At 42.3% G+C, this 576,716-nt stretch overlaps 2 protein-coding genes and 1 long non-coding RNA gene across 3 annotated transcripts in view; all 3 read left to right on the top strand.

Annotated features, from left to right (window-relative positions):
• Positions 1 to 1,077, top strand: part of LOC131908917 (uncharacterized) — a 19,531-nt gene extending 18,454 nt beyond the window's left edge. The window contains exon 3 of the long non-coding RNA XR_009378686.1: positions 349 to 1,077. This is a non-coding gene — a long non-coding RNA (uncharacterized LOC131908917). The remainder of the gene's footprint in view (positions 1 to 348) is intronic.
• Positions 1,078 to 121,231: 120,154 nt separating this feature from the next.
• LOC131908910 (guanine nucleotide-binding protein G(q) subunit alpha) lies at positions 121,232 to 364,770 on the top strand. Its single transcript, XM_059260042.1, has 7 exons — positions 121,232 to 121,441; positions 215,243 to 215,427; positions 304,094 to 304,248; positions 320,917 to 321,045; positions 323,935 to 324,064; positions 355,297 to 355,450; positions 360,539 to 364,770. The coding sequence occupies exons 1-7, from the start codon at positions 121,306 to 121,308 to the stop codon at positions 360,727 to 360,729; spliced, it is 1,080 nt and encodes a 359-aa protein (XP_059116025.1). The 5' UTR covers positions 121,232 to 121,305; the 3' UTR covers positions 360,730 to 364,770.
• A 49,090-nt stretch (positions 364,771 to 413,860) lies between these two features.
• Gna14 (G protein subunit alpha 14) lies at positions 413,861 to 576,063 on the top strand. The gene is made up of 7 exons (XM_059260031.1): positions 413,861 to 414,162; positions 516,929 to 517,113; positions 563,792 to 563,946; positions 567,892 to 568,020; positions 570,267 to 570,396; positions 573,161 to 573,314; positions 574,573 to 576,063. The coding sequence occupies exons 1-7, from the start codon at positions 414,039 to 414,041 to the stop codon at positions 574,761 to 574,763; spliced, it is 1,068 nt and encodes a 355-aa protein (XP_059116014.1). The 5' UTR covers positions 413,861 to 414,038; the 3' UTR covers positions 574,764 to 576,063.
• Positions 576,064 to 576,716: the final 653 nt, after the last annotated feature.

Genomic DNA, 576,716 nt, shown 5'->3' with positions numbered 1-576,716 from the left:
GCTTGTGAGTTGAGAAGTAATTGTGGGTATGGCGGTAGAAAACAAGCAAAGGAAAATGGGAAAATTTATGTTACTAAAGCTTGGATTTTTTTATTCTATACTTTATTCCCTTTGTTCTCAGGGTATTTTTTAATCTAAAATTGTGGGTTACATATGCTAATGTGGTTTCTATAGGAGCCACATTTGAATTCCCTTTCCCAGGGAGTAATTATTTGCTTCCAGGGAGGGACCCAGAATGATTCCTGCTGCTTCCATTTTAGAACCAATGACAAGGTACATTAATGAATCTCAGAATTGCTCCCACAAGACTGTTTTCCTTTCTGTCTCCCTGATGTGGCTTCTCCTCAGCATCATGTCAGGAATGGTGATGCAGGCATGGTGCTTCCTACCTTCTGCTCTGTGCTTCCAGCCCACAAGCATGGAGGCCCTTTTATTCTGCTGACAGTGCTAGAGTTTGAACCCACAGCCTTACACATGCTAAGCAAGCACAGTGCCACTGAGCTACATCCCCAGGTCTTGGAATGTGACTTTTAAAAGCATCTGCTGTTCAAAGGTCCAAAATCAATAGTGAGAAGAGCCCCAAGATGGCTGATGGACTACCACCTCCAGATTGATATCTTGGGAATAAATGTCAAGGATAAAAATGGAAGTCATCTTTTCCAGGAGGCCTAATCATAAACATTCTCAGGCTATTTTTACTGGAGAATGTGCTGCGACACTGCTCCTGGACTCTTCTCAGAAGAACACAAGCCAGAAAGACATCACAGAGCCTTCTACCAGACACAGCAGGAAAGGAAACGTCTGTTGGCACTAGAGAGGGTTAATATTCAAACCAATAATTGGGGGAACTATGCTTTCCCCATATACTTTAACAAATCCTGTGTAATCCCCACTTTTCCTCATCTGATATGGGATCAGCCCATTTCATAGTCCTGTCGTCAATAAAATATAGAGACAACAGAAAGGATGCAAGAGCAGACTTGTATGTAATTCTACATAGCTACACATTTCATTTGCCTTTCCGTCATGTTTTCTTGGATCTGAGATCTATGAGGAGGATGTAACAATAATTCTGTATGGCTGGCATTAGCTCCAGGAAGTGAGATAACAACATAGCCAAGATACCAGGATTGTGTTGTAGAGAAGTCTTCTCTTCCTGTTTATTTATGTAGTTACTTATTAATTTTAAATAAGTATCTTGTTATATATATATTGCACTCCCTTTATAGATATTATATGTTATTTATTTTTGGTGTAACAATGTTTTAGGTTATTGCCCCAATGGCAAGACCCTACCCACTGTAAAAATGGAAATGCATTTGAAGGGTGAGAGCCTGACCTGAGAATAATACTGAAGGGGTTTCCTACTCAAAAACAATGTTTCCTCCAAGACAGCACCCAGAAGCCCCTGTAATTGTGGTCTGAAGGCAGGTAGGCTACATCTCAAGCTGTTTGTAAAATTTGGCCAGGTCATCCAGATGGTATGGGTTTTGTAGATAAGAAAGATGAAAACCATGGAGGTCATTGAGGTTATGTCAAGGTTCCAGAAAGCCACAGAGACAAACCAATGGGCAGTAGGGTCAGTGTTCCTTCAAGAAGGTCCTAGAAGGCCATTGTGTAAAGCTGGAAAGGTTAAACCCAAGATGTAATGGACAGCTGAGGATCATGGGAGACATTAGGACCTGTAGCGCGAATTCTAACTGATCTTAATAAAAACCTGGAGTCAGATATCGGGGTAAATGCTGAAAGAACAGAGAAGTAAAGGAGCAGTCATCTCTTACCTATCTGACGCCTCAGACCAAAAAGGGGGCGAGCTCCTGTCTCCACCCACCTTATATTCCTCTCTCTACCCAGTCATATCACTTCCTGTCTGTCTGTACAGACCTTCAGACTTCTATGGTTAACTAGTGGCTAGCTCCATCCTCTGATCTTGGGGCAAGCACTATTTCTTAGAGCACAAACAAAATATCACCACAAGGACCTTTGAACATCCACTGACAAATGCTTTAGGCACAGAGTTGAACCACCCCAAGACAGGGAACGTATGGGCTGTAAACAGCAGAGCAGGAGGGAAGAACTACCCAAAGCCTTTAGAACACAGACAGTTCCATCATGACCCCCAGATGCCAGACACGGAGCTGAGTGGTTTGGGAGTCACCCTGCTGCCCTGCTGTCTTGCTTTGCTGTCTGGCTGTTGCTCACTTTTGGAGCAGTAATGTTTATTCTTCGTCAGTGTATATAGGAAGCACATGTGTTCTTAAAGTGCAAAGCCAAGAGTAGTGCATGATGTAAGAGAGATATACAAAAAGAATTTCAGGAGTTGCAAGGAAAATGGACCTCAGTGTCCAGCCTACAACCTCAGACACAGATTTACAAAGTTTCCATGTGGTCTCAGATCTGCTTTCAGGTTTTCAGAGTTGGTTCTGGTGGTCCTCAGATCATACTTTGAAAAGTTGTGATCTAGTGGTCTTTTCCAAAATACAGCATTATAGGGAGTGTGTGTTTCTGTATGTCTATTTGTTAGGGGAGGAATAATAATAACTCTTCCAGTTTAAGAACTTAATTTTATAATCAAATTTTAGTATTTTCTGTAACACAGCACTTACATATTATGATAGAAATTCTTTTTGCTATAACTACAAAAAATCATTTTCAGAACAAGAGCCCCTGCCTAAAATCTTTTAGGCCAGATGTATTGAGAATCCAAATTTTTCACAGTAGGGCCCTAAACAATCTATCTCTAACAGAGTGCTAGTAGTATCAAAGTTGTTCAGAATCCGTAACCTCTCAACAGAGACCAAGATGTCCCAGCACGTCCCTCAAAACCTTCCATGTTTTCCTTAAAAAATATACAGTTTTAGGTCAGTGTTAGCAAGTTTTATTTATATGATGCTTCTCTTTTTTATATATACATTTTTATAATCTATTCATCAGTTATACATCTGTTATCATCAGTTGATACATCTGCTATAAAAAATGGGGAGTATACCTGCAGTGTTACAAGTTTCTAGAGAAATTTCAGGGTTCTTCTCTTTTTAATATTGTTACCATTATTAGTGTGTCATGTGTTTGTGTGTGATTCAGTCATTTCTCTTCTTGTACCTTTGTGTGGGTTCTGGCATCTGACTCAGGTTGCCAGGCTTGTACAACAAGCACCTGCTGGATAATCTCACTGGCCCGTTTCCTTCCTTCCCTTCCCTTCCCTTCCCTTCCCTTCCCTTCCCTTCCCTCCCCTTCCCTTCCCTTCCCTTCCCTTCCCTTCCCTTCCCTTCCCTTCCCTTCCCTTCCCTTCCCTTCCCTTCCCTTTCCTTCCTACCCTTCCACTCCCCTCCCCTCCACTCCCTTCCCTTTCGTTGAGACAGAGTCTCACTATATAGCCCTGGCTGGACTGATACTTTCTCATGTAGACCAGGATGACATCAAACTCACAGAGAATGACATGTCTCTGCTTCCCTTGAGTACTGGGATTCAAGAGAAGCACCACCACATCTGGCTATCCTCTCTGTTATGATCTTTTAAAAATCCCTGAAGTATACCATCATGCTGTTAGACCAGCACAAAACATGGGTGTAGGTTTATAGCTGTACGTAATTCTTGCTACTAGTAAAGGATTGCCTTATATTTTATTTTGTTACTGTCTCTTGTACCCACCTAATCTGCAGTTTCACAGAGAGGAGAGGTGAGCATCACGGAAGGATCCTTTGGCATTGGGAAGTAATACCCTCACAATGGCATGCCAAGTCTCTTTCTCCCAAAGTCTTTTGTGTTGACTAAATGTGGGCTACTGGAGATGTTTACATGTAATCAATCCTCGGGACCAAGTACACTACAGGGACAAAGGCTAAGGTTCTTGTTGCATTGTGACAACTTTGGGTCAGATAATGCTCATCTCAAAAGAATAAGAACTTCCATATACAGGTGGTATAAGCCTGCTAAGTGGAGGAATTTTTAAAAGTTCTCAGTGATCTTGTTTCCCTATTCTTGTGTGACTCAGCCATAACTTTGGGCCAGTATTTTAAGCAGGAAACGTCATTTTGTTTTTGAGGATTAGAGCATACTCATTTGCGCAACATTAAGAATTTAAACGCTTAAATTTAGGTGTTCTGGCACAGTCCTTTAACCCTAGCACTTGGGAAGCAGAGGCTGGCAATCCCTTTGAGTTCAAAGCCACCTTGGTCTATATATTGAGTTTCAGGACAGCCAAGTTTTCAGAGTGGGACCCTGTCTCAAAAGTAAATAAATAAGATAAATTCTTAGCACTTGTTGGCTCTAAATATTTCTTCTTACAATTTTGGAGTGGATGTAAGAAGATGACTAAGCAGCTCAGCCTTGGATCTGTGTGGCTTGCACCTAGGCCTAACTTAGTCCCCACCACCATGGGGCCTCGTGATTCTGCAGGAACTCAAGTCACAGAAGTGAGCCTAGCTCATGAACCTGGAGGGGCTGGGGTTCAAAGTTTGCCATGGAGGGTGATCCGATCTTAAACAATGACCATTAAACAGAAACCCTTGATTGTCAGATTGCTGTAAAGAAAAATAAAACAACTCAAGATCAAGAGCTGAAAGGAAACTTGGAAGGTTGTGCCACACTGTATCTCTAGGACTTGGGTTTCTTTGAAGCCTTCAAAGGATTGTGACCATCTCCCAGAACAGGTGTATTTCCTGCAGTCAATACACCTGGAATGTGAAAACAGGTTGTGTTGGTTGGTTTTTGACAACTTGACACAAGCTAGAGTCATCCAAACCTCAGTTGAGAAAGCACCTTCTTCAGTTTGGCCTTTAGGCCAGTCTGTGGGTCATTTTCTTGATGAATGATTGATATCAGAGGGAGCCCACTGGGAGTGAATGTCACCACTAAGCAAGTGGTCCTGGGCAATATGAGAAAGCAAGTCAGAAAGCTTAGCAAGCCAGTAAGGAGAGCTCCTATGTGGACTGTGCTTCAGTTCCTGCCCTGAGCTCCTGCCCTGACTTGTAGACAAAATAAATGGTCTTATTAAATAAGAAACACAGAGCCAAATATAGGGGTGAAAGCCTTAGATCAGGGAAATAGGGAAAGCCACCAGCCAACCTTACCTCACCAACTCTGCAGCTTCTAAATGTACATAACTCCTGTCTACCCACACCTTTATTGCCTTGCTGCTGTTCTGCCCTCTCACTGGCTCTCTTAGCCCAGCTACCTCACTTTCTCTTCCTACACAGCTCTGTCACTTTCTGTCTGTCTATACAGACCTCCAGGTCTCTATGGTTGATATTGGGATTAAAGGTGTGTGTCACCACACTTGGTTCTGTTCCCTAGTGTGGCCTTGAACACACAGAGATCCTGCCTGCTAAGGGATTAAGGGCATGTCCTGCTTGACTTGTTGTTTACTTAAAATGGATAGCCTTTCCCCCTGATCTCCAGGCATTTCAGCACAAATAAAACATCACTGCACTGACTTCCCTCAGTGATGGATTGTGACATGGAAGTGTAAGATGAACCCTCTCCTCCCCAAGTTGCTTTGGTCACGGTGTTTTCCACAGCAACAGGAAGCAAGCTGGAATACAGGGCATATCCGTGTCCCCTTTGCCTTGTCTACCCACCTTTCACAAGAAAACTTTCTACTAGGGCTCTTTGACTGCAACAGTGAGACAGTCTGGATTGTACCATCTTCTGCATCCGGAGAAACAACTGCTTGGAAGCAAACTGGTGTTGCCACAGGCGTTCCCTTGCATTTTTGTGTATAAGCCAATCCGTCAAAGCTCTGCCATGTTCTGCTGACCCTTAGCAACTTCAAAACATCAGAGTGGTCAGATGAGTGGGTTTGGATTAGTCCAATTTTAGGAGTGTTTGTGGTCACTCCACCCAGCCTAGCGAAGATGTTCCAGACCACAGCTGCAGAAAAGGGGAACCGAGACTCCTTGGGAGGGAAGCAAGGCCGGCGAAAAGGCGAACAAAGTAGGAAATGAGGATGGCGAGGACAGCAGACTCCAGTCTAGTTCAGACTTGAACTTCAACAAAAGAGAGGAGTTTTGTTTAGGGACATTAATTTCTCCTTAGTAAATGAGAGGAAGATTGACATTTGTCAAGTTTGGCGAATCTTTTTTCTCCTCTTCAGGTTTATGGTATGAACTCCAGAGACACACAGTCTGAATATCATTACTTTATGCAAGGGTATCTACATAATAAAACATCACATTGTGCTCCATGAATTTATAGAATTTATATGTCAATAAAAATAAAACTATAGAAAAGAAAATAGAAGACATATTTCGTGCTTGAAATAACCCATAACCTTGAACTAATTTAATGACTGTTGTGACTCCCTTCAGAGCCTTTTGGGGACCATAATGAAATGAAACAGATTCTAGGAGGGTTCTGAGGGATAAACGACGAAGTGATTAATACTGGGGGAATTTCTCCAAGTCTGGGGGAAGCCCGACTGCATTAGAATATTGTTGGGCTCTGAAAGGGTCATCAGTTTGTCCCGACATGCCTGGGACAGCCTTCATTTTGCTGTCCCAAGAGCCCCTAGAAGAGTGGGAAAGATGCCAGTCAGTGGTGTTCACTCCCCCTTTGACATCTCAGGCGGTCAAAACTGGAAATGGAAGAAACAACTGTGGTCTCCACTTACCCGAGAGGATAAGGTTGATAAACACAGTGGTAAGAGTCGCTGACATGCCCTGGGTGTTTGTTTGTGTTGGGTTTTACATAAGGATGGGATGCTGCATTTGAAAGTCTGCCTCTATGTAATGATTGGTCCCTTGCTCCCTGCCTCGGAACAAAGCCGAGCCTCTTCCCAGAGATAGGCCAGCTGTTCAGTTTCTAGAGGTTCTTGTCCAGGGGGATTTTGTCTCCCGGAAAATACTACTTATCAATGCCTAGAGAAAGGTCTTGTTGCCCCAGATAGGAGAGGTTGGTACCCTATTGCCATCAAGCAGGTAGAGACTAAGGATGGATGTTTATGAGAATCTTATGGAGCACAGTTCAACAACTTACACACTTTTCACAGGAAAGAATTATCTCATTGTAAATTTCAGTAGTCCAAAGATGGTGAAAGACCACGTCTCTCTTTCTTCTCTTCCATGAAGATCTGTATGGAAGTTGACCAGGGCATAAGCCATTCTATTTTACAGGTGTGCTAAGTATGTTGCTTACATGAGGAGGTGCAGGTAGCTTTAGTTAGGTCTCTGGGACTTAGCATGTTCTTATGCATAGATTGTTCTGGGAGTATCTTGCTGTAATAGCATAAAGATAAACTTTACCCCATTCCAACTGCTAACCCCTGTCAATGTATCATCAACCATTTCCTCTATAGACTCTTCCTATAAGCATGAGGCATGCTCATACTTCATATGTTTAACAGATAAGAAATAAAAACAATGTTAAAAGCCCTGTCTATGCAAGGCAGAGTGGTATATACCTGAAATACAAGTACTTGAGGGCAGAGGAAGGATGATTATAAGTTCAAGGATAGTCTTGGCTATATACCAAGACTCTGTCTCAAAAAAAAAAAAAAAAAAAGAAAAGAAAGAAAGAAAAGAAAAAAAGAAAAGAAAATGAAAATAAAAGTTTTCAGCATCTTCCAGGTGGGACAATCACTTCTAACAACAATCGACTCTCCTTTTCCTTGGAGCTGAGGCATAGATATATGGCCAGTAGATCAGCAAGCAGGTACTTCTGTGACAGACTTTGGTTTAGTGACTAATGACATCAAGAATTAGAGATCAAGGGGCCAGCAAGAGGGTTAAGCAGGTAAAGGCGTTTGCTGCCAAGGATAATGATCTAAGTTTGCTCCTTGGTACTCACAAGATGGAAGGAGAGAACTGACTCCTACAAGTTGTTCTCTGACCTCCACATGAGTGCTGTAGCATGATCATGCATGCACATGTACACAAACAAATAATATATAAATAAATGTTTAAACACACACACACACACACACACACACACACACACACACACACACACACAGCCCCAAGAGGGAGTGACACTATTAGGAGGTGTGGCCTTGTTGGAGTAGGTGTGTGTAGCTAGAGTTTTCCTGCCTGGCCCACAGTCAGGACAAATCTGTGACACCTGCCAGTCCCACAGTTGCTCAGACCCAACCAAGTAAGCACAGAGACTTATATTGCTTACAAACTGTATGGCCGTGGCAGGCTTCTTGCTAACTGTTCTTATATCTTAAATTAATCCATTTCTATAAATCTATACCTTGCCACATGGCTCGTGGCTTACCGGGATCTTCACATGCGGCTTGTCATGGTGGCGGCTGGCAGTGTCTCCCCCACCCAGCTTCCTGTTCTCTCAATTCTCCTCTCTGTTAGTCCCGCCTATACTTCCTGCCTGGCCACTGGCCAATCAGTGATTTATTTATTGACCAATCAGCAACACATTTGACATACAGACCATCCCACAGCAGGTGTGGTCTTGTTGAAGGAAATAGTGGAGGTAGGCTTTGAGGTCTCATACATGCTCAAGATACTGCCCAGTGTCTCAGACCATTTCCTGTTGCCTACAAGATGTAGAACTCTCAGCTACTTCTCCAGCACCATGTCTGCCGGCATGCTGCCATGCTCCCCACTATCATAATGAACTGAACCTCTGAACTATAAGTGAGCTACCTCAATTAAATGTTTTCCTTTATAAGAGTTGCCATGGTCATGGTGTCTCTTCACAGCAATAGAAACACAAGCATGATAAACCATGAGGATAGTGCCATCCTGGTAAAGGACCCTCTAGTCCAGAAACAGAGTGGTGATAGTTTCTTTAGCTTGATCCAAGGTCAAAGGGCCATTAGCATAGTATAAAAGTTTTCTGTGCAGTAGCTGAGGCTTTGGGACTTTAGAAGATCAGTGGGTGTTGGATTTTGCTCCTTGCTATGTGCTCTCTGCATGTGGCTCTTCAGCTTTCCTGGACATGCACTGAGCTACCTAATACCATCTAATATGATGCTGTGTGTTGAATTGTCTGTTACTTGTTTCTGTCCGTTGCCATAAGAGCCTTGATTGTTTCTCCACTGAAGCACCTCAGTAACGTGGCAGCTAAGTAGCAGGCATTGTCAGGCTCTGTCACAAACAGGGCAGTCAGTGTGACTGTCAATTAGCAATGCCATATTTGATTAATGCGGCCCCTTCCTCCTTCCTTCCTTTCCAGTGCATGCCTTCAGCATTAGTGATGCTCTGCCCGTTAAAATCAGGGTGGAACCCACCTTCGTTTCAGGGTCTTAGACTCAAATTCCCTTTCTCCCCCGAAGCTATATCTAAACCGCATGTGCACAGCAGTAGATAAATAAAAACACAGGACACGTAAAAATAACCAGAACACAAGGGAGAACTGATAAGGATTGATGGTGGTGGTTTCGATGTCAATATATCCTATTGGAAGTGCAAGTGTTTTCTGTCAGGGGTTACACAGAAAGTATTTTTGGCTCTTATTTCTGCCTCCCATTTCCCCACAGGCACACTGGGAGCGCAGATGCACACACCACTGTGTCCGTCTTTCTCACATGGATTCTAAGGCTTTGAACTCAGTTCCTCATCTCTGCTCGACAAGTGCTTTATCCCGAGCTATATCTTCAGCCTATTACTCCCCAAGATGGGTCTCACCATAGAACCTGGGCTGGTCTCAAACTTGTAATCTTCCAGATTGCTGATATTATAGGCAAGAGCTACTTCGCTTAGATACACTTCAAAGCTAGCATTTTTGTTTACCTAGAACAGATTATCCAAAGTGGGATAGTGATGTCAATTTAACTGTGTTTCTCTGTGCCTGGCATGTGTAGTGATAAACACTCTCCATGAAGCTAGGTCTCAGAGGTCAACCACTATCATCCCAGTCTGCTATTGGTGAGGGGACAGACTGAGAAACCGTGGTCCATGGAAACCCCATCAACTGCTGAGACTTGTGTGCTAATATCACTTTGGGTTCCAAGTTCACATGGATTTTTGTTGTTCTTGTTGCTGTTATAGGGTTCAAGTTCTTCATGACTGCAAAACTTGACTTTTTGAAACCTTTAAAAACATTAAATCAAATTTTAATCTTGATTTTAATTTTATGTCGTATGGACATTTTGCCTGTATGTAGGTATATATATGTACAACACTCATGTAGGCAGTACGTACAGAGATCAGAATAGGGCATCAGATCCCAGGGACTGGAGTTATGGACAGTTAGTCCCTGCCATGTGGGTGCTGGGAACTAAACTCTGGGCCCTCTAGAAGACCAGCAAGTGCTCTTAACTATTGGGCCATCTCTCCAGCCCCTTTAATTTTAAAGTTACCATTCAAAAAGACACAATAGGTTTCATACACATCATTCTAACTCATCGTCCTCTCTCAGTGCCCTCCCCCAGGCTTCCTGCTGAATGGAACGTTATCTTTTAGGGGTAAATTTGTTCTAATCATCATGCAGGTGAGAGCACTGAGGAAATACTCAGAAATGGCAGTCACACCACAGCCACTGGTTTCTTTAGCATACTAGGAAATAAAAAATTTAAAAGTGGGAGGAGAAAATAGCTCAATACTCTAAAAATTAGATGTAATACATTCTTTATCTGATTTCCCCCATGTCTCAATTCTTTAAAAACATTGTTTTGTGTTTGTTTGTTTGTTTACGTGTGTGTGTGTGTGTGTGTGTGTGTGTGTGTGTATACCCGCGCGCGTGTTTGTGTGAATATGCTTTGGTGCACACAGAGTTTCTGGGGATTGCACCCAGGTTCTCAGGCTTGGTGGCAAGCCCCTTTACCCAATGAACCATCTTGATGGCCCCTTGTGTCTTGATGTTAAACTCACTCCTGGCTTAGGGTCTGTGCCTGTTTCTGCAGCAGTTAGCTCTTTTCTAAATTGGTTTGTCTTATTGCCTGGATTTCATTTCCGTCATCTCTTCTGCTTAGACCTCGGAGCCCTGGATAGGCTCTAAGCACCACCACCGAGGGCTGGAAGGGGTGCTTCCAGACTGCTATTCCCTAACATCAGAGAAGCTCTTCTGAGTTGGAGGGCACCAAGCACGTCCAAGGTCCCTAAGACAGAGCATGTCACTATGCGTGTTCCTGCCTACCCACTTATCTTCCTTAAAATATCTATTGCATCCCTTCTGTGGTGGTAGCGGGGGAGACACCAGGAGGATCTGCCTTCCTTCTGCTACTTCCTAGTAGGAATGATTGCGAATAGGCCTCCCACATTAGACGGGCCCAAGGCACTCATGAACACAGAAAAGCACTCAGCCGTAGCCAAGCATTTGAATTTGTATGCAGCAGCAGCACTTTTGTCGGCAAATAAACAAACAGAAAGGCCAATCCTATATAGTCTTTATGAGTTATACACACAGTGCCTTTTGTCCATCTGAAGCTGAAGACACCAGGACATCTGTTGATGTGTGTGAGGGTAAGTAAATGCAGGACACTCAGAGACTGCACCACTGCAGTGTCCTCTGTAACAAACCGTGTTCCTGCACTGTTTCCTGTGGAGGCTTCTGGAACAGCTGCGGGAACTTGGCAGAGCCTAATACACTGGTTTTATGGTAGTTGTTTTGCTCTGTCCAAAACTCTTCTTGCCTTGCTCTTGCCCTGACTTCAGGCTCTCCCCGCATTCCACAGATGAGCGTTTCTGAGTCTGTGTGCCCTCACTTCCGGCCTCAGAGGTAGAAGGAGACTGCTCAGTCTTCAACCTTCCTGGTGAGCACTGCTTTCAGAATACTCCGCTGACTGTAAAGAGCAAGCAAGCTTCTTTTGCAGAATGCTCCTTGAACCCTGCCTCCCTCAGGGATGTCTGCCCAGCCCAGCAATACTATCCCAAACCAGAGTCAGCAGCATTCCTGAAATTCAAGTGAGCCGCTCAAAACTTTGTCATTTATTGTGAACAGCCAAACTCCCACCAGTACAATACTTCTGTCTCCTCTACCTGAGTTCACTGACTTCTTAGGGCAGACGGTAAGATGTGAGAAGGGTGCAACATTCTTTCAGGAAGAGCAAAACGTTTGTATTAAAGGGCACCGTCTATTTTTTTTTTTTTTTGCATTGGTATGTACACACATGTATGTGTCTTCTCATGTCTCATGCATGTGTTGGGGGTGTGCTTCTGTGTGGGAAAAGGAGGTCTGGTATCTTCCTTGATAGCTCTCCAAATCACACACTTAGGCAGTTTCTAACTTGACGTTGGAGCCCATCAATTCCCTATTCCATGTAGGGATGCGGTCTTCCCTCCTCCTCTGTGCTGGGGTTTCAGGTGTGTGACTTCTTAGAGACGCTTATGGATGTGAGTGCTGGGCATCCAAACTCTGGTCCTTATGCTGGCATGGCAGGTGCTATACTCACTGAGCCGTCCCCCCAGCCCAACACCACTTGAGGACAGCATTTATAGTATCTTATTAAAAACAAATAGTAGGCTTGGATGTTGCAAAGCTGGTCTCGCGCTTGCCTAGCATGCATGAGGTTCTGGGTTCAGTCACTAACATCACATTGACCAGGCAATAGTGTACATTTATCTGTCACCCCAGCATTCCTTCAGACAGACAGACAGACAGACACTAATGGGAGGCAGAGACAGGAGAATCTTTGAAAGTTCATGGGCCTGGGTGTCAGCAGACTTGGCAATGTCATAAGCATTACCCATGTGGTACTGGCTTTGAAGGCATAGAAGATACAAGACTGAGGGGTCATGGAGATAACTAAAGCCAAGAGCTGTGCAGCAAGAGTGGAGACCCTGTAGAGAGGTCTTGTGAAGCCATTATGTAGAAATGGGAATGGGGCCACCCAAGGAGCCCAGCCAATTCTGTTACAAGTTTCAGATGCTGGACATGGAAACCACGGTTTGGTATTTGCTTTATGTGTTGAAAGTATTTATCTTGTTTTTTTATTTTATAGGAGCTTACGCATTAAGAGACTAGATTATTTTTTGTAATTTATATTTGAGTTTTACATTTAGAGTCCTGTGATAATATATTTAAATAATACTTTTATTTTTATTAAGAAATTTTCTATTCATTTTACATACCAACCACAGATACTTCTCCTCCCTCCTCCCACCCCCAGCCTTCCCTCCCAACCCACCCCCCCTTCCCACCTCCTCCAAGGCAAGATCTCCCTTGGGGAGTCAGCAGAGCCTGGTACATTCAGTTGAGGCAGGTCCAAGTCCCACCCCCCTGCACTAAGGCACTGGGCTCCAAAAAGCCCACTCATGCACCAGGGATGGATCCCGATCCCACTGCCTGGGGGCCCCCTAAACAGTTCAAGCTAAACAACTGTCTCACCCATCCAGAGGGCCTAGTCCAGTCCCATGGGACTCCACAGCTATTGGTCCACAGTTCATGCATTTCTACTGGTTCGGCTGGCTGAAGAGACTAGATTTTTAAAGAGTGGGAATTTTTAAAGACTATGAAGACTTTAAAGGTAGGACTGTATTTTACATTATGAGATAAACACAAGGCCTTATGGGCAAAGGGTTATAGCTATAAGTGATGTATTTGTGTGTCAAAAGGGAGTTATGACAGTTCTAACTTAACACAACTTGGAATCACTGAGAAAGTCTCTATGAGAAATTGTCCAAATTAGGTTAGCTTGTGGATAAACCCATGAGGGGTTTTCTTAACTGGGTAAGTGGGTGGGAAGAATGACCCTGAATGTGAACATCATCATTTCATGGGCTGGGCTCTAGATTGAATGAAAGGGGGAGAACAAGACGAGCACTAGAATGCATGCATTAATGCATTGCTGTCTGCTTTTGATTGTGAATGTCATGTGATTGACTAGCTGCTTCAAGTCCCTGCCGCCTTGACTCCTTCACGTTGATGGCCTATAACCTGGAATGGGAGCCAGTGATAATCTTCCTCCCTTAATTTCCTTATCACAGGAATGGGAAACAAAGTGAAGGCCATAAAATAGTCTCCCTTGAACATTGCTAGCACATTCACTAAAAGAATAAAGATCCAGCCAGGCAGGACACAAGCAAGTTCACTGTCCTAGCACTTGACAAAGTTGACTTCAAGATAATATTAGTCAGGAAATATATAAAGAAGGCTACTTCATACTAATGAAGAGAGCAGTCCATGAAGAGGACTTGGAAATGTATGCACATCAGACATAGATGTACCTGATTTTATAAAATACTGGATCTAAAGACACTTATCAACACTAGCACATTAATACTGAGTGACATCAATATCACACTCTCACCAACAGACAGATCATCCTGACAAAAAGTAAACACAGAATCATCAGTTAAGTGATATCCTAGGTCAATGGACTAATAGCAATACATAGAACGTTCCATTCAAATACTTCAGAATACACTTTTTTTCTCAACAGCTCACAGATCTTTCTCAAAAATAGATTGATTATATAATAGGACACAAAGCAAATACAAGAAAATTAATGTGAGGTCTTGTATCATATATAACCACAATGGTAGGGCTGGAGAGATGCCTCAGTGGTTAAGAGCACTGATTGGGCCGGGCGGTGGTGGCGCACGCCTTTAATCCCAGCACTCGGGAGGCAGAGCCAGGTGGATCTCTGTGAGTTCGAGGCCAGCCTGGACTGCCAAGTGAGTTCCAGGAAAGGCACAAAGCTACACAGAGAAACCCTGTCTCGAAAAACCAAAAAAAAAAAAAAAAGAGCACTGATTGCTCTTCCAGAGGACCCGGGTTCAATTCCTAGCACCCATAAGGCAGCTCACACCTGTCTGTAATTCCAGTTCCAGGGGACTAAACACTTCTGCCAAAACACCGATGCACATAAAATAAAAATAAAAATGACCACAATGGTAAATAACCAGAAATCCAGGAGAAAATACAGAACACACAAAGACTCATGGAGAGCTGGCAAGATGGTCCAGGAGTAAAGGCATTTACACACAGGTCTGACAACCAGAGTTTGATTTTTGGATCCCACAAAGTGATGAGAAAGTACCAATTCCTGAGAGCTGTTCTCTGGCCTATACACACTGTGGCACATACGCACCTGCATTCATACACCACACACACACACACACACACACACACACACACACACACAATAGTTCACTCATAGACAGTGAACTACACACTATTGCAGGATGAATAGATCATTGATGAAATCAAGAAGGAAACTTTAAAATTCCTAGAATTGAATGAAAATGGCAATACAATGTATCTAAAACCTATGGGAGACAATGGAATCAGTATTATGAAGAATGTTTAGAGTTGCATGTATCTACCTTAAAAGAAATGGATATATTTATAAATGCATATGACTTACTCAAATTAAACCAAGATAAATTAAATAAGGTAAAGAGATTTAGAACGAACAACATGATTGAATAATAGTGATGATAATGATGATAAATCTCCCAATTAAACAGATGTCCAGCCTGGCATGGTGGTGCACACCTTTGATCTCAACACTCAGGAGGCAAAGGGCTGAGGATCTCTATGAGTTTGAGGCCAGCTTAGTCTGCAGAGTGAGTTCCAGGAGAGCCAAGATAACACAGAGAGACCTTGTCTCAAGAAAGAGAAAGAAGGAAAGAAAGAAAGAAAGAAAGAAAGAAAGAAGGAAGGAAGGAAGGAAGGAAGGAAGGAAGGAAGGAAGGAAGGAAGGAAGGAAGAGATGGATTCACTGATGAATTCTGCTGATCTTTAAAGAGCTAACACCAATGCTTCTCCAACTGTTGCATAAAACAGAAAGAAGGAACATTACCCAAACCAAATAAAGATTCAAGAAAAAGTGAAAATTATAGACCAATCTAATGCAATAAATAATAAGTAAATAAATCTTACACAGTTGTTAAGGGAATGATGCCATTTTTTATATATTTGGAAATGTGTCTGTTTTCAAATGAAAAAAGCTTCTGAATAGTAATACAGCATGGTCTCACTGGAAAAAAAATGTTTCAGATGATAATATAATTATATCATTTCCCCCTTCCTACACCTCACTCCAAAATCCTCCCATATGCCCCTTCTTGCTCTCCTTCAAAATTTTGGCCTCTTTTTTTCATTAATTTTAATTAACTTTTCATTAACTAATATATTCCTAAATACATAAATACGATCTGCTCACTCTGTACAATGTCACTTGTATATATGTTTTCAGGGCTGACCATTTGGTACTGGATAACCAATTGGTGTGCCCTTCCCCAGGGAAGACTATTTCTCCACCTCTCAGCATTTCCTAGTTGCCTGTTGTTCTTTGTGTATAGTTGAAGCCTGTGCGTCCTTCCCTACACCCCATCCATGTTAGCATGTCATTGGGGTCATTTTTGTCCAGCCTGTGTTTAGGCAGTCATATTAGTGAGACTTTAAGGGTGTAGCTTCTGACATTACTAGGAGACACAGTCTCACAGCACTTAAGAATAGTAAGTACAGCAGGCTCTCATTTAAAAAAAAATCAAACAGTTCTTCCCCTTTGTAAACAAGCAAATACATCCTTGTTAATGATGGTAAAGAGGATACATTGGTTCATACTAATGTGCCCATTTATTAAGGTGTGCCTACATGGCAATGAAGCCGTGCTAGAGGTGGTGAGCAACACAATTTCGGCCCCAGCCCTGCTCTCTCATTTACTTGATTTTTTATTACTCATAAAACCTAATGTACAGTAATTGGCTTTCACATTAATGCCATTCCAAGGACACAGTGATAAAGAAGATGAAGCCTTAGCAAACAGACTCGGGCATGGGTATTGTTAATTTTCTCCATAATCTCTACAGATGTTTCTGAAATGTTCAGCCTTAGGAGGCAAACACATGCCAGATAGTCAAAAGTTCAGTCTGCTGAGAATTTTGTCTTCAATCAACGGGGATTGTGAAAAAATATCACCATCATCACCATCATCACTGGCAGCAGCAGCAGCAGCACCATCATTATTCCAGAAGATTTTTAAAAGGCCACTCATGCTTGAGGCAGAATCTGACACTGGCCACTTCATTTTTATTAATGTTTGATACTTGCACAGAAATGTTAATTTGTTGTGCTCTTCACCTGTGCCATTTGATGTACCTGCAATAGGCTGACTGACTCCAACCATCACAGCCCACAAGCCTCAAATGACCTGTAGCTCTGGCTGACAACTTGACTAGTCTGGGACACCCTGAGCAGATGATCCAGCTGAAGCTTGTGCAGACCACTGACCCAAGCAAGCGGAAATAATAATAATAGTGTTTCTGTTGCTAGACTGAGATAGGTTGTTATGCTGCCTAGAACCTAACCTAAATTAATATTTAAAATTTGTGAACTGAAAAGTTTGCATCAGGTTTATTACTATTAGTGTGTGTGTGTGTGTGTGTGAGAGAGAGAGAGAGAGAGAGAGAGAGAGAGAGAGAGAGAGAGAGAGAGATCTGTGTAGGTATGGGCATGCACATACCATGTGCACATGTGGAGGTCAGAGGTCAATTTTTAGGAGTTGGTTCTCCCACCTTTACTTGTATCTTAGTTAGTTTTTTGTCAATTTGACACAAGCTAGAATAATCTGGGAAGAGGAACCCCAATTGAAAAAACACTTCCATCATATTGCCTGTAGGCAAGTCTGTAGGGCATTTTTCTTGATTAATGATTGATGTGGGAGGGCTCAGCCACCTAGGGGTGATGCCACCACTGGGCAGGTGGTCCTTAGTGCTACAAGAAAGCAGGCAGAGCAAGCCATGGGAGCAAGCCAGTAAGCATCATTCCTCCATGGCTTCTGCCTTGCTTTCTGTCTCCAGGTTCAGGCCTTGAGTTCCTGCCCTGACTCCCCTTATGGTGAATATCAGGATGTGATCAGGACGTGCAAACCAAATAAACCCTTTACTCTCCAAGTTGCCTTCGGTCATGGTATTTATCAGAGCATTAGAAAGCAGAGTAAGACAACATGAGATCCTCAGCTAGAATTCATGTCTTACCAATTCTGTTTGGTAAGAATTTTTACCTGCTAAGCATTCTTGCCAGCCCTGCATTAGATTTTTAGTGGCATATGGGTTAGTTCATGATGCATTTGAAAGACTTTCTTCTATCAAGGACCATTACACAGGCACATGAAGGCAATCTGTACTGCTTTGTGTGGCATCCACTGTTGAGTCTTGAAAAAAATGGGAAGGGAAGCCATCAGGGCAGGGTTTGGGGAACAAACTAGGTGTTGCTGTGGATAGCGCTCTGTATAAATAAATTGCTGATTGGCCAGTAGCCAGGCAGGAAGTATAGGCAGGACAAGCAGAGAAGAGAATTCTGGGAAGAGGAAGGCTAAGTAGGGAGACACTGCCAGCCGCCGCCATGACAAGCGAGATGTAAGGTACCGGTAAGCCACAAGCCATGTGGCAGAGTATAGACTAATAGAAATGGGTTAATTTAAGATATAAGAACTAGATAACAAGAAGCCTATCATGGCCATACAGTTTGTAAGCAATACAAGTCTCTGTGTGTTTACTTGGTTGGGTCTCAGCGGCTGTGGGACTGGCGGGTGAGAGAGATTTGTCCTGACCGTGGGCCAGGCAGGACCAGAAAAACTCTAGCTACAAGGTGTGACTAACTTTGTGAGATAGGGGTGACTATCCTTCCAAGTAGAGGTGGAAGAGAATGTCATAGAGCATTTTGGTTCCCACAGATCCTTCAGGGTTGTCTGGGATATATACTGTGGTCCACAGGCAGCCACTGAAGGAAGAACAGCAACACGTTTGTGTATGCACAAAAGCAGCAAATGTTTGGATCTCCATGCACCTTCTTGGTATGGAAACAGAAAGCAGGGTGTGCCAGTATACATCTACAACCTACTGGAAGGCAGAGGCAAGAGGATTAAAAGTTCTGGGCCAAGATCAGCAAGATGGCCCAGTGGGTAACAGCATTTTCCACACCTGAAGACCTGAGTGAGTTTGATTCCTAGGACCCAATGGCAGAAAGAGAAAACTGATGCCCGTTAGTTGTCCTCTGACCCCCAAAGTTGTGCTGTAACACAAATGCATATGCACTAGTATACACACAAATAAATAGGTACAATAAAACATTTTAGTAAAAAATAGTTTAAAAGAGAGTTCCAAGCCAACATGGATCACACAGAGAGACACTGTACAAAAACAAAAAAACAAAAAACAAAGACAAAAAAAAAACAACAACAAAAAACCAGAGCCAGGCATTGCAATGTATATCTATAATCCCAGTACTTGGGAGATAGGGGCCAAGAAGATCAGTTCGAGGCTGACCTGGGCTATATCAGACCCGGCTGAAAAACAAAGAAACAAGATACAATTAAAGGAGGTCTTTGCTGCATCTTTTCTTTCCCCCTTTTGTTGCTGTTATTTGCTGCTGTCATTGTTTTGACACAGGATGTCATGCAGCCCAGGCTGGCTTTGAACTATGTAGCTGAGAATGGCCTTGAGTTCCTGATCTTCTGCCTCTACTTCCCAAATGCTGGGATTACCGATGTGCATGACCATGCGTGGTTTTCTCACTATCTTTCCTGAAGTTGAGACTGCTGTCTCTCTGCTTCTTGGTTTCTTTGCTACTTAAAATTGCTTTTAGACTCATTTATTTTATGTATTTGAGTGTTTTGCCTGCATGTCTGTATGTGTATCATTTGGATGTCTGGTGCATTCGGAGGTCAGAAGAGTGTGTCAGGACCCCTGGAACTGGAGTTGTAAGCCCCCATGTGGGTGTTGGAAACTAAACCTAAGTCCTCTGCAAGAGCAACACATGCTCTTAACTGATAACTGCCTCACCAGCCCCGTTCTCACTTTCTAGCTTTCAATAAATGCGGCCTCCTTTCCTTGGTGATATCCCAGGTGCCCAGCAAAAAGAAAATTTAATTCTTTGCAATCAAACATCAATTGCTTTCATTTTTGTCAGAGGGTAGAATGGGGTGACACATCACAATATTCTTATATGTTAGTTACTTTTCTGTTGCTGTAAAGAAACACGACCAAGACAACTTACAAAAGAAATCATTGGTGAGTCCATGACCACCATGGTAAGGAACATGACAGCAGGCAGGAAAGCATGGTGCTGGAACAGTAGCTGAAAGCTTACATCTTATCCACAAGTTGGAGGGAGAGGCAGAGAGAGAGAGACAGAGACAGACACAGTGACAGAGATAGAGACAGAGACAGAGAGACTGGGCCTGGCATGGGATTTTGAAAACTCAAAGCCCACCCCAATGACATACCTCCTACAACAAGGCCACACCTCCTAATCCTTCTCAAACAGTTCCACCAAATGGGAACCAAGCATTCAAATATATGAGTTTATGGGGACCATTCTCATTCAAACTACCATACATTGTATATCTATACAGCTCTCTCCCACTTTCGGTAGTCATACTTACAAATCAGATTATTCTAAAAAGTAGAAAAAAGCTTCAAAATCTGCCTATTTTTAGAGTGTAGAGAACTGAGAGATGTCCCTCAGCTTAACAGAGAATTCAAAACATATATTTATGTTTTTAAAATAGGACTGGTTAAAACAAGAAGTCGAGCTCTTTGGAGGAAAGGACTGGGAATTTGGAGGTTTGAAAGTGAGCTTTAGAGATAATGAGTGTTAGGGACTTAGAGAAAAGAGGCCAACGAACTCCCCAGTAAGTGCAGTGACTGGAGATGTTTTATCAACAAACATAAGCTGAGAAAGTTTTAAATGTTTGCCATACCGTGCCAAGCCCTCTGTAAAAGCCCACTGCGTGGATGTAATTGCATTAAGATAATGGTGCTGTGCGGAAATCGAGACAGAAACAGGCTCCAAGTGCAGGCTGACTGCAAGGGAGCTTGGAGGAGAGGTGGGAAGGAGCAGCCTCGGGGAGGGATCAGAGCCAGGGCTGAGGGGTGGAGGAGGACTCCAGCTTCGTAGGGCAGACGGGATGGGGCTCTCCATCTTTTTATCTAAGTGTGAAAGGGCAGGTGCCCTTGGACGAATGGAAGTCTTGGAGGACACTGGATGGTGGATATTTGTATTCTGTCTTTATGAACTGTAACCATGAGGGTTAGATCAACTCTGGCCTATGTATTTTTCTAGTTCACTGAATCCGATGAGCTGTATATTATTCATTGTCTTCACTTTGCTGATAAGAAAGTACAGTAGAAGCAAATACAGAGAAGGCAAGCAACTTGCGCAAGGACAGAGCTGGTGAACATTGCCTGGATGCCCACCACACTCTTCTCTGCCACCAGCTTCCACCATGACCCTTCTCTGTCACCAGTGCCCAGATGCCCACCACACCCCTCTCTGTCACCAGCTTCCACCATGCTGCTTCCCAGAAAACACTCAATCTCTGGGTCCCTCATGCCTTGTTCTCCCACGACCTCCTTGCCTAGCTTTCCAGGAACCCCTTTTCTATTTTATCCTCACCTCCATCTCCAGTTTAACGTCTACCTCTTGGGACCTCAAGCTTTGTTCTGGAAAACAACACAGCAGTATGCCAACTGGAGTTTTCTCTAAGGAAGTAAAACTATGGACTTTTACTTATTTTTTTATATCTTTCCTGATTTATAACCTTTTTTCTCTTTTAAACATATTTATTTTTATTTTATTTATGTATAATGCAGAGTATATGTAAATGTCTGTGTGAGTACTACTACACAAGTACCCGTGGAGATGGGAAGAGGGTGTCAGATTTCCTGGACTTGGAATTACAGGTAGTTGTGAGTAGACTGACATTGAGCGCTGGGAACCAAACCCAGTTCCTCTGCAAGAGCGGTACACGCCCTTAACCACTGAACCATTTGCAGCAGACAGATACATCTGTCCGATTTGGAAAGCAGCCACCACAACCCAGCTCTCTGCAGAGAAGCGGTAGTATGCTAACTTAACTTAGCCAAAAAGAAATCTTCTTTATTAGCCAGAGAGTAAAAACAAAACAGAGAGGTATTAATTGGCCTGTTTACACTAGCATTGGTCATTAGAATTCTGTGCTCATTACGAGGCTACATGCTACTATCTTGACATGGATGTACTGCAAAGATGTATGGCTGCATGCATCAGAGACGGCTGAAAGTGACCTTTAGGACAAGTTTACTGATAACCCAAGCATGCAGGTTTACAGCATTGGCTTCAGTTTCGCTGGTCGCCTGTGGTTTCCCTCATGACCACTAGGTGGCAGAATGGCTGAGGACGAAAGCTGGAAGGGAAGGTTTCCACCTTAGGAGGAAGAAACCCCTTCCAGGGCCTTTGATTATAGCTTGGATATGAAGCATCCTTCCTAAAAGGCTCTATGTTGACATCTTAGCTCCAGTCTGATGGTATCACTGAGAGGTGACTGAATCATAAGAGTACTAACTTCATCAATGGGTCAGTCTGTTGATGATTCACAGCAGTAAGGGCTTCCCAATGTGGCCACATTTCACAGTCACATAAACCACAGCAAGATTTCTTCAACACCCTGGTGTCTCTGTCTCAAACACTTCAATAGAACCCCACACTTTTCCTGTCACATGCATGATTGCTCAAATAATTCAAGAGAACTCCATATTTGAGGAGATCTCTGCCGTGATGTACGTATCTGTGAAAAGACTGTCTTTACTACTGTGAAAAGACTGTCGGTACCCCGTGGGGAGTGTTGTAGGATGGTTCCTCAGACAGCAGGGAAGCAAAGCCCAGAGTTCAAAACACCCTAGTAGGGAACTTCTGGCTACCGTTAAAAAAAAAATTCTTTGTTCGTTTGTTTGTTTGTTTAGTTTGTTGAGTTTTTCAAGACAGGTTTCTCTGCATAACCCTGGTTGTCCTGGAACTCACTCTGTAGATCAGGTTGGCTTTTAACTTAGAGATCTGCCTGCCTCTGCCTCCCGAGTGCTGAGATTAAGGGTGAGCCCCACCACGACCTGGCTGTTTTTTTTTTTTTTTTTTTAACTTATTGTGTACTAAAAATTATGATTGGTGTGCTTTTTTTCTAAAAAGTGTGTGTGACTATTCTGGAGTATTAAGAGCAATTACTTCCATGCTTGTTTGGAGTTAACAAAATGCAAGGATATAGATACAATTTGAATTTAAAGCTGAAAGGAATGGCCTTTTCTGACCTGCAGGCAGGTTTATGTGGGGTGGGCAGAGCACTACACTTTACTGGACTGTGTAGTTATAAATACCTATTGGTTTCTATTTAAACCCTACCCCCCCCACATCACCCAAGCAGACAGACTTGGGACAGTCACTGGGTCTCTCTGTTCCTCTCCCCAGCACTACCACATTGAGCACATCCCCATTCTCTGCTTCTTACTATTAATTTGGACCCTTTAATTGGCTTACTGAGAACGGGTGGCTGAACCTAGTTTGTTTGGGGCATAGGCTGTGACCCCTAAGTCTAGTGACACTTCTAGTCATTTGTCTACTAGCTAGAAAATAGTCACTATTTGTTTTTGTTTTTGTTTTTTGTTTTTGGGTTTTTTTTGTTGTTGTTTTTGTTGTTGTTTTTGTTTGTTTTTTGTTTTTCAAGACAGGGTTTCTTTGCGTAGTTTTGGTGCCTGTCCTGGATCTCGCTCTGCAGACCAGGCTGGCCTGGAACTCACAGAGATTTGCCTGGCTCTGCCTCCTCAGTGTTGGGATTAAAGGTGTGGGCCACTGCCACCCAGCAATAGTGACTATTTTTTAAAGGAATACAACAACAGAAAATGCACAAAACCCAGCATCTAATCAAAATGAAAACCTATCCAAAGATATCCAAATGTTACGGACACTCTTGGGAGAAGCTCTCACAAACGATGATGCAATCAATGGATCAGAACTTTAAAGTTCTGATTATGGAAATACATAATCTAGAATAAAAAGGAAACAGCACTTTAGGGATGAAATGAAGAAATACTACTTAAATTAAACAACTGGAGATACAATAAAAATGCATGGATAAAAAAAATCACTGAATGACATTAGCAACAGACTAGACATTATAAAAGTAAAAACCAGTGAGCTTAAAAACCACACAAAACTTTTGAAGTACAAGGAAAAGTACATGGGGGGGGATGGTCTGGGAAAATGAACTGAATACTAGTGAACTCCAGAAAGTATCAAGAAAACTGATATGTGTATGATTAGATGATAAACAGGGAAAAGAAAGAAGGCAGAAAAATATTTCAAAAAAGTTTAGACAAAACTTTCTTAACGCCATGCAAACCAAAAAGCTTCGTTTGTAAATCAATGACAGACACAACTAATAAATATAAAGAAAAGTATATGGAGGCACATCTTGATCAGACTTCTAAAACCAAGGGAAAGTCTAGGGCTGGGGAGACACCTCAGGCACTAAACTGCTTGCCTTGCCAACACCACACTTAGAAGTCATGTAAAAAGGTCAGGCATGACTAACTGCACTTAGGGGTCGCAGCCCAAGTAGGCTGGTAACCCTAGGACTGGGGAGGCAGAGGTAGGTGGATCCTCAGGGCTCTCAGGCTGCCCAGCCTGCCTACTGGTGAGCACCAGCCTGGTGACAGGGAGGATAACTGGTGCCAGAAGAACACCTGAGGTTGACCTCTAACCTCCATGTAACACTCATACACATCTGTATATCCACCCTCACGCATGTGCACTTACACGTATACAGCCCCAATTATGTTATTAAATGTAAATGGTCTAAAAAAATTCCAGATATAAGTTGGAGGTTTTAGATTGGATTAAAAAAAAAAATCAAGATCCAGCTTCAGACATCTGTAAGAAAACTGTTTAACAGAGAAAGATACAAATAAGTTAAAGCAAAAACAAAACAAACAAAAACCTTTAGCAAGGCCGTAATGGCGCTCACCTTTAACCCCAGCACTCAGGAGGTAGACAGATGTCTGTGAGTTCAAGACCAGCCTAGTCTGGAGATTGAGTTATAGAACAGCCAAGGCTACACAGAGAAACTTTGTCTTGAAAAAACCAGAAACCAACTAACCAAACAAACAAAAAACCACCACAACAAGAAATCTAGAATGGCTACATTAATATCCAAGTACACTTCAGGGCGAGAAATAACCCTAGAGATAGGAAGGGACAATTCATAATGAAAATGGGTCCAAATCATATGAACTCAATACTGCTGTGACTAAGTCATCTAAAATGAGATCCTTAAGACACATGAACCAGAAACCAAGAGAACTAAATGAGAATTAAATCCACACTCCGTTGAATACTTTAGTAGTTAGTGAATAAAATAAATATGCAAAGTATCCAAAAGGCTGTAGAACTCTCTTTAGTACTTAACTGGCCTTCTCTGGAACATTTCATCCAGCTACAGAACACACATTGTTTAAATGCACATGGGACAGCTCCAAGAGATAACCCTAGCAAGGTCAAGACTCAGGCTTCAGGTTTGGTTTTCTGTTTTTGTTGTTGTTAGAATTGAAATCATACACTTCATATTCTGTGATTATAAAGTAGAAGACAGCAACAGAAGGACATTTGACAAATGATCTAGAATTAAGACAACACCCTCTAAAAAAACCCACAAGGCAGAGAAGAAATGACGGGGAAAATAGAAAATATTTTTAATGGAATAAAACTAAAAACATAATGTCAGAACACATCTGACACAGTTAAAGCATTATTGGAATTATTTCTACCATATGCAGGACCCTCCACAGCCCTTTCTCTCTCCCTTGGCCCAAACCCAGTAGGGCTTGAGATCTTAGGTTCTCGTCATCTGGAGTCCAAAACAATTCCTTATTGTTAAAGCCAGCAAGATTTAGGATTTTTTAGTAACAATGTATAATTTTACTTTTTCAAAATGGTAAGAAATTGACACCTAAAATTTCAGAGACCAGGGAACACTTTTCCTTCCCTGGGGCTGTGAGTGAAACACCCGGACAGAAGCAACATGAGGGGACAGAGTTTATCTGGGGGCACAGTTGAATGGGACAGTCCATCATAGAGGGCAGGGCAGGGCAGGGCAGCGAGAACCTGAAGCAGCGGATTACAGTTAGACAGGATAGAAAGACGAACCCTCCTACTCAGCTAGCTCCCTCCTTATGAGTATCAGGATCCAAGCCCAGGAGTGGCGCTCACTGCCAAGCCTGAGGAGCTGAGTTCAATCCCCAGAACTCACAAAGTGGAGGGAGGGAGAGAATGAATTCTTTCAAGTTGTCCTCTGGTCTCCACATAGTGTTCTCTCTCTCTCTCTCTCTCTCTCTCTCTCTCTCTCTCTCTCTCTCTCTCTCTCTCTCTCTCTCTGTGTGTGTGTGTGTGTGTGTGTGTGTGTGTGTGTCTCTGTCTCTCTCTCTGTCTCTCTCTCACACACACACACACACACACTAAATAAAAAAATAAATGCAATTTGAAAAAAAGAAGAGAGAGAGAGGACAGTTTGGGTCTCAGAGCAGCGGGCATCCACAGGATGAGGACCCAGACAGAAGAATATAAAAGGATCTCTTGCTCTAGGTCCCATACTCATAGAACAAACAAATAAGCAAGCAAGCAAACGAACAAACCAAACAACAACAACAGAAACTGGAGAGTCCTTTGGTGAGGTCAGAGGAGAGTTTTACATGAACAAGTGTGCCAGATGAGTCAGAGGAACTTGCATAATTACCGTAAACATGACCTCACTTATCCTCACTGCCTTGAGGTGAGGGAACTGTCATCACAGAGAGACAAATAGAAAAGGGTTGCAGAACTGTGACAACTGTGCTAGGCAGCCAAAACCCAGGTTGATTTTTTCTTTCTTTTTTAAGTACAATAAATAAACAAATAAATAAAAAGTCACTTTAGAAAAACACATGCGATAAAGAGAATTTTCTGGCAGTCTACCACAAAATGACTAGCCAGGATAAAAAACCAATCAATTAAAAAAAAAAAAGTTAAGCAAGAAGCTTCATGGGCTGCAAAGAGAGCTCAGGGTGGGTAGCTGAGCAGCTTCTAATCCAGGGATAAGGACGCCATCTGTGTGGTCTCAGGCTGTTAAGGCTGATTTGAGTCTGGAGTCGCTTGGGCCTGAGACAGACTGAGAAGAAAGAACATACTAGAAAGGCAACCAGACTGGGGTGAGCTAACCAACTCATCCCCAGCCAGCAACTCCAAAGCTCCTACTCTCCATTCAAAAGCACACACCTTTTGGTAGAGAAACAGATGTTTCAGCAACTGCATGTACCTGGTGTGGTGGTTTGAAAGAAAATGGCCCCCAAAGGGAGGGGTACTATTAGGAGGTGTGGCTTTCTTGGAGTGAGTGTGGCCTTGTTAGAGGAAGTGTATCACTGTGCAGGGGGGCTTTGAGGTCTCATATATGCTCAAGCCACACCCAATGTCTGAGACCACTTCCTATTGCCTGTGCAAGATGTAAGGACTCTCAGCTCCTGCTCTAGCACCATATCTGCCTACATGCCACTGGGTCACACTATGATGATAATGGGCTTGTAACATGAATCTTAAAAGGTCTTATTAATAAAAACAAACCTGGAGCCAGGTATTGGGGTGAATACTGGAAGATTAGAGAAGCAGAACAAGCCACAGCCACCTCACTTTGCCAGTTCCTCAGCTGATCCTGTTTCCTCAGACTGGAAGCCTCTGAGTCCTCATCCAAATGAATCTCAGCTGAACTGCTGCTCTAAAGCCTAAAAGCTTAACCAGCTCTAGTTCCTGGTCCTCATGCCTTATATACCTTTCTGCTTTCTGCCATCACTTCCTGGGATTAAAGGCGTGAGTCACCATGCCTGGCTGTTTCTAGTGTGGCTTTGAACTCACAGAGCTCCGGATGGATCTCTGCCTCCAGAATGCTAGGATTAAAGGCATTGTGTGCCACCATTTTCTGGCCTCTATGTCTATCTAGTGGCTGTTCTGTTCTCTGACCCCAGATAAATTTATTAGGGTGCACGATATATTGGGGAACACAATATCACCACATGGACTGAACCTCTGAACTGTAAGCAAGCCATCCCAATTAAAAGTTTTCCTTGTTGGGCAGAGGTTGGTCAGGATGGAGGTCAGGTAACCAGGAAATGTTTTGTTTACTCCCTGAGTAGCCGAAGTGCTAGTAGTCCTCAAGACTCATCTCTCAGAACGTCCTCCTTTGAGCTTCTGGAATTCTCCAGGGCTGTGGTGGACAGGTGGTGTCTCTTCATGTGGGGTGAGGCTGTCTGTGGAAGTGATCTGTTTTATGGTTCTTCCCCTTTTCACACCCTTGACTCTGCAATTTCCACTCATATTAGCTCGTTGACCTCTGGTCTCCAACCCTTGCTTGGTGACTTCGTGCCTGTTAGCTTCCATCCGTCCTGGGCTGGGAACAGAGAAGGCTTGGGCATTGGGCTGACTGAAGCCCTCAGTCTAAACTCCCCCATGCCTCAGGTCATAGTTGGCTATAGCACAGATTGCAGCCACAACAGCCTTTAGGAGATCTTCCTCAGTGTTGAAAATGATTTGCATGATATACGAATACGTGAGAGTGTTTCCTTCTTCCGTGTCGTATCCTTTTTCATCTCAAACTCCAGGCAAGGCTTCTTCCATTTTGGTAACTTTGTGTAATGCAGTTCCCCCTTTTCCTCTGATGTAAACACCATCAGTAGTAGCATTAGTAAAGATTAGAGCAGGCCTAGGAACACACTGAACCACTGTACTTGAGAATAAAGAACTTGGTCACTATACAGTCAAATGATTTGCCTGTACCGTAAAGTCTCCCACCCACCCAATCCCCACGGCGTGGTCCCCATCACCTGATTCCTCAACAATACAAGTGACTGATTGGTGGTTTCTTTTAATGTCACAGTACAGCATATTTTTGTTTTTTTTCTTTTCTCTTTTTGTGAGTGTGTATAGTGTTGTACTTGCATATGTTCATACATATGCCCATGTGCACAGAGGCCAGAAGAGGATGTATCGTGTTCTACTCTATCGTTTTCTCCTTATTGACTTGAGAGAACATCAAAGCTGGAATGACTACCCACTACAACTGAACCTGGAGCTAGGCTGGCAAGAAGCAGATTCAGGGATCCTTCTGTCTCCTATTCCCCTAGTCCCAGTACTGGAGAAACAGGCAGATTCCACCATGCTCATGCTCAGCTTTTTTTTTTTTTTTTGAGACAGGGTTTCTCTGTGTAGCTTTGGAGCCTTTCCTAGAACTCTATCTGTAGCCCAGGCTGGCCTCACAGAGATCAGCCTGCCTCTGCCTCCCGAGTGCTGGGTTTAAAGGTGTGCACCACCACTGCCTGGCTTATGCTCAGCTTTTTATGTGGGTTCTCAGGTTTGAATTGAAACTCTTTCAAGAAGTTTTATCCACTGAAGCACTTCCTCTACCTGAGTTTCTAGTTTTTAGTTAAAAAAAAAAAAGGTGTGTGTGTGTGTAAAATGTATATTGTGTGAGTGTGTAATGTATATGTGTGAGTGTGTGTGATGTATATGTGTGTGTAATGTATGTGTATGAGTGTAAGTGTGTGTAACGTATATGTGTGTGACTGTGTGTGACGTATATGTGTGTATGTAATGTATTTGTATGAGTATGTGTGATGTATATGTGTGGGTAATGTATATGTGTGTGAGTGTGTGTGTGATGTATATGTGTGTGTAATGTATGTGTGTGAGTGTGATGTATATGTGTGTGTAATGTATATGTGTGTGAGTGTGTGTGTGATGTATATGTGTGTGTAATGTATGTGTGTGAGTGTGATGTATATGTGTGTGTAATGTATATATGTGTGAGTGTGTGTGTGTGTAATGTATATGTGTGTGAGTAGGGACATATTCATGCAACAAATCCATGTGGGCTGTTTATCCTGCAGCATGAGGGTCAACGATCCATTGTTCACTTTCCTTTGACAGTTTGTCTCACTATTTTGTATTCAGTGTTTGCAATGAAGTTGTGTGGAGGACATTCCCACCCAAATGTGTGAACAAACCAGCAGCTTAAGTATAAGTATAAAAGCCTTCTTACATTTTGTTTGTCTGTCACTGTTTTCAAGCCCGTTCTTGTGAGGGCCACCCTGGTTACCTCCTGCAGGGCTCTTTCCTTCCCTTGTCCCCTGGCCTCGAACTGCCACACTTATTGTCCTGACAGACATTCCCCTTACCTGTTACACCTCCTCTTCCTTTTCCTAATGACATCGTGGAGGAAAGAAATATGTGGTTCCCTGAATACAGTTCCTCTTGTTCTGAAATTGAGAACCTGCAGCCTAGCAAATCCATTGGGAGACTTGCCCAGACAGAAGTCAGGCTAATCGTCCCCGAGGCTCCACTGTTCACACAACACTCACTCTCTACTTCTTATATGAGCTCCCTCCATTCACCTCCGATACGTTAATTGTCAGGTTTTAGGTTTTAGCTTTGCTAGTGGGGGTAGAGCCCCAGCTCAGCTTGACTTTAATTTGCATTTTCCTAATGAGCAATAGTAAGTAGTTTGCATCTCCTTAAGGTCTCATTTGAAAGTTGTACACTCTTTTGGGGCAGTGTCTTTTCAAATATGTTGTCCAAACTGAAAAGTTTGTCTTAATACTGAGTTGAAAAGGTTTGCATGTGTATTGGATACAAGTCCTTTATCAGGTAAATGTCTTACATGTTTCTATGACTTGGCAGTTTATCTTTTTAATGTTGTCCTTTGAAGACCAAAAAAAAAATTCGGTTTGATAAATGTCCTCTGTCAACTTCTTATTTACACAGGATGCTTTTGGTATCACATCTAAGAAATGTTTGCCTAGCCCAAGGTCACAAAGATTTTCATCTCTTTTTACTTCTGAAAAGTTTATAGTTTCAAGCCTTGTATTGAGGCCCATAATTTGTCTTGAGTGAATTTTTGCTGCGTTATGGGAAACGGGGGCTGGGTTGTCTTTTTTTTTCCACATTAGATGTGCAGTTTGACCAACCCTATTTGCTAAAAAGGAAATTCTTATCTTATTGTTTACCTTGGAACCCATTTTCAAACCCCATTGGCCATAAGTACATAAGATTACTTCTGGTTTCTCTGGTCTGACCACTGATCTCTTCCTGCCTGGGCTAACAGCACACTGTCTCCATCCCTGGAGCTTTACACTGAGTCTGACCACTGATCTCTTCCTGCCTGGGCTAACAGCACACTGTCTCCATCCCTGGAGCTTTACACTGGGTCTGACCACTGATCTCGTCCTGCCTGGGCTAACAGCACACTGTCTCCATCCCTGGAGCTTTACAGTGGGTCTTCAATCAAGCTGTCGGGTCCTCTGACCTTGCTCTTTTCCACAGTGGTTTTAACTGTTCGAAGATCTTTGTGTTCACTACAAAAATGATCTGCTTGACATTTCTATTTTTTTTTTAAAAGGCTGTTGGATTTTTATAAAGATTGTGCTGAGCTAATGGGTTAATGTGGAGGGAATTGGCAACTTGCTATTAAGTCTTCCCAGAGCATAAACATGAACATCTGTATTTATGTTTTTAAGTCTCGTTTAATTTCTCTCAATGGTCCTTCATAGGTTTCAGGGTACAGTCTTTCAGTTATTTGGTAAATAAAATCCCAAGCATTTTGAACCTTTTTGATAGTATTTGGAAAGGGGTTGTTTCCTTAATTTTGTTTTTTAATTACTTGTTTCTAGCTTATAAAACTCAATTTGTACAATTTCACTTCCTTCTAAGAGAAATGACTGTCATGATAGTGAGTGCTGGTAAGGGTGCCCAGAGAAGGGAGCCCTTGTACATTGTCCTGGGAATGTACATTGGCATAGTCATTATAAAAAACAGCACAGAGATAAAAAAAAAAAAACCCTCTAAAAAATAGAACTACCATAGATCCCAGCAATCTCAGTTTTGGGTACATAGCCAAAGAAAATGAAATCAGTGTGTGATTCCCTCACCGCAGCACTATACACATTAGCTAAGAGATGCAAACAACTTAATCTTATCAGTGATGAAAGAATAAAGAAAATGTGCCACAGGTGTTAACATGATGGAATACTTTTTAGCCACAAAAAAGGAATTAAAGTCTTCCATTTGTGACAGTGTGTGTAGAATCAAAGATCATCATGTTAAATAAAATAACCCAAGAACAGGAAAACAAGTACTACATGAGAAAAACAAGTACTCATGTATGGAATAGAAAATGTTGAATTTGTAGAAGCTGAAAGGAGAACAGTGCTTTCTGGAGGGCGAAGAGAGTGGGTGGAGGGAGGATAGAGATAGGCTGCAGTGTGGATACTGAGCTGCAGTCAGCAGCAAAATGTCCTGCTGTGCTGTTACCCAGGGCAGCAGGGTGACTCTAGATGATACTTTTGTATGTGTGTCAGCTTTTGAGTTGGCGTCAGTATTGCTGGCCCTCTTGAGGTCTGAAACAATAGACAATATAAAGATGCTTCCTACCTCAGGAACTCGACAATCTTGTTGGGAAAGTCAGGAGTAATAAAAGAAAACAAACGTATCTTGACATGTACAATTCCTGTGTTGACAAGCACTATAACAGGTATAAATGACCGTGTGCGACATTGAACGGAGATGGAATGAAGCAGAGAAGCGCAGGGAGACTTATTTAACTGGGGAAACTCTTGCAATGAGCGTCATCAGTCCAAACCTAAAGAATGGGATGGAATACAGAGAAGGGGTGCCAGACAGACAGCAGCAGGAGCAGAGGCCCAAGCAGAGAAAAAAATTTACTGAACTAGAGAATGTGCGGGAGCTGTGTTTGAAGCACTAAGTGACCCTGAGAGGAGGAGGGAGGAAAGAGCCAGCTCGGAAGGGCCTTCAGTCTGTTTCCCAGAAGACTCTACCCTGAGTGCTGTGGGAAGCCATCAGGGTTCCGAACCACAGCGCAGTTGGCAGAACAGACTGGATTGTGCTCATCTTACACATGATGCTATGAGGCTCAGGGGTGGTGATTCCTTCTGGATCACTCAGTCAGTAGCAGCAAACAAAGATCCTTCAACTCTTAATAGAATACCCTTCAGACTTTAGGTTTTGACTGTTCGCCTCTGCAATGGCCTCTACTAGACGCTGAAACTCAGTCTCAATCTCAGTTTGTTGTCGCTTGGGGTGCATTTACATAACAGCCACATGGAAAGGGAAGAGTAAAATCTTGTTTTAGTGAGATGTGGCGTCATCTCTACCATTATCCGTTCATTCTGCCCCCAATAATAGAGAATATAGACTTTAATTCCAAAATTCAACTTTTCCTCTAGTGGCAAAAACAATTTTGAAATAGCTATTTAAGATTTCCTCCAAAATGGCAATCCAGTGTCAACATATGAAGAGAGTTTTGAGCAGCCCAGGCATAATTAATTACATTAAGGGTTTATCAAGAGAGTGAGGCAGATGAGGACAAGATCTTGGAACTGAGCAATTTTTCAGAACTAAACATTAAAAAGCATAGTCAGAACAGAGAGAGAAAAGTAGGTTTTTTACCAAGGAAACTTAGACTGCCAAATACCACAGTGATATTGGAAAACCTGGAGGGGAGGCAGCATCTGGGACATTCTGCGATAGTCACTGTGCTGACTGACTTTGATACTGGTGAGGAATGAAGAGCTTCCAGGTCAAAGGTCAGAAAACGTGGGGTCCCAGGAGCTCTTCCACCACCTAATCGTGTGAACTCGGGCAAATTTATAAAGCAGAGTCTCCCAAAGTTGCTCCCTCAGGTCCCTTCTAGGCCCAACACACTGACTGCAGAACATCATGTTCCGATTTGAGGACTCAGATTACTCAGTCAGGTCTAATTCATCAAGCAATAAAGAGATTTAATATTTAGCTAGTGATTTTGAGTATGACTTGATAATTCAAGTAAGTGGTAGTCTCATAATTTAGTGATGCAACAGTTTGCCACGAAAGTGTCTGGGGTTCTGGCTTTACATGGCTAAATATTGTTTCCATGAAATGCGACCTCACACTCTCAATGCAGCGTTTTCCTCTCGCAGAGTCATTCTTTGTGTAGAGAATGAGGCAGCCTTTTGAAAGGGTTTTAGGAACTTGAAAGTAGAAACGACACCTCAGCTTCCTTTGTTTTCACATTATATAAAATACCTAACGTCACCGCAACCTCTTTACATGCACACAAACACACTCATCATTGCCGAGATCTCCACAAGGTCAGTAAAACAGGATAGACAGGGTCACCCCTGAGTGTCATCAACGTTACTTAAAGAGGCTTGAAAACCAAAACCATGGATGGCTAATGGCTAGGGATGGGAAGTGGGGTCTCACTGAAAGATACAATGCTTACTGCATAGTCTGCATTGTGCTGGATTTGGCCCTGAGTACAGTAAAGATGCTAACTGAAGAAGTCAAAGGGTTGCTTGGATGGAAACATGTTTTTTTGGAGACAGGGTCTCACTAAATTGCTCGGGCTAACTCAGACTCACAGTCTTCCCGTCTGACTTCTTGAGTGTTTACAAGCATGTGCCGCCACAACCAGCAGGAGAATTTCTAACTGTGCCTCTTTCGAGGCTGAACTTGATGGTACCTTGACATGATGGTATGATGACAAAGCTTCAGCTCAACCTGATCAATGTCTGCTATACCTAACCCCCAATAAGAGAAGACTGCCCACTGCCACATGCTAGAATCTCAACGTACAAATGTTCGCTGTGGCCGGGCGGTGGTGGCGCACGCCTTTAATCCCAGCACTCGGGAGGCAGAGGCAGGTGGATCTCTGTGAGTTCAAGGCCAGCCTGGGCTACCAAGTGAGTCCCAGGAAAGGCGCAAAGCTACACAGAGAAACCCTGTCTCGAAAAAACAAAAAACAAAACAAAACAAAACAAATGTTCGCTGTGGCTTTTATCCATAGGTCTTTCGGCATGTCAGGCATTGCGTACCTGTCAAAATCCACAAAGCAACGTTATCCAAGAGAGGGTTCACAGACACTCATCTAAGTCAAGACAGTAAATGAAGCAACTGAGAAACGGCTCAGTTGTAAGTCTGCTGAGTGTTCTGGGAAATGCATATGCACTTTCAAGCTAATTGCTCCTTTAAATTCTTTGAGTATCATATTTATGGATTTGAAAAATTACTGATTTACTTGATGAAGAGTTTAGCAAATGAAGAAATTGAAACTTAATTTCCAGATGCTTTGATTGCTCCTAAATGCTTTTAGGTTGTTTTTTTTTTTTTCCATGTGTTTTAGTGTAATACATCAAACACTTTAGAATCATTTGCTCTGGAAATATAAACCCACTACTTAATCACACAATAAGTGAATCCCTGGCATCCAAACTGGCCAAGGGACCTGATCTGGAAGTATCTTTTCTAGACTCTGTTGGGAGAGTCATCAGTCTCCTGCTTTTTGAATCACTCCCCCATCTTCATGGAAAATTTCAGAATGTTCTCACAGCTATAAATCTCTAACCTAATATGACGTGTGTTAGCCTACTAGACTACACAGTCCAGGGAGTGGAAGCTTTCGGTTTGGTTAATTTCCTACACCTGAAGGGCTAGCCTGCCTCCTCTTTCCACCATCCCCCCCAACCCAGCAGTAATAATCGTACTATGCAAAGGTGTCCTGAAGAAGGCTCATACCAAAGGTTGTAGCTGGTTCTTGGGTTAAAAGTGTGGAGTTCAGAATTAGATCCAGGCTTCTTGTAGCTGTGTGTTCTGGGGGAAGCTCTTTTCTCCCTCTCTCCCAGCCTCAGTTTTTCTATTTGTATAACGGAGAGAATCATCTCTACTATAAACAATCATTATAAGACTCAAACAAGATAATATAGTAACACACATGCACGCATACACATACACTAGCACACATACAAGCACACAGCCTAGTTCTTGGCACACATGCACACATACACACACACATGCACATGTACACACACACACACACACACACGCACATGCACACATGCACATGTACACACACACATGCACATGTACACACACACACATGCACATGCACATGTACACACACATGCACACCCTCCAAAAACACACACGTACACGCATATAGCCTAGTTCTTGGCACACAGTCAGAATTTACAACAGGATACCTACTCATGTTAATGTTGTCACTGCTATTTCTAATTTCTGTCTGAAAATTGTCTCCACTCCCGAAAGTCCACACAAAGTCTCTGACTCTTACAGTGGAAGGGAAATGAAAACTCTTGTCACCCAATTCACTTAATTTTCAGATGAGAAAACTCATGTCTTTCTGATCTAAGAGAGCAGCACCCTTCACCAGAGCTAAGTTACAGGCCATTCTGTTGCAGGCTCATGTCTGCTCATTCTTCAGTGTGTGCAGAATTCTCTCTTTCACTTTCTTTCTTTTTTTATCTTTTCTTTTTCCTTCTTTTTTAAAGGTCACTTTCACTTTTAATTCTAGCTAGTTATCCTGTGAGCCTTAGGCAAATCAAAATAGCCATGGGGAAGAAAAATCTGAAAATAGTACAAAATAATTAGCAAGCAGAAGCCTGACTAGAAGAGAGGAGTGTAAGGTCCAAAATAAGTTGACTTAAAATATTATAGAATAATGTTGTTACAAGTGCTGATAGTGTCTTTCATTTTCTAAAGGTTTGGGGTTTTTTTCTCCCCCCAGAAAAATGCTGCCTAGTGTAACGTGTAGCATCTATGTGCACATGTACATGCTAAATTTCCCTTACATATCAGCAATGCTTGGGGTCAGGAGTGCTTCAGGTTTCCAAAGTTTTAAGTTTAGAATATTTGCATATGCACAATAAGCTGTCTTCTGGATGAGACCTAAATCCAAATACAACATTCATTCATGTTTCACATGCACTTTATATACATAGGTCAAAAGGAATTTTATAACAATATTTTAAGTAACATTATGGTTGAAACCAAATTTCATTGTGTAGAATTTCCCACTTAAAGTGTCCTGTCAGTGCTCAAGAAGTTTAAGATTTTGGAGCATTTGAGTTAGAGGTTTTTGAATTAGGAATTCCAAACTATTTTACAAATATGTCTTAAGAAGTCCCCACCTGCCCTCCTCCCTGCTATGTTTCAGCTAAAGAAGAATTAAGGTTTTGAAGGAAAGGAAGAAGGATAGACATAATGCTCTTCCCCTGTGATAGAAGGGAGGTTACCAAGAAATAGAAAATGGATCCCTTATAGTTGGAAAACATCCTTCCTCCTCAGGAAGCTGGTCCACTGAAACCCAAGCAGAAGAGGAAATGAAGGATAGTCTTGCTAAAGCTGGATGGACCAAGCATCTCCTATATAGCTCAGACTTGGAGCAAGAGCAGGAAGAGGCTATATTGCTCCACCCACCCCTCTTGGGTGCAGGTCAGCATTGGCTTCCTTGTGTTCCCTTGGACCTCCACCCTCTGCCTTCAGAGGAGGTGGCATTGTCTCTTTTGGCCTCTGGGTCCTGGGGGCGTTTACTAGACACATCACGACCATAAAACACTGCTGTGGTTATTTGAACCAGGCTAAGTAAGGGTTTCATACTTACTTTACTTACTTTGCTTTCATAATCAAAGTATGCCTACAATAAATACTACAAGCAATATGACCGGTGTAGGAAGAATAAACGTTACCTTGGGCTGTTTGGAAGAACACCTGCCCAGCTGCCACAAGGCTCTGCGTCCTGTAGACAGCATCACAGAAACCCAAACCAAGCCTCACAAAAACCGGAGCCTCTCTGCCCAGACTTCTTGATTTCTTGCCTTTTCCCCTGGGAGCCTTTTTATGTGGTGACTGGAACCTAGCCCATCTTCTTTGAGTCACCATATCACCCCAGTAAATGTGGGCATCATTCATTCAACCATTCCTTAATCCACGGAGCTTCCTTCCCTTTTCTAGTTTTCTTCACTAGAAATAAAGCTTCAATGACCATTTATGCTCACCAGCTTTGTGAATATGTTGTCGGGTGTCTAGAAATGGCATTAAGAACACTAGTGGTGAGGACTGGGATGTAGCTCAATGGTATAGTGCTTGCCTAGCATGCATGAGGCCCTTTATGTGAACCTCAGTATCACAAAAAACGTTCCGAATAGAGGTTATCATGAAAATTGTACTAATTCACACTCTTAACACATTGTGCATGGAATTGCTCATTTTCATCTCATAATACTGGTGCCAATATGCAGAATGTTTTGCAGTGAGGGAAATAGAATCCATATCCTAGTTCATATTAGGCAAGTGTCCTACCACTGAATTATCCACACAGCCTTCACCAAAGTTTTTTTAAAAATCCAATTGCTTATGAAGTGTGTCTTATTGTTTATTTTCCAACTCCTTTTCCATTTAAGCAGATTTTCATCTTCCCTAAGATGTTTGTGTGTTTATGTGGTTTTCTGTTTTGGCTTTTGGTTTTTGTTTTTTCCAGACAGAGTTTCTCTGTGTAGCCCTGGCTGTCCTGGAACTCACTCTGTAGATCAGGCTGATCTCCAACTCAAACTCACAGAGATCTGCCTGCCTCTGCCTCATGAGAGCTGGAAAACGTTTTTGTTTTTTGAGACAGAGTCTCAAACTGTAGTGAGGCTGACATGGAACTCATGTAGTTCAGGCTATTCTCAAATTCATGGCAATCCTGCTGCCTCAGCCTCCTGAGGACTGGAATTACAGACATGAGCCATCACACCCAAATGTGTGTGTTTGTGTGTGTGTGTGTGTGTGTGTGTGTGTGTGTATGTGAAGTCTTCCCTCATTTTTTACGTAGATTTTTGTATTTTGTCTCTTTATGATGATTTCAGAGCTGTTGATACATTTGCATAGCATATTTGGTTTCGTATATACTATGATTTTTATCACCACCTTTTATTTTGGTATCTTTTGATATATAAATCTGTATCAGTTTTCTACCATGTGAGTCCCAAGGCCTGCACTCAGGTCATCAGGCTTGGAGACAAACACCTTTACCTGCTGAGGCATCTCGTCTGACTGAAAAGACAATTCAGCTCGTAGCTTTGGAGAGTGAGAGTTGAGGGTTCAAACCTCAGTGGTCTGGTCTCTGATAAGGGCCTGCCAATAGGTAACATCGTGGTGAGGACATGGAAGACACACAAGTTCCCTGGCCAGACAGGAAATCAGAGAGATTTCCTGCGGTTCCACAGTCCCTTCTGGGGTGAGGTGGGGAGCATAAATGACTCAAAGGCTTCCTTCCCACTTACTCTACTTCCTAAGCCTCCCAGCACCCCAGCACATGAATCTTTGGGGAAAACCCCAATCATATCTGTATCAAGGTCTTTTAAATTTTTGAGGTGGGAACTGTTGGTCTTTTGTCAATGGCTCCTGGACTCCGTGTCTTGTGTCTTTTTTTTTTTTCCCCCTGAGCTGAGGACCGAACCCAGGGCCTTGCGCTTGCTAGGCAGGCGCTCTACCACTGAGCTAAATCTCCAACCCCGGACTCTGTGTCTTTCCCGGGCCAGCTGTCATTAGCCTCCCAGTTACATAAATGAAAACCAAGGAGCTATCTCTTGCTCCAGTTTCTAAGTTCTTTTCAAATGTGGTGCTTAGAATTTAGCCCAACTGGATGTTATGCTTATGATACACATAATACTTAAGTCTCAAGTTTTCTGGGACTACAACTCTTTCGGATCATTTTGGACTGTTTGTCTCATTAAGATGTTGCTTTTCTAACCATCCCATTGATTACAGCTTTGATTCTGAATTATCCCTTTAGGTCCCGTTTAATTTTGCCTTTCTGTAACTATACAATATGGGTTATTTAAGGTTAAGTTAGACTATTTAGAAAACTGAAGTCAGGTCCTTTTCTTCCTTTTTTGTCTGTTTTGCTTATTCTAGTATTCTGGATTCTAAAATCAGTTTTTCAAGTACCATGAATTCCTTTACATTGTTAAAATTACCTACTTGTAGGTTAATTTAGAAAGTCGGCATCTTAGCTGGGCAGTGGTGACCCATGCCTTGAATTCCAGTACTCGGGAGGCAGAGGCACGTGGATTTTTGAGTTCGAGGCCAGCCTGGTCTACAGAGCGAGTTCCAGGATGGCCAGGGCTACACAGAGAAACCCTAGCTCAAAAAAACAAAAACAAACAAGAGAAATTTAAAAAGTTGACATCCTTAGAATTCTTTCATTAGAGACAAGTACAGCTTTCTATCTGCTCAAGATCTTCGGAAAAAACCTTACTTTCTTAGGGACCTCACACTGTTCTTGTTGGTTTATTCCTAGCCCCGGGGGTCTTTTAAAAGAGTTAATGTTGCCATTAGGAATGGGAATCTGTTAATTTTATTTTTCCGATAGAGAAAAGCAAAGGAGGAAGAAAAGAAAGATTTGAATGAGAAAGAAATAAAAAGAAAGAGAGGGGAAGGGAGGGAGGAAGATGGATAACAAAATGATGAGAAGGGGAGCGAGAACTCCCCGTGTGCTTCCAACCAGGAGGCCTTGAAGGCTGAAGGTCAGGATGAACAGCGGATGCAGGAGAAGTGGGGAGGCGGTTTGGACTCAGCCTGGGAAGCATGCGCATTTCTTCTCACCAGCAGCGTGATCTTGCTCCAGTTACCCAGTTACAATTCTCACTTGTAAAACGTGGAAAATAACTGCGCTGGTGACCCTCGGTTCAACTGACCTAGCCTAAGGTGGCTGCTTGAAGGGCGCTCTCCACAAAAGGGGGTCCCACGCAGTGTGTCTCCTCTGCCCTTACAGCTTTCTTTCGTCCTGCTCCTTGGCTGCTGTGGAAATGCCCCGGAGTCTGCCCAGGACAACGCAGAGCCTTAATCTTAACGTGTTATGAGATGCATCTTCCAAGACTGCAAAATATACAAGCATTGATTTAAAACGCTGTAGGAAAGACACTCAGGAGTTTACTATGAATCTGGAAGCCAAATCTCATAATCCCCCCCTCCCCCAAAAAAGTCACCCACTACACAAGGAGGCATTGTTGAATTGTGGATCCTTATTTAGGACTAAATCCCCAATGAGAAGCACTCTCTATTTCTACCCAACAAACGGAGCCTTGTTCAGGGGACAATGCTGGCCACATAGCCCTGGAAAGCGTCGCATTCCCATGGCGATGGCAACCCCCACCCCCACCCCACCCCCAGCACGACAGCATCCAGAGCGGTCTCTCCACTTACTGACATCCTGAGGCTCCAGGGATGGAAAACAGAACTGGGCCACACGTCCTGGCCACAGTCTGTTCACTCCAGGGTTCAAATCTTCCTGGAACGTCAGGATTATGGGGTACGAGAATGAAAGAGAGAAAGCGAAACCTAAGAATTGACTGAAATGTCCCAAAGGAGCTCTCTCCCAGAGGCATGCACGGTTGTTCTTCTCTATGGCTCTCTTGCACAAGAAGAACATTTGCTAATCAGCCTGGATTTAACATCCCCCCACCCCACCCCACCCCACCGTGCTGGGAGCGCTGGAAGAAGCGTCTTCACCTGTCTGAGCTGCATTTCTATCATCTGCAAAATGATGTTAATAACTGGGACCTCGGAGAACGGCTGCAAGAATTAAATCACTCAGATATAAAACGCGCTCAATCAAATTCAGAACTATGCTTTTGTCGCATGGGGAACTGCACTCGGAGCCCGTGAAGTCTTTGGTGGTTTAGAATTCTACTTTTCAAAGCAAAGTTTGATTTCTTTAATAGCTGAACATGGACATCACATGACTCTGGGGGGTAGTGAATGATGTATCTTGTAAGGTGATTTTTATTTATTTATTTATTTAATTTGTCTATCTATTTACTTATTTAATTTGAGGCAGGGCATCTCTCTGTGATTTTTGCTTCTTAAAACAGGGTGATCTCCGCACACTTGTGGATGGCCCTAGATCCCTGCATATGTGGGCAGCACAAATTGCTGTGGGGTTAATAATTTTTTTAAATGAGAACCCAAAGTTGAGAGGGGATGAGGAGTTGGGGAGTGGATCTGGAAGGATTTGGGGGAAGAGTGGAGCATTAATATGATAAAAATTGATTATATTCATGAATTCTCAAAGAATTAATAAAATTCTCAAAGAATTAGTAGAAATGCTATATTAAAAAAGGGGTGGTTTCTCTTAACCACTGAGAGTTGTTTCTATATGACTCATACACTGATGTTTACCCATTGAACCTATATGTAAGCTGTATGCAGAATCCAGTACCATCCACCACATGTTCAGCCACTAGCTAGTCAAAGGCCTGAATTCAGCCCCTGCACCCTATATGCTGGGTGTGGTGACTCAGATCTGTAACTATATACTGGAGAGACAGAAGCAGGTGGATCAGAGATTCAAGGTCATCCTGGCCTACTTAGTGAGCTCAAGGCCAGCCTGGGCTATATGAGATCCTGTTTTGAACAAACAAACACACAAAAAGAAGAAGAAAAATCGCATACAAACACAGTATCCATCCCTCCCCGCCTCCACCCTGCTACCCTACTTTTTTTTAGACAAGGTTTCCAGGCCCTGACTGCCCTAGAACTTGCTCTGTAGACCAGGTAGCCTCAAACTCGGAGATCTGCCTGGCTCTGCCTCCCCAGTGCTAGAATTTAAGACATGGGCCACCACACCAGACCTGTTTTCAAGAGATATATCAAGCAAGAGTGTTAGAAACAATAATAAATGAACTACATTTTCTTGGGGAAGAATTTTGTTCCACTTGAGTTTAACAATATCAGTACTCTTCTCAAATCTCCAAGCTGAACAGTGTAACTCATAAAACTACTTTGCAGCTTCCTTTAGAAAATGGCAATGTGAACATTCGTTGTGAAGGGATGTCAGATTTTCTCAAAAGCCTTCTCTGTATCAGTAGAGATAATATTTTGTTTTCTGTCCTTGGGTCCATTTATGTGATGTGTTACATTTATTGATTTGTGTGTGTTGAACCATCATCCTTATATCTCTGGAATTATGCCAACTTGATTATGGTGAATGCTCTTATATTTATTGATTAGTTGCTTTATTTTCAATTTTGTATATGTGTGTGGGGAGGGAACATGCCTGTGAGTAAAGGTGCCCACATAGACCAGAGGTGGTGGACTCCCCTGGAGGTAGAAATACTGGTGGTTATCAGTTGCCAAACATGAGTACTGGGAATTGAACTTGGGTCCTGTCAGAGCAGAATGTGCTCTTAACCACTGAGCCATCTCATTAACCCCTAAGGTTTATTTTATTTATATTGTGAATAATCTTTTTGATGTATGCTTGAATTGGTTGAGAATTTTCTTGAGAATATTTACATCTATGTCCATCAGGGAGATTGGTCTATAATCCATCTGGGCTTGGACTTTTTAAATTGAGACTGTAAAAATGTTTTATTAGCACATCTATTAACTATATATAATAATGATCTATATTATGATGTTTTCCTGCATGCACAGAATGAGATTTGATGTATTCACCCTGTTACCCTGTCTTAGTCCCCTCCCACTCCTATTCATCCTCTTCCCAAGTAGTCCCTGCTCTACCTTCATACCCAGTCTTGCTCATAGGAACATGGGCACATTACCAGTAGCTAAGGAAAATCTCAGTCTCCCCACTAATCACTAACTGCATATGAGTCCTCAGTAGAGGTAGGGGTCCATGAACTCCTCCCCCTTCTATGGTAGGTTATTGACAAGCCAAATTTTGTGCGTGTAATCATGGTTGTTGTGAGTTCAAGAGCGTTAAATGCCTTGTCTTCCTGGAAGTCAGCACTGCACACCTAGTCTCCCCGAGTTAGGAGGGCTTTGTTGTGTTATTTTGTGGCTTACTATACATCTGCTTACATCATTTATCTCACTTTGGTTTAATAGGTCATAGGCATCTAGAAATCATCCATTTCTTTTAGATTTTCCAATTTAGTGAAATATAAGTGTCTTTAAAGTATGTCCTTTTTTATTTTCAACATTTATTTTTGATATACATATTTGCTTCAAACCAATGAATTTCTAAGCCAGGTTCAGGTAACCGAAGGGCCTTTATGAGTATTTTATATTGTCTATACCCAAGAGGTGCTGTGAACCCAGTCTGAACTAAACAACATCTTTCGAAAGACAGACTTAGAAACTCTAACCCAGTAATTTAGGATGTTTCCTTTCTGTGGCAGAGGGCTTGAGTCACACCTCCAGCTAGGTATAGCCAAGAGAATAGGGTACAGACCACTCAGGACAAAACCAGCTACTGATTGTGATTTCCTGAATTCCAGTGGTATCTGTTATTATGTTTCCCTTGTAATCGCTAATTTCATTAATTTGAGACTTCTAACCTCCCCTGCTTCCCCAGGGGTGAGGGTTGATTTGTTGATCTTGTTTATCTTTCCAAAGAAACAACTCAGTTTCCTGAAATCTTTGTACCGTTTTTTAAATGTTCATTTCATTGATTCTGCCATTATCTTAATTATTCCTTTTCATCTACTAATTTTGAATTTGACTTGCTCTCTTTTTCGAGGTCCTAAGGTGCATCATTAAGCTATTTGAGATTCCTCCACTTTTTAATGCAGATATTTATAGCTATGAACATTCCTTCTTAGGATTACTTTCATTGTATCTTATAGTTTTTGGTATGTTGCATTTTCATTTTCATTTCATTTAAGGAGTTGTTTTTATTTTTTAAATTTTCTTTCTTGATTTCTTCAATGACCCATTCATCATTCAACAGTGTATTGTTCAATGTCCATGAGTTTTTAAATATTATGTACTTTCTCTTTCTATGGATTTTTGGGTTTAGTTCACTGTAGTAAGATGGGGTACAAAGAATGATTTCAATTTTCATGCATTTCTTAAGATTTTCTTTGTGTCCTAGCACTTGATGTATTTTTGAGAAAGTTCCATAGCTGCTGAGCAGAATGTGTTTTCCATTTGGTTCAGATGGAATGTTTTGTAGATGTCTGTTAGGTGTATGGTCTGTTAGGTATTTGACCTATGATGTCACTTAACTCTGATGTTTCTGTTTATTGTTTTGTCCAGATGACATCTCTGTTTGTGACTGTGGGGCACTGAAGTCATCCATTATTATTGTACTGTGATTAATTTGTGTTTCTGCATCCAGTAGCATTTGTTCTATGAAACTAGGTGTACCCTGTGCACCATGGTGGGGTGCATGTGTTTAAAATTGTAATGCCTTGTTCACCTATTTAGTATGAAATGGCCTCCTTTATCTCTCCCGACTAATTCTGCTTTGAAGTCTTTTTTTGTCAAATATTAGGACTTGCTTATTTCCTAGTTCCATTTGTTTTTTCCATCCTCTTATCCCAAGGTTGTGTCTGTTTATTATAGTAACATACATCTTTTAGAGCAACAAATACATGGATTCTATTTTGACTCCAAATTGATAGTCTGTGTCTTTGAGGAATTGAGTTCATTAATATTCAGGGTTATTATTTGAAAACAAATATTAATTTCTATCATTCATTTGATTTTATACTAATTGGCATGCTCTATTATTCTTTGCTTAAGTACCAACATAACTGGTTATTCTTTCCTGTTGCCTCATGGATGAGTTAGTCTTTGTTTTCAGTCCAAAGGTTTTCTCAAGGGTCTTTTGTAGAGCTAACTTTGTGCTTACGAATTCCTTTGGTCTGTTGTTATTGTGCAAGCATTTTCTTTCTCCTTCAATTACAGCAGGTAGTTTTTTGTGTTTAATAGTTTGGATTGGCAGTTGTTGTCTTTCAGAACTTGAAATACATTTATTCATGTATTTATTCTATGTATGTGTGTGTATGTACACACGCATGTGGGACAGCGTGAGTGTGGCTGTCAGAGGACAATTTACGGAGCTGGTTCTCTCCTTCTCCCTCGGTGGGGTCCAGATATCTAACTCGGCATGAGGCTTGGCGGCAAGCATTGTTACTTGCCGACCCACCTCACCAGCCCTGAATACATCTTTCTGAATGCCCCTGACTTTCAGAGTTTATGTTGGGAAACCTAGTGCTATTTGAGGGGCTTTCATAAGTGGCTTTGGGTTCTCTTTCTCTGCTCTGTAAAGTGTTTGAACTAGATGGGACATGAGGATGTTATTTTCTGATCTTGTTTGGTGTTACAAATGCCTCTGGCATCTAGATGGGCATTTCTTTTCTTAGACCTGGGAGTTTTTGTCTATGATTTTTTTAAAGATTTTATTTATTTATCATGTACACAGTGTTCTGTGTGTATGCTTGAACACTGGAAGAAGGCACCAGACCTCATTACAGATGGTTGTGATCCACCATGTGGTTGCTGGGAACTGAACTCAGGACCTCTGGAAGAGCAGCCAGTGCTCTTAACCTCTGAGCCATCTCTCCAGCCCTGTCTATGATTTTATTAAAAATATTTTTCTATGACTTTTAACAGTATTCTTCTCTTTCTTCTATACCCACGATTCATAGATTTGGTCTTTTTATTGTGTCCCAGAGATCCTGAATGTTCTTTCATGCTTTGTCATCACCTGAATATTTTAATCCCTCTAACTTGTCTTTTTTTTTAATCCTCAAAAGAGTTTATTTATTTATTTTTTTATAAAATAGACAGTGTTGCATCTACCTTAAATCACAGCTTTCATTATTTACAGGTAGAAATTAGACAGAATACAGTATAACCCATCAACATAATAAGGAATTCAAGACTAATGGATACACATGTTATAAAGTTAGAGAAAAATAATGAATAGTATTGACTAATCCTCTTAATTATGGTCTAGTAGGAATATCATAGAGAATATAAGTAACAGTGACAAGCCAGACAGAAACTGTTTATAAATATTTAGAAAAAAGAGGCACTAACTTTTATTTATAAAGTTTTAGAGGCCAGACCTGGTAATTCGAACCTATATTCCCAGGTCTTAGAAGTAGATGCAGGGAATCAGGAGTTCAAGAGCATCCTTTGCTACTCAGTGAATTCTATACTAGCTTTGGGACCGTGTAGATCTAAAGGTAAGATCATTGAAAATTTTTATTTTACTAAGACTGCCCAGACAGGAAAAAAATAAGTTCTACTTTAATAATGTAAATGAGGGCTAAGTTTATTCTATTCACAACAAAAGTATTGGTACTGTTGATGGAGTAATTCTCTATTGTTTTAATTTATGAATGTTAATTGTAGTAAATTGACAAACATTGAAGCTTTATATACTTACTTTGTATATTGTGACTTGTAAAATTGCTTCCTCTTTGCAACTACTGCCCAGTTGATTTGTTTTTCTGAAGTACTTATCCTATTGATTCACAATGTTCTTTGGAGATGGGTTGATTATACATGGTCTCTAACTTGTCTTTTAACTCTGATAACCTGTCGTTCCCACGATCTGTGGATGAGGCTTTCCACATAGCTTTTTTTTTTTTTTTTTCAGGTTATTAAGCCTTTTCTTTCTCCTATTTCAAGTTCTTAAAATTTTCTCTTTGTTGAACTCTATTTTCATATTCTGTATTGACTTCCTTATTTCATTTAGCTCTTTATATTCTCTTAAGTTTGAGTCTTCTTTGACTGAACATATTTATAATCATTTTTTGGTCAAAAGTTTCATTGAATTTTTACTCTCATTGGAGGACCTATAAAAATAGTAATTTTACAGGAATTCTGTTGCTTTGCATTTTTTGTGTTTCTTGTGATTTTTTTTTTTTTATTGGGACTTCCACATCAGTGGTCAGGTCTTAGGGAATTTTTGTTTTGTTTTGTTTTTATTACTCTTGCTCTCTCAGCCGGAGTGTCTTCAGTGTTCAAGAGGGACTAGTACCGGTGAGTTTGCAGCATTATACTTCTCTGCTAGGCTGGTGATTGGGACCCCAGGCTTAGTCGTAGTACTCCAGTGAAGATAGATTAATGTCTACCAAATCAATCACTTTCAAAGTGTAGGCCCACTATGAACAAACCTAATAGTGCAGTAACAAACCACAAGCCTTAACCTCTAACCGTTTTAGAAAGCAAGGGATTACAGATAATTTGGTGTCCTCCAAGATATTAGCTACTGTGGGTATGAGTGGCGTGGGAAAAAAAAGAAGAAAAATGGGAGTTTTGGGCTGATCGAGAAAAGTAGAGGAAGGAAAAGTAGATCAAAGGGAAGCAATAGGTATGAGGAAGGGGTGAAGTGGCTTTGGCTAAAGAGAGAGTAAAAAGGAAAAGGTAAAGACACGCAACAAGACAAAGAGTTCCAAGTCTTGAGAAGCTGAGCCACAGAGACCTGCAAAGCACATTAGCCTACGTTAGTTTGGGAAGCCCATTGAAGAGGAAAAGGGAAAAGGTAGAGGAGGGATAAAAGGAAAAGCTAGAAAGTGAGACATAGTACGATAGAGCTGCCTGCTACATGGCACTGGGTAGAAATAGAAGGAAGAATATGGAGGATAGAGAACACTGGACGAGGGGCTGGAGAATGAATGTTTCCTTGCCTGACTGATGGCTGCAGCCTCCCCTATTCTCTGTTCCTTCGGGGGCTCCCTGATGCTTGTCACACCCTTGGGTGGCCCATCACAGATCAAGTCACAAATGTTGGTCACAGCTCTGGACAGTTCCCTGGGAAGTCCTTTGGAGTTCAGGTTGAAAATACTATTCTTGACTCTGAGCAGTCCTTATTAAGGTTTAGGTCAGGTCTCAAGGCTGCCTCTGATAGTGGTGGTTCTTTATAGGTCAGGTGAGCGATGCTGGTCAAAATCTGAATGGCCCTTCAGAAGTTCCACCACAAACGCTGGCCCCTCTCCTGAGCATTCCTTTCCAACATCGGGCATGCTGCTTCAAATCTAAGTTCTCCTGTAGGTAAGCACGGCAGGGTTCTAGTGCAGACATTCTTGCCTGTAGTCTAAAGATATCCTGCTGGCCACGTTTTGGTGGACAGTCCTGGAACACTTGTCCTGGAGTTCCTGAGAGTGCAGTTCGCTGCATGTTTGGGGCTGTCAATCTGTGACTCAGCAGGAGTCTTTTTAGATGGCATCTTGCCACTGCTCAGGTTGAGTGCTGTGCTTCTTCCTGCTCTGCTGCTACCATAGGTAGCTTTTGTCTTCCTTTGAGTACAACACCTCAAAATCACTGCTACACACGCCCTCTTGGACATTGAAAACATTTGTTCTGAGAGGATAAGAGTGATAAAAACAAAACAAAATAATTTTTATTATTTTCCCCCTTTAAATATACATTGGTAAGAGTATAACGTTTATTGTCTATGGGTCTTTGTCTTAAGTGTGGCCCCCATGACTCTGTCTCATGGGAAGCACCAGTGGCCCCAGAATGAACCAATCTCTCCAGGACAGATTGTGGGTTTTTTTTTTCTTTCTTGTTTTGATTCTTAAAGTGTCCTACTTTACTTCATTATTAGACTAGAGATTTTTGGCTATCCCCCACCTCTTCTGCTAGCTATTATCCAGCTTTCCCCAGCTTATTCCCTGGAGACTGACAGGCCATAGCTGCACGTTGTCTGCTATCATGGCTCTTTCTTCTTTGCTTTTGTTGTTGTTGTTGAAAAACTGGCTGTCTTAGCTACTTTTATACTGTTGGGATGAAACACCATGACCAAGGCAACTCATAAAATAAAGTGTTTAATTTGGGGCTCATGGTTCTGGAGGGTTAGAGTCCATAACCATCATGGTGGGAAGCATGGCAGCAGGCAGGTAGGCATGGTGTTGAAACAGTAGCTGAGAGCCTATATCTTGATCCATGAGCAGGAGGCAGTAGAGCTAACCAGGAATGGTTGTCCTCTTGAAACCTAAATACACATTCTCTAACAAGGCCATACCTCTTCATCCTTCCCAAACAGTTCTACCAACTGGGGACCAAGCATTTAAACATATGAGCCTATGGGGGATATTCTCATTCAAACCACCACACCAGCTTAACTTTTCAAAGGATCACTTTAGAGGCCCTGGAGATTAATGGTTCTCATACTTGACCTTGTACTGGCATCACCTTGGATGGCTTTTACACCATCCACCACCCAAACTTATCTCAGAGTCTTGATTAAGGAAGTCAAGTTCAGAAGACTTTCCCCTCTTTTGAATTGTCAGGTGCTGTGGACACTGATGATCTGGGACCACTTGTCAGAACCACAGAGGTCAGGACTGGTGTGCAACAGGATGATCTGAGAGGCAGGAATCCCATTCACAGACAACAGTTGTGACTTGACCAGGTAATAGCAGGGCATATGGGAAGTGATTAGATTCTGGACAGGTTCTGAACACCTACCGCGGGAGATCTGCAGAATAATACAACATGTGACAGTATGAGAGACAGAAGTGAGTGCAGAATTTTAGACAGAGCAACAAGGTCAAAGGAGTTGCTAGTGAGTGAGAAAGACTTTCTGGTGGGGTAAGAGGAGAATTCAGTGGTTTCGTACAGAATCTATTGAGTTATGATTTCTTTAGATATATAGAAATACACCAAGTAAGTCTTTGTTTTTGAGCAGCTTGGATCTCAATGGAAAGTTCAGGTCTGAAAATAGAAAAACAGGGCTCATTAGTGTACACCTAGTGCCAAGAAGACTGGCCGGGATGATCACTGGCGAGAGGAGATAAAAAGATGCTCCAGGTAGCAGTCCCCTAGCTGGAGGTCAGGAGCCTGTGGTGAGACTGAGAAGTGGTGACTAGGGAGGTGAGAAGACAGCTTGGAGAGCGTGGAGTCCTGGCTATCGAGGGAAGCAGGTGTTTCCTCAGTTCGGATTCATGTGCCACCTGGCCACCTTGTGTTAACAATTACACTGTGGAGGAGCTCTAGCTAGCAGTGTGGCATGTAGCAGCTTTTGAAGTCCCTCCTATAGACAGGGAGTTTGTCGAGATACCGTGGAAGCTACAGTAGCGCTATCTTATGCCATGGAGCTGTTTTTAGTGTTGGAATTTAAACTCACTCTCGACACAAGTTAACCGCTGACAGACAGAAGCTCTTCTTCTACACTTGAGCAATCTGTCTAGTTGACTGTTTTTTTAAGAAGCAATTGGTCCCATTTTGCAAGATTAAGCTATAAATCTGAGGAACTGTGTGTGTGGTCGGACTGCTGGGAACTTGTGTGGGTGCACTTGATAAATTTTTCAGAGGGCAAGACTTTTCCTGTTCTATCCTTTCATTTTCTGGCAGTGATTCTTGAGAGTCTATCCTTTTTTTTTTCCGATGTAAAAACAAATTATGGAAAAGAAATGCTTCAGATGGCTTATTCATTAAGTTCTGAGAAATCCCTTGGGTTTGTTTTCATTTGTAGAACGGGATGGCGGCAGCCACGGTCATAGCACTAGAGGACCTGGGTCAGACTGGCCAGAACGGAATTTGGGATTCGTGATGGTGAGCAAGGAAGCAGCAGTGGGACCCTGAGGCTCTGGGAAACAACCCACCTTTGGGTTGAGAGACGGAGTCTGCAAGAGCAACTCAGCATAATTCAGCCAAGAAGAGATAAGGAACACAAGGTCCAAGACCCACCCTGTGCATCCAGATGCCAGGCACGTCAGCTTTCTTCCCCAAACTCAGTTCCCAGTGCTCTCTGAGCAGTGAGTTGGCAGGCTTGCTTCCCTGTGACAAACACAGCTTCGGGCAACTCAGGACCCTGGTCACGTAGCCATTTGTTACGACTTTTGTCAAGATATATCTGAAGATGAGTCGGTCTTACTCAGGAAAACCTTATAGAAAACCCACATCACACAATTTTATGTAGCTTATTTTTGTGAATTACAATTTCTTGGGACTCGTATTTAAATAGGAATCATACATGAAAATGCCACATTTGGCTTTTTGTTTGGAGAGAAAATTCTATGAATAACTCAGCATTATTTCTTTAGGTAAATCAGGTATATAAAAAAAAAATCACAAGTGGTGGGGACTGAGATTTGCTCCAGAGTAGATATATGAGGACAGCCTCGTGGGTGTCCTTTCTCTTGGGAACTGGAGGAGCCATACTGCTATCCTCAGGAGCTGCCAAGGCCAGGCTTCATAGGACTGCAATGCTTCTCTATAAGAGAAGATGTGCTTATTATGCTGATTTCCTTTTTAAATGAGTTTCTGAAGTACTCAGGGCCAAATATGCGGTCAGTCCATGTCTTATTCAACAAACATTTTAAAAATATTTCAGGTATAGATCTCTGTATTGGGCATGTTAGTAAACAAAAGTGACAGAAATGTCTGCCCCTTTGGGTTAAACATTCTAGTTGGAGGAAAACTAATACCCACAAACGTAGCTGTTGGAAAGCTGTAAAAATGCTATGGACGGGGTCCAGTGTGCTAAGAGGTGCAGGGGGAGGCGGGAGAGGCTGCAAATTTAAATAGAAATGACAGAGTTGACTCTGTGGACCAGGTGATCCTGGAATGAGTGTTTGCAAGAGGCAAAGTGTTAGATGAGGGGATGGTAGCGGGTGCTCCCACCAGGCGTGTATTAGGAGTGGCACAGGGAAGACCCGTGTGGCTGGAGTGGGGTGAATGAGGAGAATGCAGCGGGAAGCATGAGGGCCCTTCCCTGTGCAGGGCCTTGGTGGCCGAACTAAAGACTTGACATTCAACGGAGTGGAATGCAGGCTTGGTAGGTAGGGTGTTAGGTAGAGAAGTCATGATAAGATCTGAGAAGCATTCTAGGAAAGCCATTCTGGTTTCTGAGAATCATCTCTTGGAAGGAAAGTTTAATAAGAAAACCAAAATAAAAGTTAGAGCCGGGCGGTGGTGGCGCATGCCTTTAGTCCCAGCACTCGGATGGCAGAGCCGGGCGGATCTCTGTGAGTTCGAGGCCAGCCTGGTCTCCAAAGCGAGTTCCAGGAAAGGCGCAAAACTACACAGAGAAACCCTGTCTCGAAAAACCAAAAAAAAAAAAAAAAAAAAAAGACGACCAAGAAGGAGGCTGTAGCCTGGAGGAGGTGATGCTTTTACCTAAGAGGGGGCTGTGGGATGGAGGAGGTATATGTGTGACACGGGCATCAAGCATTTGGTGAGAGAATTTCCATCAACTGAGATGAGAGACATCTCGTACGGAAGAGCAGTAAGGAAGGAAATGAAAACTCTGCTTTTGGACACAGTTTGAGGCACCCCAGTAGACATGTCCAGAAGGCAGCTGCGTGTGTGTATCAAGAGGCATGCTGGTCACAAGATAGAAATGTGGGATTTGTTGACATATGGATAAAAGAATGTATTAAGAAGTTTAGCAACAAGGAAAAGAAATCCAAGGACTGCTCTCTGGAGGAAGAAAAACAGAGCTGGGAGATGGGTGGTGAAACAAAGACGGAAAAAGGAAGAGCCAGAGGGACCCGAGGCAAATGAAAAAGAGTGTGGGTGTCCTGGCCGCCCAGAGAAAGCGTGTTGAAACAGGTGATCAAATGCCAGAGATTCGCAGGGAAACTTCTTCCTCTATGGATTGCAGAATAGTAGCACCTGAATGATAGTCTGAATAAGATGATTTATGTGACTTTATAATCTCAATGTTTGATGTTAGTAAGGGCTCAAAATCACAGTGTTTTTATTCTTAGTATCTCTGAAAAGAAAAAGAAAAAAAAAAAAAAAAAACCTCACTACAAAGCTGCTCAGTTCCTAAGATGACCTCCAGGGGGCGCTCGAGGCCTTTCTTCCTTATCCATTTTAGACAGAAGGCAAAATGGATTCGCTATGCAAACAGTCCTTCAACTGAGAGTCTACGCAATCCAGCGCGGTGGGTGTCAGGTGTCCGTGTGGACAACAACGTTTTGATCTAGTTAAAATGCAGATCTGGGTCAGGGAGATGGCTCAGCAGGTAAAAACACCGGCTTGGCACCCTTGACGACCTGTAATCCCGGTGTTCCTGTGTTGAGATGGGAGATGGCGTGATGAAAATGGCTGGAAGCTTAGAGCCAGCTCCTGGAGTAGGCAGGGGGGCAGAAACAAGAAAGACCTTGCTTCAGGGTGGCGTGAGGTCTCAAAGGAACCCAGGGGACAAGTCTCACTTGGTACCTGTAGCTCCAGCACTTCTGACCCCGCCCCTCTACCCCAAACCGCTCCCGGAGGGGTTGGGGGCGGCACGGTGGAGTTTCCCTTCCCTCCCTCAGGCTGATCCCTGCATAACGCAACCATTTGGCTACTCCGGTCTGTTGGCCTCTTGGCCCAGGCCACCTCTCTTGGTCGTTGGGCTCTTCTCTTGCTCTCCCTCACCCTTCTGTCCTGTCATCGGCCATCTTCAGCCTGGACTCTTCCCTCTGCCTGTCTTATCCCTTGTATGTACAATAAAATCGTCTTGCCGGGCGGTGGTGGCGCACGCCTTTAATCCCAGCACTCGGAAGGCAGAGCCAGGCGGATCTCTGTGAGTTCGAGGCCAGCCTGGGCTACCAAGTGAGTTCCAGGAAAGGCGCAAAGCTACACAGAGAAACCCTGTCTCGAAAAAACCAAAAAAAAAAAAAAAAAAAAAAAAAAAGTAGTCCTGTCCTCCTCCTTTTATTTCGTATTTTTTATTCAGAAGGAAGGCAAGAATCAACACCTGAAAGGTATTCTCACGTACAAACATGCTTGCACACACATAAAACAGATAAAGAAAAAAAAAAAATATATATATATATATATATATATGTATAAATGTAAACAGATTGACAGTGGACCCAATTGTTACTGTCTACGGGTCTTGATTGGCTTCGTTTTCTCCACCAGTTAAAGAACTAAAGGCAGGGAAAAATCTCTATCATGACAGGTAGTAATGGAGAGACCTTGAACACCATCTGTGGCGACTAGTTATATGTCAGCTTGACACAAGCTAGAGTTCCCGGAAAGGAAAAAACATCAATTGAGAAAATGCCTCCATAAGATCCTGCTGTAGGGCATTGTCTTAATTAGTGATTGATGGGGGAGGGTCCAGCCCATGGTAGGTGGTACCATCCTTGGGCTGGTAGTCCTGGGTTCTGTAAGAAAGCAAGCCATGAAGAGCTAGCCTACACCAAACATTCGATTCCTGTTTTCTTCTGGGGACTTCTCCTTTCCTCTCTCTCATGTGGCTAGAGTGGTAAGTCAGCCCTTGGTCTTACCAGGAACTGGGAGGTCTCCGTAGGGCACAGGAGTGGGTGGAATGGTCGGCTTGGGCTAGTTTTCATCTGTCTACATCAGAGGATGCAGAGTGGCAGCTGCCATTTTCTACGTGACCTCCAAATCTGCTGTGTTTGGCCTGAAGAGAGTTGACCTGCCCAATGTTTTTGATAACATTTGAGTTTTGTCCAATATTTAAATCTCAGATTTCACATTGAGACCCATATTTCCTTCTTTTGTGGAACAATAGCGGATGAAACATGGTCCCTCATCCCACACTGCAACACCACTCCTTTAGATGGCCGTGACTGTGATCTGCCACTGCTCCCTTCCCTCTTTCTGGTCACCAAATCAAGACTGGGTGCTACTTGACATGTGCCGTCATACTTACATTTGTGGTTTCCTTAATGGCAAAGAAAACGAAATAGTGATTTGGAAAGTAAAATCAGAACAAGAGGGTCTAATGTTTCAATTTTTATTTCTTTCCTTTCTTATGTTCTTGGCGTTCCCCTTCTGTTCTTGGCGTTAGCGCCTGGGCTTCTCTGGTTTACTGTTTCTGACCTAGTGCTTAATCCAGAGCGAGGAAGGTTGTCTCCCAGAGACAAATAACGTGGGCTAGAAGATGCAGATCCAATGAGACAACTGTGTTGGTAAAGGAGATGTGGGGGGAATCTTGGGAATGGGGTTAACCAGCTGGAAGAGCTGCCCCTATGGAGAGAGCAGTCTGCCTCCCTGAGAGAAGGTCTCAGAAGCTTGATGAACCACCAGCATCTAGACAGGGCTTAGCTTTCTTTCTTTCTTTCTCATATCCTCCTTCCGCTTCCGTTCTTTCTCCTGTTCCAGTATGCTCACACAGGAACCTCAATGGGCATCAGTGTTTGCAATCCTGGTAGGCACCATTCCTTGAGCAGAGCGTGGAATCTGCCACTGGACCCCGGGCACTCTCCTGCAGAGCCCAGACATGTGCTGCTGTAGACACTTGGTGGTATTTGGCATGAGTAGCCAGACTCCTCTCCCCGCAACCCCTCACCCCTGTGCGCCCCCCCCCCTTTTCTGTTTCTTAGTCGAGATTAAGGGAAAGCAGGTTGGAAATGCAAAACAATGATATTCGCTGTTAGACCTGCCTATTTATGAGAAGCTAGCAGGACATTTAGTGAACTCAAAACTGAAACAGTAACATGGGAAGAGGAACAGGTGGCGTGCCCTAACCCCCACCACTTCCACATTAGCTGCCTAGGCTCACCTGCAGACCAGCGTTTCTCTGCTGAAGGGCTCTCCAAAGTGGCTATATCTTCGTGACTCCCTTCCAGCAGTGTCTGAAAGTTCTGGTTGCCATTTGTCTTTCACAGCCCTGGATGTCACAAGTTCTTCGTTATGATCTAAGCAATTTAAGCTTCCCTGACCAGTAAGGACCTCAGATGCCTTTCATGTGTTTATGGGTTATCTGTTTATCTCCTTGTTCATTTTTAAAAATTAGATCATCCAAAACAGACAAAAATAAATAAATTAGGATGGTTAATTTTGTGACTAGGTTGTGATAGTTGTTCATCTATCTGGTTGCAAGTTCAATAATTTACAAATGCATTATCCCAGTTCACAGCTTCACTTTTCATGCTTGTAGTAGCGTATTTCACAGGGAATGCTCTTTATTTTGATGCCAACATATCAATTTTTTTTATCTTTAAGTGACTTCTGTTGTTTTGTATCTCAGAACTATTTGCGTAATTTGTGACCAACCGCAAGCTAGAGTCAACACTTTCATGTTTATTTACAATTCATTTGGGTAGATTTTTGCATATGGTGTGATAACCGAGTCGAGACTGACTTGTTTATAATAGGGTATTTCTTCTGGTTAGTCCTTTGTGGTTTTTGTTTGTTTGCGGTAAAGGTCTCATTGTGTAGCCCGGACTGGCCTGGCATCTGCTGTTTGGAGGCTGGTCTTGAACTTGTGAGAAGGATTCACTGCCTTTGCTTCCTGGCTGTAGGAATGTGCCACCACCCCTGGCCTCTGTTTAGAGTTTGATACATTGTTAGCTTTTTCATTCTTTGCTTCCCAGATCTAACCAATACCAAGATTTTTTTTATCCATATTCTTGTGATCTAGTTTCCATGTATTTGAAAACAACTGTATGCATAAACATACACACACACACACACACACACACACACACACACACACAGAGTTTATTTTCACATGTTCTGAGTTCTGATAGCTAACTATCTTGGTATATGTAGATCCTGTTTTCATCTTTTAAAAGCTACACTCTCTTTATATTACATGAATTCACCACCTTTATTCATCCATCCCTTTATTAATGGGCACAACGATAGAATCCATATTTACGAGTACAAACATTATCACAATAACTGCCATTGTCCATCCATGGTCCTTGTGCCATGTAAGACGTGTCTAGAATACATAACAGACATTCAGTTCCTAGGTACTAGGGTGGGCCACTCACTAAAATTACAGAATCAATTGAGAATTCACTAGTACAGAGTGATTTATGCTTTACATCTTCACTCTGAAATTACTGTAAATATAATAGGAACGAAGTAATTGTATCTCTTCAAAAACTTGTACCACTTGATTACTTGTGAGGGTAGACACTGGTGGTTTCTGAGTTGGCTTGTTCTGTAAGTCTCCTCTTCACTCAGCGGGTGATTTTGATGAAGAAATTTGTCAATATTTTCTGTCTAGAACTGTCCGTCCTTCACCTTCCTTACGATGAACTCTTAAAGACGTTTTCTTATATGCTTTCCTATGCATAATTTTTCAGCTGAGTATTTTCTCCAAAGGAAGCCTGTGGCACATCTTTCTTACACTGAAATCCATAAATCGTAAGTATACAGTTCCCTCAGTGCTGACAAATGTGCTCACGCAATCCTTGCCTCCATCAAAATCCATAACATTTCATCATCCTCTTCCCTTCGTAGACCACTTCCTGTGCTCACTCTGTACTTGTGCTCCCTGGCAGCCAGCCTGGTTCCCAGAAGCCACCACTGCTTTGATTTGCTTTTTTTTTTTTTTTTCTGTTGTGGTTTATTTAGATTTGCCCATTCTAGATTTCACATGAACAGAACCATACAATATGGGCACTTTTGTGTCCAGTTCGGCTTGTTTCATTCGACCGGATAGTTTTGAGATTGATTTCATTCTTGTGTGGATGGCTCATTGCGTCCCTTTGTTGTCATAGCTCCAGTGGGTTTCTAGTGGACATGTTTCTGGCTTGGGGCTAGTATGAATTAATTTACTAAGGACGTTCCTGATTTGTTTTGTTTTAAATTTTTATGCATATGAGTGTTTTGCTGTATGCAGATCTGTGTACCACATGCATTCCTGGAACCCTGAAAGGCCAGAATATGTCAGATCCCCTGAGACTGGAGTTACAGATGGTTGTGAGCCACCATGTGGGTGCTGGGAGTTGTATCCAGGTCCTCTGGAAGAGCAGCCAGTGCTCTTAACTAAAGCGGCAATAAACAAGGCAATTCCACATGGTTTATCTGGTAATTAAAAGAGGTTTGTTTTGGGGCAACTTACAGCCATTAAAGGGTTTGGTTACAGAATCTGGGAGAGGTGAGGTGCAGTCCAACATGGCTCTCTGGAGAACTCTGACTTGGTCTGTAATCCAGTATCCAGGACCACAAGGAGCCAAGAGAAACCAGCACATACACATCCCAGGTCTTAAGGGCCCAAAAAGGCCACGCTCCAGGGGCAGGTCATAGGCAGGTGTAGCAGTTACTTACTGCCTCACTAGGGGCAGTGCTTCAAGGTCAAAGCTGGAACAGCTACCCACCACACTTAACCACTGAGCCATCTCTCCAGCCTGTGTTGCTTTTATGAGATAGAGGAGACAAAATTTTCTATGTAGCCCAGGCTAGCCTCAAACTTGCCACCCCTCTGCTTTGGCCCCCTGCATGCTAGGGTTATAGGTGTGTGCCACCACAACTAGCCTCCACAAAGCTTTCTGTGGGTTTAGTTTCTCTTTTCCCTCAGATTAAATTCTAATAGTTGAATTTCAGAGTACCTTCTGATTATGATGGTCACTGGGCAATGGTATGGATGGGCTGTGTTTGCTGAATATGAGCCACAGAGCTTTGCTTTCTTATTGCTGTTTTCTCCACCTATTCTTCCCAGCCTCCCACCTCTCTAGCTCTACCAAGGTCAAGAGCTGTGACAGCAGCATGATTCGATTGTACACATTTCCTGGGATCTGGGAACACCACTCCAGTGTGGGAGCTACTATTACAAAGCAATGATTTTCAAACATAACAGAGGGAGCAGAACCTCATTTTTCAAATATAATCTCCTGAGGATAATACTCAATGTTTTTAAAAATTATTTTTGTAAGCGGAGACTCTTAAGTAGCCCCTGCTTTCCACAGAACGTGTTTTGACACACTTTAGCCTAGGGAAACTAGTACTTCGGCAGGGGCTTGTTGTGTTGCAGTATCTAAATTTTAAGGACACGTGCACTTGTTACTGTGATATTTTATGTGATTGGTTAATGTCATAAGCACTTGGGAAATGGTAAACATGAGAGACTAAATTGTAATTCTCCGACTGTGGAGATTTCAAAGCAGTTGAATTGATTGGGCAAAACATCCCAGTTGGAGTTACTAAAATGAAGAAAATGTATTGGAGTTTATTTAGCTACGAGTCGTCTGGAGCTTTCAGGACTCTGATTTTCTTATGACAAAAAGAGGTTGAAGTCACAGAGACCTGGGACGGTGCACCCAGGGCTGTCACAACTAGCAACTGCAGCTCCATGTTCTGCTGACCTTCCTGGGGGTCAGCTTAGCTTTGGCTTCTTAACTCTGCCCCCCCCACTCCTCCTCTCCTCCCTCCTCCTGTCTTTTTCCTCTTCCTCCTCCTCTTCCCCCTCCTCTCCCTCCTCTTCCTTCTCCCTTTCCCTGATTCCATGAGTTTCCACCCTTCCTTTGACCCCTCTGGCTTCCCCATCTACACTCTCTGATGACTTGAGACTCACACATCTGGTCCTCACCTTCCCTTGTCAACTTAGAAGCATCTTCAAATCCAGTCATTCCCCTCTGTTGGGTGTCAAACTTGTACCTGAAGGAACCTGGATTGATGCCTCAACTTGGCTCACTTTTTTGTTGTGGGCACCTTCAGGGGCTGCAAATGTCAGTGAGCACTTGAAGAATGCTGTGTTTAGGAATCACTACTCTTTTTCTTAAAAGAGTATACCAAGATGAGGACAAATAGATTTCAGTGATGTCATTGAAATTATCTCAAGTTCTCTTACACAGCAGAGGTTGGACATGATTGATTAATCTTGGTTCTTGCCTTGGCCTATAATGATATCTAAAATTATTTAAATAGTTAAATAATGCTATTTAAGTAGATTGGCATTATGTTGGTATTTCTTCACAAAAATGTTTGGTCTATAATTCAAGCACACTATTGTGGCTAAATTAGAGTTGTAGCTACACAGCAGAGAGAGCTGGGAATAGCTTCCAGGAAGAGAAATTCCCAGATCTAGATTTAAACCAGGGAAGAGAGTGCAACAGTGCTCAATCCCTAACTTAACGAAGAGATGAAGATGATGCTGTGGTTAGGATTGTAGGCTCATATAGTGTATCATCTTTGTCCAGCTCCTAGATAAATCCCATAATCAGATGAACTATGTGACAGCCTGTCAAAGCCAGCCTTGAACAAGGGTTCTTCTCTCCACAAGAAATTAAAAGTTATTAATGTGACCTGTAATTATATAATTAGCTGCAATCAGATGGGGAAAAAAACTGTTCGGGCCTGAGGGTGTGACTTAGTATTGGAACTCTTTCTTCACATGCACAAGGCTCTGGACTCATCCCAGCACTTTAAAATGAACCCAGAATATAATTTTGAAGAAAATTCACTGAATTTTACTGTTGCTATCATCACAATACTGGGAAATGAACTCAGGGCTTTGTATATACCTGGTAAGTATGCTACCACTGAGCTACACTTCTAGTTCACATGTATTTTTATTTGAGACAGGCTGGCCCTGAACTTTCCAATCACCCTACCTCAGCCCCCCAAGTAGCTGGTGTTATGGGACAGCGCCATTACACTCAGCTGCTAATTATTTTTAAAATGTCCAAAAAGACTAAGACACCAAGATCCTCCTATTTAATCTAAGTGTACAAGCTTTCTGAAGGATCTGCTGTGGCTAACACAGACTCTGTTGTATCTCAGGCTAGCCTTGAACTTATTATGTAGCTGAAGATGGACCCTCTGATCTTCCTGCCTCCTCCTCCTGAATGCTGAGATTACAAACTAGTGCCACGATGACCGGATTATGCCTTGCTGGAGATCATGCTTCATGCATGTGAGGTGAATACTACCAACTGAACTTCATTCACTCTTGGCCCTCATTCCAAAGTTTTGATAAAATATCTTCTACTGTGGTGTGTGGTGTGCAAGTAATGATTATTAACTTCAAGTGTGTTATAAGATCAGAAAAGACTAGAACATATAAGTTGAATTAGTTCCCTTTAGTTTCTGAAGATTCTCAGGTCAGAAAAACTAGCAACTGTATCAATAATGCTCCAACTCACTTGTACCAGATTTTGGAAAATTATTTCTGTGTTTAGTTCCTGTCCAAAAATCTTTCTAAACGATAATGCTAGCGTGGTTTGAGGTGGGGCACAATGGCCATCTGGGGTGGTTTTCAAGGTGTTTTTTTTTTAATTATTTTGTCTTCAACATGAATCCTCATTTAATTTTATCTCCTCCCTCATATTCTCCAGGGTCTTTATTAAATCACCAAATACATTTTAAGCAAATGAAATTTAAGGTGTGAGCAAATGTGAATCTTCAAGTGTCAGGAAAGAGAAACCAACTGTGGGAAACCAGAGCAGGCCCTGCTTGCTTCTCTCAGCACTCTCCCTCCAGGCGGCTTGTTGCTTGGTTTCCCTATTTATATGAGTTTACTTATCAGCTTTTATTCTAGTTAGAACAATACATCTAATCTTTTCAAATGTACGGTGCCAGCCACTCCTGTCGTTCTAACAGCTCGAACACAACATAAAGATGCTAGCATATGCCAGCCCGTTTCCTGATCCCTCACCCTGGCATCCTGTAATAACGGCCCATTCACAGTCAACTTGAAACACGATGATGCCTTTTGCTTATCGACGTTTTAGCACAAACTGCATTTCTACAAAACTTGTTTCCATAGAAACTTAAAAAGCAGTGATGGGATTGTCATCTTGGAGTCCTGACATGTCCCGACAAACAGACTGAGTCCAGTGTATGCATTTTTTTTTTTTTTGGTTTTTTTGAGACAGGGTTTCTCTGTGTAGCTTTGCGCCTTTCCTGGAACTCACTTTGTAGCCCAGGCTGGCCTTGAACTCACAGAGATCCACCTGGCTCTGCCTCCCGAGTGCTGGGATTAAAGGCGTGCGCCACCACCGCCCGGCTCCAGTGTATGCATTTTACAGTCAGAAACAATGATGGGCAGAAAGTACAAATGATTGGTGCGAGGTCCTTCATGCTCTCCAAATAGCTTTGATCATGTCCCCCAAAATGATAGTAGTGTCTAAGAGGCTAAAGAGGGCTGGAACTTACTGGCTCCCAGCCTTGTCCATGAAAACATGAGCCCCAAGTTCAAGGAGAGAGCCTGCCTCAAAGGAATCAGCGAAGGAGAGAGGGGCTAACAAGACACTTTCTTCTGACCTCAGCACACATGAGCACAGTGCACATGTGCGCTCACACACATACACAAATATCAATGCATAAATAAAATATCTCATAAAAGGCTTCTTTCATTGAGAGCCAGTAAGAATGAAGTCTGAAGTATGGGCTGCTCTTAGGGGTAGAGGACGAACCTGGCATGTGCAAAGTTCTCAGTGTGATTCCTAGCTACTGCACTGGAAAAACAGAAACAAAACCAAGCTAAAGCCTATGATAGTGTGGGCAAATGTCATTCTGTTTTAAATGGCAATTTATCCCCAAATGACACAGGGCATTCTCAATCATAACTACAAGTCAGAAGAAAGAAAACATAACATGTGAGTTCTTATACCTAAAACTAAAGTTGATGGTCCTTCACCACAGGTTAGTTTACAAAGAAAAACATAGAAAAGATTCTGATTACTCCAATTAGGTCATTCTAAAAAAGTCTTTTAAGTATAACTTTTTGATTGGCTCATAATATTACCATGTGATGTTTTAATATATTAGATAAATATCAAATCAAGATAATTACCATAAATTAATTATTATTAGTTTAAATTTGATATTTCAGGAACACATCTGAAATTAAATATACCCATGTTTTACTGATTGATTTGTAAAGACAGTCTATATTTTATTTTCTTTTTTAAAAGGTTTATTTATTTTTATTTTATGAGTGTTCTGCCTGCATGTATGTGTACCACAAGTGTGCAGTACCAGTAGAGCCCAGAAGAGGGCATAGGAGCCCCTGGAACTGGAGTTACAGACAGTTATTAGCAGCCATATGAATGCTTGAAGTAAAACCCAGGTCTTCTGGAAGAGTAGCCAGTGGCCTTAACTGCTGAGCCATTTCTCCAGCCCCAAGTTTTATGATTTTATTATTTCTTTACAATGAGTAAATTTAAAAATCCTGTCATTCACGTGTGTGTGTGTGTGTGTGTGTGTGTGTGTGTGTCTTGAGTAATCTAATGCAAATGTGCAACTGACCTAAAAAGAAGTACAAGCTGTTAAGAAATACATGTGTGTCTCTGTATGTGTATGCATTTCTTGTGATCCATTTAGTTTCTCTTTTTTATTTGTTTATTCCTTTTTGTTTTATTCTTGTCTTCGTCTCTTTTTTATTTTCCTGTTTATTTTCTTGAGAGAGAAAGAGGCATGGAGTTGGAAGGGTAGGGGGGTTAGGAGGAGATGAGGGAGGGGAAGTGGTAATCAGAATATATTGTATGGGATTAACTTTATTTTCAATAAGAATAAATAAACAAAACAAAGAAATATGTGGGGGAAAATGTTCAGCACATTTACTCATCAGGGAAATGCTAGCCAGAGATACACTGAGATTCAATTTTGCCCCAATTTGAAGATCTGTTATCAAACTACAAAAAATAACAATGCTAGTGTGGATGTGTGTATAGGAAAAGGGACTCTTATTCACTGTTGACTGGAATGCAAATTAGTACATCTACAATGAAAATCAGTGCAGAGGTTCCTCAGAAAAGTAAACCTAGAACCACTGTGTACTCCAGCTACACAGTTCCTGGGCACACACCTGAAGGTGTGTTTGGTATACAGTAGTGAGAACTATACACGCACTGTCCTATGATGACTTACAGAGTCTGGGTGTCCATTAACAGCTGAACGGATAGAAAGATGGCATCCATACACAATGGAGTGCTAAAGGTAAATGAAGTCCTGTCATTTACAGGACAATAAATGGAAGTGGAGGCCATCTTATTAAGAAAAATAAGCTAGACACAAACAGATAATTGGTACAAACTTTTTCTCGAGGACAAAAGCTTCAAAAGACCCCCAAACTAAACAGCAGGCAACATGACAGTGGTGGAGGATCTCTTAAGGACTGGAAACAGGGTCAGGGATGGGTGAGGCAAGGGTAGAAAAAAGGGGAGACTCGAGGAAGTATGCATGGCAGCGTCACGGTACACTGTCACTGGACAGCAATATATTTCCATAGTTAAAATGAAAAATACTGCTTTAATTGTTTGAAATATACAGTCTATTTTAATCAGCTCTTTGAGCATTTTGTATGTGTTTTGATCATATTCACCCTTCCCTAGACTCCTGCCAGATCTACCTCACCTTCCTTTCCCACCCAACTCTGTGTCTTATACATTTTTTTAAGTCCATCAATTCCGATTCACACCTCCCATGTACTCTTTCTGTCTATCAATCACTGTTAACCATGGCCACTACACTGTGCTATAAAGCAGCCCAGTCTATACTAACATTGTATCCACAGACCAAGTTCCTCTACCCCTTCTCCCACACTCCTCTGGACTTCTATGAAATTAGCTTTCCTTTTCTGTGTTTTTTTGTTTTAGTTTTGAAATCAGGTAATTTTTAAACCAGAGAACACACTATTTTCTCATTTAATGAATATGTACTGTATTTGACACTGCAGGAAATGAGATCAAATTAGAAGAGATTATAAGCAAATAGGAAGGAAAAAAAACCCACCACATACGGATGTGCAGAGTACAGCAAGTTTTGCTGGCACAGGGCGAAGGCACACACAGTGAAGCCAACTTTGAAGAATAATCATAAAGTTGTCATGTCGAGCTCTGGAAGGTTCTGAATAAAGAGGATTCAGTAGGAGAAAAGGCATGTGTCTCAACACCAGGAAAAAAGAGAGCTGAGGGAACAGCAATGTCTCCAAAGTGTCATGGTGTATTCCTACAGCAATTCGCTCACAGTGCAGTCAAGTTACTTTTCAGTGCTTTCTTCTTAATCCCCTCATATACATATTACACTATTATTGCAGTTCAATGTCAGGCCCTCCTCTGGTAGCGCCACTATCTCTGGATTCCTTCCACGCTGTTTCCAGGAAGCAAAGTACTGGCCATTGAGGCATTTTTACAGCCAGTCATATTTGTTATTTTTGCCATAGCACACCATAGCAATATCAAAGTGGTTTACTCACATTGCTCTTAATAAGCATGTAATAGGCTGTTATTTCATGTTGCATTTTAGATTCCAGCTGATTCACTTGATATCTTTTTATATGAATCATCTTTAAATTTGAGATGTAGCTAATTGCAAACAATGCAGAAATTTGTACAGCATGTCAGTCTTCAACTTTCTTAAGTCTTTGTCATAGTTAGGGGATCAAGTAGCTGGGCATGCATAGTGGCACACACCTGTCATTGTCCCCACCCACTCCTGCCAAATTATTTCCCTTAAATGAACTATTAGTAACAATTAGAAGGATTCTTCCAGAGATTGTCTGTGTGGCTGAATAAAAAGATAAGTAGATAATATATGCATCTGTATGTATAATTTTGTTTCTAATGTTTTTATGGTAAAAAAGTATACAATTAGCCAGCTGGACTCAGTCTAGATGACCGAAATTTTGTTGAAAACATCTGAAGCACCGTCATCAGAAGCCCATGGAACATCTGTCTTCCTCACTGTCAGATCTGAGCGGACCATTGACCTTGGCACATCATGGCTCAGCAATTCCTCTCCTGTGAGTACAGTGTCTCCTGTCTTCTTCATGCGGTTCAGTGGTCAGGGAAGCTCGGTGCTGGAATCCACAGTGGTCCTGCTTGTTCAGCCCAGAGTGCCCTTCTCGGGAGACCTGGGCTTTCTTCAGACTGTACCTTAGGTCATCAGAACATGAGTGGCCCATGAATAATTCCATATCACTCAGTGCTGCCTTCTTGGCTCGAAGCTCTGGCAGTAGGATTAGTCAGAATGTCTTTGATTTTGAGTGCCACCTAGGCGAAAGAGTTCTCGAATTGTTTTTTTTTTTTTTTTTTCCTGCAGTGATCATACTATACTGGATGTTCCATGACTTCCTTTTACTAACCAACAACAGCCCTGTCATGTCATAGAGAGCTGGTTCCCTAAATGCCCCTCCCCCCCATGCACTTGATACTTTGTTGACATGTGCGCTTAAGCAGCACTTGGTTCAGAGGATTGCTGATACACACAAGTATTTTTTTTTTATGAAGCTTGTCCTCAACTATCTCCAAAAGCATAATAATTCCATAGCAACTGTGCCTCTGCCTTGTACATCGCGACAGGGGAAAGCACATGCAGAGCCCTAAGAACTGGAAAGCACTTCACCAGCACCATCACGTTCTGCTTGGCTTGACTGCTACACATCTGCTGAAGGAACTGCCCAGGAGAAAGGCATGGCCTTAGTGCAAGCAGACATCTCAGAGGCAGCGTCAGCAGATCGTCCAGCATCACTTCCCTGACTGCAAGCTCAGCAAAGTCCTGAGTGGGAATAGTCTGGCTATTCCTTCTTTCTTTGCCTGCTCACTCACAGAACTGTTTCATCTTGTGCAAGTTCACAAAGAGGAACTCATAAGCAGAAATGAAAGGGCCAGCCTTCAAAAAGTAGAACCTTGCAGCCAACTCTGGAGCCGATGCTTATCTTATCACTAACGTGTATTAATCTACTCTGAAGTAATGATGTCAAATCTTCATACGTTTAACGATTCCTTCTCTACTAGAGCAGGGATGTGTTCATCACCCTGAGAGGCTCTGGGTTTCTTAATTTTTACAGCAACTATTTTTTCTGTGTATTTGAGTTCACATAGAATTCAGTATCTTGACCAAACCCAACTTCTTCAGGTCCATGCTATCTCATTAAGACCTCTTTCTGAGCCAGGCGGTGGTGGTACACACCTTTAATCCCACCACTCAGGAGGCAGAGGCAGGCAGATCTCAGAGATTGAGGTCAGCCTGGTCTACAGAGTGAGTTCCAGTACAGCCAGGGCTACACAGAGAAACCCTGTCCAAAAACAAGCAAACAAACAAAAACTCTCTCTGCTAACCTTATAGTATAACTTACCTATAATGAGTACTAGACGAATATTTAAGCAGTTTTAACCTATACTGTCCTAACAAGGTTGGACTTTCATCTTTTTAATTTAAATGTCCTTTTTATTTTTCTGGTACTGTGGATTGAACTCAGGACCTCCTCCTGCACACTAAGCAAACCATTAAGCTACCCATCCCCTGACTTTGACCTGTGGAGTTCTGGGGGAGGAGTGAAGAAAGACTAAGCAGGATGTGGTGGCCCAGCCCTTTAACCCTGACACTCAGAAGACAGAGGCAGGTGGTTCTCTGCATTTAAGGCCATCCTGGTCTACAGAGTGAGTTCCAGGACAGCCAGGGCTACTAGAGAGACTCCCCCACCCCAAAATAAGAAAGATTAATGCAGGGGAAGATGGCTGAGTGGGTAAGTGCCTGCCACCTGTGAGACTCCAGTTCAACCCATTAGAACACACCACCATTGGTGGGTGGGCAGATAGACTGGGAATAAGGAAGGGGAAGTCCAACCCCAGCATGGGGGTGTCAGTCACAGGTAGTAGACACGCCCCCACTTAATGCCACACCCCATACCACTCTGGCTGGCATCACAACAGACAGACTGGTGCTGTGGATTGAACCCAGGACCTCCTGCACACCAAGCAAGCCATTGAGCTAACCATCCCCTGACTTTGTTAAGAATTTTATTTAATACAGGTTCTTGCTATGCATCCAAGCTGGCCTTGACCCTCCACCCCGACCCCACCCCATCTTAGTCTCCCAGGTGCTGAGAATACTGGTATATGTCAACCCACCCACCCATTTTACTTCTTAATATCAAACTAGCAGACGCTGTGTGCATGGGAGATTTCAGGCAGTTTTCAGTGGGTTTCCTCAAACCAATTTAAAAAGTATATTTCCTACGTATGTTTCCCACACAGTATTGTGAGTGCCACTGCTCCTTGATGTCTTCAGTAGGAATTTGGATAGTCCCTCTGAGGTGTGAAATCGGTGCATTTTCTAGACACTTAATGAAATGCAAATTTGAGGTTGGCAAGTAGAATGGTTCCCAGGCACAGTCTGAAGCTAACATCTAACAAAAGCAAGTTGTGAATGACATTCTAGCCTAATGGGAAGCCAGCTAATGAAACACGCAGACCCACAGTGTTAAAACTAGGGGATGGAGACAATTAATCCATCCCATCAGCATAGAGGCAGACTCTATTAAAAGAAGAGCTTCTTGTTGATGTCAGAGCCGTGTTCCCATGAACAGCAAGACACTGACAATCAGAAACCATAATCTGGTTCAACCACATCTCAGCTAATGCAGGGCAGTACCCCACAGCTTGAGCCCCTTTCCTATTTCTTCACGGGACACAAAATACATGAGCAAACACACATGCACACATACACATCCTAAATGAGCCCTCTGTGCCGTAATCAGGTTGGGATGGGGTTTCTGTGATCATCTCATTGAGATGGGGTTTCTGTGATCATCTCATTGAGATGGGGTTTCTGTGATCATCTCATTGAGATGGGGTTTCTGTGAACATCTCATTGAGATGGGGTTTCTGTGAACATCTCACTGAGATGGGGTTTCTGTGATCATCTCACTTTCCTCCTTCAGAGGTGTTCTTGATCAACTGCTACCTTCATGTTCAGTGAGCCTGTTTCTCTCATTGTCCTACAGTTTACATCGTTTGATTGTACCATTTCAATATTTAGTTCACTACCAAAATAGAAGAACAATTTTACAACTATGGCATATGCACATTCCATGTAGAATAATCCTGTGCATTTGTGGGCACGCTCAAGAAAGCTAAGTTTATTCTGTCTCCTTCAAGTTACTTTTTGTTTATTTTTTAGATAGGATCTCATTGTTAGCCCAGAATGGTCTGGAATGTGCTCAGTCCTCCTGCCTCTATCTCTCCAGTAGAGATAAATTGCACTGAAATTGCAAGTGTGAATTACTACACCCATGGAAGTTCTTTTTAAAAATTGAACCTTATGCTTAAAATAGCTCACAAAAAGCAATAATCATTTTATGAAACCATATCACTGCTTTTTTTTTTTTGAGGGCATTCACTATGTACCTCACCTGGCCTTACACTCTCATGATTCCACCTTCTAGGTGCTGAGATTATAGGGCTCACCATTATGCCTTGCTTATTTATATCTATATTGGATTATAACCCATAAGATTTAGTAGATCATCCATCCATATTCAAGGATTCATGTTCACTTATAAATGACCCTGAAGGTGTGTGACCTGTAAGTATTTGTCATTTGACATATTTGAGGCTGTCACACACAATCATGGCATTTAACCAGAAAGTGAGATGAAGCAAGACTCAGCACTTAGGCTTCAGCATGACCTCATGGTTTTCTACTTCCTCCGCTTGTCCCCTGTGATGAGTCCTATTAGATGTGGCTACTACTGGACTGCAATAACAAAAGTTTAGGAGACCGGGGCCTGCAAGACAGCTCAACCAGTAAAGGGGCTTGTCTCCAAGCCTGATCCCAGTATCCACACAGCAGGAGGAGAGAACCAACTCCTACCAGCTGTCTTCTGACCTCTGCATGCTCACTGTGGCATGTGCATGCACACACACACACATACACACACACACACACACACACACACACACACACAATGGATGTACAAAAGAATAAATACAATAGACTAGATACCTTATACACAACAGAAAGTTATCTTGAAGGTCCTGGAGACCTGGAAGTCCAAGATCAAGACATTCCCTATTGCTTATGGGGGTTGTCTTGTGAAGGCTCCTTTCGTGGCAAATACATGACTGCATTTCTAGTGTCTCCTCACATGGTACAAGATGAGGCTTTTTGCAGTATCATGACTTCTGGTGCCCTGTACATGCTAGAAAATTAAGCTGGGTCCAGAATACTCACAAAAACTTGTACAAGTAGGCACACTCTTGTGGAATCTAAAGATGCCTTTGGGTTCTCTATGCTTCTGCATTCTTTTAGGGTGGGTCACTGAGAGTGGACTTGACCATTCCCAAGTGCAGCAGTGACTTCTCATTGCTCACATGGGCCAGTCATCTCAAACATGGCTATGTCTTAGGGACACCTCAGATGTTTTGTAGAAATTCCAGTCCTTAGCTTGTACTCCAGACAGTGTAAAATTTCTAGGGACAGGACCCAGGCATGGATATTTTCAATGTTCCCAAGTGGTCCTGATATGCTGGCAACATGAAACACTGTTGCTATCATCTTCTACACTGACCAGAAACGTAAGAACCCCAGATAGAAGGGCAGCGTATGTAAGCGTGGAAAGAATGCTGAAGTCAGACTTGGAAAATTTTGATCTAAAGTGCCTCCACTTACAGGCCATGTGACACAGGGCAGAGTTCTAGCTTCCTGCTGCACCGAAAAATCTACAAAGTTAAACAATCATCTTTTCATTATGCCCAGAAATTGCATGATTAGGAATTCAGACAGTGCAGGGGTATGACTTTTCCTGGTCTGTAAGATCAGCTTTGGAAGAATTGAATGGCTGGGTTTGTCCTGGGTGAGTAGGGTCGGTGGGGGCTATAGGCTCCTCCAAGTTGTGTGGATTCACCACACGGTAATGGGAATTTTTTTTCCACATTATTTCAAAGCTTCAAAAGGGAGTGTTTCAATCAAGATGAAACACAGATAGATGTTGCATGGCCTTATACAGCAGTGATGGCTATTCTTGGTTGTCAACTTGACTACAACTGGAATTAACTAAAATCCAAAAGTGGACGGCACACCTGTGAAAGATTTTTCACTTAATTTGAAGTAGGTAGATCCACTTTTAATCTGGATCTTGAGGCAGGGAGACACACCTTTAATCTGGGCCATGCCTTCTGCTGGAAGCCTATATAATGCCATGACCCTTCAATACACTTCCTCATGTTGTGGTGACCCCAACCACAAAATTATTTTGTTACTACTTTATAACTGTAATTTTGCTACTGTTATGAATCGTAATATAAATATCTGTGTTTCCCAATGGTCTTAGATGACCACTATGAAAGGGTCATTTGACCCCTACAGGGGTTGGAGCCACAGGGTGAGAACCACTGCTATCTAAGGACATGGAAGAAGGAAGCTTTTGTTCTTTGCCTGCTTGCCCTCGCCTTGCTAGCAAGTCCATTCCTTCACTGGCATTAAAGCCTATTTATTTGGGATTCCAGTGCACACTGAAGACCAGTGGAGACATCCAGCCTCACAGACTGAGCAACTATTGGATTCTTGGACTTTCCACTCACAGTCAGCCATTGTTGGATTAGCTGGACTGCAGCCTGTAAGTCATCCTAATAAATCTCCTCTCTATATATATTAGAAAGATTCATTCTATAAATTCTGTTAGTGTAGAGAACCCTGACTGATACAACAACAAAGCTTTGGACATCATATAGTATCACTTACTGAGTATGATATTGATAGAATCACTAAAATACCTGTAGGCAGAGGAAATGTGGAGATCCATTTCCACAGCCTGATTACAGTCAGCCTCCATCTATGTTGGCTATTAGCTATCTATTGCTAAATAACAAATTTCCACAAAACGTAATGGCTAAATCAAGACCCATTTATCACCTCACAGTTTCTGTAGGCCAGGAACTTGGGCTTGGCCTGGATGATTTCTGTTCTTCAGTGTTTTCCTACAAGGTGTTGAGTTTCACTGGGCTGCAGATATCTCTGGCCTCACTAAAGAAGGCTTCAAAGCTCATGTAGCTGTTGGTAGGATTTAGTTCTTTGTTTTGTAGGCATCATTGATGTGGTGGCCGGCTTCCTCCGAGCATGCAAGCTAGGGAGCAATTGCACAAGTCTGATGGCTTGAAAGATACAAACCACAATCTTCTTGTTTGTTTTGAGGTAGAGTCTGCTGGCTTCAAATTGGAGATTCTCCTGCTTCAGCTTTCTGAGAAATAGAGTTACAGGAGAGTGCCTCCATGTCAGGCTAAATTAATCCTCCTAAAACTTAGTCACAAGGTGAGAGTCTCATCAGCTCTGCTGTAATCTATTGATGATGAACTGGGTCTGGTCTGCAGAAGAGAAATCATAAAATAGCATGCGTCCTAGGAGGAGGGGGTCAGCAGAGTCAACGTTAGAAGTTGGCCTATCAAACCACTCAATAAAATAGAATATTAACCCAGTCCTGCCAAGCTCACAAGGTTTTTATGAGAAGCTGATAATCTGGTATATTCATTGTGCATTTCAAGATGTACGTCACAGTTCATACAAAAGTGAGTGACTCAGGCCAGCAAGATAGTTCTCTGGGTAAAAACTGTTACAGCCTAACTCCAGAATCCACATAAAGGTAGAAAGAGAGAACTAACTCCACAAAGTGGTCCTCTAACCTCCACATGTGTGCCCCCACATGTTGTATGCATACACCCATAGCAGTAATAAACAAGTAAATACATTGTTTTTTAAAAATAAGTAACTATATGATCTGAGATGTTGCTCACTAGTAGTGTTTAACTAGCATGAATCAACATAAAAACAAAAGGAGAGAGAGAGAGAGAGAGAGAGAGAGAGAGAGAGAGAGAGAGAGAGAGCGCTAGCTAGTGTGGGTGCCCTAGAGCCCTGGAAAGGGAAAAAGATATATAAGAAAAAAAATTTAAATTAATAATTGTGAAGGAACAATAATTTTGAATCAGTGATTCTTCTGTGATTTTCTTTCCACTTACAGCCCTCTACACTATTAAATAAAAAATATGACCTCTCATTCCTGGGAGAAATGGAATTTATTTTATGAAAATCATTTGCTAATGCTTAGACCTATCACATTGTGGACATTTCTAAAGTAAACAGAGTTAAAGGTCAATGTGAATCCTCTTACGAATCAAATTCCAAGATGTTTACATCCTACAAAGGCCAGTCTTCAGACACACTGTTGAGGAGTTCTTGTTTGTTAGAACACTGCTTTCTAGTTCTTCTTCTGTTCTGTTGGGATGGGAGCAGCTTGAAGACAGGCGCTTGCTCTGTAGCCCAGAATGACCTCAAGTTGTGACCCTCCTGCTTGGGCTTTCTGAGGGCTGAGATTACAGACAAATGGCAGCACACGTGATAGGCAGGTGATACCAACCAGTGTGTTGGTGGTATCCTATACCTATTTTTGTTAATGAATGTGTCTTAGTTAGGATTTCTATTGCTGTGAAGAGATACCATGACCACAGCAACTTTTATAAAGGAAAGCGTTTAACTGAGGCTAGTTTACCATTTCAGAGGTTTAGTCCATTGTTGTCACGGCGAGAAGCATGACAGCATGCAGGCAGACATGGTGCTGGAGAAGGAGCTGAGAGTTCTACAATTTGATCTGCAGGCAACAGGAAGTAAACTGTGTCACTGAGTATAGCTTGAGCATATATGAGACCTCAAAGCCCACCCCATAGTGACACACTTCCTTCAACAAAGCCATGCCTCCTAATAGTGCCATTCCCTATTAGGCCAAGCATTCAAACACATGAGTCCATGGGGGGCACACCTATTCAAACCACTACCAGAATGTTTCGCTTTTTAAAAAAACAAAACAAAACAAAACAAAACAGATAGCTTTATTTGCACCTGTCAATCAAAATTAACATGTTATACAGTATATATAAAGAAATCTTTATAAACTTGTGCTTAAGTGAAATTTTATACCTAATAAGATTTTAAAACTAAACTATGACATCTTTCATTCCCCTGTACATTATTATGGCTTCCCTTAGCTGCTAGCTCCCTGAACCCAAGTGGTATGAGAACCCATCTGTGGTTCAGGCCTTGTCTTGGACAATTTAGAAATGAAATAATGGAGAAATGAAAAGAGTAATCACTGAGTTTGTGGGCTCCTTTGTATTATAAGTTTGGGTTGGAGTTCAGCTTCAAGCCACGTAAGTTTAAAAAAAAACAAAAAACCTTCAGCTCAGAAACAAGAAGTGTTTGTTTAATTAAGAAATTTTAATTTAATTAAGAAATAATTAATGTTTTATGGAAAAAACCTCAACAGTAACCAACATTCTATAGCCTTGTTTTGTTTTTGCTTTCTTATTTACTTTTAGGGTATTTTGCTGTTGTTTTGAAACACTTTGAAGATCTGACCATGTTAGCAGAAAAACTTCCAAATCTTGGCATCTGGACTGGTCTGAAAAACGTCAATACCACGGAACCTTTGAAGGAGCTGAGCTGTCTGTAAAGCCTGGATCTTTAACAATCAGGCCACGAACCAGAGAGAGCATCTCCAGGCTTCTGCTCTATCTGAATGGCTGTGACCTACAGAACAGGATCACTGACTCAGAAGCAGAGGTTGTGGTGTGGGTGAAGGAGACCAGAGACACAAGGTGGAGAGGGACAATGAGGAGGAAGACATTTTGAAGTTATATTAATGTTTATGGAACATATGTTAATGTTTATAATTAATGTTTTATGGAAAAAAACCTCAACAGTAACCAACATTCTATAGCCTTGTTTTGTTTTTGCTTTCTTATTTACTTTTAGGGTATTTTGTTGTTGTTTTGAAATAGTTTCCTGTGTAGCCGAAGCTGGTTTCAAACTTGTAGTCCTCCTGCCTCAGTTCCTTGAGTGTTGGGACTACAGGTGTGCATCACTGTACCACTCTTATAAAATTAATTTTTTTAAAAAGTGCTATATGTAAACACAAAATTGGGAGCTGAACTAAAACAAAACAAAATTTTAAAATGTACAAGCTTGGCATGGTGGCACCTGCCTATGGGAGGTAGAGACAGAAGAATCAGGCATTCAAGGTCATCCTTGGCTACATCGTGAGTTCAAGGCTAGATGAGACACTGTCTCAAAAAAAAAACCCTCAGCAAATAAATAAACATTGCACACACTAGTAATGCTTCCATATGTTTATGGGCAAGAAATATGAACAAGAGAATGAAGGTAACTATGAAGATGAAGATGTAGAAAGAGAAGCAGCCAGATCATGGGGAGGAAGAATGTTCTGGGCATGATGGAGAAACAGGTGGAGATAAGAAGAAAGGATGATTGAAGGCCATGCTGATGCTAAGGTTCTGGGCTGCCACCTGGGGTCATGTTGATATCCGAGGGCTATGCTGCCACGGGGCCATGCAGATCTGAGTGGCCTGCACTGCCACCTGGGGCCATGGAGACATCCAAACTCAGGCTGTTGATGAAGACCATAGCTGGGTCTGTGATACTACCACAGCTGGGGTCTGTGTTGATGTCCTTGGCCCATGGTGCCACCAAAGGCCATATGGATGCTCAGGGTCTAGGCTGCAACCCGTGGCTATGTTGATGTCTGAGGGCCATGCTGCCACCAGGGCCATGCCACCATAGGGGCCATGCCAATCTGGGTGGCCTGTGCTGCCATATGTGGCTATGGTGTCATCCGGGCCCAGGCTGCTGCCAAGGGCCATATCTGAGTCTGTGGTCCTGCTGCAAGTGGGGTCTGTGATGATGTCCATGGTCTGTGTTGCCACAGGTGGTCATAGGAATTGTGAGTGTTGAAATCTCACATGTGGTCATAGGAACCATGAGTGTTGAAATCCTAGAGCTGTTTTGAGCAGTCCTGCTCCTCATTGGCCCTGGGGTAGCTAGCTCTGCCTCTCGATGCCTCTGCAGGGGGAGAGCTGGCCCAGCCCCCCATGGGAGAACTGGCCCTCACACTCAGGAAAGATGTCCCCACCCCTTACCATGGGTGTGGGAGAGCTGGTCCCAATGGCATAGGCCTAGGAGAGTTGGCTCTGCCCCTTGCCTGAAGGGGGCCAGTTCCAGTGGCACAGACCGACCAGCTCACCTATCACCTAGACCCACATCTTTGGGCTTGGGTTGGTCCATCCTAACATCGGCCATCTATGACCTGCTGGAGTTCATAAAGGGATTGGTTCTATGGAATGATAACCATAGGATGCCCATGACTTGGGTCAACAGCAAGATACACAAGAGGAGTTCCAGTGATGGCAGTGTGTCAAAGGCCTTGAACCAGTCCTATGACTCATTGCAATGAACATCTTGGGGATGGGGCTGATTGGACAAAAGGGTGTATTGAGTGACACACTGCAGCTCCCAATGCCACTAGGATGAATGAAGAGGTGTTAGAAAAATGGAGGAGGAGATGTTTTTGTTTTTTGTTTTGTTTTCAATAGATAATTGGAGGTGGGGGTTCTTCTGGGGGAGAGTGCTACAGGGGATGAGGGGTGGATATGGAGGGACTGAGAAGTAAGTGGGACCGCGGTGCATGATGTGAAATTCCTAAAGAATTACATTAAAAGGATGAGGATGTGCATAAAGATGAGGAAGAAACCAAGCCAAATGAAGAAAGGAAGAAGACAAATAAGGCAATGGCTTGAGAGATGAGGGATTCTGCAGGTGGGGGACGTAGAGATCATTGACAGGAAGAAGTGCAGAGATGACCGGCCACACTATTGGAAGCCCATGAACTGTAGACTAGTGACTGTGAAGCCCCCATGGGGCTGGACTAGGCCCTCTGGATACAGAAGATGATTATTTGGCTCAAACTGTTTGGGGGGCACCCAGGCAAGGGGATCGGGATCCATCCCTGGTGCATGGGCAGGCTTTTGGGAATCTGGTGCCTGTGGTGTGGTGCCTTGTGCAGCCTTGGTGCAGTGGGAAGGAGCTTGGACCTGCCTAGGCTCAGTGTGCTGGGCTCTGCTGACTCCCCATGAGAGACCTTGATTTGGTGGATGTGGGGATGTGGGGATGTGGGGTGGCTTGGGAGGGAGGGCTGGGAGATAGGAGGAGGGAGGAGGGGGAATCTGTGGGTGGTATGTAGAGTGAGTAGAAAAATTCTTAATAAAGAAAAATGAAAAAAAAGGAAAAGAAAACCATGGCTTTGACTACACTTGTTGGACTGCTCATAGATTCAGAAGCTGGTTTTTGTTTTTCTTTATTTTAAAATTGTAATTGTGATGATACAAACTATAAGCTACCCGCCCACCTATCTGTGATGGCTGTGCTTGGTTGTTAACTTGACTATATCTGGAATGAACTATACTCCAGAAATGGAGGGGATGCACAGCTGTGATCTGGACCTTGAGGTGGATAACACAGGCCTTTAATCCAGACCTTGAGGCAAGAGGGCACACTTTTAATGTGGGCCACACCTTCTGATGGCAGCCTACCTAGGGACAATGGAAGAAGACAGGGGGTGTGTTTGTTCTTCACCTGCTTGTCCTCGCCTTGCCAGCACATCCATTCCTTCACTGGCACTGGAGCCTACTTCTTCTGGATTCCAGCACACACAGATCAGCTGGGACACCCAGCCTGGTGGGACTGAGAAGCTACTTGATTCTTGGACTTTCTATTCACAACTAGCCATTGTTGGACTGCAGCCTGTAAGTCATTCTAATAAATTGAGATAGACAGAAAGACAGATAGACAGACAGACAGATATTCATCCATAAGTTCTGTGACTCTAGAGAACCCTGACTAAAACACCACGGAAAGTCCAAAGAACATTTCCTCTGACAGGCCACCATTCTCTATACATCTTAATGCCTAGACAGACACAGAACATTTTTGACATGTTTTTAATTCCTTCACATCTTCTGGCATTCTGCTTACATATTGGATGCCATACTGGCTAATTTTATGTCAACACAAGCTAGAGTCATTTGGGAAGACATCAACTGAGAAAATGCCTCCATTAAGAATGGCCTGTGGGCAAAACTGTAGGTCATTTTCTTAACTAATGATTGATGTGGGAGGGCCGAACCCATTGTAGGTGATATCATCCCTCGGCTGGTGGCCCTGGATGTAGGAAAGCAGGCTGAGCAAGCCATGGGAAGCTAGCCAGTAAGCAGCATCCCTCCATGGCCTCTGCATCAGCTCCTGTCTTCAGATTCCTGCCCCGTTTGAGTTCCTACTCGTATGTCCCTCAGTGATGAACTGTGATGTGGAACTGTAAGCTGAAATAAGCCCTTTCCTCCACATGTTGATTTTGGTCATGGGATTTTATCACAGCAATAGAAACCCTGACAAACACGGTGCCTTGTTGGTAAAAATGAAGCTGTTGTTCAGTCTCTAGACTCTACTTGTGCATATCATTTGCATAGTAGACCCGTTCTAGTTCCCAAGACTATTACTATAGAGCGTTCTAGGTGCTTTCAAATATGACACAAGGAAAAAGTACTTCTGGCTACAAATGCATTGCTATTATATTGAGTGGGTACCGAGAGACCCCATCCTATGGGACAGGACAGAAAAGAAAATGAAATTTCCAAATCCCATCCACAACAGTGAAAATAATAAGTGTGTTAACTTGAACCATATGATATTGCTGATATCCCATTTTTACTTATAATATTATCCTGTGGTTCAACCTAAAAATAAAGCCATAATATCAATAATCCCATCCCCACCTCCAATACAAAGCTTTGCTGTTAAGATTCTCAGTCACAGCCCAGCAGTGGTGGTGCATGTCTTTAATCCCAGCATGCAGAAGGCAGAGGCAGACAGATCTCTGAGTCTGAGGCCAGCCTGGTCTACAGAATGAGTTCCAGGACAGCAGGGACTACACAGAGAAATCCTATCCTGTAAAACCAAAAAAACAAACAAAAGAAAAGAAAAGAAAAAAGAAAAAGATTCTCAGTCACATCAGTTTACTAAAGTGACCAGATCATACAAGAAACAACAGACTCTGCAGGGTTTCTCTGGTCCCGAGGTGTTTTCTATGTTAACTGTCCTTGATTGGAGAGGAGAGGCACCCAAGCTCTCATAGCAGAAAGACAGTTGGAGGTCATGCCTGGTCTCTGAAGATCCCCAGTGCAAGGCAGCCAGGCATCGTAATGGACATATTTATTTGACTACTGTTGCCCTCTGTGTCCCGTTAGAATACTCCGCAGTTGTGTAAGCGTGGTCACTGGCCTGCTGTGAGCCTATGTCAGCAACTGAGCACATCTAATGGCAGTCATTAATACCTATGCACTCGGCATGCTAATCTCTTAGTCCTCAAACTAACGTCTGAGATAGGTACTCCTCTTGCTGCAGCTACTCTACAGAGGGGAAAGCTGAAGTGCAAATAAGAAACGGAGCCAGGACCTGAGCCCAGGTGGGCTGTGTTTTTTCAAAGGAGGTGAAGTCAGCGAGGAGGAGAAAACAGCCACGAAAGAGTTTCTTAAAGTGGGTTTGCAAAACCGGTTGCAGAAGAATAAGGTAGAGAGCAGCAGAGGAAACAAGATAAGAGGCAGTGGGTTCTGCCAGAGGAAGAGAGTGAGAGGGAAAAAAATCTTTGAAAAGCAGATTCAAGCAATGACTCATATCTGTCCTGCCTGGCTAGGTTCCCGTCCATTTAGTACAACCCAGTCGATGCTGCCCGAGTGAGCGAAGGGATGGGGGGGACACATACATCCCCAAAACAGTGAATTGCTCTGCCCAGGAATCTGCTAGCTGCCTGTCCCTGGAGATGAAGAGAGCAAGGTGGCCTACACAAAAGAAGTTTAGGATGCCTTATGATGTAGCCCAGGCCAGGGTGGAGTCAAAGCTCTCATCATGATAAGGCCAGAGAAGATATGCACAGGAACCAACCAGGGTTCTCGTGTGAAACATGTGTGTAACCTGGAAATAGTCAGAAGAAAACCCTAAGGTCAGTTTTTGTGGCCCTGAGCTGTGTGCAAGTGCAGATGGGTTAGAGGGGATTGGAGACACGTGTGAACCGTGAAGCTTGGAAAGCAATCTGCTTGATCCGCTGACTCAACCCATTTCACAGAAATCTAAAGATGACATTTCAAAGAGGCTTTTACTTCCTAACACAGACCACCTCCTCAGTCCTCTCCCTCCTGCTCCTGTCTTCTAACTTTTCTCTTTCTGCTTTCTTCCGGTTTCCCCCCATCTCTCTTCCTCCCCCTCTTCTTTCTATCTTGTAAACAACTAATTAAATTACAGTTAATAAAAATGACAGTGCCTCAAATGAGAAATGAAAAGAAACTACTTTAGGAAGAGACGGTAAATGAGGAAAGCATCATTTTTGAGAGAAGGCATGTGAGTGAATTATCAAAGGAAAGTTCTGTAAAGCAGGGATGAGGCAGGGAATGCAGAGAGGAGTTGCCAAATATGTGGGGGAAAAAATGGAGCTTTTATCCAAGGCTTCAAGTGCTGATGTGGTGAGAGTAAATGGCATGCCTGGATAGGGCATAAAACGACACTGGAAAGTTGACGTAGCCAACTGTGGTCGTTTGAAAGAAAATGGCCCCCATAGGCTCACAGGGAGTGGCACTATTTAGAAGTATGGCCTTGCTGAAGTAAGTATGGCTTTGTTGGAGGAAGTTTGTCACTGGGGGTGGGCTTTGAGGTCTCAGATGGTCAAGCCAGGCTAGTGGCTCACAGTCTTTGCTGCCTGCAGATCCAGACATAGAACTCTCAGCTCCTTCTCTAGCACCATGTCTGCCTGCATGCTGCCATGCTTCCCACCATGATGATAATGAACTAAACCTCTGAAACTGTAAGCCAGCCCCAATTAAATATTTTCCTTTATAAGAGTTTCCATGGTCATGGTGTCTTTTCACATCCGTAGAAACCCTAAGATACCAGCAAAAAGCTTTTGCCTGGTAGGATTGGTAACAACTCCCAGGCCTGCACGCCCTCACTTCTCCTTTAAGTGTGCAAGTATTTGGTCAGGCACAGCCTTGTTCCAATGTGATTCAAATTCACTTATACTTTGTCATGTCTGAGTGACTGTGATCCACATACATCTACAGAGATGAGGCTGCACTGTCCAGTGTGGCTTAGCTAAACAGAAGAAATGCAGTTTAATAAAATCCTGGTGGGTACCCTTCTGGGGAATTTCATACAGAAGTGAGATATAGTCAGATGTTAGTCCAGAAAGAAAACTTAAGACAGTCAAAGAACAAGTAGCCCCAGTTGAATTTCTGCTCAACTGACCCCTTTGCAAGGTATGACTCCTTAAATCATTATAACAAGAAAGGAAAATAACCTTATTACACCTTATTGCTTAACATTAATGAAGTAAATTAACACCTGGGGTTTCTCCACCCATTCGCCAGCCATCAGCACAAAGGGATTTAATAGTCATCCTAAATAATGTGACTCCTCAGACCTTCTCTTCATTCTCCTACTTTTGTGTACATAAATTGGTTAGATTGTGCACACAAAGCCATGGGCCGTGCTTTTGGGAGGCCTCAGAGGGTTATTTTGCTCTGAGAGGTGTGTGTGTGTGTGTGTGTGTGTGTGTGTGTGTGTGTGTGTGTGATCCTCTAACCCAGTTTGAGGTCATCAGCTCCAGGTTTCTGCATCAATCCTTCAGGGAGATAAGGAGCAGGGAACCCAAGGCTATGGCTGTGGAAATACAGGAAGGGAGGCGCTGAATGCCTGTCTAGGACGAAGAAGCTTCACTTCCTAGCTCTGTCTCTTGTCTCCTGCTTAACGTTCTCAATCTTCCCACCTCTTGCTTTTCATCCACAGTTTCTGGGCGTTCATGTTGCCCAATATTGACTAGCCATTGAGTTAGGCAATAGGCCCCTAATTTACACAGTTCTGGAACAGATGCACATTCTCCTCTCTCTCCCTTCCTTTTTATGGAGTCAAGGCAGTCATAGCAAGTTCCTGACCTCAGTAAGTTGACTCATCTCCACACATGTTGAACTGAGCTAGCATCTGGAAAGAAAACAGGCTCTTTTTCTTTTTAAAATTCTATTTCAATAAGCTGGAAAGATAGTCAGTTGGCAAACTGCTTGCCCTGCAATCATTAAGACATGAGTTTGAGCCCCAGAACCCATGTTTAAAAACCAGGTGTGGTGGCTGGGCATGGTATAGTGAGTTTGCAATCCCAGTGCTGGGAATTGGAAACAGACGGGTCACTGGGGCTCATGGGCCAACCATCCTAGTTTGAATGGAGGTACCCTATGTAGGAGGAGGATGTTTACCCCAGAAGACATAGTTTTTTTTTTTGTTTTTTTTTTTTCGAGACAGGGTTTTTCTGTGTAGTTTCAGTGCCTGTCCTCCTGGATCTCACTCTATAGGCCAGGCTGGCCTCAAACTCACAGAGATTCACCTGGCTCTGCCTCCCAAGTGCTGGGATTAAAGGCGTGAGCCACCACCACCTGGCAAGAAGACACAGATTATCTGAAAATTATATGAAAATCTCAGTACTAGGTGTGGGATACCACTGTATGAGTTACTGGTCAGGGAGGCCCCAGAGTCTCACAAAATAACACAAGCTACTGCCATTGCTCTTGGCTGTTTACTGTAACTAAGTGGTTTCAGTGAAAACACAACACATTTTGGTTGCAGCACATAAAGAAATCAGGCTGGAACTGATCTAGAAATGTCCTCCCTACTGGGTAGCTTTCAAAGTACTGAAATGTACTCTGCAGAGGGAGAAAAGTCATCAAAAGACTTATCCAGCAGTGGCTCCTGCATGCTATAATACTGACCTGCTAGGCAAGCTGTATCCACAATGTAATAATGGTTTGAGTGTTGTGGGGGTAACCAATATTTTCTACTTGGATTTGAGAGCTGCTCCGTAGGAGAGAATTCCTGTCTAGTACTGTCAACATGGTCAAAAGCCCATAGCTGGAGAGGTCATGAGCTCTAGAAAAGGAATATACTACTGCTGTCTTGCTAAACATATGTTACCAAACTACCTTCTAAATACATGTTTGTACCCATAGATTAGTGCTGTTCTCAACCTTGGTCAGAGAAACTTCTTCCTGCTTTGGCCAGCAGTCAACACTGAGACTCACAACTGGTCCAAGTGCTGAGAGTAAATAGCTATAAAGTGCTCATCCCTAAATGACACAGTAGGATAAGGCTCACAAAGCCCAGGGGACAGAGGAGAAGAGGGCAACAGAAAGAGCCCAAAAGCCAGAGGAGGGGAAAGTGCTACGAAGTGCTACCTTCAGTTCCTGACACGATCATTGTAGTGATTACGAACCCACAGTAGCTGTGCTTAAGTAACAGGAGCAAACCCGTCAATAGTTCCAGCATGGGCTGGGGAGGGGCTCATGAAACACTTACCCTAGCTGAGCAGATATCAGCAGTTGGTGACTGCTGTAGGCAGAGTCATTTTTCTTCAGGAGTGTGGCTGCTGGTAGCTTGTCCATGCTTATGCAGCTTGCACTAATTAGACTTAGTGGATTATTATTATTATTATTATTATTATTATTATTATTATTTAGAAAAGAACATTGTGGGGTTTCAAGAGTGTAGGAGTGGGGAGTTGTAGCTAACAAACATTATCTACTTATATAAAATATAAATTAGAAAGTAACACCAATGTTTCTCAAACTGTTTTTAAAAGCAGAAAATTAAAGAAGACATTGATCTGAAACCAGATAGACACAACAACAACAAAAGAAAATTGAAGACTCGTTGCCCTAATATATCAAAATATCATTCACTGTGACCATGTTGACTTCATTATGAGATTCAGGGATGATTCAACATGCAGAAATCAATAAGTGTAATACATCACATAAATGGACTCAAAAGATCCATCAAAGACACAGACTTTGAATCAAACCCAACATCACTTCATGATAAAAAGAAACAAACAAAAAAAACTAAAAAAAAAACCCTAAGAATAGAAAGAGCATATCTCAGCATAATAAAGGATTTATATGAAAAATCTATAGCCAACATTTTACTAAATAAGGAAAAACTCAAAGCATTTTACTGTAATTGGGAACTATCATTTGATAGTGCTTAAAGTCTTAGCCAAAACATTAAGGGAAGAGAAGGAAATAGAAGAGATATAAATAGAAAAGGAAGAAATTAAAGTGTCTTTATTTGCTGTCAGCATGATTCTATAAATAAGGGATACAAAAGATTGAACCAGAAAACTCATAGATCTGTTAAACATTTAAATCAACAACATTCTGGATAATTTCTACCCCAAATCAGTAGCTTTCATATACAATGGTAAACACACACAAAGGAAATCAAGGACAGAATTACATTCACAAGTGCTTTTTGAAAGGATCTTGGAGGGATGGTGAGATGGCTCAGTGGATAAAAGCAGATCTACAGAAGCCTGACATCCTGAGTTTGACCCCAGAACCCACGTGGTAGAAGGAGAAAACTGACTCCAAAGTCCTCTGATCTCCACACATGCTACACGGTATCTCCCACTACATCACACACACACACACACACACACACACACACACACACACACACACACCAAAAACAAAAAAAAAATAAAAATAAAAAACCCTTTAACTACCTTGGAATAAACCTAACTATGGAAGTGAAAGGCCTTCACAATGAAAATGTTCAAACACTGAAGAAAGAAAAGAAGACACTAGAACATGGGACGACATCCTAAATTCATGATTAGAAGAATTAATATTGCAAAAATGTCACCCTTATAAAAAGCTATCTAAATATTTAAAGAAATTCCATCAAGCCGGGCGGTGGTGGCGCACGCCTTTAATCCCAGCACTCGGGAGGCAGAGCCAGGCGGATCTCTGTGAGTTCAAGGCCAGCCTGGTCTCCAAAGCGAGTTCCAGGAAAGGCGCAAAGCTACACAGAGAAACCCTGTCTCGAAAAACCAAAAAAAAAAAAAAAAAAAAAAGAAATTCCATCAACATTTCAATGCCAGTTTTCACAGAAATAGAAAAAAATCTTAAAATTCATATGGAAACATAAACAACCTCAGGTAGTAAATACAATCTTGATGATGCCATAGGCATCATCATTCATTATTCCAAATTATACTACTTAGCCATCTAGAAACAAAACCGGCATGTTATTGCACAAAAATAGACATGTATGTAGATCAGTGGAGAAGAAGAGGGGACCCAGATATAAATCCACGCAGCTACAGCCTTGTGACTTTTTACAAAGATGCTAAAAATATACATTGGAGAAAAGACATTCCCTTCAACAAACAGAGCTGGGAAAATGATGCCCATATGTAGAATAATGAAACTAGGACCTTATCCTGTCAATTCCAAGTGGACCAAATGCTGAATGAAAACCCTAAACTCTGAAACTTGTTAGAGGAAAGGCAGAGAAGACATCTCAGGGTGGAGGAGTAAGGACTTCTTTTTTTTTTTTTTTTTTTTTTTGGTTTTTCAAGACAGGGTTTCTCTGTGTAGCTTTGCGCCTTTCCTGGAACTCACTTGGTAGCCCAGGCTGGCCTCGAACTCACAGAGATCCGCCTGCCTCTGCCTCCCGAGTGCTGGGATTAAAGGCGTGCGCCACCACCGCCCGGCGGACTTCTTTTTTTAATTTTTTAAAATTTATTTTATATACCAACCAGTTTCCCCTCCTCCTCTCCTCCCATTTCCTCCCCCATCTTCTTTCTACCGCCCCCCCATTCCACTCCTCAGAAAGGGTGTGGCCTCTCATGGGAGGCAACATCACGTGGCATATTAAGCTGAGGCAGGACAAGCTCCTCCCCGCTGCACCAAGGCTGAGCGAGCCATCCCACCATAGGGAATAGGTTCCAAAAAGCCAGCTCATGTGCCAGGACAGATCCTGGTCCCACCGCTAGGGGCCCCACAAACAGACCAAGCTACACAACTGTCACCCAAGTAAGGACTTCTAATGGGGACTGCAGCTGTTAGAAAATAACACCAACAACTGAGAAAGGGCACCTCAGGGAATGAAAAAGCTCTAAACAGCAAGAAGAGCTGAATAAAGAGACATCCTGGATGATGGGAGAAAACCTTTGCCAGCTATACATCTGACGATGACTAACATCCACAATGTAAAGGACTCAGAAAACTAAAGAAAAAAAAAAACCTAATAAATGGGCTAACAAAATGAACAGATGGCTCTCAGAAAAAAAAAAAAAGATGAAAATCAAACATCCAATATACATTAAAAAAATGTTCAACCTCACTAGGTACCAGAGAAATGTAAATCAAAACTGCGCTGAAATTCTCTATCACCCAGTTGGAAGGACAGTCGTCAGGAAAAATATGCAGGTGAAGATAGAGACCTTTATACACTTCTGGTGGGAATATAAACTGAACATCAGCTAGGGATACCAGTTTGGAGATTCTCTAAAAAAAAAAATCTAAGAATAGATCTTCCATATGACCCAGATGCACCACTCCTGGGTGTTTACAAGTCCACATGTCACAGAGACACTTGCAGCTGTTTTCACAATAGCCATGTTATGGAGCCAACCTAGACTGTCCAGCAACACAAGGACAGAGACTGCATTATACATACCTGATGGGAAGGTGTTAGGATTTTTTAGAAGAATCAAGCTTTGTACCTTTGGTGCAACTGGAGATCACCATTTTAAGGAAATTCAGCCAGTCTCCGTGGCTGGGGATGTGACTCCGTGGATAATGCACCTGCTGTGCAAGTGTGGGGACTGGAGTTTGGATCCCCCGAACTCAGACAGCAGCCGAGGACTCCCTGTAATTCCAGCACTTGGAAGGAAGCAACAAGGAATCCCTAGCACAAGCTGGCTAGCTAAACTGCACAAATCAGTGAACTCTGGGCTCTGCAAAAGCCTGCCTCAGGATATAAAGTGGAGAGCCATCAAAGGAGATTCCTCAATGTGCGCCCACATGTGCATCTGTACCTTTGCCCTTGGGTACCCACACACAATGAACACGCATACACACACCTATTGGTGAAATTATTAAGGCCACTCCACGTAGTTAAAAGGAAGATTTATTTAGTGGGCAACTACAAATGAAGGGATAGGTAGGTCGCCGGGTCTGGGGAAGGTATATCGCAGTCCAGAGGTGTTCTCTGGAGCTCTGCTCGGTCAATCTCCACTGTCCAGGGCCCAGGAACAGAGAGAGAGAGCGCTGGCCCATCCCGATCTCGGGTCTCCAAGGTCCTCCCTTGGCCCCGCCTTGTAGGTGTGACAGTTGCTGAAGCCTCAATGGGGGTTGGAACTTCCAGATTAAAGCTGGAATGGCTACCCACTACACACACCTCCACATACACAAAGACATCAATAAGTGTAATACATCACTTTCTTATATGTTCTTTCTTATATGTAGTGTTTAGACTGTATTCAGATACATAAATTTATGTGTGTATATATGCCATGAAGGTAGATGTGAAATTGTCTTGGGGAATGATGTATGCTGCTAGGAAGGGAGTTTGAAGAAGAGTAAAGTTGGAAGTGTGGTTGGAGTATGCTCTTACTATTTATCCTTGTCTTGAAGTGTCCTTATGTAATACAGTGGCATATAAAATGAATATATACCATGAAAATTTAAAGACTTGAAAAACAAACCATAGTCATATGCTCCTTGGGTGTCTGATTTCTCAGGATTCCAATAAATGTTTCAGCAGAAGTCCGAAGCAATACAGTCACATGTACGAACTTCAAGAGTCCTGTCATTTCTGATAATTCAGCATTAGGATACTGGAGAACTAACTGTCGGTATCTTTGTTTTACATAAAGTAATTTTCAGAGATTTAGTAAAAACATGTTTTCCCCAGTGTACAGTTGACTGACCTGTTGATGCATCCTCACCAGCTGCTACCACAGCTCCCTGCTTGGTGTTTCTGGTCAATTATTTAAACTCTGGTTTGATGCAGATCTGCCAGGCCCTTAGCCAAGAAGCTGCTGAGGGGCGTCTAGCCTCCAAATCCCACACTGCCTATCTTTGAGAAGCTACCCAGGAGTTCTAAGCTTACAACTGGGAATTTCCTTCCAGGGTTCCCGTAAGCAGCCAGGTTAAGTAAGACGAGTCTACTGAGGTTGGTCCAAACCACCCCTTATTTTTGATGGGAAATCTTTTTTTTTTTTTTTTTTTTTTTTGGTTTTTCGAGACAGGGTTTCTCTGTGTAGCTTTGCGCCTTTTCCTGGAACTCACTTGGTAGCCCAGGCTGGCTTCGAACTCACAGAGATCCGCCTGGCTCTGTCTCCCGAGTGCTGGGATTAAAGGCATGCGCCACCACCGCCCGGCTGATGGGAAATCTTTTTATGCACAGTGTGAAGATGTGCCTACATGCTTCCTCACTTGCCTAAGGCACCTTCTGAACAGCCAATAACTGGGCAGAAGAAGATTGGCGGGACTTCCGGGCAGAGATAGGAACTCGTGGAAAAGAATCCGAGGCAGGAGATTCACCAGTGACACTCGGAGGAAGTCGGACACACAGTACTGAGATAGAGGTAACAAGCCACATGGAGAACATAGATGAATATAAATGGGTTAATTTAAATTAAGTTGACTGGAGTTCTCCGTATAGTTTTGGTGCTTGTCCTGGATCTTGCCCTGTAGACCAGGCTGGCCTCTAACTCACAGAAATCTGCCTGGCTCTGCCTTGCAAGTGCTGAGATTAAAGGCGTGAGCCACCATTGCCCAGCTAATTTAAATTAAGTTTTAAGAGCTAGTTGGGAATAACCTTTCATACTTAATAAGAAGTCTCTCCGTTTACTTTGATGGTGGCTGTTGGCTTGTTGTAAATTGCCTTTATCATGTTTAGGTATGTTCCCTGTATTCCTGATCTCTCCAAGACCTTTATCATGAAGGGGTGTTGGATTTTGTCAAAGGCCTTTTCAGCATCTAATGAAATGGTCATGGGTTTTTTTTTTCTTTCTGTTTGTTTATGTGGGAGACCTTGCCTTGGAGGAGGTGGGAATGAGGGGGTGGGTTTGGGGGGAAGGCTGGGGGGTGGGAAGAGGGAAGACAGGGGAATCTGTGGTGGTATGTAAAATGAATAGAAAATCTCTTAATATATATATTAAGAAGTCTCCATGTCATTATTTGGGAGCTGGGGTCCAAGGAAAGCCCGACTGTACCTTTCGGGCCTTGCTCACACGTTTATTCACTGGGTCTTTTTTTCCCGTCGTTGACTTTTTTTTTTTTTTTTTTTTTTTTTTTTTTTTGGTTTTTCGAGACAGGGTTTCTCTGTGTAGCTTTGCGCCTTTCCTGGAACTCACTTGGTAGCCCAGGCTGGCCTCGAACTCACAGAGATCCGCCTGGCTCTGCCTCCCAAGTGCTGGGATTAAAGGCGTGCGCCACCACCGCCCGGCCCCGTCGTTGACTTTTTGGTGCCTTTCTTCTGCCTGTCATTCTCAGGTGACGTGAGGGAACTCAGAGAGCAGTGGCCACTGCTGCAGCCCTGCCAAGATGCTGGACAAAAAGCAATCCTTGCCACAAGCCGTCGAAGAGATGGTTTTATTATCCTTTTCGGGCACACACATGTATTGTTTTCTCAACTTTGGTAGGTAACCTCGGATGTGTGTTGGGACTTGGTTCTGATTCTGGTCTGAAAGGACTCTTCTAATCCAATAAATAACAATGGTGACTCATACAAACCATTAGTGTCAAGCTAATTCAGTCTGGATTCAAACTTGCTTGCCGCAAGCCAAGAATGTGGCCAAAGGGTTTCCTGATGGCTGCAGCGTCTCAGCTGGCCAGTACTCATCAGTTCACAAGGTGAAAGCTGAAGTTCACTTCTGAGGAGAGGGAGCTGGGGAGAGCTGGGCACTTTAGGAGGGTCCCGGTGGAACTGAGCCTAAGACTCTAGTACGAACCAGATCCCTGAGTGGAATCAGACCATCCACGCAGAAAGTCAGTCCCTCGGGTGGAGGAAACAGTAGGTTGTAAGCCAACTGGTAACAGATGTGAGTTCTTGTGAGCTTACTATTGTACTCCCGACTGACTTAGGTACTGCATGGCGCTTGCCTGGCTGGGCCTTGACAACACCTGGATTAAACCTGAGGACCATTCTAAGGTCTTCTTCACTACACGTATCTCTCTTTGCCTGATGTTAAAACACTAATTTAGGTCATAAAGTAAAATGGTGACTCGCCTACTCTCAAAACAGCAGTAATTATCATTAGCTCTCTCTCCTCCGGACTCAGCCTTGCCAGGAGCTCTACATTTCAAAACATCATGTTCTTAGTTATTTAAGCTCACGGGCCTTCAGCTTGCTGCTTGATAATGCATGGGGGTGGCTGATGTTTTACATCAGCAGACACTCAAATTTCCATCTTCTAGGGAGTTTGTTGTATCTGGTGCTCTGTCTCGAATTTAGCCTGCTGGACAAGCATTGTACAAGGGGGAAGGCAGACCCCACCTTAAAATTATAAAGCAGTGGAGATGGGAGACATAATAAATATCTCGACATTTTTATATTTTTTCATCAAGATCAAACTTCTAAAGGGCAGAGACAATGTCTTATTTCCACCTAACCAAGATAACTAGCTTTGTGATACTTGGCATGCAAAATAACTTAGGCTGTTTACATTATAACCCTTCTGAGAAGGGAAGTTTCCCATTTATTGCATGTTCCCCCAAGTCCTTCAGGTTAAAGCCAAGGATCCAATTTGCCTGGTGCTTTCTATGGCTAAGGGGTCAACCCTGCTTATTATGGTCTAAAGTAGAAAGAGAAAATCATTTAGAATCCCCATACTTTGCAGTGTTATTGTGAAAATATTATATGTATGTCCCCCATCACTAGCCTTGCTCTATGCTGGAATGCGGTATAGTCCCATGATCCCAATGTTATAATTCTTTTATACAAAGAAATGATCATTGGCCTTCACAACATTTGGGAAGTGCTGTATTAGAAGCCAAGTGTGTGCATAGAATTAGCTCCCTAAACTCATTATTTCTGTCCTTAGGTTGATTTTCCTTCTCTTTTTGATGAAGGGACTTGTTTTTCCTTGCACCTAACTTTTGCTTAAATGTTCATCCTAATAAAACTTTACAAATTTTCAATTCTACAAGAGAACAAGGCAGACTCCCATTCTCCCTTTTCCCAGAAGGCTCCTTTCCTTGAGAAACATCTACTCATCTTTCAGGAGGCTTGTAGTGGACAGAATCCTTTGTTCTCTTCCCTTGTAGCTCATAGATTATACCTCCCATGCTCCAAGAATGTTGAGCTTGGCTGTAGAACTTGTTTTGGCCAGTGGAATAAAAACAGTGGTGACAAGCTGAGCTTTGCGCTGGGATCTTACAACTCTTGCTAGCCTTCTAGAACTTCTACCATTCACTCACACGAAGGAAGGACATGTCCTAAATAGCAATTGCTCTTTTAGTCATTTTAGAGTGAGAGACTTGGGACTTGAACCAGAGTTGTGACTTGGTACCTATTCCAGATGACACCAATATAAATCTATAACTTAGCCCAGGCTAACTGACCTCCAGATAGACGAGCAATAAATGAATGCTTACCTGTGTGTGGTGAACACACCTGTAATGTCAGCATGAGGCAGACTGAGGCAGGGGGATCATGAATTTAAAGTCAGCCTGGGCTATACAGTTAAGGCTCTGTTTCCAAAGAAAGAAAGGTAGGGAGGCATGTAGAAAGGAAGTCTGATTTTTTTTTACATGCCACTGAGATGTTTGAAGTTGTTACTCAGCAGTAACACAGTGACAGCTGTCTAAGAAAAGGTGTGACATTATGATGAAGTGGCTCTTTCCAGTGTATACCATCCCTGGGGGGAATAGCAGCACAGCCATGTCTAACAGCTAGGCTGCAAGCCTTTTCTTTATGAAAAATTAGGGGTTGCTCATTGGATTCACTACTGCCCCCTCTGCATATCACATGACCACCTAGGGACCTAGATGGGCACAGAATGTTTCAGAATATTCCTTTCTGCAAAGCATGGGCCACATCTACATCTTCCTGACCAAGAAAGTTCATTCTGATGCATTTCCTTACTCAATACAAAGTTGTTAGAAGGTTTATAATTTTACAATGTGAACCAAAACTCCTTTGAGGAATGGAATGAGCATAGGGGAAGTTCCCTGGTGATGTGTTCTGGACATTTCTGGGCAGAGGGGCCGAGGTAACACAGGGGATGGCACACTGACAGATACGAAGTAGAAACACTTGCTTTCAGCTCTTGCTGCAATTTCTCTGAAAAATTTAAAATGTTTGAAAACAAGAAGTTGACTTATTAAAATGCTTGGAAAGAAAAGGAGTTAGTTAACTTTATTTTTCCTTTTCTTTTACACTGTTCTGCCCTGCACTGGTTAGAAAAGTAACTTGTCACCTGTTTCTAGTTAGGAAGATTGGTCGCCACAGTAAAATAGCATCCTCACACAATCATGTGGACGTACTTCCTGTCTCCTGGATACAGTACCGTAGACTCCCTTATCGAGCCCTTTCTCAGTAGCATCAGTTGCCTTTGACTAACGAACTGGTTGCCTTCCTGCAGGTGGCAGATTGCTAACTCTACCAGGCCAAGTGACATCCTGAAGATTTCCTTAAGCTAAATGAAGGAGTGTTGATGGTACCCTTGCCAGCCTCATCAAGTTTCATTGGTAGTTCCAAAATATTAAAGGGGCAGGGTCTGAGGAGAGCTGTTCATTTGTTTTAAGAGTATTCTCTTTTAGACTCTTTTGGGTGAGCTCCCCTCCCGCAATGACTTCTGTTTGAGTATTTCTCTTCTCTTATGTTCACTGAACACACAGGTAAACACGTATGTCATTTTCATCATTTGTAACCCTGTTTCCCCCTGGGCACCATTGGCTGAGTGTTCCCCTGGCTTTTCTTGAAGAAACCATCCTTTCTGACTTTAAATCACATGAGCCAATTAATATTATTATTATTTTTTTTCCAAAGCCAGTGGCTTCTGGGTACAATAGGCCAGCCACAACTCTCTATCAAACATTTAGAATAGGGTCTGAGGTTCTATCTCAGTACTGAACTGTCCTGTTGAATTGAGATGAAAGCTCTCAGCAACTGTGCACAACTATCTTTAGACATGTTAGTGCCCTGATGCTTATAGTCAAAAGATGTGTTTCTATACTCTGGTTTCTCTTCAGGTCGTATAAATCTTTCGCCTTTATTAAAAGATGTGTTTCTAGTGGACACAAAAGAGGGAAAGAATGAAAGCTGATGTAATGGTGCACAAGTTTTGTAACGCCTATTGAGAATATTTGTGATATTCTAAAATAAAAATTGCCTCAGTAACATGATCATGGACTCTGGGTGTTCATCATAGCTTCATGTGGTTTCCAGACTGTCTATCAAACATGTTGATAGGCTGTGAAGTCTACCTTTCTTATTCTGAACCATTTTTAGAATGTTTGTTGTGATGGACATACATTGTTTTTGGATTCCTCATGTCCATTTGTTGATCCTCTGGTATTCACATCCTTGATTTTTCTTGGGGAGACTGTCCTCCATGGTTAAAATTTTTTTGCATTTATTTTGTGTCTATGGAGCGTACATGCAGAAGTCAGAAGCCAACTTGTAGGAATCCGTTTTCTCCTTTCCTCAGGAGGATCACAGGGTTTAAACTCAATGTCATCAGACTTGGCAACAAGCACCTTTTCCCACTGAAATATCTTGCCAGGTATCCTCCATGATCTAAGGACAATCACTAGTAGACATTTTCAGTTACATAAGTCAATAAAATCAATCCCTCTTGCTGAAGCCAACATAAGCCAGGTTTCTGCCTCTTGGCAATTTAAGGAGTCCTGTTTAACTTAATCATTAAATGCACATGTCCGTTCCCTACCCTAAACTAACCAACTAGGTTTATGGTCTGTGTGTGTATGTGTATGTGTATGTGTATGTGTATGTGTATGTGTATGTGTATGTGTATGTGTATGTGTATGTGTATGTGTATGGGCACAGCTGCCTTTGAACAAGGCATTGGTTTGAAACTGTACATCATTGCTTGGTGGTGGTGGTGCACGCCTTACTCCCAGCTCTTGTGAGGTAAATGCAGGTGGATTTCTGTGAGTTTGTGGCCAGCCTGGTCTACAGAGTGAGTTCCAGGACAGCCAAATTTATACAGAGAAATCCTGTCTTGAAAAAAACCAAAAAAAAATTTTTAAAAATGTACATCATTTAAGAAACAATATGTCTGAATTTTTTTTAAGACTTGACTAACAAAAGGCACATTGAGTGTTTGGTTGAAATCCTTCTCAATTTCTTTTCTCTCAGAGTGGAATTTACTGTCAAAGATATGTCAAGAATAAATTTTGGCATGTGATCAGACTTTGTAGAGCAAATGTAGTCTATCGTACATGTCCACACTTTTACTTCATTTAGCCTTAGCAAGTGAAGGTGTCTTCATTGAAGTTATTAAGATAGATTCAGAGAAGTTAGAACTCATCCATCCATTCACACTAGTAGTTGTGGCTCGTGTAGGACGCTGTTTACACTGTCAAATTCCTTTAGTGTTTTAACTACTCATTGTGCACATGTTACTGCAGTGATAGAGACGTAGACAAAAATATCCAAGGACATGACTAGGTCATATCATAGACATATGCTTTCTACACCCATGCAACACCAATGTTTGCATTCTTCTGACTTGGGCACATTATTTTTGTATGGTATCACTAAGGAGAGCAACATAGCAAAATGCAGCTACTGGGAACAAGAGTGAACACAATAAAATGAGGAAACCATCAAACCAGAATCTAGAAACATGGTTTTTGTTTTTATGTTTGTGTTTTCTTAGCACCCAAATAGCAATGCCTAAAGCTTATTTCACTTTCAAAAGCTGACTACTTTAACTAACTGAAATTAAAATAATTTGTATACTAGCACCCATGATTGAGAAATTTCTGGATTTCTGCACATAACATTTATCACTTTTTACTTCCAGTTCATAAAGGTCAATCAAGAGTAAGCCTACAACTTGTTGGTAGAGCATGTGTTAAAACATGCAAGGTCCTAAGTTTGGTCCTTAGTACCACAAATGCACAAAATGATTAACCAATACATTGTATGTCCCGGTCCTGATATTTTAAATTTTAAAACATTTAGCTTTAAAATTGTTATTAAGGTCATCTTATTTCATGAATAACATCATATACCTACAACAAAAATACAGTTTTTAAAGAGTAAAAATATAGTCTTAAAAGTTCTTCCAAGATAACTTGTGGGTTTTTTTTTTTGTACTCTAGGTTGTTCTCAAACTCACTATCCTGCCTCAGTTTCCAATACACAGCCCAAGATCGAGGTAATTATTGAGCCTTTCAAAAACTAGGATTATAAATGACACCTTCTGATGAAAGAAATTTGACTTTTAATATCAACATCACCAAAGAATTATTTGTTGCTTTTAAGCTTCTAGTTTTAATTTGGTATAATTTTCCTTTTCTCATTTGTGAAATGAAGAAAAGTTGTCAAAAAAAAAAAAAAAAAAAAAACCTCTGTCCTAGTCTTAGATGAGAATTACATTGCCTCAGAATTTAAAGACCACTGATTTGGTAGTTGTTTAGATTATATAAGGGTATTTTCCAATTTGTGTTTCAAACAGAAGCCAGAGTACCAAGCTCTAAGTCCAAAATGAAGCCAGACAGAGAGACGGTCAATAAACTGGACAGAGAAGTGGAATCAAGACAGGAAACAAACAAACTGGACAGAGAAGTGGAATCAAGACAGGAAACAAACAATTACAAGCCAGAGAACCAGACTGAAGAAAGCATATTTTTTAAAACGTTCTTATTTGAACACATTAATTATATATTAGTGAGTTTTATTATGACATTTTCTTACATGCCTATAATGTACCTTGATCACATTCACATACACACCCATTACCTTCTTTTGTCCTGATGATCCCCTTTCTTTTCCCAGGAAGTCCCCTTTTTTTGCTAGTGTGTGTGTGTGTGTGTGTGTCTGTGTGTGTCTGTGTCTGTGTCTGTGTGTCTATGTGTATCCTAGGTAGTTTCATTAAGATTATTTACAGGAGGATGAGTGGAGGTTTGTTTACAAAAGTATGGGAAATTTTCCAGTGACTACTGAAGAGAATATTTCTTCCTCCTTCTAGGTGCAATTCCATGAGCCCCAGCCACTTCCATAATAAAATATTGATATAATAGTCTAATTTTGTGTAGATCTTGTATAAGTAATCACAACTATCATGAGTTCAAGAGCTATGTCATCCCTGGAAGTCAGCATTCCATACCACTTTCCCTCCCTTCCTCTGACTCTTAAATTCTTCCTATCCCTTCTTCCAAAATGTTTCCTGAGCTTTGGAAGGGTTATGGCTGGGTATTCAACCACCATTCATTCCCAGTACTTTAACTAGTACTTTAATTTATGATTCACTTTAGCCACCACTGAGCACAGCAAAAAGAGGGTTCTCTGATTAAAGATGACAACAGCATTAATTAATCTAGGGACACAAACACAGGTATTTGATGGATGAGTTTAGCAAAACAACAGCAGTAGTTTCCCCTACTTCGGGCTGATAACATCTCCACCCACAGGGCTTTCGACAAGATCTACAATACAAGATGGGAATACATTCGCCCGTGGAGTGGGCACCAAATCCGGTCTAAAAAAGTGGTTGGTTGCCACCGTAACAGACTTGCCATTATTGCGCTAGCGGCCTCATCCCTCCTGGCCAGTCAATACTCTTTCACACACAGTAACAAGTCCACAACTGAGAAAGATCACTGATGACAACATTTCCGTAGCAGACTCCATAATACCTCCTGGCAGGGTAAGGGCTGTCTAGCAAGGAAGAAGCATCTAACCCACTTCCAGCTTGGTCTCTTTATGTCCTATAAACAGGGTCTGTGACATCTCCAGCAACAAAGTCTCATGATCTAGTTCTGAGTGACAATAAGCAGTAGTGCCAATTATCTGTATTGTTTGTGGAGTCTCAGTTGTTTTCCAGATCAACAACTTGTAGGAAGATAGCCTGATCCTAGCACATGGATTTGTTTTTTAATAGCCTATGACTTCTGGAAACAGCTCTATCTACCTGCACAGAGTATCTCTGTTAAAATTCTTTTCTGAAAATTCCCCTTTTGATTATCCTGTCAAGTACCAGAGCTCCTTCTGGCTTCTCGATGCACCACTAGTTTTGGTTGACTCTCTCCCAAGTTTCCCTCTTCCCTTGTCTCCCTGATACCCTTCCTGCTCAAACCTTTCGACCTCCACTACCCCTCCTTCCAATCTCGTACCAAATGCATTCTGTTACCTGCTGTGGGATGCTCTTTCTGCATGCTGTGAATATGTGTTGCTACCATTGGTTAATAAAGAAGCTACTTTGGCTTATGGTAAGATAGGTTCTATGGCCTAAGGTTATAGCCAGGTGGGAAATCCAAGAGAGAGACAGGAAGAAGAAAGTTTGAGTCAACACAGACACCAGCCCATGCTCAAGGAGCAATATGCCAGCAGACCGGTAATGCCACGGCCACATGGCAAAAGAAAGAATAATAGAAATGGGTTAATTTAAGATGAAAGAGCTAGCTGGCAAGAATTTCTAATTAATATTAAGCCTTGGAGTGATTATTTTATAAGCTGCTGCAGGCCAGGCGTGACACAGGAAAACTTCCATTTACAATTACCCTCCTCTCTTAAAGAATTTTCTGTTGCCTCTCATGGGCCTCTTTCTATTTCCTGGCCTTATACATGCCCACCCCCTCATAAACACATGTGTGTAAAACTTAGAAGCTAGGATCTGCACATGAGAGAGAACATGTGTGTTTGTCTTTTAAAGCATAAGTTACCTCACTCAGTGTGATATTTTCCAGTTCTATTCATTTTCCTACAAATTCTTAATTTAATCTTTCTTTATGGCTGGATAAAATCCCACTATGTATGTTACTATATTTTCATTATCTGTTTGTCAGTTGGTAAATATTTAGGCCGGTTCCATTTCCTTGCTATTGTGAATAGAACAGCAGTAAACATGGATATGCAATTATCCCTGAGATAGGGTTACAGAGTTGTGCTGGCTAGTTTTATGTCAACTTGATACAAGCTAGAGTCATGGGGGCAGGCTGTTGTTTGTTTTTGCTCTTTTGGGGGGCCCGCCACCCAGCTCCAAAATAAATCACACACAGAGGCTTATTCTTATTTACAAGCCTGGCCTTAGCTCAGCTTATTTCTTGCCATCTTTTCTTAACTTAATTTATCCTGTCTGTCTTTGGCCTCAGGGCTTTTATCTTTCTCTATTCCTGTATGCCTTTCTTTCCTTCTTACTCTGTGTCTGGCCATGTAAGTGGGTGGCTGGCCCCTGAAGTCTTCCTCCTTCCTCTCTTGTTCCTTCTTCCACGCCTCTCAGATTTCTCCTTTTATATATTCTCTCTGCCTGCCAGCCCACCTATTTTTCCTCCTGCCCTGCCATTGATCATTCAGCTCTTTATTAGACCATCAGGTGTTTTAAACACACACAGTAATACAGCTTCACAGAATCAAACAAATACAACATAAACAAAATTAACCCAACTTAAAATAATATTCCCCAATGGGAGCAATGATTAGGGAAGACATCAATTGAGAAATTGCCTCTATAGGATCAGGCTGTAGGCAAGCCTGTAGGGCATTTTCTTAATGATGATTGTGGCCCAGGCTATTGTGGGTGGTTCCATCCCTGGGTTGGTGATCCTAGGTGCTATAAGAAAGCAGATTGAACAAGTCATGGAGAGCAAACCAGTAAGCAGCACCCCTCTATGGCCTCTGCATCAGCTCCTACCTCCAGATTCCTGCCCTGTTTGGGTTCCTGGCCTGAATGCCTTCCTATGATGAACTATGATGTGGGGGTATAAATGAAATAAACCCTTTCCTCCTCAACTTGCTTTGGGCCATGGTGTTTCAGCACAACAATAGAAACTCTAAGACAGAGTCTTTTTTGGGTTTATGTCCAGCAGTGGTATACCTGGGTCATAGCAAAGTTCTGTGTTGTTGTTTTTTTTTTTTAATCTCCATATAGTTTACATAGTAGCTGTGTCAATTTACCCTCCAACCAACAGTGAATAAGAATTCTCCTTTCTCTGCATCCATGCCAGCATTTGTTGTTCATTGTTTTTTTTCGTGATAGCCATTTTGACTGGAATGCAGTGGTATCTCAAGGCAGTTTTAATTTGTATTTCCTTGATGGCTAAGGTTATTGAGCACTTTTTACAATATTTATTGGACACTTATATTTCTTCTTTTGAGGACTGTTTAATTCCCTATCTCAGCTTCTGATTGCTGTTTCTCTCCTTGTTATTTAGCTGTTTTAGTTTTATATATTTGGATATTAATCTTCTATCAGAATAATACCTGATAAAGCTTTTATTCCATTCTGTAGCATTCCTTTACTTGACTGTCTCCTTTGTGGTACGAGTTGTTTGTTTGTTTCTTTTATCTTGTTTTGTTCTGTTTTACTTCATGAGGTCCTATTTGTCAGTTACTGGGATTATTTCCTAAATGACTGCAATCCTGTTTAGAAATTCCTCAATTATGCCTACATATTAAAGTGTTTGCTCAGTTTTTCCTCTATCAGTGTCAGAAGTTCAGCTCTATATTAGGATCTTTGATTCCTTTGGACTTGATTTTTTGTACAGGGTGAGAGATATGGATCTAGCTTTGTTCTTCTGTGTATGGTTATCCAGTTTTCCCAGCAACATTTGCTGAGGAGATTATCTTTTCTCCAATGTATATTTTTTGGCGTCTTTGTCAAAAATCCTATGGCTGTAGCTGTGTAGGCTTATGTCTGATCTGGGTCCCACATTCTGTTCCATTAATCTACATCTGATTTTGGGCCAGCACCATGCTGTTTTTATTACTATTACTCTGCACTGGGATTTGAAACAAAGTGTAGCAATATCTCCAGAATGATTCTTTTTGCCTAGGATTGCTTTGGTTACCTGGAGTCTTTTGTACTTCGATATGAATTTTAAGATTTTGTTTTTGTATTTTGCTGGAGAAAGATTGTGGGGGCCCAGCTCCCACATATATTTACCCCAGGGACTCTTGAGGAATGAGGAATAAGAGACTTAATTAGAAATGAAGAGGGGAGAGAAACAGACAGAAACACTGGATAGCTTTGGGTGGGCCTAGATCCTTATCCACCTGCCCAGAACTTTATTCTAAAGAGCTATATATAGCAATGCCAAGGGATGGAACAAACGACCTCCCCCTTGCTAGTTACAGTCAAGTGTAGACCCTGACAAACACCTGGTACCCAGGCCCGTAGTCCAATTATCCTCTAAGTACTGTATTGAATAGGAGTGAAGGGAATGGGCCACCTTGTCTTATTCCCAATTTTGCTGGAAATGCTTGAAGTTTTCTTCAATTTAGTATGATGTTGGGTTGTATGTTAGTGGCCTTTATTAACCTGAGTCATATAACCTCCATTGCTAGTCTCTTACTGACTTTTATCACAAAGGAATGCTACAATTTGTGTGATTGCTGTCCTTGAGTCCATTTATGTGATGTGTTACATTTACTTGATTTCATTTGTTCAACTGTATTTGAATCTCTAGAATGACATCAACTTGATTACAATGAGTGAGCTTTTTGGTGTGTTCTTCAATTGCTACAAGCCACAGGAATATGAAGTAGAAATTCAGCTGTATATGGTAAAGCTATACTTGGAAGAATCAAGGAATTCTTCTAGAGGAACTGAAATCTCAAGGAGTATTTGATGTTATTTGGCTTTTAATGTATAAGCTGTTTCCTGATATGAATTCATGTGTGCTCTCATACTAACAATGTATTTATTTGAAATACCTCTCAAGCATCCTAGGCCAAAACAGCAGACAGAATGAGCTTTTCAGACCACCACTGATCTGAATTAAGGTAAACACCCTTATGGAGACACGGCCTATTCCCCTAGGCCTAGGAGTTAGGTGCATAGCTTTGTTTCTTGTGCAAATGAAGCTCAGACCCTCCTTTTTTTCACAGCCCAAGTGGCATTCCAGAGCAATTGACTCAGAACAAAAGGGTTTTTTTTTTTTTTTTTTGGCATACCAGGTGCAGTGAAGCCATGAGGCAGATTTCCTAGCTCTGAGTAGAGTTATCCCACTGGGCCAGAAGGCAGCAGGGCAGAGTTTGCAGATTGTAGGGGTACTGAGACCAGGTCATGGGAAGAGGAACAGGAAGGAATGAGGATGGACAAGAATGAAGATGCAAATGAAGACAGAGACAGAAAAGAACTTAGTTGAGTTATGAGAGGACAGGAGGAAAAGGAACAGAGAGGAGCTAAGTATGAGTACAGAATTGAAGCTATGTAGATAGAATCTTGTCTCAGAGGAAGAAAGTAAAAGGACTTTAGAGTTCAGTGTACTTAGATTCATTCCCTCAGATTATTCTTGCCTTTGGTAGCATCTCTTCTGGACCCCTGGGAAGGAGACTATAGAGGCTGGACCCCAATAGTTTCCAATATTCAACTAGGTTTGCAAGTATCTTATTGAGAATATTTGCATCTATATCCATCTGGGTAATTGATTTTTCTATATTCTCTTGGCTATGCTTATTCCTCCTTTGTCTAAGTATTACTTCCAGTATTATCTGTGTGGCTGGTTTGGGGGACATGAATTCTTTCAGCCTGTTTGTATCTTGGAAAGGTTTAATTATCCTTCAACTTATGACAGATAGTTTTGCTAGGTCTGTGTTGACATCTGTGGTCTCTTAGAACTTGAAGTACATTGCTCCAGAATCTTCTGACTTTTGAAGTTTCCATTGAGAAACTGGCTCTTATTCTGAAGGGTTTTCCTTTATATGTGACTTCATGTGATTTTTTTTTCTCTTGGTTTTTACTGTCTTTGTTTTAAATATTTAGTGCTTCAGGTATGGTATGTTACAGGGAGTTTCTTTTCTGGTCCTGTTTATTTGGTGTTCTGTTTGCTTCTTGTATCTGTATGGGTGTGTGTTTCCTTGAGGAAGTTTTCATCTACAATCTGGAAGATCTGGTTTATGTCATTGACCTTGGATTCATCCTCATCTGTGTCTACTATAGTTAGATAATTTGGTCTTTTCATGGTGTCTCACAGTTCTTGTATGTTTGTTTCATGTGTATGTATCTATGTATGTTTTAATTTTCATCGTCTTGGCCTGTGTGGTTGAATTCCCCTACTCTATCTTCACGTCCTGATACTCTATCTTCTTCTTGAGCCATGATGAGGTTTTCCTTTGAGTTTTCTGATTGACTTCTAGAGCTTTTCAGTTCCATCTTCATTTTAGATTGAGTTCTCTTCTATTTTTCTCTCTTTATTAAATTTGGTTTTCAAGTCTTGGGTTATCATTGTCATTTCATTCAGTTGTATGTTTATGTTTTCATGGAAATCACTCAGTCACTTATTGCTCTCCTCTCTAAGTTCATTGAACTGTTTATGTCCCTTTAAAACTCCTTGAATTCTTTGATGAAGTTTATGATAGTTCTTTTAAGCCCTACCTCCTGGGGTTTATATAAATAATTGGAGAATATGTCTATAGGACTAGCAGATTTGGGGGGAGATAAACTATCTTGGCCTTTAATATTGTTTGTGTTTGGAGGATGGATGTGTAGATTTCTTTCATTGGTTGTCTGTCTGAGGTAAGATTCTGTGCTGTCTAAGGTAGATGGTGTACAGTCTATGCTACTGAAGCAGGGCCCAAGGACCTACTGGCACAAGCAGACAAGGGCACAGTGATTATTTAGGCTGAGTCCATGCTCAGATTCCTGAGTTCCAGACTATGACTGCAGGTTGAAGATGGAGCAAGTGAGATAGGGTCTAGGACTCACCAGACTGGACCAGCACACAGGATGTGCCACCTGGGCCAAACTTGGATACTGGGATCAGCACAGCTGTGACTGATTGGACTAAACCAGCTAACTCGATGAGCAACTAGGACTCAGCCTTGGGAGGTAAGAAAGGTGCATGTGAGAATAATCATAATGGGGGAACACAGAGGATAAGAAACTAAAACTCAGCCTTGGGGGTTGAGAACGGCATAAGGGGGGCTAGCCAGACTGGGCCAAAGCGCAAGATATACAATCCAGAACAGGACCAGGGATTGGAGAGTGTGCAAGGTGGGTTAGAGTTCCCAGAACTTACCAGACCAGACATTGGCACACAACAAATGCCCTGGGTAAGGTCTAGAGGTTGGGTGTGGTAGGGATGGACTAAAATCAGGTGACTTGAAGAGACTGGACCAGAACATAGGTTGTTGTCTCATATTCTTTGTGTTTCTTAGTTGTGATGTACACATCTGCTGTCTGGCTACATCTCACAGTTTTAACTTTCTCCATTTCCCCACCCTTGGTTTGTTTGTTTTGTGTTATATGAGTCTGTCTAGAGTGTTGTCTTTACGGAGAATTAGATTTTCCTGCATGGGTGGTGGTGGTGGTGGGGTGATGGCAGCATTAGTGTGGCTTACTGATTTACCAGCAGTCTCAGCCTTACCTTGCTTCAGGAGACACTTGCGCATTTCCTTGGTTTCTCTGTTAATGTTCGGGGACAGCAGTGATGGGGTAATGGGTGTAGAAAATGTAGTTTATAGATTATTTAAAGTTATTGAGATCGATGTTTAATTAATAAGGTGAAGACAGAATAAGGAAAAGGGGAAAGAATGTGTAAAATTGACTGAGAAGGAAAGTATGTAGATTTAGGATATGAGAGGTAGTTGAGAGACAATTATGGATTTAGAAATAGATAAGAGAAGATTTTGCAAGTAGGGATAAATAAGGGGCAGCCATGCATGTCCTTTTGAGTTTGGTACAATTAAAATACAGTAGCTTAACAATTAACCTACAAATCTGTGAATGTAATTTGCTAAAGGTAGCAATTTTAGGGAGGAAGAAAGTAAGCAACTAAAACACTAGAAAGAAAACTAAAAATTAGAAAAAGTCATGCCATGAAACAGAAGGTATATTCCAGATGCAAGTAAGATATAGTCACTGAGAAAATGGGGCAGGTCCCTTCCCTGGGACTGTCATGTGTAACAGTCTCTACAGGTGGCAGTGACGACTGATAGCTCCAGCAACTCACACCAGTTAAGTCAGATCACACTTCTAGACTAGAAGGAAGTCTGTGAGGATGGATGACTTCCCTCCTTGCCTTAGAGTCTTGTCCTTTGTGGTTTAGGGATGGAACTTTGCAGGCAAGGCAAAGGGAACGGAGGGCCCGCCCACCCGAGCAGGTATGTCAGCATACCTGTTCTCAGGAAAACATACTTTTATGCTACTCTGCCTTGTTCTCTCTGACATTCACAATCCTGCTTCTTCACGGGTCATTTGTGGAGACCATACTGACCCCAGTCTGCAGATTCACAGGGTGGCTGAGGTGGCTGGCCACAGGCCCAACACCAACAGGAGTGGCAGTGGTGGGACTTGATGCGTGGTAGCAGCGGCAGTAGTTTGGGCAGGAAGGAAGCTGTGATGGGTGGATGAATTGGGGCACATGGGTGGTAGCGAGGGTCTCCTGGGTCCCTTCATAGTAGAAGTTTGCTGGCGGTGCCTTTCCGGCAGGGAATGTGTTGGCAGCAATGATTACAAATACTTGGCAGAGTGGCTATGACTGCCAGTGGAAGCAATGGCGGCAGCAGCAGAGGGTGTGTGCCAGCTACTGTACCTGGGGTAAGTTCTCTAGTATGCAGGGCAAAAGATGTTCAGCGAGTCAGGCCGGTGCCAGGAGCAGTTTGGTCGGGGCTACAGCAGCCCTGGTCCTCCTTCCTTTAACTATCTTTTTTGTTTGTTTGTTTGTTTGTTTGTTTTTCCAAGACAGGGTTTCTCTGTGTTGTTTTCGTGCCTGTCCTGGATCTCGCTCTGCAGACCAGGCTGGCCCCTTAACTATCTTTAATCTATAGCTAAGATGCAGCTTCGTATCTACCACGTGAAAACACATGTGCCTAGTGTTTATGTGTACATGTGAGAGGACGTGTGTGTGTGGGGGTGTGTGTGCAGAGGCTTAACTAAACATCTTTCTCAATCACTTTCCTCATTTTTTGGAGACAGGGTTTCTCACTGACCCTGGAACTTTCTGATTTGCCTAGGCTGGCTGGCCAGTGATCTCCAGGGATCCAGATGTCTCTGCTCCCCCAGAGCTGGACTTACAGACATGTGCCACTCAGCTATTAGGTGCTGGAAATTTGAACTGAAGTCCTTACCCTTGCATGGCAGACACTTCTGACTGACCCATCATCCCAAACCTGATGACCTGAGTTTGATTCCTGGTCCCCTCATGGTGAAAAGAAATACCCAGCACTGCAAGTAGTCCTCTGGCCTCCACAACATGTGCCATGCCATGCACGTGCCCCCAACCCCATACACACAAAAATTAAAAAAAAAAAAGTTAAATGCAATTAAATGTTTTAATTACTGGGATTTTCCTCAAATTTCATAAAATAGTTTCATTTTGAACTAAAATACAGAATGGCATCCAGGCACAGTGATATACACTTGTAGTTTTAGTGTCCTGGGCCTCAGGGGTGGAGGGTCACTTGATTCCAGAGGAGTTCAAGACCAGCCTGAGCAGCATGGTGAGAGCCCATCTCAAAAGCTCGAAAATACCAGTACCTACAGGAAGCACAAACCACCTCCAACTTTGGGCACAACTGTGCAACTCACCCCACCTCACAGGCACAGATGGTTGAATCTTTCATAATGGTGCATATTCTTCATACCTAAATCAGGAGGTTCTCAAGTTCAAGGCCAACCTGGCTACATAGTGAGATCAAATCCTAAAAAAAAAAAAAAAGGAAAATTGGAAAACATTATAAGGATCATTTTGTTCACATTGGTTAATACTTGCCTTTTCATTTAACAAATAGTTTTATTTGATAGTATAATTTTCATCATTATTAAGTATTTATATGTAACATGGTTACTTCATATTTTTCAGGTAGATATAATGTAATATAGTTAGCTGATTCTCAGAATCCTGCATATCCTTTCAGTTTGGCCCACCACAATTGGTGATTCAGCCAATCCTTGAATATTTGACTCTTGCCTTGTTTACTTATTTTTATGTAAACTGCTTTATCTGTTATAGGTAACCAACCATACAAAGAAATACTTTTCACAACCTGATAACATCAGATACATTTCTAAAAATGTCATTACTAGATTAAATAACATTTTTTGAGTCTTACCATTTTTTCATTTACTGTTCTCAAGCTTCTTTCTCATGAGGGCATTCAAGATGGCTCAGTGAGTAAGGGTAGTTGGCGTCAAACCTGAGGACCAGAGTTTGATCCCCAGAACCTGCATGGTGGAAGGGAGTGCCTCAATATTGTCCTCTGACTGCCAGAAATGTTTTCCTGAGAACAAGAGAAATATAATATAATTCTGGGAGGATGACGACATACACTGGACCTTCTTCATTCCTTTGCTTCTCATTTCTTCTTTCTCTCCTTTCTTTCTTTCTTCCTTTTTTTTTTTTTTTGGATACAGGGTCTCATACAGCTCTGATTGGCCTAGAACTCCTAGAGATCTATCTGCCTAAAGAACTGTAATTAAAGGTCTACACTCCCAGACTCTTTTTTACATCTAAAAGAAAGAAAAATGAAAGTAGATCAACCTACCACTGTAATATCTCTCATCAAGGAAAGAGAACCACTATGGAATCCTCAGACAACCTTACTTTTCCCACTCCTATCTCAGAAGCTTGGAGTCTGTGGTTCTGGGACTGCAGTGGCTGGAACCGGCAGCCTTGTGCCCATCCCTGTGGAAAGATGGACCCTGAAATAAATACCTTTGGTGCAGTGACATGGCTTAGATGGGATTTCAGAGCTAACAGGCATCTGAGCAATCTTCCCTATCATTCCCATTCCACCACATGCCCTAGACTACTCCAGGCAGGCCCTACTAAAAATCCTTACAAGGCTAATTCTAAGTTAATTCAGGTTAATTTTAAGTGTGACTGAGGTGCATTTGAGTGATTCCAGACTTTTAGATGCTAATCACTTGGCAGAACATAGAGTCCAAGAGAAGTGGTGTGTGATGACTTCAGAAAGATTTAAGCAGGGAATGGGTTGAAAGGTTCCTGGGAAAATTACTTTTCCTTTGCTGAATCTGGAGTTTGGTTTTAAAGTCAATTCAAAGGCTCCATATTTTTCAATTTTCCCTATGAGCATAAGTGAGTAGGTAGCTTATGACGCAGCAAGAGGAATAATAAACAGGACTCCATATCTTCCTGGGATGCACTTTTTTTTCTGACTAATTGGTGACATTCTTCCCTGGATCTCTGCAAAATATCAGTGCTGAGGCCTAATCCTTTTGAAGCCAAATAAACTGATACTTCCTTTGGATTTCTTAAGGAAGAAAGAGAAGGATTAACTGGGAGACTTTTTATTTGCTTTGGGATAGTTTTATTTCTAGATGTAGAGAGTTAAAAGGGTGTTTGGCATTGGCAGAATAAAATTTTGGAAATCCATACATAAGAAGCCAATGATATACTTCAACTATGATATCTGGTGAATTTATATTAGAAGGAAGCCTGGACTATTTTAGAAGATCTATCAGGAAGACTTTTCACTGAATGGTAGGTTTTATGAGAACTCCTTAAAATCAAATGACTTGTGATTTCTTAATCTTAACTTTGGGCATACTGTTTTTTATTCAGTAAAAATGGTGGTCACTATGATTTATGGACAGATGTAAAGGTTTATAAAAGTGTCTAAAATTATTGAATTCTTCAAGTAGTTTATAATGATGAGGAAAAACCCAACATTATAATTAGAAAAAAAGTCAATGATTTTGTTCCCAGGTTAACTCATTGTCTTTATTACTTTTCTAATGCTGTGAAGAAGCACCAAGACCAAAACAACTTATAAAAGAAAGCATTTAATTGGGACATTGCTTACAGTTTCTGAGGGTGAGTCTATAATCATCATGGTGGGGAGCATGGGGGCAGACAGTCATGGCACTGGGACAGTAGCTGAGAGTTTATATCTTATCTGCAAGTTGGGGCCAAAGAGAGATAGATAAAGATGGAGATGAAGATAGATAGATAGATAGATAGATAGATAGATAGATAGATAGATAGATAGATAACTGGGAATGCCATAGGCTTTTGAAACCTCAAAGCCCACCCCCCAGTGACACCCTTCCTCCAACAAGGCCACATCTCCTAATCCTTCCCAAATAGTTTCACCAACTAGGGACCAAGCACTCAAATATGAGACTATGGGGGCTGTTCTCAATCAAACCACCATATCTGTTATCTTAAAATCAACAGTTAGTATTTAGCAAAGATGGTGAAGAGGATTTTATATGTTGCTGCTGATTTTCTCCTCCGTGGAGTTTATTTTAGAACATGGAGTTATATACATAGAATTACATATAAGGAAGTTTATTCACCATGAAAACAAATTGGGAACAACATAAATTTCAAACAGCTTATAAATTTTAAACAGATTATAAATTTAAACAGTGGAACACCAAGTAGGCACTGACATTATTTTTAAAGCACCATTAATAAATTAGAAACTCGCGAAAAACAACAAACTAGGTACATAAATCTTTATAACAAAAGCAGTGCAGTTCTAGGAACAAATAACCATCCACAACGGCCTGGCCAAAAAAGAGGGACTCTCCAAGAGAACACTGTGTAATACCGGAAAGCTTGTGCTGCACAGACCCATCCCTGATGCATTGTGAGGGGAAAGGACAAATTACAGATTAAGTTGAATGATATACAGCATTTAGGTAACTTTTGTTTGTTATTGTTATTATTGTTATTGCTATTATTATTGAGGTGCTGAGGATGAACCCAGGGCTTCGAACATGCTAGGCAAGCAGTCTACCACTGATCTGAAAAAATCCTTTTGTCTACAGATACATATGTTTCTGGAAGTCTGCCGAAGAAACTAGTGACACCAGTTCCCTGTGATGGTCAGGGAACTGACTGGAAGAAGACTTCTTGTGTGAAACTGAAGAAAAAGAAAGAAAGAAAGAAAACAACAGAGAAACAAGGGAAGTACTAGTGCTAATGGTCTGGAAGGAGGGGAGTGGGGCCAGGGAGCTGCTGCAGTTCAGGCGAGTGAGGAGCAACCCCATCCTCAACAGGACTGGCCTTACTTCCCAGCTGGGTCAGTAATTCTGGCTTCAGGCATCACTGGTCTCTCACAGTAACTCTGCTGTTATTGCTCCCAATCTTGTCTGCACTTTGGAATACCTGGGGGCAGAAACATTACTAAATAAACACTAAAGCTCACCCAGAGTCCAATCTTCTAGTGCTCTTTAATGCACCCGAGGTACCCCTGATATGCAGTCAGGGGCCAGCCTACCTTTTTTTAACCTTAGACCTTGACTTGATGGGAGATACAAATGCCTCTGCAGAAGCACTATGTGGCTATGGGCTTCCTGAGAACAGGTAAAGGATTAAGTAAACATTGATCTTTCCAAAAAAAAAATATGAATATGAATTGGGCAGATGACTCAGTGGCTTAAGCCCTTGCCATGAAAGCAAGAGGACCTTAGTTTTATGTGGCAGCCAGCTTGTAATTCTAGCCTCAGAAGGCAGAGAGAGGATTCCCAGAGCAAGTTGGCTAGCCACATGGAAAGCTCTGGGATTGATTGAGAAGCCTGCCTAAAAAGAACAAGATGGAAAGCAATGAAAGATCCCCTACATCAACCTTGGGCCTCCACACGTGTGTGAACAAATGCGTACGTGCACCTGCACATACATGTGTACTCACATACATGTTAATACATATGCACACATACAAACACATGAAAAAAGAAGGAAAATTTCTAGTACCAGAGATGGAACCAGAGCCTCAGGCATGAAGGCAAGAGCTCTAGCACTGAGCTACACCACAGCCTGAGTACATGTTTTGAGACCAGGAAAGCTGGAGGCCAAAGATGGCTTCCCATGGAAACTAGCTCATTTTAAAGAAAGAAACATCACACTAGAACTTGATGGTAAGACTCTGTTGCTGATGTCACCCCTTGTATGTCACTGGACTTGGAGAAATAAAGTTGGTACTCACTAGGAAGCCTCCTCCCTGTTGGTTCATAGTAATAGAAGGTGCTATGCAGGCTGCTGGGGAAAAAAGTTAACAACAGTCTTACCGGGCTATGAACCTTGTGAACCCTAATAATGACTGGGAGTATGGTACTATAATGGCATGAATATTATAGGAATAACCAACTACTTTCTGACTAGATTTAAGGAAGATTTCTGCTCTACAGGAAGAAACACATGCTTGGTGCTGTAAATCTGACCACCCATGGTTGGAGAGCTCACAGATTCAAGGATAAACTTATTATTATTATTCTGCCAAATTCTAGTGGGGGTGTCAGGGAGGAGTTTCCTTGGCCCCCTGACTGAGGCCGTATGGACGGGTGATGGCTTCTGGAGAAAAGGCATCAGTTTTCTTTAATGGTGTGGCTCTTGGCAGATCAACCATGCTCTAAAGGGATGGGCCCTCCACACAGAAAAATATGGATAGCACAAATTGGAATTAATGAGCTATTGTTTTTAAAGGAGAATATAATGTTGGGAGGAGGAGGGAAGGTTGTGAGATAGATCTGGGAAGAGTTCTGGTGAGTATTATCAAAATACATTGCATGGTTTTTTTTTCATATAACAAAATATAATATAATAAGATGCATTAGAGTCAGACAAGACAAACCAACAGAAGGAAAAGAGCCTAAGAGAAGGCACAAGAATCAGGGATCCACTCATTTGCACACTCAGGAATCCCATAAAAACACTAAACTGGAAGCTATAATATACACAGAAGACCTGGTGCAGACCCATGCAGGCCCTGTGCATGCTGTCTCAGTCTCTGTGAGTCCACATAAGCTTGCTCATGTTGATTTAGAGGGCCTATTTTCTTGGTGTCCTCCATCCTCTCTGGCTCTTACACTTTCTGCTTCCTTTTCTTCAGGGTTCCCTGAGCTCTGATGGGAGGGATTTGATGGAGACATCCCATTTAGGTCTTTCTGTTCCAAGGTCCCTCTCTCTCTCTTTTCATAATGTCTGGCTGTGGATCTCAGTATTCGTTCTCATCACATTTCACAAAAATTTTAAAGAATTAATTTAAAAAAGTTTAAAGAAAGGAGCAAATGTATGAAAATTTCAAATAGTTAATAAAAAACTTTATTAAAAAGAAAGCAACATCAGATAAATAAATTGTAAAAATTTTAAATTTCAGCCTAGCCTGTGTTACTTCCTGGCTGTAAAACCTAGGTTAATTAAGAGACCTTTAGCTACCACACTACTGAACAGGCAATTTGATTAGCTCAGAGATTTTGAAGATGGCTTGAGGGTAGAGTGAATATTTCTTGTTGCCCTCTCCCCATCAGTAGAACTTTTATTTAGCCCTGTAGAGACTGGCTGGTTTTCTATGAAGCTTTATTTTTAAGAAAAATTTCCAGAGTTAAATTTTTTTTCTGGATCTCATCACTTCTCAGCTCCCCCTGTATATAGCCTCTCCTTCTCTTGCACCCTCCACACCCCACCCCTGCCTCCCACCCTCCTCCTCTTCCACCCCCACCCCTGCCTCCCATTCTCTTCTTCTTGCATCCTCCCCACCCCTGCCTCCCATTCTCCTCTCTTGCACCCCTCCCACACCTCTCACCCCTGCCTCCCATTCTTCCTTGTTTTTCCTGCGGTGGCACCCAAACTTCTGGCACCTACATCCACATAAGACCTAAGAAAGCTTAAAAGAAGTTCTAAACACACAAAAATAGAGCCAAATGTGGCTTCCTAGTCTCGTGTCTCTCATGCCAGCTGCAGTACAGAGACGTCTTCTGTCAACTGCCAGCATGCCATGAGTTAAGTCTCATGGAGGGTTCTCACAGTCTAGGTGTCTCCCAGCCACTGCCTGTGGGCTTGAGCTGCCAGTGTGAGCTCCACCAGTGAGCTGCATGGTGGGTTTGGGGTTCTGTCATGCAGACAGAAAAGGTTACAGATGCTCAGTAAAAACAGATGGAAAAACCTCTAAACATGTTATAGTGTGTTTAAAAATGTGTAAAGGCTTGGGAGAGAAGTAAAAGGGTATAGTCAGTCATATATATATATATATATATATATATATATATGTGTGTGTGTGTGTGTGTGTTTAAAAATAATATAGTCTTTAAAAAGGGAGTAAAGTAATACAAAAGAAAAAAATACGTAAAGATGGAAAATACACAGAGAGTCTGGGTCTTGTGTTATTGTGTTGTCTTTAAGTTTTTTGGCTGCAAAGAGACACTGGATTATGAAAGCTGCTAGATTAAACCAACCTATATATTTAAAAAATATCTTGACTTCAAAATGGAAATCAAAACATGTGTTGCTTTGGGTGAGAGGTTATGCTTTTATTTCCACAGGAAATGAGAGGCTGTGGATTCATTCCAGATTGATATGGATCAGTTTGATCAAGGAAGACCCCCTGGAAATCCTAACTGCATACATAAAAAAATAAACCTAAAAAAACCCTACAAAACACATAATGTGTATTTTACCTGCTCAAACACAAAACAAAAAAAAAATCATCTTTGGCTAACTTGTATACAATACACAGCCTATACTTGTATTACTACAGATATGTATGTTACCTTTAAAAGTTTATGTACTTTCAGAACAAGGGGACCAGAAACCAATGACAACAAATGCCCGAGGTGATCCAGCATCTCACAATGTCTCTGTTTCAGTTTCCTCAGAGTTCTGCATTCAGAACAGTTTCAAGGCTACGGGCTGAGATGGTCCAGCCTCACAAACTACTCCAGCTAAAACCTAAAAATTATCTTGATTTTCTCAAGATTCCCCCAAAGATAACAGTACCCACAGACAACAGGAATCAATCTAGAGAAAACAATGCCCACATTCCCAAAAGATAAATTATGGGTGTTTGTCTTTGTTTAGGGGAGTTGGTTGCAAATTATTATTGGTCATGGCAAAAAAATAAACAAAAAACTAAGCAAAGGAGTTAGATTCAAAGATCTATTTCTGAAAAAAAAAGGGAGGATAATATAGAAATGATAAAAGGATAGACTATTGAATCTACTTTAATTCAAAAAACAATGATTAATCTTAAATATTTTATATTGGTATGGATTTACAAACAAACAAAGTTAAAGTTATTTTTGTTATACTGTATGTATATTTCTACTCTTGTTTAGGGTTTTGTGCTTATATAGCTCATTTAAATATATGATGTATAATTAAAAATACAGGTTAGTAGTCATCTATAATAATAAAACTTATAGTCATATTAGGTATGTTTTCAAGGTTAAACAGATATATTTAGATAGTTAGATGGTCTTCAAACACTTCAAAGACTTACAGAATATGGCATTTAAATGTTTTTAAAAACAAGGTTTTTCTTGACAGTGAGACACATCTGCTCCTGACAGCACCAATTTACTTCAAAGAAGATGATGAGCATTGAAGAAACTCCAGATGGAGTTTAATTTCTTTGTGGCAAAAGCTAGCCATTTGAGCAAAGAAACTGCCCTTGCCTCAATTGCTGACAGTATATTGTCCAACTGAACCAACAGGATGCAAAAAAAGGCAATTGCCAAACTTTACCAAGACAAGGTAGGACAGTCCTTCAGAATTCCCTGCTTCTCAGAAAAGTCTGTCAGATATACTCAGCCTGCAGGCCAAAGTTGGATGCCCCAATATTACAGATCTTTGGGTAACTGTTCAGGCAGCCAGATGTCCCTGTCATTAGGAAACATTTCACCCTTCTGGGGTCTTTGATGGAGTTAAATACTAAATAATTGGACTTAAAGTTTTCCTTAGTTATGATTAAAAAGGTAAATTAGGTATAAAACTTTAGACTCACAAAGATAACATAGCTAATATTTTCTCTAAATTTGCCAAATACAAACAGACTGGATATTGTGTATCTATAATTCTTACTTCATAACTTTTTGTTGTTTATAATTTTACTATTTTAAAGTTAAAACTTTATTTTTATTTAGACAAAATGGAGAAATGCAGAATATTCCTTTACACTGTGTAAATATATGTTTCTGTTAAATGGACAGGATAAGGTTAGGCAGGAGAACCAGACTAAGGACACTAGGAAGAAGAAGGGTGGAGTCAGAGGAGTTGTGAGCCAGACACTGAAGAAGCAACATGGGAAGTTTATAGATGAGGTAAATGAGCCTCAGGGTAGGACATAGATTAATGGAAATGGGCTAATTTAAAATGTAAGAGTTAGCTAGTAACAAGCCTGAGCAATCAGTTGAGCATTTATAATTAATAATAAGTCTCTGAGTGGTTATTTAGGAAGTGGCTGGTAGAACAGAGCTGACTGTGGTCCTGATGACAAACTGCCTACACTGTGGTGCAGGATCAAATCCAGGGCTTTTCACACGCAGAGGATGTACTCTACCACTGAGCTTCATTCCCAGCCTACAATCCTTGATTTTGGTTGTTATTGTTGGTTTTAGGGTTTTGTTGTTGTTTGTTTTTGTTGGTAGTTATTAATTAATTAATTAATTAATTTGGCAGTATCTTATATAGCACAGGCTGGCCTTGAACTCAGCGGGTAACTGAAGATGACTTTGAATTCCTGATTCTCCAGCCTCCCCAGTGCTGAAATAAAGTCATGCTCCACTACTTGCTTGTTCCCAGCCAGTCTAAATGGAAGCCAAGCAGTGAGCCTAAAACCAAGTATTTTCTACGTGTTCTTGTCATTTGCTTTGGCTTATTTTCTTGATGCCATGTGTATTTTTGGAGAGGTTGTAGAAAGTTTTGCTCTTTGTGTTTGGATAGCCTCCTCAAGCCAGTTCTTTTGTTTAAGCTCCAGAAGCAGCACTAATATGGATTTTTAAGCTGTGAAGACTGCATCCCCCCCCAAAGATCATTCTTCTATTTTTTTTTCTAATATGATCACAATTCTCCACTTTTATGCCATCTCACTGATATCTTTAAGGATTTATTTTAAAAGTTTCTGTGTATGTTTGTGCCTGTGTGAGTATGTGTGCTATTGCGTGTGAGTGCCCTTGGAAGCCAGAGTGAGTTGGATTTCCTGATACTGGAGTACAAGCAGTTGTTTGCTGCCTGTTGTGGGTGCTGGGAACTAAACATGGGTCCTCTGCAAGACAGAAAGCACTCTTAACCACTGAGCCATCCCTCTAGCCCCTGGCCAATAACTTTAAATCAAGATCAGGATGATCAAGGTTTTGCTCTGGATGTACGATTTCAAGTACCAAAATCCTCAATGATCAAGATAAATAATATTCTAATGCATGACTTTAAAGTAAAAATTAATGCAAAAATCCACCTCAACATTTAAAGAACAAATCATCAGAATATGTAGAAGAAGCAGGATCTTGTTAGTGTTGAGCCACACTAGAGGCTTCGTCCTGAGCTCATTCTGTACTGCCCGCTGGGTTCATCGCCAACTTGATCCTTAAAAATTAGCGTAAGGATGAGAAGATGGAAATAATTTGTAAATCAACTATTATGAAAGGGATCTCATGGAAATTTTATGCCTTGAAGAGAGTTTGGTGATTGTGACACATAGAAAAAATAAATAAAACAAGAAATAAAAAAATAAGAGAATATTTTCTGTCTAATTTTGTTAGATTGGACATTTTATATTTATCTAAAATTGAATAACTGCTGAGCAGTAGTGGTGAATGCCTTTAATCCCAGCACTTGGGAGGCAGAGGCAGGTGGATTTATGAGTTAGAGGACAACCTGATCTACAGAGTGAGGTCTGGGACAACTGGGGCTACACAGAGAATCCCAGTCTCAAAAAAACAAACACACACACACACAAACAAAAATTGAATAGCTATCACATCTTGACATACTTACCATGGCAGGTTGAAACACTAAGAATAATAGCTATTGATAGGCTAATATTAAGACCATTTCAATCACGAAGAAGACAGAATAGCAGGCACTTTAATTACTTACATGCTTTCTAACAACATATTCTGTGTCTCATTAATTTATCATACACTGAGCAACTAGCAACTTCGATTATATGTTGTGTCTTAATATCCAAGGTATAACTGATCATGGTGGAAATAGCAACTTTCCTATAAAGTTGGCTTGGAGTTAATACGTGTTTCCTTCTGAGTTTGAACAACAAGGTTCTCCCCAGCTTTTTCGATTCTCTAATGATGGCTGATTTCCCTTGGTGAAGTCATTTGAGGTTAGGGTTTGACAAACTGGATTGAGGAATATTTTATAGAAAAAGTCAGGCTCTGATGGGTACCAAAGGCTAAGTGGTGTGGGCAGTTAGTGAAAGGCCAAGCTCCATGTGGCCAATGTGCAATTTCTTTGATTAAAACATCTACTTAAACTTTTTTTAAGCATCAGTTAAACTCAGGTGCTATTCTAGGCATTGGATTCAGGTGGGAACAAAACACAAAAAAAATCTTAGCCTTTTAAAGCTGTACATGAAAATCATTAAAGGAGATGGAAAAATGATTATCTGATATAGAAATAAGGAAGGAGAAATAAATCACTCTGGCACATTAATTCAAAATTTCTGCTTTCTACTCACCGTGTCATGTGTAATGCTCATGGGTAGGCGGGTATGTCACTAAAGAGACTATGATCTGGTCCAGATGATGCACAGTTGGACACAAACTGGTCAGAACTGTTACTATGGGCCTGTGGTTTCAAGTTCTTGGTTAGGAACTAAAATCCATATTTCTTTTTTCTTCTCCTAATTCCTTCCTACTCCTCCTACTCTTCTTCCTCCCCCTTTCCTCCTCCTTCTTCTCCTCTTCTTCCTCTCTTCCCTCCTCTTCCTCCTGCTCTTCCTCCTCTTTTTCCTTCTCTTCCCTTTCCTTCTCCTCCTGCTCCTCTTCCTCCACTCTCTGCCCCCACCTCTGACAGGGCTTCATAAGCTCAGTCTGGCCTCAATCTATGTAGCCAAGGATGACCTTGAACGTTTAATCTTCCTGTCTCCACCTCCGAAGTGTTGGGATTGCAGACATGTACCATTATGTCTACTATATTGGGTGCTGAGGATTGAACCCAGGGCGTTGTGAGTGCTAGGCAAGCACTCTACCAACTTATCTACATCCCTAGTCCTATGTTACTCCCTGATGTTCAAATTCTGGAAGCTAGCTAAGATTTTTTAGTAAGCACCTGAGTCAAAAATCAACACTGCTGGGCACACCTCAAGTCCCAGCTTCTCAAGACGATGAAGCAGGAGGATAGCGTAAGTCCAGGAGTTCTGGAACTGTGTGAGCAACACAGTGAGACCCTGTCTACAGGAAGAAGTATACATCTGCAGGCACAAAATATATTTGGATAAAGTCAGAGGGTTGTCTACATGCATTTCCAGGGCTTGGTAAAGCAAGAATGTCAGAGGTACCCTGTTTCATCTAGGATATCTTTTGGACTTGTAGCGTGTGTATTTTTCTCTTGCAGAAGACACTGTGCTTTGTGCCAGGATTTTCATCCTCAAATTGACCCTGAAAGGCTTTCAGCTAGACAGCTGATCATACTGTTTCTGGGGTTATAAGAATGTTCCTCTAGGTGGCGCCATTTACAGCTTTCTCATTTGACCTAGGTCAATTTCCTTCTTAAGGAATAAGCCTTTATTTTCTTGGCCAGATAGTGGTGCTGGCAATTCTGCACAGAGCAGCTAGCTCTTTCCCAGCTGATCTAGTGTCAGCAGTGTCTCAGGCTTATTTCCAATTGGCCGTTTAGTTTCCCCATCTGTTGCTTACCCACGCTCCTTGGTTGATTTTAATGGTACCTTGGACTACCACTCCAAATGAATTGTGTGAGCAAGTCATTCTTGATGCACTAGTTAGTATTAAGTGCTTCTAGTTTGCATTGTTTATTCTCTTATGCATATGGGTTATTAATTTTGCATTGTTTATTCTTTTATTTGTGTGGACTGTCTACCCAAACAGATTATAAAGTCTTTAAGAGCTCTGTATGCCTCAGGCACCTGGCATAATACACTGCCTAAAAGGCTGTCTGCCAGTGATGTAGGTGGTGGCATGCTTGTGCTTATTCAACATCTAAAGAATATATGTCCTAGGGCTGCAGAGATGGCTCAGAGGTTAAAAGTACTGGCTGCTTTTGCAGAGGACCTGGATTCAATTCCCAACACCCACATGATGACTCACCACTATCTGTGATTCCAGTTCCAGGGGATCTGATGCCCCTTCTTGCCTCTGCAGGCACCAAGCACACATATGGTGCACAGATATACATGCAGGCCAAAAAAAAAAAAAAAATACACAAAATAAAATTAAATAAGAATTAATTAAAAATATTATCTGTTTTAGGCTGGGTATGGTGGTGAATGCTTTTAATCTCAGCACTCTAGAGTTAGGTAGATCTCTGTAAGTTCAAAGCTAGCTTGGTCTACATAGCAAGTTCCAGGCCAACCAGGGTCCAGCTCTAGTCTCGGCATTCTTTTGGGTCCTTTAGAGTGGGAAAGCCCCTGTTCTTAGTCACACACACACACACACACACACACACACACACACACACACACACACGCGATACATGTTAAGAAGCAGCCATGCTAAGTGACTAGGAACAAATGAACTGTACATGGCCTGCTTTCTGGATTCCCCTTCAGGCCTTTCTTACTCAGATGGTTTTAGAAGAGATTTTTCATTTCACTCTTGGACTCTGCCTCCACGAGACTTCAATATGCCTTTCCTTTTTTTTTTCTTTCTTCTCATCCCCAAAGGCTGGGCAATAGATTGGGGTGCACGGGCTGGGTAGGTTTCTGACGTGGGATACCACAGGGGAGATAACAGTCTGTTTTCTCTGAAGTTCAGAGCATCCAGGACTTTGTGGTTTGCCTTTTAGCCACACAGTAATCACCTTTGAGTTCTCAGAATGGCTTATCATCCCACAGTCTGTCTCCGGAGATTTTGATTTGGAATTGTTCCTTAAAGGGGTGTACATACACATTTATGGAAAGTGATTTCTTTGTTCTTTTTTTTCTTCCTTCTTTTCCTCCCTTCCCACAGGGTCTCTCCTTCAGTGGGCCAGACTGGTATTCCAGTCAGGCCTGAGTACTTCCCACCAAGCTAAGCCTATACAGTCTTTAGGGTACATTGAAATGTACCTGCGATGTTATCCAACTCTTCCAAACAGGATGATTACTTTTACCCCAACGTACACACAAGTTACTTTTGTTTTGTCTTCTCCTTCTTACTTCAGAGACATATCAGACTTAAGACTTTGGCCTGTGGAGTGCAGGGACAGTGCTGTAGGCTCCCGATGTCTCCTTTCCGCTCTTAACTGTATTTACTCATAGCAGGCAGTTAATCCTTGTTTGTTGATTTAATGAACTGGAATTTTTTAACATGAGCCCTGTTTAGTTGCATAATTTGGAGTCCATTCTTCTCAAACGCACTCAACACCATAATGAGTTTCTGTATGGACTTCATTTGTTTGATTTAGGTTATGGGGATGTTTGCTTGGCAAATGCTTTCCAGATACATCAAAGGGTTTGGGATAGATTTAGGTTCACGCTCGGAATTTTCTCTTCCTGTTTCCTTCTTGATGTCCTTATATAGCTTTATCCTGTGGTTGCTGGTATTCCTATTTCCTGATTTCTTCCCAATGAGTGATATACTCTCCTGCTGATTGTGCTATCAATTTAAATATCTGCTCAGTGCCAGGGGGTGTCCCTGAGGTTGAGATAGGAGTGACAAAACAAAGAGGTCAATTAAGCCACAATGTAATTATTACTGACATCATAATGGCACCATTTGGGTCTGGCTCCTTAGGAAAACAGACATGGGATGTTGATCATTTTGTTTTCCAATGCTTTGTGTCCCTCCAAAACACACACACACACACACACACACACACACACACACACAGAGAGAGAGAGAGAGAGAGAGAGAGAGAGAGACTACTTGCTATCTCCCCCCCCCCCCAAGCCATTTTACATTTCTGCCTATTGACTGGATCTTTAGTCATTTAAGTTTTTCTTTTCCCAGCAAATCTACTAGCTCTTTGAAGGTACTCATATAAAAAGGGTGAGAGATTTGTTTCCTTTGCTGTCTTGGTCAGCTATCTTTTTAAAAAGCAGAGCTTATAACAAACACATTTTATGTCCATAACTCGATCCGAGTCCCGGCTTAGTGAGTCAATGTGTGCATGCACCGAGGGGGTGGAGAATAAGGCAAACTGGAGGAAAGACCTTGAAGTCCAAGACTGTTCGTTCCGAATTTGTAGCAACGGTTATGACCTTATACCGCAGCCGGGATCAACAGGAGCAGTTCATGGAAAGCACAAAATGTGAAGGCCTCAGCTTCTGCAAAGGCAGGAACATAATACGAATCTCATCTCTTGTTGTTGAGACACACTGAATTTGAATGAAAAATTTTTCCCCCAAATAGAACCTTGAATGAACAAGAGCTTTTCTATTTATTAGCAAACTGTCTCAAATTAGAAGTCTAGAAACTAAATAGAATTTTGCTTCAATGATTATTAGTTTCTGCACTTTTTCCTATTTCATTCTCTCCCTTCCTCCTTTTCTTTGATACTAGGTCTCATACTGTTCAGGTAGCAATCCCCCTGCCTCAGCCTGTTGAATGTGGAGCTTATGGGCGTGAACCACCATCCCCGTCTCTTTCCCTTTATTTTGTACTACTTGGCATTCTTCCAGGAGCCATCCTTAAACTGCCACAGTGTAGAAGGGTCAACCCCATCCATATTACCAGGCTGTTTAACATAGTGTGCTGGTACCAGAAAGCAAACACTCCAGTGACCCCGAAAAGTTGGAACCCATCAAGAGGCTCTTGGAAACTTGGGCAGCTTCATTTTTCTCTCCTGGATTCAGATTCCTATCTGGAGATACCGAGGACAGTTCCGTCCACAAATCTCTCGGTCACCCCCTCACCCCTTACCCCGCGAGCCAGCGAGAATCACTTCTCTTCCCCAATGCGCAGTACCCCATTTTCTAAGACCGCCCTAGGGTCAGGGGCCGCTCGAGGCGGCGTCCAGCCCAATGGCGTTTTAGAAATAGGAAAGGGCAGCAGGGCTGCAGGGCGGCCCGAGGCGCAGCGCGTGGGCACCGCGCAGGGCTCCCGTGGCGCCAGCGGCCGGAGGGCAGGCCGAGGCCGCCATATTCTGGCCGACCACGCCCCGGAGGCCCGCGGCAGCCGAAGGTCGGTGTCCGCCTGCCGGCCCCGCTCGAGCGGCCGTGACCGTCGCGCCCCGGACCGCGCGGAGGGAGGCGGCGGCGGAGCGGGGCGGGCAGCCGGGGGCGGGGCGAGGAGCGCGCGAGCCGTCCAGGAGGGGCCGCGGCACCGCCTCTCGCGCTGCGCCCGCCCCCTGCGCCCGCCCTCCTCGCGCCGCCGCCGCCGCCGCCTCCCTCCCGGATCTGTGCTCCAGTTCAGAGAAAGGAGAAAATGTGTGTGTGTGGCGAGGGGGAGGGCGAGCACTGAGCAGCCGCGGCGCGCCTGGCAATCGGGCCGGGTGGGCGTCCGGCGGAGGCGGGGGCGGAGGCGGGGAGCGCGCGGCGGCCGGCTGCCCGGTTTGCGCGCGAGCCGAGTGGGCGCGGGCAGGCCGAGGGCGCCCGGAGCCGAATCGGGTGGCGGCGAGGAGCGGACGCGCTGGGCGCGCGGAACCGTCGGCGGTCGCTCGCTGCGGGGCCGCCTCGGTGGATGAGCTCGGGCCGCTGGGCGCACAGCCTAGGGCAGCGGCGGCGGCGGCGCGGGACTCGAGGAGGGCCGCGCGCTCCCCGGGAAGGCGGCGTGTGAGCGCGGCCGGGCGCGGCGGCCTTTCCTCGCGCGCCCCAGGCCCCCGGCCCCCGCTCGTCCCCGGCCCGCCTGGGCTGCGGGCCCGGCCGTCGTCCTCCCCGCGGCTCCCCTGAGCTCGTCCCGGACGCGCGCCCGGGCGGCGGGGCTCCGCGGCCGCCGCTGCCTCGGGGGAGCGAGGGCGGAGGGTGTGTGTGCGCGCGTGTGAGCAGGGCGCCGGCGGGGCTGCAGCGAGGCACTTCGGAAGAATGACTCTGGAGTCCATCATGGCGTGCTGCCTGAGCGAGGAGGCCAAGGAAGCCCGGAGGATCAACGACGAGATCGAGCGGCAGCTGCGCAGGGACAAGCGCGACGCCCGCCGGGAGCTCAAGCTGCTGCTGCTGGGTGAGTACGGGCCTCGGGCCCCGGTGCCCCCCGCCCCGGCTCGCCGCTGCCCTCCCCGCGCGCGCCCCCGGCCGACACCCGCACCCGCGCGCGCGCACACACGGGGGCCGAGGGCCGGGGCTGCCCGGCGCGGAGCCGCGGCGTGCGCCTTTGGTGGCGGTCAGGGCCGAGCTCCGTGCGCCCGCCGCGTCTGCGGGACGGCTGAGCGTTCGCGCGAGCGGCGCGGGTGGGCGATGGCGTGCGGTGCGGTGACCCGCCAGCGTCCATTGTGGCGCGTTGTGGGGTGGCGAGGGAAGGGTGGAAACGGGGAGCAGACTCGGGACTGGATTCTGCTAGGAAAGGTGCTGTGGGAGCCGTGGCTGGCGCTCCAAAGAAACCCGGCTAATGTACTGGGCAGGGGCGGGGCGGGAAGGCTAGCCCAAATGTGCTCTACTGGAGTCACTAGGCCACTGAGAGGAGCGACCCCAGAAGAGTTGCTTGGCCGGTGGATGGTGACAGACGTCTCTTCTGCACCATTCCTTCTGGATAAAGATGAGGGATCAGGGAGGGTTGTACTGTGTGGTTGTTGACAGCGGATGGGTATCTTTTGTTTAACGAGGCGACCCAGATGTATGCCTGAATTCACTGCAGTTTCTACTGGAAACCAGCACAGCCTCTAGTTACTCTCCTGGAAACAAACAGAAACCTTTTGTTTCAAACGGACATTTTAGTATCTTGCCATCTGGGCTCCCAGAAAAACGGGAAGAATTCAAGAAAATTTCCCTCTAATCTCGTTTAAAAAAAAAAAAAAAGACAACCCAGCATTCAGTGTTAACACGAAGTTAGCAAGAAAATTCTGTTTTCAAATAGAAATTATATCGATTATTATCTCTGAGAGAATGTTCAGAATCAAGCGATCAGGGTTCACGTACAAGCTAGCATGACATGTCTAAGCTATTATGGTAGGAAGCATGAACAGCTTTGCAGGAACAGGCCTGAAAAATATCTGCACTTGTGTTTATTTGTATGAGTAAAAATAACGCTTCTCAAACATTTCTGTAAGAAAAGGATATTGCATTGTTAGTTCGGATTTGAGAAGCGCCCCCTCCCCCCTTTTTTTATCTGGAGCATTCAATCTGTTGGCTCCAGGAACCCATTACCTTTGGGACTGAATTTCTTACGTACTGGATCGCTTACAATCAGGAGCAAAATATCATAATCACAAATGGTTAGCAATGCTGTCTCCTTGTCTTGACTTAAGTCTTCATATTGAAATCCAGTTAGGTAAATGTGCAAATATAAAGTATTCATAAAGAACAGAAGGCAAGGGGCAGTATGGAGAGGTGGGTTTCAGGGGGAATGAAGCCAGGGGAACAGGAAAATTGGATAAGTAAAGCCTGTCCACCCTTGTCATTTCTGTTACTTCTCATGGCTGAAAATGGAATGCCGTTTGATTTTTTTTTAAAAAGAGAAGGGAAAAGCATGGGCAAGTGGAATAAATATATAGTGTTCTAGTATACAATTAAGAGGAAAGACATGTATTTTAGAGATTTTCTCTGAGATTTGGGTTTTAATTTTCCTTTGTTTACAGTCTTCATATGTTTGTGTTTAGCCAGGAGCAGGGCATTTGAGGTCTCGTTAACCAGACTTATTTGCCTGAAATTTGACAGTTCGAGGTTTCCCAGCAGCTATGAGTTGGGTTTGTCAGAGGGCCTAGGTTTAACTGCCTGAGAGGGTACTACCCTTACAGAGATACTTAATTACAAGCTATGTATTTTAATAATATATCATGCCTTTAAAAGTGAACGTGGAAATGATTGCTGAGAATAAAACCCCACAGTTTTACTGCTAAAAAAGTGGTAGGTATAAGTGTGTGGCTGCCCTCCCCCACTTATTATATTTGAGCAGGGTTTCACACAGCCCCACCTCACTTGTCAAAGACAGACTGTAATACATGGTAGAAAAATTTGCTGTTTATTCAGCACCTACGTTCATGAGCAGCATTTAAAAATCGTAGTTACCTGTCAAAAACAGGCACCCTGGACATCATTGACAATCACTACTGTTCTGGGCCTGGATAGGCTTCTCCCCCATTTGCAGTACCCACACTATTTGTTCAGTCATGATAGACATTAAGTGTAAATTTCTCTGTGTGTGTATATGGGGATGTGACTTTCGAGTTTATGAGTTTAGCAAGGAACTGAGTGTTCATGTGAACAAGGGAGGATTTTGGGGAGGGGCTCCTTTGGGAAAGTCTTGGTCTTTTGTTCAATTTACCAAAGAACCCCCATCTAGAGATATATTCCCCCATCTGGAGATATGTTCCCCCATAGAGAACATACTCCTTCACAGTTTAAAGTTCTTTTTTCATCTTTGATCATTTGTTTACACGGAGGGATCACTCTTGTGTTGAAATGAAATTCTGTGTAAAATTGTTTTCAAAGTAAGTTTCAGTTCAAGGCTGACATTCATGGAAAGGGTTTGCCCCGCAGAGATGTAATGCATTGTTCACGTAATTATTTACTTCTTAGTAATGTAGCAATATCACAAAACAGTTGTTATCTGACTAGGTTATCAAGTGTGGCAGTAAAATTTGGGCTCTTGAGTCATAATCCAGCACTTATACCAGTTTGTTCCACATTTATTCTACAGTTGCTTACACGTTTTGATTTCATTCTTCTTGAAGAACGATCTTTGACATGTCATCACAGTAAGAGTTTCATTTTAACTCTAATTTTTGTCTTGTTCTCTTTAATTCATTCATGTTAGTGTTTGTTTTCTTTGACACCTCAAAGAAAACTTTGTATAGGATATAGAATAAACTAGAAGGCATTTGATATTTAGTATCTTGCCTTTATAGTTGAAGTGTTATGAATATTCATTAGATATTTCTGTTGTTGATACGTAGGTCACAGCATTTAATTATTGATTTGTCTTCAGGTTTCTGAGGAGCAAATGGCCCTGAATGCTTTAGGTCATAGATACTCACTGGGAAGTTTTTATTCAGTTCCTTGAAGATACTACCTCTCTCCTCACTGACCTGTTGTTTTACATGTGTTTAAAATTTCTATTCTGTAGACCTTAGTCATCAAATTAGCAAAACCTTTTCATTTATGGATTCCTCCTATTGAAAACAGGCAGCGTTTAGGTCAGTCTTAAATGTAAGGATGTATGTATTTGGCCTTTGAAAGTGAATTACATACACATTTAAAATTTTTTTATCTGTTCCATTCTGCAAGCTCATGAGGGTAGGATTGTGTGTGTTTGCTCACTACTGAGTTCCACCTTCTAGGATGGCAATACTTGCTGAATAAATAATTTTGTGATCTTGAAAAAAAAAATCACATGTAATTCTTTGAGCCAGTGAGTTACACATGCATCCCAGGGTCCTAGACGTCTGTGCATTTTCTTGTGTTTTGTGCTGGCTAGGTCAGAATGGGAACAGCTTTTGATATTGGGAGTCAAACCCAGTATCTCATACTTGCTAGGCAAGTGCTCCAACTCTGTACTTTTTACTTGGAGACACGGTCTCACTAAGTTGCCTAGGGAAGCCTCGAATTTGGATCCTCCTACTTTATCTGTCCTCTTGAGCAGCTAAGATCACAGGCCTGCACCACTAGTCCCAGCCCAGTCATGCTTATAAAATGCAAATTTCAAGAAAACCAGTCAATTCTGTACTTCGATTACTGTTTATCCTATAAAGGCCAGTTTAAACATGCCATATTTTTACTGGATTTTTTTCCCCATGATACATTGATCATAGTGAATTTTTAATATTCCTTCTTTGATGATCAAACAGATTTTTGTGATTAATACGTACACTGACATGAGGGAAACTTTAGCAGTTAAGTGCAGACTGTTAGGAATTGGAATTTGTATTGAAATTTACAGGTGTAAAGCAAGAAGGGACCTGGAGGGCTGGGAGTGGCTGTTCTGTCCAAGTCAAGTTAGAGAGTATTGCTCTGTGCACATTGACACAATCTTCCAGCTCCCCCAAAGTAGCTGTCAGGGTTGGTTGCCCTGAACCTCCTGCCCTGGAGATATCAAAATGTGTTGTTGCTGTAAAGACCGAGCAGTTTTTTTTTTTAAATGCTTTTTCATCTTTTAAAAGCTTTGAATACGTTTCTAAAAATCAAGATTTATTTGCGTGTTTCTTCCTTTGGAAAAAAAAAACAAAAAAACAAAACAAAAAAGTGAAGTGTTATATCTGAAGGCTGAAATGGGAACATTGAAATCCAAGCCATAGCTCTGACTGACAGCCGTCAGAGTAAGATTTTTCACAGAGCTATGTGGATTCCCTATCTTTATTTGTCATATACCTGTCAGTCTTGGACTTACAGATCTTCATCAGAGGGTTTTGGACTCAATTAAAACCCTGCTGAAGGTTTTTCTGTGTGAAGTTATTCTGTGTGAATCTATTCAAATATTTGTAGGTAGGGGTTGATAAGAGAACCAGAAGAGCAATCTAGTAGCCATTTTGTTTACCACAAACAAATTTGGTAGCTTCTTTTTTATTTAGAAATACTAACCTAGTTCCCTTTTATGAGGTGGCTTATGTTCATTTTTCAGAAGCGCTCAATAAATATAGTTAGGTTTTTTTTATTACAGATAAATTTTTAAGGCCGTGAAACAGCTTTTGTAACTGTGAGGCTATGTGTGCTATGCTAAACTTAGCAGAAAAGGGAAAAGATTTTTCTTCGTGATCCAGCCAAGCTTTATACTGGAGAAAAAATGAACAGGATTTTCCAGGATGAATTCTCTTCCAGCATCCATATCAGTTTTTCTTTGAAGGGAACTGCTAGTCTGTTGATGTTAGCGGAACAATGATTGGGGGTGAAGAGGGGAAATAGGGAATGAAGGAGATGTCTTGCAAGGGAGGCGCCATTTTCAGGTTAGGAATGTTTTCTCCAGAAGGCGAAGGGGCTGTCTCCTGCAGACCTGGGGTATTGGGTTGAGAGGGATATGTGTATCTGTAGCAACAGATTTAAACTCATTTCCTGGCTGAAGACGCAAGCAGCGGCAGTTTTCAAAGGGAAACAAACGTCTATGGTGGCTTTTAGGTAATCATTAAGATTTGTGCAGAATTAATCCTAGGGAAGTGTGAAATAGCAATAGAAGGTAAGATGTGTGATTGTTGGCAATTAAATCTGTGGCAGTAACTGTACAGTAAACAGCATTTTCTCTTGTTTTGCTGAATGGAGTGACAGGAAGGACAATGTTCTCAGACCCTGGCCCTGTTTTGAGTAAGTGGATGTCCCTAACGGTGTTCCATGGTCCCTTTGATTTGTCATGTCGCTGATACGTAGAAGTCTGACTGATTTCTTATCTAATGAGTGGCAATATGGCAGAAGCACATATACCTACTGACAAGATGAATCAGAGTCCAAAGTGGTTGTGACTCTGCACTACACAGAAAAATAAACAGCTCTTATGGCCCTGAGAGCCCCAAACTGAATTGGCCATGTTAGTTAGGTCTGTGGTTAGCCTTCATACCTAGCTGTCGTTTCTGAAGTCAGCACAGAATAGCTTTTACTTTTTACCTTTTGGTGCAGGGGATTGAATATAGGGACCCATGTGTGCTAACCATGTGCTCCCTGCTGAGCTACACCTCACCTCCAGCCTCTTTGTAGTTCAGTTATTAAAGAACAAAATTAGTATTGTTCGTAAGTAAAATTATGAAGCTCTCGAAAATCCACTTACTAAACAAATACTTGCGAATTGCTGGAAAATAAACTTTGCATCCAGATTTTTTTCCCAGTCATATATTAAGAAATAGCCGCCTCTCAGATGCTCTCCACATGAGGAAATGTTAAGCCCTACTGTGTGCAGAGCTATGTGCTGCCTGAAACACTGCTTTAGTTATGTGCCAACAGGAAGGAAGGATCGAGTCTCCAGGCAGGTTTCTTTGTTGTTGCCTAGGTCACCTTGCAAGCTTTTCTGTTGCCTCTTCATGCAAAAGAAAAGGCAAAATATATTGTAGACCGTTGTAGGAGCCTTTCTGGAATTCACACAAGCAGGGAAAGTAGATGGTCTGGAGAATGTGAATTCCTAAGTATATGCTCATTATTTCCCTGAATCAGGTCAGTTTTTGCTTGTAACTGAGAAACTACTGGAGGGGAAGCTCCTGGAGGCAAAGATGGTGCCTCTTGGATCTCGGTGTCTCAGTATCACAGCAAGCATAGCTGATCTTACCCTGGCTTTATTCTCAGCAACTAGGGGTGTGGAGGCAGCCGGGTTCCCACAAGAAAGCAGCGTAGTTGGAGGGAATGAATGCGAATTTCTTGCTTTTTTTCTTCTGGGTATCGTCCATATGGTCTCCATTTTCCACTCCTCTTTGTAGGGTAGTGGCCACCTAGGGCACACAGGAAGAGGCCTTGTGTTTTAGAGGTGGAATGCTTGTGGCTTCATGGCTTTCCATTCATTTTCTGCTGAGAATCTTTCGCTGTCACATAGCTTCAGGGTGGAAAGCTGTAGATGCAGCTGTTCCGGTGGAGTGCTGTTAGCCACACAAGACCTTTGAAAGTTCAGAATTCCATGCAGTTACTGCGGGGTTACTCTTGGATTGTGACCAGTTGGATCACTTTAGAAACAAAGCCGTGTCAAGGAGGTGTCTAATGGATTGTGGTGTGGTTGGGATCTGAAGTATTGTTAATGTCATTGTATTCCCGAAACCTCACAGAAGGGAACGGTAATTGATCCACAAATTAAGGAGAAAGAGATAGAGTGAAGTTTTTTGGCTCCATTACAGGAAGTGAACAGTGACGTTTAGAATCTAGTATATATATTCTTTGGAGATAGCCTTGTGATTTTTTGTTTTCCCCTCTTTGGAGAACTGAAAACATGAATGAATTGCCTCTTCCAAGAATTTAACCTTTTTTTTTTTTTGATCATTACTTGTTAAAAGCTAGAAATAGAATTTCTTTTGTTTCTTTTTTTGTGTTTTAAAACATGTTTCATTGTTTTTAATATTTTTTTCCATTCACTGTCTTTGCTGTAGGGGCAGCCTCGTCATCATTGGCCTCTTTCCCACCATTTCTTACCTGGTAGCTGCAGCCTTCTGTAGAGCTCTGCCCAGCTCTTCTTAGGCTTACAGCCTTGGGTACCACACCCCATGTGAATACCCCCCACCTGTTTATTCTCACTTAATGTTAATGAGGGTCCTTACTGCATGCATACATTCTCAGACTCCGAGAACTTCCTGTTTCTGTCAGACATCATGTGGCAGTGAGCTGTGTGTGAAGTTGGGTGCCTCGACACATTAAAAGAAAGGGGTCTGTGATAGAGTAAACATGCTTGGCTTTTTTCTGCAGCTGGTACTTACTATGTGCTGTAAAGCTAAATACATCACTACCCAGCAGAATGTCAAATCCTTTTTCCTTCCTTTTCCAGAGTCCAGGGCCTTGAGATTGGTTCATGATTGCCAGCAGAGAGCTAGTGAGCCAGTGCAGGGTAATCTAACGGGCTGCTGGGTTTGCAGATAGAGTGCCATGTGTTCGCTGGGATGGGGAAGGTCCTGTAGGCTGTGGCACGTGTGGAGTAGCAGCACATCTTTGTCATGCAGTGCTGTGAACACTCTGGCCTCGGTTACTTGAGAGCCTTAATAGTCTTTCTGATTGCGTTTCCGTACAGATCATTAAGGAGAATGTGTTTTTGTTATATCCAGTCAGTCTGGGCTATATTCTTTCAGGGGTGAGTGTGTGTGTGTGTGTGTGTGTGTGTGTGTGTGTGTGTGTTTGTGTGTGTGTGTTTCAAGGTAAGGATACAATGATAATTTTTTGCCATGTGAATTGATATTTTGAGGTTTGTACTTGACTGAATGCCTGCCTTATAATCAGTGTAGGTTCTTTCTGCACATGGCGGATGCAATTTTCCTCTTGTCCTAGAGAGATGACCCATTTCCTGCGACTGGTTCTAATAATACAGGATGACTTTAATTCTTGTTCATAGTTTGCCCTTAAAAGAATTGCAGGATACTTAAGTGCTTAACTCTCTTCGCTCTGTAGCTCTTGTGGCATATTTTTGAGAATCAGCAAGTCATACAATGATTTGAAACAATGGCAGATTGGCTTTGTGAAATAATTAAACACCGTTATGGTGCATTTTGGAATAGTTAATATATATCTTCCCCCAGCCTGTAAAAGGCAGTCAGTATTGCTGCCCTACTTGTCTGGATTATTTTTTTTCCCTCCCCTATAGAGTGATCTTAGGGGGTAATTCTGTTAATTTGCTTAGTTTGTTTTTTCTATAGAAATGTAGAATGAAGAAATTAACTGAGAAAGATCTCCAAGGACCCCGTGAACTTAGAAACTGCCTTCTCTTTTGTAACCTTGGACCGTAGTTACTTTCTGTCCTAGTTCATCTGTGGATGAGGGGTCTGAGTGTGTGGGAGTGGGGAGGGTACCCCCTCCCTTCACGAGAGCTTTACAAGGAAGCGTTCCCAATCTGGTGGACTTGTGCTGACCAGCTTGGATCTTCCAGCTCCTTGCTGCGGTAACTCAGTGTGATACATGCAGCCCTGCTAGTGGTGGTGGTGGGCTGGACAGGGTGCTCATTGCTCATGCTCAGAAAGCAAGGCCTGAGAGTGAGGCCTTAGCTGTCCAGCGCTCCCTCCTGCTGCCTGGCGTGCTGCTGATAGGAGCTGTGTCTTCACAGGGAGTGGTATCAGAATCCTTCTGTCATATCAGCATGAGTCTCTTGCTTCCTACAGGAAAGGCGATATCCTGGGAGGCACAGGGGTGGAGCTGGAGAGGCAGTGCCTATGCCCTGCTTAGGCAGGGGTCTTTTTTTAACTACCCCTGCCAGCTTCCTCTGACTTGCTACTTTTGTTTTTGTTTCCCTGGACTTTAAGCATTGCTTCTACTAGTTTACAAATAATCTCTGTTCCTCAAGTGCGACTCTGCCATTTTCTGTGAGTGATCACTGGTGGGCTGGTGAGGTGGTCATTAAGGCCTCACACTCCAAAGAGGAACTCATCAGGGGGCTCTTTTATATTTGGAGCTAGTAGTAAAGATGTGTCCTGGAAAGATCCAACAGCAACCAGAGCATTTATGTTCATTACATCACTGTGCCCCTCTTTCTTGGTGCTTATAGTACATCGAGGAAAATATTCATGGCAGGAATATATAGAGAAAGAATTTCATACTTTGGGTTTTAGATGTATTTGATGCTATGACCTCTGTACCATTCCAGTTGGCATGTGCACAGTTAAGAGGAACCTTAAGAAAGCAACTTCCTGTGTCCCTTGTCTGCATCTCTAGAAGAGCTGTGGTCAAAGAAACACCAGAAGGACTCTCACTGAGGTCTTGGGAAAACTGAGAAGAGCCAGATTCTGGCAGAGATACCAGGCCGGTGACTGACGTCGCTCTTGGCTTTGCTCTTGGGTTTGTGGTTGGTCTGCCCAGTCACAGGGCAGAGAATAGGGATGAGATCCAAGGTGTAGAAAGGCAGAGGGTGCTGCTGTTGTGTACACCAGGCTCTGGAAGGAGGCGGGGGAACAAAGGAGAAATGTCTGTCCTTTCGCTCAGTGGCCTCCATCAGGAAGAGCAGGCCAGTGCTGCTTCCTCCTCCAGCTCTCCCCCAACAGCATCTCTTGGTCCTCTTCATCCTCACTCCTCAGGAGTGAGTTGGGAGCTGGGCAGTCAAGGAAGCTTGGGTTGGATGGGAGGACTGTGTTTTACAGTCACTCTCCTGCAGATTAGGTGTGCTCAGTTCAGAGCTATTGTGCAGCAGAGTCTTGCAAAGAACCATCCACATTTAAAAAGAAAGTTTGCAGCCTGGCTCTACCATGGCTTCTTTAAAAATTGTTTTCTGTCAACTTCTTGAGGTGCTTAAAGATAGGTGTCTGTTCTGAGAGCTCTGGTCTCCTGTCATAGGTCATGAGGGTGCTTCTTGATCTACCCGTGTCCAGGAAATGCTTTTATTTGGCTTGCTTCTTCTGTTGCCCAAAGCAATAAGAAGATAAGCAATAGCTATTCTTGCTAGTTAGATTGATACTTAGGTAGAGGCATGTTTTGTGGAAAGAACTTAAAAATTTTAGTAGAGAAGAGGCTATCAAGGGGGTCATCATCTTCAAATCCCCCATCTAAGTACGCAACCCCACCCCACCCCCGTTAATCTAGAGTCTCATTCATGTAGCTTGGGCTGGTATTGAATTCACTATTTAGCTGAACTCGCTGTGTAGCTGAGGATAACTGAATTCCTGATCCTTTTGCCTTTACCTCCTAAGTTAAGTGCTGGGTTTATAGGCATAGGCCACCATGCTCAATTCAGTATGGTACTGGGTATGGAACCCAGAGCTTTCCTGCATGTTAGGCAAGACTCCTCTAACTGAACCATATTCCCAGTCCTCTAGTGTAGGATTTTAAAAAGATCTTTGAGTGTGGGCCTGCACTCTGGGCATTGAATCCACAACCAGGTGCTTACTGAGCTTGTGTTATCACTGAAGTACACCTGAGCTCCCTCTCTAACCTTTTTTGTTTTTTGAGTCAGGGTTTCTCTGTGTAGCTCTGGCTGACCTGGAACTTACTCCGTAGATCAGGCTGGCCTCAAACTCACAGAGATCCTCCTGCCTCTGTCTCCCTAGTGCTGGGATTAAAGGTGTGCATCACCTACCCCCTCACCCCCGCTATTTCCTAGCATTTTTAAAGAGTGCTTAGTGTCTGTTTCTGATTGAGATGAGCATTGGAAATGGAGCTGCACTCAACTACAATACCAACTGAATGGGATTACTTGACTCAAAATATGGGAAAAATGTATTTTGAAAAAAATGAGTAATTTGAAGAACTGTAGTGCTAGAACAAACTCAGTCTCTAGTTTCATGACTCATTTTCTGATGGAATTAATGATTTGCCTTCGCTGTCTCCTCGTAACATACCCTTGGCTTACAGTGGTAAGTCTGGAGGGGAAGTACTATGTCCAAGGACTAGTGCTTATGGACATTCATATCTTTTGTCATGGTTATTTTCTTGAGACAGGGTCTTACTCTGTAGCTCTGGCTGTCTTGGAACTCAGTATGTTGACCAGGCTGGCCTCAAGTTCACAGAGAGAGATCCACCTGCCTCTGCCTCCTGAGTGTTCATTCTTAAAATCCTTATGTTGGGCTATTTAAGATATTCCCTTAGAAAGGATTGGAATGTTGGACACTTTCTTATGGTGACAGGTCCCATAATTTTTCTCATATTCTCATTAGCACCTTGCATTTTCTTGGTAAAGAGTTGTTTCATTGGAGGAAATGATAAAACTTTATGTATATTTCCTTAGGGAAATTTTCAAGTCTAAATGCCTTTTCACTAGAGACCTTTGAGGAGCATATTTTCTATAGGACTTGCTGCTCCAGACTACGCATACTCTGGGAACTAAGTCTTCTCTGGGGTTTTTCTAAATCCCCAGGGTCTGTGAATTGCTCCTCAAATTACAGTGTATCCTCCAAGGATTAGTTAATTAATGCCTTGTGCATTCATCAGTAGACCCAAGTCATGTGGTCACACAATTAATTTTTTATTTTTATAATATATTTAATAAAAATATTCTTCCTTTGTAGAATTGAATTTATATTGGTTTATTCTTTTTTAAAATTAGAGGTGAGCACTTAATATTTTCTGAGGTAGTTTGTTTCTAAAACAGTAAAAAAGTTCAGTAGTGAAAAAACATCTCATTTAATATAAAGTTCAAGTTTGAGACAAGAAACACTTTTTCTCACTTGAGAATTTTCTTATATCCTTAAATATATTATATCTTTATGTTAACCTTTGAGTAAATGACAGTCCATTCTGTTATTTAATTATATTTTTGTTTGTCTTTCAGTGATCATGAAATGATAGTAATAATGAGTAGTTTTTTCACACACAATTGAAAAGATGATTTTAAAATTAATTCATAAATACATCCAAAATGTTCCACTATAACCTAAGAACTATGACTTTTTTCTGGGTGTTGCTCCTTTCTCTCTATTCTGTTGTATTTCCAGTGTTTCTTGCATAGGTATGATCACACTGTACAATTTGATACTGTTGTAAGCGTGTTCTATGTGGGGTTAGAGAGTTCACATTTGCACCTGAGATGGGTATATGATGCTCTATGTAGAGGAATTACACTAATTTGTTTAATTCTTCTCTTTAAAAAAATTATTTTATTTTATGTGTTTAAGTGCTTTGCCTTCATGTATGTACGTGTACTATATGTGTGCTTGGTGCCCATGGAAGTCAGAAGAGGGCGTCAGATCCCTTGGAACTGGAGTTACAGATGGTTGTGAACCACCATGTGGGTGCTGGGGAACTGAACCTGGGTCCTCTGCCAGGGCAACAAGTGCTCTTAATTACTGAGAGGTCGGTCTCTCTAGCCCCTCAGTTCTTTTCTGTTTGACTTGTAGGTTTTTCTGTTTCTTTTTTTTTTTTATTGCTTGTTTGTTTTTCCTTTCTTTTTCTTCTCCCTCCCTCCCTCCCTCCCTCCCTTCCTCCCTCTCTCCTCCTTCCCTCCCTTCCTCCCTTCCTTTTTTTTTTTTCTTTTTTGAGACAGAGTCTTACTATGCAGCTCTGACTGGCCTCACACTCACAACAGTAGGTTCAAAGAGCCCCCCTGCCTCTCTGCCTTCTGAGTGCTGGGGTTAAAGACATTGACCACAGTGCTGGACTCTCAGTGTTTCCTTTTAAAAAATACCGCCCTGATGAAGTTCGGGGTGGGCAGCTTTTTAAAACAGAATCAATTGATACATATAAATTCTATTTCTGGGTCAGAAGATATGAAAAAAAAAACCAGTGTGATTCTTAGAGGATTGTATTTAATCCCCACTGCGAGCAGTGTTATGGGGAGATCATTGCATTTGTAATCTGAAGATCTACATTCAGTCACTAGTGACAATTATCATGACCATGGGGGTTTTTTTTTTTGTCTCTTCATTTCTTTTGCCTATTTATGAGCTCCAAGCATGCAAATGAAATTAAGTTTTTGTCATATTCACTGAAATTGACTTAACCCATCTGTTGTTTTGTTTTTCTTTGTTTTGTATTATTCAATAGTTTTTTATTATTATCAAGGCAAATTTGTTGATCTTTTGGTATATTCTATTTTAAAATGAAAATCTTAATGTACTCTAGATATTCCATAAAATACAATTTGTTGACATTGTTATATATACAAACTAAATTGAGTGTAGTGTTATTATCACTGTTATATGATTCTTTTTGAACACGGAAGTGAAGTATGCATGTAATTCACACTGTAAGCTATTCAATATGTAATTTTTTTATTCAATAATATGTACTGCATTGTTATGTTAATATAAAAATTTCATATCATAATTACAGCTTTTAGCATTGTAGTGGGATGGCATGCATGCATGTGTGTGTATGTGTGTATGTTATCTGGTGTTGAACCCAGGGCCTGGCACATTCTGGGCAAGTGCTCTACCCAGAAGTCACCTTGTCCCCAGTGCATTTGAATCATATGGAAGTGGCTAGTTTGCATCAGCTCATAAAATCTAGTTCTACAGATTTCATCCCAGCATTACAAAACCCAGTGCCTTCACTTTGGCAGTTTGAGATTAGCTGTGGGAGGAGTATTTACCACAGAAATTGGTAAAAGCCATTACAAATCAGGGCTCTCCAGGCCCCTGGAGAGCTAGTTATTTACCAGCATATCACTGTTTGTACTTGATGAATTTTTACTCTGAGTCCATCAAGACAATTTTATAGGCAGTACAGTGCTGGAGTGACCATTGTAGGGAATGCATTTCTGTACGTTTGTAAGATTCCTCCTTTAGGCCGAGTGCTCGGCATAGGATTGTCAGCCAGTGAGAGGCTTATTTAACATTTGATTCTGCTTTTCAGAAGAGTATACATGGGGTTGCTTTCTTATTTGTTGGCAGTGTTACTGCTTTGGCCCATTTATGCCAGTCTGATTGACAGGCATTAAAATAATCTTGTATTTATTTGTGTTTTATTGAGGAAGTTTCTGTTGTAGTCTGTGTATTCTTTTCTAAATTGCCTACAAAATATACTAATAAAAAAACCCTAAACTGTATCTTCAAAAATTAAAAAAAAACCTTTAACAAATGCATTAATTAGAGTATTAATTATCACTTTATTTTTATTTAAAATATTTTTCATACAATATATTTCGATCATATTTCTTCCCCTCTTCCAACTCCTCCCAGATCCTTCCTACCTTTCTACTCACCCAACTTTTGTGTTCTCTCTCAAAATAAAACAAACTACAAAACACAAGAATGAGAATAAAAACAAGCCAGTAAGACAAAAAAAAAAAAAATAAGAAAACAAAATGAAAAAAAAAATCTACACAGAAAAAACATGGAGTTTGTTTTATGTTTGCCTACTCCTTTTGAGCATGGGGCCTGCCCTGGAGTGTGGTTGATACACTCAGTGACTCTCCATTGGAGGAAACTGATTTTCTCTTCGCCAGCAGGTACCAATTACAAATAGCTTCTTGGTTAGGGGTGGGGCCCTCTGTCCACTTCCTTCACTCAGTGTTGGAGCCCCATCTGGCAAAAATTATACAGGTTTAGTGTTTGTTACCACAGTCTTCGTGAGTTTTTATGTCCATAATTTCTTTTTTGTCCAGGAGACACTGTTTGCTTGGAGTCACGAATCACCTCTGGTTCTTAGAATCTTTCAACCCCTTCCCCCTTCTGCATAGATCCTTGAGGAGAGGGGTTTGATGCAGGCATCCCATTTACAACTGAGTGTTCCAAAGTCTCTCATTCTCTATATGTTGTTCAGTTGTAGATCTCTGTATTAATTCCCATCTAGTGCAAGAAAAAACTTCGTTGATGATGGTTGACTGAAGTACAGATCTGTGAGTACAGTAATAGTTCCTTAGGAGTCATTTTATCGCTATGTTGCTTTGGCAGAATAATAGTAATAGGTTTCCCCAGGCCCATGACCTATCTAGTCTCAGGTTTTTGGCCACTTTAGTAGTTTCAGCTATGGGTTCCATCCCACGGAGAGGACCTAAAATTCAATTTTTAAAAAGTGATTGGTTATTCTTATAACATTTGTGCCACTATTGGACCAGTCTATTTTGCATCCAGGTCGTTGTTGTAGGTCTAAGGGCTTGTAGCTGGATAAAAGTGATGATTACTTTTCTCCTGTGGTAGTATGTATAGTATCTTCCAGCACTATGAGCTAGCTAGTCAGCAGAGTGAAGCTTCTAGTTAGGCACCAGGCCTGCTTTTTTTCTGAATTTGATGACATAAGTAAGTGCTGTCTTCAGCATTAGGGCCTTACCATCAGGCTGTGGAGAACGACTATTTGTCTTGGCAATAACCTGGGATGTTCTTGTGGGGAGGTGTTCCATGGGGCCCCTTTGGTCATGATGTAACCCATTCCTGGCACCAGAGGCTCTACTTGCTGCCATAAGATGTCTGGTTGGGCCTTGTCTACCCCATTTTATGGTGACTCCATTTAGATCATTTAGATTCCATATATATATATATATATATATATATATATATATATATATATATATATTAGGAAGCTTTTATAGTAGTGGGTGTCTATATGGCTTTTCTACAGCCTTTAGTGTCAGTTGCCACCTCTTCAGCATACCCTACTGGTGTGTGCCACTACAACCAGCTTAAAAATCACATTAAACTTGAACTTATTAATGTATTTCTAGGACTTCGAAAGGACGCCCTAGGCCAAAAACTCCAGGGGGTTTGTGGGGACTGATGAGACTTCCAACAGACTTTGCTGTTGTATGGAGCAGAGAAGTTTTTACTTGTGAGGAAGCCCTGTTTGTTCAGATTTCTCTTTGTTGCTTCTAGTAAGAAGCCGCGACTAAAACCCAGGGTCATGAACGTTTCTCTTCCTGCTCTACTGAGAGTTTTAGAGCTTTACTTAGGCATGGCACGCAGGCTTTTAGTCCGGTGTGGTCTAGTTGACTTGATCTTTGGATATGGTCTCAGGGCTCTGGCTTTTTTGTGTTTTGTTTGAAACAGAGCCCCTCACTATGTTAGCCTAAATTAGGCTCAGATCTGCTGTGTAGCTCAAGCTGGCCTCCAAAATATCCTCCTCTATCCTCTATTGTATTTATGATTTTATCGCGCATACTTGGTTTCTTGGGTCATTTTTTTAAAGTTCTTCACTGCCACATATTCATTTGTATTTTTCTCCCCTTTTCCAGTTTTCTTGAGACAGGGTCTCCTGTAGTCCAGGCAGTCCTTGAACAGCCTGATCCCCCTGCCTCAGCCTTCCAAGGGCTGGAATTGCAGGTGGAACCTTTACATGCAGCTTGACTTCTAGTTTTATTGTTTTGAATGTGGATGTCCATGTCACAGCACTGTATCAGAGGGCAGATTGGTCCGTGGCCTTGGATGCTCTGGGCACGGTCCTCACTCATTGCCTTTTGTTGTATTCGCACTAGGTTTATTGTGGGATGCTTTCCCCCTGACGATTAAAATCTTTAGTTCTTTAATAATTAGAACTGTTGAAGGCTTTGCATTTCTCTCTCCCTTGTTATCTTTTTGCAGATATTCTAAAATTACAATATTCATTGTTACTTTCTCTTTACTTTTTGGTTTTCTGGGATGGTCTCCTAGCAGCTCTCTCATCTAGGCTGTCTTTGAACTTGTGTCAATCCCCCTGCCTTAGCCTCTTTAGTTGTGGGATTTGGGGAATGAGCCACCATATGACGTTCTTTGTTGTTATTGAGCTATGGTTAAGATAGTTTAAATTGTTTCAGAAGTTGGTGATCTTTTTTAGATTCTGTTATTTATTCCTCATTCTATGTCATTTAGACAGAATATGGTCTTGTTGTAGTCTAATTGATTTTTGTACAAAAATGTACATATGTATGTATGATAAAATGATAAATATATGTGTATTGAACATTTGTATTACTTATACTTGTCACTGATTACCTTATTTAAATTATGAACTTGCCAAATACTAAAAATTTGCTGAAATCTATTAGTTCAGTGTTTATGGCAATTTCTCCTTTCTATAAATTTTTGCTTTTTTTTTTTTTTTTTCTCGAGACAGGGTTTCTCTGTGTAGCTTTGCGCCTTTCCTGCAACTCACTTGGTAGTCCAGGCTGGCCTCGAACTCACAGAGATCCACCTGTCTCTGCCTCCCGAGTGCTGGGATTAAAGACGTGCGCCACCACCGCCCGGCTAATTTTTGCTTTTAATGTATGTAAGTATCCTGTTTTGAGGTATGTAAAAATGCCCATGAGAATTAAGATTTCATTAACTTCATGGATGTTGTTAGATTGTGAATTCATCAGTGCTGGGTATTGCTTTGTTTCCATTTGCTTGGTGTTTTTTCCCCTTATTTTCAACTATTCCTTTTTTTTTTTTCCCCCCTGTTTTTTGAGACAGGGTCTCATTGTGTAGTCCTGCCTGGCCTGGAACTCAAGTGTAGACCAGGCTGGCCTCAAACTCTGATCTGCCTGCCTCTGCTTCCCAAGGCAGGGATTAAAGGGGTGTGCCACCACACTGGGCATTTTCTATTCTATTTACTGTTGTTACTTCCCAAGTTTTAAAATTAATTAATTTTGTGTGAGTTCATGTGTGCACACGTGTGTGTGGAGGTGAGCGGACAGCCTGCAGGAGTCTGTCTTCTTGGACCATGTAGGTTCTGGCTCCAAACTCAGTCATTAGGCGTGGCAGCAAGTGCCTTAACCCACTGAGCCATTCTCTGGTCCTCTACTAGGTTTTTGTTGTATTTTTTATGTTGGTAATTTGGAAGGGATATAGGTGGTCCCGTCCCCACCCCCCCTTTCTTTTTGTTTTTGAGACAGAGTTTTACTTTGTAGCCAAGAGTGGCCTAGAACTCACAGAGATCTGCCTATTCTGCCTCAGAGTACTGGGATTCAAGATGTGGCCGCATTCCTGGCTGTGCAGTCTGATTTTAATCTTAATATTTTGGTACCCTATGTAGCATGCAGTCTTACTTCTCAGTTTGTCAGCTTCAGAGAAGAAAGAGTGTTTCCTATGTCTCCCCACGCTCACCTGTACCAGCAGTGGGCTGCTGTTTACTTAGATTCCAGTGTACTGTGGAGGGTGGGGCATGTGATCTCTGCTGGAACTACCCAGCTCAGACATAAATACTTCACTGATGAGTTGCTGTGGCTGTAGTCAGATAAACCTCGATTTCTGAAAACAGACGTTCTGGCCGTAACTTACTGGCCCTTGATCTGTATTACTTTTGTTCTCTGCTTTTCCTGGTGTTTGATTTGTGTTATGCATTTTATTCCTCTTGTTTATTGTAAACACACAAGTAGTGCAAGGCTTAAAACCGTTCTCCACATCTGACTGGTGAGTGGTAACAATAACCCATTTTAATTTACACGTATTTTATTTCTCTAGCAGTCTTTTCAGAGATGGCAGTGAATGTATGGAATGATGAACCATCTATGAACAATGTAAAATTATGAATTGCTAAGGGCATTTTCCCTAGGTCTGTGTTTTATGGATGGTCTTTTAGTGGCTAAATGTAGAAAAAACTGAGTTACATTAGTTTGAATGTAATGGGTGTATGTCAGTAGGCTCTTCAGGACTGTTTCTGTGTTCACAGAGTTAACACATGTTTCCTCTGTTCTGTTCCTGTTGTGGGAACAGCTGCCTGACCGTTCACATCTGTCTCAGTCCTCCTGGCTCGCCCTTCTGCTCCAGGCTCTGTTCTTCAGTGGCTTCTGTCTGGACTGACTCTCTGCAGGCTCCAGTCTAGCGTCTGAGTCTGCCTACAGTCTCAGTCCTCCTCAGTGTTTGGAAGATGATTGTACACAATTTCTGAAAATTACAGACGGTAGAGTTCACATATTTGCACAGTGTTTTAAGAACTCCTTCAGATTTTGACTTCATGTTAAATACTGGGATAAGCGTGAGAAATGATTGCAAGTTAAGTTTAAAGAACTTCACCCAAGTATTAGGACACATATTGCTTGTTATTTTGTTTCTTTCAGAAATTTTATTGTATGTGTGTTTTGTCTGTATTAAAATATATTTAGTATGAATTATGTGTTTAAATGAATATTCTTTCACTATCTCTATCTTCCCAGTGTTGGGATTGAAACCAGAGTCTTGTGTATGTTAAGCAGGATCTCTATTGATCGACAGCCCCAGACTTCAGGTAGATTTTTTTTTTTTAATAAAGGGTCCATGGATGAAGTAATTTACACTGATTTGCTTGGGGATAGGAAGCACACATGACATCTCTTTCATATCCACGCTATTGTCACATGGTAGATGTTCCTGTAGTGTTTGCTGATATCTGAATTTGTAAGAAGTCAATCTGAGTATTTTTTCTTCATGACTTGCCTTTTCAGATTTGTTTCTATAACATGGGGAGCTTGTCAGTGGGTCCTGCTTCTCTGTTTTATCCTTATTATTTGTCTTTAAATACTCTGAACCCATTCCATATGTACATTTATCCTATAGTTCAAAGATTTTCCCCAGTGTAAGACTGTCCTTTTACATTGTCATAGTAACTTTTTCCCTTAGAGACACCAGTCATTCCTAACTGGGTTCTGTGGCTTCTCTACCCAAATTGTCAACTTCTCTAATTGCTTCTCTCTGTTCCTTCCTGTGAGATTTGCTCAGATTGTCTGTATCACTGACTTGGCAGTGCTTGGCATAAAAAGAACAAGTGTCAGCAATTTGACGTTGAATGAATGAAGTGCCTGTTGTGTATTGTATCCAAATTCCTTTTTAATATTTGCAAGTGTTTCCTTCTAATTCTCTTTTGTAGCCCTGGCAGTAACTGTCTCTTTTAGTGTCCCATTCCAGCAGTGCACATTTTCTTAATAGGAGACAAAGCAGAGCCAAGTAATAGCTTTGTCTTCAGTTTCGAGAGTAAATGTTCTAGAAGGTTCTTTTCTGTGTCCTGTGCTGTGCCTTCATTTTTGTTTAGGAATGTTCTAGATTTTGTCCAGCTCACTTGACTAAGAACAAGGTGGGTGGAGTCTCACTGACTTGGTTCTGTATTTGTCCTGACTGAGTTCGTGTCTTCCTTTTAGTACTGGTGGGAGATCATGGTATGTGTTTTAATTTTAGCTCTTTTCTCAGTGGACTGGCCTGAAGACTGGCATCAGCCCTGGGTCCATCTTTGAAGTTCGCTTCTTTATGCTGTTGACTCTCTTTCCCCTAATTCCTTCACTTTCCCTGACTTGGATGAGCCAAGATTTGATAAATGGTTTCAGACAGCCTTGTTCTGTGATGGTGAGTCTCGACACATCTAAACCACTTTGCCAAAGCAGAATTGCTTCTAGACCTCAGCTTCTGAGTTAAGTGGACGCCGAGGGAAGACTGAAGTGGGTTAACTTTGTAGTTTCTCTTACGCACCTCTCCCCCCAATTAGGATAGGTAGGAATTTGAGTTCCGTTCAGGTATTACTTGCTTCTTGTGGGTGGGGGTGGGGGACACCTGGGGTTTGAGATTCTCTTTCCACAGGCTTCCCTTAGTATCGTTTCTGTGAGCAGAGGCTTACGTGTGGACACTGCCTGGTCCACTTGTCCCGTCTGCTCATAAATCCTAAGCTGTTGTTGCCTTAAGTGAGGATTTTTTACTTACCTGTTTTCCTTTGTTTTCAAAAATAGAAAGTTTTTTTTTCCCCTTTAAAAAAAAGACAGACAGACAGACTAGGTTTCATTAGCCATGTAGCCCTGGCTGTTCTAGAGCTCACTATACAGAGCAGACTGACCTTGAACCCACAGAGATTTACCTGTCTCTGTCTCTAGAGTGCTGGGGTTAAAGGTGTGCACTACCATGCCCTGCCATAGTTTTTTGAATTTATTTTTTTCCTGCCAAAATTTTAATTAACAGAATGCTTGTACATATTTATAGGGTTCAGTATGTTAGTTTGATACATGTGTACAACATGTAATGATCAAGTCAGAGGCCTTGATCTAAGAGTACTGTGCTGTCTTTCTAGGAAGTCTGCTCTGAGTCTTGATGACTGTAATTAATGTGTGTGAAATCCTTCCCAGAGAATTATAATTACGGATTCCGTTAAGAATATGTTTTAAAGTCCAGGCTTGCACCCCATACTTGAGTTGCCTATGTAATATCTTTAATTTGTGTTAGTCTGTCCCTTTGAATAGTCAGTGGGATTAATTCTGTTCAGTTATCTGTTGGCTTGAAAGCTTTCGTAACATTTATTTGAGGTTTGTTTGTAACTAGGTTCAGGCTTCATATCTTAGAAATGTAGGTAGTTTGGAACCCATTGGAACATACCTAATTTTCCTAATGATGCTCCCTGGATTGTCTTTATTTCAGTATCATTCGTTCTGTCCATCATTTCTCAGGAAATAGGAACCAAGGCTTGTCTTTTATTACCTTAGATTATGTCTTTTATTACCTTAGTTTTAATCTAAATAGAAAAAAATACCTGTATATGAAAATAACACAATGTATGGAGTATGTCGTCATACATAACATTTCTGTATCATCTTTTGAACTAAGATGCTCATGACTCCAGACCAAATACATCATCTTAGGAAGTTCATAGCAATTTTGAATGCAAAGGGTGCAAAGGGTGTTCTCTTCCTCCCTTTCCATGCTGGTTCCCTGGTTGCTGATGTATATTTCATTTTTCTCAATGTAGTTTCTGTGTTGCTAGTCCAGTTTGTGATCTGTGAATGATAAACCAGTTTTCTGCATTTCCCCACATCCCTTTATTCGTATTTACATGAATTTTTTTCCCCTTCTCAATTACCGAGAATACTTATTTTGTAATGAATTTTATTCTTATTCTGTGGGAATATCCTTCCAGGATCAAGTTCATTTAAGCTTTGTTTCATAGATTTCTAGTGTTTGTGATCCTATCCAGTTCATTATCAGAAGAAAGTAGATATACCTGTTAGGATAGGTTTCATAGGAAATTACATGTGGGGGAAAAACAAAAACAAAACCCCGAAACTCTACAAAATTACCGTGAAAACTAGGAAAAATAAAAGATTTCAGGACAGCCAGTATGATGGACCCTGTAATCCCAGCGCCCAGGATGCTGAGGCAGGAGGATAATGAGTTCAAGGTCAGTCTTGGCTGCATATTAAAGCCTAAAAACACAGTAAGTAAAGACTAGGGAAGGGATAGCTTAGTTGGTAAGGAGTATGCCAACCGCGAGGACCCTCGGAATCCATTCAAAAAGTGGGCTGTGCTTGTCATCCCGATGTGGGAGAGAAGGAGGCGAGCAGACCCCTGGAGCCTGAGGAATGACACCCGAGTCTGACCTCTGGCCCCCACGCAGATGCAGCCACGCATGTTCACTCCTACATGTGTACACACGTACAGATTTCAGGGTTGCTATAACCCCATCCTTTAGTGTGAATTTAACTGACTTCAGACTTTGGGTATAACTTGGTTGTTTACTTTCCTAGTGTGTGTAGTGCCAAAACTATATTTACAAAAACCTAAGTTTGAGCTACATAGGTGGGTATAAAAGGGAACAGAGAAGTGAAGAGACGGGAGAGCTGCCCATCCTTGACTGTGGCCTAATCTCTTTGTCACAGGAGGTAGTCATCTGTCCCTGTCTGCCTGGGCCTCTTGCACGTTGTGGCTGTGGTGGTGGCTGTGGCTGTGGCGGTGGCTGTGGCGGTGGCAGTGGCTGTGGCTGTGGCAGTGGCTGTGGTGGTGGTGGCTGTGGCTGTGGCTATGGTGGTGACTGTGGCGGTGGCTGTGGTGGTGGCTGTGACTGGCAGTGGTGGTGGCTGTGGCTGTGGCTGTGGCTATGGTGGTGACTGTGGCGGTGGCTGTGGTTGTGGCAGTGGCTGTGGTGGTGGCTGTGGTGGTGACTGTGGTGGTGGCTGTGGTGGTGGCTGTGACTGGCAGTGGTAGTGGCTGTGGTTGTGGCGGTGGCTGTGGTGGTGGCTGTGGCGGTGGCTGTGGTGGTGGCTGTGACTGGCAGTGGTGGTGGCTGTGGTTGTGGCTGTGGCTGTGGTGGTGGCTGTGACTGTGACTGTGACTGTGGCTGTGACTGGCAGTGGTAGTGGCTGTGACTGTGGCGGTGGCTGTGGCAGTGGCTGTGGCTGTGGCTGTGGCAGTGGCAGTCCTTGCTATCAGTGCTCTTGCTGGATCCTGAAGTGCCAAATAAGTCATGATGGCCATTATTACTAAAGAGGGAAGGAATTTTTCCCCTCTGCCTCTTCCTCTGAATTCTAGTTTCCATGTAGATTAGGAAAAGAATTAAATTATCCATTTGTTTTCCAGCCAAATTGGTTTAATGGTTTTTCCCCATGAGGCTTTTTTTTTTTGGGGGGGGGCAGTCTTCTGTACCTTAGGTTGGCCCCATAACCAAAGACAACTTTGAACTTCTGATCCTCCTACCTCTACCTCTTAACTGCTGGGATATTATGGGCATATTGAGGTTACAGATCTATGCTACCTTGTTCATGCAGTGTTAGGGACCCAACCCAGAACCTAGTGCATGCTGTGCAAGCACTCTGCTAGCTGGTCTGTATACCCAACCCCAGACAAGTGATTTTTAAAAGAGAGAAAGCCAATTTATAAATGTATACTTTACACATTTTCACACCATGCTACATTTTTAGCACTAACATTAGCTGGTGTCAGTTTAAATTTCTCATTTAGGAAATTGGATAGTAAGTTGTATTATTCAGTGTGTGTGTGTGTGTGTGTGTGTGTGTGTGTGTGTGTGTGTGTGTGTAGAAATATATGATTAGTACAAAATAAACTCCATTTTTCTTAGATGGTAGGAGTGGTAGCAGGGGAAGAACTGATAGTAAATAACTATGAGCCTTTAGCCTCCCTTGATATTTCTCTCTCTCTGTCTCTGTCTCTGTCTCTCTGTCTCTCTCTCTCTCTCTGTGTCTCTCTGTCTGTCTGTCTCGCCTCCCCTCCCCTCCCCTCCCCTCCCTCCCCTCCTCCCCAAGATCAGGTTTCTCTGTGTAGCCCTGGCTGTCCTGTTCTGGAACTTGCTTTGTAGACCAGGCCGGCCTCAAACTCGCAGAGATCCTCTTCTCTGCCTTACAAGTGCTGGGATCAAAGGAGTGCTGCCCCACTGCCCGGCTGACCCCTAATTCTTAATAGATGCTGCCTTAATCAGGCTGTGGCCCGCAGCAGAAGACCCTTTCCACAGTAGACACATACTGACTCCTGGAGAGTGGTGAGCCCAGGCTCTTGCTTTTTTCTACAATGTAACGGAGAAGATGAGTGTGTGAAGATTTGAGTGTGTTATCTCTAGAGGGGCAGTCTCCCCCACTTTCCATTAGGTATCATGTGGGTCTTCTGGAATGTCTTCTTCCTTCTCATCCAGGCAATAACCAGGTCCTGTCTCTGCTCAGCTTCTGAGCTCAGATGAGCTTGGGTATGCCCAGGTGTATGGCCATAGACAAATGTTTTTCCTAACTTTTTTTTTATGGTTAGTTAAAATGACCAAACCCACTTTTGTTTTCTTTCACATTCATGAGAATTGTTTTAAAAATATTTTAGCCATCACACCAGTGTTTAAAAATTGGTCAGTAGTGGGTCACTATTATAATTTGGGTATGATTAACACAAATTTTTATACCTTTCTGAAGGTTTCCTTGGAATCCAAACCTGAGTTTAAAATGTGCTGTCTACATGCAGATAAATCACTGTCCCTTCTGAGATGGCAGGGGTGGGGAGGGGGTGGAGTCTGCAGGGTAAGTCCAGAGATCAAGAAAGGAACCAGCTTGCTGACATTTACTTTGGGCAACTGAAGTATCGCTCATCTCTGTCAGCTGAAATTAAAGATGCATGGCTGTGTGAATTTCTCTAGCCTCTTTGTATGTTCTTGAATATAAATTTTTAGAACCCATGGCAAAATCAGATGGTGCAGAGGCTGTTGGATTTTTTTTTTGTCTTCCCAGTTTTCTAGTGGGTGGTTTTGCTTGAGTAGGCGAATACAGTGAATAAATTTATCAGCATCAGAATCCATATTTATAAGATTATATTTCTTTTATTAAAATATTTTAGTTTAAAGGTTTTTATTTTCTAGAGTGTCCTTTGTGTACAAAACAAACAAAAATACTTTTGGATTGCTCTTTATCATGTTTTCAAGTGTTCTTTTACCACTGCAAATTAGTCTTCTTGTATTAGCATGTTTGTGTTTTTTAGGGCCTGTGAGATGAGTAGGTTGGAGATAAACTTCATTTATTTTGAAACTAAAGACTCTTAGACTACTGGGGCTGGGGAAGATACACTAGACACAGAGACAGAAAAAGCAGAAACGGGTGCGCCTTACTGCTTTTTTTGTTTTGCTTTTTGTATGTTCATAAGGGAAGATTTTTGGTTCTATATCTTATTGGAAGAGAGTTCTTCTAAAATGGGATCTAATGAGGCAGAGGACAATGTATTTTTATTGACATAATTGCACCCAGATAGTAATATGTAACTCTTTAAGTAATTATAGTAATATAATTAAATAGTAAAATATGTAATGCATACTTTATGCTTTATAAACATAGTGGATTTGTGTTCTGGTTTATTATGCTATGAAATTAGCTGACATATTACAATAAATTTACTAGACAAAAGCAGTCACACACCTACCTTCTCCAGACTTCCCATAACACGTACCTAGTGACTAGTTTGGTGGGGCCCAGGGCATCTTAATCCGGAGCATGGAACTCAAGTTCCAAGATTACATTTGGACCCTGTGCTGAAGAGAGCTTACATAGCAAGCCTGCTCTGTAAGGTGGTCCCGTGTCACACGTGGGAACGTGTGTTTCAGGGGGGTCTGTGAGTGGCTCCTAGTCTGTACTGTCCATACAAATAATGCACTGTGCACTGAACACCTGCTTCCCTCTTGGGAGTCTGGGGTTCTGCTCACTGCTGAGTGGACAGTGCATTTGTACCCAGTCCCCAGGAATCCTGGGCTCCTAGTAGGCTGAGGTGAACATGAGTGGTTACAAGTGGTTGTGGGGGACATTTTGTATATCCTGTACAGGCGTACTTTGTGAGGATCTGCGGGAACTTGTGTCTGGTTTCAGTTAGACTTTGTTCAAGCTCCTTTTTCTTTGGCTGATTTTGCATTATGGCTGTGAACTGTAATTGAATACCACTCTAAGATGAGTTCCTGTCCACTGGTGCTCCTCTGGCCCTCAGCCCTGCTTCCTCAAGGTCTCCACCTGGTGTGTCTGGAATGCTCTCATTGAGCTGGCCACAGGTGTCTTGGGAGAAGTGTATGAGGTGTTGAAACACCAAGTCATATGCTCTGGTCAGTGCTGCCTGTGCAGAGAGAAATCAGCTGCATACCTTCCGGGTGTTAAGCCCCTCCCCCACATTAGAGCCAGTGAACACCTACTTCCCTCGGGGAAATGCCTGCATTTTCCACATTACTCAGGGGTTACTGTTCTTGCCCTGTATTGATTATGTATGTCATCAATTGAAAATTTTCATTACTTCCTATTACTTGCAAAATAAAGGCTAGAGAGTCTTATATGTTGGTCGGGTAGTGTCAGATCTGGCCTTTCCTTTCCAACTGTATTTCCTCCTGTTTGCTTCTAATCTCGGGTTTCCTTCTCAGCCCATCCTCATAATTGTCTGGGCACTTCACTCCCATTCCTGGAAAGCCTCCACCTCTCCTTCCCAAGCCCTACCCATTCTTCAAAGCCCATCACAAATGCTGTTTTTTCTCAGCTTCTCTTCTAGTTGTAGTCCCTTGACCTCCTGCTCATCTACCATTATTTTTTCTTTTTTAAACTAGTATTTTGTTAGCATAGAAGATGATGGGTTTCTTTACAGTATTTTCATGCATATGTGCCATTATGCATACATACTTCACTTTCCCACTCACCATTTTTAATCTCACTGTTTAAGACCAGTTGGGCATGGTATTTCATGCTTTGTAATCCCATCACTAGGAAGGCCGAGTCAGAAGGATCAGGAGTTCAAGATCACAGCTACATTATGAGTTGGAGCCCACCCTGGGCTACATGAGGCCCTCTGTGTAACCCCCCTCCCCCATAGCAGCTACTTTTATTGTTTTATTAATAAAGTTTGGGAGTCAGATATTAGGATATAAACCCGATAGACACATAGAACGATGGAGAAACCATCAGCTGACCTGCCTCTCCTCCTTCCCAGATGGAAAAAGGTCCGTGAATCTTTTTAAGCCCTTCCGTATTCCTTCCTGTGTCCCGCTATCCTCATCTGGGTCTGCCAAAACCTCTAGTTTATTCCCCAGCCAGCTGAACGTGTACTCCGCCCTCTGAATCAAGGTTTAGCTCCATTGACAGTCTTGGAGCGCAATGCAAATAAATCTCCCTCAACCCCTCCCCCTCCAGTGTGCACGCATGCAAGTGTGTGTGTGTGTGTGTGTGTGTCTGTGTGTGTATATATGTATGTGTACAGAGTGCCTGTGTTGTGTGGAGGAAAGAGGTCAGTCTCCTATGTTCCTCCTCTGCTGTCTGCATTGGTTTTTTTGAAAAGGTCTTTTACTGGCCTGGAACTCTCCAAGTAGGCCAGGCTGGTTCACTTTGAAGTCCCAGAGATTTAACTATCTTCTGTCTCCATCAGCCTTTGGATTACAAATATATATATTTGTAATAAACTGTGCCCAGCTTTTTAATATGGCGTCTAGGGGTTGAACTCAGGTCTTCATGCCTGCATGGGCAAGCACCTGCTCTCAGAGTTCTCCCCAGCCCCAAGACCCTTTTTGTTTTGGATTTTTTTTAAACTTTTGGTTTTTTTGTTTGTTTGTTTGTTTTTTCCCCTCTTTGATTCATTAAGTCCAGTGCTGTAAAAGTCTCTCAGGATGTGGAACTTTTTCTCAATGTCTTATATGAAAGTAACCACTGAATACTTACTGAGGACCTCCTATGTATCTAGTTCTGTAATATGTGCTGTGGTTAATTGAAAGGAAATAGATTCTCTTGGTCCTCAGTGAGTATTGAAAAGAAGATAGATAGTTATGAGAAAGATTAGGAAGAAAAAATATTTGCTGACCATCAATATATTTATTTTCTCCTTTTCAGCTATAATGCCGTGCATTCCCTGTTTCTATTAGTGTATATAAGTTGTGGGTTCAAATCCCCAGTTAAAAAGCACAGTTCCTGCTGGTTAAGGAATTTATTTATGTTCAGAACTGTGGTCTTGATGTGCTAGGGAATCACAAGGAATATACAGCCTTCACATCATCCTAAAAAGGACGCTAGTGGAGAAAAAAGCTGCAGGAGACCAAGGATGTTTTCACCGTTTTCCTCAGTGCCCAGGGTCTGCTTGGGGGTTTAGATAGAGCTTTCAGATAATGGGGGGCACCTCTGTCTGCTGTAAAGTCAGCAATCAAATGAGTATTTTTGCTCTATTTATCTATCTATCTGTCTGTCTGTCTATTTATTTATTAGCATGGGACTGAAATTAAGGCTATGGCTTCTTGGAGCATGGCAGGTAAGCATTCTATCACCAATCTAACACTCCCAGCCCTTTTTTTAATTTTTAAAATCCGAGATTGGGTTTTCAGAAGTTACTCATGCTGAGCTCCACTCTGTGCCCTGGCAGGGTTTGAACTCAAGGTCTTCCTGCTTCAGCTTCCCAAGCAGCCGGCGCTACAGGCCTGGACCACCAGACTCTGTTTACGCTCCAAGGTTCTTCTGCATTCTTCGCTTTGGGCCTGTAAATATTTTCAACACTAACTTCACAATCCTCTTGTCTTTGGATTCTTCTGACCTTAGACAGCTGGTCTCATCTCTGCCCATAGCTACTCTCTGGGAGATTCTTGGGGGAGTCAGTGAGAAGAGGTTGATGTTAGAGGAGGCTTTGTGTCTCCTCTGATGTATTCTCATTTCCTGAATAGTGCTCAAGAGGAAGGACTGCAAAGAAAGTGCCAGTTAGAAGAATGATGCTGTTTGTTAGAATGGCCTGTAAATACACAGCCGTTGTGTTTTGTGGTGCTCCTCCATGTGTGATTTCATTTGAAGCATTGGAAATTGCTGTGAAGTCAGCATCCGTTGGAGTTACTTCAGTAATTCTGTTACTACCCACTCTTAAAATGGATTAAAGTTACACTCTTACACCTCAGCCTCTTTGTTTGTAAACTAAGTAAAATAACTTGCTTTTGTGGGTTGTGGTGAAGAGTACATTCATGATGAGGACTCGGAGTCTCAATAAATGTCCCCAAGATTCCAGGTAACAGAAGTTGGGGCCAGAGGAAAACTGCCATTTTTAAACTTTAAAAAAGAAAAGGAAAGGAAAAAAAAATAAGTTTGAGAACTCAAAGCAGTATTCATTTTTATAATTTAATGGACCAAGTGGCTTGTGGTTATGGAAAGCAGCTCTCTGTACAGAGTGATTACATTCTGCTGTTTGGGAATATTTCTTGGTATAGTCAACACTGCTTTCTGTTTCTCAACAAAACCCCAAGACCTGCAATTCCTGTTTAACAGAATAGTTGTCAGTGCACAAGTGGCTTTATTTACTTTCTCTTCTGCATTCTGAAAGAGTTAGAAACTGGTCCTATGCCCCTGTTAGTTACATGGTTATTACAGGGTTATTTCACTTTATTTTGGGTTCTAGGGATGGAACCCAGGACCTTTAGTCAGTCTCTGTTTTTTTTTTTTTTTTTTTTTTTTTTTTTAAGACAAGGTCTCACTGTGTAGGCTGGTCTAAAATTCACTTTGTAGACCAGTTGGCCTTAACTCATAGATCTCCTGCCTCTTGTCCTGTGTGTTGGGACTAAAGGCATATGATACCACTTCTGACTTCTCTGTGTGCTTAATCCTATATTTGTTGTGATTGAAAGGTGTGTTTTGTTTGGTATTAAATATTTTGAATCTTGGTGTTGATTACATACTCTTGACATCTTTTTTCCTATGTTTTCAGATGTGCCTTTTAAGAGAAAAGGTTATTTTGATTAGTTCTAACAAATTGAAAGATGAATAGTAAACAATTTGGTTGTTTCCTGTTTACTGTGCTCCGAGCAAGCATTTACAGTTACTTCCTAAAACAACCTTAAATTGCTGCTAATGGAACTATGTATTGTCAGTCCCACTTGGAGGCTTAATTATTGATATGTGATCTTAATTGTTATACTGTTGGTGCAGTCTGTGTCAGCAAGGTGGCATGTTTTAATTATGCACTCCTAGGCTTTACTCTTCTCATCTTCTGCGTGTATCACCAGACAAGCTTTTTTTAAAATTTTTTTTTATTACAGTTGTGGTTAAGTTAATGGTAACCACTTTACTTGAATTGACACAGAAAGCATCCCTTATGTCTGGATTATAGTCTTCCTTAGACATAAGCGATATAGCACCTGGCGAAGAATCTCTCCTAATGACGCAGGACAGACATGCAAAGTTTCTTTTGTTACCGTCTGAACTTGAAGCCGGATTTCCAGCACATGAAGGTGTTTCTCTAAGTCTCCTGTCATAAATTTTTTTTTAAGTACATTTGATTTTTCTTAAAATCATCCCATAGTTTTCAGTCTACAGGGGAAAGATGAATTGTGTATGCTAATTAACTTTTAGTGTCACTTCTAACTTAAGGTATTGTCTTAGATTTTACTCTCTAATATTTGAAGTTATATTAGGTGATTTCTTTTAAGAAAAGTATCTTGTTCTACAAGTAAGCTTCTCTGCTAATGTTTTCTTTTAGCCCCTCCCTTTTTCCCCTCTTTGTTTTTGAGACAAGAGTCACTGTGTATCCCTGGCTAACCTGGAACTTGCTGTGTAGACAGGCTGGCCTCAAACTCAGAGATCCACTGCCTCTGCCTCCTGAGTCTTGGGATTAAAGGCAGCACTATACCTGGGCAGCTTTTAGTATTTTTAAGTGGACTGTTTTCTTCAGCTCTAATCTACATCTGTTCTGGTGCAAGGAAGCCAGCTGATGCACTACTCATTGCTAAATGGCACTTCCTAGCAGAGCTTTAATCACATGTCTAACCCCACAAGGGAATTAATTGATTCTCTCTTACAGAAAACTGTTCTTTCTCATTTCTATTGGTTTCCAGTTTCCCATGGTTGGTGAATTTCCGTAGGATCCTCATGAAATTTGAACTTTGAGTTGGCTTAGCCTTTAGGTTAAAACAAATCGTTTCTTCATTTTTCCTTTTCTTTCTATGTACCTTAAGTTCCTAGCACAATGCCAGGCCATAGTGTAGATGGTCAGTAAATATTTGCTGAAATAAACAGTCCCCTAAAGACTTGTGGAGCCTTTGTTCTGATCAGTCACCTGGCAGAAAAATGAGATGTTTAAGCTAATTTCACCATGGGAGGCCTGATTCCTTAGTTCTCCTGGAGATTGGCATGATGTCATCTTCCCACCATTGAAGACTGCTTTTCTGTGAGATCTGACTCTTGGAGTTAATGGATTTCTCTGTCAGCTGTTGGAGAACTGAGTCAGTGCTCAGAACGATATGGACAATGTTTGTTCATCAAACCTAACGAGATTATTTAGCAGAAGAGAGGAAATATTTATAGAAAAATGGTGTTCTGTTTCAGAGCCTTTATAGCTGTCCAGGTTGGTCTTCACTTCTGGGATAGAGTAAATTCTTTTGTTAGATGACTAGAATCGAATGTTGTAAGCTGAAATTATTTTACTTGCTGGTTCTCCTTTCAAATTAGAAGGAGGAGTGATTTGAAACATCTCCAGGTAGGCTGCACTTAGACCTGATAGATTGCCGTCCATCACAGTCTCACTTCAGTAGTTCATAAATACGGTTGATACTCATCTTTGTCTTTGGCATGAGACAATACAAAAATGCCGTCATCAGCAGTGGTCTTGTGAATCTCAGTAGTATTCATTTGTTCTGTGTCATGCTTGTCATTTTGTTCATGTGTTGATGCAGGAGGAAGTAACTTCCAAATAACTAAATTCATCAGGTGATTTGAAGACATTTCCATAAAGTAAATGGTGTGTGTATTTTCTGTGAAGTTGTTAGAAATGACAGCTGTTTGAACTAAGTCCAGATGTGAAAAGTAAAAGGTAAAATAAAAACAGGGATGTATCCTTGTTACCTTTTTTCTTGGTTTAGAACTACTGTGTAGCCTTAGGAAGAATCAAGGAGTGTTTCAGTGTTTGACAATTGTTTCTGCATCTGTTTGGTGCTTTTCATAGGACCGAATCTCACTTCAAATATATTGTGAAAATGGGTACCAAGGTACTGGGGTGCTGAGCAAATAAAAAAATGCTGCAGACACAAAAGGCAGAATGAGAATTCTTGTATTTCCTTTCATTTGGCAGCTGCTCTTACTGGTGAACTGCATGTCATTATAAATTGATGGGAACGCCCAAGGCAGCCTTTAGCAGGAAGTCAGGCTGCTTGACCTTGCCCTTCCTGCTTTGTAAATGGCCACTAGCTGCTGGACATGCATTTTGGAAGCCTGGGCTTGGGCCTGGGCTATTGTGCCTAGGTGCTGGGACAGTGGGAGAGGGGGACGCTGGCAGCTGGGAATGGAGAGATTCTGTTGCCTATTGTGAATGTGCTTTCAGCCAGAAGACTGAAGCACGTTTTTTTTTTTTTTCGTTCTTCCTTTGCCTGATGGTTCATCCTCTTGCTAAGCAAGTCAACCATATTTGTTTATAACATAGTGATCATTCATATGAGACTCTGCAAACTGCCCTCTGGAGATGGCCTTTGGGATGAGCCACTGGGGTGCCCAGGGACTGCTCTTGCTCACATGGTGCCTGTGATTAATGGTTTGTCATGATCACACTGAGAATCTGGGTCTCAAAGGAGGATGTAGGCCAGTTCCAGCCTTCACAACAGACTCTTTTATCTGGCCACTTACTGAATTGGCAGAGCAGCCCCCTGCTTGAGGGATCAGTGCTGAACACTTTACCTTGCCTGTATCCAGAGCTCTCCTTTGAGAAGCATAGGTGCCAGGCTCTGAAGCTGAAAGGGCACATCAGGTGGAAGGCAAGATGTAGTCTGGAAACAGAATTCTGTGGCAGCAGGAAGTTGCAGCTGGAGGTCACATAGCATTTAAACCCAGGAGAATCCCTAAGATACAGAGTGGGCAGGCATTCGAGCTGAGTGTGGGAGGGGCTCAAACTCTTCCAGTTTGTATTTTTATAAATGATTATATAATCTGAAGGCCATGGTAATATTGAGAGGCTAGATGTCTCTATGTTACTGTTCCACTGAGACTTTCACAAACTGGGTTTGGATAGCTAAAGTATGAGCTCCTATGTCATCTACCCTGAGTGTAAATCTGGCTCTAATGTTTATTGTCTCCACAGTAAAGGGTACCATTTTTTTTGAAATACCATTTGTGTATGTGTGTGTGTGTGTGTGTGTGTGTGTGTAAAGATTTCAAGAAATATAAGATGCATACCTTGATAATTACAAATTTACTTGTACTTTTATAATACTGCCTTTTCAAGAGGCCGAGACACACAGTGAGCACAATGTTTTTATTCCATTTGTTCTTTATCCTTTTTTTTGACAGCTTGTTTAAAAATGGAATATTTTTCTGTTAGAGCAAACACATACTGTAAGTTCTGTGGTTGTAGCTTTGGAACATACATATTTAGAATTAAATTGATTTGCGTAGAAGTTAATGAGCTTCCAATAAAAAAGTTCTCATTAAAGTAGCTAGGCATTTTAGTAATAGCATTGGAAAGTTTTGAAATTAAAATAGAAAAATAAATGGATTGTACATAAAAACCTACTTATTTTGATTCAAATCTGGTAGCTTGTAAGCAGTTATAACCATATTATTTTTTGTCTTTATTTTTTAGGCTTTTTTTTTAAATATACAGTTTTGTGTCTAGCTATATCACTGTTCTTCTGCCTTGTAAAAGTGAAAAAAGATTTAAAAAATACAAGCAAATGTCAGTGTTTCTTTTCTTCTTTCTGGCATACTGGGCAGGCTCAGCCTAGGTGACCTTCCCTCCCAGCTCCTGCTAGCTCAGATGTAAGGTGAATACAGAAGGCCCATGGAAAACTTTGCATTTTTATTACAGGAATTAAAGTAATCCACTGGCCTGCTTTAAGTGTTTCTTGTGTGATCCTGTTTTGCAAAGGGAAATCATAGAAAGAAGTGAGATGGTTTGCAGGACCAGAGGGCAGAGTATTGAAAGGAGCCAGAAGCTAATGAACAGGTGTGATGTGGTGTACTGGAAGAGGGGGAGTCTGGTGCTGATCCTGTATCCTGGTGTTCTGTGAGCATGGGAGCTAATTAAGGATTTATTATTGAAATAGGCCTTTTCTGGTGTTTGCCAACAACCATTTTGTAGCATTCTTCTACCTCAGAGTGTGTTCTGTTTGCTATGGTTATAGCCCTTGCTTTGCCAGGGCTCTGCCTGTAATCCTGGCACCTGGGGAAGTTGAGGTGGGGTGGTGGCTATGAGTTTGAGGCCAGCCTAGGCTACATAGAAGTCTCAGGTCATCCTAGCTACAGAGTAACATCTTGTCTCAAATAGAGGGAAAAAATAGGAAGAAAGAAAAAGATGATTGAAAGGAAAAGCGCAATGTGGAAAACAGGCCTGCCTTTGGTATTGAGCCACCTGAGAGCCAAATCCGACTCGAGGCTGTACACTTCATTTTCAGGTGTTTTCTGAGAGGACAAGTGATGTGGCAGCCGCAAACGGCACATATTCTTAGGTTCACATAGGTGCAATTTTGTCACCAGGATTTGTAGTTTCATTCTGTTTAGCTTCTGAAGGCATTTGCAGTATATAAGCTGAGTATGCAAGTCGTGTTGAAATCTGAAATGAATGGAATTTCACATGGCATTGAGATGAGTGATTTCAATGGAGATTTTCTTTTATACACATAAAAAAAGGTCAACACGCAGTTATGCAAGGAATGCATTTGTAGATCATGTGTGTCCGCGGAGGCAGGCAAATAACATCTTCTCTGTGAGCTGCAAGGGAGGAAACGCTGCTGTTTGCACGGTGTCGCTTCACTCAGCTATGAAGCCTTCTGCAAAGAGCCATTGGCTTGTGCCACCTGGGCCTGCATTTGGATTCTGACACTCCTGTAATCTGTTGTCTTCAACAGTGGAGCTTCTGCTAACCTTAGGTTCACATACATGTATTCTGTATATGTACAGATTCTATATGTGTACAGATAAACACTTATGCATCCCATGACATAGGGTTGACTCCCAACTCTACCACAGAGTGGAATGTTAAAAGAGTGGTGCTGGGTTCTGGGTATTAAACCCAGGGTCTCACGCACAAAACTAACAAAAAATCCAGACATTATTATTACTTATTTATTTTTATTTTGAAACAAGGTCTTAGCTATGTACCACCGCCTGGCCTTGGTCCTCCTCTGTAGCTAGAGAGTTTTCTCTCGGGGTCCTGCTAAGCCCCAGCAGTCCTGTAGCCCACTTATAAAATAAACACACAGACACTTATATTATTTAAACTGTTTTGCCTAATGGCTCAGGCTTCTTGTTAACTGTTCTTATGTCTTAAATTGACCCATTTCTATAAATCTATACCTTGCCACGTGGCTCGTGGCTTACCAGCATCTTCACATGCTGCTTGTCATGGTGGCGGCTGGCAGTGTCTCTCTCCACCTTTCTGTTCTCTCAATTCTCCTCTCTCTTACTTCCGCCTATACTTCCTGCCTGGCTATTGGCCAATCAGTGTTTTATTTATTGACCAATCAGAGCAACACATTTGACATACAGACCATCCCACAGCACTCCTCATCCTCCCAAGTTCTTGGATTTAAGCATGTGCTACCACTGCCTGGTTAGAAGGCTGATTTTCATTCAGAGTTCTGCAGTCCCATGGAGGCACAGCAAAAGCACAGCCTAAGCTGCTGTCAATCTTTCTTGTTCTCAGAATACTGTGAGCCTAAGTTGGCATGGGTTTTTTTTTTTTTTTTAATTAGCCTTTGTGAACACCAAAGAGAGTACTTATAAGTTGAATGGTTATTGCTTCAAAATTTGTCCTTACAAAGTTTATTTACGAAATTGAAAAATGATTTTCAGGTAGGAATATATGTCATTACTTAAGACCAAAAGAATAAATAAGAGGGGAAAGGTTGTCTGTTTATTCATCTGCCTAAATGTGTTCCACTTTTCAAAGTTAAAATTCAGCAGTTATATAGGATTGAAAAACGTAGTTATCTGTCAGCCAGTGCTTCAGCAGGCTGCTGGGAGGAACATTCAGTTTCACTTGGTTTTAGCAAGGCGAATATTCATTTCCCAGGAAGAACAGTCCAGAGGTAGGGAGGGCTGTAGTCTTTCCTGTTGGTTGACACCTCCTCCTTTCAGGCCCCTCTTAGTGCCTTAGCAAGCTCACCCCAGGGGTTCTAGCTCCACAGCCAGATGAATTAAAATCAGAGATAGATGGTCTCTCTCTTGTCTTGTTTCTTTCCCAGGAGCACGGAAAATTTCCTGCCTGCCCAACACACGAGCGTAACCAGAATCGGTAGAGTCCTTTCTTGAGTCTCACATCTAGAATTGTCTCCAAAGGGGAGTTGGATTTGCAGTGACATCGTCCTTAGGATCTGAGGACCTTGCCTAAGACAAAGCAGGGCTGCTATTGCTGAAGGTGTGGAAGAGAGGACGGGGTGCCCTAAGTAGGCGCCATTAGCAAGTAGTAAGGGAGTGTGTTTGGTAGGTGGCCAGAGGCACTTGCTCCTTGTTTTTGTAATGATGAGTAAGAATGGATTTTAAAATATGAAATGTGTCTCTCAAATGAAACATTCCATTTTCAAGTGGCCTTTTTATTTTTTACAGTGCTGGGGATGGAACCCAGGCATTATAGGCAAGAGCTCTACCACTGACCTGCCCATCCCAGGCCTTCAAGTTTACTTTTAAAAATCAACATACTCCAGTTTTATAAAGGCAAAATATATTTTGCTAATAAAAATTTAAAATTTAAAGTCCCAAGGCGAGCAGTTACCCAGGAATTCTTACATAGTCTGTGTATAGAGTTGAGATTGAATGTTGTTTCTCTTCATCACTAAGAATGATGGGCTCTAAGCCCATAGCCAGGAGTTGTCTTTGATGTTCTTAGAACAGCCACCGCCACCCTTGCTGAGTCTCAAGAAGTAAGAGCAGAGCAAGGTGGGAGCATTCGGACCCCACCAGTGTTGAGAGTATCTTCTCACATTTTGGAGGGTCTCTTCTCTGTGGATAGTTTGGCAGTTGAAATGAGTATGCTATGTCTTCATTTGTAGCATGTGAATTCTTTTTCAGTACTGGGCGTTGAACCCAGGGCCTATTGCATGCTAAATTCATGTTCTTCCACAGAGTCATATCCTCAACCATGTGGCATTGGATTTTTTTTTTTTCTTCTCCGAGACAAGGTTTCTCCCTGTAGTTTTGGAGCCTGTCCCGGATCTTGCTGTGTAGACCAGGCTGGCCTCGAACTCACAGAGATCTACTTGGCTCTGCCTCCCGAGTGCTGTGATTAAAGGTGTGCGCCACCGCGGCCTGGCTTGGCATTTGATTTTTTGTTACAGCCTTGGGGTCTGTAATGATTTTCCCTGTAATAGTAGTAATTTGTCATTTGCACTATGAGAGTAGAAGTCAAAGGTGGGGCTAGGTGGCTGCTTGTGTTCTCTCTTGTGCTTCCTATCCTGACATCATCTCCATCTGCTTTTCCCTTCCTTGTCTTCTCTGTTCCAGACCTCCTCAAATTCCTTAAGCCCCTCAGCCCATTTGTAGCTCAGGGAGTCGGAGGCATGTCTGTCTTGGATTGCTTCCCCCACCACGAATCAGTTTACTCGCTCTGTGGTCTCTGATGACTCTGCTTGGGTGTCTCAGCGAGACCTTCACTAGTTCTTTAAAGAGTTTCTTCCTAGGTCGTTTCAGTGTTTTATACCCCATACAGTTATTTGCCTAATGCCTGTCTCCTCCCTGCTGGAGGTTCCGCTTTTTCTGTTTTGTAGATTTCTAGATGCCAGCAACAGTAGTCTGCTTTATCTAAGGTTTTCTTTTTGATTTTTATCTCTGTTATTCACAATCAGGTCAACTCTAGCTTTAAAATATTATATGGAAAATTCAAAAAATAAACAATTCATAAGTCTTAAATAACTTTTTCCAATATACTGTTATAATTATTCTGTTTTGTTACCAGTTACTGTTTATCTCTTACTGTGTTTAACAAAAATTAAACTTTATCCTACATATTTATTTAGTGGGTAACTCACAGTATATGAAGGGTTTTGTCTACAGTTTCAGGCATCCACTAGGGAGTCTTGAAACATAATCCCTGTAGGATGGACTACTTTACATAGTTTCCCAGTCTAGGGGTTTAGTAAATACTGCTGGCTAGATGAACGAGTGAGTGTGGCTAGTACATGGATTAGGACTCTGGCTCTGGTCAGGCAGGTAGGTGGTCTGTTAAGAGAGATTCACAAGGACATGGTGCTACTCCCTTAAAAACCTTTATGTGCTTCTGTCAGATTACTGGTGTTCAGTCCTTCTTCCATGTCATCAAAAAAGTACGTCAGAATTTCTAGTTTTATTTAGACCATGTTACTCCAGTATTCCTCAAGATTTAAGAATTATGTTTGATTTTCAACTACAGAAGCCTTTTCCAGCCTGAGTTTTAGCATTTCAAAGCCTTTGAAGGCCGCACCTCAAGGCCACCATGACTAATGATTGTGCAGACCTAGGAGAACATTGAGGATCATATTGATACCTTGTAGTCTGCATGGTGCTGCTTGCAGATGAAAATACCAGTATTACAGAGACAAAGCTGCCTATGGAATTGTAGTAGTGTTTGGTTGTCCCAACATCATGGTAACAGGCAAAGAATAGATAGCAAAGAAGAGTGAGTGGCCTTCAGATTTCTGCCCACCCAAGAAGATGTGCATGATAGTGGTGCTAACTAGCTTTGAGAGAATTACATGTTTGCGTCTTTCACTTGAGAACTATTTCTCAAGTGTAGCAGAAGTTTCAGCAGCAGAAATCTTGCTAGCAACTCCCAAATACCTAGCAGCCTAGCGTTTTATTAAACTAATTCGAGTGACAAATCTTTACAGTGTATATGAGGATTATTCCACAGCATTTCCCCTCTTTTGTCTAATGAAAAAGGAAGGTTTTAACTTCAACATAGTAAGATTATATGCAACAAAAACAGTTAATAATTAAGAATTACAGTAACACTATCTAATCTATTTGCATTTGGCAAAATTAGAGAAAATAATTATCTTGGTGAGTCTAAAGTTTTGTATCTAATTTACTTTCTATTGTAACTAAGGAAAACTATAATTATAACTATTTAGTCTTCAACTCCATGAGAGACCCAAGAAGGGTGAAATATTACCTAATAACAGGGACCTCAAGCTGCCTGGACAGTCATCCAATGTTCCTCTGCAACGTTGGGGCATCCAGCTCTGGACTACAGGCCTAGAATGCCTGATAGACTTTCCTGTGAAGCAGCAAATTTAGAAGGACTGTCCTACCCTGTCTTGGCAAAGTTCAGCAGTCACTTTCTTGCGTCCTGCTGGTCTAGTTTGGACAGTAACTGTCATCAGTTGAGGCAAGAGCAGTTTCTTTGCCCACATGGCTAGCTTTTGCCAAAAAGAAAACAAACTCCGTATGGAGTTTCTTTGATGTCCATCATCCTCTTTGAAGTAATTGGTGCTGCCAGGAGCAGACGTGTTTCACTGTCGAGAAAAGTCTTAAATTCTTAAAACATTTTAAATGTTATATTCTATAGGTCTTTGAAGTGCTTGAAGATTGCCTATCTATCTGAAATATATCTCTGTATGACCTTGAAAACATACCTAACGTGACTAAAGTTTGCTATGATAGATGACTATTCTGTATTTCTTAATTATATATGTAATATATAATAATCTTTTTAATGAGCTGCATAAACATAATACCCTAAACAAGAGTAGAAATATACATACAATATAACAAAATTAATTTTAAATTTCTACCAATAAACCAAAATCCATACCAATGTAAAATATGTAAGATTAACAGTTTTTTTTTTTTTTTGGATTAAAGTAGATTTAATAGTCTACCCTTTTCCTATGATTTCTGTATCACTCAAGTGTCTACTTAATACTGGTTTAAGTGTTATCTACATGATCCTGTCCTCATGGAGCCCCAGGCAAGGAAAGAAAACAGACATTTACTATAAGTACACATACATAAACATTTCAGGTACACTTTAAAACTAAGGATGGTGGAGGTGACAGGAGGAATTAGTTCAAGGCTAGCCTGAGCTACATAGCAAAACTATTGTCCCAAGGCTATCTCAAAAGCCCACGAGTGAATAGCCCATAATCAAAACTCTTAAGAGAATAGAATGCACCACAGGTAATGGGAGAAAGAACAGTGGCAGGAGGGCCTGGGACCTCTTAGAAAGGGAGGTCTTATGTCTCCTGCTTTATCCTGTGGTTTCATTAGCAGCTCTCTCAGCCTCCCTCTCAAGGAGCGTGTGCACTGTTGTGGAGTTCAGTAGATTCAAAGGTGACTTAGAAAGAGAGTTCTGCTAATCTTGTTGCTTAGCACAACAGGATTTTGGTGGAAGTAGAGCCTGAACGCAACAGCTTGTGACCAGGGGAATCTAGCAGTCTTTATGGCTGAAGAATAAGCAGATATTGATGATGGCTTCAAACTGTGGCGATATGAGGAATCCTGGGAAGGAGTAGCAGCAGTAGAGATGCATTTTACCTTTTGGTGAAGTGTTTTTTTTGGTTGCTTCACATTAGTAGGTCTGTATAAAGTCAAACTGTCTGCAGACAACAAGAAGGGAAAAGCCTTTATGCATATCAAGAAGAGTAAATTCTTCTAACTTGAGATTGAATACAGCTGTTTGGGTCTAGTGGTTGACAGCAGAGCTTCATGCTGCAGGGTGACACTTCATATGTTGCTAATAGTTTGGAATAGTCAAGTTGTAGATAATGGGCCTCTCCTGTGGAATCTGAGCACCAACAACTGCTCCGTTTCTTCAGTCGCTTCCATTGTTAGTGTGGTGCATTTTCCACAGATGGAAACTGAACAGATGCAAAAACCGACAGGACTCTTGAAATCCTTTTCAGAGGACTCTGTCCATGCTAGGTGTCTCTATTTCTCTCCCACAGCACCAGGGTCTTCATGTGTCTGTCCACTCTGAGTATTTAATGACTGAATCTGTCTGAGGATTTCTCCAGTAATGGAACTCGGTTCCTTAGTGAGTGGAAGGTGGAGTGCCTCTCCCTGGTGCTGCTCTCTGCCACGTAAAGCCGTTTCACAAAGTATAGGACAAACCCCTGCATCAGACAGAGTACCTGTCCCAAAGGACCAGGGATGCTTATGTTCTGGAATCAAATCCTGTTTCTGAACTCTGGTGGTAATGGGATGAGAGCACTGTGGTTCGGTTTCCACAGGTCTCTGGGATTACCATACTGACCGTGAATCCCCACATTTGAACATTCTGTGATAATATTTCCCTGGCGGAGAGCATCAGAAGTGTGAACAGCCCAGGCTAGAGCCATTTGACCTGAAAGTGACTTTCAGCTGTTCTTTTTTTTTTGTTTTGTTTTCTTTTCTTCCTCTGTCAGCATTTGATCTCCCTTTTCAGAATAGAACTGGCAGTTTACCTTTCTGTTCTCCATGGGACAAATGGTAGAGCTGCGAAGCTGAAGAAAAACGGGAAGGAAATGTTTTTCACATTTTGAAAGGTATTTTAATGGCTGGAATGGCATGCTTGTCTAGCATGCATAAGGCCTTGGGTTGAACCCAGTGCTTCGGTGCTGCTGGGGATTTTAGGATTTTAAGACAAGGTGTCTGATCTATTTGTGAAAGAGTTCTAAAAAAAATGAAAAGACATTGAGCCGTGAGTTATTCCTTTTACAATCTTTTACCTAAGAATCTGCTGATTCTGTTGCCAGCTCCAGGGGACCTTCATTACAAATCGGCTAAGGAAGTAGTTCAGTTGAGATTCTGAAACTCTACCTAGGATTGAGCCACCCCTGCCCTCAAGGTTGTGCTTGGCATTCTGAGATTCAGGATGCTCCTGGAGGGTGTGGGGCATAGTCTTTAGGTAAGGGTTTGGTGTTTTATTTCATTCTGTGCAAAATGCTTGGCTCACAGCTAGGATCTTAGAGCATTCTACTATAGCCCAAGGTACCTTGGAGTGGTCTTCCCTAGGAGAGGGTGGGCTAAGTTTAGAATGTACTTTCCCAGCAAGGGGCTACCTCCTAGCCCTCTAAGAGTGGAATAGAGGAATTGAGCTCTTTCTGTCTCCTGCTGCTGCTGCCACAGCCCAGGCTATATGTGCAAGTGATGCTGATTTTAGTGCACAGATCACTAATAATGTATTTGTTGTGTTTCTGTAAAATGAGAAATGAGCTGCTCATAAATTAGCCAAAAAAGGCCACAGACACAAACAAAGAAATACATACAGCATGTTGAGGAGGCCTCAGGTTACATCTGTCTTCTCAGGGTGCATGGGAAGACCAGCTGGGGACTAGCCAGCTCCTTAAAGGTTGAGAACAGGAAGGCTGTATAAGTGCTCAGGCTGTCTCCAGAGAAACCTGGAAGGGAACAAGTATAGCCACATCTACATAACCCTTTAGAACTTTCCTAATAGTTCTGTGTGTTAGAGCCTTAATGAAGCTAGGTATGGTGGTTCACACCTGTAATCCTAACACTCAGAGGCTGAGTCTGGATTGGGCTACTTAGTGAATTTCAGGCCAGTTGAGCTAAAGTAGCCCTGTTTCTAACAAAGGAGAGAGAACAAATGTAGTTACTTCATGTAATTTCAGAACTCCGTAAAGCTCTACTCCACAGATGAGTTCACACTTCTGTGTGGGACCAGCTTTGAAGATAAACATAAAATCTTTTCAAAGGTTTATTTTTATTGTTATATTTTAAATTATGGGTATGTGTGCGAATATGGTTATGAGCACATGAATGCATGGGACCACCAAGGCCAGAGGCCTCAGATACCCTTGGCTGGAGTTACAGGTGGTTGTGAGCTGTCCGACATGGATGTTGGGCACCTAACTTGGGTTAATTGCTGAGCCACCTTTCCAGACCTTAACTTAATTTTTAAAATTACATTTATTTACATTTGTAAGTGTGCATGCCCACGTGCTGCATGACACAGCGAAGGATGTGGAGATCGAAGAGGACAGCTTTCAGGAGGTAGTTCTTTCCTTCTGCTGTGTGGGTCTTGGGAATGGAACTCAGGTGGCTGGGCTTGGCGGCAAGTGTCTTAAACCACTGCGCCATCTCACCAACCTAGTTCCCTGCATCACCCCTGAAACCCATTCCGAGAGCAGAGGTGACATTTTGCTATAGAGAAGATGCCTCGGAAGACAAGCTAACAGGTATGGAGCATCTGCCACTGCTGACAGCCACCCTTCCTAGGGGTTGTGTGCTCTTTCTGTGCTGGGAGTTAACTGCAGGCTGGCCACATCATCTGTCAGCCTGGACCCAGCCTCCCTGTGGCAACCTGAATCCAATACCAAGAGAGCTTCCCTGGGGAGCTAAGCACAGAAGCATACACTAGCTTCAGATCTGTTAAGTCCATTGCTTGTTAGAGTCACAGTTCCACAGTTTGTAGACACTCTTAGGCATTGGCAGATAGATGATTAGCAATATAGAAGTGTCGTGAGATTGGAGCAATGGGTGACAGGCAGCTCTTCAGTTCCTGCTGTGGGAAGAGGAGCTCTGGAGCAATGATGAGTAAGTTGATGAGAAGTGAGTGACAGCCTTCAGTGTGGGGAGATGAGAAATTACCATGGAATATGAGAGAAATCAAAGTGATAAGATGAGGTTAGCAAAAAGTGTGCAGTGATTTACAATTGCCTCAGCCCAGTGGGCTCTCAGTTGTGCATGGATCAGGGATCAGAATATGCATCTGAGGTGTGGCTAGTTTACAGTAAATGCTTTTTCTGTGCCTCATTTCCACTTAACCATTCAGACTTTCCCGAGGGCTGTGGCTGTTTCTATCTCCTGTGTGACTGGATCTTGGACTCAGTGTCTGCATTGCCTGTAGCTTGTACTCTGACGTGAATTACCGAACTAGGTGGGATTATTACCACCATAAACAGAAGGACTAATTTTCTTTCCCCCTCCATTCTTTTGATGATGAGCAGAAAGAACATTTATTTATTATTGTTTTTTGGTTCTGGGATTGAACGGATGGCCTCATTTTTACTACTTATGGACTTTACACTAAGTAATATCCCCAGCCAAGAGAGCATTGTAAAAAGCCCAGTAGCTTCCTTTTGCCTTTACTTATTACAGAAAATACTATTACATGGTAAAATATTGGCACTGAATAGAATACAAAGCCCATTTAGTACCAACCTTATGGAGAAGCTGGGAAAGGCCTATGCAATAATATGGGGGAAAGGAATGCTTAATAGTATTTTATCCTCTTCCAGAATTTTAGAATTGATTTTGTGAATCTAGCTTATAGATTGATTCATGTAAAGTTTTTCTTGTTTTTTAAAAATCATAAGTTTAGACAAACTGAATTTTGGAATCTCTTTAAACTAGTAAAGTAGTATGTGTGGAATTCCTAACCACCTTTGTTCAAGTGTATTCTGCGTGTTGTTTTTCAAAATAGCATACCAGGAAAGTATATCATCATAGAAGGGCATTTTTTTTCTTTTTGTTGTTTTGTTTTGTTTCGAGACAGGGTTTCTCTGTGTAGCTTTGCGCCTTTCCTGGAACTTGCTTTGTAGACCAGGCTAGCCTCGAACTCACAGAGATCCGCCTGCCTCTGCCTCCCGAGTGCTGGGATTAAAGGCGTGCGCCACCACCGCCCGGCTAGAAGGGCATTTTTTTTAAAGCTCAGAAATCATAATTTTCCAGGCTTTACTTTTAGAACAATTTTGTGGTAGCATTATCCTTGAAACAATTTTTGTGTAGTAGTACATCTTGTCTTCCCTATTGTCTTTAGTTTTGTGATTAGATTCTAACTTATGCATAGGACTTTAGTTAAGTCCTTTATGCTCAATCTGTGTTATTATAACTAATTTGCGAGACAATGATTTCAGAAATGTAAGATCTGATTGTTACTTAGCACTAGTTTATTGAACGTCTGAGACTATGATGGTAGTTTTGTATAGGTTGTCTCATTTTGTCTTTATAGTGTCCCAACCAAGGAGGTGGTGTATCTTTTGAACAGCTTGGGAAACAGAGGTTCCAGAGATCTTCAGTAACTGCTAGGGCCCAGAGTCTCACCACAAAGAACAGCATGTAGCCAGGGTTAAATTTAGCATTGTTCTGTCCGTACTGTTGTCTCTGTCTGGTGTAGCTGCTTCTGTAACGCTTGTTTCTTAAACCACCTTAGTCCTGTGGACAAACAACTTTATTCTTTGCCAGTTGTAACCTATTCTGTTTTGCAATATCACTAAATCCATAATTTTAAGATGAGTGTGTGTGTGTGTGTGTGTGCGTGCGCGCGCGCGCGCGCGCGCGCTTAGTTTGTCTATATGTGGATGTAGCTTTAAGCAAATGGAGATTAAAAATCAGGTAACTGAGGTAATAAGACCAGTCCAGCTAAGAGCACATGCCTTGAAACTTGTGGGTCTTAGAGGTTCATTTTAGTGTCATCATTGTTTAGCTTATTAACTGTTCCTTGTACCCGGAGAGTACTATGTACTTCTTTACTGGAAAAAGAGGAACACCAAATAGTACGGAGAAAATGTGAGTATAGGGAGGACAGGTGAATACCAAATAGTACTAAGATACTATGACTAGTACAGGTGGATACCAAATAGTACTAAGATACTATGACTAGTACAGGTGGATACCAAATAGTACTAAGATACTATGACTAGTACAGGTGGATACCAAATAGTACTAAGTTAATGTGAGCATACTAGTACAAGTGGATACCAAGTAGTACTGAGACAATATGACTAGTACAGTGGATATCAACTAGTACTGAGATAGTATGAGTATAGTGAGTACTGATGGATATCAAATAGTTGCTTCATGTTTTCTGTTTCGCAAAATGAGAATAAAGAAAACCAAAGTGTGGTATAATTTTGAGCATTTAATAATTGACTCTGAGATTGAACCAAGTTCACTGATGTAGAATTGTGTTTCTTTCTCTAGAAGTTGAACATTGCTGTTTTTCTGTGCAAGAAGCAATATGTATATAACTGTGATGTTGACAAGAAGCTGGATAGTTTACTGGTTGTGTCGGAAGACAACTATAATTCCGCCACGCTCCCCCATCCTCATATCTCAATGTTTTAAACCTGCTAATGTGGAGAGGGTGGGAGAGTAAACAGAGCCATAGTGGAGTCCAGGAGGATGAGAAGTGTATGGGGCATTTGCGAGGATCCTAATTTCTTTTTCTTTTGTGTTGAGGTGTCCAGAAGTACTAGGTGATGCTGTTGAAATGAACAACAGCTAACCAATTGAAGAACTAAAAATAGTACAGTCAAATAAAACTAGATCTGAACTGGAGATGAAGTGTGAATGAGTTCAGTCCAGGGAGGCAGGGAGGCAGTGGGTACTGTTAGAGGGTGCAGTCCAGAGCTGTAAGCCTCTTGCTAAGCTGATAGCACAGAAAGCCACTGAAGCCGATAATGACTGAAGGGGTGGAACAAGGGCCAAGGGTGCCGACTTCTCACTTACCACGTTGATTCTCTTTGGGAGAACTGAACTTACATGCGTTACTTTAAAAAGAGTGTATGAAGCTGGGTGTGGTGGTGCACGCCTTTAATCCCAGCACTTGGGAGGAAGAGGCCAGCCTGGTCTACAAAGTGAGTTCCAGGACAGCCAGGGCTGCACAGAGAAACCCCAACTTTAAAAAGAAAAGAAAGAGAGAGAGAGAGGGAGGGAGGGAGGGGGAGAGAGAGAGAGAGAGAAAGAGAGAAAGAAAAAGAAAATTAGTGTATGAAAAAAGTGTCTTGCCAGTTGTAGATTTACAGCATCAGGAACAATTTTCAAGAAGTGCTGTTGTATCATAGGTATTTCTAGGCTAAAGTCGCCTGCAATGGAGGGTTTTAGTTTCCAAAGACTAGATCGGGCGGGGGTGACAAGCAGCTTGCATTAATGTTCTGTTTGGGTATTCAGAACGTTTCATGATTGGAACTTGATCAAAGTCCTTCAAAAGTCTTTGGATATAAGAAAGTAAACAACAACAACAAAAATAATCCATAACTCTTCTTGGAGCATGCAGAATAAAGTGAGCTCTTCCAGTAGCTTAGCCCCAGGGCTCAAGCTCCTACGTCCTCAGGATCCTGCTTCCTGTTCTGAAATGCTGGATCCTTCTGGAGAGTGGAGGCCTGTGCTGCCTTTGTTTTCTCTGGTCTGAGGAGTGGCTGAGCTTCGGGGAACTGACTTCCTCCCAGGAACTTCCTGAAACGGGAAATCTAGACTTTTCTGTATGAACATTCTAAATGCCTGTATGCTAAACAATGACTACAGCAATTGTTTTTCAAAAGAGACTTGGCTTTGATTTGCCCTTGGGAAGCATGCATAGTTGTGTTCATGGCGCCTCCAGGTGGGGGATAAAGGTAGAGTCACAGTGGGTATGTAGTGAACCATTAGAGATACTTGGTTTTATCATTTTTGCCTTTGGATTTGGTCTGTATGGTTTTGGGTGTTCAGTGCAGTGATGCGGTCAGGGTGGGAAAGGACCCTTGGCACCAATGGGTTCTTCGTGCCAGTGACTCTAGGAAGCAGTGTAGCTTAAGCGTTTACAAACAAATTTATCCAGCGTTTCCCTTTGTCTCTGACCTAGGGACAAACAAACCCTCATTTTCTGAGATAAAAGAAGGTTACAGAGGATACTCTGGGAGTTGAAAAATTCTGCCTAGTAACTGTATCTAGTATCTGTGTGTTTTCTATCAGGAATTGATTTAGACCACAGCTTGTAAAGTCAAATGCCTGGCTGGGAGATTCAGGCAGGAGATTTTAATCCAGTGACTGTCTGGGGAGGGCCGAAGCGCTTGTTGAACTCTGAATGTGTGTAGAGAGCAGGTTTTCCTGGAAAACAAGCAGTTTTCTTTAATGTAAAATCTTGTATTTTAAATGTTACTCAGTAATTGAAACATTTAAAACTACTGTTCCGAACTTAAAACAGTCTCTTGTGTACACAAAGTTCCCAGGATGACAGTTTTCACTTATGGCCAGGACTTAGATTTCTCTTTTATTGCTAGTAATAGGAACTTAATTATCAAAATAGTTTAAATGTGATTGTCTAAGATTTGTTTACAGCACTTAAATGATTTTTGTTTGGCATAATACAGAATTTCATCATAGTTACATAATCTTTAGTTACTAGAAAGTGCACTGAGTAACCTACATACAAAATATTCCGCAAACTTCTTTGGGCGGATTCTGAAGCACCGTCTGGGCAAGGCTGTATTGGTTCAGAGAGGGGCTGACACAGTGGGCTGTTGAACAAGACTTACAGATGCTGCCGCCGCCGCCTCCGGCCCTTTTTTATTATAGGTGGTTATGCCTTTAGTGTGAATAGTCCAATACACTATAGAGGAATGTTTTCTCTCTGCAGCGAAGGACAGTAAAGATACGTATAGTCAGACTCCTGAGTCCTTTTATATGAATTACTATGAGAGACTAGAGCAATTAGCTTGTAATTTGTATTAATTAAGGCTTACCATGAGTAATTTAGGTTGAGCCATCATATGTGTGTTTCATCATCACAGAGAATCCTCTGGCCTAGGGATATACACAGATGTGATCTATGTAAGCAGACATGGCACTAGGCAGCCTCATTCCAACTGAAGCACAAGTCCTGAGCTCTCGTCCTCGTGCCCCTTTTAGTCTTGAGGAAGTTAGGGGCTGTTCTGTCCCTCAGCTTTGCCATCTGTCACTTGGGCATGGTTGTACAAGTGCCTAAGAACATAGTGAGCGGGCACTTTAAAACTCTTGGAACAATGTCCGACACATGGTAAGCATGAGATGTTACTTTATTTTCCTTTTTATCTCTAGAGCTCTGTCTGATCAGGTTTGGGTTAGTGTCCTGCAAGTTCAGAACAGCATATAACTGACTGTACTCATGGGATGGAACCTCAAACCCTAGGACACTTTGGACTTAATTGGAGGGGCAGTGGGAGGGCTGTTTCAGACTTTGAAATTGGAAGGTCACACCCAGCCTTACTTGCAGCTCACCTGGTCTCTTGCAGGTGGCAGGTTCTTCAGTCTCTTAGAATTTCTTTGAATCTATAGCTTCTTGTTCTTGGTGTGTACTGATTTTTCAGCCACTTGGAAAGCCCTGGGGGAGTATGGTCAGGTGCATGAATATAGTCTAAAATGCTATTAAAAATCAAGTAAAAATGCAAATGTAACTGCCATATATTATTGATTAGGTTTCATTGGAATCCAAAACTGAGCACTGAGCATGAGAAACAAGAAAATGCATTCACTCTGTCACAGCCCCCTCTACCACGAACCCGTCACACAGTTGACTGGACCCTCATTAGGATCGTTGACCCCTTCCTAATGAGTTGTTCCTCTTTGCATTGGCAGCCATTGCTTACACACAGTAGGCCTCCTTTTTGGGGATAGTTGCTCTGAAGTAAGTGGTCAGCAGAGATGAGGATGTGCTCTGGCCTCTGGATCTGTGCACATAGGACAATGGGAGGGGGATGGCGTGGTGGTGGGGGGAGGTCTCTACCCCACGTCTGGGTTGCATGTGTGAAAGCACCACTCACCGGAGCAGTTCATCTCACATTTTCTTTAAAGAAAAATTCTTGTCCATTCTGACTTACGTATTTTCCACATGAAATTTAGAATCATTTGTCAACTCTAAAAAATAATCCCTCTTGATATTTTGAATGTGATTGTGTAAAGTATATAGATTAATTCTATTAATATAGAGTATGCTAAGTATATAGATCGATAGCACCTTGACAGTCTAGGGTGGTGGTGTTGGTGGTGGTGTGGATGTGTGGTGTGTTTGTGTGTTTGTGTGTGTGTGTGTGTGTGTGTGAGATGAGTCTTTTCTCTACTTTTTTAAACACTTTCTTTTTTTAACCCCAGTAAGTGAAATTTGGTAGTTTTATTTATACAGCTTTTAAGCATTTCCTGTGAAATTTATTTCTAGATTTGCTTTTGACTGCTGTGGTAAATAGAGTATTCTGAAATTGATTTTGTACATACATGAATTTATGAATCTGGATTTTGAATTGCTTGAGAATGGGACCTGGCATTGCCAGTATTTCTTGTGTTGTGGATAAAAGGCAAAAAAGAACGTGAGAAAGTTCTACTTTTTTTTATTCTGTGTTAGTTATATGGTGTGCTCTGGTCCTTATTCACTGTAGTATCCCTCCTACCTACTTTAGGATTTACTTTGAAAATTATTTGTACAGTGTTTTGTACCTTTCTATCTCTGTAACAGATTTTCAGTTCTTTCCTTAAAAAAGAAATTCTGTCATTCCTGAGTAATAGTAGTCTGTTATTTCTAATATTTGTCTCTTTTACCTTAATTCTTATATGGTAGCATTTCTGCATTCTCATATTAAAACTTGTAATGTTTGATGTTATTTACTGTAGTAATATCATATCCTTATTTGGCCCTGAATTTGATGAGACTGCCTTCCTTCTACCTGGAGGTGGAAGCTTTAGTATACTCTGGACCTTATTAGCTTCATGAAAATGGGTGCTGGAGAGGTACAGCATTTGAGAAAGGCCTTTTTACTGTTTATTTATTCATTTTGCTTTTTATTACACTACAGATTAATTCTGGGCAGAGGCTGTGACTCAATGGTAAAACAGGTGCCTAGCGTGCTGGAGGCCTAAGTTTGAACCACAGCACTGCAAATAGAGTACAACGACTGACTTTGTACTTGCTTCTGTGGTCCAGGTCGGCTTTTCCTCTTCTTGATCTTGTTCCACCTCCCTAGGGAAGGATTACAGGCATGCACCATCTCATCTGCTTCCTTTTACTTCTTCTTCTTCTTCTTTTTTTTTTTTTTTTGGTTTTCTGAGACAGGGTTTCTCTGTGTAGCTTTGGAGCCTGTCCTGGATCTTGCTCTGTAGAGCGGGCTGGCCTCAAACTCATAGAGATCCACCTGGCTCTGCTGGGATTAAAGGCGAGTGCCACCACCACCTGGCTCCTTTTGCTCTTTAAGGGTGATTTTGCATTAAAATCAAGAGTACACTCAGTACATATGCATTTTCCCTCACCCTTGACTTATATGATCATGTTTCTGTATTCTCATTAAAGTGACTAGAATTATTTTGCATTAAAATCAGGAATAGAGCCAGCACATATGTATCATTCTTGACTAATATAATAACTTATTTCTCTTTATTCTATTAAAGGATACTTGAATTATGAGAATAATCTCTATAATACTCTGTTATTGAATTCATTTGCTGTTTTCTTGTGATTAAAAAAAATCTATTCATAAATTAGGTTTTCTTTTTGTTATGATAGCCTGATAAAATAAATTGTAGGGTGTTATAGGTTTTCCTTTTCTTTCTCTGACATTAAAAGTATAAGTCATGTAGGAATTACTTGGCCCTTGAAGTTTTGGTAGAATTCCTGTCAGACTATACCAGTGGAAGTCTTTTGTTATTCATCTTTTTTTACTATTTATAGGAAGAAAATTCAGAGTGTAAAGATGACCAGTAGGAGCCAGATGGCCTGATTTCTTTGCAGCCTTTATAAATATTCTCTGATGGCACACACCTTTAATTCCAGCACGCAGGAGACAGAGGCAGGTGGATCTCTGTGAGCTCAAGGCCAGCCTGGTCTACAGAGTGAGTTCCAGGACTGCCAAAGCTACACAAAGAAACCCTGTCTCAAAATACCAAATAAATGAAACCAAAACAAAACAAAAAAACCCAGAAAATAAAACACCATTCTGGTGTATGTCCATTTAACCTTTTTTATGTATAAGACTATACAACTACATAAAAGCTTCTTAGTCTGTTTTTAGCAAATATATTATGTGTTATTTGAATAATTTTCTATATGATTATAATAAATCTGTATCATTTCATGAGCTACATAATACTTCATTTTGTAAATATGTAATTATTTAACCAGCTTACCATTAATGTTTTCATTAATGTTGAGTGATCCTGTAGACATCAGTGCTTAATTATCCAAGTTTTTTCTCTGGTGCTTTAGTCCCATAGGTGTGATTTTTGGATCCAAAGGTAACACATATTTTAAGTACACATTTTGTCCAGCTACATTCCAAAATGTTTAATTTATACAATGTAAGGGTATCGTTTGCCCTACTAACACTGATTTCTTGAAAATAACCAGATGATAGTTTAGCCTGAGACCATAGAAGGACTGTCTCCCTGGGATAGACAAGAGAAACCCGAGCAAGGGCACTGGCGTTCACGAGGTTAACCTAACTGTGCCTTAGTTAGGTAGTTTGGGCAGTCAGGGCATCCCAAGTGTAGGCTCAGGGCCTAGCAGGGGTCACTGCTTCCATCCTGCCGTCTCTTTCGCCAGCTAAGGTGACATTGCCTGCTCTATTAAATAATACCAGGAACAAGAGAGCAAATTTGGAGTAATACCTTTACACTTCTTCAGTTTTTAAAATTCAAAATAACATTTTCCTATATGTGAGAAAAAGTTTAGGTAATATTCAAGTATATAAAATAACGATGGAAAATTTCAACTTAACTTTCTAGAAACAGCTACCATTTGCAACTTGCTGTTTACCTTTCAAGGTTTTGGTTAGCTGGTTGTCATTTTATCTTCTAACCTAGGTTGTTATTGACAGCAAGGGAACTAACATGGGAAGAAGGGGGTGTGTATGTTTTGCCATATTTAGTTTTAGTTTAATAACTAAATATGCTACTCTGCTTATGGAGATGGGAGTGATGGGCTTACTTGAAGTAGTTGAGCTGGGAGTTAGGTGCTTGGTCCAGTTTCAGAACCATTCTGTCTAAATTTGCTGATGTGGCAGCTGCCAGATACATGTAACACTTCACATCTTAATTAAAGTAAAATAAAAATCCAATTTCTCTATTGAACTATACTTTGAATGCTTGCTTGAGTAGACACATGCATGAGCATGGGTAGAGATACCATATAGATAAAGATTGTATACAGGACTGTAGACATTTTCCATGAGCAAGACAGAGCCACTGGGATCTGAAAATCCACGGGGCAGGACATTTTTAAGAAGCTGTATGCTAGCCCGTTCTAGCAGATGTTCTTGATTTAAATGGATGCCTGTGTTTAAGGAGCACAGCAAACATGCTACGTGCAAAGTTAAAGATGAGTAATTGATCACCTCTCTTTAGCTTTCCTAAAGCTGGGATTGGGCTGTGGATGCTTTCAAACAGTTTGTGGTAAGATTTGGATGAATCTAGAGGTGGACAAGCTCAGAGCTAGAACACAACTCCCATTTTATTTTTTCTTTGTTATATAAAAAAAATACTTAAAAAATTTACTTATCAGAGTTTCTTGAATGTATGTCACGTGTACCATGTGCATATGTGTCTGGTGTCCGAAAAGGCCATCTGATCCCCTAGAACTGGAGTTAGAGATGTGGGTGCTGGGAACCGAACCTGGTTCTCTTTATGAGTATCCTGTGAACCACTGAGACATCTCTTCATCCCCTTTCTTTTGTGTGCCAAACCACAATCTGTATTTTTAGAGATATATTTGAAGAGCGTCAGAGTAGAATGGGCAGAGGGTAACTACCATCACTCTGGTTAACTGTGGCTAACACTACTGTCTGGTTAAACTGTGGCTAACACTACTGTCTCAGTGCTTTTTTTAGTATCAGAGTAGAATGGGAAGAGGGTAACTGCCATCACTCTGGTTAAACTGTGGCTAACACTACTGTCTAGGTGCTACCTTTAGTAGTATGTGCACTTGGCTTTGTGCTTTGCTTTTGGATTTTGAGGCAGGGCTTCATTATGTAGCTCAGAGTAGCCTGGAACTTAGGGTTCTCCCACCTCAGCCTCCCACATGCTGGGATCACAGTGTGCACCTCCTCCCCCAGCTTGCCTGTGGCATTTGGTAATTTTTCATAACAGTGTGTCAGAGTGGGTGAGAATAGTGTGCCCAGGGCAGTAGGTAAATAAAGCTGGGGTGGAGTAGACAGAAGGAGTCAGTTTTTAATAGCGAAGTTCAAACCTTGAGCTCATGAAGTTCACGAAGAACTTGGAAGTGCTTTAGAGAAGTGGGCTGTTTCTGCACCTGTGAGTACATGTCTGAGACCAAGAAGACACTCCCTTTGCTTTTGGTTTGTAGGCCCGGAGTGGCTGCTTGATGCAGAGATGAGTGCAATCCTGTAAAAGAACGCCTTAGATTTTCTGAGAGAGCTTTAGCATTGGACTGTGATGTGGCTAGAAAGTAAGCTAGGTGGTTTTCCAGTGTCGTCTAGACCATCGAAGTCTGTTCTGCTGTGTGATTTGAAAAATCACACTTAGTTTAATTACTAAAACCCACAGGAAACTCAAAGTGTGTGTGTGTGTGTGTGTGTGTGTGTGTGTGTGTGTGTGTATGTGTGTGTGTGTAATATATGTGTGTGTGTGTATAATGTTAGTATAATCTATATTATATGCATTAGTATAATCTGTCTTTTACCATTTTTCTAAATTTTGGATTGTACATTTCAGTTATGACTTCATGGGCATCAACATTTTATGACTTTCTATTTACACATTGGTCTTAGTTTTTTTATTCAGTGTCAAAATGGTAAATCTGTTGGTACACCAGACTAGCTGTATAGGAAGCAGGTCCTAGGTGGTAAGCAGGCTGCTCCATAAGTTTAAATTGGAAGCTTTGATGGTTGCATTAACTTTGAGTCCAGCAGATATTCTTAAATTGTTGCTTCAGGGCCCTGCATGGTAATCTGGATGAGTTAGGAAATTACAGGCTTCACAGAAGTATGACATCATCAAGAGAGCCACAGTTGTGTTTCGCACATACAGGTGGCAAGGCCAGAGGGAGCATGGGATGGGCGGAGTAAAACTGAATCTGAGTCTGACCTAGATGAGGATGCAGACCATCCGTGCACTCCAGAGAGTAAACAGGCATTAATTTCTTCCATGAGAAAATACAGTCCTCCCATGATTGTTAGGAATGTTTCCACATGGAGTGCAGTACATGTTGCCAGGGAGTGAGGCACAGTCCATTAGAACCTGTTGACTGATGTAGGCATGTTTGTTGGCTGCATCACTTCCCAGGCACCCTTGAAGCAGAGTCAACTTGCCTGTAGAAGGTGATTTCATGTAAACCCCACGCTTAGAGAGATTACTCTGCCAGTGAATGCAGTTCTCTTTAAGAAACTGGCCAGGCATATTAGTGCGTCTGCTTTGGCAATCAGCATTGCCTTCCTTTGCTTTGGTACACTTATGAAGATTAATTTAGAATGAAATGTAATTGGAAGCCAATTGCATCTGATGGCCAGACCTATTAGATTGGAGCAGTGTTGTTGATTGGGAAATGGAAGCATTGAGATAGTGTCTGGGAAATACATTAAATAACATTGAATGTCACTGCCCCATCTAATAGCCTAATTTAAATGACTTTTTTCTCTTTGCTATTAGATTGTTCCAGATAGACTTTGTAGTCCAAGAGTAAAGAAAGCCTGCGGCGAAAGAACACTTATGTGTCATGGCACATTTATTATCATTTGGTTAAGAATTGGAAAACACTTAAAGGAAATCTTTAGTTTTTGACTCCTTTAAGGATAAAAGAGGAGTATAAGTCACCTTTTGAATTTAGTGGTTTATTTAGCTTCTGGGACTTAATTGCATCTGAATTAGTCCTAAAGTTTGTCATTTTAAGTAAATAACATCTTTGGTATCTTTGTTGATACTTTTCTGTAGTTTCAGTTTCTTATTATTTAGATTGAGATATAATTTATATCACCGTTTAAAAGTATAAAACTTTCCAGTTATACTAACTACAGAATTGCAAAATGTACTTGTAGTACACAGTTCATTGGTAAGTTTGTAAGAATTGTTCAGCCATCACTGTTAACATCATTTGGAATGTTATTATCCTACGGAGACAGCATACAATTAGCAGCCACACCCCTCTCTTCCTTCTTCACCCCGAAATGTCCAATTGATTTGATTGCTCTGGACTTTTCATGTAAACAGAATCGTATAGTTCATATTTTTTTCTGTGTTGGGATCTATTGACTGAATATAAAGTTTATCTATGTTGTACCGTGCTTCTTAGCTTTATATGATCTAACACAGTTGTCAGTAGTTCTGCAGGGGTTGTGTGTGGTCTCATTAGCCCCTCCAAGATTCAGGAGTGGCTGTGGACAGACTCCTGTTGGTCTGCTGAAGGCAGTCACAACTGCTGTGAGTTTGTTATGGTTGTCATGCCCGAGTACAGCATTTCATGTCTCTTCTGTCCTTTGGCTGTTACATGCTTTCTGCTCTTTTTTATTTCACAGTATTTTCTAGCCATGGGGGTGGTGGTGGCATAAATAACTTGTTTAATGCCAAGTACTCAATTCTTATATATTCTGAGCATCTTGAACAGTCATGAGTCTCTGCACTTACTACCACTCACTGAACAGAGACCTTCTCTGCCTGGGCCAGGTTCTGGTTCAGTGATGAAATGTGCAGTGTGGAAAAGCGACTGGGACCCCTTATCTGTCCACAATCAGAATCCTTGTTGGCTGGTGGCAGAAGTTCACTGCTTCTTTTAGTATGAATCTTAACTTCCTTATTTCACAAAGTTTACTGAAAGAAAGCTGATTGGCTCATAGTTGGAACTGTCAACATTTATATGGAGACTCCTGACATTTTAAAAATACTTGGCTTTGAATAATTTTGAAATGCTCGATATTGTGCAACATAGGAAAGGAAAAAAAAATCAGTGATTATCAGTATTATAGAAATAAAAAAAATAAGGAATCCATCAGTGAATGAAAGGAATACACTGTACCATACTGTTTTGATAAAAGTATTTAAAACTGACTCGAGGTATTTCCTGAAAACCTTATTTTCATAGAGATGAAGATTTCCGAATGATAGTGTGGAAAACTTATTCACAGAGCTGTCTCTGTAAATCCCTAGTTGCAGGATTTCTGTGCAGCCTGTTTTCACCCAAAGATTTGTGTTTTGTGGAGATTTTGTTGAACACATACTTAACACATAGATTTTTACATACAGGTTGTATATAAAAAATGAGATTGATTCATGATGAAAACCCCCTAATGATACTTGATACTTTATTATAGAATGAAACTTGGGAGATTTAAATGAGGCAAGAGACTTGGAGACAGTAAAGCAGAAAATTTTTGGGGGTGAAATTTATTATTTAGTGAGGAGGGTGTCTCACTAGTGTGTGCATAATCACTTCATCCACAGCTGTAAATCCACAACTGATTTTCTCTGTGTCTTGGCAGCTGCTCCCAAATAACCAGAGACTATTATTAACTATAAAAGCTCAGCTGATAGCTCAGGCTGGTTACTAGCTAACTTACATTATAAATTAACCCATAATTCTTATCTATCCTCTGCTATGTGGCAGTACCTTTTTCAACACGGCATGCTCATCTTGCTTCTCTCTCTGTGCTTGCTTGTGACTCTCCAAAGACTCCACCCTTCTTCTTCCCAGCATTCTCTCTGCTCCAAAAATCCTAATTTTTGTGCTAATGTGTACACAATCATCTGGGGAGCTTCTTAGCCACTGAACTCTTTGAGATTCTGTCTCTGTGTGGGTTAGGGTTACTATTGCTCTGGTGAAACACCTTGACTAAAAGCAAAAAGCAAGTTGGGGAGGAAAGACTTTATTGTATTTGACTTACACTTAAACATCTTATTCCATCATTGGAAAGTCATGGCAGGAACCTGGAGGCAGGAGCTGATGCAGAGGCCATGGAGGGGTGCTGCTTACTGGCTTGTTTCTCCATGGCTGGCTCAGCCTGCTTTCTTATGCACCCCAGGACCACCACCTGCCTAGGGGTGGCACCACACACTATGGGCTGGGACCTCTCACATCAGTCCCAGCACTCCGGAGGCAGAGACAGGTGGATCTCTGTGAGTTTGAGGCCAGCCTGGTCTACAGAATGAATTCCAGGAGAGCCAGGGCTACACGGAGAAACCTTGTCTTAACCCCTTCAACCCCTGCCCCCCCCCCCCCCCCCCCCATCACCACCACCAAAGAAAGAAAATGCACTACAGATTTGCCTACAAGTAAATCTCATGGAGGCATTTCCTAATTGAAAGTCCCTTTTCCTAAATAACCCTCAGTTTGTGTCAAGTTGATAATAAACTAGCCAGGACAGCGTGTATACTTTGTTTTTCATAGCTGGTGCTTTTTTCCTTCTCCATACTGGGTTTGACTGGCCGCAGTCCTCACAGCTTCCTGCTGTACTGCAGTGTATGTATGGCTTCTCGCATTTGCCTCACTTGCCTAGTTGTTAGCGATGTTCGATTGTGACTTACGTCTTAGATACACTGGCCAAGAAATGGTGACTCAGTTAAAACTTACATCCCTAACCTTAGCAAATATTTTCACCTAAGTTGGTTCCTTAAAAGTTCTTTTCCCTTAGTTCTACATATTAATATGTTAAAGAATATTAATATTCTTACATTAATTATTCTTATATTTTGTCAAGTCCCTAACTTCCAGAGGAAGTCATAAATTTCCACATTAGTGAATAGACCGGAGTAATTTGTAATGTTACACAATCTGAAAGTCACTTACTGTCCTTTCAGCAGTGTATTTTATGACTTGGGGCTATAGATGTACTTTTCAGTTGTATTTAGCCAATTTTAAAGCTTATCTGTATTATCTTTGTTTTGGCAGAAGGATATAGTGGGAAAATCAGATCTAGTCAGAGTTTGAAGATCTAGACTGGTGGTTCACAACTTTTGGGTCACAATCCCCATAGGGGTTGCCTATCAGATATTTACATTACAGTTCATAACAGTAACAAAATTACATTTATGAAGTGGCACTGAAATAGTTTTATTGTTGGGGGTCACTACAACATGAGGAACTGTATTAAAAGGTTGCATCATTAGGAAGATTGAGAACCACTGATCTAGATCAAAGAGATTTTGAGAATTAATAAAAAGAAGTAGTAGTAACTGATAATTTGCTATGTTCTAGACACCATACTAATGCTGAATTTGTGTTTAGAAATTTCAACCTTCTTAACCAGTAAGTGTCTTTTTATTCCTGTTACAAAGGTGAGAGATACGTGTTCAGAAATGTTAATTTACCCAGATTACCTTTATAAAGGCAATTTGTTTTACAAATGTTTAAAGGTAGCCATAGACTAGTGATAACTGGTCTTGTAATAAAATGTTCACCATGTAAAATGTGTTTTTTCTGTGAGATACCACACCGGGCACAAGGTGATTGGTCATGTAGGCACCATGTACCTGCCTCAACTTTCTGCCTCTCTCATTCTGGTTGTCTGGGCCTCTGAGCTCTCAGTCTCCTCCCTATAGCAGGTCCAGATTAACTGTTCCCACTTTATCCTAAAGATGCTGGTGGCCAGCTGAGTGCTTACTAAGTAAGATCGGCTTCCCTAGAACTCTTAGGCAGCCCTCTTCTTAATTCTCCAGCATGGATATTTGACCCTTCTTTTACTTATGTTATCCGTAAAATCCCACTGTGAGTTTGCCTAATTGGAAAGAACCAAGTGCCTCCCTCCCCGACACTCTCTGACCACCCTTCTCATTCACTGCACTCTGTGCAAGAGCATTTCTGTCCATGTGTAGTTCCATCATTCACTGCACTCTATGCAAGAGCATTTCTGTCCATGTGTAGTTCCAACAGTTACGTGTTGCATGCTACTAGGGACCGATGCAATAGCCATAGCCGATGTGAATATTATTATTGTTACCAATTTGATTTTTACATTGTCAGCATTGATTTTTATCGTTTTGTCCCCACCAGTACCCTCAAATAGATACTCAGTTAGCTTTCATCTTCATCCACAGCTGTAGATCCGCAACTGATTTTCTCTGTGTCTCGGCAGCTGCTCCCAAATAACCAGAGACTGTTATTAATTATAAATGCTCGGCTGATGGTTCAGGCTGGTTACTAGTTAACTCTTATATTTTAAACCCATAATTCTTACCTACCCTCTGCCACGTGACAGTACCTTCTTTCAACATGGCACGTACATCTTGCTTCTCTCTCTGTGCCTGCTTGTGACTCTCCAAAGACTCCACCCTTCTTCTTCCCAGCATTCTCTCTACCCCGAAAATCCTGCATAGCTATTGGCCAGTGAGCTTTTTATTAACAATGAGAGCAACACATTTTCACAATGTACAGAAGGATTATTTTCTAGCACAAAACCTGTTTCCAACAGTACACAGTGTGAGTGGTGACCATGCAATTGTCCTTCCTCACCCATCCAGGTCGCTGTGTCACATTCCTATTTCAAAATCAGCATAAATGATACCTCCCTCACTATAACTTTTTACATCGTTTTCCTGTTTATTGAAATTCCTGTGGTATAATTCAAGTGTTATATAACTCTCCCACCCATTGTCATTAAGGAAGGAGATAGTGTACTCCTGGGGCCCAGCTGTGCAGATGAGGGGTTCTTCTTCACTGTTGAATATATGATGCAGAGATGGGCCCTCCTTCCATCCTTCATCTGGGTGAGAGTTGAATGGGAGCACATTTTCCCTCCTGACCCTTCTTGGGGCTCTCTGTTCTCATTGGAGGGGGCAGAAGTGACAAGTGTGGATGCTCAGGAGAGACTCCATGACCGAGTAGCACCAGGTCACCAGGGCCTCCTCAGATGTTGGCGTCGGAGGCCGCGGGACGCTGCCGGCAGGTACTAACTAACCTTCTGGAATTTGAAGCTACTTTTCTCGGTTCTTTCCTCACTCATGACGTGAGGAAGGAAACTGGATTGCCTAGCGTATGTGAGTAGTGCTGGTAGTTGGACAGCTGGAAGGCTGGGACTTCAAATTCCCACCAGCAAATTTTGGACCTAAGAAACATAATAAGTAAGGAATCATACAGGATTTCTATATGAAATGAGAAAATAATTTTTTTTTCCCCCGAGACAGGGTTTCTCTGTGTAGTTTTGGTACCTGTCCTGGATCTCACTCTGTAGACCAGGCTGGCCTCGAATTCACAGAGATATGCCTGGCTCTGCCTCCCGAGTGCTGGGATTAAAGGTGTGTGCCACCACCTGAGGAAATAAAAATTTAAAAAGTGCCTGGGAGGGTTGAATTTGTTAATACATCAACCTTTAGAAGGAAGACTGGCAAATGAGTGCCATACACACACACACACACACACACACACACACACACACTATTAATGTTAAATGTGAAGATAACATTTTAAAAAATACTACAATAAGAAATTTTTTTTAAAAAAAGCTTTACATGAAGCATTTTCTTTATTGTGACTGTTCTTTATTCCTGGACCCACTGAATGTGTGAGGAACCACCATGGTAGGGTCTATCCTCAGAGGAACAGATATAACATCTAGTTTATGAGTGGAAACACACGTTAGCAGTGTATTAGATTCTAGGTAAATCTAAAACCCAGAACGCCTTCTGAATGCTGTAGATAAGGCTATAACATCCTTTAAGTCTCCTGATCTGTCTATCTTCCTTCTGCCCTCCCTCTCTCCTTCCCTCCCTCCTTCCTAAGATAGGGTCTTATGTAACCTACCAGGCTGGCTTTAAATTTGCTTTCTGACAATGACCTTGAACTGCTGACCCTACTGCTTCCCACTCCTAATGCTGAGATTGCATGTACACCACCACACCTGGCTGAGAAGTTCAGATTTAATGTGCTATAAATCTAAAAGATTATAATCTATAAAGTGGATTTAAATTAATCTATAAATTTATCAAATGATACGAAGTGGGCAAATTAAATACTTGTTTTAACTTTTTTATTTTTATACTAGTAAACTGTTAAATAAATCAGTCTTCTAAAATTATTGAGCCAAGTTTGTGGTCTACCAAATTTTCTTTTCTTCCAATTTATTGCACATGAATAGAAAGTATATTGTTATGAATATGAATACTTAAGTGCAGTTACATAGCTTTCCCATTTGTTCTTTTATGTCTTAATATGGACTGGACTCAATATTCTGGAAAACCTCTCCACCCGCCCCTCTTACCTTGGCACAATTGCTGTAGTTTGAATATTCTAAAATGTCAATCTCACTGTCAGCTATTCAGTTGGGCCTGAGAGCATACACCTGTCCATCCCAGCACTCAAAGGACTGAGGTAGAACTCAAGGCGACCTGGACAACAGAGTGAGTTCCAGGACAGCTCAGCTACAGAGTAAGGACCTGCTCTTACTCAGAATCAGAATCCCGAACATCTGCCTTGGGCATGTTATCTGGCCAGATGATAGTTTTCTTTTTTTTTTTTTTGGTTTTTCGAGACAGAGTTTCTCTGTGTAGCTTTGCGCCTTTCCTGGAACTCACTTGGTAGCCCAGGCTGGCCTCAAACTCATAGAGATCCGCCTGGCTCTGCCTCCCGAGTGCTGGGATTAAAGGCGTGCGCCACCACCGCCTGGCCCAGATGATAGTTTTCAAAGCTTGCTTTGGGGAGAAGTCTATAGAAATTGTATAATGGGGTTACATTTAATGAGAATGAGTTGTTACCCAGAGTGCTGTTAGATTTTTCTGTAGGTGTACCAAAGCCTTCCTCAGAAATGATCTGTTACTGTGTTAGTGTTCAAGACAGGATGACTGGTGACATTTTGTCAGTTTTAACAGCTGGATGCCTGGCCTGCTTGTCTCCCACCCGCCCCCCATGAATTTAGTCTACCCTCTAAATAGTTCTGTGCCTCAGTTTAAATGCTTGTGAAGAAAGACCTTTTCAGCTCAGGAATTCTAAGTTACATCCTTTGGGGTCTGGCATCTTCCTTTCTTGAGGGCTGATCCCAGTTTATTTGGATTAAATGTTAAGCCACCATGAGCTTCTGCAGCAAAGGGGCAAGTTCTGGCACAGCGCGTTACTTCACCCATCTTGGTGTTCTTGACTTTTCCTATGCACCATGAGCTTCTGAAACACGCCTAAAGCCTCTGTCACTTCTACATCTTTAGGCTGCACTGTGATAAGTGAACTGTGGCAAGGTTAACAAAACTCAATGTGTGCGTGCGCGCATGTGTGTGTGTGTGTGTGTGTGTGTGTGTGTGTGTGTGTAAAGTAGGTCTTGCTATGTAGCCCAAACTGGCCTTGAACTCAGAATCTTCCTGCCTGAGCCTCGCAAATTTTAGGATTACATACACACACTACCATACCAGGCCCCTTCCTTGCTTTGATACTTGCAGTGGGGAAGAAAGGAGGTGTTCCTTTCATTAGAATTCTCTCTATCATTTGGCACATGGCTTAGCTGAATAAATCTGAGAGAAAAAAAGAAATTCTAGAGAGGATGGAAATGGAGCCCACTCCTGTCTTGATGATGATCTTAGTGTCTCCTTATAGCCAGTGCAAACAGTATGAAATGGAACTTTCCAGAACACATGTTAAACCCCAAATACTACAGTTGAGATCCAAATGTTCCCCATGGGCCCAGGTTGAAGGCTTGCTCTCTGTAGAGCCTAAGGTGCTGTTGGGGTGTGATGGAACTGTTTAGAAGTGGAGGTGAGTGAGAAGAGGGTAGGTCACTGGGATTGTCCCCCATTGGGATCTGGCCACTTTTTTCACTCTCTCCTTGCTTCCTGGCCACCATGAGGTGAGCAGCTTTGCTCCACTGTCTATTCCCCTGCCATGATGCTCAGCTTCGTCACAGGCCCAAAGCAACAGACAGAGCTGACGGAAACCTGCTGAACTGTGAAGCAAAGTAAGCCCTTTTTCTCTGTTAACAGTGACAGAAAGCTGACTGAAAAGGTGGTAAGGAAATGAAACGTGTCGTTTTCATGTTCTAAAACACCTTAAACCTTCTTTCTGGAAGAAAGCATGTTTTATGCCATTGAGATACATGGGACATAAAATATTTGTAATATACTTTTCTAATAGTAATAGGGAAGAGATAGTTATGACACCAAAGAAACAGAACAGTTTACTAGATTGCTACTTTAAATGTAAGTATGTGTTGGAGACAGTAATCCCAAGAAACAAACTGGGTTTCAGGAGGTACCTGCTCTACAGCAGCAGCAGCAGCAGCAGCAGCTGGGCTATCCTGTGCCAAGGTTGCTGTTGTCACTTGGTTTGGTCTTGCTGCCAGCCAGCTGTGTTCGATTTACTTCCTTAGTTTTCATAGCCACAACATTTATTATCCATTCAAACACTGGCAGATTAAATGCCATGAGAGAATTACTTAACAAAGCAGTCACAGAGAATTACCTGTTCCTTTGTTTCTGTGTTAGGAAGGAAAGTAAGGCCTGTGCTTGATCTGGGTGCAGGAACTTGTTGTGTAGGATGTTTTGGGGAGACCCTCCCCCAGCCTTAACAAGTTCAGTTGCATACTCTGCAAAGATCACTTACATTAGAATTTGTTCAGAGAAAGGTCAAAGGAAAAACACAGCCCAACTCCATGTAGTGTTTTCTAATCTAATTTACATCAACTTTGGACTGTTCATAAAAACAGCGATCTAATTTTAAGACACACAAATCATTTTCATTATATGATGAACACCTGTGATGATTTTGTTGAGAGACAGCATGGAATAATAATGGGTTCTTGCAGTTTCATGCATGTCAGAATGATCTCAAGAACTTGTGAAAATATGTTAGGCTCTACACCTACAGGGCTGGATCCAACTGGCTAGAAGCCCTGAGGCCAGCAGCTCAGATGAGCCTATCCTTGTCCAACCTCTCAGGAACTATGTCCTTCTGTTTTTAGTGATTTCCCATCCAGTAGGCTTCCCTGCCATAGTTTCTCTGGGAATGTAACATGGACAAAGTATGTTATTTTGTCCATAATCTAAGCTGGACACAGGGTATGCTTATTCAAACTCCAGGGATTTAAAGACAGTTGTTCAGTTGGACAAGGTTCTCAAAAACATACTTAATATTTCTCTACTTTTTCCCTTTTTTCAAGATTCTCAGTCTCATTTTGTCATTAGTTTTTTTTTGTCATATCTTTTAATTCTTTATTGATGAGTGTGTGCATGCACACGAGTGTGCACTCAACACAGCACACCTGTGGAGCTTAGAGGACAACTTTTGAGTGTTCCGTTCTTCCACCACGTTGAGTTCTGGGGATCAAAGTCAGGTAAATGGGACCCGTAGGAAAACCTTAACCCGACGAGCCATTTCACTGGCCTATTTTTTTTGTCTTTTGATATTAGTAACTCACATGAAATCTGTTATTTTATTTATGGTTTATAAGTGGGTTTCTTAGATACATACATTATTAAGTAATATACATAATGAAACTAATGTTGAGTTTAGTAGGAAACTCATGCATTTCTGATTTAGTATTGTAAAGGGAATCTGGCGATCACTAGATAGATACATTAAATAAGTAATGGCTGTTTTGTATTGAAATCTGAAACTTGAAGGAATAATCATTCCCCCTCTCCCAACTTCACCCACCTTCCCCTAAGACAGGGTTTCTCTGCATAGCCTGGCTGTCCTGGAACTCATTCTGTAGATCAGGCAGGCCTTGAACTCAGAGATTTGCCTGCCTCTGCCTCCTGAGTGCTTGGATTAAAGGTGTGCACCGCCGCCGCCGCCGCCTGCTGCCGCCACCACCTGGCTTCAGGAATGCTTTATAAGAACTAAACCTAAGTTTAAAAAAAGTTCACATTTTTTTTATTTCTTAACTGCTAAGACAGGCATTTGAAAATAAAATACTTTAAATTTAATGAAGTTTTCAGTAAAGGCACACAATTAGATATTGCTAGTAGTACTCTTTTTGTTTGTTTGTTTGTTTTCTGAGGCAGGGTTTCCTCTGTGTAGCTTTGGAGCCTGTCCTGGAACTTTGTAGACTAGGCTGGCTTTGAACTCACAAAGATCTGCGTGCCTCTTCCAAGGGCTGGGGTTGAAGGTATGCTCCACCAATGCCTGGCATACTCTTTTGTTTTGAGACAGGGTCTCACAATATGTAGTCCTGGCTTGTGTGGAACTCCTAGAGATCTGCCTGCCTCTGTCTCTGAGTGCTGAACTAAAATGGTTGGACAAAGATTTTTCTGTAAAACAGAAATCTTCTGTGCTCTTTGTATTTTCACTTTGGATGAGACATGATGAAGGGAATGGATTTTGAAAGTGTGATTTTAGAGGTTTCTGTATTTCTTTCTATATTGTAAAGTCTAGTCACACAGTACTTGTCATTTTTATTCATTTTTTGGGCCATACTGGGGATTAAACCCAGGGCTTTATGAATGCTAAGCAGGTGGTCTCTACCAGGCCTCACTTCTCACCCCCAGGCTAAACCTTGAGCAACAGAAACTTCAAACTAGGCCTAGTTCTGCCTCTGAGTCGACCGGTTGTCAGACACATGGCTGTACAGAGACTAACCACAGTCTTGATTTCACTCTTTATAGGATACCTTTTAACCACCAGGGAAATGGATGTCGAGTTTTGTCTTTCCCCCATTCAGGATTATCCTGCAGTTCTCAGGTGTCCTAGGCAGGCCACCATGAGGAAAAGGTGCAGAAGCAGTGCTTCTCTGTAAGGTGAAGGCCGCGGAGTGAGTTATACTAGTCCCCATGTGTCTGTCCCAGGGACTGATGATCATGGGGACAGGATGAATGTTGACAAAGATTAGGAAACCTTGAAAAGTGAACGTTCCTTGAGGCATTCTAATCTCTTAGACCTGATGACTAACGAAGATAACCCCGGAGTGGACGTTGCCGTGAGCTGCCCAGAGAGACTCTTATAAAGTTTGGGTAGAAACCATGGCCCCCACTCAGTTCATCTGTGCCACTCTTAGTCCTTAAAGAAGCCAACCCTTTTTGGCATCCAGGTTGTGGGACTACTTCTAACCATGGGTGGAGAATGAGTCTGCCCTTACATGCAGAGGTTGGCCCTCTAGATAGATACTCACATTTTAGGGCCAAAGCTAAAAAGCCATGGAGAGGGGATTTGCTGCATGTGACTTGTCAGCAGATGGGGAAGGTTTTTGTGAAAGAGTTCCCACACATCTTCATCAGTGACTGGTTTATTGAAATAAGTGAATGAAGAGGAGTGTGGCAAAAGCTGGCTGTGTTCCGCATTCTTCATTTATAAACGTACACTAAAGTATAGTGGGATAAAAATATAGAATGATGCTCTTCTATTTACAGTACTTCTAATCTTATCAGAAATGTATTTTCTTTTATAAATAAAAAAGTTTTATAACCTATTGATATATTATAGATCTTTAAAATGTCAATATTTTATACCTATCTTAAAGGTATACTTAGTTTATTGTATGAAAGTCTTATTTATTGGTTAGACATTTCCAGTTTTTGTATTTTATTTTTCCCTTTACCAATTCTCTACTCCCTTGAGAGTTTACTGTAATGACTATCTTTATACATACCCCCTGTCAATAGTTCTTTCATAAAAACTATGCAATTGACAGTAAGTACCATGTGAGCACGTGTCAAAAACATTTCAGAAAACACAGAATTCTATAAAACAGTAAGTTAAAGCTTAATTCTCTCCTCAGTTCCTGTCTAGCAATAACCACTTATAAACAAATCCTTGTTTATCTGTAAAGAATTTTTTTTTGTTTGTTTGTTTTGTTTTTTGGAGACAGGGTTTCTCTGTGTAGCTTTGCGCCTTTCCTGGAACTCTGTAGCCCAGCCTGGCCTTGAACTCACAGAGATCTGCCTGGCTCTGCCTCCCGAGTGCTGGGATTAAAGGCATGTGCCACAACCGCCCGGCTCTGTAAAGATGTTTATGGTACAGTGATTATAGTAGATGGATGGCCAGGTGTAGCAAAGGGCCTGCCTAGGTGATTCCTTTTTCATTTTTGCTCTGGGGACTGAAGCCCTATGTTTGAACATCACCTCCACGCCTAGGCAGAGGTGTCCTAGCTTCTAGCTTTAAGGCTGTGGCTCTGTAGTTCAGTGGTGCGCACACCTGGGTCATAGGGTCAGTCCTGTAGTCCTGCTAGTCAAGAGACTAGCTTGTGGTGATATTGTGTTCCCCAAAATACTGTGCACCCTAATAAACTTATCTGGGGTCAGAGAACAGAACAGCCACTAGATACAGAGGCCAGAAAATGGTGGCACACACGCCTTTAATCCTATCACTTGGGAGGCAGAGATCCATCCGGATCTCTGTGAGTTTAAAGCCACACTGGAAACAGCCAGGCATGGTGACTCAAGCCTTTAATCCCAGGAAGTGAGCCTTTAATGCCAGGAAGTGAGCCTTTAATGCCAGTAAGTGATGGCAGAAAGCAGAAAGGTATATAAGGCATGAGGACCAGGAACTAGAGCCTGGTTAAGCTTTTAGGTTTTTGAGCAGCAGTTCAGCTGAGATCCATTTGGATAAGGACACAGAGGCTTCCAGTCTGAGGAAAGAGGATAGCTGAGGAATTGGCAAGGTGAGGTGGCTGTGGCTTGTTCTGCTTCTCTGATCTTCCAGCATTCACCCCAATACCTGGCTCTGGGTTTGATTTTATTAGTAAGAACTTTTAAGATTCATGCTACACTAGCTTTGTCATGAATTCTGTCTGTGAGCTTAGACAAGTTATTTAACCCCTCAGCATCTGTAATCATTTCCTATTTTAACAATGTGACTCTTTTTATGTTTGTTACCACAAGATGACTGCTTCATAAATCTGGACATTAATTTAAAACACAGACTATGAGCTGGGTGTGGTGGTGTGTGTCTTTTTTCCTAACTTTTAATCCCAAAGCCAGAGGCAAAGGCAGAGGCAGGGGCAGGCAGATCTTCTTTGAGGTCTAGGCCAGCCTGTTCTACATAGCAAGTTTCAGGCCAGCCAAGGCTACATAGTGAGACACTGTCTGAAAAACACACACCACACAAAACAACCCCCCCCCCCCTCCCCAAACCGTAAGGTATGGGGTTCTCTTGTGGAGATTCTGGGCATGTACAAGAGGCTGGCTGTAGTTATCTTGGAGAAGTACGCCAAGTATACCAAACAGTCTGGTAGAGGGGTAAATTCCATTTCTAGTATGAATTCCACACTAAAAGTTCCAGGGCAAGTGGCTCAGATGGAGTTAGGGATTGTATGAGGTGCTGTTCAGTTGAACCACTCTGTCTCTTGAGATTTCAGGGGGAAAGAGATCTAGAGACTAGTAAATTGCTCAAGGTTGCACACTTGTTAGGTAGCAGAGCTGGTCTGTGAATTCAGTCAGAGTACTTGGCTCAGGTGCTTGTGCTGAGTCCTTGCTATTTTCTTGATGTACAGTGTTGACATCACATGGCAGCTGGTCAGGCTCTACCCAAGAACTGTGGTATCCGAATGTGCCTTTCAGTAATACTCCCAAGGGTTTGAAGGCATAGTCCAGTTTGAGAAACTTTGCTCTGAAACATTCTCCTACTATTTGCTGCTGTCCTGAAATCTCCCTAGTGTGCATGGGAGGAGTAGCAGTGTGAATGTGGGCATTTAAACAGCTGTAACCTCATCATCAGTGGGCATTTAAAAACTATTGCTATTTTTTAAAATTTCTCTTTCATTCTCCACTGTCCCTGTTCCTTCACACCCCTCCATACAGATCTTTCTCTAGCTGTTCTTCTGACAGGAAGAGTGAGAGAGCAGCGGGAGAGACATGTGCTCCCGGACTTCATGTTCACACTTTACTTCTTGTTCCCTACGTGTATACATGTTACGTGTGTGCATGCATGCAGACAGTAGCATTTGGCTCTGGGAGGCTTAGACACTTTAGGAGACAGAGGACATTGCTGGCACAGTCCCTGTCATGGCTGTTTTGCACATTGTATCTCCTCTTTTCATGTTGCCCCTACTTTCTCATCCTGTGTTCTGGGGTCTGCAGTATAATTCCTGCCCACTGCTTGCCTCCTTGGTGTAAGGAGAACTGACAGGTTTGGTCCTGGCCCCTCTCTCCATTCCAGTAAACAAATGTCTTTCTTGTTACATAAGCAATTATAATCCCAGTGTAATCATATAATAGACATAGAAGGGGCAGCCAATTGGCCGTAGGGGAGTTGGCCAACTTAAAGGACAAGAATGAGAGAGATGTTGCCAGACAGAGAGGGCTGTGTGCGGAAAGAAAATAGGCAGCAGAAGAAAGGGCCGTAGACCTGAAAGGGCCAGCCAGGCTTGTTTCTGGGGAGGAGTTGGGTATGGCCAAAGGACAAACGAGGCTGCATTGTGCAAAGCTTTATTTACCATAATAACAATTACAAAGTTTTTACTGTGTGACCTAGGTAAGGCCTAGTCCTGGTTCGTCTGCAAACAGAGGGTTTGCGGTAGACGTTCGGAAGGACTGGTGCTACAGGGAGAAGTTAGCTGGTTTGCCGTGAGCCATGGAGCCGGGCACTGCCTCCTGGCTGCTCCAGGGTCTGCTGTGAAGCTCTTCTGTCACCACAGATTGGAGCAGTCCTGGTACAGAGAAGGCTGCCTGGCTTGTTCATCTCTGCTTTACTCTGAAAGGCTCCTTTTCCCAGCAGTCCAGCGGTAGAGCCTGGGCTTGCTGCTGCTTTGTTTTTGAGTCTGTGTGCTCAACACTCGACCTCATGACCCACGTCTGGTGAGGTTTCCTTCGCCTGCTTTTGGTTTTTGGTGACGTGGTACTTTTTGAAGTTTGGACTCTTAAGAAAACATGTGATTCCTAGGAACCCCTGGACAAGAAGTTGGTCCTGTTGATTCTCCGTTCTGTTACTTTGCTGTTTCGGTTGATGGTACAATGCTATCCTTAGTTCAGCCGAAAAGCTGCTTTTGTCTTCAGGTAGATTACTAATAAGGGTATTTTGTTCACCTTGAAATTCCCAGAACTTCCTTTTCTGTACACACCAGACACAAAGAAGCTCTGTCTTCTTCATCTCTGTCCCCTTGTCCTGGCAATGCCAGACAGCAGTGGGGTTATTATTGTTCCTTAGTTAGTGATGTCACCTCCTCAGAGCTTGGCCTTCTCTCCGCACTAGTTAGCTCCCCCCTGTACTTTATTCTGTGAACTGTTGAGGAATGATTCTGAAGCTCTCTTCCTCTGCTGATAGCAGCAAGACCTGCTAGCCTATTCTGTGTGGCCTGATAAGAGCATGTAGTTCAGGATATGTGGTAACTGCCCAAGTGGTGGGAAATAAGGTAGAGGATACACACTTGGGTAATTACTCATGTCGGTAGACCTCAGTTTCCTCATCTCCAAACGAAGAAGTAGGTCTCTAGCTTTTGGATGAAGCCTTCAGAGACCCCTTAGAAGAAGCCTAATGTTCACTTTTTTTTTTTTTTTTTTTTTTTTGTTTTGTTTTGAGACAGGATTTCTCTGTGTAACCCTGGACCTTGCTCTGTAGACCAGGCTGGCCTGGAACTCACAGAGATCCACCTGCCTCTGCCTCTAGTGCTGTGATTAAAGGTGTGCGCCACCACTGCTCTGCTAAAGTTCACATTCTTACGGACATTTTGCCACCAGTTCTTGGATGTCTTGATGTTTAATGGGATAAATTTGTGTTATCCATTTCCCAGTTCCCAATTTATTAATAGCTTTAGTGAATTGTGAATGGCAGTTTAATTAGATCATCCATGAATAATTAGGGCAACCACTTTTTTCCCCTAAGAGGATTTTTTTTTTTTCATTCTGGAATATACACCTTTCTTCTAACCTAGGTAATTAAACATTTTACAAAGTAGAAAAGTAAGCCTTTTCTTTCTTACAAGCATTTTATGCCTTTTTTTAAAAAAAGCCACATGCTTTTTGAATAAAGTAACTTTTTTTGGGGAGGGGGTGGTTTCCAGACAAGGTTTCTCTATGTAGTTTTGGTACCTGTCCTGGATCTCGCTCTCTAGACCAGGCTGACCTGCAACTCACTCTGTAGACCAGGCTGGTCTGGAACTCATGGAGATCCACCTGGCTCTGCCTCCTGGGTGCTGGAATTAAAGGCATGTGGTGGTTGAATAAAGTAACTTTAAAGTCACTTTGTGTCTATTTTAAGTGCTGAGTTTGTGAAGCTGATGACTAAATTTTCATGAAAACATTCTTGTCTCAGTCCAGGCATAGTGGTCCATGCTTGTAAGCCCAGCACTTGGGAACTGAGTAGGAGGGTTGTCATGAGTTCAACATCAACCCAGGTTACATTATGAGTATCAGACTAGCCAGAGCTCTATAGTAAGATTCTGTCTCAAAAATAAATCAATAGAATGCTTCTCTTCTTTTCTGAAGGTGTCCTGTTAGCGTGTAACGGAAAACCAGCTTTGTTTGATGCCTGGTCTCCAGTGGATACCTCATGAAACAATTTATATTTGGCTTTGTAGTATTTTGTACTTAACATTGGAGTATGGGTATGCCCCATATTGTGGGAATTTACAATACTTCAAGTAAGTAAATAAGGAAGCTGCATGTGAAGACACATTTAGAAGGAACTGGAAAGCTGACATGTAAATAGGCCTTGTTCTTCCCCAGATGCCTTGCTGAGTTCTCCTCTGTGGTAGGCTGTAACCACTACATTCTGGGCTAGCAAATTTCACCTAGGCAGAATAGATCTCCCCTCCTCCCTTTCTTTTTCTTTCCCAGACAGGGTGTAGCCCTGGCTGTCCTGGAACTCGCTATGTAGATCAGGCTGGCCTCGAACTCAGAAATCAGATCCGTTTGCCTCTGCCTCCTGAGTGCTGGGATTAAAAGTGTGTGCCACCACCACCTGACTTTCTCTCTTTTCTTTTGCTAGTGACTTAGGTATGTCTTTTCAGGAACTGGATACTGAACGCTTAGTAAAATTTTTAGTGTTTCCTCAGGATTGAGCCCAGGAGCTACAGCAAGTCAGTAAGTGCTGTACCACTGAGCTAGTCTAACCCAACCCTATTTTATTTTTCATTTTGAGACAGAGTCTCACTAAGTTGCCTGGGCTGGTCTTTAACTCAGTCTTCAGCCCAGACAGGCCTTGAACTCAGTCTCACCTCAGCCCCCTGAGATGCTGGTATTGAAGACTGGAATTAGTTAAGTGTTCCTGTCACACCCGTCACCTTTAGGAAGCCCTGGATTTGTATCAACTTTACAGAGACATGTGTCCTCTTGATTGCCAATTTAGTATGAGGATGAGCTGCGCTTTTTCTTACAGTGGGCAAATGAAGTTGGTGTCAGAATAGCAGATAGATTTCTTTTTGTTTCACAGTGAATGAGATTGGAACAGTACTGTGGCAATTGAAAGGCTTATATTCAGGATCCGTGAAGCTCCTGGAGCTAGCCTGGAGGTGTTGTTGTTGGTATCTGAATATGGGATACAGCATTTTGTTGACACACAGATGATTAGAATACCTTCAAGAATGGGTTAAATGACAATCTGCCTCACAGATGTATAACTTTATGAACTAACCTGATGGTAATGGTATGATAAAGACACATGACTGTGTGTGACTGGAGATTTGTGATCCCTGCTGTAAGAACTATAAAATACTGTAGTATAGACCTTACTGTGTTAATTATCACCTTGACTGTTAAGGGTTAGAGTTACTGTCTGTTTTCTCCTCTTCTACATAGTGAACATTCTTTTACTGTAAAATGTTCTTATAAAGCATTTTTTCTGGTATTTTCTTAATATGATTTGGGACTGGGTCTTGGGAAGTCAGCCAGTACTCTAAACCACATTATGTTTGCTGTCTTCTGACTTAAGGTCATGATCTTTAGCTCTGTTACTGTCTGTCACACTACAATGTAAAGTCCCCTGGAATGAGCCAGAAAACTTTTCAGGTTTTAACTTTTTTTTTTTTTTTTTTTTTTTTTGTAACTAAGTCATAATTTGTTCAATTGGGATAATATAAGAAACGAGAAACTTCTCATTCTACCACATAGATATAATTAATTTTAACATTTTATTATAAATCTTTTCACCCTAAGCCTTTCTATGTAATGTTATGTGTACGTATATGTGTATTTTTTTAACACATGTTTACATAAGGACTTTGAATCCATACTTTCCTATTTAATGAAGTACAGAAGCCTTTCTATGTAATGTTCTGTGTACGTATATGTGTATATTTTTTTAACACATGTTTACATAAGGACTTTGAATCCATACTTTCCTGTTTAATGAAGACAGTAAGTACTATTTTCTGTGGCCGTATAGTCTCCTATCACATAGTTTTATCGTTTACTGTTCTTAGTTGTTGAATGTTTAGGTTGTAGTTTTTAATGTTTTTAATTAACTGTATGACACATATCTTGTAGCCAACATTTGCTAATTATTTATTTCCTTGTGTAAAGTTTCTTAAAGTAAAATTACTAATGCAGAAGTGTGTGGTAGTATTTGAATGTATTGTAGCTGTGACTCGGTTCTCTGAAAAGCATTGTAGATACGTGTTTTCTGCACTGGTATGTTGAACGCCACTTTCCCCTTAGGTTTCAGAATCCTGAATGTTGTCATTTTTAAACATGTTTCCCATCCACACACACTCAGCAGAGCTGCATACCTGTAATTCCAGCCTTAGGCAATATAATGAGATCCTGTCTCCAAAAAAATAAAGGCCTTTGCCAGTTTAACAAGTGAAAAGTATATTACTGCTGTGTGACTTGTAATTATCTTAGTGGATACCATTTCTGAATTAGTCATTAAAATTGTTTTGATTGCATTTTTCCTTATTGGCTTTTAAAAAAGTTGTAGACAAGTTCTCATATAATCCATGCTGTCCCTGTGTAGACAAGATAACCTTGAATTTCTCACTCTCCTGCTTCTACTTTCAAGGGCTGGAATTCCAGTTGTGTACACACCCAGTTCATGTGGTCTTGGGGATCACACCCAGGACCTTTTGCGTGCTAGGCAAGTTCTCCTAACATCAGAGCTCATCCCACCCCTTTCTCGTTTTTAAAAATGTAATGTTCCCTCCTCTGTCCCTTTATCTCCCCCTCCCCCCATTGCTATCAATTCTTTTCATTCTTTTGTAAATATTATTGTGCGAGTCCACATACTTTTTAGAATTTCTTCCGTGACAGGAGCTGACACAGTGTTAAGTTTGTGGAGTCTCATTTCTGTGGGCTCCGTGACTTTTACAGAACTACCCTATCAGTCATCACTGTGGTGTGAGTGTGAACAGGCTTATCCTGTGTTTACTCCTTGCTCTCTCTCCTGCTGGTGCTGCTCTTTTGGAAGGTTACAGAACCTGGAAGAGGTGGAGCCTTGCTGGAGGAAGTGAGTCCTTGGGGCTGGCCTTTAACATTTAGAGCCTGGAATCACTTCCTGGCTGCACATGTAGTGTGACAGTGGCCTTACACCCCTGCTGCCACCATGATGGCCTGTGCCCATTCAAACTGCAAACCAGAATAAACCATTTCTACCTGAAGTTACTTCTTGTCAAGGATTTATTTGGTCACAGCAATGAGAAAAGTAGAATAGTCTTCTAATTTCCAATTAAGTTTCCCTTCTAAATTTTTAGTTAGCTTTACTAACTTTTGTTTTATAGTCACATAATGAAATATTACCTAAAAGCATCAAAGACTAAACGAAGTGATCTCTTGTTCTTACAGTTACAGTTGCAGACTGGGTCTGTAAGATTGGTTGTCACTTTTGGGGTGCCGCCCTCTTCCTTTTTATTCTTGTGTAGTAGACCTTAAGTGCTCTGAGGAATGTTACACCAGTGATCTTCCTCCTTTCCATTCTGTAACATCTATGAAATAAGCCTTATGATGTTGTTCAGTGTGCTCTTTCAAGTCTTTCATTCCAGATGTGCCGTCCACAGGGCACTCATACATACATCCCTCTTTGACTAGCATTGCTGTGCTATAGACACAGTGTTCTAGCATAATTTATAGTGGTATTCCCTTAACTTTCAAAAGTTATCTGTTAGGGGTGATATATTGTATGGCCAGCCTGATCTTTTAAGTAGAAGGGAATTCTAAATGTGAAATATTGCAATCAGACTTAGTTTATTTGATTTGCTCGAAAAAAATAAGTAGGAGTTTAATTTTTACCATGTGGTCTTGTAATTCTTAACATGGATAAAAGTTCAATAACCGTGTCTCAAAGTACCCAACACACAACTAAAAGTGTTCTCTTTATGCAGCACTTACAATTTTTTTACTTTATGAAGGCTTACAATTTTTATAGGACAGTCTAATTAGTTTAAAATTAGGTTGAAATTAAATTTCTGTAATGATCCCCCAAGTGATTTGTAGTTTAGGTTATAGGTTTCTGGGGATAAATTGGGAGAGGAAAGAGGGTGGATTTTATTTAGTCTTTTGAATCACTTACGGTTTATACTGTCCCAAAGTAGTAAAATTGTATGAATTTACACTCACCAGTAGTTTGGGATATCACTTGAGCCCTTTCAAAGTTTTAGTTAGCTTTAGTAAAAATAATTGACTTTCAAGTAAGGTGACTAAGCCTCCTTGGGAGGTGTAAAGAAACATGTTTTGTTCTTTGTGATACAGGGACATGCTTTCTGCTCCAACTGAAGTTATGTGACTCAGTCTTAGCCACTGCCCGCATTAACAGAATTTAGAAGTTTACTTCTCACCCAGTGGAGGAGGGACTGAGTCAGAATCCAGTGGTCATTGCCATAGAAGACCACATATAACATGTGCCTGTATTAGCCTTTCTAGGACCATCCTTGCCCTTTGTTCCTTTACTGCTTTAGGAATGATAGGGGCACACTTGATACAAGAGCACACTAGGAAAGAATTCCTGAGCCCTGGGCAGAATCTGCCTGATCTGTTTGTTCCCATCTTAAGGTATCCTGGGAAATCCTCACACACAGCTGTCCTAAGTCTCCTCCTCTGTTCAGTCAGTGGGCCTTCCCAGTCCTACCTCTTTTGTACCAGCTGCTCCTTCTTCCGTCCTAAATCTTGCATCAGGAGGTGTCCTGTGCTTTGGCTGGATGTTCAGCTGTTCATGCTTGACTGTTTCTCTTCCACAGGCATGGGAGGCAGGTTTCTAGAGCTGCACTCAAGCTTCTATGCAGCACATTTTCCAAAAAGCTAGGTTTTTCTTTAGCATCTTCTGATAGGCAGGCCAAGCGTGCTACTACTGTTTTCCCAAACTCCTACAGTGGAGCTGCGATGTTCTCTTGCACTCATCTCATCCCTGTTCCACCACAGAGCATAGCTATAGCCAGCCCTTTCAGTGTTAAATCCTTAATTCGTGCCCGTTTTCACTCTACAATTCAGACCCATACATTCTCCCTGGACCACACACCAGGAATTTTTTTGGGCACATTTCTAGGTCCTTTTTCTAGGTCTTTCTTGGAAAATTGAACTGCCCATTCATATCAACCCTACCTTTTAGGATGTTAACTACATTCACTGTATGTGTTAAAGTAGAAAAAAATGGTAAGGGGAAAGGCAATTCATCTAGCAACCAGCTTATATAGCTAACTAATCTGCTATTTCTAGTAGTTAGTTGTTTGACAACACATTAGAACCTTTATTACCCACAAGAGAATGTTCTAAAGTTGATTGTGGTGATGTCTATACATACCTGCAAATATACTAGCACTAAGTTTAAAAGGACATTAGGTGCTATATGAATTATCTCAGTTATGCTGCTATTTTTCTAAGTTTATTTTTGTTAGAATGAAATAAAGTCAGCAGTGTCTGAATTACCTTAAATATGCACGTATACATATCTTAAGACAGGGTCTGTGTTTCCTGATTCTCCTTGATTTCTCAGTGCTTTTAAGGAGTGATAGGGTTTAAACACTACGTGGTCAGGGAAGGCTTTCCCATCTCCACATTCTCAGCACATTTTTATAGGATAGCAGAATATTTTTTCAGTTATTTCATTCACATGTAGTCTATTCCCAGCCTTACAAAGCAGTTGCTGGTAAATGTAGTTGGGAAAGCTGTGGGTAGACAACAGGACAAGCAAGTCAGTATTCTAATGTCAGCATTAGGTGACAGCTTTGGGTTTGAAGCCCTGCCCCAGCTCTGTTGTGGTGTGTGTCTGGGGAGAATGGGCAGATAATGCGATTTTGTAAATACCGGGAAGTAAGTAGCTTAGCAAGGCCTAGTGATTGGGTATTTTTGTTGTTTAGACATTTTTCATTCAACTTCATTATCAGTTCGTATCGCCATAGTCTGTGTGATGCGCTGCTTTCCTTAGGTGCCTTGTTCTTTTGCCCCCGCCCCCCAATGAAACAGTTCAAGGAAGGGTAAGGCATAAATTGCTTGGCTTCTTGCTTGGCTTTCTTGGCTTTTTATTTGCTCATACTTTCTTTTTTATCTAAGGCAAATGTTACATTAATGTGTTGTTAGTCAGTTTATAAAAACATTGCACCTTAATATATGCTACAAAATTCATTCTCTGTATGTGGGTCCTGTGGCCTTTATCAAGAGCCACGTGTTATCTTGGTCTACGATGTCTCTCTGTCACTTCTGAATTTGGTTATGGAAGGACTGTTGGTTTTGGAGCTCAGTTTGCATTAAGACACTGGTCTCACTTCCTCTTCATCAGTCAGATGATGGCAAGTTGTATATGTGAAAAACTGACAGAAACATTAATAAAATATACTGAGGTACGTTCCTTTATTTCCTCAAATAACAAATCTGGCCTAAGAGAGTCAATTCTTATGTTCTGCCTGATGCTTATACGTTTCTAGGTGTGATCATCCTGAGTCATAAGTTTTATCTTTACAGGAAGAAGGCCGATTTCCTTGTGCAGTTTCCTTAGGAGTAAGGGAAAGGCACTCACTTTTTGAGGCTGGCCATCAGTATTTCTGAAAACATTTGGTGGAGAAAGCCCTGGTTCTTTATAATTCTGTTGTCTCCTACTGACATTAGCTTGGATGTTAGAAAATCATATGGCTATCAGAGAAAACAAAGTGTAGGACAGAATTTAAATTAATGAAATAAATCATAGAATAATTCTTTTAAAATTCTTTTATTTTTTTGAGATTATCATGTAATTACATCATTTGTCTCTTCCCCTTCCCCCTCCCAATCCTTCCATATACCCCTCCTTGCTGTCTTTCAGATTCATGGCCTCTGTTTTTCATTAATTGTTGTCACATATATGTACATATCTGTATGTATATGTACATTCCTAAATATATAAATACAACTTGCTCACTCTGTATAATGTTACTTGTGTGTATGTTTTCAGGGCTGACCATTTGGTGTTGGAGAACCAATTGGTATGCTCTTCCCTGGGGAAGACTGTGTCTCCCACTCTCAACATTTTTTAGTTGCCTGTAGTTCCTGGTTAAGGCCTCCTAGGCTTTCTCCACTTTAGCATGTCTGTATTTTCCCTTGTTCAGCTCATGTTTGGGTAGTTATGTTGGTGTGGCTTCATGGGTGTAGCTCCTGACATTGCTTAAAACACACAATCTCACAGCCAACTCCCTGTTCCTCTGACCCTGAAGTCTTTATGCCCCTCTTCCACAGGGTTCCCTGAGCCGTAGGTGAAGGAGCCCTTTTATAGATGTGTCCATTGGGACTCCACAACTCTGCATTTTGGTTGATTGTGGTTTTCTGCAATGAGCTCCATCTTTTGCAGAGAGAAAGTGCTTGAGAAGAGGTGAGGACTACACTTACCTTTGGGCACAAAGACAAACATTAAGAACCTTGTTAGAGTTTTTGCTGGCTTAGTAAAGTGGTGGTTGTAGGTTTTCCTCCTCCAAGATCAACAACTTCAGTAGTTGCACTGAGTAGTTAGCTTGGTTTCCAGTACTAGACATGCTTTCCCCTTTGCGGAGCGGTCTTAAGTCTAACTAGAGAGCTCTTGGTTATTGTCCAGGTGTGCGTGCCCCTGCTGTACCCTCAGGGCTGTCCGGCCTCGCTGGTTATTGTTGTGTGAGGTAGGCAAGGGTCATAGCTGGTGGGACTGTTGGTTGCTTCCCTCCTTTGGATGCTTGCGTGGCACCTTCTTGTACCATGAGCACTAGTCACCGGGCAATTCTTAACTGGCTGGGGAAGTTGTCTTGGCGTCAGTTGGTGGAAGAAGTTGCTCTCTCTCTTTGGATAGCATATAAAAATGTACAAGAGGGATAGTTGGATCGCTTCAGAGTGAATCAAATCTTATCAACAAGTACTTCATGTGCTTGTCTCCAGAGTTGAGCATTGACTACAAAAGGCTCAGTCTAAACATTATTTTTGTTGTATCTTTCTAGAGCCGTGGTTCTTAAAACTTTAATACTGCAGCCCTTTAATACAGTTCCTCATGTTGCAGTGACCCCCAACCATAAAATTGTTTTCATTGCTACTTCGTAACTGTAGTTTTGCTACTGCTATGAGTCTGAATGTAAATATCTGATATGCAGGAAGTCTTATATGGACTCCTGTGAAAGGGTTATTTGACTCCTAAAGGAGTTGCAACCCATAGGTTGAGACCTGCTGTTCTAGAGGACGTGAAAACCCAGTGATGGCTAGTGAATCTTTCTACACTATAGTTACTGGATTCTCTGAAATTAACCTTTGGATATCTTTGTGTTCCAAATAATGTTCAGTATTAGCCAAGATTCCTTGCTAGGTGGTATTATGGATACTAATATTATTACTAGTAATACCTCAGTGGGTACTGATATTTTTGGTCAACATTAGTTGTCCCCTCTCAAGAGGGAATGTGAAAACGGGAACAATGCAATGTCTGTTTCAATCATGTACCCCTCACTCCCCTCCCCCAAAGGAAGCATTCCACTATAGTTTCTGTTTTATTTTGTTTGCTTTGGATTGTTGTTTTCTTTGGTGTTTGTTCTGAGTGTCGACACATGGGTGGGTGGGAGGGACAGATGCACTGGGGGTGAGCAGAGGCAGACATTGGTATCTTTCTCAGCCTTCTTTTTTGAGGCAGCGCCTCTCTGTTGCACGAATGTTAAATGGTCTTATAATAAAAAACCAGGAGCCAGATATTGGGGTAAATGCTGGAAGATCAGAGAGACAAAGGAACAAGAGGTAGCTACTTCTCACCTCGCCAACTCCATGAATTCTCTCACTGAATGCCTCTGAGTCCTCAGCCAAAAGTGGTCTAGCTGAAAAGCTTTAGTTCCTGTCTCCTCACGACTTATATACCCTTCTTTGCCCAGCCATATTACTTCCTTCCTAGTGCTGGGATTAAAGGAATGTGTGCTTCCCAAATACTGGGAGCAAAGGTGTGACATCTTAAGTGCTAGGATTAAAGGTGTGTGCCACCACTGCCTGGCTCTGTTTCCCTCCTTGACTGAATCAATCTCATGTAATCCCGGGTGGCTTTGAACTCACAGAGATCCACATGGATCTCTGCCTCCTGAGTGTTAGGATTAAAGGTGTGTGCCACCACTGCCTGCCCTCTATGTTTAATCTAGTGGCTTGTTCTGTCCTCTGATCTTCAGGCAAATTTTATTAGGGTACACAACATATCACCACACCTCTCACTGACTCTGGAGCTCATCGATTTGGCTATGCTGCCTGGCCAGCAAGCCCCAGGTATCCTTTTGTGTCTGCCTTCCGACACTGGGATTGCAGGCACACACTGTTGTGCCCAGCTGGTGTCATGTGGGTGCTGGGGATCAAAGAGATTCTCGTGCTTGTGCAGCAGACACTTTGCCGACTAAGTCATCTTACCCTCCTGATTTTGATTTTACTAGACAGTCTCCCTATTTTTGTTCAAGGCTGGCCTTGGACTCTCAATCTTCTTGCCCCTGCCTGCCAAGTGCTGGTATTATAGGTCTGTTTCACCAGATCCTTTTTAAGACTAATTGGCACATGGACAATGTTCATCAATAACTGTTTACTAGGAGTGGATTTAACAATTCTGTTTGTCCATAAGATATTCCATTTTCCAAATTTTTCTGTAACATTATCCCTACTAGGCTGTCTTGGGGCATATACAAGTCCTTCCTAGTATTTTTAGTGCCATTTGAAAGCATTGGTATTCAAAGAAACAAAAAAACAAAACATACCATATTCTACACTCTGAGCTCCTGTCTGTCTATTGAGGCATCCTAGATTACTGCCTTTCTTAATCGGATTGACTTTTCCCTCTAGCACCTTAATAAGTCCTCTACCTTAAAAGATAATTATTTTTACAGGCTCAAAGTGACTCATATTTCTTTTAGACTTGGTAACCTTGAAAGAAGACTACTGTAGTTTTCAATTCCTTTGAGTTGATAATTTGAGTGTATATTAAATAATAGGTTGAAATTTCCTTATAAGAAAATCATAACTAGTGGTTTCTAAAGTTGTAAAACAACATACAGCAAAGGGAAATAACAAAACCCGAAGCCAGAGAGAACCCTTAGTGTTCCTCAGTCCCATTTGCTCTCGTTCAGCTTCCAGAAGCCATTGGGGTCATTGTTGAGGGCTCAGGGCTAGGTGGTCTCTGCTCAGGTGGAAGCTGTCTATGCTGTGTGCTTGCTGCTGTGACCTGCTAAGTGTTGAAATTGGCATGTCAGGTCCACCTTGGACTTGTCTCCTGCTGCAGATAGGTTGCTTGTTTTAGGAAGGGCCACATGACCTGCCTGAAGGAAGTGCTCAATGAGGACTGCACATAGTTTCCGAAAGCACATCTCACCGTTTCCCACCCACTTCATTTTTAAAGGAATACAGTTATGCGTAACTGAAAAATTTGCATCGAATACATTCATGCTTTTTATTTTATGAAAAAAATCAATGCTAAATTCTGTGGGTGAATATTTAGTCTGAAGAGTTTTCTTAAAATGTAGTTATTATTTTGACTTGGTATTTCATGATCCCTTCATGTGTTCCAAATAACATTAGTGAAGTGCTTGTTTTTTCTAAAGTAGTGGGTATATAGCACTGGTGTCACATTATAAATAAATGTGTGTATGTAACTTAGAGATTAAAATAACTTCTTTAGCTGAGGATATTTATCTGTTAGGAAATGAAATTGTAACCCTGGCTTTGCAGTCACTCTGACTCATCCACTAACAGAAGAAGGAGCTCAGTCACGGCCATGCTCTTGCCTTTGTTTGAGAATATGGGGTATAAACCATGTCCTCTAGGTTGTGGGTATCTTCCACATCAATACTGCAGACCTTATAGGTATATAGGTAAGGCTTTTCCTTGGAATGAATGTATAGTTCAGGCTGAATGCACTCTTTCTCCTCAGACTTCATCGTGGGCTTCTCTAGACTGCATTATCTTTATCTATCTAGAATTCCAGGTTTCTCCCAGGTTGAACCCTTACCATTCATATCCCATCCATCTCTAATCTAGAATATTACACATCCATCCTCCTGCCATCTTGGCCTAAATGCCCATGTGTTTTGCTTGGATCACTGGAACACCCTGTTAACTTGGCCTTACCACCCATTCTGAACACAGCAAACCATGTCCTTTACCTTTCAAGACTCTGAAAGCTGCTTAAAATTTTTTTTGAACTTGTTTCCTGAGCTGTAACACTCCTTGTTCCTTGAGCCCTGTGTCTGCTGCCCAGGTCTCTCTCCTTGCAAGCCTCCTGCCTCCTCCTCACCATGTCTGTCTTGGCCACACTGGCCCTCTTTGCCTTCCAACCTTGCAGCTAAGCTCCTTCCCACACTAATCTTACCTCAGCCACTCCATAGCCTGGAATGATATTTCCTAATAATGTTATGGTGGAATCTTGAATATTCAGACATTATTGTCAGCATACCTCTTTAGAAAGTTGTTCCCTGGTCTCTAAAAGGAGCAACCCTTTAATTTTTTTTTTTTAAGACAAGAGTTTCACTTGGCTGGCCTAGAACTCACTGTATAAACCAGGCTGGCCTTGAACTCACAGAACTCTGCCTGCCTCTGTCTTCTGAGTGCTGAGATTAAAGACGTGCTACCATGCCCATTCAGTTTCATCACTTTTAATTTTTAAATGCATAGTACCAATCTCTATCCAATATTTTATTCTTCATCTATCACCATATATCATGTGCACATTTACATATGTTGTGGATGCTGTCCTCTGGGCACAGCATGGTCCTTTGTCCTCTTAAACATCAGCTGTGATTATCTACAGGGGACCTGATCAGGATTGGGGTCATTAATTTGCTGTCATGGAGGTGGGAAGGGCTTATGAGTCCCTGCCCTTCTCTAAGGATGTAGATGTAGTCAGCATCTTTAGTGATGTAGTGGTTCAGAAGCTACCCATGCTCTTTTTCCTTGTCCATGCCTTCATAAAGAACCACAACTAAACTCATTGGTTCACCAAGCTATACTTGAGTAGAGTGGTTTCTTTGGTCTGTCGCAGGTGTCCTCTGGGGAAAACAAATATCTGTTTGTGTTCCAAGGAAAAGTTCACACAACAAGATCTCTTTATATAGTTGTGCTTGTGTTGAACTCACAGTCCCTTTTCTTCAACTTCTGGAGTATTGAGATTATAGGAGTGTATTGCTACACCCAACTCCTAATGTTTCTTTGTTAAAGCGACAAGTGCCTTGTATTGTAGAAGTCTGAAAGAATATCATGTACACACTCAATAAAATGATGAAGGCATGATTTGAGCTGCGCATCTCTAAACATGGTGTTTAATACTGGGATTCTGCAAATCATCACCTCAGTGATTTGGGGAGTGGAGAATTGTATCAGAGCCAAGACTAGGGTTTGGTGAGGAACGTACTTGGAGGATGAAAATTGAAAACACCCTCACTTGCATTTCCAGCACATTTCAGCCCAGCAATATGTAGTCATTTGTTGGTTTGTTTAGCCTGCATCTTTTTGGACAGTTTTGACTCTTAAAAAATATTTCACTAAAGTAATGTTTCTAAGAGATTTTTTGGTCCTCTACTCAAGCTTGTATTTGTCTTTTCTAATTTTTTCACTTGATTTTACATTCTAATTTTAGGTAGTATATAGTGATTTTTATGTAGCAGATACTTTTAACAAGGATTAACTAATTGAAAACTGACAGTAGTTTGTCTCCTTATCTGGGAGTTCTTTTTCTGCAGTTTGATTATCTGGTTATCATGGTTATCTGAAGCCTAAAAATACTAAGTGGAAAATTCCAGAAATGAATAATTTATATTTTAAGTTGTATACTGTTCAAAGTAGCAGGAAGTAATCTCACACCTAAACCCTTGCTGTGTGATGTTAATTATACCTTTATCCCATTTATCTATGCTGTATATGCTATCATCTTGTTACTTAGTAGTATCTCAGTTATCTGATTGACTGTGGTAAAATCACAGTGTTGGTGTTCAGGTAACCTTACTTAATTTAATAATGCCTCTAAAGCAAAAGAATAGTGATATTGGCAGTTTGCATATGCCAAATGGAAGCTGTAAAGTGTATTTTTTAAGTGAGAATTCTCATAAGAAAAGAAAAATATTGTGTGTTGGAAGTTGCTAAGATTTATAGTAAGAATGCTTGGTGTTGCTGTTACACTTCAGAGTGGGAGTTTATGGCCATAGTCTGTGATAAATGTCAAGCTAGGAGGGAAGAGGCATCTACTTGTGAATACAGCAAGAAGACAAAGCAGCTGCGGGGTTTGACAACTGCAGTTTCAGAGATCAAGGAGGGTTGGGCTGTACCCCAGAGAGGACGGTAGTGTTTGCGTGAGAACTCAGGCTTACACAGAGCATGAACTTACCCAGAGCCGGAAAGCTGTCAGTAGGAGGGGCCACAGTAGTTAAGGGATGCGTAGTATATGCCATGTCCTAGAGTAGTTAACGATACATAGTATATACCATGTCCTAGAGTGGTTAACGATACATAGTATATACCATGTCCTAGAGTGGTTAACGATACATAGTATATACCATGTCCTAGAGTGGTTAACGATACATAGTATATACCATGTCCTAGAGTGGTTAACTACATGTAGTATATACCATGTCCTAGAGTGGTTAACGATACATAGTATATACCATGTCCTAGAGTGGTTAACTACATGTAGTATATACCATGTCCTAGAATGGTTAACGATACATAGTATATACCATATCCTAGAATGGTTAATGATACGTACTATATACTGTGTCAGTACAGATAAATTTATAAAGCTGAGAAGAGATTAGGATCGTTAACATTCATTCTGGAATATTTTTTCTGCAGTCCTTTCTTTAGAATCCATCTTTATGTAAATATGCAGTCAGAAAAAGTCAGTGATGGAAGTGTCATTTGCTAACTTTACCAGGAAGGAAATTAAGGATGGATTTGCCATGATGCTGTTAGAAGACTCAGCATGGTCCATATATTCAGTTTATTTATTTTTGAGACATGGTCTCATAGATCCCAGGCTAGCTTCAAACTTGTTGAGTAGTTGAGGATAACCTTGATTTTTCTGATCCTCCTAATTCTGCCTCCCAAGTTCTGAGATTACAGGCATGGACCCACACCTGTTTTATGTGGATCAGATTCAGGTCTTCCTGCATGTGAGGTGAGCACTTTACCAACTGAGCACATTCTCAACCTCTAGCCCATCTATTTAATTACTCAACATTTTGAACAGATAAGGGGGTGTGCAGCAACCCTATACTCGGGTTGGAAATGTCACTCTGGTTAGAAGTACTTCTTTGCCAGTGTGGCGTTATGATATAGAATGGATTTTGTGAAAAATTATTGAGATATGAAATGAAATATGTTACACATCACACATTAATATAAAGAGAGAAAGTATAAAGTGTAAACCTTTTATAAAATCTAGAATAACATCTACATGTTTGAGGCTTTTAATAACACAAACAAATGAAAAGAAATAGAGGAAAATAGATGAGTAAACTCAATAAATTAGAAATTTATACACCAGTTTTTAAATATGTAAATAAAAAGATGTCAGTTAGGGAAACACTAATTTCACCTTAAAAACAAAACTGTCCAATGAAACAACAGAGAAAGCAATTCCTTCACTAACATTTTAAGTAAAGATAAGTTCAGAGAAGCAATACAGACAAGAAAAGTTTAGAACATGTTTTTTCTCATAAGTGAGTATATAAATTAAAATAAGATTTATTTTAAATTTTAGGTATTTAAAAATACAGTGCTGGAGGAGGACCAAGCGGAGGGTATAGCTGTAGGAACCCAGCACCACCCCAGAGGTTGCCCTCTTCCATGTCTCTGCGCTGCCCCCTAAGGAAGCAGAGTTAGCCATAGCTCTCTTCAGGGCATTGCTTATACAAGTCAAAGAGTTGGGAGTACTCAGAATGCCTTATGCCAGGGGAATTGCTAAGTATTGTATGTCCTTATGATAGCCTTTCAGACGGTCATTAATAATTTCCAAAAAACATAATTAGTATCAGAATAATTACCACAGATGGTAGGTAGAAACAATGTGGCATTGTTCAAGAACAGAAAAAACAAAAACAGAAACAAACCATTTACCTAGAAAAAGAAACTGGAAAGACATGTTTAAAATGTTCTAATTTTAGAAGCATTCTCTAGGATGAATATTAACTTTGATAAGTAGGAGGATAGTTTAGATGATAGGAGTGTAAGATCAGGAGCCTTTCACAGAAAGGAGACTGGTAGGGTCTAGTCTATCTTCTTCCTGATTAACTGTCAACTAGAAGATCTCTTGAATGAGTCACTTCCTCCTTTGTAAAACCAGTGAGTTCTGGGCTTGAAAATTTTCTCTGAAATAATACCTGTGGGCTTCTAGGGAAGGAAGGTGGGGAGGTGAGCAAATGGGTGTGAAGAACTTCCCATAAAGCTTCACCATGAAAACACTTTTGTTCTTCAAACTGTAACGAGTTTTTTAAATTCAAAAATTAGATAGATACAGCTTGTCCACTATTTAAAAGTGTATACATTCAGGGCTTTTAGTATATTTAGAAGGTCATGTAACACATCGATGTTTGTTTGTTTGTTTGTTTTGGTTTTTCGAGACAGGGGTTCTCTGTGTAGTTTTGCTCCTTTCCTGGAACTCCCTCTGTCGTCCAGGCTAGCCTCGTACTCACAGAGATCTGCCTGCCTCTGCCTCCCGAGTGCTGGGATTAAAGGCGTGCGCCACCACCGCCTGGCTCGATGTTTGTTTTATTGTTGTTTATTTTTGTTTCCTAGAGACAGAGTCTTACTGTGTAGCCCAGGCTGGTCTAGGACTCATTCTGTAGAGCATGTCATTCTTGGATTTTGGTGTTATTCTAACCTTTGCTTCCCAAGTATTGGGATTACAGGCATCTGCAGCCACCTGGCTTTTGAGTTCATTTCTTTAATGCACAGATGCCTACCATGGGCACACTCAGAAAGATAGATGGGCCCAGTGGTAGCCCACGCCTTTGATCCCAGCACCCAGGAGGCAGAGGCAGATGGATCTCTGTGAATTTGAGGACAGCCTGGTCTACAGAGTGAGTTCCAGAACATCCAGGGCTACACAGAGAAACCCTGACTTGAAAAAAAAGAAAGAGCGAGCAATGGGGCTGGGAGATAGTCCAGTTAGTAAAGTGTTTACCTTTTACCTTACGGACGTGAGGACCTCATTCTGATCTCCAGAGCCCATGTTAAAGCCAGCCAGTTGTGGTCCCGTGCACTTATCTCAGCGTTGATTCTTTGAACATGTGGATCCCTGGAGCAGGCTAGCCAGCCAGCTTTCACCTGCTTGGCAAGTTCCAGCCTAAGAGACTTATTCTCAAAAAAACATAAACGACTTCTAAGGAACACTGCCTGATGTTGCCCATTAGCCTACACAATGTGTGTGTAGACGTCCTGAAGAGTCTCTCTGTTTCTCTCTGTGTCTCTGTCTCTCACTTACTCACTCACTCCTGAGGACATATACACACTTTGACAAACCTTACAGTGCCTATCAGATAACTTTTCCATGAGATTTAAACTATTTTGGGAAACCTAGGGCCTCATAATCTCCAAAATATTTCCAGTAAATAGCTGAATTTTCAGTGTATTTTGCCCATTTTTTGAAAACAACTTAACTGGATTAGCTATTACTAAACTTCCTGGTCCATTTAGTTTCTACACATAATCAGTGATACTAAATTTAGTTATTTTTTTCTGCCATATTTTAAAAAGTGTCTAGTATTTTCTGCCAGACTATACTGGGGATAAATGATTAAATACACATAGTCCTTGCCTTGAAGGACAGTGTGTGAAGAGAAAAGCTTGAGTGACTTTGTCAGAGCTGCCCAGTTTCAAATGCAGACTCCCTGTGTGAATGGGGCAAACACAGAAGGCAGAATGTGCATTTCAAAGTAGCGTGGATGGTGGACAACACAAGGATTGCGTTTGACCACATTTATCTCACTGTTTACCATTAATTCTTGGCAGGTTGTGGGTGGATGATGTGCTCCTTGTTTAGAAATTCATCCTTGAATTATCTGGTTCTGCGTTATCCAAGTTTATATGGAAGGAACTCAGGTTCAGCTTGCTGGGCCTGAGAGTCCACGCCTTATATTCCTGGCTTACTCCAGTGGACCTGAAGCAAGGCATTCGACTTGTAACTCAGCTTCATGAGCCCTACATTTTGTTTTTCTCCCTTTATCTGGGAGCTGGCCAACTGGGAGGGTGGGGTCGGGACATTTGGCCTCAACCTTTATATTCATTCATTATAGGGCTTCAGATGTAGACTTTACAATCTCTAAATACAGTCAAGAGAGGCCCTGGTGGGATGAAATGAATATATTCATTGTACAGTCTTCACTACTACAGTTTTCCTGACTGTATTTTGGCATTTTTAGCTGTAGAATCTAACCCCCCCTTGAAGTGGTGTGATGGTCTTCAGCCAGTGAGAGGTCCTCCTAGGTTGGTTTCCTTCTTTTCTCTGGGGGTAGAAAGGATGGATAGGTGGAGTGTTAGGATTCCTGGTTAATGTCAGTGTTTGTTTTGCTGGATCCTTGTGTGTAGATGGGCACCAGAGTTCTTCAGAACTGGCACAAGTAACAGCTGCATTTTCAGAGCATTGAGGGATGCTTGTGTGTGTGTGATTGTCCATTGGCAGCTCTTTTGATGAGAGTAGTCCAAGAAGGTAGTTTGAGTATGAGAGACAAAACCAGTGAGTCTATGATTACTTCAACAAAAAATGCTAATTAGAAAGAGCAAACCACTAAATCTATGATTGCTTTCAGTAATAAATGCTAATTCATGACCCTTAAGATAATGTATGATTAGATTTGAAAGTCATTTTTGATAGAACCATTTGCAGATCACATCATGCAAATTGGCAGAATAATTAGCATAAGTGTATGAATGCTTCCTGTGAGTTGGATAAAAAAATAAGAATTGTGGCAGGTGCTGTAGGTTTTGGTTGTGTTGAAAAGATCTTGACAAAAAAAAAAAAAAAGGCTGGTGGTAGTGGCACACACCTTTAATCCCAGCATTTGGGAGGCAGAGGCAGGTGGATCTCTGTGAGTTCGAGGCCAGCCTGGTACAAAGCTAGCTCCAGGACAGCCAGAGTTGTTACACAGCAAAACCCGTCTTAAAATATCAAAAAGAAAAGATCTTGACAAAACCCAAAATGTGAACATTGAGGATGAGAGGGGGTGTGTATAATCAGCCTACTAAGCTATGTACTCCATTGTAGGGTGTTAAATGTGTGTTTAATGCTTGTTCTGATGGCAAGTGATGCTGAGTGAAGTAGGGAATACTCTGTGTCCTTTATCCAGATTCAGGGAGTGGGGAAGAAAAAGCATAGTGTTCTTTGCAGCCACTTATAAAAATGCTAGATGAAATGGCTTTGTAATAGATAGTATGGTTCTTAAGTCTGAGTATGTCGAGGAGCTAGTGTAAGAAATGTGGAATATGTTCTTGAAGATGCAAGCAGTGTTTATAGGGACATTTTTTATCCATGTTCATAGTGAATTACTGAAGGAGAAAACAGATTTCTCATGGGTCTCACATCCTCCTGTATGTTGACTTTGCTTGTTAAATATTATTAAATGCTTTGATGGGAGATGCGTTCAGTGTAGCAAAAAATAGCAGGCCAGGAGATTGATGATACAGACACCCATATCACTGACAGAACATAGTGTATCTCAGAGTGCTTGGTAAAGCATAAAGGATGTGTACAAATTTCCTTGTTTTGTTTCCAAAGAGGTGCCAGAAAGCACAAGTCACCGTGGCGCGCACGTGTGTGTGTGTGTGTGTGTGTGTGTGTGTGTGTGTGTGTGAGAGAGAGAGAGAGAGAGAGAGAGAGAGAGAGAGAGAGAGAGAGAGAGAGAGAGAGAATGAGAGAATATGAATGTAGGTGGGTTCTGTGTACAAATGCACACAATCTGTCTAATAGGTTTAATTTATTACTATGTTTTTTAGTGCTGAGGGGAGACTCACAGCCTGGAATTCTGGTTTGAGCTTTTTACATTTTAGCTGAGTGACCACTGTTTCTTCATCACAGTTGGCCTCCAGAAGAGTGTCTTGAGAATGAGGTACTAAAAATGTCGTTGACAGACCAGAGAGACAGACCTGGGGAACAGGTCAGGAGAGGAAGAGAGGGTAGCCTCCATTCGCTTTTAGTTTCTGTCCATCATTTAATTGTCCTCTGTTTTCTTTAGGTTTTGCAGTCAGTTCTGTCCAGAAACATTTGACACATTTTCACTGGGTAACTGAGGAGCGATTTATAAAAGTGTGGACCAGATGTAGGTGGTAAAGGCTGGTAAGAGCCAAACCTCAAGAGAGGAAAGCCATTTGGAGGGACTACTCAGCAGTCCCTTGTGGTCTCTTGAAGGGGATGTTGCACATCTGAGTAGCAAGTGTAGCAACAGACCCCTGCTTTCTCACTGCTGCCTCTGGCCTGTTACGGCTAAGCTGTGAGGATAAGGCAACAGCCAAGGTGTTCATGAAACCTGTGCCTGACAGCCTCCAGGGCAGCACCCAGCAAGATGGGAAGCGGAGAAAGGAGCCCTGGCTCTGTTTCTGGCAGTAAGAAATAATAATAATAGCAATAACAATAAATCAATATTATGTTAAATTAATACAAATATAAAATATAATATTAATATTATTTATATTAAATTATTTATTATTAGTATCATCATCATCATCATCATTTTTAAGGGCTCCAGCAATATATCCAAAGAGATGACAAATGTTGACTGCCTTTGCCTAAAATGATCTAAAGAAACACAAGCCAGTGTAGCTCATATTTCGTTCATTATTTATCTTTTTATTTAAGGGATAATTATGTAAAGATTTTTCAGATGACCAGGAGGAAAGGGCCCTACTTCCTGACTCTGTTTGCTTTTTTCCTTTTTCATTAACTTTACAAATTAAGATGTCTTGGGGCTAGAGAAATGGCTCAGAGGTAGGTTAAGAACAATGCTGCCCTTGCAGAGAACCCAACTTTAGTTTCCAGCACCCATGTCAGGTGGTTCACACCTGCCTCTAATTACAGGCCCACAAGACTTGGCTCCCTCCTCTGGCCCCATTGGGCATCTGCATTCATGGGTACATATCTCTGCACAGACGCGCCTCCCGCAACCACATCATTGAAAACAAACTCTTTGGGACCGAATAGATGACTCCGCAGTAGGAGCTCTTGATGTTCTTACAGAGAATCTGAGTTCGATCCCCAGAAAATATCTGGTGTCATCCTGTGCCTCTGGCTTCCTTGGGCATCTGCCCTCACAAACAAACACATACTTTTTTTTAAAAAAAAGATAAAGAAATCTCTGCTGTTTTTGTAGTTTGAAGGACTGGCAGAGGTGTGATGGTCATGTCTACAGTCTGCCTTCAAGAACAGGTCCTTGGATGGGGATGATAATAAAAAGCAAAAGTCTTAAATGTTTTTCCTTGCATCTTTTTAATTGCTCAAGAGAGTAAAGGTACTAGTTCCTATAAATTATTGATTAATAATGATTACTAATATGTGGCTGCATTTCTAGTGGGTATAGACATTTCCAGGTATCTGGTATTCGTGGTGGGGATTATAGAATATTCATTATAATTTTCAAATTAACCCCACTAAAATGTGAATTAGCATTCACATTTCAGTGTTATAGTTACATTTCAAGGTGTTCTTTATCACCTTATTAAAGTCATGGGCAGGCAGGGGGGTGGCTCAGTGTATAAAGCCTGAGCTGCACAGGTGTGAGCACTGGAGCTCAGATTCCTGTCCCTTGCAAATGTGGCCTCCTGATTCCAGGGTGAGAAGGGATCCTCAGAATAGGCTGGTTAGCGATATTAGCGAAATCCGTGAGCTCTGAGTTCAACTGGAAAAGCCTGCCTCAATGAATATGGAAGAGAGTGATCAAAGACAGCTCCTGACATTCACCTTGGGCCTCCATGTGCACGTGTTTGTGCATGTACCCACACATATGAAATAAGTAAGTAAACAAACCACCTACAGTAGAACATTGGGTCCAGTATCACCTTTCATTGTAACAACTGAGAGCTCTGTATTGCCTGACAGTTATTTAAGATACTTTGGTAAAAATTTATATTTATTTGAATCTTTGTGATTGTTTATGAAGACAGCAATAAAATCTAAACAGAAAAGCAAAATGGAATGAGAGCAGATTTGCAGTTCTAGCTCTTGGTCTCCTTCCTCCCTCCCATTTCCTCTTCCTTCTCTTCCTGTTCTTAGCAGACTTGCTGGGAAGAAGGCTATCACTTCTCATTCTGCTCTGTCCCACTTAAATATCCGAGTTTTTTTTTTTTTTTTTTTTTTTTTTTTTTTTTTTTTTTTTTTTTTTTTTTAAATGTTCTTTGCATTGTTGGGGAGTGGAAAAGGACATGACACTTGTATTCAGAATTGTGAAGTTTTTAGGTTTAGAAATATATATTGAAGATGGCAAAGAGAAAAAAACTAGAAGAAAAACATCTACTAACAATAATTTGTTGTTTCTCGTGAGTGACAGAGAGATAGCTCAAATAACCAGGCCCTGGAAATAAACACCGTGGATACTGTGGTCCAGAGCATAACCTGTGTTCTGGTCTGCCAGGAATCTGTTGTCTACTTTTACCCCAGTTCCAGACTGGAGAAAAACGTGTTAGGCTTTAGGTCTTTGCCTCTCGTTTATTTCGGAAACGTATCAGTGTAAGGGTATAGCCATTTCCAGAGTGTGGGGTGCATTTCAGATATACCTGGGAAGAGGGCTTTGTCAAGTTTCAGTTATTTGCCAGTGATGCAGTTGTACTTGTTTCTCAGAGGCGTAGGGATGCAAGTCACTGTTCAGTAAATTTATGCTCAGGGGCTTCCTAAGATATGAATAGTTTTTGAGCTCATTTGCCTTTAAAATGGACCATCACTGGTCTGATTCTCTATGTCCTCTATAGGTAGCACTTTGACTTCCTATGGGTACTTCTCCCAGCAGGTCTTTCGGGGTCTGCGGAATCCAGGCCAGTGTATAGTTTGTAATCCAGGAGACCAAAACAGGAGCGTGATCTAATGTGCTGCTGCCATTTCCATTCCAGGGACAGGAGAGAGTGGCAAGAGCACCTTCATCAAGCAGATGAGGATCATCCATGGGTCAGGATACTCTGATGAAGACAAGAGGGGCTTTACCAAACTGGTCTATCAGAACATCTTCACAGCCATGCAGGCCATGATCAGAGCTATGGACACTCTCAAGATACCGTACAAGTATGAACACAATAAGGTGAGTGAACTCATTGGAACAGTTGGCCGAGTGGTTCATGAATGGTGTCTTAGCACTTCTAGAATGGACCCGAGGTGTTAGAAATGCACTCTTTTCCTCCTCTTCCTCCTTGTCTCCTCCCCTCCCCCTCATCTCCTCCCTTCTCCTCTCCCTCTATGCCTCCCCTCTGTGTATATGTTATAAAGCCAAAGATAGCCTAACCGTTATCTGGCCTGTTTGATACTAGGAAATTGTTCCCAGGTACAAAATTGGTTCTAGCTTTTGGAATGCTGCAGCACTATTGGAATTTCCTTTGCTATTGCCTAAGTGTTACTTCATTGAATAGGAAGTTTCTCTGGCTATGGAAGGAGCTGTGGACCAGATGGCATAGCACTGCATGTCTTTTTATAAGCCTCACTCTATCCTAAGGATTCCAGACTCAGGAAGCAGCTTTTAATAAATTGCAGTAAGTTGCACATTTTTACCAAACCAAGATTAATTTTTCCTTGAGTGTAGGTACCCATTATTTTGGCTTAGGGAGTTCTTTACTAAACAAGCATGTTTACATATTGGTGAGCTGCTTCTGACCACTCTAAGTTGAGTGAACACGTTTTAGAATTTCTTTTGAACATACAGTGATCTAGAGTTTGTTTATTTGTAAATAACATCTTGTCTTTTCTCTGAATACAAGTGTTCATAGCTAATGATAAAGGAGATTGTCATTTAGTGAAACCTACTTATGCGAAGTGTATAACCATGAGATTACTTCATTATTTAATTCTTTCTAAAAGAGTGATTTTCTATCATCTTACGCAGATACGCTCTTTTGATTACATTCTCTGTCTTGGTCTGGAATTTGGTTGTTAATAAAAAGGAAGCAACCCACTGCCTCTGAGTTAGCATGGCTAGGGATTTGTTGGAAATTACAGCTTGGAGAAGATGGTTTGGATTTGGCAGTTGGTGGTGGTATATTCCTCTTGTAGTTTTTTATATGTGCATGCATTGCAAGGTACCTGCAGGAAGCAAGCATGCTCTTTGGTAATATTTCCACTACAACGTGTCAGGAACAAACAAAGCAGAGGCTTTTGTTCATTAAATAGAGCACTCCAGATAGGGGATCCTGGTATCCCTTTGCAGCTGATTTGTGATTTCTGTGAACTGTCCAGTCAGGGTATCAGGCAGTGTAAAAGGATCTATAGTCCGCCCCATCACCAGTCTCGGCAATAGAAAAGCACCCAACTTGGTGCTGTTACATGAGAAGAAAAGATGTTGAGGACTCACCCTGTGCTACGCTGAGCTGACAGCTCCATTTTTCCTTTTGTTTTGAGCAATCCTGATCTGAAAATCTAAGATCTCAAATGTTATGGCGCTCTTGTGGAGGGTAAAGGATAACTTGCAGGAGTCAGTCCCTCCCCCTACCATGTGAGTCCTAGGGATTGAACTCAGGTTGTCAGTATACATGGCAAGTGCCTTTACCTGCTGAGCCTTCTTGTTGACTCCTTGTGTAAATTCAGTAAAATTACTAAGAACAAAAAAGAAATCTGTGTAAAATTTCCACCAGGCTCTGTACATACCATAAGCATTAAAGAAGTGACTTTTTGTTTAGATTTAAGTCCCATCTTACAGATACTTGTGTATGTACATATGTTACCAAATCCAAAACCTGAATTCTAGAATGTTTCTGGTACAAGCATTTCTGACAAGGGATTCTCAGTCTTACATAGTTTCTGAGTTTAGTCTTGGAAGTTCTGATGACCAGGCTCATTCAGCAACTAGTTGACTTCTGGTTCCCTTTGCCTGAGTACCTGAGGACTTTGTTTTTATTATGTTTGTTATCATGACACCTGTCTTTCCTTTTCATTTGAGGTGGAGAGGTACTAAGAGTAGCAGAACTAAGGTGTCTAAGAATGAGGAAGAACAGTCCCAGGAAGGCTGCTCAGTAGGGTGGGGGTTGGGGGTAATTCAGTCAGTGAAGCACTTGCCTTGTGCCCAAGAATAAGGAAGGACAGTCCGAGGAAGGCAGCTCGGTAGGGTGGCAGCGGGTGTGTGTGTGTGTGTGTGTGTGTGTGTGTGTGTGTGTGTGAGATTCAGTCAGTAAAACTCTTACTTTGCAAACATGAAGATCTGGGTTCACTCCTCAGAGTCCAGTTGAAAATGCTGAGGCATGCTTACACAAGCATACAGTCCCAGCATTGGAGAAGCAAAGACAGGAAGGATCCCTAAGGCTTCAGGTTAATGAGAGACCCTGAGAAGGATAGCAAGGTTGTCCTCCAGCCTTCACACTCTGATTGCAATCAGAGAAGCAGTGGAGAAGCAACCAGCAACCCCTTCTCTCCTACTACTTTCTGTGTCTCTATATGTATTCTGGGTCCTCCAAAACCTCTATGGTTAATTCTAGTCACCCAGTCGCTAACTCTGCCCCCTGATTAAAGATTAAAGTTTATTGGCAGTCTCGGGAGTGTCAGAGTTCAACCACAATATCATATAACACATGCATACCCACACCTAGTCATAAATGTTTGTTAAAAATGGAGAGTGCCACATTAAACCCATTTAAATTATTCTGAAATTTTTGCATTACTTAAAAACTCTCAAGATCCTCAAAGCTATTTTCCAAGAAAAAGTAGCCACAGTTCTGAAGGCTGCATCACCATATTCCTGCCTTTGATCAGCTGAATAAGAAATTGCTACTTTTAAAAATTACAAACAAATAAAACCAAAAACAACACAAGGGAATTTCTTAGTTCACAGAATGACTGTGGGCTGAGCTGCACTATAGGAACTCCACCTATATAAACAAAACTATTAGTTCCACCTGTAAACAGAACTAACAGACATGTGTTTTAATATATTTGAAAAGTCAGATGAGCCAAAGAATTGCAGGCTGCAGAAGCCAACAACTGGCTGAGGAAGTAGGAGGAAACCTTTTGAGGGTGTGAGCTCACAGCGGGCCTGAGAAGCTGAAGGACTGGGCTTGGGAGAGAGGAACTGCAGCCAATTTCAGTCTTTCATCACTCACTTCAGATTCAGGTTCCTGGGAAAAGTGTTGGAGTGGCCTAGCCTGGATTCTTTGCTAGTTCTTTAGAGGGGGGAAGGAAGTCTGGTCAATGGGATTGACAGTCCCTGGGGGAAATCTGGGTACTGCTGGTGGATGAAGGAGAAGGATTTTGGCTCGGCTTCCAAATCTCTATTGCAAAAGTGCACTGTCAATTTATAATGTGAAATGACATGTGAATTCTGTGTAGATGCAAGCCCTCTGAGTTTACTTAGCATTTACCCTAAAATAAAATTTCTTGTCCTGAACTTACTCTAGGTTACAAGATGGGGAGAGGCTCAAGAGGATGGTGAGTCAGTAATAGCTGTATATGTGACGAGTATATACTAGCATTTTACTCCAAGCACAGAAAAGCCAAGCAGTCTTGAGATTTCCATAGTTCATGTGAAACCTTCGTTTCTTTATAGTTGGGCTTCCGTTTTCTTACATGTGGAAGTGGGACAAATAATGATAAGATGGTTTTAGAGTTCTAAAGGTAGTGTACATGAAAGTGTCTTTAAAAGTTTGTCAGCGAGTGTCAAGGCAGTCCACAGTGCATTGTCATCATGGAGAGAATAGATCGGCTAACCTTCCATCTTTACATCTTAGACAGCATGAATGAATGTAGGAGGCATCTACAGAAAAGCTGGCCTCTCAGGTGACGGCCACTGTAACGGGATGCCAAGGGAGGCACAGCATTCCTTATCTGGATGTGTTCAAAATAGAGTGGATTTTTGACATGTGAAATTCTCTAGAGCACTTTTTCTAAGTTAGAGCAGGTGATGGACTAGGCAGCCTGACATCCCTTCTAACACGTGTCCTCGTGCTGATCTCACGGTTTTAAAGTCTCCAGGAGGCAGCTGTGGTTAGAACTCTTACTGCAGTGTGAGGCTCCTGCCTTTCTTGAACTTTGTCCATTCTTGGAAAAAAAAGGAAAAGAAAAAAGACATAAACTAATGGATTTTGTTTAGACAATATCTCTAGTTCTTTAGTATTTTTCCCCTTTCTAAGTCCCATAAATAAAGTAAATAACTAAAAAATATTATTTACATTTTTGCAGGGATTTTTAGTATTCAAAGTTCAAAATAAGATAGAAATTTTGGGTAAGTGTTATTGGTAGCTTGCTAATGAAGATCTTTGAGAATTTTATGGTTTCTTTAAAACAGGAAAAGAATAAAAGAATTGAGGGGCTTTCATGACTAATTTGATCAGTCAGTCAATTTTTTCTAGGTTTATTGACCACTTTTCCCCAATTCTCCAGGACTCTCTGGGGGAGTTGAATTGATACTGAATCTCTAGTGACTGCATCAATTACTCTAGTTTAGTTTAGTTTATTGGCGTGTGTAGGTTTGTGTGCCTCTGTGAGTGTAGGTGTACCTGAGTACCCACCCTTGGATTTGCAGAGGCCAAAAAAAGACATTGGAGCCTCAGAGATAGAGTTAAAAGCATTTGCAGAATGCCTGGCTTGTTATATGTTGCTGGGAACTGATTTCTGGTCTTCATGATTGTGTAGCAAATGCTCTTAACTACCCTTATTATCAGTTTAAAAAAACCCTTTCTATAATCTGCATCTCTCCCTTCTTGCTAAGAATTGTCTTATTTATTATATGTATGGGAGCACATGCTTTCTGTAGTGTGTGGGGAGAGGACAACCTGCAGGAATCGATTCTCTCTTTCCACTGTATGGGTCCTGGTCATCACACTCAGATCACAAAGGCCTGGTGGCACGTGTCATTTGTTACCTGCTGACCTGTCCGGCTCCTTTGTTTTCTATTTAATATGTTGAAAGTACTTTGTAGTCACATTTTCCTGCACTTGATTCCATTGCAGTTACTTATTCACTTTATTTTCATGACAGGCTTAAGTAGAAAATGAATATGAGATTTTTCTCCCCCTTCTCCTCCTCCTTTTGAAACAGTCTTTTGTAACCTATCTGGCCTTAAACTTGCTGTGTAGTAGAAGATAACCTTGAGTTTCTTGCTTCCTCCTTTTTAGTACTTGGATTACAGGTCTTATGTCTTACGATGTTCGGGATCCATCCTAGGTTTCTGTGTGTTCCATGCAAGCACTCTGTCAACTGAGCACCATTCCCAGATCTTTTTCTTAGCTGGAGTTAATCCAATTACCAGGCTTGCCATATTCATTTGGGATCACCATCTGAGTTGATTTTTATCAGAGAAAGCTGAGTGAAGAAAGAATTCAGCAGTAGACTGACACCGACTTGTCTCTCTTCTGTATTGTTACTGAAGTACAGCTTACATACAGAGGAGCATGTGTGTTCTCAGCAGTGAATATCTCCACCCTGATTATGTCTGCACCTAAATCTCTAGATCTGAATCAGCACCTCAGGCTCATTACCAACCACAGGGGATCACCTCCTTGATGTTTAAGGATATTTAGTTTGGCCAGTGTTTCAACCTATATGAGCAAAGGCACACAGTGTATGATCTTTGGTATTTGTATTTAAGTCAGATTTGAGGGGTTCATTTATTCTTGTTTCTGATAGTAATGTCCCATAGAACTTTGCCTGGTGATGAAGATATTTTTTCTCTGTTTTGCCCAATAGATAGTCACATTTGTGTAATATCTAGTTCTATAACTATTCTATAGTACTTCTGGTATATGTTTCCTTTAATAATATACTTGAATGTTTGTGATTGTCACAAATAATACAAATACTGGTACTTTTAAAACTTAGGAAATATACATGTAGTCAATTTCAGTGCATATATATCACCAAAGAGTTTTCTACAACATACCAATTTATATGGGCCTTGTCTGTAAGACTTGTAGTTGTTCAGTATCTACAGCACTTGGTATTGTCTTGCTGATGTGGTGGCTAGTTAGTATTTGCATGGTTTTAATTTTCATGTCTCTTTTTTCTTACATTTTTTAAAAAAATTATTTATATTTTATGTATGAGTGCTCTGCATGTATACCTGCAGGCCAGAAGAGGGCATCAGATCCTGTGACAGATGGTTGTGAGCCACACTGTGGTTGCTGAGAATTGAACTCAGGACCTCTGAAAGAGCAGCGAGTGCTCTTAACCCTGAGCCATCTCTCTAGCCCCCTTCATTTCTTTGATAATTATGTTGAGAACCTTTTCATGTTTTTTTGTTGATTGTCTTTAACAAAAACACATAAACTTTTACCCTTGGTCTGTTGGATTATCTGATTTATTATTGCTTTGTAGGAGTTTTTTATATGTTAAGGACACAAGTCTGCTTAGTAAATGAATTTGCAAATATCTTCTTTACTTTTTGGCTTGCTTTTTATTTTCTTACTAGTTCCTTCAGTGAAAGTCCTTAATTGTCCAGAAAAGATAGCCACCTTTTCTCCCTTCAAATTAGTCCTTTTCAAAGTAATCTTTGCTTACTTACAATTCATATAAATAATCTAGACTTTTTCTAAATTCGTTATTTTTGCTTTTTCCATTTAGATCTAAAATAAACTTCATCATATATTGTAGAGTACAGTGTGAAATAACTAGCCATGTTTTAATTTTTTGCATGGCTATCTATTAACCCAGCTCATTTACCAGACACCACCCAGGGCAGTGCAGGACCACAGTTATCACACATGTCCTGATGATGTGCATGCAGACACCACCCAGGGCAGTGCAGGACCACAGTTATCACACATGTCCTGATGATGTGCATGCAGACACCACCCAGGGCAGTGCTGGACCACTGTTGTCACGCGTGTCCTGATGATGTGCATGCAGACACCACCCAGGGCAGTGCAGGACCACAGTTATCACACATGTCCTGATGATGTGCATGCAGACACCACCCAGGGCAGTGCAGGACCACAGTTATCAGACATCTCTTCATTATGTACACGCAGCTGGTTTCAAGTTGGCTGTTCTGAACCATTTGTTTATCTTGTGTGTCTTTCTGTCAGTATCAAACTCTACCGATGATCAAGCTGTGTACTGAGTTTTAATATTGGTCAGGGTAAGTCATGTGCTTTTTTGCTTTTCCTCTCTGAGGCCACACAAAAGCTGAGTCAATTCCCTTGTAGTTAAAGGTTTTTGGGTTTTGTTCTACTCTCCCCCCACCCCCACCGCCCACCCCCGCTGTCGAAAAAAATTTAACTTGTTAGGCTTCCTAGGCAGAACACAAATACTTTTGAAGCTTATTCTTTATATAAAAACATTGTCCTTTTTCCTGAGGCCTCTGAGTTAGTTGCTGTTCAGCTTGTGTTAATGTATAGCTGAGTTCAAGGTCCTTTATTTTTCCTAGATTACTAATATGACATTAAAATAATCGGTTACATCACTTCTGAAGGTTGATGAAACATGCTTTGTGCCTTCATTAGTATTCATGGGGCCATGTTGATTGTCTTTTTTACCATTTCATTTAAAAAGAGGAGAAGCTGGGCTCAGTGCAGTGGGAATCATTTTCTCCCTCTAGCAGTGTCTTTTGGGCTGACATTTCCTCTGCAGCACCCAAATTAGCTGATGTGTTAGCAGAATCCTTTCCTGTTTCCTGTCTCGGGTGTCCACAGCCCTTGAATTGAGCAGGTTCTTCTGGATTTTCTTTCTTCACTGTGTGATCTCTAGCTTTTGTGGAGTAGGCCACTTTCTGTGGCTCAGTGGAAGAGCTTAAGTGAGAAGGGAAGAAAGCGTCGTTGACGCTTGTTAATTAAGGCGTTTTGATCTGTTTTTTAAACGCTTTATTTGTATGTTGTGATATAGTTCGTTTCTGTGAATAGGCAAAAAACCCTAGATGTTGTTTAGTTTGGTTTGATTTGGCTTTTGACTTTTGAGATAAGGTATATTACTTCCTTTTCTATTGTTGTGATAAAATACTGTGATAAAGTACTAAAGCACTTTATAGAAGGAAGAATTTATTTTGGGCTTTTAATTCCAGAGTAGTGGTTCTCAACTTTCCTATCACTGGGAACCTTTAATACACTTCCTCATATTGTGCTGACCCCCAACCATAAAATTATTTTCATGGCTCCTTCATAACTATACTTTTGCTACTGTTATGAACTGTAATGTAAATACCTGATAGGCAAGGATACCTGATACGTGACCCCCAAGGGGTTGCAGCCCACAGGTTGAGAACCATTGTTGTAGAGGGATGAGTGACCATCACTGTCATGGCAGGGAAGTGTGGCAGCAGGCAGGTAGGCATGATGCTGGAGCAGCAGTGGAGAGCTCATATCTCTAACTACAAACAGGAAGCAGAGAGCAAACTCAGAATGACAAGTCATTAAATTCTCAAAGCCCTCCCCAAAGAGTGCCACTAACTGGGGCCCACGTATGAAAATGGCAACGCCTTTAGAGGCGCTGTTATTCAAACTACCTAGATGCCTTAAACCTATGGTAAAACTCATACCTCAGCCTCCTCCACGCTGTTAGGAACTATTGCAAGCAGCAGAAAAACCCTAGAGACGTGCGTGCACACACTCATGCCCAACCAGCTCATGTGTACACAGTTTATTCATGTGGGAATATATATGTGCACACATTCGGGCCTAATTGGCTCATGTGTACACTGCTTATTCATGTAGGAATAAAGCTGAGGACAGACCAGCATTCTCCCTCTGCTGCACATAAACAACTGCCTTTGGATAATGTTTCCCGGCATGGTATTTGGAGCCTATCTGCATTGTGGCTCTTCTCTTTTCAGTGTGTCCACATTATCTACATCCATATCTCAGGTCAACTTAAGCTGATGCATTGTTTAATATAGTCTGACCAGGGGCTGGTTAAAAGGACTTACTGCTCTTACAGAGGACCTAGGTTCAGTCGCCAGCACCCACATGGATGATCCAGTACCAGAGGATCTGACACTGTCTTCTGACTTCCACAGGCACTAGACACACTTATATGCATGCAGGCAAAACACTAACACACAAAATAAATACATCTGAAACAAAATTTTAAAAATTAGTTGTCCAGAAGAACATTAATACCCAAGGACAGAGAATGAGCTTTAATAAAACCTCGCACAGCATTTAGCACAGAATTTGACTATGCTGAATGAATTAGTAAATGAATGGACATTTGTTTACTATGGTAAGTTTTGATGCATTACTGTGTAGTATACTACTTAAGAATACAGTTAGTGGAGTCAAACACAACTTTACTTGAAACGGACTACAATTGAATTGCCTTCTGATATTGAACAAAGTAATCTTTTAATTTCAGTTTCCTTACTGACAAAATAGTGGCAATTATAATTCCTACTTAACAATGTATTATAAGAAATTCTATTATATAGTCCATGAAAAAGCAGAAAATGCTGCCCATTGTTAAGAGGGATGGTCTTTCATATAGCCATTTAGCTACTGTATACTAAGTGTCTCCCATCTGCTCAGCAACAGAAACCTATCAGACTCATTTTAAAAAGAAAACAGGAATGGTATTGAAATATCTAGACACATGAGAAAAATTGTACTTTAGCAATTTCTCTCAAAACTGCTGCCTGACCTGAGCAGAATGACTTGACTCCTGACAATGTCCTCTGCGTGAGAAACTGTGCTTGTGAATAGTGTGCTCTGGTGGACCTGCTGCTGCAGCTACCTCCCAGCCCAGGGCTCGGGCCCGTGTCAGCAGCATCTCCTTGGAGGCTGCTCCCTGGTCACTGAGGATGTGAAACTCATGGTGGCTCTGGTGTTTGAGGGGGGTGGCTCCACATAAGCCACATCGTCTTCTCCTGACCCTGGAGCCTGAACTCAGTAAGGCGAAGACAATAATGCCTCTGCATGCTGAACGGGAGAAGATGAGGAAGAGAACAATCTGAAGGTATTGAGAAACTGAAATTAATGTAAAAGGTATATTCTTCACGCGCAAGCTCCTAGCTGCTCTTGATTCAGGGGTCTCAGTCATTGCAGAAACTGTCTACACTCAGGTAACATAGTCAGGGAAGCAATTTGCAGTGTTTGGGGGCAACCATTATTTCTGTTCTCCCTATGGAACAAAGACCCAGACCATTCATGTCAGATTTACCTCCAAAACCTCTGTCAGGCTGTGGGACCATCCGTGCTCTGAGGACAGACTGGATCGTGCCCTTTGAGCATCGTCCCTGCCTACAGTCAGGATACTTGTAAAGCTCACCGTGATAACAGCACTTTGCTGACCATCACCAACATGATATATCAAGGTTTCACACTGCAGTCATATTGCTGTGGAATAGAATATGGACTTGAAGCACATGGTGCTGAAAGCCCCTCCTGACCCCGTGATTTGGAGAGACAGTGCCAGACACATCAGGCCAGTGGAATCTCCTCCACTTGCTTTTTAAAGGTCATTTTCTTGCTGCTTGCCCAGGATGTGTATTGCTGGATGAGATTGCCAGTGTTTCCCCAGCCACCCCTTTATTTTGGATGACCCTGTGGGAATGTGGCTTCCCTTTACTCTTCTTGGTAGGTGGAAGACATGCTATATTATTGGCTACGACCTCGGAAACTGTTAATACATCTCTAATTTGGGTAACTACTATGTGTAAAGGTGAAGTTTGTGAACTGTGTATTTGATGAATGACTGATAAATTCTCGGACTGTGATGATGTAGGTAGGGGTGGGCAAGAACACCCAGGGTGACAGTTTCTGTGACATCAGCTGTGCCCCAGATGAGCTACAGTAAACCTACCTGGGCATCTTTGGGTGCCATGTAGTTGTTGCTTATAAGGAAAATCAGGCTGAGCAGCACATCCAGGACACCTTGGTCACTGCGCTGTCAACAAGGGGCTGCAGGACCCCTGCTGGTGGAGCTGCCTTCCACCTCTGTTTTGTTGTCATCTGGGTCCGACTGGACTCTATCACAGAAGGCTCAGCCATGGAAGCCAGGGTGAGGGCCGTTGCATCACCGAGTGGGTCTCTATCTTCAGCTGGACTGTAAGAAAGCCTGGAAAAGGAGTGCCCCAGTGGAACTGGGGCTGTGCTCTAGGCTCAAGAGAGAATTGTCGAAGCTTGAGTTGTAGGTGAAGGAGCTGGGGTCAGGTCAGCTGCAGAGGCGGGACAGCCACAGCCAACAGGCTGGAACACTGAGAACAAAAGCCTCAGGAAAACAGCAAGAGCTGGTCATCAAGATCCACAGCATCCAGGAGCCTCACCAAAGTTGGATATTCAGTTAACACCTCACTGGTAACTTATGCTGTCAGAAGTGTTAGGAATTTTAACTGTAGCACATTTTGGCCCAGGGCAGTGACAGCCCTCAAATAGAGGGAGGGACTGTTTGACTTTTAAGTATGTAGAGTTAGTGTCCAGCAGCCACTTCTGTGTACTGTATCTAGATTTTTCTACACTTTACACCTAGCCATGGGGAAGGGTCATCTTTTTATCTTTTTCTTTGCACATCAGTCTGTTTTGGCCAAGCTATATCTGCAAATGGAGTGACCTTCTCCAGTAGGCACAGAAGGTACTGTCCAGTCAACTGAATATGGGGCTGGAAACATTTGAGTACTAAGGCAGCATGTCTGAAATGTTATTAAAGTAAGCATAATCACACAGGGGTCTTGAGAATTGCATATGTGTATTTCAGTGGGCTTGGGGTGGGCCTGTGGTAGGCCAAGGGCTTTGCTTTCCTGACAAGTTCCCAGGTGATGGTGTTGCTTGAGTCACCTTAAGCATAGAACTCTGGCTTTGCCACCAGGGGCAATGTGAAAACAGCATTAGAGAAAGCACCCCATAGCATATACATCAGTAGGATTTCAGCCATGGGATGTTAAGCTAGTGACTTAAACTCTGAACAGTATGCACCCCTTAGAAAGTGAGATGATGATGATGATGGGTCTCACTCTGTATAGTTGCTATGAGCATTAATGAGAAAATACAGGTACAAACTTGAGTAATATTAGTGCATTGTAAGTGGATGCTAAATAAAGAGTTGTTAAATTCTTTCTGGAAGGGTCAGGGTTAGGAGAGAGAAAGGGCCTTTGAGGAAAGTCCAGAGGCTTTTGGGGGGAAACTATTGATTGTTTAAAGATACAGGGGAGTCTTTGACTGAAGACTAGATGTGGGCTGCATTATCAGCAACAACAGTGATTTCATGTAAGCAGCAGCCTGGCCTCTGGTTGGACCCAGCATGTAGCTTGTAAATGAAAGAGTCCTGAAGGGCCAGTGGATGTAGATGCTGTGGGAGTCAGTGTAGCTTGTCATCCTGACTTCAGGGTGCTTGCAAGCAAGGAAGGGCGGCTAAAGCAATCAGAAAGAGACAGGAAGTGAGCCAGCCAGCCCCTCAAGCACTTCTGACCCAGTCCAGCAACAGGCTTTTCACCTGAGTGCCAGGTAGAGAGTGTTCTAGTTCTGCACATGAAAAATATCTAAAATGTATGTTCTAAGTTACTGAGTGTGTAAGTTATAAATTATGATTTGACAACTACAGTTGAATTTTGTAGTGCTTAAAGTGCAGCTCAAATGCCTTTGGTACCCATGTACTTGCATATGATTTACTTGTGAGAGAAAGTGGAATTACCTGCAACTCCCACATTGGTCTTTCACCATTTCACCAGCTAGATCCTTCGCCTGCTGATCCACATTGTGGGTGGAATCGAGCGAGGCTCAGGGTTTACAGCTCCTGACTCGAAGTTGGGTTCAGTAGATGTTCAGTCACAGGGAGCTGGTCACATGATGCTGTGATTTCAGCTACATTCTCTTTGTTCACCTTTATATTTTCAAATTATCTATGCATTCAACATCTAGTTAATTAAAGAAAAACTAAAAACTTCCTGTGTCTCTTGAGCCAAAGGAATGTGAGGGATGACTCTCTTATAGGAACGTGCAGTTTCTGTGGAGGCAAGCTGTGCAGCAAAAGTAGTTAATGCTCCACAGACCAGGCAGAGTTTTCTGCATGGGAGCATATATATTTTTACCCTAGGTAAATTCTCTTTCTGTATCCTCTTTGCTGCCATTCTGGGTTGGTAAATGGAGTGTTACACCTGGTAATGCTGGATGTCCTGTAGTCTGGCAATTTCTCATGAGCAGATCTGGTGAGATCCAGGGAAAGCATTGGAGCTACTGTTGCAGTCTTGGGTTGCTGCTGGGCTTGATGTAGACCATAAATGACACACTCTAAAAAACTTAGTCACAAACCAGAGGTCATTTGAAAAGCTTATGTGGTAGAAAAACTGCTTGGGTATGAGTTATAAGATACACACTTTACTATATGAAATTTAGAAACCCAATTATTTTTATCTGGTCTAGATGTTTTTTCTTCTTTTTTCCAAGATGGAAATACATTAGTTTTTATAAATATCATGGCAAGTTGCTCATTTAAAAAAAAAAGTTCTGACAATACAGGAAAAAAAAAGAAGAAGAAAGTAAAAATCACTTAGAGCCTCACTATGAGGAAGACAATGAACTTTACGGCATCTACACATGTGACCCTAGGTGAAGAAACAGCTGCATCATTCTGAAATTTAACTTGGACCCTCCAGGAAGATTTGCTCATCATTAACTAAGCATTACAAATTGTGCATCTTGTTAAAACATTAGCAAGTATGAACTCCCATCACTTCCATCACCCAGATGTTAGTTACCTGTTTTCTAAACTGAAGGCCAAGTTATTTCAGGCTTCCCAGTTGAGTGTCTAGTCTCCATAAAATGTTCTAGTAATGTGTACACACACACACACACACACCCGCCCCTGGAAGGCTTCCCAGTTGAGTGTCTAGTCTCCATAAAATGTTCTAGTAATGTGTGTACACACACACACACACACACACACACACACACACACACACACACACACGCCCCTGGAGGGCACTGGGCCTCAGCTTGATCTTTGATAGTCTGACCTGACTTGCTGGAAGACTCATTTATCCAAAGTGTTATGGAAGATCAGAAAGGAATCTCACTTGTATCTTTGGTAAGGGCACCGATGTTTGCTTTCTATTTGATTTTAGCAGGGTTTTGTCTTGGGTTTTAACTTTTCCCATCCATGTTCGGCACATGTAACATGGATCATAGACATGAGGAAGCAGAGACAGGTTTCTTAGTGACCACCCAGATACTACAGAACTTGAAAACTGCATGAGAAAGCTGACGGTTTACTTTTAGACAGTGTCTCGCCTCCCTCTTTTAAGTAAGTACTATAAAGCACATTCACTTACACTTTAACAATTAAGCTGGACAAGCAAACCTCTTGTAATAAGTTACTCTGCTTTGCACCCTGTTACCTCCAGTTGCTTTCCTGTAAACCAGGGGAAGGGAAGGGAACTCTCACTTCAGAGTCTCCTTACTGGATTGCTTGTCTCTGCTCGATGCTCAGGAGCTTTGTGTAAGTAAGCATCCATGTCACTCCTCATTGCTCCCTGCTACCGCCCTTGGCCTTTTTAAAGAGGACACAGCTGTGCATGGTGAAAGACTACTCAGGTAGCAGGTGAGTATGCAGTGTCTGTGGGGTCTTTTACCAGGATTTCACTGACTCTCCAGGCCACTTGAGCTGTTTGCAGCCTGAGTTCAGGGCTGTGGTCCATGGAGTGGCACTCAGGTTCTTCACCAGTGTCTTTTTGTCTAGTCTGCGTCTCGTTCATGAATCCCTGACGTACCGCTCAGAGTTGACATGTGTCTGTCTGTGAGACCTCTGGACTTCATCACTCATGCCACCTTCCAGCTCTGTCCTGATTAACTGAGATTCTGCAGCGATATTTCTGTCTACAGACCACAGTGCCTGGAGACTGATAATTACTGAATTTGCTCCCTCCTATGGGAGGTGTGGACCACAGTGCAAAATCAAAGCATGTGGGTGTGGTAGTGGAGTGAAAGAAGGCTGTGAAGCAGGTTAACTAAGCTAACCTGGACCATGGTTAAGGAAGTGGGCTGGCTAATTGGGAAGCATCCTTACACCCTATAGGGCCAACAGGGACAAGCTTGGGTGAAAGCTTTCAGTCTGTATTCAAGTTCACCCTGCTCCCCAGTCAGTGTATATTCATTGCTCAATGTTCACATTTTAGGTTTTGTAAACTATGTTCTGACATCTGTGATCAGAATTTATCATTGGTAACATTTTGTGTATTATTAATTTAGTAAATCCACTTCAGTTATTTTCTTTATTATTTTAGCATTTGTATTTTCCTTGAAAACAAACATTTTACTTGGTGTGTCATGAACAAATATTTCATCTATTTGTTTGTTTGTTTGTTTGTTTGAGACACAGTTTCTCTGTGTAGCCCTGGCTGTGCTACTCTCTCTGTAGACCAGACTGGCCTTGAACTCACAGAGATCCGTCTGCCTCTGTCCTCTGAGTGCTGGGATTAAAGGCATGTGCCACCACTGCCTAGCCTCATCTTTTTAATGTCAGGGCCTATTAAGGAATTGCTCTCAATTGCAGTAAGATTACAATTAATGTAAAGAGAACATTGGTGTTAATATTTACAGCACTGAATAGTACACTCGTTGAACTTTAGACATGCATACCAAGAATGAAGAAGCAATTTTTTTTCACTTGCAGTGTATTTGGAAATTAATCCTGATACTGGCAAGTAGAAAACAACCAACACCCTGGAAGATACCTTTTCAGGACTAAAGACCTAAAGAGGTAGCTCAGTTAGTTATGTCCTTGCTATGCAGGAATGAGGACCAGAGTTCAGTCCCCAGGACCCACTTAAAAAACCTGAGGCCAGGTGTGATGGTGTTTGTAATCCCAGTGATCAGAAGGCAAAGACTGGATCTCTGGAGCTCGCTGTCCATATGCTTAGCGTGCTTGGCTTCATGCCAAAAAGGGACACTGTCTCAAAAACAAGATGAATGTCTTCAGAGAAACATCTGTGGCTGACTTGGTGTCTGCATGCACATGCACCCACACAAACATTCACATGTATACACAAGAAAGAAATAAGTGACAGGTAAGTATCTTTTCAGGTTTTTTCTTTCTTTCTTTCTTTTTTTTTTGGGGTGGCCTAGGCTTAAACCCAGGGCCTTGAGTGAGCTAGAGAGAGCATCTTCTGCTGAGCAGCCTCCCTGCTCCAGAGGTCAAGTTCTTTATATTTAAATTTTGTTGACATGTGCATAGAAAATTTTAAAGCTTTTAGCCCCATTCAGTGAACTTATAATGTACTTAATGCTAAAGGCTACATGCTATTATCTCCATTTACTGTTAAATAAAACTTGGGAAAACCTACATTACTAAGGGTGGCCTTATTGTGCCACCCTTCACTCTCTGATTCCTATGTTGAATTCCTGACTCCCAGGGTGATTATATTAGGGGTAGGGCCTCTGGGAAGTGATTATACCACGAAGGTGATAGAATCCTTATGAATGGTATTAGTACCCTAGTAAAATAGACCCAAAGGAGATTATTTACGTCTTCTACCATGTGAGGCCACAGTCTTGAGAAGTTGCTGTTTACAAACCAGAAAGCAGTTCCTCACCACACAGTGAATCTGCTGGCTTTTTGATTTTGCACTTTGAAGGCTCCAGACCTGTAAGTGTTGGTTGTTTATAAATTCCCATTTTATGGTGTTTTATTGTAGCAGTCTCAGTGGACTGATAGTAACTAGACTAAAATTGCAGACTTGAGTGTAGCAGGAATCTTAGAAGGTCTTATTAATAAAATCAAACCTGAGGCCAGTTATTGGGGTGAATGCTGGAAGATCAGAGAAGTAGAACAAGCCACAGGTACCTCACCTTGTCAATTCCTCAGCTGATCCAGTTTCCTCAGACTGGAAGCCTCTGAGTCCTCATCCAGAATGAATCTCAGCTGAACTGCTACTCGAAAGCCTGAAAGCTTAACTAGCCAAATGCTTCTAGTTTCTGGTCTTCACGCCTTATATATCTTTCCTTTCTACCATCACTCCCTGGGATTAAAGGCTCGCTTTCTGGGATTAAAGGCGTGAGTCACCTTGCTTGGCTGTATCCTTGAACAGATGGATTTCTGCCTCTGAATGCAAGGATTAAAGGCATGTATTACCACTGCCTATCCTAAGTATCTAGTGGCTTTTCTGTTCTCTGACCCCAGATAAGTTTATTAGAGTACACAATATTTTGGGGAACACAATACCACCACACTTGAGTGCATGGTTTAAGGCAGGATTTCACAAGCAGCCACACTAGGGGATGAGTCTGCCAGTAGTCAGGTTCTAGTGGAAGGAAGGGCAGTCTTCTCATACATTTGCAAGGTTTGGAGGAAGCTAGAGCAGTCCTGCTGGAGGGTGAGGTAAGACAAGCTCTGGCGTATTGTACACAGTGGGCCTGTGACAATGAGTGTTTGGACAGCTGGACAGCAGTGGAGGGAGGAGAGGAGCAAAGTAAGGGGCAGTTTGAAAGATTTGGGGGACAGAAACCAGCAAGGTGGGGCAGATTTTGAGAGGAGTTAAGGCTGTGAAGGTGGATGAAAACCAGGTAAAAAGCTTCAGTCCCACGCGCCATGGCGGGTCATAATTTCCATGGGGCCTTTGGTCAGGAGAAGGAGGTGGGGGAGTTTGTGTTCCTGGAGGTGGTGCAGGGCTATCCCAGATAGTGCTCTGTGGAACTGGGAGCCGCACTGGGAGGCAGCAAGGAGGAGCCCAGTCCAGACAGGAAGACATCCAGGAGAGACAGAGTGGAAAGAGAAGCCGTATCTGGAAGGGGAGGCAAAAAGAAGGATTGCCACAATCTTTATTTTGATTTGCATATTCAATTTTTTTCATTTGAAGTCCAAAATGCATTTGTCAGTCTGTGGTAATTTTCTGGTAAAGAGGGAAACTTTTTTTTATTAAGATATTTTTATTTATTTTACATACTAATCACAGATAGAGGGAAACTCTTAACACTATCAAAGAAAATGTAAAAATTAAAGTGTTCTGGAGAAGCAGGACACCCATAACTCTGAAATTGTTGGATGCAAATTGCTGGTGTTAAAAGGTTCAAGGTAGAAGTCTTGCATAGTGATGCATGCCTGTCAACCCAGCACTCCCAATGCTGCAGAAATAGAAGCTACATGGTGAATTTGAGGCAGAAAGGGTTCAAGGTAGAGAAGGCAGCTGTCAACAGATAGCCCTCATCAGTCTTATCTGAAGTGTTAGGCAGGATCTGCCAAGAAAGAGAGGGGTGAGCATAAGGGTCAGGAGAGGAGGAAAATAGAGGGACAACTTAGTGGGAGGCAGTAATTGGGATTTAGAGACAGGGTATGAAACCAAGATGAAGCAGATTACTGAGCAGGACTGTGCTACTAGGATCTGGCCACAGGTGGATCTAATTAGCTATTTTCTAAGGTAGTCATACTCCATATCCTCATTCCAGTTTTCCACAACAGGAAATAGGCATAACATGCACAATTAAAAATCCAGGTAGACCCTAACTCATTCTAGCAATATATTTCTATTGCAGTAAGATATCTTACTGTCCCGTGATATACTCAGACCATTTTTAACCTTGATGTTTGTACATACAATTTATTCACAGGGTACAGTAAATTGTAAACCAGCACAGTCCATTAGCCATGAACACTTTACAGGCTCCATGATCACAGGCTGCTTTAGTAAAGAACTGTGCTTGGCTTCAAGAAGTCTGTGGGCCTGGTGAGAGAGTAGACTGAAGTAGGCATCGTGGCAGCACGCAGCTGGAATCCTAGGAAGTCTACCTTACAGATCTTACTCATAAAAATGAGGTGTTTGAGACTGCAGCACTCTCCTTTATTTTTGTCCAAGCCAGCAGCGCTGTGTGCAGCTCTGTGCACATAATCCATGCTTATTGTGTATTTATTTACTAAATGTGTGGCAGAAGAACTTACCAAAGTGCAGAGGTGCCATCCAGCAAAGTTGTATTTTTTTTTTTTTTTGTTAATTGTGTTTTTGTTTTTTTTTTTTTTGAGATAGGATTTCTCTATGTAACAACTCTGGCTGTCCTGGAACTCGCTTTGTTCCAGATCAGACTGGCCTCGAACTCAATAGAGATCCACCAGCTTCTGCCTCCAAAGTGCTGGGATTAAAGGCGTGCACCACCACTGCCCAGCCAGCACAGTGTTCTTTAGATCCAGCCCCATGGGCTTTGGCTCTCTTCTGCCAGAGGTCTTGCATGTATCATTCACCTCTCCATTCTTTTCATGAATGGCTTCCATGGGATCCTTTCTTTCTAATTATTCCATTTTATAATTATACAAGGTAGTGTGGTTCTTTAATACCCCATGTTGCTCTCTATGGCTCTAATACACAGAGAAAGGTGGGGGGAGGTGAGAGGGAGAGACTAGTAATACACAGTTTGGTTTAGCATTATTTATAATATTGAAAAATTGGAAATTAACCAGATCAGTAAGAAAGTAGTTCAGATATAAGTATTCAGGAATTCTGTGCAATTGAAATAAACAGTGAAGTGGAATTACACACATATATACTATACTTATACAATGCATGAACATTATAGTATTATGCATAATGTAATCCATTTTTATGAAATAAAAGAAATTCAGGATGCTCACTTGTAATGGTAGTGAACAGAAAAATCTAGTATACTCAACAGCAAACTTTAGCTTGCTTCTGAGACATAGAACCAGCATTTTTTGTGTGTCTGTGGTGGTTTGAATGAGAATGGTCCCATAGGCTCATATATTTGAATGTCTAGTCCCTAGTGGGTGGAATGTTTGAGTAGGATTAGAGGTGTACCCTTGTTGGAGAAGGTGTATCATTAGAGGTTTGAAAAGCCCATACTAGGGCCAGTGTCGCTCTGCCTGCCTGCACATGAGGATGTAAAGCTCTCAGGTGTTTCTTCAGCACCATGCATTTTGCCACGATCCCCACCATGATGATAATGGACCAACCTCTGAAACTGTAGGCAAGCCCCCAAATAAATGCTTTCAGAGTTGCCTTGGTCATGGTATCTCTTCACAGCAGTAGAACTAAGACAGTGTCATTTGTTTGATGTGGCTTCTTTGTACTATAAACTTAATTCTCTGTCCTGTTTACTCACCTGTTAATCCATTCCATTACTGCATACCTATGTGCCAAGCACTGTATTTATGGAACCAAGAACTCAGCTGCTCTTGAGTTGCTAAGCTGCTAGCTAGGGATCCAGGTAATTACATGGTAACTTATAATACAGTGTAGTGAATGATAGCAGAGAAAAGTGGAACACACCCAGGCAGTTGATAGCATGGAAGGATAGGGACAAGGAGGCTTCCCAGGACTTGCTTTTGCAAAAGATGCTGTTTAATAAGTGCTTCCTGTTTGCAAAGTCCTGGCCTGATTGAAGTACAGCCCTTGTCTCCCAGGAACCACATGAAAAGCAAGTGCTTTTTATTAGCATTAAATAATAGTAATGTACACTGTGTGAGATAAGGAATACAGGTTGTCAAGACAGTGGGTGACTTGGATCATTCTGTGAGGGAGCTGTAGGCTTTGAGTGGCTGTGTTTCATTGCTTCTAGGGTTGCTGCAGCTCCTAGATGAAGAGCATGTGATAATGCTGAATAAACTCCCCCCTTTTACATTCTTGACCTTTCTTGTGGTGCATTTTCTTTATCTAAATGAAGGATCTTTTGCATTGCTTTTCTTTTTCAGAGGAAGTCTTTTAAACTGTTGGTTTTAGTGTTATTAGTGACAGCAGTTTCTAAAATCAAATAATGGCTTTGAATAAATAACCAGGCTCCAGAGGTGTGGGGCAGCAGAGGTCCTGGTTCCTCCTTGTCACAGAGTGAATCAGCATGTTGGGCTTTTGCAGTAGCTCAGGTCCCCAGAGGCCTCACTGCACTCACTGTGCAGTGTTTCAGCTCATCAATACAAGCTCGAGTGTAAACAGGAAATGGTCCCAGTGAGAATCTCAGGGGCATACCCGCAGGGAGCTGTGCCTGGGCCATTTCTAGGTTCATCAACCCTTGACAAAAGCCCAATAGAGTAGGTAGGCACTGTGTTCCATGAACAGTCATCCAGTGCAGGCTCTTCTTGCTGCTGTGATTTTAACATTGGAGATGGCCAACTCTTAACGTCCTTTTAAAAAAAAAAAAAAAGATTTATTTAAGAGGGCACCAGATCAAATCGTATATGGTTGTAAGCCACCATGTGGTTGCTAGGAATTGAATGAACTCAGGACCTCTGGAAGAGCAGCCAGTGTTCTTAACCTCCGAGCCAACTGTCCAGCCCCTAACATTCTTATCTACAGGCATGCTAGCCCTTGCGGGTCATCTCCCTCCCCCGCCTCCCCAAGCTCTGCTCTGCTGCAGCAAAGGTTCATGTTGCTAAGAGTTCATTATTACAAACATGCAGTGGAGCTTCATCATAAATAATTAAAAATCCCTGACAAAGAAAATGAGCTAAGCACATTCTGTGATCCAGTAAACTGATTTTTCCCTGCCTCACAGTGGTCTGTTATCTTGCTAATTCTCCAAACTCCATAATTAACAATGGGCAGCTCTGTTGTAGAGAGAATTACCCAGGTTTGGCCTGAGCACCTCTGCTGTGACAGAGGGTACAAGGGGTTTGGCTGTGTTCCTAGCAGTCTCTCAAAGACGATTTTGGTTGCTTCCCCTTATAATTAAGTGTCATTGTAATAACAGATGTATTTAGCCTTTGGTAACATAGATGACTTCTGGAAGACAGAGTACAGCCGTCCTGTCATGCATTGTATGTTTCATATTTGAAAGCAGTAAGGAAACTAAAAGGCTTACTCTGAGGGTGGAAGGTATCAGTCATGCCCATTGCCTTCTGACGATATAACTGTAATAAATAATAATAAATAAGTAATAAATAACTGGGGGCATGACGTGAGTGAATATGGTATGTGTAGATTGAGCTGATTTCCTCATTGAATTGATGGTGTGATAGAAGGGACGAATTAGAGAAATCTGCTTTAGCTTAAAACCCAGAAGAGATGAGTGTATGTGCTTCCTTTGTTTGGATCTTGATTTGAACAAAAGCTAAGTTTAAAAAAAAATAACCTTTAGATAATCAGTGAAGTTGAAAAATAAGCCAGGCGTAATGCCAAAAATTATTTTTAGTTTTGTTAGACATGATGATAACATTGTGAGTTGTATAGAAGTACCTGTAAACTGTAGAGATGCATATTGAAGTATATAGGGCAAAAGGCAGACAAGTAGCATTTTAGTCAAAAGAGATAGGACAGAAGAGCAGAAGACTGAGGGAGACACTTAGAGCAGTCTGGTGAAGTCTTTGAAGACAGAATATCTTATTTATTCTTTTACAATTGCACATCCTGCTCCTTAGTACCTCCAGCTCTCCCTCCCTGTTCCCCCAGGAGCCCTCTCTATTCCCCATCCCATTCATGTTCTCTCCTTTTTTGGCTAATAACCCACTGGGTCCGATTAGTGCTGCCTATTGGAATGTTCAGTCTGGGAAAAGCTTGATGGTTGCTAGAATTTATTGGGGGTTTAGTTCATTATTCTCCAAACTTTATGTGTGTTTGAGATTTTTGCATAGTGAATGTTTTAAAGCAACCGAGTTCTCTAGAAAGAAACAGGTTGTAATTTACAAGTATTCTAACTGAGGGTCTTGGATTATAAATTTCTGCTTTTTAAAATGGGGGATATTATATTAACTACGTAAGCTCCACAACCCCCTAGATGATTTTTATGCATAAAGTCTGTAACCAAATGGACAAACTCATGACTGCTCTATTTCAGCAGTTTCCTCCATTTGCTCTCTGCCCAGTCTCTTTGCTCTATCATTGGTACTGGGGAGGAAGGGAGGATGTTATCAACACCTGTGCTCCAGACTGAGGACCATTCCTCTAGAGTGTGGCCCGCCACTCTAGTGCTCAGCTCTGTGTAAACAGTATGTTACCTGTGTGGTGGTCCCAGTCACCAGGATGTAGGTGTAAACCCCATCACTGACTACTGTGAGTTTCAGCAAATCCACATTATTTTCTGCTTTACGTCCCCATTTTGTTAAAGGGGAATGATGAGAATAAATGGCTGACTGACAGAGGATTAAATGAAGGAATATTGACAAAACAGTTATGAGTGCTTGTATGCAGTGTGATAAGTATTCCTCCCCCTCCAGTTGTGTCTCTCTTCTTTAAAAAAACAAAAAACAAAGGTCATTGGGTTTGGGGCTTTCGTTCAGTGGTACAGTATAATCCTACAGCATACACAGAGCCTTACCCCATTACGCTGAGGTATGGATGGCATTCTTCTTAATTTCATTGTATAAATGAACAAATCTGGAAAGGAATAGCAGGTGCTATTATCAATTTAATTCTCCCCGTCCTAATACAGACTTAGTTTTTATCTATAATTATTCTGTAAGATTACTGCTAGAAGTACTGCCTCTTCCCATTCGGGTTGTGCTTTGTTGGGGCTTGCTTTTTTTGTTGTTTTGTTTTGTTTTGTTTTGTTTTTTTTTTGAAGCAAGATGTCCTCAAATTCATGGCAAACCTCCTGCCTCAGCCTCTCTCGAGTGCTATGATAATAGACGTGAACCACCATCACTATCTCCTATCTGTTTTTAAATTATTTAAATCTTAGTTTTATTGTGCAAGTATCACACCCTTCTCTGTGTGGTACAGTTAGCATGGAGAATGGCATCACATTCTGGAAGGACTTAAGAGCTTAGAAACGAGATATGTTTGGACTGGAGTTGATGTTCATTTACTGTGTTTAGGTCATTTCTTTAGGCTACTATTTCCCTAAACCTAGGCTTCAGTGCCCCCTCTGGAGGGCTTGTGGAGATCAGGAAAATGAGGGAACTGTGACACAGCCCTGTCTGTGCATGTCTCTGGGTGTTAAAAGTTTACACTGTATCCTAAGGAAGGAGAAGGAAGGGAAGGTTTTAGAGGGCCCCTGCCGAGAGAGGAGGTAACATCACAGTAGTCCTGCCCACCTTGAATTTGAATAGCTGAGAACTTAGGTGTTCACTTGACCCTGTACTTGAGGTACTTGTGGGACCTACTTGTTTGTCTCTTATACCCTTGGAACCTACATTTTCTGTGTCCTACCTGGAGGAGATTGAGCTCTCTAAGCCTTGTAGATTATTTACGAAGGGGGGATTTTACCTTCAAATAATTATTGGGCAGAACAGTAAAACCTTTAACATTTCAGTGGTTTTTGCTTAATATACAGCATTCAAACATGCACACATTCTATACACTACTCCTTAAGGACATGTAGTTCTTTAACAAAACAGAATAAGAGCCCCTCCATCACCTGTATAATTGGCTGATTTCTAAAAGGCATCATTTAGGACTTTAATCTTCTCAGAGTCTTATCTATACCCTGTGAATGAAGCATTAGACTAGTAAGAATGAGTAGTATATGTTTGATTTTTTTTTTTTTCTGTATCAGTAAATGTCACTGAGTGTAACTTAGGTCATGTTGGCATTCAGTAATGCTCTTCAGTTGCTCATGACTCTTGTTTAAAAAAAATGAGTTTCCACTCACAAAGGACTTTACATATATGAAATCTACTATTATAAGCTAGAATATCCTCCTACTCTGAGCTTCGTGTGCGGACATTGCCATTGACTAGACAACACTGTCATAAATGTAATATAAGCCAGCACTGGATCTATGAGATGGTATATATTTCTTCCTATACTTTGTATTTGTACATTAGGCAGAGCTATGGGCCTGTGTCAAAGTGTTCCCAAGGCATTCTGCATAGTGGAGATATTTAGTGAAGTCCCGCAGAATGGCAGATGAGAAAGTTACTGACCATCTGATCAGAAAGCCTGTCTGTGAAACTGAGGTGTGGACAGAGGCCTTGAGTGGGACAGATAAGCACTCCAGAGAGCCCATTGGATAGACTCATTGGATAGAAGCGCTTGCTGTGTAAGCCTGGCAATGAGTTCATTCTCTAGGACCCACATGAAGGTGAAATGAGAAGGTGACTCTACAGCGTGTTTTCTGGCCTCCAAACACATACTGTGACTTCTACGTACTCACACATACACACAAAGTCACTATTACTAATAATGACAGTAACAGTCAATATCAGGTAACTCCCTGATGCTGAAAAACAAGCAATAGTAGAACCTAGTACACATTTAAATGATAAGATAATTTACCACACAAGACACATTAGACAGTAACAACAGGGATTTCTGGGTACAGAATCTTAGCTTCTAAAAGCAGGTGGAATTTGGTGAAATTTGTAACTGGAGTTTTATTTCTGATGGAGTTTTATGCCCAGGGCAATGAACTCATTTCAGAGCTCTTGTTCAGAAGTGTCTGCTCATTATACAGTTTAAAATGTGCTTCAAAGTGGGCAGAGGATGTGCTGAGCGCCGAAAGGATGGACATTTGGCAGTGTTTTGGCTCCATGGATTAGGCCTTACAGGAGCCTAGAGTACTGTCACAGTTTCCACCTCAGTCCAATCAGGCAGCTACAGGGAAAGGAAGATGTCTCTTGCTGTACTTGGCCACATTCTGGCCTCTAACGACTCACTTGATGAAGGCCCACAGGTGTCTTTCATAAAATATATTCATATTCACATTAGGAGGAACAATGGTGCTGTATCATGAGAGTTTGCAAAATAAACTGAATTTTCTCTCCAATGTGTTTTTTGGAGCCGAGTGAATCAATTGTTACACTGTAAAATTTAAATCAGAATAACCATTTCCCAGTCCTCTCTGCCTCCCTCCCCAGCCTGTACTGAGTGGGGAAGAATCCAACAAATATATAGGGAAGCTAAACCCACAGAGAAAAGTAAGGACTGCTGCTACAAAATGTGGCAGGGGATAGGCAGAGAGAGAGGCCTGAGGATAACTGCGTGAGAATATGTGTGAGAAGAATAAATAGCAAAGTGCTTGCAGCAAAGTGACCGAAATAGAGAAAACTAAAGCTACTGATGATTATTGTTGGCCTGCTGACTGAAATCTGCATTTTTATCTCTGGATATTATATATTAATGAATTAGAAAGTTAAACTCTGAAGCAAGGACAAAGTAAAAAAAAAACAGATAAAGAAATAAAAGCACTCTATCTTGTTTATTTCATGAGTTCATTTTCTTAATAATTCTTCTAGGCACAGCTTACTAATTTGGGGGGGTTTAGGTAAATCAATGAGTAGCTTCTATTAAGAACCTCCTTAGCAATATGACAGGAACAGTATGGAGAATTGTGTGAGTAAAGCATTGTGTTTAACCAAATAGCCATGCAAAAATGTATATAAACAGGCAATTGCATTGCTAACAAGATGAAGAGCCATTATTTTAGCAGAAATGAGATACATTGTAATGGATATAAGTGTGTTTGTATGTAAGATGCAAATTTTAATTGAAAACTAGAGTAAAGTAGAATGCCTATAAATAAACACTTGTCTGGAGGACTAGTTTTTATGTGTTATGTATGTAAATAGGAAAAATGAATAACCAATTAGCTTGTTTTGGTTTAATGTGTATGATTTGGAGTATTAAGAATTTCTATATGTAAAATTAGTATAAACTAACTTTGAAAGAAAGAACCATTCTTCTGTAACAAGAAAATTATTTCAGTGATCAAGGTAGCACCACACAGAAAGGATCAGCACTGTCAACAGAGGACCATGGCCCTCCTGGCATACCCCAGGATGTCTCATTTATAGCCAAAGGCAAGTTGCTAGCTGGAGATCAGAACTGAAAGTGTCCTTACTTGTTCAGATGGGATTTGAGGAATCTTTTAAAGGATTTCATCCAGTAGCTATGCCTTAAGTAAGGAAAGCGGGAGTAGTTAGGTTTTAGGTGTGTTTAAAAGGGAAAGAAGCATAAGAAATGTAGAATGACAAAGGGGGTCCAGACTTGGAGGATGTAGAATTGTCTTCCCTTTCTAGGGTGTTTCTAGACTTCACACTGAACTTGGATTTTCTCTGATCTTCACCAATTTTACACTCTTTGAGAAGAAACACCACCAGTTAGCTGCATTAGACCCTTGCAAGTCCTGCCTGGGTGATTGTTCCTTAGTATATGTTTGCTCTGCTGCTGGGCTTTACAGGACAGGAGCCACCGTCTTCTCATCCTTGCAAACCCAGCCATACACTTCTTTCCCAGAACTCAGCATCCTTTTCAGCATGTGTCTTTGTGTGCAGAACAGACTGAGCAATACTTTTTTATAGATTTAGAATACTCTGTTTTTTCTTAAAGGTAGTCAAGGCCCCAAACATGGGATAATTTCAAATAAGTATTTTTTTGTTTGATTTAATTACAGATATTCATTTTGTACTGGGGGATGAAGGGGAGACATGGACCACACTTTAAATGTTTTTGCTTTTGCAATTAGCTACTCTCTTCCTTGACTTCACACTCTAGGTCACTCAGGAGTTGAGCAGAGCTTTTTTTTTTCTTTGAGACAGGGTTTCTCTGCATAGTTTTGGTGCCTTTCCTGGATCTCGCTCTGTAGACCAGGCTGGTCTCGAACTCACAGAGATACGCCTGGCTAAAAATACTAATTTTTGAAGGTTGAATTCCAGATACTACCCAGAAAATCTTCTGAAATCTGTACAGAAGCCAGAGGAATCTAGAATTTTGGGGTGCTTCTTAATCTTAGCACCTCTTGGAACTCTTAAAAATAGTTGTGACTTTCACTGTTTGCTTTAGTTCATGTGGACCATGTCTATTGGCGCTTATTATATATTAGAAATTAAAGTTGAGACTTCACCAAAACAGTCATATTCAAATACCTATTCCATGAGCACTCAGAACCATGGCATCATCACACATGAAGTCTGTGGAAGGCTCCTGTATCACCTTGGTGCTGTAAGTGCTGACACAATTCATCTTAGTGTGAAGGTGAACAGGATACCCACACCCTCTCGAATGTCTTGGCAGTCCTTAGGGACACTCCATCTTACCTTCAAAACTACTGATGAAGAATAATAGGTAGGAAATATGATTATTACACAAATAGTACTTTTAGTACTTTTAAAAGGGTTGGCTGAAATGATAAGTCCTGGGCAATGATATTAAATTTATGTATGTTATTTATATATACATATATATACATACAACATATATATGTAAGTATATATAGGTATATTTATATATGCTTAAAAGTATATTACTTAAATTGTACTATATACTACATATTTACAGATATATATAAATGTATCATTTATATTTATGCATTTATTGTGAAGATATATTCATAATGACTTGTGAATACATTGTAACAATAATTTGTTGTTTCTGTTGCATATTATTGTTATTAAGAATATATATAATGTAAAGAATAAGAGCTTTTTTTTTCCCATCTGGTAAAATTGAATGATTAATATTTTCTGTTCTCTGTGTTTGGCATCTAGAAGCAGATCAGCCATATATGACATCAAAATGCCTCCCATTTAGTTGGTTTTCCTTATTAATGTCCATGGGCACAAAACTTTAATTAGAGATGAAGAACTTTTCTATTCCCTTTGTGAATAAATTAAGCAAGTAAACAGTTATCTGATGGCTTGTATGAGACCTGGTAGTCTAGGGCTGAGCCCTAAAACCTTTTTAAAAGTTGTAGAAAGATTGAAGAGGTCAGTTTATTAGTGGTCTTTACCCTGAAATGCAAGTGATATCTCCAGTGTTGTGTGAATCTTAAAAGGTCTTATTAATAAAAACAAATCTGGAGCCAGGTACTGGGGTCAACACTGGAAGATCAGAGAAACAGAACAAGCCACAGCTTCCTCACCTCGCCAATTCCTCAGCTGATCCTGTTTCCTCAGACTGGAAGTCTCTGAGTCCTCATCCAAATGAATCTCAGCTGAACTGCTGCTAAAAGCCTAAAAGCTTAACCAGCTCTAGTCCCTGGTCCTCATGCCTTATATACCTTTCTGCTTTCTGCCATCACTTCCTGGGATTAAAGGCGTGAGTCACCATGCCTGGCTGTTTCCAGTGTGGCTTTGAACTCACAGAGATGTATCTCTGCCTCCAGAAGGCTAGGATTAAAGGTGTGAGTGCCACCATTTTCTGGCCTCTATGTCTGTCTAGTGGCTGTTCTGTCTCTGACCCCAGATAAGTTTATTAGGGTGCACGGTATATTGGGGAACACGAACACAGTACACCACAGTCCTGTAACTTTGGAAGGTCTGCTGGTGAGCAGGAGCCCTGACTCCTTTAGTTGTTAGGTAAACTTTTTTTTTTTTTTTTTTTTTTTTTGCGTTTTTCTAGAATGTGTAAAACTTCCCTCACCTTTCCTAGCCCTTGTCTTCATGTCTTTTGAAAATATCTGACCCCCTAAACTTTATCCCCAGGTTAGGTCAGGCTTTAAGCTTTTCTGTGGCATATGTGTATGTTGATTATTAAGCTACACATAACATTCAGATTGTAATTATCAGATGATAGGAGTGTGAATGTTTCACAAATCAGTTTTTCTTGTTCACCAGACCGCTTTGTTTTTAGCTAATAGAATCCATTTAAAAAAAGAATTTAAGAACCTCTGGGTAGTGATTGATCCTTCTGCTTTCTGAGTGTAGATCAGCCAGTCAAATGTTTTTTTTGCTTTTTCTGAAAAGCATAGTCACCACTAAAAATTTCCAACTTTTAATAAAGTTATATGAAAAGTATTTTTGATGCTTCTTTAGCTTTATTTTTACATATAAGAAAATGGTGTTGCCATTCTTTTTAAATGTTGAAAATATTATTTAGAGCACCTTGATAGGATGCCAACTTCCATCAAAAATAAACTTTAAAGGGTAAAATTTTTATGTTCTTTGATTGCCAGTACTTATTGGATTGATTTATTTTCACCATCAGACTTACTGCTACTTTCGTCCTCACCATGAAGAACTTGCACTCTGACAGCGCAGTAAGACAAAGCCAAGATGGCAGGTACACCAGGACAGAGGTGTCAAAGCCTCCAGCTTGAGATTTAGCTTTCCAGTTACCAAGTCGTGATCCTATACCTGGCCACGTTGTTAGAGGAGAGAGTTTCCCATTCCCTCTGTCACCCACTTAAATCAATCTGCCTCCAAGAAAAAGGAAAAGTCACATGGCCAGCATCTTTATTAGGAGCATGTCATATGCTAAGTAGCGAGCCAGGTATTTTATCACAAAAAGTCTATTATGAAATATTACTCTGTCGGTTTTGTAGATAAAAAAGTCAAGCCTCATATGTCAGTAAACTTGGTAAATGGTGGAGAGAGATTTTAATCAAAATCTGCCCGTTTTAAAGCTTTCATTCTGTTTGCCACTGAGATATCAGCATCTGAGAGCTTAGTTAGGAAATAGAAGGAGTGGGGTGGGGACAGTCTTTTTCCAGCAGCTGCTGTGACTCTTGTTCACAGCTGTGCTTCTGGAGCAGAGGTTACATGAAAGATGTCAAGGGTGGACAGTGCTGAAGCTTTTCCTTGTTAGAACCTGAAAGTCAGTGCCAGATGTTTCTGGATTAGCTAAGGCTCTTTTGTATGTCTCCTGCTAGTTTCTGTACTGAAATAGTGGTTTTCAAATTACCTTTCCTGGACTGAGCAGCTGAGCATCCCTTAGGAGTTTGTTACAGATGTTATAGATCTACCCATACCTATTGATTAGAACACTGGGGAGTGGGCTCTGGAGTCCACACGCCCTCCAGGAAGTGATTTGATGCAGGCTCCATTTGGAGAGCTGCTGTCCTAAGGAATGGGAGCTCTTTTTCCCCCAGTCATGTCGCTAGGTATAGGACAAGACCTGGGTAAATAAAAGCCAAATCTTACAATGCAAAGCTTTGTAATTGCTACTTTTGTCTTTCACTAGGAATGTAGCATCTTGTTTTTATAAACAGAAGCCCCAATTGTCCACCTGCCCCTCCTTCTCACATGCTCTGCTTTTGTGTGGTATCAGAGTATATAGATCCTTCAAGGATTCAAGTGCAAGACACTTGGATAGAAAAGTTTATTGAATTCTTTGAATTTAGAAAACTTTCTTCCTGGAAAAAGCTGATGTGGTTTTGTGGTTGTTTGTTTGTCTGTCAATCCATCTGTCCTTCCTTTTTTTTTTTTTTCTTCTAAGCAGTATAGAGAAATCAATTGTAATCTTTTGCCCTTAAAGAAACTAGAACCAAAGATATGAGAATATACTGCAGCCAGTGTTATGAGATATTTTTGGCTTTAATTTTGAGAGATCTTCATACACATCATTCTTTAAGAACTAAATTTCAGCACCAGTCACAACCAGCAGAACAATCTTCCTCTTCAATAGCAGTCTTCCTGAACTTAGAACCCTGCTAGGAATTTCTAACTGGATTCCACTCGACTTGACTCAACTCTTTCCCTCCCCTCCCCTCCCCTCCCCTCCCCTCCCCTCACTTCCCTCCCCTCCCCTCCCCTCCATTCCCCTCCTCTGTTCCCCTCCCCTCCCCTCTGTTCCCTTCCCCTCTGTTCCCCTTTCCCCTTTTCCCCCTCCTCTCCCCTCCCCTCCTCTTGTCTTCTTTTTCCCAAGACAGGTTTTCTCTGTGTAGCCTTGGCTGTCCTGGAACTCACTCTGTACACCAGGCTGGCCTTGAACTCACAGATCTGTCTGTCTCTGCGTCCCGAGAGCTGAGATTAAAGGTGTGTGCCACCACTGCCCAGCTCTGACCTATTTTTTAACTTCCAGTGATGTTGAGGTAGTGGTACTTTCCTAGCAGATGAGGATGTTCCCAAGACACTGGAAGAAATCATGACTGTTTGGGGTTAGTGGGTAGAGAGATCAGAATCTCAACAACAGCTCATCCTCCCTGGGAAAGGATGTGATTCCATAGAACATTCTTCATTGATGGCTATAGCTCTAGGCTAGAGTTTCAGCCTCAGTTTGGGGAGATGGCTTGGGGAACACATTCTGCAGTCAGCTCTTTTTTTTTGCATCTAGGAAGGAAGAAATCATATTCTTAAATACTTGTTCACTACAAGGACAACATCATTCATTATTTTCTCTCATTCTGTTCCCCACTTGAAGTAAAACCACCTCCCCAGAGCTTCCTAATCATTTGTCTTTCCTCTTCCTCTGAAATATAACAGAATAGAGATGTTGGGCAAAATGGCCAGCAGACTGAGGAGCGGTAGGCGCACAGAGCAGTCCACAGGCAGCTAGCTGTAAGGCAGATTGGATGTGAAAAAGGCTTCACACCCCACAGGACTTGCCAGAAACAAGCGCTAGAGGAGTCACATACACAGCTTAGCAGAGGGAGTGGTTTTTTTCTCTCAGTGTCAGCCCACAGAGTGTTTCTGAAGCTATAGGGATGTCATCTGATGATGCTGTTTGACTTCTTGGCTGCATTGGCAGTTCTCCTAGAGCAAGCCACTCATTCAAAGGTGGTGTCTATAGACTACAATCCACAAGCTCAAGAGTACATTGTTAGGTCAAAGAGATCTTTTCACTGAGAGCCATTTTCTGTTAAAACCACAATATTAAGGAGAATCTAAGAACCTCTGACATCTCAAAGAACTGGAGAATAAGAACCTCTGACATCATAGAGAAGTAGAGGATAAGAACCTCTGATATGATAGAGAACTAGAGGATAAGATCCTCTGACATCACAGGGAACTAGAGAATAAAATCCTCTGACATCACAGAGAACTAGAGAATAAGAACTTCTGACATCACAGAGAACTAGAAAATAAAATCCTCTGACATCACAGAGAACTAGAGAATAAGATCCTCTGACATCACAGAAAACCAGAGAATAAGATCCTCTGGTCCTCTGTCACCACAGAGAACTAGAAGATAAGATCCTCTGACATCACAGAGAAATAGAGGATAAGATCCTCTGACATCACAGAGAAATAGAGGATAAGATCCTCAGACATCACAGAGAACTAGAGGATAAGATCCTCAGACATCACAGAGAACTAGAGGATAAGAACCTCTGACATCACAGAGAACTAGAGAATAAAATCCTCTGAAATCACAGAGAACTAGAGAATAAGATCCTCTGACATCACAGAGAACCAGAGAATAAGATCCTCTGACATCAGGGTTGGAGATTTAGCTCAGTGGTAGAGCACTTGCCTAGGAAGCGCAAGACCCTGGGTTGGGTCCTCATCTTCGAAGGGGGAGAGGGGGATCCTCTGACATCACAGAGAACCAGAGAATAAGATCCTCTAGTCCTCTGTTACCACAGAGAACTAGAGGATAAGATCCTCTGATGTCACAAAGAACTAGAGAATCCAAGAACTTCTGGCAGTTTCAGAGAACTTTGTAATTTTCAGATTACCACTCACGTACTAGTCAGATTCTACTTTGAACATCTTACCTCATTGCTCTAAACCACAGCATCTTCGTTTATTTGCTAATGACTTCTGTAGCTACTTTGATATAATTATTTTGGAGGTGGGCAGGCGGAGAAAAGAAACTGGATAAGTTGGAGTAAGAGTTAATGGAGGAAGCAAATGTAATGTTTTAGTAAACTCTTTTCCTGGTCTACAAGTTGTCCAGGGACTCATTGCAGAAGCAGGAATATTAACTCAAATCATAACCAGGAGTAGTGTGGTGGTTCCAACGACTTAGAAGGCTAAGGCAGGAGGATCATTGAGCTCAAGGAGTTTGAGGACATCCAGGACAAGATACCCCGAGATCTTCCTCTCCCAAAGAGTACATACACATTAAACCTTGAATATAAAGGCTTTTTTTGTTGTTTGTGGTTGATATATTGTGCACCCCAATAAACTTATCTGGGGTCAGAGAACAGAACAGTCACTAGATATAGAGGCCAGAAAATGGTGGCACACACACCTTTAATCCTAGCATTCCAGAGGCAGAGCAGAAAGGTATTTAAGGCGTGAGGACCAGGAACTAGAGCTGGTTAAGCTTTTAGGCTTTGGAGCAGCACAGTTCAGCTGAGAGGCATCCAGTCTGAGGAAACAGGATCAGCTGAGGAAATGGCAAGGTGAGGCTGTGGCTTGTTCTGCTTCTCTGATCTTCCAGCGTTCACCCCAATAACTGGCTCCAGGTTTGCTCTTATTAATAAGACCATTTAAAATTCATACTACAGCTGTTGTTTTTTGTTTTTTGTTTTTTATCAATCTGAGAGGCAATCATTCTGCTGCTGCTTGCCTTGAAAAGCACTCTGCCCAATCCTTGGTTTCTTTGTACAGGAAGTGAGTTGCCCACATCTTTGATTGTGGCTGAAATTACCCTGAGACCTCTGATGATATTCTTGGACCAGTGGCAGAAGCTTGACTAGCTGGGGTCTAATTGTGGAGACAATAGGGTAAAAAGACTGTGATTTATAGTGAAAGATAGGTGGGGATTGTAATTGTGTTTTGTCTAATAGAATTCTGATGGGAAAGACACGCCCCTCCTTATATTCTAGCTACTTTCGTTTTTCCAGGCACTTTAAAAAAGGTAATTTGTTTTACTAATCATTCCTGTTCCCTTGTAACATAGTTTCTTGGGTTTGTATGATCTGAACTGAAAAAATGTTTGCCTTCTTAATTCAAGAACTCATTGGTTCATTTATTTTTTTCTCAGATACTAAGCACATGCCAAGAGCAATAGTGGACTTACTGGTGTGGAAGTTGTTAATGAATTAAGTCCTTGGGCAATTTCACTCTGAGTTTGTACCATATTCCTGGCATCTTATATGTAAAGACACTTTAAAAGTTGCTTTTTTTGTGTGTGTTATCAAAGTTAATTTTAAAATACAGACAAGCAAAAAGGAAAATGTCCATCAAGTTTCATCCACTGATAGGCTTGTCAGAGTGTGAAGTACCACAGTTGCTGTCTCTGTCTCAGCACATCATTTTCATGAACGTCAGTGTGGAACACCTTGTCATGCCACCTGGCTGCATCCCCTGTCTCCGTGGGCCTCGCCATGGTCTCGCAGCTTGTCTAGGCAGCCCAGCCTGTTGGCATTTGGATGGCTTCTGGTTTCTTAACAGTGTAAGCAGTGCTTCAGTGACATGCTGGAAAGCCTTGTGTCCTCATTTGAGTGCAGCCTTTACATACTTTAAATAAGTTCCTTAGAAGTATTGTTTGCTGGTCAAAACTTTGACCATACTGCCCCTTAGTACGGGTTCTTCCTCTAGATGTCTGGTTCAGTGGAGACCATATGATCTGAACATCAGTTCTCTCTAGTTTTTGGTTTTTTTACCCCTCTCCACTGAAAGAAAGAGAAAAGAACCTCAAATTGACTCACATCTCACTAGGATCTTTTAAAAATGTATGGTATGAAGTGTGAAACCTCAGCGATAAACCCACAATACCCCTTAAGAGATTTCTTGGTAACTGATTCAGTTAGCAGCTGTTTTGACAGCATGGTTTCACTCCACACCTTTGATTACTGTTCAAAAACTCAGTGAAAACAATAATTAGGCAATGCCCAGGCTGTGACCAAGAGGGTCAGCCATGAGTTTCAACAAAATATTAGTATACAGAGACTGTGTATGCAGTTAGTTATCCAGGAGCCTCTGAGCTCCCACTACATGCCAGTGAACAGATCGGCGAGCAGGCCTCTCCATTATTTTATATCTCTGTAGGTGTGGATGAGCAAATGAAGGGAGGACTCAGATAGTAATAATAATAATAATTTGCATGGTATCTTAGAAAACGATCCATGCTGTGGGAACATAATAAAAGTATAAAAGGAATAAGATATTCTGGATAGGAAGAGAAAGAATATTTTGGTCTCACTGACATGCTTATATTTGGGCAACACTTCCAGAAGTCAGTAGTAAAACAGGATCCTAGCCTCTGAGAAGCCTGGCCAGATGTTCTAGAGAAAGGGCCTTGAGGCAGAAATGTACCATAGTTCTGGATTTTAAGATGGCTTTCCTGAACTCAGACACAAACCTAAACTGGAATTTTATTTCTCAGCTTATTTATTTACCTTTTTAAAGTGGTCTTCAGGCTCTCATGCAGGGCTAATCCTAGGAAGCACACATACTGGCCATACTTACCATTTGGGAGAAAATGAACAGAAAGTGAATTGGTCCGAGCAGGAGCAAATGCTTTGATAAATGCCAGCCTACCCCCACCCCCAAATAAAATGTGAGGTTCCTGGGAGTTTAGTAAAGTAGGCTTTCTAAAACGAACAATTTCAAACATTCACTTTATTGGTGATTGACTCAGCTGCGTTCGAGAAGAGACAAATCTAGTAGGAGGTGAGTGAAACTCTAAAAATCATGAGTCCTTAGCTGCAGAAGGGTCAGCCAGGACATCTCTCTGAACTCTTCCCTGTTCCGAGTGGAGGGCAGGCCCAGGCAATTCAGAAATTTGTTACTCACTGAGCTGCTGTAGTGTTACCTAGAGCAGGGTGACTGCAGTTTCTGCAGCTGTGCTGGGTCTTCATGCAGGTCTCTCTCACGGCCATTGTGTTTTCATCCAAGGCTTAAGTGGTGAGTACATTTCAAATTATCCTCAATTGTGAGATCATTTCCTATTGCCTTTCTTTGAAGTAATCATTGATTTTTCTACCTTTTAATGTGATGTGCAGCCATAATTGGACATTGGATGAGTTACTGAACTTAGCTTCCTGGAAGGAAAAGGTAATGCACACTTCATAAGAATCAGATGGGGACTCAAAATACACCTGACTGGGAATTCCAATATAAGCCACAAAGCAGGACCCATATGAGTCAGACGAGAGCTTTCCAATCTGCTCGGGTGCGTTTATAGAATCAATTCACCTTTATGCCAAGTTACACTCTATTGTATCTTTCCATGAGTCCATTCTTTTAAATTAAAAAAGGTATTATGTATAATTTGTAAATTATTTTAGTCCTCTTTAAAAATATGTTTAAGACATTGAGCTGTTTGTCAAAAGAACATTTATTGAAGCTGGACTTTGCCCATTTAGAAGATCTGAGCAGATGTTGCTTACATGTTCAATAAGAACAATCCAGCATCCGCTAAGAACAATTTCAGGATGACTTGATGCAGAAAAGGGGTGCATGCTTTAGAATTATGATTAAAGCTGTAGTCTTTCCCAGGCTTGTCCAGGACTTTTCAGACATCCTTAGTTTGCTATCATTTTCACATTCACTATTTTCTTCATCATTAATGAAAGTCTATCTCAAATTTCATATAATATAACCCTTAAAATTAAAGTGTCCGTGTCTCAGACTTTAAGCTTAATAGACTTGAAAAGTTTGTCATTAAAAAATTATTGTGTGTGTAGTGTGCATGATGTGTGTGGGTATCAGTGCCACAGTATTTGTGTGGGGGTCAGAGGACAACTTAGAGTTAGGGTCCATAGCAAGCATCTCTACTTGCTAAGTTTTCTCATCAGCTCGGTTACTTTTTAAACGAAGCACTTCTAAAAGAGTGCTGAAATTAGCCACAGAATCAGCCTTAACCTGCTTCTGTCCTTGTGGATATGCAGGCTGGTGGAAAGAAAGAGAAGGGGTTAGAAGTGTGATGGACAGCTGACTATGAAGAAGGAAGGGCCGAAGTTAAAGCTTTGGTGGAGAATGAACTGGAAATGCATTGGTTGTACACTGGAGGTGATAGACCTTGAACTTCAGGGTGGTAAATAATCATAATAACAAAGAAAAATGGGCATTGCAGATGAAGCTGTGCCTTTTTGTTGTTGTTTTTTGGCACAGTTTTCCCTATTTAGCACTGGTTAGTCTAGAACTCACTATGTACACCAGGCTAGACAAACTTGTGGTGATCCACCTGCGTCTGAGTCCCAAGAACTGGCATTATAGGTATGTACTGCCGCACCCTACTGAGGCTATGTTGTTTGTAGTGAGATTTAATTAAGCCCATTTTTTACCTTCCTCTCAATAACAGTGGGTTATTTCTGTTCACCAAGCCCAATAAGAGATCAGAGTAACCAATCATACTCTTACTATGTTGCTGATTTAAGTACAGAACAGGATCATAATAGTTTTTATGTGAAAATTATTAAAGTGTTACAATTTTTTATCACCCCTCCTAAAATGCCAACTTCATTTGGGGAAAAAAGCAAACAATCTTTTTCCTACTTGACCAGTCCCCTAACTTGGAAGTACCTCAGCAGTCCCAGTAAGTGTGAATACATTAACTTGCCAGCCCTGCCTCCGAGTCAGGTGTCCTGTGACAAGGAAGTGATGGGCTTTCCCTGTTCTTCCCCCTTGTAGGATGCTAACACGGCTGTTCTGAAACCACTGTGCATGGTATCTGCTACTAACTTTATGAGAACCCAGCGTACTAACAGCCGTCAGGTTGTCAGGCTCTGTACAGTAAGGACTGTAAGATACTTGTACAAGAGCGCAAATACACCATGCTCTTTAGAGAGCTGGTTACAGATGTGCTGTGCACTTGCGAGAGCCAGTCACAACAAGCACAAGAAGCCTGAGAGCTGGGGGAAATGGTGCTGAGTGAATGCAGTTACCCACTCGCTCATGGGACTTGCCCGTTGTTGTTTGGAATGTCGGTGATGATCGGTGCCCTTCTTATCTGCTTCCAACTATGAGGTTTTTGGTTTGCATGGAAAAAGTTAATCTAGTTGAAAGGATTTGTTACATTTAATGTATTGTGAAAAAAATTTATTTTAGTTGATTTTTTTCCTCCCTCAGTTACTCTGTATGGAGAATTTTGACCTTTTAAGGTTCTGTTCTGTGGTTAAATAGTGAAAGTCAGGTAGAGAATAGGGCTGTAATAGTCACTGCTTTCCATGGTTTTTAATTGCTTTCTTAGAGACAGAAATTAAAGCCATCTCACTGATTTATGCCTGAATGACCTGGAGCAAGCCCACCTCTTCAGTGAAGTAGAAATACTAATGGTACTTACCTTATAGGGTTATTGGAGAACTCTTAAGAGATAAAGATCAAGCAAGAGTTAATAGCCAGTACTTAGCTTAAAGGCTCACACTCAGCAAAGCCCTTCAGAAATACTGGCTGTAAACCAGTGTTTAGGGGAGTGGGTTTAATGCAGTCCTAGAGAGGAGATATGATGTGTTTGTTTACCCATCATTTTAGAATTATGACAGCTCTGACAGTTATGACAGACATCCTTTATTGGCTCAGGTGAAGTTTTGAGCACGTTATTTCGTTAGTGTTTCACAACTGTGAAAAAGGAAGTATGTTGTCATCTGTGAGAGGGATTCAGCACCTTGCCTAAGCTTCCTAGTCTGTGGGGTGTGCTTAGTTCAAGGACATTGGCTGAGGCTTCTCAGTCAGTCCTGTCACTTTCTACAGGGAAAGGAACTCTTCACACTGCTTGCTGTCCTGCTCCTGGGAGGAGATCAGATACTTCTTCCTAAGGAACCTAAAGGCCCCAACCTGCCTGCCCCTCATGCCAATTTTCTTAATACTTCAGGGACAAAAAAAAAAGGTGGTGGTGGCGCACGCCTTTAATCCCAGCACTCGGGAGGCAGAGCCAGGTGCATCTCTGTGAGTCCGAGGCCAGCCTGGGCTACAGAGCGAGATCCAGGACAGGCACCAAAACTACAGGGAGAAACCCTGTCTCGAAAAACAAAAACAAAAACAAAAACAAAAAAAAAAACAAAACAAAACAAAAAAAGCGGTAGTTACTACTTTATGTTTATTGGTAGACATAAAGGGCAAATATTTGGTTTCTCTTTCTAACCACACCTCCTGAAGTCTTAAACACATGCACCAGTGGTTCTGGTACCAGTCAGAGTTGGCAGAGCTCACACAGCTGGCGTGGGGTTAGCTGGGTGCCGCTCAGTGCGGAGGCCTCTGTTTTCTCTCCTCTCCTCCTGAAGAATAGCGCCGGTGAGTCAGTGAGCCGGCTGGCCCTGACCTTGCTTGCTTTGACTCCTCAGCCCCTGAATTCAGCAAGGCCTTCCTGTTGAACCACTCCTCTGGAGAGGTGTTACCGTGTGCAGGATTGAGGAGTGCCTTTCAGTGTGTGGCTTCTCTAACGTTCCTGATTTTGGGGGGCGGGGGAATGGGGTTCGCTTATGAGCACAGTTTCTAAAGCTCTTTCTTTGCATCACATTTGACTTTGATCTGTAAGAGTGGACATTTTCCAAGGTGTTTCTCCATTCCCAAGCTCCATGGAGGTCATATTTGAGGGAAGCAAACCCTTAAAGTAATTAGCAGATGAGTCAATGAGCTTGCTTGTGGCGCCCACCCAGACGGGCTCTCAGCCTAATAGTTGTCTGCTGAGATGGTAGCCTCTGCCAGAGGTGGGGACAGTGGATTCAGGGGCTTATGGCTGGGCCTAGTGAAGAGTTAGGTTACTTTTATGTGAACTTTTTCCCCAGACTCAATGGTGTGGGTTAGCATAGCCAATTTCTTGTTGATTAAAGAGGCTGTGCTGTGCAGAAGATACCATTTCTGGTAGCATCTAACAGGGTGCAGACCGTTTGTGTATTTAAGAATGTAAAGAAGTTACGTATGGAACAGCAGTAAAGTCATGCTGTCTCTCCTTTGCATTAGCAAACAGTTTGCTCCAGCTTGGGCAGAGAATTCAGTTTTTAGTCACTTCACTGGGTCTGATAATCACATGGAATCAACTGTGTTACCCTCCCTGTTTCTCCTAGAGGAGTTTTCCATTTCCCTCCCTCCCTCCCTCCCTCCCTCCCTCCCTCCCTCCCCCCCCTCTCTCCCCTCCTCATTCATTCATTCATTCATTCATTCATTCATTTTTGGGACAGGGTTTCATTATGTAGCCCTGGCTGTCCTGGAACTTGCTTTGTAGACCAGGTTGACCTTGAACTCACAGAGATCCACCTGCCTCTGCCTCCCGAGAGCTGGGATTAAACTGTGCAGCACCACTGCTTGGCTAAGTTTTCCATTTTCTAAAGAGGTTATTTTAAAGTTTAGTTGTATTGCTTAGTGCCTGCCTCCCCATGGCTGAAGAAGTATAACTCATGTTCAAGGGACTTCTAAGAATAAAGGGATACATTTCCCAGAGGCTCTGTCCACACCAGAGAAATAGCCAGTTCCCTTTTTCTTACCTCAAACAAATATTTATTTATTTATTTTATTGTATGGGTATGTTGGCTGCCTGTGTGTATGTGCCTCACATGTGTGCAATAACCAAGGAGGCCAGAAGGATGTCATCCGATCCCCCCGGAACTAGAGTTACAGATTATTCGAGAGCCCTCATGTGGATGCTGGGAATTGAACCTGTGTCTTTTGCAAAAGAAAAGCCAGTGCTCTTAACCACTGAGATATCTTTCCCACTCAGTCTCTTTATTTTAACACGCATGACACCCAATTTTATCCTCACACCTCCAGGCTAGTGGGATAAAGTGGCATGTACAGAGATGAGGTAGGAACTAGGAGAAGATGGGTGTGAGAATGTCATGTGACCCGAGCCATTGTCTCTAACCCAAAACAGCAGCAGGTGGTAGATTCCAGAGAAAAGAGTGAACTAGGAAGAAAGACTCATTTTTTTTCACCCTGTTTGTCTACTTACCTGAGGCCATTCAGAGACTGATAACTGTGTGAATACCTCTTGCAGCTCAGCTATTCTCTTAAGTCTTTGAGAAAAAGGCATGGCAGATGGCATTAGGTATATTCATGATAACCACTGCAGTCCTGAACTGTGGGCACAAATACAACAGATGTTGGTTTATGTCTGTAGTTTATTTAGTGCCTAGCCATAGCTCTGCTTTTAGATATCTGGCTTTCTCGTGGCATCAGGCCCAGAAGCAGCCTTGTGGCTGATAGCCACTGTCATTCTATACACATCATTTCTTCTTCCCCTGCTTCCTCTTCCCAACCTCTACCCATCCTTATTCTCAGGAATCTGAAATGCTCCTGAAACTAAAATGCCTGCTAACAAACTTAGCCCTAAACATGTATTTGCACTAAGCAGCTTGGAGATTATATTACAACATTGCTTTCATTTGGGTGAAGTTTTTAACTCCTAGGGGCACTACAAATAAATATGCATTTCTGCTGTTAGCCCTGTTAGGGAATATGTAATATTTATTTCCCTTAGGGATAAAGCCAATCTTCAAAAAGGATAATAAATACAATAAGGTTTCTTTCCTTCAAGAACCCATCTACCCTGGAAGTATTAGCTGCTAACCCTTGTCTGTAAAAACAAGTAGATAGTTCATACTGAAATTGTTCCTGTCATTAAACTGGCGGAAAAAATACAAAACCCTGCTGTGTTGTACTGTCTAGTACATATTGTCTTCCCTGTGGGCAGAGTCTGCTAGCTGGTTCCTACCTCCAGGGTCTTTGTGAGAATGTCCTCGTGACCTGGAATATCCTCTTCCATATCTTCCTTCTTTTCATGTTGGTCCTTGCACCCTTTCAGGTACAATGTCAGTTTCTTTTATTACTAAAGTCCCTCTCACATTGAATCCATGTATTGTATCTCTACAGAGGCTGGTTACTGTTTAAAACAATCCAAAACCATAACCGTCTTTTAAAAATGTTTCTCCACTTTTTAGACTTATTTTATACGCATCCATGTTTTGCCAGCATGTATACGTGTGTACCACGTGAGCGCCTAATGTCTGTGGAAGTCAGAAGGAGGTCTTAGATCCCCTGGACCTGGAGTAACAGATGGTTGTGAGCTACCATGTGGGTGTTGGGGATCAAACCTGGCTCCTCTGCAAGAGTAACGAGTGCTCTAAGCCCTGAGCCATCTCTCCAGCCCCCTTAAAAGTCTTTTTAAGTGTGGTCTTGGCCTCTGTCTCTCTTTCTGAGCTTTGGTGTGGTGTTCCTATTTGTGGAACAGTGGATAATTAAATAATCTATCTGTCAATCAAACATATTTGTGGTTAAGAACTAAATATGTCAAAATATGTTAAAATGTGCTCGTAATCTGTACCTCATAATAAATTATGTGTTTGCATTATGAGTTTCCTCAAGTGAAGAACAGTGTCTTCTATGGTAGAGCTGTATCATATGCACATTGAACATATGGTAGATTCCATTTATACACACGATGTTCCCTCTGAAGTGAAGCTTGGCTTACATTCCTCCAGGAAAGGGAAGCTGCAGCTGACGTGCTGACGTGAGACAACGGAGCACTTACTTTTGGCTCTCAAGCCTTTCAGAACTTAGAGCCTAGTAGTTTAATGGTAATTTAAAGGTGATTTTAGGGCTTTTAATAGATAATGTTAGCTATATGTAATTTCTGAGTGCCGAATTTAAAGACAAAACCACAGTCTGTTTGCTTTCTATATTATGAAGCTGGAGTTACTCAGCTTGGTGCTGAGTGGGTGCTTAAGAAGTATTAATCTGTAATAGAGTAGGAAGTTAAAGATTGACAAATAATAGTATTTGCTACTCAGAAAGTCTTGGACATTAATGTTACCTATTATTTGATTTGAATAAATTACTAAAATTCGTTCCTTATTAGTCCTGGAATAAAATAAAGTACTAAACTCAGTGTACGTGACATCATTTGGGGCATAGGCAATGTTTTGTCCAAGGTTCCAGTTGCTCTCTCTCTCTCTCGCATATGGCCATTTATGGAAGTGCACATACACCCTGGGGAAAGCTCAGCTCTGCTTAGGTTGAAGAAAGAAAGGGGGAAAAAAAAACCCACCCAAACTCAAGTTAGCCTATAGAAGAATCTTTTTTTCTATAGCAGTAGATCTCTGAGTTTAAAGAACATTAGTTTCGTGTTTGGCTGCAGCAGTATAATTGTACAGCTCTGCCTGGTGGATAGCATCAAGACGAGGAAACGTACAGCAAACTGAGCAACTGATGTGTTCTTCTGATACTGGAGTTGAACTTCAGAGCATAGCGCCCCACAGTTAGAGTGGATGAGAAGCATCATTTGAATACTTTGCCTAAGAAGGTAATTAAAAGGGATAATTAATGCCTGTAGCTATTGAAACCCCCCGAGATATCATCATAAAATATTCTAACCCCACCCCCAACAAAACAAAACACAAACCCCATTTGTAGTTTTCAGAAGCTGAGAAGTTAGTCTAACTGTTAAAAATAGCTTTAAAAAAATGACATCTTTGTTTAGTGTGTGTGTGTGTGTGTGTGTGTGTGTGTGTGTGTGTGCGTGTGCGCGCACACACATTACAGTGCACATGCAGAATACAACTTGTGGTTCTCTCCTTCTACCATATGGGTTCTGGAGAGGGAGGCTTGGTGGCAGATGCTGTTACCTACTGAACCATATCACTGCCCCAACCCCGAAATGGCATTTCTGAGTTCCACATTTAACCCATCTTATCATAGAGATGGGTATGTTCATCCCTGATACACAAATATAATCCATATTAAATATCCTATATCTGGAATGCCACTCGGGAACCAAGAGTATTTTGGATTTTGGGGTAATTTGTTTTTTGTTTTTTTCCAGATTCTGAAATATTTGCATATACATGAGTTACATTAGAGATGAGGCCCAGGTCTTAAATAGAAATTTATTTGTGCTTGTCCGTATCTTATACACACACCCTGAAGATGCTTTAGTTTTTTTTTTTATTTTTCATGAAATGAAGTTTCATGTTGTGGTATTTCCCACTGTGATGATGTGTGTGCATGCTGGAAGTTTTCAGATTTCGAGAGTTTCAGATTTAAGGTTTTTGGATTTTGACTGCACAATTTGTGCTGATAGTGAATAATGCTTATGAGTTCAGAGGAGGTCTGAGCTTGGTAAAGAACATAATGTCATTTAGGGCTGCCTTATAACAATATTAGAAAAAAGAAGTGGAATTCTTTGTTTACTAGTGTTTAGTTTTTTAGCTGTTCTTTTTAGTTTATAGCATATGTTGCAGGTAGGCCTAAAACTAAAATTGAAAATGTTTTTAACATAATTTATTGAAGAAATAATGTGTTGCCAATAAAATGTCCCCATATCCCCAGTACACAGTAAGATTTAGGACAAATGATTATGCTGTGTGCCCACCCATACCATCAGCCTGTGGCACATTTCTACCACTGTTTCCCATGTCTATGGCATTAATTTCCTGTTCCTTGACAACTAACTTTGGTTTGTTTCTGTGACTAGATTCATTTTATTTATTCTTGGATTCCATAGGAATGAAATTTGACTGTATGGATCATTTATGTTTAATACACTACCTTCACATCATTTTCTAGGGTTTTTATGAATGCTCATGTGTTTAAGTGGGTTCCCCCCCCCCCCCCACACCACACTTTTTGATTGTCTCTTAGTTTTCTATTTAAGGTATACCATAGTTTACCTATTCAGCTTTTGGAGGGCATTTGAGTTCATTTAGGTTTTTTTTGGCATATATTAATTATATAAAACAATGGGTTTCATTATGACATTTCTATTGTAGTTTTTGACAGTGTTTCTCCAGGGGAGCATCCACAGGGTACAAGTATGCTAACACTTAGAAAAAACGTAGAACACATCTCTGACCTTGCATATAAGAAGCAAATGTGTTTGTCAGTATCACACAATTTGATTATCCACAAAGGAAATGATTCAAATAAGCCCCAGTAGCTGATTAAACTCAACTGAGCTGTCCTGACTCTAAGTTGATTTTTTTTTATCCTGCCCTTAAAAACAGCAAGATATATTAAAGACTAATTGAAAAGAAGTATATTAAGGAAATGTATTTATCTAGTTCGTCTACTTAAGTTTTGATTATGGGTGATTCAAAGACCTCAGAGACACAGTAGGAAGTGGCCAAAATAAGGAATATTCTGTAGATGACATTCTGAAGTTTGGATGTTTTCTAGTAGCGCTTGACAGCTCTTATAAATGTTGTACCAGGGCATTGGTGTTCTTCAATAGGATTTAAAGGAGCTAGGGAGATGGCGGGGCCAGTACAGTGCCTGTTGAGTAAGCATGAAGACCTGAGTCTGGATCCTTAGCACCATATAAGAGCTGAGCAGTGTGACATACATTTGTAACCCTAGCACTGGGGCTGGAGACAGGTAGGTTCCTGGAGCTCACTGGCTGTCCAGTTCAGCCAGTAAGTGAGCTCTAGTTTAGGGAGAAACCCTGCCTCAAAGGGGCGTCGGGGTATGGGGGAGCGATGATGGAGAGCAGTAGAGGAAGATAACCTGGTATTGAACTTTAGCTTTCCTCACACATGTGCACATGCACGAACACGATATTTGTGCGCACATGTACAAAACAGAATGGTATCTAAGCCTTATTTCCTGCCTTCAGTTTTGCATTTATATTTAGTAAATATGGTTGCTTACCAGTGGACTAAATTACCCTAAGAAAGAATAATACAAAATTCTCCATGAGCTGATGGCACCCATTTAATATTGCTGACCAAATGACTGTGCTGCTACATGCCCTTTGTGAGAATTTTATATATCTATGAAATGCTGAGATAAACCCAGGAAACTGTGGCCTGTTAATTGTTCCCTTTGTCCCCTGGTGTTATCTTCTTAAGGGCTCAGGGATTGGGACTGTGAGCAAAAAATGGCTTCACATTGACGAGTAGGAAACATTCATTTCTGAATTCATTTAATCAGGTTTGTCCTACAAATTATGTAACTGAATTTCCTCCCCAGAATGTTAGTTATCTGTATGTGTTTTTTTCATTTGAAATGATAGAGTAAATAATTACTCATACATTAATTTATTTAGAAACTATATTTATTTAAGAATTAAAACAGTGACAGTAGGAAGACAGTTGAACTTGTTCATAATATGAAGTATATGGACCAGGTCTGCAAATACAGCTTGACTCCTGGTACTTAGCACCATTATTAGGGGAATGTTAAATGCAAGAATAAACCCAGTGATTTGTGACCTCATTTGATCAAAAGACTTACCATCAGGAAGGAAACAGTTACCTTTTCTCAGACTCATAATTTGTCAGGTTTGTTCTATTTCAAGGAGGGTTGACTTTATTTGAAAAGCATTTTTCAGGTGTACAAATGTGGCCACCAACATTAAGCACCAAGGATATTTAGTTTGAACACAAGTTTATTTTGAAAATGTATAACTATAGACCTGTCCTGTGATCAGGTTAATTCAGTTATATGACTTGGTATTGTTTCCATTATTGAGAATACTTTTAGTGTGCACACAGATGTGCTATCTTTATATATTATATGTGATACTGATGAAGTCCAAGTACATCCTGATAATACATGCTGATGATTCTTACTGCACAGTGATAGAGAAAGAGGTCCATGTACCAGTACGTCATGACTGTCTTCCACCCTTAAGTAGAATTGGCTTCACTGATTTTATATAAAGGTGCTTTGTATTGCCAAAGGTTGATTTGTCTCAGGCCTGCACCCTGCTTAGCCCTTCTAGACTACGAGGGCTCAGTGATGATGGAAAATTCACCAGTTTTTGTTCCTGTGAATTCTGAAGTAGGTGAGAAAAGGAAAACAATATTTGTGATACAGGCAGTTTTGAATTTGGTGTTGGCTTCTGTGGAGATTTTCAATTAGTTAAGGAAACAGAAATGAATAGTTAAATGGGGGGTGGGGAGGTGATGTCCTGATGTGATTGGCCCAAATGAGTGGCACAACAAGTTCTCTTTGAGCCTAGGCTAGGTTCCTGGAATAACAAGGCTCAGATCAGAGGTAGTAGTGCTTGAACTGGATCTGCATGCAGGTGGATGAGGCACGGAAGGGTCTGCATAGGTGAGAGAGGTAGACACGTCATTCTGTGCACACTGCGTTCACTAAGAACTCGGACCTTCTTTTGGTCCTTCCTTTCAGGTTGAGAATGGCTGCATGTCCCCCTCACTCACTGTGCTCCACAAGTTTTGTATATTCTCCAAGCTTTATAACTTACATGCTTTCAAAGTCACACAGACATGTTTTAAGTTTTAGTTTAAGGTAAATGCAGGGGGTGGCTTTTGTTTTTATTGATATATAATCAGAATGTATTTTAAAGGGTTCAGTAATTAACTTTGGAAAGTAAATTCAAGATAGATACTATTCTTTCATAAGGAGACCGTATATGCCTTTTAAAGTTTATGTTTTAGACAAAGTGTTGACCAATTTATTATCAGTTTCTTCCTAAGCTTATATCCATTTTCACTTCAAAATAATGATGTTTAATTTGTATTGTAAGAACTATTCAGTTTCTATGTTTATATTCTTCTTTAAATGTATTATTATATTCAACTATCAAATCATTGCTGGTTGCATTGTTTTGTCTATCAGTATGACTGGTAAATACAATTAATAGTTTATTTACTTGACCATGATTAGTACGGAATGCTGAGATATTCCAAGTAGCCATTACCATTTTGGCTATAATTACCTGACTTTATTTATATTTTTGTTTAAATCACTGTCTAATTTTATCACCTTAATGGTAAATAATTAGTATGAGGCAGAATTAATCAAATATGATTGCTACCTGCTTCCCTGGAATATAAGAATCAAATGTAAGTGTGTCTATATAGAACCTTGTGTACACTTGTGAAATTGCAACTTTAACAGGTTTGGTTAGTTCTTTATGCCCTTGTGTTCTGCATCTTCCAATTTGACTGTAACAAATATGTACAGCTCCCCCCCTCCTGTGTGTGTGTGTGTGTGTGTGTGTGTGTGTGTGTGTGTGTGTCTATATCTGTATGTCTGTGTCTTAGGGTTTCAACTGCTGTGAAGAGACACCATGTCCATGGCAATTCTTATAAAGGAAAACGTTTCATTGAAGTGGCGACTTACAGTTCAGAGGTTCGGTCCATCGTCATCATGGCAGGGAGCATGGCGATGTGCAGGCAGATGTGGGGCTGGCTCCGTCTTGATCAGAAGGCAACAGGAAGTGGACTGACACACTGGATGGCATCTTGAGCATATAGAGCTCTCAAAGCCCGCCTCCACAGTGACACACTTCCTCCAACAAGACCTGCTCCAACAAGGTCACACCTCCTAATAATGTCACTCCCGATGAGATTATGGGGGCCAGTTACATTCAAACTCCCACACTTGTGTGTGTTTTTATTCACTTAACAATTTACATAGCATTTAAATAGTATTATGTGTTATAATTTATAAGAAGATTATTTAAAGCACATAAGAAGATGTATACAGGTTTTATGCAAGTAGTATATCATTTAATACAGAAGACATTTAAGAGTTAGACATTTGTTAAGTTTGGCATTTAAAGGGGGAAGCGTCCCAGATATGGAGGGAGGACTGCTTGTTAGTCTCAAATTAGTAGGTTCTCCAGGTTTGAGCTGAGTGTATTAATCACTGTTTTCTTATTAGCACCTGAAATGGTATCTGGCCCAGAGTAGATTTCATTAACTCAACCTTGCCCAACCCTGTGTTATCATTTTGAAGCACTTTGATTCTGTATTACTTTAGACTAATAGAACGTAAGGCTTGGAGTGATTGTTGAGGATTGTCTGACTTCCCCTTTAATAGGTGGGAAAGAGTTGAGATCTGAGGGCATGACTTGTCAAAGAACACAAAGCTGGCAGCTGGCAGGGCTAGACACCTTGTTCCCACAGCATGCTAGTCTAACAGTTCATGTGTGTGATGGTTGGTCATGCTACTTTCAACATGTGTAGCTTTGGCTCCTTGGTAGTTAGAACATCTCACTGGGTGCCTCTGGTACGAGAAGGCTGACATCTAATGTGGCTAGAACGTTCTTGAAGTTTCACACTGCAGGTCATATGATGCAAACCTTTCTAAGTTCATTAATGTTACAAAAACATGTACGTGAGGATGAGAGAAAGTCTTTTATCTCATGATGTCATGGATTATGTACAGCTTCTTGTGAGGATATTTTGAGAAGTTATGTACTGAGTATTGTTATTTGAACTGGCATACGGACCCAGCTGTGTAAGGTCCTCTCATAGTCTCTGTCTGACTCTTGATTAGCAGCGGCCCAGTAACCTTTGAGGTAGGCAAAGGAGTTAAAAGAAGTGCATTACCAGGTTGCTGACAAATGTGAAGATGTTTGCATAAATTAGTTGCGTTTTGCAGTTTTGAGTAAAAAGGAGTTTTCTCTTACTAGGAAAAAAAAAAAAACTGAGTAATAAGGGGTGTGTGTGTGATTCTTAATTCCAGCTAGTGTACTCCACACTCAAAATGCCTCCCAGTAGTAGTGTTTATTTACACTACTATTGGCCCCAGGACTCAGCAAGATGATTTGGCCAGATGGTAGCAACAAGTTCTGTTGTCTCCCTTCACCCTGTAAGGGGACCAGTAGCAGAGCTGGAAAAGAGTGTAGTCTTTTTCACTGCTATAAACAGAGTAACCACAAACCCGCGGGTTTAAAGCTGCACAGGACCTTTGGTAGTCACAAGTCTGATCTGGGTCAGACTGGCCAGCCTACAGTGTCAATAGGACTGCATTCCTCGGCAGGCTGTGCAGGAAAATCAGGTTTATACCCTGACTTGTGATCCCTTCCTTGATGATCACAGGTGGTAATAGGGGTCAAGGGTCAGGTTTTCACATTGTGTCACTCCAGTCTCTTCTGCCTCTTTTCGACTATAATGTTACATTAGGGCCACCCAGCTGATCCGGGATCATTTCTAGTTTTAAAACCAGCTTTCCTTTGCTATGTAAAGTAACAGTTTCACAGATTCTGTGAGCTTGGATATCTTTGTGGGGCCATTGCTTTGCCAACCACAGTAAGAAATGGATATTCTGTTGCCTAAAGCAGAGCCTCGCTGTAGTTAGGAACATTTCATATCAACCTGTGGTGAGCTCGTATGGAAGGAGCCAGAGAAATGGAGTCATCAAAGGAGGTATATTCTAAGAATTCTATTGGCTACCAGAAACAAGGGTACTATTGCACCCTGAGTAGACTGTTCTTTCCTGTGTGCCTGGTGAACGTAGTACCAGAGTTAATGTGAGTGGGTAGCATATACAGCATGAGACACATAAGATGAAGTGATAGTGTTCATTCCAGGCGGGATGGAGCTGTATTTTATGGTGATGCTTAGAACAATTGTGCAGTTAAAACTTGTGAATTGGCCAGGCAATGGTGGTGCATGTCTTTAATCCCAGTACTCAGGAGGCAGGCAGGTGGGTTTCTGTGAGTTCAAGGCCAGAGTGAGTTCCAGGACAGCCAGGGCTACAAAGAGAAAAACCCTGTCTCAAACAACAGCAACAAGTCCTGCCACAAAACCAGTGAATTATTTCAGAACAATGTGCAATTAAAACTTGTGAATTGTTTATTTCTGATGTTGGACTATGGTTAATAACTGTAACTGAAACCACAGAAAGTGAACCTGCATGAAAGGGGCACTGGGCTAAATATCTGTGACTGTCTCCTGGCCAAACAGACGAGGAGGCAGAAAAGAACACAGCGGAACACTGTTGATGCTTCTTCCATACAGGGTAGGAGTGGGTCGAGGGAGAAGAAGGACCATCAGGAGCATGCTGCAGTTGTCACGTGGGAAGAGACTGTTGCCAGTCTGTGTTGTCTGGAAATGGGGTCCTCTGGCCTTCGTCTTCAGAGTGCTGGATTATAGATGGACACCACCACACCTACCTTCCTCCTCAATCTTGACTCTCTGAAAACCACGGAACTCAATAGTTGAGTGTCAGTGTGGGAGGGGTGTTCATAACTGAGTCCAAAGGTGGGGCAGGAGAAGCCATATTCTTATTTTACATTTCAACCTGCATCATTCCCCTTTTTGTATTTAGTAAAGCATTTCTTAAATGATTCTCCCTTTGTTAGCTACACGCTGCTTGTTAGGAAAACGTTTGTGTTTGTTCACGTAGACACCAGTGTTTCCTGAAGTTTGCCCACTGCCTCCATGTCTCTCTTCCCAGCCTACTTGATGGCATTGTTTATGAGGCCTCCAAAGGTTTCTTCAGGCAGTGTCGTCTCTTTTGTTGACATACATCAAAAAACATCACAGCACAGGTTCTTTGATGGGGATCTTAGTGGAGTTGCCTTAGCTTCTTGCCTACCACTTACCCTGGCTATATAACCCAACCCACGTGGTCTACAGACACCCTGGATTATGCTGCTGTGAAATACTGGTTCTGTCCTAGGGGAGCCTTGATCGAAAGTCTTGATTTTCTGTTGATTGGGCAAGACTAGAAAGTACACTTCCTTTGAAAAATTGTGTATAACTTACTATTCTGTAATTCTTGATATGTAAGTTATAGATGTTTTTACTTTATTTAGTTTTTCTTTGCTTAGGAAGTTAATGTTTCTAATAATATGTTTCTTTACTAAATCTAGAACAGACTATTATAATTTTGCTTGCTCACAGATGATGTGCTGAGGCCAGTGCAAGCTTTCTTCTTTTAAGGCCTCTAATAGCTGCAAAGCACGTTCCTAGGATTATTCTTCATCCCGCTTAGACTTCACTGCATTTTCAATGACTGGTGCTCCCTGAAAGGTACATTTAAAACTTGTGCTTCTATTGAATAGGTATGATGCACAGATGACCCACATACAAATGGACACTGAATGGAGCTAACTTTTGTGGAGCTGTGGGTCTTCCGTATTTGTGTCTGTGCTTAGCAGGTCTAAGAGTTTGCATCCTTATGTTTAAAGGTCACCATTGTTTCTTTACTTCAAAGCAAAGATTCAAATTACGTAAGCGGGGGTGAATTTTTTAAATCATGTTTTCAGGTTTCATGCTAATTGGTAGGCACCTGTTGTGGCCACACATATAAATAAGTCAAAGTATGGTGCTGACTTAATGAAGCTAATCAATATATCATTATATCATTGTCCCTTCTGTGAGGAAGTCAGAATGAAGACACATTATGGGGCTAAGTGGAGAAGTAATTTTAAACATGCTATAGGCGTGCATATTCATTAGCTTTAACTTGCAGGTCTTATTTTGTTATTTATCAGCAATGTGTATGATCATGCTGTAATGGCAAGAAAGGGATGCTTGTGTTCCATGGGGACTGTTAGAGCTTTCAGGCAGGTATTGGTGATGTCAGTATGGGGCATCACTTTTTAGCAGAGTTCAGAGACCAATAGGACTTTGCTACTGTGGTAGCTGAATAGGACAAATGAAAACCAAAAAGTCTCAGAAGTGGATTATAGTTGGACCAAATTACAGAGAAGGAAAGACAGTAGCAGAAATAGAGAAAGCAGAAGGCCAAAGGAAGAGTTAGCTGCCTTGAGTTGCCTACAGGGCCATACAGAACAGATTGAGAAGCTCTGAGAGGGGAGTGGGCTAGAGGACCAGGAGACTTGGGTGTTATCTGCAGTACTAGCTGCAGCTGAGAGAAAGGCCAGGGTGTGAAAGAAGAGGTACACCATTCTGGGGCATGACTGCCAGTAGGGGTTCACAAAAGGAGAGAAAGCAGCCACAGAGAAGGAGGAGGCACAGCTGGAGTGGCTGGGGGAGAACAAGGCAGCATTCCTAGAAGAAGGAAGTGACTCATGTGTCAGGTATGACAGAGGTGAAGATTCAGGAAAGTGCCCCCAGGGCTGGTGGCCACCCAAGAGCAGTGTCAGCAGTGTGCTAAGAAAAGGTTGGTGGAGAAAGCATGATGAAGATGCCAGCCCCGCATCTGCTAGAGACACGGGGAGGTGACAGTCACCCAGTGGCTGAGAGAACCTTCACTAGCTCTCTCTCTACTCTGGACATAGAGCAGTGTTGACAGCAGGGTCATGCTGTTTCTCATCCATAGCATGTATCTCTGGGTTACATGGTTCTGAGTTCTGTTTCTGGGTCAAGAATCCCAGTGTTGAAAGGAAAAACAACCCACATCTCTGCTCAGTCCCATGCTTGGGCCAAAGCTGAAAACCAGCCTCCCTGCTGTCCACTCCAGTCCCCATAGCTCCCAGCCCCTGCCTGCCAGCGTTGATGTGAGCACAGAGCTCCTCGGCCTCAGTGCCTGAAGGGTGAACTGAAAGCAGGTTTGTGATGAAAATGCAGTAACTTTCCTACTCCCTACTTTCTCCCATTCATGGGCTCTTTGTAAATCAGGGCCTGGGACAAACAGAGCTGACAGCTCTGTTTAAAAAAGCTTTGGGGGAATTTGTAAAGAAATAAAAAGAAACCTAATACTATGTGAAACATGTAACCTCATTTCAAAACTTGGGTACAGAAACTTTCATTGCTATCTCAGCCTGCTCTACCTGTAAACTGTTTTTTCATGAAGCTAATCAGAAGAAAAGAAAGTGGCTCTTTGAGAGTACAAAGGACTTTCTTTTCGTTAACATTCAGGGCAGGGTTTTAAGGGGCAGCCTGTGCACTTGCTCTCCCTCCATCCCCTCCCATCCTTCTCCCTCCTGTCCTTTTAGACTGGACTACAGCCTGGCTAACATGCATGACCTGGATCTATGCAGGTTACAGAGATCTAGATGAGAATTACAATATTTTAGGTTTTTAACTGAATACCACCAACCTCACTGCAGACATCTGTTGAAAGTGACTGAATTTCTCAACAGAACTTTCCATGTTTGGTAAAGAAGAAGGCCTGAGGTAGCAGGATGCTGATGCAGTGTCATGAAAACTGTCCAGTGAATTCTGTGTTTGGGTTTTTTGATGACATTAGCTGTAACAAGCCTGAATAGCCTCCCTGTCTTTCCAGCATGTGTTAGACCTAACAGCTTTGCTGCAGTGTTAGAGATGGTGGTGGGCATAACTAGAAAGGGTTGCTCTGGCTTTCCATAGGAGTAGGCAGGGCACAGCCATGGGGATTTGGAAGAGAGGGGGTTAAGTCAGTACTAACGCCTGCAATTCTGCAGACTACTTCCACTCCTCACAAAGCTGCCTTTGAACTCCTTAGAAATATTTAAAAGAATTGCTGAAATGAGGCCATGTTTAAATAGTTGAGTGTTTCATGTTATTGTTCTTGCAAGGTTAAACAATGAAGAGGTAACCAAGCAAGGCTTCATGGATATACAGTTTGACTAGTACCTAAAGTAATTTTTAACTGCCTGCTGAGCAAACTCATTTAGAGGAAGGTCTCAAGTTATATATCGTAAAGATAACTTTAAAGTAATTACATTAAAATGTATCTTTAAATTTGGCAGCTAATCATTTCCCATTGTTCTTTTGTCATGTCCAAAGGGGTTAGTTTGTATTTCTGAAGCCTACATAAAAATAAAATGAAATTTATAATGAGGTCTAACATCTTTAAGTGGTTATTAGAAAATAATCTTAGTTGTTACATGCTGCCAGATGTAAATTATTATTTATAAAATACTGGTATTATTCATATATCCCAGGAAACAAATCCAAGTTTTCCCAGCTTGTTAAGAGGTTAAGCTAGGAATGGGGGGCGGGCTGGGAGGAAGGTGAGGGGGGCGGGAGGGGGGAGAACAAGGGAATCTGTGCCTGTATGTAGAACTTAATTGCATTGCAAAATAAAAATTAAAAAAAAAACAAACAAAAAAACAAATATATACCGACAAAAAAAAAGAGGTTAAGCTAATAATGTATTAGTATATATTAGTAATATATATAGTATATACATAGTAATATATATAGTATATATACTATATATACACCACTGTATATATTGTATAATATTATATAATAAATATAATAATATAACTATATATTATATAGTGGTGTATGTATATAGTAGTATAGTTTATATGTAACCTGTGTCTTCCTGTGTATGCATATGCCTACAGGGGTATATAGGAAACACACTTTTAAGTTCCATAGTTCTTATATAGATAACACACCAAGCATGTACATGTAAGATACCTATCTCCCTTGCTCTGGGAACTGTGTTTGGCTTTCACAGGGACAAGTTGGGTCTGAAGTTACAGACTGAGAAATTAGGCGCTTTTTTGAGTGCCTAGTGCTGGAGGATCGCTGTGAGACAGAGCAAACTCTTAGCTGTGGACCATAGCCTCACCCATACAAGCAGCATGAAAGTGCTAGTGCAGACCCAGAATGCTAAAATAAAAATGATACTTAGATTATTTTTTTATTCAGCAAATATTTGGTAAATGAAGTCTATAACCAAATCTTGTGCCAGGAACTTGGCTATAGGGTGTGCTACTTTTCCCATTCTTTCATTGTATGTGTTGACCAAAGTGAGCATAAACTATTAAGAACTGAGTTAAAATGTTTCATCATACTACATGTAAATATAAAGTACCCATAAATGCTTCTGATTGATTCACTTGTATTTTGGTTCTCATGTGATGCCAGTCATGACAATTATAGCGAACAGCAGAGGGTTTCTCTTTAGTTCCTTTTACTGCATTTCTGTGGAAAACTATGGAACTGAATTTCATTAAGAAATTAAAACTTAGAATCTCTGCCCTCATTTTGAGACAGTCTAACACTGAAGTTCGTGCTGGTTTGGAATCCAAGGCCCTCTCAAGCCCCCCTCGTGCTGGGCCTCTGCTGTTTAATGGCTCAGCATTACCAATGATGGCACTTAACTTTCTTCATGTGACTAATCATGTTTGTGTCCACCCATGATAGACATGCTTTGTCTTTTCCTGAAAATAGCATCTCTCAGAGACTTAAGAGAGCAAAAAAGATGAGCTAATGATCTAATTGAATAGGTTTACTCATGGGGTAAGCCTGGAACATTATTCTTTGAAGTGGTTGTGATGTAAAAATACATCTTGTGTGTCTCCTGGAAAGCCATGGATGCTTCTGTTCATTTTTATTGATGGTTGTTTGTTCATTATAAAACAGTTTTCAAATTAAAAATCATTCATTGGTCTTTAGAGTTTATTTCTTTTGATTGATTTGTGTTCTGTACTTGCTTTCACTATATGTGATTCTAGCTTTCTCCAGTTTTCCTCTTTTGGTTCTTTTTATTCTTTCTAACATTCCAATGTGTTTTTAGGTAGACTTCTTGTTGGAATGCCACCTGACCATTCTTGTGATGGCAAACTATGCTTTCTTTGGTGAAACGGGGCACTGACATTTTCATGTATCACTGAAGTTATTTCTGAGACAAGGAAAATAGCTCCTAAGCAAAAAGCCCTATACAAAGCACTACCAAACATTCTCTTCCTATTTTTTTTTTAAGTGCTCATTTACCAGAAAGACTGGGAGGATAAATGTTCCATGAAATTGTGGGGATTTTCTATTAAACTAGACATTTCTGTGTGGCACAAATCGAATTCTAGATGTGTGATTACATTCTCTTGGTAGCAAAGCATTGTCTCATGCACCACACTACTCTGTGACTTACACTGTCTGCACTAGTCCATGTACATGGTACTGGACATACTTCTCCAGCCAAGTTTCAATAGTGTGACTGCTTGTACTGGTTGTAGTGTCTCTAGAGAAAATATACTTGCCTTAGCTTCATCTCTTGAGTGAGTAGGGCATTCCAGTGCTGAGAAAATGGACATTTTCAGAGCTTGCTGGTTTGTTTTGGCCTCAGGGACCATTTAAAAGGAAATAGTAAGCATGAGCAAACAGAACCTGGAGTACTCGAACAGCAGAGAATTGTACAAACAGGCACAGCACTGCTTCTTCACCTGTGTTTAGTTTAGTGTGACCCACGATGAATTGTCTTGCATTCATTTCATTTCTTTTTAACATTATATAGAGATAGAGGTTTTTGAGACAGGGTCTCTCTGTGTAGCCCTGACTGTCCTAGAACTCACTCTGTAGACCAGGCTGGCCTCATCCGCCTGCCTCTGCCTCGTGAATGCTGGGATTAAAGGCATGTCACACCAATACTTGGCTTATTTCTGAAAATTTTATCAGCATGTGTTTCAAAAAAGGATGTGGTTGACCTTTAGTTTTTAAAAAGTAGGTGAGAGCTTTGGAGATAATTCAGTCAGTAAATCGCTGGCCACTTTTTATCCCCAATGCTCCCATAAAAGCTGGTTGTTGTGGAATGCATATGTAACCCCAGGGCTGGAGGTGTAGAGGCAGGCGGTCCCCTGGATTTGCTGCCATAAATCATTTTTCCTTATTTATAATAATAGCTGTAGGAAGCGGTACTCACCTTTTTGTATATCAGTGGTTTCTTATTATCATGCCAACAGGTGTAGCACACACTGTCCTCTTGCCTGCAGGCATTTCAGAGTTCATTTATGTAGTTTATGTAATAATGGAAAGATTCTTAGAAATAGGACAGAGTGGATATAAGGTAATTGCTTTTTTTCTTTTTCTTTTGGAGTAATTTTGAAAAGTTCTAAATTAAAATTTAATGAACTAATGAACACATAGGACTCACCATTGTTCTGTATTATGTCCAGCACGTCTGTGGCTCTGACTAGGAGTTGTGTATATCATAGTTTATTTTTCCATCTTCCTGTTGATGAAAAGATTACCCAGGGCTTGCACAGCATCAAGAATTACCTATGATGCTGTTGAGCTGTTGGTATTCTCAGGAAAACTGTGTGTTCTTGATCAATAGAATGGCTTCCTTGGTTCCCTCTCATGGTAAATGGTTTTGGAAATAAAATTATACAGACATCAAAGTCAGAATCTGAACATTTACTGAGACGTGTGGTCATAAGCAGTGCCACATATCATTAGGCAAGCATGATAGCCATTTGCCTTTTGCTAGGTAGGTCCTGTCAGTACTAACTAAAGTTCCTTGAGATAACACTTTAATAGTAGAGTTAATATCCCTATTTTCAGATAAGGAATTAAAATCTGATAATATACCAGAGCAACATAGTGTAAGACTGTAGTTAGGCGGTGTGATCTGGAAAAGGGGGTGGTAGGAACCACCTTTTAACTCTAGTTATAGTCAGTGTTAGTCCTTCAGGCTGTGAATGGGAGGCACCCCTGTGCTGCAGATCTGGTGCTCTGGAGTTTGGGCAGGCGAAACAAATGGTGTGTGCATCCTGGTTGCTCTCCCACGCCAGCTGTGCTGTCCCCTTTCTCCTGCTTTGCCAAAGCACTGGGACCCGACAGCTCTTGAGTTCAGGAAAAGAAGGAACTGTGGGAGCACTGGTCAGGAGCAGAGTAGACCTGTGGCAGCTGTCACAGCATGGCTGTCCATGTCACCTCACTGCTTGGATATAGGCAGGCCAGCCCTGTTCCCAGGTTTGGGCACTCTGATGCTTTCTTTCATATTCTCTTTCAAAATGTGAACTCCTGGTTCTGTGTCAGTAATCAATCTTCATTTCAAATATCTACAACAAAATCTTGCTTTCTGTATTCCATTTACTTTGGCACTTGCTCTATTTCCTTAAGTACTCAGTTGAAAAGAACAGGAATCTACTACCCCACCCCCTACCCCAAAACCGACCTGGGAGAGAAAACCTTTCAAGTAAACAAAACAAAACAAAAACGAGCGAGCTTCATCTGAATAGTCCATTGAGGCTGAGATTCTGGCTCCCTTGGTGTTGGAGTACACATTACACAGTGCTGCACAGTGGCAGAGCTGGGAGAAAGGTACACTGTGGAGAAAGAAGAAAGCACGCTTCCCCACTAGGCAACTGTCAGCGTTTGTCATCACTGCCAGGGTGGGACACGTGGGACCCCGCAGAGCACAGATACACGGGAAAGTAGAACAAGAGAAAGGTGGTGCTGAGACGCTTTGGATAGCATTCACCTGGAACACCAAATTTGACTCCAGCTCCCACCTCCTCCCTTTTCTCTGCCTTCCCGCTTTCTTGAGTAGTCCAGGCTGGCCTTGAGTTATCTTCCTGTCCTTTCGCCTTAGCTTTTCAGTGCTGAGATAATAAAGCATGTGTCACCCCACCTGCTTCCACCTGTTTTCTAGAGACCTACAGACTGTGGCTTCCTTGACTTAACCAGAATACTGAGAAATGACACACACCACACTTAAGCTCTAATGTTTTTAATTTCATGGTAGGGGAAGGAGGCATGTCCTACACGATAAGCATCCTGAAAACCCGGCACTCGCAATTTTCTCTTATGATTTTAGGCCAAGTTGTATACATTAACTGATTGTCCTTCCATGTTGTAGAAATGCTTGATAAAATAGATATATAAGTATAAATAAACAAACATGCTTGAGGAGAGAATATGAAGTTACATGTACCAGTGAAGGTCTAGGCCAAGATGACACCTTCCATTTCTCTCCTGTTTAAACATTTGTTATTTATGAGGTGCTGAGCACTTGAGCAGGGACTGGGGAAGGAAGAAAGGGAAGTAGTGGTCCCTGTTCCCAGTGAGGCTGTGAACACTCTATGATGTGGGTGTGGCACTGGAGATGCCCAGGGTGCTAGGGAGGGGGGAGAAATGAATAGCTGTGCTTGGGAAGGGGTTGGGGGGACTTGATACTTCAGAGGAAAGGAAGCCATTGAGTTGGGTCTTAAAGAACATGTGGTGTTTTCAAGGGCTGGCAAGATGAAGAGAACCTTAGAGAGAAAGCATGGTTTGGGTCGTCTTGCCTAGTTTGGAGAACTGAAAGGAAGATTAAACCCAGAAAAGTGAGGAGTGAGTTGTGAGCAGGCCAAGAAGTTCCCGTCGGAGATGATATCATGTGGATTGGGGAGCTATGGGAGGGCTTTCATAGACAGTGACTGGATTTATGTTTAGTGGAAATCATCCTGTGGTGGTATAGAGAATGGATTTGAAAGATTTTCTTACTGCAAGATGATGATTATAGGTTCTGTTAATGCCATCTGCATAGAAGAGGTCTGGGTCAAAAGCAGTGGTTGAGAAGGTAAGAGGGAAACAGAAGCCAAAGCGAGAAGATGATGGGAGAATGGCTCCTAGTTAGGGTACAGAGAGGAGCTAAGACTGGCTAGCTGGCAGAGAGGACGACACCATGAGTGAGACACAGTAGACTCTGACACGTGAAATAAGACAACAGTCGGGACTGTTGAGACAGAAGGTGTCCATGTTGATCAGAAAGTATGACAGACTTTGGGAGTACCAGCTGGAGCTCATAGGAAAAGCCCCTAGGAAGGTCAGTACTTAAGTATTTAAGAACAAGGAGAAAGGGGTATCAGAGACCACAGAAGAGCAATTTAGATAGAGTCAATACCAAGTGCTCTAAAGAAGGCAGTAAGAACAGCTAAGCTAGCCTGTTGATTGGGTCACCTCTGCCAACCCTTGTCTTGTGGAGTTGTGGTAGAGATAAAGGGCAAATTCAAACAGACTGGCAGCTAAGGGACCAGATGTAGGTTGACAAGACAGCACATGTGACAGTTGGTTGGGAAAGAATCCAGACAGCTATCAGGTGAGGGGTTCTTATACTAAGGTTTTACTGTAGACTCCAGCCCCACCACAATATTAAGGCTGTATTTGTAGCTTGAGAGAAATGCTACACTGCAGAGTACATGTAGTCTTCTGTAGACATATTCTTAAAGCAGTTTTAGAAAGTTTGTTTTGAGCATCATCTTTTAATTCACCGTTCCTGCAGTGAGATGCTGTTTTCCTTTCTGGAAAAGCCTTGGGAGCCATCAGTCATCCCCTCCTGCAGTTAAGTGGTGTCCTTTGCTGTCAGCTAGAGTGAGGGAGGTGCTGTCCTGTGACTCATACGTTCTCATTCACATTGTGTGGAGCAGTGCGCTTGGTACTTGTGCCTAATAAAGCACACTGGAGATGTCACTGAGCTTGAATTTTCATCAATGGGGCTGGATTCCTGTCACTACACATTTCTCTTCGTGCCACACTTGGAGACACTTCTCAATGAAACATTTGTGCTTTCTTCTTTTATTATGTGCAGAACAATCTTGTCTCCATCATCAGTGTGTTTAATGTTGATCATCTCATTGCATGCTGGCTCATTAATGTTGCTGAATTATTTTTCCCCATTAAAGATCTTGGAAGGTCTTCCCACTCAGACTCTGTCCAGACTGTGTTAAGGGAGGCCCGAAGCCATTCTCAGTGCAGTCTGCAATGCAGTCAGGGGCCCTGCTGAGAGGCTGGGGCCACAGCTTCAGAAGGGCAAAGGATCTGCGCACTACATAGACTGCTCCTTGTCCCCCCACTAATTAGTTGTCACTCTAGAAGGCAATGAGACCAGTTGTTCTGGTACTGCCCTGGCCACTGACTCTGGAAGAGGTAAAGAGCTGTCAGCTTTTCTGCAATTGGCTAGGAATCTGTATCCCAAGAGTCTGTTAGGGTCACAAGCCAATTTGGGGTTTGAAATGCTGCCTCAGAGATGCCAGCACTCAGCTGCTTGTTAAGCTAGTGGCACTGTAAGCCTGGAGTCACATGGTTCAGTGATCCATGAGAGTGGTTTAGATTCAGACACATGAAAGTGTGTACAACTTGCTTGGGAAGTGCTTGACCTCTTCGCTTGTTCTTAACATTCATAATCTGTGTCCTTCATCTTCAGCTTACACAAACAAGAAGAATGTGTTGTTAGTATATGTGAAGGCATTGCAGAAAACACTGAGACCACGTCAGAGAAGGAGTTGTGATTGGGCCTTTAGGCAGTGACATCATAATGGCTGTAAGGAGACAGGCAGGCAGATGGGCTGTTCTCATCATTAAAGACTGAGAGTGAACTAGAAAGTTCATTGATTTGTCTGGGTCCTAATGGCTGGTTCTCAAATCCTGGTCATCAAACACAGCTGCATCTTTGCACCCATACATGATATGGCTTGAGGAAATAGACACCGCAAACCTCTTAGTTCAAGACTACTATTAGTAGCACAGGGGGTACATTTATGTGGGTGAAGAGACATCTCAAGCTCCTGGGAAGGCAAATTACATAAAGATGCCTCTTCCCTGCCTGAGCATGTTAACAGAACTTGGAGGGCAGAATGCTGACACTATCCAGGTCCCAGGGCGAACTCCAGTATACATGTACTTTTGTACAGGCACAAAATACATAGCCACACAAGCTTTGGTCTCAAGAGTGAAATGGTTAGTTTACAGGTATTTACAACTAGTTGAACAACACCCCCTCACCACCACCACCACCACCACCACCACCACCACCACCACCACGTAAAAATCTTGGCATTTCCCAAGATTTTTTTTTAAGTTGATGATTAAAGAACTAATTGTAAGTGCCCTGCCTTAACAGTGTTCTTAAGGAACTCCATTTTTCCTCTAATCATTTGTTTCTGCCTGCAAATTTCATTGCCCACCCTTCCTTTTAGATATCTGTTCTAGCAGATCCTAAGGCCACACTCTGCCCACAGGACGCGGTCTGTAAAGGAGTCATTTCCTCCTGTCTCCTCCAGGCTGTTCCCATCTTGTTTTTCATGGCACTGGCAACAGGAAAGCACATTGAATAGCTGCCTGAAAAGGTACTTTGTTGTTTATTTTATTACTGTGGGTTTGTCTCTGCCTAATAATTAGTGTTTCCGGCTTTCTGCATTTATTTGCCAAAATATTTGCAGGGCTTTCATGAACAAATAAGGGAGTTTCTAGACAAAACTGACCACTGCCTTGCAGGCTGAGCAAGTGCCTGGCCGCCTGAGGCTGTTAGGATAGATTTGCTCAGAGAAATAGTATCCTAGTAAGGCAAAAAGAAAAAAAAAAAAGCTTGTAAATCACTAGCCTGGTTCTGTTGGTATCAGGAAGGCTGAAGCAATGCAACATGATTTCAAGGCAGGCTAGGTCATTGGTGAGGGGTGGAGAGGCCACAGATTATACTAGCAAGTGTCAAGTCCAGTCCTGCCTGAATTCCATCCCTGCAGTGTTCCTTGGCCTCAGCTTCCTAACTTACGAGAAGATGGAGTTGCATGCCTACCCTCCTTAGAACTGTGGTTGAGGGTTAGATGAAAGAACATACGTCTAAGTCTAAAACATGAAATGTTATTTATATTAATTAGGTGATAATTAATGTGAGGCTTAACCAAGGAAAAAATCTTGTTCATTTAGATTAAAAGGCACATGTACTTTATTTTTTTTGCTCCAGCCTTACTTCGTAAAAGGTGAAAACAAGGTGATAAGCACTTCAACTCTCCTCCTGCCCTCTCCTTAACCAGCATTGCTCGGCTAGCCCCTCATTGCTTGGTACTTTCAGAGGTCTTCTCTGTCCAACCCTCTTTGGACCCTTTGCACACCCACAGATTCTCACCCCTTCAGTGTGCAGATTTGTTCCTGCACGTGCACACTCACCCCTCAGCTTCTCATAGAAAGTTTGTTCTTCTGCCTGGGCAAACCCAGTCCAAATCAGGCATGAAGGAGTAACGTATTTGCAGTGGACGAGAGATTGTGCGTCCCTGGGCAGATGGCAGCGGTCACTGGCCCTGTCAGCTTTTTTACTGTGTGAGTGGTGATTTGCCTACTGTCTCCTGATTTTTTTTTTTTTTTGTTTTCAGGAGAAACCACAAGATAGAAATTTAAATAGGAAATATTCCTCATTCAGTGTTGGAAGCTATTTCATCATTTTTGAAATAATATTCAGGGAATAAAGTATTGCCAAAAGGCATTTGGTGGCAAGTAGCTGGTTTGTGTCCTTTTCCAGGTGGTGGTTCGTTTCTGATGTGTGGTCATTTCCTGAAGGAGGGCACACATGCATGCAGTGTATGAGTAGTGCTCATACACTGATAGTGCTCCGTGGATCTTGGAGTGCTCCTATGTTCTATTCGGCTCCACTCTGTAGTGTCACTAAACCATGGCTCCCTTTATCTGTCCTAACAGATCTTCCTCCAAGAATACAGCACACATTTTAGCTAACACTGACATTTTAGGACCCTCTTATCTAAACCAGTCTAGAACTTTCTGCCTTTCAGGATCCTTGTGCCAGGCTCTGCATGTTGCTATTCACTTACCCTTTATTCCAAGTCACTTATACCTTGTAAAATCATAAAGTAGTGTCTTGGTTTCTTCTACTGTTTCTAGTCCTTCTGATCCTTAATAGATGACTGTGAAGCTATGTCAGAGGGATGGATATAAGCCATACAATTATACAGTAGAAAATTTGAATTTGAGGGTTCATATGAGGATGTAACCCAATGTAGAGGAAAGTAACTTTTAAAGATACAAAGGAATTCGTGGGCTTTTAAACATCTTCTGTGTTCACCACCTTAGCTTGCATTTCTTCTTGATGTCAGATGGATGTGAGGGGCTGTCACCCTTCTATCTCAAGTTTATAATGAAACCGTACACCAGAGGAACTCACCTGAGAGTTTGGTTTAAAACAGGAAATCCAACATCAACTTCTGTTCAGCAGTGACTTCTGACACATGCCACTGACTGTTTACAGAACAGCCAGACATTTCCAGTGGAAGGGGGAAGGCAGTGCCATTTCAGACCTTTTGACAAGTAATGGAACCAAGAACTCTTGCAAAAAAAGAAAAAATAATAATTGTCTGAAGATCTGTCATTCTTTGAGACATATTTTCAACCAGTCTCAGTCTTGAAACACCGAAAATAATTTTATGTTAGAAAAGCACTTTACAGTTCAGAAATACTCTTATGTAAGTAATTTGTTTAATAATTGTGGTTTTTATTAGTAATATTAAAAAAATAAATTAAAAATTCTAATTTTATTCCTGAAAATAAATATTTAGCAGTATTAAATAGCATGTTCAATGTCACATAAATAATTAGGTATATTGATATTCTAATTCACATCTTCCATTTCTGATTTCTTCCCACAGTTTGTGGTTTTTCTAAATACTAGAAATCTGTCTTTCACATAGTATCTGTAATCTGCTTTTTTAATGTTAACACATATACTGGAAAGAATAATAAAAAAATAATCCATCGTTTTTATCCCTACTTTAGGTTTTAATGCTCCAGTGTGGGTGGGGTGGTCCAGGACAGGGAGTCCCTTCATTGTGTCTTTCAATTTGCCTCAGCCTTGTCTTCTTGCTCAGCTGTGAGACCACCGTTTTGCTACTTTGCATTATTCTTTGCCAGGTATAGGCCTAAGGGATCCATCAGTGTACATGACATTCTTAGAGACAGGCCACTACAGTAACCTGCAGTCGGTGTGCTTTTGGGGCAGATTTCAAGAGTGACTTGGTACCAGTTGTATTTGGCAGAATGGTAAGACATGGTTGGTGCAGGAATGGGGTGGTCCTGGTGTGATAATGTTTGATCCTATTACTTAAGATCAATATAACCTTATCCTTAAACATCAGTGTGGCACCAAAACAAGACATGAAATCAGTTTCCCTCCAGGAAGGACAGAGGGAGTGAGAGTTGCAGTTGTCTGGGGGAATGGTATTCTAAGAAAGACAGAACATTAGATGGGAGGGTGGCTGAACTGTTCCTGGACAGAGAGGAGGCTGTGGGCCTAGTATGATAAAGAAACCACACCCAAGGATCCCATTACCACAGAATCATCTAGTCCCTCAAGTATCAGGTCTGAGGTGAAGCTGTGAATGAGAAACTCTGGGTGTTAGATGGGTTAAGTCTGGTGGCTAAGCCATTGCACAACACTGTTCATAAAGCATGGCCATAAATGGCTATTCAGTTTGTGCAGAAAAGAGTTCATCTGTACAGTGTGTGTTCATCGTATACCCAGTGACTAGGAGGTCCTCATAGACTGCCTTCAACTTCAACTTGGAAAACCAACATCAAGGTAAATGGCTTTGACATCACAGAGCAGATGCTCCAGGTGGCTACAGGCCAAAGGTCCATCTCCGGCCCACTCTGCTCAGCTCAACAACCCTCTGCTGAATCTTCTCTAGCAGGATTTAGAGCTGCTATTTTCCATTAATAGCTGAATCACCACTCTTTCTTGGGAATCACTTGCGTGGACCTTTATGTTGGGAACAACTACCATTTAAATGGCCTTGAAATCACAGTGAAACTAAGCTGGCTGTGTTAGGGCCTGCAGCTCTCAACTTAACACTTCAGTGATTTGGCCTGAGGCTCCAAAGCCTCCTCTCCATCCCTGGAACAGTCTAGCTGCCCTCCCACCTGATGCTCCATCTATCTTCCTTGGAACACCATTCCCCCAGATACCTGCAACTCTCACTCCCTCTCCTGACTCAAGAGGGAAAAGGATCTCATGTCTTGTTTAAGGATAAGATTATATTGATCTTGGGTAATTGAACATTAGTAAAACCCAGGTTTTAACTCTTTCTATTATTCAAATTCCAATAGTATATACAAGAAAAGTATAATTGTATCACACATAGTTTAAGTGTGTTTTTTATTTGCTCATTTCTTTCTTCAGATATCTGTAGTAAAAGCTTTGTATTCAGACATTTCAGAGTCTGTTAGTTGACCCCATTCAGTGGGAGTGGAAGGCTAGAATTGGAAAGAGTGAGGACAAAGGTCTGTATGAAGCCACTGGTGAGGAATTTTACTTCCACATGGAGTTCTGGGAACGTATGGAAGGTGCAGATACTCAGGATAGAATCGCAGAGATGCATGTATTCATCAGAGCATCCTAGGATTTCAAAAGCTAACTGACGGTGGGGCCCTCTGTCCAGAGGACTCTAGGGCTGGAGAAGGGCTGTCCTGCCAAAATTGGGGAAATCCTAGAGCCTCAGAAAGCAACCGTTACATGTGATGACTTCTGTTTCTTTAATCTTTGGTTTTTCCAGGAAGTCCTCAACAAAGTATCCCTCAAATACAGCCATTAGGAATCAAAATCAGCACATCTCTTTATTTTATTTTATTACATTTCCATCTCCTTTCGATGAAAGACGGTTTCTATTCTCAAATATTAGTTGGGGTTCCTTTGCACTCCACTCGGAAGCACACCTAAACTGATTTCATGAAAACTGGATTCATTTCCTTAGCCCAGGGATGTTGTTTTTTGATTCTCTTCCCTTGTGCTTATACCAGACTGTGGAGATTGGTTCAGTTATGGAAAAGGAGCTCACTCATGGGTCCAGTCCAGCTTCCTTCCCTGTTAGAGCCTCAAGTGTGGGCTGCAAGTCCTGCTCCTCACCAAGGATGGTAGAAGATGTATTCTATCTCCCTAAAAACAGCTGTGGTTAGAACTGAGAGCTGGGGTGCAGGGGTGTTAAACCTCTCCATGAGGAGTTCAGCTCATTATAATGCCGAGAGCACTTCTTAGGGGAGTGTGATTAATAAATCCTCCAGGCCACAAGTGATTGCTGCACTGTATACTTGCAGACAGCAGGGAAGGGCATTCTCTTGTTAATAACTTGGCATTTTAGCAGAGCTTTCTGATAACTAGACAAGCCATGGTTTTGGCACTACCAACTTGAAAACAGGTTGAGTAGCTTTGCCTTACCAGGAGTACACTGAGCATTCCTGTCAGAAATTTACTAATGACCCAGGTTCCCCTTGTGTGTTAAAGATAGTGCAGGTTAGAGTACTTAATAACAGTTGTGACATATGTCAGAAAACACGCCAAACTTTTTTTAAAGGTAGCACAATTTACATATTATTTATTTACTTATTTTCTTTATGTTTAATTTCTTAAAATACTAACTTCTCAATGGTACAACCTTTGTAACTCTACAGCAAAGAAGTGTAATGATTATTGTAAAATCCAGAGTCTAGGATGCAACTTAAGTTGGAGGCAAAGAGGGAAAAAAGAACATTGGAATAAAACATAATGCCTTCTCCAAGAAATATACCTGAAAGGAACATTTATACCAAATTGCAGTTATTTTGCTACATTTTATGTGTGAAAATTGCAGAATGATGATTGCTCTGTTGCCAATCACTTTTGTGTGACCATGCTGTTTTAAATATATACTGAGAGCTTTGGGTTTTCTTCCATTTCCCCTAGCAGGGAATGCTAGTGCAGAATCTCCACTGTAAGATGCTGGGTGTTTTTTATTTGAAGGCTTCCAGCGTCTATTTTCAATGCCAGCCTCTTATCACAGAGCAGTGAAAGTTCTCTAAGATATGTGCTATGTGTAGAGTTGTGGTTCACCCCCTTCTCCAATTTATTTGTTTTTTATAAGGTAGCATATCAGCTCGCACGGGGCAAGAAATATTACTGAATGTGTGAGTGTGTGTGTGAGTGTGTGTGTGTGTGTGTGTGAGTGTGTGTGTGTGTGTGTGTGTGTGCATACCTTGAGTGTGCGTGCTTATAGCATGAATGCAGGAGGCATGTTGCCTGAACCTCTGTGTAGGGGTGTGGGCCTAGCCGCTGGCAGAAGGAAACCCATTCTCCCTCCCCAGAGCAGTTCATGCTTCTGTGCTCAGTGTCCAGTCTGCTCCTTACCCCGCTTTCCTTGTGTTCTCTCTGGTGCTCTCCATAAAGGGAGAGGAAGACTATGAGTTATGACCTAGAGCGGAAAGACAAAGAAGGTGTCTCTGCCAACTCTAAGGTCTGCCCTAAAGCCTAGAACATTTCCTAACCTAGGCTGTCAAGGCCCTGTGGGAAGCTGTTAATTCTCCTTTCAGTCTTGTTATTCAGTAGATGAATATTGCAACAGCACCTCACGTGATAGTTCATCAGGTAGCCTGGAATGCACTAGCCCAGGCTGCCTCACGACTGGTTCCCTAACAACCTTCCACGTGCAGTGAGCTAACGCCCCAGCTTCAGGTTTTTGTTTTGCAATATATATTCATACACAAAACCATATTAATATAAATACATTATCTGCACCAAGCATACATCCAAGAATGAAAACATAGTCAGTAGCTTGCACCTGCCTACCTGCTTACATGCTGACTTTTTTTTTTAAAGAAAAGAATTCTGTATCTAGAAGTACTGTTCTTTCATATCACTACAGTGTGTCTTTTAAAGTCATTTTTGAGCCAACCAATTTCTGAGTGCATTATACATCCAGAATGGCTCAGGGATAAATGTAGCATATTTAAAAAAAAAAATGCAACGTAGATCATTTGAGCATTTGCAGAGAAAAATGTCCACATCCCAGACAGGAAAAATGAATTAAAGATGAGTTGCTGCGTCATTTTGAAAGGTTATCCTCTCCAGTTACTGGAGAAGAAAATAAAAGGCGAAATTGAACTTCGTCTTCTCAGAAATCTGCAGTGTTGAGACACAGGACTCCACTGCAGCCTGACACAGGTGTATACACTGTGGGCTTTGGGAGGCTCTGGGGTGAGGTGCTGATAGAGCGGGTGTCTTTTTCAGTTGTCTTTCCAGAAAGTTAGTAAAACAGTTACATTTTTAACCATTCTAGAGCAAGGAAGGTTTTGGTTTTTTTTTTTTTGTTTTGAGTTAGAGCATAACTAGATAGTCTAGGCTGGCCCACATCTTACTCTGTAGCTAAGGTTGGCCCCAAACTACAATGTTGCTGCATCTGTCTCCCAAGTATTGGGATTACAGTCATTTGCTGCTATAACCAGCAGTAGTTACTTTTAAATAGTGCTACACCTAAGTCTAAACAGACCTTTCCTACAAGTAAGTAGTGCAGCCTAGCCCTCAGCACTGTGTCACTGCCCCCGGGGTCTCTCCAGTTCTTGGAACTTCGCTCACATTGTAGCAGAAGTAGAGACACGTCAGGCTGGGCAGACAGCAGTCTGCTGTGTTGCTATATCACAGAGCAACGGGCGGTGGGGAGAAGAATGTGACCCCTTTGGGAAAACCTGCACAGGGTTAGTATCTGTAATCCAGAAACCGAAAATCTAAAATGTTCTGAAATCTGAAAGTTTCTGGGTATTAACATAATGCCACATGTAGAAATTTTCATGTCATAAAGCTTTTTTAACAAGTGTATTTTGTTTTGCTAATTTTTAGTTAAAATACAAAATACGATTTCATACTAAATGACGCTTCCCTTCGCTCGTACCCTTTGCATTCCCTGTTCCCTCCCTTCTTTCCCTGACCCCAGCAGCTCCCTGCTGTTCTCGTGCTTTATATAATATTTAAATTTAGATTCTTTATGTGAGAAAAAACATGCACTATTTTGTATTTCTTCTTCACATTACCCTCTTGTTCCCCTTTGGAGCTATGATAGCTCCCTTCTGCTTGCACGTTCGTAGGTGTGTATGTATTCAAATGTAGTCTCCCTCAGCGTACCCCTGCTTTTGCTCTCTTATCACAGACAGTCCGTTACTCTTCTATTTCCTTTTATCTTAAAATCGCTTCCTCCTCCCTTGTGATCCCTTTTCTGGTTTCATGACTTTAAATACATATGTTAATGTGTGTATATAAATCTATTTACACATATATTGTTATATGGTATAGTGATATGTGACTTTTAAGCTATATTCTGCATCTGAGAGAAAGTGGGGCTTTGTCTTTCTACATCTGGCTTTGTTTAATATGGTGATTTCCAGTTCCATCCATTTTCCTGAAAATACCGTAATTTCATTTTTTTTGATGGATCCAAAAAATTCATTGTCTACATGTGCCACATAGTCTTTATTCAGCCATCTGTTGACAGATGTCTAAGCTAGTTCCATTTCTTGGCTACTGTGACTAGAGCAGCATTAAACATGGGTATGTTAGTGTCTCTGTAGTGTGCGGATTTACAGTCCTCCAGGTATATTCCCAAGATGCTGTAGCTGGGTCATATATGAATTCTCTGTTCAGTTCTTAGAGGAACCTTTGTGCTGACTTCCAGCATGTTCTCTTGAGGTTATTTTTCACTGAGAATTTCTGTTAAATCTTAGCTTCATCCCGGTAAAATGTTGGGGTTCTGTAGATGAGTTTGTAAATGGTCTTATTAAATAAGAAACACAGAGCCAAATATCGGGGGAGTGAAAGCCTTAGAGATCAGGGAAATAGTGAGAGCCACCAGCTAACCTTAATTCACACGCCACTGTAGCTTCCCAAGAGAGCTACTTCCTGCCTACCTAGGCTTTTATTGCCTTGCTGTTCTGCCCTCTCATTGGCTCTTAGCCCAGCTACCTCACTTCCTTGTCACTGCCTGTCTGTACAGACCTCCAGGTCTCTATGGTTGGTACTGGGATTAAAGGTGTGTGTCACCATGCTTAGCTGTGTTCCCTAGTGTGGCCTTGAACACACAGAGACTGCCTGCCAAGCAATCAAATTAAGGGTGTATGCTACCACTGCCTGACTTTTGTGTTAATGGCTTGCTATTACCTCTGATCTCCAGGCAAACTTTATTTATTAACATACAAATAAAATATCACCACATTTCAGCACAAAGAGAATATCACAACAGGGTTCTATTTTTAATGTGCACTTTTATTTATTGATTTTAAATTACACGAGTAATGCAGTTCTTTGTAGATGAGTCAGAACATGCTGGTAAAGATAGTTTAGAAGACTTGGGCATAGCAGTGTACAGCTCTTACCCCGTTATCTCAGAGACTGAGGCAAGAGGATCTTGCCCCCAAATAAAGGTCATGTTAAAAATTCAACATTACTAATATTTCACTAAGCATAGCATTTACATAATGATACAGGTGATGAAGTTCCTCTTGTCTGTTCTTGATTAAGATGGCTTTGGCTATTTGGAATCACACTATTTTGCTGAGTTTGAGAGGAATTTAGCTTATACATATGAATTTTAAAGTAAAAATGGTATTATTTTAGAACTTACATTTTGGTTCCAGTACTTTAATTTTAGCATCTTTTCGTGCCAGTAATTATGTGGAAATTAAAATGTTTTCAGGATAATGATTTTATTTATTTTTTGGGGGGCGGGGCGGGGAATGATACTTTAAAAGAAGTCAGTCATTATAAACAATTTCTGTCCTTTATCTGCCTCTCGGTGTGATGGTAGTATTTTTATATAATCAGAATGAATATTAACAATGTATTCTAGGAACATAATTTCTGTAATTTCAGATTCATTTTGTAAACAATTTACAACTAGTTCAAACAGAAAATAGTAGCTAATGTAAACTAAGTCTACGTGCATGCTAAATGTTTAATAGGTACCAGATTTATCAGTAGCTCTTTTGTGAATTTGACTGAAGATTGAGCACCTTGCAGCTTGCTTTTTATTGTTGGGGTATGGTGGCCAGATATCTCCCCTCCAGTTACTATCCGCTTCTGAACTAGAAAGAAATGTAGGAATTGAGACCCACCCAGGGGAGCCCTATTGGGAATTGAAGTGTCTCGGAGAGGGAGCTGCTTACTGTTGCTTAGCAGAAGTCTGGCTAGGAAATAGTATTTTTTACAGTAAAGCAGGAGCAGCAGGCACCAGACAACAGCTCATTAGCTGTCCTGTATTACAGGATCCTCCTCTCGGATCAGGCTGTGGCTCTGAGCTGCTTCTATTGGTGCCTTGTGTGCAGGCCTCTGCCTAGTCTGGACACTACCTGTGTGTGAGAACAGAAAGCCATCCTGGCAGTGAACACAACTGCCTTGTGTGCCTTGTGCCTGGCCAGCATCCAGACTCTCCGTTCCTACTCTCCTAGTGCTCAGCATAAACCAAAACTTTAAGGCAATCTCACCCACTTGCCTTCTCTGGGGGCATCTGGGATTTAACGGTTTAATGGACAAGTCAATAGCTCCCAAGAGGATTTGTATGTATTGTGCTTTAGGGATACCTTCTTTGATCTGTTCTCCAGGTTCCTTCCTTTTGTTGTATTTGTGGTGTTCTGTTGTTGTTTTAGACAGTCTTTTTACGTAGTGGATACTGGCCTTATTTTATTATTCCCTTAATTCAGAAATGGTCCTTTCTGCCTCACCCTGCTTAGTTCTGAGATTGCAGAAATGTACCATCATGCGATTGCTCTCTCTCTCTCTCTCTCTCTCTCTCTCTCTCTCTCTCTCTCTCTCTCTCACACACACACACACACACACACACACACTGTATTTTAACTATTTGTATCTGAGTATCTCCTGATCTGCCACACATTGTGTGTTATAATACTGTGCTTAGGTAGATATGGAATTTTTACATATAGCACTCAATAGATGATAGTAGAAATAACAGAAGAAAATTCATCTCTACGTAGTCATTACTGATATAAAAGGGAACCAGTGACAATCCAAGTATTGTCCTTTCAAGAACATGTTGTTATGGTTCCTTTCAGTGCTTTTCTGAATTTACATTTTAAAGATAACTATCTGTATCTGAATACACTCTTTAATGTTACCTTTACCAGTCTATTTCTCACCCATTGTTGTTTATTCCATGTTAGCACATACTCTGACTTCAAGCATCTCCTGCTAATTCTTCTTTTGGGTGACCATGCTGACTTCTCCCTACCCACGAGAGAGCATCACTCTAGGACATTATGCATAGCCCTGCAGAGCTAGATAGCTAGTCTGTGCTGTGACTTTGAAAGCACATCACTCTGTGAGTAAGTGAAGCAAGAACTTTGTGCCTGGCATCTGGAGTTAAAGAAAAATAATATGCTAGTTTGTGAGGCTTAGCCTCACTTTACATTTTTTAAGTATTCTTTATAAGAATCAGCAAGCAGGAAGCAAAAGACACCAGTAAAATGAGTCAGATGTATGAGAGGAATATGGCCTAGAGAACATTAGGAGCCATGGGGATTTGACCTTAAATTTTCAAATTTTAATTCACAGTTTGTGCCCCATATTTAAAAAAATGGCAAAGCATTAGAGGAGATCATCCACTCGAGGGTAAGGGAGTAAAGTACTCTAAATGTTACCCAGAGTATGGGATGAGTTTAAGTATCTCCAGAGGCTAGCTTTGACCTACATGTACTCTATCCTCAGTTACCCTGAGAAGAGGCACCGCAGGGTGGAGAACACGTGATCCGGAGCCAGTGGAGAATTCTTTTGCTAGATAATGCATTCTGAGAGATGAGCTGGTGAGGGCAATTACATACAACTAGTTTAAGTCACATGAGACCCTGACAGTCTTTGGAAGCTGGAGCAAAGGTATAGGTACAGATATTGTGAATATGTATCGCCTGCAACTCACTTGTTTCCTTGAAGGTTTGTCTTTAAGAGTTGGGTTTCTCAAGAGCAGGAGCTATACCTGCCATCAAATGCCACCTTCTATACCAATTTCCACTGTCACATGAGCATTTTCACAGTCCTGTGAAAATCAAGTTGTTAGCGAGATTCCAGCAACAAAATCATAGTAATTATGGACTGAGAACCGGTAATTCTTACATATTGTGAGTGGGTGTCCTCTGGTGCCTAGAACATTGTCTAGTAGTTTTCCACCATGCTATTTTTAACTGAGGCTTTTTATAATACAGTGACACCAATTAATATTTTTTCCACTTCCTGGTGTCTGGCCATCATAACTATCATATTGGGAAACATTATCAAAGACACAAGTGTGATGATTCTGTGTTCCACTAATGCAAATGAATCCTGCTAATATATACTGCTGATAGAGTACAGAGATTGTACTGGAATGTGGACTTGCGTTAACAGTGTCTGTTGAATGACTTCTGTATAAAGACTGGTATGCGAGAGAGAGGAGAATACAAAGTTTGAGGTGAAATATTTTCTGTTGTTCTTTGAATCATTGAAATGTCTACCTGAATACTAACACAATTAAACCTTTATGTTTTGATTTCCATACAAGTGTACATCAGAGTTCTGGAAACTCTTAATAACTCTTGAAAAAGAATTCCCAAATTTTCCTTACCTGCTCTTTACAGACCACTACCTCATCTCTTACCCACCATAAGCGGAACAATTTCTTCTTCTCTCAGGTGATTTGTGACTTTGGAGTGGCATGCTGTCAAGTCTCCAGACTGCCTGGGTAGACTGTTGACTAGTAATAGTCCAACCTTTGTAAAATCATCTACACGTTCATAAGTATTCTTTTGCCTTTTATTAGAAGTATGTTTGATAAAATTTTCAGTCTTTGTGATATAAAACATTTTAATTATAAATGTCTTTGCATATCTGTGTGTATGGCATGCATGTATATGTATGTTCTCAGATTTATTTCCTATGCCTGTGGAAGCCAGAGGTTGATGTGTTGAGTCTCCATCAGTTGTTGTCTACTTTATTTCCCGAGGCAGAGACTCTTGCTGAACCTGAAGGACAAAGATTCATCTAGTCTAGCTCTCCAGCTTGCCCCATTTCCACCCCCCAGTCCCTGGAATTCCTGGCAAGCCAACCCCCACCCCTGCTCCATCTTAAAGTTTTGTGTGTGTACCACATACTTGTATTTGGAGGGAGGGTGAGATGGACTAAAGATTATCTCATTGACCTAGAATACCCCAAGTAGGCCAAGCTAGCCATACCTGACTTCACCTTCCTAGCCCTGGAGTTGACACCACCACTCCCAACTCTTCTTTTAATGGCTTCTGGGGATTGACTTGGGTCTTCTGTGAGCAAGGTAAGCACTGTACTGACTGAACTATTGCCCTAGCCTGGATTTTAAATACTTTTAATCATTCTTATGACAGTAATTGTGTAGCCTGGTTTGAAATTCAGCTTAAGATAATACTCGAGCATAGATAAAAAGATGTCACCAGAGCTGTTTAGCTGAGAGGAAGCAAGCAACAAGGACAGAACCATGTCAGTCGGCTCTGGCTACTAAATACTGTCACTCGTTTTTGAGTCTGTTACCAGTTGTACACAGGTTTTTACAAATAATATATAATACATTTGAAGATTGTTAGTTTATGTGCATGTGTGTCTTGTCTGTATGTATGTCTGTGCACCATGTGCATATCTGATTGACTGAGAAGGCCAGAAGAAGGCACCAGATTTCCTGGAACTGAAATAACAGATGGTTGTGAACTCCCTGGGTCCTCTGGAAGACTGGACATTGTTCTTAACCACTGAGCCATCTGTCCAGTCCCTGCACAGGTTTTAATTGTAACTTGTAATAAAGTTTTATCTTTGCTGCTCATGTTGATCAGCCATTCCTTCAACTCATTGAAAGGTGTTACATTGTTCATGTTGCACACATGAGTTAAAACTTTGCCAAAGGATTTACTGTCCACATTTTTTATAGTTGACTTGTTTTTCCCCCCTTAGTATACCTTCCTACAGTTTTAACAGCAAAAATCACAAGAAACATTCAAGTACTTTTCAAACTGCTCTTCAAACTTGGTTTGGCCTTGAGGGATTAAACATCTGTCTTTATGGAACTCAGCCACGTAGGCTGCTTCTCATCACCTTGTCTTGGCACACAGATACAGAGAGGCCAGAATATTTGTAATGTGTGCCTGTGTTTGGAAGATAGTGTCCACCATCTTTATTATTCCATTCTGGAAATGGTTTGCATCATGTAACTTAAAAGCTTGTTGGCTCACAATATTTTGTGATAACTTTCCTTCCCATTATTAGCTGCTATCAGGAGTCATGGTGTTGGATAGTAGAATCTCTATATCCCCTAGCTTGGGAGACTCCACTTCTGCTTTTCCCACTGGGTCCTGGCTAGCACCATGGCTGTCAAACAGTTAAGGGTGCCATTGCTATTCCACACACTAAGTAGGACAAAATTTAATACTTTTCTCATTTGAAGATTAAACACATAGATTTTTTTTCTTAAATTGCTTTTTCCTGCTCAGCATGGCTGTAGTTATTGGCCTCCTACCAAAGTTTAAATGTAGACCACTAGGAGAATATTAAAAAATACCATGTCACAGAGTTGGGTGTGTTGATGGATGCCTTTCATCCCAGCACTTGGGAAGCAGAGGGAGGTGAGTCTATGTGTTGGAGGCCAGCCTAGTCTGTGTAGTGAACTTTCAGGTAGCTAAAGCTATAGTTAGACCCTGTGTCAAACAAACAAACAAAAAATTTTTAAAGCATGTCATAGAACATAATTGAGAATCTCCAAGGGTGTGATGTCTCTGATGTTTGCTCAAGTGCCCCTGCTGATTGCTGTGGGATATCTTTCTGTATGCTATGAATATGTGTTACTCTCATTGACTAATAAATAAAGCTGCATTGGCCTATGGAAGGGCAGGATGAAGCCAGGCAGGAAAATCTAAGAGAGAGCCAGGAAGCAGAAAGTCAGAGACAGAGAGAGAGAGACAGCAGCTGCTGGGTAAGGAACAGCAAGATGTCAGCAGACCGGTAATGTCACAGCCACGTGGCAAGTTATAGTGAGTTGAGTTAAGTTATAATAGCTAGCTAGCAAGAAGCCTGAGCCATAGGCCATCCAGTTCATAATTAATATAAGCCTCTGTGTGTTTGCTTAGGACTAAGCAGCTGCAGGACATGGGTGGGAGAGATTCGTCCTGACAGTGGGGCCGGGCAGGACCAGAGAAACTTACTGCTACAGCTGATGCTGATGCTTTGCTGAATATCAGTATCTACACAGATCACTAGCCATTGTTAACTGGAAAGTCCCATTCAGTGGCCATGGCTTGAAGAGCCTACCAGTGGTAGATTTCACCAGTTGGACTTCAGGGAGACATCAGTCTTCTCTACTATTTTTGCCTCATTCTTTTGGACTCTGGGTTGCTGTTGGGATGTGGATGGGTTGGTATTTAGCATTTAGTTATTGATGATACAATATCTGTTAATTTTTTTTTTTTTTTTTTTACAAAATCAAAATTATACCCTTATAGCAGCCTGCCTCATTTTGTTTTTTGTTTTTTGTTTTTGAATAGGACCAGGATTCCCAGGATCACTCAGTGAAAGCTCAGGGCCCTGCCTCATAGGTGTCTTCCATGCCTGTGCATGCCATTGGTTAGCATTTTACCGTGGCTTATGCTTTAATGCGTAGTCCTAAGAATAGGGCTTCTCAGCTAATGTTGAACTCAATTATAATTTATAAAAGTCGACTCATGGCATGGAAGGATTGTGAGACCTGCTCCAAACGGCGCCAGCAGCTTAGCAGGTCCCCCATTTCTGGGTCAGGAATATTTCCTTCTGTCTAGTGCTGGCCACTCTATCATCTTATCTTCAGTCTTGTTAGATCATGTTTCTGGACAAATAGATCAGAAAGGAAGACATTTCAATTCTGTTGTAGAAATACATTTTTTAAAATCTAGCACTAACATTGTGCTTGAATACAGGAAGTGTTAAACAGTCCGTGACCTAAGGTATTTTGCGGCATGGTTGCAGTCTGTACAGACAAACATGAACAATGAGATAGCAGGATGTTCCTTTCTGAAACTTTGAATATATTGACATTTTCTCTTCATTAAAAAATTATCTCTATACAATTCATCTATCCTACATCTTATGTTCATGAATGGGAAATTAAAAGGAAGAATGTTTTTATAGAATGAAAATTAACCTAAGTAAATGGTTGGGAATTCCTGTCTTTATGTATACAATTTTAAACATCATGCTCACCTAATAATGCTCCCTCTTTACTCCATATTCTTATTTTTTTTTTCTTCTGAGTCTTCTGTCTTAGGTCAAAATAAATTTATTTGTTGCATTCTCTGTGAATTTTCTAAAAGTAACTGGCTTAATACATGTATACTTCCTATATACACTATATATAATACTTCCTATATACAATATAGTTCCTGTAACCATGTTGGTGGTATAGGAAGATTGGTATTTCCTTCCACCAAGCCAAAGGAATTTTAAAGATTTAAACTGTGTGTAAATTGTACTCATGGGAACTGGAGAAGGGAGAGAAGTATTTCTATGAACTGACCTTTACACTCTGTACTTATAGGCACAGAGCGGGTTAGGGAAAGGTTATCAAGTCCTGCAGAGAAAGTTCCATATAGGTCTCTTGCAGTGAGGGTGAAAATGTCACCAGAAATCTGTGGTAGACAGACAACACAGTAGAAAGGAAGTGGGAGCTAAATTGCCCTGTAAACTTTTCAAAAGTACAAATAAAGCTAGGAACACGTGATGTTGTCATTAGATCAGATCTAGTTTGTTGTACTTCATGCCCAGGGCTGTATCACCAACACTTTAGCTTTCCATGGAAGCTCATAGACTTGAAGGAGAAAAGCACATGTGGAAATGTGTGCAGTATCTACCAAAGACTTCATGAGCATCTATCTGGGGTCTTCAATAAAGTTTGGACTAGTCGGAGGCTTTGTGTATTTATGAATGCTATCACTGAGCTTTGGGCTTTTCTACAGAGAAGAAAAACACCTTTTTTGTCACTGTAAGTCAAGAAGCTTCAGTTAAAGCATAAGTCTTAACTAAAGTGGTCACCAGTGGCACTATAATTATGTAACTTACAAATGAGAATTGAACATAATAACAGGCACGCATACACACACACCACAAAAACAGAAAATACCTCCTGGCAAGAGTCAGGCCCAAGATTCTGGAGAGTGCATAAGCTTTCCTTATCACACAAAGAAGACAAAAATTGTACCAGCCCTGCAGGAGAGTTGGGCACTTGGATGGGGGTTAAGCAAGTAATCTGAAACTAGTCAGCTTGTATACAGCATTGTTGTTGTTGTTGTTGTTGTTGTTGTTGTTGTTATTACAAACAATTATGTCTTCTCCCATTATTCTTGACTTAGCATAATATATAAACAGCCCCTGATCCTCTTGTAATGTGAAGTATTGTTTGGTCTTAGAGTTTATTAAAAGAAGTAATGCATCTGGTTTTGTTGTTGTTATTTTGTGGTTTGGGGGGATGTTCATATAAAATCTCTGAATTTTATATGTTGATGGTCTAACATTGTAGCACAAGTGTTTGTGCAAGCTGTGGTCTCCCTTTTAAGTTTCCTGTCCCCTAGCCTAAGTCTTTCATGCGTAGGTTGATAAGTCCCAGTTTGTTGCTGTACAGATACTTACAGCTCCTACCTGTTTTCTGGTGTCCCACAAGTTTAGCATCTGTCCCAGTTTTTCATTTTTAATGAAGCATCCATTAAACTTGCTTGCAGGTTTTCCTGGCACACATTCCATGGTCCTATGATGTCTAATGTCCTAGGGTCTCCACTGAGTATATTTATAGCTTCATATAGGGGCCTTTTGGAGTCTCCTTACTAAGAGTCCAGTTCTGCAAACACTGCCTTGCTTCAGCAGTTTCCTGGAACCTTGGCACAAGCATCCATAACTCTCTCACTCCTGCAACTTGCATGCCTGCAAAACAAGAGCCAATTGGATAACTGCCAAATTCCGATGCTGGCCATAGTCTGGGCTCCTTGGACCACAACTTCACTGTATTCTGTGTGCCTTTGTGGCTGAGACGGAGAAAGCACTTTCCTAGGCACTGCTTTCCAGCAGGCTCTATCTTCTTAGGCATTCTCCTTTCCAAATGAATTTGCATTATGAGACCCTGGGTAAAGGGGTGTCTTGTCCTCAGAGAACCTTCCTCCTTTCCCAGTGCCAAGTCCAAGCTTAACAAATACAGTCCCTTTCTGAAACCTTAACCATAACATTACCTAACCAGATTCACATTCCTTTCTCCTAATAATGCACACTTCCCCCTTGTCTTGGCTCTTTCTCACTGCAGATCTGCCTAAATGCAGTACCCAGTTACCTTATGGACTTTGTTACCCTCTGAAACCTCATAACTGGGCTTTTAATGTCTGCGTCTATCGGCATTCAGATCTTCCACCTTCCCATCAGAATGACCCATTGAGCTCTGTTTGGAATATTCTAGGGCTTCTCTAGTATATATAGGTCCAAATTCTTGCACATTTTCCCACAAATAAGTCCAACAAGACCTAAGAGCCATGTGATCAAGTGAAGAAATGCCAGGACTTAGCTTTGGCCTCCTGTTGGCTCCCCAATCCATGCATTCTCCAGATGAATTTTGATGCGATCTCTAGAGCACAGTGTATAGGTGAGAGTGGGCAATGACTAAAGGTGCCATTGCAGGGGAAAGCACTCTCACACCCTGAGAGTAGACAGTGGCCAGAGACACCATGGTGCTAGTCCGCATGTTAAGATAGACTTGATACATTGTTTCCTAGTCTCTGGAACAGACAGCTTTCCTGGGAGGCATTTTCCTGTCCAAGTGAAGGTTGGGCTTATCTGGATTAACTCTCAAGGAAAGGTACAATAGTGTGGCCTGTTCTTTGCCGGAAAACCTCTGGTGAGATAGTAGTCGTTTGATGTTTTTGTTTTTGTTGTTTTTTTTTTTGAGACAGAGTTTCTCTGTGTAGCTTTGCGCCTTTCCTGGAACTCGCTTTGTAGCCCAGGCTGGCCTCGAACTCACAGAGATCCACCTGCCTCTGCCTCCCAAGTGCTGGGATTAAAGGCGTGCGCCACCACCGCCCGGCTTCGTTTGATGTTTTGAGCAGTTTAGGATGCTGTGTTGTTAGTCAAGGTTAAATGTTCTTTCCTTAGTAGATCTTTTAACACAGCCTTGCCGCCCTGTCCTCTCCTTTCATTTGATATTTTAAGAAATGGCATTTATTAATCCAATCAAATTATGAAGATTAACCATTACAGATTTTTTAAAAGCTTATAATTTTTAAGAAATGACTAGGTTTGAAATATTTCTTCAAGTATACATTTTTTAAATCACACTAGTGTAATAAAAGTTATTTTTTGATCTGTCAGTAAATAAATCTTTCAGCTAGTGTACCACTCAGGTGTCACAGTATAAATGAAGCTGGTGTTCTATTCTCTGTAGAAGTGTCTAGTAACTTTGATCAGTTGATTCTTAACTGATCTTTTTGAAATTTGGATTCTTAGAGTGACAAGTTGTATAACTCATTCACTTTAGAAAACGTGCTCCAGTGAGGTGGGAATTTTCTTCCTTCCCATTGCTGCTCAGATTCGTTGCTCTTCTGCGGAGGGCGGGGGGTGTGTCACTGAGTTTCTTTCCTGTGTTCACTAATGAGACAGTTTCTTGTTCTTCCAGCCATTGGGTCTGTGTTCTAAAATGACTTTGTCTTTGCCCAGATCTGAGAGAGTGAGCCTTTCACTTTGAATCCTCTCAGTTTCTTAACTGAAACCACAGTGGCCATATTTCACGTGGAACATTATAGAAATATTCTAGCCCCTCTACAGGGCTCTGGGATGCTTGCGTGAGGTGGGGGTTCAGTAGGGTTTTATTGTTTGTGTCTGGTTTTGTTTGTTTGTTTTGTTTTTTAATGGGGGAGGCTTTGTTCAAGAGAATATTCTTTGTTTATCTGTTTTTTCTTTCTGCTGTCAAGCAAAATAATATTCCAAGCCAATAACAATGAACTCGGCTAGCTAATAAGATTTTAGGAGCCACAGACATTGCAGTGGCTGGAGTGATTAGTTCGTTGGTTTTGTTTTTTTTTTTCTCCCTGAACCTAATATCAGGAAATGAACCACATGTCGTATGTGGTCTTGGAAATACAAAGGCTAGCTCCTAAAGCAGCACTGACCTCTGTGCCAAAGCAGAGGGTTGTTCATTGTGTACGAGCATTCCCACTCTGTTGTGGGGTTTGTCACTGGTCCCTGTTTGTTTTCACAGTGTGATCCACTAACTAGTGCTGTAGTCCTGTCAACAAACTGAAGAGAAAAATAAGTTCTGTGGTCAAACCAAGTTGGGAAGGCTGCAGTATCTCCAAGCCTTGAGCCCTGAATTTGCAAAAGCGTTACTTCAGTGGAGTTTTGATGTTTTGCGTCACAGATATCTGTGCTCAGCTTCCTATGGCCATAAATAGCCCTCTCCTCATTTCAGAATATACTTATCAGATAGTTGTTAAGATTTAAGTAATTAGTGTTCCACAAATATTCTTTGAAAGCAACTATATAGCCATAGCCTAATTATTTTGACTTTTAATGAATGTACGTATCTTTAAGAGTTTCCCTTTCTATTTTCTTTATTGCTGTGGCTTTGTATAAACTCTGAATGTAGTGTTCACAGTGCATATACTGTAGTGTGACATTGCATCAGGAACAGAAAGGTAATAAGAGTATAGTGTCATCAACTTCCACCCTAAGGCCTGAGGTCAAGATTCTCTCTTGGAATCTTGTGGAATTGCATCAGACGTCATGCTCTTGGAAACCTCCATGTGTTCATTATTCAGTGCTGTAGCAGGGGTCTGACCTGTGTCTTCAGTACCCATATGAGAATGATAGAGCCAAACACAAAACAGGCAAAGGATAACCAAAGAACTAAACAGAAGTACATGGACAATTATACTGTAGGGTGGAAAAAGTAAAAGAATATTTTAAATGGAAAAGAGGCTTTCTTCCACTTAAGAAGCAGGTGACTGTATGTCAGATAAGCAAGTACAGGCTACATGGTGGCAAAGTCGAAAGGAAGAGGATTGCCCTGAAAGGCAGCATCCTGATACTCATTGATTGCTTTGAGAAGTACCAAATTCAGTGTTAAAAATGAAAATCTAGTGTTAGAGGAAGATATTTAACAATGTGTTAATACGTTAATTTGTAAAGTAATTTCATCTGATATTTTCTTGTCAGAACATTTTATATAACATATAACGTAAATTATCCACTCTCCCAGTCCTTAGTGCATTGACTGACATGTGAGAGACCAATATGTATTGAAGAAAGTAATTGTTAATGGTAGTTTTTAAATCCCCTAAGATCTCCTAACCATTCTAATACTTGGAGCAGACATCTTATTTCCATCTCTTTTTCTGATGGTCCGATAGCAAATTGTTCCTGTTGTAGGTGACAGTGCTAGATTTGAGGAAGGCTGAATGACCTTCCCGAGGCACAAGGCTGTATTTGAAAGAGTATGGCGGAAAGCTAGTTTGATCTCAGGTTGTTACTAGTATTCTTTCTTTTTCTACTGTTGATCCCTGGACTGTTTTCAGAGACTCCATAGTCTCCATCTAATACCAAGGTTAAGAAGGACATCATTGCTGCAGAAGGATTTGACACAGGGGGTCTATAATCTTCACTGGGGACTTCAATAGTATTCGGCTGAGCCAATAGTTGAATCAGAAGCATGGAGAGGTGGTTCTATGTGAATGAGCCATTCATGGCGTGACCCTAGCCAGCAGTGGCTCTGTGTGACCTGACCCTCTCTGTCATTGGCCTAGTACTACTCATAGAAAGATGCCGAGGCAGTTGTGTGTACAGCTGTGGATCCAGAAGGCAAAGACTGATAATGAGTTTTCTTCAGGCTGTTTGCAAATGTCGAACCTTCAAAGATCCTGTAGACGTGAGCTTCCACACTTGGTTCACGTTTGAGCCAAATGAGACTTGAATGCCTTGTCTGACATCACAGGAGCTCATATACATGCATGTGCTGTGCTTCATAGTGTTGGTCTTAGGTTTCCTTTCCTTTGGCCTTTGAATTCACTGGTAGCTTTAGGTATAAGCCTCTTCACCACCACCTGCTCCCCAACCCCAATGGATTCTGTAATTGAAACTTTAGAGCAGCAGAGCTATCAGTATTCCAGGCTAACATCGTGGGAGACTAGGGGATCTGGAACAGGTTTGGAAGATGTTTAGCAGTCTGAACAAGGTCATCCTCAGCTGGCACCAAGTGGAAGTGTATTGGTGAACTTATTTAGGCCACTCCACGTAGTTAAAAGGAGATTTATTTAATGGCGTAACTTACAAATTAAGGGATTGGTAGGTCGCGGGGTCTGGGGAAGGTGTATCACAGTCCAGCGGTGTTCTCTGGAGCTCTGCTTGGTCTACCTCAACCATCCAGGGTCCTGGAACCAAGAGAGTGTTCGCCGATCCGGATCTCGGGTCCCCAGGCGCCTCCCTTGGCCCCGCCTTGTAGGCGTGACAGTTGCCGAAGTCTCAATGGGGGTTGGAACTTCCAGAACAAAGCTGGAATGGCTACCCACTACAGAAGTGGGTTGTAGCATAAGCTGGTATGATACTCTGTTTCCTTTAAACAGAAAACCCAAACCAACCAAGAATTCACTAGGATACTTTTTCTGTTTGCAGTTTTGTTCCGGTTTTTTGGTTTTTGTTTTTGTTTTTTATTTTGTTTTGTTTTGTTTTTTATAACTCAAGTGCCAGAGGAAATAAGCAACAAGGGGACAGAATGAAGTACGTGTGAGCCTCAGTTGAGAACTGAGGACTCTGGCTGATTGAGGTTCCTGCTATTTGTGATTCAGAGTACCTGTTCGTAGTGGGTGTCCCTTCAAACAGAGCTCAGTATTCGTGTCTAATGGCTTTCAGCAAACGCAAACATTACCTTTTGATTTTCTTCTTCTGGAGTGTAGGAACTAGAATAGCCTGAAGCTCTCTTGAGCGGTTAACAACTTTTTGAAACTTGTTCCAGCATTAACTATGAGAGCGTTTTTATTTAATCTGAATACTTGCCTTCAGTGGGTAGAGTGAGACCTACCGTAGTCGTCTTGAGTTCTACTTTCCCTCTGCAGACAAGGCCAGAGAAATGTCAGCACATAAGATTTACCTGAACTACATTGGTGCGTCTTGTGGTTTCCCTGTGGTCTTCTCTAGAATTCTGCCAGAGGTACTGAAAGTACACTGCTTCTCAGTGTGCCTCTCAAACTTGCCACTAGCTTGCTGAGAATCTGAAAGCTAGCTTGCAACCTTAAACGTTTCCACTCAGTGTGATTAACTCTATCTTTTTTGTTTGTTTGTTTGTTGTTTTTTTGAGACAGGGTTTCTCTGTGTAGTTTTGGTGCCTGTCCTGGATCTGCCTCTGTAGACCAGGCTGGCCTCGAACTCACAAGAGATTCACCTGGCTCTGCCTCCTGAGTGCTGGGATTAAAGGCGTGCGCTACCACCAACTGGCTTTAACTCCTTAAAATGAAAGAGATTGGATTTTACATTTTGTTTACATGATTAATGAACTCACTCACTTTGCTTTTGTGTTCAAAATAGAGAAATCGATTCTAATTTAACATTATTATATTATTAGAAGTGACTTTCCTTTTTGTAATGGCCTTTTAAAATTAATAATTGTTTAATTTAGTATCATTACTTAGAACTTTTTACTACTATTTCACTTTTGACATTGGGCAAATATAAAGGTTCTAATTTATCTTCCTACTCTAATATAATAAAAATATTTCTATGTTGAGAATATTTTTATAAAAATAATGAGGATTGAATTGACAATGGGACATCTATATTAACAATTTTTAATGCTATGCATATTTTGTAAAATGCCATCATACTTTTAAATAACTTTGAGAACTTTAGTTCCAAACTTTTACATAAATGCAACTTATACTTCATTGTATTTGAATCATTTCCCAAAGCAGCAAGGATAGAATTCTGAGCTTGGGAGGTAATAAAATTGTCTTAGAAATTCTATTCTGCATGAAGGCAGCATGATGATTGGTGTGTGTGGAGGTGATATTCTTTTATAGATATTGCAGAGTGACTTCTGAGTTGTGGATTCACGATGGTGACAAATCTCAGGGCTTTCCAGATAGAGATTTGTTTAAATGAATGTCTTTTTGCAGTGGAGAGAAGGGGACATTTTTATCCATTGACCTTTTGTTCACATTCCTCCTCAGATACTACATGCTTCATCGTCTCCATCCGGCAGACGCCTCTCTTCTCTTTTGGCCTCTCAGTTAGTCCATATTGCATTTTCTTGCTCCTGTACAGATTTCATTCGGTTGTTGGTTAAAACAGTAAATCCTTGTTTTACTGAGAGCTGTGCCCACAGAGGGACAGTGTTGGGGTTGGAGAGATTGCTCAGCAGTTGAAAGCACTTGCTGCTCTTGCAGAGGACCCACAGAATGGCTCCTAGCTGCCTGTAACTCCAGTGCCATGGGATTCAACACCCTCTTCTAGCCTCTGTGAGCAACAAGCATGCATATGATAACAACTGACATCCGTGTGGTCAAAACACCCATACACATAATACAAAATAAACATAATATTTTTAAAAAGAGGGACAGTATCATAATCCCCTAAGGTTTATGTATTATGGTACATTTACAGTCATCCTGTTCATGTATAGAGGAGATCTCTGTTGACTTGGTCCAATTGTCTCTCCTTATGGACAAGGAAAATTAGTTTTAAAAAGGCAAAAGTAGTTTCTGCTGCAGGTAGAAGTGGTTGTGTGGCTAAAGCCAGAACCAGAAGTTAGCTCTTTTGATTTGTAGCACTGTTTAATTTCCACTCTTCTTGGATCCTTGTTTTCACCCAATGGGCAAGTATTTATTGAACTTCTACTAAGCATCAGCACCTTGGTAAACTGTGATACTACAATGCTGAGCCTGTCTATAAACTTTATGTTATGGGGGAAAGATACTAACACTCCTATACTAACTATACTACACTATAATTCTGATGAAATCAGTAAGGATAGAATATTGCCTTGAAACTATGGCTTGTAGGTGCTCACATTGTATTTATATATACTTTTAAATGCAATTAAATATTTACTGTATGTTCATTCTGTGCTGAGCCCCAAAGAAATGAGAACTTTATGGTCACAGCTCCTTCCTTCATTGTGCAGTCTAGAAGTGAGATAAGTTAAGACATAATAACCAGCATAGAACAAAATGTTGAAGGTCTGTGGTTCAAAGTACACAAAAATCACATTTTTGGGAGAGGAATATCATAATGGCCATCCTGTAAGTGATGACATATGGCACAACTCCTGAGCAGAAGCTCTTTCAAAAAGGTTTAGAAATGAGTAAGACAGGCCTGGATAGAAAGATGAGCCTCGGAAAGAACTATGATGAGATAGGCCCCACCTAGGACAGAATTCAGGTGCAAGAATCCAGGCTGACAAGGGTGCTGGTAGTTAAGAAGGCAGATTGCCTAAACTGGGACTATACAAATAGTGAAACTTCAGGGATCTGTTTCCACAGTTGAAAACAGACTAGAGCAAGACTTTTCAGGGACTAGATCCAATTGTCTTGGTCAGAGCAGAACTAGTAACAAAGGGGATTTAGGTCTCAAATATGTTGAACTTTCTAAAACCTTAAGTCAAAATTAGCTATTATTATTGAAAAGAGGCCCTTCCTGCTTGGAGACTGAGAGTCAGACAGGGCACAACATGGATTGCACTTACTTACATTGTTTATTCATAATACTAGATGAAAGGAATAATTCTCCATGATATAATCATGATAGCCATTCTAACCTTGTTTAGAATTTTTTTATACAGAATCAGAATTGTTTCAATAATTATCAGCCAGCTGCCTCCAATTTCCAAATTAATTATTATATTAGTGTGTGTTTGAAACTTGTGCCTATATGTCACATTTGGTGAAGTCTAATTTGATTAGTGTTATTAAACAATAGTGTTTTCTGGCTACTTTGAAGATAAATGAAATCTTATTAATAAAATGTAAACTGTTGTTACTTTAATATTGTTGAAAAATTAAATGTCTTTGTCTTTTTCTCGCTAAGTATACTATATTGAAAATAGCAAAGCTTTACTTGATTGCTAAGAAATGGAGTGGGTTCCTCAACTTGATAATGTAGAGATAGCAGATACAAATATTTTGTAACATGGGGTATGCCAGACTGGAAGAAGAATTACTACAGATAAATCATTACACTGTTCTCTTGGTGGTGGTATGGTCCATCTGAACGTGAACTGCAGGGACACTCTTAGTTGAAGACCTTCTGTTGATAGAGATCCTCAGGGTGAAGACAACGTGTGTGATTATAACAAGTTTTCAGAGTAGAGAGGATAGTAACTAGCAGCTGTCTGGAGGGTTATGATAACCAGTTAACACACTGGCCTCTAGAGCAGGGCATCTCTGCTGCCATGGTGAAGACGCTTTGCACCTGTTCCTTCTAATTAGCTTTATCTTCAGATTTCCTCTAGAGAGGATGATTTGGGGCTGGCTTCTCACTAAGAAAAACAAACAAAAAATGAAGACACATTATTATGACCACTTTGAAAACCAGTTTGTGAAGATATCGCTTGAATTGTATACAATATAAAGTCTGAATCAAAGACTTGGTAAAGCAATGTGGAGAGAATTCAAGCAGTTGCCTTTTTTTCCCTCCTTAAACAGGCTCATGCACAATTAGTCCGAGAGGTTGACGTGGAGAAGGTGTCTGCTTTTGAGAATCCATATGTAGATGCAATAAAGAGCTTGTGGAATGATCCTGGAATCCAGGAGTGCTATGATAGACGACGAGAATATCAGTTATCTGACTCCACCAAATAGTAAGTATCTGCACTCCAGGCCCTGAGGACCTGCCTGGTGCTTTTCATGGGAATGTGCTCTGTGATATTTGTTAACAATATAGTCTGTGTTGTGCATGTGGTAACCAAACCTAGGTGGTATAGATATTAAACTAATATTTAAGTGTCGGTTCAATTATAAGGTACCAAGGTCATATGGTGTAGAATATTTCTCTTTTTTGGAGAAAAGTCTCATGTAGCCCGGGTTGGCTTTGAACTCTCAGTACTCATATCTTCGACTCTGGAGTACTGTCATTACAAGTATGTATCACTATGCCAATTAAGTATTCTAAGGCTCAGACTGCATGGTAGGCAAGGATTCTACCATTTGAGCTACACCTGCAGTTCCAAGAGTATTTCTTTCATTATGTTTTACTTAAAAAATAAAAGGAAGACCCTAGTGATCTCATTTTTTTTTTTATCACCCTGTTTTCTTTCTCAAATTGCAAGCCAGTGATCCACAAATCTATGCACCATTGTGTCTTGGTCAGAATCTTTTTTTTTTTTTTTTTTTTTTTTTGGTCAACTTGACCAAGCCTGGGAACTTCAGCTGAGAAAATGCCTCCATCAGTTTGGCCTGTAGGTAAGCCAGTGAGGCATTTTCTTAGTGAATGACTGATGTGGGAGGGCCTGGCCCACTGTGGGCAGTGCCGCCCCTGGGATGGTGGTTCTGGATACTCTAAGAAAGGGTAAGCAAGCTTTGGAGAGCCTCCATGGCCTTGCTGCACTTGTGCCCCCAAGTTCCTGCCCTGTTTGAATTTCCACTGTTCAGTGAGGGACTGTTACTGGATGTGTAAGATGAAATAACCCTTTCCCTCCCAAGTTACATTTGGCCATGGTCTTTATTATAGCAATAGAAAACAAATGAAGACACATTGTGACTTGAAATCTTGGAGTATTTTTTTTTTTTTTAATAAAAGTTCTGATCTTAGCTTTGGGCGACAGAACACTTGTATAGATTAGAAATTGCAAATAAAAATGTGTTCGATCATGACTTCCCAAAACATAAGACTCCCTAGTTTCTAATTCTCAGACCCTTATCTGCTTTCAAAGAACCATTATTGATGGATGGGTTTTCTTTTGCAGGAAAACTGTAAGTTTTAATTTTGCATGCATTCCAGAATTATTGTGTGAGCTGCCAAGTCAATCTCGTGTGTCCTGGGAAAGATTTGCATCCAAGAGAGATCTGTTAATTCTTTGTCTTCAGATGTGTATAACAGAAAAGTTCAGCATGGGACTAATGTAGAATCATTGTATCTAGCATTCTAGATAGCTAAGATTTGGAAAAAAAAAATGTTGGTTGTTGTTGTTTTGGATTTTTTAGTTATCTAGTCAGATTTCTGTCTACATTAATTATGCAAATCTGCCATTCCCCTCTTATTTTGGTTCTGTTAGACACATGAAAGGGTGGGAAACATTTTACAGCCTTAAGCCAGTCCCTATTATAGAGTGACCCAGTGGCTAAGAGTAGGCATCAGAGCAAAAGGAGGGGCCTGAGTGGCTGATTGATGCCCTTCAGTAATGCTTGCAAGGCCCAGGGGTTATGCATTCTTTTTACAGTGAAGTTACATTTCTGCCTTTCCAGGCATTTGCATAAGATAAATTATGCTTCAGATCAGCCATAGAAATGTTGCCTGAATAAATGCTGTCATATCATCTGGTGGTTTGAATCATGTCATTCTAGACTGACAGCAGCATTCAGCTATCCTGTTTAACATGCACTCCAGTGTGCGCAGTCATCTGGCGTGTGCTGTTACTGCCTGTCCTTCCCTCCTGACCTTCTTCCACGTCACCATTCCCACCTGCCCTGTCCCCCTCTTCTCCCTCTTCTTCATTCCCTTGGTGTAAGTTTCTGTGAGTTGAGTGCATAGATAGAAAACCTGCATTCATCTCTTGTCTATTCCAAATTCTGCCTCCTCTACCTTTGACCAGCTGTCTGTCTTTTACTTCCTGCCTCCTCTGTCCTTCTGTTTCCTTTGCCATTTCAGATTTCATCCGTCTCCCTGTGTTGCTGCTGTGTTTATCCACCCTCCCTGTTCTGTTCATTCTGTCTCCTCCTCCTGTTATTTACCCTCCACCCTCACTGTGATTCTCTGCTTCTCCCTCACTCCCGTCTGCCCCTCGTTTTGCTAACAAGATCCTGTTTCCAAGTAATGCTCTGTGATTCCTCCCTTCCCTCCTCTCTCCACTCTCTCCCTCCCGTTGCTAGTACTGGAGATTGAACCTAGAACCTTCTGCATGTGCAGCAAGCACTCTACCACTGAGCCCAAACCAGCCTCTCTTTATGCTTATTTTATATATTATCTTTTTCTCTTCCTACCTTTTATGCTTATTTTATATATTATCTTTTCCTCTTCCTACCTCTTTTATTCTTTACTCATCATCTATAATTATGATTCTGCCTATAGAGAGGCCTTGCTACCAGGGAGTCAGAACTCCAATATCTGATACTTATGTATCCATCAGGGTTTGCCCCCTGCCCTGGGGTAGATCACTGAAAAGTTTCTTTTGCGTGGAACTGTTGACTTCCATGGATATGCTCTTGAGACAGCCCCTATCATCTCTCATGACGTTCTCCGAGTGAGATTTGTGGATTTTGAGGCATGTGCCCATTACTTAATGGTGAATTTGTGTATTACTGTAAAGTTTGTTGTAGGCCGGGGGCTGTCCTAGGCTGTTTCTTCACCTCAGAAAGCCACCACCTTAGAATTCTGCCAGCATGAACTGAGTCCAGCAAAGAAATTGACCTGCTGGTACTGATGTGGGGACCCTGGCCCAAGCTGATTTAAGTTCCCTAGCTGATTGTTCTTTATATGTTCCTACTTTTCTGTCCTGGGGTTGGGGATAAGTTGATTTTCTAGGTTGCATTTATGTGAGTGCAAATACCCAGTTACTTTAGACGATTTTTTGCTGAAATAATACAGAAATTATAACATCTTGTATACCCTTAGGCATTTTATTATGTATATCTTTGTAAAAAAAAGATATTTTCCTATGTAGTTAATAACGGCATATAAATTATACCTAAAGCCAATAATAAGTTCATGTTCAGATTCCCTGGATTCTTCTAAAATTCGATTTAGATGTTAATTTTAGGAATACACGTTGCATCTGGTAGCTCTGTCTCTTAAGGCACTTCTACCCCAGTAGAGAGACCTGTTTTATATTTCACTGGCATGCTGAAAAGAGTGGCCTGGATTTCCTGATTGATTCTTGTACAGTTTAGCTTGCTTCTTTCTCACAAGGATTTATTATCCACCAGAAGTTAAGACTTAGATTCAAAGTGAGCAGTGTGGCTCGAATGCTTTTAAAGTGATGTTGTACTCTCACTCTGTCGGCTTTTCACTGAATCCTTTTATTTCAGTTAGTAACCCTTGTTGATAAATAATCCCAGTAGGACTTGTGATATAGTAGTAGTACTAATAGTTGTTATTGTTGAGGCAGGTTCTGGCTGGCCTGGTACTTCCTATATAGATCAGGCTGGCCTCTAGCTCATAGAGATCTGCCTGCCTCTGCCTCTGTCTCTTGGGATTTAAGACATGTGCTACCATGCCCAGCCTTACATTGGCCTTCTTCTCTGAGGTAGCTTTTTTATTCAACTGGTGCTTTTGGTTACCATGAAATACATTTCCTATTGTAAAGCTGTGTGTTCTAATCTTTCATGTAAAATCAGTAATTTGCTGCATGTACTCAATAAGATGGTAACTATATCATTTATCATCTATGCCAAGATACCTTGAGGAGGAATGAGTAGCTGCTATACCGAAGAGGCCTAAGAGCAGGCAGGATTGTGGCTACCAGCAGTGAAATGAAACCTAAGGGGGTTAGTTGGTTTCCTTCTTTCCACTTCTGTGGAAGTCTCTCTTTATTTAAGGAAAGTGTAACCAAATGATTCCTGCCAGCTGTTTAAGGAAGGTGTGTAGATCCCTGGCTTGTTCTCACGCCTTTCTGGGTGTTGTAGGATTATTGTAGACAAGTGTGAGCAGCTGGGTGACCTGTGTGTTCTGGACACTTTACTTTTTTTTTTTTAAAGCCAGGTAGTCTTTCCAACAGAGATACCACATTTCCCTGTGTCGTCGTCGTCGTCTTTGTGTATGTTCCTGCTGGGCCTTGCCTCCTTTTCCTTCAGATGCAGCTCTGCTTTTGTCTTTGTATTGGCAGTTCTTCTGTTAAAAGTTTGTCAGTCTCAGATTTCTAACTATGTGAGAGTCAGGATCTGTCATAAACATTTGCTTAGATGCTGGGACTTAACCACTTTCCCTAGAATCCTGCTGGTTGTGAGACTCCATACAAGCCACCTGCCAAGAATACTGGAAGCAGAGGCCAAGCAGAACTCTTCTTTTTTCTATCTGATGGACTCATAGTCACCCTTGAAGACACAATTAGGAGTCACCCTTTCTGAGTGCCTGACCCAGTACCAAAGATAGTCACCATGTCACCTGTCTTAGCACTTTGTACATATTCTGTGTGTTTCTCAGAATGCTCACCTCTGTTTTCAGTACCCAACAGTGACTGCTTATGTTTGACAATCACAACTGATTGGTCCATGAAAGTACAAATGGGTAATTCTTACTTTCTTTTTTTGTTTGTTTGTTTGTTTTTTGTTTTTTTCATATTTTTTTTTTTTCGAGACAGGGTTTCTCTGTGTAGTTTTGGTGCCTGTGCTGGATCTCGCTCTGTAGACCAGGCTGGCCTCGAGCTCACAAAGATCTGCCTGACTCTGCCTCCCAAGTGCTGGAATTAAAGGCGTGTGCCACCACCGCCCGGCTGGTAATTTGTATTTTTAATGACTTTCATGCTAGACTCTCTTTCTCTTTTGCAGTTACTGATGGACTTGGAAATTTAGGGGCTGAAGACATATAAGCATTTTTTTCCTTATTGTTTTTAAACTTCTCAGATCTCAAAGTTTCTGATCAAAACAATAATAGCTCCTGTTTACTAGACACTTAGTCTGTTACACTCTGTGTTCAGTCATTTTGTGTATTATTCCATCTGATAATCAAAGCCTCAAACAGTGGTATTTCTTCTTATGCCTTATAAAGGAAAACCTGAGGTCTCGGGAAGACCAAGAAACCTGCTCAGGGTCACACTGTAGTAAATGGGAGGAACTGGAGTTGAAATCAGATTTGCTTGTTCCAGAGCCTAAGCATTTAGCCATTGTGAAATACAGCTTCCCGGTGGGGGGTGGGGGGGGCAGGTAGTAGATGGGAAGATGGATAGAAGATAGTGTGCAGCTAGGTGTTTGGCATGTATACTTTATACCCTACTAGATAAATATCTTTGATTGGGTATTTTATAAATCACTTGATGTGATACATATTATTGATGTTTATTGGTGATGTCTCCAAGTTGTTTCACATTATAAGATTAAGAGGGAATAAATGGGCCAAGCTCACTAGAAAACAAACCCAGAGGATTTTGGTCATTATCATTAAAACATAGTCGTGTTTCACTAACTAAGCACCTTGTTGTTCGTGCTAACACAGACTAAGTCTAAGTCACAGGTAGTGCATAAATATTTATATAAATTTTAGCCTACAGTTTTAGGGTTTTTTGTTTGTTTGTTTTTTGAGACTAACCCTGTCTGTCCTGGAACTCACTCTGTAGACCATGCTGGCCTTTAGCTCAGAGATCTGCCTGCCTCTGCCTCCTGAGTGCTGGGATTAAAGGACTGCACCACCATGCCTGGCTTAGTCTCCACGCCTAACCCTCCCTGACACTTCATCTTCCGTTCTACCCAATCACTTTTTACAGGAGCTAATTAAGGACACTTTATAGCTGATTTATACCTGCTTGTTATCATAGTAAAACAGTTATACCTCAAAGGGCAAAAAGCAGTGGGAGAAATGAAGAGATGAGAAATTTCAGGAAATGGATCAACACTTTGGGTAGGTTTGCAAATGGTCTTAATTTGATGCATTCTTCAGTTTGATAGAATGAGCCAGTTAAAAGCATTCTAAGATTCTGAAGAACTTTGTAGATTATTTTACTAACTTTTTCATTATTGATAAAAAGCCTAAAGGCTTTGAGGATCTTTAGAAAAAGAACACAATAAACAGATGGCTGTAGGTTTTCTTTTCTTTTTTTTCTGGGGTTCACCACCTGCTTTAATATACTGAGACATCAGGTCAAATGAGTTCACTGCCTACAGTACCAGAAGTTCCCTGACACTAGCCGCAGAATACAGATCTCAGTCAGACCAGAGTATAGTGAAAAAAGTCCTCATGCTGCAACCTTAGGCTGAAGACTACTAACTATGTCTGAGTTTGCCTTAATCTTACTTTACCAGAGTCCCCTCCAGAGAAGTCAGACAACTTTTAAAGAGTCCGTGTAGTCCAGAGCAATAAGTACATGAAGAAATTGGCCCTTTGGCACACATCAGCACTGGAATTTGCTTTGATTATGTTCTGAATCTATATATATTATTATGTTGATTTTAAAATGCAAAAGGATTTTCAGAAATAGGACATTCAGGCCATCTGACTTAGCCAAATTCTGGAGTAAGGGTCCCCTGCTAAGAAGTTACTTAGTAATAATTTGAACACTTGTACCCCTGGGGTGGGGTGTGGCTCTCCTGGCCATCCTGATCCCCCTTCCCCCGCTTGAAGGAAGGAAACAACATGGGATGATGAGACTCTTGGGCAAGCATCCAGCCCAGTTCTCTCTGCTACTTATCAAAGCCTCAGTCTCCCCAGGCATGATAGGTAATATTTAATGCTTAAATTAATTTCTGATTTTTGAGTATTTTTTATTCCATTACACTAGACTGCCTTTACTGAGAAATAATTAGCCTGTGCAGTCAAGCAAAATTTAGTACCATCAAATTAACATGTGTGACTTGCGTGTACGTGTGTGTGTGTGTGTGTGTGTGTGTGTGTGTGTGTGTGTGTGTGTGGTTTCAGGCTTTGAATTATATGGTCATTGTCTCACTGCTAGGTGCAGGTGTAGCTGTAGACAATGGATAAATTTGTGTGAGAGTAAATTCTTCAAGCTGCTATCTTAGCTCAGAAGGAAACACTGATCTTAAATTGTTCTTTTTTAAAGAATAATGATAACAAGGCCTGGGAGATAGCTCATTCAGTAAAGTACTTGCATCACAAGTATGAGAAACTGCGTTTGAACCCCAGAACCTGGGCATGGTGGGTTACCCTTGTAATCTCAGTGCTGTTGGCTGGAGACAGGTGGTCTCTACGGTTCACTGACCAGGTAGCCTAGCCTAATCAGAAACTCCAGACCAAGGAAAGACCCTGTGTCAAAAAAACAAAATGGGGCTGACAAGATGGCTCAGCTGACAGAGGTTCTTGGCACCAAGACTGAGTTCCATCTGGAGGCTCGACATGGTTGAAGGAAAGAACTGAATCCTGCAAGTTGTCCTCTGATCTTCACATGAACTCAACGTGCACAAACTCACATATGCATAAATGAATGGATGAGTAAATAAAATGTAAAGTGTCAATTGAAAATAAACTAACAAGGTGGATGGTATCTTATGAACGTGCCTATCTTAGTTTCTTCTGTTGCTATGATAAAATCCCTGATCAAAAGCACCTGAGGGTGGAAAAGATTTGGTTTGCTATCCCAGGTTACAGTCCCTCATAGCCAGGGAGCCACAGTGGCAGGAGCTTGAAGCTGCTGGTCACATCATGTCCATAGTCAAGAGCAGAGAGAGAATAAATGAATGCAAGCCAGCTGCTCAGCTAGATTTCTCTACTTTTCTATAGTCCAAGGTCCAAACCCGGGAAATGGCACCTCTAACTTTTAGGCTGGGTCCCACATCAATTAAGCTAATCAAGACTCCTCCACAGACATTCCCACAGGCCACCTGATCTAGACAGTTCTTAAATCAAGACTCTCTTCCCAAGTTTCTAGTTTGTGTCAAGGTGACCAAACCATCCTAACACCTGAGTTGACTTCTGGCCTCTGAATGAACGCATATGTGTCCCCAGTGCTAACATAGGATCATTTTTCCACTTGAGTGACATACTTGTACATCTTTCTACCTTTTCCAGGAGTGAAAGAAATAAGACCAACGTAAAAATCATGTATTTCTCTCCTCCTATATTGTCTGATGCTTTTTAAGAGTCTTTGTCATTTTCAGAACACATGGAGCTCACAGGGCTGAATAAAACTCAGATATACTTAGCCAGTCTCTAGCCTTTGGGAGAGCAGTAAGGCAAGAACTAGACTTGGTTCCTCCTTACGGGTAAGTTGGTCTCCTAAGGACAGTAGGTGTAGAGGTAGGTTGGAATGTGCAGACTAGCCACCTGCTCTTACTTCAGCTGATTCTTAAGTAGCTGTGTCTCCTCACTATCTCCTCCACAGCTTTTCCTCAGGAAGATGATGTTCTCAGCTGAAGTCTTTAGTGTTGTCATGTACAGTGGGGATGAGCAGACTGCAGGAAAATTCAGCTTACTTTCTGTTCTTACAAAGTTTGATTGGAACTCAGCTGTACATATCCATTTATGAATGTCTGTAGCTTCTTTGGCACCCACCCAATGGCAGTGTCAGATCATTAAAACAGTGACCATATGAATCACAAAGCCTGAAATACTCACACATCCACACATAGTTTGAATCCTCCTTCAGAACAATGAGTGTTGATAGACAGTTAGCACACTGCTTCTACCATTTGAATGGAATCCTGCTGAAGACTGGTGTTCTGAATTAACTCCAAAATAAGTTTTAGAGAGTTGAGAACATAGTTGGCTTTTGTTCCTTCAGCTTCCTCTAGAAACATTCCATAGCACCCTGAGGCCTGATCAGGAGTGAGTCATAGAGCTCTAGATTGAACGCCCCACCCCCACCCCTGGCAGGGCTTGTACCAGCCACACGGAGCATCTAGTACTAAAGATGATGGAAATGGCCAGAAATGTTCGGTAGTTTCTTTGGCCTCTGAGAAGGAGAACTGTTTTCTGCCCCATCTTTGTGTCTGATGCTTGGCTGAAGGTGGCTAAGAAGACTTAAATTGGGTTAATATTCAGTAGGGAAGACGGGGTTTTGTAAGGGACCAGATGAAACATGCCCATGACTAGTGACAGCTCCACCTCCAGCTACAGATGAGCCCAGGTCTTCTTTCCAGGACCCTCGGAGTCCGAGAGCAGCCTCCTTCCTTTTGGCTCACTGCCTGTCAAGCAGCCTTGGGACCTGACTGGCTGGCCCGTTACTCTTGTCGTCATCACTGTATCCTTTCAGTTGAAACAAGAAGTTGAAAGGCTGGTGAACTTGCTCAGAGGACCCAGCTTCAGTTCCCCATACAGGGACTTACAACAGTATGGAACTCCAGTTCCTGGGGATCCATTACCTCTTCTGACCTCTACGGGTATGTGGTGTTCATGTGTATGTGCAGCCAAAGCAGTTCTACACATAAAATGAATAAATTAATAGGTTGAATATTGTCCTATGGTACGTTAAGTCAAATTAGGATGACCCATCGATCTCCAGACATGATCATCGTGTTGGAATGTCAGGGTCTGGTGTTATAGGACAAACCTCTAATTTAAAATAGTACGGCCTTAGGAAACTTGCTTCTGTGTGTCCGCATCATCAATGATTATTTGCAACACAACTGTGTTCATTGCTAGAGTTCCAGCTCATTCAGGAGGGGACTTGGGTCTTCTACCTCTTGGTTCATTCCCACTGTTGAAGTTACTGTCTAGTTTACCGTGAACTTTCATTAAAAGGTACTTGTTGAAAGTCTTAAGAAAATTCTGTGCCGTTTCTGATTTCTTCCCTTTTATCTCTTCTCTTTTCTGCCTATAGCATCCCCCACCCTTTTTTTTTTTTGCACATTATTCTCTAGTGACTGCAGTTCATAATCATCTATCCTTTCTTATTGCATTCTTAGTTAGCAGCTTACAATTTGGTACTTAATTGTTTCTTAATTGATTCATCTGTACTATCTTTGCTTCTCAGATAGTCTGACATCCCTAAGGGAAAGAAATATATTTTAACGTATTTTCATACCATTTCCTTGTGCCAGCCTCCCCCATCAAACACATACCGAATTAGAGTTTAGCGTAGTAGGTTCTCATTAGCCAGGTATATGTTAGCTGAATTAAGCACTGTCATGGCACAGCAAGGCAGATTAAGAATCAGCCTTCTAATATTCCTTGATGTTTCAGAATTGTGTCAGAATTAATCAACACCTTTGAAAGCTGTCTTATAAGAAAGTAAATTAGAAAATCCCAGTAGGCAAACTGAGAGGGGCCTCTCTCTTGCCTTCCTCTGTCTCTTTCTTTGGATTTTGTTATTTCCCTTGGTTTCATATCTAAGAGACAGTCTCTCTGTGTTGCCCAGGTGCCTCAAGCTCCCTGGCACAAACAGTCCTGCACAGCCTCCTGAGTCGAGAGGGCTGTAGGCATGCACTACTGCACTTGCTTGTGCTTATGTCTAATTACAAGCTTGATCTCTTTGTGCGCTATAGTTGTAAATCTACTGCTGTTGGCCTGGTCCTGGCTGTGACCCTGGAGTCTGCCTGGCACACACAGAGTTGTTTGTTGGGAGTCTCTTTCTGATAACCATTTTGAATAGTCTCATCATAAAATTAAGATGGCGAATCTCTTTCCTATGTGGAGTAATGAATTCTTTTCAGGATACTCAGGGTATTGGTTAAGAAAAAAATACTTTGTGAATTGTCTTAGTTTTTTCGTCGAAGAAAGTTAGAGCACCTTATTTATCCTGTTAGTTTTTCTTTATTTCAGTGATTACTCCTTCCTCATAAGTTCTCAAGAACCTGGGTCATAACTCTGCAGCCACCAGTCTGTGCTCTTTGCTTTTTTTGAGATTTCCTATGAAAAGCAAACAATTTTCTGAACAAAACTACCTGTAATAAATGCTACCCGTCACTGAACACTAATCGTGAGGAATGGTAATTTTCCTTCTGCCCAATGAGCTCTTCTGAAATGGACATGTTTGTGTAATGAGTAATCGCACACAGCTAACAAAACTGAGCCAGATTCCTGGCCAACTCAGACCAGAAGGGAGGGACTTGCTTGGGTCCTGTCCCCAAACCTCCCTTTGAACCTTGCTCACCTCGGTGTAGTAGTTTCATGGAACCATCACTGATCCATTTAGTAAAGGGCACTCTGTTTTGGTAGGGTTTTTTGTTGTTGGTCTTTTTGTTTGGTTGGTTGTTTTTTGTTTTCAAATCTTTTCTTCTGGAGTTCTGTGTTCACACAGCTCTGCTCAGAGCTGTGTGTCTAGGTTTTTCTTGCCTTCGCTGCTTTAACAGTGTCAGATAGCATCTCTTGGCATGATCTAGCTTTCTACTCCCAAGAGAATGATCCTCTCACAATGAGGTCTTGTTAATTTTTTTAAATGAAGGCGACCTAGTTTTTGTAACCTTCTTTTTAATAATTAAAAATATGAAAGCTACCCAGAATCATTTTTCTGTGCCACAGTTCCAACTTCATATTGAACTTGAACTGCAAATCTGTTACATGGCAGCCTTACCGTGGAGATACTTAATGGGGGTGAAAAATCTCCCAGTTTCAAACTTGCACCCAAGAACATGCTGTTAATGCCCCAAGAGGCTGTTTTATCCTTTTGTGTTTAGCTGGGTTTGCACCACATACCAGAAACTCCTTTTCATACTTACTACCTACAGGTCATTTAATTTGATTTGATCATATTATTTTAGTGAAGTTTCAGCTTGATTCTTTACTTTTAATAATTCAAAGCAATGATATATCCTTTTTTCCAAACTTCATATTTTTTGCAGCCAGGAATGATCCTGAAGTTAATTGCATGGAAAGAATACAGTGATCACTAAACAAACTGATGGGTATGATTGCTTCATTCTTTCATGTACTCAAACATATGACAAGAAAATGTTTGTGGATTATCACTTGAAATTTTGTGATGCCTTCCCAGAAGATGACTGAATCCAAATAAAACCTGGGGTTCTTCTCCGGTGTTGGCAAACTCCTTGCATAGCCCATGATCTTATCCAGGAATCTTCATATTCTTAGCTTCTGCCATAATGCTACAAGTCCAGTGTGATGCTAAACTCCAGGTGACTTTGTGTTTTGCTGTGGTAAAGGAACCATCGGACTACTAAACATGTCTCATTCTTGGTTGCCTCACTTTTTACTGCAAACCAACATAATAACTCTATCATTTTGTTCCATTAAAGAGTTTATATCTGTCAGCAGATTCAGCCTCCTCAGTTTTCACTGGGTTAGAGGGAATTGCAAAGCTCAGAGGCTGCACACTGATGAGTGTGCTGATGCTGATTATGTCATTGTGTGGCCAGGACTTGAGAGAGCAGGAAGCTTGTCTCCCAAATGAAGTTAAGCCAGTGGTGCCTTTCCTTCCTCTGGTTATTCAGATTTGTCAGAGGCATTTTAATTCAGAATTTAGTTTTTACATAATGCAGGCCAGCCATATCCCAGAGATATAATTACATAAAGATGGGTAGCTAACAGCCCTCTGGCTCCTGTGCTTGTTCCTGAGGAGTGTGACCTAGCCACTGCAGCAGTTCCGATAAAATAGTTTTAATTTGGGTGGCACACTGAGCGTCTGTTACGTGTGGCCCAGGCTCTCAGCCAGTGTTGGTAATACAGCCACAGACAAAGATAGTTGTGGATCCTGACCACTGAATAAGAAAGTATGTGGAAGAGGACTGAATATTTTTAATCTGCAGTATCAAACTATTCAATGTCTCAATGGAGTAGAAACTCATCGAAGGCCTGTAAAGTGTGGAAGTAAGGAGCCTTGAAACAGCCGAACTTGGTTTTTCTTAAACATTCTTAGGAGTGGCTAATCTCCTAGATAATTAAGTCCCATGTATACATGACTTCTTCCCCTGCCTCACATCCGGAAAGAGCTACCAGCTACCGTTTACACTTGCATTGCCTTGGTAATGTACCTGTGCCATCACCATAGCAACACTTGAGAATGACCTCAGCAGCCACTCAGAATCAGTCTTACAAAACAAATTATAGCCATAATTAACTCTGCAATATATATTTGTTCAGGCCCTGGCGTTTCTTTTGAAAAGGTTAAATGAGTAGAATAATACAACCTGGGCCCACCCCCTATTTTCCATTAGTTTTTGCTGATAGTATGAAATATTTCAGTGGAAAATAGAGATTAGAGATGACTTTATTACATCCTCTCAAAATGTGGCATACCTAAATGAAGAGGACATACTACACTACTAGAACACCACTTAAATGGATACAAAGTAAACCACCCCGCCCCCAACACCCCCACCATCCCCGCCCCATGAAGCCATTATGAAATGCAAAAGATGTGTGAGTTCTTCCTCCAAGCCCTCTTGTCAAGCCGTGGTGGGACAGGTGAGTTAGGGCTCTGTGGGCATGAGCTGTTGACATTGGCCCTTTCTGGGCAGTAAGAGATGCAAGTCTCACTTGTCTGTTGTTTTTGGCTTGGAAAATTGTGTCTTCAGTATTGTACCTTCTGAGCCACTCAGTAGAAAATTAATTATGTAGACACATTGTGCATCTTTTGGTTGGTGAGTGTGTTTTGTGTTTCACTGCTTTTGCTTGGGGGTGTGTCTAGTATGGTTTGCTTTGTGGGTAGGTGGTGCATACTGCAGCTAGCAGAGATTGATAGTGTTCAGCCTTTCCCTTTTGCTAAACTTCGCTGATTTAGTTTTCTGCCCCAAGGGAGGGGAACTTTCCCTGCATTGCTCAACTGAGGTGAAGTGAGACTGTCCAGCAAGACCATCACTTACTTTTAACTTATCAGAAATGCATAGTTTTTTAAAAATCTACTTATTTTGTGTGTTTGAGTGTTTTGTGTGCATGTATGTCTGTGCACCACATGTGTACCTAGTGCTGACAGAGGCCAGAAGAGGGAATTAGGTCCCTGGAACTGAAGTTAGAGCTGGTTGCGAGCTGCTATGTGGGTACTGAGAGTTGAACCCAGTCCTCTGGAAGAGCAACCAGTGCTCTAAGCACTGACTGAGTCATGTCTTTAGTCTGCATGGAACATTTTAAAAGACTGTTTCCTTGTAATGGTGTTGACGATCCTGAGACAGAAGAGAACTTGGCAAGCAGCAAATGTTCAGTGTTGTAGTTGTTACTCTACAGGAGCTGTAGGAAGGGTGAAGAGGGAAGAGAATCCTCACCACGGGAATGTCTCGAGACAGCTCAGACGTACCCTAGATCACAGAGAAATGCCACTGACAGTTCTGTAGGGTGGCTGCTGGTCCTTTGCAAGTGGCTTTCCAGTTGCAGGTATGTACCCTGGTTCCATGTCATACACATAGTTGTAAGGAGCTCAGTGCACCCTTCCTGATTGGAGAGATGCTGTCAAGGCTCCTAAGGTGCAGTTTGATAGAAAACCCCCCACTACATGCGCTGATTCTTTACATTATCCCTGGCAAACATAGTCCTGCCTGGAAAGAGTGCTAGAAGCACTGGTTCATCTTTAGGAAACAAAACCACAGTTTCCCTTTACTCTAGATCACCTCAGCATCATGTACATGAGAATCAACAGGCCTCTGTTCTGACTGTGCATGGGACATTCGTAGAGCGGCAGCATATTTCTTAGTTTCATTTTCATCTTGCTGCTCTACATGCAGAGTTCTTTGGCTTCTCTGAAATTAGTTCTTGTACACAAATGATGATTACATAGATTTTAGAATATACACTTAAAATGTTTAAGTCAAGGGTCTGATAGATTAGAAAGCTGCATTTGCACAGAGCAGCCTTTTGCTTTTGTGTCTGATATGAGCCACTTTATCTTTAGATGAGATACAGTCAATCCACAGAACATGGGCTTTGTTAATCCCATCAGGTGACCAGGGCTGTGTCCAGCACCACTAAAATACAGCTTTACACTTGTGTTCTCCCAACAGCCCCCTCTGTCTTCTGGCCAAGTTTAGAGTAATTGAGGTATGAAGGAGTTCTCACTGGTGAGCAGAGGGCTCATAGCTGGCTACAAATGTGTGGATGTGTCTGGAATAAGGCGTGGAGTATGATAGCTGCTTTGCTGAAGTTCTCTACTGCTCTTGCCTTAGAGGCCTGGTTCACTTCCACCAAACCAAGGCAATAGTTTTACTTTGTTATTGAAGTCAGACTTTTGTCTTACAGGCTGAGAATACCATTCCCTTCTAACATTCAGTTTCACTCATAAAGGAACTCCAGTGGTAAGAATTCAGTGCTAAAAGCTTTAATGCTCAAACTAACTCTCCATATAGGAAACCCATCTATTCAACAAAGAGTGACTAAATAAATACTATTTTCTTGGCACTAAAGTGGAAATAAAGATGTGTTGAGACAAAACATCTTCTTTCAGATAGATTCTGTCCACTGAGTATGTATTGTGATTACTGAGTTATAACCATCATGTATACCAAACGTTCAAACTCATTGTATCTTATTTGTAGTCATTGGGGAGCTGATTCCTTCCAGTTCTGTTAATGGCACCACCATTGTTCTGCCTCTTACTGACAGGTCAGTCGCCCTGTGTAGACACTGTAGCCATGTGTTTTGAAACCGTTGTTGTGCTTCATCATTTCCAGAGCAGAGGACTGTATAGTTCCTCTTTGAAATCATAAAGATGCTTCTCAGAATAGTCATTTCCACCTTGCTGTCATCACTTCTGTTAAATTGTGTCATTCGTGACATCACAACTTAAGGCCTACACTTCAGGAGAGTAGAAAGTGAATGGAATAGGTTCTGGAAATGACAGAACCATGCTGATGGTGAACGTGTCCTTGCCAGGGGTTAGGGTTAGCAATGATAATACATCATTGTCTTTATGCCACGTAGAAAGTTGTGCGCCCTGATTGTGGTGGTGATTACACAGATATCTACATGTGGCGAAAATCTCAGACTGCATACCACAAACACACACACTCATATACATGAATGTGTACAAATACCCATAACTAAGACCTATAGTTTTATAAATAATACCATGAGTTTTCTAATTTTGATAACATCAGATTCCTGGTTTTGTTAGTGTGATATAGATAAGATATATAAGGTACTGTCATTAAGGGAAAGCCAACTGAAGAAATTCTGTGATAATTTGATAAATTTCTTTTGAGCCCAAAATTATTTAAAAAAATAAAATGTTTTATCCCTCCCTCCCCGAGGAAACGTATAGGCATGCATAGATACATTTAAAGGTGGTGTAGGGTGGCTCCAAAGAGCATCTAACCTCAGACATCATTACTATCACAATTGGAAATCTCATGGCTTTGCATGAATAGCAAATGACTTGGGCTTTGGACATAATTAACGACATGGTGTGCTGCTTCTCTCGGGAATGAGGAAACTTCTCCCAGGAAAAAACTCATGTTCTGCAAACAAGGGAGAAGATAAATCCTGACCTTACACTCAGCTTTAGTCTATGGTTGCTTATGCAAATTCACTTTGTATAAATAATTAAAAACTTTATTTAACTCTTGATTCGCCAGCCAAGCCTGCTAAACAAGTAGAGGGTAGGAGACTAACTTGAATTCCTTAGCGGCTCTCCTTTCCTTTTGTGTGAGTTCCAACAGATGAGGAAGAGGGAATCCGGTGAGTAGGCAGCAGTGGATGGAGAACCTCCTGAGCAATGGAAGGTTGACCATGATGTTTCCTAGATTGTCACTTTCTGGTATTTGTTTTCTCTGTGACTCCATGGGTTTGGAGTGATGGTAACTGACATTCTGTGTCTTCCCTCTTCCAGCTATCTGAATGACTTGGACCGTGTAGCCGACCCTTCCTATCTGCCTACACAGCAAGATGTGCTTAGAGTTCGAGTCCCCACCACAGGAATCATCGAATACCCCTTTGACTTACAAAGTGTCATTTTCAGGTAGTAACTGAGTTCATGAACACCTACATACAGGGTTTAAAGGCTGCAGCTTTGTGTGTGTCATCATCCTTGTGATACACAACTGAAATAATGTATCAGTGAAGAGAAAGCAAAAGAAAGATATTCTGGAATTTTCATTTCAGGCTAAATAACCAGGCAGTTAATGAAACCTTAGTTGCTGGTGGTAGAACACTGTTACTCAAACCACTATGTGTGTGTGTGCGTGTGTGTGGTGTGTGTGTACACATACATATAATCATTTTATCTGAGGACATAGTTTATTTTTAGAATTTTGTAAGATACAAATGATCATATAATCCTATCAGTAATAGCAATTACACTTTTTCAGAAACTTACTTTATAGCCCAGACTGGCCTTGAAGTCCCAGCAATCCTCCTGTCTCAGCCTCGCAGGTGCTGGAATTTTAGGCAGGAACCATTGTGCCTACCATCGAAAACTTCCATATTGATATTTTCTCCATGTTGTTTGGTACCAATACAGAATTTCTTCATAGCGTTAAAGTCATTTTATACAATAAAATGCTTGAGAGTTTGAAATTCATGATTTGTAAAAGTAGGATACTTAATATAAATTGATATGCAAAGAAGGGAGTTTATTATTTCCCTGTTCATTGCTGCTGTTTGTCTTAATGCTTCAACTGAACCTTTTTTTAAAGAGAAGAAAAATACTAGTATCTTTTCACTTTACTATTTCAGAATCACTTAATTGTACTTTTAGTTGGAGTGCAAACCACTTAGAGCTTTGAGGAGTGTTGAGCTGGCTCTCGAGGGAGCCTACTCACTTAGCATGGGCCTGTGCATGAGGCTGTGAAGCCACCTTCATGTAACTCCCCTGAAGCATGCCTCTGCTGTGGGACTCAGCAGACGTGCTGTTTCTTGCCAAAGCACCAATTTTTATTTTCTTTTTTATTGTTACTACTTTTTTTACTCTGTTCATTCTCGGCACCTGTGATAATCTTGCCACCATATACTGCTCAAAAGCACATGGCTGTGGAGTAGGTAGCACTTTGAAAATACTTACAAACCTCTTTTTTCAATCTATAATGGGTACATTAAGGTGATCACCAAGGTTCCTGGGGCCAGCATTCTGTATTACGTATTTTGAGTTTGCAACATCTGGATACTCAAATTTACTTACTTTCTTAGCCATAATACAGAAAAAATTTCAAAAAACATACAGTACTTCTTGGATATTTTCACATTGTAGTTGCTCTGCGATTTCAAAAATTGATTAGGATTCCATCTCATTCTTGACATATTTTGTGCACTAGTGTTGCAGAATACTTTTTGCCCCTACAATGCAAGTAATGACATCAGTGTCTGATTTCCTGTCCTCAGATACACAGCATTGGTTCCCTGCAGTAGGGCGTCCTTGACCAGCAGTTCCATGTAAATGAGTTGCATATTTTCACATAGTGGCACTGGGGCAGAGCCAGCATTTTAATATCTTTAACACCTCAAAGTCCCACTTTTGATGTCCAAAGCTCACTGGTTGTGTGGACACATCGTTTTGCCCCTCTTATCTCACTCCTGTACCTTTGAAGTCTTTTAGAAATGGTGGTGTGAATGATCCTTGATTTCTGGGCTGGGGAGGTGACTCAGTCAATAAGGTACTTTGCTGTGCATCTCCATGGTCCACATAAAAAAGTATGGTAGCATATACCTATAATGCAAGATCCAGAGAGTAGAGGGTACAAAGACAGGTTTCTGGGGCTTTTGGCCATCTAGTGTAGCCAGTTGATGAGCTCCAGGTTCAGTGAGAGACCCTTTCTCAAAAAACCAAGGTGGAGAGGAACAGAGGGAGCCCCCTGATAGTCATCCTCTGTCTTCCACATAAACATGCACACACGTGCACACACACACCCATATGTACAATGTACACACTCAAAGAAACAAGTTCTAAGTTTTTCCTTTGAATTTAGTGTGAGAATCAGGAAAGCACCCAAGGTAGGCACAGTGTTCAGTAGATTCCTACAGAGCACCACTCTTCCTCTTTCATCTCGAATCTTCTCATTTTCTGAGACTTCTTTCCTCTGAATGTTGTGTGCATCAGTCAAGATTTGGCTCCAGCAATTTGGAGGGGCTGATTTGGTTTCAGGCAGTGCTGGATATGTGCACATATATACTTCCACTCCATTCTTGGTGCCCTTGCTGGTGTCTGATGATAACCAAGTGCAGAGTGGATGCATTAAAAGCAGACCCAGGAAATGGTTCAAATGATGCCTGTGAGGCACCGTGTAACATTTTGATATCTTACACCATACTTCATTTCCCGCAAGGTGACAAGTTGGTTTGTGTACCATTCTGCCTGATTTGATTGGGCCTGTGCTAAATTATTGCCAATATTGAAAGAAAGAAAAAGCCCCAAATTCTTATCCTGCAGAAGGAAGCATAGGCAGGATCATGTGTACATTTAGCACCCTTTTTGTATGGAAATGTGTGGCATCTTGTATCCTTTAAATGTATCCATGGTCATTCCTCACATCCTCAAATAACACATGAGGGTCTTCACTCTGACATCTAGGAAATGAAAGTGAAATTTATTATTTGTTATTTGGCTTAACGTAAAAACATCTTGTGTTTGCCTTTGTAGGGCAGAGTGTAATACTATTTTGCTTGGCACAGATAAGGAAGTTTTACATAATTACAATTGCATATCTAGTAACTTCCCAGTAACCACAGTGATTTATTACCTACCATGCCTTATTTCTATCAGGTAACAGACAATTAATAGATATCAATAAGCATTAATTGACTTGGATGCCATTGTCTTCCAGGTATTGAGTTTTCCCTGGTTTGTAAATAGTATTATATTGATACTCTTAAATTTTTCTTTATGTTATTAATATGAATATTATTAACTTTGCAGAATGGTCGATGTAGGGGGCCAAAGGTCAGAGAGAAGAAAATGGATACACTGCTTTGAAAATGTAACCTCGATCATGTTTCTAGTAGCGCTTAGCGAATACGATCAAGTTCTTGTGGAGTCAGACAATGAGGTAAGTGCTCTTTGGACAGTAGTGACTTATCATTTTAGTACCTGATAGAAGTAAATGACAAGAAGTAGAATGTGGGGAATGGAATGAGTTGAAGTCATTACTTTCTTTACCACTATTTCAGGATTTTTTTTCAATTTATGTTTTTAGTTCTTATTACACTAGTATATTTATTTTGTAATAATATTTTGTAATAACAGTCTGTGGGGGTGGGTTTTAGGGATGGAAGTCAGGTTCTCAGGCTTGGCTCCAAGCACCTCTACCCACTGACCTGACCTACCTATCTGGATGTTTGAACTACTCATAAATGTAGCTGGAAGTTTTTCTGTGTCCCGCTTAGCCAGCAGTCAGGACAAATCTCTCACCCACAGTCCCGTGGCCTTTTATAAAATAATCACACAGAGGCTTAATATTAATTATAACTGCTTGGCCATTAGCTCAGGCTTATTACTGACTAGCTCTTACACTTAAATTAACTCATAATTCTTATTTATGTTTAGCCACGTGGCTCGGTACCTTTTCTCAGTTAGACATTCTCATATTGCTTCCTCTGTGTCTGGCTGGCGACTCCTGACTCAGCCTTCCTCTTCCCAGAATTCTCCTTGTCTGCTTATCCTGCCTATACTTCCTGCCTGGCTACTGGCCAATCAGCGTTTTATTTATCAACCAATCAGAGCAAACATTCACAGCACACAGAATGATATCACCCATCACATAAATAATCCTGCAAAACCAACCTACAGCACACTCAGAATGGCAAGCTTTTTCTGTCAGGAATGCAAGCAGGTCTGTGTGCTCAGATCTAATTGGAACCTGTTTGATTGACACTTTTAACACTGTGCAGAGGTTCTAAACATGAAACTATCATGGAGAGACCTAGGCTGATCACAGGATCATATCATAGCCTTCCTTGCAGGATAGAACTGGGAGCGTTGAGTGAGTCACCTGTTTCGTTTTGCTTTCATTTTGTTTAAAACATTGTTTACCTGATGGGTAGGCATGCAGAGTCTTCATTTGGCAGATGTGAATAACTTTGTAGCTGGGTTCAAAATCAGTTCATTGTGAAGCCATGTAGTGTCTTGGTGACGTGGCGTCTCGGCTAGAGTGTTGTTTGGGCTGTTGTGTAATGTAGTCTCTACTAAGCAGGGAGTGACTCGGGAACTGTTCTTCATACCCGTCTGGAGAGCTGGTTCTGTAGTGGGCTCTCTTCTCTGCTGCAGGGAGACTTAACAGGTGGAAACACGGATTTTGAGAATAGTAGAGGTTTGATGAATCAGAGTTGACTGTGGAGGATAATTAAGGGGTGTAGGAAGCAGCCTTCGAGCTAAAGTTCACAGTCTGAGTGAATGGAGACGCCATTAATACTCCTGTCAGCGCTTGCAGGTGGAGAGACCAGTGACATTAAGAAAAGGTAGAAAACAAAGAGAAGGAAGTGAGAAATCCCCAGCAATTGGTTAAACGGAGATCTGGGATGTCAAAATTTACTTTCAACACACATTTTTTTTTTTGGTATATAAGAATTCCTGGCTTCTTGGTCTTTTTAAGATAGCTTATTTTTTGCAAGTCTTAATATTCTCATTTCAGTTCATACCCAGTATGCAGAGATTTGCATCAGCCAACCAGCTGAGCTGAAATGCAAAGTGCCTGCAAGCACAGTAAAATACCTAGTTATCAGTTATCAAAATGTAAGCTGGGCAGTTGCCTTTAGGATGTTTACTGTCGTAGCTCTCTGGTTCCCTTTCTTGATCTGTACCTGTGCCCATTTGTTCTTCTAGAATTCTTGGAGACTAGTTTTAATATATTGCTTACTTTAGACATATTGTAACATGCCTATGGTTTCACTCCTATGTTATGGGTACCAGTATATCCAAACAGTTACAAAATTGGGGGGTGGGGTGGTAATTAACTTTTCCCTGGAGAAGCTTTAAAAAATTGTACCATTTTTTAAAAAATCAGAATAAGGCACATGAACCAATGACAGTAAGACTTTTGCTGCATAGATTCTTACTTCTTACATTCAGTTTGCTACCCACTAAAATAAATTTTACATATGTCACCTACACAGAAGATGGAAGAAATACATATAATTTCATTTTTGTGTTTACATACTAGCAAGGGTAAAATAAGTGTCTACCAGTACACATTTTATGCGCATTAAATATGTGGTATCTACAAAGAACATGTTGTGATTTAATGGCAATCAGTTTGCCATTTGTAAATTAGCAAAATAGCAAGGAGGTCAATTCTCTGAATAAGTTGTCAGCTAAGTCTAGTACAACAGCCAGATCCTTTGTTTCTCTGGTCATTACAGATTTCACCTGTTGTTACAGTAGAAATCTGATCGGTTGGGTGGAGTAAAAGTATATTAGTTCAGTGGTATTTTTTATCAGACATCATCAAATTTCTACCAGTAATTTATCATTCAGTATGTAAGTATTCATTGTGAAAGCATGGCCCAGTTCCTTTGGTTCATAGGGTGATATATTATGCCACAGATTAAAATAATAAATCTGTGTCCCAGTTAGCTTTCTATTGCTATGACAAACACCATGACCAACAGCAACTTGGGGAGGAAAGGGTTTATCTCATGGTACAGGTTTTTTTTTTTTGTCCATCATGAGAGGGAGTTGGGGCAGGACCATGGAGGCTGGAGCTGAAGCAGAGACCCTGGACATGTGCTGCTTACCGACTTGTTCTCCATGGTTTGCTCAGCTTGCTGTCTTCTACCACTGAAAACCACCAGCCTAGGGGTGGCATCACCCACAATGAGCTGTGCCCTCCCACATCAGTCATTAATCAAGAAATGCCTAGAGATCGATCTCATGAAGGCATTTTCTCAGTTGAAATGCCCTTTTCCCAGATGACCAGAGCTTGTGTCACTTTGACAGTCTGCACAAGTTGTTGTTTCCCTGTTAGAACTCAATTCTGTGAGGTTAGTCACACCCACTTTGGAGCTTTTTCTCGGGCCTTCATCAAGCCTGATTGTGGCATTGGAGCTGATCTTCAAGCATAACAAGAAAATGCTACCCATAACCAGCACCCTGAATTAGCGCACAGTCCCAGAAACATGTGTTCACATTGGAGTGATCTATTTTATTTTCAGTTGTAGTAAAACACGCAGATGTCATTGTTTCCAACTTCTTAAACCGTTAAGGTAATTCAGAACTGCGGAATTCTAGTTTCTGAAACTTCTTGGTTTGGGGTGAGACAAAACAAGAATAAACTTCCAACAGTTTGTTCTTGGTTTTAAAGTGTGTTGCTCCTAACTTTAATTCAAAGCAGACTTGGCTGTGCCTCCCTTGGTATATATTTGTGAGAGAAATCTGGGAGAGAATACTGATGGCCTTTCTTTCTGTCCTGTGGAACTGTGGGAAATGCACTGTAGATAACAAGCAATGCAGTCTGCAATATTGTAGAGCTCGGAAGCTGATTTGTTCAGTAAAGTACATGAAGACCTCAGTTCAAGTCCCCAGAAGCCATATAAAAAGATGAGCATGGTGGCACATACTTGTAATCCCAATTCTGGGAAGGTAGATATAGGCACATCCCTGGAGCTAGCCAGCCATCCAAGGCTGTTTGGCAAACTCCAGGCCTGTGAGAGAACCTACACACCCCCGCCCTCCAAAAAGGTACATAGCACCTAAGGAATGACACCTACCCTCCAAATCCACAAGTGCACATAGATACAGGGACACACAGAGAAATGTCCCAGGTTATTCCTTTTGCTTGTGTTTTAGTTATTTGCAAATGTTGTGTATTAGTCTCTGTAATTTTACACAGATCTGCTTTTGTCTGTGCAGATTCTCAGCTTTCCTATTGTTTGGAGAATGAATGTCTTTCTCCTTTGTCTCCAAATAAGGAAATAAGCATGGACTAGAGAGACCAAGGTTGTCGTACTGCACTGATTTCTGACTCTCTTTTCTCTCGTATTTTCCCTGTGGTAACATACCAGCATGCAGCCAACTATTCTGCTGTAATCCTTTCATGGACACATTATTTCAAAGCCCCTAAAAGCCCAGAGCAGGAAGATAGCCAGGGTGTATCACTGTGTGTTCAAACTCGGCTGTCGGTCTTTGTTTCTCTAGCTTTCTGGTCCATGGCTGAGCGTTCACACCAAGGTACCTTCTCCTCCACATTTCTTCTTAATGTGTACATCTAACTGATTGGTCATGATGAGTTATTTCATATTTTTTTGTTTTGTTTTGTTTTTATTATCAAGGTCTTCTCCTACACCCAACCCAGGCCTTCCTTTGATTAAGATGGCTTTCCAAGCATTGGTTCTCATAGACATCTATCTGTCCTTCAAGCTGAGCCTGGAATTGAGAGTTTATAAGTAAAAAGGCAGAGTAGCCACTTTTAATATAGTTGTATTCATACCTCTTTAAAAACTGCTAAGCTGTTACCTGTGTATTATGGTAAGGATTATGGTCCTGGCCAATATACCCTATCTGAGTTTGCAACACAGAGAAAGAGCTGTCATTGCTAAGAGCATGGAAGCAAAGTGAAAATTGTCCATTCAGGGTGATGAAATCTCCCCTGGACCTCTTAGTTCTTATTACATTCAGAGACAATAGTGGGCAAACACAGGACTTTCCCCAACAGTTCAGAATGTCTCTATGTTCATTGGGTCTTATACTCTCAAACAGTCTAGGATATACATTTGATTTGGATATACTTCTTTAGGTGCGTGCATGTGTGCATGTTTGTAACATAGCTCTTGGGTTTGAAACTGAAGTCTGAACATACTTTTTTTGGTTTTGTTTTTTTTTTTTTTTTTTTTTTTCTGCTCTGAAAATTTTGAGCAGACTTTTGGGAATTTTCTTCAGATGACACTTAGCTTTGTGGGAAATATTGACTAAATACTGACTATCAAAAAGAAAAACATCCTAATTTTAGAGGGAAGACCTATAGGAAACTTAGAAGTATTAAAAGTGTGAACTTTGGTGGACATAGCTGGTCTCTGATCACAAATTGGATTGGTTTTAACCCTTTTATTGTTTCTTAATCAGATCGTAGGCTTGGTTCACTTAGCTTGATTCATGGCCTGATTAACAAGGACATTCCTGAAAGATGCTTCAGTTCTGGTGTCGGTTTTTCACTCATTGTTCATTTTCAGTCACTTGTCTATTGTGTATCCTCATTCTCCACCCCTTCAACTTCTCAGCTCTTCTGTTTCCTCATTATTGTCCTCCTCCTCCATCTCAGGTCTCCGAGCTTCTCTCGTGTTGGTTGGTTTGTTCGTTTTTCTTTTTAGGCAGAACCCGGGGCCTTACACAAGCTAGCATTCTACCACTAAGCAGCACCTCCAGCCGTTAGAAAGACGTTTCAGACCACTGTTTAGATGACCTTGAACCAGAAGCCTCGACCTGTGCTAATAAGAGTATTAAACATAAGCCTGCCTGCCATTTCTCCACTCATTTATTTTGCTTATTTACTTGTAAAATATACACACGTATATAAACTACAAAGATCACTGTGTAGATCAGGTGGCCTCTAGCTAATGGTGATCCTCCTGCCTCCTGAATGGTTCCACCACACATAGCTAAGAATGTCCTTTTTATAAAGGAAGGGAAAAAGAACATCTTTGTTGCTTGTCGTGCTGGGCATGTACCCAGTGCTTGAGCACCTGTCTGCCTGATGCAGGTATGGCTGTGGCTTCAGGCTCTACCGCCAAGAGAAAAAGTCATTGCAGGATATGAAGCATACTTTGTAATTTTGTTTATTCAAGAAAGTTCTTGCACCTTCATATTGCCAGGATCATTTCATAGGTCACAGAATTCTAGTCTGAGGTTTTTTTCCTCTGTAAAGACCATATTTTTTTCCTGTGCTCTTTTGTTTGATTGGTTGGGTTTAGTAGTTTCTGAGGAGATGTGAGGTGTAATTTTTATCTTTGGTTCCAATTAGGTAAGGTTTTCTTCCTCTTTATCTCTGATTATCTGAAATTTAAATATAATGTGCTAGGTGTAGTTATGAGGGCCAAGCATGGTCGTTTATCATACTTGTATTTTGTACTTTTGTGTCTGACATTGATTTGAGGAAATTCCTCACTCATTATTGGAATTTCTCTCATTATTTCTTCAAATATTTCTCCTATTCCTTTTTTTCTTATCTCTCTGGTATTCCTCTTACATGTATATTTTGTTGTTCCTTCCACAAGGCAAGATGACTGCTTGTATAAACTATTGTCATATCACATAATGACATTTTGTCACTGAAAACTGAACATACAATATTCCAATACTATTGTTAATGGTGCTGAAAGGTTCTTGTCACCTAATATTTTTCTGTGTTTAGATATACAAATAGTTACCATGGTGTTACAGCTGCCCAGGGTCTACAGTTACATACTGGGTTTATAGTCTCAGAGCTGTGCTGTACCCCACACTGTGGGTATGTGGTTGACTGTACCATCTAGGTTCATGAAAGTATACGTTGATGTTCACACAACACAGAAATTACCTAGCAAGACAATTCTCAAACTGCATTTTCTCTACTCTTTGTCCACACGGAAGGCTGGTTATTCATTTTCTCTGTCCCAGACTAATTAGGTTCTGATAAAGCCCCAGTAGTTCTAAGTTCTGATGATTTATTTCTCAAGAACACCTGAAGTATTTTATAATTTTTCCCTGTCGTCTCCTAAACAGAAAGGTTCTTAACCCTGATTGCAGGTGTTTTTTTTATACAGAATTGATATACATGATGTGTATTATAGATGTACATAAGTGGCTGAAGATTTAATTGAATTTATTAGCAGGGATTATCTCTGAGTGAGTATCTGATTTTATGTGTTTCATTTTACACATTCACATTTATAATTGCCCATGAAAAAATATGCTGTATCAATTAACTGTGATTGAAATTTTTAAAATGAAATCTTTTTTAGTAACCAATTAAAATATTAAATAAAAATAACTCTTTTAGGCTATTTTGAGGTTTTTCTAATTGTTTTCAACAAGAAAAAATGGAGCTACACATGAATGTGGAAATTAATACAGTCTAGTCGAAACTTAGTCACAGTAGAAAGCATTTTCTATCAGTATATTGAAATGTCTTCAAAACTGAGACACCTTAAAAATAATGAGGGTAAGGGTGGCGGTGCACGCCTTTAATCCCAGCACTCAAGAGGCAGAGGCAGGTGGCTCTCTGAGTTCGAAGCCAGCCTGGTTTACAAAACGAGTTCCAGGACAGCCAAGACTGTTACACAAAGAAACCCTGTCTTGAAAAAACAAAAAAATAAAAATTAAAATTAAAATGGAGGTTGGAGAGATAGCTCAGCAGTTAAGAGCACTGACTGCTTTCTAGAAGACTCAGGTTCAATTTCAATCACCCATGGTGGTCACAACTATGGTTGTCTGTAACTCTAGTCTCAGAGGATCCAGTGCTTTTCGTGGCCTTCAACGACACTGCACATATGTGGTGCACAGACATATGCAGGCAAAACACTGTACATATATAAATAAATGAATAAATAAAATGATGCAAACCTCAAAGCCCACCCCCAGTGACACACGTCCTCCAACAAGGCCATATGTCATAGTCCTTCCAAGCAGGTCCACTCCCTGGTGACCAAGCATTCAAACACATGAGCCTATGGGGGCCATTCTTATTCAAACCACTACAGCTTGTGGTTTTTCAAAATGTAGGTCTTAACACATTGTGTGAGATGGAAACCCTTTTAGGGTTGTAAGTTCTGTGTATTGAATCTTGAACAGTATCTGTAAGAACAGGAAATGGAATAGATTTAAATGCAACCAACTCGCAAGTACCAAAGAATATTATACTCAGAAGAATTACTCTTTTATGAAACTTCTACTTTGGGATAGGTGGGTGGGTGGGTTGGTTGGTTGATTGGTTGGTTGGTTGGTTGGTTGGTTAAGACAGGGTCTCATGTAACCTAGGCTAACCTCAAGGTCACATGTAGCCAAGGATGTCCTTGAGTGAATTCCCAATCCCACCTCTACTTCCCAGGGGCCAAGAATACAGGCATAAACCACTATGCAAGTCCCATTATACAGTGTGTGCATGGAGGGGGTGTATACACAAGGGTCAGGGGGAAGGTGATTTGCTTGTTGCTCAGACTGCTCTCCCCTCTGTCTCAGTAAAGGTAATGGGAGAAAGAGGGAATATGCAACCTTGTGAGTTACAAGTGCATCATTCAATCTCTGTTCAACTTAGTTTTAGGTATGCTCCTTTATTTTGCTTTCTTTAAAATTGCATTAACCATGTGCTTCCTGATTAATGTACACCATGTTAATACATGCTGTAGTTTGCAACTGATCTGTGCCTTGCTTCCCCTATGGCCCAGTGAGAACATTCAGAAGTTGTCATTGAGCCATGGTAGTCCTGACTGGTAGCTTAATATATACCCCATTTCCACCATCTCCTCACTGCCTCCACATCCCTTAAATAGCTTGCTGACAAAAGGCAGCATAGAACCTAAGCGCTTCCAACATAATGCCCATCTGCGCCTCCTCTTCCTGTCATTATAGCTCTGCCCATTGAGCTGGGATGATGATTTCATATGCCTACCCCAAACTCGCAGCTTAGAAGGTATGAAGAGCTGGATTTGAGATGGCCTGTTTTATCTGTTTGGTGACTGAATTGCCTGTGCTCAGAGTCATTTTGCAGAAACAAACACAAGTAACTCTCTTCCTTTGTTCCATTTTAATTCAGTGTTCAGGAAAGTGACCAGAGGCCCCGGTGGTGGTGCTGTTGTTTTCCCACAGGGGGTGGGGCTGGGGGTGCTGCTCAAGGCCTTGCTGTAGACTTGTCAGACCAAGGAAAACCTGAAATGTTGGAGCCTCTGGCCAAAAGATGCATGGTTTGGAATTTCAAAAGCCAGGTCACACTGAGGTAGAGCTGCTTCCAGAGGGAGGGACGGAAATGAAACACTGCCCAAGCTTGTTGGTGGACCCAAGACGAGCTCCGGTTTGACTGAACTTGACTCCTTTCTCAGTTTTGCTTGGGATTGTGTTTGGGGCAGCCTGCAGTGGGAAGTGACACCTTTGCTTGCCCTTCCACAAACCCTCAAGGTATTGGGCACATAATTAGTGAGCTACTGTGGTGATATATTGTGTCCCCCAATATATTGTGCACCCTAATAAAGCTTATCTGAGGATCAGAGGAAAAAGCCAGCCACTATATTAAACATGGAAGTCAGGCAATGGTAGCACATGCCTTTTATCCTAGCATTCCGGAGGCAGAGATCCATCCAGATCTCTGTGAGTTCAAGGCCACACTGGGGAACAGTCAGGCATGGTGACACATGCCTTTAATCCCAGCATAACCATAGAGGTCTGGAGGTCTGTACAGATAGACAGGAAGTGATGTATGTAGCTGGGCAGAGAGAGGAAGTGGGATACAGAACAGAAAGGCATATAGGTGTGAGTATACAGGAATTAGGTCTTTTTGGCTGAGAATTTCCAAGTGGTAAGAATGTGGCTTGCTTCTTTCTGTTTTTCTGATCTCTCAGTTTTTACCCCAATATCTGGCTCCAGGTTTTTAATTAATAAGAGCTTTTAAGATTCATGTTACAAACTGTGTGACTGGATAAATCATTCTTTTTGCTGTTAGCCATTAAATAAGTCCCAGTCATTAATGCTGTCTCTTCATTCATCCAATGAACGCCTTCTTAAAAAGCTAAAGCTAAGTTCTAAAGCTAAACCTTGTTTAAAAATTCACACAGAAACTTTAAGCCCTCAGGTTAATTTTAAGTTCTTAGTATTCAAACCATAGGCCACATTCTAAAACTAACATGGAATATCTTAACGTTTGCTGTGACTGCCCTGTCTCCTTCAGTGGTGGGCATCTTTATGAGCAAAAGCCGGCACTTGTTGGTGTTTAATAAAACCCAGACACACTGCCCCCTTAGACAGCACCCTGTCTGTCTATCTTTTATTCTGACAAGGATAGTTCTTCCTGGAGTTGTTATACCCTGTATTCTCTTTCAGTGACTCTTTGAGTAGGGTAGGGATCAGGCACCTTTTCTGGGCTTCCCGTCTGGAACATATATACTCCACAGGGGCAGAGTGGAGTTAGCTGTAGGAGTTTCCTCTTTCTAGCACATGACCTTCACTCCCACCCTTTCTAGCATGTTCGGCAGCTACGTTGCTGAACTGTTCAGTCTCGATGCTGGTCCAACAGAACTCAGGGAGCAGAAGGTTGGTTCCTCTCTGTAGCATGGGTCCTGGGCGCACATCACTGGCAGAAAGAAGGCACCCATGGCTGCTGTTTTCATTGCTCTTGCTGTAAGTGGGAAATCCACTGAAGGTTTACCATCCAGTCAGAAACTCCACTCAGAGCTTCACTAGACTAATTAAGAATATTTTGCCATGTCTTTATGATGCCAGTACCAACCTAAGACCAGCTGGTCACTAAAGATACAAGGCCTCCAGATGACCCTTTGGCTTACGGCTGTCAGAGTGGTTTAAAAGCTGGAGGAGAACCCATAGAACAAGTTCCTAGCCTGCAAGTCTATAGATCAGCTTCCTCAGAACACTTTCCTCAGAATAAAAGGACGCCTCACAGAAACAGCGTTCTGTTGGTTTAAGGGCCATCGGTGTTAGTCAGTGGCTGTGGCACAGAGAAGCTAGAGGTGTCACACTGCTGGTGGCAGCAGAGGAAAGCCTCTTTCACTGTGGCTGCAGGTCCCAAGCCTGGTGTAGGTTCCACAAGCTGTTGTTGGTTAACAGGCCAAGGGGAAGACTTTTCTGGCATTGAGTTGATCATGGTGTAAGAAGGCTCCAGGGCTTCCTATTTGTTGAGCATTGGCCATGGTCCAGGCACGGGAGCATCTATATGGATCTCCTAGCATGGGGCTGCTTCACAGTAGAGAAGTTTGAGCCCTGAAGACCTTAGGGCTTTCCTTAATTATTCAGTGTTTATTTTCCATTAACAATGTAGAAAAAGTGCCTCAAATTCTAAAGGGGCAGTTGTAAGCAGTAGTTACTTCATAAACGGAAAACCCCGGATCAACTACCATCTACTGTTCGGGCCTGTTTATTCAGCTGTATTTGGGTTATAGTTAAGGTTCACTCTGTAACTAAACACATGAAACACTCAGAAAGGACGGTCAGTGGCACATCATTGATGTTACATAAATGATTATTATAATGTGATGATAATAATTCCTGATCCTGGAAGATAAAAACATAGTCTCCTTTAAAAGTTTGCTATTTGTCCAGAGCTCAAGCACAAAAAGCTCCATGTTCAAAGCATTAATACTCAATGAATTCCCCACATGCAGGAATTCTCTCCAAGGTCCCATGCAGGAGGGCAGATGGTAGTGGGTGGGCTGTATGACTTCAAGATTTAACTATCTTGATTAAGTATTAGGCTAGACAAAAATAGAAATGAAAACAGACCACTTTAACATAGAAATTGTTCCTACACTTTTAGGCAACTCTGTCGTTGCCTAAAACAGGAAAGAAATACTTCTCTTGAGATGTCAATATCCTCATCCCATTTTACCAGGCTGCACTACAAGCCTCATGGAGAAATCTAAAAAATAAGTTTTGAGCATTTAACTTTATATAAGATGCAGAACAGAGAGCATTTGGAAAAGGAAGGCATTGGGAAGTACTTACTGTAACAAAATGGCTGTGTTACTCTTGGTTGATGAACAGGCCTTTTGTAGATTCTCAGAGAGACTCCATGAGTAACTTGCTGCACATAGTAGCAAAGTGCACTTGCTGGAAGCAGTAATTCTTTTCAAGAGTATTGTGTCTCCCTGTGTATGACATCTCCAGGTGTTACTTGTGTAGATACACTTGTGCTGCTACTAATGGCCACAGAGCAATTTATAACCACCCCGGCATCTGAACCCCTTAGCACCCATACCCACAGCCACCAGGCTGGGCATTTGTGTGGTGATACATTGTGTCCCCCAATATACTGTGCACCCTAATAAAGCTTATCTGAGGATCAAAGGGAAAAGTCAGCTACTATATTAAACATAGAAGTCAGACACTCGTAGTACACGCCTTTTATCCTAGCATTCCAGAGGCAGAGATCCACCTTGATCTCTGTGAGTTCAAGGCCACAGTGGGGAACAGAATCAGGCATGGTGATACATGCCTTTAATCCCAGCACTAACCATAGAAGTCTGGAGGTCTGTACAGACAGACAGGAAGTGATGTAGCTGGGCGGAGAGAAGACGTGAGATGCAGAACAGAAAGTCATGTAAGGCGTGGATAAACAGGAATTAGGTCTTTTTGGCTGAGAATTTCCAAGTGATAAGAATGTGACTGGCTTTTTTTCCTGCTTTTCTGATCTCTCAGTTTTTACCCCAATATCTGGCTCTGAGTTTTTAATTAATAAGACCTTTTAAGATTCGTCTTATACATTTGCATAAGAAATAAGCACATTTCTCTCATCTAGGTCAGACTCAAAGGAAAGCAGACCCTACCCCACACACTGTGTCCGTTATTGGTTAAAAACCACAAAGGACAATGGTGTTATTTACTGTACATCTCACTCCTGTTTGAAATTGAGTCTTATTCCATTGTGTGAATGCATCAGTTTTCTTCATCCACCAGTGGAGACTTCAGTGACTTCCTTCCTTAACCTACTTTGAGCTCAGTTGACTTTTGAGTTCCTATTTTCAGTTATTTTCAGATCCAGGAGTAGAACGACTGGATCTATATAGTAATTCTGGTTTTTATTTATTAAGAAACTACTACAATGTCTCCATAGCAACTGTATCATTTTTATGTTCCACTGGCATGAATCTTCACCTTCCTCTACATTCTTGCCACCCCTTACTAGTTACTAGTTTCTTTTATTTTTTTTAATGATAGCCATCATTAATGAGTGAGAAGTTGTATCATGTTATGATTTTCTCTTGAATTTCCCTGATCAGTTAGTTGTATTGAGCATTTTTTTATGTGCTTGTGCAAGTTCTTTTCCCATTTTTAATTAGGTAGGGGTTTTTGTTGTTGTTGTTGAGTTGTAGGAACTTTCCTTAAGTTCTAGATGTTAATCCTTAATAGATACTGAATTTACAAATATTTCTCACCTTTCAAAGATACAATTTTTAAGTCACTGTTTTTACAGGGCAGCAGTTAGTAGACTTAATAGCCCTCAGTCACAATAAAGTGATTTTCATATGAAGTGAGAGAGAATGAGCGGGTCCTTTGACCTTTGGGTTTTGCTTCTTTTTAATAAATGGTCACTTCTTGTAAAGGAAACTTTTTTTTTTTTCCTACTTGGCCATTATTTAGGTTACCCAAATGTCCACTAGGTGGTGCTCTAACTACACGTGAAATGTTTTCATAAAGCTGAAGATAAGTTACCAAGTTGTTCCAATAATAATAATAATAATAATAATAATAATAATAATAATAATTCAAACAGATAAGCCATTATTTAATTCAGACAGAGTCATCACACCTGCAGAATACTTGATGTAGAAATTGTCCCTAAGTTGTGGCCACTGTTGCTGTCTTCCCGAGATGCTGGTAGTCGTCGTGGTCGGTTCAGGGTTTCATTCCATTCTGACACGTGCTCTCACGCCCGCGTTGCCACTGCTGAGCTAACCAGCCTCCGAGGGAGTCCGGGGTGCACTAGTGGCTCTGCTGGTGTGGCCTTGTCCTTTGAGAAAGGAAGCTGCACATATGTGCAGGCTGCTTGCTCATGTGAGGCTCTTTTGAGAGAGCCTCAGATACAGAGTAGGAAACCAGATTTCTAGTAATTTTCCCATTCATCTTTGGTAAGTCACTTAATTTCTCTGACTTGTTAAATTTGTCTTTGAAAGAAAGGGGTCACATTAAATATAAATTCTTGCCTGAAAGCTTAAAACCTGCGTACTCGGCCTTTCTTGTTTTGGAGCACCCTCTTTTTCCCTTTTTGATCATAACGTAGATGGGAACTCACACTATTGCTCATGGCATGAGGTGAAATTGACACATCAAGTCACTTTTTAGAGACTTCGCAACTTTCACTGGTATGTGAGCATTAAACGTGTCCAGCCATCTATAAGCCTTCCACAACAACAGAAATCAAAACCAGCTAACAAAAGTGCAGTTGTTTTATGGTGACATGTTGCAGAAAGGACAGAAATAGCACATCTGTGGAATATTCTGTGGAATATTTGTGTAGGCGTCCCAAAGCAGCTCGCCCAACTAGCCACTTACTGCCTTTTACACAGTTCTCACCCAGCTCCCCTGAGTCAGCTGCCACTGTTTCCAGAGTTCTTCATTTCAGTCTCTAGATCTGTTTGTGGATCGTAACTCAGTCCTGCTCGGTTTTTATTTGCTTCGTGATGCATGTAAATGCCATCTCTTCACGTTTGGTCTGTGCCAAACTGAGAGCTACCTTCCTCGAGAGTGTGTCAGTTGGCACAGTCACACACAGTAAGGCGACTGTCTTACGGGAGAGGAGTTGGGGAATAGGCACTAATAGATTCGTGAGTATGCTGTGACCACAGTACATAGCAGTTAAGAAAGACAAAGGCAGGCCAGAGCCCCACTCCCCTTTCCTGAGCTCCTGAATTCAGCACGAACATTGCAGTCAGCTCTGCTGCTCATGCTCTCTTCCACCGGTTCAGCCAGTGCCTCTGACACTCACTCATTCACCATTTCTTCATTTCATTCCTCTGATAGCAACAAAATGCCTGTGTTCTAGTCTGACCTTTGCACAGGTTATCCTGGGGCGAAGGGCATGGTTTCCTGGGACATGTATTGAAAAAGGAGGAACGTGCATGAGTTCAGTCAGCTTATTGTGGACTACTTACTAGCTCTGCCACATGATTTGGTCTATGGTAAGTAGAATGGCCATGCCAGCCACAGATGTTAATAATGGCAAGGGAACAGAACTGAGCTTGAGATTTTCAGTGTTTGGCATAGAAGTAGACATTTTAAAGCCATCTAAAGAAGAAAACAAATAAGTAAAAGTTAAAGCCCTGTTTCTTGTGCTTGTGAAGATTGGCCCTGGCCTATTGAAAGAGAGGGTAACATGCTTCCAATGTGATGCTGTTGTGCTTAGGAGTCATAACTCTTAGGTTCCATTTCATTGGATCAGTTTTATGGCAAGTCTTTGTTTTCCCAAAGTCTGATCAACTCAGGCTGATACCCGAATTTGTAGGTATCGTACACCTTAGGCTTTAACCCGATTGGTGACGAAGCCAGATCTGTTAGCAAGCTGCCAGCAGAGAAAGGCAAGCTGTGGAGTAGCTTTGAGAAGGCCTGGTAAAAGCCAGCTGGAGGAAATGGAGGCTTATGGAGGTAGGATTGGATAGGTCTCTTGGGAAGGAGAATCGTGATGAATCAGAGAGGAGTTCAGTTCCCTGTCTCACTTCACGGATAGGCAACCTTGAAGTTCAGAACTGTAGAGGGGAATGAGACCATCATCCCCTCCCCTTCCTGAGCAAAATTGTCCTTAGAGAGTGTATTACTTGGGGAAGAAAGCTCCGCTGCTGTAACCATGAGTCCAAAATGGAGTTCCTTAAAGAGCTGGGGACTGGCTTCTCTTTTAAGGAAGCACTGGGGCTCAGCAGCACTTCCCTGAGCCCTGCTCCCCATCCCCTAGGCCATGGCTGCATATGGCTCGCCCTCCATTGGTTAAAAAACCACCAATTGATCAGAAGCATCTTCAGAGTGTTTCCAAATGAAGTCTGGCTGGATCCGCTATAGTGGCCCCACCCCCTTTTAGCTGTGATTTTTCCTTCTCTATCTGAGTTATTTGCTATTATCTGTGATGCAAAAATACTAAATAAAAATTTTCATAAATAGCAACTGATATGCTTTAGTTAGATGGTTGCCGTAACTATTCCATTATACTGTTGTCCTTTTTAAGTTACATATTAGCATTGTTACATATATGCAGGTTGAGTGCTCCTTATCCAAAGTGCTGGGCTACTGGGGTCTTACATTTCAGGATTTTTAGACTTATCTGTTTGGGTTTGTTTTCAGTTCTTTCTTAGATTTATTTTATGTATGGGAGTAGTTTTGCCTGCATGTGTGTATGCACACCGTGTGTATGCAGTGCCCTCAGTTCAGAAGAGAGTGTTGGATCCCCTGGTACTGGATGGTTGTAAGCCACCATGTGGGTGCTAGGAATTGAACCTGGAGCTCTTCTGCAAGAGCAACGGTGTTTTTAACTGCTGAGCCAACTCTCCAGTCCCTGTTTTGGACTTTGTTGGCAGTGGTTATAATTTTTTTTATTTTGTTGTTGCAGTGCTGGGATCTAACCCAGAGCTTGTGCCTGCGAGGCAATTGCTCTGCCACTGGGCTACTTCCTGGCACTTGGGGTTTGCTGGTACTTGTTCTTCAGGATTTTAGAATGTTTGCTTATTCGTAAGATCCCTAGCAATAAGATCCTAATCTAATCATGAATTTTGTTTATTTTATATATATACTTAGCATAAAGGCAATTTTATGCAACATTTCTAGTGAGTTTTGGTTGCAATGTTTCACATGAGGCCATATGTGGAATTTTCCAATTATGTCACTACTCAGTGTTTCAGAGTTTGAATTATTTGGATCATTTCAGATTTCACATATTCAAATTAGGAGCCATACAATATCTGTGAAGGAGAAGTATCTATGGGGTTTATGTTGTGTGAAGATTCAGACATCCAAGGAACTTCTTAAAACATACAAGTCAAAAATGACTCATGTTATATATTGAGGGATTAATGCACTTAGACAGTGAATAGCCTTCCATAGAGGTTTGATGAGGATTCTGCTCAAGGTGCCATCTGTAAGTTTAGCTTTTCATAAATCTACAGCCATACCATGTATTTTCCATGTCTTTCCTGTAAAGAGCTCGAGTGCCCCATCATTGAACTGGTCACTCCCAAGACCACATTGTGTCTGCCCTCAAAATCCTGTTAATTTATACATGGCTGGCAGCATGATTATGAAGGAGCACAGGAGCAGCTCAGCTGTACCTTTTTGCTTTTTATTGAGATCATTAAAAGAAAACCATGGTTAAAAATTGAGAGCATTTTGAATGTTAGGTGAGCTGATTTGTATGAAGCACCTTTTATTTTGTCAAGAGCTATGGCAGGAGCATCCCAGGAACTGTTGACTGCAGTTTTGTCTATCAGATGTGGAGCTTCAGTGGATAGGACACCATCCCCATCCCTGAGAAGCTCCTGGTTCCCTCAGAGAGACACTCAGCAAGTGCCCTGGGCAGTAAAGCATTTCCATAGCGGTAAGGTCTGCTTTGGGAATCTGCCAGCACCCAGGCTGACCCCCAGCAATGAATGGGAATTGACAGCAGCAAGCTGCTAGCATGTTCTCTCAAATGCCTGTTTTTTGTGCTCCATGGTTCTCCATCCGTCGAAGATTCAGGCAAAGCTCAAGATTTTGCTTTCAAGAGAAAAATTTCCCTTTACTTTGACATAAAAATTCCAGTAGCTAAGAAGACAGTGATTTTAAGGTAAAATCATGACCAGAGTTTTTAGACTTTTTTTTTTAATTTACTGCTTCAAATTAGGAAATTGTAGCTCTGTTCAGTAAGTCGGCAAAGCAGTTTTAAATTGTTAAGTATTCTACTGTCTGATGAGCTTTCTAATCCTTCAGGTACATTGATGTTTTAGGAATGTCTGTGGTGCCTTCTGTCATTGACATTATACAACTTACGTGTGTGTGTGTGTGTATGTGTGTGTGTGTATGTGTGTGTGTGTGTGTGTGTTGGGGGAGAGGCCAGCAACCCTGGCTACACAGAAAAACAAGCCTGTGCCTGAGCACTGTGACTTCAAGATCCGGTAGTCACAACTACGTGTTTATTTGTAAAAATCCTCAGTTAAAGCCACTAAATCTTCCCCTAGAAGAATGCAGACAGAGAAATCTGCCAAGATTTAAAATCACTTTTAATTTAAAGGAAAAACTGAGTGACTTTACACAGTTACTTCAGAACTACAAGGTCTGACGAGAGACAGTAGGTCTAACACAGCAAGGAAACGAAAAAGCCTCGGAGCAAGGGAGAACTTGAGTTCTAGTCTTGGCCTCACCAAAAACTCTTGTGAGTTTGGGAGCAAAATCTGCTCTGACCTCTGCTGGCTGCACATGGGTTTGCTGTGAACAGATTAGATCTAGACACACTGAGCCTTTCCGGCGAGCTCCACTCCTCGGTGCTTGAGTGGGAGCGGAAACCTCGGTTCCGATCAATAGGCAGACCCTCTCAGTCTGGCAGTTGCATTTATTTAGCAAATATTTACTGAGTATCTGTACTTCCTGCCCGTGTAGGAATGAGCTCTTTAGTGGTTAGAAACCCTGAGGGACTCATCTGCATCTCCTGAGATCTTCTTTCCTTTTCATTGTAAATTTGAATGCTTTGGTCATTTTTATCAGGAGCCTTAGCTGTACCCTCACCCAGAGACCTCTTTACCATATTCTGATTTATGAGCTGCTTGACAGTCAGCTCCACACAGAAATACCTGTTAGTCAAACTGATTGACTTAGAAGTGATGCAGGGGATTGGATGTAAGTTTTTAGTGAGGCCTGCCCTCCTCCTTTGTGTGTTCTGAGACTTGGAGAAAGTCATTTTGACATGCAGTCCTGAGGAAGACATTTCCACTGTCTTTAGTGGATGAGTGTGTCTCTCAGCCTGAACACATCTGCAGCCAGCATCTGTCGGGACACTGATTCCTCCTTTCTATTAATGTGTATATTCCCTTGGCAGGGCACACTTTCTGATAGAGTGAATAGAATTTTACCTAGGTGATTTGATTGTTGGTTGGTTGGTTGGAGGGTTTCTTTTGAAGATCCTGTTTCTTGCTTCACTGCCTAGTTGTCTTGGCAACAGCTATCAACTTGAAATTACAGGAAGTAAAAGGTCTTGTTTATTACCAAGAAGGAAAAGCAGTTGTCTCAGATAGGGTCTACTGCTTGTGTCCACAGGGGGGCAGCATAGCTTTGCCGGCTGCCTCAGCTCAACCAGCCCCCAAATGCCCTCCACCCCCATCATAAATTTTTGCCTGTCCCAGCTAACCACTTGCTCAGGTCTTTTCTTCACTGCGTTTTCTGAAACAAATTCAGCTACCTTAAAAGACTGCATGTATGTTGCTTACATGTTCATTTTAGTAGTTACCTGCCAGACACATGTTGAGTTTTCATACAGGATCACTTGAAAGCCACACAACCCACCTATCTTAATTACTTTTTTTTAAATAGATTGTTTTTCATACAATATATTCTGAAATCGGTTTCCCCTCCCACAACTCCTCCCAGATCCTCCTCTTCTACCTAATTCCACACCCTTTCTCTCTGTCTCATTAAAAAACAAACAGGTGGGGGTTGGGGATTTAGCTCAGTATAGAGTGCTTGCCTAGCAAGCACAAGGCCTTGGGTTTGGTCCTCAGCTCCTGAAAAAAAAAAAAAAAAGGTATCAGTAGTAATAACAATATAAAAACAAATCAGAATAATACAAAACAAACAAATAGAAAAAAAGAGCCGGTAAAAAAAAGCACATGAAACCCAGATGCAGAGAGATGCATATTTGTGCACACAGAAATCCCATAAAAACACCAACACCAAAACCATGACATATAAGCAAAAGGCTGTAAGGGTTAAAAGAGCCCACACAAAGCATTAGGGGACAGAGAACCTACAAAACACTGTGGAGTTCATTTTGTGTTGGCCTTCTCCTACTGGGCATGGGGCCTACCTTTAAAGTGTGATTTGTATACCCAGTAACACCCCATCAGAGAAAACTAATTTTCCCTTTGCCAGTGGTTATCAATTAAAGGTAGCTTCTGGGTTAGAGTGGGCTTGTATCTACTTCTCCATCTCCAAGTTGGGACCTCATCTGACTTAGATGTGTGCAGGCCCTGTACATGCTACCACAGCCCCTGTGAGCTTGTATGTGCATCAATCCTGCTCTGCCTAGAAGGCCTTGTTTCCTTGGTGTCCTCCATCCCCTCTTGCTTGTACAGTCTCTCTACCTCCTCTTCTACACAGTTCCCTGACCCCTGGGGGAGAGATTTGATGACGGCATCCCATTCAGGACTGAGTGTTACAAGGTCTCTCACTTTTTGCACATTGTCCAGTTGTGGGTCTCTGTATTTCTTCCCATCTACCGCAGAGGAAGCTTCTCCGATAATGGCTGAGCACTGATCTATGAATATAACAGAATGTCATTACTTTTCTATTGCTGTGACCAAAAAACATGACCAAGATAACCTATAGAAGGAAGGATTTATTTTGCTTACGATTCCAGAGAGTTAAGAGTTCTTCATGGTGGGGAGGTGTGGCAGCAAGCTGCAAACTTGTTGGCTAGCACAGAATCTGGGTGCTCACATCTGATCTACAAGTGTGTTGGGGAAGCACTGGGAATGTTCGTGAATTTTAAAATCTCAAAGCCACCCCCAGTGATATGGCTCCTCTAACAAAGCTACCTCTTATCCTTCCCAAGCAGTTCCATCAACTGGGGCCTGAGTATTCAAATACATGCACCTACAGGGCCATTTGCATCTAAACCACCACACCACCTAGGGCACTTTCTACTCTGTTGACATTATTGGCAGGGAAAATAGAAAACTAGCACATGTCATGGGCCGCACCACATAGAGAACTAGGGAAGTCTTCCAGAATTAAGTGTTAGCAGAAGTTTGGGGAAAGTCAGCTGTTACTGACCCCCGTGCTGGCTGATACTTGAGATACCTCTGGCTCCTTCAGTCACCTTTGATCACTAGGCCAGACCCCATTACCTGTACATGGGAGTTGCTCATAAAGCCATTAAAGGATTGTGCTAACCAAGAAGAACTTGCAAAGCCAGAGCTCCGTGAGGGTTCGACTCAGGCCACTGCTGAGTCACTCCCAGGACTGCTGAGTCACTCACTGTGCAGGTGAGAGCTGCAGCCCCTCCTCTGCCATGCTGTCACACCTCTGCAGTTATTGAGATAGATGTCCCTTTTTACCTTCTGAAAATGTGCATTCACTCAACAAAAAAACACTGTTCACTCCACCACAAGGTTGGTGTTTGGGTGTTGGGAGATAGAAGTTAGAGAACTGACTTGCACTCGTAGAAACTGCCTTGAGGTTAATGGGCGGTCACAGTTGAGATTTCAGAGGAAGGGTGAATTGTTTTTCCAGTTTGCTGACTAGGAAGGCATCAAGGAAGATAGAGATAAAGACAGTAAAGGAAATTACATTCTCAGGTAGAATAAGGCTGATGGGGTCAGTTTTTGTATGGCCTCTTGGAAATGACCGTGACTTACTCACAGTTTCTTTATCTAAAGAGGAACATGAAAATGACCACTGACAACAGGAGTTGTATTAGAATCCAGAACCCTCTTTACACTTCCTTTTTTCTTATTAGGACTTCTAGTTCCCAGTTAAGTAAAGCTGCATTGGCAAGTTAGTTTGGTTTGTTGGTTTTTATATTTTATAAAGGGTTAGGTATCCAGTCCATATTTTAGATAGTCTTAAAATAAATACAAGAGTCAGTATAACTGAGGTTGTTGGGGATCTTTTAAAAGGTATGGAAAAGAAAGAATTGCCAGATTTATTTTTATTCTTGTTCTGCTAGGAATTGAAGCCAGAGCCTTGTAGTCAGCCTTTGTTTGCTTTTGTGGTGTGGCCTTGCTACATAGCCTAGATTGACCTTGAACACACAGTTTAAGCCTCAGCCTTCTAAGTGCAAGGATTAGAGTTACATAGCACCATGCCTGACTTAGTCAGATCAATGGGTCTTGCTAAATAAGTCTTTCAATGCCGAAGACTGCATTCAGTATCTGTGGAGAACAAAATGAAATAGAGTACAATACAGTGTGTGGCGTATCTCACAGCCGAGTATCGTTTCTGTGAAACTGCTTTCTCTGTGTGCTGGTATGCTTTTGTCTGTCTGGGCTGCTGTGGAGACTATCTTATAATGTAATCAGTAGTTTGGAAAACACTGTTTTAGAGAATAGCCAATGTATATATGTTTACTTTGTATGCAGTACAGTCAGAGCAACAGCTGTTGGCCTGGAAGACCTGTCCCAGTGACAAGAGAAAAATATTAGCATTTGTCACAACTGTTATCTAAGTACATTCAGCCTTCCATAACCAAGGTTCTTTATCCACATTCACCCAGCACAGATGGAAAATATTTAATAATAAAAAGGGGTCCTCACATACAGGCCTATTCTTACTGCTATTCCTTCAATGACAATTCACATAGCATTTATATTGTATTAACTGATACATTTGCTCCAGGGGATATTTAAGATATGTGGATGTACAGGTTAGAGGAAAATTACTTTATATACATTATATATAATATATATATAGTATATATCAATAACCATTTTATATAGTTTCAAGCATCCACAGATCTTCAAACCTTCCTGGAAGACCCTAAACAATGAAAAAAAGAGAATGATAAGGATCTCCTACATGTTTAAAGCCTGTTTCTTCAGAAGTGCTCCATTACTCAGGACGGGAGTTTGTAGCCCGGAATCCCCGGTGAAATGCCCCATCCTTCATTAGCCCACTCCTGTTATCCTCTGTGGCTGTTTTAATGGGAAGCAGTTTATGCCTGACATTTACTGTAGACCATACTTTAGGAAAAGGCTCTCCAAAGGCCTTCCCTTAAAAGCTAACTGGAGGATTGAACATTACAATTGCTCTCTCCGTTTTCCAGAACAGTGTTGAATCTATTGGCACATCCAGGGTCATTTTAGGAAGGCCTGAGCCATTGACTGTGCTTCCCTTGCCTGGGATTTAGATAGTCAGCCCCTTGAAATGACAGCTTTAGAAAAAGATGCCACTTCAGTTGCGATGATGTGCAAGTTTAAGTGAAAAAGTGAGTATTAATGTATTCCATTTAAAAAAGTAGCTGAAGATACTGACTCTTACTAGTGTGTCTGTCACCAGATAGTCTTTCATCTATGAGGAAGTGGGATAAGACTCTTAACCAGGAAACTAGACAGAGACAGAAAAGATTTGCCTGCCTAACAACCAAGCTCTCATAAGCATCTCTCACTACACTTTGTGGTCCTGCTCCATCAAGCTTGAGGCATGTTCACTAGCATTGCACATTTTGTGCCTTGTTCTTGTACAGGCTCGGGCACTTGACTTGACAAGGGCGGCAAGGGAATGAAATAAAGACAGACACAGGCACACAGAAAATCTAGAATCGGGTGATCTGGACTCTTGACTGGAAGAACCACAGCCCCCAGAAGCTCAGCATGTTCATTATATACAGTTGAACAAGAAGGCAGGGTTATTCTATACAGATGAACAAGGAGGCAGGTTTAGCTAATCTAGGTAGGAGCAGGTTGGGCAGGGGGTAGTCTTCCAGCCTTAAACACCTGGGGAAGAAAGCTATGGTGGTCACTTTGTGCACACACTATCAGCATACCCACTTGGACCAAAGGAAGGCTTTAGCACCACTCTGAGCAGCCTGGGGAAGGCTTTGCCATTCTTAGAGAGCTGAGACCATGCCTCTGTCAACACATGTTCATACAGGACTTCCCTTGCTCCCTACATTTCAAATGGTAACATTTTCCTAATTCCTTGAGGGCTGATATTGTCACTATGGCTAAGTAGGGGGAAGAAAATAACAGTGACTTTGAAACCATGTGATTTCAAACCTAAGGTTCCACCCTCCAAGCTATCAACCTGAGCCCTTACCTTTCCTGTGTTGAGTTCCTAATTCTCAGATCCTGTATTGACTTCCTTTTTGATGTAATGTTTTTATTTTGGTCTCTGTCATATCCTCCTGAAGTTTTCTGAGTAAAGGTCCAAAGGACCTTTGAAAGCATTGAAATCTCACCCATGTAACTGTACATATTCTGCCCTCAAGTATAATTGGCATTTTGGTTAGGTATAGCATTTTCAGATATGAAACATGATGGAAGTATTATTGTCCTGTTAGCCAGTGTTCCCTGTTGGGATCCACAGTTCTTCTGCTCACTGTGTTGCTTGTTTTCTGTAGAAGGTTTTGTAATGTTAAATGTTGAACCTGATCATTCTGACACTTAAAGGATGATCTTCTGTGGCACAGACCTTCTCCCACCACTGCCACTCCCCCAAATGCACGTGCACCTGGGAAATACTTGGGCACAAATCAGAGAGGGGCTGGGGCCAGCTAGCTCAGTGGTAGTTTGTGCCAAGGCCCTGGCTACAATCAGTATCACAGTGCATGTGCAAACACACACACACACACACACACACACACACACACACACACACACACTCTCCAGCTTTCAGGGTAACTTCAGGTAAATAGAGATTTAATTATAAGGCATTTTCATTTACTATTTCTTTGGAACTTTATATTTTTTTCTTTATCCTATAACCCTATTATAGAAATACTATAGTTTTATGTCTGTACTTGTAATATTCTTCCACCCATTTATATTGTGTGGATACCTTAACAGTTACTTCATCCCATGGCCGTTGGAAGTGCTGGTACCCAGAAAGGCCAGAAGAGGTGTTGAGTCTCCTGGAGCTAGAGTTATAGGCGGCTGTGAGTTGCCAGACATGCATTATGGGAACCAAAGCCCCAGACCTCTGCAAAGACAGCAAGTGCTCTTAAATGCTGAGCTATTTCCCCAACCCTAGCTCCAGAGATTTTAAATCTCAGAGGCTCTTTAGTGACTGGAAACCATGCACTTACTGGCTCCCTGTAGTGGCACTTAATATAATCAGAGATTGTGCATTGTTTTTTTTGGTGTCAAGAGAGAGAGAGAGAGAGAGAGAGAGAGAGAGAGAGAGAGAGAGAGAGAGAGAGAAATAGACTTTGATATAGTTGTTTGATTGTGTGACTGAATTAGAATGCCAGAAAATTGTAAAGGAAGTGGTCTCTGAGTTCTAGGACTGCACAAATGCACGAAAGAAAGTCACGTATTTTTCCAGCTGCTTCTTTTGTGTCCTGCTCTCCTTTGTCTCTTCTTGACCTATCTGTCCCTCCCAAGCCCTCCCTCTCCCCTCCTCCCCTGCTTTTCTCCTGCAGTACACTGGTGTACCACACTTCACAGGGGCCCCATCTGTGACCTCATCTCTGCCTGAAGCCTTAGATGTTGAGGGAATAGGCAAATGTCTTCTGTCTCTTTGCCTCTCTACACATCCTGGGCGGCAGAATGTGCTGCACGTATACAAAGCTGTCATAGTATGAAAACTTTCTGGAGCCGTCTTCAGGCCTGCAGGCACACCTAATTTGATCTCAAATAATTGCTTGCCGAGATTTGCAAAGACTAGGGAAATCAGTGAGGAAACAATATATGATATGTGCAGCTGGGTTTGGGGTCCTGTCCTTTCTTACCCTCTTGTCTGATTTGGGTAGCAGAATGGGAGGTGGCTAAGGAACTAATTATTTCTTGTCCTAACTTCTTCACTGATGTAATGTATTTGTTGTCTTCTTGGTTTTGTCTGGGTTGGGATTTGAGCATTTTCTGAGATTTTGAAGCTACCCACTTTAACATGTGGAGGATTTCAAAAGCATCCTCTCTCTGCCTGGGCAAAGTAGTAAGAGGCCTAGGTGACATTGCAGGTCTTAGCAGTCAAATGTGCTACCATGTCAGGACCTCTTGGTGAGGCCACTTGTTTACTTTAAATATCTGGCTCAAAAGGAGCCAGTGAAATCTTTCCATTCTCTAGACTTGCACATTTACACATATACACAGAATCCCAAATGCAGGCACACTCTGCCTGTCTGACCTTGTTCATTTAGATGGCCTTGTTGTTCTTTTCTAATGGAAAATGTGGGAAACATAATCACATCCATCTGTCTGCTTCTGGCATCAGGAGCTGACACTGTGGACCACTTACCCTCATGATTTCCAGATAGCAGGGCATCACTCTGGGCCACTTACCTTCATGGCAGGTAGTGCAGGGCATCACTCTGGGCCACTTACCTTCATTGCAGGTAGTGCAGGGCATCACTCTGGACCACTTACCTTCATTGCAGGTAGTGCAGGGCATCACTCTGGACCACTTACCTTCGTGACAGGTAGTGCAGGGCATCACTGTATCCTAGAAAGCTTCATTAGGTTCTCTGGGCTCTGTCCTACCTCCAGCAGTAGACCCCAGCTGTAACCCACAGATGACTGTCAGCCCTCAGAATGAGGGGATCTGATTTTCTACATATCTTGTGTCCTCGGCATCCAGTTTTGTATTTACAAGCACTATTCTACTTATGTGAGCTATGTAATTCTGTATGCTTTATCAAGCTACTAAAATGGGCAAAATAGGAGGGAGGCAGTTAGGTGACTTAGGCCACCGCCTTGAGCTGACTGGGGCAGCAAGGGATAAAGGAAAGACAAACACCAGACAGAAAAGATGGGATCCCGGAATCTCAGGTGGAGAAGCTGCAGGACCTAGAAGCTCCGTTTGTGACACAGTTAACTGGGTGGTGGAGTTACTGCATGCAGCAGAACAGGGAGGCTGGTTTAGCTCATCTTCATAGGAGCAGTCTGGGGCTGCAAACATCTAGCAGAAAGCTACAGTGGACATTTTCTACACACACTGTCAGTGTTATCACTCAGAACCAAGGAAGGCTTTGCCATCCCTCTGAGTGTCACCTGGTCAATGCTTTGCCGTTGCTGTAGGGGTGAGGCACTGGGGTCCCTCGTGTGGCCATGCCCATGTCAACACACATTCATTCAGGAGTGTACTCTCTTCCTACAGATTTGTATCAGGTAAAAGAGTTAAGGATCTTGTTGTCCACTTATTGAGTGTGTGTGTGTGTGTGTGTGTGTTTTGTTTAAAAACAAGTCTGGGGGCCGGGCGGTGGTGGCGCACGCCTTTAATCCCAGCACTCGGGAGGCAGAGCCAGGTGGATCTCCGTGAGTTCGAGGCCAGCCTGGGCTACCGAGTGAGTTCCAGGAAAGGCGCAAAGCTACACAGAGAAACCCTGTCTCGAAAAACAAAACAAAAAAAACAAAAAAAACAAAAAAAAAAAAAACAAGTCTGGGGCTGGAAAGATGGTTCAGCCATTAAAGGCCAAGCTCACAATCAAAAATACACAAATAGTTCTGTGAGAAAGAGCATGGGTGTATTAGTGACAGAAGAATGAGATGAAAAGGGTATTAGCAGAGGTGTTCAAACCTTAGTTTGAAGCTGACTGTACAGAGAGAAGTACCAACTTGTTGAAGAGGAATAGGAAAATACAGCCTTTGTCTGTAAAGTGGGCTGACATTAGACACAGTCCTGTTAGGCCTTTCAGTAAATATTCATGCAGACTTGGACCAGACTCCAGCCTGCAGAAAACCAGCTTCTAAGTGGGGTCTAGGGTCCAGTGAACATGCCCTGGCCTCTCCCTGGGCGAGAAGGATGTTTGCACCCAAGCCAAAAGGAAGGCTTTTTGGTGTACTGCACCTAAGTGGTCCCCGCACCTCCAGGGTTGGAGATGGGCAGGATGTAATCACAGAGGTTGCTTTTGGATCCTTAGAGAGTGGCGTGCTCTTCCCAGACCCACCATGTTTGCACCATCCTTGCCCGCAGTACACAATGCAAATAAGGAGGAAATGTGTCCAGTACCCAAAACAGAGGATTTTCTTATTTAATGCACAAGTTCCTGAACTCAGAGCTCTGGGAAATGGTTCACTGGGAACACAGCCCCTTCAGATTTCCGAGTTTGTGTTTCTCTCACTCCACTTTTGTTCTCAGTGGTCCTTCATTCTGTCGAGCGTCAGTGCAAAACTCCCTTCGCTCTTGAGCCTTCTCTGACTCACACCTATCACGCCTTCCTTCCTATATGACCCCATCTCCCATGTGGACCGTGAGTCCTACGGTGGGATAGCCATCTTCTGCAGTTCCAGGCAGGGACTGTTCACTGGCACAACAGTGCCAGGTAGGAGAGGGAGTAAGGCCCAGAGGCCCAGAGAAGCATGGTGTGGGGAAGGGCACTTGACCTGGGCCTGACCAATTAGGAGTTGGGTCAAGAACGCGCAGTCACATCTGCGTGCTGGCAGTGACATGGGATCTCTTTATGGAGAAGAGCATTTGTGGAGGGGCTCAGATTGATAGGTATGTGCATCAGGCTGTCAAGCTGTGAATGCCAGGCTGGGACGGTGCTTTAGCCTGTAGCTAGCATTAGCTAGTTGTGTGTTAGGAGACTGTGTTACAAAGCAGTGCACTTAGAGGTGGTGAGGGGTGAGAACTCTCCTTGTGACTTTGAGCACTGCTCTGCCTGACAGCCATGGGTAGGAGATTTCTGGCCACACTATCCTGCTGCAATTATGGACATGGAGCTGGAGGCTTGGCCTCCATCAGGTCCAGAGCTAGGAGTAAACGCCTCCAGCTCAGTACTACAACATGGGCTGGGAAAGCCTTCACCGAGTCTAGATACCTGCAGTCAAGCACATGCCCTTTCTCTGTGACCCCAAAAGGAAGAAAGACCAGGTAGACCCCACCCTCATAGGCCCCTTCCATCTCCAGCTTTCAAAGCTACATGGCTAGGTTCAGAAGTAGTAGTTGAGTAACAAGCAATAAAAGGTTCCTTGGGGCTAGGTGGAGGTCAGTTCATCCAGTTAATGCAGAATACTGTGTCTGGCATAATGAAACCTGTACTGGGTCCTCTTTGATCCTCTTGGACATTTTCTAATAAAAACCTAAGAAAAGAGGGCTGTGAGATTATGCCACCCCGCAGGCTGCTTTGTCTTCAGAGTGAACAGAAACTCAATTATTTTCATCATTGGCCATACACATCTCATTCATTGCTTTTCTCTGTTTTTCTCTTTGAACCTTCTGCCCTTACAAACTACAAAAAGCAAGAGCTGCGTGCCTCCTGGGACATGCTGTTCCCCTCCAAGGTTGGGTTTCGGAGCAGAGTTAATTATTCCTCATGCTCTGCACCTGTGGTTATTCCTCATGCTCACTCCCTTGTGAGTGAGGCTTGTGAACATGGAAGGCAGTGCACTTAGGATTTAGCTCTGCTCCAATACAGAGCACATCCTGGGGATGGGGTGTATAGGGATTTTCCTTGAGGAGTAAAGTTCTGAAATAAGCCTCTTACCTCTTGGGAAAGAGGGAAAGAATAGAGCTAGCACTGTTAGAATGTTACTGTAGGACACACTCAGTGACAGTGTATTACAGCTCTAAAGGTCAGCCACTAGTGCTCCTCCCAGTGTTCAAGGCCAAGTCCATCACAAATGGCACCCCTTGCTGGAGCGTCAGCAGGATGGGTTCTTGAGCAGGCTCTGCTGGCAGTGTAGCCTAAGAGCAGAAGACCTGAGTAGAATTACAGCTCTAAGGGACCCAGTGCTGGGCTGAGGAGAGCTTGTCCTGACAGTCCTCCTAGAGGCTTGGTATGGAACTCTCTCCACAGATTGCACTGGAACCTGGGGGCTCAGTTCACACACCTTGTGTTCCCTAGGTCAGAGTCTAGCTGCTCGCCTCGAAGGGATGTAGAGCTGGAAAGACCCAGTCTGGGCTGTTGTTCCCTAGGAGCCCAGCAGCCCCTTCTGGAAGGACAGAAGTGAGACTTTCTAACAAATGGGCTTAACCATACTCAAAAAAGGCTTTACCCACCCTTTCTTTAGACAGTGTTCCTTTCAAAGTCACAGAATGGCTTGTTAGAACTTCTCCACAGGTAGTCTCTCACCTAGGGATACTGGGCCCTCCTCAACCCACAGTAGAGTCTCTTCTCTGGCCTTTCAGTTCTTGGGGCCACTTTTCTCCAGTCTCAAAAACTTCAGTCTATAAAATCTGAAGCTTCAGTAAAGTCCTCATATCTCATAGAATATAAACTCTGGGTATTAAAATTTAAGCAAGGCACATTGGCACATGCTTACAATCTTAGCACTCAGGAAGCTGAAGTAGGAAGATCCTAAGTTTGAGGCCAACCTGTACTTCATATTAAGACTGTCTCAATAGATAAATAAATAAAAAGATTTACCACTGGCTGTGTTAACCAGTAAAAGGCATGTAGACAATAAAATATGTTTAATGGCATGTGGGTCAATTTTGTGAAAGAGAAAAGTGTGCGTTGAAACGAAAACTTGTTAGAGCTGTAAAGTAATGCTTCATCGATGTTTACCTAAAATTACTTGATTTGGCTGGGTATGGTGGGACATTCCTTTAATCCTAGCACCAAGGAGGTAGAGGCAGATGGATCTCTGTGAGTTTGAGGCCAGCCTGGTCTACTTAAGTTCCAAACCAACCAGGGCTACATAATAGGCACTTTCTCAAAAAAAAAAGAAAGAAAAACTTAAATAAATTAATCATTTAAATCATTAAATTATTAGGGGGGCTGATGAGATGGCTCAGAAGATAAAGGGTGCTTGTCACCAAGCTTTTCCACCACACAGTGTAAAGAGAGAGTTGTCCTCTGACCTCTACACATGTGCTGTGCCATGGCATGTGAACACACTCACACACACGACACACACAATACTGTAAGAGCAGCAGCTGGTTGAGAAAGAAGCTGTGGGGCTCTGTGCTGTTTTGCTGATGAATATGAGGGGGTGACTTGACTCAGGGGTGCCCTCCATTAGCATCTTTGTGTATGCAAATATGCTGGCTTAATTTCTTGAGAAACCATTAGGGTTTCTGTCGCCAAACTAACCTTGAAAGTGTTGCCCCGGGGAAGCACATTTATAAGTGCCAAAAAAGAAATACCATATTTTTTGCCAGGCAGAGTGATGCACACCTTTAAATCCAACACTAGGGAAGCAGAAACCGGTAGATCTATGTAAGTTCAAGGCCAGTACAGTCTACATAGTTCAGGCCAACCAGGGCTACACAGTGAAACTATGTCTTCAAAACAAATAAACAAAAGCTAGATTCTTGTTGTTTTCTACATAGTTGTGCATATGAAGAAAGGTGGAGAAAGGACACCAAAGAACAGTGGTGATCCCAGGTATTGCTGACTGTGTATATGTGCATGTCCATCATGGTGGTGGCACTCCAGATGTGCTTAGGGGCAATTAAGTAACTTTGAATGCTTAAAGCATTGTGAAGCTTCAAATAAATATAATTTAGAAAATACAAAGTGAAGCCTGGCATGTGTGCTTAACTCATATCTTAAGTATTTGGTTATGAATGAATATTTTTGGTAGAATTTATTGCAATATGTCAGATACAGCCTTGTCATCTAGATCCTGATTACTTTCTTTTCAAGCCTAAGAAGTTATTTCAGCATATTTTTATTATTATTCTCTTCTGCTTGCTGACCTGAGAGTTGGCATAATGAAAACAGTCAGTGTGTGCCATGAATCATTTGCATATAAATCCATACAAGTTCAGCTCAGGCTTTAAAAATCAGAAGCACACAGAAGATGGGCTGACTTAAGACATCAGCCAGCTGACCAGTTGTATCATCAGTAATTCACTCCTTCTTTTTCTGATTTCCTTTTTCCACAGAACCGAATGGAGGAGAGCAAAGCACTCTTTAGAACAATTATCACATATCCTTGGTTCCAGAACTCCTCTGTTATTCTGTTCTTAAACAAGAAAGATCTTCTAGAGGAAAAAATTATGTATTCCCACCTAGTCGACTACTTCCCAGAATATGATGGTAAGTGGGCACCTTGTGCCAGCCTCACAGCTGAGAAAGACTGGTGCTGTTAACACTAGTGGCTGGAGGCAGCATGGTACAGTGCCTGGAGCCACAGGGTCCATGATGGCAGGCATGCTAGAGAACAAGTTACTGTTCCCTGACGTGTAATGACATAAAACATTTTATTCCTAATGTTAAAAGTTATGGGGAAAACAACAAGTTCTCGGTTATTTCAAAATAACCAGCTCGGAGAATAAATAATTCAGTAGCCTTTTCTATTAGCCACTATCATTTCCAGTTTCCTTCTCTTTTATTTTGCCACCCACCCCTGCCTCTCTCTGGTAAGGAGCTCACTTCTGAAGTTCCTATACTGTATTATACTGTTGTTAACCATGACCAAGAAACTTAGAGAAGGTAGAGTCAGTCCATCATGATGGGCAAGCATGGCAGCAAGCTTCAGGCATGATGGCCTGAGGGGGGAAGCTGAGAGCACATCTCTAAAACACATGCCCAAGCAGAAAGATTCAGATGTGAAGCAAGACTTAATGCTCAGAGCCCGCCCCCACTGATTTCCTACAGCGAGCCACACCTCCTAAGACCAAGTGTTGAAATATCCCAGTCTATGAAGGACATTCACATTCAAACTACTACATATACTGAAGTTAATCCTAGTCTAGGCCCTTCCTATTTCTAGGATTCTATTTAGAGTCACTTGATTTTCCTGGTCCTTCAAGCCATAGCTATGAGATCTGCTTTATAGGCTAATAGAAAACAAATGTGTGACATTAGCGTGGTCCTTGAATGTCCAGGCAGCATTTTCTTAGGGAGAACTTCACTAGCAAAAGTCCTAAGATTGATGTCCAAGTAAGGTATTTGACTAAACTGATCGCCATGGCCAAGAAAGGGAAGTCCCACCATCCTTAGTGATTATTTAAGCACACTTGCTGTAGCACTCAGGGTCTGCAGCACTCACTTGCATTTGACTTTGCACTGTTTTCATCATTACAAAGTAGATCTCCCAGGTATACTGTATTGTTCTCAATGACAGGACATCAACCCTCTGAGGAAAATTGGTTGACTAATTGTATCCACTTCCAGCCTCCCAGCAGTCCCAAGCAGGGCCCCAAAATGACATCATCAAGCTCTCTAAGAGAGGTGACTCCTTGGAGATTAAAGATCCCTTGGGCTTCATAGCTTTCTCTGAAGGTGTAGGTGCCTTTGCTCTGTATGCATTAGGTGCAGTGCTGGCCTGAGGAAGGGAAATGTGGCATGCTCAACAGCTGAAGTTTGCATCTCCAATGCATGTGTATGATTGGCTGCACAGCCAGCCGTTTAGAGACAGGGACTTTTTTTTGTTCATATCTCTCCAAGTACATTTTCCTGTTTGCCTGGCTATTTTAAAAGAACAAATTCTGTCTTAGCCTAGACAGCATTTTCTCTTTGTTCCTTCTATTTTTCTCACTAACTCAGAAGCAAATGGTAAGTGCCTGAGATTGCCTCAGTGTTCTTAAGGAAGCTGTGGAAGGAAATGACTATATATGGTGTACCTGCTCCCCCTCGGTGGCTCCTGTAGACCACTCCTGTAAGCACATGGTCTGAGAACAGAGGCAAGAACCACCTGCCTCAGATAGAAACATGAATGCTTGTTTGTACACCCAGAAGGCAGCCTTAATTTCTCTTCCGAGTTGGTGAGTCAGTGAACAGTGGAGAGAGAACGGCTACACCATTTACAGCAGTGGCTCTGTGACCCCTGTGTTCCTGCTTGGATACAGACAGACAGCAGTGCGCAGCCTCAGAGCAGACGCTGCCTGAGCCCAGCTGCTCACCCTCAGCCATGTGCTGGCTGGCTGCACTGCAGTTCCAGGTTTTCTGGAGTGGGTTTTTGCAGGACTGCCACTTCCTGAATCCTCATCACTACAATTTCCTGACAAAAAGAGCTTACTGTAAATGTTTTGGAATTTGAAGATGATTTTAACTGTTGTCTTCTGTAATGGACACATAATGTCTAAAGGAAGTATGGCCACAGCTAAGTTTAAAAGGCAATGGTTTTGTTGTTCTCGAGAAGACAAAGTTGTTTCATGAGATCCAAAGCCCTTGGAAGATGAGCTAAGGCTGGAAAAACTTTTGAGCACACTACAGTGATGTTTTGTTATATGCTTATTTAGATATTATCACAGCTGCACATGTCTTCCTTGTGAGGTCTTAATCAGATGAATGCCATCTCTGTGTTTCTCATCAGGAATTGAAATAACTGTTTCCACATGGACTTGAACTCAGCAGAATCGTTCCTAGAGACTTTGAAATTGTGCACCTGCTGTGATGGCTATACCCATTTCTTTGTAGTCCTGTGTGCTCCAGTAACATAATTTATGCTTAAAACATAGCACACTGCAAATGCACTTCAGTGACCTCGAATCTGTTTCTTATGTTCTATAGAATAAACACACACACAAAAGTTGGAGTCTTTTCCTTCCCTGACAGAATAATAATAATAGTTGGGGAAATGGCAGCCTTCTCACACCCTGCCAGCCTCTTAGTCTCTGTTTTAAGTGTTCAGTGCTGCTGTGGAAGCAGTGAGTTCACAGTACATTGCTAAGGACAGAACGCTATTTCACATATGTAACGCCTAGATACTAGCACACTTTCATTTTTCATGTTGCTAGCCTTAGTCACCCAAACCTCAAAGCACTCTTGTTACTACTTGTACAAATGAGAAGACTACTTCTTAGCTCTTTGCTGCAGCTCCTGGCAGTGTGGGATGTGGGTATGAGCCCAAATCTGTAATAGGGTTATTCTGAAAGTTCTCGAGTTGTCTGCCTGAGACTCGGGATGAAGGTCCTTAGAGTTGGTTAGGCCTTAGAAGTGTTTGCTTACGTAGAAAACGCACATTGTGATCCTGGGAGGTCTTGCCCAGGAGAAAAGAAGTGACACTTCCTTCCCCCTGGTCTAGAACTGACTTGCAACAGTGGAGAGAAACAGGTACACAGTGGCACAGTGCACAGTGTACCTGCTCAGCACCTGATGCTGTTTGGATGTTAGTAATTTAGAAGGTTTAAACTCAAATTTGCCAAAATCTGTTTAAGTGTTAAACTGCTCAATTGATATATGGTGTGATTGATCCTGCACACAGTTAGAAATGGTCTGGAACATGTCACATTGTTAGTTTTTAAATGTGATAAAAAATACCATACAGAACATTTCAATTATAATTTGAATATGTAAGTCATGACATAAATTACATTTAGGAAACTGCAGCTATTTCCAATGCGTCCACCACTCGAGCTAAGCAGTAACACTCCATTGTCTTTCCCGACGCATGCTGTCTCCTTACTTTTCTGTCTCTATAGACTATATGTAAGTCAAGTCACACAGTATTTGTCTGTGTCCAGCATGTTGATTTCAGAATGTGTTTTAAAAATTTATACATGTTACACCATCTATCAGAACTTCCTTAACCACCTTTGGCTTATCCAGTCCAGTTGAGTTACTTCTATTTGCTATTGTGACTGATGGTACTGTACGTTCACCTACGAAATGCCCTCCTTTCAATTCCGCCTACTACATGAATTACTAGGTTATATGGGAATCACTAAACTGTTTTCCATAGTGGCCGTACCATTTTGCCTGCCTACCAGTAGTAGAGTTGCAGACTTCACCTGTTGCCAAAGGTTATTTTATCCCTTTTAAAATGATACCAGGCTAGTAGATGGGAAGACTACTTCATGATTTCACTTGGCATTCCCTAAATGAGTGTCAGAGTTAGGCATCCTGTGTGCTCATTGGTTATTTGTTACCTTATTTTGCAAGAATGTTCAAGTATTTTGTCCAGTTTTAATTAGGTTGTTTAATTTTTTGTTGATATATATGAGATCTTTATATATTCTAAGTGCTAAATCCTTATCAGGTATATGAATTACATATATTTTTCATTTGATAATGGACTTTGATAACAATTTTTTTTTTTAATTTAGACAAGGTCCAGTTTATTTTTTCTTTTACTGCTTCTGTGTTTGGGTTGTATCTAAGAATCAACTACAAAATTATTATGCAAGTGTGCTGGTTATTTTTTTGTCAGCTTAAAAAAGGACCCTTACTTTTTGAAAAAAAAGGGGGGGGCATCTTGAAAAAAGGACCCTTACTTGAGAAAAATGCCTCCATCGGATTGGCCTTTAAGCGAGTTCAGAGGACATTTTCTTGATTAATGATTGATATAGGGCCCAGCACACTTGAATGATGCCATCCCCAGGCAGGTAGTCCTGAGTTGTATAGAAAAGCAGGCTGAGCAAGCCATGAGGAATAAGCTAGTAAGAAGCACTACTCCATGGCCTCTGCATCAGCTCCTGCCTCTAGAATCCTGCCTTGAATTCCTACCCAGACCTTTACTCATAATAGACTATAATCTGAAATATACTCTTTCTTCCCCAGATTGCTATGGTCTTGGTGTTTATCCTTGCAATAGGAAGCAAGCAAGGACAAACAATGTTTTGGTTTCATTTCAGTTGCTGTAATAAAATACACTAACAAAAAGCAACTTGGAGAGAAAAAGGGTTGTGTGGCTTACAGGTCCCATGTTACAGTTCATCTTTGAGGAAATCAAAGCAGGAGCTCAAGCAGGTAGTCATGCTGCATCCATAGGCAAGAGCACAGAGAATAATGTAGCCTCACTTGCCGCATTGTTTTCTCTTGTTGTGTAGTTCAGGACCCCATGCCTGGGGAATGGTGCCCCCAACAATGGACTGGGTCTCCATACATCAATTAACAATCCTCTACTGACATCCCCACAGGCTGACCTAATCTAGATAATCCCTCAACTGAGACCCCTTCTCGGGTGATTCTAGACTGTGGCAACTTGACATTTAAAACTAACCATCACAGGTTTCTAATTTTTCTAAACAAAACTATCATGGGCAATGGATGAGGCATAAGAAGTACCTTGTAAGCATAAGAAAGTACAAACCAATGCATATCATCACACAGTGAACTTAATAGAGGTCTGGAATACAGAGTAGTCTTCATAGGGCATACACAATGTGTGCTGATTGAACAGATGAACAGTTGTGGAGTGGGCCACGTAACAAACTTTGCTTCTCCTCTCTTGGCAAACAGGACCCCAGAGAGATGCCCAGGCCGCTCGAGAATTCATCCTGAAGATGTTCGTGGACCTGAACCCTGACAGTGACAAGATTATCTACTCCCACTTCACATGCGCCACAGATACCGAGAACATCCGCTTCGTCTTCGCTGCGGTCAAGGACACCATCCTGCAGCTGAACCTGAAGGAGTACAATCTGGTCTAACCGTGCCTCCCAGAAACCATTCTTCCCTTCCCCGTGGGCTGTTGAAGATAACCAAGAAGGACTGTATTCTGTGGGAAACAATTTGCATAATACTAATTTATTGCCGTCCTGGACTCTGTGAGCGTGTCCACAGAGCTGTAGTAAATATTATGATTTTATTTAAACTATTCGGAGGAAACAGAATGCTGAAGTACAGTCCCAGCACATTTCCTCTCTTGTTTTTAGGCAGACCTTGAGACCGGTGTATTTGAAATTTTCAGTCATTCACTCACAGTATAAAAGCACTCCTGTCACATGTTCTCTCTCTCTCTCTCTCTCTCTCTCCCCCCCCCCATTCCTTTCTTTCTTCCTCCTCCTCTTTTCTATTGACCAAAAACAAAGCCGATGTTCCGAACTTCTTCCTGTTCCATCCTCCCTCTGATTTTACTTTCTCTCATATTATAATGGCCTTTACCCTAGTTCCATTCTTGGTCAAGTTTCTTTCTCGAGTGATGCAGTCAGGACAGTGTCATTCGATTGCAGTCATCTTACATCAGCTTCATTTAATAGTGGTTCTGCTGAAGGCGTGTATGTATTAATTACCACTATGGTTTTAAATGTATCTCTCTGGATGCACATCACATCTAGTATTCCCTTTTCAATACATACATATATATGTATGTATAATAAATATATATATATATATATTGTCTTGTCTCACCTGGACTAGGACAGTGGTGCCCATTGGTGGTTAAGAGTCATATATTTTAGGTGCAGACCTTCAGCCGCAGCTGGATTGTTGAGAGAAATGTATGGAAGTCAGGGTGTGTGGGTACAGGCTGGGAAGGAGTCCATGCTTCTACAATCCATGTGCCATGTCCTTCCTGTCTCTTCCTTGCTCCCTTTTGTTTCACTTTAGGTTTTTCACCCTCTGTAAACCACAGATGCCAAATGATATGCCAACAGACACTACATTCCCCGGCAGCCGCTGCCAGAGCCCTCCTCCAGCTCCTCATTTGGTTTGTTTTTAGCTTTCCTTCCCTCTTGCCCCACTTTGTGTTTGGGCCATAATTTTAAAATAATTTTTGCTATGTATATATGTTGCCAAAGCCAGATTTTTATAAGACAAAATAAATTAAGAATTTCAAGAGTATCAAAATGTAAGCATTAAGACCGCACAGTGAGAGGACAGCGTGCTATGAACCAGAAACACACATTGCCAAACAGTTGCTAACTCTGAACTGCTTCTCATGGTCCGTTCTTTTCTTTGTCCTTAAGGTCGGTGCCAGTGTCCAGATGAGCAGTGCAGAAACTACTCCTTGTGGTTTGTCATGAGATCTGTTCATATCTCCTTACTGGCACCAGTATTATTAGCTCTTTATGTTCTTTCAGTTCAAGTGAGTCTGCCAGGAACACTGGTTGACAGCATTATCCCCTAACCTTTGATTTGGGGGAAAAAGTGAGCTTGTTTTACCATTTCACGATCTTCTTGAACTGGTCGCTTGAACGCAAGGAAGATTTGTTCAAAAGTCACCAGTCAGTGTTCTGTCAAGCATGTATTTATGTAATGATCATACTAGGAGAGATGTTTGCAGTTCTCCATGTGCAATTTGTCAGCAGATGCAAACAGTGCTGAACGCGTGTGAATGAGCCTGTCAAGCAGCCCACGTTGCTGTGTGATTTAAGTAGATTGTGATTGCTCTGAGGCTGCCAGGAAGTTAGACCACAATGCTGGTCTCATTAGTGCTTGGCACTAGTCTAAACTTCCGTTTCAATCACTTTTCTTGAATAACAAAGAGGAGAGAGAGTGAACAGCTTACTGTATGAGCACTGAAATTGCTGACTCGTAATGAAGTGTTCTCATGTTTTACTCTCCTGGCCCCAAACAACACAGCTTACTTTTTTATCCCTTGCTCTAGAAAGCACCTGTAATTTAACAGACTGCCTGTAGGAATAGTGCAATTATGAATGTTCTGATTGTTGTACATACATCTCTCTTGATATTGCAGCATCCATACTGGTAATCATTAATTTTTTTGGCAGATTGAATGTGCTGTATTGATATGTATCTATGTAATTGTATTGTATGTCTTGTGGCTAATTCACATTTTGAATAATGTTATTTTATTTACTTTTTTTAAGGGAGGAGAATGTAAATTTGTCAGTTTATTTCTGACTAGGGATATTTTTTTCCATTTAGAAAAGAAGAAAAAAAAAAAACCCTTACTATCGTACAGAGCGGTACTAGCATCGTGCTGTCTAAAATCATTTGCACATTCCCGAGTAGAGGTGTGCTGACCTAAGACCCAAAGGTAATTTCATAGCAAATACACAACATCCGTCGGAGCTTTTATACAAACACGGAGACCAACTTTGTAGACCTTTTGCCATTTGACCTGGGGTTGGAATATGAGCTTTTATACGATTCATATTCTTATTTGGCAAATGCACAGTTTAGCATTACCTCTCTGGTGGCCTTTATTAGAAAGGCAGTTTTAGAAGCTATTGTTATCCACTAAGGAGATGTTTTATCAGCTAGAGACCACTGCTTGCCTGAAAGGGCAACCTTAAATTTGGTGCAGCAAAAAAACAAAAAACAAAACAAAAAAAAAAAGAAAAAAAGAAAAGACAAAAAAAAAGAAAAAAAGTAACATTTGATGGCCTACGGTGTAGAGTGGACCTCATCACAGGATCGCAAGTGTTAGCAGTCCTAGGGAACCATGCTATTCTATTTAACAGAGCCGTAGTAGATGTAGTTGAGTCCACCTGATCTCAAGCTCAGAGCTGCAGAGCAAAGCAGGGAAAGGTCGCCGCCACATTGTCTTTGGGAATTGGGGATGGAACTTGCTATGCAGAATTGAAGTTTGTGGCTTCACTGCTCATCCTGGGGCGCATGACAGGATCCCTTCTTTTGAGAAAGGAAAACATTGATCACCCTAGCTGCAGTGATGCCTCGTCGCCTAATTGTATCCACACTAGTCAATGAAGCTAAAAACAATTTTTGTTGTTGTTTCTTGTTTGGGGTTTTATTGAAGGGGTGAGGGGCGGGAAGGGCTTCTCAGTTTTGTACAAAAACAAAGTTTACTCTCGCTCTCTGTTCTATTGTGATTGCAAGCGCTTTAAAGCTGTACCACTGACTCCTGTTGTTGATGCTCTAGATAATGAAGGCTTGTGGTGAGTTTGATGGTGACTTGGGCATGTCTTATTCAGAAGCAAACACGGAACACAGAAACCTTTCCTCAGCATACCAAGGCAAGCAGCCATCTCATGAGTCACTCAGCACATCACAGTGTGCCGTTTACAGATGATGTCTCCCCTTTGTGTGTGATGCGGCAGCTCCCACCCACAGAGAATTCCTATTTGTAAATTGGAGGTTTATATTATGCCTTACAGAGCTTAATTAAGAAGTCTGTGCCTCATATCTGAAACAAAGGGAAAAAACACGCCCGTGCAAAAGTCAGTAAGTCCCATAGACTGTTGGATTTTCCTTACTATTTCCTTAGGAAGAGCTCTGTTGAATGTCCTGAGTAGCTGGGAAATTCTTCTTAGGAACTTGCATATGTTGTTTACTGGCAGGAGGCATCCACAGGCGATATTTCAAAAACACCTGGAACGTGGGGGCTTGGGGGTTTTGTTTTTGTTTCATTTAATTTAGATTACATTAGCAGGCCTAATAGTTTTAAAAGGTAATTCAGCCAAAGGGCAATTTACTTTTTGTACTTCAGACTTATATTGATTGTCAAGTTGTACGAATTGTAATTTAAACATTTATACTGCCACATGATTGTAAATTTTAGTTGTCTTAAGTGGGATTTGGTGAAAAGCTGTTTATGCTGGATTTGGGTCAAAATGACTTGATTATTTGCAAAAAAAATAAAAATAATAACGGGAAGAAAGGGCTGCATAATAAGATACTGCAAGACTCAGATCTTGGTTGGAAATTCCTCAGATCCCTTCAGATGAACCCTGATGCCCCTTTGTTTTTAGTTTCTCAGAACGAATGAAGTGAAATATAGCAGAATGTTAACCCATATAAAAATAAAGTGTACCCAAATATTGTAATGTATATTGCTGCGCTTCTTAAAATTAAATAAGGGTTTCAAGCCACTCAAGTGGTAATTAACAGCATCTCAATTGATACAAATAAGGTGTGCTTGGGCGTACATTAATAATTTTATTCCAAAGAGAAATCTTTGGTTAGAAACACATACAAAAATGGAAGCTAATAATGTGTGTTTATCTGTCTTTGCACACTTCCAGCATATGCAGCATTACTAGATGTCCTGGTACTTGTATCTTTGGGATTCCATTTGGGTTCTAGACAATTACGAGAAATAGATGGCTTGGTTGCGTGTGATGTGGCAGAGGTTTGGGGAGCCAGACACCTGCCATTCCACGGATAGCTTGCTGAGCCTCTACACTCTGTCTTATAATAATGCTTTGTCCTGCTGTCTCCCCGCCACCACCACCCTTCCATAGTGTTCTGCTTCTAGAATCATCTGTTCGGAGTATGCATACACACCTGATGCACAGTAGGTACTCAGATATTATGTCTTCCCTCCCTTTAATATCTGCCATGGAGCCTCCATCTCCATAAAATTTGAACCCAATGATTAATAACATTTACATGTTACAAAGACAGCTCTTTTACAAAATTGGATCTTACTCAGTTAAAGGAATTCTGACTTTCATAGAAGCTTTGATAGGAAAAGAATACAGGGAGGAAGATTATTCAGTGAGCTATTTTTAGGGTTAGGAAAGAAAGTGGAAAAACACTGTGTAAGTTTGTCTGGGTCACTTTCATTGAAACACATTTCTGGCGGATTTCCTCAAAGGACTCTAAATCGCAGCCTCTGGCCGGAATCTGCATCCACCCTCGTGTTGGAAGCCCTGACTAGATCTGTGTACTTAGGGAGTTTTGTCAAAAACATTTTTAACTTGCAGTATTTAAAAAAATCATATTTACTGTTCTTAAAATGTCATTCAAATGCATGTATTGTCTATTGTTTGGGGATGGGAACTAGTTTTGCAAAAAAAAAAAAAAAAAAACCTAATGTTGTATAATAATGCCCCAATGATCTTACTGGTTAAAAATACAGTATTTTTGGCCATAATTTTGTACTACAGTATTCTTCATTCTGAGTTTTGCTTCCCCTGAGGTTGCCTAAGCCCCTCTGAGAATGCTGCTTATTATAAAGAGAATTGGAACACCTCCTCACTTCCCTAATAAACTTCATAGGTCACATGTGTCTTTCCAAAGTAGGCAGATTTAATGGTTTCTAAAGCACACACATAACCTTTTCCCATTTGTATATAATCAGAAATGTCAGTCCCTAAAAGGCAAATATGTATTGGTAGAATATACCAGATCTGTTCTTCAAAAGCTGGCCCTTGGTTAACTGTGATCTGTTGTTTAAGAACCTGAGTATCTGTTCAGTGCAGGCTTCTGCAGAACGGCTTTGCCTCATCCTGTCGGGCAAGCATCCCTTCCCTTCCCCTGGATTGTTAGGCAGCACAGGATCAGCAGCAGAGTCCTGGCGTAAGAGTTCTTATCTGATGCTGGCAGGGAGCAGGTATAGGAGAAGGACCTAGCACAGATATCCTTTGTGTCTGTGACATCAGTAACCACACACATCTAAGGCTTTGAGGTCTAATGAGAACTAGCTTTTCTTCCTCTGGAAAGTTTTTGAAGTGCAGGTGGTGATGGCAAGTGTCTTTCTAGAAAATAGGTGCTTAGGTGTGGACTGCGGAGCACAGTGGAAGCAAACCCGCTCCTGCCATGACCATATCTCACCGAGGACCCAGGGCTCACTCAACTTTACCATACAAACTCCATGTTAAAGAACAACTATAATGTGTTCAGTAGGTATGCTGTGCAACTTCTGATATTAAATTGTCCAGCTTCTCGCTCTTAGCAATTGGTTCGCTTGTAGTGAAGGGTGAGTTTCAAGTTAATTTTAATTGTTGAAGAAAAGTGGTCTAGATATTTCAACCTTGTTTTCCTTCCATGTTGAGGAAACCGCTACTCCTTTCCGCTATCTACCAACACCATGACACTAACTAGTTCCCTATACATTGGCATCCCTTTGTTTCGTTGTCATGGCTAATAAGGAAAAAAAGGGCATTGGCTCCAACTACTAGAAAGAACTGAGCACAGTCCATTTTAACAGACCCCTGCTCCCACGAGGTCCCTCGAAAACTAGGTCCTCATTATAAACTTCATCTTTTTTGTTTTTGTTGTTGTTTTTCGAGACAGGGTTTCTCTGTGTAGCTTTGTACCTTTCCTGGAACTCACTCTGTAGCCCAGGCTGGCCTTGAACTCACAGAGATTCGCCTGCCCCTGCCTCCCAAGTGCTGGGATTAAAGGCATGCAGCACCCACCAGCTAAACTGGGTCTTTAAAATCCATATTATCTAGGGAAAATTGAAAAGATGTTTTCTGTTCAGTTGTCATGTCTCAAGACTATTGAAACTTGATCTGTGTTCATATCCTCTCTTCCTGTTTTCCTCAAGAATGCAGTTCAAAGGCCAGAGTATTTTTCTGCCTCATAAACCTAAGGATTAAAAAACAGTCAAATCATCCTCTTTAACTGAGCATGTTAACAGAAGTGAATAGCCTGTTCTGTCCCTACTTGCCTGTCCCCTGCAGTTCTATAAGGGTTTTTGTAACTTAGTAGACAGGACCTGTGACTGCCTTTTTCCGATTAGCCCAAATCTGTGTATGGTAGAGCTTTAAAGCATCTTCGGAAATGAAAGGACCTGGACAAGACACATGGGCAAGTGAAACTTGGCAAATGCTTGCTATCTGCAAGTGGGGCCTCCACATTATGCTCTGTACCAGTGGCCAGGAAGCTAGCACATCTAATAAGATGCTGTCTACATGAGATCCAGTTAGGGGCACATCAGAGGTGCAGGCCCCTTGTCAGAGCAGGAGTATCAGTGGTTATTCTGGGACCAAAGCTACCCTAGCAAACGTGGCCTGCTTTTATTTTGTGAGTTGTAGGAGGCCCATTCCTGGGATAGTCTGCTCAACAGTTAACAGTGGAGCCAGGACTACTGAGTTGTGCTGATTTTCATTGTATAAATAGTCACACCCAATTTTACCTACCAGTATGACAGAGATACTAACCGTTGGCTCTCTTGGGCTGCACCTATGTGCCACTGTCAAGTCCTTTAGCCAAAGCTTTTTTGTACACCTGGAGAAGGCCAGGCTACCTGACTTTCTCTTCATCACTCCCTGTGTGAGGGCACTAATTACCAACAAGCAAACAGGTGCCGTATTCAGGATGGGCAGCTGTGCTAGAAAGACAAAATATTTAGACTAAGGTATGGCAAGAATGGATAAGCAGATGCTTGAGGCTGGGCAGAAAGAATGCAAAATTAGTTTGTGGGTATACATACCTAAGCAGATAAGGCATTGTCTATGAAACAAGGTTATAGAGTTGATGTTAGTTGGAGTAGGACATTAAACCCAAGTCTTTAAAAACATGATCTCTGTGTAAGTCAGTACACATATAGGCTCTAACCATGATTTACTCATAACATGTGCACATGCATGTACAGAGGGAAATTTGCTTACACCTGTAGTTATTAGAAGTATTTTGACTCAGAAATAAAGTCTGCATTTTGACATAATTGACACAGGAAAGAATGATAAAGATCTACTACTGACAACTTTAAAACTTTATCTTTCCAGTCTTCCCTGGTGCCAGCTTTTCAAAACTGACCCCTAGTTTGGGAAAGGACATTTAAATTACAACAGATATTAAAATAACTAACTTCTAAATTTTCTTAGTTTTGTTGCAGTGCTGGGGATTTAACTCAGGGCCTTTTTGTAGGCAGAAGTTCCTGTCCCACCAACCATTCCCAAATAAACACACAGAGTCTTAATATTACTTATAAATGCTCAGCCAATAGCTCAGGCTTGTTACTACCTAACACTTAACATTTAAATTAACCATACTTCTTATCTATGCTTTGCCATGTGGTTCATGGCTTGTTACTCATTTTCTACAGGTCCTGCTTACTCAGTGGCAGGCTGGTCTCTCCCGAATCTGCCTTTCTCCCTCCCAACATTCTGTCTATCTCAGGCTGTCTTGCCCAATCTCTTCCTGCCCAGCTATTGGCAATCAGCTTTTTATTAACAGTGAGAATAATACATATTTACAGTGTACAAAAGGATTATTCCACAGCATTTCCCCCTTTTTGTTAAAAAAGGAAAGGTTTTAACTTTAACATAGTAAAATTACATACAACAAAAGAAGTTATTAAGTAAGAATTACAGATACAATATTCAGTCCATTTGTATTTGACAAAATAGAGAAAATATTTTATCTATCTTGGTGAGTCTAAAGTTTCACATCTAATTTACCTTTTATCATGACTAAGGAAAACTATAACTATAACTATCTAGTCTTCAGCTCCATCAAAGACCCCAGAAGGATGAAATGTTACCTAATGACAGGGACATCAGGCTGCCTGGATAGCCACCCAAAGTTCCTGTGTAACATTGGGGCATCCAACTGTGCCTTTGGAAGACAGGTACTCTAGCACTCAGCTACATCCCTAGCCCCACAAAAAAACTTACTGAAAGGCAGTGAGTGGTACATAGGTGGGACTTCTATGACTGAGGGATGAGGAGGTATAGATCCAACAGTGATGGATTGGAAAGGTTCTAGAGAAAAGGCAGAAGTTGGATACAGTCTGTGTTTGCAAAGGCCAGGCCTACAGGTGTTGGGTACAAGTTCACAATGCTATTCCCATTCCTAAGATAAAGCTGTAGCTTGCTTACTTTCTACTAGGAATGGAGTTTCCAGAATAACAGCTGCATTCCTTACAAATGCTTATACAGAACAGGACAGCTACACAATTTGGGGGTTATTCTTCTCCACCCTTCCTGCCAAGACAGGGTTTTTTTTTTTTTTTTTTTTTTTTTTTTTTTTTTTTTTGGTTTTTCGAGACAGGGTTTCTCTGTGTAGCTTTGCGCCTTTCCTGGGACTCACTTGGTAGTCCAGGCTGGCCTCGAACTCACAGAGATCCGCCTGGCTCTGCCTCCCGAGTGCTGGGATTAAAGGCGTGCGCCACCACCGCCCGGCAAGACAGGGTTTTTATTTGTTACAGCTCTCTGACTGTCTTGGAACTGGCTTTGTAGACCAGGCTGGCCTGTCTCTGCCTCCTGAGTGCTGGGATTAAAGGTGTGCACTCCCCCCCCCCACACACACACACACACTGCCTGGCTATGTTTTTGGTTATTTTCACAACTGCTGAAGGAACCTACTTTTCCACATACAGTGGTATACACTGTAGGTTGTTGACAACAGTCTTTTCAGGATCTATCTACATTGTTCTAGCATTTTTTAATCACAATCCAGAAACCAGGATTAGCCACAATCAGGGTCAATCGAATGGTGAACTGGTCACAGTGAAGGCTAAAAAATACTTGGCCTGAATGGGCTCCCAACCTTAGTGCAAGGTTATGATCCAAGATTTAATGCTTGGGCTGCCAGTGTGAAATGAAGTGTCAAAATAAAGACTCATGTTCTGAGTCACAATAGCCACAGAGATAAGCATGTCTTCCTGTGTACATTTATGAACACATGCATGTTTGTGTCATGTTAAGATTAAAGGCCCAATGTCTGACTGTAATAAGCATGAAAGACACTGTCATCCTTGGACATTACTAAAAGAGAATTTTCTAAAGGTAAGTTAGTTTTAATTGTTGAAGAAAAGTGATCAAGATATTTCAGCCTTGTTTTTCTTCCATGTCCACAGAACTGGTACTCCTTTCTGCCATCTGCCCATCCCAGACCACTCTCTCCTGAATGAGCTACACACCTCTCTTAAACTATCCCCAGTGGTACCAGACAAGCTTCCTCCTGGGAGACACCACAGTACTTTCTTGCTCCTCTTGGGCAGAGGATATTGCTGGCAGATAAAGGCAGGAGAAAAGGTGTTTTGTTGGCAGGCTTTTATTTCCTGCCTGCCAATTCCCAAATAACCAACATGGAGACTCAATATTACTTATAAATGCTAGGCTGATACCTCAGGCTTGTCACTAGCTAAGTCATACATTTAAATTAACCCATATTTCTTATCTATGCTTTGCCACATGGCTTGGTACCTTTTCTCAGTATGGCATGCCCATTGTGTATCGTCTTGGAACTCATCTCTGAACTTCCCATGCTGCTTCTTTTCATCTGGTTCAAGACTCCTCAGATTCTGCCCCTCTTCTTCCCAGCATTCTTTCTGCCCTGAAAATGCTGCCTAACTATTGGACAATCAGCTTTTTATTAACAATGAGAGTAACACACTTTCATAGTGTACAGAAGGATTATTCCACAGCAGTGTTTGATTAAAATATTGTCACATACACTGACACCTAATTGCTAGGAGAAAGAGAAGTCATGTATTTAAAAAGATTGTAGAAGAAAGGGAGCATCATCTAGACCATATTTTGAGGCAGGATACTTAAAAATGTTTCCCAAGTTTTTGGTGGTTAATAAAAGTATGTATGTCTTTAGGAACAGCAAATTCAAAACAAAAAAAAAAAAAAAAACTTCTAGGTCTTTGTGCCTTAATAAGGGTGGGTGAAAAGTTATTCAAAGACATCTACATAAAATAAGTTATGCCCATGTTGCTGAATTTGAAGTAAAGCTGGGATAGAATGGAATAGAGTAAATTAATTCAATTCTTCTATGGAATTCAACACTAAGAAACTAATTTAGTGATGCTAAATATAAGCAACTAAAACCTCCGATGAAACCATTTTTCAGAAGGGTAAAACAACAGTAGAGTGTGTGGAAAAATCATAAAGAATCGTACTATTAACTAAGAAAAACTAATACACATAAGTCTGTATAACTATACATACATACATACATACATACATACATACATACATACATACATAGTTAAAATGAAAATTTCTCATCTGAATTGACAATGCTCCATCCAAGTGCCAAAGACCACCTAACAAAAACCCCAACATAAGGCATGGAGAGACAAGCAACAGAGATGAGTCACAACTTATCAGAGCAAATGTGCCGCCACACCCCAGCGCCAAGGGTGGGGACACTAGAATACTAGCCAACCAATGGAACATTCGGAGTCAAAACTTCAAGCAGAGAACATACATTTTTGTGAGTTTAACTCCTCAGTCTTGACCAACAGCCATACTGTGAAGACCAGAGACTCTCTTCAGGATGAGGATAAGAAACTGCTTTGATGTCCAGGAGAACAATTTGTATTTCACAAGTTCTCAGATTTTCCTAGAACATATTAGGGTTTTTTTCAGAGCCTAATTCAACCGTACAAAGGAAAATATCCAATTGCATACCTCAAGCTGCTCTGTCCCACCTGAGACAAGAACACAAACAGACGAAGGTAGGAAGCCCAGAGGCACAGACCCATGGAAAGACTAGGACCTAGTCAGAGCACTGTAGAAAGCCCCCCCATCCCCACCCCATCACACACACCCTGTGGTGGTATTGTGTTCCCCAAAATATTTTGCAACCTAATAAACTTATCTGGGGTCAGAGAACAGAACAGCCACTACATACAGAGGCTAGAAAATGGTGGCACTCACGCCTTTAATCCTAGCATTCCACAGGCAGAAATCCGTCTGGATCTCTGTGAGTTCAAGGCCACACTGGAAACAGCCAGGCATGGTGACACATGCCTTTAATCCCAGAAAGTGAGGGCAGAAAGCAGAAAGGTATATAAGGCAATAAAAACCAGGAACTAGGCTGGTTAAGCTTTAGGCTTTCGAGAAGCAGTTCAGCTGAGATTCATTTAGATGAGGACTCAGAGGCTTCCAGTCTGAGGGAACAAGATCAGCTGGGGAACTGGCAAGGTGAGGAAGCTGTGGCTTGTTCTGTTTCTCTGATCTTCCAGCATTCACCCCAATACCAGTCCCTGAGTTTGTTTTTATTAATAAGACCATTTAAGATTCGTGCTACATGCACCCATCTGCCACATCAGTAAATCCTACCCCAATTCGTGTGTCCAGATTGGAAAAACAAACTAACAGAAAAAACAATTACCTGGCACAATGCTAAAAGGCAGGGCTGGGTCAGGTGCAGTTTGTGGAGGCAGAGCAATATCAAATCCAACTCAGATATGGCAAGGAAATCAGAATTATTGGAACGAGAGCTGAGAATAATGACTATGCTGCCTAGTTTTATGCCAACTTGACACAATCTAGAGTCATCATAGAGGACGGAGCCTCAATTGAAAAATGCCTCTATAAGCAAAGCTGTAGGCATTTTCTTTCTTCCTTTTTTTTCTTTCTTCTTCCTTTTCTTTTCTTTTTTTTTTTTTTTTTTTTTTTTGAGATGGGGTTTCTCTGTATAACCCTGGCTATCCTAGAACTCACTCTGTACTTCGAACTTACAGAGATCCACCTGCCTCTGCCTCATGGGTGTTGGGATTAAAGCTGTGTGCCACTTTCTTAATTAGTGATTTACGTGGGCAAGGCCAGCCCCTTGTGGGTGGCGCTCTCCTTAGGATAGTGGTTCTGACTTCTATAAGAAAGCAGACTGGGCAAGCAATGTGGGACAAGACAGTAAGCAGCAGTCTTCCATGGCCTCTGCATCAGCTCCTGCCTCCTGGTTCCTGCCCTGCTTGAGTTCCTATCCTGACTTCCTCTAATGATGAACTACAATGTGGAAGTGTAGGCCAAATAAAACACACACACACACACACACACACACACACACACACACACACACACACACCACACTCTACAACTTGTTTTTGGCCAGGATGTTTCATCACAGCAATAGAAACCCTAAGACAATGACTGATACGTTATGGACTCTTAACAAAGAGAAAGAGAGACAGAATATGAAAATTGATGGATAAGGTAAGCATGGAGATGGAAATTCTAAAAACACTCAACATTCTAGAAATCATGATACTTTAATGGACACATTAATAGACCAAATACCAGTAAGGAAGAGCCTCTGCATTTGAGACTATATCAACAGATGGAATAACTCAAAAGCAAAATAACTTGAGTTCAAAACCAGCTTGGTCTACATAGTGAGTTCCTACCTCAAAAAAAAATAAAAAATAAAAAAAATAAAACAAAAATGTATGATACACGTATATAGAATATTTTGGGGGAAATAGAATTTTCCAGAACAATGTTAGATGCTCATGTTGAACTCTATCCTTCAGGCATGACACAGCCACTACCATCAGAGTGGCTGATTATCCATAAGAGACCCTCAGAAAATGGGGCCTGTAATCCCCTGAACTGGGGAAAAGGTCATAAGAACATAAGGCAGACCTCTTGCTAGTCCTTGTACTGTAGACAGTGCACTATCTATCAAGTCTTCTTTACCTCCCTGTGGGGGAACCAGCCCCCACTTTTACGACCAGGGTACTCTTGAGCAGGGAGAAATAAGGAATATTTGGATAGAAAGATATACCTATATGACGAGAGGAAAGACAGAAACACAGGATAGCCTTGGAAGGGCCTGGGTCAAAACCCACCAGCCCAGAACTTTATTCAAAAGGGCTTTTTATAACAATGCCAAGGGGAGGGGTAAAAGACCTTCCCCTTGCTAGATACAGCCAAGTGCAGACCCTTCCAAACACCTGGTACCCAGGCCTGTGGTCCAATCATCCTCTTATGCAGACCTTCTGGGTAAAGCCACTAGGAAACCTAGGTGGGCTCCAACATTTCCCGTAAGGACACAGAAAGCCAACAGTCTTCCAAAGGACCGCTTCCTGATTCCATCCCATGCTGTGACGTAATACCCATTAGTATTATGAGTTTTGAGGAGGCTCAACATGGATTCCACAGCTGCTTCTCTTTTCCTTTCAAAATCTTTGTAGCACGTGTGTCTGGCAGTTACACATTGGACAGTACAGTTCAGGGGATGAATTTGTGTTCTAGAAACATTTTTGCAAAGCAACTCTTCTCCTACACTCCAGAGTAACTAGATGATACAGATTGGGGGATGGGATGTCCCTTGAAACTTCTATCCTTGCTATCATGGTCTGAAATGAGAAAGGGAAAAGGGATGAGGTAATGAGGTGGTTTGAAAGAAAATGGCCCCCAAAGAGAGTGGCACTATTAGGAGGTATGGCCTTGTTGGAGTAGGTGTGGTCTTGTTTGAGGAAGTGTGTTGCTGTGGAAGAGGGTCTTGAGGTCTCATATATGCTCAAGCCACACCCCATGTCTCAGACCTCTTCCTGTTGCCTGTGAGTCAAGATGTAAGAACTCTCAGCTCCTTCTCTGGCACCATGTCTGCCTGCATGCTGCCTTGCTTCCTGCCATGATGAGAATGGACTAAACCTCTGAACTATAACTGAGTCACCACAATTAAATGGTTTCCTTCATAAGAGTTGCTGTGGTCATGGTGTCCCTTCAAGGCAACAAAAACCCTAAGACAGGTAACTTCTTAGTTCCCCCTAAGAAAAGTGAATTCTCTGACATGCCTGAGACTCCTTTGCCTCAGCTTCTAAGATAACTTCCCTGCAGATATTGCTCAGCAACTGTGACTCAAAAAAAAAACTCCTGTCTGGTCCTTCCATTGTTATAATAGGAGTACAACGCTTACCTAAATTCTTCAGTTCTCTCTCTGGATGTCCACCAGTGAGAAGAGAGGCCATGAGAGAAGGACACAATACTATGCAATTATAACCTGGGAAATACCGAAGAAACCTCTTTAATCTACCCTGAAACAGGTAGGTAGACAGGAAATGGGTCTTTATGGGCCAAATGGATCAAAGCTGTTTTTCATTCCCTCACAATGCACTTGTGTCTAGGGAAGGAAGTAGCCTGCTCAGGCGGGATTTTCCACGTCTCTCACAAGAGAGCAGCTGTGGCTTCCCCTGAATGGCGGTGCCTTGGCAACCACAGCTGGGGATTTGTTCCAGTGTCTTTCCCTGGCAGGCAGGTAAGTGCTGTACCCCCGTCACAGCTGTGAGAGCTCTAGCAGACAGGAGTTTCCTTGAGTCGCAGTTGCTGCGCTATATCTGTAGATGAGTTAGCGCAGAAGCAGAAGCAAAGGTGTCTCATGCACAAACCTACCCATTTTCAGCCAGTGCTACATGAGGCTCTCTTTTTAGCCGATAAAGGAGCTGCTGTGCCGTGACTCAGTTTTCCTCAAGTGTCAGCCTCATGTGGAATGTAATGACCCTTCAGGTAAAGTGCTTCCTTGAATATCTCTTTGCTTGTTGTCTAAGCAAATTTGTGGTCAGGTCAGTGCCCCACTGGAAAGTGCTGCAAAGAGAACTCCTTTGGAAACTATTAGAAGGCAGGGTGACAGTGTGTGAGGACAGAGTAAGACTCTGGAGCCCAGCTTCCTGATTTGATTCCAATCTGTGTGACCTGGAGCAAGTTATTGTCTCTGCCTCAAGTTATATCATCCATCATGTAGGGAGAATAGCACTTGCCTTGTAAGACTGTCCAACATTCGTAGCCCTACAGCAGCCAGGGTTTATGTTGATGTCCATGGCTTCAGTTACCACTGAAGACTGGGTGGATGCCTGGGGTCTGGACTGCCATCTGAGTAATCCATGTTGGTGTCTGAGAGCCGAGGCCAGGCTAATTGGGGTAGCCTGTGCTGCTGCTGATGCTATGGTGATGAATGGGCCCAGGTTGCTGCAGAGAACTATGTTTGGGTCTGTGGTCCTACAGAAGCTGGGGTCTGTGTTGATATCCATAGCTCCCGTTACCATCAAGAGCAAAGTGGATACCTGGGGTCTGGTTAGCCACCTGAGACCATGTTGGTGTCCTAGGGCCATGGGGACCATACTGATCTGGGAGGCCTGTGCTGCCCACTGGGGTCATGATGATGTCTGGGTTTGAGCTGCTGCTGAGGGCCATGTCTGGGTCTGTGGTATGTAGCGGTATTGTGTTCCCCAAAATATTGTTCACTCTAATAAACTTATCTGGGGTCAGAGACAGAACACAATGTTAAACATAGAGGTTAGGCAGTGGTAGCACATGCCTTTAATCCTAGCTTTCCAGAGGCAGAGATCTACCTGGATCTCTGTGTGTTCAAGGATACAGCCAAGCATGGTGACACACGCCTTTAATCCCAGAAAGTGAGCCTTTAATCCCAGGGAGTGATGGCAGAAAGCAGAAAGGTATATAAAGCGTGAAGACCAGAAACTAGAAGCTTTTAGCTGGTTAAGCTTTCAGGCTTTGGAGCAGCAGTTCAGCTGAGATCCATTTGGATGAGGACTCAGAAGCTTCCAGACTGAGGAAACAGGATCAGCTGAGGAACTGGCAAGGTGAGGTGGCTGTGGCTTGTTTTGCTTCTCTGATCTTCCAGCATTCACCACAATAACTGGCCTTAGGTTTGATTTTATTAATAAGTACCTTTAAGATTCATGCTACAGTGGTACTATTGCAGCTGGGGTTTGTGTTGATCTCTGTGGCCCATGTTACCACAGGAACCACGTAGCTAGAGTTTTCCTGCCTGGCCTACAGTCAGGACAAATCTCTCTCACCTGCTAGTCCCACAGCCGCTCAAACCGGACCAAGTAAACACAGAGACTTATATTGGTTACAAACTGTATGGCCGTGGCAGGCTTCTTGCTAACTGTTCTTACAGCTTAAATTAATCCATTTCTATAAATCTATGCCTTGCCACGTGGCTCGTGGCTTACCGGCATCTTCACATGCTGCTTGTCATGGCAGCGACTGGCAGTGTCTCCCTGACTCAGCCTTCCACTTCCCAGAATTCTTCTCCTCCTTGTCCTGCCTATACTTCCTTCTGCCTGACTACTGGCCAATCCGTGTTTTATTTACTAACCAATCAGAGCAAAACATTTGCCATACAGAGCATCCCACAGCAGAACCACGTTACCATAGGAACTATTTGTGTTGTAATCAAGGGCCATGCTGAGCTGGCATCCCCCTTTGCTGGCCTTGGGAGAGTTGATCCTGCCCATTGCTGGCCACTGCTGTAGAAGATCTAGCCCCACCCCTCACAGGCGAGCTGACTCCACCCCTTACCATGGGAGCAGAAGACTGACCAAATCAGCTATCACCTAAACCCACACCCAGGGTTTTGATTTGGCCCACCCCCAACATCTACCCCATTTATGACCCGATGGAGCTCATGAATGGACTGGTCCTGTGGAACGACAGCCTCAGGATCTCCATGATTGGAGTAACAGCAGGATATCTGAGAGGAGTTTCAGTGAGGGTCCAGTATTGATGGTGTACCAGAAGCCAGAGGCCTTGAACCAGACCAACAACTTACTGCAAGGAACATTTGCATGTAAAGCTGTGTGGACAAAAGGGTATACTTCGTGACACACCTCAGCTCCCTATGCCACTAAGATGAATGAAGAGGTGTTGGAGAGGTGGGGAAAATGGAGAATTGAAGTGGTTTTTTTTTTTTATTTGTTTTGTTTTTAATTAGTATTTTTAAAATTTTCTTGTTGGGGGGGAAACACTATGGGGGTGAGGGGTGGATATGGAGGGACTGGGAAGTGAGCAGGATTGAAATTCCCAAAGAAGCAATACAAAATTACGTTAATAAAAAACATAGCAAGAAAGCAAACAACAAACAAAAGACTGTCTAACATTGCATCATTGGAATTGTGGGCTTTTCACCATGCCACCAAGCCCCTGTTTCTACCTCTGTAGTCATTGGTTCCTTTTATTGCCATTCAAAAACAACTTAGGCCTATAAACACCTGCCCTCTCTCTCTCTTACTGCTTGTGTATCAGCTGGGGTGTCTTAGGAATTTGGAAGCAGGCAGAAGCAGACACCATCTAGCTAGTGGACATCTGGGTGCAGATCCAAAAGGACATCTTAAGACAAAGCCAGTCTTTTTACCAAGATAGCACCAGACATAAAGAAGTACCTGCCCCTCCTAAAGCTGAAGTCCAAGTGAAGGCATTGAAAACTGAGCGGTCATGCTGAATGGCATCCACAGCCATAGCCCATGTTCCCCTGCAGTTCCCAAGGCAGCACATAAACCCTACAAGAGCACTCCCAGAAGAAACAAGCTTGACCACTATGCCATCGTCCATTACTACTGAATCAGCCATGGAGAAAATAGAAGGCAATACCTGTGTGTTCTGGGTGAGGCCAGCTGCCACTTTTCCCCAGGATACTCTTTAGGAGAGAGGGATAAATATTTAGATAGAAAGATAGTGTGGAGAAGACAGACAAAAACACAGGATATCTTCGGGAGGACCTGGATTAATATCCACTGGCCCCTTCTGTCTCTTCAAAAGGGCTTTTTATAGGAATGCCAAGGGGTGGGGACAAAGACTTCTCCCTAGCACAGCCAAGTGCAGATCCTTCCAAACACCTGGTAACCATGCAAGTGATCAAGCCATCCCCTAATGCAGCTCTGTTGGGTAAAGCAAGCTCAGATCTCACTAGGAAATCTCTATGGGCTCCCACAGTGTTCATGGTGGCTGTCAAGGTGAATGAGCACCAAATCAGACAGGTTGGAAAGAAACTCTGTGACACAAATGTGACCAAAGTCAGTGCTCCACTCAGGCCTAATGGACAGAAGTTACATATTCAACTGGATCCTGATTATGGTGATTCAAATGTTGTCAACAAAACTGGGATCATCTTAACTTAGTCTAACTGACTAATTCCAAATTCACATAGTTTTCAACCTTTGCACAAAAAAATAAAATTAAAAAAAAAAAAGCCAGATTCAGCCAGATTCATTTAAGTGACTGATCACTGGGAAGGGTTTGCTAGAGAAGGTGAATAGATCAGACTGCAGCCTGATGCACTGGGAAAGACAGGACAGAGCTAAAGAATTCCTTCAGCAATGAATGTTCCACCTTCCTCAGTGTGTCTTGGATCTCGGATAGTCAGGTACATGCTAATGTGGCCTGGAATAGATGTGCCTTGTGAAATCCCCTTGTCTTACATTCTGGTGAAGCTTGCAACTTGCCTCTAGCTAATTGAATATGGAAAAGGTTGCAGGATAGTAGCCCTACAATTATGTAACTTCCTTACTGCAGGCTGTAATTGGCATATTATGGGATATACAGTAAGAACTGTGGGCAGCTAGATATTGAGAGTAGACTGTAGCCAATGGCCAGCAGAAAGCCAGGACCTTCAGGCAAATAACTTGAAGGGAATGAATTTGCCAGCCACCTAAATGAACCCAGAAGCAAATTATTCCCCAGGTGAACCTCCAAATGAGCATGCAGGCCTCCTAACACTCTTGATTTTCATATCTATGAGACTGAAAAAAAATCTATATAGGAATGCCCTGACCCCTGAAACAGTGAACTAACACATATATTATCTTAAACCACTAATGCATGTATAAGAAATTATACAGTAATACAAAAATAATATAAATGGAGGCATAGTTAAGAGAAATTGAAGTGCAAGAAGCCATGTGGAGAGCTACAGCCACATAATGCCCTGTTTTAAGTCCAATAGAAACGTAATCTTTCTCCCTAAAGTACCAGTGAAAGCCTCACTGCTTCAGTAGTTTTAACAAGGATACGCCCGTAAGCCAACGGTGATCCCTCATTGGCAAGCAATTGATCACATGTCCATCATAGTATTGGGAGTGGAAATCAACTCACCCACAATGCATAGCTAAGAGTGAGAAATGAACCATTTTTGAAGGGGATCCATGCTACTTATTTTCAAAGATGGCAGGAACTTCCATGTTCCTCTGCTCTGCGACTGCTGTCCCCATCAAGATATACCCTTCATTCTTTTTTTCCCCTTAGGGTTCTCAGATTTTCAGCCTCATAAGATGGAACTCCTCACATTCAGGGTGTGTCTTTCCCTCTAAGCTAATCCTCCATACAAATACCCAGCCTCCTAGGAGATTCCAGTCAAGTTGACAATGATGGTTAACCCACTGTTTTGACCCATGTCCTCCTAAAGATGTAGAAGCAGAGAAAATGTGCACAGATCTTATGGGTGAGGGGGGGCGAGATTATGTGAAAAAAAATTCTAAGAGAAAGTTGGGAGAGCCACAAGGTCACAATATAAATTCAACCTGTGTGAAAAGGAAGAGAGGGCATCAGGTAGAAGTCTCTAAGGAAGGTTTCGCAAAGCCACTGGAGAATCCTCTAGAAAAAAAAGTAGGGAAGAAATCTGAGTTAAAACAAGGTAAAGGTCTACCTTCTCTCCTCTGTGGCATCTGTACAAACACAAGAATGCATTTTGAATCATAGCAGCTGAGGCCCTCAGACAAATACATTTCCTGTAGTGAGGTATAGAAGATGTATTCTGTTTATCAAGATCAATAAAATGCAGCCAAAGTGATGTTATAGTTATTTCTGAGGTCTGTCCTTAAGAGACTTGCAACTTCCCTTTCATTCTCTTGGAATGTTCATGTGACTTTCATTCAAGGAAGCCAGTCTAGTTACTGAATATGAAAGGTCACAAGGAAAGAGATCCAGAAGACCCAGTTATCACCAACACCAGCTGTAGATGTGTGAACAAGGCTAACTTTTGTCTTTCAGCCTAGCTGAATGCAACTGTGAGGGTGAACCCAGAATGTCAGCAGTGACATTTTCCAGCCAACCCACAGGATAGTCATTCCTATAAATCACTAAAATTAGGAGTGGTTTGTTAGGAAGTCATGATTAAATAAAGTAAAAACAAAGACAGTCAATGGTAGGATGGTCCAAGCTCAGCAATCTAATGTGTCATCATTTAACTGTTAGAAAGACAAGAGACAAGATCTTGTTTCTAATAGTAGCTCCAAGGAATGTTACAGAGGAAAGTAGAGTGTCAGCCTCAAGAATTTAGGGATAACCTGCACCTACCTTGCCTTTCCTTGACCTATACTAGGGTTGTCCAGAGCAGTGGCTCTCAACTTAGTATACAAATTGGACCACATTGAAAACATGTAGATAAAATGGGTCTGGTCTGTGATGTGGATATCCAGATTTTTTGTAAGCTCCACTATCGTTCTAAAGTGCTACAAAGGCTGAAAGCCATTGTTTATTGCTCCTTTCCGTATTTTCTACCCTCCTAGCTTTTGAGACCAAGTCATGATTGATGTGAATGAAGATGCGGGAGACTTTATGGGCATCTACTCAATCTGCTCTCTCTATCCTTTTTGCTACTTGGTGGTGGGGGGTTATTTTAGCTACTTTTTCTGTTGCTAAAATAAAGGTAGATAAAAAACTATCCTGACGAAAATGACTTGAGGGAGAAAGGGCTTATCTTGGCTCACACTTCAAGGGTCCAGTCCCTCATAACTGGAAGGTTGTAGCAGCAGGAGCTTGAGGCAGCTGCTCACATTGCATCTACTGTCAGGAAGTAGAGAGTGCTCAGCTCATGGTCTCCTTTATATATAGTCTTGGTTCCAAGCCCAGGGAATGGTACCACCCACAGTGGGTGGACCTTCCCATCCCACCCCAATTAGCCTATTCAAGGTAATCCCCATCAAGTATGTATGGCAAAAGAACCTATTTCCCAGGTGATTCTTGATTTCATCTAGTGGACAACTGAGATTAACCATCAATTACAGAGGTACTACCAGGCCTTCCTCCTTGGGTACTGCTCTGTGTTCTGTGCTAGGTAACATATTTTCCTCCTTTCATTAGCCAATATCTCTATATTTGCTAGACTGATGGCCTGAAAACAAAGTCTCCTCCATCTAGTGATCAATTACATATTCAAATGCACCCAGAAGCCCCCTTAATGGGTGCTCTGATCTCTTTAACCTTAGATAACCCACTTTACAACTCCTGGCTCCAGTTTCCTTATCCCTGAAACGGAATTATGTCCTTCTGAAATTTCACCAGTTTCTGTATTTATTGTCTTGTCTCTGTTATTTGATTTTTGATTTGGTTTTTATAACACAAAAAGAAATGGTGGTATCAGAATACTAAGTTTGTTTGGCTTTATGGGAATAGCAGAGAACAGGAAGTCACTTTCATCAAAATTCTGTGTGGATATTAAATAAATTCCTGCTTGGATTTATTGTCAACCTCAAAGAACAACTGGTGATTTAAAATGTTTGCTTGGTGCCAAGAGGAGATCAACTGAAAAGAAATCATGGGGGAAGTCTGAAAGTCTGCTCTCAGGATCCCTCCACTGTCAACCCTCAAATGACTTCCGCAGAAGAGCAATGGCTCTGTATTCTTTCACTTGTTTATCTACATTACAAACAGCCTTTATTTAACGCATACCGACATGGAATCTCAGCACAAAATCAACATGGCTTCCATTAAATATTGCCAGTATTTTCAAGAAGCCATGCTGACATGGAAATATTCTGGGGGGATAAAGGATCAGATTTTAGCATGATTGGTTTCTCTGGAATAATTCAGTATGTGATATACATACATACATCAGTTAATGGGCAGCAAGGCTGAGATACCAAATACATCAAGCTGGAGGCTGAAGAGATGGCAACAACATGTAGCTCCTCCTTTTTCTCCTTGAACAGAGTCTCACTATGTAGCCTTGGCTGGCTGAGAACTTGCTATATCAACCAAACTGGCCTCAAACTTGCAGAGATCCCCCTGCCTCTGCCTCCCCAGTGCTGGGAACAAGGGTGTGCCATCTTGCCCAGTCCAGTATATGACTTTCTGTGGCTGCTGTTACAGCTTGTTCTCAGTTTAGTTTTTACAGTAACAAATATCAAAAGGGTCTGTTTGATTATCTCTCTGGTTCAATCGGAAAGGATCAACACCAGGCTGCAGAGATGGCTCATTGGGGAAAGCACTTGAGTTGAGCTTGAATTCCCATGTTAAAACTAGATGTGGTAGCATGTGTCTGCAACCACAGGGCTTCTGGAGTGAGATGGGCAGTGAAACAGTAAACAGGAGACTCCCTGGGAACTGGCCAGCCAGCCAGCCAGCCTGGTCAAACAGCAAGATACCCTGTCTCCAAAATCACGGATGGTAGCCAGGCGGTGGTGATGGTGCATGCCTTTAATCCCAGCAGAAGCAGGTGGGATCTCCTTGAGTTCGAGGCCAGCCTGGTCTACAAAGTGAGTTCCAGGACAGCCAGAGCTACACAGTGAAACCCTATCTCGAAAAAGAAAAAAATCATGGATGGCAAGGTCCAACACCAGAGCTTGTCCTCTGACCTCCATACACACACCATGCTGTACACACACATACACACACACACACACACACACACACACACACACACCCATACATGACATGAGAAGGAAGTGGTAATATGATTTATGATTTTTCTCTAGCCATTAATCAAATAAAGCATAACAGCCTTTCTTTGTTCGTTCATTTTCTCTGTTTCGTGTCCTCAGCATTTTGCTCCCCCAGGAAGAAGCTTCTTCCACCCCTGAGGATGTCCTTGACTCTGGCCAGGGCCTGACAACATTCGCTCCAACAGCAAAGCCTGTAATTGTCCTGAGTGTGGCCCCATGTGAGGCGGTGACAGGATAAAAGGGCACTGGAAGGGAGGCGGGAGATCTGGCTCCAACTCCCACTCTGCCCTCAGCCGGGGTGTGGTGAGAATGAGAGGGAACCAGGGAACCCAGAAGTGCTTTAGAAGTGACCGCTTGCTGCCTGGGGCTCCTGGATCAAATGTGATAAAAGCACAGTTGTCTCACCCAGGGTTCCAGTGCGCAACACAGCATGCTGAAAGGGGTCAACCAGGAAGAGTTCAATAAAAGAGGAAATCAGAACTACCTTGAACTATTTGGAAAAGTAACCATAGAGTCATGTGGAGAAAGGCCATGCCTCAAACACCCACACCTTAGATTTCCTGCCCACCTCCTGGGTTTATCCCCCAATTCCTGATGGTGGAGAGCACTGTTATTCTGTGTGTCTCAAAAGCAGGGTCAAAGGATGCTGGTTTTGGAGACTGTGCTGACTGCGGGCCCTTTTTGGAGTATCAGAGAGCTGGACAGGGATGTGCTGTGGGATGTATGGCAAATGTGTTGCTAATTAATCAATAAAACACTGATTGGCCGTTGGCTAGGCAGGAAGTATAGGCGGGGCAAGGAGGAGAATAAAGCTGGGAAGTGGAAGGCTGAGTCAGAGAGACACTGCCAGCCGCCACGATGAGAAACAGCTTGTGAAGATGCCGGTAAGCCACGAGCCATGTGGCAAGGTATAGAATAAAGGAAATGGATTAATTTAAGCTATAAGAACAGTTAGCAAGAAGCCTGCCACGGCCATACAGTTTGAAAGCAACATAAGTCTCTGTGTTTACTTGGTCGGGTCTGAGAGGCTGTGGGACTGGCAGGTGAAAGAGATTTGCCCTGACTGTGGACCAGGCAGGAAAACTCCAGCTACAGGGATGAATAAGGCTGAGCCAAGGGCCTATGGCTCTCCAGCTAGAATCCTCTTATGGACCTACTGATATTAGGGCTCGACCTATGTAAAGTAAAGGAAAACTTTAAAAAGCGGTACAGCACACTAAGCTAGCAGCATAAAGAGCCATTATCTTGGCCCTTCAGGACTAAAGAGCAAAGCTTCTAGAACTTAGTTATAGAACACCACCAGCAGATACTCCAGTCTTCAATTTAAAAACAAGGGCAAGTTCAGGGGCAATGTTTCTCAGTGGTTTGATCAGAAGTATGAGGGACACTGCATAGCAGTCCAGAGGTCAATGGCCACAGAGCCAAGAGGAGTACAGCTTGGCCCAGGCATGTGAATGGCAGACATCAAGTATCTGCTCACAGTGAAGGTTGTTATGTGTATTCAGATGCCAATGGAGACCCAGATCCAAACTGTGATCTCAGCACTGAAAAGCCCACTGAAGCTCTGCTCTCTGGGTGTCACGTTTCTCTCAGTCTTGGTCTCTTCCTTTCCAGCCACTCTTACAGACTAATTTTCTCTCCTAGACCAAACGAAGGCTCCTCTCACCTCTCCTTACCTAGGCCCTTGTTTTTGGCCTCAGAATCTATCTCTGAGTCTCAAGTTTAGCAAGAATCTTGCTAAGCAAAATTGGTGTGCCTCATCACACTGCCAGCAGCTTCACGTAGTTCAAGATTATATACTATCTTGATGGTTTTGTTGTTCTGCTTGATTTAATCTTGTGTTGCTTTGTTCCTCATGGACCTGGGTATAATAGGCCACTCCCTATAGCCTAGGCATGCAGTAGACTATACCATCTAGATTTGTGTAAGTACATTCTATGGTGCTTGTACATTTGCAAAGTTGCCTGATGACATTTCTTAGGATGTACATCAATGTTACATAATAAATATGTCTTTATAAATAGATATATGAAAAGTGACTTAGTAGAATTAATTGTCTCACATAATTATGAAGGCTGTGAAGTCTCATGACTTGCCATCACCAAGCTGAGGGAGTAAGAAAGCAATAGTGTGGCTTAGCTACCCATTACTGTACAGGATCAGGAGGGCTCCTAGTCCAAGTCCTGGAGGACAAGTCTAGAGAGCTAAAGTTCCAGTATGAAAAGGCAGGAAAAGAGTACCTGAGGTCCAAAATATCTAGATCTGTATCTCTGTCTACCTCTGTATGTATCTCTGTATCTCTGTGTGTATCTATCTATGTATCTATCTCTATAACTCTATCTATCTATCTGTCTATCTATCTATGTCTTTATATCTACACATCTATCTATCTGTGGAGAGAGGAGGGGTGGACAGGACAACTCTTTCTTTGCTCTTTTCTTCTATTTGGTACCCTCTCATATTGAAAGTTGATGAGTATAATGGATTGAATATGAAACATTCACTATAGGTTCATGTATTTAAAATGTGTATCTTTAGCTTATGCTATTTTGAGAGGAAGTAAAACTAAGGGGCCTAGGACCTAGGTGGTAGATATAAATTATCAGCAGTGAGCCTTCAGGGTTATAGCCTGGCCCAGCTTCTGGTCTCATCTCTGTTTCATGATCTACTGATTTATAAACAAGCTATGTTATGGGCTCCTGCCATCATGGACCAAGACCATCTAGCAACCATGTCTTTCTTATCACAATAGACTGACTATACTCTCTAAAACTGTGACCAAAATCAACATTTCAGCCCTTAAGTTAACCATGCCATGTATCTTGGTCACACTGAGAACAGTAACCAGTGCACCCACTTTACTGATTCCAATGCTCCTTTCATCTAGAAAAGCTCTCTTAGACATACACCTGGACGTACAGACATAGTATTTGACTCTCTGTCTGAGTATCACAATCCATTCATGCTGGTGTATAAAATTAGCTACCACATAGCTCATGTCAAAACTTGGTTCCCTTCTCTGGCGGAATGAGAGTCACTTGGACTAGCTTGTTTGTTGGCTTTTGTAACTAAAGCCACAGTGAACACTGGTGTGCAAGCATCCATTGGGCTTCCCATTGGCCGTTCTGATGGGCTTTTACTTACAAGTGTGATTGCTGGGTGATATGCCAGTTCTATGCTTAGTTTCTTGAGGAATTATCGGCCATTTCCCTCATCTCTCATACCCTTTTACATCCTACTAGCCATGTATGAGGATTTCAGTTTTTCCCCATCAGCAGTACTTCTCGTTTCCTTTATTATATCTATTTACTCATTGTATTAGATTTGAAATAGTACCTCATTGTGGCTTTGATTTGCATTGGTACCTCATTGTGGCTTTGAGATTTGCATTTTCTTGGTGAGTGATAATACTAAATACCTTTTCATGTGTTAATTGGCCATCTGCCTTTTTTGTTTTTTGAGAAGTCTATATAAGTCCCTTGTCCATTTTTTTGTTTTAATTAGATAGTTTATTTTTTTCCCCTGGACATTAAACTCCTATGAGATATTTTTCCCTATTCTGTCTACTCCCCTTCATTTTTTTTTTACACACTAACCACAGAGCCCCCTCTCTTACCTCCTCCCACTGCCCCAGCCGTACTCCCCAACCCATCCCCCATCCCCTCCTCCGACAAGGTAAGGCCTCTCATGGGGAGTCATCAGAGCCTGGTACATTCAGTTGAGGCAGGTCCAAGCTCCTCCCCCTGCATTAAGGCTGTGCAAGGTGTCCCACCATAAGTAGTGGGCTCCAAAAAGCCAGCTCATGCACCAGGGATGGATCCTGATCCTACTGTCAGGGGTGCCCTTAAGCAGACCAAGCTACACAACTGTCTCATGAAATTGAAAGTTTTCCTGGTCCTCCTGGCTCCCATGGCCCCATGGTCCCAGCTGCTCAGACCCAAATGAACACGCAGAGGCTTATATTAATTATGAACTGTATGGCCTAATGGCTCAGGCTTCTCGTTAGCTATCTCTTACATCTTAAATTAACCAATTTCTATAAATCTATACTTTGCCACATGGCTTGTGGCTTTCTGGTATCTTTACATCTTGCTTCTCATGGTGGCAGCTGGCAGTGTTTCCTGTTTTTTCTCCTTCCTCTCTCTCTAGTTAGAATGTCCTGCCTAACTTTATTCTGCCTCACCATTGGCCAAACAGCTTTATTTATCAACCAATCAGAGCAACACATTCATAGCATACAGAATTATATCACCCATCAGTCTCACTTATGCAGAGGGCCTCGCTGGTCGAGCTGGAACAGGGATAGAGGGGAGAGCAAAAAAGAGATACTGTGATAGAAGGAGACATAGGGGATAGGGAGAAGCCTGGTGCTAGGGAAGTTCCCAGGAACCCACAGGATGATACCAGATTAGACTACTAGCAATAGTGGGAGGGTTCCTGAGCTAGCTTACCCCAGGAATCAGATCAGTGAATATCCTACCTGTCATCATAGAGCCTTCATCCAGTAACTGATGGAAGCAGATGCAGAGATCCACAGCCAAGCACCAGACCAAGCTCTGGAAGTCCAGTCGAAGAGAGAGAAGAGGGATTCTATGAACAAGGGACATCAAGATCACGATGGGGAAACCTACAGAGACAACCAAACCAAGTTAGTGGGAACTCCTGAACTTTAGACCAACAGCTGTGGAGCCTCCATGGGACTGGACTAGGCCCTTTCATTTTCTCACTTGATACATGAAAACTACTTTGATGGAGGCCAATTTGTCTGTGTTTATGTTGGTGTCAAATAGGCATTGCCTAATCTAAGGCCGTGGAGGTTTATGCCTGTGTTTTAAGATTTTCATATTTTGTAGCCCTTTTATTCAATTCTTTGGTTTATTTTGAGTTGTTTTTGTGTATAGTTGTGAAGTAAGGGCGGTTTTAAAATGTCTTAGTGTTTACATTTTAAATGGTTACATAAGCATGTACATTATACACTCAGATTTCCATCTTGACACACGGAACCTAAAATATTTACTATCTGGCTCTTTACTGAAAAAGTCCGGCACACTGTGTGGTTAGTGCAGTCTTTGCAAGTAGAGCACTTAATAAATATTTAATGGGTATAGTCATTCACCAACTGTTGACGATCCTTCTACTGCATACAAAGCAGTTAGTAATGTATTGTGGGTAAAGGAAAAGAGTGCTTAGTAAGTCTTTTATTCAACTTGTTGTACCTAAGCAGGAATTAATTACAGCTAACAAAGAAACCAAGGACTTGGAGCTAGAAAAATTTCCTGATAGGCGACAGACAGGGAGAAGGGGCACAATATTAAAGATGATGAACTTCCAAGATGGCTGGCTTCTTCCTGGCCTGAGAATAAAGCCTTGCAGCTTAAAACACAGGTCTGGAACACCTTTTCTCCCCCAATGAGGGTCTCCTGCCTGTGGGCCAGGTCCAGCAAGTTCACAGCCACATTGGGAACTGTTTACCCTGTCTTCATTCAAACTGATAAAACCTAAATTACGGGATGAAGACCCTCTCAGAGACCCTTAAAACTCCAGCACTCAAGAAGAGAGGCGGCATCAGCGTCCCCAGTGCTTGACAGAGGTTCTTCTCTCTGCATGCCTTGCTGTGTATGTTTCTTCGTCCCAATAGAAGCCTTCCTTTACCCGCTAACTCCAGTGCGGTCTGCTGTGTCTGAGAGACTTGCCCCACTGTTTGTGATTGTGCTCAAGATTCCCTTAGACAAACAGAAGAAGCCAGGTACTGGGAACTCAAAACTCCTCAGTGTAAAGATTGATCTCTCTCTCTCTCTCTTTTTCTAATTTATATTTGAGACATGTTCTCATTTACTTCAGGCTGGCCTCAAACTTGCTAAGTAGCAGAGGGTGACCTTGAACTCCTAATCCTCCTCTGCCTCCCGAGTGCTGGCATTGTGATGTGGTGCTGGGGGAATGAATCCAGGGCTTTGTACATACTAGGCAAGTACTCGACCATCCAATCGACATTCTCGGCTCTAAGGTTCAGGCTTAAATGGGGGCAAAGCTGAGAGACAGTAACCATCTCAAATTATTTTCAGAAAAAAGATGTATGTGGTAACGTGTACTTGCATTTGTCTACACATTTCTTTCTTCATTCAGTTCTGGTGAAGTTCACAGAGGCGGTGCACCAGTAAAGATGACTGGAGATGCTGTCATGTAGAGGAAAAGCACAGATAATGCAGAGCGAGTCTTCGTCCACCTCTCCTAACCGGTCTGTGTACCTGGAGAGACAGGGGAAGGGCGGAGCGTGTGCAGCAGCGGCATCTTTGTTCTGTTTCCACTTTATTGGCCAGAACTGTCACGTGGCAACTTCTGCTTTCAAGAGAAGCTGAAAATGTCTTAAGAGTGTCTACTATAGACAATCCTTTCCTCTGGAAAACCAAGTCCTAGGACCCCTTGTCTGGTTATCATCCTGTGTAAAGCCCAATTCGGTAGATCTAGGGGGAAGTCTGTTCTTAGCTATTTTTTTTTTAATTGAAAATAGATTCTTCTCTCATACAATATATCCTGACCACAGTTTCCCCTCCCCCCACTCCTCCCAGCTACCTGCCACCTCTTCTCTCCCCCAGATCTACTCTTCCTTGGTTCCTCTTCAGGAAGGAGCAGGTCTCCAAAAGACAAAACCCCAACAGGACAAAACCAGATACAGTAAGGCAAGGCAAGAGTCTTTATATAGAGACTGGACAAGCCAATCCAATAGGAGGAAAAGAGTCCCAAGAGCAGGCAAAAGTGTCAGAGACACACCACTCCCACTATTAGGAGTCCCACAAAAACACAAAGCTACCTGTCTATTCAAGTGTCTGTGAGCCTATGTGAGCCCTGCTTAGTTGTTAGTTGATTTGGTGATTTGGTGGGCCATGTTCTCTGGTGTCCTCCATCCCCTCTGCCTCCTATAGTCTTTCATCCTCCTCTGCCACAGGGCTCCATGACCTCTGAGGGGAGGGACCTGATGGAGCCCCCCCTAGACTCTCTCTTGGTGTAATGTCTGGCTGTGGGTCTCTGCACCTGCTCCCATCTGCTGCTGGATGAAGCCTCTCTGATGACACCTGGACAAGGCACCGATCTGCAAGTGTACAGAATATTATTAGGAATCATGCTGGGAATGCCTTTCTGTATGCTGTGAATGTGTGTTGCTCTGATTTGGTTGATAAATAAAATGCTGATTGGCCAGTAGCCAGGCAGAAAGTATAGTATAGGCAGGATAAGCAGAGAGGAGAATTCTGGGAACAGGAAGGCTGAGTCAGGAGTCACCAGCCAGACACAGAAGAAGCAAGATGTGAAGGCAGAACTGAGAAAAGGTACTGAGCCATGTGGCTAAACATAAATAAGAATTATGGGTTAATTTAAGTGTAAGAGCTAGTCAGTAATAAGCCTGAGCTAATGGCCGAGCAGTTTTAACTAATGTAAGTTTCTGAGTGATTGTCCTTGGTGCCAGGCAAGCACAGGAAAACCTTCAGCTACAGAATCATTTTATTGACTTTTTTTTGCCAGTCATGTTTGGTTCTACCCTAGGTCTCTGGGCTATCTAATCTCAGGTTCCTGGCCATCCAGGAAGGGTAGGGCATGGGCTTCCTCTCTTGGCATGGGCCTCAAGTTAAGCCAGGAGTTGGCTGGCCAGTCTCACAGTTCTTCACTACCTCTGCCCCAGCATGTAGTGGGAATTTGCTCCACCCATGACCCTGGGCTATCTGGCCTGATAGAGGCAGTGCTTCTTATCTGCCTACATGACCACTTAAAAGGGAAGAGAAATGGAGTCATGCTCTCTTGGGTGGTGAAGACCAGATCAAGCCTCGTGAAGCAGCATGTGATTGACCCAAAGCTTTCCAAGGACTCTGCAACTGGATTTACCTTATCCTGTGTCAGTGAGTCTGTTTTCCCCTTAATAAATTTATATATATATATATATATATATATATATATATATATATATATATATATATATAGAGAGAGAGAGAGAGAGAGAGAGAGAGAGACTATAGAGGCTCTCATTACACCAGCATATGCTGGCAGGACAGACTGAAGGCAGGGATTTTGTGACAGGGTTGGTATCCTGGTTTCTTTTTCTGTAGCCTGCAGAGTACCTTCCTATACCAAAGAGACTAGAATGTATGGGTGAGGCTCCATGCAGGTACCAGTTCAACCTCCCTATATTCAATGAGCTTCATGGATGTTGTTCTTAGCAATGGGGCCCCCTGTCAGTTTTCAGAGAGAGAGAGAGAGAGAGAGAGAGAGAGAGAGAGAGAGAGAGAGAGAGAGAGATCTTCTGTCCTAGCATTAGCCTGGGTTGTTTAGGGATCCCCACAGGACCCTTTTGGCCAACAACTCAACCAAATGTAATCCAGGCTCACCACTGAAAGTCTTGCCTGGCTACAAAAGATGGCTAGTTCAGACTCCATATTCTCTATTACTAAGGCCATCCTCATAGATTCCAGGAAGTTTCCATTACACTAGATCTCCATACCACCACACCCCAATGCTTCCCAATTCCAGCTGTCTCTCCCTACACTCCCTCTATCCCCCAACCTGATCCCTCCCTCTCCAGTCTCCATCTACCCCCATTCCACTTGCAAAATTTATTCTATTTCCCCTTCTCAGGGTGGTCCATGTGTTCTTGCTAGAGCCCTCCTCTTTCCTAACCTCACTGGGTCTGTGGATTATAGTTTGATGATCATTTACTTATACTCTTATAAGTGAGTACATACCATATTTGTCTTCTGGGCCTCGGCTACCTTACTCAGGATGATATTTTCTAGTTCCATCCATTTGCCTGCAAATGTCATTTTTTTAATAATTGAGTATTACTCCATTGTGCAAATATACCATATTTTCTTTATCCATTCTTCAGGGTTGAGGATCAGCTAGGTTTTTTCCAGTTTCTGGCTATTATGAATAAAACTGCAATGAACATAGTTGAGCAAGTCCTTATAGTAAGATGGAGCGCCCTTTGTTTATATGCCCAAGAGTGGTATAGGTGGATCTTGAGGTAGAACAATTCCTAGTTTCCTGAGGAACCACCATATTGATTTCTAAAGTGGATGTACAAGTTTGCACTTTCACCAGCAATGGAGGAATGTTTCCCTTGCTCCACATCCTCTCCCAAATGAGCTGTCACTTGTGTTTTGATCTTAGCCACTCTGACAGGTGTGAGATGAAATCTTAAAGTAGTTTTGATATGCCTTTCCCTGATGGCTAGTGATGTTGAACATTTCTTTAAGTGTTTCTAAGACATTTGAGATTCCTCTGTTTAGATCTGTACCCAATTTTTAATTGATTTTTTTTTGTTTTTTGATATCTAATTTCTTGAGTTATTTATATATTTTGGATATTAGAATCTATCAGATGTGGAGTTGGCAAAAATCTTTTCACATTCTGTAGGCTGCCTTTTTTCCATTGACAGTATCCTCTGCCTTACAGAAGCTTTTCAATTTCATGAGGTACCATTTATTAACTGTTGATCTTAATGCATGCACCATCTGTGTTCTGTTCAGAAAGTTGTCTCCTGTGCCAGTGCCTTCAAGGCTGTTCCTCACTTTCTCTTCTATCAGGTGTGTCTGGTTTTATATTAAGGTCTTTGATCCACTTGCACTTGAGTTTAGTGCAGGATGATAAATTTGGGCCTATTTAAATTCTTCTACATGCAGTTTGACCAACACCACTTGTTGAAGATGCTTTCTTTTTTCCAGTGTGTATTTGTTGGCTTTTGTAAAAAAAAAAAAAAAACCCAGTGTCCATAGGTGTGTGGATTTATGTCTGGGTCTTCAAATTGATTTCATTGATCAATGTGTCTGTTTTTATTCAAATACCATGCAGTTCTTATTACTATAGCTCTGAAGTACAACTTGAAATCAGGGATGGTGATACCTCAGCAGTTCTTTTATTGTTCAAGATTGTTTTAGCTCTCCTGGGTTTTTTTTGTTTTTTTTTCATATGAAGTTGAGAATTTTCTTTTTAAGGTCTGTAAAGAATTGTGTTGGAATTTTGACGGGTATTGCATTGACTCTGTAGATTGCTTTTGGTAGTACAGCCATTTTTATTATGTCAATCCTGTCAATCCATGAACATAGACAGTCTTTCCATATTCTAATATCTTCTTCAATTCCTTTTTTCAAAGACTTTAAGTTTTTAATTACACAAATCTTTCATGTGGTAGGTTAGAGTTACCTCAAGATATTTTATATTACAGGCTGTTGTGAAGGATGTTGTTTCCCTGATTTCTTTCTCAGCCTGTTTGCCATTAGTATATAGAAGGGCTACTGATTTTTGTGAGTTAACCTTGTATCCTGCCACTTTCCTAAAAGTGTTTCAGCTTTAGAAATTGCCTGGTGGGATTTGGGGGGTCACTTTGGAATACTGTCATATTATCTGTAAATAATGGTACTTTGACTTCTTCCTTTCCAGTTTGGATCCCCTTGATCTCCTTCAGTTGTCTTATTTCTTAACGCAGACTGACTAGGCCGCTCCTAGGACTGCTCTAGGGTTGTGAAGAGAGGATCTTAGAGTAGCGGGACTTTAGGAAACTTTTTTATCTGGGTGTTTTTAGAAATAAGTTTCTATCTATCTGACAGGTAAATAAGGAAACACACATGCTTTCTGATGGTAGCTTTCTCTTTTACTTCATCTTGAAAACATCCTCTCTGAAAATCTCTTTGTCTTCACACAGCTACATCTCCTTACATACAGCTATATATCTATCTCTCTTTACATACATATACCCACATCTCTTCATGCACAGCCATATATTTCTAAATACAGTTACATCTCCCTTTTACATAGCTCCAAATCTCTCTTCTGTATACATTTCTTCTCTCTACCCTGCTACATTCCTTCACACACTACTAGATCACTCACTCTTTACTCTCACTCACTCACTCTCCTCTACGCACACATCCCTCACCTATATCTCTTTTCTATATAGCTATACAAGCTCTCTTTTCTATAAAGCTACTCATCTTCTACCCAGCTCTCTCTGCACACATCTGCTCTCTCAGCACACACACACACACACACACACACACACACACACACACACACACTTTCACCTCTTTACACAGGCATACATCTCAGAATTTGAAAATCTCTCTAGCTCTCTCTCCGGTCTAGCTACTCATCCTCTCTCCTCAGCTCCCTCTGCGCACACACACACACACACACACACACACACACACACACACACACAGAGTCCCACACTCTCTCACTCCTCCTGTTCCCTTTCACAGCCAAACACTGGACAATTATATGTTACATTTTCAGGGTCTGACCCATTCTCATAACACATGATAAGCCACACAGTTTTCTCAGGCTAGAGATGTCACACTGACTGGCCAGTGAGTAACACTTGACTGTGCATGTAGCTGAGATATTCTCTGTCTTTTAGTTAGTTTGGATAAGGGTTTGTCTATCTAGTTGATTTTCTGAAAGAACCAACTTTTTGTTTCCTTGGTTCTTTGTATTGTTCTCTTTGTTTCTAATTTATTGATTTCAGCCCTTAGTTTGATTATTTCCTGCCATCTACTCTGCTTGGATGTGCTTACTTCTTTTTGTTCTAGAGCTTTCAGGTGTGCCATTAAGTTGCTAGAATGAGATCTCCCCAATTTTGTTATGAAGGTACTTAGTGCTATGAACTTTCCTCTTAGCACCATTTTCATTGTGTCCCAGAAGTTTGGGTATGCTGTGTATTTGTTTTCACTAAATTCTAGAAAGTTTTAAATTTCTTTATTTCTTTCATGAGCCATTTTTGATTCAGCAGAGAGTTGGTCAGTGTCCATGAGTTTGTAGACTTTCTGTTGCTTTTGTTGTTGTTGATATACAGCTTTAATCCATGGTAGTCTGATAGGATGCAGGGAGTTATTTCAATTTTCTTATATCTATTGAGACTTGCTTTGTGTCCAAGTATGTGGTAAAATTTGGGGAAAGTGCTGAGAATAAGGTATATTCTTTTGTGTTTAGGTGAAATGTTCTGTGAATATGTTAGGTCCATTTGGTTTATAATGTCTGTTCGCTCCAGTATTTCTCTGTTTAGTTTTTGTCTGGATGACCTGTCCATTGGTTAGAGTGGGGTATTGAAGTCTTCCACTATCAGTGTGTGAGGGTCAATATGTGATTTAAGGTGTAGTAATGTTTCTCTTACAAAAGTGGGTACCCTTGTTGGGGGGGTCATAGATATTAAGAATTGAAATGTCGGCCGGGCGGTGGTGGCGCACGCCTTTAATCCCAGCACTCGGGAGGCAGAGCCAGGCAGATCTCTGTGAGTTCGAGGCCAGCCTGGACTACCAAGTGAGTTCCAGGAAAGGCGCAAAGCTACACAGAGAAACCCTGTCTCGAAAAACCAAAAAAAAAAAAAGAATTGAAATGTCATCTTGGTAGATTTGTCCTTTGATGAATATGTAGATTCCTTCCCCATCTCTTTTGATTAATTTTGGTTTGAAGTCTATTTTGATAGATATTAAAATGGCCACACCAACTTGCTCCTTAGGTCCATTTGCTTGGAATATATTTTTCTATTCTTTTACTCTGAGATAATGTCTATCCTTTATGTTGATGTAGGTTTCTTGGATGCAGCAGATAGATGGATCCTGTTTCTGATCCCATTATGTTAAGTTGTGTCTTTTTATTGGGGAGTTGATGCCATTGATATTGAGAAGTATCAATGACCAACATTTGTTAATTCCAATTACTTTGTTGTTGTTGTTGTTGGTGGTGGTGGTGGTGGTGGTGGTAGTGGTGGTGGTGTGTGCGTGTGCTTCCCTTCTTTTGGATTTGCTGAGGTGAGATTACTTATTTCCTGTGTTTTCATGCGTGTAGTTAACATCCTTGGTTTGGGTTTTTCCTTCTAGCACCTTCTGTAGGGCTAGATTTGTAGCTAGATATTGTTTTAATTTGACCTTATCATGGAATATCTTATTTTCTCCATCTATGGTAACTGAAAGTTTTGCTGGGTGTAGTAATCTGGGATGGTATCTGTGGTCTCTTAGAGTCTGCAGAACATCTGTTCAAGCCCTTTTTAGAGACTCTGTTGAGAAGTCAGGCGTAATTCTAATAGGTGTGCCTTTATATATAACTTGTTCTTTTTCCATTGCAGCTTTTAATATTCTTTTTTTGTTCTGTATATTTAGTGTTTTGATTATTAAGTGGTGAGGAAACTTCCTTTCTGGTCCAATCTATTTGATGTTCTGTATGCTTCTTGTAACTTTATAGGTACAAGGAGGTACTCTCCTTTGGATTAGGAAAATTTTCTTCTATGATTTTGTTGAAAATATTTTCTGGGGCTGGGCAGTGGTGGCACATGCCTTTAATCCCAGCACTTGGGAAGCAGAGCCAGGCACATTTCTGTGAGTTTGAGACCAGCCTGTTTACAGAGCAAGATCCAGGACAGACATCAAAACTACACAGAGAAACCCTGTCTCAACAAAAGCTCCCCCCCCAAAAAAAAGAAAGGAAGAAAGAAAGAAAGAAAGAAAGAAAGAAAGAAAGAAAGAAAGAAAAATGTTTCCAGTAGAAAAAATATTATTTGTCCCAAAGAGTTCAGCCTTTATAATCCCAGAGCTCATGGGACAGGATAGGACTGGACTCAGCAGAGAACTCTCAGGATGTGCCTGGCATAACCGTATGGAGGTATCCCTGTTTCCCTGTTGGGGACAAAGAGAATGGATCCTGCCGTTTCTGATTGCTGCAGATCCTGAGAAACATTTACGGAAGAAGAGAGTTGAAACTGACCGATAGTTCATGTCAGGACAGCATGGAAGACAGCCTTGAAGCCAAGCTCGGGACTTCAAGTCAGAAAATAATCCTGGACCTGGGGCATGCCTCAGAACAGGAGTCCCAGCTTAGCTACTTTAGTGCCTGTGGTCGTGAGAATGAAAACGGCCTTCATAGGCTCATTTATTTGCATGCATAGTCCTCAGTTGATGAACTGTTTGGAAAGGATTGGGAGGAGTGGCCTCATTGGAAGAGGTGTGTCGCTTGGATGGGCTTTTGAGGTTTCAGAAGCCCATGCCAGGCCCAGCTTCTCTCCCTGCTGCTTCTCTCCATGCTGCTTGCACCATGCCTGTTTGCTTCCTGCCATGATGATTATGGACTAACTCTCTGAAACGGTAAGCAAGGCCCCAGTGAAATGCTTCCTTTTGTAAGAGTTGCCTTGGTCGTGGTGTCTCCTCACTGTAATAGAACAGGGACTCAGACAATGCCTGAGGGAGAGAGGCTGGGATAGGAGTGCACAAACCTGTCAGGGCTGTTGGCACGTCCTTACTTAGCAGCTTCAGGGGCCCTGGCAACACCTCCTATGCACCAAATCAACAAAGAGCCAAGGGCCGGAGAAAAACCATTTGAGTAACCATCTAAACAGAAAAAAGTCAGACTAAAGAAGTCTTTAGTCTGATTGTATCATCAGATTCTCTTAGTCTCCAAATTCCTCTGAACAAATGTCAGAATGTTCAACCTTATTGACCGCGTCCTTTTACTTTTTCTCAGATTCAACAAAATAGTTTTGATTCTGGCGCAGCTCTTTCTGACAAGTTGACTTCTAATCAGCTGATGCCTCATTAGAGAGCGACAGCTGCAAGGGAGGGCTGATGTGGGTAATTAGCATGCAGCTTTTCTGTGTGTTCAAAACACTTGCGAGTGTGCTGGGTCTAAATTGTTGACTACAGCATGCGTTTGAAAAAATTCCTATCTGACCACAAGTCCTTGGAGAGTGGCTGAAAACAGAAAGGACCAAACAGACTCCATAACAGGCTGCGCCGTCTTCTCTCAGTGATCAGGCCTCAGTTTCAGTTTTCTGAGACTTGAGCAAGCAGTTTCTGGGAGGGCTGTGAACAAAAGACATAGTCCTTGCAGCAGCTCCCTTTCTGCACGTACTCTGACTGCTCAAGGTTCAGCCAATTGTTTACTGTCTGGGACCCCTCACCAACCCTACAGGCATGGATTAAGGACAGAGCCTGGGCCACTGAGTCAGCCCCCACAGTGAGTATGTGCTACGCCAGCCAGCCTCCATGGCAGCTCAAGGACAAAGCCTGGGACTTGTCTAGGCCTGTCACAAAATGGATAACTGTAACCCCCAACTAACCCTAGCCAATTAAAAATTACAACATAATTGTCACTCGCATAAACCAATCCTGAGTCTGTTCCTATGTAGTCTGTAGACCTCAAGCTCCCCTTGCTTTAAAAACCCTGCCCCATTGCTACTCAGGGTCTCTCCTGCTCTGCTGCTGCGTCAGATGGATGGAGAGTTAACTCGTAACAATACAAAAACTCTTAGCTTTTGCATCAGATTCGGTCTCTTGGTGGTCTTTGGGGGACTCTGGGTACAACAAGGACAGTCAATATCATCCAGGAAAGAAAGTCAAACCAAGACATAGTCCCAGGACAATGCTAAGAAGATCTACTTCCTAGTTTTTAATGACCATATCTGCATCCTGATCTGCAAAGCCCTCAGAGGCCAGAGACATCAGATCCCCCTGGAGCTGGAGTTACAGGAGGTCGTATGCTGCTGGACATGGGTTCTGAGAACTGAACTTGGGTCCTCTGCAAGAGCAGTATGCTCTCTTAGCCGCTGAGTCATCTGCCCAGCCTCAGAAAGGAGAATCTGATGGCCACTTTGTCATCAGCATTTCTTACCGAAGTTCTGCCAGTACTGAAATGTTAGGATCTTCTAGTTTGGGTCTTCAGTGCCCCATGAAGATTCATGTTGCAATGGTTGGACTGATCTCCAGGGTGGTACTGGCCTTAAGAGGTAGAACATAGTGAGAAGCCTTTGGATCATGGCTGGGGTGTCCTCAAAGAGAAAGTGGGACTCTGGCTTTTTTCTTTTTCTCTCTGTTTTATTTTATTTAGTTAGTTTTTGGTTTTGCTCCACGGTATGGGGTAACATGTCTTGCAGAAGGCCAAGAGTCATGGGGCCAGCTGGTCTGGACTAAACTCTGAAGCTGTGAGGCTGAAGAGCTCTTGTACATACAAGCTACTATCTTAGTGACTTGTTACAGTGACAGAACAATGGCAGGGGACACTGTCAAATAATCATCAGCAGATGTGTGGTGCTCGTTCTTCGAGCTAGCTTCCCTTCTTCTGCTAGTTACCCCCTCAGTTCGCTTGGATCAAGAACATTAGCCATGGTACTTATGGCTGCAAGTGACAGAAAACATAAACTGCCTGGGTCTAAATAAGAGTTTTTATCGGCTCAAGTAGTTGAGAGTATAGGATGTAAATATGAGAGTAATCAGAAGATGGAAACCCTCCCCTTCTCTCTCTGTCTTTCAGCTCACTCCCTGTTGGTGTCACTCAGGGAGTAACGTTCCATTCCTTTCCAAAGGTGGCCACCAACTTCACTTCATGTATCAAGTTAGGCATCTTATACTCCTGGATATGGCCAACCTTTTGACGCTGTGATGTGATATTGTCATCCTCAAAGTTCACATGTGAGAAGCACATGACTAAGTTCCAAAAATAAATAAATCACAAAAAAACTCACAATGTTTTAAGTGTGTTTACTATTTTGTGTTGAACCTCATTCAGTTTTCCTTGGCCACATACAGACTGTGGGCTGCCAGGACCCACAGGTTGACATAGCAAAGGGCTCTGGAAAGTTTTTTGAGGGGGGAGGGGGGAAGGAGAGAGGGTGGGCATTCTATTTATCTGGCCAGTGAACCAGCCTCTGCATTAAAGAGATGCAGTGTGTAGACTGACTAAATCTGAAGCCAGTTCATGTACCTGGACCAGTCGTCATGGTTGAGAATATACAGTGTTTGGCTAGGCCACAGCTGGGTCATGTATTTGTCCTCGGAGCCAGAAGCAATCAACAGTTTCCTGTAAATCACAAAGATGGAGTGGGCTTTGGTGAAGTGAGAGACGAACGTCTCTCAAGGGAGACTAGGCAGACAAACCTGTCTTTTATACAGAGCAGCTTCTTTCTACTGAGAATGAAAATTGCTGCAGTGATTAACCAGGGCTCAGCAGATTCAAAGCTAAAATGAAAATGCCAGTATTACTCCCACAAAGAGGGTATGAATCTATTTAAACACACAAACATAGTTTAGCACATGGACCTCTGTGAAGAGAAGAAATACACTGAGCAGTAAGGACTCCCTGCCCTAGTCATTTATGTATCCACTTAGTCGTTGTTGTTGACACACAGTGGCAAGATATGGGCTCCGATGTTAGATGGGAGGAAGAATTCAGAAGCATCAGCCTAGAGGTTTGTGATGACATAGCATCCCTGTTTCTGCTTTAATTTGTAATCTTCATTTTCATTTGTAAACTGGGGGATTGGTAACATTGGCCACAAAATTCTGTTGTGAGGGCTAGTAAAGGGCCTCATATCTCAGCACATGTTAGCTCTGTTCACATAACCAGTCTATTCATTACCTTCCATATTTTTGGTGCCAGAGATTCCCATGGCAATGGGAAAGAGTGATTCCTGCCAGGAGAAAAACCTAAATGCATTGCTACAACTCCCAGAAGGGGGGCAAGAATCACCAGGAGCCTGGTCTAGAGATGATATCCTTTATGCTAGGCCTGGAGGCTGAGTGAGAACCCCAGACCTTGTGAGTGGATAAGCATTCCAGAGAAGAGTAGCCTTCTCATGGCATCTGCATCTCTGGAGGCTTTTACAGTGCAAAGTCTGAGGCTTTCCCCAGGGTATCCAATCAGCTGTACTAGCTGGGATGCAGGGCTTCTAGTGCCATCACTGGGCAAATCCCAGGCTGATCTGGATGTGTTGGTCACTGCAGGCTCCACACTTAACTGACCCAGAGGTCAGCTTGGGACACTGTTCTTCAACCTGTTCTCCAAATAGTGCTTAGGCAGGATTTAAGAGGTAGAGAAAGGGCCAGGCGGTGGTGGCACACGCCTTTAATCCCAGCACTCGGGAGGCAGAGTCAAGCGGGTCTCTGTGAGTTCAAGGCCAGCCTGGTCTACAGAGTGAGATCCAAGACAGGCACCAAAACTACACAGAGAAACCCTGTCTCAAATAAACTTAAAAAAAGAGAGAGAGAGAGAGGTAGAAAAAGGACAGTGTGAGCATTTTTCCAGTGGGAAGGAAAGATTCATTACCAGTCTTTCAGCTGCTTTTGCAGTGTGAAAACAACTCTATCGTGCTTGGAGACTTGCAGGAGGGCCTGGCCACTGGTGGGCAGAGGGCAGAGAATAAAAAAACTTCTGTTGTTACCTCGGTGACATTCCTTTGAGGGGGTGACAGGGAGAGACAGGGAGAGGATGAGGAGAGAGAAAAGCAGGAATACCTGAGAGGTTGCAGCCTTTGGTCAACCTCACCCTATAATTTCCCCCCAGAGCTTTGCGGCAACATTCAACTCCCCAGTATCATAGGAACTGCATCACATGCAGTCTGAGGCTATGTTACCAGTAGTCTATGTCTAAGCCAGTGCTTTCATTTCCTTGGTGTCTTCTTTAAAGGATGGAAATAAGGACCACACAGCGTTGCAAATGCAGCAAGGAAGCTTTATTCATAACCAAAGCAAAAGTACAGGTTAGGAAGTGATGCACTCTAGGTTGACAGTGCCCACGTGAGTGATGGTACTCAACAGCCTCGAGTTCTTCAGGGCTTCCTTTTATGGGGTTCAGGAAGAGGACGAGTTTGGTTACTAGAGGAGTAATGGATGGTGGTTCTCTGCCTTGATTTATAGGCTAGAAGATATAATCATTTTGTACTGTGCATGTCTCTTCCCCAAATGCATCTTACTGTAATTATATGCATACCTAATTATGCATAGGCTTAAGACAGTACAGAGGCGATTCAGTTCAGTTGAGAACATAGTTTTGCCTTATCATAAATGCACCTGAACCCAATTCAGGCCAGATGGGCCTTTTCATTCTTCTACCCGGATATGACGAGAGTAAGAATGAAGAGGATCTGTCCTCAGGTTTGATCATTTTTATGTGGGGAGGATCTTATTCCATTGGTTACAGAGAGGCATACTTGAAGCCCTGTGCAGATGGGGTCTGAGGTTGTTAGATGGATTATTTAGAAAGTGGTGTGTGTGCACAGTACATGCAGGTAAAAGAGCCAGGCTCCCAAATGCATTATAATTAGAAGTGTGCACAGTCCAGAGTCCCAGGTTACCAGACTATTCGCTATGCTTGCCTGCCTCAGCTGGGCCTGCCCTTTGTGTAGCTAACTTTAACGCAGATGCATCTTTCATTTCCTCCCTCTGTGTTTGTCTTAAGAATCTGGATTGATGTTTTTTCCTGGGTTACTCAGTACTGAGATGAGGCAAGGGATTCCTGTGTATGTGTTGGTCTTGGGGGAAGCTGTCCCATGAAATGGATGCTTAGATATCCCTGACCTGACCTGACCTGACCTCTACTCAGTAGACACTAGAGCATCTTTTCCTGAGTTGTGACAACCAAAAATGTTTCCAGATATCACCAAATATTGCTGGGAAGGGGCCACTGCCAAACCCCACTGCCTAGAGGATAGAATGTGATTCTGTTTGCCTGCCACACCTTGTTTTTGAGACTTCATTGTGGGCTTCATGTTTTCAGGTCAATAACCTCAAGCATGGAATATATGTAACTGGTTCTTATCTGAACTGAGTTTTTTTTTTTTCCCTCAAGACATCCTCCGTACATGTTAATGCAGAGTTAGCTCTCTATTCAAAGCTTCCCCAACAGTTTGTGGTCTTTTATGTCCTTGCTTTTGTCTAAATTCCAACACCAGGAGGAGATGGAGGGCAAGGCGTGGTCTGGTCCAAGACAACCATCTGCCCATGGAGGTCTCCACATGGCCCTTCAGCTGATGTTGGGTCATGATGTCTTCTTTCTATGGAATCTGCCAAATGCCCATAGTTTCTGTCTGTCTCCTTTGTGTTATTCTGTGCTACTCTGTTCCTTTTATAGCCACTAGCCATCAGGTAACTGTTAAACATGAGTGTGATCCAAAAGGAGCTGGCTGCCAATGTGAATTATACACTGTAGCTCGGAGCTACAAAAATTTATTAATAATTTTAACGTTGAACACATTGTGATATTTAGGGTATCCTGAGTTAAGTATGACTAGAGTCAACCAGAGCTGGTCCCTTAAGATTCTGTTGCTTTGGACACCATGTCTGTTCAGGCAGGGCTATGAACACATTCTCAGAGTTAATCTTAGTGTTTCGCTAGACTGGGGGAAAAGGAAGTGCTCTTTTCACTGAAGCTATCAGCAGACATGAATAAGGATGGGGTTCCCAGCGGCATCTTGTCCAACTAGCACTTACCAACTTCACAGACTTTTAAATCATGAAGGAAATTACTGAACGCATATTAAGTTTAGACAAGCAGAGCCTGGCATGTCCCAGGATGCATGCCTCATTCATAATGCCCTTGAATCTGCATATTTGACTCAGACATTTAAAATAAATGTTTATTTTCAGTGGGACTCATTGGTTACCTTCTGATTTTGGCCAGACAGGTCAGGCTAGATCTCTGCTGCTCTGTCCTTGCTAGGAAGTGAAAGCATGATTCCTATCTGCTGTTGCTGCTGGATACTGGAATAATTCCAAAGGACCATGCAGGATGAATTATCCCTTCCTCTCGTAGCAGGCCTAGCAAAATGATGACTTTATAAAGAGACACTGTGTTTCTCTGACAAAGAACTCCAAAGAAACGGGAATTTCCCCCAGGAATCTCACACTGGGAGAAGGAACAGTACCAACCAGAAGAACGCTTGTCTCCTGGAAATGGGTTTTATGCAGTACTAGCAGCTTGTCAGACCACCTTAGGGATGAGACAGACCAGATAATGGTGGGCAAGACTGTGTCTTGACTGGGACTGCTGAGATGTGCATATCCTTGGCCCTTTATTAAAACTTTGATCTTACTTCAGGAGCTTGAAGCGCTGGGGGAGAGGACTGTTCTCTGGGTCTTGTTCCTCTTCCCAACATGGCCACATTGAATAAATCTCCTTTTTCTGCTTTCCACTTTTTTTTTTATTTGTTTGTTTGTTTTTGAGACAAGGTCACTCTATGTAGCCATGGCTGTTCTGGAACTCGCTATGTAGACCAGGCTGGCTTCAAACTCACAGAGACCCACCGGTTCCTGTCTCCCAGTACTGGAAAGGCCTGTGGCACCACACCTGGCTTTGCTTTCTACTTTTAGTTGGCTTATAGAGGATGAGTGGTCAGTCCTAGCCTCTTGGGGCACAGACTGTGATGGTAGCAGCAGCAGCAGCAGCAGCAGAGTGAATGAATTCATAAGCAGAGTAGATGAACTTGGCAGCAAGTCCTGAAGGCAAGCAGGCAAAAGCCAAAAAACAAAAGCTTTTTTTCTTAAATCCCTTTTCATCTGGGCTGCTGTCAGAAGATACTGGCCATATTTAAGGTAACTCTGCCACTCCAATTAACCCAAGCAAGAAAATCTCTCATAGTAGCTTATCATCCTAGTTGATTCAAGATCCAGTCAAATTGACAACCAAATTTAAACATCACAGGACCAGAATTCTCTTCTCTTGTTGAGTGCTTGCTAGCTCCAGGCTTGGGGCTAACAACTTAGACAGGCTACCCTCCCAAATTTTCAGAAGAATCAAGTGTGATGGGAATTCTTATTGTTTCATTAAACAATCGCTTAATAACTAGGAGATGTCCTCTTTATAGCATTACTCAAGTGCCTGGATCCAGCAGAGCTTCAAATCAAGACTATCTCAAGGTCCAACAAGTAGTACTTTTAGCTGAGGTCAATTTATATCTGGTCTCTATTGCTTGCCACAATAGGTCCTGGAAAGCACAATCAGAACCTGCATTCACCAATCAGAGTCCTCAGGGGTGTGATTTTCTAAATCCATGGGAAATGAAATATACAAACACAAAGTCATGAAATACTATATATAGTTATTATAGTATCCATGTCTCTATGACCAAGACATCCCGTATAGACAACATAAGGGAGGAGAGACTTATTTGCATTCATAGTTTCAGAGTGTCTCAGACATCTTGACAGAGATTTTTGCGATGGATTTTATGGTGGTGGGGAGTGTGGCCAGCTTGAACCTACAATGGCGTGCTCTACAGACCTCCTTCTGCCATCTAGGCCTTACTGCCTAAAGGTCCATACACCTCCCCGAATATTGCCACCATCTGAGGGCAAGTGCTAAAACCTGAGCATATGGAGGGCACACTTTCAGATTCCAGCCAGAACATCATGGTACTGATTTTTCCAAGCATATCAATGAGAAGGGGGTCCAGAAAGTTTGAAGATACAATTTTAAGATGATATGGCCTCCTTAACCCCACATAAGCTGCCCATCATATTGCCCCTTGTGGAGATTACCTTCTTTTTCTGATGGAAGAAGGAGAAAGCAAGAAAAATGTAGTGCTAACTACCCCCAGTGTTAAGTCCAGGGCTGTGGCAATAGTATCAAATGGGCATGGATGGTAGGGTAGGCCATGTTAAGCCAAGTTGTCAGGGAAGCCCACACTTAGTGAATCCCTCTGGTGTTGAGATGCATTGAGATGCACAGACAGAGTATTTCATGGTCTGGAGAAGTCATGATACCGACAGCAGAGAAGCTGCTTCAGGGCGCAGCAGCTGTCCAGAGAAGTAAGGCATGGTGAGGGTGGAGTGGGCTCAGTACAGTGACTGTTGGCATCAATGGCAGAGGCAGGCATTGACTATATTGCATGGGGCTTCATGGTCTAGGGAAAGATTTTATTTTCTGAAGGAAATTCTTAGAAGAACTCGAATCTAGGAATTGACAGGTATGCATTATGACTATCCTGTCTGTCTGATGATGGGTGGATTTTAGAGAGTCAAGAGTGGAGCAGGAAGTCCAATCATAAAATTGCTGATTTAGGCCAGGTCATGGATGGTGGTAGCTTGTTTAGAGCTGGTAGCAACAAAAATAGCAAAGAATATACCTTGGCAACCACATGTGACATTCTAAGGTCAGCACAGAAACCTCCTTTCACAAAAATGCAGTGTGCAGGACATCTTGGAGCTGGTGCCTGAAGGGTTCTAACACATTAGGATACAACTAAAGAAAGAGACCAAAACTGCTAAGGGTAGGTGTGCTAAGAGGGGTGTCTGGTGGTGCTGAGATGGGGAAAATGGCAGAAGGAGGAGATTTGCTTAATAAGTTCAGAATTTTGTCTCAGACTTCTTAATTTGCGATGACTATTAGGTATCCAAATTGGTGTGTCCAGAAGGCAAGGAAGTTGAGGTCAATGTTAGGGTGAAGTTGAGGGAGGGACATCGATACATGACTATCTATATGAAAAAATAAGTTGATACACAGCTGAAGGGTATGATGGCACCAGAGGGTCAGCCTCTGAGATGGCAGAACACTTAAATTCTTCTGCAATCAGACCATAATAGTACTGACAGAGAACTAAGCCAATTGCTCAGTGGAATGGTATGTTAGTGCAGCCTGGTATCCATCTAGAAGTAAACAAAGCTGGTCTTGTATCTCTCACATTCCACAAAAATAAACACCAGATACTATACAGTGGGCAATAATATGTATTGCTGGTTAGGGATGTAGGCAATGGGTATGAATCTGTGAGTTCAAGTCCAGGCTGGTCTACATAGCAAGTGCCAGGCCATCCTTCTAGAGTTATAGAGGGAGAACTTGTCTCAAAAACAAACACACAAATAAACAAATAAAAAAAAGTAGGAGAAGGAGGCAAACACCCTATTTGCCAGTTTGTAATTCAGGTGACAAAGAGCTAACATGCATTATTGAAGAGTTTGCAGGTTGTCAAGAGGAAAACAAATGACCCAATTTTTAAAAATGAGCAAAGGACATGAATAGGCAAGTCACAGGGAGGCAGATACAGCACTAGCAAGCACAGGAAGCAGAGGAAACAGTATTAATACTACTAATTTATTCCCTTCAAGCTGCCAAAAGTTAATGAGTAACAGTATTTATTGCTGGCAGGGAAGTAGGAGCTTGGAACATGGGAGCTGATGTTGTTGGCAGCAGATGAGAATGTTAAAGTTTTTTTTTTTTGAAGGAATCTTGCCACATCTATTAAAATAAAAATGTATGCATATACATATATACACGTATGTATATATAATTATATTTAATTACATACATAAAATTACACATATATAATTTTATATATACAACATAGCAACCTTTTTCTGGGGATCTATCTCATAGAAATAAAAACAGTAGTGTGCAAAGATCCATATAGAAGGATATGGTTACAGTTTGTTTTATTGGCCAAAACTAAACAAAAGTAAAGATGCTTTAAGGAGGACAATTTGGATAATGAACATTCTCTTCACAACATGGAATACTATGACACTACAAACAAGAATGAATCAGAGGTATTCAAGGTATTCCTGAGTGAGGAGGAGGAAGAGAGGTAACATATTGCCATTAATGGTAACAACGTTCCTCTGTGTATGTTCATATTTATGCTTATCTATGATTTTAAGAGCATAAAAGTATAGAGAAGGGTACATACATACTAAGTTGTCAATATTTGTTCCCTCAAGAGAAGAGTGGTAATGAGTGTGAAACTTGAGCAAAATTGAAAAGCAAATAAGCAAAATAACCATCTCCAGATTGTCTTCTTAAAGATTTCTATTTTTTGATGTTCTTGAGATCCTCAACTCATGAAAATGCAGATTCAAAAACCAAATGAAAGCTATTCCTGTCCATTCCTGGTCATATGTGTTGGATGACTGACTTCTGTGTCCTGTTCTGGCTCTCCCAGTTGAAGTTGTTTAATAAACAGTTTCTAGGCTTCCAACAGAGGGTATTTTGGAGCAATACGTTGACATGCCACTTGTCATAGAAAAATAGATGCTGTGTACACCAGTGTGTTATTATTCCCTCATCCACATGGCCACCAATAATCCATTTCACCTGCTGATCTGCAGCTGATCAGTGAGTGGGTCACAGAGATAGGGGGAGACTCAAGCCACTTTGGAGAACACAATGGACTAGAAAATTAGATGAAAAAGTGAAAACACATCAGACCTAGAAAAATGAATTGGAAAATTAGGAGTCGTTCCCAGCCTGTGCAGGCTGTGGATGAGCAAACCCCATTAACATTAAGCTGCTTGGGGCAACTACTCACACGAACACACAAGCCACTTATTATTATTATTATTATTATTATTATTATTATTATTATTAATGTATTTTGTGTAGATGAGTGCTCTATCTGCATGTATGAATTTATGCCAGAAGAGATCTTTCTCATTATGGATGGTTGTGAGACACCATGTGATTGCTTGGAATTGAACTTAGGACCTCTGGAAGAGCAGCCAGTGCTCTTAGCTGCTGAGCCATCTTCAGCCCCCTACAAGCCACTTTTATGATACTCACACACAGGTACACTCTTCTGGGGTTCCAGGGCAGGATGTGCATGGCAGGTACTTCACCACTGTCTATTCATACCTTGACTCTTTTTTTTCTTTAAAGGCATAATGGCCATTCCCAGGAATGAGTCACGAACTTAGCTTGCAAACTGACATAAAGATGCTGAACACCGTTAGCTCTGCACACTTCCACTGGGTCGCTTTTTTTATGCTCTTTCTTCTAAATTCTCTTTTTTCTGTTGACAGATATTCATCATACACAATGTTGTGTTTCATCAAGGCAATTTTTTTTCAAATGTATCATGTACTGTGGCCACATGTACCTCTCTCATGTTCTGTCCCTCTGGTCTCCCTCCTTCCTCTTCTCTCTCTCTCTCTCTCTCTCTCTCTCTCTCTCTCTCTCTCTCTGTGTATTTAGGTATTAATATCAAGTTCTAGGACTCACAAATAAGAGCAAATGTGCTATTTCTGTGTCAGCATCTGGCTTATTTTGCTTAATGTGGTATCTGCTATTCCATCCATTTTTCCAGTGAGCAGCATACTTTCATTCTTCATTATGGCTGAATAAAACTTTACACACACACACACACACACACACACAATCATGTTTAAAAAAATCCATTTATCCATTGGTAGACCCCTAAGCTGACTTCATGACTTGGCTATTGTGACCAGTGCAGCAGTGAACACGAATGTGCAGTCTCTGTGATACAGTGACAGCGTGCTCCAGGCATATGCCTAGAAACAGTATAGCTGGGCCATATAGTAGTTCTTGAATTCTAAAGTAATATATGTCCCAAAGAGAATGACATCTTTCCAGCCCTCTGACGTCCCTTCCCTTGTAGCTCTGCATTAGAATCAGGGCAGTCGTTCTCTCTAAGGGTGCAACTGAAGAGTGGCCAGCAAACACGTTCAGGCTCTTCCTAAACCAGTGCTCATTTCTGGTTGACCGCCTCCTTCTCCACCTTCATTTCATCATCATCATCATCATCATCATCATCATCGTCGTCGTCGTCGTTGTCGTCATCGTCATTAGCATGCCATCGTTGTCTTCGTATTCTGCCACGAGAACCTTCTTTTCTCTCAGACGATTTTTTTTCTTGGTTTCAGTTTTATGCAGTAAATAAGATTTGCTAGTATAAGACTAGCAGGTTAAACAAGAAATTCCTGTGAGTACTAGGAATTAGCAGAGATAGACAGGTGTGCTAGGGAGGGATGGGATGAGCATAGGCAGCTGTGGGCCTTGCGTCTCGTGAAGGAGTGGAGACTGCTTCTCAGAAGAGATGCGTTTGGAAAGGAAATGACCTAACTTTGCCTGAGGTAAGAGATGGCATTCCTGGAAAGGGGGACAGAGTGCACCAAGGCCTGTAGATGACAACAGGACATTTGTCTGAGATTCCATTAGCATGGCAGACAAGGGAGACACTGTCATGGTGTGATGCTTCTCCCTGAAAGAAGAGTTCAGGGGCTTCCGTTTTTCTGGTAGACCACGGCTCAGTACTTCTTGTCACCAGACTCCTCAGTGCCTGGATCAGACTGGCCTGGACTCTGAAAATCCCAGACTTGTAGCTATCTGACCTGAAGAGGCAGTACTTGGCAGGCAGAAGCAGCCCAGCTGGAGTCTATGAGGAATCAGGTGGAACTACAGCAGATTGGGAATGATTAGGAAAAGCATTCTCCGTTAGTAAGCGCTTTCTTCAAAGCTAGCCTTTCCTGGAAAGATGTTTCAAAAATCATGATATAAAATTATTCTGATCTTATGCCCTAGATCTTACAGATGATGAGGAAAAGAGAAACAAGTACAGAAATAGGAAACTAATTGGCTTGTGTTGTCCCATTGTATAGTTCTCGGGAGCTTATGATGCTCAATAATAACTTAAAGTTTACATTTACTTTACTACCTTTTTAAAATTAGTTTTTAATTTTTAATTTTATATGTATGATTGTTTTGCCTACACGTATGTCTGTGCACCACATTTGTGTAGCACATGCAGAAGAGAGAAGAGGGTGTTGGATTCCCTGGAACTGGAGTTACAGATGGTTGTGAGCCTCCATATGGGTGCTGGGAATTAAACCTGGGTCCTCTAGGAGGGCAGCCAATGCTCTTAACTGCTGAGTCAGCTCTCCAGCCCCTTAATGTTTTTGTTTTTTTTTTTTCTCATCAAAGAAACAATTGAATGTTAGAACTGGGTGAGTCCTTTGGATGGATTCTAGTCCCTTGCTCTGTTTACAGTTAAGGAAAGTGCAATCTAAATATGGTGGGAAGGGCCACAAGTCACCCTATCAGATAGTTAGAGTTTCTTGTGTTAGATAATCAGGCAGCCAGTTTCGGCTCAGAGCAACTAACCTTTCTGCTATATGTACTTTAGGCTCTTAAAATTGCAGGTATATATTCTCACCATACCACTTATATTTTACTGCTTACATATTTGTGCCTTGTCTTTTCTGCTGAATGTATTTTGAGGATTCTCCTCAGTTTGTTATTTTAAGGTCGTATGGCATGAATGATAGATAGGAATACAGTTTAAGGACTACGTGGCTAATCAGTTTCATTAGTACATGGATGTTGTGGAGTGTTCTTATACAAGCTAGGACAGTTATACTATCTTCTGGTGATGTGATTTTTCTTTTCTGTGCTGGATGTTAAATATACAGGAGGCCAGTGCTTTACCACTGAGCTGCATCCCCAGCCCTGAGGGAGATGGTGCGACCATCATGACACATGCAGTCTGTCATTCACCAAAACATCACAGGGTGTTTGTTATTTTGACATAATGTTACTCACAGATTATCTTAGTGCCTACATAATATTTCCTATGTGGATAAGACATGGTTAATTTGGTCTAGTTGACATTTTCGTCATTGAGTTTTTATTGTTATCTGAAGCTACAAACCTTTGCCAAAGCTGTAGGGCTTCTCAGGGGCCACATTCTATGGGAGGATTATAGCTTTGATCAAAGCGGATGGGAAGACTGAGGACTTTTGGCACCAAGTTCACCAGGGATGGTCTGCTATGGTCTGTTTTTTGAAGGCTAGTAACTTGAGTTATTCCAATTAACTTGGAATTTAGGTGTGCTCTGGTCTCAGTATCTATGAAGGACTAGAAACTGTGATCGAGGCTTTAGTTTGAGGAGTTAGGTGGTGGAGTTCTCGGTGTAAAACAGTCTGTAGGAGCTAGAGGAAAAATGGGTGACAGATAGCTGAGGGAAAATCCAGACATTTTCCTACAGGGGTCACTGTTGCCGTCAATTTATGCCCGGGAGGAAACGAAAATCCTAGGGTATTTTAAAGCCTGATTAGTCCACACTTCTTAAACTGTAAAGTAAACAAGACTTTGCAGGCAGATAGCATTAGCTGCCAAGTTCTTATATAACGACCACACTGCCCACTCCTGCTTCAATTGCTCTTTATGGAGGAAGCACTGGCGTCGGATTCCGTAAGCGTGCACACGTCGTACGCCGACTTGAATAGAAGGGAAAGAAGATTCTTTGCTGTGGTCCGCAAGATCCCTTGTTCTGCTCTCGCTTTGCACCTTAAAATCTGCACATATTAAAACAGCGAGTGCAACTTGCTTTGCGTCTTTCCATTTGAGTTGTCGAGGGTGCGTTTAGATTTTACACAGGGCGTTCCAGGAGCTGTCCTAAGGCGGCAGTCTGGTTTCAGGGCTGAGTACGGAACCGCCAGGTGTGTCGAGAAGGTGCCAACTCTTTCTACAAAGCAGGAGTCTTTTCCATCACCAAATGCAAAGCAGCCAGACGTTTTTCCACCCTCACCCTCCAGTCCCCGGCCCCCCATCCGGCGCCGGGAAGTAGGACCGGCTGGGAGGCGTTAACTAGCCCTCTGCTCTTTTACCGGATCCCAGAGGCGGCTGCTGTTCCTAGCAGAGCCATCTGGCTGGTCTGCACTAGACAGGCAAGCTTCGAGCTGACCCAGGGCTTGTTCCAAGCCCAGGCTGGGCTGGGGCATCCGGGAAGCGGAGGGAGCCAGTCTAGGAACCTCAAGTGTGAGCAGTGGAGAGGCTGGTGGGCAAGGCTCAGCCTCTGATGGGAGGGGTAGGCCAGAGCCTAGCTGCTAGCACGCAGTGTGTGTCCTGGCTGCAGACGCCTGGCTCGGTCCGCTAGTGCGCCTCCACCCCTGGCACTGAGGCTGGGAGTTGGCGAAACTCCCTCACCTGTCGGAACCCGGATCTGGCAGCGGGAAGGGTCTGGCAGCCGGCGCCTGCTGGTTACAGCAAGCTTGGCAAGTGGCCCTGCCTGCACTAGGGGCGCCACGGCCAAGGAGGCAGGTGTGAGGCTGCTCCGCACCCTAGCCTCTTCGCAGGTCCGTCGTTCTCCTTTGCCCCAGGCACCATCAGGATTTGGGTAGGCCTAGCGGCAACTCCCGCAGACTCCAGGACTGTAGGTTCGAGACGCCCCGCCTCCTCCTGCCTCTTAGAGCGTCAGTGCTGGAGGAACCTTCCATTCGGAGAGAGTCTACAGTAACTGCAGAGGTTTTCAGAACTTTGCAGGCAGAGGCTCGCTGGTCCGTTGTCTGCAAGCCACGCCACGTCTGCTGCTAGCTTGCGACACCCCTAGACTCGGAGAGACTACTCTCCCAGCGGCACCGACACCCCAACTTTTGATTCGCGGACTGCGTTGCCTACCTGGCTGCCCAGCTACAGTGCCCGGGGGCGCGCATCTTCTGGAGACAGCGCCGCTCACACAGCCCAGCTTGCTCTTCTTTCCCACAAGAGTGAGCGGCTGGGTGCCTGATCCGGGACCACACGAGCCCTCGGGCGGAACTGCCTTCGAGGAAGGTTAAGCCCAGGAGCTCCGAGCCTCTTACTCCAAACCATAGTCGGTTCAGGTGTTTTCTCTCCAAACCCTGCGCCTGGCGCGGATCATCCGCGCGGCCGGGCGGTGAGCGTGGGGTGCCTGTCGCCCCGTCGGAGTGGCAAACCATGGCCGGCTGCTGCTGTCTGTCTCCGGAGGAGAAAGAGTCGCAGCGCATCAGCGCGGAGATCGAACGGCAGCTTCGCCGCGACAAGAAGGACGCGCGCCGTGAGCTCAAGCTGCTGTTGCTGGGTGAGTGGCTGCGTTTATCCGGCGGGCAGTTCCGATGTTGGCGTCCGGGCTCCTTCTCGTTCCTCAGTGCAAACCCCCCGTGGCGTGATGTCGTTTGCTGCGGCCTCCAGGCTTAGGCGCGGGTCTTTTTCACCTGGGGCTGGGTGACGTTCGACCCCCGACTCCCAGTATCTCAGAGCAGGGCCAGGCTCAGCTCTTGGGCTCTTGTCTGTTTTCCCCGGGAACTGACCCCTCCGCCCTTGGGCTCCCAGCAACCTCGGTTGCTGCAGAACCCCAATCTGGATGTTGGCGGGCGTTGCGGGGCTGCCTGGCCCACAGTTTAGGCTCTGTTCTCCATGGATTCTGACCGCAGGTGCCGTACGCAGCCTACTTTTTACCCCCAGCTAAGGTTATATGGGAAGGCTCTGTCCTCACAGTAAGAACTGACAAAGGAAAGTCTAGAAACAGACAAACGAGAAAAGAGAAAGCTGATAAGGGGTGAGCCATGCAAGTGAAGCCCCTACTGCTAATACCTACTACCAATACCTTCTGTGACCTCTTGGCCCACCTTGGTTCTACTTAGCTGGCCCAGCTACCTCTATTAGTGCCTCAGCAGACTTTTAGAAGGTCTCTGCAAAAGTGTTTCAAAAACAAAAAGAAAAGAGTTTAAGGTGCGATTCATTCCCCCAAGGCAAGGATCAATTTCTTCTGATCTACAGAATGTCCTTCAGTCCATCCACTGGTGAATACTGACCTTTTTTTCTTTTACCAGTTCCTCCCTAAATAGCTACAAGTATTTCAACTTGTTCCCTCCATCCTTTCAGGAGCAAGCCCTCTCTTACTGTGTGTTTAATTATCTTTGAGCAGTCACATTTCATGACCTACGAAAGAAAGACCGATTCGACCTGGAGAGGCCTTTCAGTCTGCTCTGCCTTCAGACCCGGGCAAAGGAGCCAACTGTCTGCTATGTAACCTACTCCTGGGTTTAAAGGGCCTCCCCTGGTTTTCCTCGGACCTGCAAGTCCAAAAGGCTGACCACCCAGATGCCTCTCCTCTAAGGCCAGAGGAAATTCCCTGCCTAAAGGACCCCTAGCTTACTGTTGGGGTCTTAGCCAGTGAGGAAGAGAGACCTGATTCAGGAGGAATGCCCAAAGGGAGGCTGTTTGCTCAGGCTGGGAAGGAGCTTGGGACTGTGGCCTCGGGTCCATGGGTATCCCTAAGAGGTTCCTAAGGGGGGCAGATTATGGGGTGTGGGTGGGAAGGAAGGGCCTCTGTACACCCCCAGAGCCAGGGCTGCTTACCAGAACTGGGCTGGCCCAGGAACTCCAGCTGAACTCTGCAGGCTGTCATCAAGCTTGGTTTGTCAAGTGAGTACTGTCACAGTTTGTAGTTTGATACTAAGTTAATTAATTACGCCTTCCTTCAACTTAAGATGCATACTTTTCCTTGTCAAGGGTAGACTAAACTCTAGTTCATTTTGAAATATTTAGATTTGTGTCAATGTGTGAAGTACTGTTAGGCCTATACCAAGAGCTGGGCATATGCTGGCTCCTTGTAAGGCTAATTATGCAGTAAGCTGAGCCATAACGTATTGCTAATGGGCATATTTGACACACTTAGACACACAAAGTAGAGAAGGAATGCCCAAGGGCACATCGTTTGCCTTAAAGGTCACATTTAATCCAGGTAACAAAGCCTCAGGCTGTTCTAGCCCTTGTTCCACTTCTCCTGACCCCTTGAAATACTCTGTGCTCCCTTCTCCCAGATGGGACTATCAATCATTATGGTGACAATTTTCCCATTCAAGGTATAGTTCCAAATCCCATGGAGCTACCAGAGCTTTGATGGGCTTAAAAACCCAAGTACTTTCTATCTTAAGAGGGTTAAGGCATAGATAGCCCTGTGACTAAAAGACTCAGCAATCAGGGAAGGATATGTGCCATTTTGTCTGAAATCAGAGTGGAAACTTCACTAGTTACTAGAGTGGCTGGACTAGATCATTCACTGATCACGTCTCTCAGATATTAAAGCCCCACTTCATAAACAGGACTTTGAGATCTTGTGTGGAGTGTGTTCCCAGAAGCCGTGGGCTATCACAATGATGACTGTGTCTGCAGCCAGGGTGAGGGTGTTTCTGAAGTGTGCTGTAGGGTAGCAGAGTCCTGACTATGCTTAGTAAAAGTCTAGGTCACTATCCAGTACTGAGGGGCACAAGTTGTCTGGTTATAGCTGGTGGTTACAAGACGTTGGTTAAACACTTCTCAGCAGGAGGAGATGAAGAAAATAAAGGATACAGCTGAATTTAGTAGAAAGGAAGTCCTTCTAATTGGGCAAAATACTGCTGGAGAAGTGATGGCAATGTGTGTCCTGTACACCAGTGGGGAGGTGGACCTTGGACTTGTGTGCCTCTGAGTCATGTGCCTGCGAGCTCACCATTCTACAGGCCTCTGTGGCTGGAATGGGAAAGGAATGGATATTCCTCCATACTGACACCCTTGCCAGAGCACAGATGAAACCTCCCAGTGCCTTGATGCAGAGGCTGGAGCTAGACCAAAGGAGTGTGGCATTCTTCAAGACAGATGCAGAGCCAAAGGCCATTTTGCCTAAGGAGAAATCAAAACTTCTGTGAGAGCTGTGCCTGCAGACAGGGTGACCCATAAGCCCAGGTCAGTGGAGCTCAATGAACTCAGCCCAGAGAGAGCAGCAGCAGCAGCTCCTTGAGAAAGCTTGCTCCATGCTGGCCCATAAGCTACTGCTGGAAAGCAGCCACCAGCTCTGAGCAGGGCAGTGTGTGCTGTGAGCTTCCGGGGATGTCCTTGTGGGTAGAGATGCCAGCAGCCTTGAATCCCATCCTGAGGCTGGGTGCCACTTTTGCTGGTCTTGAGGCTGTAAACCTAGGGGAAGAGGAGTCACTAGTAGGAACAAATTAAGTGCTTTATAGACTGTGGCCTCTGTGGCCTGACCCCGTTTTGTGACTTCACTTCTCAATCAGAAGCACTATTGGCTTTACTCCTTCCTGGCAGGATGAGTCTGTGCCCCTCAGCTTGGACCCTGAGCTGGGTAGAGTTGGGGTGGTTTGCTGATGTCGGGATCCTCAGAGTAAAACGTGGGTGCTGACAAGGGGCTCTACCCTTGAGACCTCAACACTCCTTCCTACCTCTGTTTGGGATCCTGGTCCCAGCAAGACACCTAGGTCTGACCAAGCTCTTTCACAGGCCACCATCATCACTGTTGTCTCTTCAGCAGCCTTGTGAGGATTGTCCCCAGATGGGGGCCCACTCTGCTGCCCTGAGTCACCAGGGTACCGAGGAGCTTGCTGTGTTTCCTTTAGCTCCCTGCTTCTTACACCACCTGCCTTCAGCTAGGGTGCACGGTCTTGTGGCTCTGGCTTGCTCTAAGCTCAGGCTGTTTATGGCCATACACTCACTCCTATGATCCTGCAAAATGGTCCTGTCTGGAGACAGAACAGGTCTCGCCCCATAGCTTCCCAGTGGAATGGCAGTACAGAGCCATGTTAAATACTAGCTGTATTGATAGACCTTGTTCTCAGGATGTGAAATGTGAATATAGTACTCCCAGGCCCCACTGCTCACACTGACCCATACTCCACCCTACATCCAGGAGGTGCACATGTGACTATTCAGCACCCAGGGTGGTCCTCAGCCTCCTACAGGGTAAGCCACATGTTCAGGCACATCCTCCCAGGCCACTCATGGAGAGGATGCTGGTGGCAGTGGCAGAAGCAGTGACCTGAGAAGATGAGGTCAACAGACACAGTATGGATCTTAGGGTACTTGGTGGCTGAAAGTGGGTAGTTGTGAATACAGAGGACTGGACACAGATCCCAAGTCCCCTTTATCAGAGGCCACCTTGGATGTCAAGTGAGACACCAGGGCTACCTTACTGAGTAGAAATGCTCTCACCTAGAGAAGAAGTTTCCTGTGGAGTGAGAGTTGGTGCAAAAGCTTGTCAATGCAGCCACAGCCTAGCACAGCCTGGGGTAGCTTACAGGGCTTCCTTCCCATTGGCATGTTCTTCTGTGTGCCAAGGTTTCTGTGACTTATCTTCAGGTGACTACAGTCTGATAATGGCCTGTGGCCACCTTCTCATGATGCTCCTCCTGGGGAACAGAGGGCCTCCCTTCAGGTTCCTACTTTGGAGAGCAGCCCACAGGCCAGCCTCATGCTTGGTGAGAGCCGATACTGAAGCCTAGGGCCATGGGACAGTTGCAGCATTCCAGGGCCGGCAAAGGACAGGTAGGCAGACTGCATAAGCATTCCTGGGACTTCCTTGCAATTACTGCAAGAAAGTGTCCTGGGAGATAACCATATCTGCAAGGGCAGAGCAGCACTCAGCAGCTGGCTACTACCTGTAGCCTGAGTCCCAGAGTGCCCATTTCTGATTGGGCACATGCTGAGCATCTGGCTGGACACCACTGATCCAGGGGAAATCGGGGTTCCCCTCTTTAAGAATGGACTCAAAGCAGGTGGTGGTGGCACATGCCTTTAATCCCAGCACTTGGGAGGCATAGTCAGGCAGATCTCTGAATTCAAGGCCAGCGTGGTCTACAGAGAGAGTTCCAGGACAGCCAGGGCTACACACACACACACACACACACACACACACACACACACACACACACACACCCCTGTCACAGGGGGAAAAAAGGCCTCAAACAAGTTCAAGGATGATTTTATTAAAGAAGGAGAGGAGGAGGGAGGGGAAGGAAAGGAGGGGGAGGAAGGAGAGGAGTGGAGGGGTGGGAAACCCAGGGCAGACAAATTGTAAACCTCAGCAGCTGCCTGGAGGAGGAGAATGGAGGAAGGAAGGAGAAACAGACAGTTCTAATTCAGTTGAGATGGAGGTCAGCCCATGTCAGACAAGCCGCCACATGGAGGGAGGGGAGGCCTTGGAGCAGTGGTTCTCAACCCTCCTAATGCGGCGACCCTTGAATACAGTTCCTCATGTTGTGGTAAACCCCCCGCCCCAATCATAAATTATTTTTGTTGCTACTTCATAGCTGTCATTTTGCTGCTGTAATGAATCATCATGTAAATATCTGTGTTTTCCAATGGTCTTAAGCGACCCTTGTGAAAGGGCTATTAGACCCCCAGAGGAGTTGTGACCCACAGGTTGAGAACTGCTCCTCTGGAGACAATAAAGAAGCCCACACTATTGAGAAAAGAAGCTCTCATAGTTGAGGAAAGCATGCTTCAAAATGAGAAATAAAAGAAAAGTTATGTGTAGCACGAATCTTAGAGGTCTTATTAATAAAAACAAACCTGAGGCCAGTTATTGGGGTGAACACTAGAAGATCAGAGAGACAGAACAAGCCACAGCTACCTCACCTTGCCAGTTCCTCAGCTGATCCTGTTTCCTCAGACTGGAAGCCTCTGAGTCCTTATCCAAATGAATCTCAGCTGAACTGCTGCTAGAAGCCTAATACCTTAACCAGCCAAATGCTTCTGGTTCCCGGTTTTCACGCCTTATATACCTTTCTGCTTTCTGCCATCACTTCCTGGGATTAAAGGCGTGAGTCACCATGCTTGGCTGTTTCCAGTGTGACCTTAAACTCACAGAGATCCAGATGGATCTCTGCCTCTCAAGTGATAGGATTAAAGGCCTGTGTGCCACCATTTTCTGGCCTCTATGTCTATCTAGTGGCTGTTCTGTCCTCTGACCCCAGATAAGTTTATTAGGGTGCACAATATTTTGGGGGAACACAATACCACCACAGTTATGCTCTTCTGAGTAATCAAAAAGTGAACTGATTTACAAGCTACATAGGGATTCTGGGAAGAAAAAGTATGGTATCTCATCAAAGGACTAATTACCCCACCTATCTCTTTAGTACAGTTTAAGGTGAACCTGCTTTCTTAGGGGGTAGTCCCTGGGCCAAGAGAACTACCCAGCCCAATTGGAATGTTAGGTCTCCATTCAGGCTGAAAAGTCTATTCTCTTGACCGGGAGATTTTTTTCTACTCCAGCACCACATGGAGATGAGAAGGTCTATAGGCATGACATGGTCACTCCATTTCACCCAAACAGAACATGGACCCTTCATGTGGGCACATACATGGAAGGCAGATCCCAAGACAATGGCTCTCTGCCTAAATGATTGTGTTTTAGGGTTACTGTTGCTCTGGTGAAACACCATGACCGAAGCAACTTGGGAAGGAAAGGATTTTTTGGGCTTACACTTCCACATCACAGTTCATCATTGAAGGAAGTCAGGACAGAAACCCAAAAAGGACAGGAACCTGGAGGCAGGAGCTATGCAGAGGCCATGGAAGGCTGCTGCTTACTGGCTTGCTCGTCATGGCTTGCTCAGCCTGCTTTCTTATAGAACCCAGAACCACCAGCTCAGTGGTGGCACCACCTGTAAAGGGCTTGGCCCTTCCCTATCAATCACTAATTAAGAAAATGTTCTTCAAGCTTGCCTGCAGCCTGATCTTATGGAAGCATTTTCTCAGTTGAAGCTCCCTCCTCTCAGGTGACTATAGCTTGTATCAAGTTGACATAAAATTACATAAAACTAGCTCAAACAACGAGGGAGGGATTTTTCTGTTCTATATTTTCTAATCTTTATAGAATGAACATGAATTGCATGGCAATAAATTTCTGTGAAAAAAATAAAACAAATAATCAAACACCCCATTGATAGGTAGTATTGTGTAGAAAACTTCATTTCCAGACAATGGCAATTAAATGAAGTAACTGTCTTCCTTTGATTTTAGTGCTTGGTGAAGTGTTGCTTAGTAATTGAGTTGAGTTTTTCCAGTCACCCTGACTGCTAAACTTGGACATAGACTTCATCTTAGAACTTTATGGAAGGAAGGGGAAGTGGTACTTAACTTAAATCGATTATATTCTTCTGGCAGAGCCACCATGATAAAATACTACAGGTTGGGAGGCTTAGGCAATGGGAATTGATTTTCTCTGAGGCTGGAAGCTGGAGTCCACAGACTGAGGTTTGTTTAATCTTGATGCTTTTCACTTTGGCTTGTAGACAGGACCTTGCCGTGTCCTCCTGTGGCCTTTTAGCCTTGTGTGTTCATTCCTGATGTTTTCTTATCCTCCCACAGGGAGTTTAGTCCCCTTAGATTGGGCTTTAAAGGCCTTGTTTTATATTAATCATCTCTTTAAAGACCTTATTTCCAAAAACAGTTATTCTCTAAAGTATTGGTGGTTGAGACTTCAACAGATACATGTTGACAGGAGGGTATTATTCAGCCCATAACGTCAACAGTGGCGAGAAGACACATCCTACCTCAGCTGCCATTGCCTGTGAATTCTCTTCTTAGTCCTCTTCACTCAGGTAAAGCTATCCTTGCCTACAGCACAGAAAAACACTTTGGGACAAGTCAGCGTGAAGCTACGTTAACGGGTTTATAAGTAGAAACATGGGATAATACGTGCTTCAGATTGAAGTTCGGAAGGAAGAAGAGGTCACAGTCACTTCTTACTACTGTGATAAAACACCCTGACAACAGCGACTTCAGGAAGGAAGGGTTTGTTTGGCTCACAGTTCCATTGTGATGGGCAGGTTCTGGTGACAGGAGCATGAGGCAGCCGGTCACATTGCATCCACAGTCATGAAGCCCAGTGATGACCACTTGTATTCAGTCAGCTTCATTCTTCATATGCAGTCCAAGACCCCAGCCCAGAGAGTGGTACCACCCTCCTTAGGGTGGGTCTCCCACATCAGTTGTTCTATGCAACTCCTCATAGGCATGTCCAGAGACTAACCTAATCTAAATAATTCCTCAAAGATATCCCAGATCCTGTCAAATTGACAATAACAGTAACTACCACCACAAGTCTCAAAAAAAAAAAAAAAAAAAGGACACTGTACAACCCAAACATGGGTGATTTATAACAAGGTTTAAGCAAAGTTTAAAAAAGAAGGAGAAAAATATGAGTTGGTTTATTTCTCTTATCTTAAAGGATTTCCTAGCTGGGGGACCTGTGGCTTACACCTATAGTCCCATGTGGCGGTGGAGGCGGAAGAATCAATATTCGAAACTCTGTAGTAAGTTAGATGCTAGAATAGGCTGCAGAGACTCTGTCTTAAAATTAAATTACATTCACAAATAAAGAAAAAATTCTTTTTGTTAATGAGGATGGTTTTATAAGGTTCACTGTTTGGATTTAGGGACGAGAAAGGAGTCCTGATACAGTTAAAATGCAAGGCCTGGCTGGGCTTGAACATGCTGGCCCCAGCCCTAAGTAAGCATGGCCTGTTGTTATTTTAACATCCTTGTCTGAGATGTCATTAGGAAGGCCAGCACTGTCTCTGTAGGAAATTCTGATGTTATCAGTTATGTTGATGGCCTTGAATCTTGGCCAGTAGAAATACAAGCTAGGCCACAGGGTGAAAAGCTTCTTTCTCTCCCGTGTTCCCTGAAGTCTCCATGTCTGTCTACCCTGCCCTAACAACACTGTAGGAGTTGAAATGTAGTCTAGACTGCTGGTTCCAAACCCTGGCTCTGCCATTGCTTGCCTGTGAGTGTGATTCTTTCATCTCTGCTGGCACACTGTGTGCAGTGAGCCCTTGTTGATCCAGCTTTTGGTATTTTTTCAAGCATCAGGGAGGTGTCATTTCCCATTAGCTGACCAGTCACTGGCTGCATAGTGGTTCGTTTAAAATTTCCAAGTAGTATTTTAACAGGGATATTTGGCTTTTCATTTCTTTTCTTTTCTTTTCTTTTTTTTTTTTTGGTTTTTTTGTTTTTTTTGTCTTGTTTTGTTTTAGTTTTGGTTTTTTCGAGACAGGGTTTCTCTGTGTAACTTTGGAACCTGTCCTGGATCTCACTTTGTAAACCAGGCTGGACTCGAACTCACAGAAATTCGCCTGGCTCTGCCTCCCGAGTGCTGGGATTAAAGACGTGTGCCACCACCACCTGGCGCTTTTCACTTCTCACAGGGTTTCCTAGACTGTAAATTGATTTTGGTCATTTTTTTCTTGTAGCTGGAAGTTTCTCGAGTCCTGACAGGCCCCTGCAGTCCTGTGGCCTGCTTATAAAATAATCACTCAGAAGCTTTTATTAATTATAACTGCCTGGCCCTTAGCTCAGGCTTAATACTGACTGGTTCTTATACTTAAATCAACCCATAATTCTTATCTATGTTTAGCCACGTGGCTTGGTACCTTTTTTCAGTTCTGCCTTGTCATCTTGCTTCCTCTATGTCTGGCTGGAGACTCCTAACTCAGCCCTTCCTCTTCCCAGAATTCTCATTGTCTGCTTGCCCTGCCTATACTTCTTGCCTGGCTACTGACAAATTAGCATTTTATTTTATCAACCAATCAGAGCAACACATACTCACAGCGTACAGAAAGACATCCCATAGTGTTTCCTAATTACACTAAATAACAGAAAGTCTGGGTCCAAACAAGCTTTATTGGATCAAATAAAACAAAATCTCCCCTTAAAACTAACTGTGGCGTTTCTGGGTAGGAGAGCACTAGAGACGCTTCGTGGTGCTTCCTCTGTGGAAGGCGATAGAGCTCCCTGAAAAAGAAAAGAAACAAAGCGGCAAACACTCCCCATTTCCTAATCTTAATCTAGTCTGACAGATTTCTCCAGAGTGCCAGGCCTGGCACTCAGTGCAAGGAACCCTTTCTCAAGGAACTGGATGGAAAGACTGTCACAAAAGCGTAATCGCAACTTGGAGATGGCAGCCCAGGCAGAGTGGGAAAGAGTAGGGGTCACTTGGGAGGGGCTTTATGATTCATGGGCTGTAGAATGGTGCTGACAGACTGTTCACAAGCTAGGGCTCGGATGGTCCACATGCCAGGGCGAGAGCAGCACAAACTCTCTGGCTATCGAGGGAGATTGGTGAGGACAGTGGATGGTATTCTCAGGATCTGGGATGATGATATGTAGGACCCTTTGGACAGGATTTTATTGAGCTTTTGTGCTTTAAGTCTGCATCAGATTATTGTGCTCACTATAAAATAGGTGTTAATACAAAGATGATTAATAGTTTTTGGCCAAAGTATGCTTCAGAAGATTGTGGCTGTCTGTGTACCTGCAATAAACGAGCCCCGCCCACCAGATAGATGACCTGCTTCCGTCCATAATGCAGCCGTCCCTGGAGACTTCTTAAGGGGCAAGGGCAGGCACCTCTCTTCTTTCTGTCTGTCTGTCCAGACAGCCCTTTGACTTTTCCCATTGTACTTTCCAAGCAAACTCTTTTGAGGTATTTTACATGCCGTGAAAGCTACCAGTTCTGTGTACAGATGGTAAGCATGAGAATTGTATAAACACAGGCATAAGCATGATCTAGAACATTCTCCCCATCCCTAAAAGTTTTCCATGTCCCTTTGTAGTTATTGTCCTCCCCCAAATCATTTATTTTAACTTTTTATATGAAAACATCTTTAAATGTATGAAAAAACACAAGAATAAGAATTTAAGGGGCCTACGGAGATGCATTAGTGGGTAAGAACACTTACTGTGTAAGCAAGAAGTTCCGAGTTCAAACCCCCAGTCCCCACATAAAAGATAGGCATGGCTGCATGCACGGAGAACCTCAGTGTTGGGGGGCAAAGACAGGAGGATCCTGAGAGCTCACTGGCCTGACAGCCTAGCCAAAACAGTGGGTCAGGATCACTGGGAGACCCTGCCTCAAAAATAAAGTGGAGAATGCTGGGGGAGATATTTGACATTCCTCTGGCATCTGCATGTGAGTGCCACTGCACCAACATATGTATACACACCACACACACACTAAATTCATGTACTATTCAGGTATATTTTTTTCCTAATTCACTTGCTATGTAACTTGTACCTCTTTTTGTTCTTATTCGTTTATTTTCTCCACGTTTTGGAAATTTTTTTGAGAGTGTGTTATATGCACTGTAGCCTTTACCTCTAACCACATCCATGTATTTTTCCTAAAACAGGACAAGATCTTCCACAGGCACCTTTCATTTGTTTAACCATGGCAGGATATTTGTGTGTAGTCTATTTCTTGTGTCCTAGATTTGTCAGTCAGCCCAGGAATGTCCCAAGTGGCATTGCCTCATCCCGAACCCAGGGCTGGATGTCAGCTTAGATATCACATTTGATTCTCATGTCTTTTTGTCTCTTTAACGAGAACATTTTATAGGCTCTCACGATATTGAATTTTCCAGGAACACATCTCTCTCACGCCTCTTCAAACCAAGCATCCCTCATTTAGGCTTTGTCTGATTCTCTCAGGACGATAGTCTGGCTAGCCATTCTCGGCTGGAACACCAAGAGGTGTTGCTACTTTCGGAGGGACTTACATCTGAGGTACCTGGAGGCCATTTGCTTCTCACTGATGACTTTATCTCTGATTACCTGGTCAAGAGGCTGCTTTCTTACCCCTTGAATCACACTGTTCCTTCTCAAAATGTCCTTCTCAGTAACAATTTTTTCCAGGCCTTCCACATGTTAGACAAGTTCTCTATCCCTAAGCTACATGCCAAATTACCAAAATATCCTCAGTTTACTAGTCATTTTTTTTTATTCCTGGCTGATCAATTATATGATATGAGGGCTTCAAGATTATCTTCCATCTCCAGGTGTCTCTCTGTGCTCACTGGTAGACACTTGGCGTGCTGCTAAAAAGCCTTCCTGTTGCTTCTTTTTACTTACTTCTGTCTTTGTTCATTTATTTATTATAGTGTAGGCTCAAGGTGTACAAGATTTGTGTACCGAGGTCCCTTCCGAGCCGGCCCTGCGGCATTGCAACATGCTGCCGTGATTTTCTTGATTATGTTCTTCCTGGCATAACAAGATGTTCTAGGAATAACTTGTATCCGTTCTATTAGCCACTAGTCATGTCCGAAAGGACCTTGATCACTGCTAGTGGAAAACCTCACCTTACTGTTAGGTGCTCAAAGATTTGAGACAAAACAATCATGTCCATTAGTCTATCAATTTCAATACCAAAGTCCTGAAGAGTAAACATTTTTAAGCCACGCCATAGGAGATAAAATTTTTGAGGCTTTCATGAGTCTTAACCTGTGAGCAGATACAAAATAGGAAGGACTACCAGTGGAGTTTGGCAGAAAGCAACAAAAAAGTCTCTTACTCTCAACCTCCTTACCTTAAAATATACTGTCCTGGCTGGGGAGAAGGCTCAGTGGGAGAAGCTGTGTATGTATGAGGTGTGCAAGCATGAGGCCCTGAGTCTGAATCCCCAGACCCATGTAAAGGCAGGCATGTCAGTGCATGTGCTGTAATCCCAGCTCTCCTGTAGGATGGCAGAGACAGGAGAAGCTGTAAAAGCTTCGAAGCCAAACAGCCTGGCACATGCAGCAGTGACCAAAAGACTCTGCCTCAAACAAGGGTCAGGGTGAGGGTCAATAGCTGCTGTTATCTTCCAATATCCTTGTGTGCACCATGGTGTACGACAGACAGACAGACACACCCCAGTTTTAAAAAGATGCTTCCTAATCTATCCAACAGTTTGCTTTATCTGTACTGATACCTCCTGAATCACAAAGGAAAAACTGTTATAAGAATTCCCCTCTGTGACATGCAGGGGGGTGGGCAAGAAGGAAAAAAGGGATTCCAGGAGCCACTGTAGCAAAGATACTGTGCTCTGGAGGTGAGACTGGAATTCAGCTTCTCAGAATTAAACCCAGATTTGAAAAATGAAGATTGGCAAAAGGCACTGGCCAGGATGGTTGGTGTAGATGACCTTTCTCAGCCAATACCATCTTTCCTGAGTGGCAGAGTCCTCTGGGTTGGCTTCCTTCCTTTGTGGGAGCTGAAGGCACTGGGTGCCCTCTGGAACCCTTAGTTCTGGCAAGGGGTATTCACTCCAGACATGGCTGTCATCAGTGTGGGTGCTCTGAGGCAGGACTTCCTATGAGTCAGGTAGCCTTGACGGTGCACACTGTCAGAGGAGAGAAGTGTGCTGTGGGAATCTGAGGACTCTGAGGGCAGAAGAAGACGCAAAGACCTCTGCTGGGGCCCTTACTCTCATCTCACTTGGGCTTCTACCATAGTGGCTGGCTGCATGCTGGTGTGTAAACTCACTGTGCTGACCAGGGTTCTTAGCTGCAAATCATTTCATCAGAGAATAATACATTAAGAGGACAGCCAAAATCTGGGAGTTGATGAAAACTGGACAGCAGTCTCAGCAAAATGACAGGCTCCAAGCAAGGCTTGACACAGTGAGCCCTGGCATCAGCCTAGCCTGCCACTAACAGCCTGGTGACGCTACACAAGACCTGCAGCTTTTGCTGGTGACACACTGGACATTTACCCTCCCTAGCAGCTCTGCACATCACCTGTGACCATTGCTGCGTCCTTGCATCACTTTCAAAACTACAGGCCATCTGATTGGACCTAACCACTAGAGTGCCAGGGGTAGGCTTGATGATTAGGACATGTTTTTGGAGTCAGCCTGGCTGGGTTTAACATCTAGGTTCTTTCACTGATGAGCTGTGTGCATCCTTGAATTAATCTAATTTCCTCATCCATTAAGTGGGACTAGCAAGTACACTAGGTGGATGGTATTATGAATAATTCAACAGAATGAGTCATTATTTTTATGACATTTAGCACCTGTCTCACGGTCAGTGCTATTTACTTCTAGTGCTGGTTGCCCAGACCTGGTGGCACATGCTGTTACTCCAAGCACTTGGGAGACAGATGCAGGCAGATCTCTGTGAGCCCAAGCCCATCCTTGTCAACATGAATTCTAGGCCAGCCGTGGCTACACAATGAGACCCTCTTTCTAACAAAACAAAATAAAACTTTCTCTGGTTGAGCAACAGTGTGCTAGTCTTGGGCTTCTACCATAGGAAGATACCTGGGTATCTTCTACCTTTTCTGGAACTCTCCTCCTGCCACCAAAAGTGGGTACTCAGACACTGTACAACCCAAAATGACAAAGGTCCAAAACAAAGACGTGAGACTGTCATAAAGGAAAAGGGAAGTCTTCTCTAAGTGGGTCGGTAAAGGCGAACCGAAAGAAAAATCTGATAGAAACCTTTGGACAACGGAAACATAGAACGGAGAGGAAGCAGATGTCTTCAGATCTGAAGGCATAGCTTATAGTGCTGCAATCATTTCTGCTGCTCCTTTTTTATTGTGTTTATTTTATGGGGATATAAACATGTCACACACGCATCCTGTTATCCCAGGAAACTCTCACAAGCCGTTGCCAGCCCTGTCTCTGGCACTGAAGTTCTTCCCCAAATTTCTGAGGCCAAGCCAGGCTGCCACGGTCCTCCTGGGTCTCTGCACGGTCTCCTGAGTCCCGCTGTCCACATTTGCCTTTCATGGTCCATCTTAAACTTAGATCATATTACATCGACGTGATCCAGTGTCTTAAAACCGGGATACATTCCCAGCACCTCTCAGAATGCAAATAGCATTGTCTTTCCTTTCCCTGGCTCACCACACTCAGGCCAACATTCAGCAGCCTTCTGGTTTTGAACATCCTAATTTTTGTTGTTGTATGCCTCTGAGTCTCTGAGCTTGCTTCTTTTTCTGCCTGGAACATTCTTTTCTGTTCCCACCCCCACTCTGGTGCCTTGACGTTTCCTTTTTATCTTCACATCTCTGCTCAAAGTTCATCCCACAGAAGGGCCTGTCCTGGTCAGCAGCCTTGGTACCCTGAGCTCCTTGCTTGATTCTGTTACCCAGTTCAGTTGCTTTGCAGCTTTTATCTCGAAACAGAGGGGTGGTTCCTCCCCCTGCTAACCAGACTACAAATTCCTGAGACCAGGGCCATCCTGTCTAGTTTCTGAATCTGTAATAATTCTGAACTGTAATAATTCTTCACACACTGGAACTGGTACAGGTCATTGGGCTAAAACTTATCAAACAGTTTCAAGGAATACTTGTTGGTATGCCCACTGTGCTGGTTGGTGTTTGTCAACTTGACTTAAACCTAGACATATTTTGGAAGAAGGAATCTTAATTGAAAAAAATGCCTCTGTATTATTAGTCTATAGGCATTGGTCTACTGGGTATTGCTTTGATTAATGATCAGTATGGGAGGGCCCAGCTTACTGTACAGTGCCACCCCTGGGCAGGTGGTCCTGGATTGAATGAGAAAGCAGGCTGAGCAAGTCATGAGAGCAAGCCAGGAAGCAGCATTCCTTGGTAGCCTCTGCATCAGTTCCTGTCTACAGGTTCCTGTCCTGCTTGAGTTCCTGCTCTGACTTCACTAAGTGTTAGATTATTACCTGGGAGCATAAGACGAAATAAACCTTTTCCTCCCCAAGTTGCTTTTGGTCATGATGTTTATCACAGCAATAGAAACCCAAGCTGGGATGCTCTTTTGCAGACAGAAAAAAAAATCAAGTCTTCATAACTGAAAGAATCTTGTTGCTAGGTAATACCACTAGACCACATATCTAATAAATTGGTCTTGTTTTCAGTATTTTTTCCTGAATAATTTTTTTTTATAAAGAAAAATGAAAAGTATCAAAGAATAGCATCCCAGGTTGATGTTTTCTAGATTGTGAACACAAGAGGCACTGGCCTATGGCCATGGTCCCTGCTAGCACTTACTGTTAATAATAGTGAAACAGAAGCAACTTTAAGGATGGAATGGACAAGCAGGTTACAATATACAGAAAAAGTATATTTAATCCCAGCACTTGGGAGGCAGAGGCAGGTGGATCTCTGTGAGTTTGAATCTACCCTGGTATACAGAGCGAATTCCAGGATAGCCAGGGACGTGAAGAGAAACCCCATTTCAAACCAAAGGGGGAAAAAGTATATTTAAAACATTGTTGAGGGAGATTGCTACCATGGAAACTAATTTCTTATGTGTTTTTTTCCCCACAAATAGATACCTGTTCACAGATTTTTGGGTGAGGTTAAGTTGACATCCATTCAGTTATGGATAGCCAGAAGTTTCAGAGTCCAGAAGAACCCAACCTCTTTGTTACCATTTCCCTTCCAGCATGTTCCTAAAAGTTAGGGAGTTTATTTTAAAAAAGGATCAATATGAAGGGGACTAAACAATATTCTTGGAATTTGGGGAGGAGAGACAATAAACAGCAAAGAGGAATGGGAAATCGTAAGACTAGAAACTGAGGATTAGGGCCAGGAAAAGAATTTGACTAGTTCACGACCCTCTGCTTCTTAATGGAAACTGTCTTATTTTGTTTTCCTGAAGAAGTTGGGGCTCTGGGAGCATATAAATGCATCCTGAACTCACAGCCTCTCTGGTTCCCATCCTGCTGGGGCAGGAGGGCCAACAGCTTGTTCCTTCTGCTGCTGGTGTTCCTTCATAGAGAAAAGTAACCCACTGTGCACCAGAAATGCAGCCATCTGTTACCAAATGGTGCCAAACCTTCTGAGAAGCATCCTTAGGTATTTACCGAAATTGCATGGTCTAGCCTGCTGCACAGTGGACTGTATGGTACAGCCTGCAGCTTCTCAGCTGTGAATCTGTATGGTATGCCAGTACCCTGAATATTATGGATAGCAGCAGTGGGCCTAAAGACATCTCAACTAGCTAGAGTATGATAGGCATCAATGACAGGAATTTTTTAGCTCCACTATAAACTTATGGGATCAATGTCACACAGCTAGCCCATCTGTGACTGACAGACATTACTCTGTGTCTTCTGAGGGTACAGAACTATGAGATGAACCATCGGTTTAAGCCCTAGAGACTTTCATTTATTTTGTGTTCAGGAAAAGAAACTGAGTACTAGCTTATGACCACAAATAAGACATTTTCTCTGAACCTAGAGCCCTCCTTCACCTGTAAGATGAAATGTGATCTCATAGTCTTACCAGCTCTATTTTGACATGTTTTCTACCAGTCGTTTTCAACCTGTGACTCCCCAGGACTGGCAGTGCCAGCATTAGCCCCTTCCGAGTCCTTGGTGGAAGTGCCAACCTTCAGTTTGCATTGTGGATCTTTGAATCAACTTGGGAGGGGAGCCAGCAATCCATTTATTAGTAAGCCCTCTGGGTGATCCCGACACTTGCTCAAGCTTCTTTGAAGTCTTCAGTTTGGAGCTCATGAGCTGAGCAGCCTCCGACGGTCACTGGAATTCCAAAGCCAACCTTTCTATAGCCATCCCAGGCACCAGGGACTGACCTATCCAAGGACCACGGGGTTTCCTCTTCATCTTCTTGATAAAGGGACTTCAGAATCCAAGTGGGACATTTTGTTTTCTGTGACAGAGATTTTGCTACATTGTCCAGGCTGTCCTCAAACTCAAGATCTTCTTGACTCTGCCTCCCAAGTCAGGATTATGGGTCTGTGCCACTGCACTCCAAGAGATAGGCAATATATGGAGCTCGTTTCTATGTTTGTCCAGCTGCCAGACAATGACCAAAAAGAAAGAGCAAGCACATGTATAGTTTGTATCTTCATTTCATTGAGGCACTCACATTTATGTGGGTACTTGCATTTTGATGTATGTCCCAAAAATTGTATTCTCATAATCTACCATGGCTTTTGTAGCTCATAGACATTAAATAATAACTTTTTTTCTAGAAAGGACTTAATGCTGTCATGAAGCACATTCTAGAATGAATTCCTATCTATCTATCTATCTATCTATCTATCTATCTATCTATCATCTATCTTCTCTTTGAAAATCCACTTCCATGGAGTTTTGGTTGGCTATTTCTAGGCAAGGGGTGAGATTCCTGGCATATAAATCCTCTTTTCTCAAAATCCAGCGACTGGTAAATTGTAATATTTTGTATGATTTTTAATGAATGCGAGGAAAAGGTAAGATTCGTTTACTTGAAAGGCCTCTTCTGTATTGCCATGTTAATCATATGATTCAGATGCATCCATAGCAGTGTTCTCTGAAGCCTGTCTTGTGTAAGGCCTTGAGGAACTCACGTATAGGGTTTTTGTATTTGTTTCCCAGTGACTGTGGAACTGGGAATGTAAGATAATTGTACTACTAACCGAAATCAAATAAACAAGGGTGATAAAGTATTTGTAGGCGCATCATCATATCTTGACAGTAGTGAGAGAGTGCCACCCGAACTTCCCAAGCGGGGCTGCGTACACAGAGCAGGCTAGACAACCACCACCTGAGACGCGTGTTTCTGTAGCATCTGTTTCTATTGTTCACAAATGTGTCAGTCTTCAACTGATGGGAAAACCCAAAAGCTTACGCCCTTAATACAGTCTGCAAAACTTCCTCATATGGTTTGGTGGGGGAGGATCTGGAGGAGTGAGGAGATGGCAAAGGACTGGGTGGTCTCTAGTGCGTTGGAAGAGGAGCCCAAGTGAATAGCCCTGTTTCCAGCCTACTCATTCACTGAAGTCTCCATCTTCATGCTGAATTTCTTGGTTTCTGTGGCAGCATTGATGCTAAGTTATGCTCTTGCTTTGAGAATAGCTTTTCAGGGAAGCAAACAGCATCATAGGAAGGTCACATAAATGTGCAGGTGCCTCAAACACAAAAACAGCATTTTGTACAGATACAGGTCTTAGAATTCAGGGCTCAAGATGAGTTATTATTATTATTATTATTATTATTATTATTATTATTATTTGGTTTTCTTTAACCAGACAGTACTAATATATAAACAGTGAAACCACTCTGGCTATTGACACAGTATTTGATTTGATTAGATCTTTCTTGTTGCTGAAATTAGGTTAGAAAAGAGGCCTATGTGTTGTGCCATCAGCCCCCTGAGATCTCTCTTAAGTGGTCTTATCTCGTAGAACCTTAAAGAGTTGCTTTGTGGAATAGTACAGGATATAAAGAAGACTCTAGAATAGGAGAAACCACATGTTCATGTTCCAACACGTACTATCCAGTCTCTGGTGTCCAGACAACTGTGGGGGAGTCCCGGCCAGGCAATGGATGAGTCTAGGAAAAGCTTCCCATGAGACCTTGAACTACAGGGAGGACACTGCGGATCCTGGAGGTCCCAGTCCTCCCCTAGAGCTGAGCCTGAGTACTACTTCAGTGTGTACATAGGTTTCCTTCTCTAAACTGGCTTGTGTGGAATCTCACCTGAGAGATGTGAAGAATTCCTTCCAGAAGCTGAAGATTTCTGGATTCTGAGATGATCTAGACAGGTTTATAAAAGAATGCAGATCTGGGCTGGGCCTTGAAGAAAGGACAATTAGAAAATTCCAGGTATTTTCCATGTCCAACATCTTGATAATTGCTCATTTTGGATATATATATTCATTTTGGATATATATTTATGTTTAATTGAGCCCAAGCCCCCAGGAATAAGATGAGATTTGGGAAATGTATTTCCTATGTTTCCATAGATATTTTCCCTAGTGGCTGTATGTGGTAAAACTTTGATATGTGATTGGAATCATAGTTGAGAAATTTCCCAAATTCTCTTGAGTTATTCTGAAATAACTTGTTCAAACCAGAGTCCATTTTTCTGTAATAACTAACAGTGATACCAGGACCAGCTGATAAAGCTGTAAAGTTTATGCAGCCATTATTCCAGGCCCCTTAAATGAATGGAACCATCTACTCCTCCCCATGCATGCTTGAGATGCCACTATTATTGCTATCCCTTCCACCTATGAGGAAACTGAGGCTCTGGGACCAGGCTTAATGCTGCTGGTAGAGCTGGGATTTGAACCCACATGGCTTGACTTCAGAGTTCTGGTCTTAGTCACATTCTTGTTTCTGTCCCCCACAGCCAACAAACATCTCAGCAGCGTCTTCATAAGAAGCTAATCTCTGCTGTGCCCTTGGGGCTGTCCTTGGCTGCTCTCCTCCACCGCTGGTCTCTGTGCTATCGCCACCCCAGCCTGGAGTTCGCTCTTTACCCTGACGTCAGAGTAACCCTTTAGAGACATAAGTGAGTCTGCTGTCCTGCTACAGACCTTTCTCTGGCTCCTTACTGCCCATGGGCACAGATCTGAAACCTGCACTTAGTCCTTGAGACCTTCTCTCTCTCCTCTGAGCCCCCCCCCCCCCCCCCCCCCCCGTTCTGCCATTATCTCCGGGTGACTTAGCTTTGGCTTCAGGACCTCTGTTGGAACACCAGGCTCCGCAATGCCAACCCACCGGCCCACAAATCTCCTTCTTACTAGTCCAGCTACCTGGCACCCATCAGAATGCATCTTAAATATCTCTTCCTCCTGGAAGCCTTCATTGAGTCACCCTCATTCAAATTAAGTCTCCCAGAATATCCTTTAAGGGATCTTTTACATTAAAAAAGCAGAAGCATTCTGGTGTAGTCTGTATTTACCACCCAACTTCCCTGCTACATTCAAACTTCTCTGGATGAAGGGGCCTTTTATTACCAGTAGATCTTCAGTGCTTTGTATAGTGGCTGGACTCCATAAATACTCACAAAATGGAACAATATGTTGCCGTTTGGTGTTTCTAGTATTGCATAAGGGAAAGGGTATTTTGACTTCAAAAACTAGAGTGAGCATGATGAGTTAAGGCATCATGTTAATAGAGAAAACATAAATTCATGACTAATTCTTCATTTGTGTGGATGAAAATTCCTTATGGACTGACACTGGATGACAAATTGATATTCCAAAGGAACCAGTTATTGTTTGTATCATGTTGCCTGAGGTATCAGATTTTCTTGATGCAGGAACGTGAATAGACACTCTGACCATGATCTTTATCTTTTAGCATTAAAAGTAGCAGAGGGAGAGTAGATGTTACACAGACATCCATTACTTCTTCTCCTTCAATATTAAAAATTTCATCTAGGTACATCTAGTTAAAGACTAAATTTCAAAGTTTTTCTTGCTGTCAAGTTACAGGCATTAAGATGTCAATGGAATTAATATAGGTAATTTCTGCATTGCTTCCTTAATAGGACGTGATTCTATCTAGTGAAGGATGTGGTCCTCATAATTGGAGCTGCAGCAGCTGTCTTTACCGTGAGGAAGTAGGATGTTGAAACGAGAAGGCAATGCTTTTCAAGCATTTTCAAGCTCTTCAACCTTTTCAAGTCCCATGTTTCTGATAACCATGAACTGGCCTGATCATATCAGCCTGGAACCTATAATGCTGGAACGCCTTTCTGGTCAGAGGTTTTATCTATCATTGGCCTGGCAGCTTTCTCCAAAGCTCAGTGACATGGGGACTCCTTCCCCAGTGAAACTTCCTGCTCTCTACCTGCCCTTATCTGGAGAATGTCCCTAGACTAGGAGGACTGACCTTATCTGAAAGCTGTCTCTAAGCCTTGATACTAGATTTATCTCTAGAATTAACTATGACATTATTTCCTGCTAGAAGTCTCCCTGGCTGCACTTACAGTAACTAAGACTTGTACTAGGAGCTTTGCTATAGGACCCTGCTGCCACTAACCTGGACTTATGATAAGACTGTGTCTCTTAATGCAAATTAGGTTTTGTCCCCAGGCTTCCTGACCCTATATATTTCCTATACAGTGTAATAAAGCTGAGCTGATTCACCAACACCCACAACCATCCGAACCCTGTTCCCCGATTCTGCTCCCTCAACCCTCGTGGATCAATGCACCAATGATCCTGAGAAAGAAGCAGAGCCACACTATAAAGTGCTGGGCTCTTTTGTAATATGAACATGCCTGATATCTTATCTAAAAATACTGTTCATTCAGCTCTTAGATTATCAGTACTCAATAATACATCCAGGAGTTCTCTCCAAATCACAAGGAATTCTAAGATACAAAAACTAACATCTAACATGGACCAGGGAATTGGGGTGATGTTATTACCTTTGGGCTTTGTGTAGCAGGACCTCTGATTCTTCCATCATCCGTATCATCATGCACTTGCTGTTTTTCTACAGTTAAGTTTTCAAAGATTTGATGAAGTTTCTTAGGAGCAAAGCAACACTTACAGCTATTTGTTTTAATTGATGTTGAATTTAAAATGGAAAAATATTAAAAAATTGAATTTTTCTAAGCCCTTAAATGCCTATTTATTCTTTTTAACTTATATTACTTTTTTAAATTGGTAACTATAGATTTCTCTTAATTATTTGATCAGTTTTCAGTCAGCTTATAATTAATATCATTTAATAATTCACTGAATTAGTCAATAGTTATTAAATAATTCAGGGCATTATTAAATTCAGTTAATAACTTTTGTTTAAGCATTTAAGACATTTGCACATTTTAAGAACTTTTGTATCCCCAAATATTTAAAAATTTTTAATTTTAATAAGAAATGGAAATATTTTTTTAAAAAAAAAAGAATCTAAGCATTGAAGTGATACCTGTGGTGATATATTGTGTACCCTAATAAACTTGCCTGAGGATCAGAGGACAGAGCCAGCCTCTAGATTAGACATAGGGGTCAAGCAGTGGCAGCACACACCTTTAACCCCAGCACTTGAGATCTCATGCCTTTGCTTGGGAAGCACACATGCCTTTAATCCCAGGAAGTGATATCGCAGGGCAGAGAAAGGTATGTAAGACATGAGGAAACAGGAACTCTCTCTCTTTAGGCTGAGGATTTCGTAGAGGTAAGAACTAGTGGCTGACTGTTCTGCTTCTCTGATCTTTCAGCTTTCACCCTGATATCTGGTGCTGGGTTTTTTTTATTAAAAAGACCATTTAAGATTCGAACAATGGATACCTAGTAGATCTTTCTATTCTTTAAGCTCTTTGGGGCTTGCAAAATTCAATCAACTAGAAAGAGATATAAACCCTGACCCGGGAGTTAGGATTTCAGCCCATACATTTTCTTCAGTCCCCAAACATCATTTATTTCTTCATTTCTCTTTTCCCCACTATTTTTCTCGCTGCTAATGTCATGTCCATTTGTCATGGTGGTGTGTCTCTTTACTTCCTGGTTTGTGCTGGAGTCTTTTCACTCTGTTTCTTAAGCTGTTTTAGGACCATCATTTCTAACTCTTTTGCTGACACCTTAATTAATTTAATTTTGCTTTTAAGGCAGTGTCATACTATATATTTAGCCCAGGATGTTCTCAGACTTGGGAATTATAGACATGTGCTATCATGTCAAGCTGTGAACTTTAAAAAGAAAAAAATTAATCTCAGATTCAAGATGTGAAAGATATTAGGTAATTTTTGAAATGCTTGCCTATACAGGCTGAGTGTCCCCTTTTTCTCCAAAACGTGTAGGAGCTGAAATGGTTTAGATTTGGACATTTTCCAGATTTGGAAATATATGCATGTATGTGATACTGTAACTTGGTGGTAGAACCTGTCTTAACGTGAAGGTACATTTATGTCTCATACTTACCTCATGCACAAAGTCTAAAGGCATTTTATGTGCATGGCCTTTTGACTGTTAAGTCAGGTGTGGGATCGTCCACTTGGCACTGTGGCATCTCTAAAGAAGTTTCCAATTTTGGAGCATTTTAAAAGACTTTTAGACATATTCGTTTTTATATGTGTTTTGCCTGCAAAAAAGGAGATCAGACCCCCTGGAACTGGGGTTATAGACGGTTATGAGCCACCATGTGGGTGCTGGGATCCAAACCCTGGCAAGATCAACACCTACTCTTAATGGCTGAGCCATCTCTCCAACCCCCATTTTGGAGCAGTTTTGATTTTGGGTTTTTGTATTAGGAATGGCCATCCTTTATTCTACTTTGGCTGTCCTGTGTTTAAACCCATCATTAGTCTAGTCGTCGATATATCTATATGCTTCTTCCTTTCCATTGGGCTTTTAGGCTATTTACGAATGAATTAAAGAACAAGAGTAAACAGAGCAATTGAAATCTAAAACCTGGCTTAGCAAAGCACTCATCTCCCAAGATGCATCTCCAGCCCCAAAGCCTTTATCACGGAACACAAGCCTTCCGGAAATTACCACCAGCAAGCTTTACATTCAAATGCTCTTCATTCTGCAAGCCAGTGACTCAGGCCTTTCACCATCTTCCATCTGCCTTTCATTTGCAGATATGGAGCTGAAGATAATTCACGCGTGAGAGAACTGCTTAAACTTTCCCTGACCACATTCAAATTGCCATTCAATGCAGAAGTCTTTCTCCCTGGCTTATAGTTTAATATGTGCCTGTGTTAGGAGATGAGCAGGTGGAAGGAATGAGAAAGAGGCTTTGGTTGGTGTGATACAGCACACCAGAATGAGATTAGACACTGAAGAAGATAATGACTGTCACTTCAGTACAGCCAAATAAGGCTGATTTTGTGTGTGTACCCAAGTGTGCACATGTACACATGCATATCTCTGCAGATATTGTGAAATTACCACTCATCAAGTGTTTTGAATTTGCCTCTGGGATAGACAATGCTATGACAATGTGATTATATCTTGGCACTAACCATAAAACGTCCAAAAACATACCATCCAGACAAAGTATATTTATTGGTTCAAAGTGTTCGTCTTGAGCATGTAAAACTTGTCTGAAGTCATTTTTTCTTGAAGAAGAATCACGTTGGCCAAAGCTGAAGTCTTTCTGCCTAAATTATGATGAGTGGGAAACTCAGATTATATTGATTGTACTCTGAGGTTCAGTGGGGCTATATTAGAAATATTATTTATAATTCACAATTCTTCCAGAATTCTCAACAATCCCTTTGATACTGCTGCATTATCTGCTGATAAAAACAGATTGCTTTTTCTGTTAGTGCCTTTAGCTTCCAATCCCTGAAAGTGTTAGGTATCATCTAAATTCTCTGGGTGAGTTGCCAGAACTCTTTGGTAGAAGTCCCAGCATGGCTTCTAATTTGCAGTGGTATCTTTGGCAAATCAAGAGATCCAGTTCTCATCAGTAAACTGAGGAGATAAGATTCAGCAGCCTTTATTAAGACTGTCCTGAGTTTCCATGGTAACTCTCCAGTGATAGCAGAAGCTCATTCAAGAGGATACTGACTCTTGCCTCTCTCCAGCACAATAGAGGAAATGAGATCAGGTTGTTGTTTATGGTGACCAGTGGCAAAAACCCAAGTCCCTCATATCCCCTCCGCTCACTAACAATGTTTGACTTTTTCAGGGGACACAAGTCTTTACATGCTCGCCACTCTCAGCGCATCAAAACAAGTTTCCCAGGGACAAAAGTGAATTGGGAGCCAGACTGGTCCTTGTATCAACACAAGTGACTTATCATCACTAAGAAGTCTTCTAGTCTTTGATTTTAAACAGATGAATAAGAACAACAGCACTAAACTTGCATAGTACTGAGGAAGGCCCTATGAGGGCCTTCTAATGTTTTGTATCTAATCGTTCATTTCATCCTTACAAGTTCCTCAGATATGGGATTCACTTTTCCACTTTGCTGATGAGAAAACCAAAGTAGAGAAAGATGGAGGACGGCCACAGTCACACTTAGTGTGGAGTCAAACGCCAGGGATTCGTGCTGTCCTTTCTCTCTGATGCTCACGCTGAAGTGTTCACACCAAGGAGTCCAGGGATGGACAGGACACAAATTGAGAGTGAAGACCGGGGTCTGGAATATGCTTCTGGGTCTTGTGTGGTAATTCGCTAGAACTTTGAAAGTTGTTTAACGTCCCCAAACTCATGCTGTCCAGTGAAAACAGAAAATAAAATGCAAATGGGAGCTATGCATATAATTAAAATATTTTAAGACCTTCATGTTTAAAGGTTTCAAAAGTAATAGATGAAATTTATTTCAACATTTTACTAAATGTATTTAAATTTATCAAAATGTGTACTCTGTAATAAAATTTGTCAGTGAGATCATCTTTTGTTTTTTTTAAACAGCACTGGAAATTGAACCCAGGGTCTCCCACATGCTGCACAAATACACTACCATTGGCCTATATCCATAGGCCCTTTTTATGTTTTTCATTTTATTTTTATTTTTTAAACTTGAAAAAAAATAATTTTATTTATTTATGTATGCATGTCTGTGCACCACGTGCATGCAGTATCAAAAGAGGGCATCAGATCCTCTGGAACTAGAGTTAAAAATGGTTGTGAGCTGCCATGTTGGTAATAGAAATTGAACCCAGGTCCTCTGGAAGAGCAACCAATACTCTTAACCACTGAGCTGTCTCTATCTCTCCAGCCCCCTGTATTTTTTTTTATTTTGAGACAAGTTATCACTAACTTGCCCTACTTAGCCTTGAGTGTACTCTGTAGCTTAGACAGGATGTGAACTTATGATCCTCCTGCCTTAGTCTCCTGAGTAGGTAGAGTTAGAAACCTGCAACACCAAGCCCAGCTGAGATTGTCTTATATATTCCTGTCTCCATATTGGGTCTTTGAAATCTGCTGTGTGTTTTACACTTACAGCATGTCTGAGTGCAGACCCCGTGTTTAAGCATTCAGTAGCTCACATATCTACAGGCTACTATATCCGGTGGCTCGGTTTTGAAACCTGAGAACAAGATCACAGTGACATCTGAAAGCCCCACTCAGATCTACCACTCAATGCTGTGAGCAGCTGTATTCAGTAGGTGCTTTGCTTGGTGGTTAGTCCATTTCAGCTTAAGCAGCATGCAGAATTCCTTCTAAGGTAACAATTTAATGATGAAATAATTCTCTAAGACACTGGAGTGCTAAGATAATGTATTCAAAACAGAGGAAGGTTTTTCAGATGAGGACGATGAATTAGAACCAATTATCCTTCAAGTATCTGGGAGCTCACTGTGGACTGGGTGCTGTTCTGGCCTCCGAGGCTCAGACATGTCTGCTGTCATGGTGCTTGTGCATCAGTGTGACAGTGAAGAGATTTACAGAGCAGAATTTCAAGTAGGAAAGTCCATGAGCAAACACGTACCCTTCCTCCACTGCTGAAAGATCTTAGGTCTGTGCTTGGAAAGTGTTGTTAGCGAGATGAGCCATCAGCTGCTGATTGGCAATGCCCGTGATAGGTATTAAGTGTTGAAGTGGCCTCTTGGTGAAAAGCCATTGGCCTGAGGGCCACTTCCTCCTCTTGCTGCTAACTGAGCCACAGGGCCTAGCCTGGGCACACTCTGGGCCTTCCCCTGCTTAGCAAATAGGAAGCAGCCTCCTGCTTCAGCAGTTAGCTTCCCTGGTGGTGGTCCAGCCATCCTCGTGTTCTGATTGGTCGATGTCCAGATCACACTGTATGCATTGTTAAATCTTTTGAGTGTCACCCATGTTCTACCCATGGGTAGACCCTGACCATGCTGTGTGAAGTCAGGAGACTGATCTTCACAGACTGCTGGATAGTTTCATATCAACGAGACAAGCTAAAGTCATCTGAGAGGACAGAACCTCACTTAAGAAAATGCCTGCACAAGATCAGGCTGTAGGCAAGCCTGTAAAGCATTTTCTGTAAGGCATGATGGGAGAGGGCTCATCCCATGGTGGGTGGTGCCATCTCTGGGCTGGCGATCCTGGGTTCTATAAGAAAGCAGGCTGAGCAAGCCATTGTCAAGCCAGTAAGCAGCACCCCTCCATGGGCTCGGCATCAACTTTTGCCTCCAGGTTCCTGCCCTGGTTTAATTCCTGTCCTGACTTCCTTCCATCATGAATAGTAATATGGAAGTGTAAGTCAAATAAACCCTTTTCTTCCCCAGCTTTCTTTTGAGTCATGGTGTTTCATCGCAGCAACAGAAACCCTGACTAAGACACAGACCAGTTAGGAAGGTGGGCAGACTAGTCACGTCTTCTAAATTATCTAGTGGATGGATGTCCCTGATCTCCTGTGAATATGCTTCCCTTCCTTCAACGTTCTGTAAACACATGCACATGTCTTCTAGCGGCCAGTGTCTGGGCGTCCAAGGGCACTACCGTATTCTGACCAGTAAACAAATGCCATTAAGATTGAGTTTCCTTTACTGGCTTACAAAGCATTCTTTTCTGACTTTTCAGTTGATTTGGGATAGTGTCTGAAAGGTACTGGGAACCTGTTCTTCTCTCAAAGGTTGGTGTTGAAATCCAAGACATGAAATCCAGTGACTGATTGGTCACCTTGCTTCTGGTGCAGTATCTGTAACAGTGTTGCTATTTTGTTTGTTTCAGCAGCTAAACATTTGTCCTTAGTCCTCAGGAAACTGGGAACTTTCTGTGACTATGGCTCCTCTTAAAGCTGCCTCCTGCTTCTGTAATTATCACTGGGGGATGAAAGAACTTTTCTCTGGATTTACCTTCTTGGCAACTTTAAAGTATACAGTGTAGTTATCACTTCCTCCTCTCCTCTTCTATTTTCTCTTATTCCTCCTGCTTCCCTCTTCCTCTTTCTCCTCCCTCCCCTCCTTTTTAGAAAGGGCCTCATGGAATCTAGGCTAGCCTAAGATTCACTATTTAGCTGGGAGTGATCTCGAACACCTGATCCTTCCTCCTCCGCTCCCAAGCACTGTGGTTACAGGCATGAGCCACCAAGACTGCCTTGGAATAAATACAACGTAGTCCTGTTAGCTATGGCTACTGTGCCATTTGGTAGATCTCCAGGACTTGTGTAAATGAAATGCCATTCCCTTTGCCCATACCCTTCCCATTTCTCCATTTTCCCAGCCTGTGGTAACCATCATTTGGCTCAGTTTCTGTGAGTTTGAACCAGTTCAGCTTCCACATGTGAAGTCATGCAGTATGTGTCTTTCTGTGCTGGCTTATCTCACTTTGGCATGGTGTCTTCTAGACGCAGGTCTTTTTCATAGTTTTGGTATTTTAGCATTCAATAATAAGTCTTCTGGTTTTGTTAATAGTTGTGTTATTTATTTCCTCTCTAGTTTTTTCCTATGTTGACATTGTTTGTATTGTGGTTCTGGGAACTGAACCCAGGCTCTTGAGCATGCTAAGCAGGTGCTTTACCACTGAGCTGCAGTCACAGATAGTACCCTTTAAAAATGATTTGTTTCCTAGCTGTCATCATAGAGCCTTTGTCCAGTGACTGATGGAGGCAGAATCGAGATCCATGGCCAGGCACCAGACTGAGCTCCAGGAATCCAATTGATGAGAGAGAGGAGAGATACTGCAGGCGAGGAACGTTGAGATCATGATGGGAGGACATGCAGAGATGACGGACCACACTAGTGGAAGCCCATGAAGTGTGGACTGGTGGCTGTGGAGCCCCCATGGGACTGGACTAGGTCATCTGGATACAGAAGATGGTTGTTTGGCTCGAACTATTTGGGGGGCACTCAGGCAGGGGGATCAGGATCTGTCCCTGGTGCATAGGCAGGCTTCTGGGAATCTAGTTCCTGTGGTGTGACACCTTGTGCAGCCTTGGTGCAGTGGGAAGGGGCTTGGACCTGCCTAGGCTCAGTGTGCCGGGCTCTGCTGACTCCCCATGGGAGACCTTGATTGGTGGATGTGGGAATATGGTGTGGCTTGGGAGGGAGGGCTGGGGAGTGGGAGGAGGGAGGAGAGGGGATCTGTGGGTGGTATGTAGAGTGAGTAGAAAATTTCTTAATAAAGAAAAATGAAAAAAAAAGATTTTTTTTTCAGAGTCTCACTGTGTAGTTCTGGTTAGCCTCCAGCTAGTTCTGTAGACCAGATTGGCCTCAGACTCACAGAGCTCCACCTGCTTCTGCCTCCTGAGTCCTGGGAGTAGAGGAATGTGCCAACATGCCCAGGAAAAAATAAAGTTTGAGAGTGTTTCTTGCTAAGTGTCTTAAGCTGACCTTGAACTCCATAGCTTAGGTGACTATCCACCTGCTTTAGTCTCCCTAGTAACTGGTCTGGGCCACCAAGTCTAGTTGATATTGTTTAAATTGTGCCTTGCGTTGTGGGTCTTAGTGCTTGCATGATTGTGGGCAACTGATACTTAGAAACTTCCAGTCTATGAGATGATCTGTAAAGGTGGCATTGTGTAGAAATCCAGAGGTCAAATGCTACTGGGATCATTCAGAATAGCTAGATGTGGCAGGCTCAAGGACATTATTCAAATCCACCAGGCACACATAAAAAGGGGCTACCATTTTCACTGCCTTGCTTGCCTGTTTTTGTTTCCCTCTGGAGATCATGTGTAGTAACAGGGCTATAAAAGGAGCAATTCAAAAGCAAAAGACGTACAGTCACCCTCTGGGGTCTCTGCTTTCCATCTCCATGGCTGTCATTGGGTGTCAGTTCTCATGCTTCTGCAGGTCTTGTAAGTATAGTGCATGCTAACTGTTCCCTTTAGGGATTTTCTCTTCGAGGATGTTGGTATAGCAACAATGGTATGTGTTTCCCAAAAGTAAAAGATAAGAGCTAGAGAGATTGTTTAATGGTTAAGGACATTTGCTGCTCTTGTAAGGACCTGAGTTTGGTTCCCAGCCCCCATGTTGTTGGGTAGCTCACAATTGCTCATAACTCCAGCTCCAGGGAATTTGATGCCCTCTTCTGGCCTCTGTGGACACCCACGCTCACCTACACATAAACACACAGACACATAATTATATTTAATACATACATATGTAATACATAATAAACAGTGAAAAGAGAAGCAGCTTACTGCCCACTGTTAAAGATTTCATTTTCCTAAGCTCAGAGTTCCTCTCATACTACAGCCCCTGAGCACTCAGGTATTAGCCAGAGCCTGTCCAGGACACCCCCCATTGTGCTGGTGTTCTCTGTCCTTCACAGGCAAGCGTCCAGGCTTTGTACATCTCAGATGTTTTAGTGGACACTATTATTCTTCTTCTGATATAATGGAAATGGGTAATGAGAGTGCTTGGTTTAATGAATAAATGGTTTATTTAGTCTTAAGTTTGTAAGTACAAAGGAGCATATTATGGGTTGAATGTCTATAATCCTCCCCAAATTCATATGGTGAAGCCCTAAACATCAGTGTGATGGTATCTGGACATGGACATGGAGCCTTCTGGAGGCCAACAGCGTTAGATAAAGCCATGAGGAAAAAGCCCAGGTATACAGTGGTCTCATGGGAAGTGATGCCAGAATTGTTACCTGCTCACTGTTCACCCTGTGAGGATAAGAACAAGGAGGCAGAGTGGCTGCCTGAAAGTCAGGAAGTAGGTCCTTATGACAACTGGAAGTGAGCAGTGTCTATATCTTAGACTCTGGAGGTGGCAGAATTATGAGAAAGACATGTCTGTTGTCTAAGCCAACTGCTTGGTACTTTGTTAGGTCACCCACCCTAATAAGCTAATAGGGATTTGGTACCAAGAGAGTAGTGGTATAACAAATAACTTGAAAATGTGGATAGTGGGTAGACCACGGAAAATTCTGACCTGTGTACTAGAAATATAGACATCAGAGCTGATTTTGGTGTGGAGTTAGAAGAAAAAGACAAGTTAGAGAGAAAACCACTATCATCATAGAGAACACATTAATAACCACAGACAGGATGCTGGTAGAAATAAGGATGCCGTGGTGATTCTGGTGATATCTCAGATGGAACTAGGGAATAGTGACCCTTATAGAGTAGCAAAGAACTTCACTGGGTTGTGATCATCTTCTAGTGTTTTGTAGAAGGCAGAGTTTGCAATTGATGAAGTTGATATTGAGCTGGTGAGGTTTCTAAGCATTTTATTGGAGGAATGGCTAGGTTCCTTCTGACTTCTCATAGGAAACCGGAGAGCAGAGAAATTGACTGAAGAATGAATTTCTAAGGAAAACCAAACCAAATCGCATGAAATAGATTTTTCTAAAAAGACCATCAAGGGTATGGTTCGATACTATTTGCTAAGGAGATCTGTGGGAATGTGAACCACATACTTCATGAGCTATCTCAGCAGAAGCCAGGAATAGAAACGTGGTTGTCCTAAAATAAATACTGCCATCTAATGTCAAAGGAAGCAGGAAAAAACAGGACAGGTTAAAGGAAGGATGCTGGACTTCTCAGGCTCTACAAGGCGGGATGAGGGGTCTGTTTGGCTGTGAACATATTTTATCATTTAAGAAAAAGAGAAAGGTGACTTTAAAGGCAACTTGGAGATATCAGTGCTACACTCTGGGCACAGGCCTAGTGTACAAGGCCAGTTTCCTGAAGTGGCCATCTTTGCTGTTTCTGCAGACCAGGTTGCCCCTCACCAGTACCTGCCTCTGGAATGGGGCATCCTCTACAGAAAACCACATGACCAGACTCATCTGTCAGCCTGCGGGGGTCTCAGAGAAGAATTTAGGCCTGGTATCAACTCTGGAGTGCTCAGTCTCATCTAAATGTCACCTAAATCAGGTGTGGGTGAGACTCAAGTCAAGAATTGTTCTCAGGCAGAATTCCCAACTGTAAACCTGTGAAACCAGACAAGTTCTAAGCTTCCAAAGTGCAGTGGTGGGACAGGCATTGGATGGGCTCTTAGTCCCACCTCCAAAGAGAAAATCAGGGAAAACAAAGTGGTGGCGTGTAACAAGTCCAAAGCCTCACACGGCAGGTGCATTAGACTGGTGTGTAACAAGTCCAAAGCCTCACACGGCAGGTGCACTAGACCCAAGGCTTGAGAATTTCCTTTCTTGGTGCAGTACTGTTGCTTCGGAGCCCAGTGAGGTGTCAGCCTGAGTAACATGGCTTTGTGGGGAATCCTGCCATTCGAGGCTCTGAGATTTCTGCCCTCTTTCCAGCTGAGGAGAGTTTTAAGGCCGATGCTACACTCAGCCACTGCGGCTTCTATCCATACTGGTGACTCACCTACAGCCAGTGGTGGTTTTGCTGTGCCATTCTCTGCTTCTGGCTCATGGTGTTTCCAAGACTCACCAACCATTACTCATTCAGGCTTCCTAAAGATGTCTTTGCAGCCCCTCTCTCTCTCTCTCTCTCTCTCTCTCTCTCTCTCTCTCTCTCTCTCTCTCTCTCGTGTGTGTGTGTGTGTGTGTGTGTGTGTGTGTGTGTGTGTGTGTATTATGTATGTTGTGTGCATATGTGGGCATGTGTGCTTGCCCACATGTGTACCCTTGGAGGCCAGAAGCTGACAGAGGGTGTTTTCCGCTATCACTCAACATTATGTTTTTCAGAGACAGAGTCTCTTACTTATCTTGCAGCTCACCATTTCACCTACACAGACTGGCTAGTGAGCCCCTCAGGGTATTCTTGTTTGCACACTCCTAGCCCTTGGGTGTGGAGCAAGGATATCTACCTCCACACACATACCCTTTTTAAAAGAAAAGATTTGTTTATTTAATGTGTATGGATGTTTAGCCTGCATGTATGTCTGTATACCTCCTCCATGCCTGGTGCCTTTGGAGGCCGGAAGAGAGTGATGGATCCCCTGGAACGGGCGTTAAAGATGGTTGGGAGCCATCATGTGGGTACAGGGAATTGAACCTGGGTCCTCTGGAAGAGCAGTCAGTGCTCTTAACTGCTGAGCTGTCATCTCTCCAGCCCCTACATCTTGTTTTGACGTGAATTCTGGAATCTGAACTCAGGTCCTTGACCTTTGTGTAGTGAGTATGTTACCCATTGAGTCCTTCTGTCCTGATGTCTCTTCCTACTCTAATCTGTCTGCTGGTATTGAAATTCCAAAGACTCTCAGATCACCCCATGTAAAGCAATTCTTTTCCAGAAATGAAAGGCGTTTTCATCAGCCTGGGCTGCTAGGACAAACACCAGACACTAAGTGGTTTAAACAGCAGGCATTGATTTCTCCATCGCTGAGGTCAAGGTGCTAGTGTGGTTGGGTCCCGTCAGTTCTCTCTTCTTGGCTTGTCTGGCTGCTCTCTCACAGTGCCCTGGTATGGAACAGAATGAAAGGTGTGCTGTCTCAGCTTCCTCTGAGGGCACTAGTCCTGCCACTGAGACTCCAACCTGGTGACCTCAAATAACCTGAAGGTCCTACCTCTTCACATAATCACACTGTGGATTAGGAATTTAGAGAGAGGAGAAAACATTCAGTGCAAATCAGAAGACTTGAGGTGGTGAGGATTTTGATCCTCAGTGTTTTTTACAACATCTACCCAGAAAATGGCCTCCCTGTGGACTGCCACTTGTCAAACCCATGGCAACTCACTTGACGGCAGCATTCAAGAGGCAGTTCTCTTTGGACCCTTTGGTAGGACTTGGTGGGTATGTTGATATGTGTGGGACAGCACCCAACTTAGTTCTCAGCTTTGGTAAAGAAAGAGCCCAAGAGGTTGAGAATCTGATTTAGCATAACTGTGGGATAATATTCATTAACTAGTTCCTCCAAAAATAACAAGCAAGTTAATGGGTTTATGGGGAGAAATGTGCTTGCCTAGATACACTCATTTAAAAGACAAGAGAGATTTAATAAGAATTAGGTTGATTCTTCTATTAACAGGAAAATCACCGTCTCTGAAACTTTTTCTGTAGGATAGCTTTCAAAAACGAAAAAATAATTTTGAATTGCTAGTAGATTTTCCCCCCAAATCAATTAGACAGGGGCTCCCAGGCCATGGCCTTGCCAGGGCAGAGCGGCTGCCTTCCTGGAGCACAGTGAAACATGTACAGTGTTTCATTGCAAGAATGCAGCTCTTCTCGCCCTGGTAAACATTTCCTGAATTACTCCGTTGTTTGAATTATTCCTCCCCATTAACAGGAAGGGGAGATGTCTCTCAGCACAGTGTATTAAACTTATCAAGAACTGCTCTCTGCCAGCAGAGAGTCTTTTATCTGGTCTGACTTTATAGCGGAAAAACAATTCCTTTTTTGTAGTACTAGTAGTAGTAATAGAAGTTAAGAAGAATGTGGAGATCTCATAGTTCATTACAGAAAATAGAGGTAGCTGAGGCAAAGGGAGAAACTTACTAACGAAACAAGAAGAACTGGAATCAGGGCCCTTTGGCTCCCAGTTTAGTATGGTTTCCAGCCTATCATCTTGGCCTCCTTTTTAACTTGACTGGTATTTTCAAGACATAATGCAGCCATGATAAAAAGACCAAGAGACAAAGGCCAGGACTCCCTGCAGCACTTATTTAGACAACAGCTGGACTCCCTGCAGCACTCACTTAGACAACAGCTGGACTCCCTGCAGCACTCACTTAGACAACAGCTGGACTCCCTGCAGCACTCACTTAGACAACAGCTGGACTCCCTGCAGCACTCACTTAGACAACAGCTGGACTCCCTGCAGCACTCACTTAGACAACAGCTGGACTCCCTGCAGCACTCACTTAGACAACAGCTGGACTCCCTGCAGCACTCACTTAGACAACAGCTGGACTCCCTGCAGCACTTAGACAACAGCTGGACTCCCTGCAGCACTTAGACAACAGCTGGACTCCCTGCAGCTCTTACTTAGACAACAGCTGGACTCCCTGCAGCACTTAGACAACAGCTGGACTCCCTGCAGCACTTAGACAACAGCTGGACTCCCTGCAGCACTTAGACAACAGCTGGACTCCCTGCAGCACTTAGACAACAGCTGGACTCCCTGCAGCACTTACTTAGACAACAGCTGGACTCCCTGCAGCACTTAGACAACAGCTGGACTCCCTGCAGCACTCACTTAGACCAGCTGGACTCCCTGCAGCACTCACTTAGACAACAGCTGGACTCCCTTGAGCCTTCTCTGGGAAGCAGAGGGCTTGGGCTCTTGAAAAGTTCCAAACACCCAGCAGGCATTTCTTTAGACCAAGCACTGTGTGGGTTGCAGGATCAAAAACTGGCATGTCTAGGGTGGGCGCTGATTTGGTCAGAAAAGTACTTGTCATGCAAACACAAGGACCTGAGTTCAGATCCCAGCACCCATGTCAACACTCTGAGATTTCCGGGCTGGGAAGGTGGGGACAAAGGGGAACCCTTGAAGTTGGCTGGCCAGCGGCTTTAGCCAGGTGGTAAGTTCTAGCCTCAGTGAGCCATCCTGCTCAAAAGTAAAGTAGAGAAGTAATTGGTGAAGACACTGACATTGACCTCTTTTCTACACACACACACACACACACACACACACACACACACACACACACACACCAACCACCTTTCCTCCCCCAGACTGGCATCCACATGGTAGCCAGTGACCAATATAGGAAGAGAACACACTCGTTTAGAGTCTAAGAAAGAAAGAGGCATGGGGGAGGAAGGAAGAAAGGGATGAAGGAAGAAAGGAGGGGGCATTCTGACAGTGGCCCTAGTCCGTGATGGTCTCAGTACAGCGGAGAAATAATACAGTCTTCCTGTGCCTTAAAGTGCAGAAATATGAAAGGAGGGACATGTTAGTGGGCTGAGCAGCTGAGTTGCTGAGCTGACCATTTTCCCAGTTAGCCCAAGGAATTTTTTTTGGGTTTTCCACTTCTAATTTCTTCAGTTAACACAGCTGAGGCCCCAAACAAGTTCTTTCTAGTTTGGATTTTGGAGAATTTGTGTGCAACAAAAGTCAGTTTGATCCCTGTACTTACTGTACCCAGGCTGTGTTTTCATTTAAATCTAGGGATTGGGGATATAATTCCTGGTAAATCACTTGCCTTACAAGCTCTAAGGCCCTGAGTTAAGGGCCCAGCACCCAAAACAGAACAAAATCACAAAATTCTAATTAAAAAGTTAACATTGCCTGGTGGTGGTGGTACACCCTTTTATCCTAGCACTTGGGAGGCAGAGGCAGGCATATCTCTAAGTTGAAGGCCAGTTTGCTTTACTGAGTGAGTTCCAGGACAGTCAAAACTAACAGAGAAACCTTGCCTAACCTAAAAAAAATATTGAGGTTATTTATATAGTTACTATAGTTAAAAAAGAACCAAGTTAAAATTTCCAGGAACACAAATGCAAAGCTCAAAGTCCAGCTGTACCTTTCCTTCACGTTCGAAGGTGAAGCATTAGTCTGTGAAATGTACAACGAGTTCCTGTGAGGTTGCACTAGACCATTGGTTCTCAGCCTTCCTACTGCTGTGACCCTTTAATACAGTTCCTCATGTTATGGTGACCCCCAACCATACAATTATTTTGTTGCTACTTCATAACTGTAACTTTGCTGCTGTTATGGATCATAATGTAAATATTGGATGCGCAGGATATCCAATAAGGAGTCAAGCAAGACCCACCGGTTGAGAACAGCTGTGCTATTGCAATAAGACACAGCTGGGATTGAAGGGCGTATTTTCCCCTTGACTGCGAGGCAGCTAGACTGGCAGTTGCTGAAATCAATGAGGATAAATGATCTAATAATTGCTGATGCCTCGGAGTTGCGTGGAGCTCTTTCTATATTTAATCTGCTTCTCATCATGACCCTGTAGTGTATCAGTTCTTGCTTCCTGTTTTCATTTGTAGAAACTGAAATGCATTTAGCTAATGATGGAAACATGGCTTGAGCTTGATTTTTGGTCTCTGGATTATGTGTTTTTCCCATGCCATCCAACTTCCTTGATAAAGATTTGTAATTGGATCAGCAGGACTACTGGGTGCTTGAGAATGAAAGACAAGACAAATGTTTGTCTCACATTTGTTTTGATAGCATCATGGACATGTGTCTGGAGCAAGTCCACTTGTCCTGTTAATCCACATGTCCATGTTCACCCAGAGGATGAGTGATGTCCTCATCCTCATGAGGATGTCATCCATTTAAGACTTTGGTTTTGGACATAGAAGAGCACTGCAAATGTTTCCATCAAAGCATTCCTCACAGAGGACAGGAGGATGAAGGGAAACCCTGGCCACCTGGGTATGGACTTGGGGTGGTTTGACTAAGAATGGCTCATATGTTTGAATAGTTCGTTTCTGGTTGGTGGAACTGTTTGGGAAGGATTAAGAAGTATGACCTTATTGGAGGAGGTGTGTCACTAGGGGTGGGCTTTGAGGTTTCAAAAGCCCAAGCCATTTCCATTTAGCTTTTTCTTGCTTTTGCTTGTATCTCAAGATGTAAACTCTCAGCTACTGGTCTAATGCTATGCCCGTCTGCTGCCATGCTCCCCACCATAAGGGTCATGGACCCTCTAAAACTGTAAGGCCCAAATAAACCATTTCTCCTATAAGTTGCCTTAGTCATGGTGTCTTATCATAGCAGTAGACACATAACTTAGGGGTCTAGCAATACAGTCTCAGTAGTAAATAGAACTGAAGGTTTCCATTTACCAAAATCAATGTCTATTTAATTATTCTCTAAAATATCTATCCCACCATTTAAAATAGTGTTTCATATGGTGTACAATGAGTACTAGTGAGTCTAGATAGTTCTGTGGTTTTTGTGTTCAATGACATGCTATTGACCATCCTTAGATGTTCTTCTCAGGATAAGAACCAAAGACTCAGGCTAATCCTCACACTCTTCTTGCTCCCCCCAGCTGGTGCTCTTTCCTAATAGCACATATGGGTGTGGTTTGAGGTCTGCTTTAATGGATATTAGACATTTGTAGTCATCAGACCAAAGCATCTCATGCCCTACCCCCTCCTCATTCCAATTCCCAAGAACGGATGTAATACTCAAGAAGCAGGGTGATGCTTTGAAGTCATGGATGCTATCTGGTTTGAAGATGAGCAGTATTTTTCTTGAACAAAGACTATAGATAGATAGATGCAGTAGTTTTCCACGGGAGGCTGCTGTGTAGAGCTCTGCTGGCCACACTTTGGCAACCTTTCATTTGTTGGGAACTTGACATGACAGGGTGTTTGTCCTACTTTATAGAAGGTGATAGAGTTGAGCTATCATCTAAGACATGTGGCCCATTGATAAGTTAGGTGGTAGGTTAAGTATGTTCACAATAGTAAATACAATTTCCCCCAAACAGCTCAAATGCAAGGTGTAGGTTTCTGTGTAAAAACTAGGAAGAATTTGGAGACAGCAGAGCATTTGAAAGAAAAAAGGAAATGGGGCTCACATGAGAAATAATGTCTTCCTGTGGGTGCAGGGCAGAAAAGTCTTGGCTCCATGTGGAGAGGCAAGTGAAGGAAAGAGATCCAGCTATAAACCAGCTCTCTCCTGGGGGTGCTTGAGTAACACTGGGAGGCTAGAGGAGCATCCACACAGGCACAGGATGAACAGAAGGAGTTGGTTAAATAATGATTGGCTTCTCTTTCACACAATTCACCAAAAGTCGTTACTCGTTGCATTTGCTATGTGGTCAGAGAACAGTGAACTGGTTTTGTCTACCTTGAAAAAATATTTAATCTATTGCAGAGAGAAGCTGCAAGCATTAGCATGGATGGCAACTTCAGGGTCTGGAAAAGAGACAACTGAATCTCAGTGAAACAAAGGCTGTGAACAGGAGTCAGCTTTATGGCAGTGATCAAATGCAGCGTTTGTGCATGAAATCAGGCATTGTCATTAATGAGGGCATGAGAACAAACTCCCATTTAAACAGGGGCAGCCAGGGAAGTTGTGCCTGTGAGGGCAGTGATGCATGAAGGTGACGAAGGAAGTGAGAGAACAAAGGGCCTGTTGAGAGATGCTCAGAGCCTCACAATTCTAAAACAGTGTGGGCTTGACCCAGGTGAGACTGTAGGTAAGATTTGATTGCCAGACCATCCATGTGCAGCCATGAGTCACAGGAATCACACTGGCACCGAGATCCATTTGTGGTCCTGGGAGTCTTCAAAGAATTGGTACTGAGTGGAAGGCTTAAGGGACAGTTGATATCCAATGAATGGACCCTTCCAACAGTAGGCAAACATTGGTACCTGCGGTTCTGGAGCCCTGGGAACGCCTCTAGGCCATGCAATGTAAGTACTAGTGGGGCTAAAGCTCCTAGCATTGTCAGCCACCATCCTAGAGCTACAGGGATTCTCTCCCACCATTAAGAGGCAGTTTGTGGTGGAGCCAGGGCTTTTTTGAGTACCTGTAATTCCAAGGCTTTGAGGTGGGGAGGAGACTTGCCCTAATTCTTATATGCCAAGTGCAATGGTGGCAAATGTGGGAAACTGGTTGCCATAATCTAGGAACTGCAGGCTATGGTAAAACTGTCCTAAGACCCAGGAGAGAGGCACAGAGGAAGCTGGAAACTTGCACCAAAAGCTGTAGACCCAAGGCTGTAGGCAGCAGAGACAGTCCCTAGCTCTGGTGGGCAAATAGGTAGGGGCTGGGCTTCACCTATGACGGTCATGTGTTGTAAAGCTTCAGGATGTCCTCCACTCTAAAGCATGCGCAGGCCCAAGACTTCAGGTGGTGTCAGGAGGCCAGCAGCTGGTCCCTTAAGCAGGATGGCGTCTGGCAGTGGTGGTCTAGCAGCTTGGATTTGGGGGCTGGAGGAAACCCATTATGAATTCCTTCTTTGGAGAAAAGCAATTGTTCTTAGAACAACCAGCTGCCCAATCTGGATTTAAAACCTGTGAGGAGTGTAGAATTCCCCTACAATTAAGACTTCCCCTCTTTATTATGTACAATTGTTCTACGTCAATTAACACTTTAAAAAATTAAAATTTAACTGCCAACATTATTGTCCTTGAGCTCCATATCCTGGGTGGCTATAATCTTAGCATTCTATAATTTGACATGATGGGAAATGGAAGGGATGTCTCACTGGGAGATGCCTCGGACTGAAGGAGGTTCAGATGCACCTGTCAGCTCCTGGTCCAGCATTTACTTGGCCAAAACATGTGGACTTGACCAAGCTATTACTGGAAACAGATTATGGCACGTTTCCCAGGGCTTTCTTATCTCCGTTCAGAACTTACGGCATTTGTTCCACTCAGCTTTGTTTTCTGCAGGACAACTAACATTTATTGACTAGTAGAGCCTTGCTAGTGACTTTGTGGGAATTAGATAAAGGTTACCTACCCCTCACAGTGAATCTGCTGCAAGTCTGAATGGCGGACAGTCCTTAGGATGCTCAGATCCCAGTGGAGAAGTTTTGCTTTTAGCAGCCTACTTCAAAACTCCTTTTCTGTTGTTCTTTTTTCCAGGACTTCCTTACCCCCCAGTGACCTAACAACTTGATAAATACATTCAAGTCAAGATGTTAACAGCAGTGGCTGTGCCGGGCCCACTGTGACATTGCCAATGTTGTTTTCACCGTTTGGAATGCCCCAATGCCCTCTGGGAAACTCTTAACACTAACAGTGATTACTCTGTAAACCATTCCTAGATCCTCTCATCCGAGTTGTTTCTCTAAATTCCTGATGTGTTTGGTGTGTCTGTTTTTGTGTCTCTTACACTGTTAATATAAATTTACCTGTCTGTGTCCTGTAGACTGCCACTCCTTGAGATCAGATGTAGGGCTGCTCCTATTCCTATCCCAGTTTGTGCTTTAATATTCAGAAGTAAGAAGGAGGAGGGGAAAGGAAAGGAAAAGAATTGGGAGACAGGCCTAAGTGGGGCGGTAATGAGAAGGTAGAGCAGAGGAAGACTAAAGATGTCTGAAAAAGCCATATGTAAACCTACTATGTTATAAGATTCCTAACTCTCTCTCTCTCTCTCTCTCTCTCTCTCTGTGTGTGTGTGTGTGTGTGTGTGTGTGTGTGTGTGTGTGTATCTGAGGAATTTAGAAGTATGTATTTATATAAATGAGTTTAATTAGCATTACCCTACACAGGAGATAACGAACCTCCCAAAAGCCAAAGAAAAAGTCCAATATCAAGTGTGACATAACTCACATGAATTGTTGGTCAGAAGTGTCCCAGAGGACCAAAAAAAACAGTACATAGTATTGCCATTACTCCTGGTTTCCCATAAGGACTTGATAATAAGACCCTGTTTTATTACTAAAAGACCACATATATTGTTCACAGGACATAGAGAAATCAATTTGATATTGGCCAGGAAGCTGGAGAGCTTTCATAAGACCAGAATGTGTGATATGGGTTACTGGGGAAACAAAGTCATCAACAGTCTTACCTAGCTGAGAGCCTTGTGAACTATGATAATGACTGGTATGGAAAGATATGCCCACTGATATAATAGTGGCACAAATGTTATGGGGCAACCAACTGCTTTCTGATTGGATTTAAAGCCCACTCTTTAGAAGGAAACACATGCCTGGTACTAAAAATGTGGCCAAGAACTCATCGTTGGGAAACACAGGCCCCAGGGAAAAATATTACTGTTGTTCTGCTAAATGGATGTAATATAAAACTGCTTTCTAAGTGTGTATCTCTATACCTCTAGATTAGTGTAGTTCTCAAACCTCATCAGATAAGTTCATTTGTGCAGTGATTGGCATTTAACTCAGGAACTCACATGTAGTCCAAGTGCAGAGAATAAGTGCTATGGAACACTCAAGCACAAATGGGACATCTATATGCACACATCCTCCCAGTGTTCAGGGATCATCACAGAGGGCTGTAGAAGGACTGTAAGACAGGAGCCAGGGAGGACTTCTGGAGTGGGACATCTTCTGAACATGACAGGACCATTGCTCTCATGAACTCACAGAACCCATAGCAGTCTGCATAAGATCTGCCCAAGATCAAGCCATTCAACACCTTAGTATGGGCAGGAGAAGAATTCATGAGCTCCCACCCCCAGCCAAGAAGGTATGGACAATTGATAACTTCTAGGAGAAGGACAGTCAGTTTTTTTCACAGGCATGTGTCTTAGTTAGGGCTACTTTTGCTGTGAGGAAACACTATGACCATAGAAACTCGGGGAGGAAAGGAAAGCTTCTGCTTCCACATCACAGTTCATCATCAGAGGAAGTCAGGACAGGGCAAGGACCAGGCAAAGGAACTCAAGCAGGGCAAGGGACCCACAGAAGCTGTGGAGGAGTGCTGCTTACCGGCTTGTTCCTCATAGTTTGTTCATCCTCCTTTCTTGTAGAACTCAGGACCACCAGCCCAGGGGTGGTGCCACCCACAATGGGCTGTGCCCACCCCCATCAATCACTAATTAAGAAAATTCCCTACCAGCTTGCCTACAGCCCGCTCTTACAGAGGAAATTTCTCAACTGAGGCTCCCTCCTCTCTGATGACTCTAGTGTGTGTCATAAAACTAGCCAGTACAGTATGGCCCCTGGTAAGTTGACTATGCTCAAATGGATGTCTCCATATCCAGGAGTTTATGGGCAGCACAGATTGGATAGTATGTGTTATTTAAAGACAAAACAGTAGGACACAAAGTTGTGGGGGTAGGGAGTTGAGGGTGGATCTGGGAGTAGTTAGGAGGAGGACTAGGGAGTAAATATGATCAAGGTACACTGTACGAAATTCTCAAAGAATTAATAAAATTATATTAAAAGTAAGTAAATAAGAGCTCAGGCAACAAATGAACGAATCGTGGTTTTGAAAGCATTGGTCAGTGAGACTTAGTACCAACCACAGGTCTTCTCACTGAAGAGGGGGTGCTTATGGAAGCCACTCACAAGCAGCTGATCAGAGTACACACAGGCAGAGGATGGGGACCTTTTGGCCTTTACCCAGAATCCAGTTGTGTTGTGCATTTCATGTATGGTTAAAGCGGGAATGGCTGAAAATTCTGTGAGTGGTTTATCCTAGGTCTGTGCTTCTTTCTTGAGTTTCAGGAGCAATGGGACTCCCTCTATACACACGAGAAAAACCTGTGGTGTCCTGGATTGGGAGAACATCCATGTCTTAGATTTCTCAGATTCTTATTGATGGGGGCAGATGTAGCTTGTAGTAGCACTTGCCTTGTATGAGTGAGACCTTGGGTTTAAGCACTTAAACTAGGAAAAAAAAAGAGGGAAGGAAGGAAAAGAAGGAAGGAAGGAAGGAAGGAAGGAAGGAAGGGAGGGAAGAAGGGAGGGACGAAGGAAGGAAGGAAGGGAGAAAGAAAGAAAGGAAGAAAGAAAGGAAGGAAGAAAGAAAGAAAGAGAAAGGAGAAAGAAGGAAGGAAAGAAACAAAAGCAAAGGAAGAAAGGAAAAAGAAAGAAGAAATAAATAATCAAAGTGTTTCTGGGTACCAAGAAGTACCCAAAACCAGTCTGAGGTGTGACTGGATTGGGTAAATAGATGTCTAACATGATTTAAAAAACAAACAAACAAACAAACAACACAACAAAACAAAAACCAAAAAACTGCCTGAGAGTTCAGAAACCACCACAGCAGACTCATGGCTCTAGGTCTTCACAGGTGTGGGTGTGAATGGGATCCAAAACAAGGAGCAGGTTTTACCTGAAATGCCCTATCTTCCCTAGGTAAGGAAAAACAAAGACTGGGAAAACATTTGTAACTCTAGTTCTGGGGGATTCTAGATCTGGGGGACCTCCTCTGGCCTTGTTAGCTGTGGAATGCTGCTAGTCATGTAGCAACATGCAAAGCACGGGCTTGCCCTTCAGCATACCCACCAGGACTGAAGTTCAAGATGTGAAATAAGTTGGTGGGAGTTGAGGGCAGCTTTATCTCATTCCCCCCCCCCCGCCCCCACCCCATGTTAGCTCAGGAAGCGGCCCCAACAGGCCTTTGATCTACAGTGTATCTTGCCATCAGAAGCACTTGGTCTAGGACGCTGGGGAAGGAGGCCCACAGGAGAGCAGCCCTGTGTGATGAAAGGAAGCCTTTATTTTTTTACTTAGGCATCTATTCTAATCCTTGGCAAAGGAGCCCCCCCCCCCCCCAAACAGCTAGAAGTCTTTGCTTGGACAAAAGTTACCGTAAACCATTGTCCTCTTTCGAAGACCTTTATAGTCAGCTTTAAAACATAAGGCTTACTTTCAGTCTTCAGAAAAATCACATCCTTACGTTATCCCCAGCACTCCCATTTATACTGGGTGCAGTGACTGGAATTGTGTAGTCACACTGCAGTTGATGAGCTGACACATTGCTGGCGTTCAGAGAGGAGCATGTCAAATGCAGAAGGACACAGAGTCCTGTTGCATTTTCTGTTTAAAAACACTGGCCCTGCCAGGCATTTTATATTCAGTGCACTTGGCAAGGCATTCGTGGACTGGAGGCATGCTGAGCGGAGAGCAGCTTCCTCCCTGGGGTGTAAGGGAGCCTGGGTGGGCACTTTTCTTTCTCCCTGCTCTGGGAGATAAACGGCTCTGTGGTTGGACAATATTCCAAAGGACTCACATCTTGGTTTACAAAAAGGAAAAGAGATGAAGCAGCGAAGAGACTCTTGTCTTGTGGACACACCCTAGCAGCCTCCAGCATGTCTTTCCTAGCTTTCTTGTCAAAAATGATGGCAATTTGAGTTTTGCCGCAGTGAGATTCATTTCCTGTGTCTACAGCTGCCCAGACTCACATTATCACATTCACATGCCTGTGAGTGATAGTGTGGGTTTCTTGAGCTCAGCAGGCAGCAAGAGGGAAATGAGAAACCCTGGGTTCTATAATCACATCATCAGTATTTAACTTTGGGAACAACGGTCCGGAAGGGAGTGGCCTGATGGGTTGGATAGAGACAGAGGATCTGAACCAGGATCTCACTACTCTTGCTTACCTGTGAGACCTAAAGGTCAGGGAGATGAATAGCCACTGGTCTCATCTTCTGCAAGGTGTGTGTATTGTGCTTGTTCAGCATAGATCACGTGACATGCCTGGATGAGAGGCTGGGAGGAAGCATTGGAGATGTTCAGAATAAAGATTCCTCCTCTGTGCCCACAGTTGCGTTACAGCAACCCATTTGGGGTCCAGAAGTGTGATTCACTCACATTGCCTCCTCAAATCCTTGACACCCAAGAATAAATCTAGGCTTTGTTTATCAAATATTCACCAAGCATCAGCTGCAGAATGCTAGGCCATGTCACATGGTACAGGCAATGCAAATATAAAGCTGTCACAACAGTGGACAGTAGTGAGATGGGGTTGTGTGCTCAGCAGCATCACGCTGGGAAGAGCTGCAATGGTTTGGAGGGAGGCAGATTCCCTGCAAGGGGTGAAGTTTGAAATGGACATCGAACGAAGGCTGCTGGGAATCCTGGGAAATCGCATTTCAGGCAGATCAAGGCCTCAGGGAAGGCTTAATTTAGGAATCCATGCTTATACATGAAGTGACAGTCCCTTCTTTTCCTGTTCCAGAAAGTTCACAGTGTTCTTATTCTTCCAAAACATGGATATCTCTCTGCTTTTCAAAAAGAGATTATTTGCAGCATACGTGGACAGAACATAGCCCTCCCAAGCACACAGTGAAGATACTGTCATTGACTAGAAACTTCAGCAAACACAGCAGGGCCAAGGTCAAGTTCAATGCAGTCCATTCCGAGAAAATTACTAACTCCATTGTACCCCAACTGAGGACTTCTTACCACAGCTCATGAGGCCTCTGGTCCCTTTACCTGTTGTAGATATCAACTTTCAAAGTGTTATGCGGACCCTCTCAAATGTGGGAGGCTAGAGGAGACCCCTGAGCACAGCTCGCTGGCCCTATGCTGGTCGGTCACTCCAAGTTCTTCTCAGCCCAAAAGAAAAGAAATACGGTGTGAGAGACACACTGTGACTTGTTTCAGTAATTGCACTTTGTAAGGCCAGCTGGAGAGCAGAGCAGGAGGGCAGTCATGGAAACTTACCTTCTCCTTCCACAGCTGCATTCGTAACTCTTGTGTGGTTCTGACTAAACATCAAACACTGTAAGGGAGGGCAGATTTATTTGTGCTCCTGGTTTCTGAGGATTTTAGTCTTCATGAAGGCATGGAGGAGCACCCCAGTCCATGGCAGTAGTAATTCGAGGCAGAGAAAGCACATTGTGGTGGACCAGAAAGTAGAAACGGTGTAGCCAGAACCGGGGATCTGGGAAAGCCATGAAAGCCTACCTTCAGTAATTTTCTTTCCAGCTCCCATCCTTCAAAGGTTCCACAGCCTACCAAAGTGGTGCCACCATCATGGGAACAAGCATTCAAAACATGATCCCATATGGAGCATTTCAGGTTCAAACTGTGTGTGTGTGTGTGTGTGTGTGTGTGCGCACGCGCACGCACATATACATATCCCTGTTTTATATATATATATATATATATATATATATATATATATATATATATATACATATCTTTAATTGTTGTTTATTTAGTCTGTGCAATTATGTAGTCTTACCCCTCTCACCTAACCACATCTACTTTCCTGTGCTACAGAGAATTCAGCACATGAGGCCTTGGTTGTATAGGGTCCTTTACATTCTGAGATGTTAGAAAAAAAAGACATGGTTCAAAATACCTTCTCCTCCTTCTTTTCCTCCCCCCTTTCTTCCTCTTTCTCTTCCTCCTTCCCACCCCTCTCTTTCCTTCTCTAAAGTTCTACCTAAGTAACTCTGCCTAGTCCTCCTCCTGCCTCAGCCTTCCAAGTGCTGGGGTTATAAGAGTGTGCCACCATGCCAGCCTATGACGTACTTTCTAAATCATGGCCAGATGTACAATATCAGGCAGCTTTGACATTCTCCAGCCTTCTTATGGGCACCCTGAGTGGCAGGAATGAAGGCACTGGTCACGGCCTTTTAAGATCTCCGATGAGCCAGCCAGCCATCTTTGCTTTGGTTTGTTCCTTGGGGCAGAGTCTCTTTTGTGGTGCACATTGGTCTCCAGCATACAATCTTCTTGCCTTTGCCTCCTGAGAGCTGGGATCACAGGCCCAGCCACCACGCCTGGCCAATCCTCCTGACCTTAGAAGGCTGAAATGGATGCAAAGCCTCCTGGGGGCTGAGTAGCGGGTACCTGTCTGCCTCTGACGCCCAGATCAGGACTGTCTCAGTGCACCGGCAGAGAACCACAATCGCTCTCCTTCCTACAAGGCCTCCTTTTCAATTATGCTATATAGCCACACACAAGTGGGCAATTTAGAGAAATGTACTCATGCTGAGGAACCTCCCCGGACAAGCCTCTTTGCAGTGAAAAGCTGTGGATGCGGGATCAGATCAGAGTGCTGGGAATGACTGAAAGCTGAGGGCCATGCAGATGAAGACTCAGAGACGGTGTAGAAGAGGGTTGGGAAAAGGGTAAGCTCTGGAAGACAGGAAGATGAACGCTGCCTTCGGGGAATGATACAGCCATTCTTATCATGAACTCAGTGCAGCTGAACTCAGTGCAGGCCTACACCAAGCCAGCAAAAATGAGCCTATCAACCAGGGATGGGGGAGGCCCCACCCTCCTCTCACACACACTAGCAGCTACCAATAAAGTCTGGGAAATGGGAAATCACAGACATCAATTGTGAGACCATCAGGATCCAATGGTCAAAGCTGGTGAGAGTTAAAACTCACTGGGCCTCAAAACAAAACATATGGATATGAACAAGGGACTTGTAGAGAGGGAGGGAGTTGGTAGGGGGAGGCGGGAGGAAACAAGAAGGGGGTATGGTGAGGATGCACTGAGTACCTGTATGAAAATGTCAATGAGCAAATTTAATTTGAAAAAGTATTAATTGAATAGTTGTTGGTATCTGGTGATAAGCCAGGCATAGGCCCACTATGGGTTCTGGATCAAGGGACTGGTACTTCAAGACAAACAATATTGAAGAATATAAAGTCTTGTATAACAATGAATGTAGCTGTTGGGGATGAAAAGGGGAAAGAAAAAATATAAAGCAGATGAATCAAGTATTAATGAAGGATTGAGGACCAGTAAGATTCACAAGCAGAAATTGCTACCCTTCAGGGGGCCAAGGAAGTATGCTAAGAAGAAAGTCAGGCTAATGTGGTCTACGTGGAATTAAAATGACCCAAGTAAACCTGAACAAAGCTTGTTCTCCCTTTAAATGGTTGGTCATTGCTCACAGAAAACCAAAGATTGCCACAGTGCATCCAAGAGATCAGATCTCATAGTTCATGAGGATCTAGAAAACCCAGGTTAAAAAAATCACAGTCTTTGTAGCTAATGAAAGTAAACTAATATTCCATGAGTATAAACACACACACACACACACACACACACACACACACACACACACACCTTCAAAAAATTTGACTTTAAAACCTTTTTATCTGTATTTTGGTAGCATATATGTCTGTGCACTACTTGCATACCTGGTACCCTTGGAAGTCAGAACAGGACATTAGATCTCATGGAACTGGAGTTAGAGCTGGTTATGAACCACCATGTGGGCATTGGAAACTGAACCCAGGTCTTCTACAGGAGCAGCAAGTGTTCTTAGTCACTGAGCCATTTCTCCATCCCATTGACCCTTTCATTAGTTTACAACCTCCAACTTAAATTTGGATTCAAGACTTTTCTGGCTGAGAAAGGAAGGCGCTGGACAATGAAACAACTCATTGTGAGTACATCAGATAAAGCTTGCAAATTGAGAGGGTGTGTTGGGGAGCATTGGACAGACTTCATCTGAAAAGCATATCAGAGGACCCACAGTGCCAGAAAGGAGGCTTAAGATTAGCCTGCCAGAATGGGGAGCCAAGGAAGGTTTTTGAGCAAGAGGGTGGGTTTTCTGTTGGGATTATCATCTGTGTTCTCCAGTGCATCTCTCTCTCAGAGAGAGAGATGGCTACTATGCTACTCACACACTGTCTAAAACAAACATACTTTAGCCCCTGCCATATATAAACAACAATTTAACCATTGTATGCCTTCTAATATCTTCATTAACACATGAGAAAAGGAAGCCTAGTGGGAAACTCTCCCCACAAGGTAGATCAGTCTGGAAGCTTGCAGCTTTGGTTTGAATCCAGGGACCTTTCATTCTAACCCTGGATTTTAGCTCTTCTGATGTAGCAGGGTAAGGGATGGGCATGGGCGAGGGGGAGGGAGAAGGAGAGAAAAGACTGATAAGTTGATTTTCTTTCTTGCCATTAACTATTGTCCTATAATTTCACAACGGATAAGCAAGGATTGGAGAGCAATTATAAAATGTTCTATCCAAACAGGAGCCCTGAATGTTCACGTGGTGCAGTAGGTGGCGAGAGAAGGCTGTGGGAATGCTGATTGATGGAAACAGTTACAAAATGTTTTCCAAATGCAGCATTTCAGAGAAGCATCTGCTTTTCTGGAAGATTCCTTCAAGGTTGTCTCCTTTCTCAGTGCCTAGAGAAGAATGGAATCTTGTGTTACCTAACCATGTTTAGATCCTAGCTATATTCCTGGGTGACAATATGTTGTGCAAAAATACGTTCAATGTAAGAATGCCATTCTTATTGTTATTATTATGTCAATTTAGACAGGTTTTCTCTGTGTAGCCCTGGCTGTCCTGGAACTTGCTTTGTAGACCAGGCTAGCCTTGAACTCAGAGATCTGCCTGCCTTTGCCTCTTGAGTCCTGGGATGAAAGGCATGTGTCACCATGCCTGGCTAATATGCCATTCTTATTAGGATGTTTGGCTATGGTTTTCTAATTAGAAAGGTGAATAAGATAGCTGAATGTGCAGTTCTCTGAAAATGAGCTCATGAGGGAGGTTTGTATTGATAAGCAACAATATCATCCTGATAAATTTACAGGTGTATAACATAGGAGCTGTTTGCTTGCCTCATGAATTAATTAATGGTTCCTTAAGAAGGTGTTTCCTTCTGGAGCAGGAAAGATGGCTCCACAGCCAAGAGCACTTGAAAGGGATCAGAATTTACTTGTCAGCACCCACGTAACAGCTCACAGCTACCCAGAGCTCCATGTCCAGAGGGTCTGACAACTTCCTCTGGCTTCCAAAGGTACAGCATGAATGTGCACAGACACACACATATATAAATACAAAATTTCAAGGGGCTGGAGAGATGGCTTTGCAGTTAAGAGCATTGCTGCTTTTCCAGAGGACATGGGTTCGATTCCCAGCACCCACATGTGGCTCACAACTGTCCACAATTCCAGTCTCAGGGAATCCGATGCCTTCCGGCCTCCATAGGTACCACATGCAGGTGTGCATGGACATACTTGCGGGCAAAACACCCATACACATAAAAATCATTTATTTTTGAAAATTAAGAAAGATTTAAGATCACTTTCTTCGTCCTGTGCTAGGCTTTATCTGCCCCTCATTCTGTAGCAGAGGCTGCTTCTCATGACTAAGGAACTGTGGGATGGTAGGAAAGAGTGTGTGACATCAGGGCTCTCATGGGAAATGGAGGGCATCTGAGGGTAGTTTCGTGGTCACAGAATACAGGAGACGGTACTCAACCTTAGTTCTGTTGCATCTGTGAATCTTACCTATGTTCCCTAGACAACACAGACATATCAGATTTCTCTGCTGCAGAGGCTGTGTCTAGAAACTATTTTACAGAGACAGACTGGCCAAGGAAGGCTGGAGAACGGCGGAGCGTTTTGCTGTATTTCTAGCTGGTTTTGCACCATTTTTTCCTGGCCTTTGAGAGGAGTGGAGACATTGCTTTCCCTCCCATTTAATGTTTCCTGGTTACACAAGACAGAGTCTGTAGAACAGCATTTTAGAAAAGGAACTTCTTGGTACCAAAGGCAATAACTCTGGGTGCCCATAATTAAAATCCAGTATGAGCCGACCAAGGAACAGTGTGCTTGTGTAGGTAACTCCAGCTCTCCACATTGCTTCAGGTCACGTACAGTTTACTCTGTGTATACTGACGAAAGATTATAACCTGAGAGGAGAGGAAAAAGGCAATAGCTAGCTGCCCTCAATGCTTCTCCACCCTGGATGAACAAACAGCCCCCTCCCATTTCAACAAACATGTACCAATCAATAAAGGCAAGGCAGACTCAGGCAATGGCTGTTGAGAATGAACTCTAACTGATGCCTGAACTCTAAGATTGTGCATTAAACAAAGAATGTTCTTTGCTCTTCCAGGAACCCCTGCATACTCATAAAATAACTCACTGTATTTTGCATAAATAAGAGTTCTAGGTCAAAGTCAGATTAATTGGCAGCCCTGACAGTTTCCTTAAGACAGACAGTTGAATGGTCTTCCCTTAAGAGGCCAAGGAAGGAGGTGGCCTGGCCTACCCAGCTGCTTTCTGAGACTGAGATCTATTTGCTTACTAGACCAGCTGGACTTGCAAGAAATGCACAGTGATAATCAATGCCAAGTTGTGGTAAATTGGTCCTAAAAGGTGGTGAATCAACTAGATTCATGAAGCATCTGAACATTCTGTCATTTCAAGCTTGATTTAAAAAAAAAATAGAACAGAGAGTCTTTAGGTGCTAGTGTCTAAAAACAAGCCTGTCTAAGTTGTTCACCTCTCTCTCTCCTCCTTCTCCTCTTCTTCTCCTTGTTTTTTTGTTTTTTCTTTTTTGAGACAGGATCTCACTGTGTAGCTGACTCAAAATCCTCTTGCCTCAGCCTCTGGATTGCTAGGATTCCAGGTGTGTGCCACCATACCTAGAGTCTTGGCTTTTCTTCATGACACTATCCTATAGGCTCCCATTCCCATGGTGTGCCAGACACTTTTTCCTTCATTATGCTTTGGCTTTAATTATCTAGGGCAATGCTGTAGTACGTGCTCTCTCTCTTTGTGGGGTGTGTGTGTGTGTGTGTGTGTGTGTGTGTGTGTGTGTGTGTGTACAGAGAGCTAGAATTTTGCCTGAACACATCAAAAGGACATCTTGGGGTTGAGATAACCTCTGAATGGTCTTGAGATTGACAGAAGGAGGCTTTCACTTGATTCAGACGAGGCTCATTGGGGCCCAATAGATGGATCAATAAGATGGTTCAGCTGGTAGAGGAATCTGATGCCGAGACTGATAACTGAGTTCAATAACAAAGACTCACATGGTAGAAGAAAAAAAACAAAACCTAATGCCTGCTGTCCTCTGTACACACACATACACACACACACACACACACACACACACACACACACACACACACGCACACACACACACACACACACACACACTTTAAAAGAAAGGGCCTTAATCACTGTGTGTCATCTGCATGCCCTTTCAGTATGGTTTTTGTAAGTTCTGCTTTTCCTTCTCTGTGTCGTCTCATTCTAGCTCCTTTGTCCTCTGGCCAAAGGCTATAGTTGACTTTCCATCTGTTTTTTTCTAGTCTGCTTTTTATTCACTCAACCCCTAGAGACTCTTTATGCTCCTCCTCTGCTGACTGCCCTATTTCCAGAGAAATCACTGTACTACATGGAGACCTCCGGTGGCTTTCCTTAGTCACTCTCCTCTAGAGGAAGAAAACACCACATCTTGCTTGAAGCTTGCATGCTCACGATTTCTTTCAGGATGCTTCTGAAAGTTGTGGTCACCTGCGCAAGATCAAGCTGGTCAGCTTTCTAGCAAAGATGGGGGAGCACGTGAGGCCCTACGCCTATCTTGAGGACTTACGGGAAGTTAATGACTGCTGAGTGGTGGGGTATAGCCACTGGCAAGTTACTGTCATGATCCAGTAAATAATCTCACACCTATGAGCATGTAAGCAACCCTAATTAAACCCCATGGGTTATTACTTTTTTAAATACATGAAAATAGGAGCAGAATATTTGAAAGAAAGACGAGAGAGAGAGAGAGAGAGAGAGAGAGAGAGAGAGAGAGAGAGAGAGAGAGAGAGAGAATAAGAGGGAACAAAGAGGCAAGGGGTGAATATAATCAAAATACATCATGTACATTTATGAACTGTCAAAGAATAAATTAAAAAATTTTAAAATAGGAAAATATAAAGAGTAGTGCTGTCAACTGTAAAGTTGAATGTCTGTCTTGTTGATAACCCACATTGCTGGCTAACATAAGCATGGAAAGAAGATAATTGAAGAGGTGTAGTGTGGTACAGACAGTAATGACCCTTCAAAGACGTCGACATTTGAATCCCTGAAACTTGCTGTCTTGGGTCATTTTCTGTTTTTATAACTAAACACCCAAGAACAGGTAATTCATAGAGTAGAGTTCATTGGCTTGTGTTTGGCGTTTGGGAAGTCTAAGAACAAGCATGGTTCCTACCACATGCTCAGACCTAGTGAGGGCCTTTGGGGCAGACAAGCATGCTGGTTTCTTGTTCTTGCAATGCTGCAAGTACCCTGATAGCATCTCAGCTGGAGGCAGGGGCTCACACATCCCCTCATCTTTGCTTCATCTTATGCAGGTGGTCACAGCTTTCAGAAGCATTTCAAATGGAACAGTAAGCATGGGAGCTGCAAGCAAGATGTGGTGTTTTCTTCCTCTAGTGGGGAATGATTAAGGAAAGCCACAGGAATTTTACCGGTCTAACCTTAGTTATTTCCCCAAAACTGCCCACCTCCAAATCCATTAACATATGTATTAGAGTGTTAAGTTTCCATCACATGAACTGTTGGGGACACACTGAAATCATAAGACTGGGCCTTTGTTACTCTCCATGGCAAAAGGGACATTTCAGCTGGCATGAGGCTATGGAATGCGGATGTGTGTCTGACACAAGTAGAGCTGCTGAAGTTCTCACAAGGGCCCATGTATGGGGAGAGGGTGAGCAAAGGCTGTGTTGGAGAACAAGCTACAGTTGGCAGAGATTGACATTAAAGGCAGAGATTTGAGCATGAGGCTGGCTTTCAAGGTATTACAGGAAGAAACCACAGCCAAAGAATGCCAGTGGTTCTACAGATGGAAAAAGCAAGGAATGGGTGCCTTTCCTAGGGCCCAGGAAATAACACATCCCCGCCAATCTTTGATTCCAGGACTTCTGAGCCATGGAAGTCTGAGAGATTAAGAGAGAGAGAGTGTGTGTGTGTGTGTGTGTGTGTGTGTGTGTGTGTGTGTGTGTGTGTGCTTCAATGGAGATGAGATGCACAAAACAAAATTACCCACCCACTTAAAGCCACAGTTCAGTGGCATTTAGAATCTTCATCAGGTTGTGCAATCATCACTCTAGCTGGTTCAAGACATGTTCATTGCTTCAGACAGAAACTCTATGGTTTGTGAGTAGCTTCCTGCTTTCTGAGGTAATCACCAATCAGTGTTCTGTCTCCATGGACTTACACATTTGGACTCTCAGTGGATTCATGTAATATATGGCCTTTTGTGCCTGGCATGGTGTCTAAATATTAATTCATATTCTAGCATATGAATTCTAGCATTCTTTTCATAGCTAAAAAATATTCCATTGCATGAAGCATAATTTATTCATCTGTTGATATATATTTTTGTTATTTCTATGTTTGTTATTATATATGGAACTGCCATAAATATATAGGTGCTGGTGTGAGTACCTGTTTTCGATTATTTGGGTTGTGAACTTGGGAGTAGAATTGCTGGATTATATGACGTCCTTTTGAGTAAACCTCAAACTGCTTTCCACAATAGCCAGTCTACTTTATGTTCTCACTGGCGATATACAAGGAGCCAAATTTCTCTACACAAATGTTTGGCTTTCTGTGTTTTTGTTGTTTGTTTTTCCACAGAAAGATTTATTTCATGCTTCAAGGGACAGCGGGCTGGACAGTAACAAGAATACTGCTGGTAATCGATTTCCTGGCCCTGACAACTGCTGTAGCTCTCCTAGTAGCTGTGAAATGATACTCCTGGTTTTTATATGCACTTCTCTGATGATTTAGGTTGAACACTTTTTGGCTATTTATATATCTTCTTTGAAGAAATGTCGCAGATGATTTTTCGTGTGTGTGTGTGTGTGTGTGTGTGTGTGTTGCCTTTCTGTTGTTGAATTAATAGGTTCTTTATATATTTCCAATGCAATGCCTTTGGTTTGTGTTGTTTCCAGCCACTGAGTTTGTGGTAACTTAAGCTGCACTAGAAAACTAATCCTGGAGGCTTATGAAATTTACTGAAATCTGAAGATGCTCTGGGATGCTGGAGAGCAGACATTAATTGTGTGTCTACTTCAGTTGTATTTGACTCCTGTGTCTATGGTTTGAGTGTGATAGAGTGGCTGGTATTCCACGGATCATGCCTAATTACTAGGTCTAAGGAAGGGCAGTTATTTTGAACAGTAGTATCACCAAGACTGAATGCAAAAGACACAGAGATGCCCCTAGAACAAGAAGATGCTTTATGGCAAGTGAACAATGGGGTTTGCTGCAGGCACACAGAGAAGGTAATGCATAAATCTAACAATGCCATGTCCAGCAATCTTCAGTCCAAGAGACAAATCTGGAGTTATGACGAAACAGAGGACAATTACCAATAAAAAGACACATGGGTTTAATGGACAGACACAGACATATGCTGACTACCCTATTCTGTCCTGCACTGATCACACCATGTGTTGGACAAGCAATTATATTTTCTACTCTCTATCTTGAGAAGTGCACAGGTACAGTAGATTAGGTCCAGAGGTGACAAATCAGAAGGCTGGAGTCATGTTAGGAGTAAATGACAATTGTCAGGTAGTCAGAAGGGGACTTCGAAGTCAAGGTATAGGGAAATCATGGCCAGCAAGGAAAATTAATCACATAGCTTGAAGTCAGCACTTGTTCAGTGTTCTGGTTTAAATCCAAGTCCAAATATGTCATTTAGAGGTTCATGGTTAAGGGCTTGCTTGCCAGCTGATGTTAATTTTTCATTTCTGTTTAATTATTTATTTGTGTGTGTGTGTGTGTGTGTGTGTGTGTGTGTGTATGTGTGTGTGTGTGCGCGTGTGTGCACATGACATGGTACAGTTGTGCAGTCAGAGGACAGTTTATGGGAGTCAGTCCTCTCCTACAATATGGGTCCTGGGGATCAAACTTGGGATATCAGACAGGATGACAAGTCTGTCTATGCATTGACTCATCTCTCTGACCCCAGTTGGTGGATTTTGGAGAGGCAATGGGATCATGAGGACCCTGACTTCATCAATGCATCAATCCATTAAGGAAATCCAAGGAGCTGAGGCCCGGTTGAGGATGTGGGTCACTGTCTTTGAAGAGCACAATCTGTCCCTAGACCCTTCCTCTCTCTCCTTGCTGGCATGGTGAGCAACTGTGCTCCACGGCACTCTCTGATTTTCCTGTATATCCTATCCCAAAGAAAGGGAGCCAGCTGAGCCTAAACTGAAAGCAAAGGGAAAATGAACTCTTATCCTTCAGGTTGATCTGCACAGCTGTTTAGTCCCAGTGACCAGCATCTGACATGGTGAGTGATTCTTGTGTTCCAGGTATAGAGCTAGAGACTCTATGACCAGCAGATTTCCTTCACGAGAAGATGGGGAAGTTCTGCTTTGTTTTCAGAACGTCTGTGGTCACAGTTCCTCAAAACAATCGGTTTCAAATAACCATTATGCAAAAGAGATGTATGTGGGCATACCACATTCTGGCCGCATGCAGCCACAACTCGGGCTCTTATGTGTTGGTGCCTCTGAGTCTCTCTAAGATGTTAGGAGTCCTCCCTGGCCCTCACGGACATTTGAATTTGGGGTTGCTGGCTCTTCTGCTATCATGTCAGCTACAACATGACATGAATGGTAGAGAAAGGGGGTCCCAGGATTGGAGAAGGGTGGCTTGTGGGAGGTTGATCAAAGTTTTCCAGAATGTTCTCTAGTGGAGCCCTGCTAGTAGGACAAAGCAATTGTCCCTGAACTTTATGTTCCCATTAATAAAATGGTGTTTGTATATTCACCCCCAAAGTAGGAATTAATTCTCTAAAGATGTGTATACTGTGGTTTTCAGGTAAAATGTATTATCAAAGTCAATTTTCCAACATTATAATTTGGGGTTTGTAGACCAAATTTGGCTGGCAGATGTAAAGTTTTTGTTGTTGTTTTGTTTTGTTTTTAGATTTATTTTTATGTGTATGAGTGTTTTGCCTGCATGTATGTATGTGTACCATGTGCAGGCCTGGTGTTCATGGAGGTCAAAAGAAGGGATTGGATTCCCTGGAACTGGAGTAACAGATAATTGTGAGCTACCATGTGGGTACTGGAAACTGAACCCAAGTTCTCTGCAAGAACAAGTATTTTTAACCTCTGAACCATCTCTTCGGTCCCCAGATGCTGTCTTTTTTTAGATTTAGTTGTTGTTATCATTATTGTTGTTGTTGTTGTTATTTTGTGTGTAGGTACCCATGGAGGCCAAAAGAGGATGTCGGATCCCCTGCAGCTGAAGTTCCAGGTGGTTTTGAGCCAGCCGAAGTGGGTGCTGGGAGCTGAACTCTTGCCTTCTGCAAGAGCAGTGAGTGCTCTTAACCATGGAGCTGTCTCTCCAACCCTGAATGCCATCTTTAACCAGCAGTTTCTTGGCATTGCCTTGGCCTCTTGTACTGTGATTGCACTCAAGTACAAGTATTTGTACTCTCGTACAAATTCCCTCAGCTTGACAGGATGTAGAATCACCTAAAAGACACACATAATGCAAGGGATTATCTAGATTAGGTTAAGGTAGGAAAACCCATCTTAACTGTGAGCAGCACCACATTAGGCTTGGCCTGGACTAGATGAAAATGGGAAAGTGAGATGAGCACCAGCATCCATCTCTGTTTCTCCCTCGCCATGGACTTGTACTGCCAAACTGTTAGCTAAAATAAAACCTTCTTTCTTAGGCAGCTTTGGTCAGGGATTTCCTACAGTAATAGGAAAAGTAACTGATGCAGGTCCATTGTGTGAGGGCTAGGTTAGAAACTGGATAATGCACTCCATAAATCCTGCAACATCAGCATCCCAGCATGCTGTAGTAGCTAAATGAAGACAAATGGTCTGCTCCTCTGAGTTCCTTAGGATCAAATTCACATGAGCTGAAAGGAGGTAATCTAACAGATGGATCAGGTGTGGTATCTGTGTTTCTCATTTCACATTCTTACAGGAAACTGACCTAAGTAGAATTGTACTACTTCCTTCCAAAGGCTCAGTGGGACACTACTCTGTCCCTGGGTGACACATAGCTATCCTATGGTTCTAAAATGCCCCCAAAGGCATGTGCTTCCAGCCTGACACTATTGAGAGGTGGTGGAGCCCAGTGGGAGGTTTTAGTGGGAGGAGTTCATTTTGCACATGTCCTCAGAGATTTGGGGGAAGGGTCTCTTCCAAACCCCCACCCCAACCCCAGCTGCCTTGTGAGCGGTTTGCTACCCTGCTGTTTCCATGCTGTATTTTCTGCTAGCTCATTCCCAAGACAGCAAGGCTTATCCTTAGGGATGGAGACAGTTGTAAGCAAAATAAACCCTTCCTGGTTTTATGTTAGCCATCTCAGTGTTTATTAGAAGAACATAAACATGGCCACTGGTGGAGGGGCAGAACCTTGACATGCAAGTTTAGGCCCAGCCCAGCGGCACCACCTTGGACCTGGTGGGTGATGCAGACCCACTGAGTCGGAGTCTGCATTTCAGCAGGAGCCTCTGGTGACTGGGAGATGCATTGACTTTTCAGAACCACTAAGAATTTTGGAGAGGAGGTAATAAGGGTCTCCGGCGAACCCCATGGACACTAGCCAGAGTGGTTAGGCTGTTCAACATCTGTCCGTAGCCACCCTCACACAGAAGGCAACTGCAGTCACTCTCCAAATGCCTTTTCTTTTTAAGTCTCCATCCTTTCCACTAACAATATAAAATAAAAATGATGAAAATCTCAAATGGAAGTTTACAGGAATTTTATGAACTTAGAGTCACTTACTTTGGCATCTGGATGAGAAGAGTCTAGAGTTCCTGAACTAGGATTGTGTTGCCTATTGGCCTTGGCAGTAACCTGAGCTTCCGTTCCTTCCTTGACTGCCTCCTTTCTGTCCTAACTAACCTAGTTGGTAAGGCTTTGCCTCTATTTTCTGAGCAAAGTCAGAAAACAAAGGTGGTTCTGTCTCTTCATGTGTTTGGGGAATTAAGCCAATTAGAGATGGGGTGGGGCTCTTGAGCATTTCTCAGATTCCTGAGGGCTGCCTGGCAATCTCTGAGCATCCATTCATGTGTAATTTGAGGAAACAAGTTTCAGGTGCTAGTATTGGAAAAAAAACCCGTGAGTACTCTAATTCGACATGGTTGACAGAGGTGTGAAAACCCAGACCTGGCAGTTAGTGGAATTTCCATTAACACAGCAAATAGCTTTTTAACATAATTAGTTAATTAATTTTTATATGTATGAGTGCTTGCCTGTATGTATGTATGTACATCACATGCTTGCCTGGCGCCCAAAGAAGTCAGAAGAGGGTGTTGGATCCCTGGAGCTGGAGTTACACACAGTTGTGAACTACCATGTAGATGCTGGGAGACAAACCCACGTCTCCTGCAAGAGCAGCAAGCGCTCTTAATCATGGAGCCATCCTGTCCAGTTCCGCGCCAACGCCTTTTGAGTGCATTCTGGAAACTGCTCAGAACCTGAGAATGCAAAGATGAGCAAGGCAAGGCCTCTGATGTGATCTAGCTTGGTGCCTTGTGACAGCTTCAGAGACTCAGAGATGTTAGGCAATCCGGAGACACTGTACAAGTCCACGGGAGTTATCAAGCCACAAAAGTGGAATAATTGACTCAAATCTTGTGGCAACTGGGGCAAAGAAATAAAGGACTGTGATGGAAAAGTTCCGTGTCTAGTGTGCCAGAAAGAAGCAAAAGAAATCCAGATAAATCTGCTATAGAACATGGATGAGTAAATCATCATTAGTGACAGCAAACTTCAAGTTCAAGGTGATGGGCAAGCTCTCCAGAGATTCAGATGGACAGTCCCAGATTAGATTTTATTCTGGTGGGTAGGGTGGGATGATCATGCCTGTGATAGAAACTAGTTGAAGAGAGAGAAAGGTTATAAAATGGTTGAGGGTGATGATGAAGATTGGAAGCAAGAAGATTTGAAACAGAAGCTGATGTTGTAACTGCAGTAATTCTACACTGTAGCTGAGTAACGGAACGATCAAACATGTTCTGCGGTTGTTTGGGGGCTTATTTTGTTCCAAGTAGGCTCAGTCCTGGATTGGAAGCTTTGGGTACCATCAGCAAACACTAGGAAAGGGAAAGTATGGTGGTTCGAATGAGGTGTTTCCCTTTAAGACTCAGGCATTTGAAAACTTGGTCCCAAGTTTGTGGTTGTTAGGGAAGGATTAGGAGCATGGCCTTGTTGGAGGGAGGTATGTCGTTGGGGTGGGCTTATGGTTTCAAAAGCCTTATGCCATTCCCAGGGTTCTCTCTTTGCCTCCTGTTTGTGGATTGGGATATGAGCTCTCTGCTGCTGCCCAGTGCTATGCCGGCCTTCCGCCATGCTCCTTGCCGTGATGGTGATGGACTCCTATCCCTTTTGAACTGTAAGCCAAATAAACTCCTCCTTCTGTAAGTTTTATCACAGCAACATAAAAGTGCTAGCATTCCCCCTGAGGATCATTAGCTCCCCCTGCATATTTCACAGATCCTGTAGGGTTGTGTGAGGGAACGCTTACAGGAAGGAAAGGACCATCGTTTCCAGGGTATACATGAAACCCTTGTCACAAGTTCATCTGGGACAGCCTGCAGGAGGAAACCATAACACAGAAAGAAGGGTTGCTGAGGGGATGTTAAAATGAAAGGACACATGACCCAGAAAGTATGCCAGAAGGAAATATTGTGTTGACGAACAATGGGGGCTTTGAGAAACCCAAGGTATTTATGAGTGCCAGGAAGTTGAGATGATCTGAAGTTATGGCCGGAGAGTAGATTGTCACAGATCATGATTTCAGAAGTGGAAGTTTCCAGTGTCCACACCTCTTATGCACATCCTTATGAATCAACTTGGCCTTTGTATTTATTAAATATGGCGTAGAAAAGCCACCATCAGTTGAAGTTGACTGATTGGCTTAAGACAAGCATTCACAGGGATGGGGGCCACGAGGCCATTTCTCTGGGTGTTCAGGGACTCTGGACCCTAAGGATTGTGCCACTGGATCAAACCATGAGACCTGAGCCAGTTACTTGAGATTCAACTTCAGTGACCTGCTTTGTTTATTAATTATTTGTTTCTTTAGAGACAGGATCTGACTGGATAGCTTTTGCCAACCCCAGAACCAAAGGATTCCACCTCATATTTCCCTTGAAAGTGGCCCTTCCCTTGGTCTAGCCCACATGTAGCGTCTGGTAACAGGATTTGAATCCAATCGTTTTATAGTGGAAAATACCTCGTAACATTTTGAATGTGCCAGGCAGGGACTTGTACTGTCCAGATCCTCCTAGAGTAGGTACTGTTGTTATATCTACCATTCATAGGGGGAAAGTGAAGCACACAATGGCTAACTAACTTGCCTGTGTGTACATAGTCAAGAGAGCGGTGTAGAGAAGTCTGGCTGCCACCCGGGCCCTTCACCCCTCTCTTAGGTTGTTCCTGAAAGAAGCAGTTCTTGAAAGGACACAGCAAGCTTTATGGTTTCCTCCTGCAGGCTGTCCCAGATGAACCTGTGACAAGGCTTTCATATATACCCTGGAAACGATGGTCCTTTCCTTCCTGTAAGCGTTCCCTCACACAACCTACAGGATCTGTGAAATATGCAGGGGGAGCTAATGATCCTCAGGGGGAATGCTAACACTCTAGTGGGTGAGCACTGTTAACAGCTACACCAGCGCCACAGGCATAAACTAGGAGTGTCACAGCAAACCCGGACAGAGGGGCATGTGAGCTACAAGGTCACTTTAAGAGAAAAATAAAGGAATCAAGAAGTCAAGTCATAATATTTCTAACTCTCCTAATAATATTGCCAAATGAAGGCAAATTTCCCCAAAGGCCTGCTTCATTAAATAGATGCTTAATCAATTTTGAATGCATGAATAACTGGGTTAAAGTATGCCACAACAGTATATGGAATCACCTTGCAAAGGGGAACGGCATTCTGGAGTGGCAAAGCCAGACAGAGCAAACAGGCCACTTCACAATGGAAGAAGTTACTTTTTGCTGTCGGCGGATAGAAATGAGTCAGCAGACCCAAAGGAATCAGCAAGCCCAGCTTGTTGCTGTGTGACAGACTATTACTGAAATGCTGGCAACTGGGAGAAAACTTGGAGTCTATTCACAAGCCATGGAAAGCAACCCTAAAGGGCAGAGCAATCAGCCTTTGAAAGCCCCAGGAGCAGAGGGCTCACAGGCATCAGGATTTCTTTTTCAGTTTGCAAAGCTGACAACCCTTTATGGAAGTGGAGAAGATGATTTTGAGAAATTGAAAGAGTGTGCCCCTTGAGGTCACTGAGCAGTCAAGTACCAGCTTGGACAAACCATTGTTTGCTTCCACATCTTTGTTGTGGATAAGAGGCGGGACTTGAGGTGCTCCTCCCCCATTTCCAGAGCTTCTAGACCCAGTGCATGCTTTGGGAGAGTATGTGGGGTACATGGCAGTGTGTGAGTTGTTAGTATAGCTAAAGTATTCTTGGCTCAGAGTGACCATCATCTCATTGCTCTGAGCTTGCGTCAGCCATACCCAGCCTTAGAGTAAAGACTCTTGTTCAGTAGTCTATCCAAAGGTCAGCCCTTAAGTGCTATTGTCTGGCACCCCAACTTTAAAGGAGTGGTGTGGGATGGTACTGAAAGGCTGTTCTCTCTGAGATCCTGAGTAGAGAATACTTTCCTCCATTTTCATGGACCTTAGCACCAACTTCCTGGGACTAAATGGCCCAGAGGATGAAGCAAGAGATTTATAACAGCCAATGTCACAGTATAGAGTGAGATAAGGGCCACAGCATTCTTTAGACCCACAAGTCTATTTGGGGTACTATTCAGTTTCAAAGGATTTATCAGCAATGAATACTGTGGAGGTCAAGTTTCATGGGGGTCTTTCAGGTGGATGTAGAGTATCCATCCCTCCCTCACCCAGTGTGGTGGATAGTTCTTGTCAACTTGACAAAAGCTAGAGTTCTCTGGAAAGAGGGAGGAATTTTTTCAATTCCTTCATCAGGTTGGCCTGAAGGCAAACTCGTGGGACATTTTCTTGATTAATGATTGACGTGAAGAGCCCAGTCCACTGTGTATGGTACCACACTGGGCATGTGCTCCTGGGTTGTGTAAGAAAGCAGGCTGAGTGAGCCATGAGAAGCAATCTAGTAAGCAGCATCACTCCATAGCCTCTGCTTCAGTTCCTGCCTCTAGGTTCCTGCCTTGAGTTCCTTGGCTAACTTCTCTCAGTGGTGGATTGTGACCCTTCTTCCCTAAGTTACTGTTGGTCACGGTACAAACTAGGACACCTGGCAATGAATCCTTTTTGCATTTTCAGCCCATTCTTTCATAAGGATGAAGTTTGTGCAGATGAAAGTGTTCGACTAGGCAGTGTAGTCCTCACCCCTTGCCTAAACATGAGCTGAACAAGGACTTCAACAACAGACATGCAAAAGTGGATGGGGGAAAGATGATGAGGCCTCCATCCTATGCAAAGAACTACAGGTAACTAAGGAAAACTGAGAGTGGGAGAGTCTTTCCCAAAGAAGAGCACACCAATTGCTTATTCAATACCAAATGGTCAACCCAGCAAACATACATACAAATAACATTATACAGACTGAGCGGGTTATTTTTAGGAGTATATGTATATATTATATACATATAATAATTAATGAAAAAAGAGGGCATGAGGTTGAAAGCGGGCAAGGAGTGGTATATGAGGAGGTTTGGAGGGAGGAAGGGGAATGAGGAAATGATGTTATTATATTAGAATCTCAAGAATAAAAGAGGTGTTTGGGTCTCACCACTAAGCTACACAACAGGGAGCTTTAGATGGAGACAAGGCTGACATAGGAGTTGTTAGGATGGTGGTCACTGTTTAAACTGAGGATCTGGGTAGAGTGGCACGGAAATATTTTCTTTACTCTTACACAGGGTTTTAAAACGTTATGCATTTTAAAGCAGCTGTGTCTGTCTGCATCTTCAGATTTTGGCATGGTGACTACACGTTTTATTTTTCAACACTCAGATTGATTTTGTTTACCAGTGTGTCTGTTTCAACAGTTGAGGTGCCCTGGAAGCATCATGTAGATGTAGCTCAAGATCTAAACAAGTTTTCCCGGCAGTGTCTTTCATTGGCCCTAGATCAGTAGTTCTCAACCAGAGGGTCTCGACTCCCTTGGGGGTCAAATGTCGCTTTCACAGGAGTCACTTAAGACCATTGGAAAACACAGACATTTACATTATGATTCATAACAGTAGCAAAAGCACCATTATGAAGTAGCAACAAAAATAGTTTTATAGATGGGGGTCACCACAACATGAGCATTAGGAAGTTTGAGAACCCTGCCCTAGACAAAGCATAGATTTCTAGATAAAACAGGAGCCAGTGAAGCAGAGCAGGCCCAGCGGGCCTCAGACAAAAGCAGATAAGCCTCAGTCTGATGGCCCTGATGGTGCCTTGTTCTTCCCATCACTTTGCCTATTGTTTGGGCTTCTGACAAACTCACACTACAGTATGTACACTCAGTGGTGAGGAAGAAGCACTTCATGATTTCTTTTTAATATGTGTCTTTATTAATTCCTTGAGAGTTTAATACAATGTGTTTTGATCATATTTATCCCTGCTCCTTTCCCTAACTCCTTCCAGATCCACAACTCACCCCATCTCTTTCCCAACTCTATATCCTCTTTTTGTTAATAACCCACTGAGTCCAGTTGGGGCCGGCCATATATGCTCTTGGGTGTGGAGCTATACAGTGAAGCATGGCTGCCCTAGCAGGAGCCACACCCTTAAGGAAAACTGATTCCTCCTCTTCAGTCACGAGTGGGCATGATGCTGACTGCCTTGATTTGAGGCTGGCAATCAAGCTATTGTGATTTTGAGTGCCGTGGAACTGTCCTGTTTAAAAGACACTGTTTTACTTCAGTCCTCCCTGACTTCTGGCTCTTAAAATCTTCTCCCTTTTCCCCAGTTGTCTCTGAACCTTGGGTGTGTGTGTGTGTGTGTGTTATGAATGTGTGACTGAGCACACTGAAGTCTATGCTTTTTGTGTTGACTTCCATTCAAAAACAAAACACAGCTGTTCGAAGGGTGTCCGCTTTGAGATCATGTAGCAGGGAAAACAAGTTAATACAGGATTATGTTGTATTTCAGACAAAGCATTTGGTGTGCTGGGGTCTACTACAGCCTGAGCATCAATACAACGCTGATCCTAGGTCTACAGAAGGAGGAGCAATTCCAGAGTACCCCTCTAGATTTTACAGACTATGCTCTGAACATGAATAATAAGTAGGAAGGTTCTGGGGTGTTCATCTGTACATAGGGAATATCAGAAATTTAATCCATGCTAAAAATAATATAATTGGGTTGGTAGTAAACTGCTCCATTGGCATTTTAGGAGATAAAAGCTTGGTCCACTGATGACAGTCCTAAGGGAAAGGTGGCCAATACTTTTGAGAGGATGGCCAGATTGGGTTTATTTTGGAACACCTTGACTTGAATCCACCAAAAGGCTTGAGTCTGTGAGACTCAATTCAATGCCAGGAAATGCCCCTGTTTCTTTACACTAATCAAAGGCAAAACTCTTCCAGTAGGGTGTGGGAGCCCGTTTTCAGGTTCCTCGTGGCTTTACCCAGCAGGTCCACATAGAGGATGATTAGACCACGGGCCTGAGTGCAGGTGTCTGAGATGGTCTGCACTTGGCTGTGCTGGGGGGAGGTCTTTTGCTCCACTGGGGCAGAGACAGTCGGGGCCCATTGGAAAAGGTTCCAGGCCCTCTCGAGGCTATCCTTTATTTTCTGTTTATCTCCGCAATATTCTCCGCAATAAATCCTTCTATCTAATATTTCCTGCTGCTCACACTCAAGAAAACTCTGGGGAGCTGTGGGGTTGGTGGGTAAATGCCCCACAGTAGGGGTAAAAGTGATTTATCAAAATTCTTTCTCTGAAGTATGGGTGTTAAAGAAATTATGGAGCAGATACTTAATCCCCTTTCCCCCAAATCAGCCAATTCAGGTGTCCAAACTCATATAGCTGGGTTTGTAAGTGTATGTGTTCTTGAGTAATCTCAGTGTAACATGACCGCACCCCCCCCACACACACACACCTTAACTCTTTAGGCAGTCTATGACTGTGCATATCCACAGTGCCTTGGTGTCTACTCCAAAGCGCTTTTCTCACCCTCTACTACTGGAGCTCGAGTTTAGGGCCTCACCTGTACATGCTAGGCATGCGTTCTGCAGTGTGTTGGGTATCACCAGACCTAGTATGAGGTCCTTACTTTACAATTGCTTGCCAAGGATCAGGATCCCAACCGCCAGTGTTGTGCTGTCCCCATGGGATTTGTTAGCTTTCTGTGCACAGGCACAGCGTTGCCCCGTCAGATGTGCTGGAACTAAACAAGGAAGAAGCTTGTTTCTGAGAAGTCTGCTGCTAAGGTGGGGTTCGGATGTTTGATGCTTTCACGTTGGCAGACTGAGCTCCTATTTTTCCCAGAGCGTTTACACTGGCAAACATTTACTTTGTTTCTGAGAACAGCCACACAAATCGAGGAAGGGTTATAGCACTCAGTCCAACTGTGGTCACAAAGCTCTTGCTGGTTGTATCTCCATTAAGATCCAAGAGGGTGAGTACAGGTTTCAGATTCAGGAGAAAATAAATTACTGACTGTACAGTGACTACCTTGGTCGTGACAATGCTGTGGGGAGCTGAAAAGGATCGCTTACCGAGTTAAAATGCTACATTAACCTATGTTTTCAGAAAAGCTAGACAGACCTATCACACTGAGATCTTCACGGAGAATCCATTAGTAGCATAAGATGAAGATGTTACTCTGTGGATGAGAGTCTGTCTCAATGCCACTTCTACCTTAGCAAAAAGATGGAACAATAAGAAAGAACACTTTACTATGCCATGTGACACAGACCTCAGAGCTTATCCTGGGCAATGGCTTTTGTTAGCTACAAACAAAGAGACTCTCACAGACTAGGAGAATTATTTTATTCCCACTCATTTTAAAGTGAGAGAAGAAAATAAGCCCATGTTAACTTGGAGGGAGCAAGAGTACTGTGGTGTGCACACACGCGTGTATATAAATTCCAACCTGTAGAAACGTTTTCACTTCTAATAATTATTACTAGACCCAAAGGAACCTGAAAAAATAAACTTCACTTGAAAATACCATAATGATCTCTTTAAATGGGACCCAGCCTTTCTAGTTCTGCCTTAAATACCTTTCAGGTGAAGCTGGATTGCTGTGCCGAGCCTGGGCTGGCTTACAGACTCACCTGTTACCTTCTGTGTCAGCCACTGCAGTTTCTATAGTTTTCTATCTGGCTAGGCTCCTTGCATGCTCTTTTATCTAGGATGGAGTTAGTTGTGTGCCAACCCCAAAGTTTTGCCCAACTTTGGTTTGGTAACCACGGTGAAGTAGACAGAGCTTTTAAAAGCCCAAGTGTAGTGTGCTATAAGTCAGTGTTTCGGTGGCTGATGGCTCTTAGTGTGATGTCTGCCGCCCTAGTTCCTGCTTAGAGGTCTGCACACAAGCTGGTCCTCCTATTATTCATCCCTTGTTTTCCAGCTTGCCTTTCTCACTCCATCATGGTGCTCCAGAAATCCTGCTACCCTGTTTATATTCAGTTCCTTGAGTACAGATTACAGGGGAAGCTGAAACCTTGAACTTTGTCCCCAATGCTCTTCTCTCCTTCAACCCCACCAACTTTATACAGAAGAACCAACTTAGCTGATTTGCTAAAAGCATCAACAGGTTGATCAAGATATTAATGATCTTCTCCACTCCTTTTTCCTCCCCTCCCCCCAGTTTCATGTAGCCTAGGATGGCCCCAAAAATCTGTAGCTGAGGATGTCCTTGAATTTCTGATACTTACAAACTATGATCTAATAGTAGCTGATGTGATTTGATGATTCGATATTATTGTTGAGTAGTAACAGTGACTTGGTTGATCATTGCTGGTTTCTTCCTGTAGTTCTGAAATATCTGGTTCTACAGAGTACGCTTGGCTACCTGCAGCCTTATCTCTGTGTAGTCTCAGTGGAATATTTAGAAAATTACTGCTAGATCGATTATGACCCCAAAGTGCTCACACTCTAGTTGGATCTGGCCTGACCTTATTTTAAAATATGCAGAGTCCCCCAAGTAACAGACAGACAGACAGCATGTTTAAGGCATGAAATGCCCTTTAGGTTAATAATTGAGTTTTTAAAATATTTATTTTTTTTTGATAGACTCAATTACCTTCTGAAAAATCTTGATGTATACATTTTACTTCCTGGATGAGTAGAGGCAAGAGAAACTGATCAGGAAAGGAAAAGATTCAGGCTTGGGCTGGAAGATTTTCCAGGAATTACTTCTCAGCCTGTTCTTTGGTTAGTGGATTTTATGACTCTTCGCTGCAGGCTCAGTACCTTGTTTCTGTCCCTTAATCTTTTATTTCCTGAGAACATGCATGTTGTCACTCTGCCCTTCATCAATTCCTTATAACTTGCTAGCCAGGAATTTCTCTCATTGCTTATGAAGACCAACCTTGAATTGAGAAAATACCTCCACCAGATTGACTGTAAGCAAGTCTGTGAGGCATTTTCTTGATTAGTGATTGATGTGGGAGGGTCCAGCCCACTGTGGGAAGTCTTAGCCCTGGCCACGTGGTCCTGATTGTATTTAAAAAAAAAAAAAGAAAAAAAAGACAAGCTAAGAAAGCCATGAGGAGCAAGCTAGCAAGCGTTTCCCCATGGCTCCTGCTTCAGTTCCTACCTCTAAGTTCCTGCTTTGAGTTCCTGCCCAGCCTGGATGATGGACTTTAACCTGTAAGCCAAATAAGCCCTTTCCTCCCCCACAAGTTGCTTTTGGCCAGAATTTTCTCTCACAGCAATGGAAGGCAAGCCAGAAGAGCAGCTCATGTGCCAGCTACACTTCCTCACCCTTAGTTAAAGCCCGCATACTGGGCTCCTGAGCTCTCAGCTTCTTGGCCTACTGCTCTGACAGTTAATTCCTTTTGTTTACGGAGGCTGTGAATCCTTTTTCCTGATTTTGAGTTGGGCTAATTTGTTTTTATGTTACTACATTTGGTCCAGAACTTTTAGGCGTTTGGAAGGTCTTCCTGTGATGTGGGTGGGGCAAAGGAGGCTGTTCTGTACCAAATAAGCCCAGGGTCTTCCACTGCTATCTCAGGTGTCTGTATTGATTAGGTGGTACTAACATGAGCCCAATATATGCCCTCTTAGCAGCTTAAGACAGTGGTTCTCAATCTTCCTCATGCTGCAACTCTTTAATATAGTTCCTTATGCTGTGGTGACCCCCAACCCTAAAATTATTTTGTTGCTATTTCATAACTGTAATTTGCCACTGTTCTGATTTGTAATGTAAAAAGATATCTGACCTCTCTGTGGGTCTTGACCCACTGGTTGAGAACCTCTGCATTAGAGGTTCTAAATTGTACCCTAGTATCCTTCACTCGGCCAGCTAGAGGATTTTGTAAAGGCTCTGCTCTTTGTAGTATGTCCCTCAGTTCGGAGTGGGAACAGAACGGGGAGAGACCCTGGTTACCCCGAGAGACTTTGCCAGCCCTTCCTATACTTCTCAGGAGGCCTTGGTTGGCTAGGGAGAAGGGCTCTGCCTTTACACCCATGGGCCTGTTCAGTGCCACACAGGTGTCAGGTCCTCATTTCTGTTTCTAAATGTAACTTTTGGTCAACCTCCAATGCTTTACTTAAAACCTGGGTAACTACTGTTCTCTCCATCGCGTGTTTTTAAAGTATGTTTGTGTCAAGAGCCCTTTAGGCGCAGCAGATAAACAAAGATGGCCCTTTCCCTCCGGAGCTTATAGCCTGGCTTGCCATTCCTTACTGGCCTCTGTTTCTTTGTGGTTATTGTTGTTTTGTTTTTAATTGTATTTTAATCATAACATTTCTCCCTTTCCTTTCTTCCCTCTCAACTTCCCCATGTACTACTCACTTTCCTTTAAATTCTAAGCTTCTTCATCATCAACTGTTATTGTATGCATATATGTATTTGTATAAACGTATATATTCCTAAAATATAATCTGGTGAGTCTGTATAGTGTTCCTTGTATGTATGTTTTCAGGGCTGGCTGGCACTGGAAAGGCAATGGTGTGCTCTTCCCTGGGGAGGTCCCAGCTTTACTCAGTTGTCTGTAGTTCTTTGTAGAGGGTTGAGGACTTTTCCCCATCCAGTTCATTGCTGTCCTCCTTACTCAGCTCAAGTGTGGGTGGTCATGTTGGTCAGTTTTTATGAGTAGAGCTTCTAAAGTTACTAAGAGATACAGTCTCAAGGCAAACTCCCTGATCCTCTGGCCCTGCCAATCCTCCTCTTCTGCAGTGTTCCCCGAGCCTTTGACTCGAGAGTGTTTTTGCTGATTAAACACAGGACTATTAAAACTGGTCCTCTGTTTCTTTTTCCTCCTCCTGCCTCCCTTTGATTATCTAAAATTTTTTAGACTCAAAATATGAAAGCAGAAGCTGCGGTTTAGGTCAAGACATGGAGACGTTATCGCAAACTTGCTAGCCATATTGGGATACTTTAACTTCGGAAATTGCTTCACAAAACATGGTAGACAGGAGCAGGACAGCATAGTGGTTTCTGTCTAGGAAGAGCTAATTGTTTGTAATCCTAGTATCCATCTTATTTTATATACTCTAATTCATACTGAGAGGGAGCTCAGGATTCAAATCAACTCCATTAAGAAAGTTAAAACCTGTTTTTTTATTACAAATTCATAGCAGCAGGAGCTGCTGAGAGTCACAATTTACCTACAGAACTTACGCCTGGAAGGGACTTTACTTAACATGCCATGCAAGAAGATTCAGAATTTGAACCATGATAGTGAACTCTGAATTATTATAAATATGGGAGTTAAAGCAAAAACAGGTAAATAATCTTGTTTCCTAAAAGGACTAGATAAAATGCAAATATATGGGCATGATGTTGAATTTCATATAGATTCTACCTCTGGATTTGCATAAAACATTTGTCTTTGATAAACATGCGTATGTATGTTTATCTTTGGGACAGGGTCTTGCTATGTGGTCTAGCCTGACCTGGAACTGGGAGTTTTGCTACTCCAGTTTCCCAAGTGCTGCGATTATGGGTGTGCACCACCCTTTCTACTTGGACGGTTTTTTGGCAAGATCATCCATCAGTAACTAACAAATACTTTTTGAGAGTGAACACCTGGACCTGTCACATGGTTAGGACTATCAGTTTCTGTACATAAAAGTTATTCTGAGAATAGTGTTTGCTAGCAACTTCAGACCATTAGATGGTAATGGAAACCAAATCTTTTGAAAAAAACTTTTGAATCTCAAAAACCCATTCGAGATGATTGAAGAACAGCTCCTAAGATTCATGGTTTGGCCAGGTGTGGAAACAGATTTACTAGTGGTTATGAATTTACATTGTTGGGACTCAAGGTGCATTGTGTTCTGGAATCAGAGGCATTTTTTTCTTTTAAGTGTAGAGAGTACTTTAAACTCCAAATATTACTTAGAACTCTAGCATTTTGAGCTGTGTTGTTCCTGCTGGGAGTAGTATGAATGCAGAATGTATATTGGGTGCTATCTGAGATTTTCCAGACTTTTCTAGGTTGAATTTTATTACTTACTTACTTATTTAGTTAGTTAGATTTTAAAGACAGAGTTTTTCTGTGTAGCTCTAGCTATCCTGGTCTCTATAGACCAGGCTGACCTCAAACTCATAGAGATCCACCTGCCTCTGCTTTATTTTTTATTAATTTGAATGTTTTCATGTGCTGCTGATGGGGAGAAGTTCATGGAACTAGTTGGCATACCTATTTTGAAGAGTATTTTAGTATGTGTATGAGAGTTTCAAATGCTCAGATGACCCTGTGACTTAAGATCTGCCTTGGGGGAGCATTGCCATGTGAGTTTCTTGCTGAACTGGGTTTTGAACCCTGTGCTGTTGATATGTTGAGCCACATAATTCGTTGTCCTCAGAGGCTGTCCTGTGGAATGCAGCATCTGGCCACTCTGTGCAGTAAATGACAATTAGGTCCCCACCTTAAAATGCTTCCCTACTTTGTCCTGGAGGCAAATAGCCCCCATCAATGATCATACAATCTAGAATGTCTGCCATGGTATTTTTTTTGGAATATCAGATAAACTACAGTGGCCATCATTTAGAACAGAACCACTTCATAGAAATATAATCAGAACCATACAAGAAACCTTATGTTTTGTGATTATTGCAATTCTGGAAGTAAATAGAAACCAGTGAAATTGGCTATTTTTAGTATTGCACTTTATTTGATCCAATTGTCTAACATTATCACATCGGCATGTAATCAATAAAAATTACCAATGAAATACTTTACATATTTTCCAGAATTAAGTATTTAAAACTGGAGTGGGGCCTGGGGAGATCGTCCAGTTGGTAAAATGCTTGCTATGCAAACACAATCCTTAGCACCCGCGTCAAAATCTGAGCATGGTGACCCATATTTGTAGTCCCAGCACTGGGAGGTAAAGACAAGCAGATCTGTGGGGCTCACAGCAAGCCCTGGGTCCAATGAGAGACTGTCTCAAAAACAAACAAAATGAAACAAAACAAACAAAAACAAGGTGAATGGCTTCTGTGGAACAACACCCAAGGCTGACCTTTGGCATCTACATACAAATGCCCGTACACACATATGCATGCAGACATGTACACCCTCCAACTTAGTACATTTTAAACCTGAATCTGAGGTCTAGTTTGTGACTAAAGTACATTCTATATCAATCCCGGTTAATAGCCACATGTGGCTTTCTGCTACCATAGAGGACAGCTGAGATTTAGAGGGTGGGATTTAAATACAACTGGGATAAGTTTGTACTCAGCAACAACTGGAAATGAGGCAGAGAAGGATATTGCTAAGTGAAAACAGCTAAACAATATGGTGTGTTGAAGATTATTTTGAAAAATGAAATTGATATAGGATTTTCATGGTGTGTAATATTCACTGATATACTTGTGAGTATGTGTATATATAAATGATTAAAAAGAGTTGTGGAGGACTTCTGGGGGTGGTGGCCAGCAGGAAAATAAAGGGAAATGTATTGCTGTGTAACTTGTATAATAAAGTCTTTGGATTGTGAGTGCACAGGCCTAATAGTCTCTAGAGACCGGTGGGGCTGTGCACCAGTCATTAGGTACATTTTCAAATGTTCTCACTGGGCTCCACACTGAACTATTAAATGGAAATGTCTGAGAGTTCAATGCCAAGCTCTTCAGAAGATTCTGAACTGTGGCTAGGGTGGAGAGATTGGACTGTGAAGAAAGTACAGAGTTAGACTCTGTCTCCTTCTCTTACTGATGTCTCTTACAGAGGTAACTGGAAGAGAACCTAGTGGGAGGTCCCTGGGGCACATTGATGAGGGCTTTTTGTTGTCAAATATGGGCAGACCCATATTTTACAGCAAAGATAGATCATTAGAGCTTTGGGGCTTGAGAACTTTTTGTGAAGGTGTTGACTAATCTAGAGCCATTCAACTTCATGACAAGGCTGGCCAAGAGAGACCGTGAAAGTAGTTCTCATCCCTATAGCATGTCTAGACAAACTCTTGACAGACAGGGTGCAAGCATACAGGACCCTGGAGCTGCATTTCACAGTCAGTGTTGAAAGACAGGATTATAGGACTGAAAAGTTGTTCACTTAGATTCCTGATTGGAATTTGATTGGAGTGCTAGGGGAAATATGGGAAGAAAAAAAAAAACCTAATCACTTTCTCCTATTTCTGTGTCCTGCTGGAATGCATAGTAACTACAGTGTTAGTGCCAGCGGACGTGAGGCCAATGTCATTTCATCTGACGTGACAAGCTCTCCCAGAATCAGGAATTCTTTGTACTGGATCCAGGGTCAGTGTTGGTCACAATGCAGTGCGCTTACACTTCTGTCATTTACATTTCTGTCATTGGTCTTTTTTCTATATAAGAAAAAGTAAAAATAAAAAATAAAGCAAATGGTGTTCATCAGGATTCAGAGCTGACATTGGTCCTGGAAACAACCAGAAAATGCATGACTTAGTGGATGTTCTGTTCGTTTATCCTGGAATAACAGGTGCACTTTCTGGTTACCATGGAAACAGACTTACCATCCTAAGGAAATGGATCCAGCATTTCCCTCCTAACGATAGCATATATGAGGACAATGGGTTTACACCGGATTCCATTGTGAGTTAATAGTGTTCCCTAGCAAATGACTCACCTCCATTGCTTTTAGTTCTCGGGTTTACATTTACTGTGCATTTGTGCATGATGGTGTGTTGCCTTTATCCTCTGCCACTGGATCACTTGATTTGTGGGAAGAATTCAAATGTTGGATTGGTTTCATTTGGACACTGGAGTCATTGGATATTTGGTAATGGTACTCAAATTTTTTTGTTCTTGGAAGTTGGAAGATGGAATACTGAGATCTGACTCTGCCTGGGGCAGACCTACTCTAGTTAAGATCAGCAGGAGGCCCTGAGATCTGAAGCTAATTAATCCAGACAAAGACCACTTACAACAAGTCTGCTGAGAACAGGGTCCCTTTCATTGAAACATTTCATTGAAAATACTGCAGTGGGGAAACTTAATTGAAATTTCATTTGGAAGAATAAATTATAAACATAAAGTTGCTTATTATAGCTTACATTTTCAAAATCTTAAGTTGCACTGTTTAAAAAGGATGGACATGCAGATTAAGTCAAGCATGAAATAAGTACTGATTTTTTTGTTGTCATTGTGGAGGCAGAATGTAATAGCACACGAGTGCATCCCAGCATGTGAGACTTTGGTAAGGATGAGTAGACTCTTCAAGCCTTCTTCACCAGCCTGGTTAACTGTAGTCTACCTTTCCACACTGCTTTCTACTTCCTAGAATAAATTCTACTCTAGCTTGGTGGCCCTCTTCTGTGCCTTCACCATACCCCATATGTGACCTTTTTATTTTAATTCTCATCACCCTTAAGTTTAGTCCCCATTTGTCATTTAACTATTTGATCCTTAATATAATTTATCATCTATCTATCTATCTATCTATCTATCTATCTATCTATCTATCTATCTATCTAACATCTATCATCTATCTATTCAAGCTCAGTAAGGCAATTCCTTTTTGGAAGGGGAAAAAAGATAATACCAGACCCCACACTAAGGAAAGCAAGTGCACTAAAGCCGGAAATTTACCTGATTCTTATTCTAACACAGGTGGTGACTGTGTCTTTTACCCGTTGGCTGGGGTCTGACCTCAGTCTTTCAAGACTGACTAGTCTTAAAAGAATCAGAGCGAAGGAAAGGAGACAGGGATTGGCTGCTCAACCCAGTGTGTTCTGAGAATCCATGCAGTGAGGCCTTTCCTTTGCATAAACAGAAGTTTTACCAGGTCAAGAAGATTAAAATATTTGCATAAAAGTTTTGAAAGTTGGGGGAGACTAAAAGTGGGGCAGTTTATGGTGTTAAAAAATCAATTTGAGGGCGGTGGTGGCGCACGCCTTTAATCCCAGCACTCAGGAGGCAGAGGCAGGCAGATCTCTGTGAGTTCGAGGCAAACTCTGTGAAACTCTGTGACTACAGAGTGAGTTCCAGGAAAGACGCAAAGCTACACAGAGAAACCCTGCCTCGAAAAAACAAAACAAAAAACAAAAAAAAAAACCCCATCAATTTGATGATTCACTGTATGTCCCTGTTTTTCTTCGCCTGCTACCTGTGCCCACTCAAAGCCAAAAACATGGTTACAGTAGATCAACTGTACAAAGCATCTAAAATATTTTTGACTGTCTCATCCTTTCCATAAGATTTGTCTGAGGACTCCACAGTTGAACAGTATGTTCATAGGTAATATTAATTTGTTACATTATCCATGTATGTAGTTTGGATTCAGCTTTCTTTTAAAGTGGTGCATCACAATGCTATCGATCCTCAAGCTGAACAACTGCCGTCTCCATAGACCGGCAGTGACTGCTTATAAAAAGTCGACAAGCTGGGCTTGGGGAATGGACCCAAACCTGAGTGTTTCATCTTTGCTAAGACTAGGCAGTCTTGTCTTCTTTTTCCCTAGGCTTTCTACAGCACTTGCCTGCTCTGCTCACACACAAACAAGACTACTTCCTGCCTTTATTTAAACAATGAATCGTGCATTTGTTTCTTTTATATTGCTGTGACCAGAAGAGAGGAAACACTCATATTGGCTCCTGGTTTTAGAGGGCTTAGTCCGTGGTCTCTTGGCCCCTAGAGCTTGGGCAGACATCATGGTGACAGAAGTACATCTGTTGGAAGAGGTGGTCTATCTTTTGACAGAAAGCTGAGAGAAAGGAAGGGACTGGGGACCAAGTAGAGGCACAACCCCAGTGACATCACTTTCTCCATCTAGGCCCTTCCTCCTAAAGTTCCTATGACCTCCCCAAACAGTACCACCTGCTGGGGACCATGGGTTCAACATAAGAACCTGTGGAGGGCCCCTCACAAACTATAACAGGTTGTTTTGTACCTTCCCTGCTCATAAAATTTTCGTGAAAGAGGGGCTTAGGGTGCAGCCAAACCTCTACACAAAGACATTCATGTTACCTACATCAATAGCCATTGTTAAGTTACGTTGAAGTGGTACCTGTGTTTTCTGAATCCATATGATAAAATATGGTGGGTTTTTTTTTTTTTGCAACTGTTAGTTTTTTTTTAAATGAAATCCCATATGCATAAGTGTCTCATCCACAAACATCTATAGACTCACAAACTATTAGAAGAAATCATTTTAAATATATGTAGCTAATTCATGGGGCTTGAAAGTTGATCATGGAATGGAGATGTTTGAACCTCCAGTCAGTATAGAGTGGGTCGTTTGCACTTTTTCTAAAATGAGAAGGTGAAGGGAGAGGTGTTGCCTGAGAAAGAGATGCTCTCAATAGTTTGTAGGTATAAACTATGTAATTGGGAAAATAAGTGGAGTTGATGTTTATTAATCCAGTAATAAGCCCCTAAAGAAATGATAATCATATTCAAACATTTGGTGTTTTGTGCTAAGTACTGGTTTTTTAGTTAGATCAATTTGGTTATTAAATCCAAGTTTTTCTTGTCGTAAAATAGACATATAATAAAATTTACTATGGTAACCATTTTCAAGTATGCATTCATTGGCATTAAGCACAATTATGATACTGTACAACCTGTACCACTACCCATTTCTTCATCCTGGGGAGAAAGCTCATTAAATTCATTCCCTCTGCAGCCCTCCTCACCTCCCCCAGTGCCTTGTAACCTTTGTTCTACTTGTTTCTGTGAACCTGCTTGTTTTAGCTATGTATCTTAGATAAGTGGAGCTAAATAATATTTGCCTTCGTGTCTGGATTGTTTCACTTGGTGTAGTATTTTCAAAGTCTGTCAACCAGAAACCCCTTCCCTTTTAGGGCTGAGTGATGCTCCACTGTGTGTACACATTTCATCTATCATCATCGCTTGATAAAAACAGATTTTTAACTATGAGGCATTTATAACCACATGCATACCATCTTACAGTCTCTTGCTCTTCATGCTCTTTCCAAATATTTCTCATTCCTTTTTGGTCTCTTAAAAAAAAGGATTTGTTTATTCCAGATAACAATTAGTTTCACCCTTCCTGGAAAGGCAGCTGAGATAAATTTAACCATGTCCTATCTTCTCCTTATTCTGCATAACATAGAGTAAGTTTCAGTCCATCATAGGTTCTGTGGTAAGTTCCTATCTCCAGGAAATAAAGACAAGCTTTCTGAAATTCTTTAAGGAAAAAATTAAATTATTAACTGCTTTTATCAAAACATCTTACTTCTGTTTTGACATACATGATTTCCTTATAATTACACTGTAGTTCATTGTAACTTATTCAGAGAATTTTTAAACTAAACTGTATAAACAGAATAGCTCTACTTCAGTTATATCAACCCTGAAAACAGAATCATCATGGAAATTTCTAGAATTGAGCTCTGGCATCATATAACACTTTAGAGCTCTCTAGGGAACTGTCATGGCAGCCAGGGGTGTGGCTCACTGAGTTGAGATGATAACAGTCTTCTCGTTTAGCTCCGGAGTGCATACACAAACAAGGGTGTCTTTGAACCATTTTCCATTTGCAAGTTTGGTTGAATGGTTTGAAAATGGATCCTGAGAATGTGACTCTTAAGCCACGGCCAGGCCCCCAGAGGAAGGGAGTGGAAGACTCTTTTGTGTAGCGTCATAACACTAAGTGATTCTGGGAGTCATGTCCAGATGCTATTGTTTCTTAATGGGTGTTTTTTGTTTTTGTATAAATCTCATGGGAAGAAATGGCCAAGGAAATTGATTCTGTTGCATCAACCAGTTCCTTCACTTTGACACGTTTTCCCCAGTATAGGCTTGCACTTAGCTGCACACACTGAGCAGCACTACCTTTCCCACATGCCTGTTGGCAGGCCATGCTCTTCTTTTGGAGCACACTCTTCTGCATCCATGAAAAGCATCAGGACATAGGCACCCATGGGCCCCTGTCACTGTGCCATCTGTCTAGAGGGGTTGTTAGTCCTTTCCTGCTAACGTACCCAGTCTCTCTCTCTCTCTCTCTCTCTCTCTCTCTCTCTCTCTCTCTCTCTCTCTCTCTCTCTCTCTCATGTCCTTGAACCCCATGTTGTGGTCAGGGACATGTCAAACCTTCTGTGTACCATGGCTCATCACTGCTTGAGAGCAGGGGCCACAGCTCGCTTGCACTTTCTCTGTGCTCGCCCCTGGTCTTTTGAGCACAGCCAGCCATGCCCTAGCCGCAGCCCTCCTAGGGCTTGTTGGAGGGTAGCAAGCAGGGCTGAGGATCAGGCCCTGTGAGGCTTGCCTCCAGAAACACAAAAGCTAACTGCGTTCTGGGAATTGAGCTTTTTAAATAGTTAATAGGAAATAAAGGACCAAGGGGAATTTCTCATGTTTAATCAGAGTGTTTATGATATAGAGCTAAGAATCTGGAGATACGTACCAGGTACGTCCCTGGCTTATGTCAAAGCCAGAGGAGCATAGGCTTTTTACATCAGGGCGGAGACAGGAGAAAGAGCAAAGCCAGTTAACGGTAGAGAGGACCCAGTGGTCACCCCTTCCTTCCCAGGTGAGGGATTCCCGTTTCCATTGACTTGGCTTCCTAGATCAGACGTTTGAGAGATGTCATTTTAAAGTACAGAGAAAACAAAGGCATGGACAGCTGGCTTTTTTTTTCCTTCAAAACAGTTGTCTGTGATCTATTTTTGTAGTTTCTTCTGACTTTTTATAAAAGGTTTTTGGTTTTTCCTGTCCTGTTAATGGAAAGAGTGACGTAAAATGACAGCAGATTTCAAGGTCCCCTGCTTTGCACCAACAAGAACTTCTAGTTTTTGTCACCTGGAGACATATTTGTCAGAAGTGGCTTCATTGCCATTAGGTTTAGCGTTATCTGACAACCCCTCGGCCACCTCCTCCTCGGGACACTTGGCTGATTCCTATGGGGTACCTAAGGTGCTTGGTGCAGACCTACTATACAAAGGATTTAAAAATACATCTCATAGTCTCTCATTTTCATCATCAGCATTCTAAACATAAAAATGTATTTCCCCTCACATTCAATAGTTGTAAACATCTTCCCATATCTTCGTACCTGCCCATCTACCATCCATCCATCCGTCTTCTTTTGCGCTGTGACACGGAAGTTAGTCGCAGATGGCATGATACCTCCAAACATTCCTCAGTGAAGAACCTTCCTCTGCATAAACAAAATGCCATGTCAGCCTGAAGAATATTAATAGCATTTCTACAATGACATGTACTATCCAATCTATTCTCAAATATTCTACACTGTTGAAAGAATTTGTAAAAATTGCCTCCCTGAAGAAGCCCAGACTACTAGGAAGCTGAGGCAGATTTCAGAGGGTGGAGGAGTGTGGAGAAAAGAACGAAGCAGTGGAGTGTGGAAGATGTGGAGCCACGCTCCTGGGTTGTAACTCTTGGAGGTCCTAAGTCTTAGGAAGTCAAGTCATTTGCTTTTCTGAGTTCGTGGGCAAATGAAGGGATGGGGCAAGGTGGTCTCTAAGGGCTCTTTGATGCTGTCTTTCAAATGTGATTGTGTATCTTTGCAATGGATACCCTTTATTTTGAGAAAGATTTTTTTTTCTGTCCGCTCTTGATTACGGAGCGTCTAGTTTGGTGATGAAAGTTATGAAGGTACTTGCTGTTTTATGGTGCCTCCCCCTCCTCCTATGGGACAGCCATCTGTTAACTGCTGGATCTATTGTTCCCCTGGAAGAGGAAGAATTGTACACTCTTTTCTTGTACCACTTATCCAATAGCTCTCATTTTTCCTCATGGTTTTCTTAGCTCTTGAAATGACAGGTTCTCCTTCTTCCCAAAAGACTATCTGATGTGGGCCATTCATACTCCTTATTAAGCAGTATTTTGTTATTAAAATATTGCTTGAGTAATTCTGAATTGAGAGAGTTCAGGGGAATATCTGTACTTGTCCTAGAATGTAAAAACGTTGGAGAGAGCATGGTGCTTGTTTCTGATCTCACAGTGATATTGTGATACTTGCTGTGTTCTGGTTATTGCCAAGTGGGCCAGAATTGTTCCAGGGAGAAGATAGTTGGGAAACATGTCTGGTTCTCCACTGCATCACAGTCCCACTGAATCAACGATTGAGAGATCTCTAGTCCGCTTCCTCACTCCTTCCCTCCCTCCCCTAGTCCTTCTATTTTTCTTTTTCTCCATTTCCCCCTTTCATTTTCCCATCTGTCCATTCATCTGGTCTATATGGGTACTGTATGTCTGGTGGGATGGCTGCAGTTGGACCTCACAAGGTCCCGTAGCTAATCTATCTCACCAATAGCTCACCTCAAGATGAAGGGCTACAGGGGGTTATTGCCTTGAAAAGCATATTTGTTAATCATGATTAAAAACAAAAATGTTCCATGGAGGTTTGTATGATTCACTAGTGAGATAAAAGTGATGTCCAAGCAGTCTCTCATTGGGGGATATGGAACTGTTTGGGGGACAGAGAATGTTTTTATGTGGGAGTTTATATTTTTAACAGACTCTTTTTAAAACTTCTAAATATTTTATCATTGACCTCTCAGCCATTCTTTTATATAACCATAAAGTTACTTTCATGACTAAAAATGAGTAATTTTATAGCATGATGTAACTCTCCTGGAAGATGCCTTTTTTTCTATTTTTATTAATTCTGTGAGAATCCATACAATACATTTTGATCATATTCATATTCACATGCCCCAGCTCCTCTTCTACCTACCCTTGCTTCCCTCTGCACTCAACTTCAAGTCGTCGTCTTTTAAATCCACTGAGTACAGTTTGTACTGCTCAAGTGCTCTTGGGTATGGGCACACCCTGGAGTGTGGTCAGCCTATCAGGATCACACCATTGAAGAGGACTGACTTTTCTTTTCCCAGCAACTATCAAATACCATTAGTACCTCAGTTAGTAGGAAAACTTCACCCCTACCTCCCCTTTTGTTTGCCTTGAACTTGCACTTATCTCATGCATGGTAATCACCATCACTGAGTTCATACATGCAACACCATTTGGTGTCTGGAAAAATAACATTTCCTTGAAATTATCTACCACCTCTGGATCTTAGAACTTACCTTGAAGATATTTGAGCCTTGGGAGAAAGTGGTATGACAGAAAACATCTCATTTAGGTCTGAGCACTCCCCAATCTATTTATTTTCTTCAGGTTGACGAGTTAGGGTTTCTGTATTAATTGTTATTTACAGCAAGAACAAGCTTCTCTGAAGAGGTTTGGGAGACACATTGATGTATGAATGTAGCAATAAGTCATTAGGATTTATTTTAGTTATACATCTATTTAGCAGAATAATAGTATTAGGGCATAGGCCTTAGCAGAGAACCTATCCCCTCAGATTCTTGGCCCCATTAACAATGCCAAGGATAGCTTCCATCTCATGGAGTGAGCCTTAGATCAGAAAGTAGTTGGTTATGTCCGTAGCGGTCATGCCACCATTGCACCAGTGGGCACATCTTGTCAGCCCACAGGGTTCACAGCTGGATGAGACTGGTGATTGCCTTTTCTTCCTATAGCATGTATAGCACCTTCCAGCAGTCTGGAAACTAGCCAGTGGGGTTGGAGTTTCTAGGCAAATACCATATTGAATTTTAAATGTTTTATGACTCAAGGATGTCGTACCTTAAGCAATAGTGTCTTACATCAAGTTCTGGAGGGTGATCAAGAGCACTGGCAATAGCTTGTAATGTTTGGAGGTCTGTGCATCCCCATTGGCCAACAACTCAAGAACAGGTAACCTGTTCCTAGTACTTTTTTATTATTATTATTATTCTGATAGCATGTGGTGTCTAATTAGGGTAGCATTCCCCTGTTACAGGATAACTGTGACATTTAAAATCTTTCATATATGTCTACATTTTAAGAAGCATCTACAGTAGTCAGTTTCTATATGGCCATTTCAAAAGGCCTGTAGTGTTAATTATTGCTCTCCATACTCCTCGTTCACTCTGGCCCTACCGCTCCCCACCCCACTTAACCCTTCCTGCTGTATTATTCACCTTTCCTCCTTTGTACGACTGTGTTCTATGTCTCTTCCCTCGGAAGGTCCCTTCCTCTCCCATCATGCCTTACTAGTTCCCTAACCTCTATGGGTGTTCTGAAATGTGCCATTTTATTGTGGAAAAAAATGACCAAGTTCTCTCCAAAGCACTTGACTCATCTATTTTTTCCCAAGAGAAATCTATGAAAATATCATTTTCCCCAGATAGCCATCAATATTTTACCTGAATATTTTGTTAGCCAAGTGAATATAAATATCACTTTTACATTTGTATTTCCTTTTTATTGAAAATACATTTTTTCCTTTTTTTAAAGATGTATTTATTTTTATGTGCATTGAGTGTTTGCCTGCATGTATGTCTGTGTGAGGTTGTCAGATCCCCTGGAACTGGAGGTACAGGCAGTTGTAAGCTGCCATGTGGGTGCTGGGAATTGAATCTGGGTTTTTTGGAAGAGCGGCCCGTGCTCCCAATTGCTGAGCCATTTTCCAGCCCATGAAAATAGATTTTTTTCCCACACAGCATATCTGATTACGGTTTCCCGTCGGTCTACTCCTCCCAGTTCCTCCATACCTCCCCTCTGGATCAACTCCCTTCTGTCTCTCCTTAGAAAACAAACAGGCACCTAAGGGATAAAAATCAAATTTAATATAATAAAATAAAACAAAAAACCTCAAATAGGAATAGGACAAAACAAACAGAAGAAAAAGAGCCCAAGAAAAGGGACTTAAGATGCAGAGACACATTGTTCACACACTCAGGAATCCCATGAAAACACGAAACTGGACGCCATAATATATATGCAAAACCTGTAGGTTAAAAAAAATAAACCAAGTAATGAATAAGATAAAATGGAAAATAAAATAATAAAATGGCCTTGGTGATATGAGATAATGGGTCCTGGGTCCTGGAAGACATCCAAATGACATCCAAAGATGTCATTGATTCATTTTCTGTTGGCCACCTACTGTTGGGCATGCAGCCCTCGAAAGTAGTTTGTTTTCCCAGTAAGACTCCCTGAGGGAGAACTAATTATTATTATTATTTTTTTGAGACAGGGTTTCTTTGCGTAGCCCTGGCTGTCCTGGAACTTACTCTGTAGACAAGGCTGGCCTCGAAATCACAGAGATCTGCCTGCCTCTGCCTCCCAAGTGCTGGCATTGAAAACTAATTTTTCATTTGCAAGTTGTTATCAATTGGGCATAGCTTCTGGGTTAGGGATCACTTGTATTTATTTAGGAAAAAGGGTTTTTTTTTTACATTTATTATGTTTGCATATATATACATGCATATGTGTGGGGACCCATATGGGAGAACCTGCCTTTTCAAGAGCTAAGAAAACCACAAGGAAAAACAAGAGTGTATTTGAATAAATGATACCAGGGATAGAGTCTAGGGATCGAGTCCAGGTCACCAGGCCTAGTGACAAGCTCCCTTACCTACTGAAAATCCTCTTACTCGCTTCACATTTGCATTTTTAAAAGAGAAAGAAAAGGAACTTGAGAGATGGCTCAGTGGTTAAGAACATTAGGTCATCTTCCAGAGGACTTGGGTTCAATTCCCAGCACTCACAGGACACCTCACAACCATCTTTAACTCCAGTTCCAGGAGATCCATTTAGTGCCCTCTTCTGACTCCTATGGGTACTGCATACATGTGGTATATAAACATCCATATATATAAAATAGTATGAAAAAAATTTTAAACCCACAAAAATATGTAACTCAAATATGTTAAAACAGAAATTAGACCCCAAGGTAATAAACTCTGTGTATGTGAGCAGTTTGGAGTAGGATATTTATATTTTATAATGATTTAGGAAGGAGACACAATGTACCTAGTTCTTCATTTTATAAATATTCTTGACCAGAAATCATGTCAGAGCCTGACATGGCAGAAAACAGCATGTTCTAAAATTTAATTTATAATAAATGGCTTTCTACATGAATAATATAAACATTTTGCTATATTAAAGTTCTTCCCTAGTATGGTCTTCATGTTTTCATGTTGCGTTTTATATCTTTATATTAAAATAACATGAATCTCCCCTGTGCAGACAAACACCTTAAGTTCTTGAAGGCTGTTGCTCATTTAATTTTTTTTGTATATCAGTCTTTGACTTGGGGTTCATTTTCATATGCCCTATAGACCTATGTTTTTGGTTTTTTCCTTTGTATGACTAAGATCTAGTCCCCGTGCACTGAAATGACACTTACTGAATATGTCAACATAGTCCCGGGCACACAAAGTTTCTCTGTGAGCATTTCTCCTTTCCCTATCCCCATCACTGTCTCGTGCATGGTTATGCCACATTAATAATTGAGATTTCATTATTGTATTTATTACAAATACTTTTCAAGTTTTTCTGAATAACACATGAAGATTGCCAGCTTCCTGGTGCAGCTTTGGGGTTTTGATACATCGTTTCCCCAGGAACTGTTTTCCCATTGGACCATGTCTCAGTAGATAGTTGACCAGTCTTCAGGAGTAAGGCAAGGTCCCAAGAAAGAGCTTCGGTCTCAGCTGGCAGCAGCTTCAGAGCTTGTTGGCCTGATGACGTGGGGCCACTTAGATCGGATGAGTGAGAAACCATGTACATGGCAAGATGCCGAGGTGAGTGTCCGCCCCAGAGGTACTCCATGGGAAACAGGAGCAGGCTGGCGTGGACAGAATGAGTCTCTGTCAGCCAGTGCTTCACTAGGTGTCACAATCCAAACCAGGAAAGTTAAGGCCTTGCCTATCTGCAGGGCAGAGTTTTAGTTACTAAAACAAAATTAGTTCACAAGTAGAAATCAAGTCCTTTAAGATCCCCAAATAATTCAGATTTTGAAAAAGCACGAAAAGGAAGAGAGACTAAAGAAGGTTGGCAAGGTCAATTTGAAAGTTTCTCAGCTACCTTAACAAGGAAGCTGAGTTTTTTCCTTTTAAGTCAAAGTCGGAAAAAGAACAGCAATACGGGCTGGAGAATGGAGAGGCAGGAAAGTAAGCAGGCTGCTGGGAAATACTGCCTGTTTGAACAGTCAGAACTCAAGTTTTATTTCCATATATGATTGAAAATAGAAACTGAACTGATGGGAGCATTATCCATCGGGGAAATTTTAAAGTCTTATCTTGAAATCTAGTGTGTTTAAAACAAAAAACAAAAAAAAAACAAAAACCAGTGTGTAAAGCTAATGGTGGGCCAGCGTTTTATGATGTGCATTGAAACCTAGAACTCATTTTTGTTTCTCCTGAAGACAGCTTGACCTTGGAAACATGCTGCCGAAGTCTTGCATTTGGATCTGTTTGGATTTCAATGTGGAGATGATGGTTCAATTATAGGAGATAAGACAGACTGATAAAATAGCTACTTTCAAGAGAGTGGAAATGCACTTTTATCAGCATTGTCAGAGTGATGTCACACTTGTTAGCAACACATTTGGAAGCTAGAGCTTCAGTGTGGTAATGTTTTTTTTTTGTGTGTGTGTGTGGTGGATATTATTTTATATGTAACCAGAGGACATCATTCCTGATTTCCTGGGTATTTTAGCTAGTCCAGAAATACTAGATAACTTAGAATAATTGTAATGCATTTAACCAGCAACAGGTACCATGTTTACATGCTTGCAAAGTCTCTTTCACTTCTTAAAAATCTGGGCTGAAAGGTGACGATCTGATCTGTTTTTAGTGTACATTCTTTAATTAGCTGAGTCCTTGCTGAGTACAGCATCTACACCAGAACGTATCCTGACTATGAAACATGTCCTGGATAAAAGTTGGAAAGGAGTGGATTTGGCTGTTGCTCCTTATCTCTTCAGCTTGAGTGCATATTGGGCACTTGGAGAAGAGTGGATATGAGCTCTGGCTGGTGTCTTCACTGGCTCTTACATCCACAGATCAGAGAACTTTATTCGTGCTTTGCCTATTTTATGTCTAAGCTCAGTCTACACCACCTCACAAATATCTGTCTGTCTTCAGGCCTATGGAAATGTACCTTAGTGACATCTTTTCCTCAGGCTGGGGGCAGGCCTGTATAAGCCCCATAAATGGGGTTTGTTGGATAGTGAAATTGCAAGGTTGTGAGTTCCTCTGAGAGCAAGGCTGGAAGCTCAGGAGATAGTGTAGATTACACACACACACACACACACACACACACACACACACACACACACACGAGTTCCATGCCAGTCAGGAGTGAGAGTCTGTCTAAAAATCAAAAAGTGTGAGAGGAAAAGTTAAGGAGACAGTTGTTGAACATGCTAGAAAAAGTCCAAATGGTGTTTGCAAGGTGGACATGTCAGGCTCCCTCTTCCTTCTATGATGGAGAATAAAAATGTTGGCTACAATGGGAAGGGGTTCCTAATCCTTAAGTGAGGAACACTCTGGGCAGTAGATATTGTCTGGAAGAAGGAAAGTGAGTTTCCTTAAATGTGGCTCCTGGGAGGTCTCTATGCACCAGTGGATGGCCTCACACCCAAAAGTATATGGCCAGCACAAGTTTGAGTCAATTGGTTGTTAAAAAAAAAAAAAAAAGAAAGAAAACACAAAGTTAGGGGACTAGGGAGGTGGGGGTAGATCTTGGAGGAGTTAGTTGGGAGAGTAATAAAAATATATTATATGAAATTCTCAAAGAATTAATAAATTTTTTAGTTTATTATACTTGTAAAATCTGTAAGAATCTATTACTCTTGCCACTTCTGTAAAAAATCCTACCCTGACTAATAATTATTCTAGCTAACACGTACATTAGTGTTGTGAAGCAGGCACTGTAGTATGTTGCACAGTACTGTACCCCCTAAATTTATGATGAGTTTAGAACCTGCAAATGCGATCCTCTTTAGAAATAAGGTCTTTGTGGGTATGACAAATGATGTGGTACTCAGAGTAAATTTGGTTGGACCTTAAATCCAAGATGGCTGTGCCCTTACATAAGAGTGCTGTGAAATGTGAATATAGGCACCCAGGAAAGGTGACCCCACAGTGGCCAGACCCGCAATCATCATGCACAGTGAGACACACTGGAGACAGGAAAGAAGCAGAAAGTAGTCCTCCTCTGTGGGGAAACAAATCACCATGATTTTAAGCCACTGGCCATAGTTCTTCATTATAGCTTATGACCATTTTTCAAATTTCTCCATGGTTATTAAAAATGCCACAAAGTTACTAACCTCAAAGATTGTAATTCCTGCCTGTGACTTTACCTCCTAAATGCAGTCTCTCCCAAACTAATACATTGGCTTCTTTATCGCCATTTCCACAACCATCTCCCTTATAAATTGTTGTAACTAGTGTATGAATTCTTATTTCTACATTAAAATGTGATTTTAATTCTCACAGTAAATGCTGACTGGATGTTATCATTATACACTCTTTTGGTTGTTTTGTTTTGTTTTCAATATAGGGTCTCTTGGGTTAGCCCTGGCTGTCCTGGAACTCACTCTGTAGACCAGGCTCTTCTCGAACTCAGAGATCCACCTGCCTCTCGAGTGCTGGGATTAAAGGGTTGTCAAAATCAGGCTTCAAAGTATTTAAGCAACTTGCCCAAGGCTCTACTAGAATGCTAAAGAGAGTCAGAGGTTGTAGGGCACACACGTCCTTAGCATCACTGAAACATTGTCACCCTCAGACGGATTGCCTTGCCATCATTATCATGCTATATCACATTTCTTTGACTTTCCGAGGGCTGGACCATGAGGACATGTCCGTATCATAGGGATAAAATGAAAGTGAGACTCCCCAGGACATTCTTCTTGCTTCCTTATATATCTTGTTGTTATGGTGAGGGAATCCCACCAAATAATGGGGTCAGGGAGACAAAGAGATAAATCCTTATGACAATAGAATTTCTTTTATGTTGAGGAGTTTTTGGGGCTCCATCAATTTTAGTGTCAATGGAAAGCTCCTCCCACCTGTAGGAGACCACTGGATAGATTATTAATATAGCTAGTAGCCGTCTTAGTTTCCTTTCCTGTTGCTCTGATAAAACAGCCCTCACAAACTCTTATCAGGCAGAATGGTTCAGGCTCTAGCCATTCCTCTTGGTTGCTTCACAGAGCTAGAAGGTAAGAGTCTGCTGCTGAAGACACTATACACCCTGGTTACAAGATGTGCAGAAGTCAAGCTGGAGGCCACCTGGAAACTTCCTCACTGCTGGTTAGCTTTTATAATACTGGGACACCATATCCCTTGACTCCATGACCATACAGTCAAATGATGTGGCCCAGGCAGCCCTTCCCCTACAACCTTGATGGCCGTAACCTAACCACTCACTGAGGCTGGCTCTGCTTGCTGCCCATAGCCTTCTCTGACAAGCATAGTGTATTTGCTCTTTCTAAGGCCCCTATTTCACTTCCAGTTTTATTGCCACAACTCCACACACTGTCCTGTCAGGGCTTGCTTGCAAGGGACTCTAGTAACTGCCATACATAATCAGGCTTCCCCAGTCTTCCTTTGAAATTATGGTAGAAGCCTCTATGATACTATAATTCGACTGTACATGTCTGCAAAACCAGAGTCATGTAGATAATGCTAGAGATTGCCACCAGCACAAACTGTACCTGGACCAACTTAAACTATGGCTCTAGTAGTATCTAATTGTCCTGATAGCTAAAAAGCAGGAAACAAATCCCTGGGTATTTGGGGATATGCAGGGCCACCTCCCTGTGTAGTGTCTCTGCAAACACCAGGGTTGGCAGAGTAATGATCCACATGAGGCAAGAAAGAAATCTAGTTCAACACAACTTAGTTAGTGGTGTTGGTTCAAACTTCTAGAATCTAACCCCGGGTAGTTTATTTTAGCTATATTTAAGCATAGAATAACTTTGAAAAAAAGTTTCCTGATGATAATAACCCAATTCCATGTCTACAACAAAACTTAAGTCATGTTTACTTTGAAACTCTTTACAAAGTACATATGGCCTCTTCTATAAAGATGGGCTCTGTTGACTCAGAAGCAATGCTCTAGATAAGGGACTAGGGAGAAGGACTGAGACAAACATAATTGTCTGTGGGAGTCAGGGGTGGCCTGGCCCTACAGATAACACAGAAGTTAGCTAGGCTGTTGTAAAGTACATATGACATCTCCCGTAAGGATGGATTTTGTTGACTGAGAAGCAATGCTCAGAATAAATATGGGGAAGAGAAGAGTCTGGGATAAGAAAACATAATAGTCTGGGGAATTCAGGTGTGGCCTGACCCTATAGATAACAGATCACCAGGCTATTAACTACATCCATTCCCAGCTTTCCAGGTAGAAAACAGGTATACAGCTTCCTTTGAAGAGAAACACTGTGTGCTTAACATACTAGTTTCCCTAGAGCTTATCTGTGAGCACAAGGACCTTGTGCCCTCTCCACCTCTAGGCTCCCTTCTCAGATGGAGGTCTTGGAAACAAATTTTCATTTTGATACCCTTGAGCCTGGAATGTCTTCCCCTGATTTCTGAAATCCACTCATCTATTGTATTTTTCTATTGTTCTAATGCAAAACATGTGCTTTCTTCTCAATGGTGTACACATCTTTAGTAACCAGTGTCATGGATGTACCTCTGTATACCTTGCTTTTCTGACCAACATGTGAATTAATTTTAAAAAGTTCTTTGACAATTTCATACACACATATAATGAATTTTAGTCATTTTCACCCTATTCCTCCCTCTCATCCTTCTGCAAACCTTCTACTTTATAATACACTTCCATGTCTTCTCTTCGTATGTAACCCAATGAGTTTAGAGCTGTTTCCACAAGCATGGGTAAGAAATTATTTACTAGTGCTTGGGCAGCCTAGCAGTGGCTGCACTACTGAAGAAAATGACACTCCTAACCTTAACAACCATTAACTATTGAAGAAAATGACACTCCTAACCTTAACAACCATTAACTACCAATAATCCCTCAGGGTGGGGGAAGGCTTCATGGACCCTCTACCACCCACAATGAAACACTGATAGGTGCCAATCTTCTGAAATGCTTATGTGGAGACTCATGGTGAGCTCCTGAGGGCAATGACCATGGTATGTCTGGAAGACGTTTTTGCTGCACATTCCCCATCCTGCAGCCCTTGGGTTTCTTCTGCCCTCCCTTCCTGATGTTTCCTCAGCTCCAGCTGTGGGTTTTTCAAGGTTGTGTTCTCTGTTCGTCTTTGCTCCAAATTCTAAGCATCTAGTGAGGGAGAAGTGAGAAGGGGGAAATGATGTGATTACACTACAATATCAAAGGTGAAAGGGAAAAAGCGTCTGGCATTACCCACAACGGCCTGTATCTATGCGGCATGTGAGATCAGTCTGTTCCCTTTAAGTGGGATTTCTTAGAAGACTCAGGAAAAGGAGAAGGAGGAGCCGGAACCCCCGCATGCTAACGTGAGAACGAGCACTAGACCAGCCCACAGTCTTCACGCTCATCTGAAGCTTTGTCAGGATGGGGTTCACTGTCTGCATTTCCAGCAACACACACTCTTCTGATCGAACACCAGAATCATCCATTTTTGCTTAACTTTTAGCATTCTAGTCTTTGCCTATCCCGTTCTTCCAAACTTCGTCTTTCCCTCCAAAAACTATTTTTCCACATCATCCAATATATTTACAGAAATTCTACACCTTGGTACCCATTTTCCAGGTTCCACTCAATCAAGTCAGAATAATAAACCAGAATTAACTGTCAAAGATAAATCTTTATATTGTTTTTGAGAATAAAATGAATATATATAAGAAGCTTTTTTGGACATCAGTGAGAGGCATGTTGAATAATTCTCAAATGTCTGCATGAAATGAGAAGACACCTCAAATGTCACAGTAAGGGTACATAAAGGTACAGAAGTGACAAGGAGATGAGAATGAGTGTCTTCTAGGAGCCTGGGAACATTTGTGAATGGTAGTGCTAGCCCAGTGTGGGAATGAGATGGATGAGTTGGCCAGGGTGTGAACAGCCTAGGGGTCAGATAAAAACGGCAAGGCCCACACTTCACATGGGTGTGTGGTCTTGCAAATAGTACCACTTAGCCATTCCTCAGCTGCTCAATTCTTATGCTAGACACCTCAAAGGTAAATTCATGTGTGTAATCACAATGGCAGAATGGAAATTCTACACCTACTTGTGTAGGTATCAGTCTGATTAAAATTGTTTCCTATTTTCCCAGATTTCCAAGGAGAACTTGAATTTTTTTAAAACCTTTCCAAGGTAGATGATAGAATACTGCACTTCTATAGACCTGCCATCACCTCATGTTCAGTTACACCAGCAGCAGGTAGCGGTGTTTGGTTAACTTGTGTTTATTTCATTTGATTTGAATTTATCCTGGGGTGAAGGACTATGGCCACCTTGATCATCTGTGCTTCAACAGAATCCCATGGTGTTTCAAAATGATTCCTTCATCTCCTTGCCTACACTCATGTGGACGCAAGGATATCATTTCTCGTCTGTTTTAAGGACTTCTGTCTTTTCCTTGATGCCTTATTCTGCTTTTCCTCCACTCTCAGCATGAGCGAATGTCCAACTTTGGAGCGGCTGTCATGACGTGCAAGGGCAGTTCTGACTGCAAGCTCACTTAGAGTCAGCCGTTTGAGAGTACCCCAGCAGCTCACAGGCTGAGTCACTGCCCACCAGTGCCCTGATGCTAGGATTTCTCAGTGAATGTTACTGTAAGAATTCAGGGAGGTGATTATTTTCAGGGGCAACACTGAACTGTGGGAGGTTCTGAAACCATTCATGAAAATGCGTATGTTTGCCCTTTTCATAAATCCATCATGAGTCAGTCTCATTCAGCAGAAGGAAATTCATGATCTTATAAGAGGAATGAGTAATGCCATTGGAGTCTCTGGTATTTTATCTGTTAGCCATAAAACATATCAGGGTAGGATTCTCCATGCCATTGATGTGATTTGTTCATTTCTTGGGAAAACTAATGGTGGTCTAGAGAACACTCCAAAATGAAGTTTTTGTTGCAAACAAGTAACAAGTATTGTATTACTTCCCCATGGTTTTATAAATGAGCTGTTGACACAGAATGAGCTATATTGTACAGCTTTTTCTTTTATCCTTCTCTGGGGTAAGGTGTTAATGTGGAGGCCCAGGGTCTTACTAAGTAGACCAGGATAGCCTCAAATTTATGACCCTCCTGTGATAGCCTCCTGAATACCCACCTTACAGGACTGTGCCATGAAGGTAACTGAATTGTGTAGCTCCTTGCAGAAAGATTAATGTTTGCCCATCACAAAGATCTCTGAACCATGTAACTGCATCCAAGAAATAAATATAAACCAATACCAAATGTTTCCTGATATAATTAATACCAAGCTAAATGCTTGTATTGAATTTCTAGTGCATCCCACCTTTATAACATTATGAAGATTTGATTATATGAATAAATAGCTCAAATTCATTTAGAATGAAAGCTTGCCTTGAAGTCTCTCTATATTTGAACTCTTAAATGCATTGACAGCAACTGTGGAAAGCACACTGTTTTCTGTACCTTACTTTTAGAAACTAAGAATTCAAAGTATTTGTGATTAAAAGACCACTAGTGTGGCTCTTCAATTCTGTTTACTCTAAGAGTGAGGAAGCTGTATAGACGGCTCAACTGTTAAAAGCATTTACTGTTCGTGCTCAGGACCCAAGTTCAATTCCCATCACCCACATGGTAGCTCACAACCATCCGTAACTCCAGTTCCAGGGGATCTGATGCCCTCTTCTGACCTTCATAGGCACACACGTAGTGCACAGACATACACTCAGCCAAACACTCATACATAGATTTTTTTAAAAATCTTTTAAAAAAGAACTTCTCGTAGATATGTTGAACTTGAAAGTGCATCTTAATCAAAATGATAACCGTGATGACAGGAAGTAAAGGATTACATGGTTGCTTTTGATATCAGTTGAGGGATGAATTCCTAGACCCCTCTTAGTTGTCAAAATACACAGCACTGTGTCTCCTGCTGTTGAGTGGTGCTGTGTTTGTGTAGGCCTATCTACGTGCTCTCATGTGCTTTAGCTCATCTCTGTCTTACCAGGGTTAACCTGAGAAGGTGAGAGTGTTGTTAGTCGTTCCATGGGAGTGTTCGGGAACTAATGATAGGAAAAGAGTGAGTCTGCACGGCTGTATGGTTGGGGGTCTTTTACACTTTTGTTGCAGGCTTGTTTATTTTTTTTCAGGCTTGTTTATTTTTTGGAGGTGTGCATGTGGCACTAGGTGCATCGGGAGTCAGGTGACAACTCTAAGGGGTCAGTTCACTCCTGCCATGCGGGTTCCAGAGACAGAACTAAAGTCATCAGGCTTTTTGTCCCATACGTTAGCTTTTTGGTGGGTACCTTGTTGGCCCTTGAGGAAGTTTTAAAAAATATCTCTCCTCCATAGTTGATTGAGTCCATGGATGTGACATCTATCTCTGGGAGGAGCTGCTATGCTTAGAAGCATGGCTTTTCTTGTCTTGTCCATGAAGATAATTGAGCATTTTAATAAATCCAAAAGATCAAGTGTGGTATAGTGTATTTTGAATTCTCCTTTTTTTTAAAAAAAAAAAAAAAACCCTCTCAAACTGCCTTTTAGTTTTCATCACTTAATTTCTTTCAACATCTCCTTTTTCATTTTAAGAGCCTTGTGTTAACTTCTTTTGCTCAGAGGGTGGCCGTGAACCTGTCTCCATTTGCTTCCTGTCCAATGTTGCACAAGACATCACTGCCTCCTTTTATGGTTAAAACAGTAAGTCCTTTAACACGGCAACAGGAGCTAGGGGCGGTGCCATGGTTTTGATGGTGCCGTGAGGCTCGGGCAGAGTTGAATAAGTGGATCTGATTGCTTCTTTCAAATTATTTTCTCCCTGGAAGTGTAAAAGTAGAGCTTGGGGGTCCAGGATATATATTCATGAAGTAATGAATTTGGAACTTGGTAGAAAAGCCCACCAACTCAACTGGACATGATGTAGCAGCTGAAGCTCCCCAGGTGGAGTCCATCAGGGATTCCCTTCAGAAGGGCCCTGGAGCAGTCTTTCTATCCAACCCACAGAAACCCCTAGAATACTGGCCACAAATGCGCATTCCCAGGCTCTTCCCAAGGCCAGTGAAACTTGGCTGAGGAAGGGCAGAGAACGTGCGTTTTGGTGACTCCTCCGCCCCATGGGTTCTGCTTTGCACTTGGGGAGTTCTTTCCCCAGAATTTGCCGTCTTTTCTCATAAACCCATATCTGCTGAATGACAAGCTCCAGCACAGTAGCCCGCTGCAGAAACTTCCACTGCCCAAGGTCAGCCCAAGCTGGAGCAGACCAAACAAAGTTACAACATTGTCGCCTGGGCAGGCCACCGCAGGAGAAATACTGTGGCTTAACGATGACCCAAAGCATTTTCTGAGTTTATTTATCTGAACTCCACAAAAGGCTTGACACAGAACCTGAGCTCCACAGTGTGCCCGGCACCAGGTCTTCATTGGATAGCCGGGCAGCAGGCACCTGGCATGGGAAAGCTGGCTGTGTATCTCCAACAGGTCCTTCACTCTAGACAACCCACTCCCTACTGCTTCCCAAAAGGGAATCACCATGGAGGGCCATAATCCACAAATATCTGTTCATGAATAGATTGTAGGTTACCAGTGTGTCCCTTGTCAAGAGAAATAAGGTCCCTGTTCATAAAGAGCCCACTTGGTGGTCACGTTGGACATGTTCATACCCTTTCAGCCTGTTCATGGTCATGTAAGTTAGATGACATTCCCAACTGTCTTCATTTTTGTGAGCTTTGTTTTACTGTCTGTCTGCTCTAACCCAAGCTGAGAATACTGACTTCCGGGAGGCGGGTCTTGCTGGGCCAGGAAACACCTTAGGCCACTGTCTGTCTCCACAGCTTCATTAGCTCCTTGTCTTAGCTCTCGGGGAGTCAGTCTTTCTGGATTCTGGCTAAATTCTAGAACAGTTGATTTTCTGTTTAGATATCTTTTGTCTGTCATTCAAAGGGTTTATTTTGCTTTGGCCCCCGGTCCCTCCTGGCTCCTAGAAGCGACTTTTTTGCCACCCCCTACTCCCACAATGAGTGTTCCTGTACTATTTGAAATTAAATTAAAGCTCTAACCTTGTATTGCTTTTTCAGTTCTGGAGGTACAGTGTCTTAGTGGGTTTGGGTGTTTTTGTCGGTCCCTTTTCAGTTTCAAGAGTTTCTAACCTTGCTATTTTGTATCTAGGTGAGAGTCCTGGGTGGAATTTCAGAGGCCTCTGGAGAGAGCAGGGTTAGGGACTAGGAGAGAACTTTGGATGAAAAGTAGAAGGGTTAATTCCATCTACAAAGGGCAATCCTTTGTTAGTGGTTCACAAAATGTAGCCCCTATAGAACTGGAAAGAGGAGAGCTGTTTCTGATGGAATATTGCAAAGTCATGGGTTTTATTATATTTCATTTGATTTTTCACATACAATACAGGGTTTTCATATCTCATAAAAACTTATTTGAACAACAGATGAAGCAAAATACTAGGTAATCGAACAGGTGTCATACGGATATGCCAAAATCACAATATTGATACTCAAGGGACTGAGCAGACACGACTGGGCAGTAAAGTTAAGAGCACTACTGTAGAAAAGCTCCCAGCCCTGCAAGGCCAGAGGCACACAACCCTCACCCCAGTCAGTGGGGAGTCTGTGCACAGTGGAAGAGCAAGAGACACATGGCCTTTTACCTGGTGCTGAGTGTCCAGGTCAATTACTTGTTTAATGGGAAAAGGGACAAAGGTGCCAAAGCAGAGCTTCACAGCTAGAGACTTGGGGGATTTTGATGGTCCCCTGCCGAGAGGTCAGCAGTCGGTGACAGAAAGGCATAGGAGGTCCTTTGGTGAATCTATTACTTGCCTGAGTGTCTTGCCAGCAGTTATCCACTGACTTTATTATGGAAGGCTGTAGGCAGACTTTTCTGTCCCGCCAGCCAGTTCCCAAATAACCACACGGAGACTTCTTATTATGAAAGGTCGGCCAATAGCTTAGGCTTGTTTTTAGCTAGCTCTTATAACTTAAATTAACCCATTTCTATTAGTCTATGTGCTGTCCCAAGACTTGTTTACCTCATCTATGTACTGCCCACCCTGCTCGCTCTGCATCTTAAGGTGTCTCCTCCAACTCTGCCCTTCATCTCCCCAGCATTCTCTCTGCCCTGAAAATCCTGCCTAGCCATCAGCCAATCATATTTTTATTAAGAATGAGAGCAACATATCTTCACAGTGTACAGAAGGATTATTACAGTTGCAGTGAGATGATGATAAGCAAGCAGCTCACACAAGTAGGCTCTTGATACTGTTAAGAGCTGAAAACTACAGGCATGCCTAACTTAATGATGGCCCTATGTTCTGGAAAACACATTAGGTAGTTTTGCCATTGTGCAAACACAATAGAGTATACTTACACAAGCCTAGATGATACAGCTTCTTCATGCCTAGGCCATGTGTACAGACTGCAAATCTATGCAACACATCACTGTCCTGAATACTGCAGGCAATTGTAACACAGTGGTATTTGTGTAACTGAGCATATCTCAACCATAAATAGTGACAATAGAGCATGATGGGAATTTTTCAGTTTCTTTGTAATCTTAGAATCTGTCATGTACATGGATATTTGATAATAGTTCACCATATATGACACACATTGTGCACACTGGTATTCCCTTCTTGACTGGGATGTCATTTAGTGGCTTATGACTCTATTTAATAGCCATTATTGAATTTTATTTTTAAATATGAAAAATGAAAAAATGGAAATTAAATGGAGAAGTGCCATTTCCCTTATTTATATTGAAAACTGAATCTGTAAGTGGAATTGCTAATTGATTCTTCTCCTCTTCTGTGTCGCTATATGCTGAATCTGGGTGGAAAGCCTCCCGGGATGAGACCCTCATCATACCTGAGGAATCTTTGGTAATCTGACACCAAAATTTCATTTTCCAGTGAAAATGCTTGGTCCCTATTTGGACCAAAAATCTGCTGTGAACTGGGGATTCCTTCTCTTCTCCATTCTCAGGAGGAGCTCCAGCAGCCTCATTCTGGAGGGACACATTTAGCCCAGCAGCATGGTCCCAAACCCATGTTTTAGAAGGTAATTGACTAAAGAGGAGTGGGGACAGTGGGGGTGGGGGAGCTAAGCCATCCACTCTTCAATTAAAAATCACCCAGGAAAAACCACTAATAGTTTTCATTCCCAGAATCTTTTTTTTTTTTTTTTTTTTTTTTTTTTTTTGGTTTTTCGAGACAAGGTTTCTCTGTGTAGCTTTGCGCCTTTCCTGGAACTCACTTGGTAGCCCAGGCTGGCCTTGAACTCACAGAGATCCGCCTGGCTCTGCCTCCCGAGTGCTGGGATTAAAGGCGTGCGCCACCACCGCCCGGCCATTCCCAGAATCTTGCCTCTGGGTACTTTTTTAAAAAATTTTCCCTGAATAAATAAATGAATGAATGTATGCTGGAAGCCCACCTGTGGAGTTTCTGTTTGGAATAGGTAAATGGATCAGTTCAGATCCTTGGCTTGAGCTGATCAGACCCTGCAGCCCTGGCCACAGCTGCCATGACAAAGAGCATGATGTCCTTACTTATCCTCACTGGCTCTTGCCTGCTGCTCCCTGCTGCTGGAGCCACCTCAGCTCCGGGACAGCTGTGTGGGCTGGAAGAGGAAGGAAGCATCTCTTGTCGTAATCTCAGTTTGTGTAGGAAAGAGACCCTTGGTTGAGGAAAGTACCAAATGGTCACGGGAAGAGCGTGTATCCGCGCAGACCTAGATTCAGAGCCTGGCCAGCATTCACGTGCTGTTCAAACTTGAACAACCCGCTTAGTCTTTATGGTTCTTAGTTTCTCTTCTGGAGAGAGACAGCACCAGCTGGGTTGTATGGCAGCTTTAGTGAGAGCAAGAGCATGCCCACCAAATGGCTTCTAGGTTTTGTTGATCTTGGCTTTCAGTAGTAGGTGTTGTTCAGTCTCTTCTTTGCCTCCAATCTATCTTATTTTGTCGTGTGTGTGTGTGTGTGTGTGTGTGTGTGTGTGTGTGTTTAACTGAACAATTGCCATTTGAAACCAAATATTTAAAGAGTATTTTAAACTAATGATATTAAGTGCTTTTCTCATTTGGCCATTTAAAAAAAATGTTTAGAATAGTTTTAATATTAAGTGTCTGTGACTGGCTTTGGCCGTGTGTGAGAGAATGACCTCTGCTACTGGGAACTTCCTTATCTTGCTGCAGAATTTCAGGCGGTCTTGAGTGAGTTTTTTGGCTTCAAGGTCACAGTTACAGCTCCTCTGAAGCAGTTACATAATTTCCACGATCACATTGGCTTCTTCATCTGTAAAACGCAGGACTACTAATGTTTGTTTGGGATGAACTGACAGTGGACCAGAGGCTCAAGCCTGCTGGGTAACAGAGAATACCATAACCTTGGGAAGAGGCAACCCAGAAGTCTGTGGGAACCGAGATCTGATCTGGCCTAGAACTTTGGACCAAGCTTTGATAGTATCCTTTAGGAGAAGGGTCTGTCCTCTGCTCAGGGTTTTGTTGTTGTTGTTGTTGTTGTTGTTGTTGTTGTTTTTCCAGCTCTTTGGGTAGATATGGGAGAACCCAGTTAATATGAGAGCTGAATAGAAGGAAGATAAGCACTTAAAACTGACTCTACACAGGCACGGGGAGCTTCCCAAGAAGGTTTATAGCACATCCCAGCAGTATCTGAGCAGGGTGTATCTGCAAGATGGTGGCCTCGCTGGGGTTTACATAATGTGTGACTGGATTTAAAATTTGACCTGATTAGGCTCACGTCACCAGGTCCTTTGGTATATGAGCCAGATCTTCTCTGATGGTAGAGCCTGTCAGTGGAGTCCAAGTGAATCAATTTCAGGGCTTGTTAACTATGTGTGCTTACAGACTTTACATAACCAGTCAAATTTTAAATCCAGTCACACACTATGTAAACCCCAGCCAGGCCACCATCTTGCAGATACACCCTGCTCAGATCCTGCTGGGATGTGCTATAAACCTTCATGGGAAGCTCCCTATGCCCGTGTAGAGTCAGTTTTAAGTGCTTATCTTCCTTCTACTCAGCTCTCATATCCCAGGTGTCTTAGCTGCATACTGTGGACATCAATACTTATTTCACAGAGTGGTTTGAAGATTAAAGGAGACAATTTGTATAGAGACTCCAGCATAGTGACTACTTTAATATTTGTCAGTATCAGCATTCAGTTAGCACTCAGAAGAGGTCGTTGAATATCAGATTGTGGCTCCTTCTAGGGTTTATCTTTGCTTATCTATGTGGTTGGAGTCCTGGAACACACATGGAACACAGGGCTGGGCATAGAAAATTGGCATATCCTACTTTCCCATATGTTAGGTGGTGTAGGTAGTTGCAATTTGGTGGATTTTTAAAATATCTTGTATTTGAAAAATTCAGAGATACGCTATTCAGAAAAGGACTGCTGAGTACCCTGTAACAGGGACACACCTTGAGGATGCTAACTGAAATAAGCCAGCCACAAACAAACGAAGACAGTATAACTTCATGGAGAGTAGGTGTCAAGAATAGTCAGATTGACAAGGCAGAAAGGAAGGGTGTTTACCTGGGCTGGGGCTGGGGGTGGGGTTCAGTTTTGTAAGATGAAAAGGGTCTGACAATTGATTGCACAGCACTGAATTATTTAACATGACTGGGATGAACTGTACAGTTAAAGATCATTAAGAAGGAACCTGGGGAGATGATTCAGTCAATACAGTACTTGCTGTATAAGTACAAAAACCTGAATTCATATGATCAGCACCCATGTAAAAAGCCAGCAAGGTGGCACAAGGCTAAGATCCCAGAGCTGGGAAGGTGGAGCAGATAGAACTCTGAAACTTACTGGACCACTAGCTAGCTTAGCCAGTTCCAGGAAATGCCTATTCTTTGAGAGACCCTGACTCAGAAAATTAGGTGGACAGTGAGAGAGGAAGACAACTGACATGAAGCACTTCTCAATATTTATCTTAATAAATACGGTACCAAATGTCAGGTATCATACCAGGCACCAAGAAAGCCAGCATTGGTGTGATGGTTAGTATTATCAACTGGACATGGAGGGGACAGGCCTTCAGGTATACCTGTGAGAGATTGTCCAGATTAAGGCTAGCCTGTGATAACAGCTGGGAGGGTATATCTTGATTAACTTAATCCATGCGAGAAAATCCATCAAAATCGTGGGGAGGGCTATTCCCTGGGTACTAAACTTGACCTGATCAGGAAGGGCAGGCAAGGCCAAGAATAAAGGCCAGGAGGAGGGATCGGCCTGTGTGAAGGGCTCAAGGAGAGTCCATCTGAGAGCAGGCCAGCGTGGCTGGAGTAGGGAGTGCTGAAGAAGTGTGCTGTAAGGAAAGGTTACCAAGGCTGGGGAGCCCACACCACCAAGCTTTCCTACCCACCTTTGTCTGTCCTTTCGAGGGGAAGGGAATACATGGAGGCTTTAGTGAAGAAACAAACAGAAGAACAAGTATGTGTTGGACAAAATCAATCCTAGATATTTGTTTTTATCAGAAGAATTATAAGATACTTAGAAGTTTTGTCTCACTCGGGCCTTCATTACCGGTCTTACTCTTAGCTTTCAGAGCCCTGGCAAGGCATAGAGGAAAGCCCAAGTAAGTTTAAACATCACTAATTTTAATCAAGTTAGTAACTATGATTTATTCTAGTCTCCTACTCTGGAAAACACATCTCTATAAGTAAAATGTAGGAAAAAAAATGTCCAAAATGGTATTTATGTGACTAAGAGTCAATAAGGTACCAGAGATGATAGAATTTGATAACAATTGTGTAATCTGGGTATTCTGTTGAGATACTGAAAAGTGAGTGACTATACAGAGTCACAATTAATTAATCATTTCATGAAAAATAATCTGTGGCCTTTGTTGTGGCAAATTTTATGTTTCAGTTGAGATTTTTCACATAACACTTTCTTTTGACAGAAATACTATTAGATAACTATTTTCTTTTTGTAACATTATAAAATATAATTTGCACTTTGTAAAGTACATTCATTTAAAGGGTATATTGTAGCAGGAATCTTAACAGTTCTTATTAATAAAATCAAACCTGAGGCCAGTTATTGGGGTGAACACTGGAAGATCAGAGAGACAGAACAAGCCACAGCTAACCTCACCTGGCCAACTTCTTAGCTGATCCTGTTTTCTCAGACTAGAAGCTTCTGAGTCCTCATATCCGAATGGCTCTCAGCTGAACTGTGCTGCTCAAACCTAAAAGCTTAACCAGCCAAATGCTTCTAGTTTCTGGTCCTCACACCTTATATACCTTTCTGCTTTCTACCACCACTCCCTGGGATTAAAGGCGTGAGTCACCATGCTTGGCTGTATCCTTGAACAGATGGATTTCTGCCTCTGGAATGCTAGGATTAAAGGCGTGTGCTACCACTGCCTATCCTAAGTATCTAGTGGCTTTTCTGTTCTCTGACCCCAGATAAGTTTATTAGAGTACACAATATTTTGGGGAACACAGTACCACCACAGTATATAGTGTGAATAATTTTAATTTGGAGATAGTTTCTCCTCCATTTTAACTGGAAACCTTATTAACTAAACTGTTAGTAAAAGTTTTAAAGCAACATGTAGATTTGGAAATGAACCATGGATATCTCATATAATTGATTCCATTTATCACAGACAATATTAGAAATTATTTGAGCTTCCTTGTATAAATATTTTTACTACCTTTTTAGCAGAATCTCGATCTGAAAGAAATATGAAATCCTGCCGTCCTGTTCTCTGTATGTCATGTCTGAATTTCTCTGTATATTAAAGATCAATGGGATAATTCAATGATTTATGCTTCTTGGTGCCACAGGCCAGTGTTAGGAGTTTTAGAGACCTCCTAAAATACAAATTGGAACATTAACAACAGCAATCATACAGACACTTCACATAACTGAGACCGATGCTTCATTGTGCAAGGATCAAGTACATGTTGGCAAGTTAATTATCCTTCCTTCTCTAAGGGTTTCTGCTGCTCAAATCCTTCCTGCACCTGAAAGTGGCCTGGTCACTGTCAGGGTCAGTATGAGCAGCAAAGCCTTCGTGTTCAGGATGGTCAGACAGGGTTCTTGCTTCAAAGACTTGAGGAAAGGAAGATGGGAAGGCATGTCCTGGGGCTCAGGATGTACTGCCTCATAAGCTTCTGGTAGACTCTTGGTAAGCCCATCCCACCACCCTGTTACCCACAGTGTGGACTAATGCAACCAGGGTTCCAGGTCGGGAGTCTGTCTGCTAACTGTTCTTCACTCCTTGTTTTAATCCTAGGAACTGGTGAAAGTGGGAAGAGCACTTTTATCAAGCAAATGAGGATAATCCATGGGTCTGGCTACAGTGATGAAGACAGAAGGGGCTTCACGAAGCTGGTTTACCAAAACATATTCACCGCCATGCAAGCCATGATCAGAGCAATGGACACCCTGAGAATACAATACGTGTGTGAGCAGAATAAGGTACTGTGCTTGGGAGTGTTGGCTCTATCTGTGAATGCATGCCTTTCTATTGGGGTCAGCGAAAGTCTTTGAACAAAAAGCTTTGCTAAGTGCTTTGATTGGATGCCCTTAGTAGTGGAAGAGCTACTTGGGGTGTGTGATGGATTTCGTTAGTCCTGCTGGTCTTCTGTCTGCCAGAAATTTTCCATAGGAAGTGAGGTTGTGGTGTTATGTGGCGTTTTTTGAGGTTGCTCACTTCAGGGACTAGAAAAAGAAGATGCCATTTTTCAGTTGAGCCGAGAGACCCACTGTTTGCCTCAGTGGGGGAAATGATGCTAGATGCTGGTTTTACAGCATCTAGCTTTTCAAGAATTCTCAGTCTCAGAAAACATTTTCACTAATTCGCTGTAGACTACTGAGAGAAATTGGTGGGGTTTGTTGGTGTTGGGAGCCGGCCCTTTTTGGGAACTAAGTGACATTTTATGAAAGCGGTTCTGATGTCCAAGCTAGCAAAGTGCTCCCATGATGTGAGCCCTCCAAGCTGATATTTGCTTTCTGCCTGTCGCCATTGGTCATTAGTGATGCAAGTCTCCCATTGATGAAGGGAAAAGAAAAGGCAAGAAGAGTGGAGGAGGCAAATAGGATTGCCCGGCCTACACTGGAACAGATTGGAATTTATTTTGAGTCCAGATTAGAAATAAGAGTTTAGCCGGGTGCCTATAATTCTAGCACCTAGAAGAGAGAGGCAGCAGGACTGTAGGTTTAAGGCCAGCCTGGGCTACATAGTAATACCCTGACTTTTAAAAATGAAAAAATGTGTTTATTTCAAATAATCAATACTGTATCATGAATGGCATGGTGGTAAAATGATTCTGTGTCAAATGAATCTCTCATGAATCTATTTTAAAAATGATGTTGATGCTAACAGTGCAGAGCTGCATGAACTTTCCGATGGATAATTTTATCAGCACCTGTGGCACCTGTACTCATGTGTATCATCTATATATGACTGAGAATATTTCAAAGCAACTAAAGAACTTAAAATTCTATTTCTTGGCAATTTTTTACTTAGTACACAATATGCACCAAATTGTTGATACCTTCACATTGTTGGTTCAACTTACTTATTTACTATTATTTCCTTATAGTCTCAAAGGTCACATGAAGGACTATGTCTTGACTACAGTTTCAACTTCCAACAGTCATACTAGAAGCATGTGGGGTGAGCTAATATGCAGAAATGTGGGAGGTGCATGCTAAGCCACTTGGGATGTTGTGGACCTGACTGTGATGACGCTCATATCCATTGCTTTTCAGTACATGTGTCATCTTTTGAAAGAGCATAGTCCATTGACACCCTACGTAGCATCCTAAAATCAGGCTTTCTGTGGAGATTTCAGATTCTTTCAGAGAGGAAGCGAGGAGGAAACGGCCTCCTGGTGATTTTCTTCATCTTGTTTTCCCTGGCTGTAGGCTGCAGTTTCTTTGTTGGTCATAGAAGAAGGGTAATTGGTTGAAGCCTGGGGTTTAGGGATGGGTTTACAAACAGAACAACTGATGAGAAGGCTCAGGTGTAACCAGTTTTGCTTCCCTTGGAGATATGTGTTTGGGAAACCTAATCAGATTTGGCAGTCAAGACCTCTAGGTTTCAGCTTTTGTTTGGTTTTCCTCATGGTCTCTTACAAGTGCTCTGAGTTCATACTTTAAATAAAAAGGTTTTATGGGGCTCTGACATTCCATCACTTTCTCCTGCTCCTTGGTCTCCACTCTTTTCCATAGGCCATCTCTGCATTCTGGTGGTCTGTATTCATTTCCTGGGCTGCGGTGACAACATACCTCAATCAGGGTGCCTAGAAACAAGATTATTCTCTTACAACTCTGGATGCTAAAAGTCAAGATTAATTGGTACCAACTGGAGGTGCTGGGAAGAAATCCACTTCCTGCTTCCCCCTGGAGTCTGGTTATTAGAAGCCCGTGGCCCGTGTTGGCTTGTCTACGTGTTACTCCAGTGTCTATATCTGTCAATACATCGTGCCCCTGTGTATCTGTGTACTTACATAGTGGTGTCCTCTCTGTCTACATTCAAATTTGCCTCTTATAAGGCCACTTGTAATCAAGGATGACCTTAATTACCTCCTAGTGACACTATTTGCAAGTAAGATTGCACTTTCAGGGGCTGAAGAGATGGTAAGCATTTAAGAGCACTGACTGCTCTTCCAGAGGACCCAGGTTAAGTGCCCAGCACCGGCATGGCAGCTCACAACTGTCTGTAACTCCAGTTCTCCTGGATCCGACACCCTCACACAGACATGCTCATAGGCAAAACACCAATGTATATAAAAATAAATAAATAAAAGAAAATATCAGTTTGTTTTTTTTTAAAGCTTGCACTTTGAAATTCTATGTAGACATGATACTTAGTGGCAGTGCTGTTCAACAGTGCAGTCTTCGCTGTGTGCAGGGTACATGAGCCAAATCAGTGCTTTCCAGACTGAATTGTACCTAAGTGACATAAGTTGATTAGTGGACAAACTCGAAACCAAAAATGGACTTCTGGTTTATTCTGTTACTTGTTTAGGTCATTTTCTTCCATGCTTTCCTTATTGTCTTTTTGTTGTCTGTTATTAATTCTAATAACTTTCTCTGTGAGCTGGTCCTGAATCTGAATATGAAACTGTAATAGAGTCCCATGTTTAAGACATAAAATGAAAATCCGATTGGACTGGCTGTAGTGGTGCAGGCCTGTGACCCCAGCCCTTGGGAATCGGGAAGAGGAGGATTATCAGTCGGAGGCCATCCTGGACTGCATAGCAAGTTCTGGGCCAGCCTCAGCTACATACTTCCCTATCTTGTGCTATCTTCTTTACAAGATACTGGATAACTTGAAATAAATGTTCAGTTAAACCAAGGACAAAGAAAACCTTAATTAGCTTTTATTTCACAGAATGAAACATTTCCTTCATTTCTTATTGATGGATACACCTCTCTATTTTCCATTTCTTGCTGTGTGTGTAGGGGGAAGTGTGTGTGTGTGTGTGTGTGTGTGTGTGTGTGTGTGTACACACATGTGCTTGTGTGTGGCTTGTGTGTGTGTGTGTGTGTGTGTGTGTATGCATGTGTGTGTTTTCATAACTGGGAATGCTTAAAAGTGGAAGTGAACTAAAGGCTGTTTCAGAGGGTTTCGAGTGCTAGTGAGATCATTGTACCTCAGGTTTGTTGAAATCTTTGCTTCGTGCTTGAAAGATTGCTTATTAAAGAAATTTAGATCGCTATATTTTTTAGCCAACTTGTTTTTAAAATTAAGAGATAGCCTTGGTTACTTTCTTAAAGCTCACATACTTCCTTTAGAGGCATGATTCACATGTATTTGTTCACTCTTTTGACAGGTGTTGACTTTTATAAACGTCTCTCAGTTGTGTTTTATAAACATGTTAGAACGTATGACTCCTGGACTAAATATTCGACCAGATTTGTTCATTTTCCTCTTGACTTCTCAGTGAAACCAGAAGAGTTCCATGCTTTGTTCCTGTGGCGTTATGATCTCGGAAGCCTCATCACAGGCCGTCTTGACTCGCAGTAAATGTTTTCATCCTCGAGGTTTGCAGACCTGCCTGGATAATTAGAAACTGAGCCTCCTAAGGGCAACCCACCTAGCTTCTCATGAGCCCTTTGCTTCTGGATTTGGTGCTTCCCAGGACTAGGGAAGGTTGCCACCATCCCCAGCTGCTTCCCTGCCCTCTAGCCTACAGGAGCTGTGCAGTGTCCCAGGTTCCTGTAACTCAACTCCAGTGAGAGCTCATCACAGCCATAAAGAAATAAGTTTTTTGCCGGGTGTGGTGGCGCACGCCTTTAATCCCAGCACTCGGGAGGCAGAGCCAGGCGAATCTCTGTGAGTTCGAGGCCAGCCTGGGCTACCAAGTGAGTTCCAGGAGAGGCGCAAAGCTACACAGAGAAACCCTGTCTCGAAAAACCAAAAAAAAAAAAAAAAAAAGAAATAAGTTTTTTAAAAGAGAATTAATAACTAGACATAGGGAAAGTCATAGAAACTCATGGAAATTCCCAGCTATGGAAACACATACACCCCAAGAAATGGAAAATAGAAATTCATCAATAAGAAATGAAGGAAAGGTTTCATTACTGTGAAATAAAAGCCAATTAAGGTTTCCTTTGTCCTTGGCTTAACTGAACAATTATTTCAGCAAGTAGAAACTCCAGATACATAATCTAGAGCACAACGTCTCTAAAGGTAGGAGGCTGACTTTCCCTTCAGGGAGCATCTACCTCTTACTAGAAGCAATTGCTGAACTCAAAATCTTTCTAACACTTCAAAGACTCTTGAGGACCAACACACATACACATACATGTACACACGCACACACAATGTACATACATACATACATACATACATACATACATACATACATACAAATACACATACATTACCTGTGTACCTCCACCTACAGTTCCAGGTCTCAGATCCTGAGAAGTGCCTAAAAGCTTGTGTGAGGAGACCGAGCACAGTTAAGGGAACACAGTCAATTTAAATTTATGTCACATTTTAGCGGGACAGTTTCTCAGGGCTTAGGGTATTTTAAGATCTTTATTTTCTAATTTCTAAAACATCTGTTTAAATATATTTTTCTATCCCACTTCCTCATCCAATTTGAAGTCGGGTTCTGCAAACCTTTGGGAACAGCAAGGCCGATGTTCTAACTTGGGCTGCGGCCCAGAGTTGCTGGTTTTCAGTTAAATGTTAACCTCAGGGCCCTGCTTCCCATGTCCCCTTGGATATTAAAAACCACACAGTATACTTTTACTGAGAACTTGGAGTTCTACCTGGTGTCATAGTAAGAACAACAAATTCTCCACTGGAATCCCAGGCAGAGGTTTAGATTAATCCATGTTCTCCCTAGGGTGGACGTGGCTATCACTTGAAGTGTGTGAGTCTGGGAAATAAAGAGTACGATGACAGCAAGTGGCTTTCTCTGTATTTTTCATTACAACTAAACCTCACAGCCTTTGAGCCTGATTGGCGAACGAAAAAGTATGAGGACCAATGATGAGCAGCAAGATCAGCTTGAACGTTGAAGCATTAATTTACATAATGTAGGAGACCTTAATTTCTTCTATGAAGTTGCCTTAAAATACTTTGATAACCTGGTTACAAATGATCATACTGGTGTGGGAGGTGATAATTATATAATTTTAATCTAATTTATGATCATCCTAAACATGAAGGAGAACATGTGAACTCCCCTCACGCTTGAATAATATTTGAGGAAAACAGCAATATCCGAGATGATCATAAAATTCATGTTAACCCCAAACTCTTTACAACTGCTTCTCCTATGACAGCTGTTCTGCTTGGTGCTGGTATGTAGATGCGGGGGGGGGGGGGTGTAGTGGTTGGAATGTGGGGGTGGGGGTGGGGGGGTGAGTGGTAGTGGGTGGTGGTGGTAGTGGTTGGAGAATGGTAGTGGTGGTGGGTGGAAGGTGGTGGTGGTGGGTGGTGGGTGGTGGTGGTGGTGGGTGATGGTGGTAACTGGTGGTGGGTGGTGAGTGGTGGTGGGTCATGGTGGGTGGTGGGTGGTGGGTGGTAGGTGGTGGGTGTTTGTGGGTGGTGGTGGCTGCTGGTGGTTATTGGGTGAGTCCTTTTCACAGGCTCTCTTCTCTGAACACTAGTGATTTCCTGATGAACACAAGCCAAGGGCTAAATTCCCTGCTTAGGGTTGGTTTGGAGTCCTGCCCAGGTTGAATTGAGATGAGTGTATCCCAGGCAAAAGACTCTAGCAAGCTTTCTTTCTGCGTTAAGATCTTTTCTCAAGGCAATGGCATGGAGAAGGGTTGTTTCAAATGAGACCTAGTAGTGATTCCAAGGGAATCAAATGATTGATCGGGATTTCTGACCCTAAACTGTGTCAGGCACAATTTAGAACACTCTAAAGTAATGTAAAATAGTTTTCACGTTTATCAATTGCTTTGTATTTTTCCTAAATCAATTTTTAAGGTATTTTGGCATGCTCTTCTTGTAATTAGTAAAAAAGATATGGACATCTTTGTCTATCTTGGCCATTTATAGTGTCTTGTTAGAAACCATTTGCCCATGTGTGAGTGTACCATGTATTAAGGACAGGAAGATAACTGGTCGTTCTGATTTTTTTAAGCACCTCTAATTTCCTAATCATTTGTGTGAGTGGCTATTTGTTGTCCTGGTTTTATTTCTTTTGCTATGAGAAAACACCCTGACCAAAAGCATTTGAGGGGGCAAAGGGCTTATTTCCGCTCACAGGTCCAGGTGTGTCAGTGCCACTGTATCAGGAAGTCAAGGGAGTGGGGACTTGAAACAGCTTGTCACATCACAGACACAGCCTAGAGCAGAGAGAGATGAATGTGTGCACACTTACTAGGCAGCTTTGTTTGTTAATTCACATACAGTCCAGGGCCCAGCTCAAGAAGTGCTGCTACCCATATTCAAAGTGGGTCTTTCTACCTTAGTTAACTCAATTAAGAAAAATCCTTCACAGGCATGCCCACCGGCCATCTTGATCTAGGAAATCCTGGAGTCTCTCTTCCTTGGTGGTTCTAGGTCATGTTGACAATCAAAACTAATCACCATATTTACTTAATTTTTTGGCTAAAATGGAGCTAGTTGGCCAAAAGTACCTTGCTTGCCTTTTGTTGAAGTCAGTAGAAGTGAAAACATGTATGTGAGACCATCATCCTTGCCTGGTGCCCCACAACACCTGCCCCAGACTTTTCAGTTCTGCTTTGTGCTGACATGGACCATCTGTCTTTCCTGCTGGGTTCTGTTGAGGCTTTCCTTCACTTTGATATTGTTTCTCCCCTTTCCTCCCCTCCCAATCTTCTCACTCTCCTGTCCCCTCCCCCTCCCCTTCCCACCCTCCCCCTCCCTTGCCCTCCACCCTCCCTTCCTTTCCACTCCATCCTCCCTTCCTTCTCTTCATGATCTGGGTTAGCTGATGTGTGGAACCCTCTGCAGTGTTAATAATTACTCCTAAGTAAGAGAGTCTTTCTTCCCAAGGTCAAGTTAGCTCTTGATGTACTAGAATGGACATGAGCTGGCATGAAATTAAATCCCTGTCATCTACATCAGTCCTCAAAGTCCTCAGTATGTTTGTCTTCTCCCTCCGTTGAGGAAAGAGTGCCATGTGTACTCTTCAGGTGGCCTCTGCTGCCCTCTAGCATGATATAACTTTATGCCTTGACCCTGGAACTGTGATACTGGGCAAGAAGTACCCGGAAGTTCACATGGCAATAGCTCCCTTTCTCCACAGAAGTACTTGGTAGTTGGTAATATCACATTTGAGTTGCAAGATAACCCAGAAACCTTGTGCATCCAGGGGCTCTGGCTCTAGTATAGGGAGCTAGAGACTGATCATGGCCAGTACCTTAGGCTGTTTGGTGAGCTGTAAACCTGTCTTCCTGTGAAAGTTAAGTCAGTGACAATGACTGTGAAGCTGAGTGGCCAGGCAGCACTTTTGAAATCTTACTGGACCAAAGGATAAAGCACAAAGGAATAACAGCCCATGGGACTTGGGAGATGGACTGGCCAGTCACTAAAGTACCTATAGTGTATGCATGAGGATCTGAATTTGGACGCTCAGGGCCCACATAAAAGGCTGGCATGGTGGTATGTGCTAATAATCTCGGTCCTTGGAGGATGGAGATAGATCTGAACCTTGTTGGTCAGCAAATACAGCTTAACTGATGAGCTTCAGGTAGACCATGATTAAGGGAACACACTCAACATCAACCTCTGGCCCCCATATGTATACACACATACACACACACACACACACACACACACACACACACACACACCACACACACACAACACACACACACCATGGGAAAACAGCCTGTTTATGAACTAGAAAGGAAACTTAATTTAAAAAAAAAAAAGAGATGATCTCTTTGCCAACTCTGTTCTAAAGTAATTGAAAAATAAGACACGGAAGTGAAGTATATGGTGATCAGAATAAATAATGATGAGTAGTGCTACTGTTTCTAGCCTGGCGTCCTCATCCCAGAATGTGACAGACATACCCAAAAGGGCTGCATGAGTTCTAGAAGACCTCTGTCACCCACAGGGGCAGGCCCAGAACAGAAGAACAGGGTGGAAATGGAAGTACCAGGAGCGTTTGTCAGCTGACATGCCTTCACCTTCAGTCTCCACCTTGGTATCAGCTGTGGCATCCATGGACAGAGCTACACTTTCCACCACCCCATAGACCTCTGCTTGGGGACTACCTTCATTTGGGTTTTTATTGCTGTGAAGAGACACCATGACCATGGCAACTCTTAGAAAGTAAAACATTTCACTGGGGCTGGCTTACAGTTCAGAGGTTTAGTCCATTATCATCATAACGGGGACTATGGCAGCATGCAGGCAGATATAGTGCTAGAGCTGAGAGTCCTACATCTTGCAGGCAACAGGAAAACTAAGACACTGGGTGGTATGCTGAGCATAGGAATCCTCAAAGCCTATCCCCACAGTGACACACTTCCTCCAACAAGGCCATACCCACTCCAACAAAGCCACACCTCCTAATAGTGCCACTTCTTATGAGATTATGGGGACCAATTACATTCAAACTATAACATTCTACTCCCTGGACCCCATAAGCTTGTAACAATATCATAATGCAAAATGCATTTAGTCCAACTTCTGAAGTTCCCATAGTCAATAACAGTCCCAATCTTGTTTCAAAGTCTCTTCTGAGACTCATACAATCTCTTAACTATAATCCACTTTAAAGGCAAAATCAAAAAGCAGATCACATGCTTCCAATATACATTGCCATTCCAAAACATAAGGAAGGGAGCATAGTGAGGAAATACTGGACCAAAGCAAGACCAAAAACCAGCTGGACAAGCTCCAAACTTTGCATCTCCATGCTGATGTCAAAATGCTCCTTAGATCTCCAACTCCATTCAGGTTTGAGTGCAATATACTTCTTTCTCTTGGGCTAGTTTCACTCCCTGTTATCAGCTCTCCTCAGCAGGTATCCCACTACTCTGGCATCTCTAACATCTTGGGTTCTCCAAGGCAAGCCAGGCTTCAACTTCACAGCTTCACGTAATGGCCTCTCTCCTAGGCCTCCATTCAGGGATACCCTGACATATGTCTGGCCTTAGTGGCTTTATTCCATAACTCCTTTCTTCTATTTCTTAATTCTAAACCCAGAATCATGTGGCCAAAGCTGCCACATTCTGCTGTTTACTGGAGCTGGAACATGGCTGGCCTCAGACTCAGAGATCCACCAACTTCTGCCTTCCCCGTGCTGGGATTAAAGGTATTCCCTACCACACCCAGCTCTAAGCTTTAGTTTCTTTCCACAAGTTGGAAATTTAGCTGGGTAGGATCTTGCCCTGAGGTCACCACCTCCTTTATTCCATTTCTTAATCCATTTATCTCTCTGAACACAGGATTTAGATCTTTCTACTTCCTGGTACTCTTTTTCTCCTCAAAATTTATTTTTTGTAATTTACCCTGTTCATCTTGCTCATTTTCATTATATATCTTCATTAGAGTTAACACTAATATCCATACAACAGAGTCTATACTAGACTGTTTTAATTTTAATTAATCCAAAACTCTTCACTTTAGTCTCAGAAACTCTTTGGACAAGGGCAAAAGGCAGCCACTTTCTTCACCAAAATATCACAAGAAAAAAACTCTAGGCAACATGCTAAAATTCTTCTCCTCTGAAACCTCTTGAATGAGCCCCTGACAGTTCATCAAATCACACTCAGCCCCACTGTCATCCATGCTCCTACTAGTGTGGCCCATTAAGCAGTGCTTAAAACATTCCACTGCTCTCATAACCCAAAGTAGCAAAGTCCAAATTCCTCCAAACACAAACATGGTTAGGCCTGTTACAGCAATATCCCACTCCCAGTACCAACTTCTGTCTTAGGGTTTCTATTGCTGTGAAGAGACACCATGACCATGGCAACTCTTAAAAAGTAAAACATTTAATTGGGGTGGCTGGCTTACAGTTTCAGAGGTTCAGTCTGTTATCATCATGATGAGCATGGCAGCATGCAGGCAGACATGGTGCTGGAGTTGAGAGTGCTACACCTTGCAGGCAACAGGAAGTCAACTGAGACACTGGGCAGTATCCTCAAAACCCACCCCCACCCCCCGCCCCCGCACAGTGACACACTTCCTTCAGCAAGGCTATACCCACTCCAACAAAGCCACACCTCCTAATAGTGCCACTCCTTATGAGATTATGGGGGCCAGTTACATTCAAACTACCACAAAGACCCTGTATACTCTGCCATTAGGAAGAGGATGAGTCCATGCCAGGCACAGTATGCCAGGTTCTGGATCTTCTAATGTGGATTCTCTCAGGTGCCCTACTTCATAGACCTCAAGGCTTATGGAAGTTAAGTAATTTCTCCAAAGTCACCCATCAAGGCCGAATAGAGCCCAGGTGGCTTGATAGCCAGGCAAGCTTCTCACAGCTATCCTCCCTTCATGCCTCTCAAGTGTGGGTCAAGGCCATTGGCAGCATTAGCTCCTGTAAAGTTTGACTGTGAAGACAGCCAGTGATATGGATGCAGGATGTCTCAAGACCTAGGTTCTCAGCCCACTTGGTGAGTTCCTTTCTCGCCAGCTGGTACCTGGCCACTTTCCATGGCCATCTCTGCCAGTGCTGTCTCTGTTCGTGCTCCCACCAGGGCATATGTAGTCAAAGGACCCAGAGTGCTCCCAGGGAGAGGACTGAGCAGCTTTCTGTGGAGCAGGATGGACATGGCTAAGGAGAGAATGTTTCTTCTTTTGTTTTCCTGAGAGAGAGCTAAACTCGCTGGGCATTACTGGAGATTTATTTTGCAAATTGGAACAATCAAAGCACAACAATGAATTTTTACCCAGTGCCAGGAAAGAAAAAGTAAAACTGGAAGAGTATATTCTGACGGTGATATAAAAAGGACTCATTTTAGCGGGAGTATTCAAATGCTTGCTTTTAAGAGAATGAGGTGGGACTGTATATATTTATATAGAATCAGCATCAGAATGTAGTCAACATTCTAATTTGTTTCCTGTTACTGTAATAAAACATTTTAACCAAAAACAAATTAGGGAAAGAAAGGGTTTGTTTCAGCTTACACTTCCAGGTAACAGTCCATCACGGAGGGGATGTCAGAACAGGGACTCAAGCGGGGACTGAAGGGGAGCCATGGAAGAGTGCTACTCACTGGTGTTTTTTCTCTCTCTCTCAGTGCTACTCACTGGTGTTCTCTCTCTCTCTCTCTCTCTCTCTCTCTCTCTCTCTCTCTCTCTCTCTCATTCCCTGGCTCATACTCAGGTATCTTTCTAAGTCAGCCCAGGCCCATCTGCCTAGGGTAAACATTCCCATATCAATCATTGCTCAATACATTCCCCCACAGGCATGACCACAGGCTTGGTAATCCCATTGATGTTCCCTCTTGCCAGGTGACTCTAGGTTGTGTCAAGTTGACAGTAACAATTACACAACATAGCAGGCACAAGAGAAGGAAGTTGTAGGAAGTGCACGTGTATAAAGTGACAAGAGCTGGGCTGGTGGCTGAGGCAGGAGAGTTACAAGTTCAAGGGCTGCCTAGGTTACAGCCTGAGTTCAAGGTCAATCTGAATAACTTTGTGAGAACCTGCTTTAAAAAAACAGCACTAAGATGATGCTGGGAATATACCCAATGTGGAGGACCTGACCAGCATGCTCAAGACTGGGAATGCACCAGTGTGGAGGACCTAACCAGCATGTTCAAGGTCTGGAATGCATCCAGTGTGGAGCACCTGACCAGCATGCTCAAGTCCAGGAATGCACCCAGTGTGGAGGACCTGACCAGCATGTTCAAGGCCAGGAATTCACCAGTGTGGAGCACCTGACCGGCATACTCAAGTCCTAGAATGCACCCAGTGTGGAGCACCTGACCAGCATGTTCAAGATTGGGAATGCACCAGTCTGGAACATCTGACCAGCATGTTCAAGGCCAGGAATGCACTAGTGTGGAGGACCTGACCAGCATGTTCAAGACTGGGAATGCACCCAGTGTGGAGGACCTCACCAGCATGTTCAAGGTCTGGAATGCAGCCAGTGTGGAGGACCTGACCAGCATGCTCAAGACTGGGAATGCACCCAGTGTGGAGCACCTCACCAGCATGTTCAAGGTCTGGAATGCAGCCAGTGTGGAGGACCTGACCAGCATGCTTAAGGCCCTAGGTTCTGTCCCCAGTACTAAAATAAACAGTTACTCTACATTACTTTTTCAGGAAGGAGTGAGCAATTGTGGAAGTGATTAACTTTGGGGAGTGTGTCTGAAAAGTGGAGTAGGAGGGATAATCTAACTATTAATTTTCTATCCTATTCAAATGTCTTCTAAAATGTGAATTAAGTTTATCTCAGCACAATTACATAAATCCCCTTTCTTCTGTATTAAAATCTTTCCTCTGTATTAAAAATGAAAAGTAAATTTGACCTCTTAAGTTTAACATAAGCATCAGTAGCTTAAAATTTAATCACAGTGACTAAAATCCCTTTAATGCTTCAACAGTGACCTCCAATTTGGACGACCCAATCTGGGTATTCCATCATCCCAGGGCCTTTAAATCACAAGGGGCCAGCAAATGGACCTACATCCGGAAGGTTTGTCCTGTCCTGGTTTTCACTGATCCTCCTGAAGCCTGTTCAGAGAGTGCAGTGGGAATTATAATTGTGCCTTTTTGTGGCTATGAAGTTGGGTAATTTGGCTGAGTTACTGCCTCTAATTTTGCTTCCTTGTTTATAAACAAAGGAGCTGGACCAGCTGGCCTGAACTTTTCCTATTTAGGGAATGTAGATTCTATCTTAGAATTAGAAAATAATACAGTAAGAATAATCTGGGAATTAATGAGATTAGGGTCATTTTGTGAAGATATCCTCTACTCCTTCTTGCTTAAAAAATAACTTTTTGAAATAAAAAAAATATATGGTACCCTGTCTTGGAGCTTGATTTCAACTTTGCTAAGAAATCTTTTAAAAATATTTGTTTCCTATATATTTATTTTATGTGATTGGGTGTTCTGCCTGCTAGTATGTCTGTATACCATCTGAGTGTAATGCCCAAGGAGGCCAGAAGAGGGCATTAGATATCCTGGAACTGGAGTTAGAGAAAGTTGTTAATTGCATTGTGGGTTCTCCAAATCAAATCTGGGTCCTCTGGAGGAATAGCCAGTGCTCTTAACTGAGGAGTTGATCACTCCAACCCTGAGAAATCTTGTTAATATGGCAAGAACCTAGCACTCCCTTAGCTTAGCTGGTTATGAGAGCACCTTCCCCACAACACACACACACACACACACACACACACTCACACTCACTGAGGGCTGCGCTTTATCATTTACAGATCTTCTAGGAACTCTGGAGCATCCCCAGATATTATGGCTGCTCTCTCCTCTCTCCTCTCTGTGCATGCTCTCAGCCTCACTCCCCACATAACTGCTAATTATAACCTCTGAGCCTGATATAGAAAGGACCAAAGAGAACATTCCATCTCTGTCCCTTAGGCTGTCCCAGGGGTATCTTGGATCAGGGATGGAGGTTTACTCCTTGGTGAGATGCCCAGGGGCCACTGGATGGGAACTAAACCTGGCTTTTCAGAAGGACAGATCTGAGGACAAGGTGCTATGGGCAGAAGAACATGGGACATTAGCACCATGCTCTAGCTCATCTATTTAAATTTGTCTAAAGATTTTTGGTTAATGCAGAACTCAAATACTCATTATATCTAAGGTTCTCTAAAGAAATCAGAATCCCCCTATAGAAACCAAAATCCACAGATGCCCAAGTCTCTTATGTAAATGGAGTAGTCTTCATGCAGCAGACATGCATCTTCCTATACACTCTAAACCTTACCCACGATCGCTTACCCAATATGGCATACATGATCTAGATGCAACTTAGACTGTATTGCTTAAAGAATAGTGACAAGAAAGAGTTCTGTGTACTGCTTGGTACTGAATATTTTCAAGTGTGAAACTAAAGGATATAGAAGGTATTTGACAGGGGATGCCTCCTGAGCAACCCTGGAGAAGTGTAGAGGACTGGAGTGTCTGCTAGGTCAAGTCAGCTCTTGTCACGCATGATTATGACAGGTGAAGGCTGAAGAGCTTGGGGATGTGCCCTAGGCAGGTGAAGAGGAACACTGGACAGCATCCCTCGGGGTGTCCTGTTTGCACTGTCAGGGGTCAAGTGACAAGGCCTTATGTATACACTTGAGCTTGCTCAGGGGTGGAGTGACAAGGCCTTTTGTATACACTTGAGCTTGCTAGAAGATCATTCTAGAGAGATGGGAGACACATTGTTTAAATGTTTTTAAATTCATGTTTTCTCAAAGGGAGTTAATTTTTCTTTTTTGGTTACTTTTTCCCTCAGCTCTTTTATAGAAAGATTTACAGGCACAATGAACTTACCGTTAACACCTTGTGGTTCCCTCTCTCTTGGTCTTACTTTCCTCCCCTCCCCTTCCCTTCCCTCTGCTCCCCTCCCCTCCCCCTGTCCATATCTTCCTATCTGTCCTCCTTTCTCTCTCTCTCCCACATACATGCACATGTACAAAACACACACATACCTTTTGAAAGCCTAAGCACTAGTCAACTGTGACCACCATGATGTCACCCTAAGTATCCTACTGTGTTCTCCTTAGAACCAGGGTATTATCCTGCATCACCACAAATGTCTCTGTCACACCTAAGAAGATATAGTTGATAGCTGTGATATTTTCTGATACCATCTGAACAGTCAAAACTCCCCACGTACTTTCCTTTTCAATCCAGGAATGAAGCAAGCATCCTGCAAGCATTCCGTTGTGATTTCTACTTATTTTCCTGTAGTGTAACTTTCATGCTTACTCTTATTTCTGTCTCTGGTGGTACAGGCATTTCTGAGGCATTCAGGTCATTTATACTACAGAAACTCATGATCAGAAATTGTAGTCTCATAGTGCAACATTTACAGGAAAAGTATGTGTGAGAAACCTCATCTTGTTGGCAATAGAGTGGTTAATTTTTTGTTGGTTGGTTGGTTTTGTCTTATGTATACTAGCCTGCCCCAGACTTACTGTGTAGCTAGGGACGACCTTGAACTCTTGATTTTTTCTGTTCCACACCCCCTTAATGTTGGGGTTACAGATGTCTGCCACTCACACCTGGCTGGTGGTTAATTTCATGCACCACCTTCACAGAATAGCAGCTAAAGCATGATTTCTAAGTATGCCTGTGAGGGCATTTCCAGAAGTGACTGACATTTGCTTTGCTAGCTAGACTAAGTAAAGATTCCCACCACTAGTATGGGAAGCACCATCTGATAACAGAAAGGTAGAGAAAGGTGAATTCACATCAAGCCGGACGTCCATCTCTGCGGACAAACATCAGTACTGCTGATTCTTCAGTTTGTGGGTCAAAACCAAGACACCATGAGCCCCTGCGTCCTCTGGCTTGACAGGCAGACTAAAGCGCACCACTGGTTCGGTTCCAGCTTCCATTTGCAAACAGTTAACCATAGGGTTTCTTGGTTTCCCTAACAACACAAGCCAATTCCTATAACCAGTCAGTCTGTCTGTCTATCTCTGTCTCTCCCCTTTTTTCTTTCTTTCTCCCCTACCTCTGTTTCTTTCTCTACACTCTATCTTCTCTTTCTTCAATGTCTTCCACAGGGAAGAGCACACCATTTGGTTATCCAGTATCACATGGTCGACCCTGAAAACATACATACAAGTAACATTGTACAGATTGAGAAGGCTGAATTTATGTATTTAGGAATATATATATATATATATATATATATATATATATATATATTATGAATATAAGAACAATTACTGAAAAAAGAGGCCATGAATTTGAAAATGAATAAGAAAGGATATATGGAAGAGCTTTGAGGGAGGAAAGAGAAGGGGGAAGTTATATAATTATATTAGTCTCCAAAAATAAAATCTTTAAAAAACAAAAAAAAATTGTACTGGATAATCAGTTTTGTGACTGTTCTGAAGATCAGTAATTTGTGTGCTATCTACAATTTTCTATAGCAATATCTTTTTTTTTTCTTCTGAAAACCCAATAGGTCTCAAAAATTAAGTATAGAATTATTGCTTCTACCACCCAAATTTGGACATAGAGACTCTGACATTTGTAACTTCCATAGTCGTAGGAGCCTTATTTACAATAGCCAGATGATAAGAACAATCCAGAGGTCCATAGACAAAATGCAGTGTGTACACACAACAGAATATTATACTACTTTAAAAGGAAATTCAGTTCTAGCTCTTGCTGAGCATGAACACATCTCAGAAATACACTCAGTAAAGTAAGCCAAATAAGAAAGGACAAAATATTGTCCTGTGCTAAGTCCCTAAAGTCAGAAAGGAGAGCAGGGATTGCTTGGGAGAGGAGATGAGAATGGGCGGTGGGTAGTTGTTGTTTATCGGTGGGCACAGAGTTTCTGTGTGCAAAGGTGAAAAGGTTCTAGAGAGGTCTGACAGTGATAATTACCCCTGAACTGTATAGTTAAAAGGGCAAGTTTTATGTTAGGTTTATTTTGTCAGAAAGAAAACTCACCAGGTTCTTATTCTTTTTATTTCAATATAGTATTACAATTATTCTTTGCGTGTGTGTGTGCGCGCGCGCGCGCGCGCGTGCATGTGGAAGCCAGATGTTAACCTTGGATATCATTGATTGGGAGCTATAAGGTAGTTGATAATAAGGGTCTAGACTCACTAGGACACATGCTTCTGGTCGTGCCTGTAAAGGAGTATCTAGACTAAGTTGGACATGTCTGTGAGGGATTGTTTAGATTGTTAAGTGAGGCAAGAAGACCTTTCCCAAATGCTGGACAAAGAAACAGGAGAAAGTGACCTGAGCACCAGTCTCTGCTTCCTGATTGCTGATGCCATGTGACCAGCTGCCTCAGGCTCCTGATGTCATGACTTCTCCACCACCAAGGACTGAACTATGGGCCAAAGTCAACCCTACCTCCATTAAGCTGACATAATACATGCCAAGTATTTTGTCATGGCAACAAGAAGAGTAGCTAAGCCAGGAGGAAATTTGTACAGGATTGGGGTTACTTCTATGATAAACTTGACTATACAATTCCTTTGCTTTTGAAACCGTTTTATGGGAGGCATGTGGAAGAACTGAGGATTTCAGGCTATAGAGCATGGAGCCCAATAAGGAGAGTAGAATGAACCATTCAGGTGGGAGTTTAGAAGCCCAGAATGTCAAAAGAATCCCAGACCATGGAGACATGGTCCATGATGTTGAGAAGGAAGCAAAGCCTCTGTTAAGGACTGGGCTAGAGGCTGTTTCTGTGATACCGATATTTAATCTGCTTAAGTCCTGAGAACTTAATTCAAGAGTAGTAGAACAATTTCTTTGGTAAAAGATATTTCAGAACAGTATATAATTCAGGCTGTGGCATGGCTACTTCCCAGTATTCATCTTCAGATCTAGACTGAAAAAGCAAAATGGGGAAGAAGAAAAAAAAAAGGTGGGGACGTTCTAGTGAGGAAAATTGTGTGGACAAATTTAAAATTTCTGGGAAGAAGAGTGGAGATAAGAAAGCATCAGGTTGATCTCAGTCCTCAGGGGAGGCTTTGCCCTGGAGGAGGTGGGAATGGGGGGTGGGCTGGGGGGAAGGGGAGGGGGGCGGGAGGGGGGAGAACAAGGGAGTCCGTGGCTGATATGTAGAACTGAATTGTATTGTAAAATAAAATAAAATTAAATTTTAAAAAAAAGAAAGAAAAAGAAAGCATCAGCAATTGTTAGAGGGAAACTTCACACTTTTCACTGAGACAATAGGAAAGGTATCCTGAAGGCAAGACCCATAAAAGGCTCCCACTTATAAAAATGCAAATTTAGGTCAAATGAGAAAGCCCAAAGTGATAATACCACAGCAGGGATTCCCTGTTCTCAAAAGAATGCTTAGGAAAGTGATTTTGTCATTGAGCCACCAAGGCATCCAGAGGTTGCTGTTGCCAAAGCAGCAGAACTTGGCTGTGTCATCTATGTGTCCCTGGTTTTGCAAGCATGAAAGATGCAAGTGAAAAATGTCACTGAGTCTTGTTCCATGGTTTCAGAGAGCCCCCGAGGCCAGGCCGTGTGTAGCAGGATTAGACTTTCGGCAAGGACACCTCGAGAGGCTACTGTGTAAACCTATGAAGATGAAGTCTAGGTTGTAACAAAGAACTGAGGATGTTAAAGATGCCAGAACTGCGAGACACCTACTGAGGAAAGCTGAAGGCACAGAATGGAGCCAACTCAAGAGTATGTGTGCTACGGACAGTAGAGCTGGAGAGACAGGGCTACCCAAGTCCTCAGAGCCTAGAGGAGGTTGTTACGAGCTCCAGAAGCCAGACATGGAGCTGCATGATTTGCTGTTTTCCCTGCTGGTCTATGGTCTTGTTTTAATCTGATCATTCCTTGTTATGACTGTTTCTTCCCTTGGAGTGGGATTGCTAATTCTGTGCCATTGTATATTGGAAGATATAAATTGTTTTATGTTTGTTTGTTGGTTGGTTTGCTGTAGGCACTCACAGTCAAGTGATTGCCTTCAGTCTAGTTGAAATATGCACTCAAGACATTTAAAAGGCCTGTTAAAGACTATGGGAGTGCTGAAGTTGGCCTGAATGCATTTTCATTAATAGATGGTCATGAGCCTAGAAGACAATGAGTGGAAGCTTATGGCTTAAACATGTTTTGGTGTCAAGCTAAAAGAGGTGGTCTTGTGGTGACTGATTAATATTGATAGTCAAGTTGACCAGCTCTAAAATCATTTAGGAGATAAACCTCTGCCCAAGTTTGTGAGGGACTATCTAGATTAAGTTAGCTTCTGGGCATGTCCATGAAGGATTGTCTAGATTCTGTTAATAGACATGGGAAGACCCATCCTAACTGCAGGACAAATAAAAAGGAGAAAGGGGGCTGACACCAGAATTCATCACTCTCTGCTTCCGGACTGCTGATGCCATGGGACCAGCTGCTTCAAGCTGCAGATGCCCTGCCTTCCCCACCATGGTGGACTAGATCCAGGAACTATGAGCCACAATCATCTCTCTCTCTCTCAAGTTGGTTCTGGTTAGGTGTTTTGTCTCAGCAATGGGAAAAGTCACCAAGAAAAGCCAACTACTTTATTTTTTGAGACAGGGTCTCTCTCTGGAACCTGGGGGTCACAAATTAGAATAGCTGACTGAGCCCCAGGAATCTCTCTATCTTCACCTCCTCAACACTGGGATTACAAAGCACGTGCCATCAGTCCTGGTTCTTTTTTTGTTTTTTATTTTAAACATGATCTGGGGTTAGAATTCAGGTCCTGTTGCTTGAAAGGCAACCTTTACCGACTGAGCTCTCTCTGTCCTTTCTAGTTACTCTTTTGATGGTAGGCATTAGTCGAAGCCTTGTCAAACTAGTCATATGTTTCTTACTGTTTTTTTAAATGCTTTCATGCTTTTTGGCACAGGCTGTTTCAGGCCACTTTGCTTCTCCTCTGCCCTGTCTTAAACACAGCCATTTCTCCAAGGAGACTTGGTTCCTTCTATTGAGGACATATAAGAATCAACGTCTCCATGAACTCATTGCTGCTTGGCTATTATATAACTCTTGCCCTTTCTATGGACAGAGATCAGAAGACATAAACATGAAGGCATATACACAAGCACACATACATAATACACTCATACATGCAGAAACAAATGTACACGTCTCAGACATTTCTTATTTAATTAAATACAGCAGTTTCACTATTTCCCCACATTGCTACGTCCCAGACCGTATTTATCTCTCCTACAGTGAAACCTAGATCACAAGACCGTCACTAAGCAAGACAATTTCAGATTTATCACCTCCATCATCACAAGCTACTTTAAAACGAAGAGAATCGACATCACATTTTCTAATTCTTAGCAGTGCTAAATGTACATTCCGGTCATATTTCCCTCCTCTAATTAGTGGGTCTGGAGGGTGAGACCGAGGTCATGGTAGTAGTGACTGGTGTTGGGAAGGCTATAATGAGAGCAGAACAAGAGGGATGAGGGAGGATACAAGAGATTTTCCCAGCATTTGAGACTTTCACATGACTGAATCCACTAAAAAAATGAGGGTGCTAAGGAAGAGACAAAACATAAGACACACACACACACACACACACACCAAAAAAAAGGCAGAATATAATTTTTTAATTGTTGGAATAATGCTTTGTATGCTTCCTAAAGCAAGAAACAGTGCATGCAATTAGAGCCAGTGAGAACCGGGGGAGAGACAGCTGTTTTTTATGAATCTGAGTAAGGTTCTATGGGGTGTGGGGGTAGGGCTCAGTTGTTCTTGGCTTTGATGGTGACATTTTCTCAGTTGTGGTATTTGATCCAGCATACATGCTCTACATGGTTGTTCTTTGGAAATGAGGAATTGATTTATTTTTAAAAGGTTTTCCTGCCTGTGGCAGAGAACCAAAAATCTCTTTCAAGTCGTGGAAATAGCTTCCCTTTGAGACCTAACCTCTCTGTCACCACAGGGAGCCATTGGGACCGCAGAGCAGTGGAAGCCCCAGGCTTTCTCCTTGGGACTTCAGTGAGCTGTTTGTCCTGCTACCAAAAGCAAGCTGTTTGTCCTGCTATGAAACACCATATTGTGATGTCTAAGAGGAAAGTGAGACCAAAGCCATGGTCATGGGATTCACAGAGAGGTGTCCTTAAAGACTAGGGTGGCAGTTATGGCCTGAAAACTTGGCAGTTACGTGACCCCACTCAACTGAGAAGTGGGAATGAGTCCCCTTTTTGTCGCCTCATTTAAAACATGTGTTGTCTAAGCTGCAGAATGGAGTTCCGGGTGACTTTTAAAAGGGACTTCTAAGAGCACTGTGATGTCAGGATAAGTGATTAGGAGTCTTCCTTAGGGATGGCAGAAGACATCTGAAACCCAAGGGACAGGCATCAGATGAGCCCTAGCTTTTTGCTGTCCAGCCCAGTGCCTGACAGCTCCACAGGGCTGTTGGGTCCCAGAAAGGCTCCTAGTTTGAGTCTGGGTTTGTTGTAAGTATAAAATATAAACTGGGTTTCAAAGACAATATAAACAAAAGTATAACAATGCACATGAATAATTTTTACATTGGTTTTCTTTGGGAATTATCTTTTAGATATGTTGGGTTTAAATGTTTTATTAAAATAAATTTTATTTCTTTTTATATTTTTAAGTAACTTGTTAGGGAATATTACTTTAAGATGTGTTACTTTTGTTTATATTGCATTTGTTTAACTCTGTGAAGCTGTGATGCTTTGCCTGTGTAAAACACCTGATGGTCTAATAGAGAACTGAACAGCCAATAGCAAGGCAGGAGAAAGGATAGGTGGGGCTGGCAGGCAGAGAGAGTAAATAGGGGGAGAGAGATCTAGAAGAAGTAGTAGCCAGAGGAGCAGGAAGAGACCAGGAGCTGGCCACCCAGCTACACAGCAAGCCACGGAGTAAGAGTAAGATTTACAGAAGTAAGAGAACAGGAAAGAGCCGGGCGGTGGTGGCGCACGCCTGTAATCCCAGCACTCAGGAGGCAGAGGCAGGTGAATCTCTGTGAGTTCGAGGCCAGCCTGGTCTACAGAGCTAGTCCAGGAGAGGCTCCAAAGCTACAGAGAAACCCTGTCTTGGAAAGAGAGAGAGAGAGAGAGAGAGAGAGAGAGAGAGAGAGAGAGAGAGAGAGAGAGAGAGAGAGAGAAAGACCAGGAAAAGCCCAGAGGTAAAAAGTAGATGGGTTAATTTAGAGTTAAGAAAATCTGACTAGAAACTAAACCAAGTTAAGGCTGGGCATTCATAATTAAGAATAAACCTCCATGGGTGATTTATTTGGGAGCTGGGTGGCTGCCCCCCTAAAAAAGAGAAAAAAACCAACAACAGACTTACTTAAAAATTTTAAGCTTAACAAATGGCTCTTATTTGATATCTATCAGGTAGAGTTGACCTCACAAATTTCACATGAAGGGGGGAAATTAAAGCTGAAGCGATGGCTCATTGGTTAAGAGCACAAACTATTCCTCCTTTGGTTCCCAGGACCCACGAGCAGTGCACAACTGCCTATTACTCTCATTCCAAGGGATCTGAGGGCTTCTGGCCTCTTCTGGCATGTACTCAAAAGCATAAAGACACACACACACACACACACACACACACACACACACACACACACACAAATATACACAAAATTACAACAAAAAAATAAAAATCTTTTAAAAAAAATAACAAAATGTATTTGTTACTATGGACCTCTCACCTAGTTAAAGGAAGGGAATTACTTTGGTCGTGTATGCTCCTATAGGATGATGGATTTCAAAGCTACAGAAATACAAGGCAGAAGTAGTAGCCCCTTCCTCCCACTGTAGTCCTTTTTCTGTTGGAAAACCACATATTGGCTTCTGTCCCTCTCTCTCAGATCTGAAGATTTCTGACTAATGCTATGTGACTCAAAACGTGCAACTTATTCCTCATTGGTTCATTCATTTGCCCATCCATTTATTCATGTCAACATTTTATTTTTAATTCATACATAGTTCTGTGTGCTCACAGTGCAAGGAAGAATTATGATTTATCCTGGCTTTAAAATTCTTAGTCTGTAGGGAGATAGAAGAGGAGAGCTGGCCTCGGAGACCTAGTGATTTATAATATGCGGCTATGAGCCCTAGTCTGAGAGATGTGCAAAATGTATTTAGGCCAGGAGAAAGGCCACTAATACTTGGCTTGGTTTTGGGATAATTCATAACTTGATGATTCATGTTGTTGTTCAGAGAGGCTTTGCCAAGTTTAATTAAAGAGATTAAAAAATAACAAATACAGACATTGAAAGATTCAGCCTGATTCAGCCTATTTCAAAAGAACTTTATTAGTAGTAAAAAAAAATCTTTTTCCATCTAAATATGTCTACTTATGCCTTTACATATAGTCTGTTCACTAAACTACACCCTTGACCAGACTTTCCAACAAAGTGTGTGTGTACTGTATATTGATGCTGTAACTGGAGCTTGGCTTACATCGGGAGAGGGTCTCCTGAGACCCTCTACTTTGAACCTACATCTCTAATGCTATATCCTCTCAGGTGTCAGTGAGGACAAATGATCAGGGGCTTTTGGATTTTGAGAACCTAATTAATGAGAACTTTTATTCTAGGACTCCATAGCTCAGAGTACATGGCCTCCTCCAACAAAGGCATCAAAGTGAATGTGGGCTTGTTGTATATGGTTGGTTGTTGTGATGGTGGTGCCAGTAATTCCCTTTGTGTCGGGGATGGGCATATTTTGCTCCTTCTCTTGGTTAAAAACAGGCTGCGAACTTGATGATGAGGCTTTGGGGAGCTCCTGCCTCTACAAGCAGTTTTGTCTTTTGAAAGAGTACTCTGTGTGATCTTGTGAGGTAGCCAAAGAGGCTGAAATTTTACAAAAAGCAGGTTCCCTGTGAGAGCAGGTCCCACACAACAGAGATGTAGTTTGTATAGTCTGGAGGAAAATGGTCGAATATTTAAGACTTTAAAAAATGACAATGTTTATTAGGGCCCATGAAAAGAGTTTCTCATGGAGGGTGGTGAAAAAGATTTGTTTCTATTACTCATGACACAAGCTGGCTATGATGGAAATTGTTTGAATTCTTAGTTCTCGGCAGTAAACTTAAGGAAAGTGGATGATGAAGCCTGTTCAGTGGATACTCTGAGGCCAGACTAGATAGGGCGGTTGATAGAACCTTCCAAGAGGTCAGCATGCATACTGGTTTCTATACACAGCCCACCTGCTGCTTTCTGAATTGGAATACTGGCATTGTGGCCTATGTGGGATGTATGTTCCTATGCTCTGACTCAGCCAGTCAGGTATTACCGAATTTCTACAAAGCATTTTTAGAAATCAGTGCAGGCGAATAGCCCACAGGAAGAGGAATGGGGAGGTCCTAAGGTCACTTTTAGCAATTAGCTGTTTCTATTGGCTGCTGTTAGTTTTTTTTTTTAAATTAACTTATTTATTTATACAAATTGGTGTGAAGGTGTCAGATCCCCTGAAACTGGAATTACAGACAGTTGTGAGCTGCCATGTGGGTGCTGGGAATTGAACTCTGGTCCTCTGGAAGAGCAACCAGTGCTCTTAACCACTGAGCCATCTTTCCAGCCCCTGCTGTTAGTTTTTGAAGTAATAATTTTTCATATCCCTGCTTTGCTCACTGTGGAGGCATTTTGTCCTCTCCAATCGATGGTCTTTACCGTTTACATCCTTATCTCTCCTAAATCATCTTGAGGATCACCCATGAGACTGGTGTTCAACCTAATGGGCACAGTGACCAACCAGGCCTGACCTCCAGAATAGGTCGTGTTATATTTAATCACTAAAGAGATCTTTCGGGCTGCCATGGCCAGAAAGACAGACTATATACAGTTTCCCCCATTTCTCCAGCTAAGTACAACTACAGACTTTAGACACTGTACATAGTACAAAGTTACAAGGGTTGTGAATGGTAGAAGGGATAAGGAAGACTAGAAGAGGCCTCAGGAACGAAGAACTCACTTTTGTGACTCACAGGGCTTTCTTACTGCCTTGTGTATTCTAGATTCACAGCTGGAGAGGGCAGTGGCTTGGAAGTCCAATAGGAATAAAGAGCCCCTGGTAGTAGTAAGGTGGCTCCACATCGTATCCCCTCTCCATACAGGACATAGTCAACCCCCTAGAGCATAGTATCTCAGTGTCCAAGTTAACTGAAAATTACTCTTTACACCAAGCAGTTTTATTTATTATATTGTTATGTGTTCATTTTCTTTTTTCTTATTTTAAATTCTCTCGCATTTGAAAAACATTTTCATGAGTTTCATACATGTATAGAATATATTTTGATCATATTGTTCCTGCTATTCCCTTCTAACTCCTCCTGGACCATCTCCAACACATCTCCCTCCCAACTTCATGTCATTTAAAAAAAAAAAATCCATCCAGTCCAATTGGTGTGCATAAGAACATGGACATGGGGCCGTTAACTGGAGCACAGGCAGCCTACTAGGAGCCACACCCTTGAAGGAAAAGAGCTCTTCCTCTCCCAGTACCCATTAACTGCCAACAGCTCCTCAGCGAGGCGTGGGGCTTCACGTGGCCCTCCCCATACATGCCGGAATGTTGCCTGGCTTGATCTTGTGCAGGGCCTGTATAGGAGCCTACAGTTGTCCTGAGCTCATGAGCGCAATAGCCCTGCAAATCCAGAAGACAATGATTGCAGCAGTCCCCCCAACCCTACCAACATCCTGCCACCTCTTCCATGGTGTTCTTGGAGTCTTGAGAGGTTGGGGCAGGTGTGGAGTGTTCTAGATAGTCATTTAGGGCTCGAGGACTCCATAGTCACTTATTCTCTGCTCTTTGGCCAGGTGTGAGTCTCTGTATTATCTGTCACGCACTGCAAAGAACAGGCTTCTCTAATGAGTTCTGAGAGTTGCACTGATCTTTGAATATAAAGACAAGTATTTAGAAGGCAGTTTGATACTACGTCCATTTAGCAATATAATAGTAGTAGGTTCTCCTCTATGGCTTATGACTTCTCAAGTCATGGGTTACTAGCCAGTTTTATAGTACCAGGCAGACATGAGTTTCTCTTGTGGAGGAGGCCCTAAATCTAATCAGAAAGTCATTGGTTACCTCCATTTAGGCCACTATAACCACAATGGACATCTGTTACCAGGCCAGTTGTTACTGTAGCTCACAAGATTCACAGCTGGATAAGATTGTTGATGGCTTTTCTTCTGACAGTAGTCAGCATAGAACCTTCTGGAAGTGTGGAAGGTAGTCAGCAGGAAGGAAAATCGAGTACCAGCTTGATTTCTCCGTGTCTAAGAGCAAAGAACTCAGCATCTTCAGCAGTATGGTCTTGCCATCAAGTTCTGGCAGGCAGCCAAGAATAGTGGTAATAGCCTATATTGTTTTGAGGGTTCTCTTGAACTTCCCTACCCCAAGAACAACAAAAAGAAGTGAGGTATCCCATACCTGGCATTGACATTTTTGTTTAATGGCTTCTGAGAAGAGCATTATCCCTCCATGTAGGGTACCTCCAATCAAACAAGTTTTTAAAAATGTAAGATGTACCTAATAGAGGTGGGAAAGATAGTGATACTCAGTTGTTTGTAATATGGTCACAAGTTGCTGTTAGCAATTTCTAAACTGTAAAGTACCTGAAAAAGACTTAAGATTTGAGGAATGTTCTCCTCTGTCAGGGATGAAGTTTTTACATTTCACCATTCCTCTGGTATTTTCCAGAGTTTTATAATGAACCTCGTAATCATGAAGAAATGAAATGTTTTGAAATCAGAAAAATTCCAAACACTATTTAGAAAAGCAGTGGTTGGGAATAGGGTGTTGACAAGCACCATATCTAAAGGCTAACTTAATCTGTCCCATATCTTAGCCTTTCAGTGTGTTTTTGGGATCCTTCACCAGGTACCCTTTCCCTATCGTTTTCCCTGATCTACAGCCTGCTTGCCATTTGCTTCTCCCACATCATCCAGAAGTTGAACTCTTCTGATCCCCCCACAGATACTGCATTCTCCAGCAGCCTGTGGATCTTGTAGAACACTGTGCTCTGGAATCTTTTAGAGCAGGGAAGGTGCAGAGGCACTGACCCACTCCCTAGGTCCCACGTATTTCACCATGTTCTCTGCAAAGCCTGGAGGGGCAGAGAACCTTTTCTCATTATTGTGACCAAATGCCTAGCAGTGTCTTACAGGAAGAGAGGGTTCCAGTGCCTCCCAGTTTAGAATCAGTGGCTCAGCACTGCAGGGAATGCTTGTCTGGCAGAACTCAGTCTCTGGCAGTGTGACCTTGAAGCATGGCTTCTTCATATCTTGGTGAATCAGGACACAGATACACAAAAGGACTTATGTCTGCCACCTAAGCTCCACATCCCAAGGCCTACAATCTCCCCCAAACAGCACCATCAGTGAGGGACTGAATGTTTAATACAGGCCGAGCCTACAGGGGACATCCCACATTTAAACCATAATAACCCATCAGTGGTTCCAGGGTTGATCATCATAGCATGGGAAAGTCTTCAAGTGGCACGCTCACCTGAGACCTGGGTACTGAGACCCAAATACAGACTAACTAACACATTAGCCTTCCTCCAGCCATGAAATATTAATCAAGATTGTCATTTTAAAGGTGCTCAACATCATGCTGAGCACTGTTAAGTCACGCAGTCTCTGCCATGAACCTAGGGGGTGGTTTCTAAAGCCATTCCCTGTTAAATAACTGTATTATACATTGAGTATCTGCCATGGGCCTAGGCTTGCTCAAGGTATGTTGTTAAAAAAAATGTTGCCTAGCACTTACTTTGCACATGAGAACCCAGAAACAAATAGGCCAAAGGATTTGCAGTGAAAAGTGAGTCATATGCTTGGCGCTGTCTCCAGATGGCTGACTTCAGCGTCTTGAGGGACTCCATCACTATCAGAGGCACGTTTATGGGCATCACAATGGAAGAAGCATGGCTATAAGCTGTGGTGACACTGGCTGCCAGCACCGTTTGTGCTGACTTGTGTTGGCAAATGAGGTGACATCTGCTACTTGTCTCTACGTTTTATATGTCATGTCATAAATCTGTTTACCCCACAGTGTTCCTTGAACACCATTACATAACAGGTACATGGCCCTTATCCTCAAAAAGTTGACGGTTCATGCAGGCATTGTGTTAAATTCAATGAGCTAGGCACAGAAAGGCATATCTTAAAAGTTCATTTCATGCATGTGGAGTGTAGAATCCCAGTCGTTAAGAGGCCACAGAGGTTGGAACACAGTGAGAGGTTAGATAAGGGATGCTGAATTGCAGTGGCATGGTGAGGATGAGTTTTGGTGGTCTATAGAACAGCAGAGTGGCTATGGCCAAAACATGCTGTATGTTTTATGTGGAGCGGAAGAGTTTGAAAGTTTCCAACACAAAACAACATCACTGGCGGCCACATGCATGTATAGTATGTGTTGGTTTTTAGGAATCCCTCAGTACAGGGAGATGGCAATATGTCAATAGAGCATCTCACAGCTGTGTAATAGTGATCAGAGGTGAGTCTACCACGTCAAGGAGGCATAGATCAGGTCATGAACCCCATCCAGGTCAGCCCACAGCTCAGGAGCTGGTGCCTTTAGTTTGCAGGTAAAGAAAGTCTTGACGAGGCTAACTACCCTCACCATAGGCACACTCTTGGGAGCTGTGGGGATAGGAGAGGAGCTCTTGGTTTGAAATTACTGGTCCAGTGATGTCTGTCTGACGGGTGGAATTCTGTCCAGATGAGCTTGCTGTAGATGACGGTAAAAAAGTAGACCACACCTGGTTATTCCTCTCTGTGGCTTGGCTCAGGGTTCTCTGAAGCAATCTGGAATTAGAGACAAGACCAGTAAGCTTTGTCACTCACACAGCCTTCCCTTCCACTGCTTGGGAAGCTCCTCTGTGGCTTCCTGGAAGGGAATCCTTTCTTTAACAGCCTCTGCCAGGCTGGCGTGGGGAGGGGGTGGGAAGACACAGATTCTTATTGGAAACGCTAGTGCCCCTTTCAGAAGCAGGGCTACTCCTGGAGAAAAGTGGAAGAGCATGCAGGGAACTTCCGTGTGATGCAAAGACCGAAAGTGAGTGCTGTCCGATGCTTCCACTGACACGGCAGGATGGCGGTGCCAAGCATCTCTCACACTCTCTGGACGTCTTTCTCGTCTCTGGAAATATTCTTCTGAGAACACTAAGCAAATCCCATGTCCATCATACAATGCATGGTGAGCACTTCACTGATTTTCAATTAAAAAAAAAAAAACTTTCTGGAACGGTAAATTGTTCCCCTGAGGTCTAGCTCAGATGTCCCTTCTGCCATAAGGATGCTTCTTAAGCTCTCTCTGCTGGAAGAACAAGTCGAGGAAGAACTGCCAAGCGATGATTCTGATGTCAGGATCCATGTCTCCCTCCTGCCTCCTTCTCCTGTCGGCCTCTGTGTTCTCAGCAGGCATGGCCCTGACTGAGCTCACAGTCCCTGGATGGGCACAGCAGCCTGGGATACAGATGTGGGAGGTCAGAGCACTTTAAGTTCCGAGTCTTTCATTTACCTTCTAAGGTGGTCACTGTGGCTGGGTGTCCTGCCAACGTGAATTATGAAATCATGGAAGGAAGGGCACTGTGCTAAGAACACCCCAGTACCAGCATTGAGCTCGTGGGACTAAAGCATTGTTACCCTGGGAAGACCCTCTAACCATTCCTCACCAGGCAGGTGGGAACATCTTAGGCAGTGGTTCTCAACCTTCCTAATGCTGAGACCTTTTAATACAGTTCTTCATGCTGTGGTGACCCCCCCATAAAATTATTTTGTGGCTACTTCATAACTGTACTTTTGCTACTGTTATGAATTGTAAATATCTGATATACAGGATATCTGATATGCGACTCCTGTGAAAGGGTCATTTGATTCCCCCAAAGGGGTCACAACTCACAGGTTGAGAACTGCTGATCTAAGGAGTTTATACAGTCCTTAAAGCTCTAGGCCAGGTTTTGGGACCCTATTCCTCATACTGGGTTGTCTTGCCCAGCTGTAATACATGGGGAAGTTCTTAGTCTTACTACAGCTTGATACGCTGTGTTTTATTGATACTCATGGGAGACCTGCCCTTTCCTAGATGGAGAAGGAAGAGGAGGGGATTGGGGGATTGGAGGGGGAATGAGGGAGAGGGACTGTGAGGAGAGGATGTAGGGGGAGGCTGAGGCCAGGATGTAAAATACATAGATGAATTAAAAAATACTCAAAGAGAAAAAAATATATATATATTTCTATCTTTCCTTGGGGGCCTCCAGAGAAGTAGTTTCCTGTGCCATAAGCTGCTTGTGAAAACGGAAACATTCTGCCCCTTAAATTTCCATTTGAAATCCTGTGTTCTGCAAAGGGGTTTCCATAATGAGGAAGAGCATGATGCAGGCTGCTTGGATCTCTAGTAAAACTCAGTAAGTTCAACATCATAAAACAAAACAAAACAAAACAATTCTATGCCAGGACACTGGATGAGCAGGAAATTCTAGGTCAAAGCTTTACTGTGACCCAGTAACAGAGCTGTGGCATCTTCATATGCCCGCTGAAAGCCTGGAACGTGGACCCATGGTGCCAGGTGAATTAGTCAAAGTTAAAGTCTTGAAGCCACTGGCCACACCTTCTGTGGACAGATCACAGTCAAGTTCCCCAGGAGACAACTGTTTGAAAATGGTACTTTTCCATCATCACAGTTTGAAATGTCAATTCTGCTAAAGGAAGGGGAAAACCAGGAAATTCCTTCCTGTGTGCTCATCTTCAGGGGGCACAGTAAAAGATTCCAAGGGCAGTGTAGACATGCACTGTCCCCAAAGCAGTATCCCAGCGGGGAGCAGCACATCATGCCATCACTTCTCTTGTCTTGATGCAGCTTCCTGTAGAGCAAGCCCAGGGCTTCCCTGGCATTGAACATTCCCTGGTCTTTTCCTGAAACATTTATCCAGGAAGAAAGTCAGTCTGTTAAAGAACATGATTTCTCCTCACTTACCAGAGCAATTGCATTTCTTTTGAGTTTAGCTACATTATCTCAGACCTACTTGAGCTGTATCCCATATTGGGTTCTGAAGATTCATGGAGATGTCTAGTCTCTTGTTTATTTTATACACATCAAACTCTAGAGCATGTACTACCTTCCTGCTCACCACTCTGTGTTTTAAATCACTCAATCTCATTTGCTCCAATAGTAAGTCATAGAAGCTAATAGCTCGTACAATAAACTCCTAAATTTCAGTGCCTTAACACAAAGGAAGTTTACCTCTGTTCATATAATGTTTATACACAAGTTTGCGGTGGAACCTGGCCTTCTTGGACCACGTTGGTGGCAGTTTTTGTAAGCCTGCCTGCCTTTTCTTCTTTCCCTCCCTTTCTCTCTCCCTCCCTCCCTCTCTCTCTTCTTTCCTTTCTTTCTAAGACATGGTCTTTCAGGTCTTTCTATATAGCTTTGGCTATCCTGGAGCTCACTATGCCAACCAGGCTAGCCTTGAACTCATAGAGACGAATTATTTTATTGCTACATTATGTCAGCAGAACAACAGTATTTGGCTTTCCCCTAGATCCATGGCTTACCTAATCTTAGATTCATGGCCACCCAAGCAGTATTAGTCATGGGTTCCATCTCATGGAGTGGGCCTTAGATCCAGTGGTGGTTAGTTATTTATGCAACTTTGGTGCCACTATTGGACCAGCATGTCTGGCAGGCAGGTAACCATTGTAGGTCAAAGGGTTGGGTTTGTAGCAAGGTTGGTGTTCACATTTCTCCTCTGGTAGTGTAAGAGTACCTTCCTGTACCATGGACTAGTCAGTAGGGGTGAAGACTCTAGTTAGGCACCAGCTTAACTTCTCTGTGCTCAGGAAGTGCTGTTATCAGTAGTAGGGCCTTATCATCAGTTTATGGAGAGCAACCAATAGCCTTGGAAATAGCCCGAGTTATTTGAGGGTTTCTGTGGGGCCCCTTTGCCCAACAACCAATTAGATGTAACCCATTTCTGGAGCTGGAGGTTTTGCTTGGTGGCAAGAGATGTCTAGTTGGGGCTTTGTCTCCCTGCTATTTGTTGATTCTGTTTAGAGTCCTTTCATATATGTATGTATTTTAAGAAGCTTCTGAAACTGATAAAGCCCTCAGTCAGCCCCTAGTGTTAGCTGTCCCTCCCTGTATTCTCTAACTTACCCTCTCTTCCCTCCTTTCTCCCATCGTCCTCCCTGTTTGGTCCTCCTGTATGTTCAAAGCAGGTCAGCTTCATTGTGGAGTGTGATGTCTGTGTCATCCACAGAGGAGCAACATTCCTGTAGAATGCTTTCACCTTCTTCCTTAGGCATTATGGGAGTTGAATCCCTCAAAATGTTAGTGTATCCTGATTGGCTTTGAAGCTGAACCTTGGCTGCTTCAAAGCCAAGGGCAGTGTCAGTAAGGGATCCAGCCCTGGCAGAAGCAGTCAAGACCAGTGGTGTTCACCAGAGTTGGGTGTTCTTAGCAAGTATGCTACTGTTCAAGACTGAAAAAGAAAAGGATAAAACAAAGACCTTGTAGTCAGAAACCCTTAATTAAAAGAACTTGGTAGAGCACTTGCCTAGTACGTTGTGTGCCTTGAGTTTGATCCCAGCACCAAACCCTTATCTACATACATGCCCACATACATGTAATCACACACATTTGGGCATCTGTAGTGACAGCAAACAGTAATGTGAACATGCAAAGAAAGAGCACGGCGACTGATGTGTGTGATGCTGGGGGACACTGGCGTTGCTGCTGCTTCTTTCTTTTCTTTGGTGGTGTGAGGAGTAATTGTGAGCATGTTAGAATCCAGACATGCACTTTCCCCAGTGATGCCCATGGCCCTGGCTCCCTCTTGAGGTTTAGCCCTGCATGCTGGCTGGGGAGATCAGGCTGGCCTGCTGCTCCTGACCCTGGATTTCCTGGCCTTGGTAGCCCTGTGGGCTCTTTGCCACCAGTCACCACTGAAATGGAAACCAAATGACCGTTTTGAAGCATTTCTAACTGCTTTTGATGTCTCTGGAGAAGCTTCATATGTTCTCTGTGGAAGGGGGAAAAACCCTTTATCTTAGAGCAAATCGTGCTTTCTAAATGACACAAATGTTTGGCTGGAGTTAAAAACTAAAGGTTAAGGATAAAGGTCCATTTTATTTTACATGTAATCCCTTGGCCTTGGTTCTATTGGGGCTGCATAAAGGGAGAGTGGGATTTTAAAAGCAAAGGTCAGCATCTACTCAGAACTGACCAGTTCATATGTGAGGCAGAATTTTAAAAGGACACTTAGCAACACCAACTTGTTTTCTTTTATTATTATCATTATTAAGATAATAATTCTATTTATTTTACATACCAACCACAGATCCCCCTCTCCTCCCTCCTCCCGCTCCCCAACCTTCCCCCCAACTCACCTCCCATTTCCACCTCCTGTAAGGCAAGGTCTCCCATGGGGAGTCAGCAGAGCCTGGTACATTCACTTGAGGCAGGTCCAAGCCCCTCCCCTCTGCACCAAGGCTGTGCAAGGTGTCCCACCATAGGCACTGGGCTCCAAAAAGTGTGCTCATATGCCAGGGGTGGATCCTAATCCCACTGCCTGGGGGCCCCCTAATAGTTCAAGCTAAACAACCGTCTTGCCTATCCAGAGGGCCTAGTCCAGTACCATGGGGGCTCAGTGGTTAAGAGCACTGGCTGTTCTTCCAGGGTTCAATTCCCAGCAACCACATGGTAACCCACAACTGTCTGTAATGAGATCTGGTGCCCTCTTCTGGCCTGCAGGCACACATGCAGACAGAGCATTGTACACATAATAAATAAATAAATCTTTTGCCAGTTGTGGTGGCATACGCTGGTAGGATTTGCTGAAGGAGGTGAAGGCAGGAGGATCACGAGTTCGAGGCCAGCCTGGGCTACACATTGCCAACTTGTTTTCATTAGCAGTCTCGGGTCTTTGGGTGCCCACTTGCTGGTTGTTTGGGGGTGCACTGTGGATGTGTTGGTTGCAAGGAGAACCCACAGTTGTTTTCTTCATCCACACCACAAGTAAAGACTGTTTATGGGTAGTAGAGTCTTAAGGGTCCCCCTTTGGCTGTCAGTTCAGTGGTCTGTGGTGGTGGACTCAGTGGTGTGGATTTTGAGGCAGTATGCTTTATGATAGCTGCAGAGAACAATCATGACTGAAAACTTGGGGATCCAAACTCATCTCTCACTCTGTACCTCAACCTCAATGTTGACCCTTAAGTTGTCCCAGAGGGACAGAGATATAGATGGAGATAAAGCCACTGGGGTCAAAAGCAACTTGAGGAAGGGCTTCCTTGGTTCACAGTTTGAGAATACGGTCCATCATGGCGGGAATGATGAGGCTGAAGGAGGAAGCAGGTGGGCTCATCTCAGGAGGAGGTCTCTGGAGGGCAGCAGTCTCAAGCTGCAATCTCCCTGGAGGAGGAAGTGGTAGCTGATGTTTTCTGTACATGCTGTCAACATCAATACTCAATCAGAGGACAGTCTTGCTGTTCCCGTGAGTCTGAGGCATAGGTGTCCTTGACATGGCCATCCTCATGTCCCCTACATCCTCAGGCCCTCCTTGCAGAGAATCCAACCGTGCTACGGCTGGGCTTCAGTAGCCTTCTTGAACCTTGGCAGGCGCCTCCATGGCCCTGTCGCTCTTGTATCTCTCTTGCCTACAAAACAAGTGCTACCTGGGTAATGTGTATCGGCTGCTTTTCCCTTGCTGTGATGAAACACCATGAGCAACAGCAACTTGGAAAAGAAAGAGAGACTTGATTTTAGTTTATGCTTCCAGAGGGGAAAATCCATAATGATGACGCAGACAGCTAGAGCAGGAAGCTGGATGATCACGTCTTTCATCCACACACAGGAAGCAAAGAATGAGAACAGGAAGTGGTGTAAGGCTATAAACCCTTAAAGCCCAACCCCAGTGACGTACTTCCTCCAGCAAGACTCTACCTCCTTATGGTTCCATAACCTCCCTAAACTGCACCACCAATAGGAGATAAAATGTTCAAATATAAGCACTTATGGGGTGAGGGGTGGTTTAAATCACCACCTGATGTTCTATATTCTGCTGCCAGGCTCAAGATGGAACCCAGCTTAGATCATGATTGCAGCAGCCCGTGTTCCTTCCAAGCTGACCCTAGGGAACTACTTCACTAGATGGTTGCTGTCAAGCAGGGAACATGATCAGTGGTATTCTCAGTTCATTCTCCTCCCTTTCTAATGACTTTCTATGTTACAAGTTGGAGCCTTTAATGGACGGGATCCTGCTCTCGGGTCACTTTTCCTACTATCCAAGTGCAGAATGGAAGGTTTCTTTTAGTGTCACTAATCTCTTTAATAATTATAGCTGCTTTCCCAGTACCCACCTTGACTGAAACTGTTAACTCTCTCCTTTCCCACCAACGGGTACATTTTCCAACCTTTTGGGTGTGTTTGTTGCTCTCTTGCTTACTGTAGACTTGAACACAGCACTGAGTAATCACCGTCCCACTAGGTTTTTGCCAGAATATCATATGAATAGCTTCTAGCTTAGTTCTTGATAATCTTTGCTCCCCTCTGGAACTCATGAGTTGGCCCTCTACGGCCCCTATTTTTCTTGGTATTCTGGTCTCCCAAACTACTGCCAGAATGTCCCATTATGCTCTGTCTACAAAATTCTGTGGCTTATAAGGTTCTAAAATTTCCCACAGCCATCTACCTCTATCCCAAAGCTGTTCTAAAAGTCTAAGAACCATGTGGTTAGGTTTATCATGGTAGTGACCCCACTCCTGGTACCAAACTTCTGTATTAGTTACTTTTCACGTTGCTCTGACAGTACCTGACAAAACCTAATTACAGATGAAAGGCTTTGTTTTTCCACATGGTTTGAGGATATGGTCTATAGTGGTGGGGCAGCAGAAATGTGAGGCATCTGATCACATTGCACCCACATTCAGGAAGTAGAGAGAGATGAATGTCAGTGCTCAGCTCTTTTTATTTCAGGTCAAGAACCAAGCCCCATAGAAAGATGCTGGTCATGTTCTGTGTTTTTGAGCAGTCTCATTGCTGCTGATCCAAGGATCTCTCTTTGAACAGCAACACCCAACAGACAGTGAGGAGAGTTTAGGGTGTGCCTCAGGACCCACAAAGGACCATGGCTCATGGCTTGGCGATGCTGTAGGCTGGATGTTTGCCACTTTGCACAGCTGATAGAACTGTGTTCCTTGATTAAACTGTGATAGCAACTCCAGAGCTAAAGAGTGCTCTAGCCCCACAGGCTGTTTCCTCAGCCACCTACACCTGCGATTCCCCTAGCACAGTGTGGCATGTTGAAGTTGTCCCCCCGCCCCCCCCCCCCCCGCAACCCCCAAGAGCCAGATGAACCACTGTTAATCCTGCTTCAAGGAACCAGCAGTCCCAATATGCCTCATGTCTAGCCATGCACACACGCACATAATGTGGTGGTAACTTTTTTTTTTTTTTTTTTGAGGTGGAGGTCTCACTATGTTGTCCAGCCTGGTCTCAAATGCTCAATCTTCCTACTTTAGCCTCCCAGGTAGCACCTCTTGTTTTTTTTTAAAAAATGAAGTGACATATATAAGAAAGTTTACCATTATGACCATTTTAAGTAGCATTAAAGGTTAAATATGAACATATCAGAGTGTGTGACTTTTAGTTCTTATTATGTATAGGGGATGGAAGACAAGAATAACGGGGAGGAGAGAGATCCACCTAGACACCCAAGTTCCTTTGTACATTTGAGGTTTACATGTGGTCTGTGGGTCTCCTCCTGTGTATGTTGAACCATTTCTAGATTGCATGTAATGTCACAGTGCTGAAAACAGTGTGGACTCTATGAAAGCTGTTACACCGTGCTGCTTGGGGGCAGTGACACAGAACAGGATCTTGGTGTGTGTTCAGTACAGGTGCAGGGATTTTATTTCCCCAGTATTTTCAATTCCCCATCTGCTGACTGGGAGGAACTTCTGTACTTATTGTTGGTGACAGCATCCCAAGAGGGGACGTGGGCTGGATGGGGGATGAGAGGAAGGGAATGCGAAAGAAGGCACCTGGTGGACTCCCCAGCACTGGAAGTGGGCGGAGCTGTTGTCAGGGACAAACGAGCATGATTTCTGTTTTCTTGCCTCATCATATGGCTTTACCAATGTCACTCTGCCTTGAAAACTAACAAACTGCTGTTGTTGATAAACAGCCCCCAACCAGAGTGAGTGAGTCTTTAGTGTCTCCACTGCAAGTAACCTGAACTCATTCTAGATTACGGGCTTTTATTAAATGCAGGTGACATACTTGTATTTAAAAAGGATTTGCTATGTATCTGAAGTTCAGCCTCATGTCCTGTACTTTTATTTGGCCCTGTGTCCTGATGAGTCTTTGATTGCTTGGTTAATTAAATCCAGACCCTGGCCTAACCCTGCTGAGCTACGATGGGGTCTCTTTCCACTGGCACTGGAAACACTACAGTCTCATGGCCGTTAGTCAGCCCAGCCTTGCCTCTCTGTCTAACCACAGCCAGGACTTGACCAAGACAGCCACTGTCCTCACATGCTTCAGAGCACCTGGGGTTCACTGGAAGCTTCTTTGCCCCTTCAAAGCTGTGCCCTGTGAACTGGTTTTTCTTTATGAGGGAGTGGGCAATTGGCTGACAGAGGAAAAACTGGCTGCTACTAAAGATCAGCATCTCTTTTTATATCCTATCCTGACTGAGGATGGGGCATGGGCTCTGAGAACTGCAGAGTTGGGGAGCTACAGGGGCTTCCCATGGAGCAGAGGATTGGAGGTCCTTGGGAAACAAGGACCTCCCGCTTCCTCCTGTTCCTAGGCCGAAATGCCTGTGGGTTCTCACTGCAAAAGGAAAACAACCACCAAACATGCATCCAGGATTAAAACCATTTCCAAAACACATTATTAAAGCAAGCTGTGACCCACATATTTGCTGTCTGCTTAAGAGATTTTTAACCTATTGAAAAGACTGGAAAAAGTGAAACACCAGAAAATAAAGGGGGTGGGGGTGGAGTTGGTGGCGGATGGGTCTCTGGAGATGTGTTGCAATGTCTTAGTTTCAAAAATGCAAGCTTTGATGTGGAGGAGAACCCACCCAGCTGAAGCCATCTCTGGGCAGGGATGGGAGCGAAGGGTAGCGAGCGGGTGGTGCAATGTCTCCTGCCTAGATGTGAGTGTGTTTCTGCAATGAAAGACAAACAATGGGAAACTCCGTTGTTGGGAACACAATGTGAAATCCTGTGAAGACAGCAGTACAGCCACACACAGGCCCTAGCGTGCAAAGGAACTGGCTGCCTTCTTGGGCGGCGTTGCATATAGCAGCAAAAAGGTAGCAGTGGGACCCCTTAGGGCCAGGGGCAGCTCTTCTCGACCCTCTACCACAATTGCTTCACAACTAGTGGACCTTCTCATCACCTTCATACACCTCAGAGGGTTTGAGAAGCTGGTTCCCCAAGAGACTCTGATTGTTTTGTTAGCTTCAAAAGTGGCCCCAATGGAATGCCTTCCACTGAAATCTAACTCATTCTTTCTTCTTTTTCCTTAAAGGGTGAGACTGATTAGTTAATATTACCTTGTAGAGAGACTGCAGTGTAGAACTTAGCCATGGAGTTCTGGCTGAGACTTTCTTTACAGGCACAGACTACAAAGCTACCTGCATGGAGTACTGTTTCTGTCAACAGACTTGCAGTTACAGAAGATGCCACTAGATGGAGACATGAGTCATAGGAACATGACCTGTGGCCCAGTGCTCTTGCCTGTCAGCACTGTTGATGGTCCCAGGTAGTCACTGATGCTTATTTTTCTGCAAACACACTGATCTTGATGTTTACATTAAGTACTGATGCACATTAGTGACTGATTTGAGGGACTGTTTCTTGAGCAGGTGTGTTAGCATAGCAGGCCTTCTGCCTATACTCTCAGAGCTCGAAAGGCAGAGACAGGAAGAGCACACATTTGAGGGAAGCATGGACTACATAGTAAGACTAAAACACAAGACAAGAAAACCACATGTTCCTACTCTTTAGAGTCAAAGATTCTGTGGGCTGGCATCAAGGCTGTGCCTTCAGGCCGTGTGTTGCTAACCTCGACTTTCCACCCTCTTTTGGAGAAAGTATTTCACTCCTGGGTTGTATGGTGGATATTTGAAAGTCTTCCATATAAAAACAGCTGGTGCCAAACGTTCCCTTACAATTATTTTTCTGTTTTGGTTTGGTTTGGTTTTTGCCATTCCTGTAGAGACCCTCTTTTATCTCTGAATGCCCCTTCCTTTCAAGAAGAAGAAGAGGAAGAGGAACAGGAACATGAAGAGGGAAGAAGGAAGACGATTCTGTTTAATTGTGTATATCTGTGAGTGGGTATGTGAATATGAGTGCAGGTGCCCACAGAGGCCAGCAGAGGGCACTGGGTCCCCTGGAACTGGAGTCACAGGCCATTGTGAGTAGCCTGATTTGGGTGCTGGGAACCAAAATTACACCCTCTGCAAGAGCAGTAATGCTCTTAACTGCTGGGTTGTCTCTCTAGACCCCCTTTCTTCCTTTTGAGAGGGAAATTGAGTTTTGTCCTCTAGAGAACTAGAATGCAACAGAAAATGACTCTCTAGTTCACACAGCCATAGTCCCATCACCTATTACTATCTCTTTCCAGCCTAGAGGGTTTAGTAGGTAACCACCTCCATACTCCTTCCTCCCTTTAATATTCTCTACATTTTGTAAAAGTATCAAAATCAGAATACTTCCAGCTTTCCTACAGGATTCTGGTCTCAGGGCAAGGCCCCAGTCTAACTGGCTGGCCATTGCTCTTTGGAGGTCTTAGAGTGGATAAGTGTGTATAGGCAGAAGACCCTCCCTCCTCTTCTTTCCCTCTCTTCCTCCTTTCCTTCTCCTTTCTCCCCTTTCTTCCCCTCCGTCTCCCCTCAGACTCACTGAATTCATTTTTCAAAGGTTCTCCCACACTCGGGATGTCTGTTAGCATCTTCTCTGGAGGACTGTAAGGTTGAATATGAGAACAGCTGAAGATGTTCTTCATAGTCACATTCCTTTGTAAAGCAGACCCTAGATGAATGATTCAGGAATGGAGGGAGAGTGGTGTGCTATGTGAATGATTTAATTATCCCACTGTTTCTGGGGTTAGCAAGCGTGTGTGTGTGTGTGTGTGTGTGTGTGTGTGTGTGTGTGTGTGTGGCCAAGGGAATGTTTAAAGCTCTGCAGTCCATCTGGGTTCTGACCCAGCAGCTTGGCCCTGTTGTGGTCAGTGTGAAAGGAGGCAATATGACAGGCATGGCTATGTTCCAGACGAGTGCTCTCCATATACCGAGTCAGGGGCTGGATTTGGTCCACCAACTGTAATTTGACTGGCTACATTGGACTCATACAGGAAGTCACATTGGCAAAGAGGTTTTGTGAGTCTGTAAGTAGTACAGCCATTGCTCAGCTTTCACCCAATTCTACTTCCTTTTTCAAAAATTTCAAAAAGGTTTCCCTGCCTCCTCTACACTCAGTGGACACTTTGGCCAATCCTGGCCAATGAGCTGAGTCTGGAAGTGATGTCTTCTCCATCCAGATCTGCTCACAGAACTTCCTGGCCACTGTTCCACGCTCTTTTCCCTCTTCTGCAGGTGTAGAGGACTCCAGGGCCCCAGACATTAGTAGAGCCACATGCTGGTGTGAGCCTGGCATGACCCCCGGATAGCAGTGTACAGTGAAGCTGCCCTCCGACTGGACTGAGAAGGGGTGTGAAATAAAGAGGTCTGTGTTGCTAAGACCATGGGTACAAATCTGGATAAAGAACAGAAACTGAAAGAGAAGAATAAGGGCAGATCTTATGCTTGTTGGGCTGAACTGTTTCCTGTAAAACAAACAAAGCTGAAGCTAAGGAAACTTCAAAGCCAGGGGAGGGGCACGTCAGTGGCAGGGAACCCCATTTGCCCACAGAACACATCACAAGGGCTCTGAGCACATGCAACTCAACCAACCCCAAAGAAGAGATTACTCAAGGGGCAGCTTTCACAGGCCACATTCAAGTGTTTCTCCGGTTATTCTTTATCAATAAAAACTCGGGAGTCAGATATCGGGATAAGAACCTGAGTGATCAGAGAAGAGGTAGAGAAGGGACCAGTGACCTCCTGTCTCTTTCAGTCCTCCATCCAAAGGGGCTGAGGCCTTCTCTAAGCCCCGCCTTCCTACTTCCTGTCTCTCTCTCTGTCCTCAGTCCTCTATGGTTAATTTTGGTCAGCTAGTGGCTAGCTCTGCCCTCTGATGTGATCACAGCAAACTTTATTGTCAGATGTGATCAAAATATCACACAATACCACATAGTGGGTTCCACTGTTGTGATTCTAACAGCCTTAGGTTTAAAATACTTGAAAAATGAAATCCTGGGCTTGTTCTAAATAAGCAGATACTCCCCACTGTAGACGGAAATTTCTCCAGTCCTACATAGCCCGCGGTCCCACAGCCGTTTATAAGATAATTAGTCAGGAGAGAGGTAGTTCAGTAGTTACAAGCACTGATTGATGTTCCAGAGGACCCAGGTTCAATTCCCAGGCCGTCCAGTGTCTGATCACACCAGGATAAAAAATAAGTAAATAAATAAATAAATAAAATAATTACTCAGAGGCTTAATATTAATTACAAACTGGCCTGTGGCTCAAGCTTCTTGCTAGCTAGCTCTTACAACTCTATTTAACCCATTCCTATTAATCTACGTTTTGCCACGTGGCTTCATGGCATTACCTGTTCTCTCACATCTTGCTTCTCCTGGCAGCAGCTCACAGCATCTCCCTGACTCCACCTTTCTTCTCTCTCTCTCTTGGATTTTCCCACCTGGCTCCATCCTTCCCTGCCATAGGCCAATGCAGCCTTATTTATTAACCAATAGGAGTAGCACATATTCACAGCATACAGAAAGATATCCCACAACACCCCCAGCCCCTCTCTCAGTTTCTTGAGATACAATTTTTCTGGTTGCTCTGGAACCTGCTCTGTAGACTGGGCAAACCTTGAACTCAGAGATCTGCATACTTCTGCCTCCAGAGTGATGGATTAAAGGTACGTGCCACTGAATGACTTTTTTTCTTATCATCATTCTCTACCAGGAGTGCCCAAATTTTTGACATTGTGATATGACATCATCTACAAAGACCATGCTTAGGAGTTATGCAATTAAGTTACAAAAACAACAACAACAAAAACAAACAAAAAAAACTGGAAAAAAAAAGCCTTGTGCTGTTTTAAGTAAGTTTGCGATTTTATGTCAGGCTGTAATCATAGCTGTTCTGGGTTGCATGTGGCCTTCAGGTCTCAGTTTGGACAAGTGCCTAAGAAAGACTGTATAACAATTTACAAAGCATTTACTGATGGTTTAGAGGGTGTGATTAGGTCCTACGTAGATGCTGTGACATCTTAGAGAAGATCTTGGTCATCCTTGGATTTGAGTATCCATGGTGCGGGGTCCTGGAAACGATTCCTGGAGCACACTGAGAGTCAACTATAAACCTAAGGACTGGGATGAAGCTTTCAGATATTCTCCAGTAAGTTATGCCTTGACCGTGTCTCTCCATCCTAGGACTTGAAGGTTCAGATGACTTCCAAACATCTTAGGAAAAGGAATGTCATGTGAAATGTGTAGCCAAGAGAATCCCTGGCCCCACCCTGGGGAAGTGATGTCAGAAATGGTCGATACATTCAGGTCATGGTGCCAAAGGTGTGAGGGGTTGTTGGAACAGCACCCTTCTCCTTCCGCCCCTCAGGCATCCTTTGGTGGAAATATGAACCCCTTCCCCTCCCATCCCGAACTCCAATTGCTCCTTTTCTTTGATCTCTTAACATTTGTGTAAAGTTCTGGTGTATTTCCCACTCCAAGACACCCCAGTACACTAAAACATTCAAGAGGAGGGCTACCTAGTCCCAGAACCCAGCCCAGGCTCAGCATGGAAGGCCAGTCACAGGAGCAGTGAGTCTGGCTGGCATTGTGGAGATGAATCTGAGACATTCAGGCCATCCTGGCTGACGCCTAAGACGTTCGTTTCACCCGAACCTATGGCTATAAGAGATTTTGACCCTGATTAGAACTGGGAGAACTTTAATGGAGGCACTTGTGTATGAGTTTGGGTTTGACTGGGGAACCAGTTTCTGAGAGTGCTGTGGACGGTGAATTAACTACAGGGACTGTGTTGTCACTGTGCAATGGAGAGGAAGGCACAGGAAAGCTGCTGCTTCTGTGTATCTGGCAATGGGTGTGAAGTTTCTATGGGTCAGCAAGGCCGGCAGTTGGGGAGAAAGCTGGATGTGAAGTAGGGGAGAGCAGAGACAATGGAGTCAGTGGAAGCAGGGTAGACCTGATCCCATGAGGAGGTTCTAGGCCCACACCTCCCTGTCCCACTCCACCTTGACAGTGCAGGTGACTTGTTAGAGCAGGCACACTCTCCCACAGACCTGCTCATGTGTCTGTGTAGGGTGTGAAACTGAACCAGGATTTGGAGAAATTGGGCATGATTTGAGCAGGAGCTTGAGAATACTGCGTGCCCAACTTTTACCTCATACCAATAAGGTTGACTAAAAAACCAGCCCTAGCATGTGCAAGCTGGACAGGATCTCTCACCTTCCAAGCTCAGTGGCTGCCGCTTCCCTTTTGTGTCCCAAACCTTCCAACGATTTTCCTACTTAACTCTAATCTAGAAACATGTAGAAGGGAATTATGGGAAACATCATTATAGTTTAGTCAATGCCATGGGTCCTACCTCTCAAGTGCATCATTGACAGTCACTGTAGCGCTCTCTCTCTCTCTCTCTCTCTCCCTCTCTCTTTCTCTCTCTCTCTCTCCCCCTCCCCCGCCCCGTGTGTGTGTGTGTGTGTGTGTGTGTGTGTGTGTGTGCGCACGTGCGCGCGCACACGCGCGCGCAGTTACCACAGGTGTCTTTGGCATAAACTTTTTCATCACTGTGAAACCCCCTGAAATTTGGACAAAGGGTAAACAAACTTCTGAGGCCTTTGACTTTAATAGTTTGTCGTGAATGAATTATGCTCTTTCATGGTTTTCTTGGAGGAAATATGAGGAGAAAGACAGTAGTAGAAGTAGGCTTTACCTGAATGTCATGTGGAGTTCAGAAGTGTAGGTGATGTGGAAGATGTTAGCTTCCAAACACTCAAGTGGAGTCTCTCCTGCCAAGTGTCAGTGGTGATGGTAGGAAGGATGGCCACATCTGAGACTCCAGTGGTAAGCTGCAAGCTACTGGGGCAACCCAGAGCCAAAGGACTTGTGTGAGGACCTTTAATTCCTGCTAACCCTCCTGCTAACCCAGCCCTGTCCTGTCTCCCCGTGGTGCTGAACAGGTAGCTGCTACAGAGAGCGTAGCCGCTTTCTTCTCTGTGTCTTGCTTCTTAGCTTTCTAATACATTCAAGCATATTAAAACAAAAAGTAATCCAGCATTTCTAGCTGCCCTCCATGGTAGAATTGATCCAGCTTTTCTGTTCGGTATTAGAAAGAGAGTTGGTGTGTGTGTGTGTGTGTGTGTGTGTGTGTGTGTGTGTGTGTATGTGTTACAGGGAAAGTCCCTCTTGTGCAGCTCACTGGTATTTCTGTGGTAGTGTGCTTGTAATACTTTGAAAGCCAGTGGTGGCAGAGCCTTGAAGCCTCACTTCACAGGCTTCAGTAGTGTTGCGGTGCACTCTGGACATGGACAGTTGTGAAAACAGAGAAGTGATTGTACAAAAGTAGAAAATGTTGTGCTACAGGGAAATTTGGTTTTGAATTATGTATTTTATTTTAATAAGTAGACCTTTCAAATATTATGTAGTTATGGTTTTTATCATTTATACCATTTCAGTGGATATTAATTTTAATTAAAATATTTGTTCAAGAGGCCTCTTGCACCTCCTGGTGATGAAGTTAGTGACAGTGCATTATTTCCTTGGACATTGCCAAGAGAATGTGTTCTAACCATGCAAAGATACACATACACACACATCCATAATACACACACACACACACAAAGATGTTAAATAGTTTGGCTTAGCCACGCACATTATTTACACAAGCTAAGACAACATGTGTTATATATACCATAACTATGTAGAATCAATTTGCCGATTAAAATGCATCCATTTAAAACACACACCCATAGTTATCTAAGGAAAGGTCCTGCAGCGGTGGCTGCTGGCTGGGCCATTGACAGTGTAGTGGCCCCTGTGTTGAAGGCCAGACAGAGGTCGGACAGCCTGCTGGGTCCTAGTGAGAAGCCCCACTGTGCTTGACAGGGACACTCAGCAGCAGCCTCAGGACTGCGTGTGAAGGCACCACTTCATCTGTGGCCCTTTCCTGGTTGACAGGGAACTTCTGCATGACATACATCTGTCTTCTGAGTTCTCTTTCCGAGCTATGAATATGGTGATTTTGAGAAAGAGAAAAAGGAAAATCAGTGTTGAACACCGTGTTTCCCTTTCTCATTAGTGTATTTAAATTGTATTTAAATTTAATGGGTTTCATTATGCCACATTCGTGCATGTCTGAGGTAAACTCTCTTTGAGAACCTACCTGGTCATTAGTGATGCTTCTGTATCTGTTGGCTTGATCCCCAAACTCTTGTCTTCAGGTTTGATGGTTTTCCTCTGAGACTCCTAAGAACAGCAAATCTACTTTATTCATCTACTTCCTGGACACACATAGAGGGTGGCCACCTCCAACACAACATGGCAATTCCCCACCCCAGATTCTCTGACAACTTTTTGGCTTTAATTCTCAGCAGCAAAGCTAGATTTCACTGTTAAATTCTTGCCATGCAAGAAGGGACAGAGTTAGCAAGATCACTGGCTGAGAGCCACCACAGTGAGGCCCCAAGTTCCTATGTGGACTCATCACCCTCTGCATGGGCTTCTGTCCTACACCATTCACATTCCATGGCTGTGGATTTCCACCTGTTACATAGATACATTGTATATGTCCCACATGTGTTTACTGAGCTCACATACCAATACACTGTATATGTCCCACATGTGTTTACTGAGCTCATATACCAATACACTGTATATGTCCCACATGTGTTTACTGAGCTCACATATCAATTCACTGTATATGTCCCACATGTGTTTACTGAGCTCACATACCAATGGAAGACACCTTCTGCTTGCAGGCACTGCACTGGGCACTAGGATAAAAGGACCAGGCATTGACTCTGCTCTCGTGGAGTTTTCAGACTTGTTTGAAGACAGAGGTCCATGGCCATTTTAAATGCAGAGGATAGAGGCAGCCGGAGGGCAGGAGGAAAACATTTGATCCTGTCTGGTGGTACAGAGTGGCTGTGGGCTGCAAGAGGTGGAGACAGTGCCTGTGGTCCACACAAGGCCCTCCAGGACCCTCCATCACTCTCTCTGGCTAAGGACGGAGAAGGGATTAGGTGCAGAGGTTCAAGTGCAGTGGATATGTGCTAGTTTTGCACATGAGAAATATTGTATGTGTGTGTGTGTTCTCACAGAGCTCCTGACCGTAATCATTAATGTGATAATAGAGTGATGATTGTGTAAGAAACCCAGTCTAGTGATTGTTGTGTAAAGCAGGTGCTCTGGGAGCGGTTCCTCGGTCCGCAGTGATACCTGGGACTGTATGGCTGACATGTGGGAACTTGCTGTTGAGTGGAAGCTTTTTGTTGAACCTAATGCTCCTCTGCAAAGTAAAATCTACCTCAAAAAATTAAATATGATGGGAAAAAAATAGAAAAAGACTTAGGGAAGAGAAAAATATCAGGTTGACAGTTGGCAATGATTTTCCATTTTCAGAGATAGTGTCTTACACCCTGGTATGCCATCCACACGAGAGTTTGTATATAGCTGGCTACACCGATTTTGAAATGAGAAGAGGCATGAGTGTCTCTGTTCACTATTGAGTGCTGGGTCTGAGCAGCTGCCTCCGGTATTGCGGGACTTGAGGTACAGGTCTGGTGTCATCTGCGGCTCACTTCCCCAGACTGAGCAATCAAACTGCCCCATTCAGCCTACCAGTTTCTGAGGACTTGGCTGTGCAGTCCTGTACCTATCAGAGCCCCCACCCCAGGATCCTGGACAAGATTATCCCCATATCTGCTAGCCTTTCCTTTGGTTAATGCCGTGTTTTCTTTCCTTTGACTAGGAAAATGCCCAGATCATCAGAGAAGTGGAAGTAGACAAAGTCTCTGCACTCTCCAGGGACCAGGTGGCAGCCATCAAGCAGCTGTGGCTGGATCCGGGAATCCAGGAGTGTTACGACAGGAGGAGGGAGTACCAGCTGTCAGACTCTGCTAAGTAGTGAGTACTCAGGCTGCCACAGCTGCTGCCACACTGCCCTTCTTGGGCAGACTCTGCAAGACTTCACTCCCTGTTTGCAGGAGAGGAGGTGGTCTTTCCTGACTCCTGGCTAGGACTCTTAGCACCTTCTATCCTAATTTTCTTTGGGTTCCAAGATGTACCCTAGGGTCAGCACCCACCTTTTCCCATCTAATTAAATTGGAAATTCCCTTAGCAGATTAGATCTAAGTTTTGGTGCTGGAATTATAACTTAAGCAAAGAATACACCTGCCTGTGGCAGTTCCCTTTCTTCTTGCCATATTCCTTTGGAAACCACAGGCAGGAGTAGGCTTTGGTTAAATTAGCCACTGATCTTGTGCTACCCTCTAGTGATGGACATAGGTATCTGCAAGACCAGCACACAGGAAGCTCCGCTGGCTTATTTGGCCCTCTCAGAAAGTCTGCTTCTTACTTATTTTGGATCCATAAAGCTTTAAGCCATCAACCCACTGAAGTTTCTACTGTACACTATCTTGGAGAGATCGCAACATTTCCCTTTTCTAAGACTTCCCAGGACTGTGTGTCATCCGTGGGGTGACTGAGCACACAGATAATTTCTTCTTGAGTTGCTGCTTGTTTATGCTTCTGTAGCTCACTCCTTTCTCCTTCCCCCATATCACTGTCCCTCCTCCCAGGACCATGACGTCCCCACCCCCAAACCACCCGATACTGAGCCAGCTTGAACAGGACAAAGCAACTGTCAGGAAAGGCAATGTTATTTCATGAAGCCTTTAGTGACTTTCTCTAAACATTTGTCCCAGGCAGTGTTCAGTTTGTTCCAGGTTGGCACAGCTGATCCAACTACATCAGCAGGAGAGCATGATGTCAGGAGAAGAAAAGGAACCAGTAAGGTGTTACATTGAGAAGGGAGGAAGGAAGTCTAGGGAGTCAGAGACTGATAGTGCCCCCACCCCCAATTCCCTCCCAGAAGGACCCTGCTGTTACTGGCTCTGTGACAGTGCTGTGGGTTTACATCTATTTGGAGAAAGTTTACCAGAACTGCTGTAGGATTAATTCAGTATAAATGTTGAAAACTGAAACAAGTTCACTGAGAGGCATGCAGGGGTGGCTGGGGAGGTAATTGGAGTTGTACAGAAGACAGTAGCATTTAATAAAGCCAGATAATTGCCAGTCTTGAGAGTTGCTGGATGTGGTGGCACATGCCTGGGATACCAGCACCGGGGAGGTAGGAGCAGGAGGAACTCAACCCAGCCTGGCAAACTGGACTGGACCCTGTCTTTAAAAAAAGTCTACAGTGTAAGTTACTTGCACATTTTCTTGGTTCAGGCCTATGGTTCTCAGCCATCTGCTAGTAATACCTGCATTTTTAGATATGAATTTGTACTGCCCAATGAGTGTACCAGAGAGCATGCTAAGGGCTATGTGACAACCAACCAATGCCCTCTAATCTCAGAAACCGCACAGTCTGCTGGTTCCAATCAATCATCAATCAACCCATCACTGTAGTATGTCTCCCTTATCTCCCATTTATAACTTTTGGGCCACTTTCCAGAGTTCCCAGCAGACCCCCCCCCCCAAACCCACAGATGACATTGTATTCTCTTTTTTTCCTATATGTACATAATCATGATAAGATGAACTTATACATAAGGTATTGTAAGTGCTTTGCAGAAACGAAAAATAAGGTGATTATCTGGAGCACATTGAGTAAAATTTGAGCTATTTGATTATCAGCTATGTGACCCCATGGCAGTTGGTGTGATAGCTGGGACAGCTACTGAGTGACTAGCAGGTGGGTAGGATACACTAGGAAGTATGTTGCATATCTAGGACCAGCAACAGATTTTATCTTGCTACTCAGAATGTCACTGGGTTGAAAACTGATGAATTGTTATCTGTAGCTTTGCAAAACACAACAGTAATAAAAGAAAATGAACTATTTATTTCTGGTATTATTTTCCCATTTCTTACTTTTGGGCCATAAATGGCCATCGGTATTTGAAACCATGGATAAAGGGAAAAGAGTGCTATAAAAGACAAAGTAACACATGGGAGTGGCCCAGGGGTTTGAAGTTAGTGAGTCCATCCCTAGGCTGACCTGTTCATCCCTGGATATTTAGGTTGTGCTAGAGAAAGCAGCAGAACCGCCAACTCCATTGCTGCCTGGGGTCTTCTGTAAGGACTTACAGTAACCAAGCAAGTTTTGAAGACACAGTCTCTAGCCCAGACTGTCCTTGAATTCTCCATGTATTTCAACAGGACACTGAACTTCTGATTCTTCTACCTCTTCCTCCTGAGTGTTGGGATTGCAGGCATGTTCCACCGTATCTGTTGTAGGAGGTGCTGGGGTTTAAACCCAGTGCTATGTGCATGCTAGGCAAGCACTCTAAAAACTGAGCTACACTGCCTGGTGAAGCGTATTTTAAAGACGTTCTTTCATTTGACTTTAGAAAAAAATTTCATGTATTTTAAAGTCAGGACTTTACACAGTCCCAAATAACGTGTGACAAATTTTGAATTGTTTTAGATGTCTCATTTCCCAGTGTGCTTAACAGGAAAATGTTATCTTACTTTGAGGGAATTTTTCCATGGCCTGTTGGACAACCGTGTGTTTTCATAGAAGCTGCTCTTAATTTACTGATCAGAGCCTTCAGAGAACAGTGTCTGCAAGTGTTTCAGCTCCAGAGGGAGAGGTATCCTAACTTGTCGGGAAGTCAGGCTATACCTGCAAATGTTACACCTCTGAAGAGAAAGGCATCCTGACTTGTCGGGAAGTCAGGCTATACCTGAAGCTGGGGGATGGTGGGGGATGGTCTCTCCGCACAGTGTGGCAATCTTGCTCCTCCCTAAAACAGAGCTGTTACAGCTGAGCTCTGCTCCACTCCCAAGAGAGCTTCCCAGTAGTTGTATCCATTTCTTCTCAGCTCTAGCCCAAGGCTTCTGTTTCACTCTGCTAAGGGCGAAATCCCTGCAGAAATGTAGCATTTTACTCCAGCCCTGGTGAAAAGTTGTTACTTCTGCCCAGCTCCCAAGGGAGTTTCCCAGCAGAGGTGTCAGTTCCTTCTACTCTGCTCCCCTAAGGGAGCTAGCTTCCCAGCAGAGATTCTGCTCCATGCTGATGAAAGATGAGCTTCACCCAAAACTCTTTCAAGAGATATATTTGGGAAGGAGGAGTCCAGGAAAGTGTCTGCCTCGCAGGTGGAGAGCGACAGCTGCTCACTGAAGAGTCAGAGGGGCTTACCTAGGGCTTCTTAGGGGAGGAGTTTTCCAGGGAGGGAATTGGTCAGATTTTGATCCCCTTGAGCTTGGATAAACTCAGATTGGCTAGATTTTGTGCTCAGGGATTGGTTGATTTTCCTGCTCAGGAATTAGTTGGTTTCGTTTTCAGTTGGTTGGGGCAGATTTGGCTCTGGTTTCAGGGCCAAGTTTCATTGGCTCTTTTTAGCCTTTTGGCTCTAGTTTCAGGCCCAGGGTGGATTTCTTTCACTGGCTCTGGTTTCAGGGCCAGAGTGTATTTCTTTTACTGGCTCTGGTTTCAGGGCCAGGGTGGGTTTCTTTGGCCAGCCCCTTTACCCTACAGTGTCTACTTTCTGTAACATTCTTGTATGAAGGCAGGTGGGCAGGTCTGTTGGGTAAGGGCCAGTGTCATCTCCTACCTCCACAGCCTCTAGGCTGCTGCTTCCTTCATGGTCACAGAGATGATGCAGCTGGGATCTGGATGGAGTGACCTGCATTCTCAGAAGGCTCGCAGATGTGCTTCTTAGTCCTGAGATCTTCAGAATGGTCTTGGGAGGAAAGAGGCCTAGCATAGTCACCTTTGAATGTTACTGCTGGCCTCCAAGTCTTGTGGGGGCTCTGTGGTTAGCGAGGACTTCCCTTGAGCAAGGAAAGCTATTTTTCTCTCTTACAATGGAGTCTCAGCATCTCAACTCTTTCATATCTCAGTTACCTGACTGACATTGACCGAATCGCCATGCCCTCTTTCGTGCCAACACAACAGGATGTGCTTCGTGTTCGAGTGCCCACCACCGGCATCATAGAGTACCCATTTGACTTGGAAAACATCATCTTTCGGTAAGTCTGTCTCTCAGACAAAGGCCTTTAAGGATCAGTCTATTCAGGGGGAACATCTTGAGGTGGGGTGTTAGGTGTGTGATTCCTAAGCAGCTCTTAGGTCTAGATAACCTTCTGGGGTCTCAAGCTCTACAACAGAGGGATTTCTGGGCTCTTCCTACCAGGGGAAAGCCTTATGTGTAGTCACACAGATGGGCACTCCTGTGACCACACAGTCTACTGAAGTCTTTTTCCTAATGTTGAATAAGATTTCTCTTCCCCTTATTACCTTGTCTGAGATTTATCCTTAAAGAAAAACCATGAATATAAAAGTGTATATTAGGCTGGAGAGATGGCTCAGTGGTTAAGAGCACCGACTGCTCTTCCAGAGGACCCGGGTTTGATTCCTAGCACCCACATGGTAGCTCAGAACTGTCTGTAATGCCAGTTTCAGGGGACCCTACACCCATGGCAAAAATGCCAATGCACATTAAAATAAATTTTAAAAAAGTGTGTATTAAGTTTATAATATATATGGAGTACTTATAGCTGTGTAAAATGTATGCATGTCTATTTATAACACTCTTAGGATGAACAAACAGATCTTTACTGAACTTTGTATTTGAAAAATAAATAACAGGTCATTTACAAAACACTGAAAATTTCAAAGAGCCCTTATAAATTATTTTGTGTATATGTGTGTGTGCCTCAGTGTATATGTATGTATACCAAGTGTGTGCAGGGACCCTTGGAGATGATGAGGGCATTGGATCCCTTGGGACTGGAATTATGGGTTGTAATGAACCACCATGTGGGTGCTGGGACTGAACTCAGGTCCTTTGCAAAAGTAATGAGCTCTTAACCACTGAGCCACCTCTCCAACCCCTCAAAGCTCTTATTATTCCTCTATCCTTTCTGATGATGATCATTATACACATTTTAGCCCTCCCACATCTAATCCAATATTACAGTTCCGTATTAGCACTCCTTCAGTGCTGTCACACAGGGGATGGGGTGGTGGTGGTATAAAAATACTCTCTGCATTTTTGTTATATATGTCTAATTTAATGGTTGTTCTCTCCTGGGCTGACCTATGGATTTAAACCTTTTCAACTTTGAAGGCTGCTTGCAACCTCCCAAACACCTCAGAATGAGAGTTTGACAAAGCTTTAGTGAACAGGTTTTGCCTTTCCAGAGCCATAGAACTGGGTTTAAATGCCTGCTGGTGATACCTTGCAGCTTGTGGCATCGCCCCCATGCAATCTTTCTGAAGAATTCTGATGCTTGAAGTTGAGATCTTTGTAAAATGTCTTCATGCTAAGTCTATTGATATGTGTGCTTTCTATCCTAGCTCTATTCCCCTCTGCAACACGAGGCAAGCAGCATGCATTTAACATTGCAGGCATGTCTGCACCCCTAGAATCTGACTCAAAGGCACCCTTCTAGATGGTAGTATTAGGAGCCTCAGTGAGCCTATGGACCATCTAGCCACACTGGTTTGGGGTCTTCAGAAATTGGTGTGTGGATGGGGTGAGGGTGCAGGGGTGGTGAGTGTGACCTGGCAGCTAACGTGCACTATCTGACCCATAGAGTCTGCCATAGCATTAGAAAAAATATTTGCACTAACACTTAAAACAGAGATGTTTTACTTAAAACCTACTAGGTTTCCCTAAAATACCCACAGACCTGGTAATAGTGAGCCTGCATTTTGTCTAGCAACAGTGGGCCTCAGTGACATGGCAGAGGGGTGGCTCAGTGGCTAAGAGAGTTCAGCTACCAGCACCTACATTGAGTGGCTCACAGCAGTCTGTATGTAACTCTAGCTTAAGGGCAGCCAATGACCTGTTCTGGTCTTGAGGCACCTGCACTCATGTACTTGTGACACACACACACACAGCCCTAAAAAACAGAATACAAATTATACATTTAAATATAGGACCAGAAGAAAGCAGAGGTACCAGGAAGATGGCTTGCCTTTGTCCTTTTTGTGTCCTAGGACTCCATATGGGTGGCTGGAGTAAAGGACTTCTGTAGCAAGTTCTTACCCAGTATCTCCAGGCAGGCTCCATCTGAGTCTTTTGCTTGGAAACCACCAATAGTTCTCCACTGCCCAAGGCACCACTGTTCTAACACACTAACCTTAAGAGCTCCTTCCCTCTAAAAATCACCGAGGATCCTAAAGCTACTAACTCCATGGTGTAATGGCTTGTGTCTCTCCCCTTGGAGTTGTGCATTCCAACCTCTGACCATCCACTTCTGTTGAGCAGGATGGTGGATGTTGGTGGCCAGCGATCTGAACGACGGAAATGGATTCACTGCTTTGAGAGCGTCACCTCCATCATTTTCTTGGTTGCTCTGAGTGAATATGATCAAGTTCTGGCTGAGTGTGACAATGAGGTATGCTGGGGGTTTGGACCTTAGAGGCATGCTGTTAAGGGTGGGGTTGGGGGTGAGAACTGTGGAAGACAGTCTTATTTCTTCAATTTTCAAGCTAGCCTGGTGAGGAAATAGACTTTCTTTCTCCAGCCAGCACTCAGGTGTTTGTTGCTAATTCAACCTACTGGTGCTCTGAAGACCCATTTCCAAAGTCCCCTGTAACTTAAATACTGTCACATGTCACTTAACCAAATCCTGAGATAGACATCATTAGATTTCAGAGCCAGGTTTGGTGGCACATGCCTTTAATCACAGCACTCAGGAGACAAAGACAGGCAGAGGCCAGCCAAGGCTACATACTCTTAAAACCCAAACCAAACAAGACAAGAAACAAACAAACAAACCGGAGACTTAATCTTTATGTGACTAACTTAGATGATGCAGCCTACCGCATACCAAGAGTCGTGGACCAGAACTCTGGATCCAATGTAGTTGCCCAGTAGAATTTCCTAAGGAGCCTTAGGAAATTAATTGATTAAGTGGCTTAGTTGATTGATGGTGGCTATGGTCTGAGAGCAAGGATGTTCACAAAGATCCCCAAAGTAAATGTGATGGTCATGAAAGATGGAAACCAGGAAAAAGCAGATAGTCCTGGGACTGGGTCAGGGGTGCTCAGTTTACCAAGCCAGCCCTTAGAAACTGTTTAAAAATCCAACCTGCACACAAAGATGAGATTCTTACTGCTGGTGGCATGTTGGAAAAATACTGCCTTTTGGGTCCTGCGTTAGTTATATTTACTGGGTTCCAATGGGGTTAGTTTCATTTCTAAGTCCCTTCAGAGACCCTAATACATGCAATTATTGTCTAACAGTTCTCCCTGTCCCACTCCTTTCAAAACTGGGTCTTGTGTAGCCTAAGCTGGCCTCAAACTAGCTATGAAGCAAAAGGTAACCTTCAGCTTCTGATCCTCTAGCCTTACACCACACCTCCTATGTTGGGATTATACCTGTGTGCCACTGCATGGATTGAATCCCCAGCTCAAGTGATACTGTTTCTAACGTAACATCTGAGCAGACGCCTCAGCCTCCAGAGGATGGCACTCCCAAACTAGGTTCCTAGCTGAGTTTTCAGGGCAGAGGCGCCTAGCATATGGAACAGCTCAGTAGCTACCTGAGATTGCATCTGTAATTACTCCCCTGCAAGGGTCTCTTTCAGGGCATCTGGGGCTGATCCAGCCCAGGCAGGTACCATGCCTCTTACAAAGCTGCAAGGCGCTGGCTCTGACAGAAAGTGACCAGGACTGTCCGTTATTTTGTGAGGTTATTCTCTGAAGAATACCAATGTCCTCCTAAATGATCTTTTTCTCTGAACCTAAGCAAGATTTCTTGGCTCTTGTTTTAAGGACATGGATGTCCATCATCAGTGTGTTGCCCAGGATCAGGCAATGACCCATGAACAAACCGTATCTTGTACCTCTTGAGTGAACGCTGCTCTCTGAGGAGTGTCACTATATTAGCTAATTGATGGAGGGTGAACTCATTTACTTGTGCTGTCAGAGTAACAGTGGCTGCTGCCTAGCTCTCCCAAGTAGAATTTCAAGAGAGAGAGTTCTCAACATAAAAAACAAAACAAAACAACCAGGAATTCTTAAGAGTTACTTGTGGTATTTCTCAGAAGAGTCAAAGGATTGGATGCTCAATGGACCAGAAGACCAGTCCAATATTCTTAGAAATTAAATATATTCATCTCTCCTAAAAAAAAAAAAAAAAAGAATCACAGGTGTTTGGGGAGAATGTAAATAGTTGCTATTCCTGCCCATTCCTTCCAGGCATAGATGCGCATTGGATCCACAGCATTTTTTTCCTTTGGAGATAAAGAAAATTCTAGGCTTTAGAGAATCTTTAAAAGTGGATGAGTTACTTCTCTGATAATTCTTTCCATAGATGTGGGCTTGTAGGGAAGTAGATTCATGGTGCATTCCTTTGGAGCATGTGTGGACCTTTGGCTTGATGGTTCCTTCCTCCTCTAAAGGAAAATTCTTGCTTTTTTCCTTAGAAATACTTGAGAAAATGCTGTGTAGAACAATAGTTGTCACAATATACAACTTGTTTCTCAGTTATCTGCCCCCTCAAACTTGAGAGCTTTTAGTATTTTCTTTGAAATGTGTTAAAATTACTGTTCTTAATTGTCACAGGACTCGAATCTCTATGGGTTTGGGAAAGTTAAATTTTTGGGATGCTATGCTCATCCACCAGATTGGGACAACATCCATTTGTAAAGTGTGGCTATGGTGCTCTGCAATGTTAGTTCCCTTAGGACCAGAGTCTAGCACACCCGAGGGCTCAGGGTTGTGGCCCTCCTGGAAGAGCTTTCCTTCCTCCTGTGTTCTCGTACTCGTGAGGCTTTCAGAAGCACACTCCCACTTGAAGCTGCTATCTCACCACCTGTTAATCAGTTACAGAACACGAACATCTTATCTAACAACATCAACTTTTTGCTTCAAGTTGCACAAGAGCCTTGTTTAGGGCAAGAGAAGAGTTAGTGCTCCAAAGAGGATGCCGAGAAAGTCATTAAGTCAGGTGTGTGTGTGTGTGTGTGTGTGTGTGTGTGTGTGTGTGGTTGGGGCAAACAGAAGCAAGTCTGGTGGACTGACATCCTTGCCATCATAACATTTTAGGAGCAGTGACCCTAAGGGGAGAGGACTGTGGATGCACCCAGCCTTCTAACATGCTGTTTCCAAGTCTTGCTTTTCTTTCTGACTTATCCTAACTATGTTTCTCACTAGAACCGTATGGAAGAGAGTAAAGCCTTGTTTAAAACCATCATCACCTACCCTTGGTTTCTGAACTCATCTGTGATTTTGTTCTTAAACAAGAAGGATCTTTTGGAAGAGAAAATCATGTACTCTCATCTAATTAGCTATTTCCCAGAATACACAGGTAAGTATCTAGAGAACATTGCTCTCACACCAACCTTGTTGACTTCTTCACCTGCAGCAGGCTCCAGCCTTCAGTATGGCTTTCTGGGGCCTCCCTGATGGGCTCTCACAGTCCCACTTCAAATTATACTTCTCACTGCCCCGATGATGTTTTCACTTAACACCTGCCACTACGAGGGTCTGAAATGCATTTGCCAACTCATGTGGCTTACTCCACTTGGCTGGTCAGGCCCCAACTCAAGTGCCTCACCTTGGAAACCCTTCTGACCCTCCTGTACCCATCTACAGCTTGCACTAGTGTGCCACCCCCTCTCTGTTGCCCTGGCAGCTGGGGCATTCTGCTGCATATGCATTTCCCTGGCAGAGCTGGCTCTCACAGCTTCAGTCGGAGTACATGCTGCTTTGGGGGATTACAGGTTATCTGCTTCTCAGTCACAGGGTGGTGCTGGAGTCTTCCATGTATGCAACCTGCTCAAGGCAGGGCAGTTGTCATGCTTGCTAATCACTCCCAGCACAAGAGGTCTCAGTATGCTCTTGACATTGATACTTACATGTTAGTGTTTCAGCATACCCTCCCCCCCCATTCCTTTGATTAAACACTCTGGCAGTACAGAACCGTCAGACTCTAAAGTCAATCTAATGACACCAGTTTCTGCACCACACCCCTCCCCCAGCCCACAGCTGCCTGTCTGTACAAGTTAGTGGTTAGAAAACAAAAGTAGGCCACTATTTTTAGACAAACCACTTTACAGTACAATTTTTAGATACCAGTAGACACTTTAAAAAGACCAAACACTGAGCTAGGGAATGGCTCAGTTGGTAAAAACATTTTCCTTGTAAGCAAGCATAAGGACCAAGTTCAATCTCCAAACTCACCTCAAAAAGCCAGGCATGATCGTGAGAATTTGTAATCACAGAGCCAGTGGCAGATCACTGGGACTTGCTGTCCAGCCAGTCTAGCCTAGTTGGTGAGCTGTAGGCCAGTGAAAAATCTTATCGATGGAGGTGCATGCATTCCTGAGGATAACATGAAATTGTTCTCTGGTCACATGCATGTACACATGCACACACTGCATAAAATGGAGAATATTTAAAATTATTTTATAGATTCATGTGAAATTAGTAACTACTCCAGGTAAACTTTCCTTAGATATGAAGTACGATTGATTAAGAAGGATCCCAAATAAGAACAGTAATACTAAAAAGGATTGTGGGAGGACATGGTGGTGAGCTGTATCTTCTATTCCTTTCATGACCAGGACCAAAGCAAGATGTCAAAGCTGCCAGGGACTTTATCCTGAAGCTGTATCAAGACCAGAATCCTGACAAAGAGAAAGTCATCTATTCTCACTTCACATGTGCTACAGACACTGAGAATATCCGCTTTGTGTTTGCTGCTGTCAAAGACACAATCCTCCAGCTGAACCTTCGGGAATTCAACTTGGTGTAAATGGTGTGGTGCACTCCTCCCAGACAGAGGGTGATCTCAGCTCTTCCCACCTGTTCCACAAGTGCTTCAGACCACCTGGGCCAGGCTCCAAGGACATTATGTAGCCCATAAGGACAGAGATGGGTAGTGTAACTTGAAAGAGATTTGCTTTACCAGCCCTTTTAAGTCTCTTTAATTCTTGATCGTCTTTTCTTTTCTTACTGTTTGGATATAAGGTCAGGCATAAATTTTGAGTTTGGTAGTTTATAGAATTTTAGAAGGCCACTGTGATCCCCCCCTTCTTTTTTAAACTATAAGTGTTCAACAGCTATTAAAAATCACATAACAGAGGGGACTTGTTAATTTACAGATCATGCCTTCAGACCTCTAGGATTGATTTGGGTGACTAAAACATCTTAATAAGCATGATGGTTTTTAAATAAACCTTAAAAGACATTTCTAACATTTCTTCCCCTCATCAAACATTCTATCACACAATCAAAGACTTCTATGCCCCACCTCCTTTGTTTTAATTTTTTTCATTTTAAAGATAGGGTCTTAAGTAGCCCAGGCTGGCTTCCAATCCACATCTGCTATGTAATTGAGTATGGCCTTGATCCTAATGCCTGGACTTCCCAAGTGTGTTGGAACTGTGGGTGTGTGCCACCATGCTCAGCTTTTTTTTTCCTCCCTCTTTCTGTGACAGCATCTCAACTATCCCATGCTGGTCTCAAACATACTATGCAGCTGAAGATGACCTTGAATTTCTGATTCTCTTGTCTTCATATACATAACCTATTTAAAGCAGGAGAGTTTTCACTCTATTGCTAATTATTCCTGACATTAAGAGGTCTTAAACTGTATGATTTTGACAATGATATTTACAGGTTAGTAAGTGTTGGAATGTATGTGCCACCACTGTCAGTTTATGTGGTGCTTGGGATGGAACCCAGAGCTTTGTGCATGCTAGGCAAGCATTCTGCCAACTGAGCTATACCCCCAGCAAAGATTTCTTTAAAAAAAAAATTAATTCATGTCAACTTTCTAAACCAAATTAATATTATCCCAATATCTAATTTTGTCACAATTTGGTGGTGAAGCCAACACTGAGATAGATGATAAATGGGCTCTAGATAGTGCATGTGTGTATCTTAATGCATATGGCCAGGTCTTATAAACTTATGGAATGGCTAAAGCATAACTTGTTTAACAAATGCCATGTAAGCCTTGCCAAAACTTTGATGGTAATCACAAATCTGCTATGTTTGAACTGTGTATGCTGTGCCTTTCTGGATATTGAGAATATACTGTTCTACCAGCAGCACTGATGATGTATTTCTTGGAGCTTGTGGATGATGGTTTTGTTCAAAAGAAAAATGCTACAGCCTTACCAACAACTCAGCAGCTTTCATATTCCCCCCTTTTGAAATAAGTCTTCATTTATGTCTGTATGCTGGAGATCCTGCTCAGTAAATAATGCAGATTCTGATCCCTAGGAAGTAGAGTGCTTCAGACTAAAGGCTTTGTTTCTACTGCTCACTGGGAGCTACGTGTGCACTTAGGGTGTATCTACCTCTTACTAATCTTCAAAGGGTTTCCACCTTAAAATGGTTCAGCTTTTACAACAGTGAGAAAGTGACATATATCCAGTAGCAACTGAACTTTGAATTCTGATCCATTCTCAGGCTAATAATTTTTGGCCTGGTACTCTTTTGAGATACTGCAAGATGCATCTCCTAGTCAGCCATACCAACACGAGAGGAAGCAATATCTTCTCTGTGGTGCACTGCTGGATTGCACGTTCTAGAAGGTTAGTATATTATGTGCATTTTCATCCTCAATGCTTTCAGTCACTGTGGGTTTACTTAGTTGAGTGTGTATAAACATTCTCAGATTGGCTACATTTGTTACAGAACCACATGGTTGAACTCCTAGAGCTGAACTAAGCCTTTCTTACACCCAGTTACTGGACCT

This window comes from Peromyscus eremicus, chromosome 1 (assembly GCF_949786415.1).
Source record: "Peromyscus eremicus chromosome 1, PerEre_H2_v1, whole genome shotgun sequence".
Lineage (NCBI taxonomy): Eukaryota > Metazoa > Chordata > Mammalia > Rodentia > Cricetidae > Peromyscus > Peromyscus eremicus.
Note: the sequence above shows the minus strand (reverse complement) of the source record. Positions and strands in the feature narration are given on the sequence as shown.

Bases quoted from the DNA above. Each gene is read 5' to 3' on its own strand.
- LOC131908910 (XM_059260042.1), top strand. From the start codon at position 121,306: ATGACTCTGGAGTCCATCATGGCGTGCTGCCTGAGCGAGGAGGCCAAG. The intron at 215,428-304,093 runs GTGAGTGAACTC...CTCCTTAAACAG, and splicing joins ACAAGTATGAACACAATAAG to GCTCATGCACAATTAGTCCG. The intron at 324,065-355,296 runs GTAAGTGCTCTT...CTTTTTCCACAG, and splicing joins TTGTGGAGTCAGACAATGAG to AACCGAATGGAGGAGAGCAA.
- Gna14 (XM_059260031.1), top strand. From the start codon at position 414,039: ATGGCCGGCTGCTGCTGTCTGTCTCCGGAGGAGAAAGAGTCGCAGCGC. The intron at 563,947-567,891 runs GTGAGTACTCAG...TTCATATCTCAG, and splicing joins CTGTCAGACTCTGCTAAGTA to TTACCTGACTGACATTGACC. The intron at 570,397-573,160 runs GTATGCTGGGGG...GTTTCTCACTAG, and splicing joins TGGCTGAGTGTGACAATGAG to AACCGTATGGAAGAGAGTAA.